Genomic DNA, 556,293 nt, shown 5'->3' with positions numbered 1-556,293 from the left:
TTTGATCGTTGAAGACAATTTACAATTTGGTCCAGAGATGGATTATATCTCAATTGCAGTTTGACAGCTAAATTACCTTGAGATTTATATAAATGTATTTTTATTATCAAACATTAAACAAGCTGTGGTTACATAATTGAAATACTCAATGTTGCCGCGTTTTTGTTTCAATTCACTATTTGCAACCATTTACACGACACACACGAAATAATTTCGGCAAAAACTTTGTTACTGACGTATTTGCAGCAATTAATTTGTTTGTAATTAGGCCTAATTTCATTTTTTTTTGTGACTGAGTGCGCCTATAATAATTACCATACAAGTTACTATAATATCACTTGATCCTTTAAAACCCCAAATGTTGATTTTCCCTCTTCTTCCTTCCAATATTCCTTCCTTTAACAACCAATTTCCTCTCGACCTTTTCCTTTTTATATTAAACCATCTATATTTATAACCTGGTTTAATTCTTTCTTCCCGATTACACCTTGCATCTCCAGGCCACATCTACCGGGAACACGCCAGGTGAGTGGTGTGGGTTAGTGACGACCACGACACGACGGACAGCCTCAATCGTTATTATTTTAATCACTCTTATTAGGTGCGTAACATTTATGCATGTACGCGAGCGTAATTTTACAATAAATTGTGTTTTATACAGTTTACTTATACAGTCTATTGATATTATAAACACGACCATAATTGATTGCTGAAGTGTCGTTATATGTTTCAATTTCGGCATCGATAATCCGATCTGTTTTTACGTGCGTATCAGTTAGAAATAATTATTTTGAATTTCCTTACTTATAGTAATGGTTGTAGTGGGGCAAGAGAAGAGGGGGTTGAGTTCAATAGTAGTACTACAGTAATACTGTGTACTGTAATAGATTATAAACTACACTTCCAGAGTAGTTGATTGCTTTTGAACAAGCTCAATCAACTAGTTTTCAATCCGTTTTGTGACGTACGATTTAATATTGGTTTTACATTCGTCCTCTCTTCTTCAGAGTTCTATTGTTTTTTCTGAAACATCATTGTTTTTTTAACAAATAGATGTTGTATGCTATGCACACATTCCAAAAACCAAGCTGTTTTTTTTAGCCTTGTGTGTTATTGTACCCGATGTATTGGTGTTTCTAATTGTGGTATCCCATGGCATGTTTATGTCAATAAGGTTGATTTCAGTGGTTTTGTTTCTTAAAATGCTTACGTTTACTATAACACATTCCTGTAAATGCCACCTACTGACAGTAAATTCTCTCAATTAGCAACTCTTTCGAATTTACATTGATTTTCGCTAAACACATTCTTTGGATAGAATTTTGATATACTTTCAGATGTGTTTAACACTGATCTTGAAAAGTATTCCAATCACGAATCAATAATAATACTGTAGCCTAATACATGCGCAACCAGTAAAGGAGGATCAACACTAACATTCCTCCAATCACCGAAGATTAGCTAATGAATATTTATGTTTATTTATCCAATAGGTGAAATGTATTACACTTCATACATATTCATAAGTGACGCGCTAATCACGTATCCGCGCGGAGCATGTTCCATTTATGTCCACAGGGAGTGTACAATATAAAACGTTAAGCCTGATGCAACGCTTTCAGACGAAATCAGAATGTTAAGAAACCATTGCAAAGGCGAGATTAATATGGAAGAATAATTCTGATAAAATACTTAATCCGTACAGTGATTCGGAGATATTTGATTAATCTTCTCATTGTCTTTTTTATATGTATTTTGGGTACTAAAGAGGGACGGTGGAAGAACGTTTAGCAGAAGGTTCAAGTAAGTCATAACAATCTTATTCAGTTTCTGATTATTAATTGTGCTTGGTAACATTTGTAACTCCAATGTCATTGTGAGGGTTTAACCTTACCTCTATAACTGTTTACTTTTGTGGTAATAGACAATGTCACTTTTGTTAATTCAAACGAAAAACACTATACATTGTAATGCGCGTACCATTAAATATCACTTTTTGAACGTGCGCGCGCCTCCTAAAATTGTTCTTTCTTTTGGATATCACCACCCCTTCCGTTAAAACCAACGGCTTCTTTGAATGTTTTTCTTCATATATTCATTTTATCTTTTTAACGATGTCTAGAAATCTACCCTTTAGGCCTATATCAAGACAATAAATTAGTATTTTAGATCGAGATCAACCGTATGCTTAGTCTGCCGTAAGTTAATTAATTGATTTATCATGAATACTGCAACAGCTTTACATTTTTATGACTTATATTTTGAGCAAAACGCGCGAGTGTTGTAAACATTGTATTTTAAGATGTACATATAACTAGCAGATAGCTATATATAGTGTAATGAGAAAGAAAAAAACACAACAATTTGTCTTTCTTCTGTAATTAGTACCCGTCAAGAGCCATCATAGTTGCTGACATGATGTCAGAACATGACTTTTGAAAGCATGGTTGTCAAGATTTAAAATTTCACAACCTTTTTAGAAGAATATCGTACGTTTTTACGAGGCTTGAATACTAGCTGTCAGAAAACATTTTGTTGACACTTATTTACATAATAGGCCTAGACCTACATAGGAATAGGCTTAGACCTACATATAGGAATAGGCTTAGACCTACATATAGGAATAGACGAAGACCTATATATAGGTTTTATGTAATGATGAACGTCGAGTGATCTTTCATTTTCAACGCCATGGTCTACTATGCTCTCTACAAAACAGGGAAATTATATATGCCTAGGAAGTTTTTTTTAGCGACTTCTTTCACTTTATCGCTAATACCATCACCGGTGTATTTTTTCTACAACTGGAAAATAAAAAAACACTCAGGGTCAGGGGAAAGATTATTATAGAAAGAACACATGCCTATTATAATAACAATCATAATAACATATATTTTGTATAGCTCTACTTCATGATTATCAAAGCACTTAATTCAACATAAGAAAATAATAATTTACAACAACAACGCGTTAATACACACAATGTATTAACCTTATGGATAAGGACAGTGCTCCATTTATGTTAAACCTTAGTAATATTAAGTGCTCGTTTATGTGCAAAAAGTACAGTGTGCATTTACATCAATGTATAAGTTGCAAAACTTATTTAATCCATTATGATTGCCTGTATGCCCTGTAATATTGGTAGTCTACATTTGTATTTTGTTATTGTTTTCTCAATTAATTACTATTCGTCACCAGTAAGAAGACATGGGTAAAGCAACGATAAACAATGTGATTAATTAATGAATAAAAAATTAACGTAAATAAAGATTCGAATTATTTTTAACGCAACACGTATGCGAAACGCTATATGGCATAAACGCAACGCAATGACGTATAGGCGCAACGCATGACGAAATTCCAAGACGTGTATACTCAAACGCGAGACCAGTAATAAGCGCGACGACTCAGGTAACTTTACCATACATCATAATGTGAACTAAGCATAACATCACATAACGTAGGCAACTTGCCATACTTTGATATACTAAAAAAACTTTTGTTTTATGGTATATTTTTTTCTTTTTTTTAACGGTTGACATTAAAAATGTCAATAGCATTAGTAATTAATGACTGTTCTCTGGGCAAACAACATCATACACAAGATTGATGCTAAAACAGAAGTCTTAAAAAAAGTCTTTGCGAGTACAGTTGTTTTTGTCATGAGATAACTATATCATTGTATAATCATTTCTTCATTGATTGGTTGACCGCCATACTCGGTTTAATTTCAAAAACTGAAGAAATCGGTCTTTAATCTGTGCGCGTACGTCGTTTAAAATCGCTGACGAGCGATTTATTAATTCTACTAAATAAACTTGATCCATGGATTTTATAAAAATCGCCAAATCAAAATTAATACATCGAAGATACATCACTTGTAGATGGTGATGTGATATGTATATGTTGAAATATAAGTCGCGTTACTCAAATAGTAATCATCTCCTGAAATAAAAAGTATGTCACAGTAATCATGCCTTATATTTCTTGAATTGATTCTAATTTTTGTTGTGACTATTCGGAGAGAACATCTTTTGTTGACGTTTAAAACTAATCTTTTATCCTCATTTAGCAAATTTCTTTTCACACTCGTTTAAGCTTACGATTCGCTTGTAAGTTGCAGCCTCATAGGAACTTAAGCTTGGTTCCCACTAGAACGCAACGCAAGAACGTAAACGCAACGTAAGCGAGTTGACCAATCACAAGCTTGGATTATTCGAACTTTCGCTTGTCATTGGTCAAGACGCTTACGTTGCGTTACGTCCTTGCGTTTTGTCTCCAGAAATAAATTCAAATAAGGTAGTTTAACAAGAAAATTTTAATCATGTATTTTACCGCCATTTTTCATTTCTACATTTTAATTAACATCGTATCTAAAATTTTAAATGAGAAAATATATGGTTAATACTGAATTCTGGCATCTTATTATGTAAATATACCGGTATTTTAACTACTCTAAACACTTACTTTTAATTGTCACAAATGTACTTATATGTATATAATATATTCATCAATGAGAATTTAAATAAACGTGAGAAGAACTCACACAAGACAAAAAAAAGAAATAAATTCAAAATCAGTAATACACCATTTTCCATTGCTCCCATATCTATATCGGTTATTCATAATTTGTCCAGAATCAATAGGCACTGAAGAAAAACAATGAAAATACCAAATTGATTAACAAATATATTACTTATTTATTAATAAACGTTGAATTACACCATTACATAAAATGATTGTTTAGCAATTCGGGGGTTCTGGATCCAAATCCACACAACATGCCATGATAACATTTTAATGATCCCGAAACCACATGACAGGTTCGACATGAAGTGACGTTGTGGATTTTGCAACGAACGTGCATCACAAACCACTGTACTAATAGTGATGTTAACTTGCATTTAAAACATTACCAATTTAACGTAGGTCAAAGTACTTTCTTGTAATTGAAATACAAACTTCCTGCGAGACACATTAAAACGTTTACATAAATCGACTTTAAACATTCGGAAGGCTAGAAATTTTAATTATCTTAAATTCTTCTGAAAATTAGGCCACGAACTCAAATATATTGGTTTTATAATTGATAGAATAAGAAAAGGCCTATATATAAATATAATATATCCAATCTGCAAACAGTACTGTTTCGATCTTATTAGATCTCGTTAGTGCAGTTCAGGTTTCGAAATGAAATGTACCGCAGAACTGGCACAATATAATTATAGGCTGAGCCAGGTATGCGGGACATGGTACACTGATTATGAATACAAAAAGTGTACAAACGAGCGTGCTTTGCAAAATGCTAATAGTATTCACAACAAAAATGCACCGTTTCCCATTTTTAAACTACATGGCACATTCTGGCTTAGTTATTTACCCGAGTAAGTTTCTTCCCACAAAATGTTGGATAACTGTTCCCGAGAAACCTACTTATCCGGGAATGTAAGTCTGAACGAGCCAACAGTATTTAGTATACTGTGATAATGATGCTAAAATTGCCCATAATATACAAACGCAATCATGACTTAATTTCGTTAAATGTGTGTTTTTTGCCGCGTTTTTATTGCTGCTGCGTGCTTATACAACGCTTATTAATTAGAAAATGACAAACTTAATGACATTTACCACATTAATTTGTATACACTAGCTTATTAAATGGCTTTTTGTATAGAGCAATTTTCTCACCTTTAGACTTTAGACAGGCTGTAATTAAAATGATGTAATTGTTGAAGAGGAAAAGCCATACGGAAAATTAAAGAAGAAAAAGGCCTTCCAATCTAAATAATACACAAAGGGTGTATCAATCACTTTAGTTTGTTTATCTTTGTCATAATCATAATTGTATACACCTATACGGGACTGCGATTTAAGTTTAATTTTACTTAATGGGATCATCTTGTATACAACATTTCCAATCATGTTGTTCCAATTGAATCGCTGCACACCGTCTATGCTATTTTTCTCAGACGACGTACGTCAGCAGAAAAGAGGCATTTCAGTATTCAGTAGAATGTTCGTTTTACCATTATGAGAACATTAATTTAGACGAATAAATTTAATGAAATTGAATCGCTAGATCTGAAAGAATATAGGGCGCCAGCGTCCATCATTATCTTGTTCGCATGCTGTAAACTCAGATCTGATTAAAATGGGTAGTTGGTTAGAATTACGGATCCGAGTAAAATGACGTGAGGTAAAATTGAACCGACAATAAGGCGCATCATAATTAGTTAAGCGACAAATAACAACGATGGACCGGTGGAAAGACGCACACCGCCTCAGTTCTATATTGGTAGAAACATTACTTCATGTATAAACGCGTACAAACGTTGATAATTATACATGCATTTGAATACGCGCGCGCAAACGTGTTGTCACTGACATACTGTCAATTACAACGGACAGGTGGGCACGCGTACACTGCTAATTATTTATGTATTTTAAAACGCGCGCGTCAACTTCATGTTATCACTGACCAATGTAAACCGCATCATAATTCCAATCGGATGAGACAGTGCATTATACGTGTTCTTCGCGTGATACCTTTACGTATCATCACGCTTAACGCACTTGATAAATGGTCGTTTAACGGATACGATACTTTGAAAAAGAAAAATGTATTGTCATTTAATGAGGAACTAATTACAGTATATCATTTTATTCTCGTTACTATGTAGTGCATAAACTGTTCTCGATAAAACTATTAGTGTCACTTTTTAAATTTTTCTGAAAAAAAGTTAAATAATTTACGAGTGTCAGTTATTGTTCACGGGGCTAACGCTAAGATCACAGTTCCAATTGCCTTTAATAACCTATGTGATTTCTCAAAACATTTTACAATAAATTTGCTTAGTTTTGTTCTCTTATATTGATGAAGTTTCAAAAGCTAACTGATTTATCATTTTTCTTGTTTAAATGCTACAAAGTTAATGCCTAGAAGTAGGTTGCTAGAGAGACGTACGTACATATACAAAAAATACACAATAGTGCTCGGAGCGTAGGCCTAGATTATGATCGAACATGCTGCGCCCACGAATCATCAACTAAAAACGACAAGAAAAACAGATGGTAAACCAAAACAAAAACTATCATTCATACTAATAATATTATAACTCGCTCAGCGATCACCCATCCATCTATAGGCCTAATGACTTTTCGTTTTGTCACGATCATATATTTCAATTAGATTTCTTTAGGCTTAGGTAATTAAAGGTGGTTTTTAACTTCTTTTTAAAAAATTGAAATCGACTGCTACAAATCATAGTCATTTTGAAAAAAGCTACATCTAAAACAAATGACAAGTCAAATGTTAATGTATAGGCCTATAACATTATTTCTTATTCTCACAGATTTTCTCGTCTTTTCGTTTAAACATCAATCAGTTTCCAGCATACTATATCTGATTACCAGGCGGCTTAGAATTTCTGCCATGCCTTTTAATTTGTATATTTTATTAATATAAATTGATATTAATTTGAATCATTGATATGAAAGAAGCGACGATGTATCCAGGACATTACCTCAATCTACCTTGATATCAGTGATAGTAATATGCAGTATCAAGTGTACAGAACACACGTAACATAAACATTCAACACATTCAATACGGATTAAACTTTTACTACATGCTTATGTGAGAATGCTCATCAGGTTTAGAACAGGTGGAATAATAGATAGACTGTTTTTAAATAGTTACATGATCTTGGAATCTTGTGTCTGATACTTATTTATTTGCTTCTTTTGAATTATACCATCGAGTTGTTCCGACGGTGACATAACTTTTGGTGCCGAAACCCGGGATAGACAATAAATTAGTGAGAACGGAGACAAATGTATACCAACTTTTAAATTCATAGTTATGTCACCGTCGAAACTCGTTCAGAAGGTATAATTCAATAGAAGAAAATGATCGTACGATGGTACGATTCATCGATAGTAACGACAAGACTATCACTACCTTTTGTTCGTACCCCAAATGTAAAATGAGTAAGGAAATATGAGGCGAAACATTTAAGACTAAAATATACCCTCACACAATCATACCTGATAATTCAAATAGTATTCTACGTCGTGGTTGCTACATCATCATTATATCATGCTTTATATCAAAAGTGAAATTTATATATTCCCATTTTTTTAGTAATTTGCCTTTGGATTTAATTAACATTTAAAGATATCGTAGTTTTCAGAAGATACATGAAAACAACACCAGGTACACGTCCTTAGCATAAAGTTAAGTACAGCTCATATACTGCGATCAGTGCAACGCACATTTTAGTGGTTTGGTGGAGTAGGCTACATAATAATTCAATATGTACATAGCGGAGTTTATGTGTCCGCATCATATTCCTTCATTTTATGACGTTTTTCATTCAAGTAATAACACAAATAAGTTCAGGTTATACTACAATAATTAGTTGAGCCTCTCAAAGTGGGTCGTGATGGACATTAAAGCGAACAACTCTTGAATTTGGATCTCACGATTTGTATAAGTTTAGCATACAAAAATGTAGCATACAGTACCATTTACATTATTTTTTGGTTAGAATTACGGATCCGAGTAAAATGACGTGAGGTAAAATTGAACCGACAATAAGGCGCATCATGATTGGTTAAGCGACCAATAACAAAGATGGGTCTGGTCCGGTGTGGGAAGATGCACACTACCGCCTGATGTATGTTTTGTTTGTTATTATTGGTTTGGTAAAACAATTCCAGGGTGCGCATGCGTAGTTATATTATTAATAGACTGATTTAATTGTTTTGGCCTTTCAGAACAACATTCCACGAATTAAATTAAATGTAGGCCTACTGCCTGATACTATTCTACGCAGTAATTACTTAATTTTTGCATGACGTAATGGCATTGTTGTTATACCGATCATCATGGTATCGATTCGCTTATAATTGTCTGAAGAGAAATGACGTCAAAATTAAAACATTATTATAACATACTTCTGTGTTTAGTCAGGGAAGGGTCACTCTTCCATTATTTAGTTAAAGCAAAATGTTTCCATTTTATTCTCAGGAATCAGAAATTTCCGAATTATTAGGAACAACAAAATCTCCGAAATTGATACAGTATTTGTTTTCTAATTCTGTTGGATTCTTTAAACACTAAGCAGGAAAGCGTTGACATAACGCTTTTGAAAAGGGTAAGCTATAAAAAAAATCCAAAAGTCTATAAGGTTTATCGAAAATAGCGTGCGCGACGCATGGTGGTGGGAAGAAGGATGTGGGAGCAAACGTCACGACGCGTACGTATACGTGATTTGTTGTTTGTACGTGAGGGTCGTTACGTTTGCTCTCAAACCATTCCCATCGTGCATTGTCCAATAACGTTCCTCGTGAAATCAAGCTATTTGCGATAAACCTTATGGGACGAAGGTTTCTGTCAGAAGACATAATACCGTACACTACGTGTATCGGGTGCAAACACGAATTGTTAAAGAAAGCTAAAATATAAAATAAACCAGCAAAATGGACAAAGTAAATAAAACAGTATTGACATTACTTAGAAAAGGTTATTTAAAAACTATATTTTACATTTTGCAATTCTACGTATCATTCAAGCTATTAGCAGAACGTGCAAATCACTAAAAACCTTTCATGAACCTTTTAACCGATCGTTTATGTTAGATTTGCTATACAAGTTTGATAGAATGTGCCATAACGCCCCTTTTAAAGAAATCACTTGATAATTGCTAAAGAATCGTTGTATGTATAGATGCCTAAATACACTATTTAGTTCTGAATTGAATAACACAACTCACGTACTATTCCTTCAATAATGCATGGCAGGTGGTATATTTGTTCCTTTGAGCCAGTCGCCCACTGGCCCATGTCGGCAAAACAAAATGCAAATACTATGACGTGGTTTTCTGTGATTATTAAATTTAATCTTAAATACTCGATCGAAGAAGTTCATTCACTTATTAATTAATTCATGATGAATTGCTATATCCAGATTCTTAGGCCAAATAAGTTCATTGCAAAATTAAAGATCGAACGATGACGAACATATACATATTTATATTCAAACATAATCATTACTTATAGGGTCAATCATTCATTTATTCACGTAAAACAAAATTGTTTCCTTTGGAAATTTTGTTGGAGTGAGTATACATTGAGATGTAAAGTTATATTGACTTGTAATGTATTGACTGTAAAATGTTCCAATAATGTCAATGCACTGAAAATAGAGTAATAAAAACATAGGAATGTACACAACGTGCTTGTCGACGACGGCTGATGGATTTTTAAAACGTTTCTAAATAATATATTAGGTTAATGAACAGACTAGAAATTGTGTTGGCCTACAGAAAAAAACATGTCACCAAACAAGTGGATATCTAGAACACAGCAGCTCAGATCAATTTAAATCTAGTAACATTTGCCAGCGAATGTTTAGTTAATTGATGGTGTTGACATTGGAGAAGATGATTAACAAAGTGTAAATACTTCTGTTAAGGCACTAATCAAACTTTATGTGACAACAAAAATGTGATGTTCCTATATATATGGACACGATGATGTCATATAACTACCATATGTAAGCATATTACTACCATAATTGGGCACATCACACTTTTTTTTGTAAAACTAGTTCAATTTTAATTTAATGTATTTCCACAATATAATAAAATACAGAATAATAGATAGCATTAAGTACCGGTAATCATCTGGGGGAGAGTCATATAAGTTTGTTAATATAGACAGATCTTAACAATTAATTAAAACATTCCGTACATTGTTAGGCCTACATTTTATAGGATGACAAGATTGTCAGAACTTCTTGAGATTTCAATCGTAATGTACCAGTTATATAATAACCTAACTTAAATTACCAGAATTGATTAAAGTAAATGGTATCTAGGATAATTAGCGTATTCCCAGCATATTCCGTTACGAGCATTGGGACCAACTTTACTCACGAATATCATGGAAAAACCCGCCCGTTAACCTTTTACTAACAATATATATTTATACATTATGACCCAATTGCTAAAATATAATTATTTTATGCATCTATTTGTTCCAGAAAATATCAATTTAGGAACGGGAGATTAATCTTTATACGAGAGGATGCTAATATAGTCGGTGGGTGTGAGATTATAAAAGACCTTTTAGGCCTACATAATAAATGAAGTTTATTTTTACACACGACCACCAAGAAAGGTTAGTTTCGAAGAAAATAATGCGTAGAAATCAATTCATTTGCATAACAAAGGGCCTGGTTCACATATAGTTTGTTTTACAGCGAAAATGTCACCTGAAAGTCTAATTTACACAGACGAGCGGTAGGCCTAACGGTAATACAAATATAGAAATTATGTTATTCCTTATGACCATTTACACACAGCGCGGAGCGGACGGACAGTATAATTCTGAGCGGAAAACCGCTTAGCTTGCCCCCCACGTAGAATGTATCTACATGGGACAAGCTAAGCGGGTTTCCGCTTACCGTTACCGCTCGTCTGTTTAAATTGGTCTTAAGACGGTATGTCAAAGGAAGGGTTCCACTGTAAATAATCAACTTTCTGATTTATATAGCGTTTCCACCATAAGAATCAATGCTGCATAATACAATGACAATGGAGCAATATGGTACGGGCTATACAATGCACTATAGGAGGCAGGCAGGCGAAGAAACTTATTGTTGGTCATTGATTATACTTTGATTAATATTTTACACATTGTTGCCAACTACCTGATGGTTTAAATTATATCAGCACGCAATACATAAAAACAGAGAGATATTAAAAATTACGTTATATATTCAGGATTAAAAACACAATTTTAAATACAGCAGTATTGTATACTGGTCTGCGCACTTAATTGAAAATAAACGAAATCGTACTTTTTCCAATATTACATTATACAGTATAATGATTGTTGTTGTAAAATACACTACGCGACAGTCGGGAACATGATGGTTATTGAAAGGGTGGGTCTAGTATTAAATAGGGGAAAGAGAATGAATGAATAATTGAGTAGATGTATTTAATTCTGTTACGTATGTACCATATTATGTGACGTCTCTATCATAGGGCATATTTGATTGAATGGATAGGTGTTGCGTGGGTCTAGTATTAAATAGGGGAAAGAGAAATGAATGAATAATTTAGTAGATGTATCTTAATTCCGTTACGTATGTACCATATTATGTGACGTTTGAATCATAGGCCATAAGCCTACGTAACCCTATCCTTACCACAATACTGGCGCAACATGTGATGTGCATAGATACTAGATAGATAATGACATATGAGATACAGTTATACAGAGAAAAGGTTGGCAGACTGATGCTATGAATTTCGAAGTAACGCAACTCAATAGACCAATTTTCCGTGGATTTGAAGAAGCAGAAATTCTGTATTTTGTTACGTGGCAGTATAATAGTGTATTTAACACCACGACGGTTTACGCACGCGTTCAAACACTGATGAAAACTGCTGGCGATATGCACGAATACGTTCGATGATGGAGTGTTACATGCTTTGGCATATTTCGTGTGGAAATGATATATATATATATATATGAATTTATACAACACTGTTGATGAGCTTAATTAAAACCATCAAGTGTGGAGAGTAGCTGCTAAACAATATTGATTTGTGAAATTGACATTACTTACACACGTGTACCAATAACATATTTATATATCATTTACAAATGTTTATTTATCTGTTCATTAATATTTACCATTAGCTTCCGACATTGACACTGCCTGTGTCTACACTCTATATTCGTACACCAATAACATATTTAGGCTATACATATATCAATTGCATGTGATAAAGGCCTATGTATGTTCGTTGTTAATTCATATTCATCATAATATCTTGCGATATTGAAATTGCGTATGAAGGAACGTAACTTAGTCAGATAACTATCCTTCCACATTATTTATACACACTTATTTTAAATAATTTAGAGAAATTTATATTTATATATTTTAACTTTAAGGAGTATAACGTAACAAAATGATACACTCTAAAAATAGTGTTAGATCTTAAACATGTATTGTTTACGCACTATTTCCACACGTTTAGCCTTAAACATGTTTAGATATGAACATGTTTAGGTTCTAAATACATTCTAAACATGTAGTTTGTATCCAACTCAACACATCAGTGACGCGTTGATTGTTTAACATGTGGAGCAATATAAATACACGTTTAGGTTTTAAACGTGTTTAATTTGCCATGCAACGCTAAACACATACCTAAACATGTTGACTGAACATAATAGTGTCATGTTGACTGCTAAACGAGTGTAGGAAAACTACATGTAGCTATAAACACGTTTAGGTTTTAAACACGCTAAACATGTAAATCGTGTTTAAAAGCTAAAAGTGGGTACAAAATAGGTGTTTAAGTCTAAACACAATTTTTACAGTGATGTGTTTTTTGGAGGACAAAGCATATGCGTCTTCCTCTAACGACGTTTTTACTTATTTTGTTGTTTGTGAATAAAAAAACTTAAAATGATTTCATTTGTCTCTAACATAAAAAGAAAATGATTGAAATCCAATCAGCCTATGAAATACATTACTAAAAGGGAAATATTAATGCCATCAAGGAGGATTAAGCTATTAATATTTCACTTTCACATTCTCTATTACTTATATTACTACGCTTATTATTCTTTCGGATATTGCTCCAATTTTTTAATTTCTGGGGCGTCAAAGAGATGCTTTAGATTTAGAGGCTTAATTTATGATATAATCATGTTTCACTATGACGAATCAAACGCTTACACTTACTTATATAGCATGTTTAACTTTCTTACTTCTTAATTCCATATTCGTATAAGAATTGGAATTTAAGCCTGGATTTCATAATTTTGTGGACATTTTAGTTCCAAATGGTGCAACCGAATCTAATGAAATAGCTCCAGGGGCCATAAGAATACTCTGCAGTGTCGATTTGCTGTCGTTTCTATTGTTTTTGAATTACAATTGATTTGTGGGTATTGGGTTAAGAAACCACCCCAAAAAAAACGTCACTTAAAACTTAAATTTGAATAGTTTCCCAAAAAATACCAAAGACACACATTTTGATAATCCGTGTACGTGGGAACGGCCTCATTGAGTCGTAGCTAATACCATAGAGACATTTATTTATTATGCTAATACCATCCACGGTCATGTGAACTACAACTAACACTAATCAATTCTTTTTTTATATTTGCAGGGAAAAAAATAAAAAATTCTGACAACTGAGTCGGCTATACATGGAATTAGGTGGTAACAATTAAAGAACAATCAAATTGAATTTGTTTGCATTGCATCTGGACGTTCCTGCAGTAATTTCTTTGGGTTCTACGTATAATTATTCTGAAAGAACAGCTAGGGAATAATCTGAACGATTGGTAAGATGGCTTTACCTCAACAAATCGTGGGACCAACGCCTGGTTACCTTTACGGCAACAATGTTTCCATTTCGCCTACACCGGCGGAATCTGTAGCTGGTAACGATACATCTTCAGGTAACGAACTCGTCTTTAGTATCATATCATGGACGGCGTTGTGCGTCGTGTTTGTCGTTGGAGTGACTGGAAACTGTTTCGTCTTGTGTATGACATGCCGGCCTAGCTCTCGATTGTCAATTAGCACTATCAACACTTATGTAATGAACCTTGCCGTCGCAGATCTCACGTACATATTAGCGTATCTATTTTTTACGATTGGGAACCACTTGCCGGCTGGTTGGCCGTTTGGTGCGATAGGTTGCAAAGTGGTATTCAGTATTGACTTTGTGGTCATGTTCGTGGGTGCGTACATTCTAGTAGCGATGAGCATTGAACGTTTTGTTGCAATAGTGTACCCGATGAAATCGCTACAGTGCCGAAGCGTGCCCTGTTCGCGTTGGGTCTGCGGCTGCCTCTGGGCAATTGGAATTATAGCCATTGCTCTACCGTACTGTCTGAACTACGAAACGAAGTTCTACGAAGATGAGGGTAAGACGATGTGCGACTGGACACAATCGGAAGAGGTTTACAAAAAATACTTTACAGCAGTATTTGTAATCGTCCTGGTTATCCCATCCGTGATGATGTCATTAGTCTACGCATCACTTTTAATTCATTTCTGGAGAACCGTAGGACAGGTCGGTGCGAGTTTGAATAAGAACCTACGACGAAGTAAACGTCGTGTTGTCACCGTCGTGTTTCTGATTGTTTTAGCATTCTGGGTGTGTTACATCCCGTTTTGGACGTTTGCAATGGTGAACTTATACACAGAAGACGGAATACACAATCGTCCTCTTGGTTTATTCTGCATAATTCTTTCGTACATAAATAGTTGTGTAAATCCATTACTATATACATTGCTGACAAATAAGTTCAACAGATGGCGTGAATCTAAAAAGAGTAGCAGGTCAACATCAAAGATTGCTCTAAGATCAGTTTAAACGTGACTGTGACGATGCCCACGTGCACGCATGGAAAAGGCAGTGATCAGAGTATGCGTACGTACACGTTACCGAGGCGTGCGCACGTACACATCACCTGCATAAGCCAATAAGGCTACCAAACACTCTCAACTTCAAAACATTACATTTTTTTTAAAAGTAAACATCTATAAAATTGATCGTTTTTTATATAGCCTACTATTTGCTTCTTGTGGAAAACTAGTACGAGTATTCATTAAAGAATGCTTGACGTCAGTCTACCAACCGTTCATCTCTGCGAAATGCCTTCGATTTACTTAAGCTTGGTTCCCACTAGAGACGCAACACAACGACGTAACGCAACGTAAAGGATTTGACCTATCACACGCGATGGATTTATTCGACTGTCGCTTGTCAATGGTCAAACCCGTTTGAGTTTCGTCCACATCCTTGCGTTGCATCCTAGTGGCAACCATTGGATGCAGCGCAACGACGTAAGCACAACGCATTCTGATGATCCATCTCGTCGTGATTGGTCAAATTACTCGCGATGCGCTTACGCGTCGTGCTTGTGTTAAATCCAAGGGAGAATCAAACTTTAGGAGAACCTTTTTTAGCAGTAGCATTGTATACACACTCCTAAGAATACGGTTCAGTTTATCATTAAAATCTCCGCTGAAACTTTAAAAATGCTACAATGCGATAAAAACTTGCGTAGCCTACTACTGTAATTAAACTTGAATATCGCATGAGATAGAATAACGTCACAACGATAAATTGTATTTAAACAATTTATAAGGAATAATTTTAAAAGAGGACCGTCGCTGCTTTGGACGGCATCCCTACAAGGACGTATAAGCCCCTGTTGATTTAACGTAATATTATTCTTGATACAATATCCTTTTTAATGTTTAAGTGATCAAAATCTACAATTCAAAAACTGCTTGTTAAAGTACTAACGTAAACAAAATGTATTCCCCATGCATAGTTCTATATTACATTGGCGGCTATATCCAACGCAGTGCTATCCCCATGATCATTACGACGTAATTACATAAAAGTTTGTTATAAATAACATAAAACATTAAATTGCACTGCACTAGTAACAAACATAACCCCTACCCAAGCCTTATCTATATCCGTGGCATATGCGTGTTATATAGGCCTACCAAGCTGCAGTGAAATTATCCGTATTTTAGTTTATAACCACATACACACTTGCCCTTTGCGAGGTGGTACACTTTTTATCGAACACGAGTTAAAGTAAACACAATTATAAAGTATCGGTCAACTTTTAAAATTGAGTTTCACGACAGTTGATGCGATTGAGATAGATCGACAAAGGGACCGACCGACAAACAGAGACCAAAGACCATTTACGTGAGACTGTTTGACGTCGATAACTAAGACTGTTCTGTTCAATATTGGAATGGATGAATGATTGAATATAATTTTGTTGTAGGCCTCTCATTAGTAATTAATGTTTAATCATTTTTCACATTGAAATTTTAATTAAATTTCTGTACTTTAAAACTTTGAAACGCGACTGTAAGCGTCCGATATGTTGCTTTAATCAGAACGTTAGGTGTGCTGTGGTAAGCAAGTATAGAATCGTGTAAATGCACTCCGAGTGGTTGTAATGCTCCGTTCACACTGGCGGTGTTTGTTCTCCAATGGGTTAGTACAAAATATTTATAACCAGGTAACAATATGTAATAAAATAGTGTATTGTTTTATTGCGCTGCTACTCGAAGTGTATCAAATAGGCCACAAACAACTCAAACGAGATTGCTCGCTATAGCACAGTAGTGTTCGACTTATTACTAGTTCAGGTAGAGTTTTATATTTAGTAGAGGAAAATGTCTTATTGTAAAGTCTATAACATGCAATATTATTAATATAAAGGTAATTTGTATATTTATTTAAAAATAATATAAACAGTATGGCTTATATTAAATTGTTAATGTATATAATGTCGTTTGTAATACTGTACTTAAAATGACGTAGCACATTGGTGAGTTGCAATATCTCCTCACAGGCTGATGTGATTGGTTCTCATTCTGACGTAACACAATAACGTAAGCGCAACGCAAACTTTGAACAATCACGATGCGATGGATCGGTCTAGTTTTGCGTCTGGGAGCTAAGTTAATTGCTCAGATAGTTTGCCTAAAACTGACTTAATTATACTGTAGTCCATACCAAAGTACATTTTTAGAGCACGTGTTTGTGTCGCTCAATGTACCGAGTAAATGCATACCGTACGTACACAGTTACGTCAGAGTAGGAAAAGCATCAGGCCAATTAATCAATCAGTAGTGGTTTCATATAGTATGCTATGGTTGATAGGTTATTAACTTTTTCAATAAAAATAATACATATTTAATGTTGTCGTTAGGTTATCGGCGTTCCATACAATATTGGGATACTGTGAATTGACATGCTCCAATAAAGTAACCTTTATTCATAATAGTGCATTATTTTTGTTCTCTTCGTTTTAAACCTATTGCAAGCTGCTATATTGCTTGTTGATTGTGTATTTCTAGGTTTTAATTAGAACAGAGACGGCTGACGGCATTCAACATTCACATCATTAATTTATGATTGTACTATTGTTGTAGTTATTATTATTTCATGTTTGAATTGTGGTATTGTATTTGTATGGAGTAGATAGTTATTTCAACGAAAATGCATAGATGACGCAATACGAATTACAGAATTGACGAAAACGACGACGGTTGACGCTAAAGCGTGGTTCCCACTAGCGACGCAACGTAACGCAACCCAAGCAATGCCCTTTCAATAATTGTGTTTTCCGATCCCCCGCCTGCGTGAAATCAAACCTGCGATGTTTGCAACAAAGTTGCATCGTCGGTTCCCACTTGTGATTACGCAATACAGCACGTTGCGTCGATACGTCGCGTGCTAGTTGGTTCTCACTAGCGACGCAACGCAAGGACGTAACGCAACGCAAGTGAATTGACCAATCACAAGCGATGGCTTATTCGCTTGTGATTGCAACTTCGCTTGTCATTGGTTAAAACGCTTGCGTTGCGTTTACGTCCTTGCGTTACGTTCTAGTGGGAACCAAGCTTTAAGGCGGTTAAACGCGACTGTTTCGCGTTACCGTCGTAGCGTTAGCCGTCAAAGTTTGTTGTTTCAAAGATTACGACATTGAATAGGGATAAAATAAACGCCTGTTATTAAAGCTTAGTTACCATTAGGACGAAACGCAAGGAAGTAAACGCAAACCAAGCGTGTTGACCAATGACAACCGAGAGTCCGAATAATCCATCGCTTGTGATTGGTCAACTCACTTACGTTACGTTCTTGTGTTGCGTCTATAGTGGAAACCAAGCAAGAGTGAAGTCAGGATGTGACGAGCGTTGTCGTCGATGGAAGCAACGACCGGTCACGTCATTAACAGTTTGAAACGAACGCCCGGTCACATCATTAACAATTTGAAAGCAACGACCGGTCACATCATGAACAGTTTGACAATAAAGTGTGAACATGAAGATTACGTCAGTAATTTGATATATTAACGAAAGTTCCGAAGTTCATCATAAAAAAAAACTCCAGAAACTATGTCAATATAGAAATATTAGGCCTACGGGAACGACGTGATGTGAAATCCGAAACAAACATTATACACTCTAATACTTACTAATCATCATTAGCATAACAAGACACGCTAAAGACCCGACCATGATGCACTAGAAGCGTTGCAAGACCGTCTTATGATGCGCTGTGTGTGCTACTCACGATGCGCACACGGCTAAGAATTACTGCAGGTGCTGTTAGACCTTTTAATTATCATTATCACATGGAGTAATTACTTTTCTCCATGATTATCCGTACATGCACAGGAGTGTTGCACTGCAGTACTTGTTGCAAGGCCTACAGACGACAGAGCGCAGCCCCTACAGGAGTTGCGACTGCAGGTGCGCGCCTTTTTTCCAAATGAGATAAATCAAGATACGCAGCCGGGTCTCATTTGAAGCTGACTCCCTTAGGGCTATTCGCATCATCAGAGAACAAATGTTGATGTAGTTAATTACGAATTTCCTGAGAAGTGTAATACATGGCAGGTAATTGGAATATTGTCCAGTTAAAAACAGGAAATGCAGCTAATCATTCAAAAGACATGGTCGATAAAAAGCATATTTTATCAATGACGAGACATTCGGCCGCTGCATTTGTGCTGGAAAAACCTAAACGCGGGTTTGTTTGTGAACATACGAAGTTAAACCAGAGAAAAGAAACTTCCCTGGTTAAACGCGTTTAGGTAGTAGATTGTGTTGGTTTTGGCGAACAACAGACTTTATGTACTAGCTTTTCAGACCAAGATATACATTCAATAGAGCTTAAACGCGTTTCGGGTAGGCTGATTAAGCTAGATTGTGTTGGTCATGACGATTGAACAAAAGTTAAACGCGTTTCGGGTAGGCTGATTGAGCTAGATTGTGTTGGTCATGACGATTGAACAAAAGTTAAACGCGTTTCGGGTAGGCTGATTAAGCTAGATTGTGTTGGTCATGACGAACCAAAGTTAAACGCGTTTAAGTAGATTGTTTTGGTCATGATGAACAATAAAACTTAAACGCGTTTAGGTAGATTGTTTGGTCATGATGAACAATAAAACTTCAAACGCGTTAGGTAGAATGTTTTGGTCACGATGAACAATAAAACTTAACGCGTCTAGGTAGATTTTGTTTTGTTCAAGATAAAAAATAAAACTTAAACGCATTTAGGTAGATTGTTTGGTAAACGCGTATGTATAGGGTGGATATGTTTACAATACATAATAACGTTTACTAAGAGAATCGAATGCGTTAAAATAATTAGTAATAGACAACCTGGAGTTTTCAAATTATAGGGTTATTATTACTACTGCAATTGCTGAGTGTTTAATAATATGTGGAGTTGTATATATTGATCGAAAACGCTTCAATCATTGAAAACCGTCTTCTCAATTAATAACACCGCAAACCTTATTATTTTAAGCGTCATGTCGTAAGGACGGAAAGGCGAGTCCCGTATTCATTCTGAACGTAGGGGAATGAGCTGTTAAGCATTATCTGTTAAGCATTATGTGTTAGGATGACCAGTTCCTTTCCACACCTTATTTTTCAACCAGGTACTCATTTACAGCTGAGTGGACCGAGTTGTCGGGAATTGAATCCGGGGCTCTCTGTATGACAGTCAACCACTCGGCTACCCAACTCCTAACTCATGTCGTAGGAGACATTAATATTTTGGTAAACCGGAGTTTGACCGCCACACCAAACCAATACCATTCGGAAGATAGTTTAGTATTTATCCATTTTTAATATTATAAACATTTGTGGATAAACATATAAATCCGTTCAAATGTTATGTAATTAATATTTAAAAAAAGAATTCTACATGCATTTCCATAGAATAGGTTTTTGAGTTTCCCACTCTAGGACGCGACGCGTCTAAAGTTCTGTGTTTACACTATATCAAACTAGTTTGACAAAAAAAGTGTGATGTACATAAATATGGTAGTGATATGCCCAAATATGGTAGTGATATGACATCATCACGTCCATACATGGGCGCATCACATTTTGTTTGTCACATAAACTTTGATAATGTAGACAGAGCTTTAGACAGAGAAAAACTGATAAATTCACCGATGATAGAGTGTAAACAGAACTTTAGTTTGAACAAAACTAGATATTGAAATGAAAACATTTGTTGGTTTTGAACCTATAATTTATCAACTGATTGATTTCATTTTAATAGTTATACAGAACATAAATCCCTTTATAAGGGATTCAATTCTTATGATCGCTCTTTAGATATTGAGAAAATAATTCACGAATTCTGCTCACAGCCATCACCGGCATGTGCAAATGTCGGTTATTTCTGCGATTTGATTAATTAAATAGCGATGCTATTACGTAGAACGAATTCAACTTTACACATTTTAGTATAGAATGATAATGATACGACAATAGATGATCGAATTATTTCTTTTGAATTCCACTCAGAGAAAAGCAAAATGGGTGCGCCTGAGGCAGCATTCGATGAACACATCCTCATAACATTAATGGAAAATGATCAATCTGGATTATGACTGAACGCAGAAGTGGGTTTGTCGGCTGTTGATTCCACGGGGAAACGTAAAATATGTACAAGTATCCGACATAAGCTCTGTCTACACTATCAGACTTTATGTGATAAAAAAAATGTAATGTGCCCATATATGGACATGATGATGTCATATCACTACCATATTTGGGCATATCACAACCATATTTGGGCATATCACAACCATATTCGGGCACATCACACTTTTTGTTGTCAAACTAGGTTGATAGTGTAGAGCTTTACAGAAGGAAATCAGACAAAGATTACTAGTTGGAATTAGTATCGGGTATTTAAAATGGATCAATATGCTAAACAATCATTTGAACAATAATTAAAGATAGATAATCTATTAATAACACAAATAAACAGGAGCGAAAAAAGTTGATACGCGCGCTAAAAAAAATGTTGGGTGTCATTGAGATAAATTATTAAACACGAGAGTGATTTAGCAGAGACCAGAATAGCATACAGTACTGATACTCATTAGCACGATTTCATAAAATAAAAAAACGGCTAAAAAACACCTGAACAATATTTAACGTAATATACAGAAGATGCCAATGTGACGAGTGATCAAAATATTATCAAACGATTAAGTATATATTGTACTATAATTACTAAAGGTCAATTTACACAGACGAGTGGTAACGGTAATATAAATATAGAATCTATCCTTCTACGGAAGGGCGGTTGCCGCTCAGGATAGGTACAGATTCTACGTTGGACAGCTACGCGGTTTTCCGCAAAAGCTTGCTTCCCACTAGAACGTAACGCAATGACGTAAGCGCAACGCCAGCGTGTTAACCAAGCGACAGTTCGAATAATTCACTTACGTTGCGTAACGTCCTTGTGTTGCGTCTCTAGTGGGAACCAAGAATTACTGTTACCACACGAATGAATTGGCCTTAAAGAGTGAATTAGCAGTAGTTATAGAGTGAAGGAAAAGTTGCTACTTTTATTCAAGCTTGGTCCCATTTGGACGCAATGCAGTTTTAGGCGCAAAGCATACGTCCGTGTTGTGTCGTCGGGTCTTTAATGATCGAGTAAGAATGATACCTTAGCTGATGCAAATTTGTTAACCTGGTCATTAGAGAACGAACATTACATAAGCTAAATTAATTATTGCTCATATTTAAACTGCCAAATTAAGTAATCATCTTATATAAGCCTAGTGACGCCTTTTGTATGTTTGCTCTAAATTCAACTTATGGTTGCCAGAAGAATTTACATACGTCATTTCAGTTAAGCAATATATTGAACCGATTGGCTCGAGGGAAAAAAACAAACCCGACGATAAGACACGGGGCCTAGTTAATACCGCCATTATTGTAAAACATGAATGATGACGAGGCATGAAAGTCTTGAAAACAGTGTTTCCGAAAATACATGTTCAAACATCACGATTATATTACCGATCGCGTTCTATTAATGTTGCTTATACAAGCTCACGATGTATATGTCACTGCGTACATTTGTGTTACGCGTTGACGTCACAGAAGCACGATCTTGAGTGCGTTACTATTAACTTGCGATTACTCAACTGACGTCTAGTTTTTAATTTGTACTCCACAGGGACACGGTTACTGAATCTGAATGATGTTCGATAACAGGTAAAAGCTAATACAAGTACATTTTCTGTGTACATCCGCTTTAAATATAAATAATATAACATAAGTAATCTAAGTTGCTGCAGTAATTATATACTCTTCTATTCTAGTTTATTCATTTACGAATATGTTAAAGGCGAGCAATTATTGCATTGCAATTAAACAGAAACAAGTTATGGGAGCGTTATAAATTATGAGGGCTCACATCTGTTTGGACGAATATTTATTTTCGTTTCGAAAGAAGGCTGTTTATCTGATGATAATAAACCTAGTCTACACTAGTGAACTTTACCGAATTTGCTAGTGGAGACTTCTGCAAACTAGTTTCCAACGTTTATCAACATTCCAGTACACACTGGCAGACTCAGCAAACTGTCTGCTAGTGTATGTATACTTGTTTTCTGCTGTTTGTCGATTGGTTTAAACTGAAGTAAGAAGCATGCATCAGTGTAGACTACGGTTTGCCGAAGTTTGCCGACTGGTATACACTGAAGTAGAAACGCACTAGTGTAGATTACGGTTTGCCGAAGTTTGTCGATTGGTCTGCACCGAAGTAAGCACGAACTAGTGTAGACTACGGTTGGCCGAAGTTTGTCTACTGGTACACTGAAGTAGACACGCACTAGTGTAGACTACGGTTTGCCGAAGTTTGTCGACTGGTACACTGAAGTAGACACGCACTAGTGTAGACTACGGTTTGCCGAAGTTTGCCGACTGGTCTACACTGAAGTAGACACGTACTAGTGTAGACTACGGTTTGCCGAAGTTTGTCGACTGGTCTACACTGAAGTAGACACGCACTAGTGTAGACTACGGTTTGCCGAAGTTTGCCGACTGGTCTACACTGAAGTAGACACGTACTAGTGTAGACTACGGTTGGCCGAAGTTTGCCGACTGGTCTACACTGAAGTAGACACGCACTAGTGTAGACTACGGTTTGCCGAAGTTTGACGACTGGTCTACACTGAAGTAGGCACGCACTAGTGTAGACTACAGTTTGTCGAAGTTTGACGACTAGTCTACACTGAAGTAGACACGCACTAGTGTAGACTACGGTTTGCCGAAGTTTGTCGACTGGTCTACACTAAAGTAGGCACGAACTAGTGTAGACTACGGTTTGCCGAAGTTTGCCGACTGGTCTACACTGAAGTAGGCACGAACTAGTGTAGACTACGGTTTGCCGAAGTTTGCCGACTGGTATACACTGAAGTAGGCACGAACTAGTGTAGACTACGGTTTGCCGAAGTTTGCCGACTGGTCTACACTGAAGTAGACACGTACTAGTGTAGACTACGGTTTGCCGAAGTTTGTCGACTGGTATACACTGAAGTAGGCACGAACTAGTGTAGACTACGGTTGGCCGAAGTTTGTCGACTGGTGGTCTACACTGAAGTAGGCACGAACTAGCGTAGACTACGGTTTGCCGAAGTTTGTCGACTGGTCTACACTGAAGTAGACACGCACTAGTGTAGACTACGGTTTGCCGAAGTTTGTCGACTGGTCTACACTGAAGTAGACACGCACTAGTGTAGACTACGGTTTGCCGAAGTTTGCCGACTGGTCTACACTGAAGTAGACACGTACTAGTGTAGACTACGGTTTGCCGAAGTTTGCCGACTGGTCTACACTGAAGTAGGCACGCACTAGTGTAGACTACGGTTTGCCGAAGTTTGTCGACTGGTCTACACTGTAGTAGGCACGCACTAGTGTAGACTACAGTTTGCCGAAGTTTGTCGACTGGTCTACACTGAAGTAGACACGCACTAGTGTAGACTACGGTTTGCCGAAGTTTGCCGACTGGTCTACACTGAAGTAGACACGTACTAGTGTAGACTACGGTTTGCCGAAGTTTGCCGACTGGTCTACACTGAAGTAGGCACGCACTAGTGTAGACTACGGTTTGCCGAAGTTTGTCGACTGGTCTACACTGTAGTAAGAACGGACTAGTGTAGACTACGGTTTGCCGAAGTTTGTCGATTGGTCTACACTGTAGTAGGCACGCACTAGTGTAGACTACAGTTTGCCGAAGTTTGTCGACTGGTGGTCTACACTGAAGTAGGCACGAACTAGTGTAGACTACGGTTTGCCGAAGTTTGTCGACTGGTATACACTGAAGTAGGCACGCACTAGTGTAGACTACGGTTTGCCGAAGTTTGACGACTGGTCTACACTGTAGTAAGAACGGACTAGTGTAGACTACGGTTTGCCGAAGTTTGTCGACTAGTCTACACTGTAGTAGGCACGCACTAGTGTAGACTACGGTTGGCCGAAGTTTGTCGACTAGTCTACACTGTAGTAAGAACGGACTAGTGTAGACTACGGTTTGCCGAAGTTTGTCGACTGGTCTACACTGAAGTAGGCACGAACTAGTGTAGACTACGGTTGGCCGAAGTTTGTCGACTAGTCTACACTGTAGTAAGAACGGACTAGTGTAGACTACGGTTTGCCGAAGTTTGTCGACTGGTCTACACTGAAGTAGGCACGAACTAGTGTAGACTACGGTTTGCCGAAGTTTGTCGACTGGTATACACTGAAGTAGGCACGCACTAGTGTAGACTACGGTTTGCCGAAGTTTGTCGACTAGTCTACACTGTAGTAAGAACGGACTAGTGTAGACTACGGTTTGCCGACTACTACACTGAAGTAAGCACGAACTAGTGTAGACTACGGTTGGCCGAAGTTTGCCGACTGGTCTACACTGAAGCACGCACTAGTGTAGACTACGGTTGGCCGAAATTTGCCGACTGGTCTACACTGAAGTAGACACGCACTAGTGTAGACTACGGTTTGCCGACTACTACACTGAAGTAAGCACACACTAGTGTAGACTATAGTTTGTCGACTGGTCTACATAGAAGTAAGCACGCAAATATTGCACAAAATACAGCACGCCCATACAGCACAGAGGTAAGCCTGTTGATAATAAGTATCGGATTCTATATTATTTATTCAATTATTATTTAATCATATACAGTATATATAATGAGTGATTGGATACTTATACAAATGTAACACAATTAAAAAGTAATGTGGAAGAATTTCAAGGAATATATATATATATACTAGTACCTTTTGAATATTTGAAAAATGAAGAAATCTTTGTTTAAAACTTGATTTCTCCATGAAGCTGCATAAATATCTTCTACACAACGAAGAAGTACATATATAGAATAAATTACAGTAAGTATTGGTAGTATAAAACTGTACAGCTACTGTTTAAAGTAAATTATATTTAGGTGTATATGTAACAGTTGCCACATTCACACTTAAACTCTCATCTAAAGCTGTGTCTGGGGGGGGGGGGGGAAAGCTACTGTTTAAGGTAATTTATATTTAGGTGTATATGTATTAACAGTTGCCACATTCACACTTAAACTCTCATCTAAAGCTGTGTCTGGGGTGGGGGGGGGGGGGAGCTACTGTTTAAAGGTAATTTATATTTAGGTGTATATGTGTTAACAGTTGCCACATTCACACTTAAACTCTCATCTAAAGCTGTGTCTGGGGGGGGGGGGGAGGAAAAGATCCAGTATGTACTGTATATAAACAAACACGACTTGTATTAAATTGCGTTTTCAAACGGTGTTAAATTATTCTGAATACGTCTATGGAGTAACAACATTGTGTTACATACTCCATCATTATTAATTTTTACCGATATTATAATTATAAACTACATCAAAACATGGAATGTAATGTTAAAACAAAATAATTTTTACTAAAAATGTTCAAATTAACTATTAATATTATTAAAAACAAATGTAAACTTTTAAGAAGCAATGAAAAAGGATGTATCCACAGAGCATCAAGCATTGGTCTTTCGCTTTATATCTATCATAAGCTCACTGTTAGGTGGGGCTATATCGTATGCTGCGATGACTAGCATCAGCTCATGAATGAATACTCTCTCATCAAAATATATAAAGTATATAGTACTAGCCCACTGCACAAGGTTTGGTCTAGTACTAGCCCAATGCACAAGGTTTGTTCTAGTACCAGCCCAATGCACAAGGTTTGGTCTAGTACTAACCCACTGCACAAGGTTTGGTCTACAGTAGTACTAGCCCAATGCACAAGGTTTGGTCTAGTACTAGCCCAATGCACAAGGTTTGGTCTAGTACTAGCCCACTGCACAAGGTTTGGTCTAGTATTAGCCCACTGCACAAGGTTTGGCCTAGTATTACCCCAATGCACAAGGTTTGGTCTAGTACTAGCCCAATGCAAAATATTCGGTCTAGTACTAGCCCAATGTTCAAGGTTTGGTCTAGTGCTAGCCCAATGCACGAGGTTTGGTCTAGTACTAGCCCACTTCTTTGTGGACTAACCTAACTAATTAAATCATAAGTTAATGAGCAAAGACCTCTACCACCAGGTTCAATTAAAACATTTGTGCTGAGGCTATTGTATTATCATAGAGTTGTTGTAAGTAAGTAATTGTGTTGTAATGTATGGCACACTCGCATTGATATGTGTAACACTGTAACAAAGCCGTATTGCATGTTCATTGTGGAATGCTTTAAAACATGCTTAATGTAAGCACCTAACGCTTTTCCAATTGCTTATTTGGACAGTCAAACAATAGTATTATTTCAATAACTATTGTCATCATTAATGCCTTTACACTATAAATAATAAGCGAACCAAAATCAAAATAAATATGGATTATTATGAAGAAATGAATGTCTAAAAATTAAGTTTCATAAAAAAAATAAATTAAAAATAATATATAAAGCAGCGTTTAAAAAAAACTAATAGCAAGCAAAGGTGTTCAAATAAAAGTTTCTGAGATAAAATGTGATATAGTATCAAAGAGGTTAGGCTACTTCTACTCCTTCTAAGGGCAGTGAAGCAGCCTAACACTGAGCTATCACTACTGTATGAGCTGTGTTGCCTAAGAATGTTTAAATACAATTAAAAGTTTGTAATACATGTACCCTTAGATTTATTTTGTAAATACAGTATGCTTTTATTTTTTGAAGAAAAACAATCCTTTTAATGTGTTTTTTTCATATTTAATTTACTGCGAGTTTACCGACTCTGCTTTTTGCATGACCATTAAAACATGGTTACAAAAATCTCGTGCAGCTCCCCTGCCACCGTCCAGCTTTGATACAAAACCAGAACATGTTATAACATCGTGTTGAGCGTCCTTTGGAGCGCCCCCTATTCCATACCGCTTCACACATTCTAAATCAGGAGTATCGCTTCCTATAAATATGAACAAGTAAAGTAAGTACAATAGCACTTTTTTTTTTTAATATTTTAACATAGACATGAAACTAATATGCTATCTGAGGTTTTCCGAGGTTGGAGTAGTGGTGGTGTTTTGGCCTACATTCACAGTATCGCAGAACACCACTAAATTTACCATTCCAAATTTGCACTCAATGCACTCATGATTAATATTCCTAGTAGTTTGCAGAGGCAGAAGACCTTTGGAATTAATAGTAGTATTTTAACCACAGTTACAGTAAAACCGGTATATTGAGAGGATCCTTATAGCATTATTCTGATATTAGCTGAGATTTAAATTTAAATCTATTTGGCCGGTAGGTGACTTTCCTTACTGACCTAAATTCAATTTTACTGCCGTCAATAGATTATTATTACATATATACTGTACATTATAAAATTATTTTCTCTTTTCTTTCCTATGTACAAAGTTTGTGATGAATTAATTATAAATAAGAGCAGCGAAACCCAAAAAAGATTGCTGTACAGTATGTATAAATTAAGCAAATTTCATTAAAACATTTTCTGTGAAAAAAATGTACAGGCCTAAAACAAAACAGTTTCACAAGCCCGTCTTGGGTTTACTGGTCACTGGCCAGTGGACTTGTATTGAACCCTGATCATTTACTTTATTGAGTCTTAACATCAGATCAAAATACAGTTCTTATTTTCACATGCAATTCCAAAATTTCGCATGTTGTATTTCATTAATTTGATAATAATATGAATATATTAACAATAACAAATAATTCATCCATATAAGTAAACAAATAAATTATGGATATCAACTTAAAAGTGTCAAGCAATTTTTAAACAAAATATTTAAAAATATTTGTAAATAAATCATTTTGTTTGACAAATCCAAAAGAAATTACTCACATTCTTTAGCTTTCGCCATCTTGGCTGATGGCTTGATCACAAGTGATCCGGTCCACTACTACTTCCTGGAAATCTGTTGTTATTGTTTCTAGGTGACGTCATACTTTTTCGTAGCAGTGATGTGTATACGTGATCGAGATATACAGCCCCTTCGTTGCGGTTGATTGCGTTAGTCCCCCTCTTTCTGATTTGGATTGCCTCTCTGATTCTATGCTTGAATGTCGAGGGAGTGGCAGAACAAGCTCAAAGGATTTTTAAGAAATATGGTATTTCCACCGCCATGCGTCCAACGAACACTCTTAAAAGCATTCTAGTCCACCCCAAAGACAAGAAGGACATCACCCAAACAAGTGACATTGTTTACGACATCCCTTGCAAAAGTTGCAAGAAATCGTATATTGGGGAAACAGGTCGTCAATTTGGAGTAAGACTGAAAGAACACCAAAAAGACACTAAAACGGTCACCGATCGTAAATACACTCGGGCAACAAGAAAGGAATCAACATCCGAAATCCACAAATCCGCCATCACAGACCATGCAGCGCAAGAAAACCATATCATCGATTGGGATGGGGCAAAAATTCTTGACAGAGACTCTAACCCATTCAAGCGTAGAATCAGAGAGGCAATCCAAATCAGAAGGAGGGGGACTAACGCAATCAACTGCGACGAAGGGGCTGTATATCTCGATCACGTATACACATCACTGCTACGAAAAAGTATGACGTCACCTAGAAACAATAACAACAGATTTCCAGGAAGTAGTAGTGGACCGGATCACTTGTGATCAAGCCATCAGCCAAGATGGCGAAAGCTAAAGAATGTGAGTAATTTCTTTTGGATTTGTCAAACAAAATGATTTATTTATTATCTACAATCCTACAAAATGCACTTATTCACAAAAATATTTGTGTACGTTTAGTTTACTTACCCATATATGCTACTTGATTCATGTCAAGTTTCAACTCTTCCCGCCATTTTTCAATTTGGTCTAGTTTCTCAAGGCAATTCAATGAAATCTCTACACCAAAGCGTTCGGCAAAGCGCTCGTGCAGTGTATTCTTTTCAGCTAATAACAAAAAAAGAAATGAATGAAATTTTTAAAAATCTATCCTAAAATTTCAATTTTTATTTTCACAATATTATAACAACATTTTTGATATAGACAATAAATACAATGAAATTGGGAGAATAACAAAGACGATGATATTACATGATAGTTTTTGGTATAAAGCACTGTCTACTGTACACTATCAAACTTGTGTGACAAAAAAATGTGATACACCCATATATGGACATGATGATGTCATATCACTACAGTATCACTACCATATTTGGGCACATCACACATTTTTTGTCAAACTAGTTTGATAGTGTAGACAGAGCTTAAAAATATCAATGAAATAATAATGTCCACTTACATGAAACAAATTTAACAACCATGCCTTTCTTCATAAGTTCTTTAATTCCTATTATATCTGTGTGATTGTATGACTGGAAATCCTTCCCATCTAAATAGATTAAAACAATGCAAAAAAACTGTTTAAAAAATAAGCAAGAAAGATCATGATATGTTGCTACAAATAAAAAGTGTGACTTAATTTTACCTGCTGTGTAGTAGACCTGATTATCAGTCAATACACCCTCAATTGAGAACACCACTAACTTGACACCTTGCGGCTTAATTTTACCAAAGTAGCCATACTTAACAACACGCTGCTCGGCTATGATCCAGTCAATATCTGTATCAATGTCAACGCTGTATTCGGGTGCCATCTCAAAATATCCAACTCTGATGATAAACACAGTGGAAACAAATAAAAGAATAAAGCTCTGTCTACACAATAAACTAGTGTGATGTGCCCAAATATGGTAGTGATATGCTTAAATATGGTAGTGATATGACATAATCATGTCCATATGCGAGTACTGTACATCACATTTTGTTTTGTCAAATAAAGTTTGATAGTGTAGACAGAGCTTTACAGGCACAAGATTTAATCTGAAGAACTGTGATATCATACAATAAGGTGAGGTTTTTAAAAGTATTCCAATTGATGATGGCAAATTTTGGAGTGTGACTAAAACCAAGGCAATCTAACAACAGGATGCTGAGCTCCGGAGATCAAAAGGTTTATCTGTGGCTGCGACACGATCAGTTCCACGCCCCTCAACATGCATCGTAAGCTTGGGAAAATATGTACATGGTACAGTACTGTAGGTATTTGTAGCAGCCAGACATAAGACCAAAGAACTGTCCCTATCTTGCCTTGCTAAAGCCATGACTGTAAATTTAGAGTGATAAACAAACCATAATATATTTATGACATACTTGCCGCCTTGAAAGTACCCATCTAGTAGAAGTTGCCTTTTTGCAAAATAGAATGATCCATTTTCAAGCAGTTCACCATCCCAATCTTGGCGTCGAGGACGGTTTGCTGGATCCAAGTTTAATGGTTCCGTTATATCTCCTATCCAACAAGAGAAGACAGATAATTTCAATGTATATTTGTTAAAGATGGGATGAACAATAGAAAACTGTAAGTGTGCATTGAAATATATTCAAAAGAATCAAAATCAACTAACCTTTAGGGACCTCCTGCCATCTGAAACTATGTGAACGGACTACAGCGAATACTGAATCAAAACCGTCTTGCCGCAACATTCGAGCTGGACCCTGAATGTGCCATGGGTGAAGGCACGGAGCTGTGCACTGGATCTGACCAACAAGATCAATCTCTGTATATAAAAAAATCATGTTATAATCCGATTCTAAATTTCAAACTGTGCATATCTATTTTTCTTTTTCTGGTTGTTGTCATACTTGTTCAGAAATAAAGTCATGAATCAATTACAGTGCTCTAATTTCTCCATTGTATGAAAATCTATTGAAGAATAAACGCAATAATGTACGACCATGTGGCGCAGAGTGTATATGCGCTCCAAACGCAAGATCTATGCATTCCAAACAAATGGACGAACAAGGCATCATGTAGATAGAAAAATTACATAGAAGATAATTAACCACTTTCTATTGAACCAAGAGCAGCTTGCTCCTGTTAAGATTGTGCTTGATACTGTATGACATGCTACCGAATAAATATTATTTTTGTATTATCTGTAACAAAAGCTTTTACCAGGATGAGCTTGCAATAACTCTTGAACACCTTCTAAAGAAGTTGCGGAGTCTCGAGCCGAGTGTGCACTCCTGCGAAAGACCTTTGCTCCCCACTCTGCACCAACTCGGGCAATTTCATCATGATCTGTTGAGACCCACACACTGTCAAACACTACAAAAAAAATCACTTAATTATTAACCCTAATTTAAAACACTTGATTATCAGGTCACTGCTGTAATACAATTTCTGGTACAGTAATGTAATTATAAAAAAAAAAATAAAAGATTAAATTTTTAGAAATTAGAGTATTACTATAAAGAAGAAATATATGTATTTTTAATTAATTAATATACTACAATAATAATTATATCTTTATACTGTAAATAGCAGAATAAGCATATAATATGGAATCTCAATTAAATAATGAAAGCAATAGTAATACACATTAATACATCTTTAATAATTATTAATATTATTAATATTCATCAAAGGCAACAGATTAAATATAGTTAGTTGATAAGAAGTCACTACGCCGGTGACTGGCGGTTTGATCACTAGGCCTAGTAGTACTTTTAGGCAGGGTAAGAGGGTATATATAAATAAATAGGCTTAGTACTAGACCTAGTCCTACTATAATATAAAAAATTAGCTAGCCTAAATAACTAATTTTGTAGGCCTCCTAGAATGTTACCTAGGCTAGTCTAGCAACTAGGCCTAGGCCTATCTCGATTTACAGTCTGTAGCTAGGGATGCTAGTCAAGTCGCCCCATCGCAAAGTCGCCCCATACACAGTCGCCCCATCGCAAAGTCGCCCCATCGCAAAGTCGCCCCATCACAAAGTTGCCCTATCGCAAAGTCGCCCCAAAACGTTACAAAATAGTTTACAAGTGCGTAAAATGTCGCAATGATACACAAAATAACACGGAACGTGTAGGCATAAAAAGGGGAAGCCCCGCCATGTAGTCTCAGGTCACACGATCGGCACGCACCACCATCATCAGAGAGGAAGCCCCCGACTAATCACTCCGCGGTCGCACTAACGTGCTAGCTTACCAGAGGGAAACCCCCGTAATTACTCCGCCGTTGTCGCACTACAACGCACCATCTGAAGATGGGGAAACCCCGCCGGAGTTTTACTATGATATCAGTCGCGTTCGAAATCGGTCGCGTTTAAATTTGGTCGCGATAAAATGATGTTATACGATCTAGGTTATTTTTACTTTGGTCGATGAATATGTATTATTATTATTAGGCCTATATTAATAATTTGTAAACATAGTTTAAGATTATAATATTATCCAGCATAATGTCATTTAACAGTACATAATTATTTAAATGTGAAATATTTTATAGGAAACGTAGGCTACGTCTGTGTCTTTTATTTTATATGCAACAAATTACGTAAAACAATTTATTTATAAACATTCAGTTTACTATTATATACATAGTATTACGTAATGAACATTGATTGTAAGCCTGGAAAGGCAATCCCATCATTAATTAAATTATATCCATTATAAAATTGCATCATATCACCACTATATGTCGTAAATGATGACGTGCGTGTGTGTATTCGTCGTACGTCCGAGTACGTATTATTCCGTGCCTCTTCACGGTCTTGTTTAATTTAAAATTAAATAAATACCCGATATGAGGATATTTATTAGGCATGATAATTAGAATGTTCTAGGCCTAACCAAAAGGGTTGAAAAGAATTTCTTCAGTAAAATGATCATTGTGCTGTTGAATAAAAGGCGACTCGCCATCTGAAACATTCTCTGAAACCAATCGGAGCTACGCCGTCTTTCTGCTGACCGTCGGGGATTCCCCTTTTTAAAAAAGACTGTAAAAAAAAAAAAGATACTGTACGATGGTTTTTCCATGGTCAAAATGTAGCGTTTTAATTTTACTAAAATACCTGCATGTAAAACAATCATATCGGCGATGAAATCCTTTTTTTTTTATTTCTTTATTTTGAAAAGTCATTATAAAATTAAGACACATAACTTGTCAATAAATGCAAAATGATCAATAAGTAGCCTATAACACTCATTGTCTTACAACACTGTTATTGTTTTAACTACTGTAAATCTATAAGAAGGCCTAGGCTACTACACATTTATTATATTATCCTAAAAAATTAGCTGGTATCCACGCGTAGGTTGAAGAAAGATTCGTAATTGTGGCTCTGGTAACTAATTTTAAAATCATATTAAATTAACATTTTCGAAACTATAAATCAGGGATAATCTTTTTAGAACTTTCAAACCAGGGACTATTTTTTTAATGATTTTTAAAAAGCACATCACTCCATTAAAACCTGTAAAATAAAAATTAAAACACAAATTATGTATATAGGATAAACATTATACTGTATACGACATTTAGCGCGACCAAAATAACAACGCAATCGATATCAAACGCAACCAATATGATTAAAACCGTGGGCGACTTTGCGATGGGGCGACTTTGCGTTGTTGGGGCGACTTTGCGTTGTTGGGGCGAATTTGCGATGGGGCGACTTTGTAATGGGGCGACTTTGCGATGGGGCGACTGTGCCGGGGCGACTTTGTTTTGGGGCGACTTTGCGATGGGGCGACTTGACTGGATCCCGTAGCTAGGCCTAGGCTAGGCCCTCTCTTTCTCTTTCTGGCATATGATGATTTCTGTCTTTTTAGCCTAATACGACTTATTTATAGGCTAGGCCTACAGTAGGTAGGCCTTGGGCAGTTAGCCTACTGTAGCTAGGCTAGCTACTGTAGTGTGGTACGGATTACGGTCGAAGCGGCCGCCAACCAAAGCGGCCGCTAGTTCAATAACGGTAATTTGTATGGAACGCCGTGTGCGCTTTGATTGTCGTTGTTTTGTCATTTTTGATTGTCATTGTTTCGATCGTCAGGTTTTCTTTTCCTCGGACGTAAATAACAACTTACATTATTAATATTATGTAATATATTCTCTTTTTTGACAGATTGAATGTGATACCTTCTTTTAAACGAAATGGCGAATCGATGATTACTTACTTTAACTGTTCTAAATGATATAGGCCTATATGTTTAATAAAGTCAATAAAAAACATTGTGGTGTTTTTATTGTATAATATATAATATGCCAATTATTAAGAATAATATATATATTTTTTCAGTAAAATATATCAAATCAAAATATATATATTTGTTATTGTATATTAATATATTAGTAAAGTAACTACTGTAAGTAGTACGTGTTCGCAAACATAATTTAATTACAATAACATGATGACATCAATCTATTTATTTAATATCCTAAATTGTTTTATACCTTCAGATATATAAATATTGATCAATTTAAAATTAGTTTTAAATACTAAAATAAGACGTAAGTGCCTGTACGGTACGGTAATTAATTACGTGAATTTCTGCTAATAACTCGACTGGCGGCCGGCCAGGAATAGTGCTGTAGAAGGTCGCGTTTTCGTCTTCACGTTGCTTCATTGAAAACACAAACAATGTATTACAATGGAATAACACTTAAATGTATAACACACCCTATTACTAATAATAAAAACCAAGATTCGATAGTACAGTGTAAACGAGATATAAAAATTCGGCAATACCGTACGTAACTTATTATTGCAATACTGTATAAAGATTCGATGTAAATGAGATATAAAGATTCGGCAATACCGTACGTAAATTAATGCAATACTGTAAAGATTCGATGTAAATTAATGAGATATAAATATTCGGCAATACCGTACGTAACTTATTATTGCAATACTGTATAAAGATTCGATGTAAATGAGATATAAAGATTCGGCAATACCGTACGTAAATTATTAATGCAATACTGTAAAGATTCGATGTAAATGAGATATAAATATTCGGCAATACCGTACGTAAATTATTATTGCAATACTGTATAAAGATTCGATGTAAATGAGATATAAAGATTCGGCAATACCGTACATGAATTATTAATGCAATACTGTATAAAGATTTGATGTAAATTAGATATAAATATTCGGCAATACCGTACGTAAATTATTATTGCAATACTGTATGAAGATTTGATGTAAATGAGATATAAAGATTCGGCAATACCGTACGTAAATTATTAATGCAGTACTGTAAAAAGATTCGATAGTATGTAAATGAGATATAAATATTCGGCAATACCGTACGTAAATTATTAATGCAATACTGTATAAAGACTCGATAGTATGTAAATGAGATATAAAGATTCGGCAATACCTTAATAGTACGTAAATTATTATTGCAATACTGTAAAAAGATTCTATGAGATACAAGGATTCAGCAATACCGTACGTAAATTATTAATGCAATACTGTATAAGGATTCGATAGTAAATGAGATATAAATGTTCGGCAATACCGTACGTAAATTATTAATGCAATACTGTATAAAGATTCGATAGGAGAGTGCTCAAGAAACGTCGGGTCAAGAGGATAAAATAAACAAATAAATAAATAGTACGTAATAAATGAGACATAGAGGTTCAATAGTATGTAGATTATGATGCAAACGTAAATTATTAATGATTCGATAATATATAATGTAAATATATTTAGTTAGTTATTAATATTAAAATACAAATAAAATATACATTAATTTATCCGCAGGCAAACTTAATTATTATAGAAATATAAAGATTCGATAGTACATGATTTGGCTTATATTTATTGGTTTGACCATACACACAGCTGTAACTCAACTCGCCATAGGCCATGGCGTTGACAACGACAATCAAAGATTAAAGCGCACATGGCGTTCCATACAAATGACGATATTAAACTGGCGGCCGCTTTGGTTGGCGGCCGCTTCGACCATACTCCGTGTGGTACCACCTCATCACAACTGTCACAAGCCTACTATATACTAGCGGATTAGCTCTAGGCCTACCTCCCGAGTCGATGGCAGCTCGTAAAACCCAGCTTATCAGGGGTTGTCCAGCCAGTGGTTTAATATTCTTTAACTTGATTCCTTTACTTCCTCCACGGGCTAAAATAATACATGCAAAATGTCCGTTTTTAGGCACTTTTTCTCCCCCAGCATCGATATCCATTTTTAAATGTCTTCTTCCCTCTGTCCGATGCTTTGCCTGCTGCTGACGTACGCGACGACGACGTACTCCCCCACACCAAAACCAAAACACACCCCCTCTATTATTAGGCTAGAATGTCTTTTCCTCTCTGAACGACAGGTGGCGCTGGAGTAGATTTTAAATCAGAGTCATATAATATAATTATATGGCTCTGTTTTAAATCAAAGCCCTTTTTTAGTCTTTATACCATTCAAAAGTTGTACTGGTACATCAGAAAAGTTGTGTTTTTATAAAAACCATGATTGACATTAAACTTGATAGCTTATGCATTATTTTAAAAACAGCATCAAGAAAGATAATATTCAAATCTTTCAAAAAAATGGAGAGAGAGGTGAGAAAAAAAACACCAGAAAAATCGTTCATTTACAAAGAAAGGTGAAAGATTATAATTGTTAACATTTATAAAGACTTATTGTGCTAGCCTTTTATTCAGAGTTTGTGTTAAAGTAAGAAATAATAACCATTTCATTGAGTGTAGACGATAATGCAGATAATTACAAATAGCATCTAAGCTGAGAGTAGTCCCATGAACTAGGATTTGCTTGAATAGTTAATCTGCATGACAACAACAAAATTGAGCTAGTTTTCTTGTATCTATCACGCTTGATCACAACCCCGCTGCAACGTCATATCTTTCGTGTTACAATTCTGGGTGTAATAAAATCCAGAATTGGCCTCAACTAATATATAAAGATATCGTATATAGGCCTATAAGATATATAAACGGTCAAGAATGTCACATAACCAAGCCGAAAGAGGTGCGGGTTCAAAGCATCTTGCTGCAGTTATTCTTGCCCGTGGCGGTAGTAAGGGAATCAAGTTGAAGAATATTAAACCGTTGGCAGGTATACCACTTATAGGATGGGTGTTGCGAGTCGTCATTGATTCAGGAGGTGTGTATTTTTTAAAAAATTATATAATTGGTTTATACACCATAATGTTAGTTTCCGATTAACCAACACTTTATAGAAACACATTAGGCATAGAATATTAAATCTAAACCGCCCGGTGATATACTGAAATTTATTTAATTAATTTGAAATCTGTGAGAATGACAAAAAGTCGCCCCAACCGTGATACGGTATATAATATACTTGGTTTACATCATAATGTTAGTTTCAGATTAACCAATATATAATATACTTGGTTTAAACCATAATGTTAGTTAATGTCTATAATGTCATAAAGTGAAAATGTTCTTATGGTATTACATTTGTATACACATTAAACTATATTGTGTAACTTGTGTGAATAATAATAATAGTTCATTCTTTTATAGCGCTCTACAAGCAAGCTTCTCTAAGCGCTGAAATAAAACTGAAACTGAAATTGAAACTTTATTAAAACTGCAAAGTTGCATATTAAAAGTATGATTTTATAAATCTTTAAATAATTTACATGATTTTGGTGGACAATATACAACATCAGTATTTTCATGAATTATAAATTAGCATAATCCTGGTCGACGTAACCTTTAGAAATAATTTCAATATCCGAACAAGGACAATGTAATAAAATATACATTTTTGACGAATTATCACGAAATTTGACTTGGATTCTAGAGTTTAATTTGAAACTGGCAGATGCACGAAAATTTGGTACCTCAATCAAATTTCTTGCATTGCGCTTTACGTTCCCAAATAAATGGGAACCAAGCTATTTTATTCAAAAACCGCATTGACACTATTTATACATAGAAACATAGAGATTCACTATAATATTTCTATAGTAGAAATGATCATTTTAATGTTATTAATATATGACCGAAATGTCTTACGGGTATTTCAGAAGTAAGGGGTGGGGGGGGGGGGAGGAGGAGGGTACAGTAACACTACTGTTACCACCTGTTGATATAGGCTTATAAATGGTACTTGTATCATTTAATAACATAACATATGGAATATAATCTTAAGTGCTTCTCTGTTTTCCCGGTTTGCAAACACTCTATAGAAAATGAATAACATATTTTTATTAAATTTTTGTGGTATACAAAATTTAAATTTTATGCTTTTATTCTCGTAATCCGCCAAGATTAAATACATAATATGATTATAGATAACATTCAATGGTGTCGAATAATAACTAACCCCGAGAAAACGTATGCAATATAATATGGTATTTCTTTTTAAAGATTATTTCTTTTGTTGGTGATTGACCCGGAATCAGGCATAATAATATGCTATTGTGTCTCAATGTTTGTAAAGCATACCTCCCCTGTTTTGAATTGATTGTTAAATGTTTAAGGGTTTATTTTCTAACCTTGTGCCACCATTTGCAATGACCGCCAGGATTCCGTGAAAAAAAACCCCGAAATGCTGGATTTATTGATAAATCATAAGTATCATGTAGGCCTACACCATACATTTTTAATATGTTAGTGGTTTCAAAATGCAAAAACTATGTAATAATTATTTAATACATTAAAAACAACCTATACATAGTTAAAGCAATACGCTGTAGACACTAATTTGTTGTTGAGCTATGGAGAATTGTGTACTCTGTATTATATTTTCCGAAATAAACGATTAAACGAATTACGTCATTGTCATGCACGAAGAGTAAGGGATAAAATCACTCTTCCAGACAATGATTTGTTCATGGGAATTAACTTTAACTTTCAATGCATTGTGGAACTGTGATTCGTATGCTTATTTATCACACAGTATTTGATAGCGTTTGGGTGTCAACTGACCACGATGAAATTGAAAAGGTATCTCGTGAATTTGGAGCGAGCGTCTTCAGACGAAGTGCGTACGGGGCTAGGGACGGTGCATCATCGCTGGAAAGCGTTCAAGAATTCCTCGAAAATCACCAAGGTATGTTCATTCATTCATTAGTGTATAATTGCTTCCATTTATTACCATTTGCATATAATATATATAAAAATTATGTTTGCTCTGAGATATACAAAAACAGGTGAAAGAAAAACTAACAAAAACAATTACAAAGTGCAACATCACTCTCGTATGGAATACTACAAAATTCAGTGCCCGAATGGCAGCTGGATAAAAGCTGTTATACGAAAACCTATTTATACGAAACATGATGGACTGGTAACAATATAGAATAATACAAATCTGCAGTTGGTGGTGGTGTTATTGTAATAATAAAAACGGTGTACATAGTTCACTAGAATTTAACTAAGTTTACAACCTACAACAGCAAATGATACAACTGCATGATACAGTATAAACATTAAGTCCATCGATCAACTTAAATATTATAATTTATGTAATTGACGGATAAAAACGCAATATTCGGAAAGCCCCGGGATAATTTGTATTGATTGGTAAAGAACAATTGTGGCGTCACAGTGTGTACTGAAAGGTACAATAACGTTAATATGATCGAAATAACGTCTGGCGTACAAACAATGAATGTTTGCATGCAGTAACTCCACAACCATGACCAACCAACCATGACCAACCAACCATGACCAATGAATATAAGATGAGCAAACAAGAATAAACCATAATTACTCCTACAATATTTACACAGTTCACTGTGTTTGGCATGAATTTATTTCTCGAACAATAAGCCATAATAACAATAGGCCATAATAACAATAGGCCATAATAACAATAGGCCATAATAACAATAGGCCATATAGACTGTACTGTTATTATGTACAATGAGATGAAAAAAGATGTTATGAAAATACAAGCGTGTGTGTTCCCAGTAATAAAAATACAACACCTAATATTGTAGAATATATTGAATAAATGACTTCGGAAAAAAAATGTTTAAAAAAATTGCTCTTCTATACTATAGTTCACGAAGAACTGAGAATAATTTCTCTAAGTTTTCGGAAAAATAATGACGCAATTGTTTTTTTAGAGGTTGCTATTAATAATATGGCGTCACCGTCACAAATGTCAATTTAATAGATAAGACAGGTTATAAAGTTCAGTATTTAATTTTACAAAATTTTAGGCGCTCGGCATACCCTATTTCAAAATCATGCATCGATCCACCACCACTGCTATTATCCGACCGTGTAATAAGTAACACCTCGACGTTTTCGGCAAAAGATTGAAGCATTTATAATATCTCTTCTATGTTGTCTTCTTAGAGGTAACCGTCATGGCTCTTGTCCAGTGTACGTCACCATGTCTTCAGCCGTGGCATCTGCAGGCCCCTGCGCGCATGATCATGGATGGTGATTACGATTCAGTTTTTGCCGTCACTCGTCAGCATAAGTTTAGATGGGAAGAAGTACAGGAAGGTAAGCTTGACCATGGCAATCTATACAACACAATGTTGAGCTCCGGAGATCGAAGGTTTTATCTGTGGCTGCGACACGAAAGTTACACGCCCCTTTTTTAATAATATTAACAGACATCTCACTTAGTCACGAAGAATATACATAGTACTGATGTTGGTTTGTCGCAGCCAGACATAAGATTAAAGGATTGTTACGAGTTCCTATCTTGGTACGGCGAGCTTAGTGTCCTGTTGTTATATATTTCCTTGGTTTGACAATAGAGGTATAAAATTGGCCCTCCTTGGTTGACTCGATTCAATCAATTAGTGGCACTGTAGTTTGGTGCTTACCAATTCTAGGTTCAAAGCATACAGTTTAATCCCCTTCTTGTTTAATGGACACACATCTTTAAAAAAAAGTAGGAGTTTCACCTAGTTTTTTTTTCAATTATCAAATAACAATAAACATGTGTAGTTACATTTTCAGTATGTCTACTAGTAGTTAAAAAAAGGCTATGTTGTTTAATTTTAATTTCCGATTATTTCTGGTTTAATTTCCGATTTATTTTTGGTTTAATATCCGATAGGAGAGAATACAAAACCGTTAAACCTTGATTCTAAACACCGGCCTCGGCGACAAGACTGGGATGGTGAACTTGTCGAAAACGGCTCATTTTATTTTAGTCGCAGAAATCTACTCATGAATGGTGTATTCCAAGGGGGAAAGTAAGTAAGCCTATTATTGAAAATATGAATACAGTTATTGTAATCACAATATTGTGTATCCAAACAAACCTGCAATCTGTAATCAACTATCCCACAACCAGTCAGGCGAATAAAATCATTCAAAAATTCATATAAAAGACTTCATACAAACATGTAATTAAAATCACTACCAGTATACCTTTCGCCTATCATTAGTCGACAGTCTCTTGTTAATCATATGAGCTTTGATTGCTTACTATACAATACATGCTTATTATATTCACTTTTGATAAAACATTCAGTAGACTTGCCTCAAGTCTCTAATCTAGCCATATTATAATATTGTTATTATTATGTTATATGGATATGTCTCGATATTTAGTCGTAATTTCGAATTTGTTAGGAGACATAAAACAAAACTAGAGGAAATATATAATATAATGTTTAAGGGTCCCGAATGTGGCCCTTAATATGTGCTCTACTGTTTAGTAGTTTCATTGATATTGTTTATAATTATTCCCTTAGTTGTTAACATGTTATTAATGTTACGTTATATTAACATTATACTTATGTGTATTGCTATTCGTTAAAGGGTAGGCTATTTGGAGATGGGTTCAGAGTATAGTGTTGATATCGACACAGACATAGACTGGCCAATCGCGGAACAGCGTGTGGTAAAGTTTGGTTACTTTGGAAAGAGTAAGCCGCAAGGGGTAAAGCTGGCTGTATTTGGTGTAGACGGTGTATTGACGGATAACCTTGTATATTTTACTGAAGGTGAATTACGAATGAAATTACAATTGATTGTAATCCATTCTTCCCTATTCAATTTATTCCGGAGTTTACAATACAAACAATAACATACATTCCACATGCTAGACCCGATGATAATAACAATTCACATTGATCTCTATACACAAAAAAGTTAGTAGGCGTAAAACCAAAATAATGAATTTCATTCATTCTTTTCCTTTATTTCGGATAGTACAACCAGAATTAAACTAATAAAAGCCTTGAATCTTTAGAAAATGGACATTTTACAACCTACAACCAAACGGACGCAATGGGTATCCGAATGCTGTTGGACAGAGGACTTACAGTCAAACTGATTGCTTGTAAGTTTGAATATTGAAGTATTATATACAGTATAGAAGAATCCCATTGAATTGACACCTTCTGAAGGCACTATATAGTGAATGTCGTCTGAATAGGCGCCTGCTGACCGTAGTTCTTTGCCATTCACAGAAAGTGTCCTCTAAACCTCTGTCTACATTATGAAACTAAAAACAAGTGTGATGGGCCCAAATATGGTGATATGCCCAAATATGGTAGTGATATGACATTATCATGTCCATATATGGGCACCTCAAAATTGTTGTCGCTTACAGTTCGATAGTGTAAACAGAGCTTTAAATATAATGAAGTGTAGTGTTTTCTCTTCGATAATGAATAGAGGTGTCTCTTGAACACAGGGTTCTACAACTAGAGTGAGCTTATGAAGCTTTTCTTTAGAGTAGAAATGTACATCTACCGTATCAAACCTTACGTGATGTGCTCATAAACATGATCTAACTCTATGGACATGATGATGTCATATCACTACCATATTTGGGCATATCACTACCGTATTTGGGCACACCACATTTTTTTTTGTCAAACTAATTTGATAGTGTAGACAGAGCTTTAGGCCTATCATTGATTTCAAGAAAGACGGTACTAGCTCTAAGATAACGTTATTATACTTTTTATTCAGCTGAAGAAAATGAACTTCATCAGAAGTTTGCTGACAAACTAGGTGTGGAATTAGTAATGGGATGCGAAAATAAATTAGCCCAGTTAGTGAAATGGAGAAACAAAATGGAGCTGGATATGACACAAATTGCGTATATGGGTAAGGAAACACAATGCTGATTTAGTTTTAGTTTAGTTTTTTAGTTGATTGTAAAATAAGTATTGACATCCAACTCTCAAATTCATCAGCTCGATATATACAAACTAATGAAGGCACTTTAAATTCATATACTTTATTTATTAGAGTAAGCCTACATAACATACACCGTCCACCAGTTTAGCAGTACAGAACACGTAAACACCGTATTTTATACGGTCATAAATTACAAAATCATTATCAATTAATCATGTGTAAAAAATATACAGTAACTAGTGCCATTACATAGTTGCGCGCGCGCGCACCCATACGCCCACAGTAAAATACTTTAATTACCTTTATTTTTACAGGTTGTGATTTACCGGATCAAGAATGCGTGAAAATAGCGGGTATTGGTGGAGCGCCTAAAGATGCGCAACACAATCTTAAAGTCATGGCCTCGTTTGTATCAAACTTGGACGGCGGACGAGGCGCTGCTAGAGAATTTTGTAATCATATAATTTTAGTTATACAAAAAGCCACATCTGATGCCATTCGAAGTGAAACTTAGATAAATATTGCATTAATATGATGAAATATGACTACATCGGCATACTATATTTTACCACTGCACTATAACATATCATAGAGGGGTACGTATTAGTGGTACGTGTGTGTGATATCGGAACCTCATAAGTTGCATTTATTATTCAAATAATATATCTTGATCCTGTTGATTGTGTAAATAAAAAAACTCCAACTGGAGTATCACTCAATTGTAGATAGAGGTTGACGAGGGGAGAGCTAGATCAGCCTGGAGAAGCTCTGTGGGAAATAATACATTGTGGGAAAAGACAGTAGGCCTACTCTTTATGTTTATTAAATGAATCGTTTTAGATTTAATTGTGTGTGTTTTTACGTTTGTCGTTTCTATATAATAGACGTCATGCATCCAAAACAACGTACGGTACGCCGTAACGATATTATTTATTGTCATTTTAACAACGAGGTAGGCATACAAATGAAATTTGGTTGGGCGGTTTACATTTTGATTTACATACAATTATAGGCCTATAATGAATATAACAAATTCTAATGAATCTAAAGAGATCTTAAGAACTTTCTATTAAATACGTGAATTGAATTACATAGTGCAAACAAATTAATGATTGTCGGCAGCGTTTAGTGTTTTGATTCGACTACTCGAGTGATTCTAATGCAACTAGGCCTACTCATAACCAACCCCCAAATTAACAACTGTAGACAATTATTATAAATATCATATTCCTATATCGATCGTCATATTATTAGAAATATTACTTTCTAATAGAGAGAAAAATTATTATGATGAAAATAACATTCCTGCAACAAAAATATGTTTACAACACGATTTCCATTGTTGGTGGCTATATACGTATACGTCACGTCACACACTATTAAGATTATAGGAGCAGACGCTTTTTGTTCGTTTGTTCGTAGTGTTAGCTCGATCGTCCCTCAAACAATACAAACATCAAGGAAAAACATTAATTAAAATGGTTTCAAAACCTGATCCTGAAATTGATGCAAGGCTAAGTGAGATTCTTCAAAATGTTACACAAATTGACATGTTCATGGATGCTATTTTCAGTTTCTTATACCGACGGTAATACATTAATTTTCATAATTTTCTTTAGGCCCAACTTTACCTCGAACGGTCATTAAAATGCAGCGCTGAAAGTGGGATTTGGAGGGCGATAAGTTAGTACTTATAGGTGGTAAACAACTGACGTTAGGCCTAGATAGGTATTAGGCTCCAATATGGGGTTATATACTAAACTAATATAGACTAGGCCTATTTGTAATAAAATAACAGTTTTTATATTATTATTATTATTTTTAGTCTACTCTAGCTAGCCTAGAGGCTAGAGTCTAGACTTTAGTTAATTACATTTTTAAAAATTGTACTTTCTTTAGAACGGATTTTTATCACATTATGACAAGCAAGACAGACGCAATGGGACTTCCCCCAGGAGCAGCTCGTCGGCTCATAATGCAGGTAAAATAATGCTGAATCTAATTACATGTTCTCTCATTGACATCCATTGGCCCATTGGGGGAAACAAAATAAGTAATTGACAGTATTCACTGCCATCAGTCAGTACAAACTTAAAATAATCCTGGCTTGATCATTATGATTTTAGGTTTACATTTCCAGGGAGATTCCATTATTTGTTATTTATTTTTTCAGACCTACTTGAAATATGAGCAGCTCAAACATGGTGTTCCTACAGAACCATCTGAAACAGGTATTTATTACGTCTCCGCTGGTCATAAAAACACATACTGCACATTATTTGGATCTATCCTCACGATTGTTTTGTACACGAGACGTTCATGCTTTTGTATACATTTTGAGATTGTGATTTTTATTCCCTAGGCCAGTGAATAATGCATGATAAAACCTGTAGAATGCACCGTTTATAACAGCAATATTCTGTAATGGTTCTTCTAACCTAAATGTTGTATTCCTAAAACATGAACATTGTCATTCATTATGTGGCATAACGGCTATGAGCGATCACTGGCTAAACCCATGGGCCCCGGATCTTATTATATGGGGCCCCAGACCAGTACAGGTCCTGGAGAGGAAATGGCTTTAAAACATGTCGAATAAGGCTAACAAGCACGAATGTGCAATACTCGGGGTACAGCGAAAGAAGCTGTATACAGACGTATACAGTTAGAAAGTAAAGAAAATAGGTTTCGCCAGGGCTCGAACCGGGACCTTCTGCGTGTTAAGCAGACTTGACAACCACTACACTACGAAACCTCTTACATTATAAATGTGGGTTACAGAAAGTTTTTTAATCCATTTAAATTACAAATAAATGGTAATAAGCACAAAGCAAAATAAACATGTGTAAAAGTGATAATTACCGATTACACAAAATAAGTATTTTAAAAAATAATAAAAATAAGATATACTCTGTATAATTATCATATTGCGTATACAGTACTTTTCACCATAAATTAAAAAAAAAAAGGTTTCGTCCGGGCTCGAACCAGGTACCTTCTGCGTGTTAAGCAAACGTGATAACCACTACGCCAAGAATCCGCATATAACCATATAACTACATAACGCTGTGGTGTGTGTCACACATTGTGGCTTCTTAATTAAACAAATTAATTAACAAAAAATTAAAAATCCGGCTCTATAGCTTTGAGGACATGTCCCTGTAGTATGTTGATGCCAAATCCCAGCTCAATACTATAACGAATAAGGGAGGAGTAGTACTTTAAAAATCGCACTTTTTACTCAATAGTGTCCAGATGGAGGAAGAGAAGGAGAAAATGAGTAAGTACTAGACTCGGGTACCCCGAGTAAAAACTAAAAACTCCAGTGTTGAAGGGCCTGTCACACCAAAATCAGTCAGGGCCAAAATCGGTCCGGCGGACCAGTTTTGGCTGCCAAAATCAGTCCGGAGGACCATTTATGGCTGCCAAAACTGGTCCGGCCTGGATAAAATCGGTCCGGGCAGTAGGACTGTTTTTGGCCGCCAAATATGGTCCGGTCTTACAAATATATGGTGCGCAAAATGAGTCATAATGTATATATCATTAAAAAAAGGCCATGATTAGTCATTATATTGAAAACTACGGGGTTTTATTTGTTATTTTAATATTATAAATTAAGCCTGTTTTTTTTATTATCATTATTAGTAGTAACTCATCAATAATTAGTAATAATTGTTAGGCTTTTTGTATACAATATGTATCTCTGCCTGTTTTTAATCCATTTTGTTCTTTTTTAACATCTTCGTTTCCCCATGATGTTAAAAACAATTTAATTTATTAATTATTTATGGTTAATCAATCAATATATCAATTCAATACAATTATTATAAAACAATTATCCAATATTGATTAGGCTGAGGAAGGAAAAAGGCCTCAATCATAAATAAAATCTAGCTGGCAATATCAGCGTCTCATACCCGTTCGTGTGAGTGTGTGGCAGGCCGAAATATGAGTGAACACCTAAGTCATGTTTTTAGATAAAATACATTTATTTATAGTATTTATCCGACAAGATAACTTACTAATATATATCATGGGATATTTTTCTAGCCATAAACAACTTAAAACAGCATCATAGGCCTAGTAATTCAATTAAAATCGACAGAAGAAAAGCCCGGACCGATTTTGGCAGTGGCGGACTGCTTTTGGCCACAATTTTAGAGCCATATTTATCGTGACAGGCCTCTTTGGGTTTCTAAACCAAGGGCCTGAGGCCTCTACATTATCCCCCTGTTTGTATTATATATTGAAGAATTCATACCAGTACAGTACAATCCACCTTTTGCTGGAGAATCTTTTTAATAATAGTAATTCAAATTTTAGATATTCCAGAACCTTTAAACATAGTTGAAGTGGAAACAAGTGAACAACAAAGTGAAACAAGTGAACAACCTAAAGGAAAAGAACATCTCAAACCAAGTAAAAGCAACATACAACAAAATGAAACAAAACAGAAAACGTAAAGTATTTAATTTATAATTAATTTGTTAATCCAAAGAGGAGTAAAATTTCACTCTTCCTTGGGTAATCGAAGTAAAAAGATTGGCAACGAAAACTATTAAAAAAAAAAATCCATGGTAATACTACAATTTTACGATCTTTTTGGTAACATGCTAAATCCATGCCAATCACATTTATATTTAAAGGATTTCAACAACTTTAAGTCAAGCAGACACATTTAATGGTGCCATATGTGACACGTACTGGTGGTCACAATCTATCAAGGATGTTGACATCAAAGTTGCGGTACCACATCATGTAAGAAAAGCTAAACAACTTGATGTAAACATTCAGGCCTCAAGCATAAAGGTTAGTGTATATACACAGCATCAGATACTAACGATAAAATCACTGATCAGCATCAATCAATGAAAAATAATATATTTATTTCATTCTTTAAAAATACACAAATTCTAAACTGTCTGGTTATATACTGAAACTTTAAAATTAATTAAAACCGAGATTCAGATACTTACTGTATGCAGATATCCTATAACCATTAAGCTCTGTCTACACTATTAATCTTTATGTGACCAGTGACATAAAATGTGCCCATATATGGACACGATGATATCGTTTCACTACCATATTTAGGCATAACACACTTTTTTGTGTTACCTTTTGAAAGGTCGCATTGAAACCTACTGAACAAAATAAGACACCTGAAGTCCTTGTTGAAGGAAAACTAAAGAATCAAATCCGTACTGATGAATCCATGTGGAGTTTAATACCCGGCGAATGTGTACAGGTTAGTGACAATTATCTATTAACTGCAGTAGTTACACGGCATAGATGTATAACAATAAATTATATTGTATTTGTAAATACCACAGGCACAGAACAAATTCTGAACCGCCTGGTGATATACTGAAATTGATTTAATTAATTTGTATTCATTAATTTGAAACGATAAATGAGGAAATCTGTGAAAATGAAAAAAAGTCACCCTAACCGAGATTTGAAGCCAGAACCTTCTGCTTGTCCTAACCATTGGGGCGAATTATAATTAATGTTCTGTGCCTGTTGTAATAAATTATATATAAATCCAAAGGAAAATTACTGAAAATAATGACAATGCTGTGGGTATCAGTGGCAGGAGAAAAATAAAATAAAAAGCTAAATCAAAACGATAAAGTAAAACAGGCAGAAAAATTAGCAGAGCTTTCAGGCAACACTAGCCCTTCATCAGTGATATATAATATATTTATACAATCATTTTTTTTCTGTTAACAAACGTGCATAGCTAAATCTGGAGAAACGCATAGAAACATGGTGGCACGCTGCATTGCAAGGCGAAGCAGAGCTTGATCCAAAATCAATCAACAACTCGCAATCAATGAATGAGTTAGATGAGGATGATAAACAAGGCTTCAGGCAGGCTATGTTTGATTTTGAACAAAAGCAACAAGGAAAACCAACTAGCAAAGAACTGGTATGTAAAAATAGAATTTTTCACTTTTTTTTTGTAAAGCTCTGTCTACACTATCAAACTTTATATGACGTGCCCATATGGACATGATGATGTCATATCACTACCATATTTGTGCATATCACTATCATGTTTGGGCATATCACACATTATTTGTCAAACTAGTTTGATAGTGCTTAAAGTCGCAAAATTAGATCATTGTTTGCATTCTTCAGATACTGGTTATACTAGAATTTACGATTTCTTTACAGAGTGCACATGAAATGCTGAAGAAAGCTTGGGATGTTGAGGGTTCACCGTTCAAAGGTCAAACATTTGACCCTTCTGTTGTCAACATTTCAACAGGGTGAATAAAGTCCAGAATGTTGAAATCGGGGCAACTGCAATAGATTTTCTTCCAATTTTCTTTCTTTATTATTTTGCTTCATGGACAGTCAATGAAATTAAAGGATTGTTATTTTTCCAAGACAACAATATGACGTCGATCAATAAATGTTTTTTTACCTATGTTCACATGAAAAACAAACGCAATGTTGATGTTTATCTACTATTAATTTGTTTTCTTTAACACTTTGACTGCCAAACACGAAGATCTTCGTTTTTAGAAACACAACGCTTGACTGCCAAACACGAAGATCTTCGTTTTTCGCGTTTTTTTACGAAATCCGGTAGATAGGTTAATTATTGGTATATACTATAAATATGAACACTATATTCGGTCTGGACCGCTAATATTTTACCATTTGAAAGTAACTAATCTGGTTACGAACGACTGTCAAAATGGTACCTGTCGAAATAACAAACACCGCGCATCACAGTAGCGCGTAGAGGGATGGCTTGGCGCATTGTGTATCGGTCGCGCGCTAACCCATGCCGCCGAAGCATTACAAAGGTTTTTGTGGATTGACATGTTTGTTTGTTATCTGAATAAAAAATAATGGAGTCATTTTCAATATGAAGTCTTTAATTTTATTATTGTATGTATACCATAATTGTTGTAATTATCATCAGTTTACTATCTAGGCTAGTAGTACTAGGCTAGCCTAGGCCTAGTCGTAAAACGGTTCCGGACCAACTTTAGGCCTGGTTAACTAGGCCTGGTGTCTTTACTATGTGGATTTTGGCGAAACATTGATGTAAGATTTATTATTTATAAAATGTAATACATTTTTCGATAGTGATAACTTGTTTTTATAGGCCTATCGGTGCCGTGTAAGTAACTTTTTTGTTGTTTGTTGATCTCACCGGACGATATTTTCATATTGTAATGTCTTGCACAAAATCGCGAATATCTCGACTTTCTTGCGCGAAACTACGAAAAACTAAAAAAGTGGGTTAATTTCATTTTACTATTACGATTTACAAATCGTTCTTGGTACCATTGTAAAGCTAAAATCTTTATGATTATTTTAGTCTAAATTACATATAAATCAGATCACATACATGGCTTCAATCAGCTTTAATAAAAACATCGAAATGGGCTAAAAACGCTGGCGGTGGCAGTTTCTAACTGGAAAAACCTCTGGCAGTCAAAGTGTTAAATAAGACATATAAAAAAACAAAAATGAATACAGTAGTGTTTAATTTTCTATGTTGTTTTTAGTTTTTTTGATACATTCTCGTTTTCTATCAAGTCTGGTGGTATTGACCGTTTCTCAATTTTTTTCCATCTAATTTCCTCGAGTTCCTGAAGCTCCTCGGCAAAAAGTCGTTTCATAGAGGGAACAAGTTTTGGAAGCAGATGAAGTTCAGATAATGAAACCTAGGAAAAATATAAAAGTAAATGTATGCCACCAAATGGACAGAAAATCGAAATACAAGCCAAATAGAGGTTTCTAGAAAACAGAAAATCATGGATTGAGAATTATAGGCATTGTGTTCAGGAAAACAGCCTTGTCTGAACACCATTGTCAAACGAGGCAAAGATGCTTTAAATATAATTATTAATATAAAATATGACGATCTTGGCTGAAGAATTGGAATGGGTATAGTAGTGAAAATTGAAAATGCTGGGCCTTGATTGTTATATATGCAAGTAGGATGTGGAAATATGCCATCAAACTTAAACCCATAATCACTCTAGAAAGGTAGCTTTATAGGTTACAAAAAAAATCTGAGTTAGGGGGAGTGGAATGTTCAGATGTCTGGCTATGTTGACTGCTTCTAACATTCTACTCCCCTTAACTTGATTTCCCTAGACTAATAATAATTAGCCCAGTACTAAACTTTCTGAGACATTTCATTAACTTCTCTGGAAATGCACATGCGCTGACTACCAATTGGAATATGATCCATGGTGTTTGTAAATTTATTTTTAAATGGGGGGGGGGGGGGGGGGGTGAGAATACAGCAGTGGAGTCAGGCAGTACAACAGTAGAGTGCGATAGTACAACAGTAGAGTGCAATAGTACAACAGTAGTGTCAGGCAGTACAACAGTAGAGTGCGATAGTACAACAATAGAGTGCGATAGTACAACAGTAGAGTGCAGAATCAGTTACTTACCTTCATATTGTCAAAGGCTACCGCTACTTTGTCACTGAACTGATCACTAAAGAGTGGAATCTTTGAATATCTTTGACTGAAGTGGGTCAGGATGATACACTTTGCTTTCATTTGTACTCCTATGTCGATAGCTTGACATGTCATACTGCAAATAAATGAATGAAGTCATCGAATCTTTTAAATTACATAAATATTTTCATTTTCTGCTGATTGTTCAGCGCTTAGAGGCAACCCTGCATTTTGCGCTATATAATCTGTACATTATTATTATTATTAATACTGTAATATATGAAGCACATGTCTCTCACACAAATGCGCAAGTCAACTGAAATCGGTCAATGACCATCAGGTTTATTCAATAATGAGCAGGGACAGATCCAGGATTTTTTTCAACGAAAGCGACGCAACGTAACGCAACCCACGCAACGTAAGAAAATGCCCTTCTTATAATTGTGTTAGCCCCGTCTGCGTGAAATCAAACCTGCTTGTTGCGCGTCAATGTTATAGTAGACTTTGACCTGGTTCACGCCCGAGTACTTTTGAGTATGCACTGTACTAATGTTTTCCAGTGTTCTTTTGCCTTGAGTGAAATTAAACTGATTTTATTTCCACTGTTGCGTTGTTGGTTCCCACTTGTGATTACGCAATACAGCACGTTGCGTCGATACGTCGCTGCGTTTTAGTGGGAACCAAGCGTAATGATGATGGTAACAATTGACATACTGTACCTGTGTCGTTTTATCTGAGCATCTTTCTCCATTCCATCTTCTAAAGTTGCCTCATGTATTAATAAATCAGCATTCATTCCTGTCATAAGTGAATATTTTCAGATTTGACTATCATTTGAAATGCCTAAAAAAAATTCTTTGTTTCTCAAGCACAGCATCAATTGAAAAACAGGGTACTTGATGGTTGTCCCCTTAATTACTCCCCTAAGGGTCGATCGGTTAGAATAAAATAAAAAATGTTTGTTTGTGATAATGCAGAAGTAAATAAGTTTGTAGTCTATACACAACTACTACTGGGCCAAAATCTTTTTAAAAAATATTATAGAAAAGTTATTCATGCTTGCAATTTCGATTTAAAAAAGAAAAGGACCTTCGATTTGATCAAATTTTAGATTAGAGGTTTGCCTTATTATATAAAAAAAAAAAATATTTTAAAGTTGGGCAAACATCTGAACAATTACTCAACACCCTGACATGAAAGCTACTTCACAGTAGTCACAAACAAGTACCTAGTTAGTGATTTTTGCAGTCACAGATTTATTTCAGCATGGGTGAGAGTTTTCCCCACCAAAAAAAAGTTGCTATAAATTAACACAAATATTAATAATTGTAGTATTAGTGTACTGACCTGCCTTTACAAGGGCTTCACAAGGCATTGTATCACCCGAATATACAAATTTCCAGCCATCCTGATGAGTGATAGCCACTCCATATGCATGCACACAATGAATCACAGGCACCGTTTCAAACTATGCAAGATACAAAAAATGTCTGTTTCCTTCAGGTAATAAGTAAATAAAAAGGAGTTTGATGTGTTTTGATTTCCTTAGAGTTTTTCAAAGAGCTAGTTAGACTATAGGAAGTCAGAAATGATTTGAGATGAATTTATTTGGAAAATCATTATAACACATACACACACAAAGTTATATACAATAATTACTGGCATTACAAATAAATACATTTTACATAAAAGTTTGATTTGCAAACTCTGAGTACATATGTGTGAATGTGGCTCAGCTGACATTAATAGCAAGAGGAGAATCTATGGAAAGCCAGCTATGCAAAAAAACGATTGGTGGATTTCCATAAACCATTGTGAGTACCTTCATAAGTTTAAGTTTCTTGAGTAGAGCTTGTCCATGTCTAGGAATGTTATCTTGATCCTTTGTAAACTCTCCAGACTCTACAAATCTAAACAAATTGTTTAATTATTCAACGGATTTCGTTTCGTTATTTAATTCACCAGCAAAAAATAATACAACATTTGTTGTGAATACTATTAGCATTTTGCAAAGCACGCTCTTTGAGCTTGTGCACTCTTTGTGTTCATAATCAGTGTACCATCTCCCGCATACCTGGCTCAGCCTATATATTGTGCCAGTTCTGCGGTACATTTCATTTAGAAACCTGAGCTCTAATAAGATCGAAACCGTACTGTCTGCAGATTGGATATATACTGTGTATATAAAAGAAAATGCTAACCAGGGGCTTCTGTAACTCAAATGAGTCAGCTACCCCTAAAAAAACGTCTTGTTTTTATATATACTAACATAATAAAATATACAAACCTAAGTTTATGAATAAAGTCTTCACAGTTTTGATTGTATTGGTTTAACCAAATAAGTAGGCGCTTAGGACCTACTAATAATAAATCCTTATCTTCTGCTCCTCGACTAACCTACAAGAAATCAACAATGTATTTAATATTTAAACTGTTTATAGCAAAACATTCAGAGCAGTGGCGTAGTTTAGGGACGCTAAGGAGGCTTTGGCCGTTGTTAGTCTTTAACAATGTATTTTAATGCTTTTTTTACCTCCTGGCCCTGCTCAGTGGCCTCCATAAGCTCCGGGGCCACTAGATTTAGCCAGTGAGTTTAGTTCAATTAGTTTTATTAGTAAGTCAACAAGGTTCACATAACTAGCCTTTTAAATCAAGATCTGCAAATACGGGCAATAAATAAATAAAAATGAAATTCAATTATCATAGCGCTATATAAATGTCGCATTACATTATATTCTCCATTGCTCGAACTGAGAAGTCAGGTAAAATTTAGATAGTAAAAACTCTCAGCTGGAGTGAATGGCTTCTGATAACATTTTGTCTAAAGCTATACATATATAAAAAAAAAACAATAATAAAACATACCACAACATTTTTCCAATGTTTTAGAATTTTAATCAAACCCTGTAAAATATAAAACGGATATGCTTTTTATTATCATAAACAAAAATGCATATTATTATTACCATATTTTAAGTATAATAAAAATGCAAATGAGACGTACCGCATGGTGATCAGCATGCATATGCGAGATAAAAATACACTGAACATTGAACAAAACATCATCAAGGTCGCTACCATAGAAACGAAACATCTGCGCAAATGACCCCTCACCTGCATCTAATATCATGCTTTGATCTTTACTGGAGAAAAAAAAACATGAACAGGTGACATACATCTTTATCAGAATTTATGAATAAAAAATAAAAAAATTCAACAAAAACATTTATATAAAAAAAAAACCAAACTGCATGAATAACAATAGTATCATTTAAATTTTAATCATTTTGTCAATCATGTAATAGTGCGAATGCAATAGAGTGAATGTAATATAGTGAATGTAGAACAAATGTAATTAAGTAAATGTAGAGTGAATGTAATAGAGTGAATGTAATAGAGTGAATGTAGAACAAATGTAATAGAGTGAATGTAGAACAAATGTAATAGAGTGAATGTAGAACAAATGTAATAGAGTGAATGTAGAACAAATGTAATAGAGTGAATGTAGAACAAATGTAATAGAGTGAATGTAATAGAGTGAATGTAGAACAAATGTAATAGAGTGAATGTAGAACAAATGTAATAGAGTGAATGTAGAACAAATGTAATAGAGTGAATGTAATAGAGTGAATGTAGAACAATGTAATAGAGTGAATGTAGAACAATGTAATAGAGTGAATGTAGAACAAATGTAATAGAGTGAATGTAATAGAGTGAATGTAGAACAAATGTAATAGAGTGAATGTAGAACAAATGTAATAGAGTGAATGTAATAGAGTGAATGTATAACAAATGTAATAGAGTGAATGTAGAACAAATGTAATACAGTGAATGTAGAACAATGTAATAGAGTGAATGTAGAACAATGTAATAGAGTGAATGCATGAGAATTAATGTAAGAGTGGATTTACAGTAGAGTGAATGTAATAGAGTGAATGTAATAGAGTAAATGTAATAGAGTGAATGTAATAGATTGAATGTAATAGAGTAAATGTAATAGAGTGAATGTAATAGATTGAATGTAATAGAGTGAATGTACAGTAATAGAGTGAATGTAATAGAGTGAATGTACAGTAGAGTGAATGTACAGTAGAGTGAATGTAATAGAGTGAATGTAATAGATTGAATGTAATAGAGTGAATGTACAGTAGAGTGAATGTAATAGAGTGAATGTACAGTAGAGTGAATGTAATAGGGTGAATGTACAGTAGAGTGAATGTAATAGAGTGAATATAATAGATTGAATGTACTAGAGTGAAGTAGTTAGTAGAATTAAAAATGATAATTCTATCTATATAAAATAGTAAATATGGCAATAAAATAGGTAGAAGTGTAACTGTAGTAAGACATGAATCATTACCTTAAATTCAACATCACACAACTAACATTTCTTTCCTTATTTGGCATTGCTGATCCCGTTCCTAAAAAAACCACTTCTGGGTATTTAACAGTTTCTTTTTGTACAGTTCCACTTCCTTCACTTGCTTTAAATGTGTCTAAATCTTCCAAAAAGTGTTCCATTTCTTTAGCTTCTTTTATGTATGGTTCAGTGTTTAAGGTTGGAACTAAACTTCTGTAAATGAAATAATAGTATTTATTAAGTATTAATAAAAGTATTAATTCAGTAAACTTTCCTGAACACACCTGAAAAGCAAAGTATTAAACCAACCTTCTGTTTGAGTATAATCCCATGTTTGAGTATAATCCCATGTTTGAGTATAATCTCATGTTTGAGTATAATCTCATGTTTGAGTATAATCCCATGTTTGAGTATAATCTCATGTTTGAGTATAATCTCATGTTTGAGTATAATCTCATGTTTGAGTATAATCCCATGTTTGAGTATAATCCCATGTTTGAGTATAATCTCATGTTTGAGTATAATCTCATGTCTGAATATAATCCCATCCCTAATTTTTAGCGAAATGTTATACTGTACCCAGGCTCTCTGATACAGTAATGTACAGTATATGTCAACTGTCATGGACAACCTTCATTGCAAAGTATATTAGTAACACAAGTTAAAATAATACAATTTATGATTTCACAAAAGAGGCTGTATTTCTCAATACATTAAAATTACAATTTTATATTCAGTGGAAGAATCTGCTAATTTGTGCTTCTATGTAAAATCAATAATGAATGTTATAGTGTACAACAGAAATCCTACCTATCAACTCCTGTAGGAGGGTAGATATGATACCTCATGTATGTCTCGGCTTGTACAACCTTCAAACTATTGTCATCCAAGCCCAGATCTATCCTCTTAGGCTCATACAGCAAGGGAAATATCTGAGGGTGCATCAGGTTCAGTTTAGCCTGTAAACCCCTTGCCGACTCGTGAGATGCACTGACCTGGCAGTTGTTTACGATTAAATGCTCAGCCTCGGGGTGAAATCTATCCAAGTAAAGTAAATACAGTAATATCAAATTAAACAATTCATTATTTATTATATTTCACCAAATCCAAAAAACACAAAGAATGACATTAAAATATATAGTAATGTACAGGTAAAGTCATGTTGCAAGGACGTAAACGCAACGCAAGCGTTTTAACCAATGAGAAGCGAAGTTATAGACAGTTAGCAATCACAAGCGAATAAGCCATCGCTTGTGATTGGTCAATTCACTTGCGTTGCTTTACGTCCTTGCGTTGCGTCCCTAGTGGGAACCACGCTTAAGAAATATGTTGGTAGCTGCAATAAAGATTACATACCTTTTCATCCAGTCTTTATAGCGGGGATGCTGGATAACTTCTGATGGTGTAATATGGATAATAAACCTTGCAGAGTCTTCACCATCCCCAGCCTGACACCTGCAAAAATAAGTTAATAACATATATTATTTGAATCATATCAGTTACATCCTTTGATTAAAGTAAATCCTACTCCCAGCCCCACTGTTCTCCAGCCTTCATAGCTACAGTTATTCTCAATCTACCCTTCCCTCCTATCTTCTTTCTCATTTCACCATTCTTCAGGCCAAAACCTCAGCAAATCCTACTTCCACAGCCCCACTGTCCTCATGGCTTCATAGCTATTCTCAATCTAAACTTTCCTCCTAGCTTCTTTCTCATTTCACAATTCCCCAGGCCACAAATCCTACTTCCACAGTCCCACTGTCCTTCTGCCTTCATAGCTATTCTCAATATATTCCCTCCTAGCTTCTTTCTCATTTCACAATTCCCCAGGCTAGGCCCCAAATCCTACTTCCACATCCCCACTGTACTCCTGCCTTCATAGCTTCTTTCTCATTTCACAATTCCCCAGGCTAGGCCACAAATCATCAAAGATGTTGTTTTTATTTAACATACCTTTGTAGTGCTTCATTTTGGCAGAGTGAATCAAGGTAATTAATCGACGGGCACTGTAGCACTAGAAATGTAATGAAAATTAAGTTAATTATATTAATTATTATAATGATAATTCTATACAAACCAAATATGCTAATTAAATTGATTTTATTTTCTGATTTCAAAAAGATAAATGTTATTTAATATTTAAAATCTAACCTATGAATGGATGACTAGGAATATCTGGACCAAGAACATCATCTGGATTAACCTAAGAACAAAACAAAAAACTATTAAATGATATTCTATACTAAATTGTAATATACTTAATCAATTTGGTTATTCGACCAGCATAATTACAAACTGTAGCAAACAATATAACATATATAAAATAAATTAGGAAGGCATTTTAAGTATGTATGCCGGAACTCAAATGAGTCCGCTATCCCATATAAGCTCTGTCTACACTATCAAAAGTGTGATGGGTAGGGACATGACATCATCATGTCCATATATGGGCACATCATATTTTTTGGGTCACATAAACTTTGACAGTGTAGACAGAGCTTAATAATATTAACAAATTCCAGAACTTTTCATTAATCAGATTCTATTGATATTAACGTTTTAGCTGCATATAAATTAGCATTAGGTAACATTTTAACAAAGATATAACTCATCTCAAAAGGAATTAAGCCAAGTGTCACACGTTCAAACGAATACACAAAACACTTTAAAAATTCTGCCTGTGATTATCGAAACATTAATATAATTATATACAATTTAACAAAGATAAAGTTATCTCTGCATATATTTTGGCAACATTAATAGTATAGCTCGTTAGACAAATCCATAAGAGAGGTGATAATTAACATGATAAATCAACGTCAAAGACTGTTAGATTGCTTAGTCAATCACAATCAAGGTCAGAGGTATCATCATCCTATTAACATTCATTAAAGAACAACAATAGAATAAATAAGAGCAAATTACACAGCACATTTGTACAAACTTGTGAAGTAAAATGATTCAAGTTGTGAAACAAATTTCTATGAGTGCTTTAGCACATTTTTATTTGTGCTGTTATCCAACAAAGTGTCACCTTAATAGGTGTTTCCTTAAATAAGAGTTAGCTAATACTTTTAAAACATATATTTATCCTTGTCCGTTTTACAGGAAAGTGTCACCTTAATAGGTGTTTCCTCTAAATAGGATTTAGCTATACTTTTAAAACATATATTTCTCTTTGTCTGTTTTACTGCAAAGTGTCCCCTTAATGGGTGTCACCTGAATAGAGGGATGTTCAAAACAAGTGATTATATTGTCTTTATTGTGATAAAGTACTATTCTACAATATTAATCTTCTGCAGTATGTTAGCTTACTGCAACAATCTTGTCACTACTGCAGTAAAGTATTTTTATTTTAGTGTCTGTTTTATTTTACTGAAGAAAGCTGAACTAAATAATTACCTCTTGTCCAGATTCTGTTTTTACTGTGAAGCCATTTTTTAGTTCTGTATATTTTGGACCTCTGAAATAAAAAGTAATAATAATATAATGATTTATATTTAATATCTTTCTAAGTATAACAACATATAGTCAGATAACATTATGAGTATGCATATCACACAAGCACAAACATTTAAACATTCCATCTCAAATAAAGAAATTTATCATTAAATTTAAAGCAGTTGTTGAAATTAGACACTTAGGCCTCAAAAGAGACAGAAGAATGATGCCTTGTTGTTCTAGGCCTTGAAGGAATAAATTCATCTACAGGATCATTTGACCTTTAAAAAGCATCAAGATATTCTCAATATGACAAAATTACGATGCAAAATTCTGAAAAAAATGTGTTGGTTATTCTGGGTCAAAAACATCAACAATTTATCAAAATCATCATCCATTATAAGGTGTCCTCATCAACTTTACATTTCCGACTTCTAAATAGATCTCTTCTCAATTTCTTCATTACAGTCTAAATTACATTTAACACACATTTTAACACAATTATGTGCTTTCCGCCAGAAAAAATTATATACATAAAAATTGTCTGAAAACTACGCTGGCTGTTATAATCCCGTGAGAATGATACTATTAATAGTGCAGCAAGGGTGTTTCGTTGATTTCTTCGCACCCTTATAACTTCTTTTTAATTTCTTTTGCCATTCTTCTGTTCAGATTCAATGGAGGGATATTTCAAAAACACTGTTAAATGATTCCCTTAAGACATAAAACCAAGTTCAAAGCTACGCAGTAAATGTTGCATAAAAACAACAAGTGTTATTACGACACATCTAATCGACAATTACGTATCCTCGCAAATTTACGTCAGATTTTATTTGTATAGCTGGCACCGGACGGCTTCATGAGAGAATTAGAATCGCAGATTATGATAGAGTTAGTAGACTGAAGAAACACTCATCTTGTGAAAACGCAAATTTATTGCAATATAATACGATGATAAAAAGAATAAGCACTTACGGTGGAAGGCCTAAAGCTAAAGCTTTTTCAATGATTACGCTTCTTGTTCGTTTGGGAACCTATAAATTGAAGAAATATAGGTTTAGAATTTATTACAGTGATTTTATTTATTATATATATAGCTTTTAAAAGTCATACTTTAGGATTACAAAAAAAACTTTTTTTTGTAAACAAGTTTCAAAGTCTACTCTCTCAATATAGAGTATACCAATCTTGTCTGTTTTTCCAGAAATTCTGGTATTTTTTATTGTTTTTAATTAAAATTAATTAAATTCATTTTTTTTTAAATGCGAGACAAAAAAATTCTGGTACTTGAAGAGTCGACAGCAATATGATGGCCTACTGTACGTCCTTTGGTAAGGAGCAAGATGCTTTACTCTCATTGGCTCGTCTTTCAAGTATGACACTGAAACATTTTTTTTTTTTTTTTTATTAGACAAGCCTGTAGCCAGCTGGATTTGTGCCTTTTTTTGACTAATGGTAAAAAGGCCTAACTAGCCTACAGTATCTTAATTTCGTTCCCCTTTTGTGCAAAAAAACAACTATCCTGACCACAGGCTTTGCCTTTATAACTCAATCATGTTAACAATTTCACTACACCTGTAACCATTTACTTTCCTCAAAAGTAGCAACAGAGTCACATATATACTACATTCACAAATTGTTTTAAACGCTGAATGAACTTGACAAAAATGATGCACATGCATCGCATACACTTACCTTGCATATGTAGGCTACTGTAAGATTAGGACTCGACCTCTTTTTCTTTGCACCTGTAAATAAAATCAATCAATCAACTGCTAGAAATGTTTTTAATAACGTATACCTATATAAATCTAACCCAGGTTTTCGAAATACGTTAAAATATAATTCATTTTGCTAAACACTCAATCAACCAATCAATCCTTGAAACTTATGTGAATCAATCACCACATCTAATTTGCATAACTAATTTGCATAACTACACTAATTTGCATATCTATCACAGGTGAAAGATCAATCATGAAAATACTTTAGTCGGGTCATCAATCATATAATCAGTTAGTAATTTCAATATCAATCAAATCAACTTTTTAATCCTAGTTATTTATTTGAAAAATATTTTTTTTCACATAGAATTATTTGAATCTGCCAACTGCTATTAGAGCAGATAAGACATATTTAATGCTATTCTATGATTAATTCAAAAATGCAAAGAACATTTACCACTCAATCTTTCTTCTGCCTATATTCTAGTGAATTGTGTATTTTTATCAGTGACATTCAGTGGATTTAATAAACACTTTATTATATTTCTACTATAACAACTAATATATAATAACATAATATTGTTTTATTTAAAAATATATTGAAAATTAAACTGTTTTTGGTCAATGACGAATTCACTCACTAGGCAAGCTCTGTTTAACATTCATATTTAAGACAACATCACTTAAAGTAGTTGGCCTATCATCTGGTGATCTCTCTGTAGTAGTAGCTACATCTGGTGAAGTTGCTTTTGAAGGAGTGGTTCTTCCACTACTCTCAATGGAATCACTAGTACTTTCAGAATGCCTGGTTGTCGTTTGAACTGAATCATTAGATTCTGATTGATTTTCTTTAAAAAAAAAGAGGATTTTGTAGTAATTGAAAATGTTAAAATCTGTTCAAGGCATTGGAAAAAAATTTTTATCTCTGAGATTGTTCCGAGGATGAGAAGGTAAAAGGAACTATTGTAATGGCTTCATCAAATTTTAATATACACGCCAAACTTTTAATTCAATAATTTTAATATTAATATTACAATATTCAGTATAGCTTTGAGATCACTACACTAAGAGATAACCACAGGCAATGCGATAGTTATTGGCCTCAATACATTACTTTGTATATAACAAATAATTACAAAGTTCTTCCTATTATAATCGTACGTTGACCTATTCTTGAAAAAAAAACAAACAATATAATTAAAAAAAAGAAACCTCACATTTCATACAAATTTTTTTAAACCAAGGTCAATGATGCAAGTCTATTATAAAAGCAACATTTGCTTGATGCTATATTAAAATGTTGCTTTGATGTTTAGTTCAACAAGGCTGTAAGTGCATAATCTAACGATTATTTAGTTAATATCTGTGAAACTTGTAGGGCATTAAAGTCGTTATTGTCTCATAAAGAATAAGATAAAGATACTGTACTATCGCAAAAGCAAATTGCTGACTGTGACAGCCAGTGCTTAGTGTTGTATCCATATTCAGCTTCTTGTGTTTCACATGTGACACCTGTATCATGGACTCAAACCTAACGTACTTACCAAAAATAGCAACCGGTGTAACTTTCATATATTCAGTTTCAAATACTCCATCTGTGTAAGGGCGTAGACCTAAATGTAAAAGTAACTAGGTATATATTAATTACTGTATGCAATCAATATAATAATAATATATATAGTTTACTGCAATTACTGCAGTATAATTTACAGCTATTGCTTTGTTAGAGAAATTATCATACTTACTTATGTTTATTGTCTCATGCTTTGCGAATATTTGTAGGGCATCAACAAAGTTTTGCTTTAAAAGAAGATAAATGAGGGAGTTGATTACCATTCTGTATGTATAGCTAAACTCTGTATTTTGTACACAATGTAATTATGCCAGAAGAGCACGGGATTGGTTACCCAACAAAAATCTCAGTAACTTTTGGTGAACTTATTGTATGCTTGTATGTTGTATTTAGTGATTTATACCACTAATTTAGGAAATATAATCATTTTGACATACCATATTTGGCGGACCATGATAGTAAACTTTTGGCAGACCAATATTCTTCAGAGTAATTGTCATACCTAAAATATGGATAAAATCTAGCATAAAAATTTAATAAAGAAGATAATAACAATAAAGTGTTTTATTTATAACACCTAAATATATTCTTGTCATTTGATTGGATGGTTGTAGGTCACATGGCATGTAAAAGTCTGCACTACTGGACGCTATTGACATTATATGCGATTCAGCTTTTTTTGTACAAAAAAAGAAATTATCCCAGGCACAATAAAAATTATCTGAAAAAAAAAACATCTCGGCATGAAATTCAATAGCGCCATCTATTTTTTGTTTTGTATTACAGAAATGACACTCATTTAAGTAACATTTTTGTAGAGCAATATTTCAAACTTTCAACTCATGAAGTATTACCATCCAACACATAAACATTCATTATTTGTATATCATTCAATTTTCCCAAATTAAATATTATTCCTTACATGGTGCACCACACAAACTAAACCTATTTATTTACTATTAAAAGATTCATTTTAAAACACTGAAGTTGATTACCTATCAGACCTCCAATGTTTTCCCAATGCATTTTGGTCAAAAAAACATGTTCTAATCTTGAAATATTCTTCACCCTAAACAAAGAAACGTTTAAACAAAGAACATTTATGATAACAATATTATAAGAACATGTATGATAACAATATTATAAGAACATTTATGATTACAATATTATAAGAACATTTATGATTACAATATTATAAGAAAATTTATGATAACAATATTATAAGAACATTTATGATAACAATATTATAAGAACATTTATGATAACAATACTATAAGAAAATTTATGATAACAATATTATAAGAACATGTATGATAACAATATTATAAGAACATTTATGATAACAATATTATAAGAACATTTATGATAACAATATTATAAGAACATTTATGATAACAATATTATAAGAACATTTATGATAACAATATTATAAGAACATTTATGATAACAATATTATAAGAACATTTATGATAATATTATAAGAACATGTATGATAACAATATTAAAAGAACATTTATGATAACAATATTATAAGAACATTTATGATAACAATATTATAAGAACATTTATGATAACAATATTATAAGAACATGTATGATAACAATATTATAAGAAAATTTATGATAACAATATTAAAAGAACATTTATGATAACAATATTATAAGAACATTTATGATAACAATATTATAAGAACATTTATGATAACAATATTATAAGAACATTTATGATAACAATATTATAAGAACATTTATGATAACAATATTATAAGAACATGTATGATAACAATATTATAAGAACATTTATGATAACAATATTATAAGAACATTTATGATAACAATATTATAAGAACATTTATGATAACAATATTATAAGAACATTTATGATAACAATATTATAAGAACATTTATGATAACAATACTATAAGAAAATTTATGATAACAATATTATAAGAACATTTATGATAACAATATTATAAGAACATTTATGATAACAATATTATAAGAACATTTATGATAACAATATTATAAGAACATTTATGATAACAATATTATAAGAACATTTATGATAACAATATTATAAGAACATTTATGATAACAATATTATAAGAACATTTATGATAACAATACTATAAGAAAATTTATGATAACAATATTATAAGAACATTTATGATAACAATATTATAAGAACATTTATGATAACAATATTATAAGAACATTTATGATAACAATATTATAAGAACATTTATGATAACAATATTATAAGAACATTTATGATAACAATATTATAAGAACATTTATGATAACAATATTACTGTAAACTATAAGAACATTTATGATAACAATGATTATGATTATGTAATCAGATCTTTATGATCAATATTGATGATGTAATGATATCTAATAAAATGGCAAATTAAGTTCTTACCCATTTTCCATTAGTAGTCGTTGAACCCCTTCCCCACAATTAAACAGGTACCTATGGTATAAAAAAAACCCAGCAAAATATCTTCAAATTAAATACTTATTTAGCGAAAAGTAAATCACTATAATAAAATAAAATACAATGTTAGGGGCCTAAATATATTTATTATGGGGGGTTTGAAAATGTTAAATTCTAAAAGAGTTTATGTAGCAAATACAAGCAAGCTCAAGATGTTCCACTTGGGCACTCATATGAATGGCCGAGGTTATACAAATTTGGCCTGGCAGGGGGTGTCATGTTAAAAATTTTATCAATGTTATTTTAACTTGTTTCTGGAAAGAACAATACATATATATATATATATATATAAAGTTAAATTTACTATTAGTTAGTAACATGTGCTTGATATCATTTTTCATCATGAAACCCTACCTGGGCGATACCAGATTTAGATTAGAATGACTAGCAGGTAATTTAAAATGTCTTTTGTGTAATAAATAACTCTACAAAAAATGTCCTTATATTTTATTCAATTTGGCCTTATTGTTACCTGTTTGAATTCGCAATGACCAATATGCTAGGAGGGCATTCCAGGGAACCTGTACCGATCACCTGCAATGAAAATGTTCCAATACTCTGCTTTGGTCGTTGTTGTTGTTTATTTCTCTTTTTCGTGAAAGAGGCAGTTTGATAGACAGACATTTTGTCAATTAATTTTAGCAGACTACCGTCTTCTTTCGCATAACACAGGTTTGATGCTGTGAAAGTTCGAAATTCTCTAGGCCCACGGTGTGCAAAGCTTTCTCTAATGAGCGACTGGGTTTTGTTGAGTCTTGACCGCGATAATAGCCACGTTTCACAATCAATTATTTGTTTATCTGGGCCTAGCTTCGCTAAGTGTTTTTTGGTGCTTCCATTCGATATTATACAGCTTACATGACGACAATATTTACTTTCAAATGTGCTTAATAAATATCGACCTCTCTTTCTTACACTGATTTGCAATATCGACAAATTCATCTAAAATGAAGTTTGTTTCATCTCATTTCATCAACCTGCTTTACTTTGTACACATGTTCGTTGGCAGGTTAATAACTCAGATCTGCCCAATTTATTTAACTAACCTGGCACAGGAGAAATCGACGCTCACGTAAAACGTCGATAATTAACTACAAATTCGAATGAAATACTGAATGTAATACGGTATCAAGTGAATGTTTTCGATTTGTAATTTGTCTCTTTATAAATGAATTTGGACTTAATAACAATAAAAAACGTAACATGTTCGGTAACGTGTACAGGAGACAACCTATTTTTGTCATGACTGCAATGATTCTTTGTTTTAAAAGACAATTTTAAATCTGAGCCGCAAAATATAAGTATTATGATAACCCGATATGATTATATGTATATTGAGTAAGAAGAAATCATATCAGTATGGATATTATTATTATTGTTCATTTTCACGAAAGAGTGTCTGTGAAATTACAACCTAACTCGTCCCTGGTTAAAAACAGGCATTTATTTATTTATTATCTCTCTTTATATATTAGTATTATTATAAATACATATGTCCCTGTTGTACATCGTCAATGATCTGATTGTAATTAATGCACTATCTCATGTGTTTTAATTTGAATTTTAAATTTCATGTGCCAATTTCCATTATAAAAAGTAATAACACCATTATGCCGTAATGAAGATATAATGTCTACACTTTAATATCATTTGAATCTCAAGTACAATTTTATTCAATTCATATTTAGGTTTAATATTCCATAATTACTGTTTACTTATTAAATTCAAATTTAATAGCCGACTCTCAATCAATAAAAGTTGATTACAATGATTGTGCGATCTTATTATTCCAATTTTAATAACAGTATTAACTAACCGATTTGTTGTTTAATTTATTCATTGTTATTATAAACTTCTATGTCAACGTCGACTACCAAGCCTGCTGGCCCATGATTTTGCAGTGTAAAAATAGTGTATAGATTTTGTATCCACTTTTCTCACACATTTAGCTTTTAAACACGTAGCTACATGTTTAACGTGTTTAAAACCTAAACGTATTTATAGCTACATGTTGTTTTTCTTCACTCGTTTAGCAGCAGTCAACATGTAATGTCACTATAGTATGTTTAATTTCTCCACATGCTAGTAGCAGTCAACATGTTTATGTACGTGTTTAGCGTTGCGTGCATACGATTTTATTGTGGCGGAAAAAAGCCTAAACGTGTTTTATATTGCTCCATATGTTTAACAATCAACACGTCACTGATGTGTTGAGTTGGATACAGACTACATGTTTAGAATGTGTTTAGAACCTAAACATGTTTCATATCTAAACATGTTTAAGATTAAATGTGTAGAAAAAGTGGGTACAAAATACCTAAGATCTAAACACTATTTTTACAGTATAAATGGTCTAAAATATGACGATGATTCCAATCACCTACGGAAGCAGAATAAAAAAGGCATTGCCCGGTGGGCGATATTATTATAATCTCTACAATGAATATACCGGGAACTTCTTCAATAATATAATTATATTTGTTGGTTTTAACTACACTCTAGAGCGTCGTTTAATCGCGGAACAAAATAGACTAATACAATAATAATGATAGTAGTTATTTGTGTGAATACATACATAATATTAATTGTAGGTTTAATCATGCCGATTTCGAATTGGGTTAATTTATTTAACAAATGGAACAACGTTAATAATATTATACTTATGTATTTTTCTATTTTTAAATAGAAAAAAGGCGGAGTAATATTAAAACGCGTCTCTATCTCTCACCATCTTGATTCACCTTCTCATAGTCTGATTTTTCTTTTATTTTACTTTCTTCCTCTTTTTTAAACTTGTGAACTCAAATAGACCATTAGTATTATTCGCTACCAAACCAGCAACATGAAGCGTAGGGGGGGGGGGGGGGGAAGGGGTATTTGGAAGGGATAGCATGGTTGACAATATACGCGATAATGGAATTTACAAAAATAAAAATAATAGTACATTAGTCTATAATGATTATCGATCAATGTATAGACTATTCATACTTCTGTAAGGAACAATTCTATATAAAATGAATTGCGCCCCCACACGTCTACCAAAACTTTCAATCAATCATTTTTGCCGAGAATTGAATCAAATAATGTCAACCATGTTAACATAATTAATCTGCTAAATGTTTAGTAATGAAATGATTTTAATGTATAAACTGTATCAATGATAATGATATAGATAAAAATAAATGTTCAGTTCTCTTTATGTTAAAGAGGTAAAAATATTTCTTTAAACAAAATGTTGTTAAATATTTCATTTTAATGTCACATAATAGTAATCCACTTTGACCAAAAATTGGAACAGAAAAAACAAAATGTAATTTAAAATTGGCTGCCAGCCAATGGGTTTTTGATTGAAATTAACCATTTATTTTGTTATATTATAAGTGAAAACATTATTTTGTTCCCGTTTTTCTATGGAAGTGATTGACTTTATTAAAACTACAAAATATCCTATTTAAAGTCTGATTTAATTAACCTTCATTTGTTCATGTTTTGGGGGGACAATATAACATCTTTAAGATTAGTATAAATGGATAGACCTGAATACAGACAATTGACACGATCTTTATGTGACACTCAAGACAAAAAAAAAACGTATATAAAACATCTGCATTTATGTCAGCCTCCTAATGCTGTTTGTTGTGATTATTTACCGGATTTATTACATAATTACCATGAATGTTGTTAGTGGGTACTTTAATCAGTTAATGTGTTAAATTATACTGCATTCCTTTTAATGCACAAATAAAAAGTAAATAAAAGTGTAAAAAAGAGAAAAATAAGTACACGAACTGATGATCGGTAACGAAATAAAAGTGCAATTTGTGCACATAAATATCACATAATATGGTTAGTTTCACCTTTTCTATCGACCTTAATATCAGTAAAAAAAAACTAGGCCTATGCCTATTCCGTAGTAATGGCATTGCTATTGACTAACCTGGCGGATAGAAGCGCTATTCTTTATTGCAGAATTCGGCTTTTAACAACAACCACAATGAGGCTAAACGGGCAAAATAATGCTGCTATAAACCACCTTAGCTTGTTAAAAACTTTGTAAATAATTTGCAAAATGAGGATAGCTGATCATTAACATAAACAAAGAGAGGGAGAGTTTGAAGGTGAGAAAACCTTTTAAGTATTAGTGATAGTTAGTGGACACGCAATAATAGTTTCTTTGTGCATGCGTCAGTGTTTAAACGATTAAATAAAAAAGTAATAGCAATAATACACAGATTTTAGATGGCACATACAACAAGCGATTTCTAAGGTGAATTTTGGAAAGAAATAATTTTTTTTGGAAAATTATGGAAACAATTGTGTGTTTTTTTTGTTGTCATTTCTTGTATTTGTTCTGTTTGTGCCACTGTATTACATATAAGTGAATTAAATTTTTTAATTAAAAAAAATGATCTTAAAGCGCAATAACAATAACAGTTGTACGAGCCAACCATGCGAATGAATTTGTTTATCTTATATTATTCGAAAGCATTTTATTAACTCATGTTATTGTTAATCATTTCATGCTATACACTAGCATTACCTCAAATTACCTTTAAAGTTAAACTATTGGATAAATATGCTTTATTCGTCGAAAATGTAAAAACATTTCAAACATTGTCTTCCTTGGTAAGATACAATATTAACAAAATATTTTAAAATACTCATAAAGAAACATTAAAACACTAAATGACGTCACCCTGACTTAGGTCTAGTCACCCAGCAAGATTGTAGAAGTTTTGAACATGAAGGAAATATATACCTCCATGGTTTGAAAGACTCGGCAAAAAACTTTTATAATTTTTTTTTTAATTTTAAAACAAAATTCATTTAAAAATACGATACGAATATACAAAATAACCATTTTCAAAGAGAATTTTCTATGTTGTCCGGGTAAGAAAATGATACTAAAGGAAGCCATTCTATGAGTAATGTGGCAACGCCAATTAAGCTAAGACCTGAAAACAAACTCACTTAAAAACAATCTAACGTTTTAAGACAAGTTTACAAAACAAACCATTTTTCAAACTTGTAGATGTATGCGAAAAAATTGACAATTCGTTACAAAATGTGTAGGCCTATTTATTTAACAATGCCATTTTCTAAAGTGAAGTTCTTCTGCCGAAGATTAACTTCTAATCCGTGCGGGAACCGCAAACACTGGGCTTAGAAAATCACTCCCTCCGGTGTTTTACTTCTAACAGAGCCACTAGACAACTGTAGCAGTAAATAACAAGTTAAATATTAAAAGTAATTGATTCTAATCAACATTGGGTTATATTTGTTTAGGTGGTATTTAATGCATTAGGTTTGTTCGTTGTAGAGGAAAGCTTGGCCTGAAGGAAAAGAAACTTCGATAGTGTTTTCAATAGCAAACACATTCCTTTCATCCTTTGATATTGAAACTGTTGCAAAAAGAACAACTAATTGAATTGCAAATACTACCAGTATTTGATTGTTTCTATCTTTGCCCATCAGTTAGATTCGCTAATTTCAATGAAAACAAACGTCGCGAAACTGTCGGAACGTAAACAGATTAAACAAAATAGCCAGTGTTAATAAATCAGTACTGTCCTTTAAAAAGACTATAATTCATCGTAGATTAATATTCAAAATCATTTTAAAGATGGCTCCTGGGCATTAGCTGTTGGGGATTCACTGAGATGAAAGTAGAGTTGAATAATCAAATTTTTAAAAATATTTAAAACAATGATAATAATTCGTCAGTAACCGTGAAGAGAGAATCTTTTATCTTCGTGTTGATTGTATAATTAACACAATAATAATTATAAATTCAATTTTATTCATATTTCTTGTTATCATAAAATCAAATGTATGTGAATTAGGCGTTTTTAAGCATGTCACTATAGGCCTAATGTTTCTATTTTTCCCATTAAAGTTCGAAAACAAATTATTGTTCGGCAAATTTCTTAACTTATCTCTTCAATTCGCTATCGTACACCTCATAAAACATAGCACATCTTTCGTTGATGCAACTAACGAAAACGTTTTATAATTTCTTATTCATATTAAATGTGTTATAAAATCAAATTTATACAAAATGAATCATCACAATAAATTACGTTCTTATACAAGTCACTTAATGTTTCTATCTTTTCCATTTCAAAGTCTGAAAACAAATTATCGTTCGACAAACTCAGAATAATTTCATAACTTAATATCTCTTCAATGTGTAAAAAAGGACAGAATTCACTCTTCTACCCGCAGAAACACATCAACTACTCCTTGTAGTAAGATTAGCAATGAGAATTATTACTCGGCAAAGATAAGATTGTTAATATTGTGAGCGATTTCAATTCTCATTTCGTCTGTTTAGCATTTAGTGAAATCGGAGTGTAACGTGTTAATTGCTGTAGATGAGTGCAAGCGGAAACGTTGTAATGGTTTAAAGTGGCTGGCTATTACTTTGGGGACAGGACTTAACGATATTGTCTGTTGCGCACTGCTACTGGTATTACACACATGTTACAAGCTGTTTAAAATAATTTTTACATAAAATATATAAATATATGTTATGTGTTTCTTTTAATTCAAAGACAAAATACAGAAGAAAAAAAATCAATGTTCGAAAAAAATGTCTGAAATGTACCAAATTGTGTAGGCCTAAAAGTTAAAAAAAATAATTGTCAAAGTCAAAGGTAACAATACAACTATCCGTGTAGACGGAAAAAATCATTTTGATAACTTAGGTAACATTTTGAAGATAGAAAATCAAATAAATAGATTAGGTATAATAATCACGTGGTCTTTTAAGCGCATACAATAAATAATTTATATTATTTAGATTTCGATGATATTCATATTAGTTTGAACAATTAAATATATAGGAGTGTATTTTTATTATTGTCAATGCCCGTATAAAATCTCTAGTGATCACCAACAACCTTATAAATGAATTTAAAAATTGCAAGTTCTTAAAGCAAGCCTATTTTAAAGAGGGTACCGTAATAAGAGAGTACAGTTTCACAGTAGGACCTAGATGGGACGTGTTTGATTCTTAAATCTAATTTGCAGGAAGTAACGAATATCTTATTATCTTTGACTTTTTTGCGGTAACTGTCGTTTTTATTAATGAGTATCATTAATTTTAGTTCAAATACAAAACTTTTCATTATAAACACTTTCAAATAGATTTTTCTTCTTTTTTTTCCTTCAGGATTTAGCAGTCCACTGCATGCATGACATCCCTCCTCCAAAACCCTTCATTTACTTCTCTTTTGCTAATCTCAACCAGTTGCTTTCATCTTTCCTCAGATTATTTCTACATTTCTTTCTGTGTTTATCTTTCTTTCCTCTATCCTTGGTTGCCAAACAGATAGTATTCAAAATGATTATCGTATTATATAAATTATTATAGTTTTAAAATAGTATCATTAGCCTATACTTTTTATAATGACATTAACAATAAAAAGAAATTAATTGCAGTTAGAATATGCTCACCACAAATATAATTTATTTACCTACAACTTCAAATTTAAAAAAAGGTTTTATAAAATGTATTAGTTGTCTTAGATTAACATTACATTTTTCTTCATTTTAACCTCAGGAAATAGGGCCTACCCACGATGCTTCTACTTACATACAATTTACTTTAACAGCGCGGCATTGATGAGCAAAAAATATGAAATTTAAGTATGCAGAAATGGACAGTTTAAGGCACAACAATCCCAGAGTAAGTGTTTTTAGACAGAAATACAAGGACAGAAATACATTTGACGTGCGTAGGCTAAGCCACCCGTTCAGAATGGGTGTCATGGGAGCGGTAAGGCAGTATCTAACAAACTACAAACCTGCTTGAATGATGTCTACTATCAACAACATTATTCGCTATGACTCTCATGTCTACACTCGCTGCTTAAATGGCATTAATATACAGCTTGAAAGGAATGCTTAACAATCACCCTGGAGAGGAAGAACTGCCAGCAACCATGTTACAATGAGGAAATGAAATTAACAAATTTACACTGTTACATACAACGGTTTGTTACATAATTATTTGTCCCCGCTGGGAGTTGTTCCATTATTTCTGACATGTGTTCGGAGGAAATCGCTCTGTTCTCGGCGTACAGCAGACAACAGTTACACAGTTCTTAAGAAGTCGCGTACACCGTGCTAGCCGACAGCCTCTCTATTGTGTTTTTAATCCTACTGTCCGTGATACCACCACTTACATGATACCCTAACTCTGTTAACTTATAAATTTCAAAGTCGGCAATGGTAACGCCAGAACGATTACCATGTTCACTTAACAATTTTATGTGTTTACGACCAACGTTCAATGTTTCACAGCGACTTTGTATTCATTGTTGTAGTATTTGACCAATAATACTAATTGAATCTTTTGACGCAATAGCTGGTATGAGACGGTATGTCTTAAAAACAGATTAAAGAAACAAGCACAGATGGCGTAGTGGTTGTAGGCTACGACTAAACTGATTCCTATTGCTATGACAACTGAGACGCAACCCGTAGATATTATTCAAAAACATCGAACGAATTTATGGCCATAACAATATATTTTATTATTTTTGAAGATATTTTACTAGAGCCTAGTATATTTTACTTTGTGAGCCCGGTGTATCCTCAACCAGAATTGGGTGGCGTTCTTTCCTTTCTGTTAAAAGTTATAGGCCTATATAACGATATAATGCTACTCACTGCAGTGTCTATAATCAAAACCGGGCTTAATTATAACATTAATACATAATTATGTCATACATCATAGTACAAACTGCAACACTTTTCATATCTGGTTTAAGCCTAAAAGTTCAGTGCGAATGAGGCTTTAGAGAAATGTTTATTCTTAACTTAAAACCAAAACAAACTTAATTACTCTGTCCTCACCTAGGTGCAATATTAGAAACAGTAGTCCCGTGAACGGAGACATTTATATATAAACACATACCGCTGGACAAACATTAAAATCACCTACGAACAAAGATTATAAACAATGAAAAACATAGTAATGAATCTATTTGAGTTTGTTTCTTTACTCGATTATCGATGTTGGTTTTACCCTCATTAGAAGTGTTAAATTTGCGGCAAACATTGAACAACAGTATTCTCCCCCTCAGGCTAAGGCCTATAGGGAAATGTTGTACACCCGTGCACTGTAACAGCAGAGGTATAATATGTCAGCAAAGTTAATTCAATTCCAGTGGTCATATTCACCAATCACACTTGTGATATATTTCCCTTAGGCCTAAATACGAGGTATTTCACTTAAGTCGATTCAATAGCTGTCGGTTAACGTAGGCCTTCACTTTAGAAAGTTTCCCTTAGCCATAAGCATGAAAATGGTGAATACGGCCTCTACACATGAGCCATAAGAAACTTTGTTTTTTGGATGGCCTTAAAAAATGTTAACATTTAATACATTTTTGTATTTTCAACGAATAATAAACACAATACTGTCTTGCCCTTCACTTTTGAGATGGCGTTACAAAACATATCTTATTTTATCACGCACATTAATTAATATTTATTGTCGCTAGCTAGATAGATAACATTAATAAAATAGCAAGGAATGCGTTAAATTAATATGATGAAAAAACAAGGTGTATTGATGTGTAGACATTACATCCCCAATGTTACTAACATTGTGTTAGACTGTTGAATTTTTCCAATTATCAATTTCGCTAATTTAGAAATTAATTTCTAAATCCAATCAACGACACGCTATCAAACCGTGTTATTGTATCAAATCCGTGTTAATTAGTTAGGCCATCATCAGCACATAAAAATATTAGCATGACGGGCAAGGTCAAATGTGACGGGTCTGGGAGTGTTTTCGCCTCGGCTAATTCATTCAATACGAAATTTGAAAGATATAAGTATTGAGGTGGAAAATGAAATTATAAATTAGCCCCAGTCTGTTTAAATAGACAAAAAAACTATCATACCAACGTAACGTAAATAACCAGAATAACAAATAATTGATTTGAAATGCATTTACAATAATGGAACTTTGTGACGTTACAGTATCGGGCGGCGTTCAAAGGGTGATATTGCGCGTATTTTATCCGCGCGTTCAATTGGTGATAATGACAGGCGTTATTCTAAAAAATACGCACGCAACAATGTGTATATTTTCTATTGTTGATGTGTTAATTATTTATTCTTTATTATAACCTGGATATTATGATTGATAAGTCAAATATATTAAATCATCATTAATTGTGACACTTATTTCCCTAGGCCGAAGTGCAATGATTATTCGGTAACTCTTGTTAAGAACAGAGATGAAGCAAAGTTTACTGACACGAGTTCCGATAGCCTAGCTATCCTTCTATCCTCAGGCCTATCCGAACTTCTAAAAATGATTCCTGTTTGAACTATCATTATTTCTATCACTAGTATGCAAATTGAAAGATAATATTTATTTTTAGAGGTTTTATCAATCGTTTTTATACAGTATACTATAATAAAAATACGTTACATAATAGTTCGAATAATAAACATATTTTATCCGTGAAAATGACGCTTATAATGAAATGAATTGCATTATTGTGTCGTCCGATTTGGCTGGGTGTAGTCCGCATGTCCACACAGCCAAGATGACCACTAGGGACTCTGTCAATGTAATGATATTTAACGCTAGATCGCAGTCTTTAATTAAAGGGGATCAAACCAAACTATTGATTGGCTCGACTCTAGTTTGCAATCTCAACTTCGTGATGAATTTCAAAGTGTTTGTTCTAACAATGCCTTAAAAATTAATAACTTGTAATTAATTTTTCAATACTGATGAATATTATTAAATTGATTTTCTGCCTGGGTGTCCGTTCACATGTCGAAAGCTTAGGCAATTACATCACGTGACAGAGAATGAATTCCCATCGGGCAATTCGTCAAAATGACATGTCAGCGAGATAGTTGCAATAGGAAAACCCAAAGTGGGGCATAATGTATACATTTCAATGAGACTTTAATAATTTACGCTTATATATCGCAGACTCTTACTAGGTTGAAAAGGTTGGATTTTATTTTAATTTGTAAAAAAAGTATAATCTAGGCCTATAGGACTAATGGAAAGTTGGTGATAAAGATCATGGTTGACTGCAATTTGTTTGTAATTTTATATTTTTAAAAATTGGCATTTCTTGCAAAACAATGCGAATGTAACTTATATCTAGCAAGTGCATATATGCAACAGTCGGCCTATGTGTTTCTGCAGTATTTTATTATTTTTTTACAGTACCACACGTATTGTATCATAACGAATATACACCATAACATTCACATAAACTTCAATAAATTGTGGTAAGTGTGCACGGAATGGTATGCACTGCTCTTGAATATACAATTGAGGTGTTGAATGAGCTCCTATTGTCGTGTATCGTTCCCTGTCGAAGAAGCCCGGCTAGTATTGTACCCTCACAACTCAGTTTTATCAGTGGTTATCCAAATCTGTTTTTTATAAAATTGGTGCGGTTTTATTATTTTCCTGAAACATGTAAATAAAATAAAAATCTGCGTAGGCCTATATTGTTTTTTTGCTAATCAAACTGCAATGAAATATTTTAGAATTGTCTAAATTGTCTAAAAATAGATCACTCTGAAATCTAATAAAATGCCACTTTTAGATGAAATTCGTTTTACTGTATGTTGGGTTTCAACGATTTATAGCAAGACATTGAGTGCATTGGCGAATGTAAAAAAAGGGAACAGCCTTTTTACATACCAAAAGTTTTCCATTCCACGTAAGTTTTGTTGTGTAAACAAGTTGAGGAGGAACCTCAATTTGAACGCCAGAAAGTTATGTATTGTACCGATAGGCTCTGCTCCGCTATATGTAATACATACCAGTAAAACTGTTTTACACGATATTATTATTATGACCCCCCTTTTTTACGATTATAGTAGATCCACATGAGTCGGCGCCTCTCAATTTTACGTCAAACAGATAGTTGCGCAAAAAAGGTCTTGTTGAGGTAAATTATTAGAGGCAAAAGGTGATGACAATTCATTTATATCGGATTCACTTTTCATTCGACTCAACGAAAACTCCGTTGTTAATACACTTAATCAAGTAGCTCCCTACGGACGCGACGGTAATTTCTCAGCGGACGGGACTTGAGCGCGGACAGGCCGTTCATTCGGCTGGCTAACTCGGTGAAACTATAAATGTAAATCATCAGGGAAATATAAATCCATTTAAATTCATAAGCAAATCAATCCAGCCTGAACAGGAGTCAACTGGCAGCTTCGTCGTACCTTATCAGTGTGCTAATTTTAATCAATCCAATGTTCATCCTCATTCCCCCAGAGCCATCGTTCTCTGAATTGCTTTATGTCGTATCTCTTATATTATCAGTACAAAGAAATACATACTGGCGTTGTTCAGTTTGTATCCATCTGGGGTACTAACCCTTGAGGCTAAGCATTCCATTACGATTTTCACCAAGATAAATTGATTCGCGTTCGGCAATTGCAAATTAAATCCAATATCATTAAAATTCCCATTGGCAAATTTAATAATTTTTCGAGATTGTTTGATATGTTTTGGACTCTTTCTAGCGTGAAATATTGGTAGCAAATATATCAAATTGTGTCATATTCCTTGTAACTGTTTCACCCTATTTGCAAGATTAAGTGTTTTTTAGCTGATCTCTGCTTGTAGCTGAGAGGCGAAACAAAACCTTGCAGGCTTTGCTGATTAAACACAAATACATATTTCATGATATTAAACGAACAATAAGAAATACAATCTTACGCGCAGATTCAAAAGTTGATGAATATGGCAAGACTAGTGCACGCCGCGTAACGTTAATGAATTCATGCAATGACTTTACACGCGCGCGTAATTGATTCAAGCCATAACTTTGCACGCGCGCCCTAAACACTGACGAATGGCTTGTCATTCGTACGCGCGCGTGCAAACACTGATGAAAATTATTCTGGCTGCCATTCAGTACGTGAACGTCGACATTGCATATTCTTCATGGTGTTACTGATTTGATAGATTTATACAATATTAATTTTCATTCAAATTATATAGGTCTATTCTATGTATAGGCCTATTTAAATAAATGAAATCAATATTATGATATGCGACATTTAATTATTTATACATTGAATCGAATGTACACTGGGGAAAAATATCGAATATTAAAACCAAAAAGATATGTATTGTATAATATACAAAGTGTAAACTAAATTCTATGATTTAGACAATGATTAATGCCTAGATATTTAAATTATATCCGAGTCGTCGCCACTTGAACATTTTCACAACGAGGAAACTTTATAAAATTTTACTGATTTAACTCGGGGATTTTCTTTTTTTCTTAATTCAAAACTATAGAAATAATATCACATACTGAATGACGTTTTGTGTTTCTCTTTCTATCGCACATGTTATCAACTTTTCTAATTACCAAAACAAACAAGAGAAATAAATCCAAAACCAGTTCAATCACGCTCAGTCTTCTAGATTGAGGTCTACTACACCACGTGACCTCATATCGATCGTGTGAAATTCGAGGACCATTGGTGATTGACATATATAATTGGTATTTAGTGATTCTAATTTTGAACAAAATGTTAGTTATAGTTAAAAGTGAACAATGAGTATTGTATACAATGTACACCTCACTGAACAAACACTCAGTAAAAATAGTAAGGTCTAGCTAAGATATCAATTTTAATCATTTAACTTTTTTCCAATCAAATCAGGTATATATAATGTATTTTTTATACTCAAGATACCTTTCTGTTGTGTATAAATAAATCATTACTAAAAATATTAATAGTATTATTACATTCCATATTTGTAATAGGTCTAATAATCTTTCTTTTAGGCTACTTATTATTTTAAGAAAGTCTGCTAACAATTTCTGCTCCTTCTCTATTTCTTCAATGGTTTAACCATTGAAGAAATAGAGAAAGAACAGACAACTATTAATTATCCAAGCATTGAACATCTAATATATGTTTAATGCTTGGATAATCAATAGTTGATAACCAATGCTTGGATAATCGATTAACGAATTACATATCGAAGTTACTAATTTGTTGAGAGAGATCATAATAATGATCAATAAAAATTGTTAATCAAATTCATCAAGTATGACAAACAAATAGTTATATTACATAATGAATGTTTTCAAAATAGTTTAAATAAAAAAGTTATATTTGTAATTAATTAAAAACTATATCGATACGGCAAAATAGCAACAGTAATGGTGTCTTGTCTATTTATAGTTTTATTAACATTGCATTTGAAAATGTAGGTACCTTGAAGTTGTAACAACGCTTAGAGATGGTTCTGTTTTGACAACTCAAGGTTTCACAATCTTTTTATTCTCGAATGTCAATCATATTTCTATTTCTGAATGACTTGTTTTCTCATTATATATAATTAAAACGGCACGTAGGGTTGGTAACATTGTGCTACAATTAGTAATGGATCTGAATAAGCAATGATCATTGAAGCGTGACGAGCGTAATTTTTCACAGATATGCGTACTTACCTTCTCACAAGATACGCTTAACTAATTTGGAACACCAGCTCCAAAAAAAGACTTTTAAGAATTAATGTGTTTTTTTTACATATATTATGATTATCTTCTATCTTTTATTTTAATAATAGTAAGCCGGCAGCGTTGCTTTTAAAAAAAATAAATAAAACATTTTTAAAATGCTTTTAACATTACTGTACATGTATTTTTTACACAATTATATATCTATTTCAATTATTTCTAAAATTCATTAGATCTTTTGGAGTTTCTAATTTATTCTATATGTAGGCCTAAAGGCCAAGTTAATTTTCCAGTTATGGAAGAAACTTTGATAAGTAATATGCCGCTTACTTTAGCCCTAACTCAAATAAATATAATTGAGCCTAATTAAGCGCATGTATAACACTAAATAAGTTTAGTGGAAGAAATGTGCAACTTTAGGGCTAGCTGTCAGTCAAATATCCTAGATTATATCAATGACAACGGGCTTTTGCACAATTGGTAAGAAATTCAATTTTATTCATTCACTTGGAAATTTCCAAAACAAAACGTGATTTAAGTTTTGTTGTATTATCATTAATTTCTGGTATAATTTTCAGTAGTTCAATTTAGAGTTGTCCAAGCGTTTATGATAGATCGGTCACGTGATTGATGGTGGTATACATTGTGAATAAGAGTGCAGAAAGTAAAAAAGAGATGTATACGGTTCTTCTATTAAGAACAAGACCGTAAGAAGGTAGTCTAAATAAAAGATCTGCTGCCTAAACCCGATATAACTAGAGAGAGTGAAATAAGGAGGCACTGTAGCCTAAATACCAAAGAGATCTCACATACCTGGTTAGACCAAGACGTAAACAAGATACTTAGAGAGTAGTAAGAAATTACTCTAAATGCCAAAAGAGATCTCAATGCTCTGATTAGTCAAGACCAAGAACTAAACCAGATACTAAAGATTACTGTAGTAGGAAATTAATCTAAATCCCAAAATAATAGATCTCAATGCTCGGATTAGTTAAGACCTAAGATACTAGAGAAAGCGGTAAAAGAAGGTGGTCTAAATACCACCACTGGGGATCTCACAGATCTGGTTAGTAAAAATCAAAATGTTATTAGAAGGTTTTTCATGGCAGCAAATTCAACTGAAATCTCCTAAATTCTTCTTTTTTTCTTTCTTAAAAAAATCACTAAAACAATATTGTAAATTTATGAGAAACTTATCAACAACTCAATTGCTTAAACTTAAAAGGGTTGAGCACCTTTTGGAAATACACTGTTTGGCAAAACTATGTAATATGTCTTTACTATAAGCATTCTCAGTTAAGTACCTGTTGATATTATTTTACTTTATGTTATGGCATATACCTGTTGATAGTATTCGACTTAGACAACCTCTCCCTTTAAGTTGCGGCGTCTAACTATTGATAGAATTTGATTTATTTGGAAATGTAATTAAATACCAGTTGATTAATATTACGTTAGAACTAGGTTCTGAAACGAACTTCACTAATTCGTTATTGTCTTTCTAACTATTGGCTTTTTAGGCTAAGTTATCAGATACCTTCTTCAATTCAAATGACCCATTAAAAACTCAATCATTATAAAAACAAACATTATTTTGCCTAGAATCAAATCAATAATACCGACGCCAAGATGGTGTAGATTATCGGGTATTCGTTCGTATATAAAATATATTATTAAATTACTAGTAAATTGAAATTTAACTAACAATGTCTGCGAATTAATCATATTAGTGATGAACATGATTGCTCTTACATTGGCTCAGATTCAGCCAAGCAAAATTTTCAATAATATCGCAGCACGCACTTTCGGAAAACTATCTTTCAAAAATCAATCTTTCAATTGTTTGATAGCCAGCTTATATGAACCTTGTAGCAATGTTGTAATTGCTAGTAGTACAAATATAAATATAATAAACTTGGCGCATTCTGCGGAAAGAACACGATTTCGTATTCAATAGACAAGTCTATTGTTTGGCCGACTACTGTCGTAACGGCCAAGCAGTTCACTATTGATTATGAAATTTGATTTGGTATATAGCGTGCCGGTGAGGACAGTAAATGCTATATAAAATTACCAGATCAGGGTATGGGGCAATTAGCGAAATGTATTCTATTTTGTGCGTCTTATTGTTTAGCAATCTATCTAAAATCATGGCCTAATTTCATTTCGTCAACAATTACGCGCATGTCACGTGCGTAATGTTTCGATTAGTCTTATCTATTAAGTACAAGTGTTGCAGTGATTACTGTAAAGAATTGTGTTATATTAAGACTTGTTTGTTAGGCATGTCATGAAGAATACGTGCACAAGACAAAACAAGAGAGTTTCAAGTTGAAACAAGCTGTATATTGGTTCAAATATCGTATTTCTTGTATTTCTTTCAGGTTAATTCGATGGCAAACTCGAAATTATTCTTCGCTATTCACTAGCTGGTTGTCTAATTACAAGTGATATATAATGGCGACGAACAATTTAGGGTGTACTGCAAAATAATCTTTTCTTCACTTATAAAACATCTACGATTGGTCACAAAATACACCATTGGTCATAAGTAAGATTCGGTTTCATATATGATAACATATTAACGAGAGATTCTCATAATTTCATATATATTAATTGATCGACGTTGTCAATGACACGTCACTACGAATAGACACAACAGACGAATATACATTTGTTATGTTTTATATTTTGAATGGAGGGGCGGCTATTTTTTTTTTAATAACCAATATTCAAATCTGAATTTGAAAAAATTTGGAAAATAGAAAGTGTATTTATTTTTAATTAGTAACATAGCTTTATACCGAACATGTTTGTTAGTTTGACTTTTAATTTCTTGTAATTTTTATTTTATATAGGCTAGGCCTATGCATCTGTTTTTATTTGTAAGTGTAACAGTAATTTTAAAAACTGATTCCTTATTTTAAGACCACTGCCCAAGTATATTCAATTTTTTTAAACAATTTAAAAAGACACAATTGTCCAAATAAACAAACAAATAACTTATTTAATTTATTCATTTCTGTCAAAGTAATGTTGCGTCTTTCCGTATACGTGTCTTGTTCTTTAATCGTTTTACTTTTTGCCGCCAACTTATTTAAGCATTCATATTCGATAGTCTTTAAGTGTTAGCAGACATTATCGTCAGATAATTTATATTATTGTCTGCTAATTTAAATGTTTATTTCATTTGTAAGTACAATTACAAGTATTGTTTACGTTATTAAATGAAATTTAAATGTACATTTGAGTTTGACGCGACATGAATTTTAATTCGATTGTCTCGCTCCCAGACTTTGCAATATTTTTTTTCTTTTTCAAAAAACAGATATTATCATTTATTATATTATAGGCCTATATTGTAACAAACATAATAACTGAACTTTTAACTGTTTTTATTATATCATTCAGGTACTAATATTTATAGAATTCACATGTTAACGTTCTTGATAGGGTAGATAGAAATTTACTGGGGAATAACAACATGTTATAAAATAGACATAATAATGCATCATTTTGCTGAATTATATACCTTGCATAACTTGCGTAGAACAATAAATTCACTGGCTACAAAGCCATGTTCACACAAGAAACTCCACTCTGTTAAACTTAATAAAAGGCGCGTCGTCTTTAAACGAAATGCTTTCGTGTGAACCAGACCTTAAAAATATACATTAAAATTAAAACTAATCACTATTGACTATTATACTTTACATACTTTTTCCCTCAAATATTCTGTCTGTCAACACATGGATTAGCGTAAGCCATGCATGTTATATGGTTTCATAATCATTCATCGCCATTCAATGAATATTGGCCTATCAAAATGAGTATTAAAACATATTGTATATTACTGTACAGTAGTAACAAAGATACTGACAAGATAGCAAAACTCGGCTATAATATCTATATACATAATTGTATAATACGAACATGGAGGCACGCCCTCTTTTAAAAAAGAGTAGCGTTCTCCTTACACCAGATTCTCTGTACTGTTGTACCGATATCCCTCCACATATGGCTTTATATATCTTTTCTTGTTTTGTGGCACCTATATTACTATAATATAATGTCAAGTTATGATTAGGTAAGGCTTATGTCTCATGATACATGCGTCACATGTGATGCATATGTGATACTGCATTACATAATTTATCAATGATACTGGACACAAATATATGCATTAAAATAAAAAATCGCACCTTCTTTCGTTAAAAAAAAAAGAGGGGCGTGCGCAAATTCGATGGAGAAAATTAAATAGTGAGAGGCGACTTTAACTTTATTATTTGTTGAACGAACGAATTATTATCAACTAAACTCGTACTCCATAATCAATCGCATAAATCAGCTGATGAACTATGGGTAATGCGTATAATAGACGTTGAAATTGATATGGCATGGTAACGTTACGCGCAATATCCTCTCGCGGTATATATAATAATTTTCGTCGGTTATAAACTCCAGTATCGCATTTCAATGTATGGCAAGTGGAGGATGTACGTTAGTAAACATTGGAACAAAATGGTTATTCTATAGATGGACAGCGTGGCATATTTGATATGAACTTAATGTTTGTGAATCCCTCGAGCAATCGTATCATACAATATCAATTCACTTTTTGATGAGATGTTGAGTTAATTGAAACAATCTCCGACATTGTAGGCTAAATATTTATCATTTACAAATGCTCAAATGAGCAAAGTTGAAAATTGAAATAACGGTGAATACCGGCTAGGATATAAATCAAACGTTGGATCTCGATCATCATCCTGGTTGATATTTATAGGCCTATACGAGCTAAAATGCAGCAGGAGAAAAAAAAAATTAATATCCGCGCCTCAGCAAGAGAAAAAAAAGAAAAATTTAAATATTCGCGCCTCAGCAGAACCCTGTATTCGCATTGGATTGTTTCTTAAAATTAATATTAAATATAAAATGGTCTTGTTGTTACTGTTAAATTATGCAATAATTAGAATCAATTATTTTTATCTACATTAATCTGTTCCATTTTTAGGTCGTACTGTGTGATTTTGTGTTTTTTATATATTGGATGTTTTTTATAAGGGATCAGTCGCGTGAAGCCTAAGGTATATTATTTACAATAAACGTCTCTCTTGTCGTGAGAATCTTGAAGCACGGGTAAATGGTGATCATTCAAACTATATACTTGGATTATCAAGTGTGAGTCTAGGCTCTAAATGTTTGTTGTTTTTGTTATTAGACGGTGGTTGCTACGAATTCATCGTCTTTACGGATCAAGTATCCGCCGCTTCTTCGTACATTCCGTACCGTGGGGTCTCAGGCCTATAGGATCTGTTGAATTCAACAGTTTCAGCAAACGGATACGGGTTTGGTGGTCTTATTTGTTTAGAAAAGTGTGACCTTTTGTCCGCGAGTTAATCAATATTGCCAAGAAATAACATATTGACTGTGGAAATGAATAAAGTGGGAAAGTGGGAAAATAACAACAAGCTAGTGTCAGTTTGCAGGTTAATTGAGCAATGACAGATGGGGGTGTACGCTATATGATACAGACGTATAAAAAGAGATCGTATTTAATAATATCAATATGAATGAAGATGATCGTATTTCATATATTAATATATTTTTATAATGCATATTTTAGCAGTAGATTCCGAATTAATAGGATAATTATTTTCATTCGTTATTTTATTATGTTGCATAATGTTGGTATTTCTGGCTGCTTATTCACTTTTTTTTTATTGAATGTTCACAGAGCTCGAAAAACAAATTATGAATTGGGTCTAGTTTTTGAGAATAGAACCGTTCACACAATGTAATTCGAGGTATTAATTAAACATTAAGTCATTAAATCCTAAATTAAATCACTGTTACATTGAAATGAACCTTTTTATTGTGAATTTGAATAAAGGTGGCGTACTGTAAGTCGCAACAAAAAAATATAACTTTATCTTGATGACATTAATATATATTATATCAAGTTAGTTTTACTAATTGGAACATACATTAAAATCAATTATCATTAATTATAATATAATTAATACCACAAGTTGAATAATCAACATCATCATTTCTATGTATATTTTATATGTAAACGACAATAAATAAAAAGTAATTTTCCACTGATGAATGAATGAAGCACTTTTGCGACGTGCGCAAAGCAGAAAGCTGTTCGGTTCCTTGTGGCACGCACTTTCCTTGCGTTGTGTCCTGGGAACCTTAACCTTAACGCGTTACGCAATGTTTCCGCTTAAGAAATTTGCTGGTGACAATGTTTTCACAACACGGCACACGAAAATTGTTATTTATATGGTGGTTAAAACTATGATATTTAATGAGTGACATTGTTATGTGATTGATCTAATTCCGGCGTGCAGTATCGCGACAAGCCTCACCTGAGCCAAAATTGTTTCCATTTAAACAATTTCACAAGTAAAAACCACATTGGAACTTTCTGTCTGCCCAAAGGTGGGACTACTTCCGTGACAATTACTGCTTATGGTGCAACGTACTGATTGATGTGCGGTAGTATGGATCAATGTATGCGCAGGCTCTATCAATAAACACTAAGGTACTCAATTAACCACCCGTCAGAAATCAATTCATATTAACCCCTTTTCCGGTAATAATACCACCGACTCACCCTCTTTTTTGGCTTAGAGTAAAACACAACGTTATTGGGAAGTTATAAAAGTTGAACGTTTATGATGTACAGTATAGCTTTGGGACGCAACGCAACGGCGTAAGCGCAACGCAGGTAAACGTGGTTCCCACTAGAATGCAACGCAGCGACGCAAAGTGCTGTATTGCGTAATCACAAGTGGGAACCGACGACGCAATAGTGCTGCAAACATCGCAGATTTGATTTCACACAGGCGGTGGCAAACACAATTATTAGAAGGCCATTTGCTTACGTTGCGTTGATTGCGTTGCGTCGCTAGTGGGAACCACGCTTTAGTTGGTCAACCACGACGCGAAAGGGCGATGAGTAAAAGAAAATTGAGTCATAAGAGAAGATTTTAAGTATACGGTATCTTACAGTCCTTGAAATAGTATTACAAAGGGTAAACTATTTACATTAACGCCGGAAAATATAATGGCATTATATCATAATTCATCTTTATTTATTTATTATACTAGATGGTACGCTCGCTTCGCTCGCGTACCATCTAGGTCGTGCCCACAGATGGTTCTCGAATACACAGTAATTTCAGCGTAACAAAACTGGCGATTTCAAATGTACGTACCGCAGGACTACAATACATTGTCGTTTACAGAAACGAATAAATAGACACGATGATTTATGTAGTCAACTAAATTTAGCACCATGGGAATTACTTCCGAAGGAGAAACTTATCACAAAATGAGTCCAAATTTTTTATTTGGACTCATTTAAAGAAACCCAATTTGTGTTTTGTATGTAACATTAGGGTTGAGGGATGGGAAAGCGGATAGGTACAAAGAGGAACAATTTTTAAATATATTCTTTATCCAATATTTTGTTCATGTTTTATAGGCCTATAAGTAATATACCTCTAAATACAGTAAAACATTTGCGATTTAATACTTTGTTAAAACTGTCACTGTCATAATCGATTGAAATATTAAAGTACATGTCACGATACACCACTACGACGTTTATATTATTGGTAATTATTAATGAATACAAACGTTGAGAAGGAACTGTCAGTATAAAGTTTATTTGTATATAATAATGTGTTTATATATCTAACAGTAGAGCATATCCACAATCTCAGTAATAAAGTTTATTTGTATATATTTTTATATTACATCTAACAGTACGAACATTCACAGTAAGAAATGTTCGATTCAAATGATGACCAAAAATAGTTAATAGGTATTTACAGTATTGTCAAAGTATTGCAAGTTTATTCTCAAAGGGCCCATATATTTACCTACCGTATGTGTTAAACCAAGGGCTCATAAATCTACCTACTTGTGTTAAACCAAACTCTGGCAGACTGAGAGATTGGGATGTTCCATTCATCGCAAATCAATACATTTTTATAATCGTATATTAAATCTATCAAAATAGTATTTTTTTTTTAAATTCGGCCTGTCTTCAACATTATTATGCTGTACTCTAGTTGTTCAACCAGTTTTCAGCTATTAAAAACAATTATCGTAGGAGGAGATAGGAAAATGCGAAGCCTCCTCGCATTTTTGTGGCGGGTATTTTTCAAGATGGACATCCATTGACAGTGTATACAACGATCGGAAAACACCCCTATTTGGGGCAAATCGTTGAACCTAAATTCGTTTTAATCGTCATTAACTAATTATCTAACTTAATTTAATTAGTAAACAGGGTTACATCAGGTGGTTGAAATCAGTACCGAAAGTACGAACCAACTTTATATACCATCGAGTAAAAATTCTAGAAGTAAGGCGCGATTTACCGAATTTTGCCCTTACGTAAATTTATATATAGATTATTATAATAAAAACGGCTAGAAAACATAATATAAACATAGATATATTTAATAGTCTTTTAGTGAAATGAGGTTTGCTCATCACAATACAAGGCCATCAACACGCAATATTTAACTAATAACGTATCCATACTCTGCACAAAACAGCACCAAGACTTAACAAAATGATATTATCTTTTTAATAGAATTACGCCTTTTATTAACCACTCTGCATTACGATGTAATATCAATAAAATACGATACAAATGCAATTGTTGTGCCTTAATTAGTAATCATAAAATATCGTAGATTGGTTATTTCAATTGGGTTATTTTTTTGTTCTTGAAAGCATCGTATCGATAATAATGCCAAATTCCTCTGTGGTAATGGAAAAAACACATTATAGCTAATTAATATCGGTTTGTTAAGAAACTTTAGCAAATTTTGTCACAGCCACGCAATTGTATTATTTCTTCGATCGTTAGTTGAGTCGCCAACTTTTATTCATAAAAAAAAAATTCTTTTTATTTTAAAGCATAATAATTTTTAAAAGATGACATAGGTCTATAAACAGTCTCTCTCTCTCTAGGGGGAAGTTCACATTTTTGTATGAATTTTTTCATTCCATTTTCTTAACCATCTTCTTTATCTTTGTATTTTCTAATGTTTTCTAAAAATGCTGTGCAGCAATTCAGTTCTTATTGCCATGGCCGCTAATTTCGTGAAACTGTTTATATATGTTGGCCTATTGTGAATAAAGGAACCAGAATAATCTATAATAACATTAATTTTATTTATTGAACATATTTATTTGATATATACCGTTGTTTTGAATCAGCATTAAATAGCAAAGGCTATTTCATTTTGTGTAGATTGGTACAACTTTTAAATCTACTAACAAACAATATTACACCGACTTCGATTGTATTATTTGAATAGTTAAAAACCTAGAAATGAAAGGATGGTAAACGCAAATGAAGAAACTATTATAACTTACTTTTATTAGTTATAATGTACTGCAGTAAACATCGAATGTACTGCAGTACCTGCATGACACGTCGCTGCAATAAACATTAATGTATATACTTTAGCAAACAAAAATAATTGTACATACTGCAAGTATTTTTAATTTATTTTATAATGAAGCAGAATCACTAATTGAAGTGTTCGTATTGTGTTTTGAGTAAGTACTTTTATTAGTTTAATGTACTGCAGTAAACATCCAAATGGCTGCAGTATTTGCATGACACGTTGCTGCAATAAACATTCAATGTACTCTAGCAAAAAAAATAATTGTACATACTGCAAGTATTTTTAATTTATTTTATGACGAAGCACAATCCCTAATTGAAGTGTTCGTATTGTGTTTTGAGTAAGTACTTTCTATATCAATAAAGACACGCGCGCGTGGCAGATTATTACAAATAATTATTTTTAATTCTATTTCCCACTGTTCATTTGACGATAAAAGTGGATACATATTGAATTTGTTTTGTAATGGCATTTTTTACTGGTATTTTGTTGACTGTACATAATTAATTGAACTTGCATTCAAGGCGGATTCAATTTCATTTCGAGTTATTTCTTTGGATTTGATATGAAATCTTGCGGAGATAATCAATAAGATTTCAATTTATCAAAAGGCAATATAACATAATGTAACATAAAATAACAGTGCGATCTTTCATTTTACGTATTTCTGGTATAATTAAATAATTCCACTTGTTCAACAGTGTATTTAAGATCTCACATGAGGAATTAAACTAAAATTCGTAGGCCTACTGGGTACTTAAGACTGGAGATTGAGAAAAATAGATACAGTACCGAGTGGTTTTTCCAATATTATAGTTACAGTTTCATAACAAAATACTGTATATATGTTAACACTATACGGCCAACCATGGGCCAACCAATAGGAGGAATCACCCTTTACCGGTTAAGAACGGGACACGAATGCTGTGCTTTTAATCCACTTTATTGGGACGTAGCTGCGTATAATTAATATGACAAGAATGATGTTTCTTTTACATTAAAGCACACACATTGCATGTTGGGAATTGAACACCGATGGTTCGTGATGCAGGACACGACATATTTTTAGAGGATTTTAGAAAGTTTGCCTAATGTATGCCTATTACAGCGATGTGTTGATAACAATTACAAAAAAAATATAGTATTTTCATGTATTAACACTCCATTCCGAACGTATCAAATGTCTATACTGCAAAATTGAAATAAAATTAATACCCATAGTACAAAGATGAGATGTATTATGTCATAAGATGACCACGTGATCTATTCAATTACTTAAGATATAAAGAAAATTGCTCGTAAATGGAATTTATCTCTTAGATCGTGAGTTTGATATTGAAAACTGCCTAAAGGCGACATTAAAGAAATTAATAGCAAAAATTTAGTCAAATAAAGTGCTTCTTGAATAAAATACAAAACCTATACCTAAATTCAATATTAACTGTTCTCTGTGTACTTTAAATTACGGTAATCGGCCGGGTCGTAAGAACGTCTTTAAAATGCATCAAAAAAGTTAATAAAGTAAAGTAATCATTGTTCAAGTATTCATAAGACTAAGCATTGACCTAACATAAATGTATTTGATAATAACAATAATTGTTTTAATAAAATGATACCACAAGACAATTGGGACATTGTACTTCAACAGGTCATTTGAAGCATTCTAAACCAGATCGTTGGTAAAAAAGATTTAGATGCAGTACTGTTTTAAACGCTGATGAATACAATGGCAAAATGTTTTAACAATACCCACACAAAAGATGATAAGTAAACAACAACGATAGATGATACATGATTATTAAGGAAGACTTGATGCGCGCGAAAATTATAAGTAAATGATACAATACAACTATTTCAGATCTAGCAAGAATAAGGTAAACAAAAACAAAATAGATGATTGGATATTTAAAAAATTAATAGGAGGAAGTAGTTACAAAACACGTATTGTCTTCTCTCCACAATGATGAAGATGATGGTGATGATGATGATGATGGTGATGATAATAATAATGATGATGATGATGATGATGGATGGTGATGAGGATGATTATGATGATGATGATGGATATGGCGATGATGATTATGGTGATGATATTGATGATGACATTGATGATGATAATGATGATGGTGATGATGATGATTATGGTGATGATGATGATGATGATGATGGATATGGCGATGATGATTATGGTGATGATGGGGATGGTATTGAAGATGATACTGATGGTGATTATGGTGATGATGGTGATGGTACTGATGATGATAATGATGGTGATGCTAATGATGGTGATGATGATGATAATAATAATGATGGTGATGATGATGGGTGAAAATGATGGTGATAATGATGGTAATGATAGTGATGATGATGATGATGATGGTGATGATGATTATGATGATGATGATGATGGTGATAATGATGATGGTGATGATGATGATGATGATGATAATGATGGTGATGATGGTGATGATGATGGTGATAATGATGGTGATAATGATGGTGACGATGATGATGATGGATATGGCGATGATGATGATGGTGATGATGGTGATGATGATGATAATGATGGTGATGATGATGATGATGGTGATGATAATAATAATGATGATGATGATGATGATGGATGGTGATGAGGATGATTATGATGATGATGATGGATATGGCGATGATGATTATGGTGATGATATTGATGATGACATTGATGATGATAATGATGATGGTGATGATGATGATTATGGTGATGATGATGATGATGATGATGGATATGGCGATGATGATTATGGTGATGATGGGGATGGTATTGAAGATGATACTGATGGTGATTATGGTGATGATGGTGATGGTACTGATGATGATAATGATGGTGATGCTAATGATGGTGATGATGAAGATAATAATAATGATGGTGATGATGATGGGTGAAAATGATGGTGATAATGATGGTAATGATAGTGATGATGATGATGGTGATGATGATTATGATGATGATGATGATGGTGATAATGATGATGGTGATGATGATGATGATGATAATGATGGTGATGATGGTGATGATGATGGTGATAATGATGGTGATAATGATGGTGATGATGGTGATGATGATGGTGATAATGATGGTGATAATGATGGTGACGATGATGATGATGGATATGGCGATGATGATGATGGTGATGATGGTGATGATGATGATAATGATGGTGATGATGATGATGATGGTGATGATGATTATGGTGATGATAATGATCGTTATGGCGATGATGATTATGGTGATGATAATCATGGTGATGATGATAGTTATGGCGATGATGATTATGGTAATTATGGTGGTGATGGTGTAATGGTGATGGTGTTGATATAATGATGATGATGGTGATGATTAATGGTAATGATGATTGTGATGATGATTATGGTGATGATAATGATTATGGTGATGATCATAATGGACGATAATGATGATGATGGTGGTGGTGGTGGTGGTGGTGGTGGTGACGGCGAAAATGATGAAACGGTGATTTTGATAATTATGACGGTAAAGATAATTCTGTTAACAATCGATTGGTGCAGATTGATGATGACGTTTATAGTTACGATGTTGTAAAATGTAATAATGAATGATGAAATAAATACAGAAATATTTCTTTAACACGGTACTCTATATACACGCTACCAAACAATATATCAACTTTTACATAAATGAAATTCACTAGAAAGTGTTAGTTCGAACTCGGCTTCTGGCTATATTACATTACATACATTAATTAAAACAATCATGTATTATTTGATAACATCTAATAAAATACAAAGAGATATTAAAGTCTTAATTCAAAACACGTCTCATATATAAATTGACGAATAATTAGAAAACGCCAGAGCATGACTATGGATTGTAAAGTAATCATTACACAAGTAGATAGTATTATTTAATTTATATTTCTAATTTATCTTAGGCCTACTACTGTGGGTGAATAATAAATATAATGGCAATGAATAGAAATTATTTAAGGATATGCGATGCAACTTTTCAATTATCTATAGAACAAGCAACCGGTTATATAAAAGAGCGTCACCATGTTGCATGTTGGTGGGCCATACTAAGCAAAAGGCATATTATTTACTACGATCTATCTTTATCAGAGAAGAGTGAAATGACTGGTCTGTGAAAAGGTTTTAAACATCTCTAGTGTCACTGGAGACCAGCTTTAATAACTAAAGAATCTATACAAGAATTTAGAAATAAAGATCAATATTTTCTGCTAAATCTTGCCGTACTTTTAATGGCAAAAAATGTAGCGTGCCATACTACACGATTTACCTGTATCGACGTACATCTTGGAGTATGGCATACCAAACGATGCACTGTATACTGTATACAGTACATCTTGAAGTACGACACACCAAAGTATGGCACACTGAACTAGGCACCGAATACGGTACATCTTGAAATATGGTACACCTAAGTATGCCACACCAAACTAGGCACCGTATAGGTACATCTTGAAGTATGGCACACCAAACTAGGCACTGAATACGGTACATCTTGAAGTATGGCACATCGAACTAGTCACCGAATACGGTACATCTTGAAGTATGACACACCAAAGAATGGCACACCAAACTAGGCACCACATACAAAAGAATTATGCAAAAGCCATTCGTAACAACTTAACCTTTCGTATTGATTTTACTCATCATTGTACCAACTCATCTAACATTAGCAAACTGAATAAAATAATTAAAAACATATCCTTTTGGTCCGTATCAAAATTTAATACGACTAATAAGATACACAAGAGTCAATTTTTCTTCAATTTCATTTTCAAACAAATTAAATGAATGACGAAACACAACAAAAGAAAATTAAAGAAATGAATTGTATTGGAATTGTACTAATGAAATTGTATTATGTTTTGTTGGCTTTAATTATCTCTAAGTCCATTCTTCTGAGTCGAATTATTAGTTTTATCTAATCTTTTTTACAATTTGTAGATGTGTTCTGACTATTGTAAGCAATTACGATAATGACAAATGCCATAATACTATTAATATATCGAGCTGGTAAAATTAAATCGCAAAGTATAGCCTACAGTTACAGGGAATAGGGGTTTTTACCAGGGGCAAACTTAAACACTCAAATGAACGAATTTAGCTTAATCCTACAAACTGACGCTGTATTCGAAATTCATCAGAATGATAAAATAATATGTTCATTCCTATCTGCTGTTTCAAACAAAAACGAAAATTGTGTTTTGGGTTTTTTCTTTAAATAATAAATTTTTACTACAATCAATTTCAATTAATTGCAATCATGTTTAATATTATTAATAGTAAACTATTATTTCAAATAATTTATAAGATTACCAAATAATTGGTAATATATCTGGCAAAATAAGATAATACATTGTGATGATATGAATACTATGTAACATGTTTAACCTATTTTTTTTGTTTTGGTCTCAAATATTACAAACTGTCTATTCCACTCAAAACTTGTGGAACCAGAGTTGGTAAATCAACACACAAAAATAAAAAGAACAAGCAAGAATATGAAGCATCTGTAATAATATATAATAAATATATAATAACAATGAAATGCTAAATATTTAAATTGTTAATATTATTTATATATAGTAACATTTCTTTATTTCTTTCTTAAATTGAACAAAATGTAATTATCAGATGGAATACCAACTTCAATAAACCAGGAGAACATTTATATAATATTTTAGAATCATTTCGCAGATTGAAAGTTGCCTGGATCATAACGGCCGTTTTCATGAATATAAAAGGGGAGGGGGAGTTGCACACTTAATGCATTTAAGCTCGTTATAAAGTAATTGCAAAACAAAAGAAAAATTCATAATAAAAATTATATTAAAGGTTGAAACGTAATGTTATTAATGATAATTTATAAACCACATGTGCTTTGGAATGTCTTTTAAAAAAGTAATGATATAATAACGTAAATAACATTAATATGACGCGCACGACTGCCTTCAAGGTCTGGGTCAAAATTCTTCGCTGTTAATTGTGTGTAGCGCATTAGGACTGTCTTTTATAAAATGAAAAACAAATAAAATAACAATAATAATTATGATATAATTATACATAAATAACATTAATAAGAGAGCTGTAGATGAGTGACTGCCTTCTGAAGGTCGAGTTCAAACCCCTCTACTTTCAGAAATAATGATACAAAAAATATGCTATATATTATAAATATACAATGTTAGGTTCGTAAACTCCCTAACGGTCTTGGCTCAAACTTGAGTAAAACATACGACACCTACGATGACATGAGAGTAACAGCTGAGCGCTCACTGGCTAAACCCAGGGGCCTCGGAGCTTATAGGGGACCCAGAGCAGTGTCCAGAGGAAAAGACAAGCATTCAGATATGTCGAAAAGGGCTAAAAAGGCCCAAGGCCTCAAACGTTGGAAGGCCACTTGGGGTTCCTAAACCATGGGCATCAGGCCTAAGTCGATACAAATCGTCAATAGAGAGATTTCGATTTGCGACAACCCACTGTAGGACATGGCGTCAGGTTAATTTATTGTGCTCATGCGTTTGATTTTTGTCGTCGGAACCAATTTCGTCGGTGAGGCCCATGCGCATTTCAATTTTTTCGCGTACAAAATCGAACTCGAATTTACTGGACATCGACGAGTTTGGACAAATGACGTAATGCGATTACATGAGGTCGTCCCAAAACGAACCCCCTAATTACTGGGCACTACGGATCAGCGTGCGCGTGCAACAATTGATAGCGTGCTTGTTCTGGCGTAATACTTTCTGTTTTAATAATCAAGAATGAAATAATAACATGGCTTACTTAGGTAACATTTTCCTTTTGTCAAATAATTAGACTACTTATTGTTCAAACGTAAATATCACGCATGCGCCCCACCAATATATCAGGCAATAAGACAATATGCTATGAACACATAAGAAAAAAGTGCGAATATAAAACATACATTGCAACATATCAGGTGTTAGTCTAAATTGCAGCTAGAAATAAACTAATTATATAATGGACAAAATGTCATATTAAATAAATGGAATGAGTATCATTCGAATAACTAGAAATCCGATAATTAGTCGGTTGGTTCAGTGCGTTCGAACGCATCATTAAAACTCCGTTGGTTTTTTGTCTGTTCATTGCTTGTTAGCTGGTTGTTTGGCGCCACGAGCCGAACAAGTTTGTTATGTAATTAGGCATCCATTGCACATAAGTTGCGTACGTAACAAACGACGTTCAAACTCGTTAAACAACCGTAATATGGAGAAGGTTCACACCCTTACATTATAACTACATCACATTAACACGAATTGTATTTGATTACAATTACCATTGGACATTAAAACGGGCACGCTTCATTGCTGATACTTGGACTGGCTCTTTAGAGGTGTCGTTTGTGGTTAGATCACAGATTGCGTATGTTTTGGGGGGTCCCGGGAAAAGCTTGTCCAGATTTGCTTTGATTATTTTAATACCATTATTATATTATGTCTAGAAGAAAGTGAAATTAAAAAAAACACACACAAATTAGCAGAAGATATTCAGGAAAACTTAGTCTCATAAATCTGAGTGATGGAAGGTGACAAAAGTCATAATCTTTCATCAGCGGTTGCGTCTAGTCTGTTTGTCCCTTAGATTGTTTCATAAAGTTTGACTAAAGCTCTGTCTACACTATCAAACTTTAAATATGGTAGTGATATGCCTAACTATGGCAGTGATATGACATCATCATGTCCACATATGGGCACATAACATTTTTTTTTTGCCACATAAAATTTGATAATGTAGACAGAGCTTAAAACACAGAAAATTCAAAAGCAGAACATCAAATAGATCACCTAGATATTAAATTCTACACAGAACTTGAAACAGAAAGTCTAAAATAAATAAAATGCAGAACAGAACCTCGTTTTTCAAGAGTTGATAAAAAATTATTAACTAGAAAATAAGCGTATCAATTCCAGAAATTCTACAATATATTAAATTGGATCTATGACGCACTTATATATTAAATTAGTCTTTTCATTTAAAGTTTGTTTTCCATTATTGAAGTCAATGAATGCACTACATTCTATTACTCTTATCTAATTGTTTAAAGTAAAACATTGAACTAACGTAATTAACTTCTATTATATTGACTTACATTTTGATACTATACGCAAACAGTTCAAATAAAGAAAAAAGAACAAAAACCTACAAACGATAGAGTAGGCTGAAAACAAAATAAAAAATTTGCACTACAATAGAAAAAAACACGAACAAATTTAGAAATCATTCGACAAATATTATGTTTTTAAGAACACAATTGCGGCCAAATGTGGTATAGGCCTAACTAGATAATGTTAGAAAATAAAGCAATGTAAAGCTCTGTCTACACTATCAAAGTTAATGTGACAAAAAAAATTTGATATGCCCATATATGGACATGATGACGTCATACCACTACCAAACCAATTTGATAGTGTAGACAGGGCTTAAGAATAATAAAATATTTAAAAAATGGTATAGCTCTCATACATGTAAAATACCAATTGGACAGTTCAAATAGTAAAGATAAACAAAGAAACACAAACACAAATGGATTAATATATTAATATTAAATCAGGGAAGAGTGAAATTCAATCTTCGATTTATTCTTGTAATACAGTATACAGATACAGATAGCTGAAATTATTTGTCTGCCGTAATAGTAGAAATATACAAACAAATATAATTTAAATATAATTTTAATATTTCTTTGTCATTAAACTGTTAGTTAAACAAATCTGTGCAGTATCACGTACAGCTATAACCTGAGGCTGTGCGATCATTTTTATGATTAAATCGATAATGGGAAAATAAATCGACATTATCAAGTTATCAGAAACAATAAGTATTCGTCAAATAATAATTGTTAATTTGCTGGATACTGCAATTGCAACGCTTACAACCGAATTATATCCTGTCGGCGTTCGATTGTGGTTTCGAAACGCGTTAAGCTGCCGGCTTGTAAAATTTCCATGGCAGGTTACATCGTCTGCTAAATCATCTGACACTTGTATTTTCGCGCCTTTTTATCAGCGCCCGCCGCTTACGTACTTTTAGCCTACGTTTGGTGTTTCTCCTGTAGGAAGTGCCTCTGGGGTTTCTTCTCACACTAGTCGACCATTTTATCGTATTAAAATGATCATCTACTTCGCTAAACTCATCATAACTCTTGCAATGAAATTTACTTGGGCAATTATGCAGTTATAAAATGTGTTTCATTTTGTACTGGTCTTCTCTAGCTAATGGTGTTCAAAGCTCCGTAACGCGAGTACGTCGCCTTGCCGATTCTCTTTCTTATGCAAACATAAAAAACAAATCTGTTCATAAGACGACTTAAACAAATTACTTATAGACCGAAGCTAACGAGGAATTAAGTTAACGCAACGGATTGTACTTACACAAAGATGTGCAAATTGTTTGAATGCAAAAAAGAAAACATATTTTGCACCTTTCTCAGTTATGTTCTGTGAAATATAAATTACCCTACTGTAAAATTCATTGCTTTTGGGCAATAATTTCATAACAATAACAAAAAAAGTTATGAGCAGAATGATTTAATAGTTGTTGTGAACGATTGAACGGGAACCTAGACGCCCAACTCCTTAGGGAATAAAAGAGGGCGTTAAAACAAACAAAAGACAAATGACATTGATTAAGCACGAACAATAATTGTCCAATTGGTGGTAGTCTGCAAGAAAAAACAGCGCGAGCAAATCCATGCGCGTAAATCCTCGAACTCGCCCTACATTACCGACGTATTATTATTACTCTGGCCAATCAGAGCCCTCTAATTATGAAGACAAAACCGCGCACAACAGAAAATAACTTTGTAAAATATAATCTCGTTATGTATGCCTAATCGACCTATTTCTAAATAAAAAGTGTATCCGAAGCTTGGTTATTTCATTTCGATTTGGAATGCAAAGATATTATAAAATGATATACAATACCGTTATTCATTTTCGATTTGTAAGAGAATAGCACGAAGAAAATAATTGTTTTCTTGATTTGCGCGTGCGCATTTACAACCACAATCAGACTTATGCTTTGGTATTTCAATTCCACACTAGGAGCATTACGAATATGTTCTGAAACTGTCATTATATACGTTTATAGAGATTAAATTTCTTCCCTAGTGCAATTTTTCTCTACTTTGCCCTCGCCTATTTTTAAAAAGTTGTCGATGTCCATGTTTTATTCTGTATTTTGTTGACATCTTTCTTTTTAATTTACAATTATTTCGACCTTGATCTAACAGCAATGTAAATCAAAATTGTAATGGAAAATTGTAAATATATCTTTGAAGTTGTTCGTGTGCGTGGTAATGAACATTGTAGTTTAAAGCTACGTTCACATTGAGCCCCGTTCACACTGAACCTCGTTCACACTGAGCCCCGTTCACACTTAGTCACGTTCACACGGAGTCCGGATTGTGGAAAATGAGTAGTTTAAGAATATAACCATTCACTCACCTTTACTCAGCATTTACTTTCTGTTGTCATATAAGACCCTTTAAAAAATAAAATCATTAAATAACGATTAATACAAGGTGAGGAACTCATTTTGGATTCCGTACAAAACATACGTGTAGCTCGGAGTTTTCTCCCGTTACTGGACTAATCCGAGCTCAGTGTGAACGTTGGCTGAATAACGCATGTATAGGTTTGTATATAATACATTGTGTATTTATACACGCTAAGAACACTGACTGAAATTTAGGAACTAAAATAATAGGCATAAGAAGAAAATGTAGAAACTCCAATATTGTTCGTTAGGCTCTATCAAACTAATTTGACAAATATGGTAGTGATATGCACAAATATGTTAGTGATATTACATCATCAATCCATATAAGGGCACATCACATTTTCACATAAACTTTCATAGTGTAAACTGAGCTTTAGACATGTAAAAAAACGACTTTGAGCCAGACGGACACAATATGTACTTCTTTCGGACAAGTTATTGTTTTTTTTTTATCATGTTAGGTTTATTGTATGTAGTTGTTCAATGTCTTATTAATTAATCTGGTCACCATGTCTCATAACGATGACGAATTTATGAATTACTGATAATCAATAAAAAACGATATCCAATCGTTTTATATTGATTATCTTCATATATATATACATATCCATGACGTAAATAGAACCATTTTAGAAAAGGTTTTAATAGAAACAGTTTTCTGCGACACAAGTGCATAATTTAAAACAAAAGGAAGACCACCATAACACTTATCAATTCACCATAAAATTATTTTAATGTAAAATCTCCATTAAGAAGTACACCAAATGTCTGTCGAGGTGTCTTACAAATTAGCGCCAAAGTCAACCCATATTATGTATACGCCAGTTTGGCCAATAATCCGACATCATATCATAGATGTACATATAATAACATAACAGCATATTAAGCTGGTGTACTGCCGACAATGTGTCTATATATTCCATAAGTGTTAAAATACAAATATCGTAATAATTACTGATTTTTCAATCCTTATTGATGACGGCAAATCAAGTAATTTGTTCATAATGCAAAATAATAACTGTAAAAACTGCTATACAAAAATAATGACTTGTTTGCTCTCATCTGCTTTAGATTAAACAAGTCTATTCTATCATAACATGTTCCAATGAATAAAATATCGATTCTAAAATAGATATATATTCCTTTTTTTTTTCAAAAACTATCGTAACACAGTATTACTTTTGTCTGTGGTATATGTATACATTATAAAGTAAATTTAAATTCTGTAAAATGTGATATGAGAAAACATGAGTAAATGAAAATATATGAATAAACGGATATGCCATTAATATTCTCTTTCATATATAAACGAATAACTATTAATATGGAAATTATACATTTATTTTATTTATACTCTACATTTATTTTATTTGTACATTTATTTATATTATATTTAACCTACAATAAATATGAGAAAAACGAAACCTTACGATGCATAAGCAGTTAATGATAAATTAAAAAATTCCAGTCGACTATGTTATCTTTAGATTACAGTCCATCATCTTTATAGTAAAATACCTTTTATCCCGTCCAATGTTTGGTCAAATTGAAAAACTAGTGTAAAAATGGCCAACAACAAAACAAATGCTTAAATTGTTTTTATTTTCAGTGGACAAGTATCTTTAAATGAAATATGTCAGCAAAAAAGAAGTCATGTTGACGAAACTATAGGACCTAATATAAATAAATAATTTTAAAAGTGTTATCTGTATAATTAGGGCTAAATGTCTTTCCTAGGCTCTACAAAAAATTCGTTTCTTTCTATCTCGCCTCGCGACACGGATTTGTTTTACAACGCAAATGTAATATAGAAATTGGCAATATGTATATAATTTATCATTATATTATTATATTAATCTTACCAATATCTGGGTCATTTCACCAATTATCGTGTGTGTTTGTTGAAGTTATTATCTCTATTAGGTTTGGAGGCGCTGTCTGACTCACTCATCAAGGTTGATCAAAGCATGTAGAAATACTATATATGGATATCTTGCTATTATTTCAGCACATATTCATCAGAAAGACAACTTTATACTAATTACATAATGAAAGTCAGGCTATATATTATCTCATTTACAGGGTACTGGGTATATTGACAAATTTCTGGCAACATAAAACTGGAACCGGAGGCGAGACGTTTTAGAAAAACTAACAAATTATAGGCTAAGCAAGATTACAGCAATTCGTGTTTATTTAACAAACTAACAGAAAGACAAATACCATACAAAGTTTAATAAGCCCGACAATATACTCACAGTACAGAATTTGCATTCTGAATTGAATTTGTAAAAACATTATATAAATTAAATCTGGAAAACAAATCTATCTCAACTAAAATAACACAACATAGACCTAAGTAATGTTTAGACCGTAATGAAATTAAATGTATAGCTTCTCACTATTACCTGTTAATTAACCTGAAGACTAGTCGAGAATAATATTCATTTTGAAAACTAATCTAGATGATGTGAAAATGAATACAGAAATAATTTAATTACGAATTAAATATGGTTCCCCACTATTACCAGAAAATAAAAGCAGTTAAAAGTACCCGATAATACAATTTATCTGGAAAACCAATCTATCAAAGACAAGTGATGAGATAAAAACAAATAAAGAACCGATTATGTTTTCTGTATTTTATATTTTTTCATTAATGGAGATTAGCGAAGGTCGAAGAATTCATGCAAATAAAAATGTTTGGTTTACTCGTTAAAGAGTACAATTTTATTAAGCGCTTTATCATGGTTGAATCAAGGCTTTCTATATATTTGTATTCCATTGGATATTTTGTATCGGTTCATTACCGACGAAACGATGACTTTTCCATCGATTCTTCACATCGGCAATTGGATAAAAACGAAATATTATAACCAGTATTGCGCCAGCTATCAGGAGATGTGTATTTAACTGTTATGTTATCAGCTTTGACATTAAAACATGCTCAATGGTACGAAGATACGCTACAACTTGATGATGCACGCGTTCAAATTATGATAGCGTTACGTGTGCAACAGTTTTACTTGTAAAGCTTGGTTCCCACTAGAACGTAACGCAAGGACGTAAACGCAACGCAAGCGTTTTAACCAATGAAAGCGAAGTTATAGACAGTTAGCGAATAAGCCATCGCTTGTGATTGGTCAATTCACTTGCGTTGCGTTACGTCCTTGCGTTGCGTCGCTAGTGGGAACCACGCTTAAAGAATAATATTCGAAGAAGGGAAAAACAAAGCTGCGGATCTTGTGTATTTTTTAAACATAAATTTAGTATATGTGAACATCATTATAATATAATATCATAATTATTATATAACAATATATTAATATAGGTCAATTTTCTTTATTATTTATTCATAAAAATATTATAAACGACTGACTTATACTTGAAAATGAAAATAAAAGCTGGTATGTTCGTTCGTTCGTATATAGAGATATGATGTTATTATTCAGACAGATTAAAAGAAGTATACTTTTGCTATGGGCATTTACAAACGTTACATCACACAGTCACAGAAACTAAAAGCTTATCAAGTGCTGTAATTGACGAGGAATTAAATTTAGGTTTACATGCATGAAATACACGAAGAAAGGCCGTACATAAAAAAGACAAAGGGTAGTGGTGAATATTAATTAAAGGCATGCATTATCTATTGTGTTTTCTATATTAGCAGTAACCATTACATCGCATTGCATCATAAACTTTAATACGCATAGTCATAAATAATTTTGTTTTATTTATTTAGTGCATAACATGGATTAAAAATAAACTGCCAAATTTAAGATAATATGAAATACGAAAAATGGAACAGTAGGCAACAGTCTAGGCAAGGGTATTTGGCATGAGGGTAATATGATATGAACTGCAATGTTATGCACCGGAGGGTGGTGTACCGCGATTTTTTTTCACTCATATTTTTGCTTTTTCACTCCCTTTTTATTAATTATATATATTCATAATTTATCTATTTGAGGTAAGCAAGGCCTATAGAACTGTGACTTGTTTCTCTCCGTATACACATATATCTATTCCAGCATAAGCTTAAGCCGATTTTCCACTAGGCGAATTTGTTCGCGCGAATCGAACGCGCCAGCTTGTACGCATGTGTATTCATGTTTACGTCTTCCAAATCCTTCTCTACGCATGCGTATTAGCTGACGCCTTCGATTCGCGCGAACAAATTCGCCTAGTGGAAAATCGGCTTTAGGCCTAGCACCGGCTCATCCAGTTTAAAATTTGAAATACTCTCATTTATTTGTATTAATAAATATGTATACTTTAAAAATGATTAGTGAGGTACCCTGGACTGGTACGATGGATATAATCGTTTGGAATAATAACAAAGAAACAAATAACACATCTATCAATATGAACTATTTGGGAAAAAACTCTCTGAAAACTGGAATAACGATTCATTATTAATATCGCGATAGATTTAATAGATTTTGGAGACAATGAAAAGAAAGGTTGTATACGCTTTAACCATACACGCGCAACCTGTTAACTTTTAATAGAGTGTGCATGGATCGAATAGCTTGAATCTCTTGGTAAAGTACACAAATTAGCATCATTAAGTACAAGCAAATAGTCTTAATTAAAGATCAGTTAATTAAAGTAAAGGTGTCTGTCTTCAAGATGAGTGATTAGTTCTTTTTTTTTTAGATTACAATTCAAAAAAATATATTACTAAAGTAATTTACAAACTATTACTATATTGTTTAAATTCATTTGCCACAACAGTGTATTAAACTCTATAGTTCCTTCACACTACTTTAAAACATCGGTATCATTTAACGAGTTATTTTTGTTGTTGTATATAAATAACATTGTTAGATATTGACAGCAACATTTATAGTCAGCTTTGTGTTACACACTGTTTTTTTCTAAATAAAAATAAAGTAAAGTTGAGAATGTCTTAATGACGAATACCGACCTAGAATTCTGAACTTTATTCGCTATTCAATTCTCATGTAGACAAACATTTGTCTAATACTGATTCTCCAATGTTGACACATGCATATAAACTACTATTGTGTTTAGTAACAATAAAACAGAAAATTTATGATGAATAAAACAACATTTGTTGCTCTTGGAAACTCTAGTTTTGGTAAATATTAAAAAGACATTTTATATGAATCATGTTGTTGTTATACAAGAAAGTGTTATTCTTCTTAAGCTACACTATCAAACAAAATAAATGTGATGTGCCCATATATGGACATCATGATGTCATATCACTACCTTATTTAAGCATATCATTACCGTATTTGGGCAAGTTTGATAGTAGAGCTTTACACATGGATAAAGTACATTTCTCCACATACCGATGTGGCACTGTTAGAAATAGATGTCAATCTATTGATTAATTGATTGATTGATTGGTTGATTGGCATATAAATAATATTTAATCATTACAAACGACACCAATAACTTATATATTAGTCTATGCATTTTCCTCATATTAATATTAATTTACCAAAACATATTTGTCGTCAATTTAGTTATTATAGAAATATAACCTTATAATGTGGCATGTGTACTTTCTTGTTATTAATTTAGATATAATGTAATAGATTGGATAAAAAAACCAATATACAAAATGCGAAGGAAGCAATAAGATACGCCAAGTACAAATTATAAACACGAACATGATACATTTCACATATAACAGTTCCGGCGAAATAAATTTCGGCTGTTGTGGAGTGGGCTTTCGTTAAGAGTTTTTCATTAAATATCATTTGTATTAAGATATCAATTTAACAACACAAAAGAGATGACAGGGCAGCCTTGGGTTTTAGCTGGATTAATGGTGTAATATGATTGAGAGTTTTATTAAATAATATCGACATTATTGGATTGTGGAAATACTTACACTGTTTGCTACTTATAAATGAATTTTAATCAGAAGCGTTTTATAATAAACCAAGGGGGAAAAAAGTATATACACGCGCTAATATAAATGTTTGCAATGAATATGTTTTTGAAATGTACAAAAAAGTAAGAAGACTAAGCAACCGATTTCGAAAGATAACTTTTCAGAAATAGAAATAGTATTATAAGTACGTCAGGGATGAAGAGCATCACACTGACGCGCGCGTTCAAGCTTTGATGTACGCTTTCGTACGCGCGTATTGTAACTGACAATTGAGATATTAATGTGTCTATTACTATTATACAGATATATTTTTTTCTGTATCAGAAGAAGACAAACAAAAGGGAATATTGGGAGTATAAAATTATACTGAATTTGAACAAAGAGAAAAACTCGATTAGGCTTTATAGTTGTGATTAATTTTTTTGGAAAATGGATTATGAACGAAATAAAAAATGAGTTTAGTAATAAAACACTTTCTCATTGAATTTCATAGCCAAATATAGTAACTATAATTACACAAAAAAAGGAATTAATTACATTTGCTCACTTAGTGAAGAAGTTTAAGAATACTGACGTGTTACGCTGCTGAAAATAATCTATCACTAGACAAATTATACAAAAGTTCTTTTTAATTCCAATTGGTAAATATATGACCTCTTTCAACTCTAAAATATAATAGAGACTATACACTGTACATTTTTACATGTTTTGAGAAGCCGTAATATTTATGATTATGTATTTGTTTTATTATAATCATAAAATTATCGGTAATTATCATTTTTATACCAACTTTATGAAAGCAGAAAACTCTTTCCTGATGTAAGATCGAGTTAAATCGTTGAGATAAACTTACGCAGAGAAAACAAACATATCCATGATTAGATCTATCATAGTTGGCTTGATCTATCAAAATTAGCAACGAGTCAATTTCATTTCATTAAATTCTTATTTCTTTTAAGTTTGTGATTTTGAAACGTGATTATTTGACTGTGATTATTAACGCCATGTTAGTCTTTTAAGCCAGAAACGTCTATTACGAACCAACCATTCACTGATGTGTTTATTACAGCTATACTCCAACGACGCGGAATTCTGAAATTGTAAGGAAACTTTCCACGGAATTAACTCCGACATTTGTTCTGTCCAAACAAATCAACTGAGAGAAACATATCAATCACAATTTCTCGTGTTTCTTTTTTACGGTCAGATTAAGGTAATCAATTTATATGTGGGTTTGAATCGGTTGTGTTGACATGTTTATATAAGCTGAGGTGAGGTAGTGAGCCATTAACTATTTCATTGAGTTTTACCACTATACTGACACAAATCCTGTAAGGAAAAGGGTTAGAAGATGTATTGTGTTCGAAGAACACTGTACACGGAATTTATTTTGCATTTTCAATTATCGTAGTTCAGTTAATCCTCTAAGAATAGAAGCAGAAACGTAAACATTGGTTTACAATTGGTCAATGCCTCAAGCTGTCATTAATATGCTAAGGTTAGATAAACTAAAAGTTTTTTTACAAAAGCATCTATAAATTAATTTCCCTAAATAAGGAAACAACTAAAAGAAACAGGCTTACTTCACCGATTAACTGTAACATTTAACTGTATACCTGGTGGTTAACGTGTATGCCTTCTAATCCTAAAGTCCATGGTTCAATCTTGACCTAGTGTTTACGAATCTCACGACTCTTTCTACTCCCCTTCAAAGCCTAAGTGAGATTTTATTTAGCAGTTACGGCTAAACTTACATTTCCCTGTAATTGCCTATAGGTTCTCCGCTGTTGGATGCGTATGAAATGTAAAACAATTTCTGGTTTAAAATAAGCGCAATTGAATCAAAGTTACGAACTCGTTTGTAAAGCTTTGTCTACACTATCGAACTTTATGTGACAAATGTGATATGCCCATATAAGAACATGATGTGTCATATCACTACCATGTTTAAGCGTATTCACTACCATATTTAAGCATATTACTACCATATTAGTGTTGAGCTTTAGACAAAATCGAGGACAAGTGAACCACACTAGTAGTACTTACCATGAGTATAGCTGAATATTTGTCTAATAATTCGCGCGTGCAGGTGGTATTGCATTACATTTATCGTTGTTAATAATATTTTTTAAACACCTTATTCACCTTATTGGTATAGGCCCTAATACGTATTTGTTTGGCTTGTAAATCGATACGGCTTTCCGTGGATATTTTATTTCTGCAATTCTTTACATATAAGATGTGACGAAAAGGAATCTGGAAAATGAAGCAACGGTATCAATAGAACCACGAAAAACACAAAGCTTATCAATAAATGTTGATAAAACAAAATTTGTGGGGTTTTTCTGAAATAAAAGGAGTTTTTTAAGTTGGAATACTATCAAAATTGTAAAATAGTACACACAAACAAAAAATGAAATGATATTTATATCTTTTTTATTTAAAACACAACATGTAATATTTCTTAAATTACTTACCAATATTTACAAATATTCAATAATAGCAATAATTATCAAATCTTTACATTTTGTTTAATATATTAACATAATTGTTATACATTCAAAATATACACTTTAAACTATCAAGATAATATCCGAACTTTTCTTCAAGAAATTACATTCTGGTACCGCCCTTTACTGCAATTACTGCAGTAAGTTTATTGCTCTTCATTATTTACCTGTTATTCAATAAACTGTAACATATATTAGCAAATAGTGTATTTCGCTGACGTTTTTTTGTTTATACTTTACATAAGAGCAGGAACTAAAGCCGATTACTGCAGTAAACAAGTAACGTTTCGAAGTGATGCAAAAGAACTATAATAGTAAAACAATTACATAATAACTCTGGATAGAAAATCTGAAACAATTTTTTAATTTAGCTGACAAATTCGTTATTTTTTTTTTTAATAAAAAAAAAGTGCCAAAAAAGTACTGAATGCATTTATAAAGATTTGCTATCACTGTGTTATAATAAGTTTATGTTGATTTCATATTCTACTAGTTTAAAGCATTTCAGTACTGTTGCCACTAGGACAAGCGAAAGTTCGAATAATGTATCGCTTGTGATTGGTCAAATGTCTTGCGTTGTGTGGAATGAAGCTTAAAACAATGGCAACTGTATTACATTATTATTAAAATATTATCAAACTATGTGGACAAACTGTAGTGTTATAATAATTTTAAAAGACCTGTCATGTAATTTGAACAATATTAATATAGTATACTTGGATGATTTAATACCGTTTATCCTTCTACGATTTTTATGAGAACATTACGTCCTATATGTCTCTATTTCCTATACAAATTATTTGTAAATAATATTTAATAGTAATTACTTCGTAAAATTTTAGAATGTATGAACGCCGCAGTGCCTCATGGAAACGACGCACCGTCATGAAAACACCATTTACGGTGTTTCCATGTACTCATTTTATATCCATATTTGCGAGGCACCTCATCATTGTAACCGGTAATACAACATTGCCATTCATATCAAATCAATAAGTTTTTTTTTCTTAACAGTTAAATAATAAGCACGTTTTATATGATATTTAAATGTTTTAAATTTATTCTGTTTCCATTTTATGACTGGCTATGGCTGCCCTGTGTTGTTCCGCTTTCCTTCTTAGCACTTCTACGCTCATTGACTTTCTATTTTCACCGAAAGAAAGAGGTAAAGAGTTCAAAAACGTCGAGGTGTGAAGAAGACCCTCATAGGGCAACAATCCTGGATTACAGGCGGCGTAACTATGCAACAACGATGCTGGTACCGGGAAAAACAAATTAGGCCTAAATTTTGGGGATACACTCGTTGGAGGTAGTTTATGTGGGATTTTCTTAGCGGATTCGCCATTTGTTGCTAGTATTCTATCAATGCTAAAAAGTTTTCTTTTTTCGTTTCTCTGTTCTGTTGGTCTACCCGTCGGCGATACTAAACTCGGTCGCGCATTCTTCAGTGACGGTGACCTTCTTAACTCAGTGTCATTGTTCTCAATTTCTTTTGTTTCTTCTAATTTAGATGAATTTTGTTCAATTATTTCTCCATCTTGACAACTTCCTATCGGTGACGTCATACTTGCGTTTTCATATCCGTTGTCGGTTCGCTCTGTTTCGATTGATGCCTCCGATGGCGCATCACGAACATCGGTGCTGACGAGTTTCAACCCTTTCTTTAGATTTTGTCGCATTGATGCTTTTCGAGCACGTTCCTCCTGCTTCTGTCGTTTCTTTTCTAACTTAAGTTGCTCGCGGTGTTTCAGTTCCTCGGGCGGGATCGGATCGCCGCTGCATGTAGTTGGATGTGCATTATGAGCTGGCCTTCCGGGACCCTTTTTCGTGTTCTCCTTTTTTCGCCACTTTGCTCTTCGATTCTGGAACCAAACCTGAAAGATAAAACAAATGTTTTGGTTAGTTTTTAACAATAATTACAAATAATTATTAATCAAATTTGAAGAGCAAAATTAAAAGTATGGTTTGATAAATGATGTAATTATGAAACGCATCGGTTTCATAACATAATTTCCATTTTATCCAAATTTGAAATTTATGTATTCTGCAATTTACATTATTGGAAAAAATGTAAACAATACTTGAAATAAAAGAAAACAAGGATTCTTCTATAGCAAACATATATTAAATGATGAAAAACAATTTAAATACTGAATACACAAGTATTATAATTAGACGATAAAGTAATTTTACTAAGTGTTCTCCTATTAATGAATTCACATCTTAATTTCATTGTGACACAAAAGTCAAGAGCCCTATACTGCAATAATATGAATAATGTAATCTTGCTGCAAATGTTTTCGATCTTTATATTTCAGCTTCATTAATATCAGATATGCATACTAATATCAATAGTATGCATATTTCAGATTGATAAATCTTTCGTTAATCCGTTTATGACGCGAGACCTGCTTCGTTTACATGCCTATCATTTTCCGAGTAAATCACTTCATGTTGTATCTACATTTTCAGCTTTCGTATTATTACATTAGGTACCGTAGCCTAATATTAATTAGTACCAGCAATGAAGTAAAGCTCTGTCTACACTATCAAACTTTCTTTCACAAAAAATCCTATCACTACCATATTTGGGCATATCACACCTTTTTTTGTCAAGCTAGTTTGATAGTGTAGACGGAGCTTTAGTTTAATTTACTTCGCTTTTCTTTCACATATTAAAATAACAGTGCATATCTATACCGTAGGCCTCCTACAGTCACCTGCTTATGACGCGATATCTGTTTCGTTTTGTTTTTTATTCAATTCATTTTTTTTTCATAAATGCTTTTCATATAATACATCTATAGCTTAACAGCACTCAAAGCAAATGTGGTAGAATTTACTTCGTTTTCTTTCACATCATAGTATTATAATTTCGCATACGATCTACCACGCTTTATATGTGCAATAAAGACATATTTCGTTCTGTTAGAGCACCCGATTACCAGCACGCGATCTCTCTTTATAAGGTGATTGAATGTCAAATCATTTTGCAGCCGAGTCAATTCAGAACAATAAAGTTAGTTGGTCAATTTGTATTTCGTTTCCAGTTACCGTTTGTTTAGTGTCCAATTACCAACATTGTAACAACACATTATGGTATCTTTTCTTGTGGCGTTATAGTGGCTTTTGCTAGTATCACTGACAATCTGTTGATTATTTCAAACCGATTTGTTTCGCCGTGCCGGGCTAAATAGCGTTGTTGGGCTTTTTTTTCTTCAATACTTTAAATTAATAATTTGGATGGATAGTTACTGTGTAAAAACATTACAATAAAAATCAAGTATTTACAATTGTTATTGTTTTATTTTATTATGTTAAAAAGTAAATCCTTTTCAGTTTCGACTAGTAAAGCTCGCGTCGTACGTGCCGCACGTACTTGCGTGCTGCAACACGTATAGTTTTGGCGCTTTATGACCGTTTCTTCCAAGCGCTTAATCCTTCATGTATGATACGTTATTGAAAACAAATTATGATGCTGCGCACGACCCATAACGCTTCAGTTTAAGAGAAAACACAGTTTTCGAATGAAATGTAAATTTTTGCTTCGAGAGATTTTCGCTCGCTGTCAAAAATCAGTGAATGTAGACAATTGATTGACTTGCTAAAATCACTTGTTTTACATCGAATTAAACGGCCATTAATAGAGCATACGCCACGTCAACAACTATTATCCAAACGCAATCTCACGCCAACATGATTAAATTAAACACTAATACTACAATTAGGTTAGTAACACAAGACACGAAGTTGAAACGCGTTCGCATGCAAGGCGTAGCATCAAACCTGTATTGATTAAATAATGTGCTGATTTCGCCGAAAGCGTAGGCAAACTAAATGCTTCGCTACAATCACGATCAGATTGCTAGCCAAACACTCGAATAATGTCAATTAATGTACGCACTTTCTCGAGAACGACCGTAATGTTCATCATTGACTAATGGTTTTGTGGCGTGAGTCGGTGCGCAGTTTTGCATAGCTGAAAGCCTGGAGCACAAACGTCTAATTGATAGCGCGGGAGAAAAACTACAGACGATGATTTGATTTTGCATGTCAGTTAGTCAAATCAACATCCACTAAGCTGCGAATCTATCAAAATCAGCTTTGACAAATAAAATGAAGTTGTACAGACCCTCAAGGGGACAAATTACATTATGGGTACGTTTGAAAATTATATATAATTGCAAAAATTACAATAGAATACAGTTGGTTAAACTAAGAGTCGATGCGAATTATATAGATGAAAATGATTAACGAACATGACAGAATGATATGTTAAAACACGCCAAACTGAATATAGAACAAGTCATATTGCAGTGCTGATGAAATTTCGTCTAATGAACTGTAGCCTGGAGACTAATAAACATCCGATAACATTAATTGGTGGCGCCCCAATATAAATAAAGTCCTAATTAATAATAACTGGGACATTTAATATAATCAAATCGTTACATGACCAATCCTATATGAAGTGCTTATATTATTTAATATAGACTTTGTATATTCCTTCCACGGTCCTTCGATCTGTATTCTCTATGTATCGACATTATATACGTATTTAATTTTCCATCCGGGTACTGGAAAACAGATTACTATAAATCACCGGTAATATTCTCGTTTTCAAAATTATATTAGAAAACATATAGATAGATTTCGTGTATTATTCATACATTTATTTGTGTCAATCTGTTGGTAATTCGTTTATTTTTCGCTTCCATATGTTGATTTTAAATTATCAAAACTTTTTACCGCATATATTGAAGAAAATTACATGATAGAGATATCTAAGTTAATTAAACTATCATATTCATCGTTATAATTTCATCCCCCAACTCTCATTTCGCTTAATTCGATTTCATAGATGTGATAAAAATACATGAATATTTATGAGCGTGTGCAGATTTATGAATGCTAATGAGGTGAAAAAATCGACAAGTTATACAGTTTAATTGTAATGTTTATACAATAACGATAATTGTTTTAATCAACGTAATTACGTTTATTAAGATTAATATTATTGTTGAATAATATTTTTGAATTCTTGTCGGTATTATTTTACCTAACATGTACGTGGCGATGATAATACATAAATAAAAATCATATTATTTTTGGTTTGACTGTTTTTTTACAGATGTATTTAGTATGGGAATATAGAGTTCCTGGTCTCAGTTTATAAATTGTGTTCCACAGTAACAGCCGCTAATACAATATTTTATAGTTATCTATAGAGGGCGTGTAAGTGAAAATATCATCAGTTATTATACTTAGTAAAATAATATTTTAGTAATACTGTATAGGCTACATACTTTAATCAAACAAATTATCAATATGTATAAAATATAATTTAAAAAAAGGTAACTGTATACACTTCCGTCATCAACGAAACCTAGACCTATACCTATTCGAGCTTTCATTACTAATGATTAATTGGTTTATAGTAATTGATTTTCATTATTGTTTAGAATGAAACATAGATGAACAAATTTGTATTTAATTTTGATATTTTATATTTCATATTAATAAGGGTTTTTTTGTGAAAAATAGACATCAACATGATATCAGAATGATTGTAACCATTTGTGTAACATATTCGTCTCTTTGAATAAAATGCGAATCCGATTGTCAGAATTGATCGCTTCATATTAAGTCGCAATGATCAACGGCATCGCGATTGCCGAAGGCGGCAGAATATGCTAAACCGCTGGCAGCCCTAATTTGAAGATGTTAGAGAAATTTGGCAATCAATAGCGCTTAAATGATTTTGGACATATGATACGATAAAAACGTGAACAATAAGAGAGAAAAAATAAAGAGCCATTCACACTATTAAAGTTTACTTTAACAACATCTAATAAACATCTATACACATTTATTATGTTGTTTTTACTAATAATTTCATTTTATCCTCGTTTCAAATAAAGGAAATGTTGTTTTATTTTTGCTGTGTTTTATACAAAATCATATTTATTTGAATGCGTCAATTAAATGCAAACTAAGATAATGTTTTGAAAGTAGAACAATTCTAGTATTACGCAGACAGTACTTTAAGTTAAGTGTGAACACAACCTTAAAGACGTGTCCTCATTGTTCGAGATAACCTACCCGCGTCACCTGATCTAAGCCCCTTAAACGTATAATAGAATAATATTTGTCTGGGCCTAGTTTGCCTCTCTGAGAGGTCGTTGATCATAACTCTGAGTGTTGTTTTAATTATACGCAGCTTGTGCGATTTATTTACATTGTGCTGTAAACGAAATTAGCTTTTCCAAACACTTCAGTCCAGAACTAAGTGCTAAATTATCATGTAATTGGTACACTTGGTTTTGTTACTTTTTTTTGTAGACATTAGTAAAACCGAAACAAGACAAGCAAATTGTCAATAAAGATGATGATTGTTTTATATGCGTAGAATCAATACTGTTTTACTTTTCTATGCGCATTAATGGAAAAGAGCAATTGTGTGTTAAATTACTACGCCAGTAAGGGTATGCATTTGAGTTATACGGTACAGTTACAAGTTCGCTGAAACTGTTCAATTTAAGTTTCACCATTATAAAAATGAAATTTGAAAAAGTTATAACCAAAAAATTATAATCATAAACTTGAATTTAACTTATCAAAAGCTGTTGGATGAAACACTTCCAATTTTTGCTTGTTTTGTACCTTTTAGGTATTTTCATCACTGTGTTAATATACATTATTATTTTAATTATATTGTTTGTTTCTTTTTCTTCTCGAAATCATATGAATTATTTGTTATTTGTTTTTGCTTCAACACTAATCTATTAGTAGAAATTTCACACAAATAACGTAAACAAATAAATGTAGGCCTAAATGTAAAAATAATTGTTTGCTGTTGTTTCTGTGTTTTCTTTTGTATTGCTATAGATATATACTTCCGAAATTGAAATGTAAAATAAATACCATTGTGTTGCGAATTAAATTAGAATTACTTGATTGATAAAAATACAATAAAACCGTAAAGACAAGCAAGACAGTAGTAGAAACAATATCCCTTTCGATTTATGATTTCCTAAATTAGAACAATACAATTTTTTCAATTTGATTGGGCAGATTGCAAGTGAGGTATTATTGATTAGTAATCATTATTCGTTGATGGTTCATTACGTAAAAATAGTAATATATTTCGTTTCTTAAGGTAACATAACCCCGACTGCTTCTGTTGCCGATTTTAATTTTAGTCAGCGAAACACAACGCTTTCGATATTATTACATCTTCAGCGTATTATAAAGGAGATTCGCATACATGAATAACAAGTTATCAAAAAAGGGGTATGTTTTCATTGCGCGTGAAATGATTAGGCTAAAGCTCTGTCTACACTATCAAACTAGTTTGACAAAAAATTGTGATGTGCTTAAATATGGCAGTGATATGCTTAATTATGGTAGTGATATGACATAATCATGTCTATATACATCACATTTTTTAGACAGAGCTTTAGGCCTAGAGGACTAAAGTACGCCACGAAAGATGTTTTTTCGTGGTAAGCATAATTATAAGCTTTGAATTCATTCGATAAATGATAAAATAATTCGCATCAATATTTGTAATAATAATAATAATAATAATAATAATAATAATAATAATAATAATCAATTAAATTAATATAATAATAATATAAAGGCAAGGCAATTGTTATTGAAATAAGGTTTTTTTCTCTCAAGAAACAGGAATCAAACCTGTAAGTACGCGGCTAAAGGTGTGTCTATTGTGTGGTACACTATCACTGATAGTTATGAATGTTATCCATTCGATAAATCATAAGGTAATTGATATCAATAATATTATTAGCAGCTTTCCAAAGCCTGACAACGATACTGGCGATACTACTAACATAAACAGTAATTTAGAAGAAACTGTTCCAATAATTTACTACTAGCGGTTTTACTTATCAAATTAATACGTGTTAGTAATTTTGTATCATGATTTAAATTGAATTAAAGAGAAAATGAAAAATTTGAAAAACATTTTATCAAACAATAAATAATTAAAACTTTATCTTTCCTACATTTAAAAAATATTCACTCAAAAAATATTCCTGTTTTAAATGTTTACAGATTCAGAGAAGTTCTACACTAAAAGTAGTCTTTGACATAATTTCTGATTTCCAACATAAATGTTCTAAACTTCTAAAAAAAACACCTAAAATTGTTGAGCAACGAACTTTAATCTATGGCTTGAAAAATGTCAGTTTCAATAAAGATATTTATGTATAGAGTTCAGTACAATTGGCATATAGGTTCTCAGGTAATTTGTCATCACTTCAGTGCCAGTTAGAAATCTAGATCCTAACATCCATTTATTTCAATCCCAATTCACCACAACATTCTAGAATCCATTATAACTTTGTTGTGACATTATGAACAAAACATTACTTAATTCTTCAAACACTTAACTTGTTTACCCCTTTCCGAGGACAAATTAATAACACCAAGAATGAATGGTGTCATTACTGTGTCAGTGGTATAACTCATGGGAATAACCATGTTTCCATACTGGTGGACCTCACACAGTTAATTCTCTAAAAGAACACAAACATAGGAAGATCACTTAATAAACACACCCGAATCGCTGTCACCTCACAAAGCAGTAAAGCCTTTGGGCTATTGGGTAGGCTAACGCTAAAGTAACACGGATTAGGACTGACTGGGCTGGGCACTGGACCAAATCACTGCACTTACCTGCTGAAAATCAATAGACGTTGGCTTAACGTTTAGGTACTTGGAAGGAAAATTCACACATTCATCTCAAATAGTGTTTAGGTACAAACTAACAGTATAACACATTTGTAGAAGTAAATGTTTCACCAGTTTTCGATACCCACCAAAAAGTAAATAAATAAACGTTTGAAATGTCTTTTGCATGCCTATTGAGTATTGTAGGTCTTCTTATACGACCTAATACTTTTTTAAACTTCTGATTGTATGGCTTTGGGATTCAAGTTTTGCTTTCATTTATCATGTTATAATTCCATCAAGAAAATTTATTAAATTACATCTAAAGATAGAAATTTGCAGATTAAAAAAAAAAAGAAAACTAATATAGACATAAAGAAATAAAAATATATACATTATCTAAATTGCATCCATTATGTCATCAGGAAAGGCATTGAATATGCCAATGAGAAACATTTGAATAATGTTCATCATTTGGAAAAAAGACGTCAAAAGTTCAAATGCTAAAACAAGATTACGATATATATTCTCCAAGAAAATCCGGCCATAATTGGACCATGAGACGACGATTTAGAGCATTGGCATTGCCACGATTTCTGTTATTGTTTCATGTAATTCAAAGTGTACAAATAAAACAATTTTCTATTCATTTATATAATATTGTAACCATTTGAGTTAACGCAATTGTATAATATAGGCCATGGAAAAATAAAATTCTTCATGGATAGGCCTAAGTGTTTTTTAATTTCTTGACTTTTTTCTGTAAAGATATTTGTTTGCTGAAGGCGAGTATTGCAGTCAAATATTTTGGTCTAAAATAATTTATATAAACAGTCGATATTTTGAGATGGACCAATTCCAATCAGATCTGATTTAATATTTACAGGTTTTTTTTCTTGGCTGTTTTTGTGTAAATAGAATCCATCCAATTTCTGAGATTGAATCGTCTGCTCTCCCTGCAGACTAAATTATTTTTCTTACTATTTGATTCATACTATCAAATTATTATTAATTATCCCAATATTTTTGTATACTTTTTAGCGATTAAATTAATATAACAGAATATAATCTAATGATGCCAGAGAGACAACATTCTATTATTAACTGTTTTTTTTTTGTTTTTTTTTTCGAGTGGCATATTTTTTGTCGAGTCAATTGTACTTTGTGATGGGTCGACTTACATAGCAGACATAATCAGACGTTAATTGATACCTATTATTCGCTTTTATTAAGCGGTATTAGTTTTCCAAAGCGGCTGGCACCAATATTTTAAACAATTAAATTGTGTTCACCATTTATTGCGTTTAATCACTTTTTAGATGTAACTCCCTCTGCTTCTAATCTATATAAATTAATGCTAATTTCTTGAAATTTAGCGTAAAATCAATTAATTTTTCACAAATAATTGCAATAATGATTAGATTAACAAAGTTTGCAAATAATTTGTGTTAATCAGTGATATTTGTATACTTACTTGTACACGTGATTCAACGAGGTCAAGGCGCATAGCTAAAGCTTCACGCGTAAACACATCCGGGTAGTGGCTCTCTGTGAACGCGCGTTCAAGCTCCTCCAATTGCCAGCCAGTAAAATTAGTTCGACTGCGTCGTCTTTTCCCGCCATTTCCATCTTTATCATCGATATCTAAGTGACAAAAGGCTTATTATAATATAGTGTTATTAATTTTATACTATTTGGTCATCAATTGAAACAAAACAATCAAAACGCCTACACCTGAAATTAACAATATTAAATAAATCTCTGTCCTATCTTATTTGTAATAATCCCGAACCAAGCACCCAAACACTTATATGATTTATGATATGAGTAATTTAAGAAATGTGCTACCGTAATTTTGTTTACTCATAACACAATAATGGAAAACTAAAACAACACAATCAGTTTTACCATCTATTCTAACAAACTGTTTTTCAACATCTACTAATATTATTCATTACGATTAAACTATGTCTAATAAGATAATTAATCTCGACCCAGAAAATCCATTCAATTTAATAATGAGAATTCGATGCTTCATCAAAACAAAATTAATCAAGTTTAATTCTAAACACGATTGAAATACATCAAAACAATACACCGTCTCGGTAAACAACAGTGAAATTAGTTCATTATGGAAAATCAACATCACAGACTCAGAAAACCATTAAAGTGTTGATCGCAATAGCTACGAGCATGCGCATTACAAGCGATGACTACGAAATAAAATGTGTGCGGACACGAGAAAAAATGATACGGACACACCATAGTTACGGTCAGTGAAAACACGGATTCAGTATTACATCTTGTGGAAAACAAGCCTAAATGGTTAATGATTACCGTATCGCAACGACCACACATACATCTAGTTTGTTGGTTAGCCCGACGGACTGACAGTGAAAAGCTAGCCTACGAGACTGAGTTTATTATCATTACGTAGGGTGGTTGCGAAACCGATATCAAGAAACTATGGTAATTGAATAACAAATATAATGCATTTAACCAAATAACTATTATAGTTATGCAAGCAAGGTGGAATGAAGCTAATTATAACCAGGTCTTTGTTGGCTGTGATTGACACAGGAACACTTAATGTTGTCAAACCGCAATTTGTGGTCTTTTGTCGAATAATTTGACGCATTCAACAAACTATCCTAGCGTTATAAATGTTCTTTCTTAATACATATATTTTGGCAACTAAACCTAAACAGGTTCTACGAATTTCAATACTACCTACCTTATTTAAGTAGTACCTTATTCATTTATATTTTGTAATTGTTTATGAAAGATGAAAGAAAGAAAATAAATGTTTACATTGAACTTGAGGTTATGGTACCATACGTGTGGACAGCCTAAGAAAAACTATACGCGCTTTGCTTTAATAGCGTTACGTTGCGTGCAATATCGTGTGCACGCGCCAATTTAAATATAGGCGTATTTTGGCGTAACTCTTTATACACCGTGTGAACACTCCCTTTAAGATGATGATGATATGATTTGTTTGAAGTGCTATTATACTATCTTCTCTTGTATCTATTCTATCACCAGCGTTCCTTGGAGATGTTACCAGCAACTTGACTATAAATCATTACACGTTAGTGTGAAACGTATATGATAATAAGCAGTAAAATTTATAGATATGGGAAAATAAAGGATATTTCAATAAGACACTGTTTGTTCGAACAGAAAAAGAAAATACAAAAAGATAAAACAATCCTGAAAAAATTAAGGCTTAGATTTATTTTGTACTTTGTTGAATTGTTTCGAGAAATATAAACAAATTAGAAATGTAAGGAAGGAATGAACGATGAAATGAGTGGATGGATGGATAGAAGATAAAATGAAAATAACATTCATAAAGAAAGTGTGAAGAGAATTGGATAAAAAAAAGTAACTAGAATAGCTTATATAACGGTTAATGGATTCATCTACAGTTGCCAGTAGGAGACAAAATATGAATAAAGAACAACTTAATACACTGAATTGAGAAATAGTACCTCGGGAAATTACGTCACCTGATTACGTCATACACTTTGAAAGATGAAGTTTAAAAATATTCCACTAGGCAACGAAAAAAACCTTACAATATCACGTAGTGTTTTTATATGACTCAATTACTGAATATTAATTAAAACTGCTATGATAATAATTAAAGTATAACTTTACTAAAAGAATAATCTATTTCCCAAATGTGTACTGTAATTGGTGAACACGTGACCGCGTATCGTACCGATACCATGTGGATGATACTTGTCATGAGATGGAAACATATCCTACGAAGTAGAGCCCTTTTGAACAATCCCAAACAACACATTCTTATTCAGCGGGTCTACTACAACGTGTTTTGGGATACTCTATTTGGTTTAATTTAAATGTTTATTTATATTAATTAACTTATTTAACTAAATCACACTTATTGCTTATATGACGCCTGTTATGTAATTGTTTCAAGGAAATACAAATGAAATGGTAATAGCTATTTAATGGATTTTAAGAATTGATATGTCTTTCACAAAATCTATTCGGCGATATCAAAAGAGGATGAGCAGTAGGTGTTTTTCTACAAAGGAGTAGAAATGTAACTTCATAGTATATACCAAGGCTATGGAAGAAGATCCAAGAAAAATACCGCCGATATTACATGGTGGGCGAACAGGCGCACGTTGTCCACCCCTTAGTCAAGGTGTACGGTACCCTAGAAATATACCAAATGGCTTAGCTAGCTATAATAGCAACGATACAGTGCACTAAGAATAATATGATAGTACTGTGGATTAGTTATCTAACAATAGTTAGATATTTCTAATACTTGCAAAGCCTATGAACAGAATAGAGAATTAACAAGAGGTTACAACGATTAATAAATATTAGCACTTGCTATATTAGAATAACAACCCATCGGAATTACAAAAGAAATTTAATTTATTTGTATTGAACAACAATAGACCTACCGGTACTTCATTGTTCAACGGTGTATTGATAATGTTACAGTTATAATTAATACCAGTATGTTCATCTTAAGAGGACTACGGCCTTAACTTATTCATAGGTTAATTGCAAAAAATGCTAAACATGTTTTAAAGATGCATTGAATGCAAATTAATTCGATACTAATTAATAAAATGCTAATTAAAATATTAGTATGCAACTTAGCATGTGGCGAAAGAGATTGTTACGCAACGGTAATTGTTTTGTTAAGTATAGACTTATTTCTCCCTGATCTGACCAATCTGTTTAGGATTGAATACAAGATAGCTACATATCTACATAATTGTTAAAAACAAAATAAACTGTCTTTATTATTGGAGTTTATGAATATCGATAATAACACGACTCCTTTGTAAGCGATACTCTAATATGGGTAAATAGAAAGAAAGTGGTCGTGATGTAAAGCATCTGGTCTAATCAAAGACACGAATCTATTAGGGGCAAGGAGTTTACTAATACGGTTCAAATATGTCGTAAACATTCTGATATTTTTTGTAAACAAGTTTGCTTTCCATTTATTTTCAATAAGGAAACAACTTTATTGTTGCGATTTCGTTAAGAATTTAAATAAGTGGTTAAGCATCACACAGTTTTTGTCTTTTTCATATATTTATTTATATGTTAAAACTATATTTCGTATCGATATGTACAAAGATTGAAAATAAATAATATAACTAAATAATAAGTACGTATTTACTAAATAAAATAATAGAAATAATAACAATAAAATATGCCTAAAATAGTGTATTTTTTTTATTCGTAGACCAATTCTTAATATTTATATTTTAAAACAAGTTACGTAATTATTACATTTTAATATTTCATTTATTAAATGTTCTTTTTTGTCTATACTTTAATCAGATGAGTTAATAAAAACAAAACTGACAGTTACCGACGATGGACACGCTCAGCGAAACGCATCTTGGCGAAGTAACAACAGTGTTTTACGACAAGGGTTGTAACAAAAGACTGGCACAATGCGCACTAGTTTTGGCCGCATTTGACACTCGGAGACTGCTTATATCGCGAGAGGAGTAAGTCTTAATATCAATCCAATTCAATCAGTTAGAAACATCAAAAGTGTTAGTTTAAATTCCGTCCAGAATAATCACATATTATATTTTTACGAGCTAAGTTAGGTAGAATTTCAATAGTAAACGAAACTCTATCTTGATTTCACTTCATCTTTTATAGACTTAGCTGGGATTTTACGATCTATCGTATTATTTATAATTTGCCTGTTCTTCTTGATTTACCAAGCCTTTCGGAAGATAATTCCTAGCGAAATCGTATACACCATTTTCACATAAAATTAATTACTATTTTCTAACTGAAATCAACATTCGATGATACTATACGTTGCAACATTTAATGATAGTTTTCATGTGTTTTATGAAGACAAACTACGGTTAACCTGCCGAGGGAGGATGAACAAAATGAAATCATAAATGAGCTATACGACTGAAGAAATTGAAAAGAAACCAAACTATTCACAATAAGCACTATAAAAACAAAATTTATTTACTTAAATTTAAAAAGGGCCTAATTAGGGTTTAATCTTGTTTTCAACTGAATTCAATTTTAATTAATTTTCACAAGAAAAAAAATTGATACACTCGACAAATAATACGGTAAATAGCAACAGTTTCTTGCTGGCGAAATAAGCAATTACGTTCCACCAGAAAAACTCATAACTTCTTAATAAGAAGTACCTAATAATATACATTAACATGCAACTTTAAATTATACTGTTAAGTTAAAGTTACTTGAAAAGAAAATCCAAATCATCACTAGTAGATTAACAATTACCACCATCATAACTCTAGATGGGTATGCATATTGATATTTGGGTTCATAGATAATTGTCATAGGAGAAATATAGTATAATGCCTATGTATCACTAACTTTAATACAAGGCATCATGAACTCTATGACTTTAGTATTCTCGGTATATGCTTGTGAAATGATTGGTTATGATCTGTATGACCTTTCTATACAATAGAGATTTCTATTTGGAAATAATGTCAATGTTATAGCAAGGATAAAACTTTATTCTTTAAAACATAAATATGAAAGCCTCGCACATTTCATGATTCCCGTTGGTATAACATTCAATAATAAAAATAATAATATCGCGAATGTTGGAACTTGTGCGAATATAAAATTGTTTCTAAACAAGCTTTAGAGTCCGTCTAGGAAAAAATAAAAATCTGAATCTAACTTAGATCAATGTAAAATGCTTTTATCTGATAAATGTGGTCAATGGGAAAATAGTTTTCCTTTGTTTACATTGTTTAATTTGTCTTTCATCTGTTCGTCCAAAGTTATAAATATGCACGTTGTGTTTGGTTCACATTTTATTTTCAATATTTTCTCATTTGTTGTATTTCATTTAGTTAGACCACTAAAGACAGAAGTACTACTGGTAAAAAAATGAAAATAATAAATAAAAAGAGAATCTGTACTGTACTTTCCGAATAAAACATATTTAATTTGAACAAAACTATTTTGATCGCCGCAAAACAGCAATATTTCTGCCTAAATTATTCCAAAATATAATTGCATCACAATATACATATATTTTTTTTAGCTTTAAATTTCACTGAGAATGATAAATGTGCGATAACCGATTTAAATCTTTAATTTGCAATGTGTTTAATGAAAACGGAACTAGATGATCATCTTGTCAAAACCCTCTATAAATTAAACTTTATGGTTATCAATTTGTTATTCATAATTAATCGCAAAATTATCGTTTCAATTAAATTTTTATAACTTCTAATTTTCCACTATCTGACGCCTAAACCCCAAATAATTATCAAAGTATGAAATATAGCGTTTGTATTACTTTATGACTCATGTAACATAAACAGAGTCTTGAAGAAATATTATTTATAGATGTATACTTTACCATCTACTAACTTTGCTGTATGTTATTAAAAGAAGTAGAAGTAGTATATAAAAAAGTAGAATAAGACAAATCTATAAAATAATAATTTATAAAATTATGTGTTAGCAAATACCCTGTAAACCAGTCAAATTTTATTTTTGTATTCTATACAAACATTCAAAAATTCGAAATCAATTGTCCGATATTATTGACTACAGAGAATTGCATTTTTAATATAATTGTTTATATTTTATTTTCTCATTTTTAAAGATAAAAGGTAATTGTTAAAATAATTACCATATATACGTTAAAACCAAGACCTGAAAGTGGACATTCATTTGTTAATGAGAAATTAATAGGTACTTGGCCAACCTAATCAAATGGCCATTCAATCAAATTATCACGAGTGGCGCGTCCGAGCAGACGACTTCAATTAAGTTAGTTATACGTCATCGAATCAAAGTACGCGTTGAATGCGCACTAATATAATTATTAGAAGACAAACTATAATACCATAACATTATTTGTCATTTGGTAGTAAGTTATTAAATTTAAGCAAAATAAATTAGAAATTTAATTTACGATACTGGAATATTGTTTTAACAATGAATATCAAAATTCTAAAATGACACCTTTAATAATGAATGCTATTTCGCATGAACCAATGCTTTAACGACATAATGATGCAAATATTACATTGGACCATCTTAGTTTAAAAAAGAAGACATTAAATTTGAAACCGCGCGAGATTTATAATTGTAAAAATAATCAATTCAACACGCGCGCACACAAATATTTTATGACGTCATATCTTAATATTCGGGCATGCACCCGGCTTTACTATACTTGTGAATTTAACAGTAACAACGTAATTATCTTTCACCTTTATGACAAAAGGCGACATTATCCCTTAACATGCCCGTGGACAAAACATGACGATATGCCTATGCATAATTAAATAAACCAAAACACACGGACTTATATATATTTAATAACTGTCACGAGTGGGATCAAATGGCGATATTCATAATTAAATAAACGAGTATTATATATTTAATTTCCATCAAAGTATTAGGGTTTAAATTACTTTCTATGTTCACATATATATGATTCATCAAGGTAGCGATATTCTTCTTCAACCAAAGGGAATTTAGCAATAAATTATCCAGTTACACCGAAGTGGTTCAGTGAATGTTACACGCAGTCAATGGGCTAAAGATTTAATCATACTTTTTCTCAATTAACGTATCTATCAGCATCATTACACGTGGCAGTATGTGAGAAATATACTGGGAATAACTATTATTTAATTATAGTTTATTTAATAATAAGATTTTATTGTGAATCTCCATGCTAGAACATGCTTTAAAATTGCAAGCAATAAATACAATTATAAAGTATAGTGAGTATTTCGTTGTGACAAAATGATAATCTTTTAAGGTTTTAACAATATATTTTCAGACCTTTTGTTTTGTGCTGTTGTTGCATTACGTAATCTATTACTATTACATTTATTTGTATTACTCAAAGATATTTGGTTTTATGAACAATAATTATCCTATTTTTTTTTAACTGTATGGTGTCTTCAAATTCGAATTTATTCACCTTCCTTAGGAGAAACATATATCAACTGTACAGCAAAATAAAAAACATCAAAATGAAGATTCACACGAATCAAAATATTAAAATGGTTTTAACAAGTTACATAAAGTGTCAAAATCATTGTCGGGTTTTGTTTATAATAAATTAAGTTTTGCAGTTTCCAATTTTAATATCTTTAACGGAATTTTTCTCTTTGTTACCAATTTTGCAAAAGAGCATGACGACACAGCAAGATACAAAATGATCTAAATCGTTAGAAATAGAATATTACAAGAAACAATCACACGGGAATTTATTCCAAATAAAAATATTGTTGTGGCCGTTGGCAACACGTTGTTGCAACGCGTTCCCGTAATTGTTAACGAGCTCCCACGGCGTTGCCCTGTTCTAACACCACGCATCTTATCCAATATCATTTAGTACGTAGATGTTTACATTAACAAAAGCGGTTTTAAATCCTTCTGGATAAAATTCAATTCCGGTAGATTTTATTTTGTGCTATTGCACCGGATCGCGCGCCGTTCGAATATCACTTAGCGTCGTATCGTTCGCTAAATCCTGTACACGCATTAAGACCTAAATATGCTTGAAAAAACAATACGAGTCATTGCATAAATAAATAAATTTAGTAAATCCAATTTATCGTAAATATGTCCAGTTTTACTGATTAAAATATTTCGGTGAAATAGTCGGTAAGAGACGCCAAAAGTCAAATAATCTAGATATATCAGGGACGCATGTTTTGTAAGCCGTCTAATACTCAGGTAAATGTAATTAATTCCTTTTCAATAAATAAATGAATAAGTAAAAGGTTGTACATCTAGTTATCCTTCATTCTAAATACATTTTCCTTGCAATATGCAAAGACTTGAGATTGGTCTTTGACGGTTAACCCGAAGGTAGAAAATGGTTTTAATACGGTTATCCAGTTAAAGGTGAATTCACAGTTTGGTTATCTAAAGCCTTGTCTACATTATCAAACTTTGTGTGTAAATGTGATGTGCCCATATGGACATGGTGATGTCATATCATATTTGAGCGCATCACATTATTTTTATCAAACTAGTTTGATATTGTAGGCCTAGACAGAGCATTAGGATAAACCGATAACATGTTTTAATATTATAGAAGAAGCAATTTCCCACTATTTAAAAAAAACTTAATTCTAACGTAATAATTTACAAAAAAAAGTGTTATAGTGAAACTTGCTCTTTATATTATTTGTTGTTTATTTTTACATTATATAATTAACACCTAAGCAGTCAATAAGATAGACCTAAGTATCGTAATTTTCTAACATTGGTTAATAGAAGTTCATAAAAAGTTGACGAACACAATGTATGAGGCATCGATCTTTTGCTACAGTACGGTACGCTATACTATACAAGAGTTAGGTATAGCAGCGGAATTAAATTTCCCCTTATTGTGCTTTTAAACTCACTACCCAGAAATAATCGCCACCAGGGTATCTGGCCATATTAAGTTATGGTATTCGACGTCAAACAATACATATTAGCGTATGACAATAATACATATCCTTCAAGTAACGTGCTTTTATCAATCATGGTTGTGTATAATAATGGAATACAATATAGAAAAATACCAACTTTTCAGTATTTCTCAGCCTATCTATAATAATTTGCCCTGTACATCATACGCAATTTCTGTAATAAAATAGGCCTATATAACGCCTGTATCATAACTCATACCATCATATCATAAGTTTAACCATAACATGTGATACATATGTGACACTGTACTTCAGAATTTGCCTACGATACTGGACAGATAAAGTCATATATTATGGAGATACAGTGCACAAAATCGGGTGATTTTCACAGTAAATAGTTAGATTGATTTCACCAGAGGCCATAATTCAATGTCTAAGATCCGCTGGTCGTAACTGCTATATGGATTATTTGTCAACGAGAATTGGTTGCAAATGTATCATGTCATATGTATTAAATGGAATTCGTTCAATATGCCACAAAACCTTAATGTTCCAATTTCCAATGTATGACTAAAATATCTATTTTATTTACTTAATGCTTGCAGTTGAATTAGAATATAAATTGAATATGACTGTCATTTTTATTAAAATAAAAGGACATTTTCTCTATTACGCCAAATGAAGTAAATTACAGAAGTTGTGTACAATATAGAAAACATATTTGTATTACTAAGGTAGTCCACTATACTCTAACTAGTTACATTTTTCAGAAATTTGTCCAAAGCAAATTTCCGATTAGACGCATATTATTGGTATATTCTTAACCTACAAAATGATTGTTACTCTACTACAGATAGACCAAACATTGCTCCGTATAGGACGACTGGAAAGATATAGTTTGCGAAAAGTGTTTTAGACCTAAATTAAATTGCGTTGTTCCAAGGTTTTATCTCCTGATAGACCAACGAATAATTCACTGTTACAATCAAATGTACTTATAAAATAAAACATATAAACTGACTGCAACAATAGGCCCAACACAAAGTTAAAAAATATAATTCTCTACAAGCTCGATGTTAATCGGATGTTTGTTAACACAATCGTTAAATAAAATTGTGAGTAGTGTACCCATTGTATTCCTCATACCGTTTATACAGTAAATCAACTTTTAACAATCTAAACAAGTTTAAAGGATGAGCTATGGATCTATTAATCACTAATATTAAAATCCTATACAAATGCTATCTTTTGTAACACGTATCTATACTTTATTAACTACATTAACTTATGTGAGTAACAAAACATATTTCAAAGCGTAAGGCAAAAGAAATGAAAACAAACTAAGCATTTCTATAACGATATTACATTGATGCCATCTCTAAATACTAATGGTAATCTAAAAAAAAAATGTTCTACTTGAGTTTTGGCGAAAAAAAAGTACTTTGTAACTTAACATATTTATTTAAAACAGTAATAATTAATAATGATACATCAACCGGCTAATAATAAATATTAATTTATTAATTATCAAAATTATGATAAAGTAATTCTTTACTTACCAGATCGACAGTCATCATCACTTCTCGCATCTGAATTCGTAGGACTAGCGATGGCATCCGGTTTGCCGACAAGTCCAGGAAATCCTTCTAGTTGCCGGAGTGCTAAAGAGTTAGGGTGTAGGTTGTGGAACGGATTCTCGAGGTAGCCCCTAGGCGGTAGGCCTAGTAGATGTGGGGCAAATGGATAGTTTGGGATGGCAAGACGGGACATAAATCGCGGGTAGATTGAGTCTAGGACCGCGTCCATCATTCCGTTTGCAGGCTTAGCAATGTTGACAAAAATCAGTATATAGAAATAAATAAAAACTTGTGCTTTCTAAATATCAAGTAAGCTGCATTAGAGAATATAAATGAATTGTTATCCAGTTTTTAAGCACCGGTGTGGTTAAACTTAGAGTGGGTTTTCCAGTTTTGTCTCAAGCGTGATTTGGTCAGTACAGACAAACTGACAGGAGAATCTGCTACAAACGAGATGTGTTTACACCAGATAAAAGAGTTATCGAATAATATTGCTTTTAGCAATTTACATTAAATATAATAACATCCAACACTCTTGTTTGATACCCAATTATCGTACTCGCTTAGCTACCAAGTCATTCGGTGATGCCTCTTTACAGGTCAAAGGGGAGGAGACACAAGCAATCAGGCGACCAATCAGATTAGCTTATTAGCCATGTTTGGTTTAGCTTGATTTCATTTGTTGAATGAGTTTAGATAAGCATAAAAGAAGTACAAAATGTAAGCGCATATTACTGTGTTTTTATACGTGTGAACGGTAACAGAAATGAGTGAAGTGAGCCAGAAAGTTAAGATTATGTCCAGACCGCCCCGTGTGCATAACACAAAAGGTGTGTAAAATCAGCGTTAAACGGGGCGGTACTGGATAATTGTGTTTTGTTTGCGAGCGCATTTAGCGTAAAATGAACAGCATAATACCACCAGTAATATAAGTAATAATACACGTAATAATAATAATACCATTTGCCACAAGACAGGAAACGACAGAAGTGTTTTAATATATTGTGTACACAGAGGGAGTCTATAAAATCGACTTGTTAATAGCGATAATAATTCTTTCTGCATATTTTATAAAATACAGTAATATAATATTATTAAACATCGTATTTTTAATTTAGTCGAAGTGACTTTTTATTGTTTTTTGTAATATTTTTTCTTGTTCATCGTTATTTTGTTATTTTTTGTTTCCTGCAATGTTCAGTATAAACTAAAGAAGACTATAATTATAGATTATAATGTACATTTGTTATTCTTTTTTCGAACAATAAAAACATTTTAAATGTAGGCCCAGAGAAAGGAAAAAATAAATATTGTGATTGATTGATTAATTTAGTTATAATTTTTCATTTTAGTTTACTTAATTTTTTTTCCTTTAAAAAAATTAAGGAATTCAAAACGTTAAAAAACGTACATATTTTAAATTAAAAACAAAAAATAAGGCATACGTATCAGCATCAAATTACGTTGTTCTTCATGGTGTCACTGACGAAAAATAAACACAACAAATAATGCATCATTATTTAATATTTGTTTTTTAAAGATGCCTTGTCCTCCCAAAAAAATGAAAAATCAAGATTAATAAAATCAGATTTTGAATAGGCCATTTTGTAGTTTTAATAAAGTTAATCACTTCCGCAGAAAAAAATAACGAGAAAAAAGAATGTTTTCACTTATATAATAAACAAAACGGTTAAATTCAACCAAAAATCCATTGGATGGCAGTCAATTTAATTATTTTTTGCTTTTAGTTACAGTTTTTTCCAGAAAACAATTTTTTTTCGATCCAGTAAGTGAATAACTATCTGTAACATCAAAATGACATATTCAACAAACAAATTTGAATAAAAAGGGGGGCAATATCTTTTGAAAATATTATTAAATTTATAAAAAATAATTAAAATTTATAGAAGTAGGCCTAAGTATTTTTAACTTAACCATCCTTCTTATTTGCTTATTTGAGAATTATTAGAAATATAATTATTAAAAATACTTTTCATCATCGTAGTTAAAATACACGTTTGCATTCGCTGACGTAAATAATAAAAATATATTTATTAGCCTCGTTCCAAAAGTATATTGAATTAGATAAAAAGGAATAAATCTAGCAATAAAAAGCAACGTTTTGATTAAAAAACAGCAGTGATTTATCAATTTATAGAATAAAAAACTGCTCAAGTGTTATTCTTATTTACTTTTGATTACTGTTTTAGTATCTTTTACGACTACTCTGCTTTTATGTTCTCCAGTGTCGTCCTCATTTCACGTACGAGAATTGAAATGCTTTTTTATGGAGTTATTGAAAACAGTATTTGATGATTTAAAAAGAGATCGTCGGCATAATAAATGATTTTATAAATAATATGTTTTGTATTATTTTTTCCATTGCAATTTGTATCACACTATTAAACTGGACATAAAGAAATATCATTGTTATATTTTATAATATTTAGGCCTATACACACATATTTGTATTTGATTACTTTATCGTAAGTTAGCTCCTTACTCATATATAGATATATTTGACATCATTGAATATTGAGAGAAATATAAAAGAAATTTTACAACAATAATAATAAAAAGAAATGATTAAAGGTTTGCCTACATTATATACATTTTTATATCGCATTTTTTGCAATATTTTTTTTGTTGCGTTATTATTAAACAAAAACTCCAAAATTATTCTGTGTGCGGTAGTTTTAAACCATTTTTCTTCCAAGACACGGCACGATGTTACAATAATTTTTAGTTGGGGAAAAGGTTTAACCTTGAAATTATTGCATACAAAGGGTTTTAATATATTTCTGAAATCTTAAACAGTCACAGAAAAAAAGGGAAAAAACAAGACGCGACATTTTATTTTATGATTACAGTTTACAGTCTAATTATCAGAGCAGAATACCGCAAACACCAGCAAGCGATGACTATCACACGATGACTATCACACGATGACTATCACACGATGACTATCACACGATGACTATCACACGATGACTATCACACGATGACTATCACACGATGACTATCACACGACGACTATCACACGACGACTATCACACGACGACTATCACACGACGACTATCACACGACGACTATCACACGATGACTATCACACGACGACTATCACACGACGACTATCACACGACGACTATCACACGACGACTATCACACGACGACTATCACACGACGACTATCACACGACGACTATCACACGACGACTATCACACGATGACTATCACACGACGACTATCACACGACGACTATCACACGACGACTATCACACGACGACTATCACACGACGACTATCACACGACGACTATCACACGACGACTATCACACGATGACTATCACACGATGACTATCACACGATGACTATCACACGATGACTATCACACGATGACTATCACACGATGACTATCACACGATGACTATCACACGATGACTATCACACGATGACTATCACACGATTATTGCTACAAAGTATAATTGTGTAAACTACCAACAAGTTCTAAAGTTACGACGACTACCGTCTGCCGTTACGACGACTACCGTCTGCCGTTACGACGACTACCGTCTGCCGTTACGACGACTACCGTCTGCCGTTACGACGACTACCGTCTGCCGTTACGACGACTACCGTCTGCCGTTACGACGTTTACTGTCTGCCGTTACGACGACTACCGTCTGCCGTTACGACGACTACCGTCTGCCGTTACGACGACTACCGTCTGCAGTTACGACGACTACCGTCTGCCCTTACGACGACTACCGTCTGCAGTTACGACGACTACAATCTACCGTTACGACGACTACCGTCTGCAGTTACGACGACTACCGTCTGCAGTTACGACGACTACCGTCTGCTGCCGTTACGATATGTACCGTCTGCTGCCGTTACGATATCTCCAGTTATTTTAGACACAGAGAGGGCGGCAATTAGGTTAGTTTTACCCCTCACATCCCAACTACAGTGACTTAAAAGTAGTTTTGTTGTATCAATCAGTAAAATACTGGTAGAGGCTGGATATTGTTTTATTTTTAATCCTATTAGCGTGTCCCCTTAATGGATCTCTCCTGTATAGAGTTGGTCGTAGTGTTAAGACATAATATACTGTGTCCTTTTGTAGCGCAGGAACGTCTCCAGTAAAATGGGTTTCGACTTAAATAGATGTCTTCTATAGTAAGTGTTCTACCTTATAATATTAGTGTAAGGTCTGGGTGATCGAGTAAATTCACAACAGACAAACTATATTAAAAAAGCACAAGCACTAATAGAATATATCATTAAATGTTAAGGTGTTGAATACTTCATTAATTTAACACAAGGGACATATACATAAAGGCTATACCAAATTAGAATCGATCGAAAGGGACTGTAATTGTTACCGCCTGCGCATAAAGAGAAGTAATATTAAAACTTCATTCAAAGTTACTTTTGTAGCAAACTATAGTTATGTATCTAAAAAAAAGTAAAATCTATAATCTATTTGAATTAATTACTATATGTATACCGTACCTTTGTTTTATTGATAGATTAGATACGTGTGGTACTGTATATATTATCATTATTATTATTTTCAACAATAATGAAAAATAAAAAGAAATTATTGATTTAGTAACACGTGGTTTTGGTTTTCATTAATAAGACGCGCACATTAAATAGATTCGAGAATCGTCATTTTTATTTCTGCGATTAAATTTCATTGCAAATTTTATCATGTTATTACGAACTCTCTCTAATTCTCTACGGAAAACGAATGCTTCATGTTTCAGAATTTAATTTATCTTGAAAACAAACGTTTTACGAGAATTTCTGCAAGTTGGACTTATTGTATAAATCAATCCAAAAAATCATGCAATCAGAAAAAATATTTATCATCTTCAGAACGTAAAGATAATAATATGTACGTTTTATTATTAGTTGTTTAAGCTAACAGTAAAGGGTATTATGTAGGATTAGGTATACCAAATATTAACGCTTTCCGAGTTTGTTTTTGGTAGCGGAGCTGGTAAGCTTTATTGCTGGCCGAGTTAATGCAACGTATCCATAATGATGACAATGGGAACTCCCCATGGGTTTAACCGTTGTAAAATGTTTCAAATAGCCGGCATTGTATAGCAGTGTGCTGTGATTCGCCGGTATATTCTATTTCTTGTTTTGTATTACACGAAGCTGATTCAGAAATAAAATTGTAACAAAAATGCACACAAAGGTTTTAATTACAATTTTTTGATCAGGAAGAAATTATCTATTAAATTATTAGGTGTCACCATTTTTAGACCTAGTTGTGTGTGTTATTTTTAGATTTTTTAGCACTTGTTTTTTTATTATTCCCTATGCCAATAATTTATGAATTGTTTAGGACCACCTCCAATTGGAGGTATATTGAAATGAAGACGTAACTTCATTGTTGTTGGAAAAAATAACTTTTTATTTATAGTTTTGCTTACCTTCACCATAGATATATATATATATATATATATATATATAATATCTCTATGCCTTTACTAATCCAATTGAGGACGGGAATGTGAATACGCCGAATGTTTACAAATGTCCATACTATTATATATATAAATAATAATTCATAACTTTATTGTTTATGAATGTACTCCTACTTTTATATTGTCCATCGATTGTCTGATTTGCCGTTGATGGATAATGCCTATAATTAGTATGAAAATGATTTTGATTTCATTGTCAATTAAGTCCGCGTGTAGAGATTATCATTAATTAGACAAATGTTAATTATTTAAATGTACAACAGACATCAACAAATAAAAACATCTATAGACATTCCCATGGTACAGTTAGGCCTATTATGCCAGTTGTGATATCATCTGATAGATTAACATTTCCATTTTTCTGACATTGAAGGGGGATCCAAGTGGCTTTCGGTGGCGGCACAAGCAGGCTACTATAGGCTTGTATCGACCCTTGGTAGGGGTTTAGCCGACCCTGAGCCACCAGCTCTTAAGTGAATCCGAATTAGCTACTGCTATTAAGCCAAATGATTGGCTGTATAATTTGTTAGTTATTGAATTAAGGTAATCTAGTTAATAACGTGATGAAATATTGCTGTTGCAGGCCAATTACATTAGCTACTACTCGAACTCACCATCAGTGTAATGAATTTATCACTATACCTTTTTGTTTCAGCTGCGTGCCAGAGAAAAGTGAAATTACACATTTCAATTTTCTTATAAAAGGCAAACAACATAGTCATAATGTAAGTTGATTTTGTTGCTACGTCTTATTCTGAGCCATATGAGTTGATATTAATTACTTTTGCAATCTACAAATTCTATTAGCTAAATAAGGCTTTGATGATTTGGTGCAGGAATTGAAATCAAACTACTAACGGAATTAATTTTACAGAGTGTTTTGTTTCCATAACATTTTTTTTTTATCAAGTCTGGGTACGTACGCGCTTACTTGTACAGAGATGTAACACTAATGCCAATGCATGATAAGACGGTTTAAAGCTCTGTCCATAAAAAAAAGTGTGATGTGCCCAAATATGGAAGTGATAGGCCCAAATATGGTAGTGATATGACATCATCATGTTGATATATGGGCACATCACATTTTTTTGTCACATAAAGTTTATAGTGTAGACAAGGCTTACGTTTTGAACGAACGCGTCCGAGTGGTGACGGTGACGTTATAGAGGGCGCGATGTACGTCTATTACGATTTTTATGAACTGTATTGCAATAATTTTACAAATAATGCTATTCTTAAATTAATATGTTTCTTCATCCGCCAACAATCAGATTTACCATATATGGTGTAAATAATATCGAAATAAGGGCTACTGACGATACAGATAATAGTCGTTACAAACAGTTAATATAATAATTAAATCAGCGATGAATGATAATATTACAAACTGCGTTAAGAAGACGACATATTGACGTCCAACATAGAGAAATTTTGTATTTTATTTTTCCACTTCACGTTCCAGTATAATTTGAGATATACTCAAATTTAAATCAAAATGTATTTCTTTCAGATTTTAAATTAAATACAGATTACAAGTTCAAATACAATTCAAATAATGATGATAAAATGTAAATATAAATTAAATTAAATACTGTAAGAATTAGACGGACAACTAGGTGACAACGAAGAGATTTCCATGGGAGGAACAGCGCAAAATGGCCGCCGTATCTGTATATGAATTGTTTGACTTGTTTACAAAAGAAAATTGAATTAAAATTCTGATATTAATGCAGATACAAAAATATGACAAAAACATAATTTATATAAACATCCTTGAATGCTAACTCTTCCATCGTCATTTTGATAGTTTACCCGCGAATATTGGACGGTGATGATACACTGGCCTTGTTTATAACCAGTTCGGCACCCCATACTTGTCCATAGAGATTGTATAACCATGTATAGAAACCGCTAATTGTTTGAAACCGTCCCAATTGCCTGTCAGCCTATGATAAATGGATTTATTAATACAAACAATGGTTACACGTTTCCTCTGATGAACGAAGGGAGATAATGTTCAACAATTTCTAAATGGTATTTTTTTTGCAAAATTACCATATACCCTGATATATCACTTTCTTCTAATTGAATTGTATAATCATGATAGCGTTGGGGTGCGTCACAGCGAAATTCAATTTTGTTTTTCTTTTCTTGTTAGGTAATATTTGCATTTCTTGGTGTCAAAAGTTCAGACAATGATAAAATGTTATAATTAATTTTTTTAAATGTAACTTGAGGAGTTAAGATGCAAAAAAAACCCCCAGATATATCCATTTTTATTGTTTTCTGTAAATCAGCTTTTTCAACACAGATGTCAGAATTTTTTTTTTAAACAGTGTCTTACTATTTGTGTACATACAGTATTTTTTTAAATCATACTTTAATAGAATTGTTTTATATTTTATTAGATTTTTTTTGCAAAAACAGATATAAAATATAATATTTAAATAGATGATGTCTAAAGCTCTGCCTATGCTATCAAACTAGTTTGACGACAAACAAAAGTGTGATGTGAAAAAAAATATTTTAGTGATATGCCCAATTATGGTAGTGATATGACATCACCATATATGGGCACATCACAGTTTTTGTCACATAAAAGTTTGATAGTGTAGACAGAGCTTAAGAATACATTACATTTAAACAGTATCTTGAAAAACCAAGAAAATAAAAGCTGAATTGAATGACAGTCACGACGACAATGATAATTAAACATGTCATGATGATATCGTTCAAATTCGTTACTCATGAATAAATATATTGTTAACACTTTCTCTTGTAATCGTTACATTATTTTTTTCAATGTACTTTTAGGCTATTTTGCTACAATTACGGTAACTGCTTTTTCAACACTGTTTAATTTGAAAAATTAATCTATTTCACGCGTATCATATATACGGTGTTTTAGTTGGTTAACGAGATGTTTGTAGCTATATCCATAATACATCCTCCTGGGTATATTCGTGCATGTTCAATTAAATTAACTGACGAATTAAGCGTAAACATCGTATAGATCCAATATCATTAATCACAATACTACCAAGGCTAACGCCTTCCTTATTGATACTTATTTGCACTTGTGTTTTTTTTAAAAGCACACTGACTTCTAACAGGATGACATACAGTACGGTTCTATAGACTTTTAAAAATAATATGCACGTTGCTGTTCGGACAATGGTTGAAAATGCGTTTGGGTCAAATAGGCGTTGAGCTAACATACACATTTTGCTTAAATGCACTCAATAGCTTTAGGTAACAACAGAATTTGACTATGATACACATATTTAATTACAGTTTAATCTTATGCTTTTGGAAAATAACACTGAACACAATTATAAGTTCGTACACGTGCCGCAATCCCGCACAAGTGGTTTCTATCGAAACGCTCGACGTCTACGTATTTTGTATGACGTATTTCTTCGACCTATACTTCTAATGACCTGCGACGCACTAACCTATACTGAGTGAGCGAGTGTGCGTTGTGCTGTGTCTAATTAATAGATACTTTGTATAATTATATCGTACAACCTAAAACTTACTCTGAAAAAAATTCACGCACTATTCTTTTGTTTAAGCATGGAGTCTTTTTTATACCTCCATGGTTTAAGCATACATCATATAAAGCTCTGTCTGCACTATCCAACTTTATGTGATAAAAAAATGTGATATGCCCATATGTGGACATGATGATGTCATATCACTACCATAATTAGGCATATCACTACCATAATTAGGCATATCACTACCATATTTAGGCATATCACTACCATATTTAGGCATATCACTACCATATTTAGCATATCACACATTTTTGTCAAACTATAGTTTGATAGTGTATACAGAACTATAAGAAAATACAAATACATAACGTTAAGATAACAAATTCACTTAATAGTTTTGTATCGGTTCTATAAAGAGTTTTATTGCGAATATGCATTAAAACGTTCCGGCGCCGATATGGGTATAACACATCTCCGATGGAGATAAATGGACAATCAGCTTCAGTAGAGTGGGCGACAATTATTTAATTTATTTTTGCAGACTGGATTAAACTGGAATGATATATGGACCTTTCTTTGAAAAATTTATTTTAAAATGCAACGGATAAATATTCAGTTTTAACATATTTAAAAGTCTAAGGGCGTATGAAAGCGATGATATAGGTCTATGAACAAACTCGCAATGAAATATGATCGTTATCTATGCTCGCACCACCAAAGGCAACCAATTCTTCTCGAGAAAATCCTCGACAACACGTCATAATGAGACAGATAGCTGAATAATGGAAATTCAATTTTGAGATTAAATAACAAAAGACAAACACCTCAATGCGAAGCCTTCCATTTTGTTATTCGAAATCATCTCAACTGTATATTCCTTTTGGCAGTATTTAATTATCGCGATAAAATTAAAATAGGCTTGGACGCAACACAATGACGTAAGCGCACCATAAATTATTTCGTCCAATCACGACGCCATGGATCATCTGAACTGTCTCTTTTCATTGGTCAACTCACTTGTGCAGTTACTACGTCGTTGCGTTGCGTCCAAGAATGGAAACCAATTTTAAGCAGATTACGTAAACATTGTCACAGTCTTATAATATTTTCGCGATAAATGTCTTTAAAATCTGGCAGAATAATTACTTTTTCGTCACTCTTTTCCTAATAAAATTTAATTTGCTGATTTTTGTCACAAACACTACATGTCAACGCTCTCTTACATGCTAATGTTAATATTATTTCAAAATTTACAACATTCGTTTTAAACTTAAGCCAACTATTGGTTATGTAAACACGATTGATTCCAATAAGTGGTTATTTACGTTGTGATTGTATCGCAGCAAGCGCCGGGATCAAGTGTACTTTGCGAACGGGCGGGCTGGCGACGCCCTGGTAATATCACTGATAGTGTCCTACGCGTATAAATCAACATAAACCGGCTAAGTGAATTTGTATCATTATTAGTTGAATGTTCGCCCTTTTACACGCTATCAAATTGATAGAAGACGATCGCCAGGGAATACGCACACAATAGTTGGCGCTAGTCTTCAGGGAGGACCAAATACAAGTCGTATAAAGTGGTTATTTTTTTCGTTGGTCTTTCCCGATCAGAGAACAGGCGACCGGCCGACTAGGCCAACAATATTAATACGGTATAGTCTGCATGTCTCGGGACACAAACAAAACAACACAACGAATTGATTTTGAATAATTGAAGAGTTTAGTATCAGCTTTTTGTAAATTAATTTCCTAATGTGCAGATATAGTGAAGGATCAACCGAAAAAAGAGTGATGTCATCCGTGCCGTGCATGCCAAGCGTGATGGAATATTGAATAATAGCCTTGAGCGACCACACCTCATTTAATCGATTAATTTAATCGATATTTCATTAATTATCCCTTAGTCCATTATCAAAGTTATTTATGAAATTAAATCTATTTCAGCGGATTTTGATACAATTTAATCAATAATATGTGTTCTACTTTGGTTGGTAATTGTTTTTATCTATAAAATATTATTTTGTAGTTTGCAGACACGATATAAATTTATAATGGGTCAAACTGCAGAGCCTAAATGGATGTTTACACTATATTTGTGTGTGTGTAATTGTTTCCAGCAATATCGATATAAAGCTCTGTCTACACTATCAAACTTTATGTGGCAAACACATGTGATGTGCTCATTTATGGATATGATGATGTCATATCACTAACATATTTGGGCACATCACACTTTTTCTAGTTTGATAGTGTAGACAGAGCTTAAGTCTATGTTACTACAGTGTTAACTATATTGTAATAACCGACATAGAAAGTCTATAGTATCCATGTGAATGAAATATTACAACTTGAAAACTTCTTGCGTTATAAACGACCGTACCTATTAAGTACGACACGCCAAATGGAGAAATGCAAGTGATGTTTGGCTTTCCATAGACAATCACTGATAACGTCGCGTGTCTTTCGGGTTCCACGCGACCAACTTTTAAATTGAAATGACAACCTCTCATTCATTATCTTTAATAACTGTTTCACGGTTATTATTTAGGAAAAAGTATTTTGAACTATAAAAAGGTATCAAATAATTCTGAGTGTTTAAACATATTTAGTTGAAATTAGCAGTAAAATATTATTAACCCGTCGAGTGTACTGTTGACACGAAGAAGTACACCTATAATATCAGCTACCTTTGGATTAATTATTAGTATATTATATATATATATATATATTAAATATATGTTTATATTTCCTTTATTCCAGTCCACTCAGGCAGCGCTTGTCTGCTTAATACTATCTATTTTTTCTAAGTACTCTCACTTGCTCGAATGCTCTGCTACTTTTTATGGCTATTTTACTTTATCGTTTTGATTTAGCTTTTTGCTTATTTTATTTTGTAATCTCCATTGAGATCCAGCCACTGATACCCACAGCATTGTCATTATTTTCAGTAATTTGTCTTTGAATTTATTAAATATACGACAGTAACAATGTGAGATGTAAAGTTACCTGCAACAATGGCGGATCGCATCCAGGTACGTATAATACCCGGATGTAACTCTACGACGTCCAGGACGTCAGCTTCAAGACGTCCAGGACGTCAGCTTCAAGACGTCCAGGACGTCAGCTACAAGGCTCCCAGGACGTCAGCTTCAAGGCTTCCAGGACGTCAGCTTCAAGACGTCCTCTCGTGTGGCGCTTTGTCATGGTCCGGTTTATATTGTACGTCCTGTCATTGACTGTTATATCGATTACCAATTCCCAATCAAATCTGTCACTCTAAAGTAATCAATAACAATTGTTTTATTAATAATCTTACTAACACATGGAAAACGCATAAAACGTCAATGGTGTGTGCACGTTTTTGATACAATGTTTCATTAATAAACAAGGTGTAATAGTCTTCAGAGTAATGGTATCAATAAACATGATTGCGGAGCTAGATTAGACACATGGTAAATGCTTTTCACGCTTATAATTAATAATAATAATTCAATGAAGCGACACGAAAATATATTAAGTATATACTGTTAATTCAATTGTTTTAATATCGTCATTGCTGACCAGGGTTCACGAGGAAGCTTCGTAAGTCATAAATGTTGGGTTATCACTGCGTATATGCAATTAAGGTGACATTGGATTGGTGTTTTTTTCAGTTAAGGTATCGATACGTATGTTCTACGTCGTACGTTTAACGTAACGGTCAGTGGCGTAACGCAGAGGCCTGAGACCCCTGGTTTAAGAAACCTAAGTGGCCCTCCAAGTTCCAACGCTGGAGGCCTCGGGCGTTTTTAAGCCTTTTCGGCACGAGTAAATGCCTGCTTTTTTCCTCTGGGCACTGCTCATGGGGCCTCATAAGCTCCGGGCCCCTGGGTTTAGCCAATGAACGCTCATAGCCGTTACGCCACTGGTAACGGTACTCGGACGTAACAACCATTTCAAGAAAGATGGCAGCCTCTGCAATTATGTTTTATCAAAAACAGTACACATTGTGACATAATTACACTGTTAAGCTTAATATTTTTCAGACAACAACCGTTTCCCATTTGTTTGTTTGTTGAGTTGATATTAGTTTAAGAAATCTCAAGCGTACAATATTCAAGTCAATTTGTTTTCTGACCGGAACGATTCGTTGAGAGGAAAAGTCTTCCTTTACGAGCAATTCATAGCCTACAACATCCATTTTCGCTATATGGTATCTATATAACACGTACATTTAATACAAGAAATAGATGCCTGTTAGCAATAACAACACCATTTTCACTAGATAGCGGATCATCTAAAGCCTTATGTGTGAGCCTCTCTCAGGCCTCCCATACGACGCGAGAGTCTTGAAACTCCCCGGGGAAAGACCAGGTCTAACTGCGTCTTGAACAACTGTTCGCAGCTGTGTTAGGCCTACTTAAAGACACCCGATTACTATTGGTGTGACGATATTGTCGCCGATTACAGCTTAAGCTAATTCAACTCGCTACAATATGGTAGAAGCGCTAATCATTTTGCATTATTTAATGAGTGGTTATTTAGCAAACGCTAATTTCTAAATTGCCGAGTGTATTACAGTATTAATGGCACCATTTCACACATTTAGAAAACAAACAAATCTAATGGATATTTAAACCAATCAGAACACTCAAATGCTAAATTGTCAACGAATTATCAGTTACGCGCGCGTTAACCTGTTCAACCGGTATAATTACCAACTGACGTAATTACTTCCTGTCGTTTACAAAAATGATACAAATAAAACTGAATAAGAAATGTTCCGCTTGGAATAGTTTTCAGTGACAATACGAGGCACAAGGCAAAGTTTAAATCCGCGTACATTTAGTCTATCATCATCGTTTGAACAAGCGCCTGCAAGGTGCGCATGCGTGCATTATCATTTTATGACGTACACCCTGTAGGCCTAACTGAAAAATTGTAGTACAACGGTAGCTAAACTTTCTATAAATTATAGGGTACACAAAATAAATATTAATTTGGTTTCAATAATAATGATAATAATAATATTTATTCGGTAAAAGTTCTTAAAAGTACGTTTTACATTTCATCTTGCCAGGAGCAAGTAGGCATGAGCCCAAACAGAAAACTGCTCTTACTCCAATGAATTAAATAATTAAGAAACAGATATATTGATGATGTATTTGTACACAACATGTAAAGTGTGAATCTCTGAAAAATTGTGGTGGTCTACACTATTTTAAATGTTATGATCTGTTATTATAGGCATTAGGTCATATTGTTAATTAGTTATAATCTGCTAAGTTGCACTTAACAAAGGAAATTGCTAGTTTTTTAAATCGTTACAAGGTCTTTCAACAAATAAAATTCATAATTGGACGAATAAAGCTTTTAATCCAAAATAACCAACATTCACTTTCGTCTTTATTGGCAAGAACGAAAATGTAAAAAATCGGCATTTAGGATGTGCACGCATTTCTCAGTTACAACTAGAAAAATATAGGGTAAAATCTGAAGGTAAATAATTCTGAAAGTAGTATGTGGTGGGTCACAACTCAAATTAAGGTAACCAGTAATCAATATCAAGCTTAGTTTGACTTTGTTCTACTGTTTAAGGCTGTCTACACTATCAAAATGTGATGTTACCATATATGGACATGATGATGTCTTTTACTACCATATTTGGGCACATCACACTTTTTTGTCAAACTAGTTTGGTAGTGTAGACAGAGGTTTAATAGGTTGATGTTTACAGTAGTGTACCGGTATGGTCTGCTGTGACATCACAAAAAAAAAACACAAAAACGGTAACGAATTTTGTGCCTAAAAATGTGCTGTCGAGTCCCTTTAAAAGGTTGGTATTAAAAAAGCTATCACATCTATCTAGTTTAAACAATCCTTTTATTCCATACTTTAACACATTCTTAAACAAGTTAGATAAAATTAGATTAAAAAAATACAATTGTCAAAAAAAAATCTACATTTTCTAAATTTAGAGCAGAATCTTGCAATGGGAGCTTAATCGGTATATTTTGACATAAAGATAAATGGTAAAAATATGACAGAAATACAATCATCTTCACAATATTGAATAATAAGAAGTCTAATATATCATACGACAAGTGAACGGAATTATTAAATATAGTATAGGGTATTCTATATGCATTAAACGAAATACATCATTTATTAGTAGATAATCACAAGATACAGACATTTCGTCACTGACACACCATCACGAAAGAGCCAGCAAGTTTCCGCGCGTACATACTTTTATCATGTTTTGAACACGCGCGCGCGACAAAAGTAAATATATAGGTAAATTTTATACTGTATTATCTAACAAACAATTAATTACAATTAATTAAAGTTAGGAACATCACATGCACACATTCCGCCACCACGTGAAGTTTACGCGCGCATAACATTCGTATCAGTTTTTTGAAGGCTCGCGCTACTAAAGTGTTATCAAGGAGTTTGGTAAACCGTATAGCCGTTTACCAACTTTCTAATTTATTAACTAATACGGATCCTTATTATTTGAACCATTTTTAAAGATTCGTTTTTAAAGAACCCGGAAACTTTGAAATCTACACATCAGATACCAAACAAAGAGACAATACACAGCCATAAAAAGTATGAATTTATGAAGTAGCAACAAATAGGTTTATTAACTGATGACTCTACCTTGAAATGTAATGTAACTGTTTTAGATAACAAAAAGAAAACACTTATTATAAAGTGTCATCCAGGTTAACAGTTTTTTCTATTTACAAACGAATCCATTAATTTACTTTTTCATTAACCGATTTACCAACGTTCTAATTTGAATAAATAGTGCCATAAATTGACTTTAACTAATGAGTATGGACATGTGTATCCTAGTAATAAGTCTTATGCTCAATAACACCTCTCTTTTATAATGTTGGTACCGTACATTGTATTAAGTATTCGTGCCTGCGGCCATCCTAAGAACTAAATGCCCAAGACTAGTTTTAAAATATTCATTTAGTATTTCTAAAAAAACTACAGCATAATTCAAAAATAATTGAGTTACATTTACTGAATTATGTGTTTTTTAATGATAACACACTGCAGAATATATTATGCTGTGTCACTCAACTAGAATTGGAAAATATCGATCAATCTTTCACACCGTGGATAGGTTTACTTTATTTATTTTTTAGTTTAAAGTATTCTCACGTCAAGTACTGTACAAATAAATAAATCACAAGTAAATAAGTATAATAGCAAGTTTATTTACAACGATGGTCTGTTACATACGCCGATCAACCGGTACGCGCAATAAACAATTGGAATCACATCTATACCGTATCTGTTCGTTATGCATGATTGATTTATTACGCGTAACCATTAATTAACGATGCATAACGAACAGAGCCATATGAAGAGTAACTAGCGCCATCACAGCGGTGTATACGCAATAAGTTTTCTACAGCAACTGACGCAAACAGAAAGTTACATGAGTGTATTCCATTAGCACAGTAATGTCAACGAAACATATCGACCAATCTTGGATCAGCCGGTTCTTGATGATTACTACAGTACAGATTGCTCCAAGAATCGATTACTGCAGTAATAAATGATGTTACTGAAGTAAATATTATATAAGCCACATTAGCAAAATGAGAATTTCAGTTTTCATTGTCAAAGTATAAAGATGATTTGTTTTCTAAGAAATGATAAATCTGACCTTCGATCTAACTTTAGTATTGTGTATTATTTTTCTTAGTTTCATCTTGGAGCATTAAGTCCGAAATAGACTGAAGGATATGTAAGACAGACAGAAGGATTAGGTTGTGAAAAGACGTGCAGCAATGTCGATAATGTGAACTTAGTGATAATGCAATTATTAAAACAAAGAAACATGAACCAACAGCGTCATGTTTTAACCATACTGGAACAAATCTTATCAAAATAGTTTTTAATGAATTTCATTAAAATATGTAATCGTATTAAGTCTTAGAAGCTTTTATAACATAATTGCGTTAGTCTCAAAATATTCTCTTTCGTTTTCTAATAACATTCGCAAACCAATTATTATAATAACGATTGAGATTATTTTTTTATATATTTGTTCATTTGTACATTCATTGAATTTCTTTATTTTTTTAATCTATTGCAATTTTAATAATTTTAATAATTTGAAAGAACAAACAACGTAAATTTTAGATTGGTTATCGATCAATGTCTAAATTGTTGTTTTTAATTATTATTGGAGAGAATTATTAAGTCATCAGTTACAAGGCCAACCATTACCAATGCGTTTAAACGAAGTTTTAAATGCGTTTACACTAAACGCATCGGTAATGGTTTTAAAACGCGTTAGATATTGTAGGCCTGTTTCGGTGGCGATATTTGTGATTAGAGGGAGGTAAGGGAACTAACTGAAGAATGTTATAAACAATAAAAGCATGAAAATCATCAACTATATATAATTATTTACTTTTCTTGTTTGTAAATCATAACGTACAATAAACATGAAAATATGCTTCACGCATCCTGGGCTTTTAATCGATACAAAATCCGAATAGTTTGACAGGCAGACAATCATTATACAATGGCTCTTCATGTCTCTCAAAAATTCAAACTGTGTGAAACATGTCACGTGATATTGTAATTAAATCGACTGTCATCCATCGCAGGCCCCCATGTAATATTCATTTGATAATTTTCTAGACGGCTTTTGAAGGCTTCTGTCCCGTGAAATTAAATATCGCATCGCGTTGATCCGACTATCTTAGGCTTACCCATTCATCATCCGATTAAGTAAATAGCGTAGACGATTTAAGAAAATGAATGTTTTAAGAGAAAATAGCTGGAGGGTATATCGTGTCAAGAATTAGCGAGAACTGATAACACTTTCATAAATATATACATTAAATTGATATTGGAATTGTTCAATTGCATGTGATTATGAATTGATTTCGCCAAGAACTTGATTTGACTGCAAATGTCGGAGAGAGTCTGGGGAAAACCAGTCGCATGGGAACGCTATATTGATAGTTCATTTCGTCAAGAACCTTGTTGTGAAACTGCAAATAATATAAGATGGAGTGTCTGGGGATAACCAGTCGCATGGGGACGCTATATTGATAGTTTATTTCGTCGAGGACTTGGAATAAATACATTCTGGTTATGTGCTTATTTATAATATAAATATATAATAAAACATTAATTATACTATAAAATAAGTTAAAATGTAACTAGAATTATCTATTATAATGTCATTAGGTCAATGTTATTTGTAGGCCTAACGTTTCATTCTAAGGCACTTATTGCATAATTATTAATATTCTGAATCGTATGCCATCGACTAGATAATGATAATTATTTTAAACATGTTGACTGAATGTACTAGACACTTATTTGTTCTCTATTGTATCATGGACAAACATATTATATTTCCTTGTTCATAGTTGTATCTACTGTAGCTCTACATCTTTACAAAACAAGACGCCCTCTACAGTATACAAAGTTGCAATAGTCTCCACTTAGTACGAAAAAGCATCACCACCGACATAGGTGCAAGCTTGAGGTTTGTGATCACCCATGAATACACTTTTTTTAGTTGTTAATCCCCTATCACAATCAAATACTGGAGCTAGGCCTAGCATCCTAAGCCCTGCTGCATGATCGATAGCTCTTTGTCGTAGCATCGAGATGCTGGTGGCCTGTATGTCAGGGTAAGACATATTGGCACGCGTATGATGGAACCGCAGATCTTGGCATGATACCATAGGTGGTAAAGAAGGTGGTACAACGCTTATAAATGGTATGGGTTCTTGTTTGATACACCAGTCGTTCTCAACCGGGCCTGAATGATTGGACGTACTATTGCTGGATGGCCTAGGCCTCATCCGGAGACTTGTTGGAGATAGATCGTCATTGTTAGATGCAAAATCGTTTGGTAATGGATGAGATGTATTTTTCTCTTGCTTTCGCCATTTTGCTCTACGATTTTGAAACCATACCTATAACAATAATATAATAATAATATTATTAGCTATGTAAGTCATATGTAGACATATCTACAAGAAGACAGCTTCAGATGACGTCATTGTCACGTTGCCCACCATGAGCTTGAATTGCACCCACAAAAAACATTTCTCTATTGGAGTTAAATAGAATTAACACTGTTCTGTTCTGCTTTTGTGTGGTCTCTAAAGTTCTAAACCTCTACATCGGATACACAGAAGGGCGCTAAAACCTATATCATGTTTGCTTAGCCTCAATTTCAGATACAGAAAAATTGCGGAATCATCAAGTAAACAAGATAGTAATCAACAAACTTCATATTCGTTTTCATTCTAATCGGTGGACTGACCAAACTAATAATAAATTGTTAGTCGTTATTTGATTAGATTGCGTGTTTGGAGATCGCGTGTCCACTTTCTCTTTTTGTAAAAGCAAACCAGTACACATTTATCAAAACTGACAAGTTCCGACTTGCATTATAGTTTCACGTCTAATGAAATCAGCCGGGAAAACAAGACAAATTATTTTGACTAATTTTGTGAAATTAACTCAAATGATGGCCAATAAACGGGCCCGCGCCTTGTCGTTAAACGACCAGGTGTGTTTGAGTAGAGTCGTTCCCTGAACGCATTTAGCGACGCACGATGTGCAAGCGCTAAGGTGAGACATTGGAGATAAAAGAATTTTGATTATTTATGTGAATTACGGAGCAATTGCATCGCCACGTCTACTTCTCTAAATTACTCGATCAACTTAGCTACGGCCAATTGTTTCTGACGATGATTAATTACATTAAAGTGGTTCTCAGGTAAAAGAATGCGAGTTTATCCTGCTCACACGAACAACTAACAGTAATTACCGAACGCGTTAATGACGTACACTGCGCGCTTAACTGCGTATTACGTATAATAATGGATAATGTTAGGCGTGGTGTGTTACCACAATATGTTCTAAACATTTTTAGTAAGCATGAAAACAATTATCACAATCTTAAATACAAATATGCAATGAATGTACCTTTCTTAAGACTAACTTTCTTAAAACTAACACTTTATTCATATAAATGGACCTAAACTTTGGAATTAAAAATTCCAAACATGGTGCATGACAAAAGTTTAAAAAGGTCCGTTAAAGAATATCTTTTATTAATGTATATCTCAGATGGTAACCTAATGAATTAAGATACTGAATTCTTTTTTTTTTTCATTTATATGATGTACGTAACGGCTAATTAAGGTAAGGTGTTGTATTATTATTATTTGTATAATGTAAAGAGGGACTACAGCGAATAATATTTTTGGTCAATAAATGTTTCTTGAATGTTTCTTGAATCAGATTTGCAAGGATTTTTTGTAGTCAGACCTTCCTTATCTGGTATTGTAAGCAGACGCAATGCGAAATGTTACTTTTAAATACAAATGATATTCAAAACATATTTTATGCTGGCTTTCTTTAATCCAATGTTTCCCACGGTCCTCATACATCATCGTAAATCTTCTAATATTATTTTAGTCAGTATTTATCTTTCACAGTTTTAATTCATTTTAATTTCCTCATTCCATTACGTACAAAAGAAATGCACAAATGATTTGTGCTATCAATACTGTCTCGTTTTTATTGATTGGCAAGATATACGAGTTAAAGTGGCCGTCTTCTGAGACATCATAAGTATCAAATAAGCAATTACTAGTATTCTAAAGTAACCTATATCAGTACCACCCCTTTTCAGACCACCACCAATGCGTCTTCAGTTTTCAGAATTAGAGTATTTTACGTGATCATTTCCTGAATGATCGTAATCGATACAGTAGGCCAATACTGAGTTTGACTAAATCGTTCCTGTTCTCAACTTTGTTTTCTCGTTTGTGGTTAACTACCACCTTTATTCATTCAATCTTCCATATGTATTAAATTCACATTTCATTTTCGTACGTTAAATTTCATTTTTGTTGTTAATTTCGGATTTTTACACTTTTAACCTTTATATACATATTGTTGATTATGCATACAAAAAAACTTAGTTATCCATTTAGAGTACTATGAAGAAATTTATTTTATTTATTTTTTAGACAGAATTACAGTCTTTACGCGAGACTAATGACCGAATGATCGTAAAATCGAAACAGTAGGCCTTTGACTAAACCTTTCCTGCTCTCAACTTTAGTTATCCATTCAAAGTACTGATGAAGACATTTATTTATTTTTAGACAGAATTACAGTCTTTACGCGAAATCCAAATGAACGTAAAATCGAAACGTTTGGCCTATATTGAGTTTGAATAGTGTTCCTGCACCCAGGAATTTCAAGTACTGATGAAGAAAGTTTATTTTTTGTATTTATTCTTTAGTTACAAATGAGATGAGCAGTTTATGTTTCAACGATTTAAGAGAACTAAGGTTAACAAATTGGATAGACAAAACATGGCAGCAAGATCAGTAGAATATATAATAAGTGGAAATATTAAATAAATGGAGAAACTAATGTATACAGTTATCAATATTGCATATATACTTTATAATTCTTTTACTTTAAGAAACCCTGAGTTAGATATCTTTAGTAATAATTTCCGTAAGTTTCGTAACATTGTTAGTAGTTTAGTTTAATGTTTGTTATTGTATATGTTCGTGTTTGTCTGTGTTCCCTCCTGTAAGTGGTGAACCATGAGCTCACTGTTGGTTGGGAAATGAATAAATAAAAAAAATAAAAAAATAAAATATTTACCTGTACTCTGGCTTCCATAAGATCCAGCCGCATAGCGAGTGCCTCCCTCATAAATATGTCTGGATAATGAGTGGACTCGAACGCCTGCTCAAGCTCATCCAGTTGCCATGAGCTAAAGTTAGTTCGCACTCTCATCCTTCGCGTTTTTCTCTTTGTTTTGCATCCCATGTCTAAATACGGAATTAGAAATACATTCGGTAAAAATCATCGATTTATTGTAATTTTCGAAAATTGTAAATTTACAAAAATATGAAATACATTGTACTTTTATAACTTTTTCTGAAGTTTGGTAGATATTTTGTTGAGAGGGCGACACACTTGTTTTTTCTAATTTAGTAGACTATTTCTGAATAAGTGCAGTCTCAACGTCTTACCGTTGAAAACATTTATAATACTGCCTAAAACTAATGTTTTGCTAGACATCAACACATTTTTCAATCAATGTTTGTCTTGGCAAAAAAAGATTAGCTGGGAGGTATAATAATAATTTATAATTTGGTAGACTATTTCTGAATAAGTGCAGTCTCAATGCCTTACCGTCCACATCTATAATAACTACCTAAAACTGATATTTTGCTAGACATCAACAAATATTAAATATTTCAATCAATTTTTGTCATAGCGAAAAAGGATATTAGCTGGAAGTTATAACAATAATTATATTTATACCTCCCTGATATTATTAGGGCCTAATTTATATAGCGTCTCTAGTTATCCGGATAAGAAAAATGAATATATTAATTTTTTTTTTTTCAGCGGTTTAAAAAGTGAATAATGATATAATCTTTAGAAGTGTGTCAATGTTTAAACATTGTTTTGGTAATATACTTCCATGGTATACGATTGTCTTAAGTTAGCTACGGTAAGTGCTTGTTTACCAACACAAGATAGAATAAATAAAATCAACATAAAAGTTGTCAAAGTTACAGCGGGGGATTAGTAATTCAAAGAAAATTAGGATTTCCTAATTAACAGTAAAAATAGTAAAAATAGTAGTAATAGTACTAATAGTAATAATTTGAAAATGTACAAACCATTTTGCTGTGAAGAAACTTCTGAGTTAGAATCTTCAGCAGTTGTCAAGTTATTTACTTTTTTCTCTTCTTTCTCGTGGTTAAAGTTAAGACCCAAAATATTGGCAATCGTAAACGCTGTTACTTCGTTTCTTCCATTCATTTTTACTTTTTGTTGTTTGTTTATTTCAATAATGTTCAATAACGTTTAATTTAAGCAACTTCTCCTCAGTCGTCTGTGTCTATTAAGCCTTTCTTGTACAAATGATCATTTGGAATGTTCTCGGCGGTAGGATCTTTCAGAAAGTAATGAACAGCCAGTGCTACCTTGGTTGAGTTCCCAAGCTCGAGGCTAAAAACACACAAAAAACGCGTTTGTCGGTGCTATGATGATGACGCCTTGGTGTATTCCCAGGCTCGGGGCTATGAAGCAAACACAAAACGCGTTTGTCGGAGGTATGATGATGACGTAAAGTTAGATACGATCCAATTATGTTTTTCTCACACGCGCGTGCACGCTTACTATGTTTGCATAGGCTAATTGTATTATGTTACGTTCGATTGGTGTTAATCGGCCGAATGAAAAAACACAGTCTCTGATCTTCGATAAGTTATCGTTAAGTAAACATGTTAATTACGTACATGATTTGTCCAATCGACATTGTTATATGTGTAAGTAAATAACGTGTTTTGTACGTAACTTGTCCAGTAGGTTATACTCTCAAAACCACCTGCAAAAGCCACTTCTAAACTCGCTTGTTCCCTGGATAAAGAGGGACTTGTTACCAAGATAAACGAAGACTCAATTAAACGTCTCATCAAAGTGGGTATTATGCTGTATCGATGAAATCAATTAATATAGACAAGTATGATTGTGCAAACTTCATTGTTCCTATGCCATTTGTTAATTAATAGACTCAATGATGATAAAACAGAGAATATAAATACGTCATATCTGCAGATATATAGGCATATGATAAATGTTGCCTGCACATTTTAAAATTAATGGATATTTAGATCAAAGTAGGCCTATGCAAATTAATCCTATAATATTTTATTTAATACGGTTACGATTATTGATATTTAAATATTTAGGTCACCCGTTATTTTAAAGTCTTCATCTATCATTCAATTGTCAGCAATATCTGTGTATAATATTTATTATTTCTCCGTGGTATGATTAACCGTACACGATCCGAAGGCACTATCATAATCTTATTAATGTAGTCCTGTATTCTTAAAGGCTATGATGTCATCTTGGTATACACTTACGTCTAAGCACCTGAGTGTATACGGCAGTCCAGGTGTTTCAACTCCCAAGAAGAGAGGCGTACGTGCGTATCGCCCTTCCCACAATTCTTGGTATATGATAATGTAAAAAATACTGTGGGAAAATTGACTGGAATGTAATCTAGGTATTTAGATCAGTACTATAACAACATTATAGTTGAGGGGCTCAACTACATTTTAAATACAAATTGTTGACAACCCAATAATAATACACGTCACACTTGATAATAATTACAAATGCAACCTACATTGAAACAAAATACATAATTGCGCCCCAGGTTGGTTCAATTCAACTAATTTCCCTTAAAGATATATTGTCCCCATAACATTTCAAAATTTCACGCGACTCTACAGATCACTATGTCGGTCGGTAAACACTCACATTTGTTTGTTGTTGAATATGGCAATCCATTATAATGTCACGTAAGTTATTCACTTTGATCAAAAACTGAATAACAAAATTATTTACCTGAAAAAATGTTACTTAAAGCAAAAAAACACTTTTAAATGGTCTGTCAGACAATGGTTTTTTTAACAATTTTTTTGTCTTTTTATTAATATATGAAATTATTATTTTTAACTTTATCAAAACTGCAACATGGCGCATATTAAAGTCTGATTTTATTAATCTTCATTTTTCATGTTTTTGGAGGACAATACATCTTTAACTTATGATGAGAGACGAGTCTGTGTCTCTCTTCCGGCAATATAACCGTTTATATTATTTATTAGTAATCAATAGAGTTAGTTTTGGGGAGAGAGAGAGCAAAATTATAGTCTGGCCGGTTACTACTCTATTATCCTGGCCATAACAAATTATCCTGGCCATAAGTTCCAAGTCGTAAGTTTTATCTTAATTTTAATAAGGTATCTTTTGTTTTATGTAATTATTAAATAATAATATTATTGATTAGGTCTTACAACAATACAATAAACAATTGTCCTACTTTTAAACTGTAATTAGTGACTTGTATTAATTATATTGAATCGTGTCCAGTGCTAACGAACGTAGATGTTTAAAAAAAATAAGTTTAGGCATACATATAAGAAAAAAAAGTAAATGCATAAAAGCCACAAGCGGTGGTAAGAAGCCAAGATTATCACACGGCAATCTGCTGCAGCGTCCGTCGGCAACAATAAAGTGTAGTGACAAGGCAATGCGATAGTCAAATATTTATTAAATGTCATTATTAAAATTGGGCTGAAATAGCCTACAGTAGGTGACATGAAGTTTAGCTAAAGCCTAGAATAGGCTATTTTTTAACCGTCGGTCTAGACAGCCATCCCAGAGACATTTGGTTGGATGACCTAGGTACCAATATCTGAATATGTGAGTGTGGAGGGGGTTAGGCTCCTGAAGTCAATAAAAATGTGAATCTGCAGGGTACCCCCCGCTGCGTATAGACCCGGGTGACCACGAAAATTGCTTTAAAAATGGTACCAGATAGACGAAAGATATACCACCTAATTTGACCACTATGAGCTGCCCAAATTCACAAACGACATTTTATCCGCTGTAATAGGCCCGCCAGACCCCCTATATGGATGGCCTAAAAATGGGGATAGCATAAATGAACAAGTTGAGTTCATACAGTACCAAATGGATAACGACAGACTAATTTTCCGCTGCACCGCAAGTACCAAGTTTGACCAGAGACCCTCCCTTTCCTCCAAACTACTATAGTGTAGGCTATCTTATGTAGATATCACCAGCAACCAATATTATATCATTAAGCACATTGTAAGGAATACCAAATGACCTATCACAGACCACGTATACACTTGGTCCTGACAGACCCCGCTAAAGTTTGACTAGACATCCCTCCTCCATCCAGTCCCCTTCCCCCAACTAGCTATCTTATAGCTATAGTAGATACACCCAGCAAACAATATTATTATGATCTGACACATTGTAAGGATACCTAATGCCTTATTACAGACCACCTATCCTATGCACTCCCTTGGTCCTGACAATTCCTGCAAAAGAAAAGTAGAGACCCTCTCTTACCCCAAGTAGACTACATAATTAATTGCAGATACCACCAGCAACCAATCTTATGTGACCTAGCACATTGTAAGGAATACCGAAAGACAAACTGTAGAGTTACAGTCTACCTACACTGCCTTAATCCTAGCTAAAGTTAGTTTAATCATGTAGTCTAGGCCTACTACTATTCTAGGCCTATATTACTACTAATAGTAGGCTACTACTACTTAGTTTATCAGGCAACAAGCATCTAAGACTAGAATAGTAGAGCGGCCTACTGTAGCATTTACACGTTATTATGTTGGACCAGGACTGTACAAAATAATATATAATACATGTTAAAATTATGCTCATCCGTTTAAAAAATATAATATTTTACCATTGTTTTGTTGTCAAAACAGGAACCATACTGTCCAAATCCGGTACAAGTTTACCGCACTAAGTCAAAGAATATATATCACAAGGATGAGTATTCCGCGATTTTCCCTGTAACAGTAATAATTGTCCATGTGGTAGGGCGCCGCCATAAGTGTGGATGTATCTGGGATGTATACAACTTTTTGTGACTGTTTCACTAATCAAAGGCTGGACCACCGGTAGTATTTTCATGATAAAAAATGTTATCAACTACATGCCAACATCATGTTAAATAATATTTGGATATTTAATTGTTCGTTTTATGCAATTTATTTAGTAAAAACTTCGTATAAACAGTTTGCTTTATCAACCGGGCGCTACGATAGCGTGACCGGGCGTGTTGGTGTTTACGCGTTTTCACGAAGGATAGTTTAATAATTAACTTGTTTCTGGTAAAACAAATAAATGTTAATGACATTTAACATTTTGTCCTATTAATAACATGTATTTTATACTAATTTATATCATAAAAACAATACTTAATTTACCGGGCGTAGAGTAGTACACGGCAATGGTAAAGAATAGGCCGTGCTGCTGAGTAAACGATTCGTTGATTTTTGGTGTTGCTGTGTTAGGCCTTTTTTGTGAACTAACTTAGCATGTTAGTAAATAATTGTCTGTAAAAGTGAATGTACACTAGTTTGTTAATAAATATGTATTATAAAATCGTTTACAATTGCAAAAACTATTACTGTATCACAATTCTATTTAATGTGACATGTATAATATCTATTAAATCAAGTCTTATTTAGTATGTATACATCCGCCCTTATGAGGGCGGGCATCACTCACTGGCGCTCTCTGTTACAAATTTCTCATGCAAAAATCGCGGAATACTCATTCTTGTGATATAATTATATTCTTTGACTTAGTACACTCTATTCTGTTGTCCTGTCACGTGACACACATTTCTAGTCTGCGCACACACAGGGGAGGGAGCATGTGCTGGAACAGGAATGTTTGTTTGCGAACCTCTATTTCATTAACTCGCCGCAAGAGGGTAAAAATACGTAGGCAATTGTTTTTTAAAATTGAACAACACGAATTTGGTTGGTTTACTGACTCAAACTATTTCCACCAAGAAATGATACAAAAAATTCATTTAATAAATATCAACCATTTATAGCGCCACCTATAGTTTCATAACCTATAACTTTTTCGCCTTTGTGTGACAATCCATCCTGATTCGTTCCTATCAATTAATATCAATCTAACCACATTTTTATATTCCTTGTTTGCTATACATAACTACATACAAACGGTACTGTAAAATTACTTAGGCTAAATTGCAATTATTAGTCAACCTATTATAGGCCTACTATATTAGGTCTACTGTACAAAATGGGTGTATGTTCTTAATTGTAAATGCTTTAGTCGGGCCAGGAATTTAAGTTAACAAACCAGCATATAACTAATTTCATTAAAAAGGATTTTATACAGTTTTTATATTTAAAAAACAAATGACAAAAAAAACTTTAAAATCTAAAAAAAGCATGTCGCCCTCTGTCGTCGTGAACTGAGTAAAAGAAAGAGAATCGTGGCGTGATTTACTTATTCCCAGGTACGTGGTTATGGCAACGTTTAAATTATCCGGTATTTTAAACCCAGCTGTGTCAGTTGGTTATTGAACTTCTCGAAGAAACACATACAAAACTATACGTAGAGTTATAAAACAGTAAGTGATTGTACTTAAAGTTGGATTAATAAATATTTGATAGACATTTTAAATTGTTCAACATTCTCTTGACGGACCGGACACAGCACAGGGAGGATATCTTTAAAAACCGCGCAGGGGACGAGACTAGAGGAGACGACGGGGTCGCGGGAACTGCGAGAACATATCAACCTCAGCAGCTCACTAGATTCAATTTACAATTTTTTCTGTTTCTTTTTCTTTAGCATTCAACATGTCTTCCTCCACTAGCTTCATTTCATCTTCTACCTTTGTGATCAGTGTCTGTGTCTTTGTTGGACAAGTCGTTTTTGCGGATGATTTGAAATGTTCTAAGAAGAATATGTGTCCAAATTTGCAAGCTTGTATGAATGAAATGTGTGTTCCATGTGAAAATATTTGTGATTCAGATTCTGAAATCTTTTCCAGTTTTGAGTGTGCTCATCAATGTTCAGGTATTTTCCACATTTTCTCTTTGTTTTGTTTGTTTATTTTGCATTTACTTAATTTGCCTATTAATTTTCTGTCTTGTTTCATGATGTGACAAGGTATTAAGGTACAATTACAAATACTTTAAATCTTGGTCTTGATTAATGATGGTCTTAAAAAAATATTTTGTATATTGTTCTTCTGTACTATGGGTCCTTTATTTTTTCTCAAAATATTATTAATTATTTTATGAAAAACATTGTTCTTTAATATTTTTTTTTATGCCGTAGTCATTGAATTACAATTAAAATATTGAATATAATAATAGATATTCATTTTTAAAGATTACTATGTTTATCAAATGTAAATACATTTTACATTTCTTTGTTGTATAGCTGCATATATACATTTTAAATATAACAAATTAGCAATATATCTGTATCCGTATACTATGCTGTAACATATTGACTCCAGTAAAAACTTAATTAAAAACAAATCATTCTGGTTCCTTTGTGTCCTTGGGAAGATCATAGAACTCTGTGACCCCATTATGACCTCAACTAGGCACTCTTTAAACATGAAACAATACAAGTTGTTTTGTGAGGCAGCGTATGCAATCGTGAACAAAGACAAATTTTAGCAATATTCAACTGTACTGCCTAGAGCATATTGCTTTTCTCTCTTGTGCGTCCCTTGTGAATGGGAATGGATTCGTTCTGTCTATGACAAACAAGTACTTGTGCCGTGTTTTATAAGGTTAATGATTTTTGTACCATGCAACTAGATAAATGGATCAAATTGGGCATCATAAAAGTTTAGATTAATAATTAAAAGTTAATTTATAATAGATGGAACAAATGGTTTGATTACTGTTTAGTATTACTATACTCTATATGTTACAGAAATATTGTATTTAGTTACGTCATCTACTTAAAAGCTATTGCGTATTTATTAATTGCTAAATTATGAATCTTTAGATTTGAAGCCAACAAAAACAGACAGCGTGTCTAATGTTTTGGATGTTAACTTAGAAGATTCCAAAGTGCAAGGTACAGGCGTAGTTGCTACAATGTTGCACGAGAATGACGTCAATACATCAACTGATCTAGATGTGCAAGAGAACAAAGGTAAATTTTCAGGAAACACAAAAAGCTCTGTCTACACACAGTCAGCAAATATAGGAAGCCTCTGTATCTATGCTGATGCTTTGTATTGGCGTCTGCTTCAGGAATCTCTAGATATAGTGTGTATTAAGCTAGGTCTACACTATCAATCAAACTCTATCACTCATATTTGGGCACATCACACTTATTTTTGTCAAACTAATGTGAAAGTGTAGACAGAGCTGTAGAAGAGTGTTTTCTGTGTATATATGAATATTATATTTGTTTTATAAATTCTTTTTTTTTATTTCAATAACCATATGCAACTTTTCTTTCATTATACACATTCAGTGTGTACTTAACAAAATGTATTTCTTTTCCTGCAGAGAGTAGTGGAACAGTGATGAGTCTTGGGGATATGGCGGCAATCTGTGGTGTGATCGCTTTCATCATCTTTTGTATTGGATTGAGAATACTTACAAAGGAGTACCCATGTCCATGGTTTGTCACACCAAGTAAGTTGATAACAATAACAAATATCCATAAAATGTCCTAAAAAGTATTAATTCAAAACAGAAATACATGGGTTTCAAAAGGTGGGTGTTCTATGGGCTCAAGAATTAAGGATGAACGGTGGTTTTTGGTCCTATGCACCCCACTTAGATATAGCACAATACAATTTTAAAATATTATCACGACACCTAAAAGAAACACATACTTAAAACATATAGTGAATTTGTATAGCTTTAACTTGATGTCTTTTCTTCACAGAGAATACAAAACCAATTAAGTTAGAAGAAAATATGGAAGAACTAACGGACTTGAACGTTTGAGTTGAAGTTGCAGAGGTTGAGCTAGCTGCATTGATGCTGCAAACTTCTTGGCTGGTTGCTTGCCTTGATGTGAACCCTGGATGATACATAAAGAACGCAAGACCTTTACAGAGGAAGACATGAACTTTGAACTTTATGTAGGGTCAAGTAGCACACTGAAGGGATAAATTATCATCAGTGAAGTGAGGTGAAAGCTGCTGCACAAATAATATTAATTATAATGCTGCATGAAAAAGACTTTTTATCTGAGAAGAATATTTTATTTTTTAAAAAAGACCGTAGAAGGTTTAATTTTATCTACAAAGAATTATTTTAATTGAATTTTGAGACAAATGGAAAACGAGCCTAATAATTAATTTACTTGTTTGAATTTGTTTTATTTTTATTATTAGAAAACAACAAAAAATAATTTTCTTTTTTAGATGAAAGTTAAGTAAGCTTTAAAAGCTGAATGGATTTGATTGTTTGTAAATTTAATTCTGGTATAAAATAAGTTACATACTCTGAATAATGGAAAGAAATACCAAAAATAAAATGATAAATGTTGTGCTTTTTATGCACTTTTTATTCTACATAGAAGTTGACAATTTTTTAAAGAAAATTTTGATTAAATAATAAAAAAAAAGTTGGTGCTTTTTAATTGATATTGAATACTTGTAATTGGGCTTAAACATGCCTATAGTAAAATGAACTGTTTAAAATTATTAAAACTTTATCATTTAATATCATTGTTATATAATTGGTACGTAGAAAAACTGAAGTTTTCCAAATTTTATGATAAATATTTACCGAAAATCTTTTTGTTAAATATAAATTATATTGGATATAAAAATGTTTAGGTATAATTCAAATTCAGTATTTTGGATAAAAAAAGTTGTCATACTGAAAGTGTATTCTCTGTTAGAAGCAAGAGAGGCCATATTCACCACCAATAGCTAGCTAGTACCCTATTTTAATTTAATGAAGGTGTTTTCAATTTTATCTAGACATTTTTTTTTATTTTAAAAATTAGTGTTTCCCTTGATTGGGGAATACGGCAATGTAATTTAAATATAGGCCTATTCAAGTTATATAAATACCACCAATGTAATTTTAATTACACTTTAAAATACTTTTATATACTTTTTTTTAGTTTAAATATTAGTGTTTGGGGAATACAGCCATATGATTTAAATATAGGCCTATTCAAGTTATATAAATACCACCATATGCCATTGGTAATATGATATATACTAATAGAAAGTCAAGTTAACTGTTGACTCTACAGTATTATACTGTTTATTCAAAGTTGTCTGTTTACAGCCACATTTACCCCACGGTTATTTCGGTTCAAGCTTAATAGGTCATAGGTCAAAACAATCGTCAATCTGTTACGGAAGAAAATGTTGAAATGTTTTTCTTTTAACGTCCATGTTGTTCATGTGATGTTAAACATTCTTTACCACTTTCAGTATTAGTTGATAGATTAACGATTCTGAAGGGGATTAAGATTTTTGTTTTTTAAATCAAAGAATATATTTTTATGCACTTGACGACATTCTGACAAAAATTGTTTGCTCAGTGTAGAACTTTACTGAATTTGTTTAGGAATGTATAATAGTAAAGTTACATTTACATTAGATGAACATAGGCGTATTGTATACATTTGGTTGTATTTTCTATGGAAAAAAAATATTACGTGAAGGTAATATAATTTTAATGTGAAGTTACAGGTTGAGAGATACATCCGTGAGTTTAACTTTAAAGAGAGAAAATGTTATTTTAAACTTTAAAAAGAAAAGAAAAAAAAAATAAAACATTTAACAAAATATAAGACCATGGAATATTTTCTTTAATTTTCAATACCACAGAAAAGAAACATCGAAACCGAAAACTTTTAGAGTACAAATGTGCTGAACAGCCTAAGCCATGTTGAATGAAGTGACATTTTACAATGTTGAAGTTCGTAATGTACCTCGGAATATTCTGCACATTTATGTTTGACTGGTAATACGTGAAATAGAATACCATTAAAAAAGAAATGAGCATGGAGATATTACTGAACTGGTTTGGTTTCAAATTCATATACATCATATCACAGAAAAGAACATTGAAGTTGCCAACTTGTAAACTGGAAAGTCTCAACGAGTAGGCCTACGTTCTGAACAGTATCATGTTGATGAAGTGGTATTTTACAATGTTGAAGGTCGTAATGTAATCTCAGAACTCTCTCATTTGTGAGACTGTTGCTGTATATAACATGACATAGAATGCGAACATTCATTCAATAAATAAAAAAGAGAAATGAGAATGGGGAATCCATGATAGAAAATGGAGACGTTGTTGCTGAAACAACAATATATACATTTGAATGAATTGTTGTCCCACGTTGGAAAGAGGACAGTTAAGTTCATTGTATTTTTAAACCGGTGGACGGTTTGGTCATTGTACTTAAAACGATATTCAATTACTCAATTAAAGGATTTTAAAAAGTTCATAACAAGTTCGATTCTTTAAAAAAAACCGACAATATAAGAATAGTTTAATCCAGAGGATGTCGATTGCGGGACAGCCTTGGCTATTAGAAAAATGCTATCTTTCATAACAAGCATTATAATCACAAAACACAACTTAAACTTAATTAATTATGTTTCTTTTGAAAAATCAGTTTAAATTCGACTTCTAAAAGCATATTATTGAGTCAACAACTAAAGCATATTAACAAATGAGTGGTAAGAGTTATAATTAAGGAGGAAAACATCAAGTATACTACAGTCCAAGACTCGATTCCGTCTCAATATTTTAGATCTGCAAACTTGTTTCAATTTGTCATTACAAATTTATAATTAGGATACAGTACTGCAATTTGAACACACGTGTCACATCTTCTTTGACTTTATAGGCCGAGGCATATGTTTATGATATAATCTATTACGGAATCATTCCTGAGTCTCTGTACAAATCAATGATAACTGGCATCACTTTTGTAACTTTTACATTGTGAACTCTATCCTGTATACATTAATAGGTATTGAATTACCGTGTTAAGTTGACACTTAAAATTTCTCCGGACAAATTATCAATGAGGACAGTATATATATATATATATTGAATTGCTTTTAATTCGTTTTGTTTATTTAAGGGTTTTAAATTCTTGTTTATATAAATAATTTCTCCTATTGTGACGTTTTTTTATTTAGCTCTTTGATCATCGTCTGTTTATTTGATTTACTATATATTATCTATATATTCCCATTGAATTGTCATTTCTGTTTTCAGTATTTGCCTTTGGATTTAATTAACCTGTTTTTTCTTATTTTTGTGCAAAATATACACATAATGCTAGGGATAAAACAGCTAATAATAGGCCTACTATGGTTTTGACCTTGATGAAACCCACCCCAGGCTAAATCGTATATGGATGAGAATGGCAACTAATATTGTTTGTTACGAATACAGTACAGTACATCATTTTGGAAATTCATACGTACGTAGGCCTAGACCTTACGCCTTACCTATTATTATCAATTTCACAGATCGTATTCCATGGCAATTTCCGTTTTTGTCATTGGTCTTCAAGTAATGCCTACGTTTAAATTATTAAGGTCCATATGGATGGCATAAGCGGGATAATTTCATGGTTGAGTTGGCAGAGGTAATTTGGAAATTATTAGAAATTAGGGCAAGTTCATTTTCGTTACACAAATGTTTATATGAAGATGAAAATGGAAGAAATCCTTATGCAGAAATTAAATAAACATACGGACTTCTTTTTCCAAATTTGTAGTACATAGTGACATTTTAAAGTTTGTTTGTAAATTTTAATATAAAGCCGAAATTGTTACTAAAGTATACGTTTCATTAAATTCTAGTTGCATTGTTTAAAAACGAAATCATGGATGGAAATATATAGGCTTTTCTAGCTTTAACACATTTTGATTTTTCACAATAAATTCTAGTTGCCTTGTAAGCTATTTATATTTCAATGTTTAGGCGCTGAACTTGATTAGTTTTAACTATTTTTTAGCCCTTTCCTTGATAAAATTATTATTATTTGTATGTTACAATGTTTATAATTTATATTTATAGGTAAAATAAGAAAGAAAGAGAAAGAAAATAAGGGAATTTGTCAGAAGTTTTAGAATGGCCAGAGTGTACACAGTAGGCCTACTAGAAAAACTACTTCTTCAAAACAATACAGGAGAACCTTTTTTAGGTGTCGCAGAGTGTCATCACATCCGAAAGCTATTATCTTTATATCGTGTTACTGGTTTATATGCTTTTTCCATTCCCGGTTATTACACTATCGTTGGGGTCACATCAGGTCACTATAATTTGATCTATTTAGCTAGTATTTAAATCAGGTAATAATATTCATATTCATGATATTTAGATGACGATTTTGATTGGTCAATACCATCCGTGCCGTTCTATGATTGGATGGCACGCACCCCCCTAAAGAATTGTTTACCAAACATGTCGTTCTCACCTCTTAAGTGTCGAGTTATTTATAGAGCACGTGAGAGTTGTTGTTGCTGGTATCTCATATATCACGTTGTTGTTGTCACCATCAAGGGAATACCTTTTACACTGCCCTGGATCAGTTATTGCGGTTATTATTGGATCTAAATATAGAGGGCGTACCTTTTATGGCAAATATGGTGCAACTTCATAACCCGAGGTTTTGTTAAGGTTAATGTGAAGGTAATGTTGAAATATGCAGAATATAATTTTACAATAACATTAGTTATAAAAGACAGCCATGTCTGTATAGTCCTACAATTAGTCAAAGATAGATTGAATGTTATGAGTAGACAAAAAAAATCAACTTCCGTTGATGATTTTATACTTTTGTACTTGAAAGTGAAAGAATGAAATAATCGAAACTAGTTTTTTTTAAATGTACATTATTGCACAGTTTAATATATTAACATATACATAATTATTTATATTATAACTTAATTATATCTAAAAATTAAGTGCAAATATAGTATTGACAACATATGAGTTTACATGAGTACATCAGAGACCACAAAAAAAAAAAATGCCATGTGTAAATCTTCTACGTTTCTTCCATACTGAGTGTGGCTGGGTTGCTAAGTGTCTTGATTATAAGATGTAAAAGGTGATTATGTGTTGACGATAATAAAGGCCTATAGAAAAATAAAACAGAAATTTCATATAGCTTTTTATTAAACATAAGGCTTATTTTTCATATTTTATTTACTGTGGATACTCCCCTCAACCCCGTCACAGGTCACAGACCAATCGTCATAATTTCTATCATTATTCGGCTTGATGATACGACCGGGATAGGTCGTGAAACGCACCGGTTACTATACAAGTTTATTTTATTTAATTTTCCAAACTTAATACTACCTGGATGAATGACAATATCCATACCTGTACTGTGGATATACATAATTAATTTAGAATAATATAAGAATGTCTCACCATAGATCTTGTTGTAATGCAGTTAATGCTTCAGTATCTCTAGATTGACAAGCCATCTAAACAAAACACATAAGAAATACTTACTATACAATTGGCACTACTGTATCATAGTCTGGTGGTTAGTACCCCTTTCACACCACCTAAAAAAACTCTGTGGAGTTTTGTCAGGTGATGTGAAAAGAAGTTTAAGATGCTTGTCATTTAGTATGGGGTGTTTTGGGTGCAATTTTTTTTTTCGTACATAAGTTGGGGACTCCTTATGTTATGTGAAAGATAGCGGAACTACTTCCTAAATATAACTTAACCCAACACTCTAAATAATCGCGTTCTCTCCCCCTCTCACAATAAAGTAAAAAGAAGTTGTTCATGGGATTTGAACCACACACATCGACATGCAAAGTCTATAGTCTAATCCCTTCAACTACACAGATGGCTCGACAGAAAAAGTTTGCATTAGCAAATTTTAGTTAGATCAATTCTTACGTCACACCTTATGGATATGACTAATGAAAATTCATGTTTATTTTGTGACGTTTCATGAAGGGTCACCCAACTTCTGTATGAAAAGAAATACATGTCCTGGGTACAAATATTCTAATATTTACTCTAAGCTTCATATTTTTGTTCACATTAATAGTTTGTGTATATTTATTTTTTGTGCAAACAAAAGATACTTACAACTAATGACTGGAGTAGTAGAAATAACGTTTCACTTAAACAATCTGAAAAACAAAATATGAAATCAAATTTAGCAACTTTTTTAACAAAAAGCAAAAGTTGAAAACAAATTAATACAACAAATGCAAAGATCTTACCTGGAGTTGAATCTTCATTACTCTCCCACGAGTATCGTTCCAGCGTCTGGGCATGCTCAGGTCGAATTCGCTGAGGCGTTGGCTAAAAATAATAATATAATCATTTTTTTAAAAAGTAGAATAGTTGATTGATATCATTAATTTATACTGGGCGACCTCTTCAGTCAAAGACTGGTCTCCCAGAGGGCCCAGTTATGACCAGTTACTGTAATGTACTAGTACACCGGGGTAACCCCCTACTCGAAAGATGTACTATGTTCTTTACAGTTCACATGATATGTACACTGGATTTATGGTTTATAGTCCTTATCCGAGAGTTTATGTAAGTATTTTAAATAGTTTCACATATCAATTTGGTTGCATTCTATAAATGACAGTAAAATGATTTCAAAACCGAACCTGTAATAGCATAAGAAGCAGCACTCTACTGATCTCACAGTTGGACAGTATGTCCAGGAAAGCTCCAACTGGACGACCATTCAAACCAATGGTCATTCTCTCTCTGGCTAAATATTCCATCTCTGTCATCACGGCCAGTGCACCATCATAGTCACCTGGAAAATGAAATCTCTGATAATGACTACAGCTGGGTTCCCACTAGCGACGCAACGTAACCTATGCACTGTAAGAAAATGCTTATCCAATAACTGTGTTTGTCCCGCCTGCGTGAAATCAAATCTGCGATTTTTGCAGCACTGTTTCGTCGTCAGTTCCCACTTGTGATACGCATTACATCACTTTGCGTCAAGACGTCTCTGTGCCTCGCTCTAGTGGGAACCACGCTTTACAACTTGTGCATTTTATTTTAAATATGGAAATTGGAACAAAGCAGCAATTATAATTTATGTAAACATGTCCTAATAGCTAATTTGCTATGTATATGTAAATCAATTGTGTTGCGTAGCACTGTGTAAATAATAAAATAATATTGTCAAAGTATTGAAACAGTGCTCATATTCTAAACATGTGTACATATATATAAACTTTATTTAGACACGAGACTGATGTGCAGTACAACTCGTTCAATCAATATTGATTGTTTTTACACAAGTTCGTGATACTGTATTACAAAACAACAAAAAATCAACACCATATAAATACAACAGAAACGAAAAAAATTGAAATTGAAAAGAAACAAAATTACAGCAGAATCCCCTTCATCTGACACCTCTATTTAGGGTACACCATACCGGTACTTCCAGTGTAAACGGAAACCCTTATCGAAGTGTAGAATTCATGGGGATTCAACTGTAATACATAATAAATCTTTTGGATTTCATTTACCTTAAAATAATAGTGATAAAACACACATTTTACATAGTATTTAGCCATTTTAAAAGTTGGATGTAGATCGTAGATTACCATACCATTATGTTTTACAATGCATTTTTCAGATACGTTTTAAACAACTTAACTGAATTTGGAAGGGTATCAACCTTGAGACTATTCCATATAATTGCTCCACGATAAGACAGACTTCGTTTTTTTAAATCGGTTTTTGGCTTTGGGATGAATAGATGTGTATCACTGTGCCTTAGATTATAATTTATATCATTGAATGTAAATACATTATTTAGGTAAGGTGGGGCATTATCTGTCAAAACCTTATATATAACCATACAACATTCATATCTATCTTGATAAAATAAAGGTGACCAATTAATTTGCCTTAGTGCCTCACTACTAGGTGTGTCCCATGTTAGACCACACACGATTCGAGCTGTTCTGTTTTGTATAGTTTGAACTCTTTTCATTAGAGTTTGACTACTATTTCCCCAAATTATGTTACAATAGCTCAAGTAAGGTATTACAATAGAGTTTGCAATATGTTTTAATATGTTTTGTGGAAAATAATAGCTACATCGTCTAAGCATACCCAATCCATTTAGAGCTTTACCTCGAATGTATTCAATCTGATTTTTCCATGATAAATGTTCGTCTATTATGATACCGAGGTGTTTGCAATATCGAACGCGTGGTACAACATCGTTATCTATATTAACTGATCTATTTTTTTACATATACAGTAATAACAAATATTGTCATGGGGAAAATTGGTCCAGGCTAGCAACATATACAGTAAATTGGAATAAACTATAATTGGGACTGTAAGAAAAAAAAAAAAAAAATATATAACTTACATAACTCAATTTTACAATCAGCTACTTGGTTCATTGAATGCAAACAATCCAGCGGATTCTATAGGCAAATAATAAGTACACATGTATGTTTATATGTTTTGTCTTATGATAGTTTTGCGTTGTCTATATATTTTATTATGTCATTTTATCTTATTTTTATGTGGGGACCCTTGACTGTCAGCACATGCTGTTTTGGGTCACCCTCGATAAAAAATAAATCGTGCACAGCAGCTGCTTATTTCCGAACTTGTAAGATATATTCAGCTACTGTCTGAGACTTTTTAAATAGGCCTACCGCAGGTCACTGTCAACAAACCAGACGATCACAACGTTTTCAATATATTTCAGCACATGCTGTTTTGGGTCACCCTCAATAAACAAGGTTTAATAAAATAGGAGGTTCAACAGTAAAATTTACAGTATATAAAAATTTTAATAAATGTATGTACTGTAATAGAAATGAACCCTGCCCATCAATTTATATATTTGTTTCCAATGAATTATCATATTTAAATTTGTATTATAGCGTACCTGATATTGTAACTGTGCTGCACGCTGGTAGTGTAGTGAGGCCTCGCCAGCTTTCTTTAAGCCCTTTAAAAATCAATAACGTATTTAAAGAATAAAATATAAATGCAAGTATAAGAGAAATTTTTTACATTTTTTTACTTTTGAATATGTATTTGACGTTCTTGGACTGTAAAAGGAGAAATTTTTGGAGGAGTGATTGTACATTGTTGTGATGGGTGGTGGAGATGTGGAGAACATTGTACCTTCAAACTATTGGCCAATCTCAGACACAATGTTGCAGCCAAGGCAGGTTGTTTCTGTTCAATATACACCTGAAAATAACGAAAAAGTTATTATTAAGTAGAACATTGATAAGTTTCAACATAAAGGAGCTTAGGACATCTTTACCATATTAGTTTTATTAGGGATGTACATATGATTTCAGAAAAATTGCGAGATTTACGATTCCACCGCGCACGCTCTCTGTACAGCCGTCGCTGTAAATTGTTGTGATGTCAAGTGTGCTTAGCAAAAACGACCACATGTGTTTTCACTGTTGTTAGCATACTGTACAAGAGATAGGTACCTGTCATTTCAATTGCTAATTTGACCTGCATTAGGCTTAAATTTGCCAAAATGTTTAGTCTTTCATTAACTAGTTACATAAACAAGATATTCCAACATATCTATAAATAGTTTCTCGTACCTTAATTGCATGACCATAGCAGTTGATGGCAGCTGATAGGTGTTCTTCAAAGTTTGGACAACTTGTACTTTGATCAACATTTTCTGCCTCCAGGAAATGTTGTGCTGCGTTCACAAGGGCACTTGCTTCTCCTGGTGCATTAGCTAAGGTGTGTTCACACCTGATTAAAACAAATAATAAATTAAATGGACATAAAAATGATGTTATTATTAGGGAGTTTTCGCAACCTTACGAATACGATAACGAAAACGGATACGTCACACATTTTTTAAACTTTTGAGCTGATCATTATTTCAAATTCGTAAAGCGCATTCGTGTTGACGAATATCACCAGTCATATTCGTAACTACAAAATGAGTATAGTTTTTGATCTATTTTGCACATTTTGCATTTGAATCAGGAATGATTCATGATTATAATATAATTATACTTTTATTGAAGATAATTTACTAAAGTAATTTACTAAAATGCCAGGTCAATTTTGATAAATAGCAGTTTTTAAAGTTCTCACTCGCTTTGATGTTACGCTAGGCCTAGGCAGCCAAGCACCAAGCAACACATATCTGCGCTTCGCTCAAATTTACCGCAGTCATATTTTGGACGGCGCCCTCAATATTTCGTTGCCATGCGAAACAGATTTTTACTGGCTTACAAAAAACAAATAAGTGTTCGTGACGTATCCGTTTTTGTTAACGTATTCGTAAGATTGCGAAAACTCCCTATTATTCAGTGTTACTAATACTAGTTTAAAAATAAAGTTTAAATTCACTTCCTGGTTTAAAGCATGTGTAAAATTCAGAAAAAATGAAAATCTGAGAGTTCGCTCAGTCTTAGTAAAATCTGAAGCATGAGAGAGCAATGTACAGAGCTAACTTTTGACTAATGAGTTTCTTTTACTGAAAACTTCACCTTGCCATTGCTAAGCAGCAGAGTCCAGCATATTGGGAACATTCCTGCAGTTCAAGCACTTTCCCTAAAGCATCTGTAAAAAAGCACCAATCAAATTAAATAAGTTAAATGGCATAATTAATTATATGACATTAACAAAATTGGTTCGTTAACATTAACAAAAAGAGACTTACTGAATTGTCCGATAGCTTCAGAAACATTGGGTTTACGAAGGAAGCGTCTACAAAAAATATGTTATATTATAAATTAAAATACATTGATAGGCCTAGCCTAGAAGAATTTACCTATATTAATATTTTCTACGAAGGAAGCGTCTACAAAAAATATGTTATATTATAAATTAAAATACATTGATTATGATAGGCCTAGAAGAATTTACCTATATTAATATTATTATTATCTACATTCAGGTGATTTTAAACATAAACCATCGTAGAGAGGATAAAAAACTCCTATGTTTAATCCTACTCTACCACTAGCCGATTAAATTAGCTAGGCCAGCGTAGGCGTATCACTAGTGCAGTGTTCGGGTAGAAAGTAGGCGCGGTCAGCTGTCATATTAGTCTGCAACAAGCTTTAGTTATGTAGGCCTATAGGGCCTAGCTTATACATGGTTTTAAAAGTGAATACACTACATATACTTTTAATCTTAATGTTTATTTTAATAACTTGACTATTTATACGTTTGTTTGTTCTATAAAATACCTTTTAAGTTTTCCAGAAATGCTTCGGTAACGGCCAAGAAAATCTGCATCTCTTTCCATTTTCAGTTTGTTACTTCCACCGTACGTACCTCTCCTCTATTGTTTTTATGATTTTGTCTTGCGCCCTCTATTTTTATTACGGAGTAAAACTTTTTGATGTTGTTTGTTCGTGTTTGTTACCTAACTGAACACAGGTGATTTAAAGTATCAAGAACTTCCAATATTATAAAATAAACAGTGTGTGTTTTTAGCACTAAATAATATAATAATAATTGTTTTATTGTTGACTGTGATTTATCTCGTCACAAAGTTTCAATTTTCATAGAACATGTTCCTGCAGCCTGCTGACAGTTTAGCCACAGAATAAACAGTCACATAACTTACATCAAAAATAAATCGTGCACAGCAGCTGCTTATTTCCGAACTGTAAGATATATTAAGCTACTGTCTAAGACTTTTAAATAGGCATACCGCAGGTCACTGTCAACAAATCAGACGATCACAACGTTTTCAATATAGAAAATGATTTTATTTTTAAAATATAAATCTATACACACTTTGTTTTATTTTATAAATCTACGATGGTTTTCACTTTTCTTTAAATTCTACCGAACGAACTTTACACATACCTAATAACTAATAATATGGCCTGCGGCATGTACAAATAATGACATTAAGTATATTTCAACTGGTTCATATTCACCAGTTGCAAACTTTTAGATCATTATCCCAAACAAGTTTATCTGGACAAGTCATATGATGCAGTTTACCATAGACGCACCAATACCATTTATGTGCATCTGCAGAGTCCGGATATTTGCCGTCTGCTCGACCAGAGCATGCGAACGCGCCAGCGGTATCTACCATCGCGTCATTTTCTACCTGCGCTGCAGTCTGTGATCGGCATATGGTATTCTGTGGCCAATCACAAGCATTCGCGTTTTCATTCCAATGAAGGTTGTGTGAGCATTGTTTTATGTATGTTCTGGTGCGTAAGCAACGAATGTACCCGTTACAGTCGTAAGGATGTGCGTAGTAACCGTTCTGCCGTGATAAGCAGAACTCGTCTACGTTTACAACTTGTGTTTCTGTTGTTGGAGGTAATTGTGTCGTTGAATGAGGTGTAGTTTTGCTATTTTCTTCTTGTTGTTGCTTATAATTGCGACAGAAAACAAAGTTAGGCCAGTCGCAATATCGTTGAATAGAGCTAAACAGCATATCAGGTGGGCATGACCGCGTATCGTCTATCTCACCATTTCTGCAAATGTGGTACTTTGAGCAATCAGTTGGATGACGAACTCGACTACCTCCATACATGCCTTTACATACAGATTCCACTTCTACTGCCTCTTCTGACGAATCTTCGCAAATTACCTCATTGGCATTTTTACAGAGGTGTGTCAGTGGGTCAAAGAGTTTACCAGAAGGGCACGAGTTTATGTCAATCGCTCTTCCTTGATGACAAAAGAAAAACTTCGAACAATCAGACGGGTATACCCGAAGTCCAGATGTGATTCCTTCACAAGAGGATGACGTCATGGTCGTTGGAGGTGGGACGGTCGTTGGAGGTGGGACAGTCGTTGGAGGTGGGACGGTAGTTGTAGTAGTATCACAATTGGCTACGGCTGGTGGATCACACTGGTTGGTCACAGCGTTCCAATGAAAAGCATTTTGACACTGCACGTCGTGCCTAGAGCCACTGATGCAGATTATGAATGATGTACAGTCACTGGGATTTGGATAAACAGCAGTTGGTTTTCCTAGACAACTGAAGCTGTCAAACGTTGTCGTAGGCGCTAGCGTCGTAGGTATGGCAACAGTTTGTACATCACCTTCATTTCCGGATGGGTTTACTGCACGTATGTCTATTGGAACAAAAGATGTATACGGTGTATATTACACAAATAATAAGCATAATTATGATCAAACACAAAACATAGCTAATTCTCGTTATCTCAGTATCACATGTGTTGCATGTACCAAAGGCCATAAACCTTACATACAGCGCCACATCACCTACGTGACTGCATTACAAAATATATTGCATACTATAATGTCAAGGTACTAATACTTACTTGTTTCTAATTGTGATTTAATTTTCTTCATCAGAGGCCATTTCTCACCGCAGTTGCCGTTGTAGTCATCCAGATCTAAAGCCCAAATCATGACACCACCAAGATCTTTAGCTTTCATCCAATCAACCTAACATTGACAAGAATTTTTTTTATTAGAGATCAGTCGTCAGTTATACTACACAAACTAAACGCTCTGAAAGACGTGTTTAATCGTTCTTTATTCAGTGTTTCCAGTAATGACTGGAATAAAAATGTTGTAATATAATGTTAATTTACCTTGAGGGCAATGCTTGTCTTGTCATCGTACGACACCCACTGGTTTCCCCAGTATGCGTATGGTACCTTTCGAACAGGATCCCAAACTTTCATTCCACCGGCTTCAAGTTTCTTGCAAATCTTTAAGAATGAAAATTCAATAATGTAATTCTGATGACAGGTATTGCATATGATTTGTTCCCACCTGGACGACGTAGGCACAACGCAAGTAAGTTGACCAATCACAAGAGGCATTTCGGATGGGCCACGCGTCATGATTGGTTAATTTACTTGCGATGCAGTTAATGCCTTGCGAGCGTCTAATTAATTCCAAGCTTTACGAATGATGTAGAAACCATATTGTACGTCAAATGAAAACATTGTTTAACAATGTTGATTTTGACAATAACTAGGCCTATAATGATGACGATACTTCCTGAATGAAAATTCTGCTTACCTCGTAGTATGACAGAAATCCCTTTTCCCGCGTAAATTGACCCGCGTCACCTCCTCCTGAAGCAGGCGCACCAACACCATTATTGGATTCATCTTCCAGTTTAAATGTGCGTCCATATGTTGGAATACCAAGATTTAACTTGGCCGGTGGTGTGCCACCATCAATCCACATTTTTATTGCACTTGCCTAAATAAGGTAACGATCGAAGTTAGTAAAAATGAACAACCTGAAAGTATACCGTATACTGTATAGTATAGGTGTATTAGTACATGAACATTGTCTACTACTTCTATTACCGCATTTGCTCCACTATACGGCCATATAGCTTTATGGTGAACGGTCTACTTATAGCATAAGGTACGAATAATAATGTGTTTAAACACGTCTTTGCCAAAAACTACTGTACCTGATTCAGCTTAGCATTAGGTCCTCCCTTTTCAGAAGGATGTCTGTGTAAAGCACTGTGCATTCCTGTTACTGTATCCCAACTTCCGTGCAGGTCATAGGTCATAACACTAATAAAATCAAAATATCTGTGGACAAAAATAGGTTATAAAAAGTGAAATTTTACCATGATATTCATTGACACGTGATCCATTTTTGTGAAACTCGATTCTTTTCCTGTATACGTCTTTTGACAAAAAGGAGGCCTCTACTCACACAGATAATAATCCGATTTCATAACCGGCTTTTATTTTGTCTTCTCCTGCTGCCACGGCGGCCGTAAGAAGTAATCTTTCCTTTCCTTTCGTACGTTCAACTTCTTTATGAAAAGCTATCCTTAATTCCTAAAAATAGACAATATTGACAGTTAAAGACAAGAAACATCGGGTTACCCAACATCACGGCAGATAGTATTGTGTCTATTATTATGAAATCTATATTACAGCAACAGAATGTTGGAGCTCCCGTGCACCTGGAACTTAATTGTTATACGTGACTATAATAATGTTCCAATAGACATCCCATTACCTTCACTAATGCGGTAAACCGCTTTTTATCTTCTGGGTTGCCACCTCTAGCACAGGGGTATTCCCAATCCAAATCTAACCCGTCAAATCCCCATTTTCTAAGGTACTGAATAGTCTGGTTGATGAAGGCAGCCCTAGATGCATCTGACGCGACCATTGTCGTAAAGCCTTCCGACGCATGGTTCCAGCCTCCAACCGCTAGGAGCGTCTTCAAATTACGGTTCCGTAATTTTAATTCGTTAAATTTCTCAAAGTTTCCTTTGGACCATTCTGTTGATTCGTCGTTCCATTCGTAACTCTTTAGTTGGTTATCCTCACATTTCGCAAAAGAGTAGATAAGATGAGTACATAGTGACGTGTCAATGTCAGCTGGTTCAAAGTGACCAATACCAGGTCGATATTGAGACCAGTTGGTATGGTAACATACGCGGCGGTACCCAGTATCTGAAATTCATAAAAGTATTAACTCAGTAATATCTTATCCTTCGTCATTGCAACAGGTTCACTTTTTCCAATATTTACGGTAACCTAGGCTATCAAACAACCCTTGTGGTAACTAACCTGTATTTTCCAGTGGAATTTGAATGTAAGATTTGGTAAATCCTACAGAAATCAAGCTAGAAATTATAAATGAGATGATAATCATTCCGTCAGTGTAGATGTTGAATATATTATGTAGGCCTATGTAGTCACTATTAATATTAATCAAACCAATATCTGAAAGACAAACAATATGCTCACATCATACACGGAACTTCCAAAAGTAGAGAAATACAGTGCCGTATGTGATAATCTTCTCCCTGATCTTGGCCTTGTCTAACTTTTTAAACCAATAAGTATAAATATTGGATTGGAATAGAAAAGGGCTAAAAATAAACTTTTCTTAAAGATGTATTGTCCCTCTGAAAAAATAATTTTTAACAACATTTTTGTTGAATATGCCATTTTTTTGGCTGCCAGTCAATGGATTTATTTTGTCAATTTATAGGTGAAAATATTTTTTTTTCTATGGAAGTGATTAACTTTGTTAAAAATAACATAGGCCTATTCAAAATCTGATTTAATTCATCTTCATTTTTCATGTTTTTGGGGGCAATACATCTTTAACCTCAATCTAGCACTCGACAATTGAATTGTCAAGTGTTTCAAGTTTAGGTTAAGAAGATTAAAAACATGAAGAATCGGAAATGAACGAACTTAGCTCATTTATGGTTGAAGTGGTGGGATCAACTACTTTCTGTTGTGTTTCCTGGGGTTAAAAACCAATGAAATCTGGATTGGTTTTTAGAAATCTTCCAGTTAGTGGTATATCTTGTCATTGTCTCTTATTTCCCTCATATCATTATTAACTAATCCCACCCGATTTTTGCCAGTTCTGTATCTCCATATGGGTGTAGGTCAAGTCGGCCCCAAACCGTCTCGGCCAAAGTCAAGTCGGCCCCACGTCAAGTCGGCCCCAAGTCAACTCGGCCTCAAGTCAACTCGGCCTCAAGTCAACTCAGCCTCACGTCAACTCGGCCAAAAACTAATCGGTCAACTCGGCCACAATAAAGTATGGAACGCAAAAATTACTTAATATTATTATGATTTAATTACTATCTATCTTGGGGCCGACTTGACTTGGGGCCGACTTGACTTTGGCCGAGACGGTTTAGGGCCGACTTGGATCGAAATCGTATTTACATATAATTTGTAATTGAAATATTCCACTATACTAAGAAAGTGAAAATTGGTTTGAAGAATTTATGCAAAATGGCATCCGATTCTCGGTACTGTATCTAGTTCAAAAGTAGGCTATCATAGGAATATTTGGTGATACAACATGTTGCCTGTATCATGTAAGGTTAGGTTAAGGGGTATGTTACTACTAGATTATACACTGTGAAACACGTGGGATATGTTGTATCACCAAATATTACTACGATACTTCGGAAATATAGATACAGTAAAATCATATAATTTTATGCATGCAACGCTAAAAACGTACCTAAACATGTTGACTAAACATAATAGTGACATGTGACTGCTAAATGAGTGGAGGAAAACAACATGATAGCTAGCTAACACGTTTAGGTTTTAAACACGCTAAACATGTAACTACGTGTTTAAAAGCTAAAAATGTGTGGGAGGGAAAAATTGGTACAAAACAGATGTTTTAAAGATGTATTGTCCCCCAAAAACATGAAAAATGAAGATTAATTAAACCAGACTTTGAATATGTTATTTTGTAGTTTTAATAAAGTTAATCACTTCCATAAAAAAAATATTAAATTTTTTTCAGGTAAATACATTATTTTCGATCAAACTTTTGGTCAAAGTCGATAACTAAGGCCTATATTATTAGGCCTATTTTACATTAAAATGGAATATTCAACAATATTTTTACAGTCACTTCGCACACATTCTTCAAACCAATTTTACTTTCTTTGTAGTGGAATAAAAGCATTTGTTAATTACAAACTAAATGTCAATGCAATTGTCACAAACTCCCTTTACATATGTTTCTGAGCTAGGCTAGGCTAGGCTAGGCTAGGCTAGCCTAGGCCGCGCGATATGCGGTTGAAAATACTTTAGGAACTCCCTTGTGACCTAAAAGTATACACACAAAATCCACAAAGTTTTAAATTACTTAAAACACAAAGCTTTAAATTCAATCAACTTCAACTTTCAACAATCCAGTAAGCACTTTAAACAACAGCTTCACAATAACTTTTACAATCGAATATCCAACAACCTTACAATAGTTTACATCCCTAAATTATATACAAGATGTTCCTATCCTTCTAGATCGTTCATTATACCTCCTATTCTATGGGATTACAGTTTCTATTAATAGCACTTCTGAAATGTTCCTGATTGTTCTTAATTAATTAAATAATTATACATGGTTTCTTAAATCAAAACATCTTATTCTAGAATGGTCATGTAGACACTATAATACTGTGTTAGGAATGGTAATTTATTACAGAAATACTAATGATTTTTTTAAATAAATATTTCCTTATTGACTAACAAAATAAAGAACCATTTGGTTTATCAAGAAAAACGATCAACGGCTTTTGTGTATTGAAATGTGAATGATCACCGATAGATATATTTTAAACTTTCTAAGATTGCGATATGTTTGATTCACAACTTGCCATTTCGTTGTGCGACAGCACACTTTATTTCACGGTAAAGATAAGTACAAACTAATAGGCCTAATGAGAGTTGCAATTCAAAACCGTATAAAATAAGGTCAAAACCAAGGAAAACAAAGCGTCTTGTCCTGTTACCTTATATTAAGATAACAATACTGAGAAAACGATAACTATATGTATTAATGTATTTGTTATTTACAAACACCATAATATTTGTAGCTACAAAGTCACCTAAAAATAAAAAAATAATTTCTATTTCTATTTGTACCACATTTTCATTAATTTAAAATGAATAATTAGGAACTCTAAAGAAAGGTGAAAATGTCCCTTACCTTTTTAAAGTGTGTGTCCACTGCTTGCTTCGGAAGACGTTTTAGCAGATTAGACAAAGTTGCTCTCTATTTATAATATTATACCAGTTGGTAAGATGGGTGACGTATATTAAAAGATCGCCAATCTCTTTTCAGAAAAACCATCATCACAGAAGCTATATACCGTAGGCCGTGGGTGAATAAGCAAGATAGATTCCGGTCTAGCTTAGATTTCTTGGGAATGTGGTTTGAATTATGAATAATTTTTCTATTGCGTGTTTATCTAATCTTTCACTTCATCCGATAATAAAGCTGATAGTCATTTTGTGTATGAGGAAATAATTAAGAATTTGGTTTTTTTGTGTTTGTTTTTGTTTTTGTGTTTGGCTGTGAAAAATTAAAAAATTTATGTCTGCCAGAAAGTGGAGGAACAAATCAATGTTGGATCGAAGTTGGGACGGGTGGGGCGTCGTGGATGACGTGCAGTGTCAACCTGTGTTGTTTACCGATGGAAAATGTCCTCTCAAACCTTTGTCACGAATCCTTATTATAGAATGTTGAGGTTTTCGGTACACCATGTGCATTTTCCAAGAAGGAAATAAAGTAAATTTGATGTCTGGAGACGTTTCGGTTGAAACTGGAGCAATGAACCTTTGCTTTATATACAGTATTTTTTTGAGAAATAATGTGTAGGCTACCACACCTTACTTAATGTTTTTTATTCGCCATCAAACTTTCAATCAATGAGCTGCACGTAATTTTAAAGTGTTTGGTTTGGCCTATTTATACCATCGCGCCCCCCCCCCCCCCCCCACCTAGTAGTAGGTTTACATGCAACAATTGTATAATTCAATATTTTATTTATCGCCATCAAACCTTCAATCAATAACGCTGTATATAGACATAGTTAATATGTGTATAGCGTTGGTTAAAGGCCTATACCATCGATAGGTTAACCTCATGCAATAATTTAAATATTTTAATTAATAACGTAGCTTTTATTCTCAATTTATATAAATCTAAAAGTTAAAAAAAAAAAAAAAAAGTGTATAGCATTATAAACGTGGATCTCGAGTACACCATCACGGTAAGTCAACTGATACTATGTAGGCCTTCGTCAATGTCGGTCACAACTTGCAAAGTAACAACAATTTGATATTGGCTTTTATTCTCGTTTCATTTTCGTTTTTACATTCATAGAGGGTATTCAAATGATCTTATTCAAATTAATAAGGTAGTTGTTTAAAGTGGGTTCCCATTTAGGCTACAACGCAACATGGCGTCACGTAACACAAGTGAATTGACCAATCACAAGCGACATTTCGGATCCGATAGCGTCGTGAATGGTCAAAATATTTGCGTTGCACTTATCTTTGCCGTTCCACCTATGCCGGAATATCTGGGTGTCTGATGGGTGGCCTAAATAATGTGTCCTTTTGCAGCAAACCTTGTATTGACAATTCCATGTATTAACCTATTTGTAAAATTGGAACAAAGTATGATATAATAACCAGATCTTAATACTAGTAGGCCTACAATCTCTTCAATTGGATACAATTAAGCTTTTTTACCAGCCGCGATAATGCGTTTTTCATCTGGTGTAACGGAATTCAATCAGGGAACTTCTGGAAATAAACCAGGAAAATGCCCATATGAACTGATAAATATTGTTTTTGTGGTTACCTAATTTAATTATCCCAAGAAACATACAATAGGTTTTGTAGTATTATGTAGAATATCTAATAGATCTAACAGAATAAGTTAATTTCTTTTCACTGGAAAAAAAAGACATAATTTACTATGTTATGTTATGACAATGCAGATGTAGGCCTAGATTAGCATTCCATGCTCAATTATTAATCTCATCAAGGTACGTGTTAATTATTTATTAAGCGGTCAGTTTATGATGTGATCTCCATACTCCATATTTTCATCTACAAGTTTATTAAATGGAGTTATTAGTGCAGAATATGTTGGGGCTTTAACCTATTCTCAATCTTGGTTATTATTCACTGGCGACCGAATTATGTATTCAAGTGATAAGAGGGAATTCCCCTATTAAGTCACGCATGAACGCACCCGTGATCACATACACTACTACACAACCAATGTAACGTGACAACTTTGCGAAGATGGCTGTAGTTTTTGGGTTGGTAAATTTCATCGTACTCTTTTCTTGTTTGGTCAACACTTGTTTTGGCCAAAATGACCGTCCTATCATTGGTAAGTAAAATACACCTTGATACTACTCTTTTGTTTTCAAAATCTGTAAACTAGAATGCAGTGTATTTGGCGCTAGTTCCGTTTCGCACCTGTTTTTATTTCGACTTCCTTTTGACTCGAAATTGTTAAGCAACTTATTGTGAATACCACACCTTAAAATTTGGCCTCATAAGTACTTTTATGAAGAAGAATCACATAAAAAGTAACAAATAAATCCTTAAATTGATGATTTTACAGACATGATTCTCGCATACCGTTCGCGAATTTAGCATACTCGAAGTTCAATATTTTCGTTTCTATGGAGCGCCAAAAGAGCAACAACAACAGATGGTTAAAAACTCAGTGGAATGCGTCTTCTTTTAATGCATTTATTATTGAAATACACGTTTAATTTTAATATATTTTGTCAATAAAAATGCTGTAACATTTTACTGCTAATAATTTGCGGTTTTCAAATAGCAACCAACCCTAGGCCTAACTAAGAGTAAGAAAATAGACTAAGAGGAATATTATTTAGATCAGGTATACCCCTACAGCAGTACATTTTATATGATAATGAATTTGTCGATTTTCATTCCTAAAATAAAAGTTCCTTCAAAAACCATGTACAGTATCAACAGTAATATTTTTGTTGCGTTGACATTGACAAAATATGATAAAATTGAACGTAATTTTCACCAATAAATGCATTAAATATACGCAATTTACTGAGTTTTTAGCCCTCTAATTATGATTGCTCTTTTGGCGCTCCATAGAAACAACAACATTGAACATGGAGTATGCGAAATTCACAAACCGATATGCGAGAAACACGTCTGTGAATTTATCAATTTAAAGGATTTATTTTTTACTTTTTGTGTGATCTCCTTCGTAAAAGTATTTTTGAGGCCTAATTCTAAGGTGTGGTACTCACGATAAAGTTACTTAACCAATTTTGAGTCGAAATAAACGACAGGTGCGAAACGGAACTAGCGCCGTGTATTTTACATCGACGCGAAGGCGGAAATAATATCCTGCTGCAACACACAGGCTGGTTTATGAGGCCATGATATCTATAACAAGTACTAGTTAGTAGTCTAGTATAGATAGGCCTAGCTAGGCCTAGGCTGAATTAATCAGTAATATATGTCGATTAATAATGGCCTTGGTGAGCATTTCATGTATCCTGACTATTATCTGCAGCTGCTGTTTGAAGGTAAGTGTCAATCAAATGAGGATGATTTTTGTTAATTTTTATTGTTTTTAATTTAATAAATTAATTGTGGTTTCTAAAGCGCTGTCTTCATTTATCAAACTTTATGTGACAAAAAAAAGTGTGATGTGCCCAAATATAGTACTACTAGTAGTGATATGCCAAAATATGGTAGTGATATATCATCATTCATCATGCCCCATATATCGGCACATAACATTTTTTTGTCACATAAAGTTTGATAGTGTAGACAGGGCTTGTCTACATATAATTTTAATTTATTTTTAAGATTAAAAAACCCAATTTCAATTTTTTCAGGTGTTATGTCACAAGAGACTCATGATAGTTTGGTAAAGTTCGGTCCATCAGTTGTTGTTGCATCATATGTGAAATATCTGGAGTCTGGGGGTGCTAGAGTCGTTCTTGTAAAGATAAACCAATCTCATGACTACTACATCAAACTGTTCAACTCACTAAATGGGTAAATATAGTTAAACTGTCTGACAAATCTAGATAAATATATCCATTGTTAGCCAATTAAATTTCAGTTTCATGAAATATTTTAATTAATTTTTTTTTCAGACTTCTGTTGCCAGGAGGAGACCAATTAGATGTGCTTGCTTCTGGATACGGAAAAGCTGCTAAAATATTTTTTGATATGTCTATTGAGGTAAAAATTCCTTTCTTTTATAAATCCATAAATTGGACTAAGCTATGTGATTCAAACCTCCTTTCCTATAATCGAGAATTAACAGACATCACGAGACAGAGAGTAGAATGTTTAACTGACCGAAGAATGGATGATATCAGCTGACGTACTATTTAGCCTATGACTTGCATAATAATATTAATGTATGATATTCAACATTTGTTAAAAAATACACAGATTACATGTTAACTTGTTCATTGTTGGTTGTCCAGTTACCTTGAACTCTCAGAGATAAACTGGCTGGTGGCTACAATTCAAACAATAACAATTGTTAAAGATGCATTGTTCCCAAAAACATGAACAATTAAGATTAATTAAATCAGACTTTGAATATGTTATTTTATAGTTTTAATCTAGTTAATCACTTTCGTAGAAAAAAAAACCATAATAATGTTTTCACTTATAAATTGACAAATAAAAGGTTAAATTCAACCAAAAACACATTGACTGGCAGTCAATTTGACTATTTTTTGCTTTAAATTACAGTTTTTTCAGATAACCAATTTTTTTTCTCGATCCAATTTTTGGTCATAGCGAATAACTATTATGTGACATTAAATTGGCATATTCAACAACAAAAAATGTTTAAAAATAATTTTTTCAGGGGAACAATACATCTTTAAATAATATCATATTATTCCACATACTGTGTTTTATAGGGTATGAAGAAAAATGGCGACTACTTCCCGATCTGGGGTACATGTGAGGGTCATCAGCTTTTGGCATCACTCGCTGCTGGTAAAGACATCCTGATTAGTGGAATTGATGCAGAAAATCTTGCATTACCATTGGAACTCACCTCAGGTGCTATTATATATTTGAAATAAATAATTGCCCTCCCTGTTCTTGAAGCCTCTGACCATCTTGTAACCGCATCAAATACCGTTACTACCTTGTGTATATTTATACATATGCAGTGGCGTAACGTAGAGACCCAAGGCTCCTGGTTTAGGAACCCTAAGTGGCCCTCGAACGCTGGACGCCTTGGTTGTTTTTAGCCTTTTTAAAACATATTTTAATGCCTGTTTTTTCCTCTGGGCACTGCTCAGGAGCCACCTAAGCTCAGGGGCCTCTTGGTTTAGCCAGTGAGTGGCTATAGCCTTTACCCCACTGTATATATGTGTGTAGCGCAGTGAGCGTCTTTTTTTAGACGGATGCTTGCGCTTTACAAATTTCCATTATTATTATTATTATTATGTATTTGTCCTGTTTTAAAAGAAATTACAGTATGACTGTACAATTGTTTAATATATGTAATACTATTTGAACATAGATTTTATTAGAAGCCGTATCTTTGATTTGATTGCAACTCCTCCTGAAGTACTTGAAGCAGTCACAAAAGATAAAACTACTTACAACCACCATTGTTGGGGGGTCACACAAAAGGTGCGAAATCTTAGTTATGTATTGAAACAGGTATAAGCTCTCACCCTGGCTAAATAAGGACCTGACCCCTCGTATTTGGAGTTATTGTATGCTAAATAATGGTTTATTTAAAAGATACAGGCTTTGATTTACCTTAAGCCTTGTCTACACTATCAAACTTTCTGTGACGACAAAAAAATGTGATGTGTCCATGTGGACACAATTTTTTGTCAAACTAGTTTGATAGTGTAGACAGAGCTTTAGTTTCTCATGCAAACTCAAACAAATGCGCAAGCAGAGCTTATAACCGAGTCAGTACTTTAAGCTCTGTCTACAATGTGATGTGCCCATATATGGACATGCTGATGTCATATCACTACCATATTTGCGTATATAACTGCCATATTTGGGCATATCACACTTTTTTTGTCAAACTAGTTTGATATAATAGTGTAGACAGAGCTTTAGTAGTTTAAAATGATAGTTTTTATTTAATATGTAATGTTTTAACTTACATCAGATTTTGTTGAGAGTCGTATCTTTGATGTTCTTACAACTTCTGGGTTTGTATTCAAAGCTATGACAACTGAAAATAGCACTTACAATGCTCATCATTTTGGTGTCACCATGAAGGTGAGGTTATGTATAAAGTACATTGCTAGCATGTCACTTGCTTGATGCTATGGTGTACAGCATATTATACGTATTGTAGAATAGAAGAGTGTGATGTCAAAATGAAATTAATTCTAACTTCTTTCTTTTTAATAAAGCTTTTTCTTGTGGCTTTCTTTAAAATCTTATTTTAGATGTACCTCATAGAGTTGGTTTACTGTACAACTTAGCTTATTATTATTAACAACTGTATTTAAAAGATCTATCTATATATGTCAGCTTTGCTTTAACATCTTGTGGCTTGTTATAATTTCACTAATGATGTTGTCAATATCTTTTATTTTGCTTTAAAATAGTATTTAGTAGTATTAGTATAAGAGTATTATTATATTTTATATTGACAAAATTAACTATTTATTATAAATTATATAATATATTTTATTAATAACAACTTTATTTAAAGATCTATAGCTATGTATGCAGTAAGTGAGTTGTGCTGTAACAGCTTGTGGCTTGTTGTTATTTTTTCAATATTTTTTATTTTGCTTTAAAATAGTAAAGTAGTATTAGTATTTACCAAAAATGTTATTCTTATATTTTATATTTAAAATTATTTTTATAATTATTAAAATATTTAAAAACTATTTAATATAAACCATCTATTTCATATTGTTATCATATTTCACCAGTGTTTCACATAGGTATACGGTAAAATGCTCAAAATACAGTACAAAACAATCATTTAAGATGAGTTCAAATAATTCCATAATGCATCGTTATATTTTTTGTGCTTTACTTCTCATAAGCTCTTTATCTGTCTACACTATTATGTGATAACAAAAATGTGATGTGCCCATATATAGACATGATGGTGTCATACCACTACCATATTTAGGCATATCACTACCATATTTGGACAAATCACACTTTTTTTGTCAAACTAGTTTGATAGTGTAGTCAGAGCTTTACAGTATATTTAGATAAACAATGGGAATCATAATATGTTTTATTGAAAGTAATTTATATTCATTAATTTTCAGAATTTAACTACATTTGGCATTGATAAATTCTTCAGAGTGACATCTGTGAATAAAGATAGAAAGGGAGTTGAGTTTATTTCAACAATGGAAGGTAAGAAGTGGTCATTATTGTATCAGTATATATAGTAATACATTTTACTTGGCAAATTGCTTACAAAGCATTTTCAAGGTATATTCAATGGTTATCGTCCAGTTGTTTTCCCGCACAAATAGGTATATACCAACAGACCATACCTATTGATTTTAGAAAATCAATAAATTGATATATCTAACATATATTGGTTCCAAGATTTTGAAATTTATGCCATGCCAGGCCTAGGTAACATGAAGTGTTGACACAAATCTAATGACCTACTGTTCAAAATGGCTGAACCACTTCTTGGTGTCGCAAAAGTATAGTTATTTTACCTATATGCATTTTGCCCATTACAGGTGTTTTCATTCAATTGATGAATAATATTTATTTTTTATTTATTTATAAACTTATTTTACATGGATGAAATTTTCATTAAAAATAATGTTCTTACAAATATACCATTATCCCATTACTAAATTGTTTTCTTTACTCTATAGCATTTGAGTATCCTATCTATGGTGTCCAATGGCATCCTGAAAAGAATATATTTGAATGGAACCCACATGCTGATTCAGCAATCCCACACTCCACAGCGGCAGTGTCCGTTGCGCAACATACTGCTAACTTTTTCGTCAGAGAAGGTATTATTCAAAATTCTAATTATCATAGAATTACCATATATCCTCGGGTATAACCCCACCCCGGGTATAACCCCACCCCGGGTATAACCCCACCCCGGGTATAACCCCACCCCGGGTATAACCCCACCCCGGGTATAACCCCACCCCGGGTATAACCCCACCCCGGGTATAACCCCACCCCGGGTATAATCCCACTTCCGGTATAACCCCACCCCCTACTTTATGTCTGATATCACAAGCAGACTTTGGTCTGGATGTAGACCCCTCTCTCTCCCATTGCTGTTAACTGCACATACTATCTATTTCCAAAGTATCATAGGAATATTTGGAAGTGCAGCATCTCATTTATATCACATGTGGCCTGTATCATGTAAGGTTATGTTAAGGGTTAGGTTACTACTAGATACATTGTGAAACACGTGGGATGTTGTATCACCAAATATTCCTATGATACTTTGGAAATAGATACAGTACTGAGAATCGGCTGATGAGATTACAACTTATATAAAACACTTATTAAGGTATCATTTAATGAAATTTTGCTGTTAAATTAGTAGTTGAGAATTGAATACACTTACAGTCTTGTCTGTTATTACTCAACAGCACGCAAGAGCACCCACAAGTTCTCCAGTGAAGATGAGGCGTCTAAGTACCTGGTCTACAATAACCAGGCTGTTTATATTGCTGATGCAGCATCTTTTGAGCAAGGTTACTTCCTGGATGTGTAATGCCTGCCAACACTATAGTACTCTACTAATACCTTTATATAGTACATTACTCATTACTCTTTCTAGAAAGAAAAGAAAATGCTATTATCATTGGCAGATCCAGAGGTGGAATGCAGGGTGTTTCGTTTCGTTTATTTTCCACTCTTCAAATGAATTTAAACAGTTTTAACATAAGTATACCTTGCATATGGGTGCAAATGAGTAGATATGTGAAAGCAAATAATCACATTAGAATAGTGCAGTATTAGATATGTAAGATATTTTTACTTCTGTATGAATATCATTAACTAGTTTTAAGTTTATAAATAATGTTTCTATAACATTTTAACATTTTATTATAATGACTTACCCTATTTGGTATACATTTGTATTATGTATAACAATTTCTGTCCTTATGCAGTAGGTTTTAATGAATAATTGATAAAATGTTATCAAGATACAAGATATATGTAATATAATATACAGTACTGTATTAAATATTTTAATATTTTTAAAATATTTGTGGTAATTTCAGAACGGAAACGTTGTTTACAATGAAATTATGTAGACATACTTTATAGAATATGTATATTTTTATACACAAGGATGTATTTAGAGTCTTGTTTTTTATTATGATTATTAAAATGTTTAAACTTACTCTCTGTTTTCAGAAACAAATTGTTGTTAAATACAAGATACAAGAAACGTTATTTGTCTTCGTAAAAAAAAAACAAAGAAATGTCGGTTGTCAGCAAATCCGATTAAAAAGATACATTATAAAATGACCGTAAAAGTGTTATAAACAGTAACATTAAAACTCTTTAAAAAGTTAAAATTGTTTTGTTACAAATTACATTCTAGAAACACCAGTGTTTATGTATTTGTATACAGTGATGTGATATTACATTTAGTGATACGCTGAACAATTTTTCTTATCGTCACGCGTTCCAATATGTTAAAACCAGGGAAGAGTTAACTCTTTCCCGGTTAAAACATAAGGCACTTAAAATCTGGTAGAACATGAACCATTATTTTGCATCATTTACATGTAGTACCCGTTAATAGCTACTACTTTTAGGTGGTTCATTTCGTGTCTAAATTGTTTTTATTTTGAAAAAAATAAAAAGATTATGAGTGAACGATGAAGTTTAGGATCAAAGGTGTGTTGCTCCCATCAAAGAAATAAATATTTGTAACAAAACATAATTAAGTGTAACAATACTAATTGGATTTTGATTTGAATAACACGTCTTTTGCACCCACACAAGGGCTAACCCTCTATTGTATTTATAATTGTTATTAATCAGGGAAATGCTAAATACGCCTTTTATTGGTTGTTCACACTCTTCTTTTTATTGGTCGTTCACACTCCTCTCCTTTATGGTTGTTCACACTACTCTTCTTCTAATTGTTGTTAGTTCATAATAGAATCTGATGCGGATTCTGTATAAAACTTTCAACAACGTTTAGTGAGTCTCATTACAGTTTTATTCTTGGCTGCTACAACACATCTGAACGGCTAACGTCCGTCCGTCTATACTTAAAATGAGAATCTTCATAGTTGTGTTCTGCTGCTTCTTGACATTTGCGTGCTATGCTCAAGACAAGAATTACCGTCCTATAATAGGTAAGCTAGTACTGATAAAACAGGTCTACGCATTATAATAATACAATTGTTTAACAGTCGATACAAGTAGTGAAGGAAACTTCAAAACATTTGAATTAATAATCCGATTCGAATTATTAAATATAGGTAAGAAACATTCGATTACATTTAGGATAACAATTGATTCTGACATAGTAACTCACGATCCCCTCGGCAAAAATGTGAAATAATTATAGTTAGCCTAATATATTTAGCCTGTTACTGATGAGAACTTCGCTACTTTTTTACAATAGTTAGTGAGATAGCCCAGACAGCTCCATGCTTAGGCTATGAATAAAATAAGTACCGGTACTTATTTATGCATGCTTAGACAAGATCACTATTGTACTAATTTAATTAACAATTCTCTATTATTTATTATTAAAATTAAAAGTTGTGAATAGTGAAAATGATCTGGTTAGGTGTAGCCTACTACGAACTATTTGTAACGATATTTAAATCTCTAGCCTATACTAAGTGGGAAAAAATCCTATTTGTTTGATTTTCTGGTTTGTATTATATTTTGTTGTACAGTAAATGAAATATTTATTCTGAAATAAAGTGATCTAATTAAATTATTTTATTTTCTATGAAGGTATAGTGGCAGAAACGATAACCAATCATACAATAATATCGAAATATGGTTCGTCGTACGTGGCAGCGTCATACGTAAAGTTCGCCGAGTGTGCTGGTGCCCGTGTCGTGCTTGTAAAGAATAACGAGAAACAGGATTATTATGTCAAACTATTTAACTCGTTAAATGGGTATGTATATACGTAACTGTGTATTAATAATAGTCTTAAAGGGGACACTTTAAGACTCAACAAAGTGTGCCCTTAATTTAGTTTTTGTTTGATCTTGTTAATTTCAAACTTATGTTATTGTATTGTGTTTTATGGAAAGCAATAAATATTACAAACAAACAAACAACAAACAAGATGTGTCCCAAAAGAGGGTTCTCTTTAGTACAGTAAACAACCTTCGATAGCCTATCCAGTATCCGTGCATGGAGTTACTCCATGATCCGTGTAAAATGAATAAGAGAAAATATGTTTTAACTACGGAAAACCCATTTTGAGGAGAGTTATACTAAGACTATAGAAAGTCCATTGTTGTAAATGCATTCATGTAGTTCAAATTTTCGACGATAACTCTATATTGTAATTTTTGTTTTGAATTAATCGTTTTAACAGTATTTTAACATTGGCATATACCAACCGTATTTTAACAGTTTCATTTTGTTTAATTCTCAGGTTGATTTTACCCGGAGGTGATGTTAACAATTTACTTCAATCGCCTTATGGCAAAACAGCTAAAATATTTTTTGATTTGTCTATTGAGGTAGGTGATTTGTTTTCTTTTATTATTGTTTCTCATTGAAGTGTTTTGTCTAGTAACAATTAAAAGCATGCCTGTGAAATAGTTTTTCATGAGACAACTATACAGTCTAATTTGCAATGACTAAACTCGACGTAGGCTGGCCTAACTACTCCTCTCTTTAAAACAGTTTACACCACCACACTTTTATATGTTTTTTTTTTGGCAATTTAAATTTTGCTAGTGTAGACTTCTAAAGTTTTCCAACTGGTCTACAACTAATTTCTCACAATAACTCAGATTCAATCTAGATTAAAGTGTGGAGAAGATTACGCCCCAAGCTGAACAAATTTTACTCACGATACATTTTAGTCATCTTTTACCATTTTTCATTTACAGGGTATGGATAAAACAGGAGACTATTTCCCGATATTAGGTATATGTTTGGGCTTTCAACTTTTAACACAATTACCTATAAAAAAAGATATCATGAGACATGGAAGTGACTCTGAAAATCTTGCAATTCCTTTGAAGTTTACTCCAGGTAAAGTACAGTATGAGTATATTAATGTTCACATGATCTGAGCAAAATATAAATAAATACAGTCCACCGAAATGGAAAACAAATTAATAATACGCACTAATAATGTTTCATTTATTTTTGTACAGATATGGACAATGGAAATCTTTTTAACGTACACACAACCCCATACTCTGTCTTAGAAGCGCTAACGGAACATAATACTACGTTTAATAATCACGTGCACTCAGTTTCTCAAAAGGTGTGCATAGACTTTCCCCAAGTCTGTAGTAATTTCAAGGTTTTTTAAAAATCTTTTATACGTATGAAACGCCCTATGTGCCAAAATATTTATCTTTTTTACTAATATTAAGTCAAAATTCCGTCTTGAACACAGATTATAGTGAATTAAGTTGTAAATCTCAAGTTCGCTCAACTAATCCTCAAAAGTTATCATGGTACCGTATTATTACTTAAAATACTTAGTAAATGTCATTAATTTTATTTTACAGAATTTTACAAAGGTCGGTTTAGAAAAGTTCTACAGAGTTTTATCGGTGAATAATTGATAGGCAAGGAATTGAGTTTTTGTCAACAATTGAAGGTAATATAATTCAGCTCGATACTAAAATAATTGTATTAAATAAAAATATTACTTAAGATATGATTTGTACATGAGGAGTGTATAGCAATATATGGGTGGTTAACATGCTTGCCTTTCAAGTCCACAGGCCTCAAATTAAAGCACGATCGCGTTGGTTTCTCGTTGTTGGTTAGAGTTATTTTTTTTTTATTGTCTACAGCATATGATTACCCAATCTACGGTACCCAGTGGCATCCTGAAAAGAATCTATTCGAATGGAATACTTCAAAAGACTACAACATCCCACACTCATTTCGTGCAACAGCTGTAGCACAATATGTTGCTGATTTTCTGGTCAATGAAGGTAAATTTATTCGTCCATTTTTTTTCTAACCAATACAACTGACTAACTCATAGCTATCATTATTGCGTATAAAATACAGTAATAGTAACGAAAAACATGTCCATCTTTCCCAAGCGATGCCTGTGGTCACCTTGCCTAAAGGCCAACTCAGAGAGCATCGTACGACGAGGCCCGACGACGAAACGTTTTGACTCGTCGGTCCTGTCTGAGTTGAATCCCGACGATACGAATTCGTCTTGAAATAGCGTCGGCGGCGGGTGTAGTTTTTAGGTCGTCGGGAGCTGAGAACTTTAAACAGCTGTCTGAGTTGGCCTTTACGCGTCAACGCTAAACACAGTGACACGTCAAAGGCGGCGCTCATCAGAAACACACACGATAAATAAAAGCCGTATAATTTGTATTTGTTACAGCATAATAATAGTGCGATTCTTCCATTTTTCTATAGCCCGCAAAAGCACCCATAGGTTTTCGAGTGAAGAGGAGGCATCCAAGTACCTAGTCTACAATTACCAGCCTGTTTATACCGGTGATATCTCATCATTTGAGCAAATTTACTTCCTTGATCCTTAGTGATACTTGGAGTAACTTAGCAGTAATGTTCTGGCTATTCAAACTACATAATCGACTACTATAGTAAAACTGTAGGCCTACTTAATGTGCTAATAAATGTTTTAATGTTGTATAATGTATCTATTATTCTTGTTTTAAATCTCCTTCGCCTGCACAACAACAAACATCAATATTTACGAATAGTAATATACACGTTACTTTATTTACAACACACACGCTTCTGGTGACACATCCTCCTCCTCTTCCTCTGTTTCCAACTTTGTAATCTGTTTCCTTATTTCCTCTTCAACATTAGTTTCGTACTCTATGATTGGTTCATCGCCGTTGATCGGCGGGGTTGTATTTGGTGACGTCATTAAAAATTTATGTCTTGATGATGATGTTTTGCCAAGGATAGCATTTTTCTTCCTTTTCCATCGGATGTGACGCATTCTGCGGCTCAGATTGGAGGTGAATCGACTCTGAAAATAACAAAATGATTGAATAATAAGCATAATGAATAGCTATGTGCATCAACGAATGTGCGTCTAAAGAAACTTTGTCTCACCCATGGGTGTTGTCCACCTTGTCCAATCGATGGGTACATTCTATACATTGATTCACCAACCCTCTGGTATTGGTAGGTTAAATTAAGATCAGGTGTCGAAGAATGCATGTAAAATTCACCAGCCTCCGATATCATCTTCTCCCATACATGTTCTGGTGTACCGTTTTTTAAATGGAAGACTACAGTTGGTGAAAAGTTAGGTAACTCGATCGGACATTTCGGATCTGTGGATAAACACGATAAAAACATCATAAAGGTCATAGTACTCAACGCTGATTGGTCAGAAGAAAAAATCTGTACGATTTTACAAATGAAATGGCTTCCAAATCCATCACTCCGAATCCGTCCACCGGAGAAAAATCGTACGAAATCCGGACGGATTTGATGTGAACGCTTCTATTCTTTAACACTTATACCCATTTTCCATGATTTTTTCTCCAGCCACCGGACCGGATCCGGGCTTGGTGTGAACGTAGCTTAAACAAGATAGAAACATCATATTTGTGTGGTTAGATTGGATACCTGTATAGCTATTAAGAAGAAAATATACAGTGCACGTCGAGCGCGCGGATGATCAAACGAAGGAATAAAGAAGGAAAGCAATGTACAACATGGTTATTTTAGTCTGAATAAAACGCACGGTTACCTCTATTTTTCTTTTGTTTAATTTGAATATTATCATTGCCTAATTGGATTGGTGATATCATCAATAGCTCATTTCCTACATCTTCGATCATAGGCATGCTGCATCGGATCGGGTGTACAGAAGGAGGTTTACGTGTGACTACTGGTAGATTATTAGCCATGCCTTCCTCATGCGCGCCAGGAGGGATCCATTGCTGCCCATCAGGCAGAATAATCAAACGAGTTCCTTTAAGTTCCTGTAAAACTTCGTCATCATCCACTTCTGTCCCATCCTCCTCCATGACTACGGTCACTGGACCAGTGACATCGAGTTTTCTTTTCCCTACAAATCAAATATATAGTCCAATATTAAATATTTGAACGAATATGAATGATAATAATAATTCGGGCGAACCCTCCAAGCGCACAAACATTCGCAGAGCTGAGTCACCGATGACAAAGGGAAATCACCCGTTGCAGAATATCTTGCATTGCATTGTTGTCAATGCGTACGTACGATCGCATCGAACCAACTTAAATTGAACGCAATCAAAACAAAATACTGAGTGAATGATGAAAAACAATCGACAGTTCCCGGAGAACATACACATCTAACACACACTAAGTATTTGAAGGCACAGCATGACCTTGCACCACCCCCTGGGACCTTTCAGACATGACTACGGCCCTGAATACAGGTTAGTGTTAACTTTCTGTCTAAACTACTATCAAATTAGTTTGACAAACAAATGTGATGTGCCCAAATGGTAGTGATGATCCCAAATATGGTAGTCGTAAGACATCATCATGTCCATATATGGGCACATCACATCAAGTTTGATAGTGTAAACAGAGCTTGACATGCAAGGTTGTTTAGTTACAAAAACTAAAGTTTGCTTGATTCTTTTAATGCTAAACGCGTATAGGGCGCGGCAAACTACGTCACACATCAATTAGCGTAATTTTGCCGCACCCGTAGTATAAACAAACTTTAACCATAGCTTTCTATTGACTATGTTTTAACTAATAATACTTACCCTTCGTTACCAACTCTATCATGCTATTTGCTACAATAGACTTTTTCTGCATCCGATTTCTACTCCATATTTTGTACATTTTGTTCCAATTTAGAATATCGCGATGCAATCTGAAAACAAAGCTTAAAGATGTACTGGTATTGTCGACCCCCCCCCCCCCAAAAAAAAAAAGAATAACTATTATGATACATTAAAATGGCAGATATTTAACAAAAACATTTTAAACAAATTATTTTATCACGGGACAACAAATCTTTAATGTTATTTCAATAACATGACAATAGCCATGGATTAAAAAACAAATAGCTAACAGGGAGATCTCCTGTGATACAACAATAGGCTTTACTAATATTATTTTTATATACCCGACTGCTCCCTCCCTGTTCATACTATTTCTCCAGTAGGCTTAGGCCTAACTACTTATTTATGACAAAAACAAGACATTTGTAAATTAGCGTCTATAGTTATAACATGCCAAACTTACTGGTAGAATCACTACTAAAACATGTAAGGCCAATCAATTTTCTAGTACTGTAGTATAGTTAGACGCTTAGTTAGCCGCCGCGCTTGTGAAAGTGTAGCTCCCGTACGACCACACACTAGGCCTAGACGCCGTCGACAGTTGTCTTTGATAACGCTATCAATCTAGGCCTAGCACACAATGAACGCCATTTTCACGCTATGTGTCATCTGTCGATTAACACCATAAGAACGACTATTGATGTATACTGCATTGTATATCTTTGCTGCTGTAATATAATACGTTAATACGTTTGATTTGATTGGCCTAAACGGGACACGTCATGGTGCTTAGTGGCGTCATTTTTATTGAGCAGGCAGTGTATGTATTGTACGTCACTTCGATACGCGTCGGTAAACAGAGTAGAAAAAGTTCTCGGTAGGCAGGCTGTGTACGTATATATACCATCAATTCAAATCTATTTTACCATAATTTTGATATATAAATCATTGCATATTTAGCAACAATTATGCAATACAATATATTATTGCTGTATTATAAGTAATTATTTTCGCCTAGTCAGTAGGACCTTCTAACTAGAGTAGGCCTAGTGCATTACCGTATTGTACATTTTTTTCCGTATGATACTTTTAAAGTTTTGTATTTAATGATTTTTTAAAAGGATACACTTTTTGTACTTTAATGTGCCACTGTTTTGTAGTGAAATCCAAATAATAAACATTTTGTTGATGTGGGCAATATTAAAGTCATCCCGCGCCGCCGAAAAATGAACTATTGACCAATCAGAAACAATATCCATCCATCTATCATCATACACGTGCTGGTGGATGGTACATCTCATCACACCTGGCGCCGGTTGGGCGATCGAGTGACATTATGGCCAGAAAAAAATAGCAAAAATGTGATTGCGCCCTCTTTATTAATCCGAGCAAAGCAAACACAAAAACACACGGCTTAGCAACAGATTAATATTTTTTATGCAATTTTACGTTAGCATTTATGATGTCTGCAGTTATTGGAAAAAGACAAGAACCAAATTTATGGGATGTAATATGTAAGGGTAAGTAATACATGTTATCAAAATATAGCGTTATTGCTTGCTACTTTCTTAAAACTAGGCCTGGCACTCTAGGCCTAGCCTAGCCTTAGGTAGGTTAGGCTAGGCCTACTCTATTATAGGGGGTAATTCTTATAGGGCCTAGCCTACCTGTACTAGCCGGGACCTACTAGCCTAGCCTAGACCTAGCCTAGCATATCCTAGGCCTAGGCTAGGCATAGCTAGTAGTAGCCTAGTAGTAGTATCTAGCTAGGCTAGGAGGATGGAAGGCCTACGGACTACTACTAGCTAGGCCCTCTAGCTAGGCGTAGGCTAGTCCAGGTTAGGTAAGCAGCCTCCTTCCTACCTAGCACACTGCTTCAGAGAGAGGTGCGATTGAGAACTATAGTATTGTATTCTGCCTAAAGGGCCTATATCGAAGAAAGGCCTAGCCTAGGAACTCCCTGGTTTAATATAGGCCTAATAATAGAGCCATCCTTATGTGGCCCAGGTGTGGTTTGGTTTCAGAACAATCATAAAACTGTTAAAATTAGATTATAATTATAATAATAGATTCTAATTGCTAATATTCATTCATCCAACCACATTTTTGTTGTTTATATTTTTTCAGAGTTTGCAGCAATGCGTCCACCGTTTAACACCAATAATGATGATGACACAGAGTCTGTTGCTACAGAGATAATTGACTTTGACCCATCATGTCACACACCAGTCATGTTCGGCCACATGGCTGAACCAGTTCCAGTTGATTCAGAAGTCATGACGGAATTTGATCCCGCTAAGTCACATCCAGCATTTGTAGGCCACACACAGCTGGAGAAACCTCCCAAAACACCCTCACCACTACCCCCGTCACTACCTCCAAAAGAAACATGTAAGATATTTGTTGTACATATTTTCTCCATCAACAAATTTAGAATTCATAATACTTTATTAAAATGTTCGCAGAAGACAAAAGTCAGTACTACTCTGTCCTCATGGCACACCCTTCTTAAGGGGCAACTTTCATAAGGCCTACCTCTCTCTTCAGGGGACACTCACTATTAAAGGGACATTATGTTGGGTCTCAAAGGTGTCCCCTTAATAGGGGTTTGACTGTAATTTATGAATACTGAATACAATTTTGATTATTTGATATTGATTTGTTTTCAGGTAGCCCAAGGGAATATTTAGAAAGTTACATTTTTCCTGTGTTGCTTCAAGCAATGTTGGAAATGCTTATGGAAGCTAAAAACGAAAGATGTTTTGAGGTACAGTATATTTTAATAAAAAATAATTATGCGGTCCATGTGTAATTTAATAGTAGTTTGTTGTTTTGTTAATGATACAGTAGCTTAGATGTTTAAATCCTATCCTGTTATGCTATCTTGCAAGTATCAACTAATAGTATTGTCTCCTTGGCAATGGCTCACTGGCTAAACCCAGGGGGCCCCGGAGCCTATTGGGGGCGGGGGGAGGTTGGCTCTATGTTACACCACGGCTCCTTGGCTCAGGTGGTACACACTAGGTCAGCAGATAAATAAGCATTATATATCCTAAAAAGTATTATGAGTTTTTGTTCATCTTTTTTTTAGCGCAAAAGATTTAGATTTAATGGCTGTGACTTCTTGACAGAATACCTTTGGAAGTAAGTGTTGTGCTTTAACTAATTTGTCTTATTTAATATTTTATCTATTCCATATTTACAAAACCAAACATGCTTATTATTATAACTCATATATTGTAGCCTGGAGGGTGCTGTTTGAACTTTGTTTCTTATTCATTAAAGTTTATGTTGACAATTCAGTTGTTTTTATTTCTAGACACAATCCGTACAAATGTGGACGAGAGAATGATCAGCTACATGATATTCCATTTGTTCAGAAAATATTAGAAGAATGGTGGGTTTATAAAAATGTTTTTACAGTTTTAAAAATTACAATACTGATTTTGAAAACATATTATGGTAGCATATATTAACAATAATAAGCTAAAGCTATGTCTACACTATCAAACTTTGTGACAATAAAATGTGATGTGCCCATATATGGATGTCATATTTGGGTGTATCACTACCATATTTGGGCATATTACACTTTTTTTGTTAAAATAGTTTGATAGTGTAGACAGCTTAAACTGCATCATTATCACAATTTTCAATTATCCACACATGCGCACTAAAGACTGTTGAACGTTGTTATTAATAATAATTATTGATATTCTTTGTCTTTCAGTCCAAGACCGGCTCTACCATTGTCGTTGATCTGGACAGAAGAAGAAGCTGCAATAGTAATCCAGTCATTCTGGAGAGGATATCTGGTGAGTGTAGCTCAGAATAGAGTATGATGGTTTCATGGTATGATTCATTAAAAAATTTCATTGATATTAATAATTTGTAATTTTAAATTATTTTTGTAGGTACGAAGACAAGAGGAAGTTCAGGAACTTCGTATTTGGCAGAAAGAACTTCGCGAGGAGAATGAAGATATCCGCAGAAAGGTGGAGAATTTCTGGCGAGTTCACGAAACTCCTGTACCAGATGATGAAAGGAATCGACGTGGCAGCGAGTTCCTGTTACGGCATGGCAGAGTTCATAGTTCACCACCCCAGAAACCGCTACAGAAAAGCACGACAACACCAAGAAGTGAATCGTCCGATAAAAGTTGAAAGTCATTGTTGAATTACTTATCACTGAGAATTGTATATATTAATGTGATTATTGAAATTTAAAATGGTTTTATACATACTGTAAATACTGTACATTAAATATGATTTATAGTGACTATTTGTGCTACTTTTAGTGTTTTTTTATGCAAACTTTCAACATTATATTGATTTTATAAATATTATCTTGAACCTGCATCCTCATTGCCACAACTCATACATTATTTAAACAAAAGTAATTTGTAAACCGTATGACAAAAATTTATTATAACTTTTTAAAATAACACAAATAGGAATTCATATAATGCCTCACTGTAATAATATCTGAGTTCATTAATATTGTCATGAACAAACATGTACTTAAAATATTATCAAATTTAAAACTTTGCAATTTGCTCTTGAATTAAAGAATGAAAATATTATGTGTTGTACAGTTAGTACAAATACAGCTATATCTACCAAATTAAACATTTGCATTGATGTTTTCATAAGCAATACCTTAACATCTGTCTACACTATCAAACCAGTTTGACAAAAAGTGGTGTATGTCATCATCATGTCCATTATGGGCACATCACATTTTTTTGTCACATAAAGTTTGATAGTGTAGACAGAGCTTTACTACACATTACTCGTTTGAAGGGAAGAGTGAAATTACAATAATAATAATAATGTAATTCCACTTTTCCCTGCTTGTTTGTAATTAAAAAAAGCTTATTAAAATTTTACAGAATTTCTTTATCAATTATGCATAATAAGTAGTGTATTTTGTACTGCAGGCCAATACATTTACTTGTTAATGTTTCCTGGTAATATGGTAATATGTTACCAATGCAATGCAAACAATACACCATATGTTGACAAACACAATCCAGAGAAAGTTCTTAAACGGTGACGTATGTTGATGATATTTTTGATCGCCTAGATAACGTTTCGTCTTTTTACGACAATAATACACGAGCAGTGATGGGAAAACGTATTGAATGGTGGCACCAGCGTAAGATCCTGTAAAACTCACAAGAAACTCAACATCAATCGTTCCATAGGCTACAGCAACGGGAGGAAGAACCGTAAGTATCGGGAATATAAATCTACCCAGCCGCGTTTGCCCGTAGCCTGAGAAAAGTGTTTTTAAATTATTACGAAGTGTTATAGCTATTATTGGAAAACTCGCACTAAGCGTAAAAACTGGAAATAAACCTAAAAAGTATTGGAAAAATTTGATTGGCATTACTGTGCTGTCTGAGAAGTTAAGTGTGTATAAGTCTTCAATGTTTGCGAAGCAGAATATAGCAGACATACACAGAAATACGTAGAATGCCAGAATTAAGAGATAGTCGAACGCAAAGAGCTTTGTGAGTTTATTCTTGTTGCGTATCGGCGAGACGAGAGACGGTAGAGAATGATGACACATAAATGAGTAGATTGACACTCCAAACAAATTGGCCACGTTTGTAATGTTACTGAATTTACTTGGTTTTCCTTCTCCTTTTCCATTTGCTATGGCAACTAATGCTGCGATGATCATTGTACCAAATGCTAGAGGTCACGGTTTAAAAGAAAAACATAAATGAGTTGAATGATCTGTAAAAGTTGTGAACTTGAATAAAATTTAAAAGGATTTGTGAGACATGATTTTAAATGGCAAAGCTTTGTTTCTAATCTTATAGACAAGTTGTAAATAAAATGCTTACCTAGCCAGCGCATAACAGTCGTAAAGTATTGTAAATATTTTGTTTTCTGTACGTTAAAGAAAACAAACGGACCAAGAAGTAATGCAAAAAGTGTCTGGAAAAGAAAGTTACAAGATTTTTAGTACTGTACATCACAAAAGTTATGTAATCTATGTGGCATTTTTATTTACACTCTTTATATGAATACGTACCAAATATATTCTATATACATTCATCTTATTAATAGATTTTCCTTTCCAACAAGACTTTGATACATCATCACCTTCAATATTACTATGGAAACAAATTATAAGTACAGATTTTCAAAAAATTGACGTTCTATTAAAAACTACAGTGTATAGGAACCTCCCCTTTTGGGATAACCCTGATCAGGGGACACCTTGTGAAACAAGGGAAATATACACTACAGCCAATCCCTAGGGGGGACACTGTTATTAAAGGGACACTGTTATTAAGCGGACACTGTTATTAAGCAGACACTGTTATTAAAGGGACACTGTTATTAAAGGGACACTGTTATTAAAGGGACACTGTTATTAAGCGGACACTGTTATTAAGCAGACACTGTTATTAAAGGGACACTGTTATTAAAGGGACACTGTTATTAAAGGGACACTGTTATTAAGCGGACACTGTTATTAAGCAGACACTGTTATTAAAGGGACACTGTTATTAAAGGGACACTGTTATTAAAGGGACACTGTTATTAAGCAGACACTGTTATTAAAGGGACACTTTGTTGGATCCCGAAGGTGACCTCTATTTATAGATAGCAAAATAGGGTCCACCGTGTGGAGAGATTGAGGAATGTTCAACATAAGAATAAACATAAAATCATAATCTTACCATGTCACATTCATAAGTGATTTTGGCACGGCCACAGCATAAATGGCAAGATCACCATATAAGTATACAACCAAACAAATGTAGAACAATGCTCTACCCACTGGAAAATAAAATAAATATGTATATCCTACAAATATGATAAAACTACTCATACTCAGTCTTACATTAGTGATTAGGAGTAGGCATGTTACAAATGTACTAGTTTTTCACAAAAGACAAGAGAACTGTGTAATCCCAGAATTTTGGAGAAAGAGGGTGATGAAACTTGAAGCAACCCTTTTTACATTTTTAAAGCCTTCTTGTGATCTAAAGAGATTGTAATATTCAGTAAGGCTGATCCCGTGTAAATTCACTATGGTAAAAATATCTCCACAAACTATAGTAAAAATAGTATATAAATAAGAATATACAGTAGCAAACCACTGTGCAAGCTCTTTAAAGACGTGTTACTCTTCCATGTGTTAAAAAGAAATGATGATGGTGGTTTGTAAGGTGGCTCTCACTTGAAGGCATAGTTCATGGATTATACCATTTGTGACGAGGGAGGTTCAATGAAAACTCCTATTTTTAAAGTTATATTTCGCTTTTCGAGGAGAAGGGCTATTGTTGATTTATCCATGTAAGCTAGGCAAGAAATAAACAATGTAATAAGGTGATGCACAAACCTTTATTAAAGAAGAGAGATACCATTTTGCCCATCTCAACTCGTTCAGTAATTTCAAACAGATCAGTGTGATGAGGGCGATATACTCCTAAAGTGGAAAAAACATATATAGCAGTATAGCATTATAGCAGTATAGCATATATAGCAGTATAGCATATATAGCATATAGCATATATAGCAGTATAGCATATATAGCAGTATAGCATATATAGCAGTATAGCATATATAGCAGTATAGCATAGCATATATAGCAGTATAGCATATATAGCAGTATAGCATATATAGCATATATAGCAGTATAGCATTCAGAAAAAGTCATCACAGGCACAGAATAAATTCTAAACCAGCTGGTGATATACTGAAATTTAATCAATGAAAATGATCTGAATGAGAAAAAGTCACCCCAACTAAGATTCGAACACGCAACCTTCTGCTTGATCTGCAACCATTAGACCACATGGTATTGTTCAAATTCGAAATAATTTGATAAAAATACAACCATTTACAGTACTGTTCCACAATAAGAAATGATAGCATGCTCATATCCCATGCACAAACTAAACTAAAGTAAAAATTTTATTTTACTCACTGCCAGAATTGATATGCGAGTGTGTAATCTCAGTAGCCTGGTCTTTTAATAATCTTTGCTTTTCTTCGTTGTCACTATCACGCATTAAATTCTCAACTTCTTCATTGGAACTGGATTCAGAGTCTTCAAGCTACAGAAAAAATTGATTGTTTATTTTAAATAGATTTTACAGGAAGAACAATAACAGAAAAAAGCGCAATCATTCGTATAGGTTTCAAGCCAGGGATAGCAGTACAGTACCAACAAAGAAAGTAGTAGACAATATCTATGATAATAAAATTCATTTCATGAATGAATTAGACCAAACTGAGTTTCAATTTGATGATTGGAAAGTAATAATTTTCTAAATTACTTCTTTTTGTTTCTCTTTTCTTCTGTACCTCAACACAGCATTAGAAGCAGACATAACCTCCACCATAAAAGTAACTGTCAAAAAACTAAAACGAAAACATTCTATTGAGGTAAAAAGTTAGTTTTCTTAATGCCTTAGACATTGGGAGAATGCAACATACACCCCTAGTGAAAAATGCTAGTTTTGTAATAGTCAATGTACTGTATATGCATATAGTATACTGTATATTAAACCACATAAGCACCTCATGAAAGCTAGCATCACAATCACAAGAAGACTGATGACCCATCCACCTTCCCAGAAAGCTTTTGGCAAAGCTAATGCACCTGTGCCAACAATCAGGTTAAATATGTACACCAGACCAACCTGAAAATATATTAAAAACACAAATACTGGTAATAGTAATGTATACTGTACATTTAATTTAACATTTTTAAAATTAAGTGACGTAGGCTAATACGTCCCGCTAATACCGGCTGCAAGAAAAATAAATAATAATAAATTAAAGTTCTTACATGAATGGTTGACCATGCCGAGGTTATAGTCACTTCATTATAAATGGCCATATAGCCTACTTTAGACCCTAATATTAGAGTTAGTACCCTAGTAGGCCTACATACTACACTACAGTACCATCCTCTGGCTTACACGGCACTCTCTATTGGCCTGGCCTAGCCTACTACTAGCTAGAGAACCCTAGCTAGCTACACAAGTCATCAACACTATACTTCTATTACTAATAACTTAGCCTAGCTAGGCCTGGCCTAGTAGTACTACTAAGTACTAATGATTATTAGACAGGTTGTATGTACCAGTGGAGAATATAGTTCTCCTGTGTCTGTCAGCTCTGAAGACATTATTGTAAAATTTACAAACAATACAGCAATGAATATAAATCGTTTTTCATTTCTAGTTGGATCAGCTGACTGACAATCAAAACTTTATTTATTTATTTTCAGTTTCCCTTCCTTTTTTGTTTTCTGTATAGCACCCTCTATAGGCCCAAGGACCTTCTCTTCTGGTTGCCGGCGGCGCGACCAGAGAAGAGAGAGAGGAAAAAGATTGGTGCATTCATTTTTCACACAAAATTTACACAGCGAGAACCTATTCAGAGCCGAGGAGTTGTTGTTTGAACAAAGGCGGTTTTATTGATAAGAATGACATTTTAAATTGATCTAAATTTTAAGATAACCGAACAAAATGACTTCCAGTATGTCTAGCGATCAAATTCATAAAATGACTGAAAATGTATATCGGGTAAGTTGATAATAATAATATGTTATTAGGCTACTACAAAATATTCCAACTGATGATGAGACACAAGTTAAGACAGGAGACCCAGTGCAGTTAAGTGTGTGTGATGGAAATACAGGCAGAGTTTTTGCATTCAGCATCAGATGAGATAAAAGAGTCTGCTATTTGACTGTGTATGAATCCTGTTCTCAACTAGGCATAGGCAATTTATTTGCATGAATCCAATGTAACTCGCAGACAAAAATTTTCATACATTTTTCTGTCAAACTAAACCAAACACGGTTCTTCTGATTTTACTTGCATTAATAATATTTACTGATGAATGGAGGTGAATGGCAATGCATAAGGCTTATCGTATATATATATTCCTAAAAGAGTAAGACTTGTTTATTTTGATCGTGGCTCTTGGTTAACATTTACCCAGTAATAAGTTTTATCGCAAATAGCTTTATTTTGCAAGAGACATCACTGCACAATGCATGGTGGGAAGGATTTGGGAGCAAACGTCACAACGCGTACGTACGGGATTTGTTGTTTGAATGCACGCATCTTAATGTACTGAGGACGATACAAAAAGCTTCAGACTGCAGGCTGTATTCTTACATATTTTTACCAAAACTCCAGTGCAAATGAAATTATTTCTTATACAAGTTGTGTAATAATAAATAATTGTTTTCTATATTGTTTACCTAGGTACTGGTCATGATTTGATAAATGTTTGTGTACTAAATTAAAATAATATATTTAGAATTTTAAAATATAGACTTATCTTTACTGTCTATATTAACCTTGCCCTAGAACAGTACTTTATACTAATCCATCGAGTTCCTTTAGCGCACCGCTGATATCCTGCGCAATGTCCGATTGGTACTACAGTACTACTACCTGTGAGAACATGCCAGGAAATACTTAAATACCAGTACACAACAAACGGCTAATTCTCATTTGACAATCCATTTTGTTATGAAACTAATTGTCAGTATTTTTTGCAGATAATTATTGGGAATACTAAATTGCAACAGATTGCTTACTGCATTTAAACTTGAAGCTATTAATATTATTTTGATGTCCTCATAGATTACTAATGTATAAAAAAAGAAATGACTATGTAATGTTAAAGTATTCACGAAATCATTTACTATATTCTTCCAATTCATTCATGTTTAATATGCGTGTTTGCGGATGGTTTGTGCAATTTGAAATTCTTCATTTGTCTGTGCAATTGAAATTTGTGATTATTATTATAAAAAAGAACTTTACAAATAAATAATGCAACAATTTGAATTTAAATTCTGCATTTTTCTGTGAAATTTAAAATCAAAAGTTGTTATTAAATCAAAATTAAACAATTTTACAAATAAGGAATGCACCAATTTACGATGTTCCTCGGTTTTAAATGTTCTGAAATAAAAAGTATACTTGAATTGCTATAGCCTATTCTAACACTATAGCCATAAAATATAGTGTTCAATAAGGTAAATTATATTGATTATATTCAATAAAATTTAAAACTTAATCAAGTTGGAACATCCAATTGATTCAACCATAGAGATATTGATTCAACAAAGTTCTTTCTTAGTTAAACTTCTTTTTTAAATGATATTTGTTTGTTTTTCTAGGGTTTGATAGAAGGCCTATACCCTGAGTTGAAGGAGTTAATACATTTTGGAAAGATCTATGAAAAAGCACTACAAAGTAAGTTTCCTCCATGAACAGTGTATTATTGTACATTAAGGGACCACAAAGTAAAAGCCCAATACAGCTGTTTGAACTATTATTTATTGCAGTTTATCATTTAAACCGGTTCTTGTCTATTCATTAGACCAGAAGAACTGATAATCTACTATTAATTCTAACCTCAGATAAATAAAAAGCTTGAATTACAGAGTTAGTATACCAGATACTGTAGATTATCTTTCTTGTTATATTGATAACCATGTCCATATACAGTAACCTTGTAAATAACTTCCCTTCCCAACCTTATTGAAAATTGAATAATAGCTGGTATTTTAGACTAGTGATATCAATACACTTATTTCATTATTGCTTCTTAAATTGTATTCTTAATATTTATAAAATAAAAAATATATGGTTATAATGGTTATTAAATCAAATGCTTCTCATTAAATGATTGGAATCAAACGTTCAACAACCTACTGTAATTATGCCTAAACAGATTGATTTCTTTGTTTCAAGCTTCAACTAAAGATAATTATGCAAATTATTTCTGCTCGACTGCCGAGCTCATATGTGAGAATATTATGTCTGGCTTGGTATTCTATTCATGAAACTGCACTATGTTTTAAGATAACATTAACATTAATTGATTTTTTCATGTTGATCCTTTGGTTTTATGTCATTAAATTTTATTGTAAATTTATATACTGTACTGAGCTCACGTCTTCTAATGTGACTAAAGTTGTCATTGCAGAATTCAAATCGTGGTGACTTGTCTCACCCTCACGTTTTGTGAAATTCAAATAGCTGTATGTAATACAGTAATTAACATACAAAAATGTTATGAGTGCATGTTTGGTTCGTTAATGATAGATCGAAATATTGTAATTTAAGACAGTGTCTTATTTCTTTGTTTTAATAAGTACCTGCAGATAACTTTAAGCATGTTCTTAATAGTTCATGAGCAGTACCAGGGATCTCCGTTTAAGGATTTTTAAAACTAAAATTACATTTTGACTTGTCCTCCACTCCTCTTTCTGGTCATAGAATATGGGCCTATGGGACGCTTCTAATTACCTAAAAATGAGTTAATACAGACAATCGACTTTGTTCACATTTTGTCAAAACTGTTTTAAAATTTTAAGTAGCCATTCGGACTAGCTATTTGACTATTTAATTGGCCAGTGGACCAGTGTTGTTACGAATGCGGACTGTAGAAATGAGTAAACCACCTAGTCATTGCTAGCTATGCAAATTACTGCAAAACATTTGATGATTACAAACCCTATCCAGCGTATCTTGTGACCTACACTTAATACTCATCAGATATATTTAGCATGTCGTTGACTATTTAACCCATTATCTGTTTTTTTTTTAGATGTTTCAGCGTCAGCTAAAACCTACATGGATTGCTTGATGCGGGTTGGTGAGGTAGCAAGCCAGACTAAAGCTGCTAGACAAATTGGTAAGTAACAACATAAAATAACAAAATAAACATAGTTTATAAATAGGTTATTTTCCCTTTTCTGTCCTCCCAATCCAATCTGTTCCTCATCCATAATTTGCCACCACTGGTTGAATTAAAAATATATATATAAAACCATTGTCAGTAATAAATAAGACAAGGACACACAAACTACTACAGTATCTATGGATCTAAGATGAGAAGTTTAAAAAAAGAGGAAAGAATATAATGTTAGTTAAGCACTTCATTTCACAACTTTTAGACCCTGGGCCCCTCCCCCATCCTGGGCCCCTCCCCCATCATTATTTCAAAATCATGGGCCCACCATTGGATTGGTCAGACTCATACAGATCTAGGAATATTAATATATTTTGGTAAACTCGTAAGTTTATTGTTGTGGGTTTTAAATAGAAGAATGATGATACACAGTCAGAGATATAAAGCGTGCGAGTGTCTGTGATGTGAGTAAGAGGGAAGCATGTCATCGTAATTTCCTCGTCTCTGTAGATTTTCAAGAACTGTAACATTTAATTAAAAGTAGACGGATGGAAATGATTATGATTAATCACTAGACATAATCTAGTTTTTGTGTTTTTTCAAATATTTATATAAAACACAGTTTTATACGTAACAATTTCTATTTTAAAAATTCATCACAAGTGGGTGAAATAAGTAAAAATGAAATCCCAGAACATGAACTAGAATCAATCAGCACCATGCATGCTGTTACAGTACTCTATTAAATCCTGAAAACTACATAGAGGTCAACTATGGCTATCCATTTTGCAGATGTTATCCACCTTGTACTGTAGTATTGTTCATCCATGTTACAGTAAATACAGCATTTATTTATTAGTTTGATGTCATACAAACCAGGATTTGGGTTAATATTACACAATACAAACACTAATTTAGATAAGAATGCTTTGCTAGTGATATTTAGTGGTATCCAAGTTTGAGAGCACAATCAAGGAAGTAACAGGACATACTGTAAACACCCCTAAATAGAGGTTAAGTCATCAGAACACTGTGGTTATGCCGCCAGATATTAACATCAGCTTGATTGCTATTAATATTTTATGTGTGCTGAAAAACAAGGAAAATCAATACCATGATATTAATATAAAATAAATACAATACTGTACTGCTGCACTATATTTATGCAATTTAAAATATGAGCAGGCTTAATCTTTCTTTAAAAAAAAAAATTAATAGATACAATAGATGGGTCAACTTTAGGAAATGACCAATAACGAAAGGGAAGCTGATTTGACATTAAGATGTCTGCTTTTTATCATAATTGAAGCTAAATTGTCTTCACATTTTTGTGTAAATTGAAGACTTTGAGACCTTTAGGTATACTGTAGATTTTAGTTATAAATCATTGAACATGAATTTGGCTCTGTACATTCAACTTCAAGCTGCACTCTCCTTAAATTCTCCACAAAACTTGGGTATTGCTAAACCACGAAAACCCCCGCAAACCTCCAAAAAAACATAGCAAACCCCACCGAACCAGCATAAAAGTGATTGAATCATGTAGTGTACGACCCACTGGGTATATCCATTACATGATTTAATAACTTTTATGTTGGTTCGGTGGGGTTTGCTATGTTTTTTGCGGGGTTTAGCAATCATTTTTGACTAAAAAATGATGTTTTACCCCAAAAATAAGTAGTTAACAGTAGAAAGTTAATATTTTGTTTACATAGATATACCCAGTGGGTCGTACACTACATTTGCAGGGTTTAGCAATATCCCAAAACTTGAGGAACCAGCACCATCACATACAGTAGGAATTATATTCAAGTAAAGTTTAAGTCTTGGGTTAGGAATTTGCTTGAAAGGAAATTATAGAGCTTCAATTGCTTATGGAAGGAAGTACATGGAAAAAATTCTATAGAAATAAATATATTTTTATCTTCAATCTTACTAACAACTAATTAAATTATAATGTACAATTGTACTCTTTGTGTAGCAGGCGGTTGACCACTATTTTTGTAGGATAGTCATTGTGTATTATTATCTTATTGTACAATAGGTTTTTCTTCATACTTTATTACTCCAAAAATCATGAAAGCCTTTAGTGCATTTATTATGAACATGTGCATTATAGTGTAATTTAAATGTTTTGAGAGACTACGGTATACAGTAGAATCCTATTAAGGGGACATTTTCAGGACCCAAAAGGGTATCTCCTTAATTGGGATGTGCCCTGAATAGGGATAGATTTTCGTTTTATAAGAAACTCCTCCCTTAAAAATAGAGGTAATATCTGTGCCCTGAATAGGGGTAGTTACCAGAAGGAGGTGTTCTACTGTTTCCATGTGCCTGCACATCCTTAGTGGGTGGGCACTGCAGACAATACAAGTGCTTTTTACTGGAGTTGTAGAAATTTTATCAAACATACATTATGTTGTTAATTCCATATTTTGTTATTCCGTATGTTGTAATACTTTCTTTCCTGTTGTCAGTATAGGAAGATAGCAACAATCAGGGTACTGTATCTGAAATATTTTGATCTATTAACCAGATGATGGTCTTTGGTATTAATGGCTTCTACCAAATTTCTCACTCGTGAATTGAAAAAAAAAATCTATGATGTATTCATATATTGTACACTAAGATAGTTCAATGACAATATGGTCAGATGGTTAAAATTATATTGTACAGTGATGATACATTTATTTTGTTAGTGCTGGAGGTTTTTTATATTCAATTACAATGTCATGTCTCAACTGTCATGGTGACACGATCTTCATCAATCTCTGTGTTTATATAATTTTCAATAATCACGAAAGCGTTTGTTTTGCAAAATATTAATTAAAGTCATGTGACCGTTCTCATTATTTGAAGAGTACCAGTAGGAAATATACTATGCAAATTATATAATGAATTATTCATGAGGATCTGAAGGCCGCCAAATAACATATTTTATTATTTTAATTGTTTTGTGTAGAGATATCTTTGTCGTGTGCATACTCTCTATTTTCTAATTCCTCAGAAATGAATACAATTGAAATTCTTAATATATTTGTCAGTTGACCATGACTAGTTGAATGTTTTATTTACTTTATCCTTTGTAATTTAATGTTTGTATTGTTTATCAATTTCAATTATTCCAACTTCTGGCCCTTAGCCAGTGTTTCTTATATAGAGGTATAGGTAGAGGTCAAGGGGCGCATCTACAGGTAGTGTCACTAGTATGTGTCAAGGTAAAGGTTGTTGCATAGTTACCCTTGACTTTTATCAGTAAATAGGATTCATTTTTAAAGTCATATTTTTAAAAAGATAATAAAAACAAAAGATAAGATAAAAACAAAACAAAACAAAAATATACAGTTAATGCATGGAAGAATTTGTAAACTGTTTTGATTTTTTGGGGAGTTTTTGATTATTTTTCGTATCTTTTTTTGTTTGTAGAATAGATTTATTCTGTCTCCGTTTCGTTTACATAGTTGGAAATAACTAAAACAAAAGGTGAACTTGTAACTACTGTATTTTGAGGTTTATTTCATCGCGTATCTTGCTTTTTTCAAATTGTTGCAAATCTCCAGTTTCTTGATGTCTCTGTTCAGAGTAAATACTCACACTGACATTTCAAATGGATAGCTTTATCCTAAAGTTGGTTTGCATGATCTTAACAAAATGATCTGACATTAATCCTATTATAAATCCTATTATTTTTTAATTCAACTCGATTAGACATCAAAATGGTATGTATATTATAGTTTGACAGACTAGTGTGTTAGGTATGGTTTTTAATTTGTGTTTAGAGCTGGCTACATACTGTAGGATGTGGAGTAGTCATATACGGTGTAATTAATTAATAGTCATTAACAACTGTAGTAAGCATATTGTCTAAATTTTACACACGATGCTATTCTTCTTCAACAGGTCAAGCTCTGCTTCAGCTATCAGAAACATTTAAGCAAATTGAATCTCAAAGAGAAGTTACAGTAGGTTTTTATGTTTTTGCACATGCATGTTGTTGTGGATGGATACAAAATAATGTAAAGCTCTGTCTACACTATCAAACTAGTTCAACAAAGAAGTATAATGTATCCAAATAATGGTAGTGATATGCTTAAATATGGTAGTGATATGACGTCATTATGCCCATATATGGGCACTTCATCACATTTTGTTGTCACATAAAGTTTGATAGTGTAGACAGCTTTAGAAATGTATTGCCTCATAAAGGATATGTTAAGCTCTGTCTACACTATCAAACATTATGTGACAAAGAAGTGTGATATATCCAAATATGGTAGTGATAATGCCTAAATATGCTAGTGATATGACATCATCGTGTCCATATATGGGCACATCACATTTTTTTGTCACATAAAGTTTGATAGTGTAGACAGAGCTTAAGAAATGTATTGTCTCATGAAGGAAACATTTATTTGTTTTGGTTCAGTGATATAAAAATCAATCGGCACCATTTTGCGATTCAACAACATTTGTGCTCAACAGAAAATTTGTTAAAATACTTTTTTTATATTCAAATGGTAAATTATAACAGAAATAAATAATTTGAATTAGTAATTTTTGTTAACCAACGCAAGCGTGTTCGTACCAACTCAATGCTCAAAAGAAAAACTATAACTCGATATTAAATCGCATACACCATATTTAAAATCTTTACATGCATTTAGAAAGTATTTCTCAAAACAATAACTGTTTTTATCATTTTTAATATGAATTTTGAACTTTGTCATGACAGCTTCAAGCCTTTCGAAAAGAATTACTTACACCGATCGAAAACCACCTAGAACAAGAGACGAAAGCAACCGCAACAACTCACAAAACATACAATTCAGAAAATAAAAATAAATCGGAGGTAAGTTTAATTTAAATAACATATGGCATGTGAATATTTTAATTTGCAGGTAAGTTTAATAAATAGCACATGGCCTGCAAGCACTTTAATGGGGTTGTTTGTTGAAATGTGTTGCAATACTACCAGCTTTTTAAAACCAATATTGCAAGTAAAAATAAAATAATAACCATTTTTCTGTTATCCATTGTATACATTTTTCAAATAATATTCAATTGCATTGTTCCAACTTTCTCTCATTTTGTTACTATGAGTATGACTCACCTGCTTCTAACAGACATATGGCATTTATATTCACGTTGTAAATTTCATTAAAGATGTTAATATCTGAGAAGCATTACTATGTGTTTATGTTAGCGTGTCTGCAGTCTGTGAACTCTTGCGGATTAAGATATGTACTCAAGCATAATAATGCATTCAAATAATTTTTCCTTTTTTTACTATTCACATATTTTTGTATTTGTTAAAAAAAATACCAAACAGATGGAGAAGCTGTATGTAAAATATACAGTAAGCCAATACATAGTTTTATATACAGAACTCCTGTAGGATCCAACAAAGTGTCTCCTTAATAGTGGCCATAATGTGTAACAGGACTATGCCCCCTTAATAGGGATTTCTTCACATGAATAGGGGTTTGCCAAAGTGTTTGTTTAACAGGAAAGCGTCCCCTTAATAGGGGTTTCACATGAAGAGAGGTTGGCCATAGTGTTTGGTTAGCAGGAAAGCGTTCCCTTAATAGGGGTTTCACATGAATAGGGGATGGCCATAGTGTTTGTTTAACAGGACTGTGTCCCCTTAATAGGGGTTTCACATGAAGAGAGGTTGGCCATAGTGTCCCCTATAATAGCTGTGTACCAAAGGAACATATTAAGCTACAGCAGTATTTCAGATTATCAGATTACATTCAAATGATTTACCTGTCTAAATACAATTCATGTTGAGATTATGCAATGGTAACAAATTGCACTGCAATTGCTATTGAATAAGCTATAATACATCTTTTATCCAATCTATCATCAGTAGATTTAATAACAAGATCTTATTGTATGCTCCTGATTGATTCTTCCATTACATTTTATGTATGAATTCTTTGTTGTTATGCTGGTCAATGTTGTCAACTTTCCATAATTGTTTAAAGTTTTTCCCAAACACCTGCTTCTAATATTATGACATAGTATTGTGTATTACAATCTACCGATATTTTTAAATTCTCAAAGTTCTTTTATAAATTGTCTTTATTTGTAGAGCATATATCCCTGAAGCGTAAGGTTTATCGCAAATAGCTTGAATTCGCGAGGAACGTCATTTCACAATGGAAGGGTTTGGGAGGAAACTTTACAACGTGTACGGACAAACAACAAATCACATACGTACGCATCATGCCGTTTGCTCCAAACTCTTCCCATCGAGCGTCGCGCACGCTGTTTGCGATAAACCTTATTAATTATTAGGGATAAGGTGCAAAATCATGACTACCATGAAGTATAGTACTCTACTAGCGAATGTGCCTTTTTGATATTGACTCCCTAGCTGCTGTTGTTTTTTACTGTAGCTGGGTGGTTTTCATGTCTTAAACCTGTAGGAAAATGGCAATTAAATTGTCTATATAAAAGCTGATCTATTTATATTTTAGCAATCTGTCCATTAGTCAGACATCTTGTATATTTATAGTAGTCTGCTAGGTGCTTTTAAGATCTTATTATTTTCCTTCTTGCATCTCAATAACAATTACAGGTTTTGTATACATGCAAGGTGATAATCCCTTCCCATGACAAACACATACTCATAAATCTCGGTACTATATGACAGTAAAACATTACTAAACTGCAAAACATTCTAAAGCTAATTTTGCTGTACAGCTGTTGAAACAATTACGGCAAGGCTGTGATTTTTCAAAATCAATTTTTTTTTATTAGATTACTTTTTTTCATTCACTTCAGTGCAAACATGTTCATCTATAACAAAACAGTTCTGTAGTACATTAATAGTACATAGATATTGAATTACTTTTTTCCATGCACTGAAATGCAAAAATGTTCAATTAGCACCTAGATAGTTACAAGATTCAAATCAAGTGAATGTTATCTGACAGAAGTACTGCTGTAAAGTAAAGTTATATTAAACTATTCTGTTTACCAGTTAATATCAAATTAATTTACCTCACTGCAACCTGATTGTGATGTAGAGACTGAGGAATATAGCAGAGAATTACTGAAAGTGGCATTAGGCGACCACAAAAAAAATTACATAAATACAATTTTTTTGTGCAAAACAATGCCATAGCCAGATGGCTATTACAGGTTAAACAAGAATTAACAGGTGCGCGCCCCAGCTCTAACAGGGCCTACTATTGTTTAACAGGAGATCATAGAAGAGCTGTGTTTAGTGCTATCATAATATAGTTAGTTGGCGCTTATACATAGTTGTTTTCATATTCCATGTTCTCAGTATGAATACTATATATTTTTGTTAGGTTAATTTACACTAGACACAGATACCTGCATGAATATCATGCTGTGAGTGAATGACCCTAAAGCCTACTTGCGCATCAGATGTCTCTGATACATAGCTGCTGTGTGATGTGCAATGTATCAAAACTAGTTATTACAAACAGTACTTTAATTTCCTGGAAGTTAATGCAATTTTTGTTTTAAATTTTCATTAAATCATCAATTATAGTAGCAACATAGTTATTTAAGTAGTTTTTATTTTCTGTTTTTTTATGTGTTAAATGATAATTTATGATTCTTTGTTTAGATCTCTAGGCATATACAGGAATAGAATTTATTAGTACAATTCTAATTTTCATCTGGTGGTGGCACAGAGATAAGACAATGTAGACAATTTTAAAAACAATAATTTAACTTTATTTCATTTTAAATAGGCTTTGGCATTACTCTATCCCCACTTTCAAAATCCTGGGTCCACCACCTGATAACTTTTAGTTGACATAGTTGATTAGAGTATTGTTATTCCTTGTCTATTTAGTTAAATGGAGTATTTTGAAGATTGACTTAAATTAACTTTTACCATTTAAATAATAAAGTACTCAATTGTTTATTTCATTTCAATAATGGCAAAATAACAAATATATATAATATAATTAAGAACATTATTTATGATCCCGTAAAAAAAGAAAACAAGTTTCTTGTCACATGCAGGATCACAAAGAAAGGAATAACAAGAACAACAATTTGTATTTCTTATTTGAAGGACTAAACAGGTTAGAAGGTACAAGGAAGTACATTGAGCATCGAAGTGTATTTGTGATCTCGTGACAGTAATAACAACATTTGTTGCCTCCCAAGGCTATTCCCTATAGTTACTAGGGTTGTTGTGTAACATCGGCACCTTCTTATATGTCAAAACATAGCCAGATGTACTACGCAGCCATTTTATTTTTTTCAGAAGGTTTGAAACTGACAGATTTTCGGGCCTAGCTTACCTGGATAAAACAACAATAGCCTTTCGCCTCGAAAAGCTAGATAAATCGAAAAGGAGACATTTTCATTAAACACCATTCTCCACAAAATGTATTATATATAATTTATGTATTAATTTTCGATGTTAATTTATATTTTGCAGGTTGTTGAAAGATGTCGAAGCGAAGCCAAGAAGTACCAAAAGAAAAGTATGAAAAATAGTGGAGGAAAATATCAAGACAAAGAACAGAAAAGCTCACAAGAACTGCAGACACAACAAAAGATGTTATTTGAATTCAGAATCAAGTCATTAAAAGAGGTAAATATTTATTTACTGCCGTTTTTATTAGCTGCCTGCAGTAATCTGCTTATGCTGTATTCATAAAAATGAAATGGTATTTAGATCTCACTAATACACAAGCCCACACATAAATTACACCTTTAGTATTAACAATTACGTCAACACAGGCTTGTAGGATAACGCCAAATGATGGTGAAACAAGCTATATTGTTTAAAGAAATAATAATTATAAACAATAATGCCTACCTAAAATAATAATTCTGCTTAAATTTGAAAGTTGGGTCTATCAAATGCTCCAGGATGTGGTATAAAAGTACAGTAATGAGCTCTGTCTGAAAGGGTATTTAGTGGTTAGCACAGGGGTTGCATATAATCATGTACTGATAACCTTTTGATTGTAATTTGTACTGTTTATTTCCCTTTGAAAACTTTCTCCCAGAAGTATTGAAAACAAAAAATAAGGAAACAAGAACCGTTTATTAAACCCTTTCCTTTTATATACTGTATATATACAGTATACTGTATATATACAGTATACTGTATATATACAGTATACTGTATATATAAATCCAAAGGCAAATTACTGAAAAAATGACAATGGTGTGGGTATCAGTGGCTGGATCTCAATGGAGATAATATATATATTATTCTTTCAATACCAAACCATTAAATATATAGCATTATCTGTGGTTATTCTTCAACCACACATTGCTTTATTTAACTTGTTATATGGAACTTTTGAGTTTAATCAAGTTGAGTGGAGGAGGAGTTGCAAACCAAATATCAGCATAGGTTCAATGCACTTCTTGGCCATAGTTCTGGTGCACAAACTAACTTAATCTGGAGATTCAGTGTGCACATCTGCATTTGGTCCCTGTTATTTATCTTTGCCAGTAATTGAATCACATTGTTGTTTATTTTTCCTTTTTTAAGTCTGTAGAATTTGTGCTGCTTGATGTATGACCCAATGGGAGGTAACTACTACAGTATTACACCACTATGTATGTACTATATAGAACTGAGCAGTACAAAGTCTATAACATTGACATATTTTGCTATAAATCCATTATGACGTATAAATAGCTATTATGAATTATTATCAATTAATGCACAAAACCAGATGGAATTGTTTCACATGAAAACCTGTGATTTTGTTAGTATCAGTTTATATAAGATTGTGAGAGTTTGTGATTATATGATGAGATATAGGTTCTAGATTGTGTGAACTATATCGTATCTATTTGACATTTACAGATTCATTCAAAACACTTTTGTGTATATTGACTTTATTCTTAATCTATTTGCACAGATAACAATGCAACTGTCATATTCCAGATGTAACTGCAACGTGTTGCATTATTATTGTCACTTCAAGTCATAATTGTATTAGTGTCATTTTTGTATCTAAGCTGCAAGTACATAGCTCACCATGGTGACAACTAACCACATTATAACACATAGTAATGTAGCACATTTTGGATAGTAGCCTAACCATCCAGGTCATTAAAACTCGTCAACTCCTGGAGATGCAGCTCATCGCCTTATTGCATCTGACAAACTTAACAATTTAGACAATGCATTATAAGTACAATGACCGGTCATTTTAGTACAAGTTGTTAAGAACAGTTATGACTACTAGTCTTATATCTTTAATTTAATTTATTTATAAGCTTCATATTGTCTCTGTTTTCTTGGAATAAACCTGTTTTGAATCTTTACTCAATTTTATTGTTGTTTATCATGTTATTTTATGTCATCAATGCTAAAGTTGAACTGTTGTTCAATAAACCCTGAATTATTGATTACTGTAGCGATAGCAAATCGGGATTGAATCTACTCAATTTTATTGCTGTTTAGATTATGATGTTATTTTTTATATAATCAATTACCAATCAATGTTAAAGTTGAATTAGGACAGTTCAATAAACTCTGCATAATTTAATAGCAATAGTAGATTTGAATACCACTGAAGCAGCTCCTTTCATTTCTTTATCATAATGAAAATGAATCAAAATCAGAAAGACTGAGATAGATATAATGATATTTCAATTTGATGCTACGCAATTTTTTATATCTTTGTATTTTTATTGTTTCACTGCTATGTTAAAGTGCAACAATTTTGATAGTGCTTGGCACTCATGGCAATCCTCAGGGTACTGCACCACTGTTTTGTTCTATATGGTTTTTGTGCCTGAAAATTGAATAAAATAGAAAGGGTGGTTTCCACAAGTTCATATAGCAATGAGCAAAGAAAATAAATAAATAGCCCGAGCAGTTTTAGAGAAAATATATATAGACATATGGACACGATGACATCCTATCACTGCCACCTTGGCTTCACCTATGAAAGTGATACATTTACTGTATTATTAGGTCATAGTATAATTTATCCTCATCATATTCATATACAACATTAGGAAGAAACAAATTCATGTTTCACATTCGTAATCTCTGATATAAATACGTTATAACTGTATGCATAGTGAAAGATACACCTAGACCTGTACACATCAAGTGTAGCTTGTAGTTTTGTTAGTTTATCATACTATTATAGTTTTATTTAAGAATCTGCAGTGTTAACTTAGCTGCATCTCTTGGCCTGACTCAGTGATGTTTTTCCCTTATTCAGGAAACTCTATATTTCCCCTTGGAAGTAAGCGCTTTGAAGCCCTAGGCTATATCCTGTTTCAGTGCTCCTTTTAGCTATTAAATGTAATGCAACGTCATTATTCAGTCACTACTGTTAAATTTTTAAAATGTTTTAATATGTTGTATGTTTTTAGAATGCTCACTCATATCGTTTTTCTAAAACCCTGTTTCAATAACTTATATGAGGTGGTGGAAAAGATTTATTTATCGTTCATGTATCCGTAATATTTTGAGGTAGAACGTAAAACCCAATAAGTACCAACCCAGTACATAACATTTGGTTTTTGTTTTGAGCTTGAACTGTAAAATTAAAAACACTTTGATACCATATTCATTACATGCTGTGTTTGTTAAGATTTCACAAATCCTTTATTACTGCATTTAATCGTCAATAATAAATGATGATTAATTAATTATTAATCTAGTTATGAATGTTGCTACAGTGTATATAGATTTAATACAGTAATTATTAAGGGCTTTGAATGTTGGAAATACATTACGAAGAAGGTTGTGTCAAACGACCTTACAAGGCAACCCGGTTTAAAAAATATGCAAATGATTTATTATGTTACTAACATCTGTGTTTATGATATTAGCATATGTGCGTGTAAAATCATAAATATATATGTATGAACTGTATGCTGTGATATCCCCTGGTGTGTCAGTGAAATGGATAAAATCATAATATTATCATCTTATTCAAACTGTGACTGCCAACTTTTGCTTTCACTTTATTTCATTTCAGAAAATAATAATTAAATTTTGATATCTATTTTTTTGTTGGTTACTTTTTTTACCTTATTGAATTTTGTAATGATTTAATTGGTGTAAATTTATTTTCCTTGTAGGCTTGGAATGAAGAACGTCGTCATTACTGCTTTGTGGGAGATAGATGTTGCTCATTGGTTAAGAATCATTTAGTTTATCATAGCAAGGTAATGAAGTAAATTGAGAATGATTGATATTTGTTCAAAACTCATGCAGTGTTAATTTTTTTAATTGTATTCACCAAACTCGTACTGTTTCTCTAAAACAATTACTGTAATTATTTACTATAATTCCTTTATGAGATGAGAGTAGTCGTATTCACCATTCACACTAATAGACAGACTTTCATTTAGTGAAATTGTGTATGACTTATGTGAAATGAAGTACCACACCACCAGATTGTCCTAACATTACTGTCTGGTTTTTTTTTTGTATTCTTTAGGCTCAAAATCTTTTTAATCATCGTCTTCCTTCTTGGCTTGATAGCGTTGCTAAGCCAGAGAACCTTCCCGAAGAATGTGATGACTTCTTTGCCTCTGTAAGTAATGATATACAAAATATAGCATTAAATCTCCTGACCCATAGCCTAGTCCATGATGGCCAATATTCTAGCTCAGGTTTTCTTACAATATGGTGCCCTGTTATTGGTGTCAAGGAGTTATCTTTTGATTCTTTCACATCTCCTAGAACAACTCATAATTTATGTTTACACACACTGGGATGCACCAAGGAAGAGTGAATCCTTGGATGCACATCATATAAAACGCGGGTATTGATGCCTGGTGTGTAAAACTCCAAAGTTTTACTAGGTGTCATGTGAAAAGGGTATAACTACTGCATGTAAACTTTTTTCCCCTCATTCTTGTATACTAACCTTAGTGCAGTGACTCAGCTTTGCGTGTATACAAAACTGTTAGGTTGTATGTATGCTTTTTAGGATGGATATCCGGTGAAGCTATTTTATGCTGTAGTATTTGTTATGCACAGTAGGCACTAATTGGGCATGTAGACTACAAAAAAAAATGACTTAACTCTGTCTTAATTAGCTTATCTGTGTATTTATGCATTACAGTCAACTTTCTTGAAAAAATCCTTTATACTAAAAGCCCATGCTAGAATGTTTCTTTCCAAACTCTTTCCTATTGTACACAGGTCTTGTCTTTTGAGGTGTGCGAGTGTGATTGCCTAACACACCCTTAAAAGCCATTGAGGTCTGCCATTTAAGCTTGGTTCCCACTAGATACGCAATGTAAAATAACCTATGCAATGTAAGAAAATGCCCTTCCAATAATTGTGTTTTCCCCCGCCTGCGTGAAATCAAACCTGCATGGTTGCGTCATCAATTCCAACTTATGATAACGCACTTTGTATTGATACGTCGCTGTGTTGGGTTCTAGAGTGAACCACGCTTTATAGCCCATTTAAATTTTCAACACAAAGATACAATCACAGCATATACCTGGATGTGTAGCACCCATGGAATGTTCAAAAGACAAGGCCTGTGTACTATGTAAAATGCAATCTGTATGCCAGACTTTCCAGAAAACATTCGAGCCCAAGGGAGGTGACAGTATAGGCAATCTATTTAGTCTGCATTCCAGGGCGCAGGTGATGCTCATGACTTTTGGTAATAAGCGCGACTTTCATCTTGATTTTTGATTGGAAAAGGTTCATATGACTTCACAAGTCATATCATGTCCACTGGCTACTTTTACATAGAATGCGTCTGTACAACATCAAGTGCACTAGAATACAGATGTTAGTTTTGACATATACAGTAGTTTTATAATTGTAAATGTTATTTAGTCCTAACATAGTCTTAAAAATGTTATTTAGTCCTAACATAGTCTTATAAATGTTATTTATTCCTAACATAGTCTTATAAATGTTATTTATTCCTAACATAGTCTTATAAATGTTATTTATTCCTAACATAGTCTTATAAAAATGTTATTTAGTGCTAACATAGTCTTTTCTACTTTTTCTGTCTTGTGTGTTGATTGCTTCGTCCCTGCATATGTTTGTTGGTTAGCAACCACGTCCTGTGTTGGGTGAGCATGTGGAAGGTGGTGGTCAGTTTACTCGTACTTTGTTAATGGAACACCGTCAGAATCTACACAATGTCCAGAACAAGGTAGGTCAAGGTTTAAAGGTCATCATTTGTAAGAAATATAAAGTTTACAGTTGACAATGATTGTTTAATATGAATTTTGCATTCATTGCTAGGCAAAAACAAGACAAATCACATGCTAAATTGGTTTAACCTTCATTATCAATTATTCTATTACTGAATGTATGTGGGTGTGTATTGCTTATCACACATATACAATACAGACAAAGTTTATCACTAATTGTACAATTGTCAGTAATTAGTGTAGTTATTGGGGTCATTCACTCCATAGAGGTGTGTGTGTGTGTGTGTTCTATTGTTTTTCTGCCCAGCAGTCTAAAGGTTATAACAACCAATTTTACCTAATGTATGCCTACCAACCTAATATGAGAAATAATAATGTACAGTATTATCAATTATTTTTGTTTAACAATTGGTAGTAAATATTTTGTGTAACATAAATATGTCTAAAAGTCCACTTTTGGCGCCTTTTTTATAAACCATTGGACTATGTACACTCACTTAAAAACAAGAAGTAGGAATAGCCAGGTTACTGTTCCATAGAAGAATAGCATTGAGTATGACATGATACTTTAGAGGCAGAGCCTTTTATTGAATAGCAATCCGCAATAAAATTATTGTTACTTTTAAGTTACATTCACAGCCATGCCATATGTTATTTTGTTGTACCTTCTGTTCCTAAATAATTTTATTGAGTTTTGCAATTAAAGCTTTATTTTATTATTTGTGCAATTTAATTCATTAATTATTATGTAGCTTTTGTTATGTCCGCGTGTTCTGCAGTAGAGTTTAGTTTTCATGATATATAGAGTAGGTACAGTAGTACTGTATATGAAAATGTAAACTTTTTTGGTTCAACAATATAACAAAAAAAAATCTAGGCTAATTTAAATTGACAAATTCTGAATCGGATATCAATTTACCAAGTTGTTATTCAAAAATTGTTGAGAAAAAAAATTGTAATTGGGTAGTTGGATATCTGTAGGACTTCTCTAACGTCAAAACAGAACGATAATGCTTCCTTTAAAACACACGTTTACAATTTAATTGAGAAGCGCAAGGAAACATTGAAAGTAAGAAGGGAAGTCATTAAAGTAACTTGAAATGATTTAACAGAAGTGTGGCTACTTTAGCTACGTGACACTTGTAGTGGACAAGGGTGTGGCTATGAGGGTTTAAATAGAGGGGGTCTTTGCCCCAACCATCGTTCTTTTCAGATGGTGTGTAAAGATATAGGAGGTTAAAAGCTGATATTAGCCCTTTGGTTTAAGTGATGATATTAAATAGTATGTTAGTTTTCTATGCCTGACAATATTTTAAGGGAAATTCCATTTAAAACAACATTCAATTAAAAATATATTATTAATTGTACATCTTCTTGGAATGTTGAATTGATTAGTATTAAATCAAAATTTTTTTTTAAAGGATCGAGAAAGGCTGTCTAGTGCAAGTGGTAGAGACACTGAGAGTATCAGCAGTAGTACTGGTGGAAGCCCGCCCTCTACACCAGCAACATCCACCTTTGTCTACGCAACACTACCCAAAAAAACACTAATGCATTCTAACAGTATGCGCCATTCTCTTAGCCCGGTACCACCACCTACTCTTGGTAATTATACATTTTTAAAACTTGTTGTCAAATAATTCCAGTGAATTGATTTAATTAAATTAAGTCTGACATTAGATTAGTTTGACAAAAATTGGTGATGTGCCCAAATATGGTAGTGATATGCTCACATATGGTAGAGGGATATGACATCATCATGTCCATATATGGGAAAATCACATTTTGTTGTCACATAAAGTTTGATAGCTTTACATACTAATTTTTTGCAGATATTGTCAGAAGGTATATATCCTTGTAATATCTATTTATGTGTACATCTTTGTTTTAGTAGGCTCTTCTCAGACAATGCCAAGGAATCAAATGAATCGACAAATGTCTGAGCCTGCTTCAGTACAGCAGTCTGTTTCAGAGGAGCCTAAGCCAACATTGGTTCAGGCAATCTATGGGCACACTGCAGCTTCTGCGAACCAGCTTAGCTTTGTTGAGGTTAGTATTACTGTAGTACGCTCCTTTTAAAAGCTGATTTACCTATCCCATGGATGTAGTTGTGTACGTTTTATAAATAAACCAGGGTTGCCATGCACACTACGTACATTAAAGACGAGCGTTACGGTAGCGGAAAACCACATAGTTTGTCCAATCGAATCTCTATCTATCCTGAGCACCTTTCGGCTCAACCATTTGTGTAAATGGTCACTAAGAAATAAAATAGATTATATATTTTCATTTTCCACTTAACATTTTCCCGCTTACCGCTCGTCTGTGTAAATTGGCCTTTAAAGTTGGTAAAAGATTAAAATATGGATTATCTCGTATTTCATTTATTTTCACCCTGAAATGCATTTCACAGAAATAATGCTTCTTTCTAACTTTAGGGAGATATCATCAGTTTAGTGGGACCAAGAAAGGAAAGCTGGCATTTTGGTTATAACACAAGAAGCAAGAAGAGTGGCTGGTTTCCAATCACGTTTACACACATGGTGCAAGTTCAAAATGGCGTCCATGAGTAAGAATCACTAATTGTCTTTAGTATTCATTCATACTGTATGGCCATTCCATTTTATTCTCTCGCATGTAATTCTCTTATTCCATATAATCTCATATGATTATATCTTTAACAGGCACTCTCGTATGTCCACTATGAGCACTGGTGGTATTGACTCTCTCCAAGTCAAGATACCATCACCTGACTATGGTGATTTTGACACGTCTAAAGTACCAAGAGCGCCCTCAATGCCTGTAAATTCTATCGCCAGCTATCAGCAAGGGAATGTTGTCGGCAATGGGCTGCTTACTACAGGCACTTCATACCAACAGCAACAGCAAGTTCAAGCATTAAAGCAGCAGGTATAAAATTAATTATGAAAATATATTATTTTGTAACCACTGAGACAGTTGCAGTATATATCAAACTTAAGCGTGGTTCCCACTAGCGACGCAACGCAAGGACGTAACGCAACGCAAGTGAATTGACCAATCACAAGCGATGGCTTATTCGCTTGTGATTGCTAACTGTCTATAACTTCGCTTGTCATTGGTTAAAACGCTTGCGTTGCGTTTACGTCCTTGCGTTACGTTCTAGTGGGAACCAAGCTTAAGAGGCTTCTGCCATTTAAGGATTAATAAAATCACCAATTAAACGAACAAATTACTTATAAAGTAAAACTCCTCCTTTGAGACATCACTTTTCAGTGGACACCACTTCACTTATGGGGACACTATCTCATGGAACGAACAAGAGGCAATGTATTTAACACTACATTCAAACCCTATTTAAGGATTACATTGTATATTGTTTGTCTTGTTTTATTGTACATTTTTTAATGTCTTTTTATGAATATTTTGTAATCTATTCTAAAAAAAACAGGACCATATAAAAAAACAGGTGCAATATCTATACCTGATGCGTTTTTATCCTGTATAAATATGTTTTTAAATAAATAAAAAAAAACTTTTTGTGCCCAAAGGTGTCCCCATAATAGGCATTCCGCTGTATTATTAAAAAAGCTTTTTGTAATATTCTTAGCATGTAACAGTGGGATCAGATAGAGATAGTTTAGACAGTGGTCAAAGTGGACATAGAGACTCACCACCACATCCGAAACAAGGACCATTCTCACCACCAGATGACGTCTTTGAAGAACACCCGCCAAGGTATTATATACTAATTTTAAATTTTAATTAATTGCTAAATATTGAATTATGGGAATTGGGAAATTTCCCAGTAGTGGCTAAAGCTCTGTCTACACTATCAAACTTTATGTGGAAAAGAAATGTGATGTGCCTATGGACATGATGATGTCATACCACTACCATATTTAAGCATATCAATACCATATATGGGCACATACCAGTTTGATAGTGTAGACAGAGCTTTATTCAAGCAAACATGTGTTTACATAATTGAGAAATCCTGAAATAATAGTTATCCAGTGATTTGTTCTGCTCATACACTGCACAGATTGTGAGGGTTAAATGCTTATCATCATTTACTACTTATTTATATCAAGAATGTTTGTGTATTATATAAGTACAGTAAAACATAAATTTTAAAAGAAAAAACAATACATTTTCATATCTGTTTAATCATATTTATTCAAGTTTCTTATTATTTCGTAATATTTTAGAATTTTTTTTAGCCTACAAAGTATGTGATTTGTCTCCTCATATAAGTTATTCAAAATAAATGATCTATATTCTATAGATCTCCATAGAAACCTCCCTCTATTGATTCTACTGATAATTAAACACTCCCCTGTGTCGCTGCTTCTTCCTTCTTTAGCAATCCATTTGGTCATATCGTGTTGCGAAAGACCGTCACAAATGACCGGTCCGCCCCAGCTATAGTTAAAGACATTTATGACACACCGAGAATCGTTGTAAACATGTCGCCACGGAGGTAGTAGTTGATCGTCAGTCTTGCACATGTGCACACCTTGCCTCTTCCGACCTTTTGTAGCATGTAATGCATTTTTTGCCGCTCTTTTATTGTCTGATCTCAAAGCATTGTAATAAACTGTCATCATATATATTTATAATTTAACTATTCTTTCAATTATTTCTTCTGATTTCCTATCATGCATTTTATCTAGTCTAAAAATATGCAGTACAGTACATTCTTTGAACAAAAAATGTTTATTTCCCAGCATCCTTTGCATATACTTCACATGATCTAACTTCCTTCCCAGCATGCATTAAAACTATTGTTTTTGTATTAGTTGCTTGTGTTTGTTTGTACATTTATGTGCAGCATAGTAATGTAGGTCGCTTGAATCTGTGTATGCTTAATTTTCTTAGCCAATATTCTCAAAGGGCCTGTAAAATGTACTACTTGTCTATACACTGATGAATGTAATTAAATAAATGCATACTGACTCTATGTAATTGTAAACAGCATTAAATAATGTGTAGATCTGCCTTTAAAAATTTGCATTAAAAAATCGTATCTAAAAAACATTCTTCTAACAACCGAATCACTGTACAATCAAGTGCTTATAACTAGATCCTTGGTACATTCATCATGGACCTATAAATTAATGAACCTAATTTGTAGGTCCATGCATTCATCACACACATGGCATTCAACTAGACCATTTTTATATACTATTATTATATATTACGTCTAAAGCCTTGTCTACACTATCAAACTTTACTGTATGTGACAAAACATGTGATGTGCCCATATATGGACATGATGATGTTTATTACTACCATATTTGGGCATATCACCACCATATTTTGGGCACATCACACTTTTTTGTCAAACTAGTTTGATAGTGTAGACAGAGCTTTAGAATAAGAAAAGAAAGACTTTTTCCGCAGTTTATATTTATCTTGTTCTATTCACTATTATGTATTACATGCACTTATTGAAGCAGTAGTTGTAATATCTTGCACATTGCCAGTTAAAACGTAATATTTAAATGTGGTTAACCTTCAACTTTTATTTATAGCAATCCATTTACTGGTGTGAAACTTCGTAGAACACAAACTGATGATCGGTCCGCACCACAAATTCCGTCTGACTACGCATTACCAAATAGTCCACGCTAACCACAATTGGCTTCCATCCAAGTAGGTGTATCTAATTTTACCTTTTTATACTCTGTATAATGTTAGTGTCTTCAGAGTTAGGAATGCCCATGAGTTAGTGAGTGGCCGAGCGGCGGAAGGCAGTTGAAATGTGATTACGTAGCCATAACATCGATTCGAGCCTCACTTGCTCCATGGTGGTGGTAGAACGAGTCTTTTCAGATAAGGACTATAAACTGATCCAGTGTACACATCTAGCTCACCTAGTACATATTTTGTGACGAGTAAGGGGGTCACCCCGGTGTACTAGTTCATCATAGCCACTTAACTGGGTCTGGGAGACCAGTCTTTGACTGAAGAGGTTGCCCAGTATAAATAGAATATTTCCATATAATATGCTTTGATATAAACTGTATAATATAAGACCGTATTGAAATGGAGACTAGACAATTGAAATGCATTACTGTATAAACTAATTTAAATATTTTGTCTTTCAGAATGTTAATGAGCAATTGATAAATGACTGCACAAATCAGAGCTGCTAAACGTAACAAACAGTGGTGCTTGCGATGTCATTGAAGTGCCTTTTTAGTTCAACAAAACATTTTTTTTCTTTTTGTACAACTTTTATAGATTTCATTGACTGGATCTGTATTTAAGAGGTTACCATAGCAATAGAAAATATGTAGTTTAATATTACTTTTGGTTTCCATAGAAACTGTGCTAGTATTGGTTGCTATAAGGAGTGCAATTTGTTACCATAACAATGTGTTTTTTTTTTAATGTTACAAGGATTTGATTGGGAGTCTATTCTACTATAGTGGTGCTATATTTCACAAATTGTAAATATATTATTGCTAGATTCTGTTATTTTGAAAAGAAATAATTATGCCCGTAATCAAGAAAGTCACAATACAATACTGAAGAAATTGTTTTGAAACAGTAGCATTATATAATCCCATCCCAAGAAAGTTTGTGTTTTTTTATTCCTATAGCAATGTTAAATCTGTTTTGCATATAGGCTTACGTTGCAAACACTGTGTTGCCATCAAATATATGTTACCTTCCAATATCATTATTATACTGGCACAATATTGTTACACAGCATAAACGATGTTTTTAAAATTTATATGACATTAAATTGATTAATTAAGCATGATTATCATTAATATTTTCTACATGACCAAATATCATGAACCAAATCTAAATTAATGTTGACCAAATAATATCATGTAAAAAGTTTAAAGTCAACAATTAGTTGCCGATCATGTTATATGAAACTTTGATAATTAACACTAATAAATTTGAACAAAAGATTAATTTTATAATGTTTACCCAATTAATGACTAAAGGTTAAAGGTTATCAGGATAATTGTGTATTCTAATAATTGCCTAAATGTCAAATTGTATAAATCATAATTATATAATATTTGAGTGAGTACTAACACATTTGAACAAAGAATAATCCTAAGCTTTGTCTACACTATCAAACTAAATGTGATGTGCCCATATATGGACATGATGATGTCATATCACTAACATGTGGGCAAATCACTACCATATTTGTCACATAAAGTTTGATAGTGTAGACAGGGCTTTAATATTTATGAGGAATTAATTACAATAGCAATTTGTTAAATAGTAGAAAGATTTTTTTAGAATTGTTTTTAGTACTTTATTATTTTTGAGTCGTTTTTTTAAAAGCTCACCACCTTTTGTTTCTCAATTATTAGATTTTTGTTTTCTGTAGTAAATTATATTATATATTGTTTATAATTGTTCAAAAACTGCAATAACTGTGGGTGCACACTCAAACAAACATTTCTGCAGCTACTGCAGTAAATGAAATGTTATATCTAAACAACTATACCACCTGCTTGATCTATGCAATTTTAATTAAATTTTTTGTCTATTTCTTTATCAATTTTATTTAGGTTTGGAACCAGCACAATTAGAAGTATCAAAGCAAACATAAGGATAGTTGTTTTATTTAATATATTTTACATCAATTTTAGTAAATAAATGAAGATTTTATATAATTTAACCAATTCTAATTTGTGTGCTAATTTGTATTGTGGGAGTATATTTCATTTAAAGTATATTATATTTCTGTTAAAAAATAGATATGAATTTATAAAATATTTGCATTAATTGCATAAATTTGGATATGTAAAGAAAAAAAATGTCTTTAAATTGAATATGAATATTTTGAAGTATGCACTGCACTACTGCAGTAATTGCTACCACACCTCACAGCTTCTTTTTCAATGTATAAGGATAAGTATTAATATGTGTAATATATTTTCTGATTAACGACTAAGATCATTATTATGAGCCAGAACAACAACTGGTATTTTGTATTCTCAAAACGGCTGTTTGACTAATATGCAGTATTTAATCGTTTGTATATTAAATATTTGTTTGTTGTTTAGAATTATTTTGAGTTTGAAAAAATTATATGCTTATGCGGCCATTTTTTGGTTGGTGTTATGTTTTATGCGGCCATTTTTTGGTTGGTGTTATGTTTTAAGCAGGTAGCACGTCTCGGCATAAAAGATGAGGCCAGTTCTGCCGCTAATAACTTCTTTTTTACTAGTTTCATGTTTTAGTTTTTATAATCTTTATCATAAAGCAGAGTTTTTTTTAGCAAATGGATGAATAAAATATTGACCCGTTTAAATGATTTATTATTTAGAAAATAGACAGAAGTTGTAATCATTTTATGTAGCAGAATTTGTTATTTTTGTCATCTCTTTTTTGATTTTGTGGTGTTTAAATTTTCCATCCATTATTACAAATTTACTCATTGTTATTGCATCTTATCATGTAGCAATAAAAATTAACTTTTCAGTTTTATGTTTTTGTCGTAATAACTATACGTTTAGAAATTATTTGAGAGATTCAAACATTTGGGTTTTATGAATTTGTTTGCATTATTAAGTGTATAAAATGAAAAAGTGGCCAATGCGCATGCCTATGAAAAATTATATAGAAATATGCTTGTTATAGAAATCTGTGAATGCAGCGAAAGTCCGGCTAAGAAAAATGTTGTTATATCAGCCTTTTATAAAGGTCTGTGGTACTGTAAAATATGTGTGTATTTTGAAAGAAAAAAACATAATTTTGTTGTTGTTTATTTGAATTTAGTATTTTTCCTTGTCAAGTGTGTATTGGGAAATAAACTTTGATTGTATATAAAATTGTTTGTTTTTGGTTATTATTGTCACGCTGCTGCTTTAGCCCGCTACGTCCCAGGAGGATGACTCATTAAGAAACCGGAAGTAAAGCAGCAGTTATATATCTAAGGGGGACAGTTTTGCTAAAATGTACACTCGACTGTAATTTATAGGTACCACCAAAAAACGTCTGGGAAAGAGTCTAACGGTTGAATGACAAATCCCAAAGCATTTGTGGTATTTATGAGTCCCATGATATTATATAATTCATTGTCAGAGTGACAGACTCTGTAACAAAAAAATAATATTTGTTCACATATAAAAAAAGAAAAGAAACGTTTAATTATAACTCAAAAACCATTGTCTGACAGACAATTTAAGTATTTTTTGCATTAAATTACATTTTTTCAGGTAAAATAACTATTATGTGACAATAAAATGACACATTCAAACACAAATTTGAAATAAAAAATATTTTTCAGAGGGACAATATATCTTTAAAACTGTAAGCGAGCAGCGTTTTTTGTAAGAAATATTTCTTGTTTTACTACTGTAAGTCTGTACTATTATGCCATTTGTTGGAATTAAATTGATGACGTGATATGTATGATTTTAACAAAGAAAATAAAGAAGGGATGTATCATTCTTCCCTGCAATAACCATTATTGAATAGAATGTAATAAACATTTTTTGTTATCAAACTCCTGGTTTTTTCCAGTCGACTGACCAGAATTGGGTCAAATGAGGTTTGTGTATGAATTACGCGCATGCGTACTTTCTTCCAATGTCACGCGAAAAATAATGGCGGATGAGTTAACTAGTGGTGAGTACAGTTCCGCCCATTTCCTTTCAATTTTATAAGTGTGTAACATATGATAGTAATTTATATTATGATTTCTGTAATTTGTAATTCATTCTCAATAAGCAGATGTATGTCTGAACTGTCTATGTTGTTTCACAGGTTCCGTTCCCCCATTTTACCGGGAGGTATACGACATCGTTTGCCCGAATCAGGAGACGAAGGTGGACCGCGATGTGTTCGTCAGAATTCTGATGAAATCTAACCTTCCGAAAACTACGCTAAGTCAAGTAAGGTTTTCGTACTCGATGAATTTGTGTGTGCAGTATTAATTTCTAAAGCAAATTTGTATCTGTCTTGTAGCCTACTATGTGTGTGGTGTGTTGAAACACTGCCCTGGGCCGTACTGAAGCATAGGCAACAAACAAGCAAGTCTGTTGACATTGCATTGTAAACTTGTAAAATAAAGTCTCACCCACCCACCACATGGGACACCACAACAGTCTGTTGTCGCGGTACCGCACCATTTGTGAACTGATGATATGCATGACTGCACTATTTTAGACAGTAGTAATTTAATATTCAATAAAACATGTTGTTAATGTTATGCATACATATTTATAACGCTGTGGTTAGGACAACTGCCTATCCTAACATATGCTAAACTAAAAAAAAACATCCCTCTAGGCAATGGTGGGTAAAGACGATGGTGATTAAAAGAAAATAGTGAATTAAAAAAAGAGATTGAAAAAAATTGATCAAGAATTGAACCTAGGCCTAGTACAAAACCACTAACTAGTACCACACCACTAAGCCAGCCAACCACCTTAACTGGTGTACATGAGATTATAAAAATGTGCATGCATAATCTCGATTTTCAATTGACCAATCAATAGCATTGATTCTGCTGGAATATACACGGCATTTTTATAAACAATGTAATAATTTAAATTATTTATTAATCGGTAAAATATCACAAAATTATCACCATAAGAGACAAGGATTCAGTAACAATAGAAAATCTAATTTAGTAGCCAAAGTGTTTTAACGAACATCATTTAAGTGTAGTGGTCAATCCATAGCTCAGATAAACTTAACTGTAATTTAACATATTCATTTTTGATATCACAGATATGGGTAGCCGTTGATACTAAGCAAGGATTCCTAAGTAGGAATGGCTTTTATAAGGCCTTGGCACTTACTGCATTAGCTCAACAAGGAAAACCAGTTAATGAAAAGCTATTAGAAAATTTTGCAGATCAAGGTAAGTTTGCTGCAGTGGTAGATCCAGGGTTTTGCAATAGGGGGATTGAGAAATGAAATGTTGAACTTCTCGTCTGTTTTAACTTATATACAGCGCATTGACAGCTTGCTTATATGCGCTATATAAGAATGAACTATTATTATTATTATTAATGTCCTATTTTTAGCATTGTAATATTCAGATTCTAGAGGTCCATTACAATACCATTGATTTACAATGCTGTATATATTTTAGTCATCTATTTCAAATGAACTTTGACCATTCAATATTATTTCACCTTATTTTCTAATTGACCTTGAACAATTGTGCCTGTTACACATCCTGTTAAATTTGTTTTACAGGAAGAGTGTACAGTAGTTATACAGTATAATCTCTCTATACAAAAAGGTCTATTTCTATAAATGATCCTAAACATTATTATTAAATAAAAGATTTTAATAATTTCCCCACATTCAATTCATGTTTCCTCTTAATATTGTATGCAAAAAAATAAGTTAATATTTATGTTAAAAGTAAGTAAAATGTTTTATGAAGTCGTGTTGATTATTATTATCTTTTTAGAGTTGCCTCGACCATCTTTAGGTGATTTAAGTGAACTGAAAACTTTAACAGTGCAAGTTAGAAAAGAGAAGAATCCTAGTATTCTTGGGTATAGCTTTAGACAACTACAAGACATGGATGTAGTGTCTGTAGGTGTAGTACCAGAGAAGAAGGGATTGTTATTGAAACATGTAGAATACGAAGTTCAAAGTAATGTAAGTACACAATCAGTCTGTAGGTTTGAAGTGCTTGGTTACTAATCCAAGTTTCTTGGTTCAAATGAGTGAGTGAGTGAGTGGCCGAGCGGTTAAGACAGTGGAACCGTAATCCATAACATCGGCAGGGGTTTGAGGCTCACTCACTCCATGGTTCTGGTGGTAGAACGAGTCTTCTCGGATAAGGACTATAAACCGTAGGTCCAGTGTACACATCTAGCTCGTGTGCACTTTAAAGAACCTAGTACATCTTTTGAGACGAGTAGGGGGTTACCCCGGTGTATTAGTACATCACAGCCACTGATCATGACTGGGCCCTCTGGGAGACCATTCTTTGACTGTATCCAAAGCAGCATGCATATCGATTAGGAACCTTGGTCGTATTCGCGGTAATCTTAACAAGAAAACAGCTGAATTGATTGTACACTCATTTGTCACTTCTAAAATTGACATTGGTAATGCCTTGTTGTTTGGCATACCAAAATCTCAAATACAACGTTTACAGCGCTTGCAAAATATGGCAGCTAGAATTGTAACTTATACAAAATCAAACGCTCACATAACTCCTGTCCTGATGGATTTGCATTGGTTGCCTGTTCAACAACGTATTAAGTACAAACTTGCGTTGTTTGTATTCAAGATCCTAAATGACAGTGCTCCTGCTTATTTATCTGACCTTGTGGATCGTTACGAATCATCCCGCAGAGGCCTACGATCATTGTCACAAAACCTTCTTCAAGAGCGTAGAGCGAAAAATCAGTGGGGTCAGAGATCTTTTTACGTTGCGGCCGCAAGTGTATGGAACAGCTTACCAGCAACAGTTAAATGCTCAACTAGTCTAAACAGTTTCAAGACCAACCTAAAGACGTCGCTATTCGCTGATGTTCTCGCACGTTGTTAATGCACAAAGCGCCATGAGCGCCACATGGGTGGAGGATACCGGCGCTATATAAGTTTTCATTTATTATTATTATTATGAAGAGGTTACCCAGTATAAATATATATTTCAATCATTCAATCAATCAAATACCTACTGTTGAAAGTATGGGTTTCTCAGTCACATCATTGGTGGAGGTTGTTACAACTGTCTAGGAACTAGGCATCCATTACAAAAGTTGAATACAATACAGGAGTTCAATTTTTCTTCTGTTTTTCAGTTTTACAAAACAACAGTAATGCGACGTTATAATGACTTCATCGCCTTACACGAAGTCCTACTTCAGAGATTCCCATATCGAATGGTTCCGACACCACCCCCTAAAAAGATGATGCGAGGTTAGTAGATAATTAACTATAATAATTAGTTAACTATAACATTGTAAAACTTGATTAATTTTTTTAATTTACTCTATTCTTTTCAACAGTAACAAGAGAGTTTATAGAGTCACGTCGGAGGGCGCTACGTAGGTTTCTAACAATGATTTGTAGGCATCCTGTGTTTCATGAAAGTGCTATTACTAAGTTTTTTATGACATTTCAAGGCTCTGTAAGTTTATATTTTTAATTGACTGTCGGAACTCTTGGCCCAGACCACTCTATCGTATGTAACTATGTAACAGTTGCATGTCATAGAGTAGTCTGGGCCAAGAGTTCTGACAGTCAATTAAAAATATAGTATGTTTGTCACTTTTGGCTCAGACCACTCTATCATATGTGACTATGTTACATAGTCATATATGATAGAGTAGTCTGGGCCAAGAGTTCTGACATTCAATAAAAAATTTATTATATTCGTAACTTTTTCCTCAGACCACTCTATCATATGTGACTATGTTACATAGTCACACATGATAGAGTGGTCCGGGCCAAAAATTCTGACAATCAATTACAAATTTAGTAGACTTTAAATTCTTGCCCAGACCACTCTCTTACTATGATTTTATTTGATTTGATAACTGTCTCATATAATGATAATAAACCTAAATTAGTTTGGTGAGAAATTATTTTGAACAGTATTATTGTTTTAATTATTAACTATGTTATAAATGTTGTACTATGTATTTTTATTTTTTTTTATGGCAACCACTACGAATTAAGTCGTCGTGGGATGACATTAACTAAACTATGTATTTTTGGGTATCAAAATTGAATTCTTCTTTCTTAGATTGGTAATATTAAATTAAATTTTGTAGGATATGCAGCATAGAATAAAGGACCAGTTCCGTGGAATTCCAGATGAGTTTATGACAAGTCCTCTATCAGCCACAGCTAAGGTATAATATAAAAATTCATTCTTAATAATCTGAATATACTTCCACCTTCAAATCTCCCCCAAATTCCATACACAGCCCCTGGAGCTGTACTCTTTCATTATACGGTATTGTAAGATAAGATTTGGACTCAGTACCTTATGCTCTGCCTACACTGTCAAACTTCATATGACAAAAAAAAAATGTTATGCGCCGAAATATGGTAGTGATATGACATCATCGTGTACATATGGGCACGTCACATTTTTTTTGTCACAGTTTGATAGTCTAGACAGAGCTTTAGGATCAGTAAACAAGTATTTCAACCACTAAATCAACTTAACTTGTTGATGTTTATAGGACTTGGTACCAATTGATACACAAGTACAATTTGCAAACAGTAGAGACCAGATTAGAAATCTGTTTGAAAGTATATACAAACTAAAGAATATAGTTGATAATGTTACTAAGAGATCTGCTGGTAAGTACATAGTAAACAATTAATGTACCATACAATATTATAACATTGGACTTTGTGCCTAAAATTAAGTGTGGGAAACAGTGGCGTATTGCAGGGGGAAAAGGCCCATGGTTTAGTTAAGCACTCCTAAAGCCTGGTTTCCATAAAATCGCTACACCGTGTCGCCGACTGCTGTCGCCGACAGATTCTATGGAAACGCTATAATTTATCGGCGATCTAGTACGCGAGCGCTAAATATTCTTTGGTACACGCGTATACGACTCATCGCCGACAAAATCGGCAAAGTTGAACATGGTTGAACTTTGCCGATTTGTCTGCGATGAATCGGGGAGACCTCCCCGATGCGCGTCGGCGACATTTGCGGGTGTAGCGATTTCAATGGAAACGGTGTAGCGATTTTATGGAAACCAGGCTTAAGGGCCTTCCAACGCTGGCTAGTTCCATGTGGCTGCTAATGTTCTTGGCCCCGTTAAGCTGGGTTTTAGCCAGTGAGCGCTTATGGCTGTTACGCCACTAGCGGGAAATGAAGTATTTGAGTGTACTAAGAGGAGCTTTGAATGTTTTAGTGTATGAATAACAATTTATAATATGTGATCAAATTATTAGTGCTTGAAATAAATAATTTGTGAATGGAAGGAATTATTAGTGCATAAAAAGAAATTCTTTAATGACCATATACAATTTGTAATATGGAAAATATTATTCTAGTGAAGTTCTATTTTAACAGAAAGTAAACTGTTAATTTGAATTTTCATTTCAGAAAATTCTATCGATATGTTACACTTTGCTAAAGAATTAAATCAATTAAGCGGTGACTCTCAGCCAGCATCTGCTTGGGCTATGGGTACAAACGATGCCTGGCCTACCATTAAAGGGGGATTGAAAACCATAGCAGTTGAGTTTGCTGCCCTTTCTGATAAACATGGTCAACAGGTAAAGCTTACTACTATATTTACTTTTGTCCATTATGCCAGAAGAAATATTATTTAGGCCAGTTTAATTTTTATCCATACCCCCTTAGGTACTCATTCCTCTAAAGCTCTGTCTACACTGTCAAACATTATGGGACACAAAATGTGATGTGCCCATATATGGACATGATGATGTCATATCACTACCATATTTGGGCATATCACTACCATATTTGGGCATATCACATTTTGTTTGTCAAACTGGTTTGAAAGTGTAGACAGAGTTTAATTTGAAGCATTGGAAAAGCTTGCTATTTTATTAGCGTTTCTCTTAATTATCACATTGGGTTCCAAAACAAATTTTAGTCAAAAACTAAAAAAATTCCCAAAAATATGGTTTCAGAATGGATTTTAATATGATATAATTTTTTACATATTGAACCATGAAAACATTTGTGGAAAGTTTTCAGGGTGTAGAAGATAGAGTTGCATGTATTTTTATCCTTTTTCTAAGTAGCATGACCTTAGGATTAAGTCCATAATGTTTGACTATCAGTAATGAGTGTACCTTATTGCTACCATGCTGGTTATAACCATGTAGTAAAACTTATATCATCATATTAAACATTAAATTACAATACAAACATTATTAGATTTAAATGAATAACTTGATAATAATCTCTATCCAAACAAATTTAATTATAAATGATGATTTTATTTTTAGGCATCAAGATGTGACAATAGTGTTGGAGAGAGATTAGCTTTGTTTTTGGACATGTTGCAAACATATAAGGTACTATTTTATGGTATAATGGCAAAATACTGTACAAACTAAATTATAACATCATTCCATAAATAATTTTATTATTTCTTATTTTAATCTCATATCACACATTGTTACCCTTTTTTTAAAAAATCTTTTATGGTTAACCACCTTGATTCCATGTTCTACCTCGTTTCATTATTTTCTGATTTTTACAATTCACTATTTTTAACTTTTATACATAGGGTTATGGTCATGCAGAATAATACAGAAATAATATTATACCTATATAATTGTATGTAAAATAAGTACTAGAAATAGCTGTCTTTATCCTCTTTTTACTTACTCACTTTTTAATACATTGTTAAAAAGCAGTTCACTATTAAGGATATATTAAATAAAAACCAAATTAATTGTTTAAAGGACCTTTGTGAAAGGCATGAAAAGGGTGTTCTTAGAGACCATCAAATGGCCTTACAAAAAATGGCTAATATCAAAAAGAAGAAGATGTCTGCAACATTGAAAGGCGGAGATCAACAACAAGTTGGAGTTGTAGAACAATTGGAGTCAAGAATAACTGAGGTAATGTTAATTTATATTGGTCTCTTCTGTTTTTTTTTATCTTTTTCTCTTTTCGTATTTGTATTGTTCCCGTTTTTTAAGTGTTGAGGGCCTCACGCATGTCAGTCTCGGTTGTTTTGAGTCAACCTCATTAAACAAAGTTTAATAAAATATAATAAATAAAAATCTTATCTACCATATCTTGTGATGCAACAAGGTGATATTACCACACTACACAATTAAGTTAAATTATCAAACATATGTTGATGTGTCCTCAAACATGCATATTTGTAGACTGGATTTTAATGTTCAAGTACAATTTGTTATATATAGTATCAGATTGCAATAACAATATAAAGTTATGTTGGTAGTGATGATGTGACGACAGACATTTCCTTTTCTATGTACAGCAAGCAAGTCAAATTATGACAATGGAAAACCGTAATCTATTCTCACTGCATTGCTTACAAATGGAAACACAGCTTATTCATGCTAATATCCCAATGATCTCGGACACAATGCAGGCGTACGCTGAGACTGAGCGACAAGGCTACTCAGAGGTAAGTAACTTAGATACAGAACCTTAAGCTTGGTTCCCACTAGCGACGCAACCTATGCAACATTAGAAAATGTCCTTCCAATAATTGTGTTTGTCCCTGTCAAAGCTGCGATGTTTGCAGCAATATTACGTCGTCGTCCCATTTGTGATTACGCAAAGTGCTGATACGTTGTTGCGTTATAGTGGGAACCACACTTTAGATTCAATCTTGTTCAAATAAGTGTTTTGGCCTGATCTTATAAAATGTTTGGCATTTCTTTGTGCCAGATTTCTTTACCAGATGGCATATAACGGAAATTCATTCATTTTTTGTATTAGAACAATAATGCTTTTCTTAATTTGCACTAATATTAACATTCACATAATCTACTAAACTATTACTTTTTATACATTAATAAACAAACAAAATACTTCTGCCTGCTTTTTTAATATAATAATATAGTCTGAACTTTCTGTAATGTGTAAAAAATATATGCTGCTTTAGCGCTGAGTTTTGTGTATTTTAAAGATACAATGCAGAATTAGCTGGGCAGTCTATCTAAACTTATTTCAGCAAGTCTAATTAGCATAGTTTTCCTCATGTTTTACATAATTAGGGTTAAGTGTTGCTTATAGATCAGTCACTGGATTAGCAACTGGGGAGCTTGTGATTTGCAATGGCCCGGCATAGGTCATGCTGTAGGTTGTCACAAAGCTCCCTATTTTAATAATAGAGTGACCTGTATAACAGATTGACCTCAAATGGAAATAGTGACCTTTGTTAGTTTCCTTCCTATTCATTTCTTTCTACCTTTCTCTCTCTAGCTTTTATCAGTTTGGCAGGATATCCTAAGTAAGACAAACTCCGGCGCAGGAGAGTCCAATTCCAGTTTTACTGTTCCATCCTAGAAAAAGGCTACCAAATGGATTATATAACTGCGTCATAGTTACTGCAGTAATTCTAATTCTACTGCAGGTGCTACTTGATTGTTTTCTGCACCCTTATAACTGAAGTAATTAAATTTAAAAAAATTGATATAAATTAATAATATTATTACTGTAGTAAACTATGTGTTGCAGTAACTGCAATAGAATTTGAACTATGACCTAGTTCTCTATTTCACATTCCAAAATAATTAAAATATTATTTGAATTTTAGAAACTTATTTTGTAAAAAAAAAATAGCATATTTTATTTCATATTTTATTGTAATGTTGTAAAATAATGGAGTTCTAAAACTCAATGGGTGCCTATGTTACACAGTATGTTCTACTTAATATTAATGGTCTCACCTTGGATGAAAAATTCTACTTCATTTTGGTTTTATTTAGTAAAGTAGAGAACCTGTTGGTTTGGTCAGTTTTTAAGTACCGTATTTATTTGAATAAACTCCCCCTCAATTAAAAGATGCCGCCTTCCTAGAACATCATTTGGAATAAACGCCACCGTTTATTTCCTTGAATCAACACCCAGCCACATGCATATATACACAATACTGTATATAAATTATTTTTATTTGTAGTAGAATTCATTGATTGATTGACATGATCTACAATTTACCAAGCATTTTGATACAATTTTTACTGTATTTTATCACTTGATGTTAATTATTATTATTGGTTTTTTTTTCATATAGGGGTATTTATTTGATTATACATGATCTATATTACACCTTAAAAAATAAACGTCTCCCCTCGAATAAAGTCCTCCCTAAAAACCTCCTGAACAAATAAACGTCCGGGGAGGTGGGGGGGGGGGGGGGTATTTGAATAAATACGGTATTAATAGAATGATAATGGGATAAATTTGTTGGGATTTTGATGACTGCCTTGGTGTTTATATGAAAAGGATATCCCTTGTCCAAATACATATGTTTGCTACTGTATGTCTAATGAAACTGCTTGTTCTGTATGTTTGTGCTAATTACTGCACGTATATATACCAAATAATATAGTTTTTTAATTTGCTATGTGTAAACTGTGTTGTGTCAGAGGTCAAAGCATATAAGAATATACATACTATGATAAACATTTTAAGAACAATGTTCTTTTTTTTTTGTGCATTTTAAAACTCTTAATAAATAGGAGTGATTGATTCGTACATATTACAGGGCCCCATAGGTATAAATAACATTTACTAATAACAATACATTTAAGAACATTCATTCAAAATCGATTAAATTGTATGTTAATTTGATTACTTTAATGGTAAGAATGTATGTTAGATTTATTGTGGAGGAATCCTCCCCTTTCTCTGGATCCAACATTAAATAATGTTCTTGTAATGTATCACTTGCAATAGTAGGCCTAAACTAAATAACCTAATACTACATTATAGAATAATAAAAAGCAAAATAAATATAATACAGTATTACATTAAAGCAAATATTGTGACAGATGGAGAAAGAGACAGTGTGTCATTAGCATTGTTTTGTGTTATATTAGTAATAATGATCTAATAATAGTAATAATACATTATGAAAGTTTGCTAGCCAGTTCAAGTTGTAGCACTCTACTTATCCCCAATAATAACACACACAAACCTGTAGAGCATGTACAGATATTCCTTTTTATATGCCTTGATTTTTAACCTCTAATTGTTAATTTCATTAGTAATATTAATTATTAGAATAATATAATTTTAGTTGATTACAGCCTTTCATGTATAAATTAAATATCATTTGTAATTAATGTAAATATAAAATATGTAACTGTAACTAAATGTAAAAATCAACAATAAATTGAATTAAGTCTAGTTTTCGCTTTATAATTTTTGTTTGCAAGTGTTTGATTTTTCTATTATTTTGAATTCTTTATAATCATCAGAGTCATCCATATTTGGTGCCAAATTGTGCATGTTTTTTACAGCACCATTCAATAATGCACTGCACTGAACATTGTAAAACTTTTAAAACATTTACATTTTGACCTATTTACTACAATGAGTTTGATTACCTATCACAGTAGAACCTCTTCTTTGGAACACTCCCGTTAAAGGGATATTTTGCCCCTCATCAAGGGAACACGTTAAGTGTCCCTTAATAGCGGTTCAAATTGTATTTACAATAAAGTAATGCGCAATAACAAAAACATGGCCATATTCATAGTGCATATTCATAGGGTGTTTATGACCCAAAGTATTCATATGTTAGAACATAAGTCATCAAATAGCTCAGATAGTAAGCACAGTAATTTCATCAGCAGCCATATTTATTTTATAATCATTCAATTTATAATACACCTACTGCAAAGTAGTTCTACCATATTGTGTTCACATAAATCATAGTCTGCTTTCTGTAGAATAAACAGCATCATTATTTATTTGTGTAACATACATTTGTGCTTTTATCACTTTTTTATCATGTTCGCATCTTCCATAATTTTGTTTCCCAGATTCTGCAAGTTTGGCAAGACATTGTACCCAAAGCGTTATCCCTTTCTAAGAATAATGAAAATGATTGTAGGTCGCCCTCAACGTCACCTCTTTCATCGCCGACGTCTCTAAACTCATGAAGCTAAGCCTAGATTTTTATTTTAATCTTGTATTCTTATGATATATTTTTAAAAAGAGGAAATAAATGATTATGAAATAGTAAAGACACTCTTCTGCCTGATTGATATGCCTTACCATTAGGGCTTTCAGGTAGAGTATGTGCAAGTTTGATTGAATAACAGCTATTCCTCAATGTTGTATGGTGTATTCTTATATTATAGTAGCTATAACACTTATATTACTTGATATACTATGTATAGTATGAAAATGTGTAACAATTTTGAAGTTTACTCTTAAGTCAGTGCTCAAGTTTGTGTCAAGTGTGCCTAAAATGTCATGCAAATGTATAAGTTGACAATATTGTAGATTTTGTACAATATCACAAACACATAGATTCAACACAAAAGATACTGTTAAATGAATCATTCATGAAGTAACTAACAATGATGATGTACAGTATACATATACAATTGATTTAACTTGCATCCGGGAGTTATTTGCCCAACTTTGATGTAATTTTACTGAATATGCTCAGATAGGTCTTGATCCCCACAACCAGTGGCATAACGCAGAGGCCAAAGGTTTAGGAACCTTAAGTGGCCATCCAACACTGGAGGCTTCAGGCCTATTTAGCCTTTTTCAACATATTTTAATGCCTATTTTTGTCTCTGGGCACTGCTCAGGGGTCCCCATAAGGTCTGAGGCCTCCATAAGGTCTGAGGCCTCTGGGTTAAGGCAGTGAGCGCTTATAGCCGTTACGCCACTGCCCACAACCTTTAGATCACTAGCCTGGCATTCAACCCAAGCTTACTCTGATGGCTAGAGTCAGATTTGAGTCCAACAAGGAAGCAGCAGGTACTGCACCAACATGATGGAGTTAAATTTATTGGTCAGATGTTTCACCCAACCTTTCATTTATGGTTATACATAAGCAGTTGCAGTTACAATAAATATAGAACATATTTTTAACTTCTTGATTTATTTCCCAAAAAGGTGGGATTTAAAACAATAGCAATATTGTATGTTTTATTGTTTGATAATACAGAAGTGCAATGTGGAGAGAGTGACATTTCAGCAACTTTTTAGTGATTTCTAAATTCATTAAAATCAACCAATCAAATCAATCTTTGCAATAATAAACCTATTTAAATAAGATAATAACAATAATATTCATGCCAATAATGAAAATAATTAGAATTTTTTTGCTCTTCTGTTTACCAATATAAAGTTGTTTTTTTAAAGTAACCATGATGTTGTTGCTTACTATGCAATTCTCAATGGTACTTGTATAATTTATACGTGCAAAATGTCCAGAAACTCTTATTATACTGCCGTATTCTGTACCTTTATTAGTTTATATATCCATATTATTAATTAGTTACCTATATACAAAATATTTTAGTTTTTGTTGTTGTTATAAGAATACTTTAAATGGTTATAATCTAAAATATATATATATTATTTTTATGTAAAGATTTGCCAACCACTAAAAAAATGTGTTAATCAAAAAGTGTATCTGCTACTCAGCTACTGACTGACATAAAAATAAAGTAATCTGGAATCAACTTTTTGTTTTTTTGTATTTTTCTTGTGACGAATCCTCAGTTCAAACATCATTGATGATGTCAAAGAGATTGTATAATTAACTCGAGTCCGAACTCCTAATTTAAAGCTGTATTGTCCCCCAAAAACATTAAAAATGAAGATAACTTTAGTGGATAACTATTATGCGACATTAAAATGTTTTTAGGAAATATTTATTCAGGGGGACAATATATCTTTAGAGAAATTTACCATGAAGTTATTTATTTCATTACCATTAGTAAGAATTTTATTTAAAATTGTTCTGATGTGGTTCTTTTAATAATTTAGGTCATTATTTTTATAGGCCTACTAACTATTTTTAAACATATATTGTAATTGGCAGCCATTTTAAAGATTCCCTACTGTGTTGGCATCATTTAGCCAACTCACTCTCTAGTTAAGATATACTGTAATCTCTTTGTGAAGATGATATTGTATGTTGGTGTGAAGCTATGCATTCACTGTGGTGTTGATGCTTTGGAGTAATAGGGAAAAATTAGAACACATCTCTATCTAGAATTTAAGTTTATTGCAACAGAATTTTATATTTTCATACAAAATAGAACAAATCTATAAACCATGTTTTGGTATTACTGTATGTGTGCATTAAAATAGACGGCATGCATTTTTTTTCTATAGAAAAAAAATCTAAAAAATTAATAACTATTACTGTCAAAATTTACAGTACACAAATTGTTGGTTTTTAAATCAAACCTTTGAAAAAAATCTCTTTCTCGCATATGTATGGATGACTCCACTATAACCTTGGCGCATGTCACATTTTTGGTTTATAACTTTGTTTAAATTAATTAAAAGTGACGTTCAGAGCAGATTTGTTGACTATAAAAGGCCATTTATCTAAATAATTTGTAGACATTTATCCTCTTATTTTTTATTACTTGTTCCACTATATCATCTATTACTGATGGAAATATGTTTCAAAATTATACTTTATTTTAAAGGTTTGGTGATCTACTTACAGCCTATTAAAAATGTATCTTGGTTTTTTTTGTTTTTTTTTTCTGCAATACAGTTAATTATAAATGTATTTACATGAATACATTTAAAATGTATTTTGACATTTAAAATATTGTTGTAGTACTGCTAAGAGTTGAGGATAGTACTAAATTTTAAAATGAAATAAAACTAAGTAAAGGATGGAGGGGTGAATACTGTTGGATAGCTCTTAAGCTCTGTCTACACTATCCAACTTTATGTGCTCATATATGGACACGATGATATATCACTACTATATTTGGGCACGTCACACTTTTTTTTTTCAAACTAGTTTGATAGTGTAGACAGAGATTTACACTACTGTAATTCTATGCCTCATGAATCCAAGCTCATGGTGGTGAAACCTTCAAGCATACTCTGAACTTCATCCATCTGCAAAATAAACACAAAAAAGGGTTAATTTAACTAAAATTCAATACAAAATCTTCAATACAATGAACTGAAACACAAATCGTAATAAACTATAACTAAAACTTGCAGTATAAATGCCATGTAAATAGTTAATTTGACAAAACTAGTAAAATTATGTTTACTGTACACTTCAAAATAAAAAGAAGCTATGGTTAAGAATGTACAGATGTTTTTCGGTTGTTATGCTACAACCGTCTTCTGAGGTAATGGCTGTACCATAACAATCGAAGCATCAAGACATTCTAAACATTTTATTTCCTCAGTGTATTAGACTATCACAGTGGCAGATCCAGGATCTTAAAATAGCGGGGGTGAAATGAAGTGCTGAACTTAATTTGATTGATGTCCTATCTTTTGCATTACACATTGTTAGAATTACAATCCGCCTGTGTACCGCTGTTTATTTGTTGCCATGGCATCATTTGAAGTGCTTCAACTTACTTCTTTTTTGTTGGTAGTGTGTTGTAGTTGTATTCCAATGTTCTCTAATGCAAGTACCTTATCGTCTTTTCCAAGGCAGTTCATATATGCCTTCAGCATATTGATTACCTAACAAAAATCAATACAAAAAAAATAACCTATTTGGTAATGTACACGGTCACAGCCAGGAAAATAAATATAATTTATAGATGTACAGTACCTGTTTTACTTCATCCTTCAAGCGAAATGAGAACAAGTTCTGTCCACAAATGTGCGAGATTCTAACACGTGCAAGGTGTATAGGTGTACGACCACTCTTGTCAAGTGCGTGCACATCGGCTCGGTTTTGTAATAGTGTTAACACTGTACCTATATGACTTCCTATTGCAGCTGAAAAGATAAAAATTGTTATTAGTGCTATATTAACCCTACAGTTAGTTACTTTTTAATTTTTTTTAAATTTCATATGCATCCAACAGCGAGTAACTGGGTAATTACAGGATGGATAACTATTTTATAATTTATCATGTTTATAAAATTTCATTTGAGGCTTAGGGAGTGGAGTTAAAAGAGTTAGAGTGAGTTATACCCTGGCACTAGGTTAGGATTGAACCCTGACTTTGGGATTGAAAGGCAAGCAAGTTAACCATCAAGCTACAGCTTCACTGTTGAAAAACCAATGATGCGTACCTAAATGTAGTGGAGTATTTCCAATTGCATCTGTCTTGTTAGGATCCGCTCCATTACTCAGTAGTAATTGAACTGAAAAAATGAACGATACATTTTATCAATTAATGAGAACAGTACAAACAAATAGATTTTTTTGTTATAGATTTATTTAGTTTGTTATAAACTTACCAACAGCTTGTGCTCCCTTTGATGCCGCAAAGTGAAGAGCTGTTCGTCCTTTTTCATCACAACGATTTGGATTTATCTCATCTTTTAGAAGTCTATCAACTGCATAAAAGAAGCAATGATTAGTTGTTATTCTATACTTGGCTAGATTATGTACGAAGAACTTTATTTTTGGTCACTAGAGTTCATTTCTATACTTAACATGACGCCCTTTGAATTGGATACTAGTCTATTGTCAACCTGAACATATTATTGGTGCACATTTAAACAGGATGATGAGAAACAAATTTTACTCAAAAGGTTACTCAAATTGGGCAACATGGCATTCAAACCAAAACTGGATTACTACCAGTTATCTTACTTTAGTGATATAAGGAGACTTTTAGAGTATTTTTTTACTCGTCAAGACTGCCTCCTCTAAAAGAATATATATGTAATTGTCATAGGTATTCTTGAATGTAAAAAGTGTTGTGCATGAAACAACATGTGAAGGTACCGTAGTTTGTTTCAGAGCTTCATCACTCTTGTATAAAAAAAAGAGTCTCTGAACATTGTGTTATTTCATGGAGGAATTAATTTGTTTAAGTGACATGGTGTGTAATAATGGGCCCTAGATTCTGGATAGGAGATATTGAAAAACCAATGAAATTCAATATTTTTCAATCTGGTGATTTGTTTATACCTTCTTCTGCATCCCCAGCATTTGCAGCTTTTCTTAGTTTCCTTTCAGCTGGAATAAAAAATTAAAGATGTTAAGAAAGATGTTTTTAAGATTTACATTCAAACCAGTTCCAGAAATTTGTTATTTTATATCTTCAGACACAGTGTATAGAATGGTAAAACAGGGTTTTCATTAGTGTGGACGTACATCTGTAGGGTGCGGTGCGTATGACATCATTCATTGAGATGTTTCAGGCAATAATGAATAAAAGAAATAGTCATAATTACCTACTAAATCTAACCCAACTGGAGACTTTGTAAGCGATACTGCTCCTCGTCTGCTTCTTAACCTTGACTTTTTTCTCACTACTTTTCCATTGAAGGCATGTTGTTGCGATTGCCAATTCCATTGTCCGCTGCTGCTTCCTCCGGCTCCGCCAGGTAAAACATAGTCTTTTGGTTGAGTACCAAGAAAATGGGTTCCTGCAGGCGGTTCGGGGGACCAATCAAGATTACTAAAGTCAAATGTTACTTTCCGTTGCTCGGAATTAAATTCGTTAGCAGAATTGTCAGCTATGCACGTAGACGTACACGACGACGATGAGGAAGAGGATGCAGCAGCCGAAGCTACGCTCGCTAGTGTCGGAAATGTGGACGCTTTGGGCCTAACAATTTGAGGGATTATATTCCCTTCTTCTTCCATTCTAACTACTACAGCGTTATCATCATTTACTAGTAATCTATAATAACATATTGTTAATAATGTCTTATTTAGAAAATCATAAATAAAACCATGAAATTGTTCTTAGCGACTTATTTTTCTTGTCCGATGGTGGGCGCTGACATGTTTGTTTTCCACTGGTGCATTTTGGGGCGGCGGTCAACCATTCAGGAAATATTTACACAAAATTGTTATTAAAATATCATCATAGTAGCATTAATTTATAAAACTGTATTAAGTTTAAATGATGTTTATAGCTTTAAATAAAGATTTATAAAGAATAAAAATATCACAAAACACCAATAGTAAACATGACCTTTGACCTCACACATTGCTACGCTGTTGGAACTCGTTAAAGCCTGGTTAGGCCCGACAAGTTGGCATGTATAAAGTTTGCAAATGGCAAGTACCTACGCAGATTTGCGAGAAAAGTTAGGAAACTCGTGTCGTGTAAGACATGTAGGTTTACACAGTGACCGAGAAATCCCAAATTTTAGTAAATCAAAGCGTAAAAATACATCTAAATCTCCTAGGCCTAGGCCTAGTTTTGGTCGTAAACAAAACGTCGAGGAGAACGTTGAGGTCGCTAAACTCATTCGTTCTGGAATAAAACAGTTTCAACTTTTTAGTGAAGAAGAATGTAAACAGATTGAAGATAAAATCAATGAAGTTGTTCGAATTGGAGATGATGATGTTTATAAAGATCACACGGTTGACAGAGCACCCTTGCGAAATAAATATTTCTTTGGAGAAGGGTATACTTACGGTGCACAACTTGCAAAAAGAGGGCCAGGACAAGAGAGGTTGTATGCGAAAGGAGAGGTAGATCCGATACCAAAATGGATTCATGATATGGTTGTTGCTAAGCTTGTTGCGAAAAACATTATCGTTGATGGTTTTGTAAACAGTGCTGTGATAAACGACTACAAACCTGGTGGATGTATCGTGTCGCATGTAGACCCAATTCACATCTTTGACCGTCCGATAGTGTCCGTGTCATTTCTTAGTGATTCAGCATTAAGTTTTGGTTGCAAGTTCAGTTTTAAACCAATACGTGTAACTAAACCTATCGTATGCTTGCCCATGACTCGAGGTTGTGTTACGATTTTAAGGTTTGTACTTTATTTATATTCATAGTATAAATGTTAATAAAAATAATTATACATTATATTAATATAAACTAACAAACTTTTCTTTTTCTTTTATCCTTTCTCTAATTCCTTAAAATTATCCAGTCAGATGTTCCTATCATGATTGATTTCTTACCTGATATATCGCCAATATTTGTTAATTAAATATTGTTTTTAATGTTTGTTTTTTTGCAGTGATTATGCAGCGGATCAGGTGACTCACTGTATCAGGCCACAGGACATTCGAGCAAGAAGGGCTGTGATTATTCTTAGACGGTATGTCACATTTCAACTTAACTGCACACTTTTACGTCTGACTGCCATTATTGTTAAGGTTACATTTTCCCCAGTTTTTACAAACTTTAATAACATAAAAATTGCGCTTCACAGATAGTTGCAGTAGCTGCTGTTTAATGTGTTTGATTCATTGTCAATCAAGTTCATGTTATCTTTGTATGATACAATTGTGATCTACTGCAGGTACTGCAGTAAAACATATCTTTTCTTTTATCACTTGTATCAATGCCTATTCATTTATTCTATTGTAATTGCAGTAGTTTCCTCATGCAGTAATGTGTTACTAAACTAAAATTACTGCATATTTTTACTGCAGTAAATAAAATAAGTAAAGAATGATCAATAAATTCATTTATCTTTTTAACAGTGTTTATCCTGATGCTCCACGTCTTGAGCCTTCATACTTGAATCCACAAGGTGACAGTCATAAGAAATGGCACAAGCCAGACAACCATTCACGTGGGGATACAACAGACGCAAGGTTAAAGGTCAAATCATCCGTACATGTTGTTGAAGGATCAGGAAGTAATAGCACAAAGACTAATAAAGATAGAATACCGAAGGAAAGAGGTAGAAAGAGACATGCTTCGCTGCTGTCTTCCACCTCAGAAAAAGTTGCAAATGATCTGGAAGAGAAAGAAGAAGGAGAGATTTCTGAAGGAGAAGGAAGGAAGACTAAAGAACAAGATGCAAGAGACAGCAGGCCTGAGGTGGTTGTTGTTCCAAAGAAAAAGATAAAAATTAATCGACCTAAACTGCTAAGCTAGCGGGAATTTATAGTTGAATTTATTTGGTTAGCTTTAAGCTCAGAAAAAAGGGTAATGAAATTGAAGTTAATAATATTCACTCCTTATACATAATTTAAGATAATATAAATGCATGAATAGATTACTGCTGCCTCTGATTGAGGCACATTTAGTCTTCAATATTAACTGACAGTGCACGATTAGAGTAATGGAAAACAGTTGTAGAAGATCCAAGTATTATGAGACATAATTAATCACATCTACACACATTTTGTTTACATTTTGGTGTCAATTATCTATAAATTGTGTTCTAATTAAACTTATTTATATCATCTATCTTTGAAGTGCGTTAAAACGACGGGTATTATTATAAAATGTTTGAAACATTTCATTGATTTCTGTTTTTGGAATTCTTTTACGAAGTCAATTGATCCATGTGGTAAGTGTACCAACATACCATGGTACCTCTACTGAAATTGACTAGTGTCCCCATCCACCCTCATCTCTGTCACCAAATTTTATTTTGGGATAAACTCTTTATGTTATAACCAAGAGGTTTACAACTGATTACGCCTATTCTGGTCAGACAAAAAAGATAATCATTTTATTTAACAAAATAGGTTAGGTTATAATTGGTTAAACTCTACAATGTAAATAACAAATATATTAATAACATGACCTACAGTATACTTGTCATTAAAAAATTATAATACTGTGTCTTTGTTTAAAAGAAATGTTTGTCATTGAAAATATATTATTGTTTATTAATACAGTACTTTATTATTTATTTACTTTTTTTTTTTTAATACTGTAGGTATTTCTTCATACACAGTGTAGGCCCCACCACTTGCAGTACAGTACTGCAATCACCACCGCCCATAAAGTAGACCACACCAATATGGCATTTTGTATCAATAGTTTTTTTCATCAGAAGGATACTACTAGAACTAATAATTCTATTATACAGCTGTCATCATTGTTATGGTTAGGGCAATTATTATACTTTGATGTGAAATAAAATAAAGATTATTAAAGTTAATTATCTAATTAGATTAACAAGTTTAATTTGTTTAATGTTAAATCAGAGTGTACTGTTCATTTGTGTGGTTTACAACATGGGATTATCCATGATAATATATTACGGTCGTTGTGGGTTAACCGTGGAAGTAGACCTGATGACTTATCCAATGGCAGACTATATAATTTGCCTCGCCTACTTTATCACCGGCGACTAGTAACTGCATCAGCCTCTACTTTTACTATACCCTGCACGTATGATTAAGAAACCCGTCCAAACTTTGAAGACGACCACCAAGTTTGGAATAAGAACTGACGACCACAAAGTTTGAATTTAACGTGAACGCAGAATGACATAAATATACGTATTAAAGGACAACTGTACCGAGGACCATATTTTAAAAACGTATTAGGGGTATACATATGATTTCAGAACCATCGCTAAATCGAGGATATCGCCGCACGCGCTCGCCGTACAGCCGTCGCCGTAAATTGCTGTGACGTCACAGGTGCATCGCATAATCTACTTAATGAGTTTTCGCTGTTGTTACCATACAAAAGATAGGTACCGTCACTTCAATTGCTTATTTAACCTTTTAAATTACTTAAATTTGCCAAAATGTTTTCCTGGTATTTTGAAGAAACACTTCAATATCCAGATAGGCAAAACAAACAATAAAAAAATTCAACTTTTATATTTTTTACGATTTATTTAAAAAGTGTGTTTACTAGAAATGTTCGCGCTTTGCGAGACTTGTCTATGGGACCCGAAGAGTAGCTAGTAGAGAAACATGACGTATGACGTTCTGGAATCATTCAACCATATCGGACTCAAAACTTTTTCTCTGCTAGCTAGCTAGCGATTTTTGGGCCGTGTGCGAGCTTCCTCTCCTCCTCGTGTGTGTGACGGTGGTGTGATCAACATTGTGTAGAGTAGTAGTAGAGAGAGGGAACTGAAAATGCCGGCGTGTGTTGTTTCAAATTGTCGGGAATACGAAAAAGCCCGATTAGATGGAATACCCTTTCATACCTTTCCAAATGATAAGGCGTTGGCCAGAAGATGGTTAACTGTTATTAGAAACGCTAATTTGAATCCCGGCTGTAAGCCGTCGACATACAGAACTTTGCGAGTTTGTGGAAAGCACTTCATGAAGTCAGATTACCTACCTGACCCAAAACACGATCTAGCTCCGCATCTTTACAAGCCAAAACACCGCCTGAAACCTGACGCAGTACCAAGTATATTTGCATTTAACAAACCTAGTAGTACAACTATGAGAAGTGCATTTAAAAAAAGACAGGAGGCTGGTAATCAAGAATCGGTAAGAACAATGATGAATTTACCACCAGAACAATAATATATTAATAATTAGGCCTAATATATCAAAGTAAATTATAGGCCTAATAGTAATAAGTTTTTTTTTTCTTTTTATGTTTAGGCTAAGCCTAAAAAAAAATTAACAATTGACTGGGCCTACTACTCTGTACATTATTAAAATATTACATTTATGATATAGGCCTAGGGATTTTAGGCTATGCCTAGCCTATAAATCCAAACAAGAAAAAATATAGCCTATGCTAGATAGTATTACTACTACTACTAGCTAGAGATAGGCCCTTTCTTAGTGCATTATTTTTTTTAAATGAAAAATGCTATAATGATGATTACTACTAACTAGGCCTACTAACTACTAGCCATCATTTGGTGATTGAGAACAACAACAAATAACACTAACTATAGTTTAAAAAAACAATTCTATTTTTTGTTACTGTGTAGAAATGGTATTAAAGAAAAATAAATATATTTAGGTTTTCACAGGCTCAGAATCATCGCATACATCACATGATGTCCAAGAAAAAAAATCAGTACATGGCAATGATGATGAGGTATGATTATTTATGGTTTATCTATCTTCACCAACTTGTGAATGCGTAGTGTATGTAATAATATCAAATTCTGTAAACTATATAATATTATAATTTTACAGGACTTAAATGTAAGCTTTTCATCATCACATGGAAATGAGTCGATGGGATGGATACCAGAAGAGGACAGTTCTTCTCCCTCTGAAGAAGAAATAGAAGTAGTAGATGATAATGTTACAGGAAAAGTGATAGTCAATGTTGATAGTGTGCTTGAAATGTTTAAGCGATGCCAAGAATGCGGTCAGAAGATAATATCAACAAATGTGTTATACAGGGGAGCAAAAATAATTGTACATTGGCAATGTACTGAATATCACTTTGGCAAATGGGAAAGCTGTCCAGATGTTCGTGGAATGGCAGAAATCAATTTACTTACAGCCTCTGCTATTTTGTACAGTGGAAACACATATCAAGCAATTAATAATTTTGCTAAAATTCTTGATATGCATTTTTTATCATCATCAAGTTTTTATCAAATTCAAAAATGTTATTTGTTGCCAGTCATAAATGAAGCATATAAGGAACAACAAGATGTGATGATTGCCGAACTCATTTTAAGAAGTTTGGATAATGAGACTATCTCAATTTTGGGGGACGCCCGGTCAGACTCGCCAGGGTATTCCGCAAAATATTCTACGTACTCTTTTATTGAAGAGAAAAGTGACAAAATTGTTGATGCTCGGCTGATACAAGTGACGGAATGTTCCAGCTCAGTAGCAATGGAAAAGGAAGGTTTCATCAGAAGTTTAGAGTTTTTGTTGGGTCATGGCATCAACATCAAAACAATCACAACTGACAGATCACCATCAATCAGAAAAGTTATGAAGGACGAATACTGGGAGATATCACATCAGCTTGATTGCTGGCATGTTTGTAAAGGTATGATTGATACAGTAAAATAATTTTCTAACAAACTAAAACCAAATTAAATCCTTCATTTTTTTTACTCTCATCAGTATATAAATAAGCCCCATATACATATTGTACAAATGAGCATTATATGAGTTTGCTCTAATCTATCTCATCTCACACAGTGTAATTTCAATTGACACTTCTTCTAGTCTACTAGTGTAGCACCAGCGAGTACAGTATATACTGTAATCATGTTTGTAAAGTTCATAAATTGTTTTACTAATACTATATTGTATATTTTATCAAATATTTCAGGCATTAAAAAGAAAGTCTTGGCAAGTGGTAAAAAGAAGGGAAATGAGCACCTATTATTGTGGACCAAGAGCATAACAAACCATTTGTGGTTCTGTTGTGCAACTTGTAAAGGTGATGTCCAGGTATGACCACTAGTGAATTTTTTTTTCAATCGACAGGGGTGAAGAGGAAAAGCAAAAGTAATGAAACTCTCATCTTGTGATGTGCTTAACAAGCCCTGTCAATATACTGTAAACAAAACAAAAATATATATTTATGTACATCATCATATTGATAATTGATATATAAAATACTCAAAATTAAAAAATCAGTTCTGCTTTATACTGTGTTTATTATTAATAAGTACTATATAATTAATACAGAAATAAAAATAAAGTTGTGTCCAATAAAAAATATTGCAGTACTATATAAACTGCTCTTATACTAGTATAAAAGAAAAAAGAGCACCATCATCATCATTCTCTAAATTGAGCTTTACACTATTTTTTTACTAATGTTTAGGTACTCAAAAACAGGTGGAAATCAATTTTAAATCACGTGGTAAATGTTCACAGATGGGAGGAAGATGGGATTGAGAATACCTGTGCACACAGTGCCCTAACAGAAGAAGAAGCAGAAAGCAAGATATGGCTAGAATATGATTCGCCAGCCTATGATGCTTTGAAAAAAATTGTACTGGATAAAAGATTAGATAATGATCTTGGTCAACTTGGAGAATTTAAGCATACTGGTGGGTGTGAAATGTTTTTTGTGTAGACAATAAGAATTAAACGTTAGTGTAAAACCCATTTTACTTACTCACTGCTCAATTCTTCAATTCAGGTACCTTAGAGTCCTATCATGCCTCGTACACCAAGTTTGCCCCAAAACGAATTCACTTTCATTATGGTTCTATGCAAGGCAGGACTCAGCTAGCAGTTATAGATCATAATGCTAATGTTGGCAGGAAACAGGCACAAACAATTGCAGGTAATACTTATAATGCATGTAATAAAATAATAAGACACTTTAAGTTAATATACAACATTTTATTATATTCTCTGTTCACCCATGTCTAAACTGTCTAGTCCAGCTACATAATAGGCCTATTAAAAATGATTTGTTTTTCTGAATTTAATTGTAGGTGATCTTCGATACAAAATGGTTTGCCCAAAACGGGGCGATGGATCATGGTCTGCCAAAAAAATTTATGAAGCTAAAAAATATGATTACGTTGTTGATCTGGTTGAGAAGACGCTACAGAGACGAATGGACCCAGGTATAAGGTACAAATATACAGAATCTGCAGTGCCTCTTCCAGAATTACCAAAAAACATCTCAAAGCAGGAACAACCTTCTAAAGATTTATTAATAAATGAATATTGTCAAAGAACCGAGCAAATTATGGATAATCAGTAGATGATTATGATGGTGATGATTTAAATACTGTTGTTATACAAAGTTTATTTTTCAGTTTAATCGAACAAATTATGCATCATCAGTAGCAGGCCAAGAAAAACCTTTGTATGTTCCATCAGGTGAAGGAAACTTTTCTCTAATTTTCTTGACCAAACAAGCTGGCAATACCATTCTGTTCTTGTAGCCTAGTTTTTCACCTTGTAGAATCCATTGTAGTACAACTCTGTAAGCTACAAGGCGGTATTGTCTGATAATTTAAAAAAATGAATGACTTTAGCTAAGTCTGTTAAAAATAAAAAGTGCCATGTTTTCTATATTTTGTTTTACTCACTGCTTGTTGATATCTAGTATTCTATATAGTAATTGGTTATTAGAGTGACTTTTGAAAACATGGTCATGCAAAACAGATTTAGTGGTCAAATGTATTTTTAAAAACAAAACATATTCTTGTGCTTATAGAGTAGTTCTCTTGAGTTTAACACAATGGAACTAGCGGCAAAATGAATGTATTATGTAGAAAGAATAAAAAAAATAAATAAAGGAAGAAAGATATCTTGAATAAAAAACCAAAAGCCTTACTCATTATTTAGTTGGCCATGTAGGCCCCTTGGTTTCGGAAATTGTTTCCAGTTGTGTCGATGACTTCGAAAAAATGTTGTCAAAACACTTGTATTTAAGTGTGCTTCAAGATCACAATGAGATGTAATGCACCGTAATAATAAATCGTCATCTTTTTCCATTGGAGTTGTAGTAGGCCTCTCTCTCTCTAACAAAGACAATGTTTGTTGAACTTCATTGCAACATACACATTCGTCTTCCGTTGCCATTGGTGTACAAAAACCACATGTACACCAAAAACTGTCATTCAGTCTACTTACTAAAGCTGTTGGCAGGGGTGCAACTGCACTATTATTCTTCTCCTTTCTTCTGCGCTCTATCTCGGTTGGTGAGTATTGTGGTTCAAATAAATATGGTTTTGGAACAGAATAAAAAATATCGTCGTCACTTCCATACTCTTCTTCTTCTGTTTCATGCACTTCAGCCATGTTTTATCGTTATATGTGTCTATGGTGAAATTAAATGAGAGTATTAAATTGGGCTATATTAAATACCGATTTGATATGCACTGCCTAGTAGGCCCTGGGTCTACCTAGTAGTATTCAATCCATCTGCCTAACCCTTCCTCTAGCTGGGCACAATATGATTATGAGTGAGGATTTCGAGTAAAATATTATTAATATTATTATAATAAGTTCATGAATTTTTAGGCGTTCATAAACGGCGGCCATGCCCCACCCACCATGCCATGGCCAAAGGCCCAAAATAATCAGACCCACTCTAAGCTAGTAGTAGAGTACTACTAGGCCTAGGCTGGTACTAGGTAGGCATAGTACTACACTAGGCTCTTGCGCATATCAATTAGTAGCCTATTTATTATAGGCCTAGCCTAGTAGAATAGGCTTACCCAGACTCCTACTAGGACTAGGCTAGGCATATATATAAAAGAAAACAGCGGCAGCAGAGCCAGAGCAGAGGGGACCTAGCCTAGCTAGGCCTAGGCCTAGGGTTAGGCCTAGTTTTGTTTTCCAAAATTGAAATTACGAGACCCTGACACAAAAACAAACATAATCTAATTTTTTTTTTAAACTTACGTGATAAGCCCACGATCAATGCTAAAAAACTTGTCTGGAAAAATTACAACTATCTCACACACAGAGTTTACCACATCACCACACGTCACATACACACCACCACCACACAGCAGCAGCAGAGAAAAAGTTTTGAGTCCGATATGGTTGAATGATTCCAGAACGTCATACGTCATGTTTCTACTAGCTACTCTTCGGGTCCCATAGACAAGTCTCGCAAAGCGCGAACATTTCTAGTAAACACACTTTTTAAATAAATCGTAAAAAATATAAAAGTTGAATTGTTTTATTGTTTGTTTTGTCTATCTGGATATTGAAGTGTTTCTTCAAAATACCAGGAAAACATTTTGGCAAATTTAAGTAATTTAAAAGGTTAAATAAGCAATTAAAGTGACGGTACCTATCTATTGTATGGTAACAACAGCGAAAACTCATTAAGTAGATTATGCGATGCACCTGTGACGTCACAGCAATTTACGGCGACGGCTGTACGGCGAGCGCGTGCGGCGATATCCTCGATTTCGCGATGGTTCTGAAATCATATGTATACCCCTAATACGTTTTTAAAATATGGTCCTCGGTACAGTTGTCCTTTAAGCTTTATTAAACTACATAAAGTGAATGCAACAGCAGTAAGTATATTTTTTTAACCGCTTTCAGAACGATTTGTGTTGGCCTAATTACCGTAAAATAACGGGTCAAGAGAAGCTTCTGGACCTGGTGCTAACTTTAGGCCTAGGCTAGTCAACTTAAAAAGGGGCACACAGCATTGAAACTAGATCGATTAACCACCGTCAGCAAATGTAATATTTCTCACTCATAAAATAGAAATGACTGAGAACATCAAATCCTAGGTAATTTTCCATTTCATCTTTCTATTTTCATTGACATTACCGTTTAGGTCTAGGATAGGGCTGTTTCAATTAGGCTTAGACCCTAGGACATTTGGAGTTAACTTCTGCATAATTATAATAAACGTGATCGTCACGTTTTATTATGCTAGTACAGTATATGTGTACATTTCAAATCCCTGTTATTCAATCTTCCATAACAACCAACTAACCCAAAAGATTCAGACCTATTATCAATTTGTACTTTGGCATAAGTTGATGAGGTACAAAAGTAAAAACAAACTCAGTCAAAAACAAACATAAACAGTGCAGATGTTGTAAACTATTTTATTGGTGTGTTACTGTTAGTATAAATGATAAATTAAATGATATTAAATTTGTAAAGCAATAGACCACCACCAGTAGTACAATTTAAAGAGTCATACGATAGTATAATTATTACAATTATCCATCATACATGAAGTAGTTACTGCAGTAATGCTAGTAGTCACAGTGGTAATTAAATTCAGCTGCAATATGCATTATTGATTTAATTACATTTATTATTAACTACAGTTCTGTAATTATACAAAGCAAACAACACACCATCTTGATACTACAGTCAAATAGTACAAGTAAAGGCTTCTTATAGTATTAAGCTCTGTCTAGACTATCAAACTAGTTTGACAAAGAAGAGGTGCCCAAATATGGTAGCGATATAATGTCATCGTATCCATATATGGGCACATCTCATTTTTTTGTCACATAAAGTTTGATAAAGGTGTAGACAGAGCTTTAGGTGAGCACACCTTCACTAAACCAACTACTGGTTATAGTTACTGAAAAATATATAAAGTAAAGTACATTGTGAACTACACATGGGACCATGACATGGATTATTCATGGAGCTATATCTAATTTATAGCTCCATGGATTATGTTACTGCAGTAACTATATTTTGTTTGTGCTTGAACCTGTTTATAATTTAGCAAGCTTTTTCTGTAAACAGTGTTTATTTCAGTATTAAGTAACAATTGTATAACTGCTTCAAGAACATTTACAGTGAAACAAGGTAAAATAAAAATATTCTTGATTGATAACAGAGAGTGCACAAAATGTACACGTCATGTACTGCAGTTTAAAAAAATCCAGAAATGATCTCAAAATGTTTTCACTAAAATATATGTACTGGTATTAACTAATTCAAAAATGATTTTAAATCATATCAGTAATGCTACAACACAAGTCAATTCACTAAACATAAATTATTATAATAAGCAGTATACCAGCTAATTGGCCCATATTTAAAAAATACATAAAATGCAAGGTAATCAGTATTTTCTAATATTAAAACTTTTTTTTGTTGCTTTTTTTGCTACAAAACTAAATTGTTAAAAAAAACCTTTGAAATACCAACCAATATACACATTAGAATATAGATGTTTAATTAAACAATAATAACTAATAATTAAATATTCAAAATAGTATAATTAATAAATCAAATAATGTGAGAAGAGAAATTTATAATTGTTTAAACTACTATACTCCTGCCTTTCCTTTATAATTACACATTTATGAAAAAATGATGTTTCAAGGTTTGATGGTTTCATAAACATTTACCATTAAAATCAATTCTCTCAATGTCAAGGAAAAATATTTCACATTTAAAAAGAAAATATTTAATAAAAATTTCCCTCAACACCATAATACTATGTACTGTATCGTATCAATATAAAACATTAGAACAAATCTAAATAGCTATGACATCATTTAATGATATTATTATGATTGTATTTAATATCTTCATTTACTATATCATTATTACTTTACTACAATACAATAGAGAATACAATACATAAAAACAAAATAATGAAATATAAAATCATAATAGAGAAAATGTCAATTATTAAATAGTTATGTCCTAATTTTTTTTTTCCCTTCATTATTAAAAGTTAATTTTATGTATTTTACTAGGCAAGTTTATTTAATACTAAATTCTAAGAAATACGGTGGATAAGAAAATGCATAAATTGTATGTGGGAATGTATTTTTGAATCTCACCACTGCATGTACAGCATGAAGTGTGATAAATAATACTGTATTATTATTTTTCAGCTGCCTAAATGTACAATAAGCATAATTATTAATAATAGACTACACGTACAAAGTAGTATGACTATATTCAGTGGCATAATGCATACGACTTCTATAAGGGCCCTCTAACGCTGGGCATTTTCATTGGGGCTGCTTATGCTCAGTTGCTCCACTTCTGGGTTTAGCCATTGAACACTCATAGCTGTTGCACCACTGACTATATTTAGTCAAACAGTGATGATGAATTGTTGTTTTTTGATAAAGACTATAAAACTATATAATTTGTTAAGAGAAAATGTATCAGTCTACTACAGTATGTGAAAGTTTATTCAGGTATTGCTCCAATCAGTGCCCAGGCTAAATAGGTCGCCTCAGTCAACTGACCCTAAAATGAGGTACAGTTACAAAAAGTATATCTGAGCGAATGCAAAACTTTTAAATTTTGCACAGTTTAAACAGTCTGAACTTGGGCAGGTTTCGGTGGCGCAGGTTTTGGTAAACTATACAAGTAAATGGCTAGCATGACTAATCCAGAACCCATTATAAAGTATCGACCAAACATTGCTTCAAACAAAAAGTAAGAACAAACAACCGCTGCTACGATAGACACTGCAGTTGAAAACCCTTTGATGATGTTATCTGTGTACTTGACTACAATTGATGTATACAATCCACCTATACTAGCCATACCTGTAATAAAACAATGACATTGTTATACAAAAACAGTAGTGTTTTGATATTCTATGAATTCTAAGTATTTATTTATTTTTTTTTTATTTATTTATTTATTCGACTTCTCACTAACTCAGTTAGTGAAGGACCTGGACCAACAGGTGGTAAACACCTCTAAAACGGTCCAGTCCCAATTTGCACAGTGGCTGTGTGTGACAGTGGCTGTGTTTGTGTGGACTAGTACACCGGGGTAACCCCCTACTCGTCTCGAAAGATGTACTAGGTTCTTTAAAGTGCGCATGAGCTATGTGTACACTGGACCTACGGTTTATAGTCTTTATCCGAGAAGACTCGTTCTACCACCAGAACCATAGAGCGAGTGAGCCTCGAACCCTTGCGTTTAGTTTTGGAGTCCAGTAGCTATTCAAGAAATGCCACATTATGAGCAAATGTATGACAGTATTTTATAAAAATCGAGTAAATATTGTGAGTAGGCTAGAATATTATCATGAAAGGAGTGATAGCTGGTAGGAAGAGGCTAAGATGATTGTGTCTTTTTTAGCTATGTTGTGCCTAGCCTACATGTTATAAAAACCTAGCTATAAATATATTTACATAAATATATACTTCTGGCTGCACTGAGAGCCGTTTGTGGACGCTGTTTGACTAAAATTTGTTAGTCATGAGAACAAGACTTGTATGTATTCTTCCATATAGGAAATATGGCATGAGATAATACTAGCTGTTTTTTTACCACTTTTTATTACATGAACTATGGATGAATTATGAAATAAAAGTAATCATTAATATTCAAATAACTACATAATGTCTTACCTATAATAACTACATAATGTCTTACCTATAATAACTACATAATGTCTTACCTATAATAACTACATAATGTCTTACCTATAATAACTACATAATGTCTTACCTATAATAACTACATAATGTCTTACCTATAATAACTACATAATGTCTTACCTATAATAACTACATAATGTCTTACCTATAATAACTACATAATGTCTTACCTATAATAACTACATAATGTCTTACCTATAATTAGGTAAATATAATTATTATACCCATAGAAAAAACCATTTTCCAGAATGTTGGCTCCATCTTTTGTCAAGACGCCTACGAAAGCACTTACGATACCAAACAAGTACATCTGAACATTACGTATCCACAGTGAGGTATCAGACCCTTTCAGTACCTTCTCAAAATATACACCTGTAAAAATAACAAAAAATAAGGGTTGTCAGTCTGCTTATATTTGAAACCAAACTTCCATGAGGTCTAAAAGATCCCAAATTCATTTTTACCTTAAAGCTCAGGTACAGGCATGAAATTTTAATAAAAATTTTGGTCAATTGTACATAAATCAAATATTTGTTACAGAAATCAAGACGAAAAAACATGAATTTCCCTTAATATCGTCAAATACAAAATTTGGCAAAATTCTTCCATAAAAACCAGGAAGACCTTTGTTTAGTAGTTAGGTGGTTAACCTAATGTAATAACATGTCTGGTGACTCCCTACAAGGTGAAAAAAGATGGTGGATATGCGGTGGATAATTTTTGCTATAGCATGAAAATAAAAATCTGAAGTTGAATAAAAATACTATAAATGTAATATTCAAGTTATATTAGCTATATTTAGTCATCTGATAACATTTTTTACCACACTGTTTAGTTTTCATAGCTTTTTAAAATGCCTCTCTATTTACAAAATTTGTGTACAAAAGAATAGAGATTTTACTGTGTAATTTGAAGTGCTTATTTTCAACAAGCTTGTGTAACACAAATAAAATCCCAAAAATTATGAAACATAGGGGAAACTATAGATCGATAATTATTGGAATGTATGATCAATAGAAATTGTTTGCCCGCACCTTTAAAGTAATCTTTAAGTTCAAGTGTATTGGAACAACGTTATTTAGCTAGGTACATAAGCAAAATATGCTATATTTGTTGAAATTAATATACTGTAATTTGTAACCAAATATGCATTGTGGGTAATGTATACTGCATTTTAGAGAAGGTTGGTTATTATAATTTAGTTGTGTTGTTACCTGCAAAACCTGAGCATAGACATGACGCAAGGATAGCCACCAGTCCATACGTGTAGTTGTAATGTGAACCTTGCTTGACATTTGCTGAATCTAATTGAACAAGCGCAATACCGAAAAATAACAAGACCAGCGACCCCCACTGCACACGGCTAATTGATTTACCGATCATTAAAACCATAAACATAGCAGTGGTTAGAATCTTTAGCTGGTATGTAACCTAAGGAAGAGAAAGGACATTTTATAAGGTATATTATACATTGCAGGATATGAGTAAGACCTGATGTGTAGTGTGAAAATGTTTGAATCTTAACGATAATATCAAAGTCAAAGATGCTCTCCCGGTGGAATAAATACCATCCTGAGATGAGAGCATGTCTTATTTTAATTAGTCAGTACAGTTTATTTATGTTATTACTTTCTATGGACCAGATAAATGATTAAATGATGTGTGATTGTAATAGCAAATGCAACATTAAAGTAAACAGCAAACAATTTTCGTCTTTGAAATAAAGCTACGGTAGTTTTAAGCTCTGTCTACACTATCAAACTTTATGTGACAAAAAATGTGATGTGCCTATATATGGACATGATGCTGTCACATCACTACCATATTTAAGCATATCACTACCATATTTAGGCACATCTAACTAGTTTGATAGTGTAGACAGAGCTTTAATGTGGACATTATAAAATATTGTGAATTACAAGCATACCTGATATGTGGCCGCATCCAAGTTGGAAAGAGCAAAAAATGCTAAGTTATTTTGAATGGCATAAATAACTGATGGAATGCACATCTTAAAAGTGTCGGAAGGTTTACAGAATACATTACGATAGACATCAACAATCATGCCACGAATGCTAGCGTGTTCCTTGATCAGGATCATTAAAGAAAGAAAGAGCTTCGACAGCTCTGTCATCATGACAGTTGTGGTTGAGTAGTACATCGGTCCGTCACGTGATCTGGTGTATCGCACTAAGAGTATGTAGGCTGTTGCATTGACCGTCAACACCATAAGAATGTACAGTTTGAACCCTAATGTTACATCATCTAAATATAAAAATAACAAATTGTAAACAAGAGGAGATGGTGGACTGTTAGTGTTATGATGGGTAAGTTTGGTAAAACAATAATATTTGCTAGGCTGAAATTACGACGTAATTTGTGAACAATTTGATTGTTTAGTTTTAACGATCGTAATGTTGAAGTTGAACTTGGTTTAACTTCACAATTGCATATTTAACATTGATTTTTACCCTCTTTTTCTGTAAAATCGTTGAATCTGGTTAACTCAACATCGACTGGAAAACAGGCTTTACTTGTTTTAAAAATAAATTTAAGAAGAGTAGGCGGCCTCTAAGTCTAACTTACTTTGTAATACTCATACTAACCTATTAGTCTAAGGTTGGAAGTAGAATTTACTCCATCTTTGTTTAAGCCAAGATAGGACATAACTTTGAAGCTCTCTTTAGGCCTACCAGGGCCTACAGAAAACTGTCATCGCCCCGGCCCTGAAGGGACAAAATGAATGCTCTAGTCAAAAGTGGGCGTTTTTATCCAGTCAGTGCAGAGTGCAGTCTAGCTAGGCCTAGTCTCGTACCTACAAACAGTTACACGGCCTAGCATAGCCCTCCTAAATTTAAATCAGTTTTCTTACTTTTGTCATTTATAATACAGTATACAATAAGGTTTATACTAACCTGCCATTTCGATTTCAGTTTCTAAAGTTACTATATAAGAGAATAAATAATGAAATGCCAGAAATTGTACAAAAATAAGATAGCTCTTTCAAAGAATCTACGGTGACCGACCACCACAGTAAGTACACACACGCACGATTCGACGTGTAATAAACTCTTCAACCTAACAAGTTATACTATAGAGGGGGCACCCTCACGTTCCTTGCAAAAGTTTGATGATGAATTAACATGTGTAATGCAAATGATTAATCTAGAAAAAAAGAAAGCTTACCTTGTGGGAGACTATAACATAAACTTACTCCAACAATCTACCGACAACACTATCCAATCACACTTAGACACAATATTTTCTCAGTCATTTCAGCCAATCATAAAAAGTCCTACTAGAATATCCGATAATTGTGCTTCAATAATTGATAACATTTATTGCAACATCGATTCTTTTACTACGTCCCTTAAAAGTGGAATACTTATTACTGATATTTCTGATCACTTCCCAATATTTTGTGTAGATACTTTGGAAAAACATAATAAGCAATATCCTCGATTTGTATATAAACGACAATACTCTCCTCAACAAACGGAGTATTTTTTGCAAGAATTACAAAGTAATCAGTGGAATGATGTGCTATTCTCAAATAATGCGAATGTTGCTTATCAAAATTTTACAAACACTTTAAATAAAACAATTGATAATTGTTTCCCTTTAAAACGAATTAGAAATAAGGCGAACAAGTTAAAATCTCCTTGGATCACAGCTGAAATTGCCAGAGCTATCTCTCAAAAACATAAATTATATAAAAAGTACAAACAAAATAACACCACTACTAATAAAAGTACGTACATACATTTTAGAAACAAGTTAACCACTACTATTAGAAATCGGAAAAAAGAATATTATATGGTCCAGTTTGAACGAAATAAACAAGATATTAAAAAAACGTGGACAATCCTAAATGATATAATGGGTAGGAAAAAGACTACCAATTTGCCTACAAAAATAAAATTGGGTACTGAGACTTTCTCTGATAATGATGAGAAAGCTGATGCATTCAACTCTTTTTTTATTAATATTGGAGAAAAACTAAATAATAAATTTAGGCATGAATCTCAAAATGAAGAAATCACCCACAGAACTTTCTTAAAGGGAAATTTTACCTCTTCAATGTTTTTTAAGCCTGTTACTGAACATGAACTTAACCACTATATTAAAAACACAAAGAATACTTCTCCTGGCCATGATGGTATAAGTGCCCAACTCATAAAATCTGCTTCCCCGTTTATTTTAAAACCTTTATTGCATATTATTAATACGTCATTATCATCGGGCTGTGTCCCGGCTGATATAAAAATTGCTAAAGTTATCCCGGTATTTAAGAATGGTGACATCTCCGATATAAATAATTATCGGCCTATTTCCATTTTACCCTTTTTTTCCAAAATATTTGAGAGGATTGTGTATGATCAAACGATTTGTTACCTCTCAAAATATAACGTACTGAGTAAAACACAGTATGGATTTAGACAACACCATTCAACTAGGCATGCTTTAATACAATCGATTGAAAAAATCACAAACGCTATTGAGAATAAAGAGTTCACACTAGGAGTTTTCCTTGATTTATCAAAAGCGTTTGATACAATCGATCATGATATATTATTAGATAAGTTAAGATTTTATGGTATAAGAGGAGTTCCGCTAAACTGGTTCTCAAACTATCTTAAAAAAAGACTACAATACACATTTATTGTTAATACTGCATCTAGTAAAATGACAGTAAACACTGGAGTTCCTCAGGGATCCATATTGGGTCCATTATTATTTCTTATATTCATTAATGATATTAGTCTAGCATGTAACCATGTAGACATGATTATGTATGCAGATGACACAAATGTGTTTTATAGTCACAATGATATTACTCAAGCTTTTGATACAATGAACCAGGAGTTATCTATACTTTCGGACTGGTTTATTGCTAACAAATTAACGCTAAATGTAAACAAATCAAAATATGTTATATTTAAGGCTAGAAATAAGTCAGCTGACACTACCTCACTAGAATTGAGGATGGGAAATGAATGTATAGTAAAAGCTACTGAAGTTAAATTTCTAGGCTTATTTCTGGATGAAACTTTATCGTTTAATTTTCATGTAAATGAGGTAGCAAACAGTATTTCTAGAATAATTGGTGTCTTAAACAAAGTGAAGTCTATGTTATCAAGTAAAATCTTGTTAACGGTATACAATGCACTTATATTACCTAGAATAACGTATGCTATCACAGTATGGGGTGCTACTTCTGCTACAAACTTAAACCGTATACATATTCTCCAGAAAAAAGCACTTAGAAATATTTGTCATGTTCATTTTATGCATCCTTCTCATCCACTTTTTATTTCAACCCAAACATTAAATATTTTTGACCTTTATACGAAACACACTGCTATATTTATGTATCAATATAAACATAATCTATTACCTGAATCATTTAATAACTTATTTAGTACATCTGCCTCATTCCATAATTACTCAACTAGAAACAGGTCAAACTACTGTCCACAACTAAAACGCACCAAAGTCGGACAGCAATGTATTTCCTACCAAGGAACACATATTTGGAACAATTTAACAGACTATATAAAACAATCCCCCACTTTAAGTTTGTTTAAACAGAGATTAAAGCAATATTATAACAATAGAAATATTTAAGTTAAGTAAATCACATTATGTTATTTTGGTTTGTTCTTTTTGTTTGTACTAATTGTTTGATCTTTTTGTTAGGGTTACATGCTTAAAGCACTTGTGCTTATTTTGTATCCCATTCCATTATCTTATTATTTGTATTGTATTTGTATATGTTTTTATTTTGATTATGGAATAAAAATGTCGATGAATTGAATTGAATTGATATCAATTTTTGAAGACATCATAAAACCACGGAAAAGTTAAATTTTTAACTCTTCCCTGATAAAACATAAACACAGAGGTTATTTTGTAAATCGTACCAATTATTTTATTGCTTATCAAAATATTGTCTTTTAAATGTCTAAATAAAAATTTACAGTTCAATTTAATCTGGGCCCTCCATACAGTGCCAAATTAATAAAGAGATTACTTTACTTCTTTCATAAAATTAATATTCAATATTACAGTCCCTACTGTATAAAATTATATGTCTATCTTGCATTGATAAAATATATTAGCTATCTGGTAATCTATAAGACACATATCATATAAAGATCTGAATTTATTTAATGTACAGTACTACTGTATTCGCCTCTATGTGATAGCATGGAAACGCCAATTAATCATTCATTATTTTCAGAAATTTGACTGTAATTTTAGTTATTTGCATTGCTAAAGTTTAGATTGTTTTCTTATTTGTTCAGGACATACATAGTTATTAATTCTCTGCACTCTACATGTATCAAGATCAACACCAACAAACTCTTTAGCACCCTCAAACTTTTCTAGGAATTTATCAACAGTTAGACTCATCTTTCCAGGCAAACTGTAGTAGTAATCACTAATTGATTGCAACATCCATATTGGATAGGTCATGCTTCCTCGTGTACTGATGGTTTGTCCAATTTTAAATCTATGCGTTCCAAGAATTCGAGGGAGCCTCTTTGCATCAGGATGGTCCTGAAAGAAAAAAGATATTAATATAAAAATATTTTTCTGTCAGTTTTAAATCTAATTTAACAAAACAGACATTGAAAATACTAAAACTCCTCATTAGGGGGAACACCTATTAAGGGACATTTTCCAATGGGCCATACCAGGTGAACTATATGTTTTAACACTACGGCCGACCCTATTTTCTGGAGACACCTCTATTAAGCGAACCTTTTGCATATACCATATATTTAAAATACAGTGGTCTTCATACATAAAAAAGAACTACTGTATTTAATATGGAGTATTTACATTTTGAAAGCTTTATCCATACACTTGAATCCTCCTATTACCTTCAAATAAATCCTCAGAATGTTGCAATTATCCAGAATTTCTGGCGCTTGGTTTTGAAAGATTGTTTCCAGAATAGGGAAAAGAGTTTGTGGAATTTGGTCATCAGGAAGAAAGTCTTGTTGATTCCGGTTCAGTTGGTCCAGAGTAATTTTGCCATCTTTGATTGAGTGTGTGTACATTAACCTATCCTTCGTAAATTGGTTCATCTTTTCGATCCAAGCACAAACAAGAGGCGCCCTCTGTTTCATAATATACCCTGTTCAAAAATATATTTTTGTACGACATGAGAAACACCTTACCAGCTACCGGTTAAATAATTGGTAAACAAAACATACATTGTAATAAAACTTATGATGGTTATCTATAGGCTAAAGAAAACTGATTCATGAAACTTAAAAGCTACAGAAACCAAAACAAAAAGGGGTATCAATAATCAGTGTCAAGATCTGATGTAACAATGCTGTGGTTGGTTTCGGAGGGTATTTATCATACGATACCAGGAGAGTAGTGAGTAAAATAAATAAACTGCAGGGCCATAGCCAGCATAAGAGTCAGCATGATGCAGACAAGGCACTCATCTCGTCTGAAATTTTCAGTTTTCACCACCCAGCCCCCCCCCCCCCCAATCCCCCAGCACATCTCATATTTTAATTATATTTAAAGCATGTTTGCCCTGTCTGTTTTTAACCTCTGGCTACACCTTGATTTGTACCTATGTACCTGGGTATGGATCTCTGTAGAGATGGGCATACAGCATACCATGCATTGCAAAGTCAGCAATGCAAGGTTTGAATCCAAGAAGGAATGGATACACCTCAAAATGCTTGCTTAGATTGTCCAATAACTCTAAGTATCCTCTCTCAATTTCTGGTATTGATTCTTTATTGATACCTGTAAAGCAAAGAATACTGGCAATTAGTACAATTGATGATTATCTATTAGTACAATTGATGATTATCTTTTGAAATGTTATGTCTAGTGAAGTTGACTTCTTCAGAAATTTGCAGAAAATGAATCGGGGGAAAATTCAACCCCAACCCCCTAAATTTCACAAATTGTTATGTAAAAGATAGGACATCAAATTAAGTTAAGCACTTCATTGCTCTACTTTTACTCCCTGGGGCCCCATTTCAAAATACTGGAACCAGGCCCGTATGCAGTATTTATAATGGGGGGTGCGAGGGAAGCGAGCAACAATGGCTGGGGACCAGGGGGCCGCCAAGGTCCCCCGGTCAGGGTCCAGGGGCCGAAAGCCCAGACAAAATTTGCGTTATTTGACGTTCTAAAGACGGATTTAAGACTCTTTGTTGTGGCTTGGGCTAGTTAACATATTTTTGTTTGTATACCATTGATAATGTAAATTTTGTATATATATAATGATATTGTCTTTAGTTAAACAAGACAAGAAAAATTACCAACCGAGGAAATAGTGGACCTCTTGGGACTTGGGGGGGGGGGGGGGGGTGCGTCTGCACCCAACCCCTCCTGGATACGGGCACCACTGCAATCAATGATCATATGATGTTGTTCTCTTACCTAATACAGGAAGCATACTGGAGAAGTATGCCATTGCCATCTTTGCTCTTTCCCTCTGCACGGATGCCGTCTCTTTAGGTAAAACAGTACTTCCAAACTCCTGATTAATAAAAGGCAGATTTTCTTTGAAAGACCACCTGAAATACAAAGTTCATTTTGTGAGTGCTTATTCAAAACAAGTGCAATAGCACTGTGGATGATGACAATTTTTACTTTTAATACCTGTAATGCATTATTGGAAGAACAAGCCACTCGTCTGCATAAAGTTCAAGTAACATTGACACGATCCGTTGGCATGGTGTTTGTGGATAGATTGATGGAAGTGGGTGGAGCTTCTCAAGATAGTGAATGATTTCTGTCGAATCTTGTACATATTTTCCATCTGGTGTGATAATCACAGGGACTACTTTCCATCCCACATTTGGTTTCAGAATGTTTTCATGGATCTGTTTACAAAACAATATGAATGAAAATGAAAAAAAAACGAATGAAATAATTGTTCATTAAAAATTAAATTTTTTTAGTCATTTATTTTATATTTTAGGCCTAGGCTAGGCCTATATCAACATTGGCAATATAAATAAAATACGTTATAAAAAGGAAGTTCAAACACTAACCATTGGTTTGAATTAAAGTGAGACGTTTGGCCCAAAAGTGGGCTGAATCGTCCCACCAAATGTGGGCCGAATCGTCCCGGATTCTTTATGGGCCCTCTTCTATCTAGCCTACTAACTAGGCCGATGTGGTCACGTGGCCTAGAGGGCCGGTCTAGTCCTAGGCTAGCTAGGCCTAGATAGCCTTTTATTAGTAGTTAATAGTAGCCTAGCCGTATGAGCTAGGCCTAGCTGATTTCATACCTCATGTGACGACTGAACAGGGTCGAACTGAATACCTTTATACCGTAAATAAGCTCGAACTTTCCCTGTGTATGGTGACAGTTCCGAACCTACAAGTTGTAACGGATCCATATTTTTTCTCTGTAATTTTTAACATGGCGGATTACATGGGCGCAGCCATCTTTATTTATTATAGAGGGCGCTATTTAAACCAACAAGAAAACTACATTGAAAGGTGAAATTTATTTGACACAAATATTTGACACAAAATATATCAAACAAACAAATATTCATAACATATGAAATAATTACAGTATGAATGCACATTAATTAGTCATTTTATGAAGCATTGGATGAATACTGGCATATAAAATGGAGCAGACCAAAAATGAATGTTTGACTGAGACAACTATTAAAAATGTCTGGTTTTGAGACTATTAATAATAAATTGGTTAAGTTTAGTGTTGTATAGTTCTTCCAGCCCATACGATTCATAGTATGTTTTTAAATGTACAAACTATAAGCCCCAGTGGTCTAATGGTTAGGACATCTGCATATCAAGCCGGCGGTCCGAGTTCGAGTCTCGGTTGGGGCGACTTTTTCTCATTCTCACAGATTTCCTCATCTTTATCGTTTCAAATTAATTAATTAAATTTCAGTATATCACCGGGCGGTTTAGAATTAATGTTCGTTGCCTCTTGTGTTTATATATATATATATATATATATTTAATCTCAATCTGGTACAGTGCAAACCAAATTACAAAACGATATGACAAATTATATATGATTATATTGGTTAAGAATATGTTGGAGTAAAGTTTTAGTATAAAATGGTTTATTTTTATATATAAAAAACAAGCCAACAAATATTTAAAAGTCAACAATTGCTAACATTTCTGTTACAAATAAAGTTAAAAATTGATTTGGAGCTTTAAGATACAATGAATAATTTAAAATAAAAATTGCCAGACTGGACTCTTGACCTCCTTTAATCACAAAATGTGCCCACCACTGATATCATAATATCCACTGACATAGCCGATATATACAGTATACGAAACAAGCCTGTAGAGACCAAACTGAGTTCTTTTTTTCATTTTTTTGAGTTAGCACTCCAGTCATATTTTAAAAACCCAATCTTCACATTCTTTCCTTCAATTAAATCAGCAAGTTGTTGTTTTTTCTTACCCTCAGGTAAATGATTTAAAACCCAGGAAGCAATCTGCGAAAGACAAGATTAAAAGAAATCATACAATATATCATAAAGTTCTCACATAATTGATTCAAAACAAATTGAATGTGAAAAAAATTGTGAATCCAACATCGAGGAAAGTACAGTGGTAGTGATACATGCCCAATATGGTAGTGATATGACATCACCATCTCCATATATGGGCACATCACATTTTTTTTGTCACATAAAGGTTGATGGTGTATACAGAGCTTTAGTCTATGAAATATTTTAAATTAACTTACTTCTTCATTGTTTTTTCCAAAGTCTTCTCGATACCAGCAAAAGATTCTGCTAAGTTTAAGTTCTTTATGATTAACATCAACTTGGCATCCATCGTCACTCTCTAAGAAAGCATTTGCCGCAAGGGACAGCTGACCATCTACACCCTAAGAAGACAAATCATTAGTAAGTGAATCAAAGTGCTTGGTAACATTCAGGACCATGATAAAATTATTCTAATACTGCAGTAACTACAGTTTCATCTGTTTATTATGCAATTGTTTAGCTAATTTTTTGGAGCGTAATTTATATAAAACTCTATCTACACTATTAAACTAGTTTAACAATAAAAGTGTGATTTGCCCAAACATGGTAGTAATATCACATCATCGTGTCCATATATGGCCGGCACATTATGTTTTTTGTCACATAAAGTTTGATAGTGTTTAAAGAGCTGAATAATACACACTATTTATTGCAGTGACTGACTCACAAACATTGAAACATATTCATTCATTCATTCATAATGGTATATTAGACATCAATGACATGGTATATATAATTAGTCCAGTCAATCTAGTGATATTTAGAGGTAAACCCACCACAAATTGCAATAGTAACGAAACATTGATTTTTTCATTCCAAATGTAGTTTAGAATGACATATTAAAAGTCACCGAAAATTGAAGCATTGGAACACATTATTTTTTACGTAATCTCAAAAACTATATAGGGATTTTATTCCGTAAATATTTTTGGGGTAGGGGGTAACATTTACGCCCGTAACTTGTGGTTTTATAATCCAATCTCAATAATCTTGATATCAGTGTGTAGAATATATATTTCTTTCTAATATGCAATTTAAAAAAACAAAATACAACACTTATTTATATAACTAGAGGTCAAAAGGTTATTGACCTTTTACAAAAACTCATTTTTTTCCTTTAAAAAATGATTAACTGTTATATCGTATGCCATAATTGTGGATGCATTTAATCAAAATTGTGTTTTTTCTGTACCTATCGATATATAAAATAGGAAACATGATGTTAACTAGAAGAATTTTAAAAGTAATGATGTACTATTCTTATTGAAATTGATTCTTGATCAAATGTAATGTAAACAATTTTGGGGTAGGGGTAGCGTTTATGCCTATAATCCATTGTTTTATAATCATATCTAAATAGCTTTAGTACCAATGTGTAGAGTATATATATCCTACTAATATACATTAAAAAAACAATTAATACAACAGTTATACTTAACTAGAGGTCAAAAGGTCATTAACCTTTTACAAAAACTCAAATTTTTTCTAACAAAATGTCTTATTCCGTAATTGCCGTTGCATTTGATGAAACTTGTGTTTTTTCTGTACCTATCGTCATATGAAATAGGAAAAATGATGTTAAGTATTTTCAATTAATTATGTACTTAAATAAAAATAATCCTATAATAATGATAAATTGTTATCAACAACAGGTAGTGTAGTAGTAGGTAACATTTATGCCTGCCAATAACATCTAAATAACTACAAATGTGTATAATATGTATTTCTTACTCTAAAAACTAATTGATACAACAGTTGTTATGTAACTATAGAGGTCAGTGACCTTTTACGAAAACTCAAATTTTCTTTAAATAGCGTAAAACTAAATTATGTTTATATATATTTTGCAAGTATTTGGTGCAAATAATGTTTTTCCTGTACCTATTGTATCGTTATGAAATAGGAAAAATGATGCTAGCTAGAAGAACATTGAAATTCATTAGCGGTATGTACTATTGTTGATTAATTAATGAGTCTTGATAATTTGGAATCAACTCATGATTTAACTATAGATAGATTTTTGATGATTTTAGTATCAATGAATGTACGTACGTAATGACAAGTATTGGATCGCCCCAGGGTTGCGTCCTCTCTCATCTCCTGTATATTATATACACGGATGACTGTCGCAGCAAACAGGACAATAGTCATCTTGTCAAATGTGCTGACGACACTGTCTTGCTGTCTCTCCTTAAAAATTCACAGGACGGTCATGGTCCCGCATTAGATGGTTTTATCCAATTTTGTGGAAACTCCTACTTGGAACTCAATGTGACCAAAACCAAGGAGATGATTGTAGATTTTAGGAAGGAGAAATGACGCAGCCCTCTGGTATCCCTCATAAATGACGAACCAGTGATATTGTCCATTCCTAAATACCTAGGTACTATATTTTGAGGACAATCTCAGCTGGGAATTAAATACAGAGGCAATAGTAAAGAAAGGACACCATAGACTTTATCTGTTAAGGAAGCTGAACCATTTTAATGTCGATAAAGTAATTCTTATGTTTTTTTATAATTCCTTTATTGAGAACGTTTTAACTTTTTTCCTTTATATGCTGGTTTTTTAGTCTTAATAGGGTCAAAGAGAGAAACTCACTACAAAAAATTGTTAATTTAAGTTCTAAATTAATAGGTTGTCAACTTCGTAGCTTGTCTTCCTTCTGTGACATGCAAACTCTAGAAAAAAGTAGAGCTATTCTAAAAAATGTTAACCATGCCTTGTTCAGTGATTTCAAGCTCATGCCTCATGGGCGTCGCTTTCGATGCCCGGCATGTAGAACAAACCGGAAAAGAAATTCTTTTTTGCCAGTTGCCATCCGACTCTTAATTTCTTGAACTTTGACTCTTGTTTTATTGTACTGTGTATTGTGATATTTTTGTATATTTTGTAAGATCATTTTATTCCAGACCTTTTTATTTGAATTGCCCCGTGTGGAATGATATTCTTTAATCCTTCAAATAGAAATGGACTCACAACTATGTCATCAGTATCACTTTCTTGTTCGGGTATTAGTACAGTGCAATGCCATTGCATTCATCACATGTAGCTCTAGTTACCCCTGAATGCTTCAAGGAGATACTCAGGTGCTGGCTTTAAGTCTGTGTGTAGAGGAACCATGTTTCCATCATCTGATCTTCCATCCCCAGTCCTCGGTACACATATCAACCCCATTCCATTGCTAAAAGATAACTTGAACTTGAACATGATGTTAAGTACCTTGGTTGTGGTACGACTATGAAGTTGGCGATATGCGAGGTTGTACTTGTAGATGGGATGGAGTCAAAGGCATTCCACGCTGTCCAGGTCGTCCATTGTACAGACACACTAAATCATTTTCTCTAGCAACCACAATGTTATCCTTTGTATCTTGTTTGCATCTGAAGATTACAGCATAATGTCAGAAATAAGTGCAATGACAAGCTTTTTTTAGAGCCACTTGTTTTCCAATTCCGAAAACTCTGGATGTTGTGTCACCAGTATCGCATGAGCAAACAGAAGGTTATCACAGATGTCTCTCAAAAGTCATCGGATAATGACAGATGTTTTCCTGTTTGCTGATTCATTGGTTTTTTTGTATTATCCGAAATAACATCTGCATCAGCAGCTGCATTCACTCATTGCCATGTTGTTCAAATACTAGTTACGAATATTTATAAATTGTTGTTTGTTACAGAAAGTGATCCTATTTTGTGGAACATGTCACTGGTAAAATGTACAGGGACACTACCACCTGACCCGCCTTACCATGTGCGCCGTTTTTGGCGCTTTCATAATCATCAAAGACTATGATGGCAGAGCAATATTTTTTACAGATCGCATCATAAGTCTCTACACTATTCCATGGAATGCTGTGAAGTAGAGCACTACCATCTAAAATGTAGGCTTACTGGACAGCATTCAGTGAGTTGGATGTGTTAGACTATTCATAAGAAGTTGTTTCCACATGGCATCATGTTGGTTTATTAGCTGAAAGGCACAACAAAGTTCATGTTCAAAAACTTCCTTGTTGTCACCTCGAGTCTCCTCTGGAACTGTAGGATCTATGCACACATATTTGCCTGTATGTACTTTATTGCCAGGATCTTGAATACATGGCAAGACTTTCTGGCCTAACATCCTTCCAAAATATTTAATGCTTAATACCACATTGCCAATATTCCGAGTCACCTGCAGTAACTCCCATGTCAATGGTATGAAGTCTCTGAGTTGTAACCAAATGGATTTTTCAATTGCCATTGTGTTCCTGACGTGTGGCCATAAGGTCTTATGTTGGCCGCTGTTGGAGTAACGCCCTGATACTATTGCAAAGGCATTACATATAGCGCAGATTTGGTCTGAATGTACTCATTCCTAAATCTCTTGTCAAACCTGGTTTTCTTTGAGGCTTCTCATAGAAACCTTTTCAATCACCAGGTCTGTTGACAATCCAGCCCAGATGGTTCCGAATGTCATACAACATGGAGGTCATTGTCAAACTGCTGTTGAACATCTTTGTATTTCTACTGGTTAAAAAATCGTTAAAATACTTATACGTCCCAATATAAATAGTGTAACCATGACAACACAAATGCCATCTGGAAAAAATGGAATGTAGATCATCGAGAAGTAACAGGAACGGAGATGTCACTCATCTGCATCTTGAGCTGGTCATGTGTATCGCTTTGGACTGAAATGTTCACCCCATGGGTATCCCTGTGTATATACCATTGTTGTTTACAGCGAAAACAACATTTTTAGCCAAAATTGAAACATTATGTTGTGTTTTTCCGCAAAAATGACATGCTAAATAAAATGTTATGACTATAAGTTTGATATCACTGAATAGGAAATTTAATAAGCTTTCGGATGACATAAATCACACTTGTATATAATGTATTTCAAATAGTTAAATATATGTAATTAATGGGGCATATTAATTTTGACTTAAAATGACCTTTATTGACCTCTGACCCCTTGACCCAATGCTTGGATTTTTGGTGACTTTTAGTATGTCATTCTACACTTTATATGGAATTCAAAAATACTTGCTTTGTTACTATTGCAATTTGTGGTGGGTATATCATTAGATTGACTGGACTAAATATAAGACATGATTATGTAGTGTATGTAGTAACTGCAGTACAATCATTTTCACTACATGATACCTTTGGGCCTACTGTTAATTTGTATAAAAAACAATGCCACTAAAGACATATGCGACTTACATCTGTTGTATATGTTTTGATTGGTGGACAGCTTTTGGCTCCACAGACCAGCGCAAAATGAATAAGTGGTTCGGGATTCTTGAGAGCGACCTTTAACCTTGGATCATCTTTACCGAATGGTCTAAAGAACATACCAACTCCTTTCCGATTTGAGCGTAGTACCCCGTTCTCAATATCCTGAAGGCTGTAAAGATGGCTGCCAATTATGTAACTAACTGTGTTGAAAAACTAAAGAGAAAAAATACACAAAAATACACATTTTAAAACTTTAAGGAAATAAAAATCCAGGAAGCAGCCTGTGAAAGACAAAATTATATCAAATATTGATATTCAAAATGATCAGGTTCTCGCATTGAATGAAACAAACAAATAAAATACCAACTGTTATGATATATATAATAATAGAGAGTCTTCGATTTACCTAGAAACCAAAAACTGTGCCAATAAATAGATCAAGAATGTCCCTCAGTAACAATTTTATCTAACTTTTTTTTAAAGAAACTATTGGGCATACCTTATAGCGTTGCCACAGGCTAACAGGTGGACCTTTGACAACATTGGCATGTATTACTAGAGCATTGTAGATATTGGTAAAGAAAGCTAACTTCTCTTCTCTACTGGCACTTTCTATATCAACTCTTATCAGTTCTGAAGTTGCTTTTACATAGGATTTGAACCCATCACTTGCTTCAATACCTTTGTAATCTACCGACTAAAAAACATATAAACTAAAGGTAAGTGTCTGCTTTAGCTTCCTAAGTCAATTCAATTATTTTATTTTGTCAAGCACTCTGGCTCGAATTATGGTACAGTATGTAAAATGTAAATAATTTATAACAGCACATTATTTATGAAATAATTTTTATAAAAATTTTTACACAATTTGCTTCGTAATTTACAGTAAGCACGTTTTGAATTAATAATGAGCTTTTATTCAACCGTAGAGGTGCCCTCTCAGTCTCTAGTTATTGATTCTCCAGTGGGTGTTTTATAAATATGTTTGTTCGTAATTCTATCTAAGGCATGGCATGTGTGCCAACATGTTCTTTTTATCAAAATTAAAATGTAATCACCATCTAGAATCTACATTATGTGGTTGCTAAATGCTAGTGCCTTGAGCACTTTACTGGATATGTGCGCTATATAAATTATTATTATTATTATTATTATTATTATTATTATTATAAGGTATCAAGCAATTTGAAGTTGGGCATTTGAGTTTTTATAGCATTTAATATTTAATAATGTAAACAATTTTTAGGGCTTGTCTTAAAATGTTGTTATAATAAGGATGATTTCCTGCTTACAACATCAGACAGGAAGATGTGGTAACGATTAAAAACAGTTTACAATTAAATGTATCTACCTTTCCATCTTCACTCAAAAACTCATTGAAAATATTCAGAATTAATCGACGGAGGATCTCGCCAATTTCACCAGCTATTGAAAAAGAGAATATAAGGTAATATTTATTATTTTACCAATAATAAGTCTTATTTTTACCAATATTAAGTCGAATTGCCATCTAGAGCTTAGACTATGAAGCTAGGCTGTACAGTTGCCGACTTACCAGGGCGAGGAGGGCAATCAGAGGGCAAGCCTGAGTTCAGTGCCATTGATTCATCATTCTCAATTAGTCTGTAAAGATTTTCATCATCTTGGAAGTGCTCAGATTTTCCTTTTATTTTATGTCCAAACTTTTGCTCCAATAACGTTTGACCCATCTCCACTGCTTTGGCACGATCTGAGGAAATGAGAAATGTTGCTGGTTTAAGGGGGGAGGGCTAATAAGACCTTTATATGATTTTATTCTATAACATAGGGCTGTTCACATGGCAGAATTGTTCTATGACTGAGATGAGTTTTTGTGGGTGTTTGGATGGGGTAGTGGAATATTGGATGGTTCTGGCTACTGCTGGTTTAGTGTCATACTGGAGTATCTTAAAAAAGATAAATATATCTTACCTACACCTTTGGTTTTAACCACCCAATCTACAAACTCTTTACCAACAAAGGTGTGTTTATATGTGTGCAGGCCTTTACGGCGATCAGTGATTAACCCACTAAGCCTCAGTTCATACACAAGCTGAGCATATTCATCACGTTCACATGTCAAATCTATTTCAGCTATAACATAAAAAATTGATTGTTTAAAAAAAGATTATTTTAAGCTATATTAATTCAATGAGTCTTAGTTCTTTATTACCAGCAGCTTAACATGCCATTTTAGTCTCACATATTTCTGGCATCTCCCATGCTTTCACACTTTAAAGTGTAAAAACCATAAGCATTTCTCAGACTATTGGCCTATAATATTTGGTGGTAAACTAAAAGAAAAGATATTAGTATAATTATTGTATTGTTTATTGTATACATTTAATATATCAATGGTACTGTATACATTTTTTGGTGGTGGGGACAGTTTTCAGAATAGCATCCACCAGTTATTTTAAGGCAGTGGTTAGATTGGTTATATCTTTACAGGTACAATCGGAATATACTTTATATTGCATGACTTGGTGCATTGAGATATTGGCAGAGTTTGAAGGTTAGGGTAAGGCAATGTCAATGCATTACATCCTGCTTATAAACAATTAAAACCTATGAAGAATAATAATTAGGAATATTACTCATTAAACCAGTGCAAGTATTCATTCATTCATTGTATATTTATTTCATTCATTCTTTTATTTTAATCCACGAACATTACAATCAATTTTGCCAAGTACTTAAGTTAAGAGCTTACCTGATGATGACAACATTGTAGCCTCGTCCGGTGGCTGAGGAGCATCAGCTGGCGGTTCATTGTTTACTACCTCCTGAAGGAGTTCCTGAAATCGTTTTTTATCTGCAATCTTTAACAAATAATAATTGGCAGTTGTTACAAAGTGATTGCATTTGATTTGTGTGTTTTGTTTGGCTTTGTCTCCTTTATTTTATCAGTTAGTGTTTTATAGTTGTTGTAAATTTGTAATGAGTAAACATCTATTGCATTTCAGTTCTTGTGGGAAGATGAATTTAATGAATATCATATTGTGAATGATTCATGGGTGATGGAAATGAATTATGATGATTAACAGTCATGATGCTTTATAATGATTGAGGATTATGATAATGACACCCTAATGACAGAACCTTTTGTCCTTTATCAATATAAATATTGAAAATAGCCGTATTGGGCATGATAATTATAGGATGATGAAGATGATAATGAAAATAATGATGATGGTGGTGATGATGATAATGATGATGATGGTGATGATGATGATAATGGTGGGATTAGAAGGCAAGCATGTTAACCAGCTACAGCTCCACCATGATGATGATGATGATGGTGATGATAATGGTGGGATTAGAAGGCAAGCATGTTAACCAGCTACAGCTCCACCATGATGATTATGATGGTGATCTGATGATAGTGGTGATGATAATGGTGGGATTAGAAGGCAAGCATGTTAACCAGCTACAGCTCCACCATGATGATGATGGTGGTGATGATAATGGTGGGATTAGAAGGCAAGCATGTTAGACAGCTACAGCTCCACCATGATGATAGATGCCAGATGCCAAATAGAATGATAACTCACAAACTTTTGTAGTTCTTCATTTCCACCAATATAAATAGCATTAAAGAATATTTGCGGAACTGTCGTCTTGCCGGTCCGCTTCATCACATCTTCTCGGACACTCTCCGGGTACATATCCAAGCTGACGTCAGTATACGGAATGCCACGCTCAGTGAGACTCGCCTTCGCATTTTTACAATGAGGGCAGCCTACAATTGAGTATACTAGTACTCTACCGTTGTAAACCATCACGAATGCTATTTCAAGAAAAACAGAAATTGAAAAATAGTTTGATTCATTAAATTAAGTCTACCTAATTGACGGCGACTTATTTATTGCCTTTTGAATTAACCATCAATTGACCAACATGAAGGGTGGTTTGCTAGTTTGCTATACTTCCTTCTAAAGCTGAGACAATTGTTGTATCCTCACCACACAGCTCTAAGATGGAGGGCCGATTTATGTAGCTGCTGTAGTAGTATATAATACAATAGGCTAGTAGGCTACACTAACACTAATATACACTTTTAACAATTCTATAAAACAAGCTAAAACTGCTCCTAATTCATGGCCGTCTACTCTTCAAATAAATGATATAAAAATACTTCACCTATATTATTAGTATAATGTCTTGTTTAGGTTAGATTTATAATGGAAATGCACTGTCATAATTATCTGCATGTATTAATATCATTATCATGCTACTTCATCATCATTCCAAAAAAAAAGATAATAATAAAATCAATCAAGCGTGCAGTAGTTCCGGCAACACACAGGATGCTCCGCCCACTTTTAAAGGTAAGGCTTTGTTGTCGGAACTACGCTTGAGTGATTTTAACGATTAAACCACATTTTTCTGCAGCGGCAAGTGGTTTCTTCTTTCTTGTCAAAAATTAGATAAATAAAGGTATGCAATGTTTTTATTTACAGAGAAAAGTATTTAGGCAGTTGCAATTTAATTATTGGTTAGGCTAATATGCTCAGCAGTCAGTACAGTCTAGTAGGCTACCTGTGTTTTTTTGTAAATGTCAAGTGTAAATTAGCCTACTCTACAGTGTACTAACTAGATAGTTTAGTGGACTACTTTACTGTGCAACTAGAGCTCTTTCTTAGTAATAGTTATGTAGGTAGGCAAGTAGCCTAGAAGTAGTAACAGTACAGTAGGGGTTTGTAGTGGCTTATTTAGGCCTAGAAGATTAATACTATTGCTAAATAGATTTTGGAAAAAAAAGTGGGTGTGTGCGATTACAGATGTACTTATAAAGCGTGCAGCTAATATACTTTTTTTTATAGAAAATGTTGAGATTCACCATCCCGCTTCCAACACCATGAAACACACTGCCCACTTGCTTCGTAAATACTGTATATCCGATCGGCAATTTGTAAAACCCAGAAACAAAAGTCTCAAAACGTAAAAGCAATTGAAAGACAATAATAATTAATTTCAACTCAATAAAAATGCCTTTTTTCCCAAAGACAATGGATTGGACTCAGATGTTTGAGGAAGCTGTAACATCAGTCCTAAACAGCGTACCAAAACCTGACATATACTATACCAAAGTACGCAAATTAGACGACTGTGAGAGTAGGACTGCCTCCTGGAAGTTAGTGATCAACGATGGCCCTGTCAAGCTGTACAAGAACAAAGATGTGTTGGAGTGTTTATTGAATGATAGAACAGTTTCTGAACAAACATTCAGGTTTCATTTTTAAAATTATTTCCATTATATTTTTTCAGAAAGTCCTGATTGTTATTGATGACCCAACTTAGTTTTTAAAATTGTTTAAACATCTCAAGGTAATGACTGTAAATCAGTACACAATTAAACTCTTGTTCTTTTGACTTAGTGCATCTTTGAAAGCGAGCACATAGCAGGCGCAGATTTAAACAGGCTTTGCCCCCCCCCCCCCCTAAATTAATTAACTTTTTAAAACAAAATAATGACAGATTGTTTTTATCATTTATGAAATATTTAGATCCCTGCCCCCTAATCTATAATGCTGGATCCTCCCCTGCAGAGTTACCATGGGAGATCTGTATCTGATTGACACAGCACCCGTGTCGTCTGCTTAATGGCAGCTAAAACATAGTGTGTGGGAGAGAACATGCATTGCAATAATGAATTTCTTAATATTTTTAGCCTATTTCGTTATCAAAACTCTCAAAAAGCTGAACAAATGTTTAAGCTGGTTACTGAAAAAGTCCCGTTATTATACAAAGCATCAAGTAAATGCACAAATGTAGAAAAACTGCAAGCAATTTGTGACTGTTTGAGAGAGCATCCTGATTGGTCGGTTGCGCACATTGGCATTCATGTTAGTGCTGCTGGTTGTTTTCAAAAACCTGATATTTTAATGTAAGTCACTTAAATTTAATTAGCTTTTTTTACGATATCTTGTAAAGCTCTGTCTACACTCAAACTAGTTTGACAGAAAAAGTGTGATGTGCCCAAATAGGGTAGTGATTATATAATGTCGCATCTTTTTTTTCATAAAGTGTTTGATAGTGTAAACAGAGCTTACGTTAAGCCATTTTTAACAAGCATGCCAATACAGGCATTCATTATGTTTGCATAACCTTGGTTTATTTTAAAATTTACTTACTGTACATTATAGTGCATGTACAGTGGGAAAGACTCATTGTGGTTAGCAGGAAGGGGGAAGGGTTGTAAATATAACTACATACGTATTAATCGCCAAGTTCCCAATGTAAACATTAATTCTATCCATAGCCATATCAACAGCCAAGCCTGTGATAAGTGCAAGACGCCATTTCATCTGGCAGTTGAGACAAAGAACATCTGTCTAGTACGTGACCTAATGCTAAACAATGCTCTAACGGATATTGCTGATGATAAGGGTGATAATGTGTACCACTATGCTGCAAGGTTACAGAGTGATAGTGAATCTATCACAACGGTAACTACAGTCAAAAAACTTATAACACAAGAATCTCCTGTTCGTCCGAAGCGCGTAACAATTTCGAAAGGCATTGTGGGATAGAATAGAGCTATGGGTGGCGCCATTGTGAGCCATGGAGTAGGGCGCCCGCATCAAATTAGAAAGTCAAAATCATAGAGGGGTTCTGCTAATGCTCTAGGGGGTATAGAGTAATTGACTGAGGAGTAGGGCGCCCGCATCAAATTAGAAAGTCAAAATCATAGAGGGGATCTGCTATTACTCTAGGGGGATAGAGTAATTGACTTCCTAGTTTGGAGGGGGCGCTGCTCCATGCTGTGAAATGGCGTCGCCCAGTTTGACCTTTTAACCCTGTACTTCCGATACTGTGTTTTGAATGCAAATTGAATAACAGGAGATTCTTGTGTTATAAGTTCTTTGCTACAGTATACTCTACTTAATCTGTGCTATGTACTCTAGATTATAGGTTGTAATAAGGTTGTACATCCTTATGGAAAGTCCCTGATTAACACATTCATTCTTACACCGTCTTTTTTTTCTTAAGGATCCCAGTAAAATACAAGGTTGTTTATCTCTGAACCATTTACATACAGTAGTATATGTGATATTTTAAAATGTTATAAAGGCATTTAACACACGTACAGTATATGTTACATTAATACTCAAATTTGTATTTGTAGATGTTACTGAAGCATAGCAAGAAAGGCATTAACCGTGTAAACAATGAGAATGAAACACCACTGCTCGTTGCCTGCAAGGTGGGGAACTTCTACAGCTCAGATGTACTGCTGACAAACAATGCCACAGTGGATGTGGCAGATGAGCTTGGTTATCCCATCCATCATGTTTTAAAAAAGAATCAATTGAGGTAATGTATAATGTATAAGAAAACATTTTTAATATACAACTTAGTTCAATTCAAGCAAAGTGAAATCACTATATCAAAATAGACTAAGCACTCAGAAATTGAGCTAAATATTTGGCAAAAGAAAAGAGCGACATAGGCATGCTATTTAATATTTCAGTTGGCCATATTGACAATAAAGATGAAATCAAGGCATAGTCTGTTGCAATATACTTACTTAAGATCTGTCTACACTATCAAACTATTTGACAAATAGAGTGTAATGTACCCATATATGGTAGTGATATGGTCAAATATGGTAATGATATAAGATCACCACGTCTATATTTGGGCACATCACATGTTTTTGTCACATAAAGTTTGATATTGTAGACAAGGCTTTACATACAAAGCAAGTATAGTAAAGTAAATATAAGTCTGATTTACGTTTTCAAAAAGCACACTGCTTTATGTACAAATAAAATAACTGAATTTTTTTTAGGACTTCTGAAGCTATTTTACAAGCCAATCCAAAGCAGGGATATGGCCGTGATAACAAACATGGAGGGACACCATTACACTGGGCCAAAGAACAGAGCTTTGTAGATCTTGTCTTAAAGTATGATTGCGACATTGATGCAGTGAGTAAGAGTGGAGATACTGCTCTGCATATTATGGTGAGAAGACAGCGTTTTCCATGCTTGATGGCTCTGCTGTGTGCAGGCGCTGACCCGTGTATTAAAGCATTGAATGGTGATTCACCATTACACACAGCCGTTAAGGTAACTTAAGATATATAAGTCTCTACTTATTTTCTATTGTATGATACTGCATCAACGATGGAAGCTGTTGGTGTGTTTGTATCTTGATTGAAATGTAATGGCACACATCAAGCATTTGATTGCACTTGCATACCTCAAAAGACCAGGCCTGAACAAAGTTCTGAAAAAATAATGATACTATATTTTGTTTATAAAGGGAATTATGTTTTTCAGGCTGGTTCAGTAGATGTGGTGTATGCATTGGTGGTTTTCGGAGCAGACTTAAATATTGTTAACAATTTAGGAGAAACACCACGTCATCTAGCTGCTGCTCAATACTACAATCCATTATTTAAATCTGGTGAATTAATTTGCATACTGCACACTGCAGGTGCTCAGCGATGCCCTAAGTCTATGGAATGTAGCAAGGGATGTGCACACAATGGCTCATATAATGGAAAAGAACCTGACAAACTGGATATCATGGATAATAAATGCCACAACGGTTAGTTGTTTTTTTTTATTTTGCTGGGTATTTCCATTCATGCTGACAAGAAAAAGTCGAAAGGATTCCTGTAACGCCTTGGTCAAATTTCACCATAAAATTCCAACTACAATTAAACTCTAGACCAATGGTTAGTTTTATCATTCGTAACCTTCACTATATGCTTAAATCATAGTTTTTAATTATGTCATGATAAACCAACATAAATTTGTAAACAAATTAAACATTTTTTGTGTGAATAGTTTTTGAAGAATATATAGACATGTTTACCCAAGAAATACAAAAGCAAAACAATACAGCTGTAGACGGTGTCAAATCAGAGCGTAGTAAGGAGACGGTATTATGTCTAGATGGGGGCGGTATTCGTGGACTGATTCTTGTACAGATATTAATGGCAATAGAGAAGGTAGCTGGTCGTCCAATCAATGAGTTATTTGATTGGATTGTTGGTACAAGTACTGGTGGAATATTGGCTCTTGCTCTGGGAAAAGGTTCGTCACGGTATTTTACACTTTTCTTGTTAGCTAACCAACTCATCACCCATTATGTGTTGTAGGATAAGGAAAATGAACACCTTCTACCAAAAAATGATACTGTTTATTAAAATCTTACAGATCAGTTATTTAATGTTATCTAAACTACCTATATTGACTATTAAAATGGCATAGACTACCAAAATGGCATATGGGTATACCAAAATGACATATTATGGGTGACCAAAATGACATTATGGGCGACCACAATGGCATATTATGGGCAACCACAATTTCATATTATGGGTGTTTGAAAAAAAGAAATTGGGTATGATATGAAGGTGTCACTTTAACACGCTTTGCTATTTAGGATATAGTTTGATAGAATGCCGCAAGCTGTACTTTCGTTTGAAGGATGAGGTGTTTCAGGGAACCCGGCCTTACAAAAAAGAAAAATTTGAATCATTTCTCAAAGATTTCTTTGGAGAGGAAGCCAAAATGGATTCTTTTGAAGAACCAAAGTAAGTAAAAGGAGATCAACCTCATACAACAAGTAATTTAAACATAAATTGTGTTTGTCAACTAGTTTGACAAAATATGTGCCTAAATATGGTAGTGATATGCCCAAACGTGGTAGTGATTATGACATCATCATGTCCATATTTGGGCATATCACATTTTTTTGTCACATAAAATTTGATAGTGTAGACAGAGCTTTATGCAGTACCTTATACAAAACTAACTAATTTACTGCATCTTTTCAAGAGTTCTCGTTTCATGCGTTGTAGCTGACAGAATTCCACCTGTGCTTCACTTCTTTCGTAACTACGAGGCACCGTGCACGTCCTCTACTCATGCAGCAGCTCATAGTGAACCCTTTCAACCTCCAGCTCATTATAAAGGCAAGTGCATACTTGGAATAATACAGTAAAGAACCTAGCCTCCAAAGGCTGTATTCACCATTCCAACTTAGGCTAAGGGAAACACTTACCCTTAAAATTAAAAATCTCCTATCTAAGTGAATACAATTTAAGGGAAATACTTTCAACAATCACACTTTCCCTTAAATATTTAAGAGAAAGTGTGATTGGTGAATACGGCCACAGACTGTCATCTCAAATTACATATTCAAGTAGAAAGTTTATTAAAATAATTTATGTAATTATTATTCATAATTTATAGAACTTTATATTGTAATAAGGAGTGAAGTCCTGATTTGTTATGATTTCCTAATATTGTTTTTAGATCAATTATTATGGCAGGCTGCCAGAGCAAGTGGGGCAGCACCAACTTATTTCAATGCAATGGGCCGCTATCTTGATGGTGGCCTGATAGCCAATAACCCAACACTGGATGCTATGACTGAAATTCAGGAACATTACATTGAAAAGAAAATGAAGGTAAAACCTGTTTTAGTTGAAACTTCGTGTTATTCTTTATTATTAACAATAACAATTTGTAAAGTTTGACATGTAGGCCTACAGTATGCTCTGGTAGCAGGATTCGATGCTTAGAAGCCAGGCAGACCATAGGCTTTCAATGTTTACAGGCAATAATTAGGCCCACTCATTATTTCTACAGAATTTGCCAACTAAGTCTACTGGACTGGTGTTGTCTATAGGTACTGGTGTAGTCCCTCGCAAAACTGTTAAGAAGATAGATATTATGAGACCAGATAGTCCTCTGAATTTAATCAATGCTGCAATGGGTGCTGCATCTTTGGGACAGATGTCTGTTGAACTGGTATGTACTACATCCATAATCCTCAGTAATTAAAGCTCTGTCTACACTATCAAACTTAATGTGATGTGCCCATATATGGACATGATAATGTCATATTGCTACCATATTTAAGCATATCACTACCATATTTGGGCATGTCACACTTTTTTTTATAGTGTAGACAGAGCTTTATATTAACTGTGAGTTGTGATTGTACAATAATCTTCCTCAATATAGTATTATTCAACAATTCCTGGTTCAATTGTCATAATAAAATTAGTTGGAGTGTAACGCATATTCTGCTTTATTTAATTACAGCTTACCGACTCTGTGAACCGTTCTGTAGACCGGTCTCAAGCCTGGTGTGGCTCGTTACAAATTCCATACTTTCGGTTCAGCCCACCGATTTCTGTTGACATGCCTTTAGACGAGTCGGATGATATTAAGCTTCTGAAGATTCTTTGGGAAACAGAGTGTTACATTAAAAAAAATGAAAACAAGATCAAAAAGATGGTTTCGATATTAAAAGCAACTTAATTAATAGATACAGTATATATATTTTAAGGTAGAAGCCGATAATAACAGTAACCTATAACAATATATAAAAACAAGATTGTAAAGATATAGTAGAAGCTAATAAATAACAATAAACTAAAATAATATATATAAAACAAGATTTCAAAGATAAAAGCCAATACAGTATTAACAGGAAACTAAAATAATTTATAAAAACAAGATAAAATTGCCAATATTACAGAAACCTCAAACATTTTTAGCTCGGTCAACAACATGCCAGACTATTGATGTCATACAGAGTTCAAATTGGCGAAAGACAAATAAAAACATTCCACATAAATATCACAAAAAAAACCGAAATAATAATGATTAAAGGTACTGTAGCACAAAAGTTTAAAACAAAATAGTAACACAAATATGAATATCGGCTATATTGTTATTTTATATTATGTTGTAAATACTTACCAGTTTTATAAAACAAATAATTTTATGTGTAATATAATCTAGAGTAATATGGAAAGTGAAGCTGGTCTAATTGATAGTCAACCTAGAATAATTTTTGACATTATTGTAAAGACTTTTCAGGACTCAGTAGTATGCAGTAATGATAATTTTGTACTGTACACTGGAGGCAGCTTTTGCAAGAACCACTTAATTATGTTATGCAAAGTTAAGTCTATGCAATGCAAGGGCAAGTTGACCAATCACAAGCTTTAGTTTTTAGTTATAAATGTACTTATTATATGAAGTTAGTTCTGCAGTTAAGGTAAGGCACACGCTCATTATAGATTTTAGAAATTCAAATACTGTTGCCTATAATTTTACTTTGAGTCGGTGGTTAAGCATATCAGTCAAATCAGCACAGGTTCAAGCCCCTACTTGGCCAGTCTTCTCAGATAAAAGTGGATGTCCAGGGTACACAACACGAATGAACCCTTACTGGATTATAAATACAAAGCTATTGTGCTAAAGTGCTTTGATTAGCTTAGATAAAATGTAAGCAATATACAATTATAGTATTATTATATTTAGATACTTAGTAGTTTGGTTGTTGCCAATCCTGGCTAAGGATTGTTTATGCCACTACTACCTCATGTTGAATCATTTATTACTTAGTAACGCAATGAAAAATATGAAAATAAAATGCACAACATAACAATCTGTCTAAAGAAATTTTAATTTATAACTTTTTATACATAGTTTTCAATGAAATATTTTCAGAAATATTTTGCCTGAAACATCCAAATGAATAGGATTGTGTTGGTTAAGCTTCAACAACATCTTAACAGAAAAAGAGGCATGAACTGTTACCAAAATGGAAACCTCTTTTAACCTCAGTTGTATGTATGAATTACAGATATAGAAAAAGAGTTGACAATACTCAAGACAGCTTTGTTGAGATTGAAATTAATTACTAAACTGGTGTATCATTTCTTCCTTGTTAATCAGATGTGTTGTTTTGCTAACCAGTTGCATTAACTCATTCAGATTATGAGACCATCCATTTAGGATTTGTACGGGATCTTGCTCATGTGTGAAGTGTACAATACCAGCTAAGCGGTCAACCTTTGCAAACACAGTTTTCTTGACCACAAGGTCCGATAAAAATTGTTCCGCTTCCTAAAAACAAGTAGAATCAAAACATTTATTTCTAATACTATTCAATGAAGTTCTTACCTATTTTATCATGTAAAAGTTGAAAAACAAAAATGATTTAAACTCACAACTTCAGTCAGCTCCAAGAGTTCGGCTAATCTTGCCATATTGATACGTGTGTAATACTTGGCCATTATACGAATATTCTGAAATAGAGACATTAGTAAAATTAGTTTATCAATTAAACTTTAGTACTTCAATTTAAAGTTAGATCTTTCATATAAACCAGTGTTTCATGTTAATCTCTGTCTATACTATCAATCAAACTTTATGTGAACAAAAATGTAGTAGTGATATGGCCAAATATGGTAGTGATATGACATCATCATGTCCATACACATCACATTTTTTTGTCACATAAAGTTTGATAGTGTAATTAACAGAGCTTAAGAATTCATTGAAATAAGAGCATTTCTTAGTATAAATATGATTAATGCAAATGGCCACAGACAGACACAAACATGGTACTATAATGAATGTTAATATTCATAAATAGATCTTTAAAACAGGAACATATAGTGTTCCATCATATTATACTGACAACATGTCTGTATTAATATGTTTTAAATATAAAAAAGTATAAAAAATATATAAATAAGAACCATAAACGGTGCCCTTACATGTTCAACTACTCTGTTCCGCAGGTCATCCCAACGTTTCTTGCCGTCTTCTGTGTCTGTAAACACATCAGTTGGAGGATCATCTGGTGAACCTTTCTTAAGTTCTGCTTCATATATGCTACATACTTGCTGCCATCGCATCAACTCATGCGTTGTGAAACAGCTAACTAATTCCCTAAAAAAGATAAAGATTATTTCGTATTATTTATTGTTATGATCAGTGGCTGTGATGTACTAGTGCACCGGGGTAACCCCCTACTCGTTTCGAAAGATGTACTAGGTTCATTAAGGTACACATGAGTTGAGTTGAGATGTGTAAACGGGACCTACGGTTTACAGTCCTTATCTGAGAAGACTCATTCTTTCACCAGAACCATGGAGCAAGTGAGCCTCGAACTCTTGCCGATGTTATGGTTCCATTGTCTTAACTGCTCGGCCACTCACTTGCTTTGTCATATTTTATGTTGTACTGTAGGATCTACCAGTAATAACCAGTTTCCAGGTTTATTCAACTGATTATACCAAACATCTATTTCTGCTGGTTCTGGACCATGTGTGGATTACTGATGTTTTCAAGAGTGCGCTTAAGACACATCTGCTGTCGGCTGCTTTTGGCAATTTGTTAGATTTTAATTTGTTTTGCTAGATACCCACATCACTGAGAACACCTGTGAGTTATGTACTGGCTGGTCTATGCACCTTAAATTGCTGGTAAACGGAAGCAGTGATGTGGGTTCGATTGGTCTTGTTTTTATTTCGGTTTTTGTCAAAATTATCAGTAGTATTTAGGTTTAAAGTTAATTTGTTTCATGGTTTTCACTAGCGCCTTGAGCACTTTTGTGGATATGTGCGCTGTATAAATCTTATTATTATTATTATTATAATAACTCAAAACTGTTGTAATTCAACTCATGTACTTGACTTTCCATGTACATGAGTAAGAGCATGCACGTAATTTAGCAGAAAGTCTTACTTGTATTTAGGAACCTCTTCAAGACCATTCTCCTTCTTCAATCGTTCGATCATATCAGACTGTTCATTGTCAAATGGTGCCAATATTACATACAAAACCACATTCTTCAAAGCCTGAAAATCAATACCAATCAGCCAATATTCAATAATCAATCAATGTCAATATAATCATTAATCAATCAATGTCAATAAATTCAATAATAGTTCTAGTTCATATACATTTATTCTGTTATTATTAAAATAACAACTGGGGCCCGCACTAGAAGCATAAGCTTGTCTCAAGAGGGCCCCTACAAAACAAGTATGCAGAAATACATAAAAGAAAAAGCATGATAAAACAATAAACAAAATATAAGTCAAAAACGAAGGAGAAAAAATATAGAAAATAACAAAAGTATGTTGTTTAAATGGCTAATAGGTACTGTTTTACAGATTTTTAAAGAGTAATTAAAGATACAGAAAGTTTTATTTTAACAGGGCCCCTGTTAATCAATGTTAATATATTCAATAATCAATCAACACCAATATATTCAATAATCAATCAGCATTGATCAATAAGTGAACTAAGTCAATAACAAATAAACCATACCTGTTTTAATTTAGGTTTATCTTCTTTTATGTTAGGAGTGTCATAGATGGCTCTGTAGTGTTTGCTGATTTTCAAGTAAGATCCTTCTTGCAAGTCCAACTCGATCATCAACTGGTAATATTTCAGCTTTTTAATCTATAAATATAATTAACCCATAAAATTGTAATTTTACTATACTTAGTACCAGCCTCTAACAATCGCAATCTACTAAAAAATCACTCAGAGAAAGAAGAACCTGCTAGTTTAAGTGAAAAATTAGCACTAGACTGTATTATGTATGTGTGTTTGTTTAATGTCACGAGCTAACAAAATAGGACAAAAACAATGTTGAGGAAACAAGCAAAGTAGTCTATTCAAATAATTTTGTCTTTTGTATGATCCAAAGGGAATAAAATCGTAAAACTTACGTCAAAGTAGTCTAGTGATGACATAAGTACTCATCTTCTAATAAAATGCTAGACTACATTTTGTATGCGTGTTTGTTTGTAATGTTATGTGTTTGTTTGTAATGTTATGAGATAATCTGACTAGCAAAGTAGTCAAGTGAGGAAAGCCCTGGCAAGTACCTGAATTTCATCTTCTGTGGAATCAAAGAACTTTGTACTGATTTTCTTGCTGATGATCTGCGTCCTCACATAATCCTTTTTGGCAAGACATAGTCGCATTTGCTCCAAGATAAACTCAACTTTTTCTTTTCGTTCCATTGATCCATATGTTTCAACCTACAAAAATATTATTATTATTGTTACAAATGATTCAATTCAATTTATTCGGGATTTTAAATACACACAATAACACATACATCACACATGCTAGACCCAGGAGGACTCCATCAGCGAACTCAATCGCTTTCAATGGGACATTCCAGCCAGCAGTGACAAACCTATACAAAAAAAATAAAGACACATGAAACACCATGAAATAGACAATGTCCATACATACCTGTAGATCTTGTAATATTTCTGCAGCTTCTGCCGTTTCCCCAAGTTGTTCTTCTTTTATCTTAGCAAGTTTCATTGTTAGTCTAGCACGTTCAATCTCAACATAAATCTACACAGAAAACAACAAAATTCATAACACTCAATCATAATTAATCTAAACATTAACCACATCTCCCTCCTTCCATCTACATAGCACCATACACGTCAAAACAATAAATCTAAATCTGGTGTATTGTAAGGCTCAAACAAGGACAATAACAAGGACAAATAAAGACTGAGCTCGCCTTGTCAAGATAGGAACTTGTAACAGTCCTTTGATCTTATGTCTGGCCAAGACAAATACTACCAGTACTGTGCATATCTTCTGTGGCACACGGTGCCTGTTAAGGGGTGGACTGTGGAACTGATCATGTCGCAGCCACGGGTAAACTCTTTGATCTCCAGAGCTCAGCATCCTGTTGTTAGATTGCCTTGGTTCAAATGCACTAATATAATCAATATGCCTCCGTCATATCTATATACTCTCTGCTTACCTTGCCTGCTGTTACTGTTCTGAGTGTATCTATCAATTTTAGCTTTGTCTCTAAGTCAGGGGTTTGGTCAACATAAGTACACACTTCTTGAACCATTTTTACCACAGCCTAGGAATTTTGTAAATTAACATCAATTTAGTTATTGTTTGTAACAAGTGTTTTATAATAAGTTTATTTTGTAAATTGTCAAATTTTCAAAAAGGATATAAATCATAACATGATGAATGGACCTGTAATTGTGTCTTACTCTTAGTACTTACTTGTTTAAGTTGACTTCTCCTTTTTGTTAGCAGTAAAATGTGTTCATTCAATAGACTCCATTCTGACTGTTTAAAACATAACTGGACAACAGATACAAGAACCCTTGATGTAGAATGCATGTCAGATGCCTAAAACAAATAATATTTAACATGAAATATTAAAGTACAGGACTTTACAGTAATCTACTCCTTTTCTGTGAATTTTATGGGAAATCCCACAGCATTTTAATGTTCTGTTTAGTATTTCAATTTCATCCAGCAACACATAGTAATGACTAATGTGATTGTGGCTCTTTTTAATTGTATTTGTTAAATATGTACATTGTTTTTTATCAACAATCATGGAACTTACTGTTCTGGTTTGTTTCTCCAGTGATAACAAACTTTCCAATGCCTCACTCAGTTTGCCTTCCTGTATAATATTAATTATAATAAGATTTAAATACATACAATTTAAAATAATAATATGATGCAATTTTTGTTTTAAATTTTAAGATAGCATTCCCTTTCTTTAGGAAAACTTAATTGAATTAATCCAAATTCTGTATCTGCTGAGAATAATTTCGCCAGTGTAGCATAGCAAAAAGCTATACAAAACAACCTTTTTGCTACAGATTTTTAAAATTGTGTAGCAAAAAATACAATACAAAACTATGTTTCTCGACTTAAAAATCAGTTTGATTAGCAATATTGCTTAACAAAATTTAAAATGAAATTTTCCCCTGAAATTCTGTATTATAAAATTAAATCATTAAAACTACATTAAAATATGCCCAAATTAACCTTATTTTATCATTTTAAATACAAATAATAACAAATATTTATTTCACTTTCTTAAAAATAAAGAAAAATATCTCTCAAAACTAATATAATAGTAATATTAATAATATAAAGGAAAGTTAAACAATGTATTATTAATTGCATTGAGACGTTTGTTGTATAAATAAACTTCATGCAATTATTCTTCCTTGCATTCCTCCTGTGCTTAGCTAGGCCTAGGCCCTATGGATATATAGCTACTGAGTCGGCGACCGGCCGGGTGGTACGTCAAGATTCGTTCATTGTTGCTGAGTCACATCATGTGTGCCCGGTGTGCTAGGCCTAGCCTAATTTTCATTTGAAGTTATTTACCTTAGCTAGGGTTTCACACTCTGGTAACCGTTTATCGACGGTTTCTGTATAATCAACTTCCATTTTCTGCAATCTTCCTTCGTCGGCCATGGTGATTTTGGGTATTTTATGCCTTTTTGTTTGAAGTGTGTAATTAAAATTCAGAACATGAAACCGACGAAAAATGTTGTATACGGCGCCCTCTTTGTTCGTAATAACTTACTGCATTTTTCGGAACTTAACTACTACCTTTGATGTTGTGGACAATAGTAATACATTACTAGGCCTACTTAATACTTATTTTGTCCATGATATATGTAACGGAGATGATAAAATAAATACATATATATATATAGGTCTAATGAATCAATTACTAAATCAATCAACCACAGTAATAAATCAACAGTTTTTATACCACACATTTTTTAAAAGGGGCGAAATCCCAATAAGCGGCTGAAGCTTGTATTGTAAGGTCCCAAGCAAAATATTAGAAACGGAAACACGAGTAAAAAGAAAACGTGAAAAAACGACTCGCAGTTCGGTTTAATGTACTGAATATACCATCTCTTTTTGTTTTCGATCATAATGTAGCAACATGCAGCTCGTGGTAACGTTAGGCATCTCATCTATCTTAAATGTGTAAGAAGAACTGTCGAACATCGAGTCTTTTTCTTAATCTTAGTCCTATTTAATTTTTATACCTCAGTGTTAAAAGAAATCTCGGCATCCTAATCCTCATAAAAGGATTAGATTAATTTAAATCTAATCTATTCGGCCTCTTAATTATCTATTACCATCACACCATAATTGCTATACCCACTCTATAGTGATAGGGTGTTGCCTGTTTCCTTTTAGTGGCCACAAGGGCCAACTGTACGGAATTGATTAGTATTGTCTTATAATCCTATTTAATTAATTAAATCTAATTTGTTAAAGTGAATAACTGAAGGCTTCTTAACATTTTAAACAATGAGAAAAATGCGTAATAATTGTATTTACTTTATTGTTAATGTTATCAATATTAATATTCTCTCCACGTGCACGAAATATAAACATGATTTAATGATTGATTGAAACGTTATATCTATAATCATAGTTCAGCAAGTTTTTTTTATAAGGATAAGGAATAATTAAAAAAAAAAAACACGTTGCACTGCCCGGGAATCGAACCCGGGTCGCAAGAATGGGAATCTTGCATGATACCATTACACCAGCAGTGCTTCAAGAGAAAGCTTGGCTATATTTAGATCTTTATCTCGTACATTTTTAACGAAGAACTAGAAAGCGTTCAAGATAAACAAAACGCGTTTTGGGTGAATGGTTGATATACGACACAACGCGTGATTATTCTTCCCAGGAAACGAATGCACACGGCAAAGTATATAAGAAAAAAGAGCACAGTGCGATTTTTTTCTGTAACTGTAATGATTCCCATGAAGTAGGGCGCCGCATGCGTTAGGAGTAGATACACTATTTGCGTCAGTCAAAAGCATTGGCAAGGATAGACTATCGCACAGATTAATTAATAGCCATAATTGGTAATTTACCGCTTTCCAAAGGATAAAGAAGAGGAAATTCTTTTTTTCAAATACCACAGACCTTGGTTCATTTTTTATACGTCCTTACTCAACTCAACCTTTTTTTTTTTATAAAAATCTGAATTGTTTATTATTCTCCGGCCACTCTTTATTGCGGAAATTTTATAAAGTCATTTTTGTTAGATAGTAAAACAAAGATTATTTATCATCAAGTCAGGTCATGCAGTGAATTTTGTAAAAAATTTTTTCGGTGAATAAAAACGATCAAACTAAAATCAGCTTTACTTTCATAAAATAGGCAATAAAGGCCGATAAGTAATATTTATTTTTATTTATTTATTAACCATCTTTAGAGAGAGGTTGGGTGGTGCGGAATAATATATTTTGGACCATTTTCATATTATTAAATATTTAGTACTTATTTATTTTAAGACCCTGTAAAATGTGAACCTTTTGTTATGAGTATAAAGTGCAGAGTGTAAGAAATTCCTGAATTAGCATTATGTGTAACACTATTTCCTAAAGTCTCGAGATCATAGAAAACTAGCTCTATTTGCATTTTGCAGAGATGATACGACATACATCCTCACGCATGAGGGCGGGCATTTTTGCTCTGTTACAAATTTCAATGTAAAAATTCGCAAATTGCTCATTCATCAATCACAATTCATCCGGTTTCCGTCGACCTTTTAATTATGTAATTTGCCAATTCGCGAGCATGCGGGTAGTTTTATTTTCAACCACATAAGAACGAAATTTACACATGTCTCAAGCTTTATTGTACTGTAGTTTGTTTTAATTTTGCAATAGCTTATATTTTCGATACAGTTTTTGCAGAAATGGAATGACGATCATGTACAACTTGAGTAAGGGTCCTTGCAAAATTAATGTCCAAAGCCGACGAGGAGGTGAGTTTAACAGCTTGCATCATCATGCAAAAAACAATGCGCTTCTCTCTCTCTCGTGTGACTCGCGAGGTAAGACTACTAGGCCTAGCTGAGGCCTAGCTAGCAGACTGAATCTAGCCTAGGGCCTAGCTACTCTACTCAACAGCCTCTTAGCTAGGACCTAAAAATAAGCGTACACTCTGCATATTTTAATTAGATACATAGATTAATTAACGTCTAAATTACTTAGAGAAAACGTAGGTTAATTCTTTTTTTTATTTAACTTTTCTAGAGAGATTTATCTATCTAGAGCTGCAGCTTGGGTTATTCCATTCGAAAAATAGGTTTGCGTGCATTGTAGATGTAGGATTTATTTTTGACCAATTAAAATGGTCATTGATACAGCAGGCCCTAAAATATTGTTTTAACCAATTGGTATTGCTTACGATACACTTACGTTTTTTGTATAATTAAAATGTTTAATTAATCTTTTTTTATTTTCAACAAGGATATTCTCAACAAATTGAAAATAATTCAGACTCTCGAGAAATGAAAAAAGATATGAAGTGAGTCACCAATTGTTTTGTTTTTGTTTAAATTCATGTGCTTGCTCAAAATGTTTTTTTAGAAATGCATTTAAATTACTTTCAATCGTACCTTGAATATTCTGGGTTTTATGCTTAAAATATTTTTTAATAGTTTAATAGATTTTATACTATACTTAAACTATAATGAATAAATTTAAATTCTGTTGATAGCATACAAGCTTCGCCTAGACCATATTTCCAAGCATCTGTTACTGCTAGTTATACACAAGAACACCTTGCAAATGTTAAAATGCTGTCGGAAGGTAAAGTGTTTATTTACAGTACTAAACAATCACATCAAAGTGCTACAGGCCTGTGATCCAACAGTTACTTATTATACCGATATCATCTTTATTCTTTACGGAGTTAATGAGTTTATTCTTTCAGCTTGGCGCAAAACAGAAAAACAAATAAGAGACTGTTTAAGTGGTAAACCATGTAAGTATTTTGGTGTTATTTGACATACTTAACTTTAGTTCCTTTGATTAAGCTTGGTTCCCACTAGAACGTAACGCAAGGACGTAAATGCAACGCAAGCGTTTTAACCAATGACAAGCGAAGTTATAGACAGTTAGCAATCACAAGCGAATAAGCCATCGCTTGTGATTGGTCAATTCACTTGCGTTGCGTTACGTCCTTGTGTTGCGTCGCTAGTGGGAACCACGCTTTATGTCTGCATCCTTCAATAAAAGTACAGTATATAGTCTAAAGCTCTGTCTACACTATCAAACTAGTTTGAAAACAAAAACATTTTTTTTGATAATGTAGACAGAGCTTTATACATAACATAGCCTTCCTTTCTTTTTCAATAAGGCAACATCACAGTTGAAGAGTATGTTGAACGTGGAACTGACCAATCACATAAAAGTAAGTGTACATATGCTCATTTATACTGTTGCATAAATCATTATTTTGAACTTAAGTTCTAGAAGCATTACAATCTTTTTACTTCCTCATAAATTTAATATTGTCTAGTCTACACTATGAAACTTTATTTGACAAAAAAATGTGATGTGCCCATATCACACTTTTTGTCAAACCAGTTTCATAGTGTAGACAGAGCTTTACATTATGCTAGGATTAACAAGATTTGTTTATGTTTACAGGTTTTGCAAATGCAACATCATCACGTTGGTAGTGATAGAATCCAAAGACTGCTTAGATGTGTTTGCTGTGTGCCTGAAATTCAGGTGGTTTTAAACGTTTGTCGTCGTTACACATTACTTTAAACAGATGTATTAGTTAAATTATTTTATCAAAGCATTTATGTAACTAAAACAATTGGAAACAATAAACTTGTATTAAAATTTAACATGTTGGTTTTTTTTTTACGGATTTGGGCTTGACTTTCCCCGAGTTAGTATTCCTTTACAACAAATGGCATTTGTTCTACATCTTAATTATAGGCATTACATGCTGTGTGTATATAAATGTTTTCTTATACACTCTATCAAACTATTTTGACAAAAAAGTGTGATGTTTTCAAATATGGTAGTGATATGCATTGCTTAAATATGGTAGACAGAGCTTTAAGCCAGATAGCAGTCTAGAGCAGGGCATACAATACAGTGTTAATGATGGTAAGTTTAAGGCACAATTTAATTAACATTCAAGATAATTGCCAGCCTAGTGTGAGCATTGTGTTATGATTTATCTGTTGCATACAGCCCACTGCACTTATTTATTTCTTATTTGTTTTTAGTTTCTTTTTTGGTTTCTTTTTCGATACTACTTCTTCGTCTTCAGATTCTTCATCATTAACTTTTTCCATTTTCAATTGTCTTTTCACTAAAAGAGTAATAAACATGTTATACAATATAAACAGTTAAATATAAAACATATTACTTTATTAAATATGCACAAAGTGGAATGATAATTAAATGGGTTTAGTAACACAGTTTTCTGTACAAAATTATCATTCATATATCATTTTATGAAAGAAAACAAAAATGATACATACTTCTATGGATGTCTTCCTTAAATATTTTGTTCTCAGCCCACCAATCTTCAAAAACAAGGGACTCATGTATAGGAAGTGTTGTAGAGTTCTCTACCCTGAGATGCAGGCCTTTGATATTGTTCCATCCACTTGGAATCTTGAGGGCTATGCCTTGGACAGCTGCTATTACATTCTCTACAGCGTCTTCAACACTCTGCTCGGTTGTGGCAACATTCATAGAGCTACGAAAAAAAGGTTGCATATAGTACTGATTGGTAAAAACCCACATAGCATGTAAAATGATGTGGCTAAGTATAAAACAGTATATTTGACCTTGATGTACTGTATGTGTCTATACAACACAAATTTGTCGTGTACTAAAGTACCATGAAGTATATATAGCTCTACCGATAGTATTAAGCACTGTGACCAGTCGATCTAATTCTCTTACTCGCCGTAGATATATTTATTTTAAATGCATCCCTACTAACTTAATCAAATTAATGTTTGTGATCTTACTTGCTGCATCCTTTTCCTGAAAAATTCAAATGCCCTGAATGGATCACATCATCAAATTCTTTTTTCAAATCCGATTTTGACATATCCACTCTGATTGGATATCTGAAATTAAAAAAAAGTTACAAAAAATGTACAGTATTTGCTTTCTATCTGACACAAGTGTGTGTATGTGTATTTTGATTCAGACATTTGTTTGCCAGCAAGAGAAAAAAGACATCCATTTTACTTAATACACAGTATTAATGTAATGTTTACATTATATCCTAATTAAAAAACCTATTATATAGATAACTAAAACCAACTTGTTTCTCTTGTAGAACTCCTTGCCCATGTGAGGAGAAATTCGGTGGAAAATTCTTCTATCTGCCAAGAACACATCATATTTCCTTGCTAGCCTTCTTCTAGATTCAAACGACTTGTACTCAGCAATTAGATCTTTTAATGGGATTATCTGTAAATAATGTAAATTTACATTTTGTTTTATTCAAATAGATTTGTTGAACAAACTCTGTATATGTACTGTACATGATAGTGGAATTCATAATTAATAAAATGGTTTAGATGATGCTAAACATAAAAAGTGGGCAGAGGTGGACGGGAACACTCATTTAACCCATCATTATTTCAGTATCGCACTCTCCTAAGAAACCTCTTGGTACCTGAAAGTGCTGGACATTTTGTTCTTTCCCCACCCACCAAATTTGTTAACACACACATGCATTAAGACTCTAGTTAAATCCCTGTAAGTGTAAACAATGATTTGAATAAAGAAAAAAAAACAAAAACTATAATATCAACCTCTTTAACATTACAGACATCTTTCTCTTGTAATAAATCTTGAAAATGTTCTATGGTAGATTCACTATCTTTGTCTGGTTCATCTCTTGATATTAAGCAGATATCAATTTCGTCATCACCATGCACAGAATGAGGCAAATTGCTATTAAATATATATTAAAATATAAATTAATATAAATTTCTTCTCAAACATTTAAAATTAGCTAATTATTTGCTTTTACTTTCTACAGAAATCTATATAGTCCTATACACTCTTCAGTGAACATCTTTAAGTCTAGACTTGACGACTATTTTCGGCTAGAAATGGAATCTAATAGGCACTAGCCTAAACTATTTCCATCAAACATTAAGTGTAAGTGTATAATATTTATTAATATCAATTATAAATAGTATTTATTTATAACCAATAATAATTTTAAATAATTACTAATACCAAATTAAATTTAAGCCCAACTATACTGTATGTACACAAATACTGTATATTTAAATCTAAAAATTAATCAAAAGTTTAAGACATACATTTTTAGTATGTATTATTATTTATTGTAATAGAAAAAAATTTACATTTTCATTAATTTCTTTTTCGCTCCAGATACTTTCCAAGTTGTAATTTGAATTTTTAGATTATGTACATCTTCAAATAAACTAGGATTTGATTGTTTCTTCACTTTATGCTGGGTAAACAAAGCCAACACTGCCTGTTTTACCTACAAAAAAACGTGTTCATTATTATTTGCTCGGCTGCTTTTAGGCCGATACGATGCACACCCCACACGCACGTGTCTCACATGATTACCACAGTGACAAGCACCATTTCTGTGGAGTGTGAGCAGTAAGTGTAGGCCTAGCCTAGCTAGGCCTAACCTTACTATTTACCCCTACTTTTTATTTAAAAAGTAATACAAAAAACAATAAGCTTTTTGTTTATTTTGAAAATTAATTCATTGTTTTTCTTAACAACAAACCTTAACAGGATTTAATTGACTTTTTCTAAACTCAGCGATTTCCACATGTTTTGACGTAGCCATTATGTTTTCTTGTTCATGGATGGCCCCCTCAACGTTGACGAATAATTGTATAAAATACAGTAAAAACTTTTTTAGCTGTAAAACAACGCCCAAGGGTAAAAATTCCGCAACTCTGTCTCATTAAAATAACATACTGTAGTAGTAGCATTACTTTTGAATCAGTGAATCTAAACACATTGTTTTGCTAGTCTACAAAAAACAACGACGGTGCCACTGTCAGTGAATGATTAAATAATACACAAATAAAAAATGGGATTAAGAAAAGGAACTTAAAGGCATACGGCCTTATATTAAAAACTTATTTATTTATCAATTCTGCATTTTTGAAAAATTATTGAACAATAAATTATGACCTGGCCTACTAATACTATACTATTGCTAGTATATTCAACCAGAGAGATACACAAACTGTATTCATATAACATTCATTGTCGAATTTCTATTTTTTGCATTTATACGTTTAAAAAAAAATTAAATTTAAGAAAGGGGCAGACAGGCAGTGTCACCCGCTTTTTTCCCTATCATGTTCACTATTTATAATAAACAAATAAAAAATCCACATAAAAACTGGTTTTTAACAACAGCAATTAGCCACCAGGAAAAAAAAAAAAAAAAAAAAGTTTGTTGATCCGCTTAGATCCGCCTAAAAGTGTCTTGTCCTGAACCTCAGCTATTGCTAACATTATTTGGTTTAATTCATATACTTTTTACACTGATAAACTAGAGTTAGCTTGGTCTGATAACGTGCAATAAGTCCTCTCTTTCACATATAGGCCTATTACAAATTTATGATTCATTGACCAAATTGGTATTTTTATGTACCGAATGTTAAATAATCCTGATTTACGATTTTTAAACCTTAAGCTTTTTTTCTGAGGGTACTGTACAATACAAGAGACTGTACACGATTCAAAGTGAATGAATACAAGGAAACAAAGTAAAATTGATATTAAAATGAAGTAAAGAATAAAACGATTTTTTTCAATGTTACACGATACGCCAGGGCGGGGGATCGGAGGAGATAGGATAATATTAACGGATATGACGTCATTCTATATATGGTGGCGCTCAACCGGCACACACGAGGTTCATGATGGTGGCATAAAGATTGTGAAATATTGGGTTGGCAATCGTAGATGTAATTTTATCGCCTTATTTTTTTGTATTTCTATAAAACGATTGAATAAACAGTTTTTTAGTACATTCGACTAACACTAGAAAGTGCTTGTATCAAGCACAAAGATGGAGAATCAAAGAGAGCAAACAGCTGTTTTGGACAGCTGGGACCAGGACGAGGATCAAGGCTTTTCCACGACAGGAAGATCGATTCCAGTAGATGTAAGTGGCCTAGGAAGCGGGGATAGTAAACTTCCGAATATCTCCGATCTAAACGTCAATGCTCCCACATTTGTACCGAACGTACATGCTCCGGCTTTTGTTCCCAGTTTTGTTACTGAACCTAGTAGTAATGTGACTGAAAATAACACAAACACAGAAGAAGGTCAAAATGTCCAAGAAGAAGGTTAGTGAAATTGTTTTTATTCTAGCCTAGGCTAGCCTAGAGTCATACTGACAGTATTTTGGAAATAATAATAATAATTAATATATAATTAATGATAATATTATAATACAATTATGAACTCATCAATTTTATAAAACTACTACTAAACTAGACCTAGGCCTAGGCCTATAGGTATTTATAATATAAATGATTTATTTCTTTCTTTCCTTTTACAATTTAATTTAACACTTTATTTTATTTAGAATATGTGTATTAACATTAACAATGCCAATTCATCTTTTGTTTCTGTCATATTTTAAAGGACGAGGATATACGTATACGTATCGCCACTGGACGTATAACAAAAAACGTATAACACAGACGTCCCAACTTGGGAAAGTCCATTCGCAGGAGATTTTGTCGTGAACCACATTCAATTCGGGGGCGTCGAAAGTCAACGAGCGGGGAATCGAAAATCAACACGCGTGTCGTTTACGTCTCTTAATTAACTAAATATGTTACATATACAGTATATACAATATTTACACATAAGTTTGCTTAAATTTTACATAGGTTTATCCATCAGTATTTTTACATTCTTATTTTTTTTATGGACACACCCTCAGTACAAAGAATTTAAAAAATATATACTGTATTTTAACTAAAATTCAGTATATAAAATAATTTAACTTAATTACATAATGTACAATATTTACACATGATAGTATTGCCCAATAGAATTTACTCATTTTTTTTAGGCACAGGCCTAGGCCTAGTCTAGGGCTTCTACTAGCTAGCTACCATTTTAAAACCCAAAAAACAATCGAAATAACTATTCTGAATCCGTCTTATGCTACATTACGCGAGTTAACATATTATTTCAGATGATGAGTTTTATATTGTTTTATCCATACGTAATTACACTGGCATTCAAGATATAACATTAACATGTAGGCCGTTTATGAGCTATTTCGCCGATTTCTTATCGCTGGGAAATTCCCCACCAGCGACATCGATCGATCGAGGAGTAGGCCTAGGCTAGAGGCCTAGCGAATGCATGCCGGAACGGGTGGATTATTGCTATATAAATAACAAGTTTGAACAAAAGAGCTTACGACAATTTAGGTAAATTTTTTTTAAATGTAGGCCTACTTGCTTGGCGAATCCATGCCTTTTAAATCATTTAACATGTTCGTATTATCGGATCGTACAGTCAAACCAAATAAAACACCGCCTCAACAACCTCGTGCGATGTGCGATCTGTTGCTTTTTGCAGCGGATCAACATTGGTAGAGTCCATTAATTATGAGGGTGTTTAAAAATGTAATAACTATTAAAAACGTGTCTCAACCACTGTGTAATCAAAGCGTTTATTTAGTTAAAACTTTGATCCTCCCAAAATTGATAATCGCGTATTCCGGTTACCACGTGATTGATTCACGGTTGGTTGCACGCTTCTTTTTTTTCTACGTCCGGCGTGTAGTACCGTGCATGTTTATATTATTGTTACGGTTTAACAAAGGCAGTGCATACAAATAAAAATACAATAATAGACCACGGAGACTGCATGAATAGACATTGTTTCAATATCCTGCCTCACTTTTGTCTGGTTATTGACTATTGTTGACCTGGGCTGAGCCTGGGTGTAACCGTAAATGGGCCGTAAATCAATTTGTCCAAAAATATGGGGAAATTTGAAAATGCGGTAAAAAAATCAAAATGCGGTAGAAAACGTCGAGATAGCGGTAGCGCGGTAGATGGGTACTAAAAGCGGTAGACTACCGCAAGTAGCGGTAGACTTGGGACCCCTGTATAACATGTATTTTGTTATACGTACCACAGTTGGCCGCCGCTGGATGTACAACGTGTAAAACTCGTCCTAAATAATAAAACTTGTCCTAAATATTAAAAACCTTACCCTCTAAATAAATACATTTTTCTTTTAAAGAGTTGTTAAGTAGAGAATCGATCCCACAACCTCTAGGCCATAGCCTACACCAAAAAACCCTTTCCATAATAAAAGAATGGAAAAAAGCTAATCCTAAATCACATGGATTGACATGTAACATCTACATTCTCTATAATTGGTTGCCTGTCGCAGTACGTATAATGCACTTGTCAATTGTATGACCCACTATACGACCCCCGGGAGAAGTGCGTCATTTACAAATAATTACTGACGCAGGGGTGCGTCAAAAAACCTAGATGGTACGTCACATCAATGAACAAGGTGTGTCAATGTCCATCACTTTACCACCCACCATATCATAAACAACATGGTCACAGTGCGTCAAAATGGGTGCGTCATGGTCACCTAAAAGTAAGTCACATTTTTTACGCACGGGTGCGTCATGGTATTCAAAGGTATGACGCACATCGGACAAATGACGCACCTCTCCCGGGGGTCGTATAGTGGGTCATACAATTGACAAGTGCATAAGTATAACAGTTGTTATGTACTGTCGTTGTACAAATAGCTAGTCCCTATTTTAAATTACTCTTTTTAGCTGAAGGTGCAGCTGGCAACATAAATGATTTAACACCAGAAGATGAGGAAATTGCAATATCAGGTTTGTTTTCTTTTAAATATTATCCTCATCTTATCTCTTTTAATCCTCATCTTACTGTATCTCTTTTAATCTTCATCTTATCTCCTCTTTTAATCCACATCTTATCTCCTCTTTTAATCCTCATCTTGTCTCCTCTTTTAATCCTCATCTTATCTCCTCTTTTAATCCTTATCTTCATCTTATCTCTTTTAACCCTCATCTTCATCTTATCTCCTATTTTAATCCACATCTTATCTCCTCTTTTAATTCTCATCTTATCTCCTCTTTTAATCCTCATCTTATCTCATCTTTTAATCATCAACCATCTTCATTCTCCTAATCAACATTTACTGTATCAGCTTTCTCAACATCAGTAATCTAATATCATATCATATAATCTAATACACTATTCAAGTTCGTCATTATCATGAAGCATTTTAAATTAATTTCATCAGAAGAGAAAAGCTCAGAAGAAGAAGCACCAGTAACCACTGCCATACAAGTACCCAAAAGGAAAAACGTGAAAGTAGAAAAAGAAGAGGAAAAGAAAGAGAATGTAAATGTGGTCTTTATTGGACATGTTGGTAAGTCAATTTTAAATAACATTTTTTTTTTAAATGCTTTAGGCCTGGTTCAAAACAAACAGACAAAATAAACAGTTTACTATTTTTTACTTTCAATCACAATTTTCTTAGATAAATCATTTTCTTTCCAATCCATTTTTGGTTGAAGTGACATTAAAATGGCTTATTAAAAAAAATGTAAACAAAAATTTTTCAGGAGGACAATATATCTTAAAATATCTAATCCTCTAAATCCTCCCCTGGACTGTAATCCAGTCTTCTGATCTGGATAACAAGATTCTGCCTTGGTGATAGGTATAGGTTTGACATTTGACCCTGGCCCTTTTTCTTTGATAGCTAATCAACTAACCTAGTTTTTCTTTGGTGTCAATAAATAAAGTATTACATGTAAAATGATGTCATTAGTTTTGTTAGGTAGATCACAAATGGGCAGTGAACAGATATCTGATATTTGCAACATATATCTTGATAATAGTGACTTTTTTTTATCACCTGTATAAACCGGTATTCAATCCGAAAATATAAATAATAAATGTGGAAAATGTTATATTTCTTTGACAGATGCTGGTAAATCTACCATAGGAGGCCACATAATGTAAGACAATTTACTTTGATAATTAAATATTTAATTTGATTTATAATTTATGAAAAATGTTAAGTATTATCCCAGCATTTCAATTAGCATACTGGTTCTCAAAAGTATGTTTCTAGTTCATTTAATCAATTTAATTACATGATGAGGATGCTTATTTCTATATATTTTAGGTTTTTAACCGGGGGCGTAGACAAACGAACGTTGGAAAAATATGAAAGGGAAGCAAGAGAAAAAAATCGTGAAAGTTGGTAGGTTTAATTTTAGAGTATGTAACTGTATTATTGCTGTGTAATTTGTGTTGATCTGAGCTTCCATGGTTAAAGACTGTTAAACTTATTTAACATTTTTCTATTAATGTGACAATTTGTTATAATTGCTATAGGTATTTATCATGGGCCCTTGACACAAACCAAGAAGAGAGAGATAAAGGCAAAACAGTTGAGGTTGGGAGGGCGTACTTTGAGACTGACAGCAAACATTTTACGATGCTGGATGCGCCCGGACATAGAAGCTTTGTACCAAACATGATAGGTGGCGCTGCTCAAGCTGATTTAGCAGTTTTGGTGAGTTTCAAAATTTATCTGCTTCAAGATGTCCACATATTTTTTGGTATTTGTTTTTATCTGTTTTTTTGTAAATAGGTTAACATATACAATTTACAAATACTTAACATAAACCTTTTTTTTTTTCAGGTAATTTCGGCCCGTAAAGGTGAATTTGAGACTGGGTTTGAAAGGGGAGGGCAAACCCGAGAACATGCTATGTTAGTTAAAACTGCTGGGGTGAAACATTTAGTGGTTTTAATAAACAAAATGGATGATCCAACAGTAAAATGGTCAGAGGAAAGGTTAGTAGCTTTTCGAAGCATGTTTTTACAGTTAATACTGGTTGTGTTGAGTAATATTGATGTAATTTTAACGTAATAGGAATTTAATAATAATAATCTCATTTTTGTTTAAAGGTTCACGGAATGTCAGTCAAAACTTGTTCCATTTTTAAAGAAAGTTGGTTTTAATCCGAAAAAAGATGTTTTCTTCATCCCTGTATCAGGAATGACTGGGGCCAATCTTAAGGACATAAGCACTGAATGCCCCTGGTATACGTGAGTTGCATTTTTATTTATTTTTGCATTTCCTTAAAGATATATTGTCCTAAGCAATGTTTTCACATCTAGCAATACAAAGAGTATGTCATGTAATGCCTACAGTCCCAGAAGTTTGTACAAAACGGTTCAACTGTATTTAGTAAATTGGATGCTAATAAACATTATTTACAATTTAAATTATCGGAAGACTCTAGAAGTGTAATACTACAAGTACCCAAGTAGGTCTTAGGCGATATAAGCAACTTCCTTTTTAGGAATGGTCACATACGCTGTTTAATTTCAATCTATTACACATACTAAACTTGGTTTTTCTTGTTTTGTTTTTTTTTTTGTATATAGAGGTCCTTCCTTTATTCAATATATAGACGCTTTATCTATATCACGATTGCCCACTGATGGCCCATTTATTATGCCAGTAGTTGATAAATATAAGGTAAGTTAGTAATATATAGTAGTACACATTTGTACTTGGTGATTTTATAGATTGTTTAAGTAGAACCTCTCGATTGGGACACCTATTCAGGGACATTCCCCTTAAAGGGACACTTTACTGTGAAATAAATGAAGGGGAATATACATTTTAAAACTACAACCAACCACTATTCAATTTATTTTTGGAATACTTTCTATGTCCACTTAATAGGGTTTTTTCTACTGTAATAAAAATGATAACCTTGCATATTTATTATTTATAGGACATGGGTACCATACTGCTGGGTAAAATAGAATCGGGGGAGGTTGGTAAAGGCTCATCACTATTACTGATGCCAAATAAGGTCAGTATGATATTTTAAATACATTTTATGAATTTATTCAAATATATACTTTTTCTACATTTTATAAATGTACAACAAAGCATTTTGTAAAAGTTTATCTTATGCTGGATTTTTTTAATTCCTTTTTTAGACGCCAGTAGAAGTGTTGACTATTTTAGTTGATGACGATGAGAGGAACAGTGCCTCTGCTGGTGATAATGTCAAGGTCAAGGTTCGTGGTGTTGAGGAAGATGTATGTATTGTTCAGTTTGTTTATCATAACCATATATGAAATAAAGTGCCATGTGACCCACAATCGTTTAATCAAATGACCTTAATTTAAAAAATTAATTTATAAAACCATATATGAAATAAATTTTTCTGTTGCATGACAATACTCTCTTCTAGTTTCTTTATCGAACGAATTTTAGAAATTCCTGCTCCTTTTTTATACCTACCTCCAACAGCTGACTTAGCTGGTTATGATATTTAACCAATAAAATATTAAATAATTTTTTTTTAGGATGTTTCATCTGGGTTTGTCCTATGTGATACTATTAACCCATGTCACACAGGACGGGAATTCACAGCACAGGTAAGTACTTAACAACAATTTTATTAATTTGTAATTCAACTTAATAGTATTTTGTGTGTAACTAAACTACTAAGAAGGCTACTGCAGTAACTGATATATAATTACTGCAGCATAATGTTTTTGTATGATTTGCCAATTGTTATTTTATTTTCAGATTGTGATAATTGAATACAAATCTATAATATGTGCTGGCTATAATGCTGTACTACATATCCATAGTGCTGTAGAAGAAGCACAATTATCTGTAAGTAAAACTATGAACTTAATATAAAGGGTCCTGAGAAATAACACCTGATTCACACATAATTTTACCTTGGTAAGGTAAAGGTAAAGTCGAAACCTACCGTATATTTCGGTGTATAAGTCGCACCTGTGTATAAGACGCACCCCCAACTGAGAGTAAAATATCGGTATTTTTTATATCGTCGATGTATAAGACGCACCTTATATTTCATCAAAACAATGTTTTTTTTAAATGTAATCAATATTATTGTAATAATATATTTTGTTATATCTACAACGGCATCCTTTATTTATGTTTTTTCTTACCTAGGCTCGGCCGCGCCCAGCCTCAACAAGTTCTTTCTAACTTGTTATTCATGAGTTTCGCCGCAACATCGAGTGCATGACCGTGTGTGTAACACGCACGTGTGTGGGCTAGCCTCGCTTGATCATTTCGAGAGGGCGCGCGTTTTCACGGACAATCGTATTCGATTAGTATCTATGTATCCGAGAAGTGTGTACGCTAGGTCCATGCTATAATCACCTGGAGAATATACTAGTCGAATACCGTACACCATGTGGCCACCAAAATAAGGGCTTGCGCTTGGGGTACGGCGGTCGTGCGTATAACTACTGTATAAATAAATACTATTCCAATCGTACGACGTAAACGTTTACAAATAAAATTTTATCGGAGCGCCATAATGAACAAATCTTTTCATCATATTTAGTATAACTGTACATCATGCTGAAATGACTTGAAAACTAGGCAGAAGCAGGTTGCCGTTTATACGTTAGTTAGTTACTGTAGCTAGGCCTAGCCTACTCAGGCCTAGCAAACGAGGTGATAGCCTAGGCCTATGTACAATCTGTGTGGTGAGGCATTTATGTTCGGTGTATAAGACGCACCCTTAATTTAGAGGTCAAATTTGCGTGTCAAAAGTGCGACTTATACACCGAAATATACGGTAAGCTAATGCTAACGGCCGTGGTGCCCATCTCCATTTCCTTAGCGTTTGGGCCAGACTCCACTAAGTGTGTATGTTTGTGGGGGGTACGCCACTCCTCCCGCACAAACGAGTCTGATTTACCTTCCCAGTACTTTTTACATACCGGTACCCATTTCTATCACCTGGGTGGGGAGGAACAATGTGGATAAAGAATCTTGCTCAAGGACTCAACACTGCAGTGACCGAGCCGGGGCTTGAACCGACAACCTCTTGATTGCAATTCCAATGCTCTAACCACCTTGGTACAAATTTGTAACATTGATGTAACACAGCACAGCATATGGACATGTCTTTTACACAGTGTTCACATTATACATTGCACCATGAAAGCGTTCTAACCTGGAAAGTTTATCCTGGAAAATTTCCATGTAACAATTTGTTACAATTACATTGCATGTGTGAATCGGGTATAATAAATTGATTTTTTTTGGTTGCTGAATATATATTTTTTTTTATCTGTCAACGATTTTAACTTTTATATGAATTTTATATAATCATTGTAAATTTTTAAGCCTTTTATATATTTTATGTCATTTGAATATTTAATATTTTATGTGTTGTACTGTATGTATGTTTTATCGAGGGCCCTGAATGATCAGTTCTATTTGGAACTGGATAGGCTACCCTCAGTAAATATGGTAATAAATAAATAAATAAATAAAATAAACTTATTTGTTTTGTTTACAGTCCCTGATTGCTTTGGTTGATAAAAAGACGGGTAATAAAACAAAAGGACCACGCTTCATTAAGCAAGATCAAGTAGCCATAGCACGTATAACCACAGCTGGTACCATCTGTCTAGAAACATTTAAAGATTTTCCACAAATGGGAAGGTTCACATTGAGAGATGAAGGTAGGTTTTGTTGATTCAATAGGGGTTTTAGGAATGTGCATGGAGCTACACCAACGTCTACAGATCCTTATACATAAGCAGTACTTTGTCAATGTAAATTACTTTTGTAATTTCCTTTAAATTTACCATTAAGTATTATATTGTTATGTTCTCTGCTAAACCACTTTGAAAAAACTTTCTGTCTCATAATCTAAAATAATCATAATTATGTACCAGGCATTAGAGAACATAACAGGTTTATGGACTAATTAGGCGGTATTCCCTATGGTACGTTAACAACTTTCCTGGGTAAATAGCCAAGCCTCAACAGGCTTACAGGACATTTCCACAGGTTATAAACTAAACAAACCAACTTGTAGATTTAAGACTGAGAAGCATCACCAAATGAGAGGTGTTTTATCACAAAATTAACAACTCGCCTTCATAATCTGAATACAGTACAGATACCAATATTGTGCTATTTATCTTTAAAATTACAGGGAAAACGATTGCCATTGGCAAAGTATTGAAGCTGTTAAACTAAGAGGAGTTGACTGAAGATGTGGTTGTGATCAAGTAAGTCAGATGAGAATAAATGACAACTGCCTTCAAGGTTACAAACCTTATGAAAGATACAATAAAGGCTACAGTTGAGAGCTGAAATATAAAATTTCAAAATAGTTGTAAACATAAGTTGCCAATATAATGTATTTTATTGCTAAATATGAAGCCATATTGATACATTTTGCTATCTATATGAATATTAAAATTAAGCAGTTTGTAATGGTCAATGATTCGTGAGACAAGTAATGGTTACTTTCTGCTTATAATACAAGAAGTAGATGTGTACCATTTGTAAATATGAAGTTTCTGTTTTAGTACAGGCTGTACTGCTTAATCACGCACCCATTACAAGTTGTGATCTAAAGCAGGTTGTAAAGCTCTGTCTACACTATCAAAATATTTTGACAAAAAAAAGTGTGATGTATCCAAATACCGTAGTGATATGACATCATTGTGTCCATATATGGGCACATCATAGTGTAGACTGAGCGTAAGAAAGTCACCAAAGGCTTTTGTGATTGCAAAAGCCAATAAAAGTTTGCCCTTTAGCTTTCTAGTGTTTTTATGGAGCCTAGATTGAAGCCTATGGAAACGGGATTTTAGGGTAGACTTTGGCAAAAGGTAACTTTAGACCTATAATGTTTTCTTTGGCTAAAACATCTGAACACTCCTTCAAACATGGTTTTGTCTGATAGCCAATAAAAGTTTACCCTCTGGTAAGACATTTGGATATGATAGTGTGTACGACATTTTTGACCATTTTTAAGAACATGTAAAAGGGCTCAGTTCTAAACATTTGACAAGAATCATGCTGTTGTTGCAAGTTTATAAATGTGGACCAAAATGGTTGAATATTTCACTGTATATAAAGCAGGCTGTTTGTTTGAGTCGTATTCAGTTCCATTCTGTATTGCAACATAAGTTGTTACTGGCTCTATGACCCCATTTACACTTGAGATTTAGGCCAGCCCAGGGCCATCACTGGGTCGCCAATCAGTAAGTAATAATAACAATAAATGAAAAGTTATATAGCCCCGGTATCCCCACCCATGTGGAGCTTGTGGCTCTTTGTGCATAAAGTTAGGCCAGCCCTGTGCCGGATAGATCTAGACCATCTCTCGGGTAGGTCCAGGAACGGCTTATGCAGTGAACCATGACCAATGGCTTAAGAAAATGAATCCTCATGGCCATAGTTTAGAACGCAAGTGTAAACATACTGGATGAGGCCCAAGCAATTTAAATTGGACCCAATCCTGGGCTGGCCCAGGACCCAATCATAAGTGTAAATGGGGTCTAAGATTGCAATCGCACTGAAGGCGATAGTGTTTTTATAATGCTGATTATCATCATTATTTTTATTACCATTATCTGGTGAATATGAGATTCTGTTCTTTAATCCTGAAAGCAATTTTAATATTGAATTATTTTATTAATATTTGGTAATAAAATAATCTTGATCAATACTGCCAGGTTAAGAATAAATGAAATTGTTGTTTGAAGTACGTACTTAACACTTTTGCTTAAATACTGTTACAGATTACTCCAGTAATTACAATATGCATAATATTACTAAACTCATGTGAATGCCTAATTCATTTTATGAATATTATTTATTATAAGAGATATGTTTTATGAATTAAAAAAAAGTTTTACTATACTTTACATCATAAAATATATTTAATTTATAAACTTTTTTTTTTGTGTAATGTACTTTAGTAAATGGACCTGCACAACTGTAGTTTTATTGTGTTAAGAACTATTACATAACTAATTCTAAACCAGTTTTGTGACTATGACATAAAATATTGGTGTAGCTCCACCAATATTTCATGTCATGTTGTCTGCAATGACGTCATAAATTTTAAACATGGATATATATTACCTATATATGTCTATATAATAGGTTTCATAATTGAAAGCAATGTAAATTGAAGAAGGCACTTTAAAATATATGTTCCATTTATCAAAGTCTAATTTTTTATTTCATTGGCCTTTTTAAGAGAATTGTATACATCAAACCCGAAGATAGAAATGTAGCTTTAACCGAATCAGAATCTTGATCCTTTTTTTTGCACACTGCATAATTACTGTAGTACATACTGCAGTAACTGAAAATATCCAACAGTTTTGGCTCCCCATGTATTAAAATCATGTAAAATGACTGAATGATTTCATGCAAGGCAGCAGTGTATAGTACAAATAAACCAAACGTTACAATATTGTTTGTGGTGATATTTATGTGTAGTTTGTAGTAAGTTATTTGTAGGTACACAACATGGATATCAACTGTGAAAGAATTGGAACGTCAGCTAATCTACCATCAAATGAAGAACGTGGAACCTGTGCTTACAATATAGCAAACATTAGTGGTAAGTGACTTTTAAACAATGTATAGTAAAACACATGGTAGTATATGAACAATTTATTTCAGTTTAAAACAATAGAACATAATACAGCAATATCAACATTTTAAATAAATTAAAACAAACTGAAAATATTATTTTATTATATACATACAAAACCAAACGATTTGAATCTAAAAATGACATGATTTAATTTAAACAGACATGCAATTTGTATATTTTATAAAATTACACAATACATGATAAACCCTTCCCATCATGCATTCTGTTTCCTATGCCAAAACATTTGAATATATTCAAAAGTTACAGTTTCATACATATTAACCATCTCTATTATTAAAATAGTACTTCAATTCAATTTATTAATATTCACAAATTAATTTTTGATATTTCAGATTCAATTACTTTATATCTTTATATGCAATGCAATGTACAGTTTTTAGAAAACATTAATTTATACACCTCAAAACTTATGTAATTATTCAGATAACTATAATACCTGTGTCTATTTTATAGTATTTATTTGCCAGGAAGTCAAATCCATTCATTGTTGATTCGTTTGCAATGAGGTAGCCAGTAGTATGTGAGTATTTTCCTTCAGTACTATATAATTAGAATCCAAGTAATGAAGAAATCTAAAAAGATTTAAAAAAAAGACAAATAGTAAACTAAGACAGCAAATATTCGAGTTTATACAACATATAAAGAATATAAAACAAGACAATATACTGTACAAGGAGGAAGACAAACAAATCTTTAAGCTCTGTCTACACTACCAAACTAGTTTGATAAAAAAAGAAGAAAAGTGTGATGTGACCAAATATGGTAGTTCATATATCATCATCGTGTCCATACAGATAAAGATTAACTTTATTTCATCTTTCCCAGGAAATTTACATGGTCGCAGGGATTGACTGCGACTTGCAGCCTACTGGGCTAGATTGCGCACAGTTGTGGACGACACACACAACAACTTTCTACTCCCCTTTCATGCCGAGTGCTGCCACCAAACGACGCTGTCCAAATTATCCACGACAAGGGATGAACGGGCCAGTACACCAGGTAACCCCTTACTCCTCCTGAAAGATGTACTGGGTTCACATAAGCCAGATGTGTACAATGGACCTCCAGTTTTAAGTCCTTATCCGAGAAGACTTACAACAAGTCTTTGACAGGCATGTTTTCCAAAGAAGCCAAAAAAAAAAAAACAACAAACAAAACAAACAACTCCGACTTCTTACCTTCTCTTTCTCTGTGTCTCCTTTCTAAACTTTTCGTTCTTACAAATGTTGCGAACTGTTGGAAAATAATCCATACCAAGAATACGTTGATTGCCACATGTTTGTAAAGGTAATTGACGTGTCACCAAGTTATACGTTGACGATTTCTCATTAAAAGACCTTGGAATACAAAAAATTATGATTAGAATATATGTACTCATGTAGAAACACATCGGACAGTCTAGGAAAGCAGAAAATTGAAAATATATACTGTAAAGCTCTGTCTACACTATCGAACTTGTTTGACAAAAAAGGTGTGATGTGCCCAAATGTGGTAGTGATATGCCCAAATGTGGTAGTGATATGACATCATCATAGAGCTTTACACACAACAAGGTATTGTAATGTTCCTTGTTGGTACTGATACACAAAGGCCACATGTACATGAATTTGCTTTATAGTGCATTGGCCATAGTAGGCGCTACTCTCTCGCCTGCTATGTGTGATACTACCCTATGTTTTACAGTGAATACTCTGGCACGTAGTATGCGAGTATCCATGACGCGGTAGATCATCCAAACTTGTGATTGGTCTACTTGCGCTTAAGAATGTGAAGCAATGTTAACATAATACCTTTCTCTTTCCTTTGGACAAATAATCTGATTGAAGTTTTGGTTCTCCTCATTTAACAAATCTGATCCTTGATCAACAGAAGTAGTATCAATACACTGCTCCTTTAACTCGTTTTCAACATCCAGCAAATTTCGTCGACAGCAATGATAACTTGCAACTTGTATAGCGGCCGTTATGTTAAAAGAATGATCATTTACCATAGAAGGATCATTATACTGCCCTGTTCTAACCTTTGAACTTTGACTCAAAAGGTTAAAGGTTGATTTTTGTTGTGATCCTGTGAAGCTGTTGCATACATCCATAAATGACATATTTTCTGCTAGTTCAGAAAATGAGTCCATAGTTTTGCTAGACAATCTTTTGTTGACATCATCGGTTTTGTGATCCTTGTCAGTATTTCTGTGCTCACCATCATCACTATTGTGATCTGAAGAATTTGTTCTCTTAGACTCTTTAATATGTACCCTTGCCAATAATGTATGAATGTTGTTCTGTAGGATGCATGTTCCAATTTTATTGAATGCAGAGATTAAATCACATTGCTTGCAGAAATCAGAAGCATTTTGGATAGAATGCTGAAACAAAGGAAAAATAGTTATGAGAAATATATTGACTATGTTATGGAGAGCTTTTTCAATTTGCAACAACATGGAACCACATAATTAGAATTCACCAATCTGTGTTGAGGAATCAAATGACACCTTCATGCGAACAATGAAGTACTAGTTCCTAGGCCCCAGATCGTAAATTAGTTCCTAGGCCCCAGATCGTAAATTAGTTCCTAGGCCCCAGATCGTAAATTAGTTTCTAGGCCCCAGATCGTAAATTAGTTTCTATGCCCTAGATCGTAAAACAGTTCCTATGCCCTAGATTGTAAAACAAAAGCTCCCTAGCATTGGAATGCTGTGAGGCATCATTTGAAAAAATGATGTATAAACATCATTTAAAAAATAGAAATTATGATATTGATTTATGAAATAATTATAATTAATGATTTTCTTACTTTCAGACTATCCACCATGTCTTTCAAGTTAGTTTTCATATTAAGAACACCAATGGAGCTTTCAAAACACCCAGCATGCTTTGGAACTTCTAATGAGATGTCTGAGTCTCCCATAGCTCCTGCCTCTTTCATTTTCTTTTCCACATTTTTTATTTCATCACCTCCTTCTTTTGTTTCTATTGCTTCATATACATTTTTAATAAACATCATTGCGTTGCCTGGCAACATGTTAAAACTAGCACCAGATTCTACCCAAAAATGAAGGGTACTTATACATTGCCTCATGTCACCGTTCAGTAAATTTGCGAGGTTGATTAAATCAAAACGATTGGCTAAAACATTCTCCGCAAGACAAATCATTTGTAGATTCACTGCAACTTGATCCTAGAAAACAGAAAGAGATTTTAACAATTTTCATTTAAAATGTATATTCTAAAGCTCTGTCTATCAAACTTTATGTGACGTGCCCATATATGGACATGATCACTACCATATTTAAGCATATTACCACCATATTTGGACACATTCATTTATGCTAATACTTACGACAGTAGGGTATTTAAATTCAAGATATTCACTCGGGCTGCTAAATTCGTCGCATACTGACTGGTCAGAGGTAGTCATTATGATGGGCCGTTTAGTAGTCTCCATTAAGCTGTTTATTGCTGATAAGAATCCCTTGTCTTCTCCAAAGACTATATCCACCTATAAAAACAAAATGCTTCACATATTAACTAAAACCATAATGCTGTTTAATGATTCCAAAAAGGGTTTTGTTATTGTTCTGAAACCCCCCTGCTTGCTTTCACTACTTCACAAACTATCAAATCATTCTAAAAAGTCTTACATCTTTAAAAAAAATCAACGATGTTCTAGTAATCCTCTTTGCAGTGCCTAAAGGCTGTCCTTCCGTGTCTGAAACTGGCTCTATCTTCTTTAATTCTATTACCTCTGTAATGAATAATGATGAGAATTGAAATTTATAGAGCTAGTAAAAAAAAGAACAAAATATGATTGGCACACCTCGTAAAAGACTCACAGTGGAGCTGTAGCTTGGTGGTTAATGTGCTTGCCTTACAATCTCAATGTCCAGAGTTCAAACCTGACCTAGTGCTAGGGTTGTAACTCGCAGCTCTTTCAACTCCACTCCCTAAAGCTTTGTCTACACTATCAAACTAGTTTGACAAAAAAGAGTGATTTGACCAAATATGGTAGTGATATGACATCCATATATGGGCACATCACATTTTTTGTCACATCAAGTTTGATAGTGTAGACAGAGCTTTAGCCTCCTAAAATAGTTCACAAATATGCAAGTACAGTGTCTTACTCTTAGGTTGTTTCTTTGCTCCTTTCTGCTTGTCCACATTTCCTGCTGGCTTGAAAAAATTCTGTATTCCAATTTTAGGTTTTACTGGATTTGACAACTTCTGTGGCGAGCCTTGAATCGACAGGAAACTAGCCAACGGTCCACTCACTGATTGCCTGGCAACATGATGAGACTGAGTGGCTTCACCGAGCTCTGATAAAATTTGCTTGCCTGTCCTACGATTGGATGCGTTAACTTCAAAAACCTAGATGAAAAATAACAATTTTAATTAAGGTCTTCGTTTACTGAGGAAACGCAGCATCATGAATTTTCTGATATATACAGAGTTTGCCTAAAGCTCTGTCTGCACTATCAAACTTTATATGACAAAAAATGTGATGTGCCCATATATGGACACAATGATGTCATATCACTACCATATTTGGGCACATCGCACTTTTCACACATCAAAATAGTTTGCTAGTGTAGACACAGCTTAAAACATAACTGTCATGTGATAAACATCAAGTTCATGTAGTGCTTGTTCACACACATGATTTTAACTAACTTATCTATTATTTTAACTGATTTATCTAATTACCTTAAATCCAAGCTCACCAGCACAAGCATATACAGCTGCCGTCTTTCCTGACCCACTTGGTCCCACCAGTATCTTGGTGTTGCATAGGGTGTCATCATAATCATCATCCTCACTATCTTCACCACTATCAAAATCATTAAACTCAAATTCACTATCGTTATCCTGTGTCCACCAATCTGTGTAAAGAATAACAAGTACAGTATTACCTGTTACTCTTGTTTTGTAATCTTGTGTCAAAAACTTGAAACATAAATGTGGATTTCTAACCTTTGCCTGACTGAGATGAAATTTTCCCATTTTTCATCTTCTCCTTCTTTATCTTAATTGTTTCTTTTATTGATATTTTTTTCCATTCATTCAGCCATATCTCTAACGTTTTAGTGTTTACTCGGTTACCAATTAGTTCTAACATGTTTGACGGTTGGTATTTCTCTGTCCACAACAATCCAACTGGCTTAGTCGTCGCTTTAACATCACTAACTTCTTCTTTCTTACTTTCCTTCTTTTCCTCTTTCTTACATTCTTTTGTTTCATCCTTCTCATCATCATCTGTAATAACATTCTTTTTTCTTGTTCTTCTTGTAGGTCGAACTTCTTCATTTGTTTCGCTTTTGTTTCCACTCTTTTCATTATTTGGTACTTTTCTTCTTTTACTTCTACCTTCATTTTCTTCCAATATTGCTGATTTTCGTTTAACTTGTTTACCAATTTCTTCCTTACATTTTGCTTTTAGATCTTCGTGTCCTTTACTGTTCCTTTTATTCTTATTGCAGTGAACATTTTCTCCATTATATTTGCTAAGATATCGTTTAAAAATTCTCCGAACAGGATTTGTTGGATATTCCAAACTCAATTTATTTAAAAGTAGTCTTTGAGTTTCGTATGTGAATTGAAGATGGCCTGAAAAATCCTTTAAAAAAAGAGTAAAATATTAATGAATATGAAAAAGGTAAAAGTAAAGATATTTATACTGGTTCTCAAACTTAACTGGAAACAAAGGAAATTAGCCGCTCCATGGACCCACAGCAGCCAGCAGTGCAGAGCCTACCAGATCAGCATATCAGGAGACAATCGCCTACTTTTTTCGAATAGTGCACCAAGTTCTTTAACATGCTCTATATATAAACACAGGACCAACAGCTTTACACCCCATCCGAAGGATGAAGCAACGAGAGTAAAGCATCTTGCCTAAGGACGCAATGCCTAAAGAATGCATAGACAATTGTATTTCCCTTGTATTTGATAACATTATTATATTGTATTTGTTACCTTGATTCTGTATTGATTATGCATGGTCTGATCTAAATTGATCAGACCATTGGTCCATGTTCTGTTACAGATCTGGTTGACATCATTGCTCTTTATATTTAAATTCACCTTGGGTAAATTCCAAAGAGGATTGTCATCTATGTTTTAAAGAAAAAAAAATCCATTATGAGTAGTAGGCCTCTATGTAGATCTGGTAGTGTACAGTAATTAGATACAAAACAAATGGGTTATCAAACTGTACTCAGAAGCAAGTACATAGAGGTCTAGCCACACCCTGGCAAATTGCCAATGTTAAGTAATTGATCGAGGTTTAACTTACCCAGTTGCAACACATGTGATATGGAGGGCAGAGGCGGTTCCTGCAAATCGTTTACATTGATGATACCGTTTGTTTGTTTGCTGTTATCCATAGCAGTGTCTTTATTTAGAAAGGCACGTCTGGCTTTCAGAGTTTCCTCATCCAAAATGGGTTTTTCCTTTATTATTTCATTGTTTTCATCTGTTGATGATGATGTCACACCTTTCATGACCTTAGAAGCTTTCTTTCTGCCATCTTTAGTAAATATTGATGCCACTATATATAATAAACAAATTAAAACACAGATACACAATTATAAGTTACCTTGCCTGATTGCGATTGTTTGTAACTACTGTGTTTCAGGGTGTTGAGCAATTGGTCACATGTTTTGTCCTACTCTAACATAATTTTTACTTTGTACCATGGAGGAGATATATTCACAAGTATTCTCAATGTATTTAGTATAAAGTACAAATTACTTCAGACCAATTACTTTGCCTGATTATGTACTTTCACGGAATTTGTGTCAAAATCATACTAAATTTACCATTGTTTGTTGTTGCAGTTTTCTTGTTGTTTAAAGTAGTCTGTTTTCCTGTATCCTTTGTACTTTGTTTCTTTTTGTTTTCAGTAACTTTACGTTTCTCCTTGATGTCTGCAATTGTCTGCTTTCCGGATAGTTTTCTTTGTTTAATTTTAGTTGGACTGGTCTTTAATCTATTGGCATACATGACCTTTGCACTTTGACCCTTAGCCTTCTTTAAAAGTTTACTAGCGGTGGCTGTTTTGACATCGCACTGTTGTAAAAAAAAATTATTAAAAATATATAGTTTGCTAATCTGGTATAGAAGAATAAAATAGTTGTACTGTACTGGGTTGGGCTTTACTTAAGGATTGTGGTATGGGTAAAATAAATTTTGAAACATTTAAATTCCAGACTTCCAAATTACATAGAAGGGCAAGTATTACCTTCCCTGGCGTTTTCTTGAGTCTTATTCTCATGCGTATTGTTCCATCTGACCGAATTGCACTCTCAACCTCAAACTCTTTTTTTGGAGTTGAACTGGCCGTCTTACGTGTTGATCTCCTAACTTTCTGAGGAGATACATCATTTACATTTGTTTTCTTCAACTTCTTGCGCGTCTTGTTAATTGACTCTTCTTTTAATGGCTTAAAATCGTCCACACTCTCCATGCTTGTGTCTGCCATAGAATCCATCTTTTTTCTCTTCTTTTGTGGCATCTTTTCTTTTTCAAGTTTCACATTCTTTCGTTTCAGGTTGTTTTTCTCTTCATCCTCCAACAACGATTTATCATCCTCGTCATTCTTTTTACTTTTTTTCTCAAATATACTGAATACAGGTTTATTTACTTGACTTGTTTCTTCTGTTCTTTTCTGGAATATTGGAAACGGCTTATTGCTGTTGTTTTTCGACTCGAAATGAAACTGTACTTGATTATTATTCTGTACATCTGATTGGACGACCTCTATTTCACAGATTTTTCCAGTTTCAGAATCTACCACAACATTAGATCGACGCTTTGGATTCTTTTGTTGGGGGCTTTTATTCGGACATTTTTTACTAGAAACAGGACTATGATGATGAATTTCAGCTACAACAGTTTTAAACGATACATCATCTTTCAAAAGTAGATTTTTAACAGATTTTTTCTTTACTTGATTATTCTGAGAATGTACAAGCTTTTCAGCATTTTTCTGTGTTGCATTATCATCACTACGAGGGGTTTCCTTTGGCACATTGTGTTTTTTATTTCTTTCTTTTTCATTGTTCTGTTTCCATGTTTGTTTTTCTTTCTTTACTTTCTCCTTTTTCTTGTGTTCTTGTTTTGTCACTTTCTTTTCTTTATCATCTCCAACAAAATCTTCAAATGAGACAAAGCTTAAATTAGCATCTTCTGCTATGGCACCCTCATCTTTTACACTTGGTATTGGTACCAGTTCCTTTACAACCTTCTTTTTCTTAGAATTGTTTATATTTTTACCACCATTTTTCTTACTAATTTCATCCTTTACTTTCTCTCCATTACTTTCCTTTAAATTGCTTGATGCTTTTTCTTTCTTTTTAGCTATTGGTTTCTCGCAATTTTTTGGCTTTTCCGACTTGTTTTTCTCCTCATTCAATGCCTGCTTTGACAGATGTTTTGAGTTTTTTTGTTTGCTTTCTCCATTTCCTGATGATTTGCTTGGTGGTGGGCTAGTTCCAAAATAATTACGTAGATCTCCTGACATTTTAGATGGCGGAGATCCAGAGCCTATACTTAAAAAGCTGTTGAGTGTTAAAACCTTTGGTTTTTTGTTTGTATCCTTATTGCCTTCTGTGCGGTCTGCAGACTAAAATACATAGAAAATGAATAGAAGACTCTTGATAGACAAAGACATTTTTTGTTGATATTATCATCCCATCATTTCAGTACTTTTGTAATGCCTAGTTATTTACCCTTATTTTGTTAGTAGCTATTTATGATTATTGTACATATGTAGGCCCTACCTTTGATTCTATTGTATTTGTTTTCCCCTGTAGTATTCCAATCATATTTTCAGTGTATTATTACAATTGCCTTGTTTGTCTATTTAAATCATTTGACTGGATAACCTAAGCTATGCCTATTCTTCAAGCATGTAAATGATATCTGAAAGAAATATTAAGAATCAATATTCTAGTATAAATCAGGTCTATATATAGGGTAGGCCTCATATAGGGTAAGTCTGTAGTTAGTAGTACGCGCATAGAACTGTTGTCGCCGGCAGGCCCGCATCTTTTTATTTAGTACCAAAAATGGAAGGCTAGCCTAGCTAGTTTCATCGAGTACTGGACTAACTGCGGTGTAATAACATAATAACAAACATATACACAATATATACTTACTATAAAAGTTTTATAATATAAATAAATAGTTGCATCACATTTGAATTTAATGCATACACCAAAGAAAGAGGAGTTTAAATACGACGAGGACTCACTCAATGTTTACACCAGAATAGTCGTCATATCATAACATTTCGCGCCAAATCATTTAAAATACTGCCCTCAATATTAACAATTTCCCTCTCTCACTCAAACTTTTAAGATCGAAGGAGGTGGTGGAGAGAGTAAAGATAATTTAAATAATTGCGCAAAACAAATAATATTTTATTGAAGGCTTATATTTACCTGAATAAAATGTAATTTTAAGCAAAAAAATAGTCAAATGGCTGCCAGCCAATGGATTTGTGGTTGAATTTAACCATGGAGGTATAAAAATAGCTCCATGATTTAACCATTAATGTTTTGTCATTTAATAAGTTGATTGATTAACTTTATTAAAACTGAAAAATAGCAAAGTCTAATTTAATTTTTTTTTTTTTTTTTTAATGTTTTTGGGAGACAACATATCTTTAATAGCCTCTTCTCACACGTACCACCAAATGAATATAATTGATCCATGCCTTTTATACCTATATGATTAATTGTTGGTTTTGATATTGTAATTGTCATTGAGAGGGCATAGTTTCTCACAATAATCCTACACATCACTACTGCTAGACTAGTCTATTGAAATACATAAATAAAGAGTACATATTATTTTTAATTTTAATATAATTGTAATATAAAGGAAGTTGGTGTGGTAGGTTTCAACTAAACAAAATAATAATGCTAGTCTTAGAGATCCATAATAAATGTTTTACGTTTTGTAACGACTGGAGATAATAGACTAAGTTGTCGAGTCAGCAATTTTCTCATTCTCACGTGAGTATTGTGTCAACCTTGTCGTTTTTGTTTTGTTTTACGGGGCGATAGGTCGTGAAACAACAACTCGTTTTTTGATGAATAAGCAGTTCTTTGGACTTTCAACAACTTCTTTAGCTCGTCATCGATAGTTGAAAAAAATCACCTACTCAGCACTTTTAGTGAGAAAACTGAAGGTAACCATGAAACAGACTTTAAAATAAAACAATTGTTGGTGGCCCGTGGTTCCCGTCTGATTTGTTTTTTTATTTAGTTACACAGTTAGGTAGGACCCTGTTACACAGCTCTGTATGAATAGCTAGGGCCTATAGTCCAGGTAGTTTTAATTTTTAAAACTGTCCTCTTCTCAGTTGTTTTACTGTAATTATAGGCCTCATCAAATTATACCTGTACTGTAGCCTCTTTTCAAACTATAGTTTTTAATATCAAATTTTGAGATAATCAAAATATACATTTTTAAAGAAAAATATACATATTTTTATACTGTATGACTACTATGAGTATGAATATATTTGTTTTAAAAGAAATTTAGCTGTAGGCCTAGTAGTAGTAGTGCATGAATTTAGCTGTAGGCCTAGTAGTAGTAGTAGTAGTGCATGAATGGTGGATGGTGAATGATGTCTGTTTGTGTAAACCTATTTTCCAGTAGACTAGGCGAATTTGTTCAAGCGAATCAAAACCATGCTTATAGTTATACACGCATGCGTATTTGTGTGTCCGTCTTCCAAATCCTTCTTTCTTTTCGACAAATTTAGTTTTTTTCTCTCAGCAAAATTGCTAGTTCGAATTGTTTCTTCTTTTTGCAAAGCGAAAAATTGCACAACCAGTCAGAGCTCAGGAAATTAGCTACGATGCATTCATGAGTAAAGCGAAAAGCGGTGTACATAAAATTGTAGCTATTCAATCTTGAGTGGAAAGGATCTGATCTTTATATCTTCAAAACTTTAGCGTTACAAATTCGCCTAGTTGTATATATTATATATATACATTTTTAGGTTGAAAGTATCAGACCGTTAGGATAGAGTGCTCGATACCAAGTTATGATCAGATTAAAATTGATATTATTTAATAATATCAATTTTAATCTGAGATTAAATAGTTGACACCTACTTTTTGATAAACACTTTATTTTTACAGTACATTTGGGAAGAAGTGAAAGTTTTACAAAAAATACAAAGCTTTTTATTTTTAAAATAGTCAAGTAGGCCCCTATAAGAACTACAGAACAGTACTGTACTTCAGTTGATTCCTTTACATTAACAAAGTCTAGTGATTATTTATTTCCAACATTTGTGGTTTTATTTTACATGAGTCATTGTGATAGGGTATATATTCGTCAGTCTCCAACCGAGATGTACATCAACAATTAATTTGTTAATTACACTTTACAGCCATTTTAACAAAAAAGCTACTGAACTAATCCTATATAATACTTAATAGGAACTACAGTTTGTCTAAAACCTTAGTATCACATTTATGCTAAATAATTATGAAATGCAAATATATAAAATACTGGCAAAGAATTCTAAAGTAATTTCTCTAATTTATTAAGTAAAAAAATAAATAAATAAGTAGTTTATTATTTGTGTCAGGAAAAATATAATTTAATTATAATAATAAATACCCTTTGCAAGGATTTAACAGTTACAGTACAAAGTTATAGCGGTGTTAAATTATATAATGACCTTCCTCCTGAATTCATTGCAACCCCCTAAAGCCAAAACATTTCTTTTGTCAAAATATGATTTATAACATTTTTTTTTTTATACCATCCTCAGTTTTTATATCGCATGATCGTTTGTTCTTTTTTTCGCTTTTTACTTGCCCTGTCCTGTCTGTGTGTTTGTGTACGTTTATGAATTTGTAATTTTTATTTCTATCATTCATTTAGGGCTTGCTCGACACTTATCTGGCGTTACTTTTTGAGTTTTGCCCTCTTCCTTCATTTTACAATTTATATTGGATATTTGTTGTTATTTTATTGTGGAAGAAATAAATGTTAATTTGAATTAAAAAATTGAATTGAAAAGTTACAACAAAAACCCGGGTGGCCAAAATTACAATGAATGTCATATTTAGATCACCATGTATAGTATGTTTTAATATAATTACCAATTATTATATTAAATAAAAGAAACCTATGTTTCTTTTCAATGATATATTAATTACATTACTACAGTATATTGACTGCAAGAAGTGAAAGGAATTTATAGGAAGTTGTTGGGCATTTCCTAGTGTCACAAGGTCAACATGTAAATCTGTCAAATATTAATTAATAATCTGAATTATTACGATGACCTCTTCTCTCTCACCAGTCTGAAATAAAAATCGCAATATTGGCAGAAAAATATATACAGAGGGCACTACCATAATATAAGCGTTCCAGAGCTTATTATTTAAAATTGTACAGGTGCAACACAAGTTGCGTTGACCACTGTACTGACCGGGAAATGGCCGACACTAACCAAACCAGTCCGGATAACGATTTTACTTCATGTATACATCATGACAAATAGTGTGCTCACGACATTATTCAGTAGTTGTCTATTAGATGGGCTTAATATTGTTATCCAATACACACAAGGTATTTTATTAAAATGTACAGTATATTTATTTTAAAGTATAGCTTTTAATCTGAAGCAGTGTACTCTAGTGTGTGTTAATTAGTGTATTCATTATTTCATGCTGAGAAATATGAAAGTGTGTAAATACTAGTACAGTATGTTGACTGTCAAACCTTGGTTGGTACAGTAATTAGGTAGTATACTGGGCACTTAATGATCTTTTCTAAAGCTCTGTCTACACTATCAAACTACTTTGACAAAAAAAGTGTCCAAATGATAAGCCCCAAATATGGTAGGGAGATTTCCTAATATGGTAGTGATATCCCCAAATATGGTAGTGATATCCCCAAAAATGGTAGTGATATGACATATATGGGCACATCACACTTTTTTTGTCACAAAGCTTGATTAGTCTAACAATTGATTTCATGATGGATTGTAAGAATTCTTTGACAAAATATAGTGTAAAAATTAAATACTTTTTTGCGTGGTTTTGTATATTTTTTTCAAAAGTTAATATTTCAAATGTTATCTATTGAGAGAATACTTCATCATCATGACAATGCAATTTATTGACATGTTTAAGATTGCGGTCGACGCAGATCTTTTATTCCATATGGTGTTTTTTTCAATATTGTTAATAATTTAATATTAATCATTTTAATTTATTGTTTAATAATAATTTAAATTTTTCCCAATCAATACATAAAAATGTATTATGTCAACATGTTTGATAAAAAAAAAAGTCTAAAAAAACAACAGTTTGTTCTTCTAGTAGTTAAAAGAAAACACTTTTAAAACAACAGATTTTATATTATTTATACATTTAAAAATTCAAATAAACATATAGAAGTAGAAAACTTATTTCTACTGTCGAAGAAACTACTAATTAAATACTTTTTTTATGAAATAATTAAATAAAATAAATATACTGTTTTTATTTTTTGAAATATAGCATCTAATTTGTCTAAATCTATGACATCATCTCTCCATACTTTTCAGTTCAGTTAATGTTTCTTAAAGATGTCTTGAAAGTGTAAAGAGATTAAGCATTTTAAACATTAATATTTTATAACTTTTTCCATCCATCAATATGGTATCTATGAATCTACTATGTTGAATCTGATTTAAATTCATAGGAGCATTACCTATTTGTTTTGACGACTTTTAAAGAAGGATGGTGCGGAAAGCAGGACCGCCAAATATTAAAGTAAGTCAACTTAATGTTTTAATTATAAATTAAGAGAGATGTGAATTATTATGTAACATAATTAGTTTTGCATGTTTCAAGTTTTATCACACACAATTCCTAATGTGTTGGATCAGTCATCATAGACTGATTCTTAGAGTGTTGCATATTTTCACCGATTTGTGACAAAATGTGTGACATTTGACAGGTAATAGGCCATAGAATGTAGCAATCATTCATCAGACGATGTCTGTGATCAGAAGCAGTCACTAACAGCGTTCATTCTTCCTCCTTTTTTTGCGTCCAATCTTGAGTCAGTTCATTTTCAATCTGTAATGATTTGTCAGCATTTTTTGCTTAGTGTTGGCTTCTGCATTGTCATGGCTTCATCCATTGTTTCATAGGGGGATAACCTTCATGTTTTTTCTTTCAAAATTCATTTGTTAGTTGTTCTTAAGGAGATTGTATTTAACCTGAATGAAACCTCAAAGTATAATACAACATTAATTCAAGGTTAGGTTCAGTGATTTATATTATATTTTGTGTTATTATTGGATGTTAATTTTATCCCCTTTTGAAAGTGGAATATCCTAGACAAGTGTATTATTGTCTTTTCGAACTATAAGCATAGACAATTTATTTAAGAGTACTTTCGTAAACACCTCCAAATTTTGGCACATGCGCCTCATTTTACCTGTTTTGAAGGCGTTTATTTTTCATAAATGCTGACATCATTCCCGTTGAATGTCGTTCCGAGATGTTGATGTAATTCTCGTACTTAGTATACCGTTTGATCGCGAGACGTTGTAAACCAACATTCATTGTACAATCACCGCCATATTGTGTGTCTGCTGTTTAGTCTTGTCAACGATCAATTACGATTTATTAATCTTTTGGATTTCAACGTGCTGTTTATACCGTCCTAATTTTGGAATTATAAACTTTTGATTTTCACTGGTTACAAAAGTTGTTCAATTTGTTTAATCTGTTGTTGGACCAATAATTCCTTTGCATGTATACTGAAGCAATTATGCCGTCCTTTTCACTGCTATCGCCAACTGGGCAGGTAACATAATGTTTTAAATATTTACTGAATATTAATAATAATTATTATTATTGTCGCAAATTTCTGCTATTATTGAGTATGTACAGAATAGGATAAAAAATAGATACTCTTTGAATGTTATGTGTATTTCAAAGTAAAGTAGTTAAAATTGTTATCACTGATTTCAACATCTTTGTACCTATTAAATTTGTAATAACAATGTAAAAGCGCAATGTCAAATATCTAATATCACCTCTCTATTGAAATCTTTTCTGTAATTTTTTTTGCACTTTTGTGTTTTTTTTATGGTCTGATGAATTCATTGAACTATGCAACAAAAGCACAAAATATCTATGTTAAAGATGGTACCTATGTTTTTGCTTTCATCATTTTCTATAGCATTTTTCTTTATCTTTTACATTGTATTTTAAGTTGGATTTTTTATGTTTAATGTATGTATGTTTTTATTTGTCAATGTTGTTTACAAAAAAATGTTGTTTACATGTTCAAAATATTATTTTATGGCTTTCCCAAGAAAAGGAAATAAGAATGTGTTTGAATTTAAAGAATATTTGATTTTATGCAATTTCAGATAAAGCAAGAATCTGTGGAAGAGCAGCCTGTGATATCTGATCATGAACTTATTAGTTTGTCTGTCCGCGAGTTAAACCGCCGATTACGAGGCTTGCCTCGTGACCAAGTTCTAAATCTGAAACAACGCAGAAGAACTCTTAAAAACCGTGGTTATGCTGCTAACTGTCGAGAGAAGAGAGTGTCGCAAAAAGATGTTCTTGAGTCCGAGCAAAAAAAACTCCAAGATGAAGTGAATAAGTTGGCGCATGAAAACAACAAACAAAAAGTTGAACTCAATTCTTTGAAATCCAAATATGATGCGTTATTAAACTTTGCAAGATCGAAAAGCTCAGAAAGAGTGAAATTTGTAGCCAGTCAGCCGAAATTACGGATCGACCAAGGTGAGGGTTCACGAATGTCGCAAGCAGGGATGCCAGAGAAGCAAGTAATCAGAGTTACGACGGGGAGAGATTATACAAAATAGTAAATTCATGAATATGAGTGTAAAAGGAAAAATAACTGAGCGTTGTTTGTCATCTAAATACTCGTATTCAAATTTTAATTTTGACAAATTAACTCTTGAAATTAGACGCAATTATTCTGATGAAAGAAGAAACCAGATGTAATTGTTCTGAAAGCTGTGGTATTTTTTAAAATTATTTATTTAAAGTGTTTTGTATTACTCAATATTTTATTGATTACCAGCACTGTTTTTATTCAATTGTCATTTTGTGAAAATGTTTCTATTGAAAATTGGTAGAATAGAAGATGCCTGCAGCACGCAATAACACATTGCAATTGTTGTAATATACACAGATTTTTCATTATTTAAGTAAGTTGGTATTCTTTAAAAACACTTTAAATTGTTATAAACATTTTTATTTGTATTAGTTAAAAATTATAGAATATAGCAATTTATGCCTTTCACATACATAGATATGCTTCAGAATTATATATTGTTACTGTAATATTATATTATTATTATAATTATATTTCTTTACATGTTCTAGATTTTTATATAATAGTAAGTTATTTATTGACTGCTTTATTACATTGTAAAGCAATTCATATTATTTCTATTATTATGAAAATATATTTGGTTAAAATTGGATATTTATTTTTAGATTTAAGTAAAGTTCTTGCTCTGAAAATAACACATTTGCGAATATTTAATTTAAGGTTTGTCTTTTCGACATGTTGGTTATATTTTTTGTTGATTGTTTCAATCAATTTTTAATGTTGAAAACCCTGGACAGTATCGCATTTCGTCCTGGGTTTTCGTAAAATTAAAACAAGTTCTGATCGAGAGGAGATACTTTTTTTTCATTAATGGCATTGATTGTTGAGGCGTACCAACGGGAGCAACAATTAACACGTTTCCTTGCGGGTTCAAAGCTATTTAATTGGACACTAATCAATGTAGTTGCGAGCGTGTGGGCTTCAAGTATTGTAACCCCGCCGCAACCTTGTCATGGGGACAGCATGGTTCAGGCCGTCTCACTCGGGGGACACAATGTCTTTGAATTGAATGACTTAACACTATTCACTATGAGTGTAACTTTATTAGCTGTAAAACATGAATTAACAGCAGTTTTCAGAACCCTTGGGACATGTATCATGTAAATCAAACATAGTTGAATACATGAGCAATTGTAAATTATTCGTATGTTCTTTATTGTGTTCTTCAAATAGATTGTTGTACTATGAGGGAATTGGTGGAAGCTAAGTCATTAAAGATATATAAATATATATATTGTAGCTATATATAGGCAAGGTATTATGAGTAAGGTTACTCAAGACAAATTCGAGAACGAGCACTTCTTTTATGTTTGGTCTTTTTGTATTAAAAAACTTATTCAGTAAATAATTTAAATTATAAATATAGAATCTATTGCAAATTATTACAAATACACCTTTTATCTAAAATAAATAAAAGTAAATGTAGATAGGTACATTATAGTTTATTTAATAATTAGAAAATTAATTTTAATCTACACAGTATGTAATGGTACACCTAAATATTAAGATTAATAGTTTCATTGACGTTTCAATTATCAATTTGTACCCAATACCTGTTCGGTTTTGCAATTCTCTATCTTTTTTTATCTTCACAAAAGTACTATATAATCCCATTCCATGAAATACTTGTTTAATGCACCATACTTTTTTTCAAAGAAGTACTTTTCTGTGTTTTGAAATAAATAATACAAATTTAGCTTTAGAATAGAGTGAACAATATTGAGAGTTATTGATTATATTGATTAGAATTGATTGATATTGATAGGTATATGATTGTTTTCAAGTGTACATTTATGAGATATTTATAATAAAGAATTCATTATTTTAGTTATAAAACATTGAATCAGATTGTCATTTAGTTGTTCTGTTCTTCATGTTAAGATGATAACCACGGTTTGGGGAACAGTGACTTAAAGATGTATTTTTCCCCTGAAAAAATAATTGTTCAAATTTTTGTTGTTGAATATGGAATTTTAATGTTACATAATACTAATAGTTATCCACTTTGGAAAAAAAAAATGTATTTACCTGAAAAACTGTAATTTAAATAAAAAAACTGAAGGGATTAACTTGATTAAAACTACGAAATAACCTATTCAATGTCTGATTTTTTAAGGACAATACATATTTAATCACTATAATTTGATTTAATTAACAGTTATGAAATGGACTGGAGCATTGAGAGAGGGTCATGATAATCAACCTAATGAATGAATAGGTAGAGCAATTTTTCAATAAAAAGGGTAAATAGTCTGTCTGGGAAAATGGGAACTAAAAGTAATTATTACTTACACAGTAACTTATAAAATTCTCTATATGTTATGCAAATATGAACTAGAACTACTTATATTTGCCCGCCACTAACTCAACAATCAAAACCTTTATTTTCAAAATCAAATCAAATCTGTATTGTTTCATATATAAAAATGTGAACATGGAAAAATTGTAGGATATGTATAGTATGTTCATGGAGATCGTAGTATAAAATGTTTTATTGTTTCAACATGTCATTTTCTATAGCATACACTGTTACATTCGGTCCAGGAAATGCATGATGTCTCTGTTGGTTATGACGTCATAATAAATGGTCAAGGTAACTGGAAGTTTTATCATTGAATATATCCTGGGTCAAGCCAGTTGAATGACTGGCGCGTCATACGAAATAACAATAGATATGCTTGTTGCCCTTTGACGTTCATTCATAACTAATGTATATTATATCAATCACATCAGTCAATAATATACTATTTCAGTGGCGGATCAAAATCAAAATCTGCGTCTTAATGAAAACCATAAATATTGTTCTGTCAGAGGGTGTCAGTTTCAATAACTATATTAAATATGTACTGGTAAATGTTACTATTCAGTTTCTTTGAAATACTTCCTTTAAGTGCTAAGTACTTAGCCATGCTTAAGCTTAAAACATTCACAGAGAATAATCATACCAAAACACGGACAGACGGACATCGGTATAAAAAAGACCTCCATGATTTAATATACGGATTGGAGTCTCTTGTCATGAAGTTTGTTTAAAGTTTTTTATTGTCGTATAGAGGGCGACATACACTTATACATAACACTAGATTGAACAATATTATTTATTGATCATTTTAACGCATTATAAATGATAATAATTAAATATTTTAAACCAAACATAAGTCATGACGTGAGAGATAATTAGATTTTCATCATCATAATTATGATATTTTGCTAGTGTGTTGGAGTCTCCTAAATAAAGTATGTCACTGATATAGGCTAATATTTTTGCATTATTAGTTTGCAACTAAAATAAAAAAATTAATAAATAAATAAAAAAATACGTAATTAATACGATAACTATTCAGTTCAATCAAAACTTAGAAACCAACAGATATTAACTAATTAAAACTAATTAAAGACAAAATGGAATTGAATTAAATATTAAATTGCTCCTGGATTTAATTATTATGGTATATTATCGAGTATTAATATTTCATTGACAACAAACACAATGGTAATTTTTTTTATTTATTTTTTTGTTTAAAAAAATTACTATGATTTTAATGTATTAGAAATGAGTGCATTTTCATCTTTTGCGTTTGTATTTATTATTAAAATAATATTGAAAAGGTCAAAATCAAAACCTAGAGTTCTCTCATGGAGTGTATTTACTTCCGGTTATGACGTCATGGGTGTGGTATAAACTCTGAGATCGAGAGCTGAACTTGGTGCGTTCAACATGGCTGGTTTACTAACCTGCTGTTTGAGCGAAGATGAACGAAGGAAACAGGCTATAAGTAAAAATATTGATAGAGTTTTAGCCAAAGAAAAGCAGTATCTACGTAGAGAAGTAAAGATTCTGTTATTAGGGGCAGGAGAGAGCGGTAAGAGTACATTTCTGAAGCAGATGAAAATTATTCATGGCGTGAACTTCCGAGACGAAGAAGTGCGGGAGTACCGTACGATTATTTACACAAACATTGTAAAGGGGATGAAAGTATTGGTAGACGCCCGGGATAAATTGAATATACCGTGGCAATACCCCGAAAATAAGCACCCCGCAGCTGTGGTTATGTCCTATGAGAACAAGCTAGCTTTAGATCCCGCAGTCTTTCAAACGTTTGCGCCAGCCTGTAAGCAACTGTGGTCGGATAACGGAATCCGCGATGCGTTCGCCAGGCGAAGAGAGTTTCAACTGGTAAGTTCATTCATGCAAGAAGGGTTGTCGATGATGGCCTGGCCTAGCTGGTCTTCAACAAATTATTTTGTATAGCCCTATGTAGTAGTAGTACAGTACTGTCCTTTTTAGCTGTACCGTACAATATGTTCGATTTGTTAGACGTAGATTGATTTTAATTTATATTGAGTCTTTGACCCCATTTCTTCTAATAAGGCTTAAAGGTTTATCGCAAATAGCTGGATTTCGTGAAGAACGTCATTGTACAATGCACGATGATGGGAAGGGTTTGAGCGCAAACGTATAAAGAACAAATCATGTACGTACGCGTCATTACATTTGCTCCCAAACCCTTCCCACCATGCTTTGCGCATAGAATTTTATATAAACCTTATAATATTAAGTTTGTTTGTGCTCCTAAAAATTCAAATATCCAATCAAAATAATCATTATTTTACGTTTTACAGTTACTCAACTCGGCGATATTACTTGTAAATGACGTTTCTACTTCAATTTGGTATTTTCTCACCATTATTAGCGTTGTTTTGAGAATGCCATTTATTTTAACTGGTTTTTCTTGTGTGTCTGTTGCCAAGAAATTGGGATCATGGGTGTATCCATAATTTATTAATCGGTTATTTGTTGTTTCACAGCAGAAATGGGTCGTGTGACCAAATTGGTTGCAGTTGGCTAAATTAGTATTACTGTTTAATTGTTTGCGGGGGGTTTACCCAGTTTTGGCTAACTCTGTTCTATACAAACATATTTTAATAGAGCTTTTATCATTATAACCCTGGTTAAGTGCCCTTACATTATCATAATTCAATTTATCAGTAGTTTACAAATGAATAGTGACCCAAATAGGTTATATATTAAACTCTTGTCAGTCATGGATAGATTGGTTTGTAGTCCAGGTAGCAGTCTATCAATTGCAATCAATAGTGATTACAGTAATGCCCTATATAATGAATATTATACAAATAATGAATGTTTATGAGTGTAAAATGGTACAAATAATGGCATGAGGTGAATGATGAAAGGTTATATATCAACAAGGCCACAGCCGAGTTGATATATAATAACCAAAAAAAAAATAGTATTGTAATGACAGGAATTTATTTAGTTTTAATGTACAGTATTTAAATACCAATAATTAATTTCGATTAGGAGTATGTACTGTACAGTTTACAACTATTTATGTCGTTTGTATTTCCCTACTGATATACTGTTTTGGAATTCCCATTCAATTTGAACTTTGACACCCAAGTCCTTCCTCTCAACTTTCCATTGATTAAATCCAAGTACAGTAGTCATCTTCAGCATTGTACTGTAGACATCTTCAGCATTGTACTGTAGATATCTTCAGCATCGTACTGTATACATCTTCAGCATTGTACTGTAGACATCTTCAGCATTGTACTGTGGACATCTTCAGCATTGTACTGTGGACATCTTCAGCATTGTACTGTGGACATCTTCAGCATTGTACTGTGGACATCTTCAGCATTGTACTGTGGACATCTTCAGCATCGTACTGTATACATCTTCAGCATTGTACTGTAGACATCTTCAGCATTGTACTGTGGACATCTTCAGCATTGTACTGTGGACATCTTCAGCATTGTACTGTGGACATCTTCAGCATTGTACTGTGGACATCTTCAGCATTGTACTGTAGACATCTTCAGCATTGTACTGTAGACATCTTCAGCATTGTACTGTAGACATCTTCAGCATTGTATTGTAGAGCTTAGAAGGAATATAGAAGGATATCTGATCTACACTACCAACCAATTAAAATAATACCAAGACTATATAGGTTACCAATTAACTGTATTGAATAGGGCTATAGTATGTTTAACGTAAGTTTATGATGATAGGTAATGCAGTAATTGTCCCAGCCTGATTTACTTTGAAACACTTCTGATATTGGTTTAATGAGAATTCATGTTAATTACCAAGACTACTTTCAAGTGTTCTGAAAAAATTATAGTTTATTACTTGATATTAGTTTATTCTGTGTGATGTGTGTTTATTTTCTTAAGTTTTTAGTTAATGTTGAATTATAAATGTACCTACACAGTATGATTATTGTACAGTACACTACACAGTAGTACCATATCACCATAATTCCAGGCTCTAGTATAATCCCACCTCACTCAAATCTATTGTTAATGCAGAGAGTGACACTTTCTCACATTTATGCTTTAACAATACAGCCAGTACCCTTAATGAGAGGACACTCTGTTGGGTCCCCTTTATAATTGTTCTACTGTTTCTGATTCACAGAGACTGCTCAATTTCTGTAGCCTTTTGAAACAACATTCAAATTTTATTGTCTTTTAAAATGATTGTTAAAATAATCTTTTTTGAAAATAATCTTTTTTTTTGTTTGCAAATTAAAAGAACATTTTACGTTGTTTATTTTGCAGACTGATGCAGTGAAATACTTCTTGGATGAGGTTGATAGAGTTGGAAAGAAGGTAAAATGCCGGCATATAATATATTGAATCATTTACTACAATATTACACCATATTAAAGATGTATTGTACCCCTGAAAAAATAATTCTTAAAATTTGTTATGTATGTTGAATATGCCATTTTAATGTCACATACAGTAATAATAGGTATCCACCACAATTTTGACTAATAAATTAAAGCAAAAAATAGTCAAATTGGCTGCCAGTCAATTGGTTTTTGGTTGAATTTAACCATTTATTTGGTCATTTTATAAGTGAAAACTTTTTTTTTCTGTTTTATCTCTATGGAAGTGATTATATAAAAACTACAAAACAACCTATTCAAAGTCTGCTTTGATTAATCTTCAATTTCATGTTTTTGGGGGACAATACATCTTTAAGGCTTATTGACTTGAATTTCAATTTGAACTTAAACCATGACTTGTCAAAAGTTCTGTTTTGTTATGTAGCAATAGCTCACAGTTAAATAAAAATAATAAGCAAGTTTTTGGTTTTTATGTGCTTATTGTTGGGGTCGGTCTAGGTACCCATTTGTATGTGCTTATTGTTGGGGTCGGTCTAGGTACCCATTTGTATGTGCTTATTGTTGGGGTCGGTCTAGGTACCCATTTGTATGTGCTTATTGTTGGGGTCGGTCTAGGTACCCATTTGTATGTGCTTATTGTTGGGGTCGGTCTAGGTACCCATTTGTATGTGCTTATTGTTGGGGTCGGTCTAGGTACCCATTTGTATGTGCTTATTGTTGGGGTCGGTCTAGGTACCCATTTGTATGTGCTTATTGTTGGGGTCGGTCTAGGTACCCATTTGTATGTGCTTATTGTTGGGGTCGGTCTAGGTACCCATCTGTATGTGCTTATTGTTGGGGTCGGTCTAGGTACCCATCTGTATGTGCTTATTGTTGGGGTCGGTCTAGGTACCCATTTGTATGTGCTTATTGTTGGGGTCGGTCTAGGTACCCATTTGTATGTGCTTATTGTTGGGGTCGGTCTAGGTACCCATTTGTATGTGCTTATTGTTGGGGTCGGTCTAGGTACCCATTTGTATGTGCTTATTGTTGGGGTCGGTCTAGGTACCCATTTGTATGTGCTTATTGTTGGGGTCGGTCTAGGTACCCATTTGTATGTGCTTATTGTTGGGGTCGGTCTAGGTACCCATTTGTATGTGCTTATTGTTGGGGTCGGTCTAGGTACCCATTTGTATGTGCTTATTGTTGGGGTTGGTCTAGGTACCCATTTGTATGTGCTTATTGTTGGGGTCGGTCTAGGTACCCATTTGTATGTGCTTATTGTTGGGGTCGGTCTAGGTACCCATTTGTATGTGCTTATTGTTGGGGTCGGTCTAGGTACCCGTTTGTATGTGCTTATTGTTGGGGTCGGTCTAGGTACCCATTTGTATGTGCTTATTGTTGGGGTCGGTCTAGGTACCCATTTGTATGTGCTTATTGTTGGGGTCGGTCTAGGTACCCATTTGTATGTGCTTATTGTTGGGGTTGGTCTAGGTAGCCATTTGTATGTGCTTATTGTTGGGGTCGGTCTAGGTACCCATTTGTATGTGCTTATTGTTGGGGTCGGTCTACAGTAGGTACCCAATACTTGCACATATTATCTCTGAATTAAAAAATGATTAAAGCGGCTCAAATTACAAAAAAATAATGTCAAATGTGGAATTGCATGTTTACTCATCAGCATATCAAGATTTATTGTCAACAAAAGAATTGTTTGAAGGTTAATACTACTATAGTATTCGTTGTACAGTTTTTATGCTTAAGTAGGATTAGGACAGCCACACTTACAAAAATTGTGTTGCACATTTGGTCGGAAATGGTATTTTGTGGTAGATTTCGTAAGTTTGTGTTAGTCACTGGTTAAGAAAGGTCTTCACAGAGATGTGATGATATGAACATTATCTTGTACTTCCTTCTGTATTGAATTGAACATATAAAGCATATTTGCATCTATTATCTCATTTAAGAAGGGCAAAAATATTGATTATTTTTTCTTTTCCTGAATCTACTCCCTGAAGCTCTGTTTACACTATCAAACTTTATATGACAAAAAAATGTGATGTGCCCATGGACGTGATGGTGTCATATCACTACCAAATTTTGGTATATCACTACCTTTGAACACATCGCATAAGACTTTGTCAAACTAGTTTGATAGTGTAGACAGAGCTTTAGCAGTCAAGTAAATGATGAGGTCCAAAGGTTAACCACATTTTACCCATTATTATATGCTACACTTCTAGTTATAGCTCATTGTATGTTTATCTACAGCAGCTACTTGTGATGCATTCTGTAAAGAAGGAACTGAAATGTACCAAACTACTTGTTGTATCACATACTGTATACCAATGCATTAGTCAGGCTTATATTATACTGTAGTACAACTAACAAGTAAATCGCGGGAAACATTTTTGTCAGTGTAGACACAAAACTAACTGTCCTACCCATTCGTACAAAGGACAGGTGTACAGTATCAAAATGCTGTACAAAACTATTTTTTTTGTATCAAAATGCTCTACAAAACTATGTTTTGTACTTGGAGTATCAATTATTGATCATTTATTGGTAATCAAACTTTTCTTTATAGGGTGTAATTACACTATAACTAATATGCTAGTTGCTACAGTGTCACATTTCTATTTGCCAGTGACAAAACAAGGGTGAAGGTACAAATACAGTAAGAATTGCAGTGTATAACCCAGTCTACAGTACTGTAGTACAGTTGTAAGTCTTGAAAACCAAGCCTTGCATATAGCCAGGCTTCTACTACAATGACAACACCCACAGTCAATGTTTTTACTTCAATTGTTAAATTATTGGTGCAGAATAACCAGTGTTTATATTTGAGTTCCTTTGTGTTTTTAAGAATACAAAGGTTTTGATATCGTTAGCTACCATTAGACATATGGAATTTGACTACTTGATTAACCGGTGACTAAAAATGAACTACTGTAATCCCACCCTCTAATTTAGGCTAAATATGAACACTTTGCTCAATTGTCGATCCAATCCTGGTACAATACAGTAAAATTTGTTAAACTCAAAGTCCCTAGAACAATTTCACCAGCGTAGCATAGCCAAATGCTACATAAACACCTTATTGCTATTGTTTATCAAATGGTATCCAAAAACACAATACAATTCCAATTTCAGATTACATTCAGCATTTATATTATAGCTTATTTTATATAATAGTTTTGTAATGAAAATCATATGGTAATTCTACTGTAAAATAATTATTTTAGTTATTCCTCTCACTAAAATGCACATACAAATAAATTACAAAAAAAAAACCACACATTTAGTAAAGGATGGGACCAACAGGTGGTAAACGCCTCTAAAACGGTTCATTCCAAATTTTAATTATGCAGTTTTTACTCACTATTACTTCAAAAAGTAAAATTAGAATTGGTAAAAAAACCCAACAACTTTGCGTACTTTATTTTATTCTGAAGTATTTCCTTCTTGTGTAATTGCTTTGTTCATTACTGCCCTAGACAGGCTTGTATTGAAAAGCTCTACTCATGTGTGTGAATTCAATTCCGTTACCCTTTCCCATTATCATTTTAATCTTAGAATTATCAAATCAATTCTAAGAAGAATAGAAAAAAAATGTTCTTTTGTATATTATTAGCATTTAAAGTTCATGTACTGTAAATACCTTTCCTGTAAACAAGAGATAAATAGCTTGGTATCTACCTGGACGTAAGCAAAATGCAAGTTATTTAACCAATCGGGACGCGATGGATCACCCAAACTGTTGCTTGTGATTGACCAACTTCCTTGCGTTGGTTGCGTCCAAATGGGAACCAAGCTTGTTAAAGACTTAACAGATGGTTTGGTGGTACAGTACAGTAGTTACAAAGTTTGCATTCAACATCAAACTGTCATGCAATAAACAAAAGATAAATCAAATGAATGTAAAGAACATGTTTGGAACTTGATTGGAATTTAATGTTTACATTGCCAATGATAGTTTTAAAGTTGCTTCTGTACATCACAGGGGCAGATCCAGGATTTATGAAAGAGGAAGTGCTATTTAAAGGGTAGTAGGCGTTTAGTAGTTGTGCTCAAGAAGTTTTTAGTGAGATCCAACTTACCCACTATACTGTGTTGTGAGAGCATGCATTGGGTTCAAATATCATTAGTAACTTCTTATACTTGGCTCCGTAATTATATACACATAATATATTCCAATAATAATGGTTTCTTCTGTACATGTACAGGATACGCAAAGTTCCTTGTGTTAACAAACAACGGTAAGTAAAATAAATACGTCCTGCTTGTTCGACGGTCGGTAGTTGAGAGAGAGAGACAAAGAATAAAAAGGTTTGCATGCCGTTCGTTACACCTGCTAACACATATGCAAATTGCCTCTACATCAGCTCCCCTCTAGATCGCAAATGAAATGTTAGCGAGCGATGAATAAAAAAAAATGATTCTAGTATAAAACTTCCAGCACAATAAACTAACAGAATTTCTTCAACCGCAATCATAATCTGCAAGCTTACGTGGCCAGTGTACATGTCGTCCGCTACGCGTTTGCCGTGGCGGAGGTGCGACTGGAATAGCACTTGCGGTTGGGGAAAGCCCTGCTTCCGGTTGCCTTGACGATTCTGGAAAGTTGTTAATAGCTTTACCATTATTTACATAGGCGACTTTTAGTCTGTCCAAACTAACAGTTTCATGTTTACCTGCGATGCTCAAAACAAAGTATTTGTCAGTTCTGTTTAAAACTTTAAATGGCCCATTGTAAGGAGACTGAAGAGGTTTCTTTACGCTATCGCAACGAACAAACACGTGAGTACATTCACGCAAATCGTCGTGGATTTGTGCGGTGCGTTGATTCGCTCGTGTTGGCACTGGTCGAATATTCTGCATGTGTCTTTGCAATCTATGTACGTAATTCGCAGGCTCATGTGAGGCGATATCAGTAGGCGCGACAAACTGCCCTGGAAGTTTCAGGGTTGCTCCATACACCAGTTCCGATGAAGAACAGCCTAAATCAACTTTGACCGCTGTCCGGAGACCCAGAAGAACTAAAGGTAAAGTTTCACTCCACTTCTGAGGATCATCTTGAGCCTTAAGCGAAACCTTTAATTGGCGGTGAAAACGTTCAACTAATCCATTTGACATAGGATGGTAAGATGTTGTTCGAATGCGTTTTGTGCCCAACATGTTAGATAGGGCGGTGAATAGTGCCGATTCGAACTGACGACCACGGTCTGTAGTGATGGTGGATGGCGCACCGAATCTGGATACCCAAACAGTGACAAACGCTTTGGCTACAGTTTCAGCGGTAATATTGGTGATTGATATGGCCTCTGGCCATCTTGTAAAGCGATCGATACATGTCAGTAGGTAAGTATAACCATCCGATACAGGTAGTGGTCCTACCAAGTCTATGTGGACGTGGTCGAATCTTATGTCGGGCGTCGCAAACGTACCTAATGGTGTCACAGTGTGGCGATGAACCTTATTCTTCTGGCATTTTAAACAACACTTAGCCCATGTCCGCACATCACTGTTCATACCAGGCCAAACATACCGTGAAGCGATTAATTTTAGTGAAGCTCGAACCCCTGGATGAGAAAGTGAATGCAAAGAGTCAAACACTAACCTACGCATACCTTTGGGCACGAATGGTCTATGATTACCAGTGGTGACATCGCATACAATAGTACCGCCGCTAGTCGCTATCGGTACGTCTCTCAACTTGAAAACAGACTTATGCTGATGTTCGAGCAACTCCGCATCTTTTGGCTGGTGCCTAGCCATGACGTCATAATCAATAGAACGCTCCGATGAAGCTGACACTGCATTCAAGTCCATACGTGACAGTGCGTCTGCTACGGTATTCTCGCTACCCTTGACGTGTCGAATGTCCGTGGTAAACTGTGAGACGTAGTCTAAGTGACGTATCTCTCGCGGCGAATATCGATCTGCGCTGGAACGTAATGCGTGTGTTAAAGGTTTATGGTCAGTTAAGATATAAAATGTTCTAGCTTCTAGAACGTGGCGAAAATGCTTAACTGCAAGATAGGTAGCTAGTAATTCCCGTCCAAAAGTACTATATCTCCTTTCCACCGGATTTAGGCGTCGAGAAAAAAATGCAAGTGGATGCCAAATCCCTGCTACCATTTGTTGCAACACACCACCTACAGCGCAATTGGACGCATCTACCATTAAACACAATGCAGCGTCAGGATGTGGATGTTCTAGAAGAGTTGATTCGACGAGTGCATACTTGACCTTGTTGAACGATTCAATTTCCGTCGGAGATAGTTCAATCGCTTTTTTAGGTTTACCGACAAGTAAATCAGTTAATGGATGAATCAAATCCGAACATCTAGGTATAAACCGTCTGTAGAAATTAATTAATCCCAGAAACTCACGTAATTTACGCACAGTATCTGGTACTGGAAACTGTTCAATCGCCTCAACCTTGGAACGCAATGGCTGTATCCCAAACTCGTTAATTTGATGACCTAAAAATTGTAGTGAAGACACACCCCATACACACTTGGACGGATTAACAATGATACCAAATTCATCGAGACGTTTAAAAAGTGCCTGAAGATGCAATTCATGTTCAGCAGTATCCATGCTGGCAATAAGTAAGTCATCAATGTAAGCATACACGAAATTCATACCCCGCAACACCTGGTCAATAAAACGCTGAAATGACTGTGCCGCATTTCGAAGACCAAATGGCATTCTTAAGAACTCGAACATGCCAAACGGCGTAGTAATAGCGGTTTTTGAAATGTCTTTAGGATCGACGGGTATTTGATGATATGCACGTACCAAATCTATCTTAGAAAAAATCTTGCAACCCGAGAGAGTCGCGGTAAAGTCATGAATGTGAGGGATGGGGTACATATCTGGAACAGTCACATTATTTAACGCTCGGTAGTCCCCACATGGCCTCCAATCACCTGTTGTTCCTTTAGGCACCATGTGTAGCGGCGACGACCAGTTACTATCTGAGGGCCGTATAATTCCTAATTGTAACATATGATCAAATTCAGCCCGTGCAATTTTCAATTTCTCAGAAGACAATCGGCGAGGTCTGGCACAAACTGGCAACCCATTTGTATTTATCTGATGTGTAACGTTATGTTTCACGCTTCCATTACGAAAACATGGTTTGGTAATCGTTTTATATTTGTTTAATATTTCCTGAAAACGAGGATTTACTTTTGGGGTCGGAAAGACCGGACTAAGTGATGCTAGGGTACATTCTATTCCCTTGACACTGATACTAGTAGTAGCATCGAAAAGTTTGCGATTTTTTAAGTCCACAATTAAACCAAAACGTCGTAAAAAATCGGCCCCAATAATCGCATTAGGCACATCAGCAACAGTAAATATCCACCTATACGTGCGTCGAAATCCAAAATCAACTGTTAAGGAACGCTCCCCATAAGTAGATATTGTAGATTTGTTTACTGCTTGCAATACAAAGTCAGTTTTTCGGTGCAACTTGTCTGTTATTGATGGAGGTAACACGCTAACCTCCGCTCCAGTGTCAACTAAGAATCTGAGTCCCGAAGTACGATCAGAAATAAAAAATAGACGACTACCTTCACCAACGCCAGCAGCTGTCGCCGTCTCTAGTCGCTGGCTTGGTCGTTTCCCGCCTTCTGTGAGGAAAAAGAGCATGGTGAATTACATTTATGTGCCTTGTTACCATATCGATGATGATACCAGCATAAACCATCATTAGATGTAGCAGAGGGCGAGCGTTTTCGGCTTTCACGTTGTTTACTACGGCTTCTGCCTCTGACTTGTTTCGCCAAGGAAGAAACGAGGCTGGTCAACTTACTAACCTCAGCTCTCAATTCTCTTAATTCATCTGACGTTGCGCGTGCACCCGTATCCTTAATTGTCGTGGCAATAGTAGGTGGTGGTGGAGAAACTTCCAAAATTTTATCGGCCAACGCTGCCAGATCTGAAAGGTCCATATCCTCACGGGTGGACGCTAATATCAATTGAACATTAGTAGGCAATCTTTGCACAAACAACTGTTTCAGGATGGATGTCTCTAAATCACGATCCCCCAGCAATTGGTACATCTTGCGTAGTAACTGACTAGGCTTGCGATCACCTAATTCTTCCGTTGTTAACAACTGATGAAGACGCTTTTGCTCCGACACGGATGTCCTTTTAACCAATTCCGATTTCAAATGGGTATATGGTCTCTGGTATGGAGGGCTTAGCAATAAATCCCGAACCTCCTGTGCGATATTAGGCGGCAAAGAAGCAATTATAAACGAATACTTTGTTTCCTCAGCCGTAATTCCTCTGGTAACAAACTGAGCCTCCACTTGCGCAAACCAAATAAGTGGGTCATTCGGCCAAAATGGCGGCAATTTTAAACTTACAGCAGCCGCCACAGGTGGTGCCTTATCCATTCTAGCGGCCATTTTGATCGGTGTACCTCTTACCGGAGAAGGTCTCGCCATAATTCAATTCACGTATCAAACAACGACAACTCAAAGTAATCTTGCAACAACGACGAAGAAAAATATTTAAATATTCCAAGCACTCTCGTTAGATCACGTCGGGATCACCACCTTAGTGAGATCCAACTTACCCACTATACTGTGTTGTGAGAGCATGCATTGGGTTCAAATATCATTAGTAACTTCTTATACTTGGCTCCGTAATTATATACACATAATATATTCCAATAATAATGGTTTCTTCTGTACATGTACAGGATACGCAAAGTTCCTTGTGTTAACAAACAACGGTAAGTAAAATAAATACGTCCTGCTTGTTCGACGGTCGGTAGTTGAGAGAGAGAGACAAAGAATAAAAAGGTTTGCATGCCGTTCGTTACACCTGCTAACACATATGCAAATTGCCTCTACAAGTTTAACCAATCTGTTGACCTACTGTAGAGCTACTGTACAGCTACTGTACCCCCTGGAACCGCCCAGTACAGTAGTTATTCTTTGGTAATTAATTAATTACCGTGTTTTTTAACTGTACTGGTGAATTTGAATATTATTTCCCACAATTTGTCACCACTTGTCTTGTATGTTAATTATGGTGAAACAACCCCATTCTTGATAATATCAAGTTTAAGAGCTGTAGTAGTAGTGGAGCTGTAGCTTGCCTTCCAATCCTAAGGTCCGGGGTTCAATCCTGACCTAGTGCCATGGTTGTAACTCGCGACTCTTTCAAATCCATTCCCTAAGCCTCACCTTAGTTTATAAGCACGATAAATGATTAAATAGTTTATCCATCCTGTAGTTGGCGAATTACTCGCTATTGGATGTGTATGAAATGAAAAAAATAAAATAAAGAATGTTGTATACATACACAGTTTATTGAAAGATTACTTATCTTTTTACTGCTCTTTTTTTAATTAAATATAAATTAATGTTTTTCAAAATTTTGGTTGAATACTGACACTAAATACTATCCCCCAACAATTACTCATTACGATGTCTAAAATCTATTTATACTTTTTTAAAATTTTGCTATATCATGTTTCCATGAGGTTAAAATGGGATTTAAACCTGTGTTTTAAAAAAAGCGATCAAACACTTTATATAGGATATTTGACATTTAAACGTTTAAAAGAAAATAATACAGCAATTATTACTCATTATCTTTTTACTATTTATATCTATGGACATTTTTGCCTAATCATCTTGCATAGTGGATTGTAGGTTTCTTAAAGTGCTGTGCTTCAGTAAACTTTCATGCCCAAAGTACGGTATATTGATTTTTCAGAATGCATTTTTTTTAAAGTACGAAAAGGGCCTATGATTTTTTATTTTGGTTGTCAGGTAGACAATTATTACCGGTAGGAGAGTTTTCAAGTATAAGAATCTGGGTCCGAATTTCAGTTGGGGTGGCTTTTTTTTATTTTCACTAATTTCCATATCATTTATAAATTCATTAATTTTTAGTATATTACTTGGTGGTTTATGTAATATTCTGTAAATAAGGACCTTCTCGTACTCAATTTAAATTAGCCGAATTAAATGATCAATGAAATTAAAAACCACTAACGAATATATTTTATTTTAATAGGACTATCTTCCAACAACACAAGATATATTACATGCACGTAAAGCCACCAAAGGAATCGTTGAGCATCTGATAGACATCAAAGGAGTTCCATTCAAGTTTGTCGATGTTGGAGGTCAGAGGTCGCAACGTCAAAAATGGTTCCAATGTTTTGAGAGTGTCACATCAATTCTCTTTTTGGTGTCATCGAGCGAATTCGATCAGGTTCTTATGGAGGATCGTGTTACAAATCGACTCGTCGAGTCGTGTAATATTTTTGAAACAATTGTTAACAACAAGTATTTTTCTAATGTTTCTATAATCTTGTTTTTGAATAAAACAGACTTACTTGCCGTAAAAGTTAAGCAAGTCAGCATAAGTGACTATTTTCCAAACTTCAATGGCGACCCGCAAAAGTTGGAAGATGTTCAGAACTTTCTCTTAAATATGTTTGACTCGAAACGTAGAGAACGTAGTAAAGCGTTGTTTCATCACTTTACCACAGCAGTCGACACGGAGAACATACGATTTGTTTTTCATGCAGTGCGAGACACGATACTACAAGACAATCTTAAGAACTTAATGTTACAGTGAATAATATTTCTCCCACAAAAAAAAAAAAAATACAGTACTTTTATAGGTTTATCAATCCAGACTCTAGATGGATATCCTTAAATGATTGCTAACATGCTGCTGTGAAGGAATGTATGGTATTAGGAGGCTAAGGCATTAGTGTTGCCAGGAAAGAGGGTGGATGAAATTACATTCTGAAGAACATCATAACTGCTGGTGGATTTTAAGAAATGTTTTGACACCTTTAAAAGTTGGACTGATTACTAACTAGCGGTGCCATGTAGGTCAGTGGTATCTGGAATCTGATTGGTAGACAGACATTGCATTTGTTGTAGTTTGATTGGTTCATTGAGTAGCTCTGAGGACTTAATAAAGTATGGAACAATATACTTTTTAAACACCCAATTACAACACTTTTTTTAAGTTACTTGGTGTTAAAGATACGCTAGAACATCATCAACGTTTCTGGAGAATTTTTTTAGGGACAAGCACCAAAGTCTACCAAGCAGTATAAAATGAACATCCGAGAACCTGCAGATTTATCAGCAATTTACTCAATATCCAAATATCCGGTTTACCGTTTACACATGAAAGCTATGACAACAGCATTTATTATGCAATTGGTGCGACGTTCTGCAAGTCTGTAATATGTCACATGATGCCAGTTCGAGCCATGATACAGCATCACATGTAGAATACAGAATCACATTTACAGAATGATACTGCATCACATGTACATTATGATACTGCATCACATGTACAGTATGATACTGCATCACATGTATGATACAGCATCACATGTATGATACAGCATCACATGTATGATACAGCATCACATGTATGATACAGCATCACATGTATGATACAGCATCACATGTATGATACAGCATCACATGTATGATACAGCATCATACTGTTATTGAACCAGACCACCAATCTACAGTTTTAAGCATTTAGAATGTGATAACTGTTGAAGTACTATGTCTTCACTGTTTAGTTTTTTATATGATAAAATCTTGATATGTAAAAGCTACTTAATGAACTCTACATTAATGATTATTAGTTAATGTTTGAATTTCTATTAGTGACATCAAATGGATGTGAAATTGTTGTAGTGAATAGATTTACTAGACTGTATCACTTTTTCTTTTTGGTTTCATTCATCTTATTTTTTTTCGTATTTTGTCTGCACAAAACTCTTAATTATATAGTTAATGTCTGAAAACCAAACAATTATATAAAATATGTACTGGTTTTCAGATTGCATTTTTAATATAGAAAAGATTTTCTGGTCATAGAATATTCTGGTTTTTGGAAGTTGACCATATTTTCTGTGTTTTTTGTTTTGCCTGTCGATAAATAATGGGTGTGTTTGTTGTAAATTACAGTACACTGCCTAATCTATGTGGGTGCTCTTAACAAATTAGTACAATAACCGCTATCTCAGATTCAAGTTACTGTACTGTACGTTGTGTTGGATAATATTAATTTTAATTTTCTGTATTAAATTTATTGAATAATACTTTTCGTTGGCCTTGAAATGATATCCACCATGTTTCCCAATACTTGTAGACACCCAACTGGAAATGCTCTCAAAATTCTAATAATCCATGAAGCGGTTGAACTTTTGACGCCAGGGGTTTTTGACAACCATGTCTTAAGCTCTGTCTACACTATCAAACTTTATGTGACAACAAAATGTGATGGACCCATATACGGACATGATGATGTCATATCACTACCATATTTGGGTATATCACTACCATATTTTAGCACATCACACTTTTTTATCAAACTAGTTTTGTAGTGTAGACATAGCTTTAGAACAATACATGATTCAGCCTGTTTCAGTATAATAAGGAGTAACAACAATTTGTATATTTTAAATGCAACAAGTAAACAAATATATACCACCAATTACTGTTTAAAGTAATAATGGAATCTTTAAAGGTAGTAAACTTATTCATTTATGTAAATAGTTTTTTATATGTATTGTACGTATAGACGTTTTAAACTGTATAGTCAGACCATTATTTCAATTACGATTATGATAAAAATTAGTGGGAAAAGATGATTACTTTATTTGTATAACAATGTACGACCACTTGATACTGTATTGTATCGTTTACAGCATGCTTGCACTACTGTACACTGTTACTAATACTACATTACTGACTGACTTTTATAAAAGATGTAAACATGTGTTTCCCACCCAAAACTGTATCGGCTCATATATTAGTATCATCCCATAAACAAAATGGTAATTATTTAAAGTTTTTAGTAACCCAGATAAATTTTGTATAATAAAAGTAATTAAATAAATAATTATATTGTATTCATCAAAAGTAGGTGTTAACCTTATTCTTTTTAAATGATATTGAAAAACGATTATTCAGTTAAAGCTATCATATGTTTATTTCTTCTCCCAGATTGTCCCAAACCCAGAGCCTTTTTCACACTGGTTGATCTTGGCTAGCTCTTAAAGTGTTTGCGCACCTACTCTGGTCTGGCTCAACCAAATAAAATCGCGTCTCGATGTTGGTTTTCACGATGCTCCACACGTTGGTTATGCCCCAATCTTTTTACTCAATATGCTGGTAGCCAGATACGTCGTGAAGATGCTGTATGCACAGTCTGGCACGAACCTGAACTGTAGACCCTTTTCACTACCTATAATTTTAATTTTATCTATGGATTAAAAGTATTACATGGCCATTCCTACTGTCAGCTATTACGGTAGATACTACTACATACAGCAGGCCTAGACATATCAATTGTATTTTATACTATACAATATTAGGCAATGGACATATCAATTGATTGAACAGAAAAATCCTATGCTATACTGTAGCCGATACAAACGAAAATAGATTTTCTGTAATAATGTTTTTAAGATTAAAATATTTAAGAATATATAAGAATAGTTTTTTTAATATTTACTTTTGTGTGTTTTTATGAAAAACCTTAATCTAATTATTTCAATGATCTATAAGATATTTAATCCCAAAAAAATCAAAACAATTAGAAAATTCAAATTTAGAAAAAAAAACATATCATACAAGTCAAATTGTAGCTCCACATTAATATTCATATTTTATAATTAGATAACTTAAATATTTATATAAACATTTTTTTTTATGGAAAAAAATATGTATTAAAATCTATTTCATAATCATTTATTTTTGAATATTTTAAACATATATTCATGTAAACATTTAATTGGGGAGGTTATAATTATGTGTTGGCATTGAGGATAAAGGTTTGAAATTTGTGAAAAGGTTTACTAGTGGTTTGAAATAATCCACATGAGGGTGAGGCACCCCTATGCAATAAGTAGCATACACGGGGTAGACAATTCTATGAATTACCGATCCTGAAAGGGATACATTTAGCAGGTTTTTAGTTTGGATAGAGTATGTAGCCAGTAGTAGTCATGGAGATCTAGGTTTTTAAGTTTACATATGGCTGGTATTATGATATGGTATACAGTATAACCAAAATATTAATGGCTGGAAAAAATGTTTTTTTAAAGGAATTTAGAACTCTTTCTGACTATATAACAACCACGTTTTAAAAATATTAAATGATCAAATTCCGATATTTAATAGATTATGCGATTATCTTGAGAGATGGTCCTGAAGAATCTTTTGGATTTGATAATAAAACATTTTTTTGATAGAAATCAACAAATGTATTTTATTTTGTTATAGTTTTGTTCCATACAACTGTATTTGAGATGATAACATAAAACAACACATTGGGGTTGTATTGAGAAGACAGTTGTCGTATTCGATTGGGACTTTTACTGTTGAGTACAGTTTTTCTGTTGAGTACAGTTTTTCTGTTGAGTACTTATTTAACAGAGTATTTTGAGCATTGAGATTGTTCTTAACAAAAAAGCTTGCATTGTCAACGTTTTCTATTCAAATGTCTTTCTGTTGAATACAAATTTACTATTCAAATGTTGATCAACGAAAGTTTCCATTCGAATATGACAAATGACTTGTATTGCTTTAAAGATCGGCATTTTCACAAGGAGATAATAGTTGAACTGTGCCAATTATGATCAATGTGAAAGCAAAACACAAGAAAACTGTCCTGTCCTTCTTATAAATTACAGTATATATGATTTTTTGAGAAGAACATTTTAGACATAATTATATGAAAGAGAGTACAGATTTTAAAAGTGAAATTCCTAAAATATTGAGCGCCTACCGAAATGTTGAGAGAGTTTCAAAGATTTTATATGTTCGAAAAATTGATAGTTGTTGAGGGCGCCCTAACCAAAACAATATGTCTGCGCCCATGTAGATTGTGTAGTAGTCGAGATGTGTACCAATTATTACTTAACATTTATTCTTTTCAACGGATGATAACATGAATCTCGCTTGGGTAAGTCTTATATTGTAGTTTTCTTATAATTAATAGTAGAAAAAAAGACCTTTTTTAACTTATAATAGTTATAAATTATGAGAATACTAGGTAGGCTAGGGTAGGCTGGCCCCTTGATTGTGACATGAGAGACTGCCGTCTGTGGAGGTTGGGCAGGATATATTTCAAACAGTGCAATTGTTGGTGGGATCGGATAGAGTGCCGATGAGGGAGATACGGGGCTTCCTCTTGTATGCCTACTACGTTTCATTGTTATTGGAAATAAATAAATCCACAACTACAAAAAAAAATGATTGTTGTTTTTTTATTAATCTTATTAAAACTAACAGTGTTAGGCCTATTTTAGTTATCAAGTCAAAGCAAATGCATGATGCGTTGTTAAAGTTTAAACCACGTAGGCCTACTGAATAAGAAACAGTATCAAGTACTAGCCTAGAACAAGATGTTCAACTATAATGGGCCATGAACATATTCCGCCATCGTACACTACTACTAATCTGGTACTTGGTTCCTCGACCGTTTAACTACGATAGGATACAGTAAGTAGTTGAAAACTTTTTTGGCATTTAATTAAAGCCTTTTTTCTGTGACATCACTGTATTTAGTTAAGAATACACTGACCCACATACTGACCTATTTACATCATTGGTATGACAATTGGAATGATTATGAATATGATATCACAACTATGGGAACTTGGGGGTGACATCGTTGTAATAGCCAAGTATTTGAGCTCCAGGAATTACAATAGTGAGACCATCTTCGTTGCTTTCGGCGTAGAAACTGGCTGAGTCAGATGACCTGGAAGAACTAGATTGGACGCTCAAACCAAAGAGACCATAATAGCTACCACCAACACCACCACTTGTAGAACTTGATGACTGGATGATAGTACTCTCAGTGGAGTAGTCAAGACCCTGCAGACGAATTCGAACATCTTTCACAAGTAGAAGACCAGTAGAGTAAACCGGAAGTTCGTAAGCATCACCGATGTCTTCAAGGTTTGATACAGGTCCTGGAGAAATTGCTATTGTTGGATCGGTCTAGAAATAGATTTAAGATAAACACAGGCTAATTATACTTATAGATAATATATTTAAAAACAAGCTCATTCTATTTTTTTTTATAAACAGACGAATTTGTTTTAAAAAGTCTAGTATTTCGCTCAGTTTCTAACCCAAATTTATATTATATGTACTGTAATCATGTTACTATAAAATAAATAATGGTAATAAATAACCATCAACATCACTATGTTAGTGAAAGATAGTTATTCCATGAGTCAAAGGGTTTATCTGTGGCTGCAACACGATCAGATCACACGATCACGCACCTTAACAGATACCGCGAGCCGCGGACAATTATGTACAGTACATAATACAGTATTGTTGGTATTTATCGCAGCCAGACATAAGATCAAAGGCTTAGTACTTACCACACCGATTGCAGCGTTGGCAAAGATCGACGGATTGAACCATCCTCTGTCGATGGACACTCTCAGTATTTTGATAGAACCACTCATCTCCAGAGATTTGAACGATGTCTTGGAGTTTGCGTATGAGTGAGATTCCTAGATAATAAAATTAATGCAATGTTACATATTTATATAATTACCAACTAAGACCGCAATACATTACACTAACTACCATGACATTGGTGGTAAGAAGAGCGTCAACGATTTGTTTTGTCTTTCATGGACTCGTCCCACTTTATAGATATTAACATTACTTCAATGAAAGTTTGTATACTATTGCTACGTCTTGCTCTTTTTAGATATATACTATTATATATATATTAGTTTATTAGGATTTAAACAAAGTATAGTACACATAAAACATAGCAGAACTATTTCAGTGAATCACTTTTTTCTCCACTGTAAAATTTTTAAAAGATAAACTTATTAAAACACAAAATGGCAAGAAAAGGTGTTAAAAGTGATTGTTCGAGCGTCAAATGTATATAATATCTTTTTATTATAGCCTTATCAACTAGACTTGCCTTAAGTCTGTATTTCATTGTCTTTTTTATGTTAGCTCACCCGTCGGCGTTTTGATTTGTGAGCTCAACTATATACGTATGAAATGCCATATGTGCCAAACTAATTATTTTTTTGATAATATTAATTACCTAGACTACAACGAATTCGTAAGAAGTAAAGTAATTAAAATAATTGAAATTGTACTTACTGAATGACTAGCACTAGCAGATACGCCAAAGAACCAACCACTGTAACCGGCTGAGGCACTTGTCGAGAACGAGCTTGTTGTCGCAATGGAAGACTCATCTGTCTGAGAAGACTTGGAGGTAAACTCAACTGTTGTCCATTTAGACTCATACTCGTTATCTTCTGCAATTTGCTCGGAATATATTTCATTTTCTTCCTCTGTGACTAATGCTGCTGCGTCTATCTCGTCTTTGATAAGTGCTATATCGGCATTGATCTGGTCAATTTGGTTTTGTAAGAAAGGTACGAGAGCGCCTTCATTTCGATCCAAGATGTCGTAGCGAAGGTATTTAGTCTCCTTGTTGCGCCAGTCGTTGTACTCGTCATTGTACGCGCCAGTTGCAGACGTTAGATCAGCACAATCGTCAAACCTAGATTAAATGTATTGAAGATAACAGACATTATTGTACCCAAATGCCCAGTGTTTGTTATAAAGGTCGATCTGATGAAAGGTTGTTCCAGCACTGAATAAAAAGTAATTATCTCAATGCTTACCATAGATCTCGTTCACGGCAGTTAAATTTAGTCTTTTCTAAAGCTGTTTGTTTTTCCTTCAATTGTATCTTCTCTGCAGTGATGTTTATACCTGCTTTCTCTGTTCGTCCTTGTTCACCGTAGTATCTCTGTACGTCAACGCCCGATTCGAAATCCAATTTTCGTTTTTCTAATTCTACAAGCTCTATCATCAACTGCGATCTAGATTTCTTCAATTCTCTAAAATTCAAAAAGAAAATTTTCTAGGTTATTTATGAAGTATTGTATTATGATAAAAACACAAGAGTTGTTGTTTCATCAGAGACGATTAGTGTGCACGTTGGGAACTTTTTCATTAAAACAGAGTTTGAATTTAGCCATAACTGAATTTGGAGTAGGATCGTCAAAGTGTTTTTTTTAGAACAATTTGAATTTTAAGTTTTTGAATGGTCTGAATTTACCTGTATTTGAGGTAGCCGTACCAGTTGCTCGGTGTCATTGTGACAGGATAGATAAGACTTGTTCTGTCGATTGAGGTAGTTTCAGAGGCTCGCAGAGAAACCTTTGAAGCTTCAAGCTCAATGGCTGAATTACTGGTATCTAGGAGTGTGATCGCGTCCTCTACTGGATTCTTGAATCCGATCAGCAGCCAATCAAGGTACGTGCTCTCCACAATGTTGTTTAAGTTCGTAAAATGACGAGTGAACCATGTTCTATATTCTTTGATATCTGTGCTTTCCTTCTTTTCTTCTAACTCACGTTCTAAATTATCTCTGAAAAATATGAAAACAAATCTTAATTACAGATCCTGTCGCAATTATTCACTAAAAGTCATAGTTTAAAGCTACGGTAATGGACATTAAATGACGTATGTACAAGCTTTAGGACGGTCCAATATTGACCGCGTTTATCAATATCTTGCGTCGACAATCAATGTTAAGCCACGTACTTTGCCCGTTATGCAAGATGTGTATTGTAAAAAAATATATAAAAGAAATCACTTACTTGGCAGTATAATAAAGTTGTCGATAGTGACGAAATTGCTGAAGACGTGATTTAGTATCTTGGGTGACTGGATCTTTGACCTCTTCTAGTAGGTAATTCTCGGCAGTTTTACGTCTTTGCTGGAGAGCCTCACTTACAACTGGTTCATTGGGTACAAGGTAGTTTAAAATACGTTTATAGATGAGTGAAAGACGCCTACTTGTGTCTCCACCAGTCAGTGTTACATCGGGAATTACGTCAGCTAATCTAAATTCGTTTTCTACCGTTGACGCTGGAATTTCATCCCCATCTTGGTAATTGGCCAAGTTGAGAGCGGGATCATAATCGGCCTGGTTGAGGACCTTTCCCGGTACAATCATAGTAAGACGATGTTCGTAAGATTCGGCGTCGGATGTCTTTGGAAGTGCAGTGTCGTGGATTGTTCTGTAGAGCTGGGCTTGCATGTATCTTAGACGTGATGATAAATCTTCATACGTAAACCCATCTGATTCTCCGGCGGCGGCTTGACGTTTCTGACGCCTCTTATTTCTTTCTGTAAATGTTTTCTTTAAACTCTTGAAGATAATGTCATTCTTCTCAGCTTCCCGTAGTGGTGGAAGGTGAACGTATCCAGCTGGGTGATGTGGGACGTAACGTTTTCGTTTCGACGTAAAAGTACCCGACGAAGGTTTTGAAGAAGATGACGTCCATGTGTTTTGTGATGCTGTTCTCTCTGCTGATCGCTTCACTGTTTGAGCGTTCAAAAAAGAAGATACAGAGTCGGCTTTTGGACCTGCTGGTCCTCCGACGCTAGCTGAACTGGGCTTGGTGTAAGCAAGCGTAAAAACAAAGGCCATTGTGGCCAGTGATATAAACTTTACCACCATTTTACTAGACTGCTGCTAGCCAACTTTTGGGAACTATGAAACTTAATTTTAGTTGCAAGGCCTATTTATTAGAGAAATTCGTCCATTTTAAGTTAGGGTTGTTGATTATATTTTGTATATCAGTTATCGATATTATTTATAATAGGGCCTAAATGTGAATGTTAGATAAGACAGGCAACGTTATTATTATTTTATAAATTGGTTTTATATTTGATTTATCATATTTTTACATACACTTATAATAAGATAACATATATATAAAATATTATATTAAACTTTATGTTGATTATTTAATAGAATAGTCCAAAACTTTTTTTTCCAAGGGACTAGCCTAATACCTACAGGGCTATGGTAGGGCGGGATTACGTCGCCTAGTGCCGGAAGCAATCCAGGTATGTGTCCCAGAATGATAAAAACCAAACACAGCCGACCGGACATTCTTAAAATCCATCCTGGAAATAATAGGCAGATATACCTTCTGTCTTGATTTTTGTTTTGTTTTTTCAACAGATAAAAGTTGATCCAGACGACGAGTGAATTTTTGCCAATATCCTTCTAATTTATCTGTTTTTTTTATATTTAGTACTTTTTATTGTAAATAAAAACTAGAAACAAATGTATAGAATGTCACTGAGCGTTTGAGATTATTGTCCTCTGTAATGTAATATTTGTTGTTGTATGGCCATTTTAATATCAGACTTTTATTTATTTTTTATTTATTATATATTTTTATTTACTTTGACCAAAAATCTAAAATAAATTGTTAATCAAAAAACTGTTAAAAATAGTTAATCGGAAGCCCATTGTCTGTAAGAATGTCTTTGAGTGAAATTTGTGTTTTTCCTGTGAAAATGAATACAAAATGCCATACTAAAAGTTGATTTTATATGCATCTTAATTTTTCATTGTTTGGACTTGAGAACAACATTTTTTACCGGCGTGTCGTGGTATTCAGTCTTTTAAAGCTTGGTTTCCACTAGGACGCAACGCAAAAAGGACGTCAGCCACAACGTGAGCGAACTGAATGGATTATTCCAACTGTCGCTTGCGTTGCGGCTTACGTGTCAACTTGGTTTCTTTTACTGCACCCTGAAGTGATAATTTATTCTAAATATTAAATTCCTACTTTTGGTAATTTCACCTCCAAGTGAACCACCATTATGCTTTATTATAGTTTAACAAGTTTTGGATACATCGATTATCGTACACTGTTGCTCGCGCCCAATATTAATTATTCCAACGAGAAACCGGCTTTAAAGACCTTGGTGTAGCCCGGTTGCCTGGGAATAAGATGATCGTTTTCTTCAGAAATTTTGGATCCTTATCTCCGATAATCCTATATTATGACAATAACATCTGAAAAAGTCAACACTTTTTATCAGCAATTTGATTATCACGTGTCCGTAGACCATGAGATATATCAGGCTATCAAATACACAGGGCTTAGGAAAAGGAAAGGGTAAAACAGCCAAGGTTGTTCAACAACAACTGTATACTTTTATTCAAGGACTATTCATTATAATTATAAATGTAGGCCCTACTTTATTTTATACACAAAACTAAATAAAAATAGTTTTTAGTTGTTTTTTTTAAATAGTCTTTTATAACAACATTTGATCAATGTCTCTTTTTTTTTTTTGTCATACAATTACGGCATAGGCCTAAATCAAGGACAATTGTGATGCCAGTGAGCGTAGCAAAATGCTTTACAAAACTGCTATATTCAATCATAATGGTGGTGTAAACAATTACAGAAAAATGTTTCCTACTCATTTATCAGTTTTTGATTAGTGTTCAAATGAAAATTCTGCACACATTGAAATTGGGTTTTTTGTTTGTTAAAAGACTTAATTTTAATACTTCCAAAAAATACTTTATTGGATGGTTGATGATGACGACTGGTGAGCCAGGTTTCTCTATCTTTTTCGTTGATGTTTGTTTGTTTGTGGAAACAGTTTACGGTGCGTGTTAAAGTGATAGTCAATGTACGTTTTTGGACGTGTGCTTCAACATTCAGCAGCAATTACAAAATGGTTGAACTATAATCATGCTACTAATTCTTATTTGGCTTAGAGAGTGGAGTAGAAAGAGTCGTGAGTCGATCGTACCACTAGATTAGAATTGAACCATGGACCTTTGGATTGGAGACAACCAAGCTAACTTTACTATACATTTTTTTTTATTTTAATGGATGATGTCTAAACTTCGCCGCTTTGTTTTTAATCCTGGATGGAAACAGAGACCAGGTCAAACGCTTCATTCATGGAACAAACCAATTACGAGTTTACATACTTAGAAATTTGGCCGTCAAGGATACCTGGTTTGTGAATAGAAAGAAGGTAATGTTGAAGCAATCGGAAAAGAGAACCGGATGTACTGGGCTGGGAAATTTTGACCCGTTGGTCATCTCACGATTTCTTTCTACTGTATATAGTTTCGTTGTGCCTGTATATCACATTAGAAAACATTTTTTTATTTTTTTATATGAGTTTTTTATCACTGGAGAAAAATCACTTTGATGACAAGTTTAAAAGGTTTTTAATTTCAAATATATTAATACCTCTTACAATAATCGTAAGCATTTTGTTCTTAAATTTGCCTTATAGTTGTTTGTTGTTCTTGTTATCTTTTTCTTTGGGATCCTGCATGTGACAAGAAACTTGTTTTCTTCTTTTACAAGATCCTCAATAATGTCTTAATTATAGTATGTATATTATTGTTATTTTGCCATTATTGAAATCAATAAATGTCCTTGAAAGGAATGAAACGAAGCTGTTGTTTTTCTTTTAAATACATATAAAGTTGGCTTAGAATGGTATTGCATAAATCATTAATATTGATGTAAATACGTTTGCTAATAAACCTCACGTGGCTCGATTTAATCAATAAATATGATTTAATTATCATTAAATAACAACAAAGTCATCATACATACGTAGAATAATGAAATATGTGGATGTAGGCGTATTACCATTTTGAATATAACGTACATTTCAGTTAATGAAATATGTGTATTACAATTTTGAACGTACATGGCGGTTTTTGATGCACGCACAAAGGAGAGTGTCGAGTCATACTAATTTTTGTACGCGCTACAATGTCTTTATGACGTGAGCGACAAATACGGTGTCTGGCTTGAGATAGGCCTAGCAAGGACAGCTCCTTTTGATACAACAAAGCACTATTCCGGTCAGCTATTAACCGCATTCATTTTTTTTATAGATTATTGTCTTCTTCTGATATGAATTAGAAAACGCTCTGCTATTTATCTAAGTTTATATGTACCGCCGTTTAAAATGATTGAATACCAATTTAAAGCTGTTACAGATAACTATGCTATTAACCATTAAGCTACATTGAACGTGTTATTATATCTTTTATAGAAATGATATTCATAGAAACAACAACAGATAAAAATTATCTAAAAATGTATGTTTGCTTTTCATCCATATTATATGTACACATAAATCCAAACAAAATGTGTTACCAATCCTCCTTACTACCTGCTTTGCCTTTTTATAATACTGGTCAAAACAAAATGTGTATTACTGTATTTACAATACTATACTAAAACATCTTTGGAATAAATAATAAAGGTACATTGATAAACATTACAAAATATACACATACCACGAAATACGTGAATTTAGAATGTTACGGTATATAAAAGGAGTTATGTGAAAGAAGTATTTATATCCTCCTATCCTCTAAATCGTAAAGTGTACATAGATTCTACCTAAAAACATATATTATTAGTTATTCAATTTCTTCCTAATCTTTTGGTTGCATTTTCATTGGCTGCTTGACTTGTTTAGTGGTCTTTTTTGCCCTCGTTTTCATTTTATTTGTCTTCCTTACACAGTCTTTAGATTTTCCCAATACAAATTGTGAAGAGCAATTGGTTATTACGCCAGCTCTTTTCTATAGAGTAGAGGAAAACATGGCTCTACTACGCGTTCAAAAGATTGAGTACGATGTCGTCGCTTTTAATTCCGGGAGCTTTCGATTTGCAAAGACCAACCTATGTCAGGTCAATCATAGAGATATGGGTCAATCGATGTGTTTTGTCGGTCGTCGCTGGACCTACGAACCATCAAACCCGTGTCGCGATGGGGTCATCAAACCCGTGTCGAGATGGGGTCATCAAACCCGTGTCGAGATGGGGAGCGAGGACACACGTCCCAATATATTGATCAGCATGCGCACGGTGAATTATCATGACGTAGTTTGGTCGTCGGTCGTCGCAAATCGAAAGTTCCCTATTAATAGTTAAACACTATCGATATTCATTATTTAATATAACATCTTTCCATACTTCCTTTCATTATAGGTCTCAACTATTACTTAATTAAATAGATTTAATCTAAACACAATCTAGACCTAAATCTAAAGTATCTTCTTTGCAATCGTAGCTCAAGATTCTATACTCGGTGCCATTTATTTTATGCCCAACTGGCACTTCATACCCGCTAGCAGAGCTATGACTTTCCATATCGCTTACGCTACCGCGCTTACCCGAAGACGTAACGAACGTGCTACATGGATCTTTTTTGCTACCTTCAGTAGCATACGATCCATTTGTGAACCTTAACTCATTTGCTTGCATTTCTGTAAAATGGTTAGCAAGGTGTTCATTTGATCGATGCCTTATTAATGAAATCAATTCGCCTGACTTTGTTTTTTTCGGTGGATCGTGACAGACAATATCGACCATTTTTCCGGGCAATTTATCGTTATTGCTTAACAATGACACCTTGGATTGAGTTTCATTATTAGGTCTAGAAAAACTGACCGTGGATGGCGTCCTGACGTATGCAGCCTGGTTTGTTGGTAGCTTGGGTCGGGATGTTGTCTCAAACCTAACAGTTGCATCTTCTGATGAAACCGGATGTTTAGCCAATTTTGCTGCTAACGCATTATCTAGCATATCCATTGTCGAATCATTGAGTGATGGCCGACGAAATCGCGGTAACGATGACACTGGTAAATGCGTTGTATCGTCTTCTTCGATCATAGCTGGTTTACCTGTACGCAGTAAGCTTGGGTCTTGTTTCACTAACCAGTATGTCTGCACGTCGCCTTTGCCTTTCATTGGAACGTAACCACGTTCATCAAATTCGTAACCTCCGATATTATCCAAAATTGTCTTTGTCTCTATACTGCAATGTACTTTCAGTGCTGAAATAAATAATATATGCAATAAATTGTGGTGGTGTTAGAGACTATAATGACTGTTAGTATTTTCATAAATAAAAGCTTGGCTTGTCGACGTTACGGTACCAAACACGGCGTCGCAAGAGATTGTAAAGCGCTGCGCTTCTTTCTTCACTGCAAGTTAGTTAAAGATGTATTGTCCCTTGAAACACAAAAAAATGAAGGTCAAAATATTCTAAATTTAAAGCGAAAGTAAACAAAGATTTCAAACCATGAGTACGCATTATGCATATGCTAAATTCGGATTGTTTACAACTCGTCACGGTTAAGAAGGTATTTTCACACAGATCACGAGGAAGTTTTATGATTATGCATACATAGTAGCCAAACAAGTGCGTTTCATTATGGGATATATTTATTTATAAGTTATTTTTTTAACAAAAACACGTCTGTATTTCAGTTAAATTATTTTTTTTTTCGAAAATTTTTTGGTGATAGTTAATAACTATTATGATACTTTAAAATGACCCACCTTTTTTCGAAATCTTTTATTTTTATTTTTTTTGGAATTAGTCAAAGGGACAATACATCTTTAAGTTTGACTTAAATGGACGTGACGATTGTGTGCACCCCAAATATAATTTTACTTACGCATTCCATTTGATTCCATTCTAGAAGCCGTGTTAACGGTATCACCAAATAAACAATATCGTGGCATAGTGCGGCCCACGACTCCTGCAACTACTGGACCTGTGGAGTTGATAGTAACTGTTATTATTCAATATATATATATTATATAATATACTTTTATTTGGAATAAGAGGATATATAGATGAGTTAAATGTGACAATGTTCGCACTCCGTCCTAATGCTTGGTGCCCCACTAAAGATGAAACGCAATGGAAAGCGATAGTTCGAATAATCCATCGCTTTTAATTGGTCAACTCACTTACGTTGTGTCTACGTCCTTCTGTTGCGTCTCTAGTGGGAACCAACCTTAAGTACAAAACTTTTAATGATAGGCCTACCTTAAAAAAAACAATCAAAAAGATATGAGGAGAGAAAAACCTATTGAAGGCAATAGGAAATGTTTTGTTTACCTGAGTGAATTCCAATTCTAAGTTTCAACGTTTCGTTAGGTCTGTGTGGTATCTTAAAGTTGTTAACGGCTATCAACAGATGTAGTGACGTTGACGCTATTTCTGACGCATGCCTATTGCCGTTGCTGAGTGGAAGGCCGGACACTAACATGTACGCGTCGCCTATGGTCTCAACTTTATAAACATCGTAATAACCAATTATCTCATCAAATGATGTGTACAAATCATTCAACATATCCACTATCTGAAACAAATGAAAAGATTATGGCCAATTTACACAGACGAGCGGTAACGGTTATAAAAATATATAGAATGCATGTTACGATAATTTTCACAAATCACGGAGCGGAAGGGCGGTTTCCGCTCAGGATAGATACAGATTCTACGTGGGACAAACTATGCGGTTTTCCGCTTACCGTTACCGCTCGTCTTTGTAAATTGCCCTTTAATAGGATCGAACCCGTATAGTTTGAAAAAACCACTTCTGATACTGGAGTATCAGGCAGGCATGCATTATACATTATGCACTTTGACCCCGACTTTGACACAAGAAAAAAAACCAAACGTGGACAATAATTGCTAAATAAATGCACATACCTGCATTGGATTGCTTTCTGACGACAAGGCTGTGAATCCAACAATGTCACTGAAGAAAACGGTGACGCAGTCAAACGTCTCAGGAATGACTGTGTAACCACGCTTAAGTTGATTTGCAACAGGCCTGAATAAATTAAAAGTAACGCTATCTTATTAAAGTTCTCAATTGGACGCAACGCAAGGACGTATAGTACGCATATCGTAAGCAATTTGATCAATCACGACGTCATAGATCATCCTATTGCTTGTGATGTGCCTTACGTCGAAGTGACAACCCAGATTAATCTTTTGAATGTACAGTTTTCTTTCCTTTATAAACAGCAGTATGTTAGTTTATACTTTAAAGACATAAACAACTCTAAGTTTAGTATTATTGGTTTTTTAATGTGTTATCCCCATTTTAATTTTGTACTATATCAAATTGTATAAATGATATCATGTCATAATTCAATTAAATTCAATTCAAAATTCTTTAATCATCCCACACGGGGCAATTCAAATAAAAAGGTCTGGATTAAAATGATCTTACAAAATATACAAAATATCACAATACAAGTACACTATACAGTACAGTATAATGTTTAATATTATTTGTAATTATTAATATATCATTTTATTCGCTGCAGATTAAATTTAAAACAAAGCAACTAAAACGATGACGGACAGGGAAGATATAAACGAGTATTATCTTGCTGTATCACGTACCGTGGGAGCATCTGATGTAGTAAGTTCTCCGTTTTCTTCTTTTCTTCAACGAGTTGCTGAGTTCGCTCATCAACTATCTCTTCTAGATTGTTGGCGTATTTCTCCATAATCGATATCATATTGTCCATTATATTTGGCTTCCTAAATATATATAAAAAAATTAACAAAAAGTTATTATTTAGAAACCTAATTCCATCAACGCAAGCTTGGTACCTCTTTTCTTATGCGTATTTTCGTGTATCAAATTGTACGCGCCGTTGTACGCGCCTATTATACTTTCACAACACATTCCAAGGAGTTACAAATAAGTCAGGTCAAGAATATACTTGCAAACTCTTCGGCTAATGTTAGCTAAAACGCCATTAACTCAACATTTGTATTCTTTCAAGCTATTTTCTTGTCAAACCATTGTGAAATTGATGAGCTTTAAATAGTAAGAATTCGTAAAAGAAGATGATTTTTATCATAAGAAAGCAGACAAAGATAAATTAGATAAGATAATAAGGCAGTTACAAAGCAAGCTTTTGAATATATGTGTCTACACTTTTCGAATTAGAACAAGATTTGAAAATATGGAAGATGTTTCTTGTTATGAATTGTATTTGTTTAGGTTGCATAGAGTTAATGAGACCACTGATGACGTCATGAATGTTTATCTAGTCATTTTTCAAATTAAATATATTCAAAGATATAGGCCTAAATGAATACAGACTATGAAGTATTGTAACATGCTCAAGATAAAAAGTAAGAGTTACAACATGAGAAGCGTTCCACATGTATATATTATATAATATTGTTTTGTATATTCTGATAAACATTCAATATAGTTTACATTAATATAATTCATTGTGGACTTTACCGTTGTTTGACAGTATTACGTGTGTCATCTTGTCTGAATATATTACTTTAAGGTAAACGAGACAAACATGTATTATTAGAAAACTGGGACAATAATATGAAACTATTAATTTGTTGAAAACGTGAACATAGAAACAGGATGGCGAACAAAATACACCAAAACATTTAAAACGCGTTCATAAATCGCCAAGAAAACGCGTATGCCGACAAGCGCAAAAATGGTTGAAACTCTGAAAAGAAGAGAAAAAAACGTCGTACATGATCAAGTTGACGACTGTAACGCAACGCCTTTCAAATTAGTAGCAATCACGGTACCGCAGCAAAACCGCTTTGTGGAAGGTAATTTCAGAAACTAGTTATTTTTGTGCAAATATATATATATATATGCGCGTGCGTACAACTGAGGACTAGTGCTGTTCCGCCGTACCACGCCGAGAATGTTAAAGAGTCGCTATCCAATCGAGTTTGAACAATACCATGAAAGCCCCAGTGGTCTAATGGTTAGGACATCTGCATATCAAGCAGGCGGTCCGAGTTCGAGTCTCGGTTGGGGCGACTTTTTCTCATTCTCACAGATTTCCTCATCTTTATCGTTTCAAATTAATTAATTAAATTTCAGTATATCACCGGGCGGTTTCGAATTAATGTTCATTGCCTAATGTGTTTATATATATATATATATATATATAAATTGTAGTACGTACTGAATTAGTGTCCGTCTGCTTCTAATTAATATGCTACTATTAATACAAAGTAAGCCTGTTTTATAATAATATAAGTTGGATGCTATCTATGCATTTGTGAGGCCATCGTAGTTGTAATTAAATTACGAATGAGAATTTGAATTGATGTCGTTACTTTGTACTCGTTGCAGATCACGCGACGGCTTAAGTCCTGTACTTACATTCCTTTCTGTAGAGTGCGTAGTTTGGTCTTGATAGATTTGAAATCTGGTCTTTTTTCAGGATCTTCGTGCCAACACTCTTGCATGGTTTTCAGTATGCATTCAGGGCATTCTCCAATCACCATGATATTTGGTCGAAATGGATTGGTGTTGTCTAGAGGGAACTCTACTTTCTGAATTATTTCTGCAAAGTAACATAATCAAACAGTAGAAGTAAAAGAACGATGCTGAATGATTAAACAGTTTTTTATTGTAATGTAAGTATCTGTCATAAACTTATTATTATTTGTAAACAAATTGCATTTAATGAAAGGCAATGATTACAATGAATATATAAATAGTGTAGAACGACAGAACATTACTGCAGTAGAATGTTACACATTTATTCATTAAGGTATATGGAAATCATGAGGTTTCTTAAAGTTCTAGACTTAGTATTGTATAGTATACTTTTTCCTGGCCAGCATTATCTTTGGGGTGCCTCTGTCTTGGTTGTTGTCTCTGAGCACCCGGTCGTCTGTGGCAAGGCAAATGTGTATCCTGCTCCTTTGTTTGGTCACCTAGGTAGGGGTCCGGGACAACTTATGTACGAAAAAAAAAATCGCGTCCGGGACCGCGACAGAACGACAACGGATGGGGACCCTCCAAAGAAATTGCATTTTGTTTGTCAGGCATTTGTATGATTTGTTTTTTATTTTTTTAAATGCGCCTTGAGCACTCTTGAGTGGTATGTGCGCTATAAAAATCCTGTTATTATTAATATAATGCAATCTATAAGTAAATCATTATTATAAGTACTGTACCTGGTGGACTAAATCGACTGTTGCCAAATGGTCCATCCCGTAGTGTTATTTCATAAAGTAAAATGCCAAATGAGTACACATCGCCTTTTGGCGAACCCTCTGGTGGAGCATGGGGCTTGCGTAACAACTCCGGCGCTTTCCACAACATATCTAAAGCACAAATCAGAAATAGTAAAGAAGAATAGCAACAGAGGCTAGATTTTTATTCATTCATTCATATGTGCATAAATTCAGAAATGTTACTGAAAAGAAAAATCTGATGACCCGAAAATGGAAACTGAGATACGTAGCCTACCTTCATATTGCGCATGCTCGCCGTAATCGTCTTTCTTTTCTCCAGCTGTAAAGCTGTGCAGGCCAAAGTCAGTTATTTTCAGAATCCATCGACTGTCCACCACACAATTCGCCGATTTCAAATTACCATGTGATTTTATCTCGCTCGCGTGTAGATATGTCATGCCCTTATAATAAAATAAAGTTCAAGAGAAAATAAGTATAAGTATCTCCTATGTCCATAAACATTACAAAGGTGAAATGACGTAATGTGTGTTACCTTGACAACATCAGCAATCAGCGACGCTTTAAACATGTCATCCAGCTTAATGTCGTCATTTCCCAAAATATCCTGAATATGAAAAAAAAAACAAAAAAAAACTTTTAGAATTGAAATATTCCTCTTTCCAAAACATGATTATGAGAAAAAGCTGATCATTGGAATATGAATTATTATAGTACCGTAAGAATTTTTCATCGGCCGAATTTCGTTATGCGTAATAAGGAATGGTTACGTAATGAATACGGTATAAAAGACGTAAACGTGTACCTATTGTTCATTTCTGATACAGTGATGGTGTAACAAGCCACCATCGTACGTGAGAATACTGAAGAAATAACAGTTCCATTTTGGAAATTACAAAATAAACTGCTTCCACAAAGTATGATTAAAATATACAGATACAAAGGCCTACAAATAGTTTATTACATTATTGCGATATAATGGAATTTGTCTGTAATGGTAGAGTACAGTTTACTTGTATCGTATTCGTACCTGAAGACAGCCTTTACTGCAGTACTCCGTGACAATAAACGTGTTTGGTGCTTCAATACATGCACCAATAAATGATGTGATGTTAGGATGACGTAGATCTCGTATCTAAAATATAAAAAAAATAATTTTTATTTAATTTCTTTATAGACTGATACTAAGTATCCGTCAAAGACGGCAATGCGTCTTCATCAGAAGAACAGTGACAAAGTACAATATAACAAATGTTGAAAAGCAATTTTTGGAAACCGAGTTATCGAATTTACTAAAGCCTAAAGTTGTCTCTGCACCATCAGTGGCATCTTTTAATAGAAGACTGAGGACCCTTCCCCCAGGAATAAAGGGTCAAGCTATCAAGTAAGTAAGTATCAAGTAAACAGTTGTACTTGAGCTAGAAATGTTCATGTTATGCCAAATTGCCTTGTAGTTCTGGTAGAATTGAAAACTCGTAAACCACCAAACAGATGCTATTTAGAAATGTCTACTAAACTTCTTTACGTACAACTTTTAGTTCCTTTCGTACAGCTCTTGTAACGTCTATTGCTTTCTTGTTAACTGGTCGCATGGCAACCATTGTACCACGATACATTCCCGCTCTGGCGTAGCTCTGATTGATACGTAACATATCATCTGTCGTATGCTGCGTGTCATTACTGTCGTGTGAAACTAAACTAAGCTGAAAAGAAAACATCTTTATTTCATAATATAGCTTAAATACATTTAGTTTAGATTTCATGACTAAAGCGACATTCACACGGCGCTTTTCAATAATTACAATATGCTTTCCAATTAATTTACGAAACGGCGACCAATTCAGTTCCATGAAACAGAACCAGTGTGAATGTATAGCTTCAAGCATGTTTTTCTCGTTTTGTGTTTATCATGGATGATGTTTCGTAATCACATGATCAGCCTTTAGCTAACACGGTTTAATTACCGTCATTAGCCCTATTTGTAAACAATATTGATGTTTCTATACATCTATGACGCATTGTGATACGGATAACTTGGAAATAAGTAATATAGAATAATCACATAATTAGTATGATTATATAGGACATTTATTGATGTGGTTGTTTTATTTATTTTGCATGAAAAAACAAATTGTGGTACTGCGCATAAAATAAAATAGCTCGTTTCACTACTAGAATATTTAGTTTTATGCTTTCGTAATTAGATCATGCATGTTTCGTTTGATAAGTTTTTTTAGTCGTGTGCAACGCGACTCGCGACTATACAGCTCACTATGTCGGTCGGATGGTCGGTCGGTAAACAGTGACTCAAATTTGAGCACGCGACTGCAGCCATGTATATGGCATTGTTCTTAAATTTTCTTGGGTTATCCTCAGTTCCTTCAGTTAATATTGTTTTCTTGTACCTTTTCGTTTTAATTTAATGAAATGAAATGAATGAAATAAAGAAACGCTTCTCCATCTATGTCTGCATGTCCACACACGTATTGAGATAAGCTCGTATTTTAACCCTGGTGAATAAACATTGTCCAGCATCGACTAACCTTACTGCTAGCATGCTTAGGCCAAGTTGATCTGCCAAAGCTAATCTCATTAAACTCTATCTTCCATAGCAGACTCGCCAACTCCTGTTCATATCTCCAATTTCTGCAATAAAATATTCTCATTTTATAGGATCAGTATTCCTTTGTGTATTGTATGTATTCTGTAATATTGTAAGATTGCAATTATTGTGTAATAGACGTCAATACATAGATGATATTTATGATTAATGAGTAGGTTGGGTATTTTTAACGATCCCCCTGCCATATTTTGTACTATATTATAACAATATTATCATTTAATATTTCATTTCAATTTTTAATGTTCCTTCTCGAGACTTTGTTCTGAGTAATTTGTTGTTATAATCACTTTTTCTCGTAAAATGGTAACCATTTTATAGAATTTCTTCAGTTCATGACAGTTTTTGTACTGTATTAAATAATTCTAATGAAAATCATCAATCTTCATAATTAAAGTGCTGGTTACATCATGGTCCATGGTTTCATACAGAGAACATTTTCTATTGCCCTTTCCGCACAATTTCGGTGACTTTTATTGTTGTTTACGTATATGTGTGGGAAATAAAAAAAAAATTTATTCTGCAGATCGATGAAAATTAAATTAAAAGGTTTTCCTATGCCTCACTGTGTTTTGAAAGATGTTCCTATGCCTCACTGTGTTTTGAAATGATTTTCCTATGCCTCACTGTGTTTTGAAATGATTTTCCTATGCCTCACTGTGTTTTGAAATGATTTTCCTATGCCTCACTGTGTTTTGAAAAGATTTTCCTATGCCTCACTGTGTTTTGAAATGATTTTCCTATGCCTCACTGTGTTTTGAAATGATTTTCCTATGCCTCACTGTGTTTTGAAATGATTTTCCTATGCCTCACTGTGTTTTAAAATGATTTTTTTGATTGAACTGAAATTATTAATTAAATAACCAGGAGTAAACCAATTGAATTAGTTCGTTATCTCACATCAGTGATGTCTGAAATCACTCGTTACAGTCATTTATAGGCATATAATCATATATTATTTTCAACTGTGTTTAGAATTGATTAAATGTTTTTTTTAATGGAGAAAACGTGTAGAAATGGTTATTAACCTCGTAGTGACAGTTGCTTTGTCTTAAGGGAAATAATATAGATATTTCATCAAATTGTCATGACTGTTCAAGTCGATCGGCTGAATGTAAGATTTAATAATCTACACACGACAGATGAGATAAGACATTTAAATAAGATAATGATACAGTGCTGTAATTAGTATCGCGTAAAAGAAAACTTATAACAATAAGAGGGATGTCACGATTGAATGATATGATATTTATTTTCCTCATCACAATCAGGAATGCTATAAGTACAAGATCGGTCTTGTTCATTTTTTGATGGATAGATTACTTGTTTTATGTATTCGTTATTCCCCTAATACTAATATTATAGATAACATAAGTTATTGGAAAAACTGTAAATTTTTTACTAGTATAAACCACATGTATAATTTTTTACGAAAACTATAAGAGGGTGTTACGCTACTCGTTGCTCTCAGTTTAAAGGGCTAGTAATGGCCATGTTTATTACAATTTGATTGCAATTAATCGATAGTATTTCCTGTAGATTTTTTCTTTTTTTTACACCCTACATTCAGCTAACACTTTTGTCTGGAACGTTTTTCAGAAACATTTTCCAAAGTTTGCTGACGTAGACCAATTCACAAACTTGCAGAAAACATGTTTTTGAAAGTTTTCACAAAGCATGGCGTTTAAGTGGAGATTAGTTTTAAAAAGAATATAAGGTTTTTAAAATTATCGTTTACCTGTAGATGACAGAAACTACCAGAATTGATATGAGTGTCAGTCCGCCCAAGATCCCTTCGATCACCTTAAGTCGAATACTCGTGGACCGAATGCAGAACTGTCCATAAAATCCACACTCGGGTTCGTCGATCGGAGGTGCGCCGGCAATCCAAAGGATCTTGGTTCCTTCTTTCGCAGTATATACCTAAAGGCAAGTAAATTATTAAATAGTGCTCAATATGGTATACAAATAAGTGCAATACTTATAATACAATGATAATTTAGCTTAGTCTACTCTAGCAAACTGGCAAATAAAAGTCTCCAATGTTTGCTAGTATAAGCCTCAGTCTACACTAACAAACTTTAGATTGCAAACGTAAAATCTGGCAATGAAGTCTCCAATGTTTGCTAGTATAAGCCTCAGTCAATACTAGCAAACTTTAGTTGGCAAACTTCAAGTCTGGCAATAAAAGTCTCCAATGTTTGCTAGTATAAGCCTCAGTCTACACTAGCAAACTTTAGTTTGCAAACTTTAAGTCTGGCAATAAAAGTCTCCAATGTTTGCTAGTATAAGCCTCAGTCTACACTAACAAACTTTAGTTTGCAAACTTCAAGTCTGGTAATAAAGGTCTCCAATGTTTGCTAGTATAAGCCTCAGTCTACACTAGCAAACTTTAGTTTGCGAACTTTAAGTCTGGCAATAAAAGTCTCCAATGTTTGCTAGTATAAGCCTCAGTCTACACTAGCAAACTTTAGATTGCAAACTTTAAGTCTGGCAATGAAAGTCTCCAATGTTTGCTAGTATAAGCCTCAGTCTACACTAAAAAACTTTAGATTGCAAACTTTAAGTCTGGCAATAAAAGTCTCCAATGTTTGCTAGTATAAGCCTCAGTCTACACTAGCAAACTTTAGTTTGCAAACTTTAAGTCTCGCAATAAAAGTCTCCAATGTTTGCTAGTATAAGCCTCAGTCTACACTAGCAAACTTTAGTTTGCAAACTTCAAGTTTGGCAATAAAAGTCTCCAATGTTTGCTAGTATAAGCCTCAGTCTACACTAGCAAACTTTAGTTTGCAAACTTCAAGTTTGGCAATAAAAGTCTCCAATGTTTGCTAGTATAAGCCCGATTCTACATTAACAAACTTTTAGTTTCCAAATTTAAGCAAACGCAGAGTATTGTATTGTTGTATTTAGTACCGGTACATGTTTTAAGGACAGAAGTTGGTTTATATTTTGGTAATTTACAATTCCAATAGACAATCGGTTGTATGCATTTCAAAGCCAAAAGATATACTATTTACACATTCATGTCTATAAAGTTACGTTTTTTATTCGGTTTCGTCTCCATCACGACGTTCTCGTTTAATTATTGAGGTTAAACGGCGAATGTCTCATCTCATAATTAGATAACTATGTATTTTTTATTAAATATGACTTCGTACTATAATACGTACGTGTATTGCATAGTTCATAGCTGTTAAAAATGGATGATCTTGCTAGAGGCAACTAATTAGACTAACTTTATATCGTAATGGGTGTTGATTTTTGTTGACATTTGAACTTAATTACACAAGACAGTGTTAAGTGATTGGATGAGATTGCTATAATCGCCTACGAGCAATTTAATCCAATTCGTATGTTGTATGGGGACACACTGTGACTTACTGGTTTACCATTTGCTTCTTGGAAGATGGCGACGGGGATCACTGCGTATCCAGTTGACGTATTTTGAAGTGCCATCACCGTTAGGTTTACGTCTGCATCGCCATTTACGTCAATATAACGTGTGTAACCCGCTACGCCTAGATAAACGTAAACATGATGTCATGGTTATGCATTATATTTATCATGTACGACGTACGTGAATGAAGATTAACCAATTTACGTTTCGCAGAATATCCGCGGCAGCTGTGATAGGGTATACTGTTATTTTAAATACGTTTTTCCGTTTTGTCCACCTATCAAATTAAGCATAAACTATATACAGTAGGCCCTACTCTATATAGATCAGAGCATTTGTTTTTAAAAGTGCTGCTTGTTTTTTTTCTGTGAGTATATTCTCTGTTTAATAAACCATGACTACATCTGGCAATATTAGATGCGTCAATTTAAACCATTATGTCGCACCAGACGATTAAAGTGTTCTAACGATACAAAAAAACCAGGTCAATTCAGCAATAGTCATAGTGTATTTTTTTTATCAGAAGTAATAATAGTTAATACGATGGTAGCATGATAGTAGTCTGCCCATTGATTATATATACTTATATATTTTTATTTTTATTATATAGTTTTAGGAACATTAGGCTATTCAAACAATTTTAATCCAAACTAGAAGTTCTTACTCATATAAGATCGTTTGAAAATTTTGTTCATAATAGCTGTTCCATTTGTTATCGAGCCACCCTCTGCTAATGTCTGGTTGAGCGCATGCGCGTATTCAATCACAGCGTCATATAAATTAGCAGCATCTTCGGTGACCTGAAATATACAAATATACAAAAAACGTTTTTGGTACTAAAAATCTTGATTTTTAAAAGTTCACAAAGAATAATTCGCAAAAGCTGACGAATTGAATGTGTTACGTGCTACGTGCACTAACCCCTTCCCCTTTAAAGTTGTGTATGAGAAAATATAAGTATACTAAGCGCAATGTTGTGGCCGTTATTAAGGACGTTAGTGGGTATGAAGCATATTTTTGAGGAAAAACAACCAATTAAATTGTGAACTTGATCATTTAATAGCATTTGTTTCATCATGGAAAATGTGGAACTGCATGATATTGTACATTGTAGGATGTGGCACACATTAAGCTTGGTTACCACTAGCGACGCAACGTAACGCAATCTACGCATGCAACGAAAGAAAATGCCCTTCCAATAATTATGTTTGCCTCCGCCTGCGTGAAATCAAACCTGGGATGTTTTCAGCACTTTGATTGCATGCTTAATACAGCACTTTGCGTCAATACGTCATAGCGTTGCGTTACGTTGCGTTGCTAGTGGGAACCACGCTTTAAGAAGAAAAGTGATTTACCATAATTCTAGGTTCACCCATGGCGTCCTCACTCGCACGAACGATATTTGAGAAGTTGAAATTGAATGGAGCCTTTTCCAGATAATAAATGACAGCGTCCTGGAATTTAGCGTAGTCTGGGTTTGTCGGCGGCGTTTGATAAAGTAGCAACATTGACTGTAGATATTTTTCAAGTTTAGGCGACCTCGCCAAATCGTATGGATCTAGAAAATTGACGAAATCCTACTTAGTTCAAAATATCATAATAGAAACAGTGACCGACAATGGATTTAATTTCAAAATATATTTCAAAATACATTTTAAAAATTCATTTTCCTTTGTTTCCTTACAGTATCGAACATTCTAATCAAATTACAGTATTTAAAGTCTATGATACTCCATGTGTATCCTTTCATTTGATTGGTTGATTGTATCACGTGTGGCGCATTATTTGGACCCGGCCTTCCTCGCGATTGGGTATATATTTCACAGTGGAGGCCTATGGATATGCACGATCGAAAACTAACATGCAGAGTGTGCCGTCTATAAAACCGGCTCTTATTCCGCGGCCCAATTCCGATCGTTGAATTTTGAAATGGACACGTGCTTACAATAATATTCATTGAATACTCACTAGTTAGCAATGTCTTGTTTGAATCCTTTTTATACTCATCTATTTCTACTGATATTACTACATAATCTCCATTATCTAATAAATGTTTTTCGTCCAATTCCTCCATGAAATGAAATAATTCAAATCTCTCCCCAAGAAAAATATAAACTGAAATACAAATTATAAAGCTTACTCAGAAATTTAATATACAGGTTATTTTGTTCAACCATTAGGTTATGTCGTGTATATTTGTAGATATGTATTTATCGGATACATATTTGTTTTGTTGTGTGACGATATTATATCATTTGTAAGTAACCTTTTTTGTTGTTGATGCAATTAAACAGAAGACCAGACTTTATTTACCAAGCCGTAATTGATATTAATAGAATTTAAACTACATCTTACCTCTTGTGTCCGTGTACGTCTTTTCTATAATGTCCCTAAGCAGCCGTGTCTTGGTCCAGTTTCGCCAATATGGTGACTCGAATGTCAAGTTATGTTGAATGGTAACGTTGTTGTAACGCAAAGTCTTTTGAAGAATGTCCTTCATACTGACACGACGCGTCTCGTCTCCTGCTACGATGCTAACTTTAAACCAATTAAAATGCTCCAACAGGGCCAAGACGGAGCGTGTAAACTGTGTGTCTGGCGCGTTAGTCCTTGCGAATGTTTTGTAAATCGACTTGTCACTAACTTCGTATTCTGCACATTGCTGAGGAATAAAAATAACTTCGATAACATGATAGCGTCGTATTGAGGAATGTGAATGAAACATAAAGAAGGCGACAACGCTGCTGTGGCAATAAGGTTTATCGCAAATAACGTGCGCGACGCATGGTGGGAAGGATTTGGAAGAAAACGTCACGTACATGGTTTGTTGTTTGTACGTGCGCGTCGTGACGTTTTGCTCCCAAACCCTTCCCACAATGCATTGTGCTATTTGCGATCAATCATGTTAGCGAACAATAGAAGAGTACTGGGTTCCACCAACACATATGTAAGTTTTCATAATCTAAGGTCGCCTCCTAAATAATATTACACAGAGAGGAGAGAAACATGTGTCATACCCACAGTAAGAACATACTTACATATGATATCATCGGGAGATTCCAGGCGGCCGCCATGCGTGCTTCAGTTGTACACGTAATATCCGGTCCAAAGAAAGCACTGACACCATGTTTCCACATGTCTGAAAGCGCAGCAATCGATTTCTCCTCGTCACCTTGGATATCGGTGTAGACAAACTTTAGTTTATAGTTTTCAAGTAATTTTCTATTGTTATTAATTTCATTTACTGCTAAAGTCATAGCGCCACCAGCCGTCCGGGCATATCTTGATAAGGAATTGGTCGCCGTTGCCAAGTAACCCACCTCAATTTCTTGAACAGGATTTCGTCTGTGTCTTGCATCTGGTTGTCGAAATGCACAACATAGCGATATCAAAATTAAGATGCAAGTTGCAAGATATTGCCTTTTGAATTCCATGTTGATTATGGCATTCGATCTTCAGTTACATGTCTTTCCTGTGTTAAAAAAAAAAAGAAGATACGTTTAGGCATGCATAGTTATAGACTGTTGTTAATTCATAATGTATCACAACGTAGAATCGTTGAATACGCAGGTGTGTTAAATGATCATCTTGTGCAATCGAAAAGCCTATTGAAGCGTGAAGTCGACCTTTTTGTCCACACACATTGAATGGTTTACCTTATAAAATACATAAATGTTGTACTAAATCATTGTTCTGGCATTTATCCCATCCGGTATGCAGACTAATTTCAGTCAAACCTGTTAAAAATCCATAAATGATGGTTTAACAATATGTGAAATTAAACACTGTGCGTAAGTGCTCCACTGGAAAAGCGTGGCAACAATGAGAATTAGAAAGTGAAATCCCCAGAGTCTCGTACGCGATTGACAACTAGGACACATCCTGCAGAATGAGGAGGAATGAGCAGACAATAAAATGACAAGGTATCATTACATCTGCTCTTGATTTTTAAATATGGTCAACGGAATTCGCGAGAGCTTTGGCTACTAAATTCACAATCTGGGAGATTATCTGTGTTTATTCTGCTGCAATATTAAGCCTTTACGGTATATTTCAGCACACATGTAAACAGCAGTCGAGAAAGATATCATTCGAACCTGTCATTATCACCTAAACCAAAGTATCAGGTACGCTCGCGCTAATGTCAAATTTGTCTTCGCAAAACTGGAGAGAGGTCACCGATTGTTTCGCAAAATTAACCATTTTTTAAAAAACCAAATAAGATGAACATTTTAAAATTGTTCTGGAGTGTTATTTTTACTTTTTATTCGTTCAAAACTCGTGATTAAATTAATAAAATATGACCGGCCATAAGCTGATAGTGTTCGATAGTACTGTTTACCACAAAAGGAACATCTTGTCACAATAATAATAATAATAATAATAATTAAAACCTGATCAAGAATTTAATTTTTGACTCAAATTTGAAAGAAATGTAGTATATGTCAGATCACTAAATATGAATTAAAAAAAAAATAAACTACATCGTTTGATGTTTTAAAAAATATTAACATTACATTAGATTGTATATGTTTTTATTGTTGAGCCTTTAACGAAATACTCGAAATAAAAGTAATGTTTTTGCGTTGATATTACAAAGACAGATGTTTCATGAATAGACATCAAATCAATCACACTCTACGTTAATAGAACTAATGGACAAATAATTCGTTGTGTGATTCAAGTATTACCGCACAAATTTACTGTGTCAGTAAAATAAATACAGTAGTGAAATTAAATTTAAATATTTCGCTGCAAATTCTTAATTTCTTTGTGTGTGCACCACCGGAAACGCAAATGCCACAACAAAAAATATTGAGAAAACGAGAAATCCGAATGGAAGGCGGTGTCGTGCTGAACGCGAGTTCAACTGCGACTTCGGAATATGATATCACGTGCAGCCCTATAGTATCCTCCATAATGTAAAGTTTGACGTGCGTTCTTTTGGTCAACTGGGTTGAGTTGCGGCAACGAAACCCAGTTGACCAAAAGCGACAGTTCGGATAATCCAGTGCTTGTGATTAGTCAAACTGGTGTTACGCTTACGTCATTGCGTCACGTCCTCTGTGAGAACAAACCTGTTTGACCTAGTTTATACACCGTTTTGTTTCAAGACCATCAGTAGTCTCGCTAAAATCCTACAAAATGACGATAGTACATTCAGTGAACTTAATATTGCACCAGTTTATTCTTCTTCGTTTCCGTTTAAATCAGGTAAAATGATTTATTTCAAGCGATCGATAATATAACTATGTACGCATATAGTTTTTGTTTTGTGAAAAGCATCAATTATTTACTGTAAAAGTTGAAATATACGGCTGTGCTGATACGTATCATAGAATGATTAAATAGACAATTACGGTGTACCTCAGGGGAATTGTAGTTTGTTTGAGAGATAGAACAACAGTGGTTTGTCACCTGTTCACACTGGACACAGTGTTGATATAGAGCATTACTACATTTGTCAATTCGTACGTTTATGTAATCGTTTCGTTGTAATTTGTCATATTCGATTGGAAGTTTTACCGTTGAGTAGTTTATCCGTTGAGTATAGTTTATCCGTTGAGTATAGTTTACCCGTTGAGTATAGTTTATCCGTTGAGTATAGTTTACCCGTTGAGTATAGTTTACCCGTTGAGTACTGTTTATCCGTTGAGTACTGTTTATCCGTTGAGTATAGTTTATCTGTTGAGTGTAGTTTATCCGTTGAGTATAGTTTATCGGTTGAGTATAGTTTATCTGTTGAGTGTAGTTTATCTGTTGAGTATAGTTTATCTGTTGAGTATAGTTTATCCGTTGAGTATAGTTTATCCGTTGAGTACTGTTTATCTGTTGAGTGTAGTTTATCTGTTGAGTGTAGTTTATCCGTTGAGTATAGTTTATCGGTTGAGTATAGTTTATCTGTTGAGTGTAGTTTATCTGTTGAGTATAGTTTATCTGTTGAGTATAGTTTATCCGTTGAGTATAGTTTATCCGTTGAGTATAGTTTATCCGTTGAGTATAGTTTATCTGTTGAGTATAGTTTATCCGTTGAGTATAGTTTATCCGTTGAATATAGTTTACCCGTTGAGTATAGTTTATCCGTTGAGTATAGTTTATCCGTTGATAGTTGAGCGTTGAGATTGTTCTTAAGTTTGGTTCCCACTAGGACGCAACGCAAGAACATTAACGCAACGTAAGCGTGTTGACCAATGACAAGCGACAGCCGAATAATCCATCGCTTGTGATTGGTCAAATCCATTACGTTGCGTTACGTCGTTATGTTGCGTCTCTAGTGGAAACCAAGCATTAACGAAAAGGCTGGTGTGGTTAACGTTTTCTATTCGAATGATTTTCTGTTGAGTACAATCTGTTTACAATTTACCATTCGAATACAAAAAGTATTCAGCAAATCATTATGTTGAAAAAAAAGTTTCTAAATGAATAAGACAATTGACACACACAATAGTTCAACGTCGTCTGAACGTATGAACTAGTTTTGTATAGGCCTACTTTTGCAGACCTGGTCATAATTTTGAACTCTTACACGAATTGACTAACGTTGATATCATCAATAACCAAATAGCATATTTGGGCATATCAATGCCATATTTTAGCACATCACACTTTTTTTTGTCAAACTAGTTTGATGGGACAAAGCTTAACGACACCTTTGCTAAATCGGGCGGAGTCTTAATATTGCATGAATTGGTGCACAAGCACATTTTTCCTTACGTGCACGTACCATTGATGACGTGTTAAAAAAGTAATAAAAAGCCCGTATAGACGAATAGACCGTACAGGATCAACAGGGGATAAATAAGGCTTTCATAATTTGTAATAACTACTGTCACACTTGGTAGGATATGAGCATGCATTCGTCGAATGTTACACGCTGGTAGATGATAGACGGCGGCGTATAAACATTGATATGTTTTGTTCACATTTGTTTTGCTCGTGCCGATTTCCTCATATTTATTGTTAATTTCAATTTACTTATTTCAATATATATCGCTTTAGGCGGTTAGGAGTTAAACATTTATATAAGTATATGTTTATACACAACATGGGTAGTGATTACATAATTAGGAACGCTACTTATTATATTGTCATTACCTCGGAGATGGTTGATATAAATCTACTGCCATATCTATTCAATTAATAGACTATAGTCAATCACACAGTTATCTATATTTATCGTTTATAAAAAAGGTTAATTATCTACAAGCTACTTCATATAAACAATATGCATCAAGTGTTTATGAAATTTAAAAGAAATTCAATCATATTTTCCGTTGTCGCCACATCAAGATTTCTAAAGCTCTGTCCACACTATCAAACTTTATGTGCCAAAAAAAATGTGACGTGCCCATATATGGATATGATGATTTCATATCACCATGACCATCTTTCGGCATATCACTATATTTGGGCACATCACACTTTGTTATTGTCAAACTAGTTTAATAGCGTAGGCAGAGCTTATGCCTATTTTCCACTAGGCGAATTTGTTCGCGCGAATCGAAAGCGGCAGGTTACACGCAAGCGTATTCATGTTTCCATCTTCCAAATTCATCTCTACGAATGACAAAGTATTGCGTGCAGATAATATTTTTTGTCAAAATAGATTTACGTTGGACGTACGTATACGGCTATGAGATGATAAAAGTCTCTATTACGCTTTAAAATGACCAATTAATTTGGCTGCATTCAAACTATAACAGAGCTATATGCACTTAAGTATAACCTGTGCTCTTTTTTTTAGTGTAATAAATGAGCGTAACTATATAAATAGGTATACCATATGCACAGGAAATCTAACGACAATCCACAAATGAAACATAATCCGAATATCTTGAAAAATGAAATGGAATAATCAATATCAATCTAAAGTTTATGGTAATTACATGTCTGGTTTGCTGAAAATTCAAAAGACAAAATTAATGTTTATTTTTTAGAGGAATATTTAGGTATTTGCTGGGTGTCTCATGTTAAAGAAAAAAAAAACGTTTCCGTTTGTGGCTCTTCAAATGTTATAATGAATATTACAAACATAGCGCGTTCCACAAGTAATGTCTCAATGCGCTAAGTGAAATGGGAGGATATAAATAAACCATAGACATTACCTAACTAACCAATTAATTTGATCAACAACAAAAATGACAAATGCTGCAGTAGCATGAGGTTTGGGGAGGGGTGCAATTGAGATACGTAAAGTCATAATTGGCCTGTACCTTCTTAGTCGGATGGCTTGCATGTATGGAAGTGGTAGGGTAGAAAGGGGTTGGTTATCGTTATAGCATAGGAATAAACAAACCAGCCATCAAACACACTATAACTTTAGACTCCAGGTACTAAAAGGTAATCAATTGAATTATTATAGAAACCCTGCGAGGCCCTTATTGATTGGCGCCATTCATCATTCCATCCAAATATATAGCATTCATACATGTTTTTATGATACAAATTACTGCTCGTCTGATGACTATAATTTTGGATCAAACCTTTAAGAAAAAGTATGTCCTGACTATTTATAAAATTAGATATCTTCACATCACATTTAAACCCCTTTTTCCACTAGGCGAATTTATTTGCGCGAATCGACATCGTTTATTAATGCGCATACGTATTAATATTTTCATCTTTTGTGTAACCAATCAGAAATGTTGATTCGCGTGCGTAAATTTATTCGATAATGGAAAACATTAGACGGCGTGATACAGTTCGCAATCAAACACAATGATGTATCCACGTTCTAACTATTATTCTTTAACCACATTTATCATCCTGTCTGCTCTATTTATATCACATTAACAAATATGTTTAACATGCATTTTGCAACAGTAACAACAGTAATTGTCTTGTAAATGGTGGTTCGCGTAACAGTTTGGATAACTGCCTATCAGTTATGCCTGAACACTCAATTTAAATTCGACTGTATGCGTTTATGGACTAAATGTAATGTTATTTTAATGTGGTTCGTAGAATTAGGGCTATGTAAATTTTCAGACGATATAGCTGCACAGAGCTTTTAAAGGAAAACTTGACCGAGGACCATATTTTCACAACATATTAGGGACGTAACATCAATTTACGGCGACGGCTGTACGGCGAGCGTGGCGGCGATATCCTTAATTTCGCGATGGTTCTGAAATCATATGTACATCCCTAATACGTTGTTAAAATATGATCCTCGGTCAAGTTGCCTGGTTGCCTTTACAGCAGGCAACTCAAGGACGTTAGCGCACCGGAAGTAATTTGACCAATCAGGACGCGATTGTGGATCATCTACGCTGTTGCTTGTGATTGGTCAATTACGTTGCACCTACGTACGTTGATGCGTTGCGTTGATGCAAGCATAGTCAATAAATAGTAGTTTACTTTCTATTGACTAAGATTCAAGTGATAACCAAGGTTCAATTGTGTGGGGGGAGGTGGTGTGGTAATGGGAATTGGTTGTCTTCTAAATATGTAATTATAAAAAAACCTAACAGCCTCTTCATATCTTAATTTCGCTTACATATACATAAATACAAAGTAAATTCATCTTGTATAGAGTGTAGCCTATACTTTATATCAATGTAATAACCAAGCCATTATTAATCTTTTTAATATCTTATTGGATTTGTAATTTTCATAAGAGGATGTAAAGAGATATATTGATTGACGTAACAACTACCGGTATATGTTTTGTACATTCATTTTATCGTGTCGTAAATGTGTATTTTATGTCATCATTTTTTAGAAACATTTTTTTCATACAGCCATGTAAAAGTATGTTTGGTAAACTTTTACGCTATTTTCGTCGTGGGAACGATAGTAAGCAAACGTGTACCCTTTTAACATACCGCGACGCTACACCCCAAGGGGGTGGGGGGGGGTGGGGTTACTTGTATATAAACTAAACGGGGAGGTGCAGCAGCCACTTCGAGACATAAGGCACTTGCGCTACCTGTTTTACTGAAAAATACTATGGTCACAAAGGGCGCAATATTTTTATTTTTTACTGTTCGTGACGGGGTTTGCGATAACATAGGCGCCTAGTTTTCATTGAATCAAAGGGCCCCAGATTTAGATTTCAGATTTAATTTATTTCCACACCACCTACGTGTCCATGGGAAATGCGTATTTCCAAATCTGTTGTACGCAGAGCAGCACATATCTTTACGCACCCTTTTTGAAGCCCTCTTCTGTGAACGTGTACCCGCACTATAATTGTTATTTGTTTATTGTTTAATAATGTTATAATACAGTGAATTAGTATGATATTGTACCGACAAATATTGTGTTTGTTTCTGAGTCTGATACTTATTTTGGATTCTTTCCATCTCCTAAGGTTATGTACAATTTTTCAATCCTGTCAATTGTATTTGTGACAAATCGTGAGTGTTTATTATTATTAACGTTTCATCACATTTAATCTTGTATATAGTTTTATATATAAAAATATCACACAAATGTATGAATGATAACTTGAAAGGTTTCAATATATACATTAGCGTCATGATTGATGAATTTGCAGAGAAGTTTTTGATCGTAATTTATAAAATGTTTCATTTTATCAGATTGGTTCTTTTTTCTAATAGAAGTATTATGACAGCATTAGTTACTGATATATCACCCTTTTTTGGTAAATCCTTTTGTTAATATTTTAAGTCTGTTTAGGTTGAGACAAAATGTCGAAGAACCATCTGATTTTGCAGTTGTCACTAGATAGTGTCTAACTGACTATCGCAAGTCATCTATATACGAGTCTGACTGTATTAAATTCTTTTAATACACGATATCTCCACTCAACGGGAACCAAAATAGCTGGTGTATCATATTTTTATACTGAAGGCCGTACAGTTCAATAGTACTCCCCATGAGCATCACCAGTCTCCTTCATCAATTATTGTTATATTATACGTAAGTTTTTGTCGGCTTCTATTAGTACTAGCTTGCTATGGGACGGACAGGCTAAGAACCCTGGTCTAACGAATAGCAACATAATTACAGCTATATCGTGTATTAAAAGTATTTAATACAACCAGAAACGTATTTATATGACTTGCAATAGTCAGTTAGGCTATGTCTACTGACATGGCTGCATGAGTGGTGGATGAACCAGTACAACACTACGATCAAAACTGCATACCCTTTTTGCCTAGTCTGTTTAGGTTGAAACAAAATGTTAAAGAATCATCCGACTCTGCAGCTGTCAGTATCGTGTATTAACAGTATTTAATACAGTCTGACTCGTATCTGGATGACTTGCGAAAGTCTGTTAGGCTCTATCTACTGACATCTGCATAAACGGGTGGATGAACGAGTACAACATATACGATCAAAAACTGCGTACCATTCTATTTTGACCTAGATTTGAACTCGTCACCCGCAAACGCAATGTTAAATGTTGAAATTACGTGTGGGGAAATTGGATATATGTTATCCTGTGAGTCCATTTATGAAATGCTGAAATTGGTCTAGTAACGTTAAATGTTATCGTAAACAATTAATTATGTAGACAAAATAACCAGCCATCGGCGGAAAGATATAACATTTGTAATTTTCGTAATGTATGATCAGGTTTTTGCTATCATGCTTTGTTTTTTTTTATATTTTAATGTTATTTGTTATTATTTTATTTTTACATACTGTTATTTTCTTTGATAATTGACCATGTGTATTGCAATTCGCCTTCAAACATTATTTATTACGTTCATTATGGATCCCTAGGGATTTGGAAATGTTTTGAAAATAATGGTTTTGCTCTCTATTGTGGCTTAAGCCGTCAATATGGCGATGGATGAAGGGAGATGGTCCCCGGAGCCCTATGCTTATCTAGACGTTTGGCGTTTAATAACTTTCAAAAGGAGTCACGTTAGTATTAACGTTTGTAATACTTAACCCATACAAACAATATTAATTTACAGTAGTTACAATTAACAGTGTTTTCTGATATTATCATGCTTGCTTTGTCTTAAATTGTCATTTTGTTGAGAGTCCCATTTGCGATTTAGGTCACGAATTCAATATATACTTTTACTCATCTAACATAATTCATTTTTTTTGTAAATTGAATTTGAAATGAATGAATTTGCGTATGGTATGTTTAGTTTTCTTCGGGCAATGTTGCCTTCGTTCAGGTTGGGCTCATTCCTCGTCGCAGACCCCTGAGGCAATTCCATATAGCAAAAATATCTGTTATTGAAATTGAATGTCATGAATAACAATTTCTTTAAAACTCTGTTTCGTACAGAGGTTTCAGTAAATGACATAGTTGAAATGTTGCTTTCTAAATAGTTGTTCCCGCACAAAAGCGCGCCGCAAATAATTTGACCAATCACGACGCGATGGATAATAACTGTCGCTTGTGATTGGTCAATTCGCTTGCGTAATATATAAGCGTGGGGTGAAATAAGAAATATTCCAATAACTCATTTGGCGTATAGACTATAGAATGATAAAATCAACAGTGTACATTTTAGTAAACGGATGCGTATAATTATATAGAAGGAAGAACACCCCCCCCCCCCCCCACGAAAATGACAATGGCACTCATAATTCCTACGAACATGACCGTTCATCGTTAATGGCATGCCTTCCTTCAAGATTGTCTTAATAGGCTTACCCTATGGTGCAATTAAGGACAACATTGCATAATATTGCCGTACGGTACATTAAACTTGTGAAAAGTAGTCATAATGTTCATACATTTTACAGTACACACAAAGAATAGCTCCACAAACAAAACTTATGAAAATAATGTTTATATGGTATGGGCGGCCATTAAGGCCAAACCATACATGTTTTTAATTTAAAGCTAGAAATCGGACAAAATAATAGATAAAGAACAACAAATACCAGAATACAACTGTTAGATTAATATTGAATTATTTTTTGAATAACTTATGACAATGATGTTTATATGATATGGGTGGCCATTAAGGCCAAACCAGACACGTTTTTAATTTAATTCTAGAAATCGGACAAATAATAGATAAAGGACAACGAATTCCAGAATACAACTGATCAATATTATTATTTATTGAATTAAGGAAAATAAATTTAATCGTGACTTTAACAGCAACGAGGATGTTTTTATTTGTAGACTTACGGTAGTTTATAAATCAATCAACGCCATGAAGGTGTCTTTTGAAATGCTGTGACACTTTATGACAAGGATTTATTTCCTTTGAGAAATAAAGGTGTCGATCTGTAGGATTCGACTATTGTATTTATACATGCAATTAGTCTGTTTTCTACCTTCAAACGTAACCATCTATACATTACAGTAGATTCGGTTTCTTTGCTGGTTATTAATAAAGTACAGGTTTATTAATCTGTAATGATATAAAACTTTTGTTTAATAATAGATTGAGATAGCATTTTAAGGTGTTATTGATAGTAAAGTCGATAACTGCTTTGTCAGTGATACCGAAGATACGCGTATTTACGCGCAGGATGCGTATAAAACCAGCAATCACTAGTCTTTCATCCGCTTCAGCTGGGACGCTCCTGTTGCCAATTATTTGACCCTTTGTGATGTCATTTGCTTTGGTCCTTTAGATGGTACTGTATAATATTTATTACGGTATATGGATTACAGTTTAAACGTGTACAGAATTCGATGACACTCAAATGACGTATTGAAAGTACTTAGTTTACTGAAATTACAGTTCAGTTTGTGTTAAGGATAAAATCAAGATAATTAAGCTATTTTAAGTATTATTTTTATGGCCGTTGTACTCCGTTTCAACCGAACATTGTCATTGCAGGACAGGAGTTTGTACTTTGATTCTACAGATATCAACTAATGTTACTAATTTGTTGTCAGTATTTATTATAACAAACAAGTGCTATATATTTAAATACAGTAGTTTATAATAGTTGTATAATACGTATACTAACAGATTATAAGCCTGAGTTAAGCCATTGAAACGTAATTACGCACATGGCACAGTGATTATAGTTGGTAACGTATCGAACAAGATCTTTGATACGTTACAACGAAACAGTACCGTACAATATCACCCGATTCCCAGTGCTCCACATACTATCATGGAGTAATACTATCTATATTTCCGAAGTATCATAGGAATATTTGGTAAATACAGCGTCTCATTTATATCACATGTGGCGCCTGTATCATGTAAGGTTAGGTTAAAGTTCAGGTTTCTACTAGGTGAAACACATGTGATGTTGTATTACCAAATTTTCCTATGATACTTCGGAAATAGATACAGTACATAGGTTCGTAGAGAATGTACTATATTAAATAAGACGTTATATTATGAGTTCATAAATCTAAATGCACTTAAGTACTTTAGTTATTTAGGAGTAAAAATCAATATTTACCAGATTTTTTTTTTCTCTCTGTGAACTTTGCCTATTTTATCCGTCGTGTTTGTATAGAGATACCTTCGTATTCGGATTTTGGGGGGTTTTAGGAGATTTACGGGGGATTACTGTATCTCATTGCGACCAGTAATAAAGCACGCATCCTAATCACCTTGTATAACTGTTGTTCGTATTAACCTTTCCTAAATGGAAACGGCTTTACGTAATCGACCCTTAGAGACACAGTTGAACTGCGTTCACACGCTCAGCTTTCCTTTTCTATCCGTTTCTATGGCAACATCTCTTTAGGACAAGAGTAAAACAGATTTTGTTTTTTGTTATTTTGAATTTTTTCTGACGCTGTAAGTGATCTAATATTTTGGTTGAGAGTTCGTGTGTTAACTTCATGAAAACGTGTTTTTAAAGCTTTAAAGCCTATGAAGTCAGCTGACGTCGCTGGAAAAGTTGGTTACCTGTTGAATGTTCCTTCACTGATGCGAAAAAGAACGCACAATATTCAAACGCTTAACAAACGTACGCGTCTTTTTGCATGTACAACATTCATATATTACGAGTCGAGTGCCGCGAGCGGTTTAGGCAGAGGGTTAACAAACCATACCCATTGGTACAGGTTAAAGGCCCTCCTTGACCATTGTTCTGTTTCGTAGAACAGGTCTCCTCGAATAATAACTGGAGGTCCAGTACACAACAACCGGCTCGTGTGTACTTTTAAGCTTTTAGAGACGCAACGCAAAGACGTAGACGCAACGCAAGCGTGTTGACCAATGACAAGCGACTGTTCCAATAATCCATGGCTTGTGGTTGGTCAAATCACTTACGTTGCGTTACATCCTTGCGTTTCGTTCCTAGTGGAACCACGTTTTATAAAAGAAGAATTCATTGTATCTTTCTGAAGAGTAGGAGTTACCCAGGTGTAGCTGTCGATCTGAGCCCACTCCTGTCGTTCGTTCATGGTTAGGCACTGCACTGTGCTGTGACTACCATGGGCCCGCAGATGACATAATCCGAATTTCCTATATACAAAAGAATAAGTCATAATGCAGAATATGTGCAAGCCATTAATACAACTCTGGATGTCTTCTTTATTTTTCTTGACCGGCTCATTTTGTTAAGTTTAATAAGCATAAACGTATATGATGTTGTGGGGATTGTGCTATTATTATTAGGCCTAGATGTTTAAATTGCACGTGACGTTAAATATTTTATGATTGTTTTTTTTTCAATATCATCGTTTGTTAATTATTCAGAATGGAATTGTTTTGTAAGAACTTGTTTATAATATTTTGTTTTACGATTGCAAGGTCGTTCGATCAACATTTTTTTTTCAATATTGACCTCATTTTTAAACAACGGGATTGGTTCAGTAATAAAGACTGCGTGATGAATTGTTTATATGTTGTATAGGTTGTTTTAATCAATGTGTTTTATTTATAATCCTCGTTGTGGGATCGTCGTCTTCGATTACTACATTATACAACATATGATTGATATTTTGTTTTTAGAAATAAAATACTCATTAACAACAATACCACGCATAATGTTAGGGGTTATAGTACAGATGCATATTTGTCATTTGGTAATGGCATCGTATCTAGACCTACGTTCAACTGTATAATATGGCTTATGTTATCAGAGCGTGGGCTCGTAACAAACATGGTTTGATCTGTCGCAGGAAAATGAAAAAAAAATTGTTGTTTATGACATAGGTATACTTTTTGTTATTAGGTTTATGCTTTTTTATATACATTTTCAAAATATTATGTCGCCTATGAACAAAATAATTATTACGGTATTGATTTTTGTGTTTCAAATTTCTGGCTCACATAAAAGCAATTAGCCGTCTGCTATTAGATGTTTAAGACTGGTTCACACGAGAGAATGATTATCGTCATCTGTACGATTCACATGATGTTTTCGCGCCGAATCGTGATTAGATGTTGTATACTGTAAGTTCACACATGAACGGGTTTTTACGCATTTGCGTATAGTGTAAAATCAAGAATTGGGTTGACAAATCTATTTTGAGAACGGAGAGGGCGGGTTTTCGACCTCTTTGATCAAGCATCCTCTCTGTTAACACGATCACATTAAGTTGAAGACAATTTTCCTTATTTTCCATCACCGATTTCCATCCTAACACGACAACATTTTTACAAGTAAGTTTTCTAACAATCCGGCACCTTATGCGATGCAACTCATACTTATTATATTGTTAATTGCCGCAGTCTCCGAGTAGCAAAATATACAATGCTACTGTTTTCTAAAGCAGACGTACGGAATGTTGTATGATAGTTTGTCGGTCTTTTTTGAAGTTCAAAGTAAATTTAAAATATTGTGAGCTATTAAACAATTTCTGAATTTTTGGAGCAAGTTGACATTTTTATATGCCGTAAAACCGATTTATGATAAAATGAATCGAACATCATAAATCAATCTGAAATTAATCCATTGTTTTTAAGACGAATGAGTATATATATATATATATATATATATATATATATATATATATATATATATTCGTACAGCAGAAAATAAAACATATTTAGATACTAAGCAATAAACTATAACTTAACTTTAAGATAGGTCTTAGATAAATATGTCTCGTTGAATTGCATGTAGTTTGTCATACTGTACACGAGGCTTAACCTGGAAATCAAGTCCGCTTAGCGTAGTATGGTATGTGATGCATGTACCTAATCGCTAGTACGGTAGGCTATTAGTAAACAATAGTTTATAAATAAATCAAGAATTACAAATACAAATACTACAACGACAGAATCCATCAATCATATATGCTGCTTTTAAGACGCGCGCATATTATGAAAGCGCCAAGAAATAAACACAGCCAATTGCGAAAAAAATAGCAAAATGAAAAATGTCAGTATCTTAAAGATGTGTTTTATGTAATATAGGCCAGTAAAAAAACTACATTAAAAATGTTCCACGACCATTATAAATTGTTTAATGACGGGACCAAATTCGGGTTCTCTGGGTACATGCCAAAACTTAAATCGTCATCGATCCCATCTCTATCTATCTTTTTCAACTAGAAATTTTTCCAACATGCCAGAAATCACCAAGCATGAAAATAATTATTTTTTTACTCTAAGTTAAAAGATCTAATTTTGATTACATAGTTAAACATTTTACAATTGCTTTCATTGATATCACTACAGTTTAATTTACCGCATGTTGGCAATTCCCACGTGACTTCAGCCAAAGGTGTTAACAGACGAATGGTAATTGTAATTAATAGCATATTTCTGACTAATTACATTTATAGTTGTTGTACGTATATTCAATAATTTAACAGATTTGACATAAATTCGGAATACAGATTAAATATTGTATGACTATGCATTACTAAATAATGTAACGAAAAGGAAAGATAATTGACAAATATCACAATAAGTACCATTATATCGATAATTCATGACAACAGAATATATAGACACATAATTTGAAACGTGCGTTCACACGTTGATGATAATGATGCGCGCGTTCACCCTGTTTCACACACGCTTGTTCGATTGATTTTTGGCTTGCCTTTCCGAGTAGCTTATCTCATTCTAATCAATCAGGTTTAGGAAGAACATTCAGCAGTTATAAATTAAAGCTATTTATGTATCTCCTATTGCCAAAGGATACACATCGTATTCACTCTTAAATAACATCTTTCTTTCTTAAGGGTCGAATTAGTTGTAATGAATTATGTTTGTTTGTGATTGAAAATACTTAGCTTAGGACTTTTTTTTATTTAGACAATGCAACGTATGTGTTTTATGGTCGACGTGTGCTGGGCACTTACTGCGCCTATGTGTCTGTTCAATTAGTTAAAGACCGTACTTAGACGTGGTTACGACACAACATAGTAACAAGCACTTTCATTGGAGACAAGATGAACCCGGAGTAAGTAAGGATTACTGATGACTGAATAATGAATGATTGAAATGTACACTATGCAATCGCACCGCCGGCATAATGTTGTCACCTGAAGGCTCCTGTGTGCGATGAGGTTATAATGTACGACTAGAAGCACGTTTGAGTACGAACATACAGAATAATAATAATACTTAGAAATTCATTTCTGATGATAACATTTTAAATTTCGAACAAAATAAACCCTCATGATGTAGTATTACAATGCTTTGAATGAACTGCATTGATAGGCCTAAAAGTGGGCTAGCGGTAAGATGGAACTTTAAGTTTGAAACTTGCAGAAGCAGGTGTTTTTTTAGTAGAAAATAAATCGATTTGTCTCGTTTGAAATAAAGTTAAACCTGTAAAAAATAGAAAACTTTCGAATTGCGACGACAGGACTAGATATTACGTCGTCCCTATCTACTGTAAAATTGATTTCAATCTTTTCTCGACGACTGTACACCCTGTTCAAATGTACAGAGTAACAGAATACACGTACCTAATATATCATTATAATTCGTGAAATTCGGTCAGTTTTTTAACTAATCAATATTTCTGCATAGCAACAAAGACGAATTAATAATTTGGATCATTGGTACTAAATCTAATAAACTACTTTTATTAGAAAGTTTAATATAAAATTGCCTAACACTAGATATTACACATGCATTTTATTGATTTTTACCAATTGGATTACAAGTGAAAGGAAACATTTCTATTGATTCATGCTCATTTGTGAGTTGAAGCTAACAATTTCATAATTATAAAAATTCATCATTCTTGCAAGCCAATTTTCATAAATTTAACTTTTTTTTGTATTGTACACAACAGTCGTACTAATTTCATTACACACATTTTGAACATGCGTGTGGCAAATGTTTCATTTATTAAAGATATGTTTAGTTAACCTATGGAATATATATCAGGCGTAATAAGTGAATGTATATTACAGTGCTGTATTAAGCCAAAGTTAGAACTGGAAATGTTTTTTAAGCGTAAATTAACGGTTTCGTGTTCCCCAGCCCATGTTTTGTCCTTAACGCGCGCGAGTGTGTACCACTGTTCAATTTGCGTGTGCGTCGCGTCGATATTATTGCTTATTGTCTCAACGCAAATAATGCGCAAAAATGTGTGCGTCTATGCTGGGCTCTCAATCTAAAGTACCGTAACTCATTTAGTTTCTACGCGTTTAAAACGTTTTTAAATGTTTACTTTTACAAAAACATTAATATTAGCCCTTTTTTACTTTATTTTTTTTATGTAGTGGTTTTTTCTTTCTTATATGAATTATTGTTGTTAGATCAAAATTTATTCATTTTGACCAATTTATTTTTTGTGACAAAAGTCAAAACTCGATTAGTGAAAGCTATTTTTTGGCTCCTTTTCACATATTGTACTGTTTGTATGATGTGATAATTAGTTAGGCCTAAGTTAAAAGTTAAAATGGGAGAAAACTGCGACCAAAAGCGTTTACACAGTGTCGGCACTATAGTCTGATTATTTTCTAAGAAGAACAATGGAAAGTAATCATGATTAAGCCATCATGTTGATGCTTAAAGTCAAATAAGTAACTACTCGCCAACAGCAGTCAATTATTGTAAAGCGTTATTATTGAGGCAATACACCAGACCTTACTTTTAATAATAAGTAAAGATTGAAAAAAAAATGTATTACTAGATCAATGACTCGCATATATGGAATTCTCGAATGATTGATATCCCATTGCTTTTATTATTATTTGTTATATTAAGACGAGAGAAAGTAATACGATGTGAGCCGCTATGTGTTTCGCAATGCAACTGGAATACCTCTATAAAATTGTCGTTAAAAACTGAGTTAGCACTTTTCATGTTCTGTGCATTTTAGGAAACATGTATTTGTCTTATTTTTACATGCCTATCTATGCTTATACATACCCGTGTGTTTCTTGTTACACAAGGTTGATTAATTGTGATAAATTGATATAAATATCCACAATATTAATTTTCCATTTGAATTGAATTGAATTGAATTGAAATATTGAATTGAATTGAATTGAATTGAAATATATATTTATACTGGGTGGAACGACTTATTTGGCTTTACAAACATCATACGCAATCACCATACAAGCTTAAACTGCACTAAAATGTGTCGTTAATGCATTCGTAATCTTTTACAACTTTCTACATTAAACAGATTTTTAAAGGCCTCAACTGTCACCGATATTCATTTATTAACCAATTGTTTGAAATGATAACATTTTAAAATAAACTTTAAAATTAACAGCGCATTCTCTCATAACAATAATTCAATGTTTATATCGTTGTGTACCGCAAACTTTATATCGTTGTGTACCGCAAACTTTATATCTTGGTGTACCGCAAACTTTATATCGTGGTGTACCGCAAACTTTATATCGTGGTGTACCGAAAATTTTATATCAACATTTGATTTCGCCATCAAACAATAAAATTCATGGTACGGAAACGTTAATACATGATTCAACTTTAGGCGGTACTGTTTCTTCAATTGCGCTTCGTTATTCATTGTATTTATTCATAGTTTCATTTTTATTGCCAAGCGCGTGGTACTGTATGCACTATCAAACTAGTTGTGACAAATAAAATGGATGATGTGCCCAAATATGGTAGTGGTATGCCCAAATGTGGTAGTGATATGGCATCACCATGTCCATATGTGCACATCACATTTTTTGTCGCATAAAGTTTTATAGTGTAGACAGAGCTTCAAACTCGCATGATGATATCTTCTATAAAGTAGACCCAGCACACCCGTATAGCTTCTGCTTCTCGATATGTATATCTATACGCTGCAGTTTAGACAATTGCCAATTGCAGTTATATACATTAATTTATTATGGTTATAATCAAAATAGTTGTGAGTAGTTTTCCTAGTTTTCTGTCTGTTTTTGTCAAACATTGATTAACTATGCATCACCCGGAAAGACCTCGGATATGTTTTATCCAATTTTGAAAACGATATTAATAAGATTTTGTGCTTTGCTGCTTTCGGATGGAGACAAGGTATTTTTGTTGATTATGTTTTTAGTTCATTCACATTACTTGCGGGACTTGTTCGTCAACATTCATAGGGTCATATGTATGCCATCTCTCATTTTTCATTAGCGGTTGCTTGTAGTCATGTTCTTGAGATCATTTTCGATTTTCATCAAGTGTTTTGCTGTTTGTCCGAATGAACTGTTATTCAACCCGATTTCTGGATGGTTTAACTTCTTCATTTCATTTTTTTTTTAATCGGATCGGAGTTTGAATTAAATTATTGTTAATTCATAGTTCTTTGTTCATCAATGCATCAAGTTGGGCTAAGAACAATACTTGTTTAATATAGGTTTAGTTGCATTACATTTGTCACAGTGTCTCTTGTGTGTATTGGCATTTCCTACATTTACGGTTTCCCCGTCGTTCAGTTTTCTACAGCTGACATCCGCAGTTCGTTCCGTTTAACGGAACATAATTCCCCTCCGTTCAATTCTTTATAGCATAACATCGACAGTTCGTTCCGTTTAACGGAACATAATTCCCCACCGTTCAATTCTCTATAGCATAACGTCGAGACGGAACGGAAGACGGCGTTGTTCCATTATTTTACAAAACGGCTGCAATGGCACCGTCGTCCGATCCGTGAAACTGAACAAACTGTGGATTTACCTTTTCTCGACAAATAGTTATGCTTGGTACGTGCACTCACACGACGAACGCTTGGTATGATAAAACCCTTTAGTTTGTGCAATGCTCTAATTCTTCTTTTATTACCAATATTAAATTTTACGTTCGTGTCAGTTTGTAAGTAAACCTTGAACAAGTTAACAGGGAAAAATAGCATCACAACAAGGGACTGATGCCAAGTAGGCCTCGTACTGTGATGAGAACACGCTAAGTATTAATAAATAAGAACAAGAGAATGAATGTTGATAATAAGATTTATGAAAAATAAAACAATCGCAGAACAAAATTAATTAATGTTAGATGTGCTACAGACCTCTCTAGTGAGAGGTATAGTTTCATGATTTGCGTATAATTCATGTCAGTATTTCTAAGAATACAATAAGAACAATAACACGTATGTCTTAATTAAGTTTTTAATGAAATTATGCCTTACTAGGAAATTGAAAACCTTCCGGTCCCATTATGAGTTATGAATAATAATTTCTCCAGATAACAAATATAAACAAAAAGTAGAATTTCATTAAAACCACAAGCTTCATGAATGTTATGAATGATTATAAAAACTACAGATTTGTTTTTCTCAAGGAAAAATATATAAAAATACAATATAAAAAACCTTAAAAGTGACATTCGTATTCCTGTAACTTCGTTACACACTGCGATATAATAATTTGCGATTTGTGTGGTTTTCTGTTTTCAAAATTCACTGAGATGAAAATAATATTAAATAATAATAGCCGGTCCGACGTATAATCCTTAACATAGTTTTTTTTCACTTTGGTGGGTGTCGTGTCCCACTTTTATTCTCTTCAATAAAGATATATAAAATAGCACTAGTCTAACTACAACTCTTAATTTACATTATTTATTTATTTATTTTTTTATTTATTCAATTTCTGCCATAAACATATATTATAAAAGGAGGCACGGAAAGACCAAACAGGTGCTAAACACCTATGCTAGTTGGTCAACCCAGAACAGACAAAAATAAATAAATTACGTTCTACAATAAAAGCATCGACAAGAAAGCGACCAACTACACACATTACTCAATAATTACCTCCAGTTATTGTAGTCCTTAGCATATGTTGATGAGCATCTTAATTTATTCTTACATTACTCAATATTTACCTTCAATTGTTGATGCGCACAGGTTTCATAGAATCCCACATTTAAACGTGCGTGTATCAATAATGATATTGCTGTGTGTACATAAAGCCATAAATGTTATAAATTAGAGCAATAAAACTGTTTCTACTTACGGTTTACTGTAAGTATTGCAAATTATTGTATTTGTCCAAATAGATAAAAGGAATTAAAAATTACATGTTTGTTGTCTGCCAGTTTACTAGAGCATTGTTTAGCGTACGTTCAGTTTGGTAGTCAACGTTCAAATAAATTGAAAATTGAAGTTCGGTTGCGAATCGCTAACTCGCTCACAAATGACGCAAAACGAGCGAACAGATAATGATGACGATCTGTGAGTGCTTTGGATTGGTTGAAGTCTACAGTATTTGAAAACCTGGCAAATGTTTCAATTGTATGACAGATGTACGAAAAACATATTTGTAAACATAATCTAAACTACTGTGCGCTCAGGCCTAAGCATCATGTGATACTAAGACGTGATTGGATGAATTCAATTCATCAATAGTATATAATTTATTAAGAAATATAGCTTCAATCTATAGATGATACCTTTTTTGTGATCCGAAAAAAAAATGGGAGGCGTAACTGCGTATGACGTCAGTGCCACTGCCTTAATATAAGTTTCTAAGAAGAAAAAAACAATACAATGATAAAGTAATCCAGTAGATTTGTTGTAGAATAGATTTTAAATCCAATGGATAAGCAGTTATTATACTGTAGGTAGTTCAACGTGGATTTTGTGGTTTTTATATTGTTTTTCTCTGTTCAAGATAGCTCAAATTAAAATAATCGTCAAATCCTTATAAAATGATTAGTGCGTATTCGTATTGTTGTTGTTTTACAGAGATTGATACCGAACCGAAGTACTTCTTTCAGACGTTTCCATTTGATTATTGGTACAGAGGGCGTTCTAAATAAAATGTATTATGTGTATTAATCGAGCTCGAGTTAAGTGTTGGCTTAGGTACGCGCTCGCAAAGGGGTGCTTGACGAATTATTACAAACTTCAAGCTTTTATTTGAAAATGTGAGATGGTATATACCTTACCTTAGTACAGGTGCCACATGTGATACATTACACTGCATTTCAAAATTTGCCTGTTTATACAGATGCCACAATGTGAACAGTACAAATATTCGAGTGGTCTGTGGACCAGGTTTGCCGCCATTTCTGAATACACTTTTTTCAGGTCATACTGCTGTTGGACGTACGCTTGTCACACGAGACGCAATATGTTATTTGATCACTACTTCATCACAATTGCAAATTCATGTGCCTGCGGCTTTGTTTGATTACCATTAATATCATTATCATTTCCTTTCATAATTCACTATAATTGTTATTCTTGATTTAAAATGTGATCAATTTATTTGTGTCATTTTCGTGTTTCATTTCTATTTCTTTACACGATAGGTCTATCGATAAATACAGTTAGTTTAGGTCTATAGACGATGGAGTATTCCTAATAAGACAAATATTTTGGCCTACATGGCGTGTCATACTATACTTGAGCTGAATTTCGAGAAAATATATACAACGAAGTAATCTATAGACCGTAACCATCATTATCATGAGTCAATAGTTGTTGTTTGGTCACATTCGTATTTTTACATCTATTATTATTGCAGTAAAAGCAATCACTTTACTATTATTCTTTACTCTATAATGAACTCTATCTATTCAGACATTGATGTGATGTGGAACTCCTGACTTTACCACATTTGTATGTGATGTATTTGTAATAGCATTGTGTTTCATCGTTTAACACGTACTCTGAAGTTTATTTCTTTTATCCTCAGTTGTGTAACGAATCATTACACTTGCATTAGTCTGTAACCGCCATCAAATGCAAGGTCTTGTCTTCAACAATCTCACTTGAAATATAGCAATATTACTAGAATACTAGTTTAATAAATACTGTATTGTTGTAACATCTGTTAGTAAAACGATTAAAACAAACTTGTATAATTGTAAAGTTCTCTACAACAACATATGTATAGCATTGAAATTTAGTTGAATTATTATTCTCTGTATAACCGTTGACATGGAGACGCGTCGAAAATGACACTATGGAACAGAGATTGCCAACTACATATCGCTATATATTATATTTTTTGACTTAAGAACTTGGTTCACTAGGACGCAACGCAACAACGTAAGCCGCAACGTAATGCGTGGTTCCCACTAGAACGCAACGCCGCAACGTATTGACGCAAAGTGTTGCATTGCATAATCACAAGTGGGAACCGAGACTGCAAACATCGTAGGTTTGATTTCACGCAGACGTGACGGGGGCAAACACAATTATTAAGCTTGGTTCCCACTAGAACGTAACGCAAGGACGTAAACGCAACGCAAGCGTTTTAACCAATGACAAGCGAAGTTATAGACAGTTAGCAATCACAAGCGAATAAGCCATCGCTTGTGATTGGTCAATTCACTTGCGTTGCGTTACGTCCTTGTGTTGCGTCGCTAGTGGGAACCACGCTTTAGAAGGCTATTTGCTTACGTTGCGTAGATTGCGTCGCTAGTGGGAACCAAGCTTAAGCAAATTACCAATCACAAGCGGCAGTTAGAATAATCCATCGCTTTTGATTGGTCAATTCGCTTGCGTACTACTTATATCCTTGCGTTGCGACGTAGGCACAGGGTAATCAATTTCACCAATCACGGCTTGATGGATGGAGCATCTGAACTGTCGCTTGTTGACAGTTTATTACGCGATGTTTTTACATTGATTATTAAGAGGACCTTGAATAAAGCCCGAAACTATCGGGTTAATATAATCTATAATCTATATCGATGTTCAAGAAGGAAGAAAGCCAGTAGCATTGTTATAAGTACGATTAATATTATTAATGTCATCAAACGAAAATATTATGTCTTGTTAACGAGCAAATCTGTTGAAATACGAACTTGCTTGCAGCAAAAACATAAAGAAATACATAGGCCTAATAGAGCGCTCTCTTGTTTAACACATTATTATTGTGTATATTTTTTGTATCTTTTATTTATTTATTTAGGCCGACGTCTGTCGAGAAGCCAGGACTGTTTGAAGCACCTTGTTTGGTCCTATCATATTGATCTAGGGCTTCTCTCGTCCATTGCTCACCTTAACCAGAGGAGAGGCACAAGCCAATACGTCTGTGACAGATACTAGATGCAGGAGATGCCATAAGAGTCAGTAATTTCAAATGCCTATAATGGGAGCCGACATTCCCATGATATCCCACCCAAGCTCTATAACCGGGCCCAATGTTGCTTTACTTCGGAGGTCTGACTAGAACCGATGTTTAACGTGGTAAGGCTGTATTTCAATTTGTTATATGCATGCTTATGATGCGCACTAACGTTCCCGGTGATACACTCACTAGTGTTAAAATCCTGAACATCTCATCTCATAAAAACAGTATAGTATATAAATGTCTTAAAAAGTGTCCAAACACAACAATTTGTTTATTATATATTATGTATCTATATTTCCATGTCACTTGTCTCTCGGTTTAAAATACGCGTATACACGAACACGGTTTAAAAGACGTGTTTTGATGACCAGCGTAACGTAACATAGGTACCTTTACACGTAAAAATAGAGATGATGAACCAGGTCGTTTGAATGAGTGATAATGACCTAAGGATAAACGAAACAATCGGAAACAAATGAGCTTCCGTTTACGAAGAATGTCGGGTACGTTTAAGGTACATGGAATTTATTTATTATAACCGTGAATTTCTCTAAATTATGTAACAAGTACACATATTTTACCTCCGCCAAGGAGGTATATGTAATCGGTAGCGTGTGTTTGTTACTTGGCAAAAAGAATTTTGCCAAGTATAGTATTCACTTTGTTACTTGGCAAAAAAGAATGTTGCCAAGTTTAGTATTTACTTTGTTTGTTACTTGGCCAAATTGAAAATTGGCCAAGTATGTTGATTGGTGCGGTTTGTGGGTGTGTGTGTGTGTGTGTTTGTTTGTTTGTCATCACTCTAGCGCTCACAATTTTGATTCGAATGACTGGTTAAAATCCGGACAACGGACCACTTTTAAAAATTATTTTCAGACCTGCTAGTGTTAAAAGATAGGACAGGATTATCAAAAGCCGGTGAGCAGTCTTAAATTAACAAGTAAACTTAAATTGCATTTTCTCGGGAACTACTTGTCCAAAAAACTTCATTTTTGTACAAGAGGCAAGAGTTATAATTTGTGATTTGTAATTTTAAAACTGAATTAGATTTATTATAGAGGTTTTTTGATGCGAGTAGTTTACAAAACCTATTTCTTTTCAAATTCACCCGTGTGTTTTTCGCGTTGCTGTTCTATTGTTAGCCGACTGAAGCTATTGTTCGTTGAAAGGCTGGTTACATAACCTGTACACCAAACTCGTATACACATGATTGTAGTGAAATTAGCCTAAATCACACAGCATAAGAAACACACTTTTGGTGAAAATTGGGTCAATGTCAGGAGGCCAATTTTGATTTGGCCAAGTATCGCGCTATGCGCGAAGGCTAGTTTGTATGTTTGTTTGTTAGCACGATAGCGCCTACAGTTTTCAAGTTATCTTTCTGAATTTTTGGGTGTAGATAGGTATTTACTTTCAGACCATGCCTATTGAAAATCAACAAAATTGGTTTATTAATAACTTCACAAATAACAAAAATGATATTATTTTCAGACCGGCTGTAGTGTTTTTTGATACGAGTATTTTTTAAAAACCTATTTCCGTTTGTTTTTCGCGTTGCTGTTCTATTTTTATTCAAATTAAACTATTGTTAGTTGATAATTAGTTTTTTTAGTACTGTACTTGCGTGTGTCCTTCCTTATTTCATTCTGTACATAGGTATATATATTTACAGAACATGCCTATTAATTTTCAGGAAAACTGATATATTGGTCATGTCTCAAAAGCTTATCTTCCGTACAATATATTAAAAAGCACGCATTCTGTCTTTTTTTAAATATGGGCATATTCTTTGATATGGACCAAAATATTAGTCGACTGGTCACGCGGTTAAGCTTACTACATGGGTTAAGGAAGAAGCGCCGCAAATCCGCACAGCTTCAAGACACTCCTCGACCGTTATTCTGGTCAATCTTGATTTTAGAAAGGTCATTGTTGTAATGCCGGAATTGTTTGTATTAAACATTATTTAAACAAATTATTAACCTTAGTAGTATTTTAACCATGTAAAGCTAATACCTAAAGCAGAAATTGTATCTTTCAACATGCTCCCAGTCAGTGGATATATTTTGCCAAGTACTTCACTCAGTTTCTGAGTGCTTTCATCTGTTTGTTTGTTTGTTTGTTAGCAGGATTACTCAAAAAGTAATTACAAGATCTTTACCAAAATGAATATACAGATAGATATGTGGTCAAGGACCATTCCATTAAATTTTGGGACCATTGTCCCAATTCTGGACCACTTTTTAGTATACTTTTCAGACCTGCTAGTGTTAAAAGATAGGACAGAATTTTTCAAAAGCCGGCGAGCAGTATTAAAGTAACAAGTATACTGAAATTGCATTTTCTCGAGAACTACTTGTCCAAAAAATTAATTTTTTTACAAGAGGCAAGAGTTATAATTTGTGATTTGTAATTTTAAAACATAATTTGATTTAATGTGCACGTTTTTTGATGCCAGTAGTTTAAAAAACCTATTTTCTTTTCAAATTCACTCGTTTGATTTTCGCGTTGCTGTTCTATTGTTAGTCAACTGAAGTATTGTTAATTGAAACGCTTGTTACATAACCATTACCCCAAACTCGCATACACATGCTTGTAGTGAAATTAGCCTAAATCACAAACAGCATTAAGACACACACAAATATATATATATATATATATATTTTTTACCGGAGAAATCTTATGTAGGAGAATTTTACAGTAGGCGGAGGTATGCACTCTCGGAGTGGCTTTCTAGTTTTAGAATGTTGTCACCTTTCGCCGCGTTGTGATTGTGCGTACAAACAACAATTTATAATAATTTTCGCTTCCTACAATAATTGGTTAACGAAGATTTTCGAAAATGAAAATTGTCAAATTATATACTTACGTCGGTATTGGTATGCAAACAATCGTCGGCGCACATACGAAATGTTAATCAAATGTTATGAAACATTCGAATGTCGACAAGAATATCATATTTTATTCATACTATTATGTTTGATAAATATACACGTTTTTTTATCCGAGAAATAAATGTTGTGAAAAATTCATACTAAAGAGACGGGTTTCTATGCGCGCGGAAGTCCTACAAATCTTCTGTGTGAGAACCCGTTTGTGTTGAAGAAACTCAGTCAACACTTATTTATGGGCCATTTCTTTTCTGTTTTGTGTGTGGCTGTTACGATGTATCATAAAATGTTGCCGTAGGAACGTGCTTTCGTTTCTGCACGTTTTGAAAGAAAGAAATGACAGTTAATTCTGGGTAATTTTGATATTAATATTTATACATGTCAAATTCAATAGTAATATTGTATCAACTAGACTAGTTATACTATATATGGTGTTTATAGTATACTATATATGGTGTTTATAGTATACTATATGTGGTGTTTATAGTATACTATATATGGTGTTTATAGTATACTATATATGGTGTTTATAGTATACTATATGTGGTGTTTATAGTATACTATATATGGTGTTTATAGTATACTATATGTGGTGTTTAGTGTTTTAAGAAAAACAACAGAAGAAAAGAGTAAAAGACGAAGAAGATTAAACACACACATACACAGACTACCGGATGATACAACAATTAAACAAACAATGCAGAAAACTGAAAAGAAAGATAAAAACACACCAGGAAGACCAAAAGAAAACTAGATAAACCAAATAAAAAAGATTTAAAAGGAAAAATTGTAAACTTTAGCACAATAACAAACCATCCTGCAAAAACAGATATATATGGAAACAATTCGTGGAGAGCGTAATGACGGAAAACGTTTCAAGAAGAAGAAGAAAGCAGAATATCCAGGACACAATTTTCTTTAAAATTTCATTAAGATAATAATTTACTCCTGTGTCGTTTACCGCCACAAAATCCCGTGTCGTCTGCAAAAATTTCCACTACAAATGAATCATCACAAATATTAATGCAGGTATAATATTTTATAAATCTCCTGGAAACATTCATTTATGCAACACACAAGTTATATAAAATGATGATCAGAGACTGGTCGTATTTCAATCCATTAAATTAAGATACTCTTCACAAATGTAATGTGGGATTTGTAAGCACTTATACGTCTTTATACTTTGGATAGAACATAGAGCACAATAGGGATTTTTTTTCCTTTATTATTTTGCAGTCCATTGCAAATAAGTACAGTGTATCCCTCCTCCAAAGTTCTCCATTTTCTTCACTCTTTTGCTATTCTCAACCAGTTGTTTTCGTATTTCTTCAGATCATTTCTCTTTTCTATCTCTTTTTTGGGTTGCCTCTTTTTCCTTTTCCCTCCCTTGCTTGCAATCTGCTTGTCATTTCATTTCATTCATTATTCGGTCTATTTCAGTATATTATACATAACAAAGAAAAACTGAAATTGGGGAGACCATGGTCAACCTAAAGACCATGGTCAACCTAAGTGAACTTAATCACCGTAGCTGTCCATCTATTGTTTTGCAATATGGATTACCCACCACCACCTCTTTTAGCAATCTTGTAGCAGATTCCTGGTTCTAGTTCTTTCCCTGCCTATACTTTGCATGAAACCTTATCATTATTGTCAATTTCAACCATTCTCCGTTCCTTCGGATACTGGGTTGATCTTATTGTTTGTTTGTTTGTTTGTTTTATCTTTATACTGGGTGACCTCTTCAGTCAAAGACTGATCTCCCAGAGGGCCCAGTTGGTGATCAGTGGCTGTGATGTACTAATACACCGGGGTAACCCCCTACTCGTCTCGAAAGATGTACTAGGTTCTTTAAAGTGCACACGAGCAAGTTGTGTACACTGGACCTACGGTTTATAGTCCTTATCCGAGAAGACTCGTTCTACCACCAGAACCATGGAGTGAGTGAGCCTCGAACCCCTGCCGATGTTATGGCTACGTGATTACGGTTCCACTGTCTTAACCGCTCGGCCACTCACTCACTTAACTTGTCTCTTCAGTAAATCTCCATAATAGATATTATTAAAGCTACTTGTACCGTAATGCATATGTTCTTTTTCTAATCAAATCAATTTATTATTCATGTTTACGTTATCTATCTTAAGTTCCATATTATATTCACATTTCCTATAGTGATATTCATAACTGATTTGAATTTATATTAATTACATTAGTGGATTACATAAATGCACAATATTATTAATTGTGTGGCTCTAGTCAGGATTGTACTTTTACTTAAACATGTAAATGGAAGATTAAGCTTTACATTTAAAACGTAATGGAATTTTCAGAGACTTTTGATTTCATCAAGTGGCATTTGCGACCATCTGTCGATAGAAATAGAATATGTATAAACATCATGCGTCTGCCATTTTACTCGCAAATCAACCGCGTTTATCTTTCGTTCATCGCGTTATATGTCTGACGCTATACCATGACAAGATTTTGGCGAACAACAAAATGAAAATACCTGTTAGGCCTATACTTGCGCATTCCATTAGTTTTTAGAATGCAATGCCTGAGTTGAAATAAGCACGGTATTACGTCAGACTGTATTCAAAGCATGTTTCGTTGTTTTATTATAGACTCACTACGATTCTGCTTTTTATAGTGCGCCAATAAACGCAATTTGAATTTATTTAAGTAATAAATTCGAAATATGTTTTCATTAAAAAACAGATTGTGTTTCAGCCTAATGCGGTTCCAGACGGATCATTATAATATGTTTTTATACACACCAAAATGAGAACGCAGAATTACTTTTATAAATAACAATATCATCATGGAGGTAGAAATCCCTTGTTGTTTCAGCCAACTTTGTCTTGAACATTTTTAATAGCTATCATTTCTTTTCTTTTTCTGCTTATGATTACAATTACTACAATCTTCTTCTGGTGTCTTTTCCCTATGAACGATGACTTAGTGGACATCTTCATGTCTGGCCGGCTATTAGTTGCAATTGGTCCTGGAAACCCCCATGTCCCTGACCGTTGCCAGTCGTTTGTATGAATTGGACTCTTTGTCTTCCCGCTTTTCTTTCCGTCAATTTTCCCAGTTAAATGTTCCATTCTTTCTTTTAAAATAGTATTTTATAATGTAATTTTATTATTTTGTTGTTTTATTTTATCAGGAATATTATTAGGGGGGCCTATATCTAAATTTTATGTTTCATTTAGTTCTTTAATTTGTGACCCACATTATCTAGAATTTTACTATAAATCTTAAAGTAATCGTATTTTTTTAAAGATAGTTTAGGCCCTATTTCAATTTTCAAGATTTTTCTTATGATAGCTTTGTGATAATATTTTATTCCATATAATTGAAATGCTGATTGACATAACATACAACATACTGAGGAGGCGTTTTGTAGTAAGTTATGCGAATGAAACTCGATAGGTCATGATAAACCGACATATCATAATTGCTCAACTTTCTATAGATATATTAATGGGTACGATACAGTTACGATGATAGCCATACTTCGAGTGAAGATTAATCGGTACATACAAAATATTATTTTATTTAACGATGCCGTGGTCATTATATAGTTCACACTCGGGGCCTATCGATATGCAGTCATTGAATTAATAATAGTAATATTTACCAACTGCTTCAGTTTGATAGATTTATTGTTTTGTAATCTCAAAGTTGATACTCGTGTCGTACGTACAGAAGCCGTACATAATATTAACAAGCGTTCGAATCTCAATCGCTCCGTGTTTAAGTCTTCTCAGATAAGGACTATAAACCGTAGGTAAAGTGTACACAAAATACTCGTGTGTACTTTTATTCGTGTATTCAATTAGTTTATTCAATAAATAAACTTTAAAGAACCTAGTACATCTTTTGAGACGATTAGGGGTTAGGGTTACCCTGGTAGTACTAGTTCACACAGCCACTGTCACACACAGTCTTCTGTTAGGCCTCTAGTTCCGTAATAATCAGTATGTTGATTGTGGAACTTATATGACGATGAAAAGCTATATCATTTCACCACCATGTCGTGGTGCACACTGACGGGTTTTAAAAAACACAGACAAAATGAAACTAAATTGTAATGTTTTATGATTTATTCTGACAATACAAAATGTGGACTTGACGTTTCATTGTAGTAAACTATATTCGTTTAACATTAAAACGTTTTTAAATCTAATCTATTTATAGGCCAATAACTTAACGCCATTAAATTTGTCAACTATATGTAATTTTTCACTCTGTTATAAAAAAGTTGAATTCAATAACTAGTGTACCTCATGCATAAAACAAAAGCACAGACAGAAATAAAAGTAAATTGTAATGCTTTATGATTTATAATGTCAATACAAACATTAAAAATACAATTAACGTTTAATATCGTAGTAACAAAATATTCGTTTAGCATTAACACGTTTTTAAATCTAATTTATTTATAGGCCAATAACTTAACGCCATTGCATTCGTCAACTATATGTAATTTTCACTCTGTTGAATTCAACAACTAGTAACATTACTTCATGCATAAAAGGATCGAAAGCACCATACCAATAAAAGATATAACAATCACATTTTACATTGTCCAAAATTGACCAGTATGTGATATATTTCTATAAAAGGTTACTGTTCTGTGTGTTCTTCAACTTCTTCTTCAATACTCTATTCAATCCACGTCTCAATAATTTATATTTTTACAATCGTTGTAAAACTGATTGCTTAGCTTTGTATATGGTGATTTGTTTAATTGTTTTTTTTATTTAATCTTCTTAAAATGCTTTTAAATTATTAGCTTAGGAAGTGTTTAGACAGAATGTGAAGGAAACAATGGTAAAATATATGACTATAGAATCGCCAACTTGCAAGGACAGGGAGTGCTTTAGACGTGTAACGCACCCCGTCGGCCTAGACCCACGCATTGATGTTTCATCAGTGGTCATCTGGACCTAAACCACCAATATTGTGTTGAAGATCGAATAATACCGTGACGTACCAACTTTCCAGCAGCGCATGCGTACAATAAATTAACATGATCTAACTTAAGCTCTACACTATTAAACTTTCTGTTTCAACAAATATGATGTGCCCATATATAGACATGATGTCATATCACTACCATATTTGGGCACATCCAACTTTTTTGTCAAACTAGTTTGATAGTTTGGCCAGAGCTTTAGTTCCAATGTTATCGCAAATCCAACGCTTCCATTATATATCCATGGCTATATACCATGTGTAATTGTGTTTATTTTCATAACATTTATCATACAATAGAACATTTACTATTAAGTTGTAAGGAAATATGTTTAATATAAAATTAACACGGGTATAATCTGACATTAATAAACACTTTGATCGTGCACGCCAATCCTTTATATGCTATTTGATCATTTTACGGCAAAATTATTATCGATTGGATGATGCGGATACAGCTGTCTAAATTATACATCTAAACGAGTTAGTTCATTATTTCATCGTTAATCTCTACAACTATCAACGTACATGAAAAACAGCGATGCAACCTGATCTACTATCTAGATTTCAGTAGATATAAAATCTTTTAATCCACTTTAAAAACATCCGCATTAGAAAAATACGACGATTATTATCTCAGTTGCTGCTCCAAAAATGTGAAAGTAGGACGCTATCTACAAGTAGTTTTGTGAATTTGGGGTGTTTATACCAATTGGTGTAAACATTATTATTTTACTTTATCTCAGAGCTTCTTCCAAGTATAGGACATGGATGAAGACTTTCCCCAAGTATTTATTTCGATTCTTATCGATGAAACGCCATATGTTCCAAAATGTTTATATTTTTACTAATATTAATCCAAAAAATCGGTAATTAATACAATACAGTGTAACCTATAAGGGAACACCTTCAGACTCAATACAGTGTCACCTATAAGGGAACACCTTCAGACCCAATACAGTGTAACCTATAAGGGAACACCTTCAGACCCAATACAGTGTCACCTATAAGGGAACACCTTCAGACCCAATACAGTGTAACCTATAAGGGAACACCTTCAGACCCAATACAGTGTCACCTATAAGGGAACACCTTCAGACCCAATACAGTGTAACCTATAAGGGAACACCTTCAGACCCAATACAGTGTAACCTATAAGGGAACACCTTCAGACCCAATACAGTGTCACCTATAAGGGAACACCTTCAGACCCAATACAGTGTAACCTATAAGGGAACACCTTCAGACCCAATACAGTGTCACCTATAAGGGAACACCTTCAGACCCAATACAGTGTAACCTATAAGGGAACACCTTCAGACCCAATACAGTGTAACCTATAAGGGAACACCTTCAGACCCAATACAGTGTAACCTATAAGGGAACACCTTCAGACCCAATACAGTGTAACCTATAAGGGAACACCTTCAGACCCAATACAGTGTCACCTATAAGGGAACACCTTCAGACCCAATACAGTGTAACCTATAAGGGAACACCTTCAGACCCAATACAGTGTAACCTATAAGGGAACACCTTCAGACTCAATACAGTGTCACCTATAAGGGAACACCTTCAGACCCAATACAGTGTAACCTATAAGGGAACACCTTCAGACCCAATACAGTGTAACCTATAAGGGAACACCTTCAGACCCAATACAGTGTAACCTATAAGGGAACACCTTCAGACCCAATACAGTGTCACCTATAAGGGAACACCTTCAGACCCAATACAGTGTCATCTTAATAATATAGAGGTGTACCCTGAATGGCTGCTCCTTGTTATCAGTTTTGTTCCCACTAACATTAGTTCAGCACGGTATTTTTACAACCCTCCTTTTCTTTTTTAAAATCCTGGATCTGCGACATGCAGATGATACCTTACGCCTGTGGTTATAAACTGTATACGGTATATAGTAGCCTAATTTATTCATTAGTATGTCGTTAAAAGAATTATATAGATGATGATAATGACGATGATGAAGATGAACTTCCCTGAACTACGTCTTTTTATAATTTTTTTTTAAAGTCGATGCATTGTACATTATATGCTGTACCACGTTATTCCTTTTTGGAAAGCCCTGTGTACAAAATACTGCAATATGATAAATTCATCGGCTTAAATCTGCTTCAAGTGTAATTTTAGCTACAGCATGGACCTATAAATTAGTAGGCTTGCATGCATAATAACAGATAGTTTGTAGAAAGTAATGAAGGACAAACCTTTTAAAGGAGTGTATTAATCTGTAAAGCATTTCTCTTTTTTATCACTCAATATCGTAAAACATTACTAAACGTAAATTGTGAATTGCAGCAATTCTAATTTTATGACCCAATTTAATGTTTTTGCGAGAGAAAACATGGCTTTAATACGACGATAGCCAGATCGTAGACAGATCTTTGGTCAAATCATGGTAACAGTCTCGTCGGACGTACAATTCCGTATGAAGAGACAGTGTGCTATGGCTATCCTGCTGCATTCAAAATGCTAGTGTTATATACATTTTTTATTTGCTATGCTATTTTCAAATCATTTACGCAGATAGCGTGCGCCATATACAAAGGAATAGACTGTCAGGTGTTGTTACCATAATTCCAATAACCAATTAACGAAGTAAGTTATCTAACCGGTTACGTTCGGATATCCAGATGCCGAAACGTTTTGTAAGTTGCCGGTAATGAGTTGTAACGAAATTAGGAAGTTAGAAGTTATTGGTATTAAAAGGTAGTTAAATTCATTAAGTGGGGTGATTTATTTTATATAATTATGCAGAAATATACCACTTTTTGGAATGAATTGGTATTATGCTCATTGGTTTCATGATCTTAATTAATTTATAATCATAAATGTGTAAAAATGTACGCCAATGTTTTATTGACATTTCATTTACCGTACCATACGAAATTTCGGTACAATTGTGCTCACATTCTGGTTTGTGTGCGTGCGTAAAATGTAGGCGTGCATATACACATTTCGATGGTAATTATTGCTGTTATGAGGCGTTATCAATTTGATCGTTTGCACTTTTGGTTGTGTGTCGTTGATGAGTTATTAATATCTCAAGGCAGTGGTAATATTTAATTGTTTTTTGGTGCCAATACCTCTATGTTTTTATTATCATGGTTCCCAGTGGAAATATATTTAGATTAAAATTTAAAATCTGATGGTTATTATGGCCATAAATCTATATAGTTATAGGTAGTGTAAAATAAACCATTAATATATCGTTCCCGTTCGTCGATTCATAATGTAATAATTGAAGTGTATCGGAATAACTTTTATTTTTATGATTTGTATTAATTGAAGTTGTTGTATGGGGTACACGCTTTATTGGCGAGGTAAATTGTGCTGTGGTGAAATGCATTAAGTGAAAAGTCAACTTGCGCATGCACATAGTGACATGCTATGATAGAACTGTCAACAACCAAGAATATTAAGCCTTCGTCATCATTAGATCGGTTGGACACGATCTCGATAATTGGTTGTTAACGTCCAATAGGCCTAGTATGAATTGAAAACATTTTTCTTGGGGGTAGGCCTAAAAGTTATACAATTCTGAATGACTATTTTATATGGAGATGTTATTCTTTATTTAGTAACTTACTCTTGTCAAATCAAAAAACACTTTAATCACCGTACAAAATCGCACCAAAAAATCTGTATTGTTAATTTATAATTCCATTTATTTACACGGTTTTGTTATTAATCGTACATTGTCCTTCGTCATTGCATCGTTTTGCAATTTTGAAAACTCTAATGGCATATTGTGCACGTGACTACGGTAGAAAAAGTGTTTCAAATCTCCATAATAATGGTGTTGTATATGACTACCGTCGTCAAGTTCACTATATGGATAGAACCCATAGAGGGCGATGTTGTCACATATTTGCGCGGCAACTGCGTACATATTGAAGCCGGTGGTAGCATGATGCAGGAGTTTCCAATACCTAATAAAATATAAAATAATAACGTTTTATATTTGTTGCAACTATACAATGATCAGGCACGTAATCAATGTGAACAATTCATTATTCTGTTGTAGGGGTCCCAGGAAAGAGCTGACGTCACAATATGTGACTGTGAAAACTGTTTCTATCCTAGGTAACTAACTCATTACAACCTATAGTACTAATGACCGGTAGGCCTAAATTACCTTTCTATTGAAATAGATTTCCAACTGTAAGCCACCCTGACCGGAAGATTATGTTTCTTTCTGATAACCTCAATCACTTTTTTAAGTTTTATCTTTGCGTCTTGTCTCTGCATACTTTTTCCAAACCAGAGGATTGAATCATTCAGAAAACGTATCCGATTCAGGATCATGTCTTCGACGACATGACTATCAGAAGTCTTTTCTGTGAAGTTTCTATAAATTCTAGCTAATGATTCTAAATTAAGCATAGTTATATTAGTTTTGTATCCAACGTCTGCCGTGTACCCTTGAATTGGAGCAAGATTTGCACGAAATACAAAATCATGTCGGTTTATTTCATCTCCACAATTGCTTCCACGGAGAATTCCACCACTGGCAACTATGGCGCATGTATGTTGCATTGTAGGTAATTGGATGTCGCTGAAGTATGAATTCAGCAGACAATCTCGTTTATTAAAACTCCCGCTAAGAAACTCGGTGATGTATTGAAAAGGTGACAGTTCGGGCATTTGATTTTGTTTAAATGACATTTTTTTCTCATCCACGTCATTGTTATAGATCAACACAGCCTGGTTTATCTTAAAACATTCATTTAACCTAGGAAAATAAACAAAAATATATATATGAGTACAAAATATGGCGTAGATGCCTCTTATTTTTTACTGGGCTGGTACAGATCGATCAGTGTGTGAGATACTGTACGCGTGTAACCGGTCATCGTTGTAAAGTACGAATGGACTTAACTAGTATGGGTTCCAGACGGAGTTTTGACATAATATTAGTTAATCTTTTGCCTATCTGGATATTGAACAAGTGTTTCTTCAAAATACCAGACTAAACATTTTGGCAAATTTAAGCCTAATACAGGTCAAATTAGCAATTTTTTTTATTCATTTTTTATTCAATTAAAACCAACAGCGATAAATACCGCCACTAACAGGTTTGAAACATAAAACAATACAACATCAAAAACGGTTAACAATAAAATACAGATAAAATATATAAATATATATATAAAACATAGATTGGCATGCCATAAAAAATTTCAATTAAAACAGGTTATGCAGACTGTTCAAGAAGTGAACACATCATCGTCCTCTTAAAATAACCAAGTCTATCATTAAAAATATCGATATGATTGCTATTTAGATTATTAAATGTACAAGGTAGTCTATGAAAAAGTCCCCTCTTAGTACAGTCGACACGGCTAAAAGGAATATGCAATATTTTGAATTGAAGTGACAGTAGCTATCTCTTGTATGTTAACAACAGTGAAAACTCTTTAAGTAGATTATGCGATGCACCTGTGACGTCACAACAATTTACGGCGACTGCTGTACGGCGAGATCCTAAATCTCGATTGTTCTGAAATCATAATTATGTAGGCATCCCTAATACGTTGTAAAAATATGGTCCTCGGGCAAGTTGTCCTTTAACTTTTCGTTACTTTTTATAATGTTTATACAAACAAGAATCAAACTTCGTATGGTGCCGAGGTTTAAATCACGGGACATTTTGTTTCCTTTTCCATATATTTATCGCGTAACAAGAAGATTCAACATTGCAAACTGGCCGTTGAATCAGACAGAAACTTTGTCCCGAGACAGATGTCCATCAATGAGTGTTTAACTACAATTACAGTGTTAAATGTTAAGTAGATACGGACATTTTCGTATTCATTTAAGTCTATAATAAAGGAAATCCTAAAGCCATGCCATACCCGACGGAAAATACGTTTTCTGAACATACTTTCTCGAACTGTTGAATTGACCATCTAATCGTCTGATAGAAGTAGTTAGTAAGATCCATTGATCTTCAGAACACACATGCACGGTGTACAACATTAATGATAAAAAAAAATGCAATGCTTTTCCACAAACAAAACATAAAACTTTCCTGCCAATGAAAATGGCAACAAGGATAGTGGAATGATAGGAGGCGTAACTGGTTGGTTTTGATCAACTTGTATCCATTACTTTAACATTTAATGTTTTCTTCTCTAAATGCTATTCTTATACTGCAGGTCTGTTATTTGTATTTAATTTTATTCAAGATTTATTTAAAGAAAAAAAATGGGTTTGATTATTTTATCAGGTTTTAAATGTGCGCGTCTATGTATATCGCTGGCAATCTGTATCGAGTATTATTGATGCATCTGTTAATTTCAATTCCAAGTGTATACTAAACTATGGCATTGCTCAAGACAAACATGGAATAATAATCATGACATACATTTTGTCCCGCGGCCAAACTTGTGCTGTATTTAACATCATGTCAGTGTTCATTTTCTGTAAAAACAATTTCAGGAATGAGTTTGACTGTAAACCAATATCAGCCGATGGCGGTCTTATATCTTGGTTCGCATGTAATCATTTCAAACTTAACTTCTTGTACACACTTAATACTATATTCAAATTGGTCACACACTTTTCTACCGATTCCATGTCAAATAGTTGTTTATATGTTTGTATTCTAAATATACAGACCAAATATTTTGGAAATTTAAAAAAAATAAAAAATTCACTTTGATACCATGGTTTGTATCATCGGACGGTGATTATGCGATAAAAGTTCGTTTAAAACGTCCCGAAACGAAAGCTCGTTTTATTGCGTCTCTTTTTTGCAGAGTCTCTCTGTCTTTGGTATTATTTTTTACGTGAGACACGCATGCGCCATGCGGGGATAGCCAATTTTAAATTTAAACAAAGTATGTTTGTACCACCTTGGATTCACATATAGATTCAGGCTTTTTGTAACTGTCAAGTCAGTTAGAAAGATAAAAATAACTCTTTAGTCGAAGAAAATAATTAAAATTAATGAATATGTAAACAGCTTGATTGAAAATGATTGAACTAGAATATTCAACACACTTAGGATATAACAAGACTAGTACATGATGGTCTGTAATCGTGTTCGAATCTTATAGACTATAGTTTATTCAAATGAAAATAAAGTAATGTTATTTTTATGTTATAATGAGTCTGGTCGAGTTAATTTCTTAATGCTTGATAATGCTGACTGATGGTTCCAGTTTATTGGAGAAATAGTAATCTAATTTTAGTCTAAAGCTCTGTCTACACTATCAAACTATATTGACATAAATTGAAGATTTGCGAAACTTAAGCGCATATGGCACTTGTATCTTACTTAATCCAATATAAAGTTCACTAGTTATCGAATTTATCATTTCATCAATAAAAATAGATTCTCAAATTTTAAGATGGAATGTCAAACTTGGTTTGGTGATTAGTAGAAAATTATCAACTTGTGTTCTGATTTAAAAATCTAACCATATTAAACATAATTTTGAATGTTAAATGCCAGCTTTTTTAGTATGTCAGCACAGAGAAACGGTAAATAGATAGTAAGTTTTGTATACTTTTCAAATCGTGCCTTGAATTAATTCGCTTTGCTCAGATCATGCGCACGCAGCTTGATTGGTCATGCGCAGCTCCGCGAGTATGGGTCACGCGCAGCTCGAGCAGTGGCACATGCGCAGGCGAACCAAAATGTTTTTAAATTGATGATTCATCCAAAAGGGCAAAAGCCTTCATTCGTTAAGTTGATGACAAAAATCGAACGATTTCAACAATGATTACCGCATGCAAATATGTTGGCATGTTATGACATTCACAATTTATCCTTTAAGTAAACTGTAATCAAACTAGTGTTGTACTTTAATTTAAACCACAGACGATCATAAAGTATTTGAAATAATGCAATAAAGATGACAATTTGCGTAATGGGATTAATGCATTCATGTAACCGATAAATGGTCGATTGATACGGGGGAAAATGGAACATAAGTAATAATATGCCTGAAGTTCTTAGAGATAGAAGATCAAATCAACTCGTAATTAGTCCCATGGTACCCCATGAACAGTACTATGACGCTTGTCAATAATTAGGATTTTCACCTTTCGGAACAAGCGATGAGCCTTACACTCATTTTGTATAATTATGCATTCCATATATTTTCCGTTGTTGACGACGTATCATGTGAAATTGAATACTAGTAGGATATGGATTATTAATATATTCATGATTCCAGCTAAAATAATTATTGCTTTAATATAACTTAAGAGTATCGAATATCAGCATTGTTTACTTTGCTCTTGTTCAGCTGCGATATTTTTTTTCGTAAATACGTTAGGGACCCCTCATGAAACGTCACAAAATAAACATGAATATTCATTCGTCATATATTCATAAGAATTGATCTAACGGCAATTCACTAATACAAACCCTTTCTGTCGAGCCGTCTGTGTCGTCGAATGGATTAGACTATGGACTTGTCGATGTTATGGAGTTCGAATCCCATGAGCAACTTCTTTTTACTTTATAGTGAGAGAGATTATTTAGAGGGTTATTTAGGAAGTAGTTCGGCTATCTTTCACATAAGGGGTCCCCAACTTATGTACGAAAAAAAAAATCGCGCGCGGGCTCACTCATTCCCGTCTGACTGTCAAGAAGATAATTTGCATTTTGTTATACTTACGTGTTGCATAGACGCTTACATGTTTTTGTGTATGTCTGTTGGTATGAAAGAACTACGTACAAGGAGAAGGACGCACACATGAGTATCCCGACCTGTCGCCATCTTGTTTTACTCACCATAATAACCGTACCCTAGGCCTACCTTATCACAAAGAAAGTGCAAAATATTAACACATAGAATGAAGAAAAAAACACAAAATAATGTTTAAATAAGTGGTGATATATGATGATGCAAAAACGTCTTTTCTGAAGACACTTTTTAAGGCGATAATGTTTCAAATCGTGTAATGTGCACACCAACATTATAGCCTACTGCACGACCTATTAAACATAAATATTCAAGTCCATCTTTCATGTTTAATTAACTTTTAAAACCTAGCCCTTAGAAAACTAAGGCAAAAAAGGCAACTCACCGAACATTTACAGTAATATTTGTTGACATGTTATGCAGCGTAAAACGTGTTACTTTTGAAAAATGACTAATTATTATAAGTATCAAAGGTCGCATGATTGTCAACACGTAGGAGGCATATTTCAGCATTATGTAAACATCAGAAACTTGTGCTGTTCATACAGCAGAAAATAGGTAGATATAATGTAGATAAACAGAACGCTGGACATACAATACATTACTTTGGCAAACAGCTATTAAAAATGATTAAATATTACACACTTCAATAAGAAGCTTAATAATTTACCAGTTGAACGACGACGCTCAAATTACACGTACGTCCGTGCGTGCGTTCAATGCTGCAGTAGTTTGACGGTCAGAGTTTTTTTTATCTATACGCGAGAGTGCAGACGGACATAAAAACCACAGCATTTGAGCGCATGCCTCACTAGTTGCTGGTAATTCGTGAGACATTAAAAAGATTATATCAACAAATCAATAAAGTATTTAAACGTATTCACGACGACCGTAGATTCATCTATATTTTCCTTCCTTTATATTCATTATACAGTATTTGTATGTGTATAATTGTAACGTACCTCATGGGTACGGTTGGTTGAAAGCATCATAGAGGAAATTATGTTCCTTATCTAACGGATTAGTTCCCGTCTAATAACAGAGAATGTATCTTAATTGACTACCTGCAGGCATGTATTAGGATACAAACGGTGCTTGTTTTCTAGAATAGGCCTATTTATTATAAATACAGATAGAAAATGCCATTTGAGATACGTTCGTAGCGGATTACCCGACTACCGTTCCTGTTGCCCACTGTGGGCAAGTTTGGTTTACCTGTATCATCTCATCTCATCATCATGTATCATTGGCAATGCATTTGTTTATAATTTATAAATGAGACAGAAGGATTTGTATCAATATCAATCGTATCTTCTGAACCCAAGATGTTACAAAATAAACAATTAGGCCTATGTTTTCCTCTGACTGCTGCGCACGCGCCTTAACCTGAAAATACCAAAAAAAAACAGGAACGGTATAGTTTGAGTTAAGCCCCCGGCGGTTGTAGCACACAATTAGTCGGCTTGCCCAAAAAACCGTAGATACAACTATACCTATAAATTAGCTACTTTATAGGTCCATGATACAACCTTACCCAATATTTACATGCTTATATATCTAATCTAATTTCCAGTTCTTTTGTCGTAATACTCATGAATGAGACCTGTCGAGTAATAACAAATTCGCGGCCCGGTTGGTGCTTATCGCGTATTGACCTAACTATAGCCAAAAATTAACACAAAAAAAGGAATATATAATAATCGTTAAATAGTCTATTGCACACCATCTGACCCACAATCGTCCAATCAAATGACAGGAATTTATTAAGGCTTTCGTGAAAAATCACAGCAGCGTCTTATTGGATCGCATCCCGTGCCAATACACACGTAAAGACAAAGTTTAAATCCATACCAGTCTAGATTAATACTATTCCGGAACAATTCAAATATAACAAGAAATATTTCTTTTAAAAAAAACAGTTTTAATTATTGTTCTTTCTTCAATAAATGATTAAATTTTTTTATATTGATATTCTATTAAATAATTTAGGAAATACAGTAGTATTAAACGTTTTTTGTAACGTATTATAGTAATATTGTCAGCCAAAACGAAAACATTGTTTATTGAACAGACCTTACTACTCTCAGGATAGGCCTAAATCTCATAGACTCTCTTATCCCAGACGTGCTTTGGGGTTTGCGCATGCCCAGTCCAAATACATTTTTTCAGCCGTAGTATCCGCGGTGTATACGGCCTAATGGCAATGCTTCTATCATGTCCTCTTGAATACTTTCATAAGTTATCAATCCATCCATCAGCATTATTTTTTTTTTGGTAAATCCTCGACACATACATTTCCAGACTGTGAATACGATTTATAAATATAATGGGTAGGCTACGTATCGTTGTTGATGAACCTCATTTTGTTTGACTTCGTTATTTTTTTCCGCTCCATTGATTGTTGACCCTAAAAAAGGTCATATTGTTCGATTTTTGGTGAATATCGAATATCGACATCTTCGTGATTGAATTTACCATACCACACTATTTCCGTACTTTTACAGAGAGAGAGAGGGGTAAAAGAAATAGTTTAATTAAGTTTCTTTATGGAATTATCTATTTATATATGCGAATGTAAACTAGGCCTACCCTTTGTTTACTACTCTAGCTAGGCATACTTCTACTACTAGTACTACTAGTAGGCTAGGCTAGGCCTAGCCCTAGCATAGATAGCAGACTAGCCTAGGCCTACACCGAGCAGCAGGACCCGGCCCGGTAGGTTTGGCTGCTAAAACACTTAGGCCTAGCCCACAGCCCAGGCATGCATTTTATTTAGACCTACTGTAGGCTTAAGTTTAAAGGAGAAGATATTTTTAATACCGTTTTTAATTATTAATATTACATTATTAGCCTACATTATTGTCTTTTTTTATTGTTTGCAGAATCTCAAATAATATGACAACAGCAATTGATAAGTTATGTTTATCCTAGCTACTACTACTAGTCTAGGCCTACTAGACTTGAATTAGATTATACAAATTACCCAAAATGCCTGCACTGGTTGCCTTTGGACGTCGTTGGGCCATTGGTAGTGATGATTTTGTGTTTCCAGGTATCACCTCTGTCTTTATACGACTATTGTGGTAAGCACTAGAAAATTATTTCTATGTTACATTTTCACAGTGTTTTGTAACTATTTATATTTTTATCTACTTATTATTCAGTTCTACTATATTAATTAATACACTGCATACCTGTAGATCAGCCATGACGATTGATATAGAAAGTATATGAATATGATAAACATTTTTTATTGCTCCTCATTATCTAGGCTGGCTGCAATTGCATCTGTATATATTTCTCACCGTGAAACTCTTCGTTGTCCTGGCGGTGAGTTGCTGGAGGCCTATTTCATCGGCTTTATCGCGCTCATCAGTTTAGCAATAATTCTAGAGTTAATAATTATCTACACAAGTGGACAAGGCTCAATAACAAACACCCATCCTCGAAGGTTCATCCCCCTGTTTCTCTACATTCGACTTGTAATATTTCTTCTTGAACTGGTATGGAGCGGAGTTGGAGCGTATTGGGGATTCAGTGAGTGGGAGAATAGAACTCCTGTTGAGGGCAAAGCATGCGACATGAGCGTGGTTCGTGCTGTTAAAGGGACAGTCGTCACTAGTTGGATTATTTCATTTTTTATTTTGATTGCTGTTTTCATCTTTTTTGATCCGCTTGGCTCAATTGACGACACTACAGATGATGATGATGAACACTTGTCACATTCAAGGGAGTTTCTGTCGACCACAGGAAATGCAGCAAAGCAAGTTTGGGAAAGAAGGTAAACATAAAGCTCTGTCTACACTATCAAGGTACTTTAAAAAAAAAAAGTGTGATGTGCCTAAATATGGTGGTGATATGCTCAAATATGTTAGTGATATGACATCATCCTGTCCATATTATGGGCACTCACGTCACATTTTTTTGTCACATAAAGTTTGATAGTGTGGATAGAGCTTAAGCATTGTTTTTAATTCAGCATACATTTTATATTTAATAAAAGAAAGGACACAAAATAAGACCTAACCTATCTATGGTTATAATCTATCTATGACATAATTTTACACCTGATTTCATGTTGGTTTTTGCAAGTAAAATTCTTAAATGGGCTCCATCATTCCTAATGTAAATTCTAGCTCCTTTTGCTGTAGATTGTACTGTCTTTGTTTGACGTGTTAGTACTAATTTTACTATACTTGTTCTTTTTTCAAGGTGTCGATTGCTATGTTGTTGTGCTGGTAATGATGAAAATTCCCAAGATGCCTTTTCTGATGTGTCCGCCCTAATGGCCACATTTTTCAAGGTGATGCATTTACCATGAGTAAATTACTGTATTTATAAAAAATTCATTTAAGCTTGGTTCCTACTAGAGACGCAACGCAAAGTAAGTGATTTGGCGAATCACAAGCGATGGATTATACGAAACAGTTGCTTTCCATTAGTCAACTTGCTTGCGTTGCGTCTCCGTCCTTGCATTGCATTTCTAGTGGGAACCAAGCTTTAAAGTATGATTCTGTACTTGAATATATTTTTAGTAGTCAAATTCATGTAAACCTTCTTTAACATTATTATTCTTATTACTTTTTGTAGGATCTTGATATTGTTCCTTCAGATATAGCAGCTGGACTTGTTCTACTGCAATACGATCAGGAGCGGCATCAACGCCGTGGAGAGCGCCCTCATATACCGCAACGAATCATTCCACTTGTACCACCACCTATAATGCCTCTTGAAGAGGAAGTAGATAAATGCTGTCATTATATTTTCTATGCCTTAGGATGCTACGGTTGGATGTACTATATGTATGATAACATGTCATGTGGTCTATGCAATCTGTGTCGGCATTGTCAATGTTGTATGTGTTGTAGATCAGGACGTGTAGCCCAGCATGACAATTGTTGTAATTGTAATACATCCGCCGTTAAGCAGCTCACAAACTTAAAAGACAAAGATATAGTTTATATGAGTTACAGAAATAAGGTAATGTTTTTAACACAATTAATTTTAATTTAACAACAAATGACAGAAGTAAACCCATTTTTTCAAACAAGATGATTGTTAAATAAACAAATTATTGAATTTCAGTAACTTGCAATGTTCATCACAATCCAACTAAGAAATAAATTTTAACTATACTATGGGAAGCAGATATGAAGCATACTTTATAGTAATTTTATAATTTGTTTTTTTATAGATATATGAAGTGCCATTTTTTGTTGCTTTGGATCATAATGAGAAAGCAGTTGTAGTTTCAATTAGAGGAACATTATCTTTAAAAGTAAGTTTTAAATTTCATTTATTATACTAATAGACTAGTACAGGCAGTATTTAGTAACTCTTATGCTCGGTCTACACTATTAAACTAGTTTGACAAAGTGTAATGAGCCCAAATATGGTAATGATATGACATCATCATATCCGTGGGCACATTTTTTTTTCAACATAAGGTTTGATAGTACGGACAGAGCTTTATACCCATTTACATATAAAAAGAATGACTAGAATTGAACAGTATTTGGCATAAATCGTCCTTATTAAAGCTTGGTTCCCATTAGGTAATTGGCGAATTTCTTGCTGATGTGTGTAAAATAAAGCTTGTAACTCAAAGACGTGGGTGTAACGCAAGTGATTTGACCAATCACAACCTGAAAGATGATGATGACTTCATTGCATTGCATCTTAATGGGAACCAAGCTTTAAAGTTGTTCTACTGATTTTAATGTAATTTTGTTGATGTGGATTTTGATGTATTTTTGTTGATGTTTTAGGATGCCTTAACAGATGCAACAGCAGAGTGTGAGCAAATGGACATTGAAGGACATGAGATCTATGCTCACAAAGGGATCCTACGCAGTGCCAAGACTATCAAAACAATTCTGACAGACAACCAAATAATTGAACAAGCATTCCAGAAAGCAGAGGTACAAGGATTAGTTTAGATAGAAATACTGTATTACCTATGCAAGCGAAAGAGTTGCACTCATTCATAAATACATATATTAGAATTTTAATTCTAATTTTAATTTAATTCCTTCACTTGCACTGATGAAGGGCTAGTGTGGCCCGAAAGCTCTGCTAACTTTTCTGGCTGTTTGACTTATCGTTTTGATTTAGCTGTAAGAGCATAGTGGTAATGGCATGTCAGTGTCAGAAAGTATACAGGTTATTTATCACAATATTGCCTTTGAATTTCTGCTGAATGAGTCTGGTTTTGTACACATTCAAGTTTACAAATGGTGTGCTGTGAACATTAAACAAGAAACTTGCTAGAATTAATAAATAATGGTGATGTGCATAAGAGAGATACTTTCTAATTGAGTTATGTATGATAAGTTTATCTTTGCTATTTACTCCATGAAATCTATGATACTTCTAGAATTTAGTACACCTATTTTTATTTCTTGTTGAGAAGAAGTGTATATCCATACTACCCTATCTTATCTTTGAAGCATGTTACTGTACTTTTACCCTATTCTGTTAATGATTTATCCTCTTTAGAGTGATGATTATAGTGTAGTTGTAGTTGGTCATAGTCTGGGAGCAGGTACAGCCAGCCTCTTGTCTATTATGCTTAAATCCAGGTGGCCTTCATTAACCTGCTTTGCATATGCACCGCCTGGTGGATTGATCAGGTAAGCAAACAATTCAGAAAGTGGAAACTGGTTGTAATTTTGTACTAATTTTTTGGCTAGCCCGAAAATATCGTTTTTCTAAATATTCTACTCTGTACCTGTACCTTTCAACTTATTTGGTCACCTTCCACTCTCATCATCGTTTTTTTTAAATCTAAATATTTAGATAAAATGTATATTGATGTGTGTGGAAAAGAATTAATAAAACAAACAAACCTGTACTGTAAAAATGATGTTTGATTTATTCTATTTTTAGTATTATCAATTTGTTTCAGTGCGGCTGGTGTGCAATATTCTGCTGATTTTATTTGTTCAGTTGTTCTAGGAGAAGATGTTGTACCTAGGTAAGTTACTAAAAAAATATATATATCTACATTTTTATTGTATATATAGATTGAAACTATAACCTTAGGATGTAAGTCGTGCTTGTGAATTCACCAAGCAACAAAATTGCAAAAGATTATGTCTATTTTTCATAAACTTACTGTAGCTTACTAACGTTTTTTTATGAATCATATTCATTGTATAATAGATATCCATTTTGTTTGTCTTCCTCTTCAAGGTTAACATTAGAAACGTTGGACGATTTGAAAGAACGCATGTCATCTGTCATTAAGAAAAGTACAAGACCAAAGGTATGATGAAATCTGATATTATGACTTTATTTGACCTCACGAAATATCCGCCCCTTTAACTACTGAAAGCTTGTTTCTCAAATAATAGCAGTTGCTCTTTTTATTACTGATATTAAATGTTCTCTTCTACAGTATCAACTAATGCTTGGGGCGTGTTGGCATTCATTTTTTGGTTTTCCCGAAAAGTTGCCAGAAGAATCTGAGGACAACAGCGGAAATCAGGAATCGTTGGACCCACAGCAGCCACTTATTGATGACTCTCCTGGATCACCTGTTCGCCAGGTGTATTCAGGTGAGGGCAGTAGTACATCTACGAGTTCGCAGTCTGTTCATAAGGTAGCGCTCTATCCGCCGGGACATTTTATCTGGATTCAAGAAACGCGATCGGTTAACAGGTAAAGTATTCTAATGTCTTTAATTGCTTGTATTAATTGTGATAGTATTCTTGGTTATTGTTATATATTGTGCTCTGGGAATGAATGATAACACTAAGTATTTCACTAAGAAATCAGACCATGTGCTAATGTTCAGCCATCTTGTAAAACTCCTTTATTAGTCTCTAATCCAGTCGTTAAATTGCTAATATGAATATATTACAGTTATTACAGTCTACTCTCCCAAATTCATTTTTACCATTGAAAAAACACATTCAGAATACCAGAATATCCAGAAAATCATACATATTTGGCCAGCTTAAAGGTGTTCGGTATTGGGAGAGTTGACCGTACTTTGATTTGCTTTTATTAAGTTGTATTTTTATACTTTGTACATAGTATTTCTTTAAATACACACACACACACTATGTTGTTCCTGAGGCAGTTTTCAACTGTTTTATTATCTGCATAATTATTTCTTCAGATCTTGCTTTGGAAAGAGGCGTTATGAAGCACAGTTTGGACGACATGAAGATTTCTCTTACATCATAATCAATCCCAGTATGGTAACTGATCACATACCAAATAATCTATTTCATGCATTGTGCTACCTTAAGGAACAGACTGTACCAGAAGATGTCTAGAAAGCTCATATTTATTCATGAAAGTAGGTGTGTCCTACTTACAGGCTCATGTTTATTCATTAAAGTAGCTGTGCCCTACTTTACAGGCTCATAACCTGTTTATATATTACTGTAGGTACTGTATCCAAATATTTTATTCTCTTGGCTATGATGTTCTGCTTCAGTATCTTGCATATATCTGTAATTGCATTTGAGAAGCTTTAATCTTGACGTGAACATTTAATTATTTTTAAGCTTTCACTGATTTAAAATTATGTTTGAAATTGTGCAATATTATTTTTTAGACGGTGGTAAACTAACCCGATATTATAGAACAATAATAATGACTGCAACTGATTGGCTCAAATCCTATATATGATATAATTAGTAATAATAACTAGTGATTTATTTAGTATAATTGTCTAAATGGTGAAGACCACCTTGTTATATACATTAGTAGCAATAATTTAATCACAAAATGCCTTCAATTAAACTTTTTTTAATCACAGATCAACTCAAAATGGTTGTTCTTCCGTAGGGTTTAGTCTGGGTTCCAGGCAGAGTTTCAATTAATATTGGTAAAAAGATAAATATTTTGGCACATATGGCGTTTCATACGTATACTACAATAAATACAGACTTGGGGAAATTAAGTCTACTCTGGGGATGTGCACAAAATCACACAATTCTACAGATAGATATTACTATACCATTAATTTCTACTACATTTTGCAAAAAGTGTATGAATCATGAATAACAGTATTATAAAAACTGATATCAACTTTGAAAGATGATAATTATTTGTATAAGCTGATGAGCAGTATAAAGAGTTGATAGAGTTTAGTTTGATGATGTAAGATTCATACGAGCTCAAATTAATATGCACAATGTATTACATGGTGCCACCAGTTAGGGGTGGTGTTTACCTCTGGGTATACAGTTGAAAGCAAAGAATAAAGGGTGTTGTGTTGTGACCCTATAACGATAACGTCACAATATTGATGTGTATGCCAGAGCAATATGATTTACGGTATTGTGTAAAAAGTTCCAAGTACTTTTTGTAATAATTTGCTTTATGATGATAAATTGTATTTTTTGTACACCAGCTGAAAACAGTTTATTGGTTTATTTTACTCTTAAAGCCTTTCCATAAAAACAATATTAGTAATATTAACACATAATATAACTGAAATTTGAAAAGGTCATAATTTGGGCATCTTCGACATGCGCAAAAATGACAAAATTTTGACTTTTCTCTTTTTTATAGTCTAAATAAAAGGAAAATATACACTTTTCAAAATACTATTTTGATAATTGCGTTATGTCAAAAAATAAAATGGGTCGAAATGTGACCATTTTAGTACAGAGATTATGGCAAAAATATACACTTTTCAAAATACTATTTTGATGCAATAGTATTGGTAAATATGCACATATATTGCATTATCATCATCTTATAGACGTGTAGTAACCATTTATGTCAAAAAATAAAAGGGTCGAAATTTTGCCATTTTTCGAAAAATCCCTGTACTATACTGCCCTGTCATGAAAGAACTGACACATTTTTTAAAAATCTTTTTGGGCTATTTTGGGAATGATACACTTTGTGGTATATTCAGATATTCAAAATTTTAACTAAAAATATGAAATTTAAAAATCAAAATATCACTCAATTACAAGTTTGTGTTACTATTGTCACCAAAGATTAACTCAACTACAAATGCCACGAAAGACTCACTCAATTGACATATTAACACCTATTATGTCATAGGAAACCCATTCAAGTGCACAACAATGTTTATTATGCTATAGTAACCATTTATGTCAAAAGTGGTTACTATTGCAAAATTGACATGCGCAGAACCCATTATTCGACTCTGCGCATGTTTATTATGCAATAGTAACCATTTATGTCAAAAAATAAAAGGGTCGAAATTCGGCCATTTTTCGCAAATTTTTCTGTACTATAGTACAGGGATTTTTTAAAAAAAATTTCGACCTTTTTATTTTTCGATAAAACTGGTTACTATAGCAAAATTAACATGCGCAGGACCCATTAGTCAACTCTGCGCATGTTTATTAAGCTATAGTAACCATTTATGTCAAAAGTGGTTACTATAGCACAATTGACATGCGCAGAACCCATTATTCGACCATGGAGGTATACTCCATGATTCGACTCTGCGCATGTTTATTATGCTATAGTAACCATTTATGTCAAAAGTGGTTACTATAGCACAATTGACATCCGCAGAACCCATTATTCGACTCTGCGCATGTTCATTATGCTATAGTAACCATTTATGTCAAAAGTGGTTACTATAGCACAATTGACATGCGCAGAACCCATTATTCGACTCTGCACATGTTTATTATGCAATAGTAACCATTTATGTCAAAAAATAAAAGGGTCGAAATTCGGCCATTTTTCGGAAATTTTTCTGTACTATAATACAGGAATTTTGTCAAAAAAATTTCGCCCTTTTTATTTTTCGATAAAACTGGTTACTATAGCACAATTAACATGCGCAGAACCCATTAGTCAACTCTGCGCATGTTTATTAAGCTATAGTAACCATTTATGTCAAAAGTGGTTACTATAGCACAATTGACATGCGCAGAACCAATTATTCGACCATGGAGGTATACCTCCATGATTCGACTCTGCGCATGTTTATTATGCTATAGTAACCATTTATGTCAAAAGTGGTTACTATAGCACAATTGACATGCGCAGAACCCATTATTCGACTCTGCGCATGTTTATTATGCAATAGTAACCATTTATGTCAAAAAATAAAAGGGTCGAAATTCGGTTATTTTTCGGACATTTTCCTATACTATAGTACAGGGATTTTTTAAAAAAAATGGCCAATTTTCGACCTTTTTATTTTTCGATAAAACTGGTTACTATAGCACAATTAACATGCGCAGAACCCATTAGTCGACTCTGCGCATGTTTATTATGCTATAGTGACCATTTATGTGAAAAGTGGTTACTATAGCACAATTGACATGCGCAGAACCCATTATTCGACTCTGCGCATGTTCATTATGCTATAGTAACCATTTATGTCAAAAGTGGTTACTATAGCACAATTGACATGCGCAGAACCCATTATTCGACTCTGCGCATGTTTATTATGCAATAGTAACCATTTATGTCAAAAAATAAAATGGTCGAAAATCGGCCATTTTTCGGAAATTTTCCTGTACTATAGTACAGGGATTTTTTCAAAAAAATTGCCAATTTTTCGACCTTTTTATTTTTTGATAAAACTGGTTACTATAGCAAAATTGACATGCGCAGAACCCATAAATTCGACTCTGCGCATGTTTATTATGCCATAGTAACCATTTATGTCAAAAGTGGTTACTATATTTATGTCAGAAGTGGTTACTATAGCACAATTGACATGCGCAGAACCCATTATTCGACTCTGCGCATGTTTATTATGCAATAGTAACCATTTATGTCAAAAAATAAAAGGGTCGAAATTCGGCAATTTTTCGCAAATTTTCCTGTACTATAGTACAGGGATTTTTTCCAAAAAATGGCCAATTTTCGACCTTTTTATTTTTTGATAAAACTGGTTACTATAGCACAATTAACATGCGCAGAACCCATTAGTCAACTCTGCGCATGTTTATTATGCTATAGTAACCATTTATGTCAAAAGTGGTTACTATAGCACAATTGACATGCGCAGAACCCATTATTTGACTCTGCGCATGTTTATTATGCAATAGTAACCATTTATGTTAAAAAATAAAAGGGTTGAAATTTGGCTATTTTTCGGAAATTTTCCTGTACAAAATATACACTTTTCAAAATACTATTTTTATGCAAAAGTATTGGTAAATATGTGCATATATTGCGTTATCATAATCTTATAGACGTATAGTAACCATTTATATAATAAGGCCAACAGCCATTAAGTCGCGTGCTACAATGCATAGTGATACCGGACCGACAGACAGACCGACCGACATAGTGAACTATAGAGTCAAAGGCATAATTTTGACGAATTGTTGAACTTTTTCATCAAAAACGTACGCAAATTATCCAATTCATATGACGTAATTTTAAGTCGAAATTGTTTAAAAGTTGGTAAAATTATTATAAAAGGCTCCAAAAACATAAATCACGCGAAAAAAGTATGTATTTAACGCTACGTGCGCACCGCGCGCGTACAAATTTTTGACATGCTCAAAACGACAAGAAACGCGTAGAAAGTTGATTAAAAATAATTTTGCGCATTTTAAAATTTTAAATGCGCGTGCGCGCGTAACATTGTGTAAAACACACATTTTTTTCAACAGAAAGTTAGCGCCTGATATAAATTAAACTTTTGCAAAGTTTCAATTTAAAATGTTATTTGGTTTTTGACCTATGTTAAATACAAGAAAATCGTTAAATCACACGTAAATCACGTTGCGCAACTCTAACGTCATTCACAATAGGAGGTGCACAATTTCACGTAAATGCCCACATGTTGACATCAAAACAGTTCAAAAAGTACAGAAAAGCGATAAAACGCATAGTGATACCGGACCGACAGACAGACCGACAGACAAACCGACAGACCGACAGACAGACAGACCGACAGACCGACAGAGAGACCGACCGACATAGTGAACTATAAAAAGGTCTAATTTTGGCCCTTTTCCGAAAAATATACACTATTTTAATGCAATAGTATGTATTGGTATACGCACTTTTTAAAATACTGTTATTATGCAATAATATTGCTATATATGTGCATATATTATACAAATAATGAATGTTTATGAGTGCAATGGTACAAATAATGGCACGAGGTGAATGATGAAAGGTTATATCAACGAGGCAAAGCCGAGTTGATATAACCTTTCATCATTCACCAAGTGCCATTATTTGTACCATTACACGAATACAAAACATTCATTATTTGTTTTATATAACATCTAGACGTTTTTTTTTCGTACACAAAAATGTTTCAAAAAGTACTATTTAACGATCGTTGAATAGTGCGTACTATTGCACGCCATGTGACCCACATTCGTCCAATCAAATGACAGGAATTTATATAGGTGTTATATAATACGTTATAATCATCTTATAGACGAATAGTAACAATTTATGTAAAAAAAAGTCCCTGTACTATAATAGTACAGATTTTGTCTAAAAATGACCAAAATATACACTTTTCAAAATACTATTTTAATTCAATAGTATGTATTGGTATATAAGGTTGAAATTTGGCCTTGAAAATCCTTTTTAAAATACTGTTATTATGCAATAATATTATAGATATATTGACTGCTTAGAGGTTAAATATAAGATTTGACATCCCCGAAGGAATGATATGTTGTTCGAGGGAATATATATTCCCTGTAGTAGGATTTTTTCAAACAAGGCCATATTATATACATGGCTGCAGTCGGGTGCTCAAGTTAGTGTTTACCGACCAACCGACCGAAATAGTGATCTGTAGAGTCGCGTTGCACACGACTAAAAATGGCCAAAATATACACTTTTCAAAATACTATTATTATGCAATAATGTTGACACACAGGCGCATATATTGCGTTATCAAGTAACCATTTATAGTCCATTTGTATCAAAAAATAAAAAGGTCTAATGTTGGCCATTTTTTATAAAAAATGTCCAATAAATATACACTTTTCAAAATACTCTTATTATTCAATAATTATGACATACATGTGCATATTATATCATAATCTTATGGACGTATAGTAACCATTTATGTCAACAAAATAATAGGGTCGAAATTTGGCCATTTTCCGAAAAAATCCCCAAATTACCCAATTTCGACCTTTCTATTTTTATTTTACTGTTAGCTTATTATAAGTTATATGCGCAGAACACATTATATGATTCTGCGCATGTAAATTAACGAGTTTTACCCTTTTTCGAAAATTTCCCTGTACTATAGTACAACAAATTGCAAATGCTGACCTTTCTATTTTTCGACATCGCTTGTTACTTAAATCACAACTTATATGATTCTGATTATAACTGGTTATAATATTGTTATTAACGCAATATATGCGCATATATCAATAACAATGCATCAAAGTTAAATTATATTTTGAAATGGTCATATGTTTTTTGCCATTTTTCGACAAACACAGAAATTACTTCGGAAATTCACATTTTTTAGCATAATGATTTTAATTTTATGAAATATAAATTCATACGTTAAATACGGATATTATAAATGATTGAATGGAAACAAGATAAATAATAGTTAGTTTTCGATTTGTGACGTCGACCTATAGTAACTATTGTGACATACATTGCGTCATTAAGTCTTAAATCGATTTTAATAAATCCCAAAACTTCTAGGCCTAGTCTATGATATAACAAACTAGTTAACTTAATCTAGAATCTGCCAGATTGAGTCCCACGACTTGAAAAAAATTACAAAACCAAACTAAACGTGTGGGATTAGTGTATGACGTCATGAATTCTCACAAATCGAAAGTTTCTTAATATCAATATTATTATTATAATAAGGCATCAGTATACGCCTTCTAACAATCCGTGATTCACACTTCGTTCATCAAACCTTAAAGCTCAGGTACAGGCATGAATTTTAAATATAATATTTGGTTAATTGTACATAAATCAAATATTTGTAACAGAAATCAAGACGAAAAAACATGAATTTCCCTTAATATGGTCAAATACAAAATTTGGCCAAATTCTTCCATAAAAACCAGGAAGACTTTTTTTCAGTAGTTAGGTAGTTAACCTAATGTAATAACATGTCTGGTGACTCCCTAGACGGTGAAAAAAGTGGTGGATATACGGTGGATAATTTTTGCTATAGCATGAAAATAAAAATCTGAAGTTGAATAAAAATATCAGAAATGTAATATTCAAGTTATATTACCTATATTTAGTCATCTGATAACTTTTTTTACCATACCGTTTATTTTTCATAGCTTTTTAAAATGCCTCTCTATTTACAATATTTGTGTATAAAAGAATAGAGATTTTACTGTGTAATTTGAACTATCCCCCCACTGATAAGAAAGTGCTTATTTTTAACAAGCTTGTGTAACACAAATAAAATCCCAAAAAATATGAAACATAAGGGAAACTATAGATCGATAATTATTGGAATGTATGATCAATAACAATTTTTTGCCCGTACCTGGCCTTTAAACTTACACTGCATTTTACTACTATAATATAGCTTATATAGTAACTGTGAAGTTTGCTTTAAATATTGCTCATACAGCAAAAAATAATGTATTCTTCCCTACGTCATTTTAAATACCGATATTTACTAAACTAAATGTTTTATATAATTTAACAGTTAAACACATCTTTTTAGTGTCTCATTGTATGGAGAAGTATAAAGAAGATGGTTTTCAGAAGTGAATACTCCTGAAATGATGTTTCGAGTTGCAGTTTCGGATATCTTTTCCTTCACTTCATCTGCTGTCAAATATGGCTCGAGGTCCAGTATAATGGCTGCAACACCTTTGCATGTAAAAGACAAATATTTGTTTACACTTGCACCAGAATTTCATTCGCTGTAAGGAAGCTTTCGATTTGAGAAGACCGACCACCAACCTAGGTCAGGGCGATGTTGGTCGTCGCCTGGACCTACCTAGAAAGGACGTCTGTCCGAATATCTCTACATGCGCACAATGAATTGACGTAGTTTAGTTGTCGGTCGTCGCAAATTGATAGCTTCCTAAAGCTTCGTTCCCACTATAGGACGCAACGCAATGATGTAAGCGCAACACAACCGAATTGACCAACGACAAGCGACAGTTTAGATATTTATTTATGGTACGTTATTGCGCTTACGTCCTTGTGTTGCGTCATAGGTGGGTTCCAAGCTTAATTGGATAAATTCTATCATGCGCGCATTAGAATCAAATCGAATTTAATCCAATTCAATTAAGCTTAGTTTTTCCTATTTCCTATACAGATATTTCACAAGGAGTTCCATGATTAACAGAATGATGATGACTCTGACATCGGTAGATACTCAGTATTGCACAGTATAATCGGAAAAAATCAGTGACGCAGTGTGACGTCATATGTGACGCCTCTATCTTAGGCCAAATGCCTAAGTAATTTTAAAATAGTATATGCTTCATGTACTATACCCTGTATTGCAGAATTTACCTTTGATACACAGTACATAATATTAAATGCCATTTGGAGATACAGTACAGAAGGACAATTATCAATGAAACAAATTGAATAGTGAAGATCTCTTACCAGCTACGAAAGGTACGGCAAACGAATTCCCAGTGTTAAACTTTGAACCAAAATCATTAAGGTGAGTTGCACTTTCGATTAATACACCGGGTGCAAACATATCCACACATGACGCATGGCCGGGCAACGGTGTGTCCGATACGGCGTCAGTTCCCGCCACGACGTACGCCTGAAATATAATATAAATAACAATGTAAAGCTATAGAGTAATGTATTAGATTTGATTAGATGAAATAATTTAGGTAAACGAATTCACTGAGCCCGTTCTCAGTTATACGATCTCTATTTTTGCGAAATTTCTTAAGCTCTGATTGGTTGCTTTTTCGCATCACAAAAAGTATTTTGGAATTATGAACACAAATACGCATATTTAAAACAAAACGATCCGCACGAATACATTCTTATAGTGAAAAAAATAAGAATCGCGTACAGTATACGTATAGGCCTACTGGAAAATCACGTAGGCCTACTGGAAAATCACGTACTATGCCTACTGAAGAATCACGTACGGTAGGTCTATTGAAGAATCACGTAGGTCTACCATGCCTACTGAAGAATCACGTACGGTAGGTCTACTAAAGAACTGAAGAATCACGTACTATGCCTACTGAAGAATCACGTAGGTCTACTGAAGAATTACGTAAGTCTACTGAAGAATCACGTAGGTCTACTGAAGAATCACGTACTATGCCTACTGAAGAATCACGTAGGCCTACTGAAGAATCACGTAGGTCTACTGAAGAATCACGTAGGTGATTCTTCAATAGGCCTACTGAAGAATCACGTAGGCCTATTGAAGAATCACGTAGGTCGACTAAAATCACGTAGGACTACTAACTATTAAAGAATTACGTACGCAGCTATACAGCTTTCCACTAGATACGCAACGCCACACGTACAAACACAAGAGTCTGAGAGATGAATCAATTTAGTGCACATAGTTTACCATTGATATTTGTGTGAGACATACTTTGATACGTCTGAAAACCCAATTCTTAATTGATTCTGGTAATGCACTTTCGGGTCTGAGGTCAGTTATTTTTTCACGTTACTTTACCAATATCTTTATTTTATAGCACAATATTTGATGAAATTCATTAATTCTTTTGGAAATGACTTTTCATGATAATCAATGTCTAGTATGATTCATCAGCTTTACATTGAGCCTAATTCCAAAACAATTGACGATTTCATGAAATACTGTGCCATAAAATAAAGATATTAGTAAAATTACGTGAAAAATAGATCATTGACATCTGAAATTGGGTTTACAGATGTACCAAAGTATGTCTCACACAAAAATCATAAAACCAATGGTAAAATATAATGCACTAAATCGACTACTCATCTCTCAGACTTACCGTATTAATTTGCTGTGTTTTACGTCCTTGCGCTGCGTCTTTGTTGGGAAGAAGCATACGGAAGAATCACGAGGCTAGTAGCTACTAAAGAACTTGGCCTTTACTTACTTCGGCAGCTGATGTAGGAGAGTAATGCAAACAAGGGTTTAAACCTGAGATCGGATTTCCAACTGTAACAATCACTGGTATTTCGTATGTATTGGTAATGTAATCAACAATTGTGTTGAGCACTTCATTATATCCCGTAAATAGAGACAATGATATGACGGCTGGTGCCTGTGCGTTGCCGGCAGTAAGAAGCAAAGCTGCAAAAAGACAGATAGATCAATGAGTGTATATTAACTTAAAACATGAACAGCTTATCATTTTAAAGGTGTATACATTTCAGGTAAATATAAACAATAATACGTTACATACAGGCTTGTCTTTAGAAAATTGTATGTGTACAACAAATTGCTGTCGCAGGTGTGCAATTATATGTTGGTATGTAGAAGTTTTTTATGAAGTATGAAGAAGAAATTCAAGTGTGTTGCATGCAAATCGCACTCCTCAAGAGCAGTTTAGGTGTGTGGCGAGTGATTACAAGACCTGTATGCAGAGAGAGCAGCAAATGCCTCTCTATATATCACTTATTGTTTTCCATAATTTCATCATCAAGGCTTTGGAAACAGTACAAAGTGGCCAGGCATCTTCACTTCATTTCGCACAGTTGAAGGCCACTGGCACTCGACCTGTACAATTCAGAAACCAATTTGAAACATCCCCCACTCCCCCACCCCACTTTTTGGCACATTCATTACAGTTTATTATGCGCCACGCAAGTTAATTGACCAATCACAAGCACTAATTTGGAAGATCATCGCATCGTTATTTATTTAATTATTGCGTTCATGTGCCAAGGAATCAATTAAAAATAAGTATATCTTACCGGTGAACAGATCTGCAAGAGAAAACGGAGAAAAAGGATCGATCATTTTAACGGCATGTACAGTGGCACACTTGGCAACACCATATCTGCGTCCGGCGGCTATGCTAGCACAAGCTGTACCGTGACCAGAATAATCTACAAACTTTAAATAAAAGGAAAGTGTTATATTATACAGATATTGCCTGCTTAGGGGTGTAATATATAAAATGGATATCAATGTTATAATACACAAACAGAACCACGTTCTCTTATTTATTTTTTCAGTTAGTTTATTTTGTACCTAATAATAAATATTATGTTTACTAAGGCCTGAGTGCACTTACCAAATGTGGTGAAATTATGGGGTTTACGACATCTAAAAAATTAAAAGCTCTGCCGTTGAAATCGTCATGAGTTACCCGAATACCGGAATCAATTATATAGATGTGGGCGTCATGACCAAATCCTACACGTAATACAAATTATTCAATAGCTAGATTAACATCACCTTCCATCCAACACACATAAAAGAGAATTATTTGCGGCCTATCTCCATTCACCTTCCTAAATTTTTCAATTTTCAATACTTTTTCAAGTAGGCCTACATCCATTGGTAAATTAAATAAAAACATTCTCCGGAAGCAGGATCAATATTGCCTCCGGACAAAACATTAACATGAAATATGTCCTGGTCTCGTGCTGGGGTGGTGGTGGAGGAGGTTATGTTGTAAACATTGACTATACCTTCTGGAATAAAATCAAAATTATCGAGAGGTGGGAAGCGCTGGTCGATTCTATCTAATCCCGGCAATGGTGTTGAAGTTGTCTTGACTTCCATATCTTGGATAACTGCTTTAACCCTCGCGTCTGAAGCAATCTGTAGATAAACCAATTTAAACACTGTAAAAATAGTGTTTAGATCTTAAACATGTTTTGTACCCATTTTTTCCATACTTTTAGCATTAAACATGTTTAGGTTCTAAACACATTCTAAACATGTAAATTAATTAAAATTGCTCCACTTGTTTGACAATCAACACATCAGTGACGTGTTGATTGTCAAACATGTGGAGCAATTTAAAGACACGTTTAGGGTTTAAACGTGTTTCATTTGTGAAGCTTTTTTCGCTACAGTAACATCGTATTCACGCAAAGCTAAAAACACGCACCTAAACGTGGAGAAATTGAACATGTGACATGTTGACTGCTAAACGAGTGGAAGAAAAACAAGATGTAGCATAAACACGTTTAGTATTTAAATACGCTAAACATGTAACTACAGTGAAGTATGGACATTATTTTATAAAACAAATCAAGATTCAAGAAATTCTACTGGTCCACTTCGGAATTTAGATCATAAATCTTGTAAGTGAAAATAGTGAAAACTAATGACAATTTTGGATTTTTAAACTAAAGTACTAATAAAATCAGACCAAAGATATTCGCTATCATTTTTGTAAGTGCACAAAGAGCCGATAAATCGATATCAAACTATCTGTTAAGCTTGGTTCCCAAGTGCAAGTGATTTGACCAATCAAAGTACAAGCAATTGAATATTCTATCGCTCGTCATTGGTCAACTCGTTTGCGTTGCGTTATTTTACAAAATGAATTTATATGTTAGTTAAATCGCGCCGAATCATCACTGTTTTGAGCGATCTGATATAGGTTATCTGCAGAAATAGAATGGTTGTGATTACTTACAGTATTTGCTCTACCACGGTTCAGATCTTTTACCACAAAGCCTTTAAACACGTCGACACCATTGTTTGTGAGAATCATGTCACTTTTGTGAACGAAACTATTGAGTCTTCCCATCTCACTTTTCGCTCCTTCAAGATCAACAGATTCCTATATATATATACATAAAAATAAGCATTCATTTACACACATTTGTTTTAATTCGGAGACAATTTTCTTAAATGAATCACTATACACTATTTTGATTGTCATTATGTATTACTGTTTGCTATTATCAACATTGTAAGTGCTACGTAGTCATCTCGAATAATATCCCAAAAACATAACATAGACACACTTTTTGGAGTTGTTTAGGCCTAAAAGTTGGAATCACCAGACGAATACCGTGCAGAATAAACAGGAAACCGAGGAAGACATGCATATATTGACTAATATACCCTTATTATAATAATACATCTTTATAGAAACCGGTTACGCATAACGGTAAGATGTCTTATACTCATGTTTACTCGTGGTACGATGGGATCACTTTGTATAGTGCACTTGTAACAGGACAATCAATTACAAATAAACAACTTATACTCTGTACATCTTTGTACAGTACATGATAATCTGAATGGCATTATTACCTCCGCCAAGGAGGTATATGCAATCGATCGCATGTGTTTGTTTGTGTGTCTGTTTGTATGTCTGTTTGTTTGTTAGCAGAATTACTCAAAAAGTAATTACAAAACCAAAATGAATATACAGATAGATATGTGGCCAAGGACCATTCCATTAAGACCATGGACTACTTTTTAGTATACTTTTCAGACCTGCTAGTGTTAAAAGATAGGACAGAATTTTTAAAAAGCTGGCGAGCAGTCTTAAATTAACAAGTAAACTGAAATTGCGGCAACCCGGCCGGCGCAGATGATCCGGATTATTATACTTGAGATTTGATTTCAAACGACCCTGACTGATATTAGGCCTAAATTTGTTGATATGAAGTATATAGCTTTATAACTTTTCAGAACTATATATACGTGGTGTAGGCCTACCGCAAACTTTATATCAACATTTGATTTCGCCATGCAAACCTTATATGTAAATTTGGCAATTTACTCACCTCCAACATTATAATGTACTGGTTTTCAATGCGGGGAAATTCTTTCGACGAGGAATCGATTAGACCACGTCCCTGTCCAGGTGGCAGTCCGTCAGGCTTGCCGCCAAAAGCAGTCGCCAATATATACGAAAATAAAATGACATTGATTGGCCTCTTCATATTGTATTTCTGTGTAGAAAAATTGGTAAAAAAGAATATAAAATACTATACGATATAAAAAAAATCCTGGTATTTTTATAAAAAATAATGGTTAACTTCATCTAAATTAGATCAGCGGGAATAGGCCTACCTAATTTGTACAATATTTAAAACTTGATAGAAAAGTACAAGGCTACACCTTTAAGTTCAAGAGTATGCCTACCTAAAATGAGTTCACAAAACTTAATGTCGCAATTCTGAGCAGAAACGCTAAATAATTTGACTGGAAGATAAGATGATTGTCACAATAAAAACTGGCACACGATCTATTTTTTTGTGAGTACGCCAGTACTTTTATACTACAATGGACATCCTCCTTTTAAGTTAGATAAGCCTATCAGAACGCGACATCTAATATTCTATGGAACTTTTTCAAAAACCACAATTTTCCGTAGCATAATTCCTTTCAATCTATATTGGTTTTATAGTATTTGTAGGACAATGTTGTAAATGGATTTGATTTAATTTTAAAAAGATGGAAGTCAGTTCAAATCAAATATAGGCTTAATCTAATAAATCCAAAAGTCTATTTTATTATAATATCTGATTTTTTATTATCTTCGGATTATCTACCGGAGATCGGAAAGCCAGTGGCTTGTTATTATTATATCCGATATTGAGTTTGTTTTTGAAAAGTGAAAAAAAGAACATTTTAAGTTGTCTCCCATCCCTCTTCGACCCCACACCTCATGATGAATGAATTTCATACAAGGTCTCGCGATCCGATCCCACGCCGTGTCCGCCGCCGCGCCGCGAGATACGATGTTTTTCAATGTCAAAGGTTAATTTGTCTCATGGTGGAAAACGCATGGTTTGTACAATTTCGAAAAGAAACTTGAAAATAAACATTTTTAAATATGAGCTCCTCTTTTTCTCGAATATTGTGGAAAAGTTTCAGAACACACAATAAACTATGGAGGTAAATTATATTTTTACCCATTTTATAATGTGAATTTTGTTATATTTCTCTAGCCTAGGCCTACTGAGTCTGTGTTCTCTAGTACTAGTAGGCTATACTACCGCTGGCAGCACAGTGACAGGCGTCCCGGTTCGGTGGTCGCTCAGTGGACATGGTGAAGAATAACCGGTAAAGGGCTAGGCCTAAGCCTGGCATACTATAATGACTTCAGTGTTTCGGTTTTAGCTGGACAGCGTGCATAGCTTTAATCATTCTTACTTTGCTTTTTATTATTAATAAATAGGCTAGAGAAATCAGTAGAAAGAAGACATTTACGATGCTCATCCTGCAGCCATTCGAGACCACTCTGTACTAGCCCACTTCCCTTGCCAGCATTGGAAGGAGAACCTAAAGTCTACCCAGAAAAAATAACAAATATTGTTGACCAGATTGCAACACTTAATTTACTAGAAGTGTCTCAACTAAATCAGCATTTAAAGGTATGTTACAAAATACAACATACTAGAAATAAAAAAAACATAAAAATAATATAACTAACATTAACAATAAATGATATTTGTCCATTTGTACACTATGCTAAGAACACGCCGAACATCAACTCAAGTTTGAAAAAATAATATACTGTATGGTTAGCTCCCTTTGATTCTTTATATGTGAACCAAAATACAAGCACAAATTTTATTGAATTGTTTTTTAGGAAAGATTAAATATACAAGATGCTCCTGTCATGTCATATGGAGCACCAGTTCAACAGAGTCAACAAAAGGTAAGCCTAGACTCACATTATGGTCGGATAAATGGAATTACTGTGCATTAACGACACCCCATTTCTGATTTTTAAATACATAGTAGGCCTACTGTGTATGATAAAAATCACTTTTTGTACATTTTTTCACCAACAGGATGAGGAGGAAGAAGAAAGTGCTCCAGCTAAACAAGTGCAAACATCATTTTCAATAAAACTCAACAAATTTGATACAGCTAGCAAAGTTAAATTGATTAAAGAAATTAAAGCACTGAATCCAACCATGAACCTTGTACAGGTAAACATAACAGACATGATTATGACAGCAGCAATTGTAAAGCAATATCACATCAAACAATGAGTATTACTTAATACAGTACCTTTTTATAACCTGTGTGCACTCCATGTCATCATTCAAGATGAGTAGGGGGTTACCCCGATGAACTGGTTCACTAAATAGCCCCTGTATCAGGGGGATTACTACCTATCTGATAGGACAGTGATTAATTTACTATTGGTAATCCTTGGTCACATGCGCCTAAAGACATAAACAAAAAAATTAATACAATTTAAAACATACCTCTCAAGGCAAACGTTCTTGAGATTTCGGCTATCGTCTCATTATAAAATGTTTTTAAATTTACATTTCAGGCTAAAAAGTTTGTTGAGTCAGTGCCGCAGGTATTAAAAGCAGACATAGCTAAAGAAGAAGCAGAAGAAATCAAGAAAAAGATGGCTGAAGTTGGAGGAGAGTGTGAAATAGAATAGAAGAGAATATAAGATTATTATAATGTGTATGATGGTATCATAGGTGGACCTTATTGAACAGATTGAATTTCACATCATCAAACTGTATTTGGTTCTTTCTATTCTGCAGCCATTAAATATAAATGATCGTAATCAGTGGTTTTGCTAAACCCAGGGGCCCCTGAGCAGTGCCCAGACACAGGCATTAAAATATGTTGAAAAGGCTAAAAGCGCCCGAGGCCTGCAGCTTTAGAGGGCCACTTAGGATTCCTAAACCAGGGAACTCGGGTCTCTATGTTACGCCACTGATCAAAATATAATATATGCACACACATGGTTCACAATATTCAGACTCCAAATTGGAACCAAAATCCTTGGACTTAGCCTAGGTCTTTATCAATTCCAACACAACACTTTTTCTTCAACTCGTTGTTTTGAAATAAAATAATAAATATGTTCAATTCTTTGTTTGTCTTTTGTCTTACGGCTCAATTGTAACACTGTCAACAATACATATTTTGTATTTAAGACATTAAGATATACGTTATTGAAGTACTATAATTAAAAGAAGTACCCTCTAATTATAAGTAGATCTGAATTTGGCAGTTATGCGAGAATAAGCATTGATACAGTAGTATACTATATAAATATGTCTTGAAATTTTACAAAGTTATTTAAATTATTCTTGGTAAAATTGAAGGGGATAAAATTACGTACGCGCTTTTAAACGATGACGTAGGACCTACATTTGAACGTATTTAAAAAAAAATGAGTACAATTTAGGATATCTTGCTATTTTAACTTTCTAAACACAGCCGTCGTTTACTGTACTAAAACAGGAAATTTAATGTTTGGGGGGGGGGGGGGGGGGGTACCGCTATCCACATGGCTGGCAACAAACATGTTTTGGCACGTAGGAAAAATTGGAATAAAGTAGTTTATTTCTTTTACGAATAGCACGTGTTATCAATAAACATTTGCCGAGGGTCGCGGATGTGAATCAACAAACGATTATAAATACATATTTGTAAACTAACGTATTTCTTAGTTTGACTTTCGCCAGTCGTACGATTGAGTAAAATCTATAAAAAAAAGCAAAAAGATTATCATGAATGCCTTTTAATAATATCCAGATTGAAAGACTAATCTATATTATAATCCCGTTTATACTAAATATACATATTGATTTTTAGAATAATCCAAGAGACAACGACAAGTTCTGAAAATATCGTTATTCAGATTAGTTACGGTATTTTGCGGCATTCGTATTAATCCGAAAATCGTCTAAATAATATTCTTTCAGTAGAAAATTACTTTCATTTATTGTCATTTGCATATACAAATATACATATAAATTATGTTTGGTCTGAGATATACAAAAACAGATAAATGAAAAACTAACAAAAACAATTACAAAGTGTCATCACTCTCGTACGGCGGTATATTGACCAGCATCAGTTCCCGAATGGCAGCTGAATAAAATTAATCGATTTTCAAAAATGGATTCAAAATATAAAATAAATGTATAATAATATTACAGTATAACGAGTTATTGAATATAATAACAACACATAATACTGTATGCAAAATTATATAGATGAAACATACTGGGCAAGGGCAGCTTAAGTAAACTGCATACACTAATGGACCCCTTATTTAAGTTCAAACCTATTGTAACCTTTCAGATTTATTAATCTATTAAGTCTACGGATAATATATTTGGTGATTCAACGGCCTTTGAAGGTTGTCTCAGGTGTAGTACATACACAACCGATTGGCCAGATTCTGAACACAAGTAAGTGTTTGGGACTATTATTACTGTGCACTCTAAACATTACATTGTATTACAAACGAATTATTAGGCTACAAGTCCTTGGATTGATCATGGAGGAAAGAAATTCCATGATTTGATTCACATCTGCGACTGTCAACAGAAATTGTCTCAATAAAGGAATATGACATTTATGGCCAATTTCCGCTGAAGATAGATACAGATTCTACGTGGGACAATACGCGGTTTTCCGCTTACCCCGTTACCAATCGTCTGTGACAAAATTAGCCTTTATGCCTACTGAGGTTAACATAAATATTATAAAATCTATATATATTGTTACCTCAGCTTTCAGTACATCATGTCAAATCAAATAGACTACATAGCAGCTGGGCAAGAGGCAGAAAAGAAACTTCTAGTTCTATACCAGGACACTGGAAACTGGACGGAGACAAAGAAAACTGTAAGCAATTTGACTTAATTCGGTAAATTAAATATTCATTTATTAAATCTTTTATTTCGGAATGAATCTCTGGTTCAAAGAAATAAAATTATATATAAATTAATTAAAAACTGTACTAATTACAACTACTCATCTCAGGATGGCATTCCACCTATATTATACGACTTTGGCTATAATCGTTGAGACAAAAAAAGTTTCATTGAATTGAGTCTACACATCAGGCCATATATCGATTTTCTTAAAAAATATAAAACAGAACTTACTTGAAAAATAAAACACTATAAAATTCTGATGTATAGTGTCTTCATCTCAAAGACAATTGAATAATTCTTTAAAACCACATAGGCCCTATTATAAAATCTCAAAGCATAGTAAATGTAAAGATGAGAAGCTGCTACAAAAGACAAAACAAAAACAACTTTTTTTTTCTTTGAAGGATGGTATTATTGTTTACTCGAAGAAGTCAAAAGAAGTTGGTAGTTTCATGTAAGAAACAAATTATTTAAAAATACTCAAAGCATTGAAATATGCACCCTTAAAGTCGATCGTTAGGTCTATCCTTAGAAGACTAAGGCAATAGATTGCCTTAGTCAGACTACTCTAACATCACTAAGGATGTTGCAGTAATATGTCTTGACCTTTTCCTAGATACAAGACTGAACTTACTCTCAATGGTAACTTGGATGTAGCATTCCACGTTTGGCTTCCCACACCACTGGGAACAAGAATGGAATGGGATACACAACTAGAATCCTGCGACGTTGTTAAGAATTTCGATCAGGTAACATTTTTTGATCGTTCCGTTTTTACTTTTGGAATGCAAAATTCTTTAATTTGTCAAAAGATGGTGTAGTCTATGAGAAGGGTCTTTAAATTTCTGAAAGTAGTCCTTGCACAGTCTAGTTCGACGTTCACATAGCATAGACACAGCTTATGGTGTGGGTTGTCGAAGAGAATGTAAAGATCTTTAATGCGACATTTATTTTTAGGATACGATAATTCTGCGAACGGTGTGCAAGAGTATAGCAATGGGAATGATATCAAGTCGTGAATTCGTCGACATTGTAAAACTCAGCAATAATTCAGAAACAAAAACTGCCAGTTCAAGTTCCTTCAGCATTGAGTTTTCAGAGTATCCAGTCCAAAGCAAATGGGTACGCGGTAAAAATTACGCAAGTGGTGCGTTTTTTAAAACCTCGTCAGAGTAAGTGCGGTTTTTAACTAAGTTGATTCGCGTACATCACCAAATGACATAACGTCCGTCCGTTTTAACGACCACGCAAATAACGACATTGCAACGACGCCAACGAAAAGAGAAACGTTGACAAATTGAAATGGAAACTTTTGCAAGTGAAAATTGCGTACGTCGAAAGATAAAATCATGGCAAGTTCAAGGTGTAAAACATTTGTTAACGATCGACATATTCAATCATCACGTCATAACCCAAACCAACTATGACGACGACATCGAATTTAATAAGCGATATCAAAATAAGGGTTTGGCCTTAATATAATGAATGTCTCCTCATAAACTGTGTAGCCTACGTCGAAAGATGTGTTTAATGTGTAAAACGGTCGACGTATTCACTATCATCATGTCATACGGTAACCTACACCAACTATGACGACATAGAATTTAAAAACCGATATAAAAAATATGGTTTTGGAGCGTCCCATAATAATGCACGTCTCCTTCTCATTGCTATTAATCTTATTTCATTTGTTTTTTTCCAGAGATGAGAATAAATGTGAAATGACTTTCATAGTACACTCTGACATTGGTGGTATGCTTCCTACAGCCCTGGTGGATTCTGCTATCCCGGGCAATATAGTCAAATCAATGCAATTATTCAGGGCTGCGGTGGCTAAGAAAACAACCTTGTAAAAAGTAAACTCTGACATTGGTGGTTTGGTGTTTCCAGCAATACAGTTAAATCAATGCCATTGCTCAGGACTGCGGTTGCTAACACTTTTAACAACACAAATGAATCGACAATTTAGTGGACAAAAATAAAAACCAAGATATACATTATATTTTCCAAATTGTTGTACAGTAAAAATTAACTTTATTTACAACTCTTAATGTTGTTAATAGAATAAAGTATATAGTTGTTATTATTAGTGTTTTATTTATACATATTTACGATTTTATACCTACACAAATTGAGTGAAATCTGTGGACCTGCTACCGAATATTATTTTTTTTTACAATTGTATTAAAAGCACCTTTGACAATAGAAGGTGTGAAGGAGGGGAAGTAACGATGTAAACACATTTTTCTGGCTGTTTTACTACAGTATATCGTTTTGATTTAGATTTCTGCTTATTTCATGCTGTATCTCCATTGATATCCACAGCATTGTCAGTTTTTTCAGTAATTTGCCTTTGGATCAATATAATATCTAATAAATCTAATGGGAGATTAAAGTCAAAGTGTGACGTAGGGCCGCAAAAAAGATACATAAATACAGATGCTAAGGCAACTCGAATACTTAAGACATCCTTAGCGTCTCCATGGAAATCTAATAATTAGGACTTTGTGGAAAGATTTTAACTAATTTGTTAATGATTAAGATGATTTATTTCAACACAAAGAAAAATAATTTTAATTTTTTTTATATTAAGAATCCTTTCCTGAAAAGAAGGTTTTGTTTGTTTTTGTTCAAATTTTGATTTGATCTCGGCCACTAATATGTCTATTTTTCCAGACAAAGGAATAATAAACATAATATTTTATAGATATTATATTTCATATGGACATAGATATAGATATGTTCTGCATACAGTAGGGCCTGTTTACATTACAAAAATTTGTATAACCATTTCTACACTTTCATTGGTATATCTGCATAAACATACCTAAAATACCTACACATCAGTTTTACACTTGGTTATGTAGATGTACCATATTATTTTGTCAATTAAGGTTACTATAGTTTTTTATGACGCTAATAACACCGAAAAGTGTAGCTTTGTGCAATTTTTTTTCCTGAAATTCAGTAAAATATGTATATGAATACATGTTCCTGAAAAAAAGAATATATTTGTATCTATATTTGCAGCCCTGAGCATTGAGAAACCATTTATGAAAATCAGCCTACATCCATGGTTCCCATCCATAATATATTCTGGCCATAGCATTAGCATCAGTAGCCTGGTCAATCAAACATGCTACCTGAGTTTCAACACTTAGATCGTGGTCTGGTTCCTGAGCTCTCTGGTTGTACTTAGGATCACCTTTAGCCACACTTTTGAATGATACGCACACAGGCTTTGTACCATGACCAAGATGAAGTTCTTGTCTGAGAAAATAATTATGCACTTAAGAAGCAAGACTTCTTTAAACATAATGGAATAGTCCATAAGGTTTCTTAAAAAATGTTTTTATAAACCACAAGTTTCAACTATATACATTGGATTAGCCTCCAAATATTCTTTATACTATTATATACTAACCTGGTTATATATGCAGGGTTAGCTCCTTTAAATTTGGCCTTGGCGTAGCTGACTTTTTCTTTAGGGTACCATGACATGTCACCCCCATCCACCTCATCCTCATCAGTCCTCTGTGTGACTGCTTTCTGAGCAAATTCCTAGAAGAATGATTTAAAAAAAATATAACCTTAACACTAACACCTTAGCAAAACAGCATTAATATAGTAAATATATTTCATATACATGAGAATAAATAATAATAAAGAATAAGACAACTGAGGCTCTGTCTAAACAAACTAGTTTGACAAATTTGAAATTGTGATTTGTTTAAATATGGTAGTGATATCACTTTATCGTGTCCATATATGTGCAAAAAAGGCAATAGTCTGTGAAGATGCCTTACTTTCCAGTCCAGTGAGGGCTCCTTTATAAACACGTCCATCGTGTTAAGAAGTAAATCATGGTTGTTGCGTATTGCTCGGAGCGTGTGGCACATAGTGCTTTGAAGTAATCCGTCTTGATTGAATGGGAGCATCAGATTCATTATTTGCCGTGTCAACCGAAATGGCAACAATTCAGGAACTGGTAAAAACTATATAAGAAATAAAGATTTGTATGCCAAATAAACGCTACTTAAAAACTGTAATTACAGTAGTCAATGGCCGTTAGATGTATAATTATATTTTTTACTTCTTTACTGAAATTAACTTATTTACATATGCACATGACTTATTTGATGACACCAGTTCTAGCAATCATGTTACCCGTTTCACATCTGCATAAATTGTTACAAGTTGTAACCAGGTTTATCTACAGATTTATTACACGTTTTCATAAATGGATAGGCGACCTCTAAGAAATCTCAGAAGGAAAGTGTAGTTGCGCGCTATTTGATCACTATGATTGGTCAGTTTAATACCTTGGGAGATTTTCCACAAAATTGTATTCACAATATGCAAACCTGGTTACAAGTTGTTACATTTTGGAGAAGGGTATAATTGGTACACTACCAACTACCAATCTAAACTACTAATATATTAATTTGCATAATAACCTGAGTTGCTGATCCAAATGCATGTCCAAAATCAATGCCAATCATTCCGCCTGTTTCCATGTCGACTAAGAAGTTTGACAGATGTCGATCACCGATGCCGAGTAGATATTGACAAATGCAGAGGACGCTGTGCGTGCGTATGAAATGCGTCCTTAAGGTAAGGAAAGCTTCTGGAGTAGAACTCATTGAAAAGAAAGCTTGTCTAGATGTATAGAATAGATTTATCCCAATAAACAATACAAAAGTTAAAACAATGGATACATTTACTAGTACTATAGTACTTGGCAGTTTTCACCAAGTATATGGGTCATTCTTCAGTTAAATGTCTAAAATCGTGTCCCGATACTTTGGTGGGATAGAGACTGAAAATTCATCATTAAAAAATAAAAATTCTTGACTTAAATCATAATCAACATTATTGTAAATATAATTAATTACATAAAACAAAGATAATTACATTGACTAGATGGTACGCTCGCTTCGCTCGCGTACCATCTAGGTCGTGCCCACAGATGGTTCTCGAATACACAGTAATTTCAGCGTTACAAAACTAGCAATTTCAAATGTGCAGGACTATAATACATTGTCGTTTACAGAAACGAATAAATAGACACGATGATTTATGTAGTCAACTAAAATTAGCACCCTGGGAATTACTTCCGAAGGAGAAACTTATCACAAAATGAGTCCAAAGTTTTGATTTGGACTTATTTAAAGAAACCCAATTTGTGTTTTGTATGTAACATTAGAGTTGAGGGATGGGAAAGCAGATAGGTAAAAAGAGGAACAATTTTTAAATATATTCTTTATCCACTCAGTAAATAAATACAGTAAACATTTGCGATTTAATACTTTGTTAAAACTGTCACTGTCATAATCGATTGAAATATTAAAGTACATGTCACGATACACCACTACGACGTTTATATTATTGGTAATTATTAATTAATACAAACGTTGAGAAGGAACTGTCAGTATAAAGTTTATGTGTATATAATAATGTGTTTATATATCTAACAGTAGAGCCTATCCACAATCTCAGTAATAAACTTTATTTGTATATATTTTTATATTACATCTAACAGTACGAACATTCACAGTAAGAAATGTTCGATTCAAATGAGTACCAAAAATAGTTAATAGGTATTTACAGTATTGTCAAAGTATTGCAAGTTTATTCTCAAAGGGCCCATATATTTACCTATCGTATGTGTTAAACCAAGGGCTCATAAATTTACCTACTTGTGTTAAACCAAACTCTGGCAGACTGAGAGATTGGGATGTTCCATTCATTGCAAATCAATACATTTGTATAATCGTATATTAAATCTATCAAAATAGTATTTTTTAAAAGAAAATCGGCCTTCAACATTACGATGCTGTACTCTAGCTGTTCAACCAGTTTTCAGCTATTAAAAACAATTATCGTAGGAGGAGATAGGAAAATGCGAAGCCTCCTCGCATTTTTGTGGCGAGTATTTTTCATCAGGTGGTTAAAATCAGTACCGAAAGTACGAACCAACTTTATATACCATCGAGTAAAAATTCTAGAAGTAAGGCGCGATTTACCGAATTTTGCCCTTACGTAAATTTATATATAGATATTGTTAATTTTTATAAAAATGTTTCAGGCAACCCCCTAAAATCCTATGTCCCGATCGTACATCTTCAATTTTATGATCGCCGTATATATTTGATAACAGGACTTTTGTTATCGAAAATATTGTAAAAAGTTAGTTAATCATGATTTCATGCGATTATATTCTTCGAAATACATCTCTACATACATTAAATCTCAAACTTTAAAGTTTTTGTTTGGAAAAAGCTTGTCCCGCAGTTTTGTGTCATTTCCGTCACATAATTTAAATGTACCGTCTACAGTTTAATGAACGGCGGGGAAAAAAATTTACTGTGCGTTGTAAACATACGAAGATATTGAAATTAAACTAGCCGCACATTATTTTCAATAAAAGAGGAAAAAAGCTAAAAAAAACGAGGTTTTAGAAAAATTACAGCTGCGTACCTTTATTGAATGTCATATCCGAATGGTATAGAACTCATTAAATAATTATAATTTCTGTTTTTTTTCAACTGGAAGTATAAGTTATTCACGGTATCTAGAAGTATGCAATCCGTCTCCGCTGTCAGACATGCCTACGATGTGATCCTAGGCTGTCCAATGCTAAATACATCATCTCCGTCACATTTCCCAATGTTTCGTTGTGACGGATATGACGGCCCGTGACGGATATGACTTTTTGTTATTGCCAGGGCCTTTTTTTGTTGTACATTTTGTTTTGTATATCTTTATTATGTTATTACATTGTATATATCTATGTGACTCTGGTCAATAAACATAATCAAATCATATCTTAAAGTCATCTCCGTCACATGATTTTTTAGGTTCGTCATATCCGTCACGGTAAAACATCAGTGACAGTCATACTATTTTCTGAAAATTATTATTTTTTGGAATAGTAAATGGTTTTGAACGTATAACATCATACTTATAAATGTTAAAACAATCATTTTTTGATTAATAAAGACAAAAATAATATATAGTATCAAAGAATTAATAATGGAAATAATTTTATAATTCCTGAACCGTTATTTTTTCTATCTTTGTATATTCCATAAATGTGACGGAAATGACAGTAACATAGAACCATGTATTTATAAATACGAATAAAATACGAAATATATAATAAAGATTGTGCCAAACATACGCTTGCCATGTAATACATGTTCATTTATCTGAATAAACTTTTAAAATTTAAAAAATGCAAATTTTAAAATCGATTTTTTATAAACCTGAAATTAGACACTTACTGAAGAATGACCCATATAATGACCTGTTTACTCCGACAATATTCAACATACACTAACAATAAACATCTTTATATACTGTTTAAATAGGTCATAAAAATGTATTTAAATTAGGTTTATATTGTTTGAAATAAAGCATAAAAGCAATACAAACCGGAGTAAATCTGGTGGTACTTGGGATTCGCAGTCTCTAAAACAAGTCAGTGTTTCTGTACGATTTGCCTTGCTATAAAAAGCAAAACACCAAAATTCATCAAATAATGAAAGAACTTATCAGACTACTGTATATTCTATGAAAAATGCAAAATAATAATGCTATATTGTCACTTTATAGATCAGTCAAAATAAAAGGTTCCAATAATGTCATCATTACCTGTACATCTTTTCATACTGCTGATTCAATTGCTGTCCACCTCCAAATTTTTTAACCCAAGCAAAAATCTTTGCTCTAGAACCATTTCTGTACAAAGTGAGAAACAAATACATTTACTGCAGTACTGTGTGTATTAATACATATACTGCAGTACAGTGTGTATTAATCAATACATATACTGCAGTAATGTGTGTAATAATCAATACATATACTGTACTAAGGTACTGTGTGTATTTAAAGCCCCATTCCCTACGTTTTTTAGATCTAATTTAAGATCACAAACTATATTTAATGTAAAAATAATACTATATGGTCCTATTGCAATAACTTTTTTCGTCTTTAAACGGTTAAAAATGTGAAAAATAAATCGATTTTAATAATTATAGCGGCCCGCTATAAATCCCAAAATGCATTGCGCGCGGATTGATATTGTTGTTTTTCACCTGTAATTCGCCCACTTTTCGATCGATCGTGAAGCCAAATCAAATGGAAGACTCCTAACTTTTCAGCGAAAATACCGGGTTTTCCCCAATTTGTATCAACGGAGTGTGGCAAAAATAGAAAGACAATTAATGCAGCAACTATACAACGTCAGGCTAGGTATATAGCTAGCGTACGATGTTCGTACGTTACCGATGTTTACCAGCTAGGCCTACAAAACTAAGCCTAGCTAGGCTAGGCCTGAGACCGTCCACGAGAGGTCGATCGCCGCGAGCTACTTAGGTAGTGCATTGTTTCTCACTTTTTATCATAATTTACCATAAAACGTACATTTAAGACAAGGAATGACATGGTTTAATGTTTTTAAAGTGATATATATGTATTATTTTCCAAAAAACGTCCAAAATTGCAGGGAAGGGGTCTTTAATACTTAAATAATACTATTGGAGTTTTTTAACTGTCAGTCCGGTTTTCAGACGCAAATTTTCGTGTTTTGTACTTCATAATTTGTCCGGATTCTATATGTTTATATACTGAATTACTATATGTTTTAATAAAACATATACTGCAGTACCATGTGTATTAATCAATACATATACTGCAGTAATGTGTGTAATAATCAATATACTATACTGAGGTACTGTGTGTATTAATACATATACTGCAGTACCATGTGTATTAATCAATACATATACTGCAGTAATGTGTGTAATAATCAATATACTATACTGAGGTACTGTGTGTATTAATACATATACTGCAGTACAGTGTGTATTAATCAATACATATACTGCAGTAATGTGTGTAATAATCAATATACTATACTGAGGTACTGTGTGTATTAATACATATACTGCAGTACCATGTGTATTAATCAATACATATACTGCAGTAATGTGTGTAATAATCAATATACTATACTGAGGTACTGTGTGTATTAATACATATACTGCAGTACAGTGTGTATTAATCAATACATATACTGCAGTACTGTGTGTATTAATCAAAATCAATTTCAGTCAATCAAAATAGCCTGTGATCTTTTTGGTAAAGTGGACACATTTATATATCTAAAGTAGTGTTTTCTATTATTGGTCAAAAGTATAAAACTTACGCAGAATTATAACATTTAAGTTGTGACTCTGTCATCGCTCCGTAAAGAAATTCACGAAACACACACGTTTTCTGTAACCATTCTATCAAACCCAACCTGTAATGAAAAAATGTTAAACATCATACAATTGTACTAAAGGCTAATTTATTCTGCCACATTTTGTTACTTGGAAAGTTTTTGTTTTGATTTAATTTGTCATATATAATTACAGAAAATTATACCTAGGTGTCATTGGAATAACTTGATATGTCTTCAGTTTTAACCCACGCTGACAACACGTTGCATCCTTTTCCAAAATCTCATTCATGAGTGTAAAAAGCTGCTCGATTCGTTGATCCAGTCTAAGATCTTCTCCACCCTTTGCTAAAAACATGTGATCCTTTTCATCGTTACCCCGGATTATAATTCGTTTGGGTTTTCTAAGAGATGACATCACTTTCACCTGAAAAGAAAAATCACAAAAATTGGTGTTGAGGAACAATGACAGAAATGATATTCAATACATGATTTAAACGATATACTGTACTATACTAATCATCCCAAAATTCCCCAATGCCCAATGGATATGTGAATGTCTCTTTTACCGTAATAATCTCAATCTCACTTCCATTGCTGGTATCAAGGGGTTAATTGAGGAAAAAGGAGGGTTCGGGGGAAAACTCAAATCCCACTTGGTTACAGGTTTGACCGTAGCAGAGGAAAATTAACTCATTATACAGGTGCATTGATAGCTTTAAGTATAAAAGTACCTGTTCACTAAAGCCAGCTATAGTCACATGGTGTGATAGTAGTGGTTTTGTCTTGCCATCATATTGACCTGAAATAAATTAAATTTAGATTAGGAAATAGAATATCCATGCCTGTGATCATATTCACTAATCACAGGCTAAGAGAAATACTTTTAAGCTGTCTACACTATCCAACTTTATGCGACAACAAATTGTGATGCGTCAATATATGGACATGATGATGACATATTATTAACCTATTTCGGCACATCACACTTTTTTTTGTCAAACTAGTTCGATAGTGTAGACAGAGTTTAGAATTTAAGTATTATTCCAACTAAGTGAATACCACTTTATGAATCCTTACATTTGTAGTGATTTAAGTGAAATACTTAGTATTTAAGAAAGATATTGCTTATGTGTGATTAACAAAGTTTGTAAAACAAAAATAACTGACTGTTACCTGGAATTTCCAGCTCCTGATTTGGATTGATTGTGTGGAAGTCCAAGAACCAAGTTGAATACTCTTTGATATTACTTGGGATGGACCGCTTTGTCCGTTCAATTTCAGCCTGTATCTTTCTACAGCTTGCAGACACCGTCTATGTACAGGATTACAATCAAGATTAATAATTACAACCTGGCTTGTACTAACAAATTTCAATTGGGAATTTTTCAGACCTAAACTGTAATTGATTATCAAATAATTATTTAAACTTTTGATCACAACACATAAATTGAAAAGAATTTTTTATCAGCTGTTAAAGGAAAATTTCAGAGATTTATGTGTTGTGATCCAAAGTTTAAATAATGATTTGATATATACACCAACATACAAGTTTTCATGTTAATATTCCATGTATTGATGATATGTATCTCTTAAAATTATTACTAACACAAAATCATTCATGTCAAATATAAGTTGATTACCTTCTTTGCCAACTTGCTGCCATCTTTTCCAAATTCAGCAATGACTTTCTTTTGAAAATCCTGAAACGAAAAACCACTATAATTTAAATATTTCAATTTTGAGTATGTTGATTCTTTGAATTCTGGCATAAAAAAGCTAGAAACAAGCAAAATAAAACACAGCACCTGAGCGAATTTACGTCTAAAGTTTCCAAACACAGCAGCACCAGGATCAGCGTTACCACGAGAACTACTGTAATCAAACAAAGCTGTATACATCTGTTTAAATGATTTCAGAATGGCTGACTTGTCAAGTACAGGAGCCTTAAACAACTGAACTATTTCCTTAGTCCAATCCTGAGCAAAAGATAAAGCAAATATGGGTGAATGATCGGTTTATGAAAACAGTGTAACTATTTATAGTTATGTTTTGTCCTTTTGTCCTTTTATTCTTTTAACTTTGCAGTTTGCAAACCTCTCCACCACTACATACCACATCTTATAGCACCCTTAGAAGGGGTAGTGTTGACAACAGAACAACGAGCTCGCCTTCCCAAGATAGGAACTCATAATAGTCCTTATCTTATGTCTGGCGACAAATACCACAGTACTGTACTGTTACGGCTTGTAGAACTGAACATGTCGCAGCCACAGATAAACCCATTGAACTCCGGATTTCAGCATCCATAGATTGGCTTGGTTAAACTGAGTTACTTACTTTGAACAGATGATCAGGATTGCTAAGTTGGTTAAGAGCATTGATAAAGCTTTCTATCATGGGTACTTTGGCCAGCTCATCTTGGATACGCTCCACCGCTTCAGCATTCTTCACTCCAGTGTTGGTACTTTTGTCAAACTTGAAATTATCACTACTGATCTTGAAAGGGTAACAAAGGGCCTGATGTGGAGGAATATAAATAATAAAGATTAATGTTGTTTGTAATTATGTGACAGTTGCTGATAAAATAGTGTGCTAAAGCATGATGGTTATGAAGGCTTCCCAATCGGAGAATCATAGGTTGCGGCGAGAGCAGTGAGTGGCCTAGCGGTTAATAAAGTGGAACCGTTGCAATATCATCGGCAAGGATTCGAGGCTCACTTGTCCCATGGTTCTGGTGGTAGAAAAGTCTTCTCGGATAAGGACTATAAACTATAGGTCCAGTGTACACATCTAGCTCATGTGCACTTTAAAGAACCTAGTACATCTTTCAAGATGAGTAGGGATAACCTTGGTGTACAAGTACATCACAGCTACTGATCATAACTGGGTCTCTGGGGGACCAGTCTTTGAGGTCGCCCAGTATAAATAAATAATAATAGGTTCAGTTGCATATATATATGTACAGTACCTGAGGATAATTTGTAGCAATATCTGTTACTATGCCATGAACTGTGTGACCAGAATCTTTATCCAATAAAGCCACCATCTGACTAATCCAACTAATAAACATCCAACAGGGTACACTGCTAGCCTGAAAAAATATTAAAACAACTTCAAGATTGCTGGTGTTGAGGTATGATGCCAGGCTTATGATTTAGAAAATTATGGGTTCAAGCCAAACATATTACCAGCTAATTTTGAATCCTTTGGTATAAATAAATAAATCAATTTTGTCTTGTATGTCCGGCTTATATGGCAGAAAGGGAAACCTTACTGAGTCCTTATTATTGGCGTAATTCCTCTTATCCAAAGTTATATAAGTTACTAACAGATGTATTAAAATGCTTATGTTAATCTGTATAAGTATTTATTTGTATCGTTAAAAAGGAGAGAGTCAACCTTACTGTAATATATTGTGAATCTATGGGCCTGTGGCCTAGAGATAAAATAAAGGCAGGCACCATTGCTTGGAATGAGAAAAAAAAACATGTCCTATTACTGCACTGTATTATGTTCACCTTCTCTATAAATTCCTTTGCAGTGTCTGGATGGGATTCTACCAGTTGGAGGAGTCTAGGGAATCTCTGAATTGCTTCAGATGAACCATCCTTCATAGCCTGAAGTGTGTTGGTTACTATGGCAAGTGGAAACGCTCCAAAGTTTTGTAGGTTTAACATCGTATCTGTATTAGGAAATGAAATCTAAATAAGTCTAATTTGACGATAATGATAATAATAATGGAAAAATGTATACAAGTTGTTTAGGTTTAACTTCTTGTATAATTTGGTAAGGTTGATGAGATAAATATGATTATTAAATGAAGAGGAAGTTTTAAATGAGAGGGAAAAGACCTTTATTACATAAACCTACAACACCATGTATAAAAAGAATTAGGGACATTTTTCCAATGAGCTTAGTTAATTATTCTTTAATATAAATAATCTTCAAGCACATTGTACCTTCCTCTTGATATCGAAGCAGCTTATCACAGTATGAAGCCATGGCCATGTGGGCCTGACTAGTTATAGGCCCAACCTCACCAGATGTTGCCTGGAAGGCACATTCCACAGCCTTTTTAAGATGGTTGTAGGCGTTGTTAAATAAATCCTCTGCAATCTAAGTATCAGACATATACAAGTTATTGTTGTAACTTTATTTTGTCTCCTTTATTTTATTATTTTTTTACTTGTTATTTGTTTATTTTCAAGCTACAATGCTATAGTTGTATACATAACGTAAGCCATTATGATACAGCAAAAAAAGCTGAACTCTTAAAATTCATACAGTTACCTCATTTGGATCATCTGATTGGATAGTAATCAACTCTTTTAATTTCCGCAGTTTACTTTCATCTATTTCTTGAAAGACTGTCTCACCTAGAAGATAATAATATAGCTAGAAGGTATCATAACTGATGATTATAACAGATTGTATAAAACTTTGATTCCAAGTAAACAGCTTATTTCTCTTACCTGACTCAAGTAGTGTATGTGCAATAATTTCATATGAGCTGCTCAATTTTAGATTAAATCTAATATTAATTGGCATCTCTTCTTGCAAAACAGGTAAGCTACTCAGTTTGTCTGTCAAAAAAAGATAATCTATCTTAATAGTGACTCGAGATGTAAAAAAAAAGATAATCTCTCATTAGTGACCCGAGATGTAAAAAAAAAGATAATCTCTCTTTAGTGACCCAAGCGGCTGAAAAACAGTTCCTCATGAAATAACATCTGAAAAAAACTGTAAACTCTCCCAGTCTTTCACTAATAGAATCTTTTAAATTATTACCAAACAGGGCTTTTGTTAAAACGGAGACTTACTGTATATGTGGCTATAGTATTTCTTACTAACCTAAGGGGTTAAACGTTGCTAACACTGTAGTAACTCTGCTACTGGCATCCAATAACGGTGCCTGTGTTTGATGCATATTCACATATGCAAATGTCCACTCTGGCAGCAGACTACCATGGTTTTCAAGGATGCAGTAGCTTTTCTTTAGACTTTTCTTTGCAACTGAAAAGTTTGCCTAAAAGAGAACAAAAACTATTTCAAGATTATTTTTTCACGCTGCTGCTCTAGCCAGCTACGTCTCTTGAGGACTACTCATTCAGAAGCTAAAGCAAGCAGCAGTTACAGTATCCGACAGTTTTATTTATAATTTATAGATCCCAGCTGCTGGACCCAAAAACCGTCTGGGAAAAGAGAGTCTATGAGGGCTCACGGTTGAACGATTCTCGCCCTTTGATTGGTTGACACGAATCAACAGACTGGGAAGAATTTTCTCACTTGTACCGCTGTGAAGTTACATTTTTGTAAGAAATATTTCTTGTTTATTTTGGATTGGAAAATGCTTTTTTTGTAAAGAAACAATTTCAATATTTAAGGCTGCTCTAACAAAACACTTTATTCATGTTAAATGTATACTAGTTGTGTTTGTATTACAGTTGTTTAATTTTCTTGTATAATGTTTTATCGTAACTGTTTGTATTGTATGGATTGAGTGCAGAATCTGTTTGGTCTTTAGCCTATTCTAACTCCTGGTTATTTTTTTTCATTTGTGAAATTGGCGAATAAATATTCTTATTATTATTATTATTATTAAACAAGAGAGTATCTTACCATTTGACAAGCACTGTCTGCCATCTTCAATTGCATCGTCAGGTTTCCAAGTTCAATTCTTTCACATAAATTTGTATCTTGTGAGATCATCTCACTATCTTCCGTGTCATCTGATCTTCCTCTTGTTGTAAACTTATCCATAAAAAAGGACCTTTAGAAAAAAACTAATTCATTAAAACAATTCACAAGTTCTCTTCTATATCTCTTTTACTCGTGCAAATGAAGCTATTAATTATTTATATTGTTACTATTACACTTACAAGAAACTTTAAGCTCTGTCTGCACTATCAAACTTTATGTTAAAAATGTGATGTGCCCATATATGGACACAATGATGTCATATCACTAACATATTTAAGCATATCACTACTATATTTGTGCACATCACACTTTTTTTGTCAAAATAGTTTGATAGTGTAGACAGAGCTTAAGTAAAGTAAGGTTTGATGAACAGCATTTAAAAAAAAAAAGAAAATTATGGTAGAGTTGAGAATGTCTTGATGTTTTTGTTGCTATGCTACAAGTGTCTTCTTGAGGAATGAAGCAATGAGTGAAATAATCAACTTATTTCAATGAAAAACTGATTGGTTGGAACATTACCTATTAGTTGTGACATCATCCCAAATATCTATAGGATCTTGCGTTGGGTCTGGATATCGACTATTCCACTTATCAAGCAACGAGAAAATGGCAGCATTATCGGAACCATTTGGTTTACTTGACGTAATGACATGAAGAAATTCTTTGACTTCAGTTACTCTCTGTACACTACGAAGCTCTTTCATTCGGCTTGTTGACATAAGCTGACCAAGACCACACCAATTCTAGCAAAAATTACAAATTGTTTAACACTCATTTAATATTTCAGTCCATTATGAATGGCAGATCCAGGAAGAAGTATAATACAGAAAACTCTTTTAGTAACTCTTTTTAGAAAGCTTTTGTGACATCACCAATATATTGATTATTTGTTACCTGTATTGAAAAAAAAGAAAAATTCTGGACGATGAAATGAAAATGATGAACGTTGTCATGCAAACAAATATACAAAGCAAGAAATATACTTGACAAAATGCTAGGTATAAAGGTGAGAACTTCCAAGATTCTTGATTTAACAAAATAGGTTTAGTGAATAATTTACCTGTAAAAATAATTGCAAGTACTCATTTATGTAATACTTTGCTCTGTTGTAATCTTCTTGAAGGATGTACAAAAGGCCCAACTCCTCACTGAATGAAGACTGAAACAGAACAATATGACTTCAACACATAACAAGAAAGACTTAAGCTCTGTCTACACTATCAAACTAGTTTAACAAATATATATGATGATGTCATATCACTACTATATTTAAGCATATCACTACCATATTTAGGCACATCACACTAGTTTGATAGTGTAGACAGAGCTTTTTGAAAAGGCCATCCTGCAGTTTTAATCAAGATAATCACTTCCGTTGAAAAAAAAAACTAAAATAAACGGTTAAATTAAACCAAAACCTATTCCAGTCAATTTGACTCTTTCTTCCCGTTAAACTACATTTTTTCAGGTAAATAATGCTTTTTTAGATCCAATTATATCAAAATTATTTTTTCAGGGGGACAATATATTTTTAAAAAAGGATAATGAATAATCGATCAGAAAGATCAGTCCTAGAGAAAAAGCTTAAAACAATATTAAGGAAAAATTGTTAACAAATTTTAAAAAGTATTCAAATGATGTTTCAAAATGTTTACCTCCAGAAAATCACGTTTATCTTGGTCTTTCATTGAAAGGTCAATGAACTGTAATAGTGACTCATCTTCTCCTCCAGCTAGCAACAGTTTCAATTTGCTTCTTACTATATATGGCATGTAGCAATCCTATATTCAAAAATGTATACAAAATCATAAATAAAAATGTAAGGCGAGATTTCATAGACTTGTGGTTTAACGATGACTGTATACAACAGCATATATTCAATGCAAGATATATATTCAAAATAGGAACATACCTTATAATATTGGTCAGACCAGATCCGAGTGAGGTCAGGTGGTCTTTGCTCATCAATGTTTTCAACAGAATATTTTTCAAGTTCCTTCCACTGGCTCAGTTGGTTACAACACTAAAGACAATTGCACAATAATTCTATACAAAATTTTTACTGAAAATGAAGTCATGAAAAACAAGTGAAATTAAGGAAAACTTACATTTAGACGAGCTTCATCCCAAAAATCTTGTTCAATTTGTTGGGGTTCTGGACGGGCCCAATCATCACATGTCAAAGCCTAAATGGTGAAAAAAAAGAAGAAATTAACACGTTTCGAAACAACCTTTGACCTGCCTGATAGAGTGAGTTATAATCATACCTCATTGTACAGCTTACATGCAGTTGCATAGTCCCCTCTAGCCTCTGTCTCTACTGCTTTCTTGGTGATGTCTTTTGTGCCTATCCTGCTTGTAAAGATACCCTGAAGCACATCAAACTCGCCAACAGCTTTGTACAGTCTGAAAAGAAGTTATTGTGTATACCTTGTATTGTATTGAATTGTGAAATTATTTCTGGTAAATCAAATGTTAAACATCATAACTACATTACGACTACCTAGTGGCACATTGTAGGTGGATTTCAAATGTGTGTGGAACTTACATAAGACTTAAGGGCATCAATAAATTTATGATTATCTTTATAACTCACCTGGAAAGTTCAATCCATGTGCTAATCTCTGGCGACAGTTGATCTTTGTCTAACCTTGGTTTCTTTCGACGACTCTCCTCACTCCAACATTTTTTCATTAACTTTTCTTCTAATAAAACAATTCCTACAATACAGAGTAGCGATAAAGGTTAGTACTCTAATAAACAAAGAGTGACCTAATTATAATTATAACATCCATTATTTCGATAAAAAAAACTCACCCATATTTATTTCCTGGCTCATTAAACTAGCTGTGCTCACTGCAGAGGGGTCAAGGTTCAGTTGCTTGGAATGATGGAATGTTATCTCCTAAAAAATGAATTAATTCTGCACTTGAGTATTTGGATGATAATGGACAAAATGACAATGCAAACTTGTCTGTAGACTAGACTCGAATAAAGTAAAGTTGTTAACTGCGCGCGCATGTATTGCCTTGTACTGGCCAATCATAGTAATTAAATAGCGCACAACTATGCATTCTCCTGAAATATTTCACAGTTTGCACTTTCAGTTGTAACAATTTATCAAGGTGTGAAAAAGGTACAAGAACGATATATCATGATTTACCTGTATACTGTGAATGAATGGAGGGAAGTATTTAGTTGAGGAACTGATCATGTTGTTTAGATGTTGATTTAAATCACTGACTACTGTTGCTGCTTCCACTTCACGCTTTACTTCTTCGATTTGTGTAAATATTCCACAGAAGAGGGCTGTAAACAACATCTGTGCTAAAGTAGCATCATGCTGTAGGGGAAAATATATAATGTTACCCATAAAGGAATGGAACGATCCAACAAATAAACATACTCAAAAAATGTAATTAAGAGGCTTATTCAACTGGTCACTCACAAACACCTCGCAGATCAACTGCTCAAATATAAACCGGCAGAAGTTTAAGGAGCTAGATCATCCCAAAACAGCCAGGTCGAATACGATTAATCAATACAAGCTTTGTTTAGTGTATAAGTGTAAAAGGAAAAGAAGGATTAGATAATGATTACCTGAGCTAATGCTTGAAGTGGTGCAATAACATAAGAGTTCTTAATCTGGATGTCTGGTAGATCTCCTTTACGATACTGACGGTACATTGTTACAGCATTCAGATGCTTTTCATGTTCTTGCTTTGTCTCATGCTTTTAAACAGAACAAACCGGTTTAACAGTAAGTCAATTTTGTTCTTAAATGTTGGTTACTGATTCAAAGTTTATATACAACATTCCTAACAAATTTAAATCAGTTAACAGTAAGTTAATTTTGTTTATACGTAAATTTATATATAGATTCTTGCTTACTGAACCAAAGTTTAAATACAACATTCCTACCGAAATCTTTTGTTTCTTTTTTGATTCTTTACGAGCAAAGTGGACATGCTGTTGTGACTTATCTTTCAGAAAACGTCGTTTCAGACGAAGTATCTCCTTGTTTCTTGCTGATGCAGCATCACCTACAAAGTTTATAATGATGAAATATCATAGAATATGCTGAAAGATACCTGGATAAACTAAAAATGCTAATGTTTTTTTTTAGTACCAATGGTCTTTACAGAATAATCTTTATTGGTCCAAAAGGAAATTCGTTTTGTTGACAAGCTCAAACAATTATAATATAAAAAAAGTCATAAAAAAAACAAACAAATGTAGAACATATATATTGTTTAGAGGTTTGCATGGCGAAATCAAATGTTGATATAAGTTTGTTGATATAAAGATATAAGTTTGATTTAAGTACACCATGTATGTTAATTCTGAAAAGAACTGTTGAGTTTCTTGACGTTTCGATCAATATGCTTTGATCGTCCTCAGTAGTTGATCAAAGGACGAGGACGATCAAAACATATTGATCGTAACGTCCAGAAACTGAAGTACTTATTGTTGGTTTATAGATGTAAGTGGAAACACAGTACCTGCATCTGGGGCATCTGTTGCTTTAGGCTTAACCTTTCCAAACCCAGGCCCAACTGGTTTGTTGTAGTCCTTCCTGCCAAACTTGCGTTTCTTACTTGGTTCACTTAGCGTGAAAAGCAGTGAAGAAGATGATGACGAGAGGCTTGAACCTGTTGCGAATTCACTAAATGTATCTTGGCTTCCTGTCAACCAATTATATGCATTCTTTCTGTTTCCAGTTGCATCTGCAATGAAGTAATAAAACAATTTATTTTTCTCTCTTTTGTTTAATGAGAGAATTCAAACACAGGCTCTTTGAATAATACTATAGGGCCTGATTGTCTGGTGTTGTCTTTCGGTGAGAAGCTTCTTGCTTCTGACATATTCCGGATTATGCTCCCGCCTTTCCGCGAACTTGATGTTGGCCTTAAATCTCATCCTCTCCTTCGTATTCCTTTTGATTTAAGAAAGTTTTGTAGATTATGTTTTGATAGTCTGCTTTTTTTAAATATATTTTTATTTTTGTAACTACTTATCATGTAGGCTTATGATGTACAGTGGCTGCTTGTGTCATTTAAAAAAATAAAGATATACCAAATTTTATTATTTTTAATCTCTATATAAATAAAATAAGACCTACCAATCTCTTGAGTTGCCATGAACTGCTGTGCATCTTGAGTGGCCCGTATATTACCCCCTACCTGGTCCTGATAAGACGGAGGAGAACCTGAACCACTAGAAGATTGGCTAGATTGAGTTTCTACAAATAATGGCGTTGATATCGCTTGATGACGTTGCCTCCAGGAATGGCTTATTATAACTTCCTATGAAAGAAGAAAACAAAAATAATAGCATAAATACGATTGTTTCACCATGTCATATACAGCAGAATACTTTCCCCTTTAATAAGGGTTGTTCAAAACGCGATGTTCTACTGTAGTTTATTTATACATATTTATTTCACTTCTTACATTTACTCAATACTTGCCTCAAATCTACATTCCGACAGTGGGGTTTCAAATATTTCTCTCTTGTAGTCGGGGCTGCGTGATGTCATCTCTAATAGTAAATTGGTTGCATAGCTAAGGAAATCAGTCTCTGTGATTGGACAGTACATGCATTGTAATATTGCTACCATTCGATCCACAGTACTTGCTGGTAGCCTAGTTTCATGGCTCCAGAAGTTTCGCACCACAAGTCTATTTGGGAAAATGTCTGTCTTATTTAAATAAAGTAGTATACAATGTTGAAATATGTAGACAAGACAAAATGTCCTTAGTAATGAGATGGTAATTAGTTATGAACATAAATATACCTAAGAGCTGGCTCTTCATCTGTAAGTCCCTGTAGAAGAGCGACTCGAGCCATCTCTAATACATCCTTTGCACCTTCTTCTGCTAGCACAGTCTCATCTCTGAAATACCCGAATACCAAACAAAACTGGTTAGAAATATTATTCCTTTAAAGTACTGTGAAATAATTTGTAACTGCTGTTTTTTACTGTTGGGTCAGATAGACACACTTTACCTGTAGTTATCAAAGATCCACATCAAAATATCAAACATCACCTCTCTACAGGCAGCACTTGAGTTGCTCACAAAATTGACAATAGAGGGAAGCAAACTGTGTACTTCCTTAGCTTTCAGAACTTTGAGAGTTCCATTGACAAGTTTCAGTGCGGACACTTGTTGGGCTTCATCTCTGAAAATAAAAATATTGTGCACAATACTAGAGTTACTTGAGTATCTGTTAAGTTGCAAAACAAATTAAAATTGTATCATCTCGTAAAATATTCTGCTTTGTTAATTTCTTTCCTAAATACTAACTTAACCTAACCTCTAAACTACCTTATTAAATAATGATACTGCAAAATGTTTATATTCTCTAGACACGATACTGCAAAATGTTTATATTCTCTAGACATGATACTGCAAAATGTTTATATTCTCTAGACATGATACTGCAAAATGTTTATATTCTCTAGACATGATACTGCAAAATGTTTATATTCTCTAGACATGATACTGCAAAATGTTTATATTCTCTAGACATGATACTGCAAAATGTTTATATTCTCTAGACATGATACTGCAAAATGTTTATATTCTCTAGACATGATACTGCAAAATGTTTATATTCTCTAGACATGATACTGCAAAATGTTTATATTCTCTAGACATGATACTGCAAAATGTTTATATTCTCTAGACATGATACTACAAAATGTTTATATTCTCTAGACATGATACTACAAAATGTTTATATTCTCTAGACATGATACTACAAAATGTTTATATTCTCTAGACATGATACTGCAAAATGTTTATATTCTCTAGACATGATACTACAAAATGTTTATATTCTCTAGACATGATACTGCAAAATGTTTATATTCTCTAGACATGATACTGCAAAATGTTTATATTCTCTAGACATGATACTGCAAAATGTTTATATTCTCTAGACATGATACTGCTAATGTATAAAGTAGAATGTAAAACATACTATAATATATTATATATTTATTTATATTATTATTTCTTATTACCTGTGGCTTAGTAAGTCTACTATACCAATATTCTTCATCATGATGTAAACGTTTTCAATCGCCTCAACCCTGGAAACAAGGATGTCCACGCATTGCACTTTGGGTTGTCCATGCAAAGACGGCAAGTCAAAGAGTATTTTATGCATGAACCTAAAGGAGATATAAAAATGTTATTTTTCAAAAAATTATGTTTTTATATAGTTATATTTAACAAATTGTCCAGAAACTTAACAGTTCTTTTCAGAACTAAACATATGTTTTATACTGCAAACTTTATATTTTCATCTGTATTTTAAGTAGTAGTATTGTAGTTTTGTGCTTACAAATCACAGAATGTTTGGTTCAAATCAAGGTTGAATGATATACCTTAAGCTCTGTTTACAGCATCAAACTAGTTTGACAAAAACTGTCCAAATATGGTAGTGAATATTTGGGCATATCACATTTTCAGAGGTTATATGGGCATATCACAAAATAAAGAAAAACTTACCGGTCAGCAAAATATGGAAAATGTAGACAGATTTTGTCCATGCAAGTAATAAAGATTTCCTTTCGTGTAGAGTGCAGTGCGGTCAACTCTTTTTCAGTGTTTCTGTGTATCATTCCATCAACCAATCGGTCTTCATCTTTCATCCGTTTCATTATCATTCCAATGACCTCAGCTGTTGGTGCATGAACCTGCTTGTATTTGCATGAAAGATTGCTAGTGAGTTTGCTATAAAATCTGTGTAAACAATATTTATTTCATTTCAGTACAAGACATTTCAATAGCGAGAGGTTAAAAGCGGACGAGGAAAAGATGCAAAAATGAAGAAATATAATTATTAATATAAAAAATGATGATCTGTGCTGGAGAATTGGGTGGGTGATGAAAATTCTGCCTCATGCTGGTTACAGCCCTGTATTTAAAGTGGCTAAATTGTTGTATTTTTCATTTATCATAAAATTTCATTTTGAAATTAGTTCGAAGTTTCCATATTGAATTAATGTCAAAGGCTAGAAGGGATCCTAGGCCATTAAAAAGGATTTTGACTATGGAGTAGAACATAGACAAATTGGCATTTTAAGTAAATAAGAGTCTCAATGTTTTCTCTCACAGGATTTTATCATAATGATTATAATATGATAATAATACCTACAGTAATATGATAATATAATCATATTATGTCGTCTTTCTATTTTCATAAATGTCTCAAGAATAAAGTTAATATTATTAAAATCATAGATATGTATAAACATTTTTTTATCTACATACACTTCTTCATCAACATGTGATGATGGGCTAATTGGTGGAAGATTGTTGGCCAACACAACTCCAAGTAATTGAATTCCGACAGATCTTTTCAAATCATTACAGTCTCCAATGGAAAAGCTGCTCATCACAACACTAAACAAATCGAAAATGAATGAAAGACCTTTTAAAGCCACATTTATAATACCTTGTACTTGTTGAATTTGTATTCAATAAACAAATATTTAAGGGTTTGTTTAGGGGTTGGTATTTGACAAGTTCTTTTACTTTTTTTTCTGATCCCTGAAACAGTTCTTATTTAATGTCACCATTTTAAGTTATTGTAATTAATGTATGCTGTTTTTATTTCATAAACTGTTTCTAAATAAATGTTGTTGATACTTAAATATGAATACTAATACTAACAATAAAATACAAAATAGTCTAGGCCTATTACAATTTTTTTTTACAAGATACCTGCGGGAGCTGTGGGTTAGCCTAAAATGTCTACATACCTTGTTGATATATTCAGAACCGGTTTCCAGCATTCTATTGTAGTCTTAATAAGATCAAGGTTACGCCGGAGTACTGGTCTAGTTTCATGGTAACTGTAGAACATAAGAAACTCCACCAAACGATTAGCAATAGCTCGCTCTTGTGGAATTGCTACTGGTGTCCACTGTAGCATGACAACCATGATATCTACAACCAAGCTATGGATGCCATCACTACCACTGCCCTCAATGATCAGGCTCATTAGAGGGCTAAACCAATGTTGTGCATATGGTTCGAAAATCTATAGAATCAAAATAAACAAAAATTTAGTGTTAAAAAATAATTACTCATGTTACTTATAAGAAAATAATTTTGTTGCTAATGTTAATTTTTTTAAGAAAATAAAGGAATTTTGTATTTTATTGTCTAAAGGATTGTATATCTGATAATTCACTATTGCTTTTTCAAAAACTTGCTCACATGTTTTTAGGACCCCAACTATTTCATCTGTGAGTTAAGGATTAAATGAGTCATCTAGAATCGATTGTGTTTTATGGTATTTTTATATTTATAGAATCAAAATTACTAAAAACAAACATACACAGTGGCAAATAAATAACTATTTCTATTAACAAGTTGTATACAAGGTAGACTGCAGATAAAACAAAATATGCATTTTAAGTTATACCTCTGGAATATTAACAATAAGCCTTGATATAAACAGTTTGATTCCCAGGTCACCTGATGTCCTTGCCTTCTGGTTAAGCCATGACATCCAGCCTGGCATGTTGCTGCTCTGACTTCCCTATTAACAAATAAGGACAAACAAATAAGCATTAATTATTCTACAGAAAACAGCATAAAGCAGATACTAACATGCCAAGATACTTGAGGTGAGTGAGTAGCCAAGCGGTTAAGACAGTGGAACCATAATTACGTAACCATAACATCGGCATGGGTTCGAGGCTCATTCGCTCAAAGTCTTCTCGGATAAAGACTATAAACCATAGGTCCAGTGTACACATCTAGCTCATGTGCACTTTAAAGAACCTAGTACAAAGTACAGTAGGGGGTTACCCCTGTGTACAAGTACATGCCAGCCATTGGGCCCTGTGGGTCAATTCACTTCAATTCAACCATGTGCGACTATATTCAAATGAGGTTCTGCACAGCATAGGATGATGAGATGATACTTAGTTTTAGGATACTATACTACTGTATACTTCCAGAGTAACAATGAATATTCTCAATAATTAGCATATTCAGTAGACTGACCTGCGCAGTCTGCACCATTATGTTAGCCTTCATGTGATTTAAAAGTCCAACCAGCGATGCCATGCATTCATGCTGATTGAGGGCATCATCTTCCATAACGACTGAGTCACCATAGACCATAGCAGATGCTGGAGTCTGAAAAAGGTAAAAGTAGAGTTAACAACCTATGACATTTGAACTTGGAGGACACGACTGAGAACTACCTTACCTCTGAAGATGAAGCTTCCTTATTGGTTGATTCCCTACTGTCGTCTGCTTGTGACATACTATCAATACTTGGTGTAAACTGCCTTGAACTGGTAAAATCAAACCGCTGGATGTCTTCGCTCAGACTACTGTCTGCTAAGTATTGAGATGACAGGTAATGAATGGATTCTAAACATAAAAATAAGAAGTACATAATATTAACAACAACTGTGTGTCACTGTTTCCTACTATTCTGAAGCTATGTTTACACTATCAAACTAGTTTGACCAAAGAAGTGTGATGTGCCCAAATATGGTAGTGATTTGTTTCTATATATGGGCACATCATAATTTTTTCACATAAAGGTTGATAGTGTAGACAGAGCTTCACACTGCACTGTACAAATGTATGCGATTACTTGCATACAAACACCTTACCACCTTCTTGTCCACTGCTGGTGCTTGCTCTAGCTTGATTGCGTATTGCAATGTACCGCTTCTTTCTCTCAGGCTGTGAATCGTATTCAATTTCAAACTTGTATTCTCGTCTAGAATCAATGATGTTTTCAAACAATAACTGACCCTGTAAGTAAACAACGGTTTTAACTATAATATTTACAGTACAGATTATTTGTAAATGTAAATGGGGGAATAACTTGCGACATGTAACCTACTGGGCTGAATTGCGCACAGGTGTGGATGCACATACCACAACTTTCAACTCCCCTAAGGGTTCCATCGTGTCGAGTGCTGCAACCAAACGACAGGGGCTGAAATTTCATTTCCTGAAATAATTAGCATCTACAATTTCCTTCTATTCGATTAATTTATTAGTTCCCTATACGAAATTTCTTGTCATCAGTAAACATATAAAACTATAAATTAAGTTGAAAAATGTTAGAAATAATAGTATAAAATAGTCATAAAAAAAATACCTATCATTGCAGATACTATATTTATTTATTTTACATGAAATATAATGATTAAAACAAATTTACCTTAGCGGCATTATCATTGAATAGGAAAGCATTGTAAAATTTCAGGTCAGTTTGAGTACAGCATACTACAGCCATCATGGTATTGTAAGCCATACAGTGAAGTTGTCGTCTTAGTTCCTTGGCAACCGACTCACCACGGACATCTTCTACCATTACTGTACGGCTGATTCTATTGTAAATAAGATTTAATAGCTAAATTTAATTGTAGTACGGTAAGTTAAAATGGGAAAAGACCCAGAGATAGACCAACCAAAAATGGAGAGATCGCATAAGGTATTACAAAGCTAGGAATATCATTTTGGCAAACCTGGAGTTTACCGTTGGCGTGGAAAAGGAATAAAATACATGCAGAAGGTAAAAAAATGTACTTAGAAATAGTCCTTGTAAGCTCTTCTCCTTTAGTATTGTCTAAGCCACAGAAAGCTTTATTGATCTCCGAGCTTGGCGAGCGTAATTCTTCTTTTGTAAGACGTGAATACATGATTTCTACTAACTGGAAACAGCAAATCTTGGACACAAGTTGAGTCTCAAAGGTTGATTCAGGATACTAGATAGAAAGGGAAAAATATTATTATATATATAAATTATTAATATTTTTCATACAAAAACAAGATCTTATCAGTTTTCTAGTGTGGGCCTAACTGTAATTATTTAGAAATTATCTTTAAACAGGCGAGATATTTTTAGTAGCTTTTCACAGGCTATTATTATGAAGTAAATGTATTTTAAATTATGGTGGTCTGACAAATTCATTGTATACATTGTAGAATAAGTATGATAATAATGTAAATAAAACTGGTGTTTACACCACAAAAAAATGTTGATGAACAGAAATAAATTATAAGAATGTAAAAACTTGTAAACTCATAAAACATTTAGTATAGAGGGAGTTTTCTGACCTTTGTTTGTTTTGCTTCAATGATTCCCAGAATTTTTTTAATATGAGATGTGAAGAATTTTTTGACTGCAGTACTGCTGGAGAGCCTAAGCATTGGAATACAGACGCGTTCAATGGTTGAACGACGCAATTCCTTTGGCGGACTGGATTCTTTGAGAAATATCTCAAATGCCACATTGAATGATTTTTCTTGCTCTTCTGGTTGAAGTCTACAAAGTAAAATTAGAACACAAATTTCTGTAAAAGACATTTTGACCAGGTCAAGATAATGTTTAGCTCTAGTCCACAGAGATGTTGAGAGATCTGGTTCAGAAAGTAAACAGTCTGGTCCAGGGAATGGAGAGATATTTCCAACAGAAAGACCAATAATTGTACAGATTAACATGCAGTTTATTATATTACTAACCTTTTGATAAAAGCGGCAAACGTTTCTTGAATGCAATTCTCATGAACATGCTTTTCTTCACGGCAAACGACGATGATGATGACCTGCAGTAACATCATTGATCCCGAAAAAACCAGAGCTGTTAAAAGCTGGAGAAACAACCAAAATACATATTTCAAGTCATTTTCTAAGAATCCACTGCATATAAAATTATCCAAAGTTTTGTTTTGTTTGTTTATATAGGCAAATTGCCATGGATAACATAAGCGAATTAATTCACTATCCTTCTTAAAGATGACAATCATGTTAAAACAGAGAGAAACAAACATACACAAGATGCTCTACATGTATTGTATACCACTAAGCCACAGCTCCACTCTGGAATTGATTAATTTATTAAGTATATGTACCTTATTCAATGCTGTGATGTAATCATTATGTTTTGTTGTACCAACATTAAACTCAGTTGAACTCAATGGAAAGTTATAAGTTACAAATTCATCTAGGCTTTCTCTGAAATTAATATATAAAATATAATTATGTCTATATATTATATCTTATTTATTCCATTATTGTTTAAATCTTAAAAGAAACTAATTAAAGGTTATTTTGAATTTGAAATTAATGTTAAAAAATAATGTGTGCCATACACTTTTGAAATTAATATCATATATAAAAAGGGAGTGTCATATTCCCAAAACAAATAAAAATATTTACTTCAACTCTGTGAGATGTGGTTCAGGAACTTGAGTAAAGAAATATAGAACCTCCAACAATTGAGCTTTAAAGGTCAAAGGTGACTTTTTATCACAAAGCAATTGTTGAAACATCTTGAAGATGCAGCTAAATGATGGATGTTTACAGTCCGACGCAAACTAGAAAATAAAAAAAGTTATAATTGAAAGAAAAGGTGCAATTAGTATAGATTTGATTTGAAGTCAAGATTATTGATATTCAACTTTGCTGTTCATATGATCTATATAAATACAATAAAACAATAAAGAAATGTAACAACCATAACAAAATCATGGACGACAAAGAATGATGTATTCTGCCTCTCTCCATTTAAAATACATATATATTTATAAATCCATAAGAAAAAGGGAATACAGTACCTTTGAATCTATTTGCAGTAAACTTTTCAGCAAAAGCAAACAAGCGGATTTCATTTCACGAGTGCTTCCTGCTATCCACCATGGCCGCAATTTGTTCCAATTTGATAAAACCGAATTCACAATGCTAGTTCCATATCTATATATATTAATAAAAAGTTTCCAATGAGTATCTATATACCAATCTTTAATAGTTACTTTAAAAAAATCGTATAATATTTAGATACTAACAGAATTATTGCTGCAGTAATTATACTACTACTATTATTCTTTATTTAGTTACTTCAGTAACATTATGGCAATTAACGTCACTTCAAGTAACTTTTCATCTTCATAATAAATTATGTTCTCACTTCTTTCGAAGTTGTTTGTCGTTAATGATGTATTGCAGTATAGAACCCATAATGCTGCAAGTCTGTTGCGGGTCATCGTCAAGTTCATGCATCAGTAACTTTATGACCTCGTTCACATCCATCATAAACTCGCAGTTGATTGCCGTCTTGAATGTAGTGAAGAAAACCGCTCCCTTGGTGATGGTTCCACCCTTGGATGGGTTGGAACTGCTGGATACTTGGTCTTTGATTCTCAGAAAACTCACAAGAAATTTAGTCTGTGAAGAAATGTAAATCATGCATACTTAAAGACTGCCTAACTCCTGGTTATTATTTTATTGGTAACAGAATAAATATTATTAACATAAAGGTTACCTTTACACCAATTGCAAATGCCAGTTTCAACAGTTGTTGTCTGAGATCCAAAGCCATAGGAGTTGGCTTACTGGTTACCACGCATCCATCTTGAGTAACGAAAAGTGACTTGAAAACACAGTCAAGTACTTGGTTTGCAAGGTTTATTGGGGATTGACCTCTTTGACATATCTGTCAATTTAACGTAAAAATCATTATGGTAAGAATAGACTACAGCAATCTGGAACAATTTAAATAGAACACTTTGTGAAACTCCTATTTAGGGGAAAACCTGATTTGAGGAGTCACTTTTGCATGAAAAAAATTAGTGACAATGTATCTTTAAACATTACGGCCAACCCCTATTCAGGGGACACTTCATTGTGTTTTGAAGGTGTTAATAATTATGTAAAGGTTACAACCATACCTTGGTTACAACTGGTACAAGTAAACCAACTTTGTGGAGCTGTTCATAACCAGATATAAGATGGCCAAGCGTAGTGTAATCAGACTCTGGGTCAGTGAATAAAGAATTCAACCGACTAAATATGTTGAGATTTCTGAAAGAAAAAAAATGCTAATTTTATATTTTATTTCATAGGTATATAAAAAACAGAAAACCACTTTTCTTGATAAAAACTTGTTTATATTATAGTCCAAGAGTTACGACCCTGAAACTAGGTTAAGAATGATACCTGGACCTTGGGATTGGAAGGCAAGGGTACACTACATATAAAATAATAATATGTAAAGAACTACATACTTGTTTTTAACTAGTTTTTCTTTGATGAATGATTCTATCTTGTTTCGTAGAGAAGGAACTTTATCCATGAGTAATTTAAGGAGACTGCAGGTCTGAAAGACAAGTTTGATATTAATGCTAAGTTAATAATTAAACTAAAATAAATGAAATAATAGTTTGAATTTTCTTTTTTCACACTTACTCTTTTTGGTAGATTGTTTGACACCATGATGTCAGCCATGTTGAATCCTACACTACATGGTTCCAAGATGCAGGATACAATCAAACCAATTAGATCTTCATTGAGAATTTTAGGAGGCAACACCTATAAGATAAATTAATCTTACTGCAATTTATGCTAAAATTATTCATTATATTAGGCTCTGTCTAAAAAAATGTGATGTGCCCAAATATGGACACGATGATGTCTTATCACTACCATATTTAGGAATATCACCACCGCATCACACTTTTTTTTGTCAAACCAGTTTGATAGTGTAGACACAGACACCGAAATATGGTAGTGATATGCCCAAATATAGTAGTGATATGACATCATCATGTCACATAAAATTTGATAATGTAGATAAGTCCAGTGGATTAGATTTTATCTCTTTCTACACGTAGTGTAGACAGAGCTTTAGATGCAGCAAAAATATACCTTTTGGATATCAGACGACCGCATAAGCACAACAGTCAAGAAGTCAAACACTCTAACAGTCAGTGTACACTTGGCATAGTCATACTCTTCATTTTCTTGCGGAGTAAATGTATCCGAGGAATTGATGCGGAACATACGAGTTGCTGCAGTGATGTCTGACATGGCCAGCTTGTGCAGAAAGAATTCCAAAGACGCAAACAGAGATTTACCATTCTTTCCTAAAATTTAAATGCAAACACCTTTTTAATTGCATTTGCATCTCTGAATCCAACATGTTAAATATCATCATTTAATTATATGGTCAAGACAAGAAAAAAGGTGGAAGACAAGAGACAAAAGATAAATAATTTTGCAAAGTGTGGTAGAAACAGAATCATGGAAAGAAAAGTCATTTTTTTAAATGACACACTGAAGATACTCAAAAATAAAGAACATTGACTAAATAAAATACAAAGCATTTCACTTGTACTGCAGAACTGTCATAGATTACTGCAGCATAAAAATGCGATTAACACTGCAGAAGTACTTTCTTACCTGTAAACACATCATTTGGAGTAATTAAGCTCTCGCCAAAAGACCAACAGTAGCAGTCCAACGCAGCAAGTAGATGGTCAAACCAGCGTGTGCTGGCTTTCAGTGTAAATTTATTTGACATAGATGCCAGTGTTGGGTGCTTCCTGATACCTCCCACAGACACCCCTGTTCCTCCACCACCCTCAAATCTAAATATTACCATATATTGATCAAATCAACATAGTATAGCATAACATTTTAAAATCCCATCAAAAAACCCATTTAAAAAAGTTGTTTTATTAAATTAAATGTTGTTGTCTTTGCTGTACCCTAAATAGTGTAAAACGATGTGAGAATGATGTGTGTTTATTGCTATATAAAATTGAGTTATTATTATTATCATCAAATTATAATTTATATAAATGACAATAATCTATTCTTTGAAAATTATAACTAGAAAACAGATTTACTGTACCTAGAAGTGAAATAGTCTGGTCCTTTTTCCTTCAATGTATTTCTCATCCAATCAGAAGTTGTATTTCCACCTGGTATGGAAAACAAACATTAAATGATCTAATAAAATTCTTGTAAAATACAAAGTACCCATATACAGTATATATATATACATGATGATGTCATATCACTACCATAGTTGGGCATATCACCACCGTATTTTGGTACATAACACTTTTTTTGTCAAAATAGTTTGATAATGTAGACAGAGGTTAAGAGATAGACAACATGCCTGGTTGTAACGGCGTCAGTAGGCTAACTAAGGTCATACACTGGTGGCGGCATTCAGTCTGAGGTCGCCCACATTCAGATAACAGAAACAAAACCATGTGACTAAGCGTTGGAGACAGGTCTAGTGGAAAGCCTCTAAGAACAGAAAAAAAAAACACATTCTTAAAATTCCCCATACTAAAAGAACATAACCATTTCCCTGAAAGTGTGTACATCTGACCTTCAGCATATAAATGAGAATACACTTGATATTTTGGCATACAATTTTTGACCAATATCACCCTAGACCAACCTTTCTTACCTGGGCACTCTCCTGTGCTTGCTTTGCTTGTTAAATATACTGGCTTTCTCTTTCATAATTCGTCCAAGATGTTTCAATACCTCACTGGCTTGTTCTTGTGTTCCTATTGTGTATACCACAGAAAATGTTACACTAACATGTCCTATTACAACATGTATAGAATGTATAGAAAAATAAGTTGAAAAGACCTACCGACTGACTTGTCATCATAGTGTGCCAATGCAAGGCTTCTAATATACACCACAACAGTTTCAAATGTAAACATGTCAACTAGTGAATCTTCCTCTCTACCGGAAAAAATGATCATGGTTATAGTCAAATCTTACAATACTACACTCTCTTAAAACCAGAAATGCTCCAAAATATTCATTTTAAATCAAAAAGCTCCAACACATTTGGAATACCAGAATTGCTTGAAAACCAGGTACAGCCAAAGAATGGTCAGTATTGGGAGAGATAGCTAATCCAAAAGTACTAGAAATGACCCAAGTACCTAAATAAATTCCTTTCATTTGACGATTGTGGGTCACATGGCATGCAATAGTATGCACTATAGAAAGGTCATGCAATTATTTGTACCATTACACTCATAAACATTCATTATTTGTGAACTATTTAACAAGGCAAGATCAGCCAACCAACAGTACATTAATAAGCACCTATTATGCGAACCTACCTAAATACTGTGTATATACTATTAAAAGCCAGTGCAGCACCAAGTCTTTTGAAGACATTTGGATGAAGTGCCATGCTGTAAAGTCTCTTCAGAAGTGACTTTGCATTAATTGGCGATTTCTCCTGCTGAGCTTTTGTAGTTTGTTTGATAGACCACTTCAAGAACTCTTTCACACATTTAGCGCTGTAGTCACGCAAGGCTGTGTCTGTAGGATGAACGATACCATCCAAGATGGCATCCAGGAGCGACATAGTCTCTTCGCTTTCAAACTTTCTGTTGTTTGTAAACCAATGGATGAGCTGCATTACAAATGGTTCAAACAGTTGCTTGGCAACCTCCTCGACATCACAAGCTAGTTGTAACAGAGCAGGGAATACTCTTTTATAGAGATTCTGCATGGGGCTCTGAAATTATAAACAATATATATATTACTGTAAATGCAGAAATACATTAATAACCACATTCTTTCAGTAATTTCACACGGCCAAAGATCCTATAATGATGGACTGTAGGATCAAGAACTGTTTTTGCATTAGTTACCTTTGCTTGGGCTTCTCCTGTTTGCTGGTTTCCACGGCCCAGCATGTATAAAACAATTGTATGCAATGATTCACATGCTGCAACCTAAAGCAAAAAAAAATAGTGAAACTAATTGTTGGCAACAAATTCATTTAGTTGAGAATGAGACAAAGAATAATCTTACTTTTGTCTGTCTGTTACCACCAGAACTCAAAGCCAACTCTACAATTCTTGGTAAGAATAGGTCTGGAAAAAGACACATTTATACATTAAAAATGAATAAAATGTTTAAAAAATTAAAAATTCAAATAAATATTCTGAAGAGTAGAATGTCATTTTATTTAGGAAGTAACTTCCTAAGATTATAAAGAGAAAAAGAATATTAACACAATACCTAGATTAACAGTTGGTTTGATGTCAACAAATGGTACAGGAAATGGTAACCTTGGCTCCCTGTCCCAGGCTACAGCAATTCTCGCAATGTCTTCACTGTTGGTGTTCAGCATACATGAATTTACTTGTCCTCCCAGTGAGCCTAGGAAATCTAGGATGCCTAGTTGTATCTTTTTCAATGGTGTTTCTTCAGTCTGACTAGAGGTTTCCTTTATTTTGATAAGGCTTGCTCCATGTCTACGATATCCACTTTTACTTGAAATTTGTTCAGCTTTGACTTGGGCTGTTTGGACAGAGAGTAATAATCAAAGATTTAGATTCGGTTTCCACACAGGTGGTTGTTACTGATTTTTAAAATAGTTGTTGATTTTAGAACAATTAACAAAACCGTGTTCTAAACTACATGCATAGTACTGTTGAATTCACCATGAAAAAGTGAATGAAAAAAAGTAGTCATATCCGTGTATTTATGAAATCAAAAAATAGAATTATTTTAAAATGTATTAATGTTAAAAAACAATAGACAGACAGATGTTTGTCATATTTTCTCCATTTTATTTTTTGAATAAATTCAATATACTGTTTTCTCAATCTACCTTTTATACTTGATGCCCTTAAATAATCATCAAAAATTGGCAGGACCTCATTGTACAGTGGTCTTAGTTTATGTTGTGGAATGTTACTGGTCCAAGTCTTAAGTGCAGATAGACCAGTCTCTGCTATTTTCAAATAACCAAGTCCTAGATTGAATGTAATCTATATAAATAAACAGATAGCTGATTATTTGAATTTGTTAAATCAATCAATAAAACTTTAATTTTTATTTCATAAACAAATATTTGTTCCCACTAGCAACGCAACGTAACACAACGCTACGACATATTGATGCTGTATTGTGTAATCACAAGTGGGAACCGACAACGCAACAGTGCTGCAAACATTGCAGGTTTGATTTCACGCAGGCGGGGGCAAACACAATTATTGGAAGGGCATTTTCTTACGTTGCGAACCAAGCTTTAATAGGGGTATGGGGTAGGTGTTTGCCATGGTGTTTGCCATGTAGTGTAAAAACATATATTGCCCCTCATTTATTTTACAGAGAAGTGTCAACTTAATAGAGTTGTCCCAAAGGATGAATTAATGTACTGAAGTAATAATTTCACCTTCATCACAGGAATAAGCTGCTCAAGAATATCCTCCACAATCTTGTATGGAAGAGACAGAACATAGTTAAGGCAGGCCAAAAGCAGGTCATGCTTGAACAACTTCAGTCGGGTCAACACTTCCAGTGAGAATTTAGTGAACAAAGTGAAACAGATCTTTCTCTCATTCTGCGACACTTCTTGTTTTTGTGTGTAGGCTATGTCCATACTGTCTTCATTACCATCATTACAGTCCTATTAGAATAAAACAGAAAATATTATTACTGTTTCTCTAGCAGATAAAAGATAATTAGCCATAATGCAATAATTGAAATATAAATAGCATAATGTAATGTAAGGAAAGGATAGTGGTTGCATCCTATACATCAAGATCTTTGAAATATTCATTCTTCTCATTTGGAGAAGACAACAGTTTAGAAGACAATCAACCAAAAAATAAATGTGTTTTGGTATGTTTACTGCAGTAAACCAGATATTAAATGCAATCAAACAGATAATAAATGAAATGTGTTGCAGTATGATTTACTGCAGTAATTGAGAATAAGGCAATCAACCAGATATTAAATGCAATCAAACAGATAATAAATGAAATGTGTTGCAGTATGATTTACTGCAGTAATTGAGAATAAGGCAATCAACCAGATACTAAATGCAATAAAACAGATAATAAATGAAATATGTTGCTGCAGTATATTTACTGCAGTAACTTTCTTTTACCTCAAAATATGAGATTCTTTGAGCACAAGTCATACACACTGCTAACAGCTTGTAGAAGCCGCTAATGAGGGGTTTCTGTGTAGACATTATGATGATTTCCTGGCTGAACTTTAACAACCATTGCTCAAAAAGGGCTCCTTTAGTTTCCGACAGAATATCGCGACAAAACTCTACCAAGTTGATGAATATTTGGAAGTCTTTGTAATTTGATGGTTGTAGACCATTTATTGGATCTGATGATATGTCACCAGAGGGTGCAAGCTCATCTAACAACTGAGATAAAGAAAAGATAAATAATATAATTATTATAATAATATTTTCAAAGGTATTATCTACTGATATTTTTCAGAATTCTTTTCTAAAGTATGAAAATTGGACAAACAACAGTTGTCTAATGTTTACTCATACATTAATACAGTTAATCACAGGGGTTCTCAACATTTTTTTAGTGTACAGCAAGCAAGTCCAGCAGGTCAAATCTACCATAACAGGTAGGGTCCAAGGTCCCCTAAACCTCTCTTTAAACTACTGCTTGTTGAGCACCTTGGCTGCCAAACTATTATGATACAAGTATTAATCAACTACTTCATCAACACCTTGCATACAAAATCTATGACACTACAGTGGGCTTCCATATTAAGACTAAACATAGAGATAGCCTTATTTGGTAAACTGCTTATGTGATGCATAGTAAGAGGACACTGATTAACCTCATCTTCAGTGGTCTGCTTCTTTGTGGCTGTCAGGTCCAGCTTTTGTAGAATCTTAAGAACAGACGTTAGAAGTTCATTGTATATCATCTTATGAATTTCACATCGCTCCTGATAGTTGGTACCAAATGCATCAACCTCCTAGAAAAAGAAAAGTCAGGTTGCAGAAAGTTAAATGAACATTAAAAAAACGATACAAAATAACTTACTATATATAATATCCCTACCATGGAAAAGTGGTATGGTAAAGTACTGTACATGATCCAAAATAGTCCCAGAGGGCTTGACTATGCAATCTTTGGAAAATTATAGGATTATACTAAAATTGCATTGGATTTACCATACGTCACAATTTATGTCACAATTTAGCCCAGATTAGTAGCTGGGATTATACTCAATGATGGGATTATACTTGGGTAATATACAGTATATATTAAAAGATGTAAAACCTTCATGAAAGGACTGTCAAGAAGCTTAAGCCACAGCTGCATGTAATTCTTGTATGTGATGGTTCTGGCATCTCTTTTGATATCTTCTATGTCTTCAGCTGTCAGTTCCATAACATCTTGATCCTGTCCCTAAATTTGAAATCAATACATAAATACTATTGAATTCTAGAGACACTCTAAACATTGTTTAAAGTAGTCTAAGTATTAACATGTTGGAAATAGTGTGCATTATACACTGGAAATAGTTAATCTATTGAATTATGTTAATAAAGATGGATGAGGATATAGATACGGCTGTAATTTAAGTTTCTATAGACCAGATGGTCATGTATGCAAACTAGATTCTTCAATGTTCAGTGTGATGGGTATCAACATGGTTAAGTATGCGTCAAAATAATTGTTTTCTATTGCCATTGTCAATGCTGATAGAAACATTAGACACATGGTCAACTGTGCAAATAAGAGGCAAGAAATTAAATGCATGGTTGACTGTACCAATAGCCACTTCCAATAATGATACTGTACTTACCATATCAAATTGCACCTTGTGAGAAATGGTTTTTAATATGCCTTGATAAACTGTTGAAAATAAAAATCAAAACATTTAATTAAATCAAATTACAAATTGATGAATACATGAATGAACAGATGAAAAAGAATTAACTTGTTTGTATGGACTTACCAACAACCGATAGAAGGTCTTTAAGAGTTGAACCTTTAGGTGCAAGAGTAATAAAAACATTGAGTATTGCATTTGTACACAGAAACTGTTGAAAGGTTGGCACTTGTGGATAGTTGTTGATCATGACAGAGCAAAGATTCTCCAAAGACAGCAGAAATGAATCAGAAAGCTGACAAAAAAAAACCACTTTAAATTAAAATCCCTTTGTTCACCCAATCTTTTTTCTCTCAATATTTACATTTATTAGAAACTTCACTGCTGTGAGAGATGTTAGTTTTAAGATTTGGTTTAATTTACTTTTTTACTGTTTTTATGTTTTACTGTACTGCATTTGAAATTTGGTGAAATAAATGCTATATGATATGATAACCCCACTACCCTTCTAAAGGATGCACAAGTCAGATGAACAACTACTGCAGAAACAGTGTTAAAAAAGTCAGATGAACAACTACTGCAGAAACAGTGTTATAAACATATGACAATTGCCTCTACCTGATCCAGTTGTTCAATAATACTGGCAAGCGCTTCCAAAAAGTTTGGTAGGTGGCTAACTTTCTCCTCTGAAACATCTTGTCTATATACATAAATGAAACTTGTTAAAATAAAACAACTATACTATAAGAGGGTTATAACAAAATGTATAAACAAAACATCTTGAAGGGGAATACTGACTGTAGGTAAATCTGTTCGCTTCTCTGAATCATTTCACTGAACATAAATTGCACATCTTCTTTGGATAAAAATAGTTTGCAGGGCTAGAAAAAAAAACCAGAACAATGCAAATATCAGTAAATTCTAGGTCAGGGACATAAAATATGTACAATAAGGGGTGACTACAATAGGGTTGATGTGTCCAGTTTGAGTTCTGTTATTTGACAATATTAGTTTAGTATTCTAAATCTAATCTAATTTCTGCTTTTAATTAGGTTATATGCATGATATGCATATAACCTCTTGATTCTGTCAAAATCTTTATTTATTTATTTATTCTTTCCTTAGCACTATTTTGTCCGTGCATTATCTTGGCATCAGTTTAATCTAGCTAAGTCAAGTTTTCAGAGTATATTCCTCATGGCCAGGAATCGATGTGGTTATATTTTCACGATGCGTAATTAAAAATTACGCGGTCTACGCGCGATTTTACGAAATCACGTTTGTAATCATATCTTCACAAGCATGAATCACAATTAAACAAAATTTGGTACTCATAAATTTCAGGTTATATTTCATCATATGGCAATAAAATTACGTGCGTAGCGCATATAACGCTTGCGTTCGCGCGCTTAAAATGTTCAAAATTGTCAAAATTTATTTTCGATGAAATTAGAGTACGTTTCAGGCAATTTTAAGCGTTTAAAAAATTGCCATGAGTGCGCAGATTTTTGCACGCGCACTGCGCGTTAAACGTTGATGCGCACTCTTTTTGCCCTATTTCTGTTTTACAATCTTTCTTTAATAATATCATCATATTTGATTCAGGTTTCAACTCGAAATTGCGTTATACGAGCACGTCAAAAGTGACTGGCTACGCACGTATAAGTTAACAAAATGGTGAAAATATGCTCAATTTTAAAATTAATATATATCGTCAGAATGCAGGGGAACACCTATTTTTTATTTCATTTTCTTGAAGTGTATGTATCATATGTATGATTTATTATCAAATAAAGAGAACAAAAGTTGATTAAGTCATCATTAATTGCATATTAAATTTAAAAAAAATAATTTCGACAATCAAACAAATTATGACATTTTCTTAGGCCAAAATAACAAACTTAACATTAACTTTCTTCCTTCAAAAATTCATATATTAAAGTTAAAAGTATGTAGTTTGACAGTGCATCATTTGTATACATTTTAAAGATGTCATCATAGTAAAAAATTATAATTCATTTCGGTATGTAATAATCTATTTGCATTAAAGTGGTTACTGCATAGTAAATACACGGAGGAATTTTTCTACAACTTTCAGTCAGTTGTGTACGGCTCGGTGGTCTGTGCTCGTGTCTATGGCATTCAAGGTACCGAGATCGAGTCTCACCTTGGGAAACGAAATAAGATTTTTTTTTTATTATCCGTATTGTTTGTTCAAATTTATTTCTTAGTGTATAGATTATACACATGATTTATAATGAAATCTAGATAAAAATTAACTTATGTCTTTATTATTATGTAACAACAAATGTGGTTTATGACATTATACGCATATGGATCTTTGATCGGATTGTGATACCGGCTATGGTGTTCGCGTTAGCAAGGTCCTATCATATATTATAAATAATTAAAGATTCTGAGAAAATCAATCAATCAATATATCTTTTAAAAATCAATTATCTTTAATTAAATCAATGCATATAACCTATAATTCGTCATAGTGACGAATTAAATCTAGTTGGGTTTAGATCAGATTAATGACACCTTTGGAATCAAAGTTTCCCTTTATATCTTCTAAATTCCTGTATAAATGTCTTACTTCTAAGTTTGATTGTAACCTTGTTTCGTTGTTTTATTTTAATGTTCCTGTTCGTAATCTTCGTAGTAAACCCTTTCTTCATGTTAAATTTTCTCGTGTCAATGTTTGTAAAAATGGTATTTTCTGTAGACTCTCGTCTTTGTACAATTCTTGTCTTTTAAAAAATAATTCTTTAGATATCTTTGACTGTAATTTCTCTCAATTTAAATGTATTATTAATGAAATTTAAATAATCTTATTTACATTTTTGTATATATTTATATTGGCTTATATTTTATAGTTTGGTTATTTTATTTTCAACCTGTTATTGGTGTTTTACACTGTTGGCTTGAAATAAAGAATAAAGAATAAATAGGAGATAGCCATGGTATTAAAAAATAAAGTGCTCCTTGTTTGTTTCACAGGTAAGTGTCCCTCAATAAGGGTGTACCTCAGGTTCCAGAAATACCTGTAGCTACAAGTAGTTGCACTTACAGCTGCAAAGAAGCCATAACCTCTGACTGCAGTTGCTAGGTCCATACTGTCACTGGATGGGTTGTCAATAATACTTCTAAATTGTTGAATAAACCACTAAAAAAATGAAAAAAAAACACAAACTTTTTAATTGTCATGATTGTTGATGATTGTGGTATCATTGTCTTATTGTTATATTTGCGAAATCTACCTTAAAAATAGCTCTGCCCTCACTGTCAGACTTCTTAGCCTTCTCTACCAGCATGTCAGCTAACACTTTAAGAAAAGAATCCAGACACCTGTATCCCGCTTTGCTCATGTCACGATTCTTATGTTTTGTCCAATCATAAATCTTCTGATAAATTACCTATAAAATGATTCAATGTTTTGTTTACTCTTCAAAAAAGATTTTGTGATAAGGATTACTACAATATATCAGTTGACTTACCATATGATCTCTGTATAGGTAATCATTGAATTGAGGTGCATGTTTGGTAAACAGCTGTAAGCCGGCCTTAGGGATGTTATACCTCACAAGCGTAACAGTTGGGTCGATTGCCATACTAGCATAGCGGTAGATTACTGCTGTGTGTTCAGATTCTTTAAAATAACAATAAAATGAAAGATCAAGCACAAAATACTTGGACAAAAAAAATATAGTGACAAACTATTTAAAATTTTTTCCCATATTGAAGATGATACAGATTACATTTTAATAAGCTCCTGAAGTGGTGTCTAGAAAAAAAAAACTCAGATATCTGACTTATATAGATCTAGAAAACTCAGATATCTGAGTTTTCTAGACACCCCTCCTGAAGATCCATTGGTATGATCTGTTGGTACAAACCTATTTACTAAAAAAAGTCAACAACTATAAAGTACTATACTATTTTTTCAAGTAAAATGTTTTTCATTTAGCAGTGCAAATAAATAAAGACAACTGGCTATAATTAAAAATGACTACCTTCTTCACAAGACTGAGTAAAACTTGTCAGGTAATGAGTGAGTCCGACAAGACATCCAGCAATGGTCGTAGTCTCTGGTTTTTTGTTTTTAGATGTCATCTAAAAATAGACAAACAGTATTTAGTATAAAGGCCAATTTACACAGACGAGCAGTAAAGGTAATACAAATATAGAACCTATGTAATTCCTTATGACCATTTACACACAACATGGAGCGGACGGGTGGTTTACAGATTCTTTGTGGGTCAAGCTACACGGGTTTCTGCTTACTGTTACTGCTCAACTGTGTAAATTGGCCTCAAGACTATATTTTTACTTGTATATTTTTATATTATAGTCACAGTGCAGAATCTCTGATCTTCTGCACATCCACGTGCTTGGTAATTCTTTACATATCACACATTCAGAGATCAAAGATATCCGACAGATATAATTACTATACAAATATTTAAAAAATATAATAATTTACTGATTTTTTGTTTATTTACTATACCTGATCTTTTAATGTTTTGAGGTAGACCTGCAGAAGTTTCTCTGAAAGTGATATCATTAGTTCGGGGTAAAATTCTGCAAAAATGCCCAATATCACGTATAAATGTTGTTTAACTGAAAATATAAAATGATATAAATGAACAGAAATGAATGTTGAAATAAACATTAAATAATAGGCCTAAAAGTAAGAGGATCTGAGAGGGAAAAAGGTTGTTTGGCAACTAAATATGCTGGAACTTGGGTGTGTACTTCTTAATATGCGGACACCAATGGGCTACAGAATGTGTAACACTGATTGAATAGCCTTCCAGCCAGTCAAGGGCTAAGCTGTTGGATATTTAATTTATCTAACCTGTTTGCGGGAGTTTAGTGGGATTCATTAAATCACCGAAAAACCTCTTGATCATAAGTTCAGCTTTCAAATCAGGACCGCTTTTGGTCTTACCAACCACCTCAAGCAGCTGAAAAAATACAAACGTAATAGTTTGGTAAATTTAATAATAATAATGGAGTCTTATATAGCGCCTACTACAGTACAATGTTTCTAAGCGCTTTAAACACAAAAATGATCAGAGCAGAGGAACCATTTACACTGCTTCGTTCTCAACATTTCCATACAAGAGCTTGCTTGATCAGTTTAGGTTATTAAATGAATGAATGGGGTTGGAGAAAAAATTAATTTTAACATTTTTGCTTACTTTAATAAGAACCACAAAGGCCTTCACTTTAACCTTTGCTTTAGGGTCTCTGCAGGTGATGGCAAAGCTGACATCCTTGATAGCTACAGCATAAGGTTCGATCTTGTTTTTGATCTTCTCAATAAACTTTACCAAGAAATCAAGTAATTCAATTTTACAGTCAAGGAACTGTGAATATAAATTATTAAACATATTAAATGTAACACTCCTAAATAACACATATACAGTATGAATGGTATTCTTGTAACCACACATTTCCATAAGAGGATGTATTTCTTGAACACAATTATTAAAGATGTATTGTCCCTTGAAACACAAAAAATGAAGGTTAAAATATTCTAAATTTAAATTGGCCATATCAAAGTAATATTAAACTTATTCACTTTCAGTCGAAAATTTGAGTCGAAAACAACAAGTTTACTGAATTAACAGGTAAATTAGTTTTATTACATTTCATCTGGAAAATCGTCGCGAGCTAAAGTAAACAAAAATTTCAAACTACGAGTATGCATTATGATGCTAATTAGGATTGTTTACACCTCGTCACGGTTAAGAAGGTGTTTTCACACAGATTGCAAGGAAGTTTTATGATTATGCATACAGAGAAGCCAACCAAGAACGTTCCATTATGGGATATGTTTTGATCGAAAACTTTCACTGGAAGTCAAAGTTATTTTTTTAACAAAAAAACATCTGTATTCCAGTTAAATGATTTTTTTTTCGACTAATTTTTGATGAAAGTTAATAACTATTATGATACTTCAAAATGACCTACTTTTTTTCGAAATCTGTTTTGTTTTTTATGGAATTAGTCAAAGGGAAAATACATCTTCTGGCCCCGAAACCTTGACTCAGAAATACTGGGATGGTGTCCGGCGGGGGATAGTTTTACCTTAGTTAAGCATAGTTAAGCATAGTTAAGCTTTGTTACATTTTTTTTTCTCACATTATTGATTGTCTCCATCCCCGAAACCTCGACTAAGAAATACCGGAATGGTGTCCGGCGGGGGATAGTTTATTACCATTATTTAAGGTCCTATGTAAAGCACCTAGAGGGGTCAGTGATCCATTAGGCGCTATATAAATACTGTTTATTATTATTATTATCTTTAAGTAAATTCTGTGACACCTTATGTTGTTAAAGTTTATTGGCATTGGTGCACTTAGTTTGCCGGAGTTTAGACCGTCAGAAAATGAATAATTTATTAATAAGTTCAGCAGTTATGGCTAATCAAATTTTCTCTTGATACATTTGGTGTACATCCCCATTAGAACTTTTTGGTCAAAATCCTTATCAGATAATAAATTTAGCAGGTGATTACTGTGATTTTATTTATATTCCAAGAGAGCTAATTATTAGCTCTCTTGGAATTGATTGATTAGGACAAGGTACATTCTTCAGTATGCAAGGTCAATGGTCAGGCAAAAACTAGCAGAATTCGGCAATGATCAAATAGTTTAATGACCTGCCTATCAAAGTTGGACTTAAATAAACACATGTCACAGTAGGAGGTTAAGTGACATTTACCCGAAGTTTTGAAAAACTTTGGGTAAAAATTATCACATTCTCTAATGGAGCTGTACAGGTAATGTAGGGGATTACCCTTTACACATTTGTTATCATTTACTGTCACGGTGGTCAGACTTACCTCATCATATTGGATAGCTGTTTTTAAGAAACATAAAATTCCTTTTTCTTCATTGAAAAGAACAGATGAGTAGTAGGCTGCAAAAAGCAAGAAAAAAAATCAAAAGATTTATAAAATAATTCATTATTAGATTAAGTATTTATAACTTTTTAAATTTTATACAAAAAGTTATGTCAGTTAAGATGTATTGTCCCCCAAAAACATGAAAAATTAAGAATAATTAAATCAGACTTTGAATATGTTATTTTGTAGTTTTAACCAAGTTTATCACTTCAATATAAAAAAACAAAAAAAATCATGTTTTCACTTATAAAATGACAAAATAAATGGTAAAATTCAACCAAAAATCTATTGGCTGGCAGCCAATTTGACCATTTTTTGCTTTAAATTACATTTTTTTTCCAGGTAAATACATTTTTTTAATCCAATTTTTTGTCAAAGTGGATAACTATACTGTAGTGTAGTATTATGGGGATATGACCGGTTGGGCCGCCGACAAGTTGAGCCGCCGGTAATTTCTATGAAACGCCCAGTGCGTCTTTTACGACATTTCGCGTAGTGATAGAGGGGTTTCCTAGTACATAAGTTCATGGTCTTTAGGTTTATTGTGTCATGAAAATAAATAATAATTACATACTACAATTTTGTTGGTTTGAACCGCCATAACAACACAGCAAAGGAAAGTAGTCATATTTAATAATTTAATTGTTTTTAATCTTTCAAGGTAAAAATGCAGTGCACTCCATAATATTTTTCTCGCGTAAAATCACGTTGTCTCTCAGGACTAATAAGTAATAGAGTATTGATACTCTTCGAATGAGGTTAAATAATTATTATTTTTTATCTACTATCTTTTAATATCATATTTGATTGAATTTTACAATGTTAATACACAGAATATTTTACTAAAAAACGGTGATTTTATGCAATTATTTTACCGAAAAATGGAGTAGGCCTAGTTCATACAACTGCCGCCTAAAGGGGGAAACATGTTTACGTCATTTTTGGCTAAAAACGATCACTTTCGGTCATGTTTTAGGCCTTATATTTTGGAATCTACAAACAAGTCAGATATTCATAATTATTTCTCTTTAATTATAATATTTAATAATATATACTAAAAACCGTGATATATAAACTTTGGAATATACATCGTTATTATATCTAATAATTAATATAAATAGAACTTCTATTAAATAGAAACGAGCACCGGCGAAAGTAAGCATTTGGCGTTTCATAGAAAATAACGTTTTTCTGGCGGCGGCTCAACTTGTCGGCGGCTCAACTTGGCCTAATCCGTATTATGTTACATTAAAATGGAATATTTAAAAAAATTGTTTTAAGAATTATTTTTTCAGGGGGACAATACAATAATAATAATAAAACTTTAATTTACAATAACAACAAAATAAATTAAAAATACATTGAAGAAGTATAAAGGGCGTTCACCAAGTAAGTGGGACGAAACGACCATTAAGCGCCTGCCATTCCAAACGCCGACAGGCAAGGAAAAGAAAAATCGGTACAGTACTGACCTATTTTAATTTCTGAGGCCTGGGATAAGCAAGTGGTTGACAAATCAGCCGCTAACAAACAGGCATGTTCACCAGAATGCGAAGAACTAGGACTTTTTAAAAAACCATGCAAAGATACCAGTATTTCATTGATTTCCTGTCCCATTTTAGCAGCTCAAACATAAACTAAAAAATACATTTTAATTAATACAAAAAAATCAAAACAAACTCGCGCGCACACACACCACCGCACCATAACACACATGGAGATTGACGAAGTACATTCAGAGCGTCATTTCGACGATCGAGCATTCTCTACTTCTACGGAGCGCCATGTATGCCTTTATTTATTTATTTATTTTTATTTATTTATTTTATGTCTTTAGGCAATGTGGCCAAGGATTACCAATAGTGAATTAATCACTGTCCTATCAGATAGGTGGTAATCCCCCTGATACAGGGGCTATTGTGTGAACCAGTTCACCGGGGTAACCCCTACTCTTTTTCGAATAATTTTATTTTATTTTATTTTATTAGTATTCAATCAAAACCAACAGCGATAAATACCGCCACTAACAGGTTTGAAACATAAAACAATACAACATCAAAAACGGTTAACAATAAAATATATATATATATGAACTGGGTTTCTTTAAAGTACACACAGGTTATAACTGTGTACACTGGACCTACGGTTTATAGTCCTTATCCGAGAAGACTTGTTCCACCGCCAGAACTAGGTGGAAATAGAAATAGTACTAGTACCGGGACTAGTACGGTAACTGGTTCAGTGGACCAAATTTAGCACCAGTGGAGCACAGTGATATAAAATAGAAATAAGTCACTAATTTTAATATCTTTTCGTATGTTAATACACTCTGCTTAATTGGACCCAATTTGGAGCCAGTGGAGCACAGTGATATAAAATAGAAATAAGTCACTAATTTTAATAATCGTTTCGTATGTTATTACAGTGTGCTCATGTGGACCTAATTTGGAGCCAGGGGAGCATAGTGATATAAAATAGGAATAAGTCACTGAATTTTAATATCTTTTCGTATGTTAATACACACTGTGCTCAATTGAACCCTATTTGGAGCCAGAGAGCACAGTGATATAAAATAGAAATAACTCACTGAATTTTAATATCTTTTTGTATTTTAATACACTTTGCTCAATTGAACCCTATTTGGAGCCAGAGAGCACAGTGATATAAAATAGAAATAACTCACTGAATTTTAATATCTTTTCGTATTTTAATACACTGTGCTCAAGTGGACCCAATTTGGTACCAGGGAAGCACATTGATATAAAATAGAAATAAGTCACTGAATGTTAATATCTTTTCGTGTTTTAATACACTGTGCTCAAGTGGACCCAATTTGGCACCAGGCGAGCACAGTGATATAAAATAGAAATAATTCACGGAATTTTAATATCTTTTCGTATGTTAATACACTGTGCTCAAGTGGACCCAACTTGGAGCCAGTGGATCACAGTGAATAGAAATAAGTCACTGAATTTTAATATCTTTTCGTATTAAGCATATTTGAATACCTACCGGTATGGTACCATACATGTTCGACAATACAGTGTGACATATCTCTATTTAAAAAAAAACAATATTTACAAAAAATAAAAATTACCGTCGAGGTTCGAACCCCGGCCGATAGCACTCAAAACTGAGCATTACCCGTTACGCCACCAATTACATGACTGAAAAGCTGATAATAATCTATTTATACGTGTATTACGTAATTGATCATTACGTCATAAATATCAATTAGCTCAGTCGTCTGAGGGGGGGTTTTTATGGTTCGGGCGAACCCCCCCCCCCCCCCCCCTTTACAGCGAACCCCCCTTAACCGACTGCGAACCCCCATCCCCGACATGCCCAATACCTCACCCTCATCTCCGAAAATCGTCCAAATACGTGCCCCACAGTACAAAAAGTTGTTCGTAAATTAAAAAATTCGTAAACTCGTTCGGAATAACTATAACTCATACAGTACCTTTTTCCCTGTATGAGCGTACTTCGAGCGATATAGTCTGTAAAGAGTTGCAAATGAATTGCGGATTTTAACCTGAAAAATAAATGTTTGGTCCCTGCATGTAACATGATATTGACGCGTCTCACAGCGAGCTGGGGGACGAACGATTCGTACAAAGGACACCGCCAGACAACTGCGTACCAATTGTTTAGATCACTGGCAGTCAGGCAGCATGCATAAAGTATATAGCCTTCCGACATACATCAGTATTTATGTGTGGCTATGAAGTATAATGTATCATAGAGGATTATAGTGAATATTAATATTTTACACTATAATATCTATGGTATCATGTACTGTAGTTCACATTATGGCATCCGATTATTTTTTTCTAGACCACCAGCCGATACGTACTCAAATGTATCAATATCACCTATTTACATTGGCATATTTAATTTCCTCAACAGTCTAGACAGTTAAGATATACAGACAGTCTAGACAGACAGACAGTCTAGACATTTCAGACAGACAGTCAGTCTAGACAGACAGACAGTCTAGGCAGTTTAGACAGACAGCCTGGACAGACAGACAGTCTAGACAGTTCAGACAGACAGTCTAAACAGACAGACAGCCTAGACAGTTCAGACAGACAGTCTAGACAGACAGTCTAGACATTTCAGACAGACAGACAGTCTAGACAGACAGACAGACAGTCTAGACAGACAAACAGTCGAGACAGTTCAGACAGACAGACAGACAGTCAGTCTAGACAGGCAGTCTAGACAGTTCAGGCAGACAGTCTAGACAGTTTAGACAGACAGACCGTCTGGACAGACAGACAGTCTGGACAGACATACAGTCTAGACAGTTCAGACAGACAGTCTAGACAGACAGACAACCTAGACAGTTAAGACAGACAGACAGTCTAGACAGTTCAGACAGACAGACAGACAGTCTAGACAGACAGACAGTCTAGACAGTTCAGACAGACAGACAGTCTAGACAGAAAGACAGTCTAGACAGTTCAGACAGACAGTCTAGACATTTCAGACAGACAGAGAGTCTAGACAGACAGACAGTCGAGACAGTTCAGACAGACAGTCTCGACAGACAGACAGTCTAGACAGTTTAGACAGACAGACAGTCTGGACAGACAGACAGCCTAGACAGTTCAGACAGACACACAGTCTAGACAGTTCAGACAGAGAGTCTAGACAGACAGACAGTCTAGACAGTTCAGACAGACAGAGAGTCTAGACAGACAGACTGTCTAGACAGTTCAGACAGACCGACAGACAGTCTAGACAGACAGACAGTATAGACAGACAGACAGTCTAGACAGTTCAGACAGACAGAGAGTCTAGACAGACAGACAGTCTAGACAGTTCAGACAGACAGAGAGTCTAGACAGACAGACTGTCTAGACAGTTCAGACAGACCGACAGTCTAGACAGACAGACAGTATAGACAGACAGACAGTCTAGACAGACAGTCTAGACAGTTCAGACAGACAGAGAGTCTAGATAGACAGACAGTCTAGACAGTTCAGACAGACAGTTTAGACAGACAGACAGTCTAGACAGTTCAGGCAGACAGACAGACAGTCTAGACAGTTCAGACAGACAGACAGTCTAGACAGTTCAGACAGACAGACAGTCTAGACAGACATACAGTCTAGACAGTTCAGACAGACAGTCTAGACAGTTCAGACAGACAGTCTAGACAGTTCAGACAGACAGACAGTCTAGACAGACAGAAAGTCTAGCCAGTTCAGACAGTCTAGACAGTTCAGACAGACAGACAGTCTAGACAGACAGACAGTCTAGACAGTTCAGACAGACAGACAGTCTAGACAGTTCAGACAGACAGACAGTCTAGACAGACAGACAGTCTAGACAGTTTAGACAGACAGTCTAGACAGTTTAGACAGACAGTCTAGACAGTTCAGACAGACAGTCTAGACATTTCAGACAGACAGACAGTCTAGACAGTTCAGACAGACAGTCTAGACAGTTCAGACAGACAGTCTAGACATTTCAGACAGACAGAGAGTCTAGACAGACAGACAGTTCAGACAGACAGACAGTTTAGACAGACAGACAGTCTAGACAGACAGACAGTTTAGACAGTTTAGACAGACAGACAGTCTGGACAGACAGACAGTCGAGACAGTTCAGACAGACAGTCTAGACAGACAGACAGCCTAGACAGTTCAGACAGACAGACAGTCTTGACAGTTCAGACAGACAGACAGTCTAGATAGACAGACAGTCTAGACAGACAGACAGTCTAGACAGTTCAGACAGACAGACAGACAGTATAGACAGACAGTCTAGACAGTTTAGACAGACAGACAGTCTGGACAGACAGACAGTCTAGACATTTCAGACAGACAGACAGTCTAGACAGACAGACAGCCTAGACAGTTCAGACAGACAGACAGTCTAGACAGACAGACAATCTAGACAGTTCAGACAGACCGACAGTCTAGACAGACAGACAGTCTAGACAGTTCAGACAGACAGACAGACAGTATAGACAGACAGTCTAGACAGTTCAGACAGACAGAGAGTCTAGACAGACAGACAGTCTAGACAGTTCAGACAGACAGTTTAGACAGACAGACAGTCTAGACAGACAGACAGTCTAGACAGACAGACAGTCTAGACAGTTCAGGCAGACAGACAGACAGTATAGACAGACAGACAGACAGTCTAGACAGTTCAGACAGACAGACAGCCTAGACAGTTCAGACAGACAGACAGTCTAGACAGTTTAGACAGACAGTCTAGACAGTTCAGACAGACAGTCTAGACATTTCAGACAGACAGACAGTCTAGACAGTTCAGACAGACAGTCTAGACAGTTCAGACAGACAGTCTAGACATTTCAGACAGACAGAGAGTCTAGACAGACAGACAGTTCAGACAGACAGACAGTTTAGACAGACAGACAGTCTAGACAGACAGACAGTTTAGACAGTTTAGACAGACAGACAGTCTGGACAGACAGACAGTCTGGACAGACAGACAGTCGAGACAGTTCAGACAGACAGTCTAGACAGACAGACAGCCTAGACAGTTCAGACAGACAGACAGTCTAGACAGTCCAGACAGACAGTTTAGACAGACAGACAGTCTAGACAGACAGACAGTCTAGACAGTTCAGACAGACAGACAGTCAGTCTAGACTATTAGGAGAACGAGCCCTATTTAGCGTGAGCTTTTGCCTCTGGCATCTTACTTGTTTAATTTTGCCTAAAGCCAGTCATTAATGTCTTAGTCAATTAATAAATCACGTAACACCTTGTTCATCTTCCAGGCTCAGCCTTCCTTGCTTCTGATTGGCTGCAATGCACAGCCTATTTGGAATTGGTCACTCATTGTATTTAGAAACCACCATTATACCATGGGTACATTTTTTGCACACAAAATTAAAGAATGCAAGTGGCCTTGTGGTTAGCAAGGTCAGTTCTAATCTAACAGCAGAGAGCCAAAGAATGAACTGTAGAGATGAGTTTAAATTAAAAATTTGTGTTTTGTGCACCCAGACTAAAATCGCTGGAAAAGCAAAAACTTTTGTTTTGAAATTAAAACTATATTTATAAACTATTTCATGTTCTTCAGCTGAGATCTTAAAATGATCTCTATGGATTTGCCACCCCTCTAATGTTAAATATATAGGCCAGCTATAATAAATAGTACAGTAATACTATTTCAAATTATAAGCAAACAATTAAATACTGTATTTTATAATCATATTTTATATAATTATAGTTACTTTATGTCTCAATTATAAACCCCTTTTCTTGAGTATACCTCAATTGTATGCACATTTATGGAGGAAATATATATTTATGTTTTCCTCAAATACATAATAGTTCAGTTTTTATTACACATTAATGTGACATTTGTTTGTCTAAGTTGTGTGAGGTAATGATACCAACAATGTTAACTCTTAATTTGTAACTCCTGAATTGTAATCAACAGATTAGGTCTAAGTAAATATTAAAAAATGGTTGTTAAATGTTACCTTACAGATGGAACATTTTTGTTATAGGCCAGGATATCATTATTTTAACGATTAACTACAAAATCAGATACTGTAATTAATACACTGAATAAAATCTGTATGTGCATGTTATACATTTATTTTAATTTTAAAATTAACAATTGCCATGTAAACATAATATTATGGGCCTAATTTGAATTAAATTTTATAGAGTATATTTATTTATTTATTTATTTATTTATTTGGAATTACACCTTTAGATCGATGGCACACTTAGCACAAAGGTGCATCCTTCACAATATAAAATATAACAATTAACAGAAAAGTAAAAAAGGCAAAAGCAACTATCAACACCTATCCTACTCCCCCCCCCCCCAATTTACATCGATACATACAGTAGATCATTACTTTACACAATGAATACAAAACAAGATATAATAAAAGTGTATAAAATAAAATAAAATCAACTGATAAACACAGCTTATTACGAAAAACCCCCAACCCCTTCTCCCCCCCCCCTTTTTTTTTTGTAGCAATGTAGATAACATAGTTATTGAGTCATGGAATTCAGTGAATCATTTCGAAATTTCCATGCTTGTTTTAGGTATCTTTTACAAAAACTATCCAAAATATTTTCACACTCTTCATCAATTAAATTATCTGAGTATCCCAAAATATATTTAAGTTTGTCATTTTCATGAGAAGTATAAAAAGTATCAAACATATCTTTGCTGCCATTTCTATACATATCCACATATAAATTAAATAATTCCTGATTACGTATATTATTTAAAGCTGGACAATTAAGGATGAAATGATGGATGTCTATATAGTATATATTCTTAAAAAATTCCTGTCCGTTAAAAAAAAATGTGAACCTGCAATGCGATAAAGTATTGTTGGCACATATATTAAATCCCGTCACAGTATATCTTGTATCCTTTAACATTTGGAATGAGTTGGTGCATGGTAAGATATGGAATATGGATTATGAAGGGGATGAAAAAATGTGAAAAAGATAGCACAATTTCTCAAAGAGGTAGCACAATTTCCCGAATGGTTAGCACAATGTCTCAAAGAGGTAGCACAATTTTCCAAATGGTTAGCACAATTTCTCAAAGAGGTAGCACAATTTCCCGAATGGTTAGCACAATTTCTCAAAGAGGTAGCACAATTTCCCAAATGGTTAGCACAATTTCTCAAAGAGGTAGCACAATTTCCCGAATGGTTAGCACAATTTCTCAAAGAGGTAGCACAATTTCCCGAATGGTTAGCACAATTTCTCAAAGAGGTAGCACAATTTCCCGAATGGTTAGCACAATGTCTCAAAGAGGTAGCACAATTTCCCTAATGGTTAGCACAATTTTCCTAATGGTTAGCACAATTTCTCAAAGAGGTAGCACAATTTCCCAAATGGTTAGCACAATTTCTCAAAGAGGTAGCACAATTTCCCAAATGGTTAGCACAATTTCTTAAAGAGGTAGCACAATTTCCCGAATGGTTAGCACAATTTCTCAAAGAGGTAGCACAAAATCTCCCGAATGGATTGCATAATTTCTCAAAGAGGTAGCACAATTTTCGGAATGGATTGCACAATTTCACAAAGAGGTAGTGTGACAATTTCCCGAATGGTTAGCACAATTTCTCAAAGAGGTAGCACAATTTCCCGAATGGTTAGCACAATTTCTCAAAGAGGTAGCACAATTTCCCGAATGGTTAGCACAATTTCTCAAAGAGGTAGCACAATTTCCCGAATGGTTAGCACAATTTATCAAAGAGGTTGCACAATTTCCCGAATGGGTAGCACAATTTCTCAAAGAGGTAGCACAATTTCCCGAATGGTTAGCACAATTATTTCTCAAAAAGGTAGCACAATTTTCTGAATGTTGCATATTGCACAATTTCTCAAAGAGGAGCACAATTTTTTTAATGGATTGCACACTTTCTCAAATGTAGGTAGCACAATATTTCGTGATTGTATGACCACAATTGTACTGGGAAGGTTTTAAACTATATTTTAAAAAATCACAGTGTGCAGAGGTTAGAGGGGTTGGAGGCTTAGTGATTTGCTGGGGTTAGTATCAATGACCACATGAGTAATGTGAACTGGGGGTATGTTTTAACTGCATTTGAAAACCGTCATGGAGCCGGGGTTTGCAATAGAATTTGTACCAGGAAGTTTAACATTATAAGTTAGAAAATCCCCGAGTGCGGGTGTGTGTTGGGGAGGTGGGTGCATTTTAGGGCATCTGGATAATGAGTTATCAAATGATCGGGAATGTACTGTGAAGTTTTAAAACTACATAGGAAACCTGCCCGGGCGTGTATAATTGCTAGTCATCAATGTTTTAAAATACTAGAGTGCTAAAGTGAACATAATGTATGTAGGCCTATGTGCAGTTTTCTTAGAATAACATAAACAACTAAAATGAGGCATAATCCCTCTATTATAATATCGTATAACATCAACTTGTTATTACACAATTAAAAAGATTGTTATTTATGATGGGTTTCGTTTATGTTTATTAACATTCAATTACATTTTTTTTAATAAAAAGATTTATTTTTTAGATTGTTTAGTATTATTAATTAATTCATATATCTGGTCCTATATACTAATATAGCGCAAAAACTTTTTGGGAAGCGTATGGGTACCACCCCCTACGGCTACATTATTTCATTTGAATTTCCCGCTCATATTCTCAAAAATTGTAGGCCTACTTATACTAGGGAGTTGTTTTAATAACAACTCCCTGCCTATACCTCAGCCCGAGTCTGATGTGATGGTGTACCTCTTGACATCCCTACCAAATCCCATCGCACCATCCCAGTTTATTTCAGAATCAATTTGTAGTAGGCTATGTATTTCATTGGTAAATTAATAAAATTAAAATTATTCAATTGTAATTGGTTGATCGCTTGACTACTCAATCTAAGGTTGAACTTTGTAGCTCCCCATACAATGTTGTTAAAATGTACAAAATCGAAAAGGAAACATGGAAATATAGGCTTACTTAAATAATTATAAGGCGTGAAAAGGCTATTAAATATTCATTTATTTCATGAAATCAAACTATTACCTAATCATTAAAACATGCTGTAACTGAAACCTGATGCTGTCGGTGATTGGCTGTTGGCAAACAAAGTGGGCTTGGCCTCTTTTAGTACCCTGATACTTTCCTGCATGATTGATGGACACTGTTCTGTTAATTACCCATCAACAAGACTGATCAGGGTCAAAACAATTACAGGCAATTATAGTACCCCGGGTTAGCCGGGGTACTAAAAGCTCACGTTAAATAGGGCTCGTTTTCCTAATGAGACAGACAGTCTAGACAGTTCAGACAGACAGACAGACAGACAGACAGACAGACAGACAGACAGACAGACAGTCTAGACAGACAGACAGTCTAGACAGACAGACAGTCTAGACAGACAGACAGTCTAGACAGACAGACAGTCTAGACAGACAGTTTTCTAAATTATAGAAATATTAATATTAATATTAAGTAGGCTTTTGTGTGCTAGCTGTTGAATTACCGTCACGGCCGCGTGCATTGCATGTCTCACACTTGGGAAACCATCACCATTGTATGACTGTTCCTGAAGCGGGTCCTGAAGACATTTATATTTCGTTTTATGACTAAGCTTTCATTCTTAGCTCTGCCCCAACCATGGTGAGCTTAACTGGAGACTTAATATTTAATTTCATATTTCAATAAATATTTTTTTTTCAAAATTGTCTTTGCTCAGCCCAAATTATGGTGGTGTAGTAAAGACTCTTATATATCATGTTTCAAAATACTACAGGTGTCATTTCTGGGGACCTTGTAGCTATTTTAAACAGTTTGGTAAGCCCTGCGTAGTTATGCAAATGAGTGCAGGTGTAATGGGGAAGATGGTATTGTTAGTCCTACGCGGTGAACACGCCACAAAATTAAATTTAAAAGTTAAATTTTGATTTCGTTAATCTTTATTAGAAATTCAAAGTAAAGATACAATTTTCCGGGCGGGAATCTAGAAACTCCCCTCCTTTAGTTTACAAAAGTAATCTTGAAAAGAACCCCATATGGAAAAAAAGCTTATCCGTTGAAAAGAAACCACCGTACCCAAGAGTACTAAAAATGAGGAACATTCGGGGTGCCTATTTAATGGAAAAATGAATGCCATACACTCTTGTTTATGATTTAAGGTCCACTTGCCTAGGCCTGACATTTTCAACCATCCAAATATCTCTCTTTAAAAAAAAAACCAATATTCATAAAAATAAATACCCGTAGATGTTCGAACCCCAGCTGATACCACTTAAAACTGAGCATTACCCGTTGCACCACAAACTGAAACATGACTGAACAGCTGATAATTGTATTACGTAATTCATCATTACATCATAAATATACTATTATATTATTATATTAACCTTGATAAAACCAAAATGATCAATTAGCTCAGTCGCCTGAGCGTCGTGTTGACAACACGTATGTCGTGGGTTCGATTCCCACGCTGGTCGATGGAATAGAGTTAAAGGTATGCGACCACTGTGTTTGGGGTTCATAGAATTGTACATCCCCCTTTCCACCACACATCTTGCGAAGGCACTAGCAATGCATCTGGTAATGATGTGATAGATACGAACCCAAGGCTGCTGCAGGGCCTTAGTGCTGAGGCAAGGAGAGCACAATTTTTACTCTTTTTTTTTTGGCTTTCGCTACATGTATTTGATCTCGTAAATTTTATGTTTAGCGGCCTCAATTTAATGTAAAAAAGGAATTAATTATCTTCGTTACGTGTTGAGAAGAGAATGTATCTCTCATCATAGTTTGGTATGCCGTTCGTTGTTATACAAATGAGTTTGTGCAGATGTAGTGAGAAAGATGGTATTATTAGTTATTCGCGGTTAAATTTTGATTTTGTTAATCAATGTTGCAACATTGGTAGCGAAATGTCCGATTCTTCATAGTAGTTGGTGTGTATGGCCGCACCGTCCCAGAATAAACATGTTTTAAACAGATAGTCTCCGATGGTTTTTGTATCGGGTTAATGGAGTGAATTAAGATCAAATAGGCCTATAGAACATTTGCAAAGATGCCGATTTCCAGACCAACTCCGAAGCTTAGACTAATTCCGCCGCCGGGCTAGGCCATAGGCATATACGAAGTCGAGTTTTTAAAGTAGGAAACCCAACCTAAAATGTTAAAGTCGCATCTGGATAGTTGAAATTTTAACATTATCATAATTATCATAGGTAAGTATAAGTAAGTGCATTTCTGGGCTCTATTTTCATTGCTCTGCCTCAACCATGGATGGGCTAGTACTGGAGACTTAATATTTAATTTTATATTTCAATGAATATGTGCACTTTCCGGGGACAAGCTCATATATTGTCCTGGTGAGTCTTATATAATTTGTTTCATTCAAATAATGTAACGTTATTTTTTCGGGGGGGGGGGGGGACCTGCTGTATACAGCTCTTTTTTCAAAATTGTCTTTGCTCAGCCCCAAGCATGGTCACGGGGTACTGACGATTCTTATGCATTTTGATTGAAAACATAATAGATGTCATTTTCGGGTACCTTGTAGCTCTATTTTAAACAGTTTGGTATGTGCGTGCGTTGTTATGCAAATGAGTCTGTGAAAGTGTATTATGGTAAAGATGGTATGTTAGTCATTCGCGGTCAACACGCCACACTGTTAAATTTTGATGCTTTTAATTATTTACATATTAGAAGATTTTTCAAATCATGTAAATAAAATATTTTCCGGGCGGGAAGTTAGCAGTTCCTCTCGTTTAGTTTGCAAAAGTAATTTCGAAAAGAACTCTATGTGGAAAAGAAGCCCACACAAGAGTACTAAATATGAAGGAGCACATGGGCTTCTTTTCGAAGTTTTATGGCAGTCTATTAATGGAACATATAATGCCATGCAACTACTTTGTTTCTGATTTAAAAAAAGTTCCACTTGACATTTATAATCCTCAAAATATCTCTCTTTCAAAATAAAAGAAAAACAATATTTATTATTTTCCATTAAAAAAATCCACTGGCGCCAAATTGGGTCCACTTGAGCACAGTGTATTAACATACGAAAAGATTGAAACTTGAGTGACTTTATTTCTATTTTATATCACTGCTTCCCTGGTACCAAATTGTGTCCACTTGAGCACAGTGTTTTATACGAAAAGATATTAAAATTTAGTGACTTTATTTCTATTTTACATCACTGTGCTCCACTGGGGCCAAATTGGGTCCACTTGAACACATTGTATTAACATACGAAAAGATATTAAAATTTAGTTACTTTATTTCTATTTTATTTTTTTATTAAACCTTATTTTGTGAGGGTGACCCTAAACAGCATATGCAGACAGTTAAAAACATATATGAACAAACGGATGAACTATGTTAAAAAAACTTAAAAATATATAATATATATGTACTTAAATACAAATATATAGCCGATCTTGGACTATGAAGCTTTACGGTGTTATAAATGTTAGTTCGTGGTGTGAGAGGATGAGCTTTAAGGATAATGCGAAGTGCTCTATTTTGAATGGTCTGTATTCGGTCAATATTCGATCTGATTCCCCAAACACTATACATCAATAGTCAATGTGTGGGAGGATTATAGTTTATAGAGGAGTATGGATGTGTGTTTATTAATGAAATGACCGAGCACGCGATAAGATGGAGATGGACAAGCCCAGTTTGGAACGGAGTTTATTTACATGAAAAGAAAAAGATAAATTTGAATCAATGTGAATGCCAAGATGTTTCTGTTTGTCAGTTTGTGATATGGGTATATACGAAACTATATTAAAAGTAGTGACTTTAATTTCAATTTTATATCACTGTGCTACCCTGGTGCTAAATTGGGTCCACTTGAGCAGTTACCGTAGTACTATTTCTATTATTGAAGTTAATAAAGGCATAAATGGCGCTCCGTGGAGAGGAAGAGAATGCTCCAGTCGTCAGAATGATGCTCTGAATATACCTCGATTGCAGGTATATAAAATATACCAAATTGGCTAGTTGAGAATTCTCAACTATTACCGCAGTACGCCTGTACGACGAAGCCTACCGGTATAATGGGATAGGCTGATTTCCTTGTTAACTTAAGGGGTCATTTAATTACTGAATTATGATTGGTAGTAAAGGAAATTTACTGGAATCCTATTGGATGGTAAGGTGGTAGTAGGACCATGTCCATCCCATTGCAGTAATAAAGTTGAGCCACCTGCGACCATTACAATGCCCTACCATGCTAATGTAGGAGTGGGGAAATGTTATGCTTACTACTGTTAAATCTTTTAATAATTTAGTACAATTAATAAGAATAAAGAATACACTTAACAATAGGGCCTATACAACAAATAACATTAATGTACGATGTAGTTTAACACTGTTCTCAACTATAGTCATTTTGGTATACTTGAGAACAGTGATAAAGAATAGGATAAACTTAACAATATACAACAAATAACATTAATGTATGATTCCGTTTAACACTGTTCTCAACTATAGTCATTTTGGTATACTTGAGCACAGTGATAAAGAATAGGATAAACTTAACAATATACAACAAATAACATTAATGTATATGATCCCGTTTAACACTGTTCTCAACTTTAGTCATTTTGGTATACTTGAGCACAGTGATAAAGAATAGGATAAACTTAACAATATACAACAAATAACATCAATGTACGATCCTGTTTAACACTGTTCTCAACTATAGTCATTTTGGTATACTTGAGCACAGTGATAAAGAATAGGATAAACTTAACAATATACAACAAATAACATTAATGTATGATCCCGTTTAACACTGTTCTCGACTTTAGTAATTTTGGTATACTTGAGCACAGTGATAAAGAATAGGATAAACTTAACAATATACAACAAATAACATTAATGTATGATCCCGTTTAACACTGTTCTCGACTATAGTCATTTTGGTATATACTTGAGCACAGTGATAAAGAATAGGATAAACTTAAAAATATACAACAAAAAACATTAATGTACGATCCAGTTTAACACTGTTCTCAACTATAGTCATTTTGGTATACTTGAGAACAGTGATAAAGAATAGGATAAACTTAACAATATACAACAAAAAACATTAATGTACGATCCTGTTTAACACTGTTCTCAACTATAGTCATTTTGGTATACTTGAGCACAGTGAAAAAGAATAGGATACACTTAATAATATACAACAAATAACATTAATGTACGATCCAGTTTACCACTGTTCTCAACTATAGTCATTTTGGTATACTTGAGCACAGTGATAAAGAATAGGATAAACTTAATAATATACAACAAAAACATTAATGTACGATCCCGTTTACCACTGTTCTCAACTATAGTCATTTTGGTATACTTGAGCACAGTGATAAAGAATAGGATAAACTTAATAATATACAACAAATAACATTAATGTACGATCCCGTTTAACACTGTTCTCAACTATAGTCATTTTGGTATACTTGAGAACAGTGATAAAGAATAGGATAAACTTAACAATATACAACAAAAAACATTAATGTACGATCCTGTTTAACACTGTTCTCAACTATAGTCATTTTGGTATACTTGAGCACAATATACAACAAATAACATTAATGTACACGATCCTGTTTAACACTGTTCTCAACTATAGTCATTTTCATATACTTGAGCACAGTGATAATATGAAAAACATAATAACACTATAATATTTGTAGATGAATGACGCGGACACGTACATATGTTCATAAGTAATTGATATAAATTGACTTTTAAAAGTGGAATTAACACAAATGATTGTAGATAAATATGACGTGAATTATCAGTATTAAAGACATTGTTAATAAGAACACTTTTTTAACATCAAACGAAATACTGGTGAAACTACAATGTAAAACAAACTGGTTAAATGAGTATTTGTGCATTATTAAGGCAATACCAATTCAATGGAAACGTATTATTAAGGAGGTAGATATTTTCAATTGTGATGATAATGATGAATTAGTTGGGACCAAGTATGAGATTAATACTACCAAACTAATACACTCATGGTTTGTGAAAGAATATTTCATTATTCCAATGTCACAACTAAAATGGGAAGAGTACTTCAATGATAACAACATTGATTGGAAAACTTCTTGGTTACGGAAAGTATGTAAAATGAAAGATAAGAAACTAGCACAATTCAATTATAAGATGAATACTGCCTACCAACAAACGGCTGTATCAGTGGAAAGTTAAGGAAACACAAACGTGTGATAAATGTGGAGAAATTGAAAACGAAAATCATTTGTTTTTTAGTTGTAGATTTATTCAGAAATATTGGAGGAAAATGCTTAGTATCTTTGTAAGTTTAAATCACAATAATATATCATTTAAACAATTAATACTAGGAACGGGAGATAAGCTAATAGATTATATTTACACTTTCGCAGCATTTACTATTTATAGAATAAAAATGTTATCTGCACTAAATAAGCCAGTGGGTAAATCTTTATGGAATTCATTTAAAAGCAATATGTTATATAACATTGAATGTGAAACATATAACAATAAAGAAACAAGTATAGAAAAATGGGTAGCTTTAAGAAATAAGATTATGATAATATAATTTCTAATTTGATACGATTAACTGAAAAAGAATTACAGTGATACGGGTTACTGGTGGTACTGAGCTATTATTGTTTTTTTTTTTATCATGTATATAAATATATTGTATAATCCGGGTTGTAAAATGAAAACAAACAAATGAAAATGTGTGAACTATTTTAAAACGGGATAGATGATAATGATGATCCTGTCAAGTGTATAACAAAATATAAGAAAATTAATGAAAAAAGGAGTAATACAGAATTCATATATGTAAAAATGTTACTTATGAACTGTAACGACATTTACAAGTTAAATAATACGATTTTATGTAATATGAGATAATATGAATGTGAATAAAAGTGGTGTTTGCGCCACAAAAGAGAAAAAAAAAAAATATGACGTGAATTGCACGTACATTATGTTGATGAGTAGTATATTTATATAAATCGACTTTGAAAAGTGAAATAACACTAATATTTGTAAATGAATATGACGTGGACACGTACATATATTGATTAGTATATTGATATAAATCGACTTTTAAAAGTCAAATTAACACTAATATTTGTAGATGAATATGACTTGGACACGATTTACATATGTTGATGAGTATATTGATATAAATCGACTTTTAAAAGTGAAATAACACTAATATTTGTAGATGAATATGACGTGGACACGTACGGAACATAATGTTGATGAGTATATTGATACAAATCGACTTTTAAAAGTGAAATAACACTATTAGTTGTACACTATTGATCATATATGAATATGACGTGAATTGCACGTACATATGTTGATGAGTAGGCCTATATTGATATAATTGACTTCGAAAAGTGAAATAACACTGATTTGTAAATGAATATGACGTGGACAAGTACATTTATTGATGAGTATATTGATAAATCGACTTTTAAAAGTGAAATAACACTAATATTTATAGATGAATATGACGTGGACACGTACATATGTTGATGAGTATATTGATATAAATCGACTTTTAAAAGTGGAATTAACACTATTGATTGTAGACGTGAATTACATGTACATATGTTGATGAGTGTATTGATATAAATCGACTAAACGTTAAATAACACTATCTTGTACAGGTACCCTCACTTGCACTGATGAAGGGCTAGTGTTGCCCGAAAACTCTGCTAACTTTTCTGTCTGTTTTACTTTATCTTTCTTTCTTTCTTTCTTTATTAAAAACAAACCAATTGGCAGCAAATCTGCTGAATTGCATGGTAAGGGACAATATACATTCAAAAGACAAGTAAAGTAATAGTCATCCTTAGGCCTAAACAAAATTATCGCAATTACAAAATATATGTAAATGTAAACATAAAGTTAAAAAAATATAGTCTTATTGCAAGGATATAGTATATACATTATTACTTAATTACAGTATAAAAATATTATCTTAAATTTAAGTTGCAGTATTTACATTGGTTTCTTAATTAAAGTCGACTTCAGACAATTAAATAATTACAATTATACATTTACAAAAACATTAAATACAAAATTAAATGAGAATTAAGAATAAATTGAGTCAAATTCAAGAAATTTCTACTAGGCCTATATGTCAAATTAATTAATATCTGGTAACATTATACATTTATTTTCTTTTATTATCTAATCAATACTGTTGAGGCAGCGAGTGAGAAACGGGATTGCACTGTTTCCATATCTATTTGTCTTATTTTTGGGGACCTGGTATGTATTACTTTTCCGTAAGGCCATATTATGCGTACTCATATTTCTCGGAAACCGCTCAGCATATCTATACGCATTAGCACATTTCGTTTTGATTTAGCTTTTCGCTTCTTTTTTTGTATCTCCATTGAGACCACAGCATTGTTATTATTTAAGTATTTTGCCTTTGGATTTACTAATATTAAAGGTGAAATAACACTAATGACTGTAGATGATATGACATTTATGTTGATGTATATATTTTTGTATAATATAATATGCACACGTACATACGTTGATAGGTATTGATATAAATAGATTTTTAAAAGTACGGTAATAGACACTTTATTTGTAGATGAATACGACATGGACAAGTTGCAATAAGTTTATCCTATTCTTTATCACTGTGCTCAAGTATACCAAAATGACTATAGTTAGAACAGTGTTAAACGGGATCATACATTAATGTTATTTGTTGTATATTGTTAAGTTTATCCTATTCTTTATCACTGTGCTCAAGTATACCAAAATGACTATAGTTTAGAACAGGGTTAAACTGGATCGTACATTAATGTTATTTGTTGTATATTGTTAAGTTTATCCTATTCTTTATCACTGTGCTCAAGTATACCAAAATGACTATAGTCGAGAACAGTGTTAAACGGGATCGTACATTAATGTTATTTGTTGTATATTGTTAAGTTTATCCTATTCTTTATCACTGTGCTCAATTATACCAAAATGACTATAGTCGAGAACAGTGTTAAACTGGATCGTACATTAATGTTATTTGTTGTATATGATTAAGTTTATCCTATTCTTTATCACTGTGCTCAAGTATACCAAAATGACTATAGTTGAGAACAGTGTTAAACGGGATCGTACATTAATGCTATTTGTTGTATATTATTAAGTTTATCCTATTCTTTATCACTGTGCTCAAGTATACCAAAATGACTATAGTTGAGAACAGTGTTAAACTACATCGTACATTAATGTTTTGTTGTATATTGTTAAGTTTATCCTATTCTTTATCACTGTGCTCAAGTATACCAAAATGACTATAGTTGAGAATAGTGTTAAACGGGATCATACATTAATGTTATTTGTTGTATATGTTTAAGTTTATCCTATTCTTTATCACTGTTCTCAAGTATACCAAAATGACTATAGTTGAGAACAGTGTTAAACTGGATCGTACATTAATGTTTTTTGTTGTATATTGTTAAGTTTATCCTATTCTTTATCACTGTGCTCAAGTATACCAAAATGACTATAGTTGAGAACAGTGTTAAACGGGATCATACATTAATTTTATTTGTTGTATATTATTAAGTTTATCCTATTCTTTATCACTGTGCTCAAGTATACCAAAATGACTATAGTCGAGAACAGTGTTAAACGGGATCGTACATTAATGATATTTGTTGTATATTATTAAGTTTATCCTATTCTTTATCACTGTGCTCAAGTATACCAAAATGACTATAGTCGAGAACAGTGTTAAACGGGATCGTACATTAATGATATTTGTTGTATATTATTAAGTTTATCCTATTCTTTATCACTGTGCTCAAGTATACCAAAATGACTATAGTTGAGAACAGTGTTAAACGGGATCGTACATTAATGCTATTTGTTGTATATTATTAAGTTTATCCTATTCTTTATCACTGTGCTCAAGTATACCAAAATGACTATAGTTGAGAACAGTGTTAAACGGGATCGTACATTAATGTTATTTGTTGTATATTATTAAGTTTATCCTATTCTTTATCACTGTGCTCAAGTATACCAACATGACTATAGTCGAGAACAGTGTTAAATGGGATCATACCTTAATGCTATTTGTTGTATATTATTAAGTTTATCCTATTCTTTATCACTGTGCTCAAGTATACCAAAATGACTATAGTTGAGAACAGTGTTAAACTACATCGTACATTAATGTTTTGTTGTATATTGTTAAGTTTATCCTATTCTTTATCACTGTGCTCAAGTATACCAAAATGACTATAGTTGAGAATAGTGTTAAACGGGATCATACATTAATGTTATTTGTTGTATATTGTTAAGTTTATCCTATTCTTTATCACTGTTCTCAAGTATACCAAAATGACTATAGTTGAGAACAGTGTTAAACTGGATCGTACATTAATGTTTTTTGTTGTATATTGTTAAGTTTATCCTATTCTTTATCACTGTGCTCAAGTATACCAAAATGTCTATAGTTGAGAACAGTGTTAAACTGGATCGTACATTAATGCTATTTGTTGTATATTGTTAAGTTTATCCTATTCTTTATCACTGTGCTCAAGTATACTAAAATGACTATAGTTGAGAACAGTGTTAAACTGGATCGTACATTAATTTTATCCTTTGCTTTACTGTGCTTTGATTTGATAAGCAAGTTTGGTTGCCCCGCCCCCATATGCTACCTACTAAATTAGGATTCCCTAGCTTTTCTATAAAAATTGAAGTACCCACAATGCACGTTATACGGAAGTCATAGTCTTGTAAAATACAGACACAATAGTTTTTATGGTATTGTTTTCATTTAAATATCACTAAGATTGTCTTAAACTACAAACAACTAAAATTAGTGAACGTATGCAAGTGTTTCTAAATGTTTACTACTGGTAGTATTAATACAATTTGGATTATATCATTTTCCAGAAAGGTAGAAAAAAACATAAAATAGTTGAGAATTCTCAACTAGCCAGGATGGTATAGGAAATATAGCTCTCGATTGGAGCTATATTTCCTATACCATCCTGGCTAGTTGAGAATTCTCAACTATTTTATGTTTTTTTCTACCTTTCTGGAAAATGATATAATCCAAATTGTATTAATACTACCAGTAATAAATATTTAGAAACACTTGCATACCTTCACTAATTTTAGTTGTTTGTAGTTTAAGACAATCTTAGTGATATTTAAATGAAAACAATACGATAAAAACTATTGTGTCTGTATTTTACAAGACTATGACTTCCGTATAACGTGCATTGTGGGTACTTCAATTTTTATAGAAAAGCTAGGGAATCCTAATTTAGTAGGCAGCATATGGGGGCGGGGCAACCAAACTTGCTTATCAAATCAAAGCACAGTAAAGCAAAGGATATAGAATAAACATTAATGTACGATGTAGTTTAACACTGTTCTCAACTATAGTCATTTTGGTATACTTGAGCACAGTGATAAAGAATAGGATAAACTTAACAATATACAACATATAACATTAATGTACGATCCCGTTTAACACTGTTCTCAACTATAGTCATTTTGGTATACTTGAGCACAGTGATAAAGAATAGGATAAACTTAATAATTTATATACAACAAATAGCATTAATGTACGATCCAGTTTAACACTGTTCTCAACTATAGTCATTTTGGTATACTTGAGCACAGTGATAAAGAATAGGATAAACTTAATAATATACAACAAATAACATTAATGTACGATCCAGTTTAACACTGTTCTCAACTATAGTCATTTTGGTATACTTAAGCACAGTGATAAAGAATAGGATAAACTTAATAATATACAACAAATAGCATTAAGGTATGATCCCGTTTAACACTGTTCTCGACTATAGTCATTTTGGTATACTTGAGCACAGTGATAAAGAATAGGATAAACTTAATAATATACAACAAATAGCATTAATGTACGATCCCGTTTAACACTGTTCTCGACTATAGTCATTTTGGTATACTTGAGCACAGTGATAAAGAATAGGATAAACTTAATAATATACAACAAATAACATTAATGTACGATCCAGTTTAACACTGTTCTCAACTATAGTCATTTTGGTATACTTAAGCACAGTGATAAAGAATAGGATAAACTTAATAATATACAACAAATAGCATTACGGTATGATCCCGTTTAACACTGTTCTCGACTATAGTCATTTTGGTATACTTGAGCACAGTGATAAAGAATAGGATAAACTTAATAATATACAACAAATAGCATTAATGTACGATCCCGTTTAACACTGTTCTCGACTATAGTCATTTTGGTATACTTGAGCACAGTGATAAAGAATAGGATAAACTTAATAATATACAACAAATAACATTAATGTACGATCCAGTTTACACTGTTCTCAACTATAGTCATTTTGCTTTAGTTAAGCACAGTGATAAAGAATAGGATAAACTTAATAATATACAACAAATAACATTAATGTATGATCCCGTTTAACACTGTTCTCGACTATAGTCATTTTGGTATACTTGAGCACAGTGATAAAGAATAGGATAAACTTAACAATATACAACAAATAACATTAATGTATGATCCTGTTTAACACTGTTCTCGACTATAGTAATTTTGGTATACTTGAGCACAGTGATAAAGAATAGGATAAACTTAATAATTTATTTTATTTATTATATTTTATTTTATGTCTTTTGGCAATGTGGCCAAGGATTACCAATAGTGAATTAATCACTGTCCTATCAGATAGGTGGTAATCCCCCTGATACATGGGCTATTGTGTGAACCAGTTCACCGGGGTAACCCCCTATAATATACAACAAATAGCATTAATGTATGATCCTGTTTAACACTGTTCTCGACTATAGTAATTTTGGTATACTTGAGCACAGTGATAAAGAATAGGATAAACTTAATAATTTATTTTATTTATTATATTTTATTTTATGTCTTTTGGCAATGTGGCCAAGGATTACCAATAGTGAATTAATCACTGTCCTATCAGATAGGTGGTAATCCCCCTGATACATGGGCTATTGTGTGAACCAGTTCACCGGGGTAACCCCCTATAATATACAACAAATAGCATTAATGTATGATCCCGTTTAACACTGTTCTCAACTATAGTCATTTTGGTATACTTGAGCACAGTGATAAAGAATAGGATAAACTTAACAATATACAACAAATAACATTAATGTACGATCCCGTTTAACACTGTTCTCAACTATAGTCATTTTGGTATACTTGAGCACAGTGATAAAGAATAGGATAAACTTAATAATATACAACAAATAACATTAATGTACGATCCAGTTTACCACTGTTCTCAACTATAGTCATTTTGGTATACTTGAGAACAGTGATAAAGAATAGGATAAACTTAAAAATATACAACAAAAAACATTAATGTACGATCCAGTTTAACACTGTTCTCAACTATAGTCATTTTGGTATACTTGAGCACAGTGATAAAGAATAGGATAAACTTAAAAATATACAACAAAAAACATTAATGTACGATCCAGTTTAACACTGTTCTCAACTATAGTCATTTTGGTATACTTGAGAACAGTGACAAAGAATAGGATAAACTTAACAATATACAACAAAAAACATTAATGTACGATCCAGTTTAACACTGTTCTCAACTATAGTCATTTTGGTATACTTGAGAACAGTGATAAAGAATAGGATAAACTTCGAATAAACAGCAAATAACATTAATATAAGATGCCGTTTAATACTGTTTTAAACTATAGTCATTTGAGTATAATTAATCACAGATAAAGAATAAGATCAACTTTAATACTATTTATTAAATTAAAAAATAAAAAAACTAATTCTATATTAACACATATTATTTACATATACTTTCACTGCTGATTTCTAGTATAAACAGGCCATAGGCCTATACATGGCTGCAGTCGCGTGCTCAAATTTGAGTTGGTGTTTACCGACCGACCGATCGACATAGTGAGCTGTAGAGTCGCGTTTGCACGCTACTAAAAAGTTCACAAAAACCGTAGGACGGGCACAGGGAAGTTTGTTCGAAACTCCAACCCCTCCCCTGGCTATGCGTTTAGATTTTTCATGCCTCCTTTACAAACCAAGATTATTAGAATACTATTAGGAGGATCAAACACAATTCTTGTTGCCAGATTTCATTGACATTACAGGTATGAAGTCTATCAATATACAGTACCGCTTAATACAATACTTGTTGAGGCCATATCCATCTATACATTTTAGTGTTATTCCACTTTAAAAAAGTCGATTTATATCAATACTCATCAACATACGATATAACGATAGAATTTATTGCAACTTGTCCATGTCGTATTCATCTACAAATAAAGTGTCTATTACCGTACTTTTAAAAATCTATTTATATCAATACCTATCAACGTATGTACGTGTGCATATTATATATACAAAACTATATCATCAACATAAATGTCATATCATCTACAGTCATTAGTGTTATTTCACTTTTAATATTAGTAAATCCAAAGGCAAAATACTGAAATAATAATAATGCTGTGGTCTCAATGGAGATACAAAAAAAGAAGCGAAAAGCTAAATCAAAACGATAAAGTAAAACAGCCAGAAAAGTTAGCAGAGTTTTCGGGCAACACTAGCCCTTCATCAGTGCAAGTGAGGGTACTTGTACAAGATAGTGTTATTTAACGTTTAGTCGATTTATATCAATACACTCATCAACATTATGTACGTGCAATTCACGTCAACAATCAATAGTGTTAATTCCTCTTTTAAAAGTCGATTTATATCAATATACTCATCAACATATGTACGTGTCCACGTCATATTCATCTATAAATATTAGTGTTATTTCACTTTTAAAAGTCGATTTATCAATATACTCATCAATAAATGTACTTGTCCACGTCATATTCATCTACAAATCAGTGTTATTTCACTTTTCGAAGTCAATTATATCAATATAGGCCTACTCATCAACATTATGTACGTGCAATTCACGTCATATTTATCTACAATCATTTGTGTTAATTCCACTTATAAAAGTCAATTTATATCAATTACTTATGAACATATGTACGTGTCCGCGTCATTCATCTACAAATATTATAGTGTTATTATGTTTTTCATATTATCACTGTGCTCAAGTATATGAACATGACTATAGTTGAGAACAGTGTTAAACAGAATGGTGTACATTAATGTTATTTGTTGTATATTGTGCTCAAGTATACCAAAATGACTATAGTTGAGAACAGTGGTAAACGGGATCGTACATTAATGTTATTTGTTGTATATTATTAAGTTTATCCTATTCTTTATCACTGTGCTCAAGTATACCAAAATGACTATAGTTGAGAACAGTGGTAAACTGGATCGTACATTAATGTTATTTGTTGTATATTATTAAGTTTATCCTATTCTTTATCACTGTTCTCAAGTATACCAAAATAACTATAGTTGAGAACAGTGTTAAACTGGATCGTACATTAATGTTTTTTGTTGTATATTTTTAAGTTTATCCTATTCTTTATCACTGTGCTCAAGTATACCAAAATGACTATAGTTGAGAACAGTGGTAAACTGGATCGTACATTAATGTTATTTGTTGTATATTATTAAGTTTATCCTATTCTTTATCACTGTGCTCAAGTATACCAAATGACTATAGTTGAGAACAGTGTTAAACGGGATCGTACATTAATGTTTTTTGTAGTATATTGTTAAGTTTATCCTATTCTTTATCACTGTTCTCAAGTATACCAAAATGACTATAGTTGAGAACAGTGTTAAACTGGATCGTACATTAATGTTTTTTGTTGTATATTGCTAAGTTTATCCTATTCTTTATCACTGTGCTCAAGTATACCAAAATGACTATAGTTGAGAACAGTGTTAAACGGGATCGTACATTAATTTTTTTTGTTGTATATTGTTAAGTTTATCCTATTCTTTATAACTGTTCTCAAGTATACCAAAATGACTATAGTTGAGAACAGTGTTAAACTGGATCGTACATTAATGTTTTTTGTTGTATATTGTTAAGTTTATCCTATTCTATCACTGTGCTCAAGTATACCAAAATGACTATAGTTGAGAACAGTGTTAAACGGGATCGTACATTGTTGTTGTATATTGTTAAGTTTATCCTATTCTTTATCACCGTGCTCAAGTATACCAAAATGACTATAGTTGAGAACAGTGTTAAACGGGATCGTACATTAATGTTATTTGTTGTATATTGTTAAGTTTATCCTATTCTTTATCAATGTGCATGGTAGGACATTGTAATGGTCGCAGGTGGCTCAACTTTATTACTGCAATGGGATGGACATGGTCCTACTACCACCTCCATCCAATAGGATTCCAGTAAATTTCCTTTACTACCAATCATAATTCAGTAATTAAATGACCCCTTAAGTTAACAAGGAAATCAGCCTATCCCATTATACCGGTAGGCTTCGTCGTTACAGGCGTACTGCGGTAATAGTTGAGAATTCTCAACTAGCCAATTTGGTATATTTTATATACCTGTCGATTGACATGAAATGAACAAAATGCATATGAGGTCATGTCATCACGAGATTGGCCAATCAGAGGATATGACACTTCCTATTATGTCATTTACTGTACAAAGTATAAACAATGGAAATGTGGTAAGGAAACTGAACAAAAACTTGGGAAAACAATCATATTATCAACGTTTTTATAACAAGAACCAGTAATTAGATTTTTCGTGTACATTTCTGGACTGTGATGACTTTTACAAAACATATTTGCATTTGATAAGTCATCAATCAAGACTTGAACCTCAGCCTGTTTCCATATCTATCAATTGAAATATATTATTAACTTCCGGCCGACCCGTGGGAGTAACACGCAGGAGTTGCTTACTGTTTTGGTAATTAATTGTTATATTTCAATATTATATTTAAATCTAAAGAAGACGCCCGTCAAACTGCGCCGTGAATATTTGTTTTTATGCCTAGGGAATCTCAGTGGTTTGGAGGAATCTGCAGGACCTTCACATTCCAGATCACTTTAGGCCAGTTCGTTGTAGAAGATAAGCTTACCTAGAGGCTAGACTAGGTATATTAAGTATTTAGTACTAATCTGTAGTCTAGGCCTAGTACTAGTAGACAGTACAGTACTGTATACAGTCTGACTGTGCTCCATACTATTAGTATTACTATTTATTTTTTGAAATATTAATAATTTACTAATTATTACATTTTATTGCAGGGCCGTATACCATAGTACAGTATTTATAAACCTGTTGGCATTATTGTTTGAATTCATGATTATTTATCTCACAGTTAAATACTAATAAATACAGTAGAAAGAGAGGACACCTTATTTTTAACTCTATTCTGTTCAATACCTTTATTGTACATTTTTTATGTTATAGAACGTACACTGACACATATTTTTTTCCATTTAATATCACCTCACAATACTTTGAATAAAATTACAATTCACACTCTCATGCATAATCAATTTATGTAATTTAATTTAACACTATTAACAATAGCTAGTCTAGTTATTAATCCTTAAACAATATGGTTGCTGCAGACAAATTGTAATTACAGTAGTGTGGTTTGAGTGCTATTATAGAGTGATATATCATCAGTCCTGTTCTTGATTTTAATTTAGAATTTACATCTTTGACAACAATCATCATTCAGGTATCTTCATTCATCTTAACATTCATTTATCCATTCTTTAACGCTTTTATATTGACATGAATTATTGATTTGTTATTATATTTATAATTATTAATTTATGTTTGTAATTAACAAATACTTTTAAAATGTTATTTATTTAATTAACAATTAGTTTGTAGAGCAGATAACATAAAATTGATTTTTCTATGAATAGCTGATTAGTATCTGAATAAATATACTGTACAGGTCTATCTTGTTTATCCAGTAATTGAATAAACAATACATATTGAATAAATAATACATAATTGAATAAACAATACATAATTGAATAAATAATATGTACAATCTGTTCATCCTAGATATATTTCCTCCATGATCCTAGGGGTAATGGTTGGTTGAATGTCAGATAATAGTTTATGTTTTATATAAATCCAAAGGCAAATTACTGAAAATAATTGCAATGCCGTGGGTATCAGTGGCTGGATCTCAATGGAAATACAAAATAAAATAATCAAAAAGCTAAATCAAAACAATATACTGTAGTAAAACAGTCAGAAAAATTAGCAGAGCTTCCGGGCAATGCATGCAAGCAAGTTTTTTTTATAAAGCTATTTACCAGCTTGTTGGTTAATTCTTTTTTTTTTATTTGTTATTTTGTATTTATACTTTATAGAGGATGGTTAGCATTTAATTTTAAATCAACTACTTGGCCGGCCGAAACCAGTGTACAAGGAGCATATAGAAGATGGCGCTGAGAGGTGCAAAAGCACTTCAGTCGTGGTGTCAGCAGGTCACTGAAGGTTACGAAGATGTCAAGATTGAAAACATGACAAAATCGTGGCGGGATGGCCTTGCTTTCTGCGCTATTATTCACAACTACAGACCTGAACTTATGTAAGAAACAACTTTATTAGTATGGTTATATAGTTTATTATAATGTTTTTATATAACAAGCTTTACTTTATTTTTTATCTTGTATTTTAATAGATAATACTTAAAAGAAAATAATAATAATAATCAATTGTAGCCCTGGAAAGGCTAGATAATTGGGATTATATATTACAATAAAATACTATTGTACATTGCTGACATATTGTATAAATGGCTTAAAGTATTCTCTCTTACCTCAAACTTGCAACCAATTTACAGTACAGTAGCCTGCAAGATTGCAATACAATTCCCAATTAAAATGATGACCTCTTTAAATATTAATACATACTATTATTAATTATTAAAATAGGCCCCTGGATATGAGCTGGCCTGCTGGTTCAACTGGAAGGAAACCTTCTCTAAAGAAAGTTAAAAATAAATTTAAAATTTATAAACCGGCACACTTCTGATTCGACACACCGAACTGATTAATACCTGGTACTGGTAGCCTAGTACCAACTGGAGTAAAACATTATAAATAGCTTTTTTATAAAAAAAAACCATTGAATCGTTCATGACCTTTTATCAATCAGTTACTAGGGAAATGGTTTTTAAACCAGTTCCTCTGTTGTTCTTTTATATTTCAATCTCGTTTATTTTCGTCTAAATTCATGTAACTTAGTCATTATGTATATTTACATTTTTTGTTTCTACTTGCCTTAGAGATTTTGACACATTAGCGAAGGAGAATATAAGAGAAAATAACAGTTTGGTAAGTATGTTATGTGACACATTTTATTTTGTTTTTGTATTTTATCTTGAAATAGAAAAAAGGCCAATGATCGGAAAAAATAGAAAAAAAGTAGTATAGTTATTTTAAGGAATTCAGTAAATGTATGTAAATAAAATAATTTTTTTTTATAAATAGAAATATGTATATAATAAAAAATAATACATGGAATAGTTAAAATATAGAAGCTGTTTATGTTTAATATCAAGGAAGGAGTTTGATGCCAAGACCATATTGATTGATTGATTGATTGATTGATTGATTTACCAATTATTAATATTTAGTATAAATACAGACCATTGAAATTATAATTTTACTCTTCTCTGATAAGAACAAAGTGTCTAGTCTGTTAAGCCAATGTGAGGTGTTCATTAATATTTAGGTATCCAGGAAGTACACTGCAGAAAAATAAAATAAATCCAAGGTTACTCACCAGGTCTATTGTGAAAGTTGTGGGTGACATTGTTATCAATCATCAACAAGTGGGATCTATTTATTAATAAACATAGTCTGGTGATTATGTATAATATGAAACTCATTATAATAATAATAGTTATTTCTTATTTTATAAAGCACATAAGCTGGGTTCAATGCACTGAAAGTGAAATGTTCGTAATAAAAGAAAAAAATGTGTGATCTAACAGTATAGTACTCTGCCTGTCAGTGAGAGTGACAGGTACGAATCCACACAACAGCTATGCAGAGCATGTGTTTATGCTATTGAACCCTTTTCCTGACAATTTAGCATCTTACCATTGTCTTACCAATATTTATTAGATTTCCTTTCAATTTTGTTAGTAGGAAATGGATTCTGTTTATAGATTCAGTACTTTTACAGATTTTTCCTACCGGTACCAAAACAAGTTTAATAGTTGGTTTTAAAATGCATCATCTTTGTATTTTTATTACAGGAAATATGTGACCTAAAATTAGTAAAAATTTATATTTAGGGATTCATGTTTTTGCTTTATGTACACGACAACTAACGATCAAATAACAGTTTTTCACATCGGAACTTATACAACGTAATTTTGAAAACTTATACAACGTAATTTTGAAAACTTATACAACGTAATTTTGAAAACTACAACCATTTTTCTATATATACATACCGTACAACGTACATTTCTAGTCCTAACAAAAAATTTTCTAAACTTTCTATTATTTAAAAGTCGAAGATAGCCAGGTCTCGGGTCCATTCTATTGTCGCCACAGATTGATATCTTCATCAGTACTTCTATGAATGGATGATTAGGTGGGAACACGAACGCTAGTTGATCATACCCAGTACCGTTTGATCGTACGATTAATCGGGAAACTACCATACGAAATTAGTAAAAATTTATATTTAAATACCGTACACATTTAGGGAGTGGGGAAAATGATTTATAAAAAACGTTATTTGTAATTTGCAATATTAAAATATAAACTTTTACAAACTGAATAAAACAAAGTTTTGAATAAAATAGTTTTTCTGTAAAAATTAAAAAAATTGTGACTAATCTAAAATTTATATTCAGATCCACATTTTCAAATATTAAACCCATATCATATCAAAATAGAACAGATTGTAATTGAAATAATTTTCTGTAAAAAAATGTTTAAATATCACATGAAAAATAACAAGTTTTTATCTATATTTAAATCCACAATTTCAAATGACAAACCTATTTTTAAAATAGATGTTTTAACAAACTGAATTAAATGAGTCACCATTTTGACTAGGTCAGTCAGTAGAAAAATAGTACGCGTAATAGCCCATCATGTGATTGACGTAGACAGATTGCCGCTCTCGCCGCAACTTGTGTTTTCAATTATTCAATGATATTGCCAACACCGTCATATTGTCTCCATTTCCACAAACAAACTCGCAAACCATTTTTATTTTATTCTGGCCTATAAATGGTAACATGTAGGTTAAGACAAAACTTTTCCTTGTATAATTGATTTCTTCATGTAAAAAAAAAATGATTTTAAAAAGTAAAATAATTAAACATTCATTAGTTGATCATCATGGTTTGACATCACATGTGTTGGATGGGTGGGAAAAGTTCAAGGTAGATTATAATTACTTTAAAAAAAAAACTTGTTGATGATTGCTCTAGACAATATCCTAAGATAAAATCAAATCTCCCAGTATCACCATGTGTATAGTACTGCAACAATTCACATAAGAAAAAAATCACATCATAGTATACCTTTAAATATTGACAGTTTGTTTTTACATCCTGTCTAAAATGATCTCGATAATTTGATGAAATAAGACAAATCCTCAGGTGTGTTCACCTGTTTGCAGGTGTTACACCTGTTATCGGTTACTAGGAAGTCACATGACTTTGGCTCCACTCAGTACAAATTGTTCTCAAATACTTGGATGTATATTGACGTTAGCTTTGTAGGTTGCGAGGTAGATTTTTTATATTGATATTCTTGTTAAAATGTTTGATAATGTGGTTGGATACTGGAATCTTACTTCCTACTTTTAACTGTGTGTAACATTTAAAACATTTGTTTGTAGGCCTTTGAGGTTGCCGAACGGGATCTTGGCATCCCTGCCTTGCTGGACCCAGAGGACATGGCAACAATGCTGATACCAGACAGGCTTAGCATCCTAACCTACGTCTCACAATATTATAACTATTTCCATGGCAAGTCACCAGGTAAAGTGTTTTTTGTTTTTTTTTGTTAGTTTTCATTTATTTTTAAATAACTCCCCTAACTAACTTCCATGTGACTAGATACCAGTCAATTGTCGTATTCAATTGGGAACTTTCGTTGTCAACGTAAAGTTTCGTTGAGTACTTTTTGTATTCGAATTGTAAATTTGTGCTCAACAGAAAGTCATTCGAATAGAAAACGTTGACAACGAAAGCTTTTTCGTTAAGAACAATCTCAACGCTCAAAATACTAAACGGAAAAACTACTCAACGGTACACTCGATTACGACAAATGTGACTAGATACCAATCATGTGACTAAATACCAGTCATGTGACTAGATACCGGTCATCTGACTAGATACCGGTCATGTGACTAGATACCGGTCATGTGACTAAAGAAAGATGTAATGTTGCATTATACAAGTTACTGACTGATGAGTGGATTGGTATAAATAAGCGTATAAATAGGATACATGTTTCTTAAAGCATGTTGAAGTGTACTCAACTTGTAATCTATACTTTACAGTTACTGTAGTACAATTGGTTACTTGTTAAGTAGCAATCTAGGTCCTAATAAGTGTTGACCTCATTTAAGATCAGTATTCATTTGTATAAATACTAAGTTTAAATTTAGAATAAAGCAGAGATAAGATTACATGACCTTCCTTTTTTATACCTTCATGCTCTAAGATATGCATCGTATACACTTTGTATGAATATATTCAGGTTCAATTCTTGTTGTACTTCTAATATAAAATCTCTTTGAATATATTAAACATTCATAAATATTCATAAAGAAGTCTATAAAATGTCATCATGAAGGTGTGAATGTATTGTTTATGACTTTTGGGAATTATGATTGTCAAGTGTGAAAAATGACCTTTATGTTCAAGGTGTATTTCTTTTGTATCATGTTGTCATTATTACTAATAAACATGTTGAACAACAGGTGCTTGTATCATAGCAAAGTTCAATACTATAGCAACAACAGCTAAAATGAATGATAAAGCTACCAGAAACTTATGCAGTTTAGTGTATATTAGGATGTTTTCCTTAATGTTCTGTCTACACTATCAAACTTTATGTGACAGAAAATGTGATATGCCCATATATGGACATGATGATAGACATAGACATCGCTTTATTCATCCATAAATTTGGAAATTAGTGTTCATAGCTTTCTCCCTCATTGATGTCATATCACTACCATATTTGGGCATATCTCTACCATATTTGAGCACATCACATTTTTTTTGTCAAACTAGTTTGATAATGTACACAGAGCTTTAGCAAAACAACGTAAACATGTACTGTACATCTGGAAGAACTATAAGCAGGAGAAATCGAATCAGGCATTCTTTAATAATAAAGTTTTGCAATTTTATTTCATTTCACATCTACTGTATGACATCACTGCTAATTTACAACACTTTTTTTGTTGCTTTTTTTTTCCTGCACTGAGCTTCATCAACTCAGGAAATGGCAAATTGATATCATTTCCTACCCCATGGTCCATGTCTGTTCTAACAAATAAATTACTGTGAATATTAGAATGAATACAGGTAAATGTCTTTCAAATTTTCAGCAAAGAAACGCCCGAAAGGTATGTGTCAAAGAAATCATTTTTAGTTTGCTGCCTGGATTATTTTATGTTATACTCAAAAGCATGCACACTTTTTTTATTTAATACACATAATTGAAGGTCATGCATGGTTGCATCATCATTTACATAAAGCACAGGTGATGTTCCCATATTTGGTCAATTCAGATGACTAGGCATTCAAAGTGTTTGCAATTATAAAATTGTTTTTGTTTTGTTTTTTTTTTAAACTCACAATGCATTTTGAAAGTTAATTTTTTTATAATTTTTAATAATTAATTATTGATAATTATTAATTATTTTTATTTATTTTTAAGCATTTTGTTGCCATAGCACTTTTGTTTTTTGTTATGATTTTAATCCACATTTAAAAAAAATAAAAGTAGTTTCAAGAGCCAACAATTTTACACAAATTATGATCTTATGGTATGTTTGGCTTTCATGGATATCTTAGTACAGTATCAACATCAACATTTGCCAGTGTATGACATAACACAGGTCTATCAAGCAAATTATACAGTATACACTATGCAAGTTTAGTGATTATAACATCAATGTCTGTATTCAAACTTTACATTTGATCCATAGTTGGGAAATTACATTTCCTTTACGAGTCTGTTTTGACTGCCTTTTATAAGGGAAGCCCTGGGGTGGGGAGATACAAGTGTTAAACTTTAATGTTTTAATATAGGGAACTTTGGAGTCTAGAGTGATAAGAGTATGTTTAGTGTGTGGAAGGTGGTGACATGCACAGAGAGGAAGGGGCTACAAACAGATTGGTAATGTGTAATGAAAAATAAGATAAATTATAACTTATAAATTTCTAGGACCTTGCACTTCTTGTTTTTTTATATTTTGATTAAACTAATTTTTAACATCTGTGTCTGAATATTGACGTTTCCTCAATTTCTGTCTACTAAACCAGCATTATATAATGTATCTAAATATAATACTACTGAATGTGACAGTATTTTCATATTTTCAAATATCATCATCATTTCATTTATTATTATGTTATTATTTGAAAAAGAGTAAATTTGATACAAAAAGTAAAAAATACAATACAGATAAAAAATACAATATCAAGGAAAAAAATAATACAAAAACTCTGTTTAAAAAAATTAGAAATTGGTTAAAAATTAGTTAAAATGTTGTACAACACAAAAAAATGTAGAACAAACAAAAATGTACAACAAATTGGTGATTACATCTCAGATGGAGAGTTTCTCATCATATTTGTTTTCTATTTCTTTTTGTAAAGCCAAGAATTTATTAAGAGGTTGTTTTCCAATGTATAAGCAAATAATTCATTACCAAAAATGTGTCAATCTTAAAAAAAAAACAGTGTACAGTGTAATAATTAAAATAGAAACAATTTGATACACCCATATGTCTGGGAGTCCAAACTTTTGTCGTAAAAATGATTAGTAACCTTAATCCATCTATAGCCTTATAGATTAATATGTCATTAATAACGCCATTGATAAATACTGTCTGCTTTGCTTTGATATATCAATTTAAGAATTCATTCTTAAAGAGGAAACGAAAAATGTGCATTAACATCCCTGATGCATTCTGGGAAGGTTAGCCGCAAAACATTCAGTTTGAAGCAAGATGTTGATGTGGTTAGTTAAAGAAAATAAGTAGATTTTTGGAGTTGAAATCTTTTTAGACGATCGAAAATGAGAAGTTTAGCTTTAATAAAAGACTATCAGGGCAATGGTAGGTTATATATATATTTATTATATTAATATTATTTATCATTTGTCTGCAGTTACTGCAAGCACATAAGTAATTATTTATTTCAGTGCCAGGCACTAGATTCTAGGATTATATGTTTTTTTTTAACTTGTCATCATCCATCATATGTCATCATGTCAATGTATGTACTGTATAAAAAACATTTAAAAAAAATGATAATGTTCTATGTTGTGTTGCTCACTGATGGTTAAAATGTGGTCTGTAATTTTGGAATCCTTGATATTGTTGAGAGAGGAAGCGGATGGAAGAGGATGAACATGATTTTTCATAAAACAGGAAATAATAATTTTAATATAGTAGAATTATTAGAATGTTTACTGTACACCCAACCTCCCACAGACCCCCATTTCAAAATGCAAGGTCTATTCATGGATAGGGAAATATACCTAGTTTACTGTGCAATGTCCTTTGGGACACTTATATTTAAGGAACACCTCTTTTAAGGGGACTCTTTCTTTTTTGGGACCCCTAATAGTCGTTCTACTGTATGTGCTTATTCATGGTTAAAGGTCAAGAACATTGCTGATGTTTCATACAACATTAATGTTAATCATAGTGCAACATATAACATACAGTCTAGATATTTAGTTTCATGATATAATTTAAATATTCTCAACCTGAATTTTCTATTTAGCATTATATTTATAATCATTGTTAATATTCCTAACAACATTATTTAATTTATGCTACTTTGTATTAATTTTATTTACTTGTATATTTCAATTATCAATTTAATTTGAAAGGATAATAACTTTTTCTAATGTAATCATTTTATTTGACAATGACATTAAACAAATCAATTGAAAATCATAAAGTAGTTTACAGTAAAGTATACTGCATAGTTAGCCAGCATATAACATATATTTTATTTTTATATTTTTAAAGCAATTACTATAACATTAAATATTGCATTGTGAATTGAAGTTAATTGTGGCCAGGTCTGGTACACAATTTTTTAAAGTTGACAATGACATTTAAAACAAGCATTTGCAAGGTCAAACTAAACAGCTAGGAGCTTAAAAGTTTGGAAACGTATACTACTTTGTATTAGTAAGGCTCAGAAAAAACAGGTTGGTTGGTGAGAGGATTGGTTGTATTTAACTTAGTGGAGTTAGCAGCAGTAGACATACCTGTACTGTAGAACAGCACATTCTGGCAGCATAAAAACCAATTTACACAGACGAGCGGTGACGGTAAGCGGAAAACCAAAATCTATTTACACAAAACGTGGATCGGTCGAGCGGAAACCCGCTCAGGATATATGCAGATTCTGTAATGTATGGGACAAGCTACATGTTTTTCTCGCTTACTGTTGCCGCTCGTCTGTGTAAATTGGCCCTAATGATAAACAATGCACTGCTGACATTCAAAATAATATTTTATTAAAAATTATAGTTTTAAAAGAATCTGCTGTTTTAGTTGTACTTTATCTGAAATGCATTCCATGTTGCACATCACACACACTATGTGATTCTGTGTGATTCCTCCCATAGTATACTCATTGCATTAAACTATTAACCTCTTTTCCCCCTTTATTTAGGATCTGGGATTGGCCACATTGGGGGGAAAAAGAGAGAGAAAACTCTGCCCAAGGTGAGACACATTTTGATTAATTTGTTTATTGAAGAGTTGGTGGGAGGGACTGGGAATTATACTGTGTACTCTTCTTCATTTGGTAACTATGAAACAAAGGAAGAGAAGAACAAAGAAGCCTGTATAAATGCATTTGTATGCTGTGAGGCACATTCGTTTAATAATCCACTTCAATCTCGGAGAATAGATTCATCAGGTTTTTTTTAAAATTCAGATAATAAATATTAATTTATTATCCACTTCAATCTCTTAAGCCTTGTCAACACTATCAAACTTTATGTGACAAAAAAATGTGATGTGCCCATATGGACATGATATCGTTACCATATTTGAGCATATCACTACCGTATTTGAGTTTGAGCATATCACTACCATATTTGAGCACATCACACTTTTTTTGTTTGATATTGACTAGTTTGATAGTGTAGACAGAGCTTTAAAGAGACATTCCACCATTATTATAAGTGTTTAAATAAATTCCACTGTGTAATATTAATGAAGGGAAATATTTTGTAATTATAGGATGCAAGTGAGCCACCACGCAAGATAGCAATTATGGGTGATAAATGTATTTCGTGTGGGAAAAAAGTTTATTTAATGGAGCGGTTGGTGATTGAGGGAAAACTATTCCACAGAGCCTGCTTCAAGTGTTCTACATGTCAAGCGACCCTACGTTCTGGAACGTATAAGAAAAAAAGAGACTCTCGCGAGTTTGAATGTCTTCACCACAGCAATGATATCTGGAAAATACGAGCAAACATTTCAGAAAGAGCAACTGCAAAAACTGCTCCGAAATCGGAGGGCGTTGGTGGAGATACTATTTGGGAAACTCATACCGCTGGGGAACCAGCAGAGATCAAGAAGAAACCACCAGTTAAAGTTGCCACAGAACCTGAAAGAGAAAGTAATGATCCTTGGGCAAATAGAATAGATTTGATCCCTAACCAGAAGTTGTCGCCAAAGATTCCACGTCGAAAAATTAAACCAGATTTGTCAGATAAACCAGAATTATCTCCAAAACCATTTGGAGGAGTAAAGCTCCCTGCAGCTGGACTACATCCTCATCTTTTAGCTGCTCAGACATCACGTGCAAGATTTCAAGGTGAAGAAGACGCAAGAAAAGGTCTGATGAAATCATTGGCAGCTGTTAGAAGTGATTCCTCAAGCTATGGTAGTAAAGACAGTTTAAGTTCAGAATCGAGTCGTGATTACTTGACTTCCAGTAAAGAAATATTGACTCCATCTCTTGGCAGTAAATCACCATCAATTAGTTCACATGATTCTTCAAGTAAATCAAATTCAGTTAGTAGTGGTAGTTTAGAACCTCCACCCAGAAAAAAGACGGGATTAAAATCTCCAGCTTCAGCTCGAAAGGTTGATCCATCTCAAAGTGATCAAAGTGAAGAAAATGCACATAAAGATGTGAACAATGATGCAAAATTGAAGATTGAAACAGATGTAATAGATAATGAGAAGTTAACAAATAGGACAAAAGAAGTTAATGAAGGGAGTAGTGAGAATTTGGAAAAAACACAGACACAGCAAATAGAAGAGAATAAAAAGAAAGAGATTGAGAAAGACAATGAAAAGGACAAAGATGAAATGGAAGGCTTAGAGGTTGATGAAAAAGGAAAGTCAGACAATGAGGAAAAAGGAAAAGTAGATGAAAAGAATTCAGAGAAAGATAAAGATGAGCTAGTACTAAAAGCAGACAATGGAAGCGAAGATATTGCAATTGTAAACAACGCAAAAACAGAAATTGAGGTTTCTCCTCAACCAGATCAAGAAGAAGTTTATGATGATGATAAAAATCCTTTTGCCGATTCTGAAGATTCAGACTATTCCGGAGATAACCCATTTGGAGAAGTTGATACCGATGAAGACTATGATGAAACTATGAATCCATTTAATGATGAGGAAGCAAACGGTGAGGATGTAAATCCCTTTACTGGATCACCAGTAAATAAGTCTGATTTCAACTACCCACCACGAACACCACCTTCGAAAACACAAGAAAATTCTGGTGTCTCATACTCAGTGAAAAGTAGAACAGAAATTCTCAAAGAAATGCAGCGTGATCGATCAACGTTAAAACAAAAGAAACGACGTGCACCTCCACGTCCCAGTCAACCTCCAAGCCATTCACCAAGCGTTAAAGCCGATTTAACCCCTCCTCCGAGACAAACAAGGAAGAAAGATCGCAAAGCGCCCCCACCACCGCCTGCTGGAAATAACGGACAGTTGGAGTTTCAGAAAGTACAGTTGAAGATGGTTTCAGGACACAAATCACCAAGGTAAAGTTGATTACTATCTTAATTCGAAATGTTGGTGAAAGGACAGGTTAATGGGAATAAAACTTCTTGCAAAGAATACACACAGAACAGCACGAGAGACGAAATTTTTTGGCATATCTCCATCGTCTTATTCTCTATTCTATTGTATTGTTTAGCATTTTCAATCAATTGTTTACTCTTATTTTCAGTGTTCTGCGTTCAAAGAAAAATGGAGCAAACTCCCCCAAAATTGGCACACCAGTAAGTATTGTATTTTGGAAATAGTTTATCTGATTACTTTCGTATTTGTTTCCTTTTTTAATTATTCCTGAGACAACTATTAAAATATGTCTCTGATTATTCTCAACTTGTTTCTTTTCAGGAAATGTCAAAGAGGAAATCGTGCAAATCTTTCAAAGCGCCTCCACCCCCACTGATAAAAAGAGAGGTACGACATTGAACTATAAAAACCTTAGTAAAATCCACATCCTAAAGCTCTGTCTACACTATCAAACTAGTTTGACAAAATAAGTGTGATGTGCCTAAATATGGTAGTGATATGCTTAAATATGGTAGTGATATGCTTACATGGTAGTGATATGACTTCATCATGTCCATATATGGACACATCACATTTTGTTGTCACATAAAGTTTGATAGTGTAAACACGGATTTATAAATCATAGTTTATCAGCTCAATTTCCTTAATCCACCCATCTTTCTACTCATTTTAAAACTTGTTTCCTCTCTCTGGTTACCACCTTTTCCGGTCACTGTCATATTTTCCAGGCAATCTGTTTTCTCCTATAGTTTCATTTCCTTGTGTTCTTATCTTGCAATGCATACATGTTCAGATATGTCACCACCTAAATAATATTGTATTTATTCTAACCACAAAGTATCTTAAGATTACATTTTTTAGTATGGAAATAATCATAGTAGTAATTTGGCTTAAACAACTTAAAAAATAAATGTTACTTATCATTTCACTTTCAATACTATGATGTTGATTGATAATTGATATTTAAATTTTAAAATATATGCTTTAATTGGAAACCCTGCTTTTGTTTTAGGTTGAAAAACACCATGTTGATACGCTTGTCATACAACGAGAGTTAAAAGAAATCGAAATCAAACAAAATGATATGGAAAGGAAAGGTGTTATGCTAGAAGAAAAATTAAGAGAACAAATGAATGGTGAGAACAACTAATTACATTAAATACGACAACAAAATTAAGTGGTGAAAAATAAATGACACAACAAATTAAACAAAACAATAACAAAAAATTGATTCATTACAAACGTTTCATCAATTGACTAGCTCAGCTCACTGATTATAATTCAATTTGACCTTGTATTTTTAATTTAAAATATGTATTAATTATAGAATGTCAACAAATATATGAGTCAAATACTGTATATGCATTGTTTAGGAAGTTGTTACTTCCTTTACATAGCATGGGGATTTTTGTAAATAAATAAAAACACCTTTAACATCCAACTCACTTGTTTAGGTTTTGCATATGCTTAGTAATCCTTTTCTTCTCTTGTGTCTTTGTAACTCTCCCTTTCTCTATTTTTTCTCCTTTAACTTTCCCTACTCTCTTCTCCTTTGCTCCATTTAATGTCCTCATACATATTTTAATTATTTCTCCCTTTCTTTCTTCTTTTTACACTAACACATTTTATGTGACAAGAAAATTTGGTGTTCCCATAATGGACACAATCACATCACTACCATATTTGGAAACATGACATTATTTTTGTCAAACTAGTTTGATAATGTAAACAAAGCTGTAAACATTCTATGATGTTCTATTGCATGTTATATTGCATGTTCCTATCTCAATATTAATTGATTCTTTTTCATAGAAGATGGTGCTAATGATGAGGGCTTGTTAATTGAATGGTTTGAACTTGTCAACAATAAAAACCAGTTAGTAAGAAGAGAAGGTGAACTTGTAGCACTGTAAGTCAACAATTAAACAATTATTTATATTCTTCCACCAGTAAAATGTATTGCCCCGCCCTTTAATTTATTGCCCCGCCCTTTAATTTACTACTAGAGGACTACTGACAAAAATATGATAGTAATATTTTTTTAGTTTTACTCAATTTTAGCAGCAATATCAATTTTTTACATTACACTATTTCTATTATTATTACACTGTTCATTTAAATGTATTCAATTAATCATATTTTTTTCAACATCTAGAGCACAATCGCAGGAGTTGGAAAAGAAACATGCCGAAATTGAGTTTGATCTACGACGTATCATGTTAAAGCAAGAACATGAAAAAACTGATGCAGATGCTGTAGAGGAACAAAGACTATTGGACTTACTTGTGGATGTAGTGACAAAGAGGGCTGAAGTGGTAGATAGACTTGAGAATGACCGTATACGAGAAGAGCAGGAGGATGAGGATATACGTGTTATGATGAGAGAAAGTGGTAAGTACATTGTAAGACTTTTGTTTTTCAGTTGAAAGAGTAGGTTGTATAATTTCACTCAAAGTCTCACCAGTCTAATCTATCTATCTTTTTGTTAAAAGAATTTTCTTAAATTACTGTTTCAGGTTTAAGCAAACAACCCATATCATCTCAGAAAGTGAAAAGCAAAAAGGAAAAAAAAAAAAAAAGGGAATCAAAGGGAATACTATGGTAAAAAAGAAAAAAGTGGAATATGGCAATTATCAACATTATTAGAAGAAGAAGAAGAAGGCATTGTGTTTCTGTATGAACATTTGGTTATGTTTCAAATTATTGTATAATTGGCACCTCTTTGCATCAGATATAATCTAGATTGACATAGTACATTGCTTACACAATACATTATGCTGTTACCAATTGCTATTTGCAACTGTAACTATTTGTTTACATTTTATTTTTAGTTTAAATCAAAACACTAAATGCCAAATACCGGTGTTTGCCTTAATAAGCATTAAATACCAAATTGTTTGTAATACATTATCATAGATTTACTGTCATTCAATAATAATGGTTCATATCATATATGTAATGTTTTTTTTTTAATTACATTTTCTGTATTTTAGAAAATTAAGTTAAACAATTTTTGTTTATTACTTAAACATTTGTAACATTTCCAAAAATATGTTTGACATACTTAAATTCCATCACTTTGCTGCTTTTTAACAATATTTATTTTTATTTGTAGCGTAGTTACAAAGTGGAATAATTCTGTAGAAAAGTTTTTAGTCATGTTCCTCAGGTATGGATTTGGACTTATACCTTGCAGTTGTTCCACTAGTATAGCTATTATAGCTATTATATAACTTGTCTGAGACTGGAATATATACCCCAAGTAGTATATGCTATACAGTATTTATATAAATACAAAATCTACAAAATGTAAGCGTTTAAATAGGGATTTGTGTCTTGTTTGAATGGTTAAATAACGCTAACAGCCAAAGTATTATCTTAACAGCACTTTTAACCATCATATGCAAATTTATGTGAGTTACGTTGTTAATGTTATAGCAGTAGATTTACAGTGTACTACTATAGTCTTGTAGTATTCAAAGATAAAATAACTTTATTCGTACACAAGTTAAACTTATGAATGGTTATCAATGGTAGTATACAGCAGATATTGTAGTAGAATTGTCTATGCATAAACAAATCATATATTTTTTTAAAGTCATTCAGTTTGATGGTTAAATATTTTGCCTTTGCTACAAATTATTGTGACACTTTTTTTAAACTATGGATCATTTGAGGTGCTTTAGAAACAAAGTGTTTTAATCTTAGTTTTTTTAATATCCAACATAGGTATAACATAATATCAATAAATATAAAACAGTTTAGTTTTATTTAATTAAAGTCTAAATTATAACTGTAATATATGTCATAATATGTTGCTGTTTAAATGGTACTATTTTTTATCGTCTTGAATTATTTCTAAAAGAATAACATTGCAATGCGATGATGTAGATTTTTTATTACAAATATAAGTATAATGCACTGCTGTGTGCAGAAAGCGACCACATACATTATTGAGTGATGAATATTAGTAGTTTGTATATACAAAGCTAGTCAAATGTACAGTTTAGGAGATTCTTAATAAATATCTGAGGCCATATTCGTGTCGTTAATTTTGATTTAATAACAAATCTTGTGTACAGAATATTAAATTAATTATAAGTCTTAAATTTCACATGAAATTAGAATAAAACACATAAGAAAACAATTTTTTTTACAGAAAATGCAACAATAATAACACTGTTAAGTTTGAAATGGCAACATCGTCAAACAGTAATTTAACATGTCTTATAAAAAAATAAGGGATTTGAATACATTTATATATATATAACTATGATCTATACATACTATACACACTATGTACAGATATTTACTGGGATGGTTCACATTGGAAATTATATACAAAACATTGTTATCAGCAATGCTCTAAAGCAGACTTTTTAAAGCCTAGGTCTAGTCTACATTAACACTCTTTCATTCTACTATTTGGAGAAGGTTGTACTTACTGGAGACAGTCCATCTGAGGATCACATGACTATGTGTAGTCATCCATGTGATCCTCAGACGGACAACCTCCATTACTAAAGTTTGCAAATGTAGATAGGCTCAAAATTCTACTTGTGCTGCCTTATACAATACAGCTACACTTTTTAGTCATTTTCATGGTTTCAGCCTTCGCTGTCACCATCAAAGGAAGGTTCAGGAATGTGATTATCATTAGAAGACTCTAACTTCTTTTGTTTTTCCAAAGCATTCTTCAATTCTTGAGTTTTCTTTTTGTCTATTACTTCCATTTCTCGTATTTTCTAAAGATAAAATAAGAGTTGTAAGATCAATTCAAACTCTTAAGAATAATTCCTGCTTCTAAAAACAAAACACATCTAAATACTTTACTTTATTCTTAGGCGTTACCACAAACACATGGTTACTTATCATAGGCCACCTACCTGTGATATTTCTGTTGCTATGATACTTTTATACTGCTTGCCTTGCCCTAAACCTTCCATCTCTTTTAGGAAACTTTGACGCTCATATATCTCTTCTTGTACTGCAAAATAAAATACATTGTTTTCTACATTAAAGCTCTGTTTACACTACACTTACAAACTTTATGTAAAAATGCTCTTATATGGACATGATGATGTCAAATCACTGCCATATTTGGCCAGAACACACTTTTTTGTCTAACTAATTTGTAGACAGAGCTTAACAGAAAACTAAGAATACTTTAAATCAAAAGTTGTTTAGTAAAGTTGAGGTAAGAAAGGATTCAAGGTTGAGAAGCAAGAATAGAAAATGTATAAATTTTGTATAAATTATTATACAACATATCAAACAATATTCTTACGTTCATCAAACCTGTCTGCCTCTGGCTGTGGTTCTGGAGGTTTCAGAACTTCTTTCTTGCGCTTCTCTGTTATCTTCAAGTCCTCCCCATAAGCCATGAAATTTTGTAATCTATTTTTCTCTCTTTCAAGATTTCCTATCAATTAACAACAAATATTCCTGCAATAAGTAACTTTACAGTTGAAATGATGATGGAATGATTTATTTATAGCATTTGCTTTAATACAAATAAATATGCTTATATGTATAATGCCTCATTCAAGAAGACATTTCTACATAAAATTTTCCTTTAATGTCTCTCATATACAACCTTATACAATAATAATGTTTACTCGGCTCAAAGAGTAATTTATGTATGCCATGCAAAAGGTCAACCAATCAATTAATTAATTGCCAGTTACAACAGACACACATGACTTACTGCTTGGACCTGGCAAATATTTAGGACGTTCATAAGCCCCCGATTCTTCGATCTCATCACGGCTGCGAATACCACCTTGGTACTCCCTCACATCCACTTTAACACTGGATGGTTTTGGTGACATGGGTTTTCTTGGCTTAGCACTACTTGTCGGATTGCATTTTAGAGGAAGCTTGTTTCCATCTGTATTAGAATAAGTACATAATTATTAAATATCTATTCATTTAATAATACAAGATAAAAAAGTTTATACAGGTAAATTATCGTTCAATGCAAAGCTTGTCTAGTAATCTTTATGCCTAACTAATGCACTTGTCAATTGTATGACCCACTATAGGACCCCCGGGAGAGGTGCGTCATGGGTGCGTCATTTACAAATAATTACTGACGCAGGGGTGCGTCAGTAATCAATGAACAAGGTGTGTCAATGTCCGTCACTTTACCACCCACCATATCATAAACAACATGGTCACAGTGCGTCAAAATGCGTGCGTCATGGTCACCTAAAGGTAAGTCACATTTTTGATGCACGGGTGCGTCATGGTATTCAATGGTATGACGCACATCGGACAAATGACGCACCTCTCCCGGGGGTCGTATAGTGGGTCATACAAATGACAAGTGCATAATAAGAGGATCTTTTTTTCAAACATTACACTACATACAGTACATAACAATAATAACAGTTAATAACCTTCACTTTCTACTACACACTTACTTTTCATCGTATTTTGGAGTTGACGTCGTTGGAAAGCAGTTAATTTCGATTCTTCCATCATTACTATAAATAAAATATAACATTAATACTAATTAATAGCCTATGTTAATTGATTGATAATTCATTAATTATTTTAATATTATTTGGTAAACTAAAACTTTATTATTTCTAAAAATAATAGAAATTAATTTGATAAGAATGATTATTAGTAGTAGGCTACTAAGTAGTGATCCATATATTTATTATTTATCTATTTAACCTTTTTGTTTATTTCTTTCTTTCCTCTAGAGGTCTAGTATTGTCATTACTCCATGGTATTGTATACTACTAGGCCTAGACCCGAGCGGCTTATAAAGGCTGAAACGGCCGCCGGGCCGGCCGGCTACCAACCCATAGGCTAGGCCCTACTACTACTAGCTAGGCCTACCCTACCTAGGTTAGACCCTACTAGGCCTAGGGCCAGGCCTACTACGACCCTAGCGTGGCATAATTACACACTATTCAGCACTAAAAAATATTGTGTTGGATGGGTTTTATTAGTTAAATACCTTTCAACAGGTCTTGTGTTTCTTTAGTGTAAGCTGGCGTACGGGAATCCCATATACCACCTTTAGAAACGGAAGAACCCTTGTTGTTACGAGAAGCCATCTTGGATTTTTAAAACGATTGCTATCAACCACCTCTGTCACTTTGTTGTTCATTTGTTTCATTTTACTTTTTACCTATAATTATATTTACTATGATATTCATTAAAAAAATATTTGTAATAAATAATTAGTTTAGTATACATTTTTTTTAAACAGAACTTTATGTATTAATCAATAACAATGTAATTATGTAATTTAACACTTAGGGAAGGTCGTCTGCTATTAGCAACACACTTCCTGGTTGATAAATAGAGGGCGGTAGCCTAGTTCGTCATTTTTATTTTAGTGTAAATTATCGTCGTACCGAGTTTTAGATTAGAAAACAGCATACAAACATGTCTTACGGAGGCAGTCATCCAGCCTACAACCCCAATCATGTAATTAATATATCAAATAATAAAACAATAGATTTACAGGCCTATCTATAGTAGGCGTAGGTCTGCCTTGTCTCCTGTCTATCTGTTAAGGGCTAGCCTACCAGAAGCTAGGCTATACTAGACAGTGTGTAGGGCGGTTACAAGGTAACTCAAGGTCGACCATAGTGCATTTCGGCCGCCGTTTATTTCGGCCGCTCAGTTTTTAACCCAAACAAATTCTGTGGGGTGATATGTAATGCATTTGACACATTCGACTGTGCCTATACCACCACCAGCCTACATGTCAACAGAAACTATATTAAATTGCATGCATAGTTGACTTTGCTGATAAATTGCCAATATTTTGATGATAATGTTGCTATTAACCATTTTCAATCATTTTAAAATTTAGGGTGGGTATGGCCAGCCACCACAGCAATATGGACAACAACCACACCAAGCATATGGAGCACCACCACCACAGCAAGCATACGGTGCCCCTCAACAACGTTACAGTGCTCCGCCTCAGCATGGCTATGGTGCCCCTCCTCATCAGCAAGGGTATGGTGTCCCGCAACAAGGATATGGTGCCCCACAGGGATATGGTGGTGGTAGGCCGGGAAACCCTGGCCTACCACCACAAGGAGCAGATGAAACTTTATGGTATTGGTTTAAGGTGACTACATAATTGGTCATTCTATTCATCCATCAATAAATCATTCTTTTTTGCCACTTTGGAAGTGTTAAACATTTTTAAAATATTACGTTTTACAGGTGTTATTACAGTAAGAATGTCTGACAGTCACGAACATTAACTTTTGTTTTAATTCACTAACATTGGGAGAAAAAATCCTAATATTAATACTGAATATAATGTTTAAAGTACAAAGAAAAAGTAATCACTATTTGTAGGCATTGACTATATTAAAACCACAGGTTTTTTAATTTGTATCTTTTGTGTTTTTCACTCATGAGAATTAATTAAGAAACATCTCTTGCTTTTTTAATGCACATTTCCCTCACAATGACCCAAGGCAGTGGATGCGGATAGTAGCAATCAGATCACAACAAAAGAGCTCCAACAAGCTCTTGTTAATGGCAATTGGTCAAGATTTAACGAAGAGACATGTCGACTTATGATAGGAATGTTTGATAAGAATAAGTATGTAGTTGGTCAATGTGAAGTGCTCTCTTATAGATGAATATCTTTTTAATTATAATAGTAAATTTGTTAAAGATTGAATTTGTGATTTCAAAAACTATGATATTATTTGCCTAAATTTTAATAAAGCACTTTGAAAACAGTGTTTAATTTGATTCAGTTTTTAGAAGAAATCTTTAACAAATTTACTATTTACACAAATACAGAGTAAAGCTATATTTATATTATCAAACAAGTTTGACAAAAAAATATATGTGCCCAAATATGGTAGTGATATGCCCAAATATGGTAGTGATATGACATCTTTTTTTTTGTCACATAAAGTTTGATAGTGTAGACAGAGCTGAAGGTTTAAGCTATGGCAATTATTTGATTTACTTCACTGCTTGAATAAACCAGGGAGATAAATTGCTTAAAATTATAAATGTGAAGCTTCGTAGAAATAAGCTTTGAATTTAATCCCTCCTCCTGTGCATGTTCTTTTATTAATTGCCTTGGCTTAATCTACTCTGTTAGTGCTTAAGTTGCCTGCTTAATTCTAGTACTTTGCTGTTATTAAAGGCTGTGGATGTTGACCATAGTGGTTCCATAACTGTGAATGAGCTTCAGCAGGCTCTAATCAATGGTAATTGGTCCCATTTTAATGAAGAGACCTGCCGCCTTATGGTTGGCATGTTTGATACTGACAAGTAAGCGTACTAACATGATAATTTCAAGGTTGTAACTTAACTTGGTGATGGGAATTCGAAAAAAGTGCTTGCAGATTGTATGGAAACAATGATTGTGACATCATTGCTTTCACTACCTTCTATGCAACATCCTTTAAGAAGAAACTATTTGTTTAACCATAGAGATTGAATATTTCTATGGTTAAACACATTAAAAACTAAATGAATTGTAAGACAGCTTTCTTTTCATTGCAAAAGTTACTATGTTTCTATGATAAATTGAAGTATTATTTCTATTTCGAAGCATCTTGTGCAATAATGAGTTACATACTTTACTGCAGCATTGCACATTCTGCAGCCTTTAATCTCAGTATGTTGTTTAACATGAGTTGTAAATATGTATTGTACATGATATCCTACTATCCAACTGAAATAAAGTGTTATATATAATTTTGTACCTTCATTTAGAAATGGAACAATTGATTTTAATGAATTCTCTGCTTTGTGGAAATACATCCAAGAATGGAAACAATGCTTTGATAGGTAAGCGCTTCTCCTTCCATCTCCAAAGCAACCATACAATTTATCAACCTTATCTAATACCATAGTTTCAATCTAAATACAGTGATTTATTTAGAAATAAGGTGGTTTTCGCAAAAAAAGGGAATAATCTCTGTTCAAGCCACTGGGTTGTCAAGGCCTCTACAATGTAATCAGGTTGAAATTTTACCAACCGTACTGGTGGCTATGGCCCTGAAATAAAAAACATAGATTATCATTACCATCACATAGCAATCATCATAACCATTTTTATTGTCACCATCATTAAAATAAATTTTTTTTATATAAAGATTTGATAAAGATAGATCTGGCAATATAGATGCACAGGAGCTGCACTCTGCCTTTGTTACATTTGGTTACAATTTGTGAGTATTTTAATAATTAATCAATCTTAACTTTAGATTTTATTAAATTTGTTTTATTTTATATTATAGTGTTATTATATATAATAATTGTATTATATTTCTACATTTGTTCCAAATTTATTTTCAACATTTTTATTTAATTATATATAGGTCAATGAACTTTTGTCAATTGATTATGCGAAAATTTGACAGAACTGATGTCCATACGATAAAATTTGATGACTTTATCCAATGCTGTGTGATGCTGCACTCACTCACAGAGTCATTCAAGCGGAAAGATACAAATAGATCAGGCAATATTAAAATACATTATGAAGAGGTACGTATAGTTTGCAAACAAATTTCAATTTTAAATTACAGTATGTATATTGACATTACAAAAGTTATGCAATCAGTAAAAGTAATCATAGCAGACTTTATAATAGATTTGAATCAGTATAGTTAGTGTATACATTTTGTTGTTTTGTTTTTTTTCGTCACTCTTTAAGCTATGTTTACACTGAGCCCGAATTCTTAGGTTGGATGAAAAATAATGAAACATGTGTGTAGTGTTCACTCTAACCATAGAGATCATCTAGGCTCAGTGCGAACATAACTTAAGGGTATTTTATATTATTCTCTATTTTACATGGAAATATTATGGTACAGTAAAAGTTATATTTTAATACTTTTTTTGAACTTTAAGAACTCTTAACCTATAAACAATCAGTGTATAATTATACCTTGCATAATTTAACACATGCAGCAAAACCATTACTTATTTATAGGAGTTTTATGTCTAATTAAGTCAACATGTGTCTACCCATAATTTATACATTGGTTGCTTTATCTTCTATTTATCATTCATGATGTGTTTTTCAGTTTTTAGAAATGGTTCTTGACACGTCCGTGTAAGAAGTTCTTTTAAAATATCCAAATGGCTTGTTTGTTGGTGAGTTGTTATGAGTTATCCTACTCAAATTGAATGACTGTAAATGTATATTATTTGATGGATACATAATACATTTTAATACCTACAAAAAAACTTAAATGGTAGCTCCAAGGTTAACTTCTCTATGGGTTTTAATATAAGAACCTTTAAACCGACACTTGTTTTGCGGGAAAAAAATGGAGTTATTATGGATGTTGGTGCAAAGGTTTATATTATATAATAAACAATCTAGAAATTTAATATCTGGAGCGTTTAAACATTTTTGCCAGCAGAGATTTAAGCTCGCAAATAGTGGTCTAGTAGAGTTGAGAGGTTTCCTCATTGCTACTCAAATCCTTTCATTGCACTTTTAATTGCTAATTAGTATTACTTTATTTTAAGGATTTTATCATTTAAATTAGTTGATTTAAAAAACATTGTGACTTGGGCTGGATATAGCAATTAAGTTATAAAATATGCACATTGTAAGACAGATAAGCTGGAAACAAGTGTGTTTTGCAGCTTTCTATCTCATTCTTCTATTGGCTTGATAGTGGAAAGGATGAATTAGAGAAATGTACATTTGTCAAACTTATTCCAGATTTAAACTTCATAGTATTTTGATTCATTTATTTACTGTATATCAGCATTTGAACAAAAAGTTGTTCTGACTATGCAATGTGAGTATAGCTAGCTTTATGTAAATTATCTGTTGACAAATCATACTATTTCTTTTTACTACAGAATGCCACATTTATTTATGTGTTTTTTTACTGAGTTTAGTTTTAAGGATGTAATCAGAGTTTCTTTTAGTATGTATAATACTTATTGTTTCTAATGAGAGATGTGGGTGGAAGTATAATTTAGAATTAAAATTGTTATTTAGGCTAATTTATTATTAAATTTTGTAGTTTATTTTTAGGTTATTTTTTAGTAAAAAGGCCTTTCAGAAGTGCCACTCTTTTTGGTATCATATAGTCACTCTAACAATTAGTTTTTTTAACATTGATGAAATTTTTACAAAAACAATTTGTGAGATGTTTTATAATATAATGAATTAATATGTTAAGGAAGATACGGTAAACAATAATGAACATTTCATATAAATCTGTAACAATTTAAATTATAATTATGAATACATATTATGAACGTTTATTATAATTTAACCATAAGTTTCATTTATAATATTCTTGGTACATACAGTGGATATTTTAGAATTGTAATATAATTAATATTATTATATTAAAACGTATGTATATTTTGTGTATATTTTAACAATGATTACTAAACAAAATGGCCAATATTATTTCAGGCTTTCTGAACACAGTTACAATATACTCAGCAGTAACAGTACTGTAATTCATTAACAAAATCGTAGTTTATGACAACATTTTACGTTCATATATTCCAACTGTAAAACAATGTTTTAGATGTAGTGTACTGTACCAGTAAATAATATAATGGTTTTTAAAATATAATGTACCTGAATAATATTGGAAATAAAAGTATGATTTTTTTTGTGATAATAATTTTATATATTTTTTAAGCTCAGGTACACGCATGAATTTTGAATATAATATCTTGTTAATTGTACATAAATCAAATATTTGTAACAGAAATCAAGACGAAAAAACATGAATTTCCCTTAATATGGTCAAATACAAAATTTGGCGAAATTCTGCCATAAAAACCAGGAAGACTTTTTTCAGTTGTTAGGTAGTTTAACCTAATGTAATAACATGTCTGGTGACTCCCTAGAAGGTGAAAAAAGATGGTGGATAGATGGTGGATAATTTTTGCTATAGCATGAATATAAACATCTGAAATGTAAAATTCCATTTATACCCATATTTAGTCATCTGATAACATTTTTTACTACACCGTTTATTTTTCATAGCTTTTAAAATGCCCCTCTATTTCCAAAATGTGTGTACAAAAGAATAGAGATTTTACTGTGTAATTTGAACTATTCCCCCCCCCCCCCTCCCCAACTGATAAGAAAGTACTTATTTTCAACAAGCCCGTGTAACACAAATAAAATCCCAAAAGTTATGAAACATAGGGGAAACTATAGATCGATAATTATTGGAATGTATGGAATTGGAATTTCTTGCCCGCGCCTAGCCTTTAAAGCAAAACTTTAATATTTAAACATGACAATGAATCAAACTGCAATATCGCCCCCTAGTTTAACTTTGTACAATCAAAAAATACGTTTGTCTTTATTTGTTAAAGACATTTTCGCGGTCTTTATTTATTTAAAATTGAAATAAACTTGCACAGCAATATACACTAATATTGATATGAATCGGCTATCTACCATTGATCAATTCTATTAGCAATGCTGTCTGTACATTGCATCAGTATTGTGTTTTAGTGATACATATTAGTTTATTCGATCTATTGCAGTTTCGCGCCATCTACTTTAACGTCTGCTTATTACCGTATTGGTTATAACATCCAACGCATCGCGTTTAGTATCATAGAGCAAATAGTTGCTCTATAATATCAAAGATAGCAGTTATACAGTTTATAGCCTGTTGTTATTGCACAGCGCGCACTATCAACAGATATGAATCCATAAAAAAAGTATTATTATTATTTCATAATACCTGTATGTACAATGCATTGATCCGCCTTCACTGTCTATCTTTGCGACAGATGGTGTTTTATAATACATTGTATTAGGATTTACGCGTTTTCTGTTTTTATACTTGTGTGTATTCGAAATTCGGTTGGCGTATTATTTGACGGAATACATTGGAATTACAGTTAAGAGCCGAAACACGGTAAGTATGAATACATCAATGTAAATCTATCTTTTGAAACAATTACGTGTAGTGTTTTCATTAGCCGTACCATGCTTCGTAGGCCTGCATCCAAAATATGTAAAATGTTTGTTTTACTGTAATATATCTATTATTTGTTCGACATTCACACAATCAGTATTGTTTGGTTTGTAACCGATTTCGTATTTTACGAATTGTGGTCTTTTGAAATTTTGTATACATATAATGAAAGAACGGTCCTATCAAAAACGTTTTCTTTTATTTTAGTGCAAATGGTTGATTTGTATAACATAATTGCAACCGAACATAAGGTACCAGACTCAGTGACTCAATAAACAGCTACCGTAGTAATTGATACTAGAACATTTGAATTACCCATTAAATATTTTCATATCCTGAAATTACTTGTTATGTTGCCTTCAAATTGTATCATCTCTAAACAAATATGGTTGCCAGAGTAGAATGACTGTTATATTATTGTATAGTATTTTATGCAAGTTTAAGATTACTATTGGTATTGATATACTTGCAGATTTGAGAGATTTGCGTAGCATAAATAATTGGAATTACAAGCTAGCGTTAAATACCAAAACACAGACTTACTAAACTGTTACAGATTAGTTGCAAATCCAACTTAACGAATCTTTTAGGAAACGACTGAGAGTGGTCGTGCTAAAATCAACTGAGATACAAACAGAACATGTCTGTATGGAGTATACGGAATAGAAAGGAAATATTTTGTACCGTATGTTATTCCATGGAGAAATAAGTTCGACTAATTTCTAAACAATATTTACAAACAAATCAATTAGAACATATTTCTCCATGATCAGAACGAAACATTTGCTAAATAAAAAAAAAAAAGACACAAAAGACGTTTTGATGTTACCACTCTGGAGAATAATTCTTAAATCATGATAGTCAAAACTCTCTCAGATATAGTCAATAGTAAAATAATTGGCTAATTAAATTCAAACTTAGAAAAAACTCTTAGTAAATATTAATATTGGTAATCAATATTTGTTTATTTTATATTAACGTATAAAAATATACGGTACACCTGCCAGCTAAATACGTTTGTTTCCATTTAAAAAATATGTAAATAAATTGCACAAATTGATTTAAGATTTTTGGAAAAAAAAGAAAAAAACCATTACAGAAATTAAAGATGATTACAATTAAACAATTACAGTACGTTGAATTATTAAACTGTGAGTGCTTTGAAAGCCTCATAAATGATAAAAGAGAATGGAAAAGGGCAACATGGTTAAAAGGCCTATCTTAACATGATTCGATAGTAAAGTAAACATATAGTCAGAAATAAGCTTAAATGAAAGCATCAATTAAATAGATAAATATACTTTTTTTTTCGATAAAAAAAGATCGTTCTTAATATCGAATTTCAAAATTCTTCAATATATTATTTTTTCCCTGAAGGGATCTTTTATTTGTCTTAAATTACATTCGGTCTGCAGTCAGTATTCATTATAATAGTAGTAGTTGAAGCTAACCGAGCAATTTCTTGGTCTACATAATCGGTTTCCAATTCCTTAAAAAGATTTTTAGCTTTTCATTGCTACAAAAAGAATTCTTGCTCTTCTTTATATTTATATTTAAAAGAACATTTGTCTACTACAGAATTATCTAGTAAGCCAATGGTTTGACTTTTCCATTTTCCTCTGTTGCACTAGAGAAGAGATAATATAGTGCGTTTATACTTTTTTTGTGAGATTCACTCACGTTTATTTCAATTATTTCTTCATTACTAAACTTAATCAGAATCTTCATTATGATAGTTGTATATCATTATAGACATTTCATTCTTTGAAAATGAAACTATTGTTATTGCTTCTTTTTGTATTTTGTACATTTCTTATGTTTCCCATTCACCTTGTAGATCTCTAGATAATTTCACAAACTATAAGAGTGTATTCAATGCGTTCTATTAGGCCTACTTATAGAATGTTTTTCCTTTCATCCTCCCTTTGTGCGAATACACCGTAGGCCTTTGTATAAGCCGTCCATCGGTACATGAAATGCCATATAATACATCAAACGTCACGCTCTTTCAACGGCGAACATTTTAAACTAATTGCAAGATTGTGAGATAATAAACGATCGTATATCCTTCTGCTGTTTCTTATACGAGGTTTTATGAAGTGTATGCATTCGTTATCAAAACGTTATTGACAACATTTAAACTTAGTCAAGGTAATTAAAGAAGCGAGTCAGTTATGAAACGAAGCAAGTATTTTATCTCTGATATTCAAAAAGGTTTTCTGGTTTTTATTTATTTCAATGTATGTTTTCTTCTACACCATTAAAATCGTATAGTATATTCTTACTGTGTGCATTGTAGGGATTCGATTTGATGCTCATGGCTTCCTCACTGTATGTTTTCGACGAAGGATACAGTACACAATATAAGACAGAGCTATGATTTAATTTTGACCTAAAAACGTTAATTGGCATGAACCCTCTTACGATATTTTTGTAAACAAATCGGTAGAACATGAAGCTATTAAAATCATTATTTTAGAGCTGAGATTTTACAGCATGTAATTTAATTAAAAAGCATCACCAGAGATTTCACTAATGGATCAGTTTGCCTCTTGTTTACACACAACTCATTGAATTATTTTTTTCTAATGCAATTTACTTTATTCTCAGTCCTATGTAATGACGCTTTTACATGATGTAACTTGATTCGATTCTGGTACGGTTTTATGTCTAAAAAGACACCAAAAACTTCGTGTCAAAAGACGGTAACAGGCTTTGTCCAAACAAACATAGGCATAGTTTCAGGGGCAAACCCATGTGAGTGAGGTTAGTCAGGAGACAACAAACTATAATTAATGGGGATGTTTATTGTCGCTAGACGTTACTGTACGAGAACCTGGTGATACGAAAATGGTGGTATGCATTATTAACCATCAATATAATTAGGAGTAATAACCACTTAAATTCATTCATTTAATTAATTATCATTTATATTAATAGTAATATTATTAACGATCTGTATAAATTCAGAATCAAATGTATATAGGTTGCTAGTTTCACACGATATATATTTATAGTGAACGTGCAATTAATTTGCTATAAGTATACAGTTTACGTTGCGTATTCCACTGCAACTGACATGATAGAGAGTGCCCGCAGGGAGAATTAACTATAGAGACCCCTTTTGATCGCAAACCCCTGGTTAATTACGGTATTAATCAACGTTTGTTAGCTAAAGGTGATCAGTTATAATATATACCACGCTTCACAGGATTACCTAATATTCTGAGTACTCCAGGCACTTTTTGCCGAACTCTTAGCGGCGTTATATATTATACGACCAATTCTGACTACTTACGGAAGTTGTTCTTCTGCAAGCTAGATTATAAGTAATCTGATTACTTGAGTATTTTGTTGATTGATAATTTTATTTTACTTGACTATGCAACTTTTCTGTATCTTATAGTGTGCGTTCAGAGATTGTCTTGACGATTTATATTTCTCTCTCTTTTCCCCTTCGCTTTTAGATGCTCTTTGTTGTTCGTAATCGTTTATATGGATGTTTGAATTATATATGCTTCTATTATTAATTGTAGACAGCTAAACGAGACAGACTATGCTTATTTTTTCAACGGTTCTTTTATTGTTCAAGGTGAATCACTTTTTTAAGATTGAAGTTTGAATCTGCTATTTTGAAAAAAAACCCCATATTTTATGATATTCCACTCGGAACGATAAGATGATTTAATGCAATCGTTGTCAGCGGACCACCAATGTTTAAATGCCTATCGAAAATAAGTATACACTTACTTACTACACGACTTAAATAATTTATATCACAAAAAGACACGTTATAATAATTAAATATTACTTAATCAGTGTTAAGCTTTCTTGTTGGCGGTGGAAATGCCCCTAAGTAGGAATATTATTAATACATAATATATTAAAGGCTAAAACTGTGTGAAGTTAATAGAAACAATGGCAACATACCGTAGACCAATAAAAACTACTAGGCCTACATCTGGCATTAAGTCTTTTTTTAGTAATACCCTGTCATGCCCTGTCATACCCTGTCATATTTCCCAGCAAAACTCACGATTTCTTTTTTTTTTTGCTATTTTGTATTCTATTCTAATCAAATTGAAATAAATAAGAATAAATAAATAAATATAAAGTCACATGATACCTACAGCATTGATGTTTTCAGCATTTAGTTCATATAATAATCACATGGCATAATTATTCATATTCTGCGTGCCTCTAATTTATTTTCCTATATACTGTACACTGTCGGTTAGGCGTAGAAATTAATACTAAATGACAGTTTAACCTCCCCCGTCGTAAATCTTATGATATTAAATAGAGAATCTAATGGACAATCAATGCCAATTTTAAATCATTTATCTTTACTAAAATACTCAACTGGCATGTTGTTAGATGTTAAATTATGTTTTAATGGAATTATTACGCGAGTCATCAAGACGAATCTGTGTATATTTAAAATTACTATCGCATAATTGCATTCAGAAATGGGAAATTGCAAAATTCAACTTTCCATATTTTCAAAGAATAACTATAAATAAAAGATGATGTATTAAATATAAAGTGGTTCTGAATTAAGTTGTAATAAACATCATTTGTCTGAACAAAAGCTTGTGATAGAGGGCGCGATGTAAACTCTATGAGGCGCTCTTTAATGTAATTTTAATTATTTTGAGATAAAAGAGAATCAACATTAATTAAATAAACGTCAAATCAAAATGTGATAATTAGATAGTTTTTTATCTTTATCCAGCTTTTCTGAGGTCAACTGAATTTACTGCATGTTCACTTCACCCACAGGTAGGTAGGCTATGTTGCTGTTATAGGTCACCTGACCGGATCGATAGTATAATAACCAAATCTCAGCTTTGAAAGAACAATTGTCCCCCATAACCTGGTTTTATCGATTTAACACATTATCAACGTTGTTATAGAAACGGAAAACATTGTGTAGTGCTTCAACTCGCACACAACGTGTAGATTAGCGTTTGTCACGTAACTTAGAAAATTAAGAACCATCCGGCTGAGTGGTTAAGTTAAGTTATTGTCATGTCCAATGCTAAATTACGAAACCTTTCAAAAGGACGTGAAAGGAAATTACGCAAAATTAACGACGACCTCACTGTAAAAAAAAATCAGCAAAGAAACTATATACAGGCTAACGAAGTTAAGAATGCCCAACCTGGTGCTAATGTCGATTTAATTTGTACTGAAGAAGAAAATAGACGAGTTTGCAAATCGTTGACAATGCAGCACCGGCACGTTTCATTACATGGCTGGTATTGTTGGAACGTGTAGCGCTAGTAAATTTGTCTTTTGCGTGTGTGGTGAGCATCATGTATGTTGCCGCCACAACTATGTTTGTATCACTTTTGTCACGATTTGGAAATGGAAAAGCATAATAGTAAAGTGCAATTAGTAAATTAATTACAAATTTAATGAGGTAAAATTTAGATTTAAGTGGCTCACTTAAAAGAATCGTATTGCGTTATGCTGAAGAAACAGCTGATATGAATACAAAAACGGATGATAAACGGAAGCGTTCAAAAATTATATATGGTGTACGTATTTACACGTAGCGGCGCGCGCGCGACACGCGTAACGTAAAAGTGCATTGTAGGTTAAAGATTATACCATACAGAGTTTTATGCAATTCACATATTATATTTTGGATATCTATTAACATTTATTCCTTTATATTTATAGTAATGTTTCAAAATGAATAGTTAGTGTTATTATGACAAGCTAAACAACAGAAACATATTTACTTATGAAGAAGAAAGAGTTGATATAACTCTTGGTATTTTCTATTTTCAGGAATACATAAAAAGACGAACACAATATCTCCAAATCAATAGTGTGTATTTACGAGAGCATATAAATTACGCTTTATTAGACACGTAAAATATAATTAGCACCGAAAATGAAACGGGAAAAAAATTATAATAATTTTCACTAAATCTGTTTTTATCGTCATACTAAAATACGATGATTATATATAATATTATAATGTAGGGGGTAGAGGGGTGGACCTGACTGGTCCCCGCTAGAGGACTGCAATGAACTATTCCATTGCATGTTCGGATAATTTCGTTACACACTAGTTCTTTTTTTGGACAATTTGACATTAGAGACATGAAATGTTATCGTATTCTAATCCCCACTGTCTGTCGCGCATGACTTCCAGCATGTTTTACATTATTAATGTATTTTATTATAGTCGAATGGCAAAAACTATTTTATTGTGAAGATTAGTGAACTGTTGAGGCAAAATTTACGAATAAATTGATTGATGTAATGCGTGTTATAAAAAAGTACCGCGCGGTAATTACCAATCATGCGATTATCTGAAGCCGACATACATTTCAAACTTTTAAGTCGAATCCACAGTAACATAATTTTTCTTGATATATAGGTTTTATTCAGTTAAAGTTGAAGTTATAGCGTTCAATATTAGTTACATTCAATTCCTTTGAAATTGAATTTTCGTTTATCAGTAACCAAGGAATCATTTTATCTTTTTTTAATGTTCAAAGAATTTCATCTTATTTATTTGGTGATAAAAAATGATTTAAAAACGTTACTTTTAGAAGAAATATAACTTTAGACATAATTTCATATCTTAATCCATCGATTGCAATTTGGAATTCTACCTAGCATTCTATTAAAGCTTAAGACATTGATTAATACGCCCCTGGATAAACTGGCGACTACAGCAGCCAGGTACAAGTAAGACTGTCCCTGGATAAATCTGGATGGATACAAACACCGGGGAACTTGCAAAATTTATATTCTGAATAGAAGGGTGATGTTTCATTCAATTCAGTGATGTATACTTTCTTATCGAATAGAGAGAATTAATTTATTGTTCCAAAGAGATTTACGTGCGTGTTAGCAGAAAGAAATAAGAATCTTTATGGTGTCAACTGGCTCTTTTCTTCAGAATAGTCGTTTCGTTTGATGAACAGAAGGTGTTACATACTCGTAAAATCTGAGTTCATCACCGCTAAGTTATGTTATACCTAATTGACAAACAGTAAGTTGATAAATAAAAATTTCGTGTGCACATTAAGAGTTATTCATTTATGAAACATTAAATTGTTGCTTCAAATCAGGCCTAAACAGTATAACGACACAAATTGATTGAGAGAAACAGAAAGTAGTACTGGACTAGCCTAATAGTGCCGTCGTGTTGGTTTTTTTTCTTTCAAAATTCAATATTTTCTGCAATTTTCAGGATTATTTAGTACTACATGTGTGACTGCGTTGCTTCACACTCCATGGGAGCCTGACCAATCTCCCTAGTACCAAAACTAATCATGCTTTAAGCCAAATTTGTAGAAAAAGAATTACAATGCTTCCTAGAATGTATCTAATATTTTTAGCCATTGAAAGTCAAAAACATCAAAATTGATCATACTAAGAAGCAACGTTAGCTGGAAGCGTCAATTTCGTCTCTCATCTTCTTTTCACGATAACATTTTACTTTTGCTTAAAGGGGAACTTAAAGCAGCCATTAACTTAAGAATTGTTTCTTTACATATCGATGCAATCCAACATCATTACACGGCCTTCAATAAAATAAAATGCATTATCAAAATACAACCTCCTTCATAATAAAAAAAAACGGTATTATGTTTAATGCTAGGCAAATGGCCACAGTTTCTGGAGCATTACAGGCCTTAAACTCGCTCGAGTAACTTTGAAATTAGCTAGCTGGATCTATTTTGTCATGCTTATGATTTTAAATGGAATTTCTAAAGGGCAGCTGCTTTTGGTCGGGTTGAACAGCCTTGGAGATAACAATCATTAATTATGAACAGTTTCTAATTTACATTTTAAAATATACAACATGATGTCACTCTAACAAGTACCCGGACGATTCCTACTAAAAGCATTTTCCATATTCGTCATTAGTGCTGTCATTGTTTTTAATTTTTGATTGGCTATGATGTAACACAGCATCAGTAATCGTACTCGATGACTGCGGGCGTAAATAAATTTGAATAATAACGTTTGTTATTATGTTAACACTACTGAAATGATTGGTGTTAGGTTTGAATACTTTGGTAATATATTCTTTGAAACGGAAGTGAATTTTTTAATAATGAAATTTAATCATCATATTTTGTTTATTGCAGGAAATGAATTGATTGCTAGCAACCAAAAATTACAACAATGGCGTTCTCATGTTATAAATTTGATTTTAAAAATTCTTGTAATTAATCTGAGCGCGATCAGATTAAAATAATTACTGTTTGCTGGTCAACTAATAATTAACGTTGAATAAGTGTTTTAAAATCTTTTATGTTTTTCTCGTAGGGTTGTTATCACCATGACGACATAGTAAGCAACGGAATAGTCTTAAATCGTGATCTGTCTTTCAGCTATGAAGAGATTGCACATGAAGCTTAGCAGACAAATGGAACACATATTTGTTGAATAACAATGATACCGATTGGATAAAAATACAATAGAGGTTATAATTGGTAGCTAGTGAGAATACATTTAATAAATAAATTTCGAATAATCAAATTTATTTATAATTGCGTCATCAGTTTTACTACAGTACATTTTCATTTTTGCTGGAATTCCATTACGTGAAATACTATTAAGTAACATGTCTGATTCGGATGAGCGGTACCGAGTTGTTGTTCTTGGAGCTGGCAGAGTTGGAAAAAGTTCTATCATATCGCAATTTCTACAAAATAAGTTTGAAACAAAATATAAAGAAACTGTTGAGGATTTACATTGTAGAGAATATACTGTAAATGGACATAATATCAAGGTTGATATTCTGGACACGTCTGGAGCAATGGCATTCCCTGCAATGAGAAGATTGTCTATATCAACTGCGCATGCCTTTCTGCTTGTGTACGCTATAGATGACCGTCAATCGTTTGAAGAAGTTCGTAAGATTTACGAACAGATTCGAGAGCAGCGATCTAACTATGATCAGATACCTGTAGTTGTAGTTGGCAATAAGCTAGATATATCGATTGGTCGTCGAGTCGGCGAAGGAGAAGTCAACGATATAACTATCAATGAGAACTGGCATTGTGCACATTTAGAAGTGTCTGCAAAGGAGAACCAAAGCATTCTAGACATCTTTCAAAAGCTTCTAGAGCTTGCAAAGATCCCAGCCGCAAGAGAGTTAAGTCCAGTGCTCAAGAGAAGGATGAGTGAGTACGGATACAAGTCGAGACATAAGGATGGCAAATTTAGAGTTTCCGACAAGGATATGACACGAAGTCGTAGTCTGATTCGGAGAAGCAGTAAACCAAAGATGAAACACAATGGCGAACCGTCTGATTGCGTAATCTCTTAGCCAATATATATAGACTTATTTTAAATTAAATATTATGCTTTCTGTTGGACCATGGTTGGACAAACCGGTTGGCTGTTTGTTGGTGTTAGTGACACGGAAATAAATTGTTGTTGCGTAAGGCTGCGTGAGCTTTTAAAGAACGCTCTTCTTAAATTTTGATATAAATGGCATTTGCCTTTTATTACTAGTAAATTGATAGTTGTATTGTAAATAAAATCAATAATAGCCGTGGTTATTCTTCATGCCCACCTTGGCGAATTCTACGGTGGACCCTTTAAAAAAAATAAAACTACAGCACCTCAACCACGTGGATGTTGCCATAATAATTCCAAAAGAACGCTTTGCGCAAAAACCTAGAAATGGTGCCATTACATGCTAACACTGTCTACATTAAAATGCCTACGGATGAAAACTAAATTGGCAACGATCGAACTTCAATTATTGTGACATCAGAATTATAGCCACGGCTACTAAATGATCACCTTTTGTACCTAAATCAATCCACAGTAACATTTTAATAGTGATTTGTATTTAACGTAAAGATAATTAGAATGATTGTTATTTTAAATTATTTGTATTTCATTGTAAGTTATGTGATTTTTCTGTTTATATTATCTACTTCTGTAAGAACCTTCCGGAGTTATTTATGAAATTAAAGCGCAAATATTAATTTTGTTGCAATTAATGTTCAGAGCGCTTTATTGTATTTCGCTCTTCTGTGTTTGTGACGTGTACATTGATGGTTATAGAGTTATTTCATTTAATTGATGGTATTTTTAATTGACCTCTTAATTGACCTCACGGCTAATGGATTCATATACTTTGCTGCTATACTGCATGGCGGGCAAAACAATTATTTTAAAATTTAACAAGTAAAAATATCTCAAACAAATCTATACAATACAAAATAACAAATAGCTAAATCAAAACAAATTTAAAAAAAAGTAAAAACAGCCAGAACAATTTGCAGAGCTTTCAGGCAACACTAAGTGAACTGGAATGAAAGAAATGAAAACAAAAGAGGCACATGCTGGTGAATAGAGGGTGAAGAGAGTAAGGGTAGAATATCTTAGTTAATAATTTTAAAATGAACATCTCTTTTAAAGCCATATACTATGACCATACTAGAGGTTGCGTCAGCTAAGCACAATACATAAAGCATAGGAAAGTCATTGAACTTGTATTGAGGATTTGCCAAACTGCATGTTGCAATTTATCATTTTAAATCGAGGATCTTTGAAGAATACCATAACTAAGTTGGTGTAGTGTCAAGTCAGATATCCTACTCCTTTACCAGAAAACCATTATAGATTCTTTTCAAAGGTGATGAATGTAATAATAACCCTAGTTATTCATGAATACAAAGTTCAGTAGCTTAGTGTACTTACTGATTTCATATTACATCATTTACTGTCATAAAGTACCATTGAAGTAGAGCATAGCACGCCGACTAGAAAGACGATGTTGTCGTCTGCTACTTTATCTAAATTACCTGTGTGACGCGCTGTCGATCGAATCGTAGCTAATTATTGCAATTGAATGCTTTTAATAGTGTACACTCTCAGTGGAGGATACTAATACAAGGTGATGTAAATCATCTCATTGATGGACAAATGTTCGGCGAACTATACTAGAAATGTTGCCTGTGTGAATCATAAGACAATTAAGTGCTTTTGGCGGGAAATGTATGTTGACAGAACTTATTTGCAGAAGACACGTACAGTTCTCATGTTGGTACATCCGAAAAAACGCAAACAACATAATGAGTTTGTCCATTTACACAACATAACATCTCTGATCAAACATTTCTTTGTGGTAATTCAACAAAATCATTAGACATACAGATTCGCATACTGAACACTCATAAATACAAGATGTTATTGAACATTTCAGTTTTTTGTAGGCCTACTGTAGTTTCGGCAAGCACTCAACAAAAACATACCTTTAAACTATCTGCGCATGCGCAATATTTTACTCTAGTATACGAGCTATTAAGAGTAGAAAACCAACAGTCCATTAACCCATAGGCCTACTTTCTATAGACATAAGCAAAACGGAAAGCGATTATTCATAATCTGTTTCTACGAATGCCTCATTATTCGGAAAGGCATGCAATTATTGACAACATAAAAATATTTATACATTACATTAACTCTCCCAGGTTCGGTTAATAAATGACTAGATTCAATTCAATGACATCCCCTAAAATGATGCTGACTTTACTATTATTCTAAAACGTTGATTTTATTTCTTTAATTTATCAAATTTTTTGTTATGTAATCTAAGGTGGATAAGTCAGTTATTAGTGAGATTTGCTTCAGCGATTTTATTCCTTGCTTATTGTCTACTTGATTACCATCGTTTTGTGTTGTTTCTTGTTTGAGATTTTTAAAAAGACTAAGTAAAGATATGATTGAATGAATAAATGACATTAGGCATAGGTTATCCTGGTACAGTAAATATAAACATTAAAGCTTATATGATGCGCGACGATACATATTGGAAATATTAGAGGTTTACTCACTTGGAAAATATTCTCATTTGAAACAAGGCTCTTAATGAGAAAGAGGAATACGGCCGGGTATAAAGAAGAATTCACGTTTTGGTTGCAAATTAAAAAATGCATATAATTATCATGTTTAAAACGAGATATGAAACTTGACAATTGCCTTGATATAACCCAACAACTTGAATTATGACGTCACTGAAGAACCGGGCCGATTTGGAAGTTACAATTCCTGTTGCTTCTGCACACGGGACATAGCAAGGAAAGTAAAATTACTCTTCCTTACTTGACCACAGAGATTCGATACCCAATCCAGTTCCTGTATTTGCTTTCTCTCCACCTCCATCGCTATCTTGACAAACCAAATAATATATCCATTCAGACTTTTTTTGAATAAATACTGAAAACAGCACGATATAACTTTTGACACTAATATCTACATTTATTTGCCAGGAAATTGAAATACGTGTTTGTCATTATTATGTATGTAATGCGGCAGCGATTCGAATAAGACGTGGCAGAATCATTCGTATGTGATAGATCAGAAGATCCATTGATGAAATTAACGTGGAACAATAAAGTAGATAACTCAAATCAGGGCCGTAACCAGGATCTGTCAAGGGGGTTCGGATACTAAGTACAGTATTTGGGTCACTGCCCAAAAATGCGTATTTATTTTTCGGGTGAAAATCGGCAATTCATTTGTAACTTTTATAAATTTACAGACACGTATCGCTCGACGTACGCTCATACAGGGAAGAAGGTGTAAGAGTTATTCACGAACGAATTTTTCAATTTACGAATAACCTTTTGTACCGTGGGGCACGTATTTAGAGGATTTTCAGAGATGAGGTGAGGGTATTGGGCATGTCGGGGATGGGGGTTCGCAGTCGATTAAGGGGATTCGCTGTAAGGGGGGGGGGGGGGGGTCACCCGAACCATAAAAACCCACCCTGGCTACGAGCCTGCTAATAATGTTGATATTCCTAATTGTGATGAATAATTTATTTGTGAATAAACAACACAATTATCACCGATTACTTACTGTTTGAAAATATCTATACCCTAAAGCCTTGTCTACACTATCAAACTTTATGTTTGGACATGATAATGTCATATCACTACCATATTTTGGAATTTTACTACCATATTTAAGCACATCACACTTGTTTGTCAAACTAGTTCGATATAGTGTAGACAGAGTTTAATGAAATAATACACGGTACAGTATTGTGACATGAAATATTGTACGACAACACATCTATACGATTTTAAAAAAATTTAAATTGCAGCAATAAAAATGTATTCTCGTTAATCTTAGTTGTTGAATAATTATCTAAAAGTCCAGTTGACGCAGTAAGTGTAGACACAGAAAAGATTGACGAGTAATACACTACCTAATCAATTAAAAACTCTTCAGAACCTGTTTTAACGAATGCTTAATAAGCTATATGTGTTTTTTATTTTGATTTACTGTGTAACATTTACATAAACTTAATCCATATTGAAGCAAATTCAACACCACTTTAAATTATTTGCATTTAGATTGAATATTTTTTCATGAGCGTTTTCAACGAATGTAATAGGTAATTGTCTGGTCAGTAATAAGTGTATGCGTCTAACTTTGTTTTTAAAAAGGACCACTGACTTAATATGACACAATTCGTTTTATTGTTCTTAAAAGTAGGTCTGTTGCGTGACTAGCAATCGAATTTGATTGTCATAATGTTGTCGCATCTTGCGCCTTTAAACTGGAAATTGAGTTGTTGTATGTGTCTTTGCTCATCAGCTGTTCCGAAAGAATCAACGAATATTAACGCGTTTTTTAAAATAACAATGAGCATTCCATCATTATTTTATAGATAACAAGGCCATATACAGGTCTGCAGTCGCGTGTGCGCAAATTTGAGTTAGTGTTTACCGACCGACCGACATAGTGAGCTGTAGAGTCGGGTGCAACGAATAATTGACGAATGTAATGCGTTTTTTTAAAGACGTTGAATGAACATTATAATATATCCATCATATAACATTAAACCCATGAAACCGTCAGACAGAACAGGTGATCTGAGCCATGATAGTGCCGAGTGGTCTTCTAGTGGTGTCCAGCAGGGTTTCAGAGTGTGCACGGTTAATATTGTTGGGCACGCGAACAACTTTGCAATAATAATAATCTTGACAGTTCTTATAAGGTAGGTCGGTAAGCAGAATTGCTGTTATTTTGTGCCTTTTTTTAAACAACATACTGCATAACAATGATTAAAACATGATTGATTAACCGTCAACCACCTTTTGTCCACATGCTCAATAAACTGTTTGGTTATCCGCTTGAATATTGAGGTTGCTGTCACTTGGACGGACGATACAGACATCTCTTGAACGCGCGTTTCTTGAATTAGAAATAAGACACATGTCAAGCTTATTCTTAATCTTACGTGGCGAAATTAAGATTACATGAAAGGTAAGTATTGTTGGATATTTTAAGAATATTTACGTAATATAAAAATTGATACTATTACTAACTTTATTTCACTTCACACCTGAAGAATGATAGACAATGATAGATAGACAATGATAGATAGACAATGATAGAATGATAGACTATACTAATATAGTTAGCTAAATTTAAGGGAAACATGTTATAATATATAATTTATTGAAACTACACCTTTACAACGGTGGCACCCGTTCATACACGGTGCGTTCTATATACAGATAGACATTCAACAGATACACAAAGTAAAAACAAACAGATACAAAATAAAAACTAGTCAACACCGCCGACTGACTCGATCGCTGTCGTAGTCGTACATCACTTAAGCAAAATACAATGGATTAAAAAGAAAAGAAAGACAAACAATTTAAGTAGTACAGTAATAATTGAAAATACTGTACCAAAATTTAAAAATAGAAATATAAAAAAAGAGCTCAAAATAAAGAGATGTCAGTATAAACTCTATACCGCAACATACAAAACATTATTACATTCTATCTGTGAGTTGTATAAGATTGTTTCGTATTTTCCATGATCTTGTTAGGTATATTTAACAAAATTTGTCAAAACACAATAGAACATTATTACTGAGGGGAAGTGTATCCGTCCTCAGAACATATAGCATTTTTTCGTTATTGTTACTGGTGCAGAATATTTCCCAAACATGTTAATTTCAATAAAATCAGCAGGGGGATGAAATGGTGATTCAATGTTTTATTGTTATCATGCATTTCCCCACCCTCCCTTCGTGTTAAATAGTATTGTTGTATTTGTACAGTGCGTAAAGAATATTTCTTGTATTAAGAATGTGCAAAACAATCGATTATCATCATGAAAACGATCCTATTTAATATGCATTTAATCCTTATGCATTATATTCAAATCTGAGCTTAATTTTAAGCGGTTGTGTACGCTATATCGTATGTTACACCTTCTAAGCGACATAGAATATTGTTTTATCAAACAATTGTAGTGATATCGGACAGCAGGTGTTTTCCTTTCCACCACGGATAAAAAATAAATTGCCTTACGCGTGTAATATTCGTGCGTTCGTCACACTTGAGTAATCAGTTAAAAAAGAATTATTGATCTCAAAAATAGAGAAATTCAGTACGATCATTTTGTACAAACAAATTCAGGGCTAAACTAATAATCATATTGCTGTAAACTTAAGATATTGACAAACCATACACATTTACTAAATATTAACATTCCTAGCACGTTTTTGTGTCGACGAATACCAACAGATGTAACCGGAAGCGCAGAATGATTATC

At 33.4% G+C, this 556,293-nt stretch overlaps 45 protein-coding genes, 1 long non-coding RNA gene and 2 other non-coding genes across 59 annotated transcripts; 24 read left to right on the top strand and 24 right to left on the bottom strand.

Annotated features, from left to right (window-relative positions):
* Positions 1–14,210: 14,210 nt before the first annotated feature.
* LOC140047072 (urotensin-2 receptor-like) lies at positions 14,211–17,881 on the top strand. Its single transcript, XM_072091886.1, has one exon. It carries the CDS (start codon positions 14,391–14,393, stop codon positions 15,423–15,425), a length of 1,035 nt encoding a protein of 344 aa, XP_071947987.1. The 5' UTR covers positions 14,211–14,390; the 3' UTR covers positions 15,426–17,881.
* An 8,183-nt stretch (positions 17,882–26,064) lies between these two features.
* Positions 26,065–37,472, bottom strand: LOC140058833 (N-acylneuraminate cytidylyltransferase-like). Its single transcript, XM_072104588.1, has 8 exons — positions 37,263–37,472; positions 32,380–32,532; positions 31,829–31,981; positions 31,575–31,713; positions 30,850–31,034; positions 30,664–30,753; positions 30,174–30,311; positions 26,065–28,339 (listed from the first exon to the last, which is right to left on the bottom strand). Exons 1-8 carry the CDS (start codon positions 37,423–37,425, stop codon positions 28,149–28,151), a joined length of 1,212 nt encoding a protein of 403 aa, XP_071960689.1. The 5' UTR covers positions 37,426–37,472; the 3' UTR covers positions 26,065–28,148.
* A 576-nt stretch (positions 37,473–38,048) lies between these two features.
* Positions 38,049–45,142, top strand: LOC140058825 (N-acylneuraminate cytidylyltransferase-like). Its single transcript, XM_072104577.1, has 8 exons — positions 38,049–38,357; positions 40,128–40,280; positions 41,537–41,689; positions 42,255–42,393; positions 42,965–43,149; positions 43,398–43,487; positions 44,126–44,263; positions 44,611–45,142. Exons 1-8 carry the CDS (start codon positions 38,198–38,200, stop codon positions 44,808–44,810), a joined length of 1,218 nt encoding a protein of 405 aa, XP_071960678.1. The 5' UTR covers positions 38,049–38,197; the 3' UTR covers positions 44,811–45,142.
* Positions 45,143–45,728: 586 nt separating this feature from the next.
* Positions 45,729–51,767, top strand: LOC140058817 (nudC domain-containing protein 3-like). The gene is made up of 8 exons (XM_072104564.1): positions 45,729–45,884; positions 46,196–46,277; positions 46,470–46,527; positions 48,620–48,755; positions 48,943–49,105; positions 49,425–49,544; positions 50,040–50,228; positions 50,477–51,767. Exons 1-8 carry the CDS (start codon positions 45,775–45,777, stop codon positions 50,573–50,575), a joined length of 957 nt encoding a protein of 318 aa, XP_071960665.1. The 5' UTR covers positions 45,729–45,774; the 3' UTR covers positions 50,576–51,767.
* Positions 51,768–51,790: 23 nt separating this feature from the next.
* On the bottom strand, positions 51,791–64,899 carry LOC140058807 (zinc phosphodiesterase ELAC protein 2-like). The gene is made up of 21 exons (XM_072104553.1): positions 64,831–64,899; positions 64,273–64,337; positions 64,008–64,062; positions 63,807–63,875; positions 62,904–63,110; positions 62,234–62,286; positions 61,514–61,572; positions 60,500–60,560; positions 59,249–59,300; positions 59,051–59,111; positions 58,454–58,552; positions 57,908–58,135; positions 57,098–57,310; positions 55,742–55,880; positions 55,603–55,641; positions 55,025–55,134; positions 54,560–54,647; positions 54,085–54,205; positions 53,457–53,535; positions 52,729–52,873; positions 51,791–51,987 (listed from the first exon to the last, which is right to left on the bottom strand). The coding sequence occupies exons 1-21, from the start codon at positions 64,859–64,861 to the stop codon at positions 51,814–51,816; spliced, it is 2,148 nt and encodes a 715-aa protein (XP_071960654.1). The 5' UTR covers positions 64,862–64,899; the 3' UTR covers positions 51,791–51,813.
* Positions 64,900–109,199: 44,300 nt separating this feature from the next.
* On the bottom strand, positions 109,200–130,461 carry LOC140047063 (uncharacterized). The gene is made up of 3 exons (XM_072091874.1): positions 129,919–130,461; positions 119,407–119,576; positions 109,200–111,109 (listed from the first exon to the last, which is right to left on the bottom strand). The coding sequence occupies exons 1-3, from the start codon at positions 130,166–130,168 to the stop codon at positions 110,294–110,296; spliced, it is 1,236 nt and encodes a 411-aa protein (XP_071947975.1). The 5' UTR covers positions 130,169–130,461; the 3' UTR covers positions 109,200–110,293.
* Positions 130,462–148,329: 17,868 nt separating this feature from the next.
* Positions 148,330–152,795, bottom strand: LOC140042298 (retinal homeobox protein Rx1-like). The gene is made up of 3 exons (XM_072087691.1): positions 152,654–152,795; positions 151,620–151,789; positions 148,330–148,894 (listed from the first exon to the last, which is right to left on the bottom strand). Exons 1-3 carry the CDS (start codon positions 152,793–152,795, stop codon positions 148,415–148,417), a joined length of 792 nt encoding a protein of 263 aa, XP_071943792.1. The 3' UTR covers positions 148,330–148,414.
* A 5,076-nt stretch (positions 152,796–157,871) lies between these two features.
* LOC140047056 (uncharacterized) lies at positions 157,872–162,372 on the top strand. Its single transcript, XM_072091861.1, has 5 exons — positions 157,872–158,001; positions 158,226–158,453; positions 159,405–159,554; positions 159,917–160,045; positions 160,302–162,372. The coding sequence occupies exons 2-5, from the start codon at positions 158,234–158,236 to the stop codon at positions 160,361–160,363; spliced, it is 561 nt and encodes a 186-aa protein (XP_071947962.1). The 5' UTR covers positions 157,872–158,001; positions 158,226–158,233; the 3' UTR covers positions 160,364–162,372.
* Positions 162,373–165,237: 2,865 nt separating this feature from the next.
* Positions 165,238–171,670, bottom strand: LOC140047048 (40-kDa huntingtin-associated protein-like). The gene is made up of 12 exons (XM_072091848.1): positions 171,583–171,670; positions 171,051–171,097; positions 170,878–170,950; positions 169,969–170,128; positions 169,526–169,594; positions 169,284–169,346; positions 168,753–168,810; positions 167,011–167,165; positions 166,612–166,693; positions 166,475–166,518; positions 165,797–165,852; positions 165,238–165,495 (listed from the first exon to the last, which is right to left on the bottom strand). The coding sequence occupies exons 1-12, from the start codon at positions 171,639–171,641 to the stop codon at positions 165,405–165,407; spliced, it is 957 nt and encodes a 318-aa protein (XP_071947949.1). The 5' UTR covers positions 171,642–171,670; the 3' UTR covers positions 165,238–165,404.
* A 405-nt stretch (positions 171,671–172,075) lies between these two features.
* LOC140058770 (acidic mammalian chitinase-like) lies at positions 172,076–178,842 on the bottom strand. Its single transcript, XM_072104514.1, has 9 exons — positions 178,812–178,842; positions 175,901–176,056; positions 175,341–175,783; positions 175,029–175,156; positions 174,775–174,901; positions 174,369–174,554; positions 173,933–174,052; positions 173,657–173,783; positions 172,076–173,446 (listed from the first exon to the last, which is right to left on the bottom strand). Exons 2-9 carry the CDS (start codon positions 175,983–175,985, stop codon positions 172,281–172,283), a joined length of 2,382 nt encoding a protein of 793 aa, XP_071960615.1. The 5' UTR covers positions 175,986–176,056; positions 178,812–178,842; the 3' UTR covers positions 172,076–172,280.
* Positions 178,843–180,871: 2,029 nt separating this feature from the next.
* LOC140058779 (gamma-glutamyl hydrolase-like) lies at positions 180,872–187,995 on the top strand. 2 transcript variants are annotated; one of them, XM_072104524.1, is made up of 8 exons: positions 180,872–181,013; positions 182,524–182,686; positions 182,788–182,875; positions 183,574–183,718; positions 184,800–184,912; positions 185,932–186,022; positions 186,505–186,648; positions 187,252–187,994. In XM_072104524.1, exons 1-8 carry the CDS (start codon positions 180,923–180,925, stop codon positions 187,374–187,376), a joined length of 960 nt encoding a protein of 319 aa, XP_071960625.1. In that variant the 5' UTR covers positions 180,872–180,922; the 3' UTR covers positions 187,377–187,994. The 2 variants fall into 2 exon arrangements, with proteins under 2 accessions (XP_071960625.1, XP_071960632.1); XM_072104531.1 differs by lacking the exon at positions 180,872–181,013 and adding an exon at positions 182,015–182,208 and having other exon boundaries at positions 187,252–187,995.
* Positions 187,996–188,737: 742 nt separating this feature from the next.
* Positions 188,738–192,368, top strand: LOC140042282 (gamma-glutamyl hydrolase-like). The gene is given in 9 exon segments (XM_072087690.1): positions 188,738–188,982; positions 189,596–189,764; positions 190,254–190,341; positions 190,717–190,861; positions 190,987–191,120; positions 191,350–191,403; positions 191,405–191,441; positions 191,641–191,784; positions 192,230–192,368. Coding segments are annotated over 9 exon segments (978 nt in total). The 5' UTR covers positions 188,738–188,900; the 3' UTR covers positions 192,355–192,368.
* A 36-nt stretch (positions 192,369–192,404) lies between these two features.
* LOC140058796 (uncharacterized) lies at positions 192,405–195,299 on the bottom strand. The gene is made up of 5 exons (XM_072104541.1): positions 195,047–195,299; positions 194,563–194,672; positions 193,548–193,868; positions 192,902–193,125; positions 192,405–192,815 (listed from the first exon to the last, which is right to left on the bottom strand). Exons 2-5 carry the CDS (start codon positions 194,639–194,641, stop codon positions 192,558–192,560), a joined length of 882 nt encoding a protein of 293 aa, XP_071960642.1. The 5' UTR covers positions 194,642–194,672; positions 195,047–195,299; the 3' UTR covers positions 192,405–192,557.
* Positions 195,300–195,989: 690 nt separating this feature from the next.
* Positions 195,990–198,892, top strand: LOC140058762 (IQ domain-containing protein K-like). The gene is made up of 7 exons (XM_072104501.1): positions 195,990–196,103; positions 196,711–196,974; positions 197,253–197,350; positions 197,675–197,727; positions 197,903–197,980; positions 198,314–198,398; positions 198,498–198,892. The coding sequence occupies exons 1-7, from the start codon at positions 196,043–196,045 to the stop codon at positions 198,744–198,746; spliced, it is 888 nt and encodes a 295-aa protein (XP_071960602.1). The 5' UTR covers positions 195,990–196,042; the 3' UTR covers positions 198,747–198,892.
* A 143-nt stretch (positions 198,893–199,035) lies between these two features.
* On the bottom strand, positions 199,036–216,141 carry LOC140058726 (transmembrane protein 104-like). 3 transcript variants are annotated; one of them, XM_072104452.1, is made up of 9 exons: positions 203,701–203,841; positions 203,133–203,254; positions 202,889–202,973; positions 202,537–202,666; positions 201,949–202,035; positions 201,284–201,383; positions 200,629–200,710; positions 200,438–200,531; positions 199,037–200,282 (listed from the first exon to the last, which is right to left on the bottom strand). In XM_072104452.1, the coding sequence occupies exons 1-9, from the start codon at positions 203,743–203,745 to the stop codon at positions 199,540–199,542; spliced, it is 1,488 nt and encodes a 495-aa protein (XP_071960553.1). In that variant the 5' UTR covers positions 203,746–203,841; the 3' UTR covers positions 199,037–199,539. The 3 variants fall into 3 exon arrangements, with proteins under 3 accessions (XP_071960567.1, XP_071960553.1, XP_071960560.1); XM_072104466.1 differs by lacking the exons at positions 202,889–202,973; positions 203,701–203,841 and adding an exon at positions 216,100–216,141 and having other exon boundaries at positions 199,036–200,282; XM_072104459.1 differs by lacking the exon at positions 202,889–202,973 and having other exon boundaries at positions 203,701–203,829.
* On the top strand, positions 203,980–230,200 carry LOC140058711 (BAR/IMD domain-containing adapter protein 2-like). 2 transcript variants are annotated; one of them, XM_072104439.1, is made up of 16 exons: positions 203,980–204,145; positions 205,762–205,837; positions 207,198–207,284; positions 211,182–211,243; positions 212,014–212,130; positions 215,716–215,871; positions 219,351–219,437; positions 219,713–219,808; positions 221,303–221,404; positions 222,827–223,010; positions 223,300–223,454; positions 223,844–223,974; positions 224,090–224,315; positions 224,995–225,122; positions 226,922–227,042; positions 227,498–230,200. In XM_072104439.1, exons 1-15 carry the CDS (start codon positions 204,089–204,091, stop codon positions 227,019–227,021), a joined length of 1,764 nt encoding a protein of 587 aa, XP_071960540.1. In that variant the 5' UTR covers positions 203,980–204,088; the 3' UTR covers positions 227,022–227,042; positions 227,498–230,200. The 2 variants fall into 2 exon arrangements, with proteins under 2 accessions (XP_071960540.1, XP_071960532.1); XM_072104431.1 differs by having other exon boundaries at positions 223,297–223,454.
* A 777-nt stretch (positions 230,201–230,977) lies between these two features.
* LOC140058694 (sorting nexin-8-like) lies at positions 230,978–243,632 on the top strand. Of its 2 annotated transcripts, none has more exons than XM_072104400.1 (13): positions 230,978–230,999; positions 231,138–231,265; positions 232,107–232,239; positions 232,801–232,994; positions 234,152–234,269; positions 234,359–234,480; positions 235,127–235,207; positions 235,544–235,664; positions 236,425–236,597; positions 237,300–237,368; positions 237,762–237,920; positions 238,310–238,459; positions 241,830–243,632. In XM_072104400.1, exons 1-13 carry the CDS (start codon positions 230,978–230,980, stop codon positions 241,947–241,949), a joined length of 1,590 nt encoding a protein of 529 aa, XP_071960501.1. In that variant the 3' UTR covers positions 241,950–243,632. The 2 variants fall into 2 exon arrangements, with proteins under 2 accessions (XP_071960501.1, XP_071960510.1); XM_072104409.1 differs by lacking the exon at positions 241,830–243,632 and adding an exon at positions 239,263–239,526.
* Positions 243,633–244,052: 420 nt separating this feature from the next.
* LOC140058675 (ankyrin repeat domain-containing protein 54-like) lies at positions 244,053–247,724 on the bottom strand. Its single transcript, XM_072104377.1, has 7 exons — positions 247,165–247,724; positions 246,899–246,946; positions 246,220–246,318; positions 246,052–246,123; positions 245,582–245,751; positions 245,383–245,490; positions 244,053–244,902 (listed from the first exon to the last, which is right to left on the bottom strand). Exons 1-7 carry the CDS (start codon positions 247,577–247,579, stop codon positions 244,846–244,848), a joined length of 969 nt encoding a protein of 322 aa, XP_071960478.1. The 5' UTR covers positions 247,580–247,724; the 3' UTR covers positions 244,053–244,845.
* A 196-nt stretch (positions 247,725–247,920) lies between these two features.
* LOC140047038 (RNA demethylase ALKBH5-like) lies at positions 247,921–250,811 on the top strand. The gene is made up of 3 exons (XM_072091836.1): positions 247,921–248,709; positions 248,923–249,003; positions 249,392–250,811. Exons 1-3 carry the CDS (start codon positions 247,997–247,999, stop codon positions 249,789–249,791), a joined length of 1,194 nt encoding a protein of 397 aa, XP_071947937.1. The 5' UTR covers positions 247,921–247,996; the 3' UTR covers positions 249,792–250,811.
* Positions 250,812–251,170: 359 nt separating this feature from the next.
* Positions 251,171–255,278, top strand: LOC140058667 (uncharacterized). Its single transcript, XM_072104364.1, has 7 exons — positions 251,171–252,109; positions 252,597–252,674; positions 252,776–253,592; positions 253,881–254,002; positions 254,382–254,610; positions 254,703–254,849; positions 255,004–255,278. The coding sequence occupies exons 1-7, from the start codon at positions 251,747–251,749 to the stop codon at positions 255,276–255,278; spliced, it is 2,031 nt and encodes a 676-aa protein (XP_071960465.1). The 5' UTR covers positions 251,171–251,746.
* On the bottom strand, positions 254,888–257,238 carry LOC140058683 (uncharacterized). The gene is made up of 3 exons (XM_072104388.1): positions 256,931–257,238; positions 255,858–256,343; positions 254,888–255,525 (listed from the first exon to the last, which is right to left on the bottom strand). Exons 2-3 carry the CDS (start codon positions 256,322–256,324, stop codon positions 255,348–255,350), a joined length of 645 nt encoding a protein of 214 aa, XP_071960489.1. The 5' UTR covers positions 256,325–256,343; positions 256,931–257,238; the 3' UTR covers positions 254,888–255,347.
* Positions 257,239–258,080: 842 nt separating this feature from the next.
* LOC140058658 (CMP-sialic acid transporter-like) lies at positions 258,081–264,419 on the bottom strand. Its single transcript, XM_072104353.1, has 5 exons — positions 264,303–264,419; positions 263,315–263,652; positions 262,602–262,818; positions 261,583–261,759; positions 258,081–260,541 (listed from the first exon to the last, which is right to left on the bottom strand). The coding sequence occupies exons 1-5, from the start codon at positions 264,307–264,309 to the stop codon at positions 260,303–260,305; spliced, it is 978 nt and encodes a 325-aa protein (XP_071960454.1). The 5' UTR covers positions 264,310–264,419; the 3' UTR covers positions 258,081–260,302.
* Positions 264,420–267,182: 2,763 nt separating this feature from the next.
* Positions 267,183–270,782, bottom strand: LOC140042266 (uncharacterized). The gene is made up of 6 exons (XM_072087688.1): positions 270,672–270,782; positions 270,037–270,260; positions 269,815–269,951; positions 268,999–269,169; positions 268,278–268,534; positions 267,183–267,951 (listed from the first exon to the last, which is right to left on the bottom strand). Exons 1-6 carry the CDS (start codon positions 270,780–270,782, stop codon positions 267,664–267,666), a joined length of 1,188 nt encoding a protein of 395 aa, XP_071943789.1. The 3' UTR covers positions 267,183–267,663.
* Positions 270,783–270,895: 113 nt separating this feature from the next.
* On the bottom strand, positions 270,896–281,438 carry LOC140058745 (uncharacterized). The gene is made up of 10 exons (XM_072104478.1): positions 281,318–281,438; positions 280,729–280,964; positions 279,888–279,996; positions 279,107–279,268; positions 278,712–278,885; positions 278,508–278,581; positions 277,656–277,853; positions 277,142–277,369; positions 272,129–272,272; positions 270,896–271,874 (listed from the first exon to the last, which is right to left on the bottom strand). Exons 2-10 carry the CDS (start codon positions 280,954–280,956, stop codon positions 271,746–271,748), a joined length of 1,446 nt encoding a protein of 481 aa, XP_071960579.1. The 5' UTR covers positions 280,957–280,964; positions 281,318–281,438; the 3' UTR covers positions 270,896–271,745.
* A 727-nt stretch (positions 281,439–282,165) lies between these two features.
* LOC140042250 (85/88 kDa calcium-independent phospholipase A2-like) lies at positions 282,166–283,068 on the top strand. Its single transcript, XM_072087687.1, has 2 exons — positions 282,166–282,407; positions 282,849–283,068. The coding sequence occupies exons 1-2, from the start codon at positions 282,166–282,168 to the stop codon at positions 283,066–283,068; spliced, it is 462 nt and encodes a 153-aa protein (XP_071943788.1).
* A 377-nt stretch (positions 283,069–283,445) lies between these two features.
* LOC140058704 (85/88 kDa calcium-independent phospholipase A2-like) lies at positions 283,446–289,533 on the top strand. The gene is made up of 10 exons (XM_072104420.1): positions 283,446–283,626; positions 284,307–284,494; positions 284,973–285,252; positions 285,466–285,736; positions 285,979–286,227; positions 286,580–286,730; positions 286,975–287,111; positions 287,455–287,609; positions 287,791–287,952; positions 288,250–289,533. Exons 1-10 carry the CDS (start codon positions 283,528–283,530, stop codon positions 288,466–288,468), a joined length of 1,911 nt encoding a protein of 636 aa, XP_071960521.1. The 5' UTR covers positions 283,446–283,527; the 3' UTR covers positions 288,469–289,533.
* Positions 289,534–289,605: 72 nt separating this feature from the next.
* LOC140058753 (26S proteasome non-ATPase regulatory subunit 12-like) lies at positions 289,606–295,312 on the bottom strand. The gene is made up of 11 exons (XM_072104489.1): positions 295,150–295,312; positions 294,371–294,430; positions 294,019–294,147; positions 293,759–293,866; positions 293,227–293,334; positions 292,851–293,006; positions 292,285–292,419; positions 291,697–291,809; positions 290,724–290,898; positions 290,172–290,249; positions 289,606–290,067 (listed from the first exon to the last, which is right to left on the bottom strand). The coding sequence occupies exons 1-11, from the start codon at positions 295,237–295,239 to the stop codon at positions 289,855–289,857; spliced, it is 1,365 nt and encodes a 454-aa protein (XP_071960590.1). The 5' UTR covers positions 295,240–295,312; the 3' UTR covers positions 289,606–289,854.
* A 965-nt stretch (positions 295,313–296,277) lies between these two features.
* Positions 296,278–296,348, bottom strand: Trnag-ccc (transfer RNA glycine (anticodon CCC)). Its single transcript has one exon. It is a non-coding gene; the product is annotated as a tRNA-Gly (tRNA).
* A 984-nt stretch (positions 296,349–297,332) lies between these two features.
* LOC140047027 (uncharacterized) lies at positions 297,333–299,452 on the top strand. The gene is made up of 6 exons (XM_072091826.1): positions 297,333–297,574; positions 298,062–298,119; positions 298,312–298,403; positions 298,528–298,578; positions 298,954–299,007; positions 299,247–299,452. The coding sequence occupies exons 1-6, from the start codon at positions 297,511–297,513 to the stop codon at positions 299,276–299,278; spliced, it is 351 nt and encodes a 116-aa protein (XP_071947927.1). The 5' UTR covers positions 297,333–297,510; the 3' UTR covers positions 299,279–299,452.
* LOC140047016 (ribosomal L1 domain-containing protein 1-like) lies at positions 299,417–302,433 on the bottom strand. Its single transcript, XM_072091817.1, has 7 exons — positions 302,362–302,433; positions 301,961–302,103; positions 301,397–301,538; positions 300,901–301,049; positions 300,599–300,700; positions 300,101–300,321; positions 299,417–299,928 (listed from the first exon to the last, which is right to left on the bottom strand). The coding sequence occupies exons 1-7, from the start codon at positions 302,422–302,424 to the stop codon at positions 299,822–299,824; spliced, it is 927 nt and encodes a 308-aa protein (XP_071947918.1). The 5' UTR covers positions 302,425–302,433; the 3' UTR covers positions 299,417–299,821.
* Positions 302,434–303,494: 1,061 nt separating this feature from the next.
* On the top strand, positions 303,495–314,955 carry LOC140058646 (eukaryotic peptide chain release factor GTP-binding subunit ERF3A-like). The gene is made up of 15 exons (XM_072104342.1): positions 303,495–303,946; positions 306,433–306,495; positions 306,930–307,058; positions 307,620–307,653; positions 307,824–307,901; positions 308,036–308,216; positions 308,346–308,500; positions 308,615–308,755; positions 309,098–309,191; positions 309,454–309,534; positions 309,665–309,766; positions 310,037–310,108; positions 310,263–310,352; positions 312,028–312,193; positions 312,673–314,955. Exons 1-15 carry the CDS (start codon positions 303,667–303,669, stop codon positions 312,714–312,716), a joined length of 1,710 nt encoding a protein of 569 aa, XP_071960443.1. The 5' UTR covers positions 303,495–303,666; the 3' UTR covers positions 312,717–314,955.
* An 86-nt stretch (positions 314,956–315,041) lies between these two features.
* On the bottom strand, positions 315,042–324,420 carry LOC140058637 (uncharacterized). The gene is made up of 15 exons (XM_072104331.1): positions 324,320–324,420; positions 323,942–324,083; positions 322,402–323,784; positions 321,980–322,229; positions 321,454–321,708; positions 321,135–321,271; positions 320,133–320,775; positions 319,866–320,041; positions 319,286–319,529; positions 318,803–318,906; positions 318,502–318,660; positions 317,956–318,339; positions 316,953–317,527; positions 316,341–316,499; positions 315,042–315,734 (listed from the first exon to the last, which is right to left on the bottom strand). The coding sequence occupies exons 2-15, from the start codon at positions 323,984–323,986 to the stop codon at positions 315,644–315,646; spliced, it is 4,605 nt and encodes a 1,534-aa protein (XP_071960432.1). The 5' UTR covers positions 323,987–324,083; positions 324,320–324,420; the 3' UTR covers positions 315,042–315,643.
* Positions 324,421–325,200: 780 nt separating this feature from the next.
* LOC140058620 (transcription factor MafK-like) lies at positions 325,201–333,881 on the top strand. Of its 2 annotated transcripts, XM_072104321.1 has the most exons (3): positions 325,201–325,356; positions 328,884–328,954; positions 330,571–333,881. In XM_072104321.1, the coding sequence occupies exons 2-3, from the start codon at positions 328,922–328,924 to the stop codon at positions 331,033–331,035; spliced, it is 498 nt and encodes a 165-aa protein (XP_071960422.1). In that variant the 5' UTR covers positions 325,201–325,356; positions 328,884–328,921; the 3' UTR covers positions 331,036–333,881. The 2 variants fall into 2 exon arrangements, with proteins under 2 accessions (XP_071960422.1, XP_071960415.1); XM_072104314.1 differs by lacking the exons at positions 325,201–325,356; positions 328,884–328,954 and adding an exon at positions 329,566–329,999.
* Positions 333,882–334,757: 876 nt separating this feature from the next.
* LOC140058604 (guanine nucleotide-binding protein subunit alpha-12-like) lies at positions 334,758–351,995 on the top strand. Its single transcript, XM_072104288.1, has 3 exons — positions 334,758–335,247; positions 337,659–337,709; positions 347,765–351,995. The coding sequence occupies exons 1-3, from the start codon at positions 334,789–334,791 to the stop codon at positions 348,332–348,334; spliced, it is 1,080 nt and encodes a 359-aa protein (XP_071960389.1). The 5' UTR covers positions 334,758–334,788; the 3' UTR covers positions 348,335–351,995.
* LOC140058613 (uncharacterized) lies at positions 345,316–346,239 on the bottom strand. Its single transcript, XM_072104299.1, has one exon. The coding sequence runs from the start codon at positions 346,177–346,179 to the stop codon at positions 345,328–345,330; it is 852 nt and encodes a 283-aa protein (XP_071960400.1). The 5' UTR covers positions 346,180–346,239; the 3' UTR covers positions 345,316–345,327.
* Positions 351,996–352,647: 652 nt separating the features above from the next.
* LOC140058598 (uncharacterized) lies at positions 352,648–359,718 on the top strand. The gene is made up of 3 exons (XR_011847028.1): positions 352,648–352,705; positions 353,052–353,244; positions 359,514–359,718. It is a non-coding gene; the product is annotated as an uncharacterized lncRNA (long non-coding RNA).
* LOC140058587 (uncharacterized) lies at positions 352,987–357,318 on the bottom strand. Its single transcript, XM_072104271.1, has 6 exons — positions 356,409–357,318; positions 355,865–356,176; positions 355,425–355,643; positions 354,892–355,300; positions 354,141–354,275; positions 352,987–353,748 (listed from the first exon to the last, which is right to left on the bottom strand). The coding sequence occupies exons 1-6, from the start codon at positions 357,272–357,274 to the stop codon at positions 353,392–353,394; spliced, it is 2,298 nt and encodes a 765-aa protein (XP_071960372.1). The 5' UTR covers positions 357,275–357,318; the 3' UTR covers positions 352,987–353,391.
* A 103-nt stretch (positions 359,719–359,821) lies between the features above and the next one.
* LOC140058568 (guanylate cyclase 32E-like) lies at positions 359,822–396,756 on the bottom strand. 3 transcript variants are annotated; one of them, XM_072104253.1, is made up of 21 exons: positions 396,494–396,756; positions 376,469–376,902; positions 375,786–376,092; positions 375,399–375,545; positions 374,786–374,988; positions 374,095–374,230; positions 373,415–373,551; positions 371,772–371,956; positions 369,957–370,059; positions 368,943–369,116; positions 368,444–368,548; positions 367,949–368,020; positions 367,691–367,856; positions 367,396–367,545; positions 366,593–366,776; positions 365,690–365,734; positions 364,831–364,971; positions 364,126–364,249; positions 363,529–363,772; positions 363,080–363,178; positions 359,822–362,452 (listed from the first exon to the last, which is right to left on the bottom strand). In XM_072104253.1, exons 2-21 carry the CDS (start codon positions 376,862–376,864, stop codon positions 361,638–361,640), a joined length of 3,933 nt encoding a protein of 1,310 aa, XP_071960354.1. In that variant the 5' UTR covers positions 376,865–376,902; positions 396,494–396,756; the 3' UTR covers positions 359,822–361,637. The 3 variants fall into 3 exon arrangements, with proteins under 3 accessions (XP_071960354.1, XP_071960345.1, XP_071960361.1); XM_072104244.1 differs by having other exon boundaries at positions 396,625–396,756; XM_072104260.1 differs by lacking the exon at positions 365,690–365,734 and having other exon boundaries at positions 396,625–396,756.
* On the top strand, positions 366,172–366,243 carry Trnad-auc (transfer RNA aspartic acid (anticodon AUC)). Its single transcript has one exon. It is a non-coding gene; the product is annotated as a tRNA-Asp (tRNA).
* Positions 396,757–411,258: 14,502 nt separating the features above from the next.
* On the bottom strand, positions 411,259–416,468 carry LOC140058560 (alpha-2,8-sialyltransferase 8B-like). Its single transcript, XM_072104231.1, has 3 exons — positions 416,228–416,468; positions 411,730–412,326; positions 411,259–411,523 (listed from the first exon to the last, which is right to left on the bottom strand). Exons 1-3 carry the CDS (start codon positions 416,344–416,346, stop codon positions 411,259–411,261), a joined length of 981 nt encoding a protein of 326 aa, XP_071960332.1. The 5' UTR covers positions 416,347–416,468.
* Positions 416,469–418,178: 1,710 nt separating this feature from the next.
* On the top strand, positions 418,179–425,631 carry LOC140058551 (diacylglycerol lipase-beta-like). Its single transcript, XM_072104218.1, has 12 exons — positions 418,179–418,770; positions 419,137–419,337; positions 419,526–420,035; positions 420,467–420,557; positions 420,845–421,234; positions 421,449–421,532; positions 422,023–422,175; positions 422,753–422,886; positions 423,162–423,230; positions 423,449–423,521; positions 423,654–423,916; positions 424,380–425,631. Exons 2-12 carry the CDS (start codon positions 419,243–419,245, stop codon positions 424,537–424,539), a joined length of 2,022 nt encoding a protein of 673 aa, XP_071960319.1. The 5' UTR covers positions 418,179–418,770; positions 419,137–419,242; the 3' UTR covers positions 424,540–425,631.
* A 5,858-nt stretch (positions 425,632–431,489) lies between these two features.
* On the bottom strand, positions 431,490–438,033 carry LOC140047006 (aqualysin-1-like). The gene is made up of 8 exons (XM_072091806.1): positions 437,846–438,033; positions 436,741–436,887; positions 435,782–435,914; positions 435,382–435,503; positions 435,059–435,200; positions 434,239–434,435; positions 432,770–432,938; positions 431,490–432,016 (listed from the first exon to the last, which is right to left on the bottom strand). The coding sequence occupies exons 1-8, from the start codon at positions 438,002–438,004 to the stop codon at positions 431,850–431,852; spliced, it is 1,236 nt and encodes a 411-aa protein (XP_071947907.1). The 5' UTR covers positions 438,005–438,033; the 3' UTR covers positions 431,490–431,849.
* A 779-nt stretch (positions 438,034–438,812) lies between these two features.
* LOC140046997 (uncharacterized) lies at positions 438,813–440,915 on the top strand. Its single transcript, XM_072091796.1, has 5 exons — positions 438,813–438,962; positions 439,246–439,441; positions 439,660–439,728; positions 439,865–440,005; positions 440,359–440,915. Exons 1-5 carry the CDS (start codon positions 438,901–438,903, stop codon positions 440,473–440,475), a joined length of 585 nt encoding a protein of 194 aa, XP_071947897.1. The 5' UTR covers positions 438,813–438,900; the 3' UTR covers positions 440,476–440,915.
* A 3,824-nt stretch (positions 440,916–444,739) lies between these two features.
* LOC140058542 (DNA-dependent protein kinase catalytic subunit-like) lies at positions 444,740–488,646 on the bottom strand. The gene is made up of 84 exons (XM_072104206.1): positions 488,480–488,646; positions 486,945–487,021; positions 485,296–485,463; positions 484,950–485,058; positions 484,599–484,711; positions 484,105–484,204; positions 483,589–483,740; positions 483,352–483,507; positions 483,162–483,257; positions 480,887–480,969; positions 480,707–480,788; positions 480,215–480,383; positions 480,062–480,111; positions 479,533–479,661; positions 479,084–479,224; positions 478,374–478,646; positions 477,657–477,890; positions 477,090–477,249; positions 476,495–476,776; positions 476,285–476,346; positions 476,122–476,205; positions 475,582–475,985; positions 475,098–475,192; positions 474,906–475,008; positions 474,606–474,739; positions 474,336–474,405; positions 473,882–474,069; positions 473,348–473,565; positions 472,889–473,011; positions 472,708–472,799; positions 472,372–472,504; positions 471,966–472,136; positions 471,612–471,868; positions 471,262–471,397; positions 470,864–471,021; positions 470,557–470,659; positions 470,168–470,295; positions 469,763–469,970; positions 469,232–469,410; positions 468,864–469,032; positions 468,304–468,448; positions 467,889–468,055; positions 467,681–467,815; positions 467,094–467,210; positions 466,426–466,706; positions 465,935–466,066; positions 465,170–465,403; positions 464,680–464,829; positions 463,659–463,832; positions 463,447–463,545; positions 463,116–463,330; positions 462,772–462,951; positions 462,152–462,376; positions 461,571–461,692; positions 461,250–461,381; positions 460,813–460,992; positions 460,467–460,554; positions 460,246–460,369; positions 459,917–460,055; positions 459,758–459,835; positions 459,562–459,672; positions 459,305–459,430; positions 458,710–458,808; positions 458,169–458,392; positions 457,569–457,719; positions 456,801–456,975; positions 456,422–456,532; positions 456,240–456,325; positions 455,909–456,065; positions 455,468–455,631; positions 454,918–455,040; positions 454,287–454,466; positions 453,755–453,925; positions 453,590–453,649; positions 453,123–453,261; positions 452,681–452,748; positions 452,153–452,373; positions 451,932–452,027; positions 450,377–450,463; positions 450,158–450,229; positions 447,178–447,379; positions 446,527–446,715; positions 446,145–446,281; positions 444,740–445,990 (listed from the first exon to the last, which is right to left on the bottom strand). The coding sequence occupies exons 1-84, from the start codon at positions 488,622–488,624 to the stop codon at positions 445,786–445,788; spliced, it is 12,405 nt and encodes a 4,134-aa protein (XP_071960307.1). The 5' UTR covers positions 488,625–488,646; the 3' UTR covers positions 444,740–445,785.
* Positions 488,647–514,123: 25,477 nt separating this feature from the next.
* Positions 514,124–530,794, top strand: LOC140058518 (uncharacterized). Of its 3 annotated transcripts, none has more exons than XM_072104174.1 (13): positions 514,124–514,396; positions 515,833–516,053; positions 516,753–516,801; positions 519,338–519,479; positions 521,063–521,080; positions 524,379–524,431; positions 524,954–526,725; positions 526,914–526,965; positions 527,087–527,152; positions 527,778–527,901; positions 528,581–528,674; positions 528,921–529,156; positions 529,282–530,794. In XM_072104174.1, the coding sequence occupies exons 2-13, from the start codon at positions 515,905–515,907 to the stop codon at positions 529,368–529,370; spliced, it is 2,844 nt and encodes a 947-aa protein (XP_071960275.1). In that variant the 5' UTR covers positions 514,124–514,396; positions 515,833–515,904; the 3' UTR covers positions 529,371–530,794. The 3 variants fall into 3 exon arrangements, with proteins under 3 accessions (XP_071960275.1, XP_071960266.1, XP_071960283.1); XM_072104165.1 differs by having other exon boundaries at positions 528,578–528,674; XM_072104182.1 differs by lacking the exon at positions 521,063–521,080 and having other exon boundaries at positions 528,578–528,674.
* Positions 530,790–533,838, bottom strand: LOC140058535 (UPF0193 protein EVG1 homolog). The gene is made up of 6 exons (XM_072104194.1): positions 533,739–533,838; positions 533,191–533,253; positions 532,473–532,655; positions 532,053–532,187; positions 531,652–531,752; positions 530,790–531,510 (listed from the first exon to the last, which is right to left on the bottom strand). Exons 1-6 carry the CDS (start codon positions 533,836–533,838, stop codon positions 531,373–531,375), a joined length of 720 nt encoding a protein of 239 aa, XP_071960295.1. The 3' UTR covers positions 530,790–531,372.
* A 264-nt stretch (positions 533,839–534,102) lies between these two features.
* LOC140058506 (sorcin-like) lies at positions 534,103–538,613 on the top strand. 2 transcript variants are annotated; one of them, XM_072104152.1, is made up of 7 exons: positions 534,103–534,214; positions 534,606–534,869; positions 535,917–536,044; positions 536,492–536,566; positions 536,875–536,949; positions 537,100–537,268; positions 537,811–538,613. In XM_072104152.1, exons 1-7 carry the CDS (start codon positions 534,173–534,175, stop codon positions 537,841–537,843), a joined length of 786 nt encoding a protein of 261 aa, XP_071960253.1. In that variant the 5' UTR covers positions 534,103–534,172; the 3' UTR covers positions 537,844–538,613. The 2 variants fall into 2 exon arrangements, with proteins under 2 accessions (XP_071960253.1, XP_071960244.1); XM_072104143.1 differs by lacking the exon at positions 535,917–536,044 and adding an exon at positions 535,228–535,355.
* A 1,740-nt stretch (positions 538,614–540,353) lies between these two features.
* Positions 540,354–550,718, top strand: LOC140046988 (GTP-binding protein Di-Ras2-like). Its single transcript, XM_072091784.1, has 2 exons — positions 540,354–540,648; positions 549,013–550,718. The coding sequence occupies exon 2, from the start codon at positions 549,311–549,313 to the stop codon at positions 550,016–550,018; it is 708 nt and encodes a 235-aa protein (XP_071947885.1). The 5' UTR covers positions 540,354–540,648; positions 549,013–549,310; the 3' UTR covers positions 550,019–550,718.
* The last annotated feature ends 5,575 nt before the right edge of the window (positions 550,719–556,293 follow it).

Source organism: Antedon mediterranea, chromosome 1 (genome assembly GCF_964355755.1).
Source record: "Antedon mediterranea chromosome 1, ecAntMedi1.1, whole genome shotgun sequence".
In the NCBI taxonomy this organism is placed as follows: Eukaryota; Metazoa; Echinodermata; class Crinoidea; order Comatulida; family Antedonidae; genus Antedon; species Antedon mediterranea.
Note: the sequence above shows the minus strand (reverse complement) of the source record. Positions and strands in the feature narration are given on the sequence as shown.

What these genes read in the sequence shown, in the direction of transcription:
- LOC140058646 (XM_072104342.1), top strand. Translation starts at nt 303,667, where the DNA reads ATGGAGAATCAAAGAGAGCAAACAGCTGTTTTGGACAGCTGGGACCAG. An exon ending in GGTCTTTATTGGACATGTTG is followed by an intron (nt 307,059 to 307,619) that starts GTAAGTCAATTT and finishes TTTCTTTGACAG; the next exon opens with ATGCTGGTAAATCTACCATA. An exon ending in ACCATAGGAGGCCACATAAT is followed by an intron (nt 307,654 to 307,823) that starts GTAAGACAATTT and finishes TATATATTTTAG; the next exon opens with GTTTTTAACCGGGGGCGTAG.
- LOC140058667 (XM_072104364.1), top strand. Translation starts at nt 251,747, where the DNA reads ATGCCGGCGTGTGTTGTTTCAAATTGTCGGGAATACGAAAAAGCCCGA. An exon ending in AGGCTGGTAATCAAGAATCG is followed by an intron (nt 252,110 to 252,596) that starts GTAAGAACAATG and finishes AAATATATTTAG; the next exon opens with GTTTTCACAGGCTCAGAATC. An exon ending in TTGCTGGCATGTTTGTAAAG is followed by an intron (nt 253,593 to 253,880) that starts GTATGATTGATA and finishes CAAATATTTCAG; the next exon opens with GCATTAAAAAGAAAGTCTTG.
- LOC140058817 (XM_072104564.1), top strand. Translation starts at nt 45,775, where the DNA reads ATGGTTTCAAAACCTGATCCTGAAATTGATGCAAGGCTAAGTGAGATT. An exon ending in CTCGTCGGCTCATAATGCAG is followed by an intron (nt 46,278 to 46,469) that starts GTAAAATAATGC and finishes TTATTTTTTCAG; the next exon opens with ACCTACTTGAAATATGAGCA. An exon ending in TACAGAACCATCTGAAACAG is followed by an intron (nt 46,528 to 48,619) that starts GTATTTATTACG and finishes TTCAAATTTTAG; the next exon opens with ATATTCCAGAACCTTTAAAC.
- LOC140047038 (XM_072091836.1), top strand. Translation starts at nt 247,997, where the DNA reads ATGGCAAGTACCTACGCAGATTTGCGAGAAAAGTTAGGAAACTCGTGT. An exon ending in GGTTGTGTTACGATTTTAAG is followed by an intron (nt 248,710 to 248,922) that starts GTTTGTACTTTA and finishes GTTTTTTTGCAG; the next exon opens with TGATTATGCAGCGGATCAGG. An exon ending in GCTGTGATTATTCTTAGACG is followed by an intron (nt 249,004 to 249,391) that starts GTATGTCACATT and finishes TCTTTTTAACAG; the next exon opens with TGTTTATCCTGATGCTCCAC.
- LOC140058604 (XM_072104288.1), top strand. Translation starts at nt 334,789, where the DNA reads ATGGCTGGTTTACTAACCTGCTGTTTGAGCGAAGATGAACGAAGGAAA. An exon ending in GGCGAAGAGAGTTTCAACTG is followed by an intron (nt 335,248 to 337,658) that starts GTAAGTTCATTC and finishes TTTATTTTGCAG; the next exon opens with ACTGATGCAGTGAAATACTT. An exon ending in TTGATAGAGTTGGAAAGAAG is followed by an intron (nt 337,710 to 347,764) that starts GTAAAATGCCGG and finishes TTATTTTAATAG; the next exon opens with GACTATCTTCCAACAACACA.
- LOC140046997 (XM_072091796.1), top strand. Translation starts at nt 438,901, where the DNA reads ATGAGCTCCTCTTTTTCTCGAATATTGTGGAAAAGTTTCAGAACACAC. An exon ending in ACACACAATAAACTATGGAG is followed by an intron (nt 438,963 to 439,245) that starts GTAAATTATATT and finishes ATTAATAAATAG; the next exon opens with GCTAGAGAAATCAGTAGAAA. An exon ending in CAACCATGAACCTTGTACAG is followed by an intron (nt 440,006 to 440,358) that starts GTAAACATAACA and finishes TTTACATTTCAG; the next exon opens with GCTAAAAAGTTTGTTGAGTC.
- LOC140058753 (XM_072104489.1), bottom strand. Translation starts at nt 295,239, where the DNA reads ATGGCCGACGAAGGAAGATTGCAGAAAATGGAAGTTGATTATACAGAA. An exon ending in CCACAGAAGATGAAATTCAG is followed by an intron (nt 292,420 to 292,850) that starts GTACTTGCCAGG and finishes TTATATTTATAG; the next exon opens with ATTAAAAAGCTGAAATATTA. An exon ending in GAAGAGGTTCCTAAATACAA is followed by an intron (nt 290,899 to 291,696) that starts GTAAGACTTTCT and finishes TATCTTTTTTAG; the next exon opens with GGAATTAGTTAGCTGTTTCA.
- LOC140058726 (XM_072104452.1), bottom strand. Translation starts at nt 203,745, where the DNA reads ATGTCTTCAGAGCTGACAGACACAGGAGAACTATATTCTCCACTG. An exon ending in GAGAACTATATTCTCCACTG is followed by an intron (nt 203,255 to 203,700) that starts GTACATACAACC and finishes ATATATTTTCAG; the next exon opens with GTTGGTCTGGTGTACATATT. An exon ending in ATCTCTCTTCTTTAATAAAG is followed by an intron (nt 201,384 to 201,948) that starts GTTTGTGCATCA and finishes TTTATTTTCCAG; the next exon opens with TGGGTAGAGCATTGTTCTAC.
- LOC140058683 (XM_072104388.1), bottom strand. Translation starts at nt 256,324, where the DNA reads ATGGCTGAAGTGCATGAAACAGAAGAAGAAGAGTATGGAAGTGACGAC. An exon ending in CATGGCCAACTAAATAATGA is followed by an intron (nt 255,526 to 255,857) that starts GTAAGGCTTTTG and finishes TTAAATTATCAG; the next exon opens with ACAATACCGCCTTGTAGCTT.
- LOC140058694 (XM_072104400.1), top strand. Translation starts at nt 230,978, where the DNA reads ATGGCGGATGAGTTAACTAGTG. An exon ending in AATACGAAGTTCAAAGTAAT is followed by an intron (nt 232,995 to 234,151) that starts GTAAGTACACAA and finishes TCTGTTTTTCAG; the next exon opens with TTTTACAAAACAACAGTAAT. An exon ending in CCCTAAAAAGATGATGCGAG is followed by an intron (nt 234,270 to 234,358) that starts GTTAGTAGATAA and finishes TCTTTTCAACAG; the next exon opens with TAACAAGAGAGTTTATAGAG.
- LOC140047072 (XM_072091886.1), top strand. Translation starts at nt 14,391, where the DNA reads ATGGCTTTACCTCAACAAATCGTGGGACCAACGCCTGGTTACCTTTAC.
- LOC140047063 (XM_072091874.1), bottom strand. Translation starts at nt 130,168, where the DNA reads ATGATGGACGCGGTCCTAGACTCAATCTACCCGCGATTTATGTCCCGT. An exon ending in TGATGATGACTGTCGATCTG is followed by an intron (nt 119,577 to 129,918) that starts GTAAGTAAAGAA and finishes TTTGTCACTTAG; the next exon opens with ATATCGATGATAAAGATGGA. An exon ending in TCGTTGAATCACGTGTACAA is followed by an intron (nt 111,110 to 119,406) that starts GTAAGTATACAA and finishes TTTATCTTTCAG; the next exon opens with GTTTGGTTCCAGAATCGAAG.
- LOC140058833 (XM_072104588.1), bottom strand. Translation starts at nt 37,425, where the DNA reads ATGGATATCGATGCTGGGGGAGAAAAAGTGCCTAAAAACGGACATTTT. An exon ending in AGCTGCCATCGACTCGGGAG is followed by an intron (nt 32,533 to 37,262) that starts GTAGGCCTAGAG and finishes TTTTTTTTGTAG; the next exon opens with TGTTTGACAGTGTGTGGGTC. An exon ending in TCAGGTCTACTACACAGCAG is followed by an intron (nt 30,754 to 30,849) that starts GTAAAATTAAGT and finishes TAATCTATTTAG; the next exon opens with ATGGGAAGGATTTCCAGTCA.
- LOC140042298 (XM_072087691.1), bottom strand. Translation starts at nt 152,795, where the DNA reads ATGAATGGAAGAAACGAAGTAACAGCGTTTACGATTGCCAATATTTTG. An exon ending in AGTTTCTTCACAGCAAAATG is followed by an intron (nt 151,790 to 152,653) that starts GTTTGTACATTT and finishes TTCCGTATTTAG; the next exon opens with ACATGGGATGCAAAACAAAG. An exon ending in TTATGGAAGCCAGAGTACAG is followed by an intron (nt 148,895 to 151,619) that starts GTAAATATTTTA and finishes TTATTGTTATAG; the next exon opens with GTATGGTTTCAAAATCGTAG.
- LOC140047056 (XM_072091861.1), top strand. Translation starts at nt 158,234, where the DNA reads ATGTCTTCCTCCACTAGCTTCATTTCATCTTCTACCTTTGTGATCAGT. An exon ending in GTGTGCTCATCAATGTTCAG is followed by an intron (nt 158,454 to 159,404) that starts GTATTTTCCACA and finishes ATGAATCTTTAG; the next exon opens with ATTTGAAGCCAACAAAAACA. An exon ending in AGATGTGCAAGAGAACAAAG is followed by an intron (nt 159,555 to 159,916) that starts GTAAATTTTCAG and finishes CTTTTCCTGCAG; the next exon opens with AGAGTAGTGGAACAGTGATG.
- LOC140058518 (XM_072104165.1), top strand. Translation starts at nt 515,905, where the DNA reads ATGGCGCTGAGAGGTGCAAAAGCACTTCAGTCGTGGTGTCAGCAGGTC. An exon ending in AACTACAGACCTGAACTTAT is followed by an intron (nt 516,054 to 516,752) that starts GTAAGAAACAAC and finishes TACTTGCCTTAG; the next exon opens with AGATTTTGACACATTAGCGA. An exon ending in GAGAGAAAACTCTGCCCAAG is followed by an intron (nt 524,432 to 524,953) that starts GTGAGACACATT and finishes TTGTAATTATAG; the next exon opens with GATGCAAGTGAGCCACCACG.
- LOC140047016 (XM_072091817.1), bottom strand. Translation starts at nt 302,424, where the DNA reads ATGGCTACGTCAAAACATGTGGAAATCGCTGAGTTTAGAAAAAGTCAA. An exon ending in ATGTCTGTAATGTTAAAGAG is followed by an intron (nt 301,050 to 301,396) that starts GTTGATATTATA and finishes CATTATTTACAG; the next exon opens with ATAATCCCATTAAAAGATCT. An exon ending in TCAGGAAAAGGATGCAGCAA is followed by an intron (nt 300,322 to 300,598) that starts GTAAGATCACAA and finishes TTTTTTTCGTAG; the next exon opens with CTCTATGAATGTTGCCACAA.
- LOC140058825 (XM_072104577.1), top strand. Translation starts at nt 38,198, where the DNA reads ATGTCACATAACCAAGCCGAAAGAGGTGCGGGTTCAAAGCATCTTGCT. An exon ending in ATTCCTCGAAAATCACCAAG is followed by an intron (nt 40,281 to 41,536) that starts GTATGTTCATTC and finishes TTGTCTTCTTAG; the next exon opens with AGGTAACCGTCATGGCTCTT. An exon ending in ATGGGAAGAAGTACAGGAAG is followed by an intron (nt 41,690 to 42,254) that starts GTAAGCTTGACC and finishes AATATCCGATAG; the next exon opens with GAGAGAATACAAAACCGTTA.
- LOC140058542 (XM_072104206.1), bottom strand. Translation starts at nt 488,624, where the DNA reads ATGGGACAGGAAATCAATGAAATACTGGTATCTTTGCATGGTTTTTTA. An exon ending in CAGGAGAAGCCCAAGCAAAG is followed by an intron (nt 475,986 to 476,121) that starts GTAACTAATGCA and finishes TTATAATTTCAG; the next exon opens with AGCCCCATGCAGAATCTCTA. An exon ending in CATTTGGATCAGCAACTCAG is followed by an intron (nt 446,716 to 447,177) that starts GTTATTATGCAA and finishes TTTCTTATATAG; the next exon opens with TTTTTACCAGTTCCTGAATT.
- LOC140058770 (XM_072104514.1), bottom strand. Translation starts at nt 175,985, where the DNA reads ATGATTATCATCTCATTTATAATTTCTAGCTTGATTTCTGTAGGATTT. An exon ending in CTAATGCTAAGCTGAATCAG is followed by an intron (nt 174,555 to 174,774) that starts GTACAGTAGTTT and finishes TACCTTATTTAG; the next exon opens with GCAAGTGCAATAAAAATGTG. An exon ending in GATTTCTGTCATACTACGAG is followed by an intron (nt 174,053 to 174,368) that starts GTAAGCAGAATT and finishes TCATTCTTAAAG; the next exon opens with ATTTGCAAGAAACTTGAAGC.
- LOC140058779 (XM_072104524.1), top strand. Translation starts at nt 180,923, where the DNA reads ATGGCTGTAGTTTTTGGGTTGGTAAATTTCATCGTACTCTTTTCTTGT. An exon ending in AAATGACCGTCCTATCATTG is followed by an intron (nt 181,014 to 182,523) that starts GTAAGTAAAATA and finishes CAATTTTTTCAG; the next exon opens with GTGTTATGTCACAAGAGACT. An exon ending in TTTTTGATATGTCTATTGAG is followed by an intron (nt 182,876 to 183,573) that starts GTAAAAATTCCT and finishes TGTGTTTTATAG; the next exon opens with GGTATGAAGAAAAATGGCGA.
- LOC140058658 (XM_072104353.1), bottom strand. An exon ending in TGGATGCGGCCACATATCAG is followed by an intron (nt 262,819 to 263,314) that starts GTATGCTTGTAA and finishes TCTCTTCCTTAG; the next exon opens with GTTACATACCAGCTAAAGAT. An exon ending in TTATATTTACCTAATTATAG is followed by an intron (nt 260,542 to 261,582) that starts GTAAGACATTAT and finishes GTTTTATTACAG; the next exon opens with GTATGGCTAGTATAGGTGGA.
- LOC140058613 (XM_072104299.1), bottom strand. Translation starts at nt 346,179, where the DNA reads ATGGCGAGACCTTCTCCGGTAAGAGGTACACCGATCAAAATGGCCGCT.
- LOC140058551 (XM_072104218.1), top strand. Translation starts at nt 419,243, where the DNA reads ATGCCTGCACTGGTTGCCTTTGGACGTCGTTGGGCCATTGGTAGTGAT. An exon ending in AAGCATTCCAGAAAGCAGAG is followed by an intron (nt 422,176 to 422,752) that starts GTACAAGGATTA and finishes TATCCTCTTTAG; the next exon opens with AGTGATGATTATAGTGTAGT. An exon ending in AGAAAAGTACAAGACCAAAG is followed by an intron (nt 423,522 to 423,653) that starts GTATGATGAAAT and finishes TCTCTTCTACAG; the next exon opens with TATCAACTAATGCTTGGGGC.
- LOC140058506 (XM_072104152.1), top strand. Translation starts at nt 534,173, where the DNA reads ATGTCTTACGGAGGCAGTCATCCAGCCTACAACCCCAATCAT. An exon ending in CTTTATGGTATTGGTTTAAG is followed by an intron (nt 534,870 to 535,916) that starts GTGACTACATAA and finishes CTGTTATTAAAG; the next exon opens with GCTGTGGATGTTGACCATAG. An exon ending in GGCATGTTTGATACTGACAA is followed by an intron (nt 536,045 to 536,491) that starts GTAAGCGTACTA and finishes ACCTTCATTTAG; the next exon opens with AAATGGAACAATTGATTTTA.
- LOC140042250 (XM_072087687.1), top strand. Translation starts at nt 282,166, where the DNA reads ATGCCTTTTTTCCCAAAGACAATGGATTGGACTCAGATGTTTGAGGAA. An exon ending in GTTTCTGAACAAACATTCAG is followed by an intron (nt 282,408 to 282,848) that starts GTTTCATTTTTA and finishes TAATATTTTTAG; the next exon opens with CCTATTTCGTTATCAAAACT.
- LOC140058704 (XM_072104420.1), top strand. Translation starts at nt 283,528, where the DNA reads ATGCTAAACAATGCTCTAACGGATATTGCTGATGATAAGGGTGATAAT. An exon ending in ACCTCCAGCTCATTATAAAG is followed by an intron (nt 287,112 to 287,454) that starts GCAAGTGCATAC and finishes TATTGTTTTTAG; the next exon opens with ATCAATTATTATGGCAGGCT. An exon ending in GACAGATGTCTGTTGAACTG is followed by an intron (nt 287,953 to 288,249) that starts GTATGTACTACA and finishes ATTTAATTACAG; the next exon opens with CTTACCGACTCTGTGAACCG.
- LOC140058675 (XM_072104377.1), bottom strand. Translation starts at nt 247,579, where the DNA reads ATGGAAGAAGAAGGGAATATAATCCCTCAAATTGTTAGGCCCAAAGCG. An exon ending in TGCTGGGGATGCAGAAGAAG is followed by an intron (nt 246,319 to 246,898) that starts GTATAAACAAAT and finishes TCTTTTATGCAG; the next exon opens with TTGATAGACTTCTAAAAGAT. An exon ending in AAATACTCCACTACATTTAG is followed by an intron (nt 245,752 to 246,051) that starts GTACGCATCATT and finishes TTATCTTTTCAG; the next exon opens with CTGCAATAGGAAGTCATATA.
- LOC140058560 (XM_072104231.1), bottom strand. Translation starts at nt 416,346, where the DNA reads ATGGTGAGTAAAACAAGATGGCGACAGGTCGGGATACTCATGTGTGCG. An exon ending in TGTAAGCGTCTATGCAACAC is followed by an intron (nt 412,327 to 416,227) that starts GTAAGTATAACA and finishes TTATTTTCCTAG; the next exon opens with GTTAAATGAATGTTTTAAGA. An exon ending in AAATCTATTTCAATAGAAAG is followed by an intron (nt 411,524 to 411,729) that starts GTAATTTAGGCC and finishes ATATTTTATTAG; the next exon opens with GTATTGGAAACTCCTGCATC.
- LOC140058637 (XM_072104331.1), bottom strand. Translation starts at nt 323,986, where the DNA reads ATGATTGGAATACTACAGGGGAAAACAAATACAATAGAATCAAAG. An exon ending in AATTTAAATACCCTACTGTC is followed by an intron (nt 318,340 to 318,501) that starts GTAAGTATTAGC and finishes TCTGTTTTCTAG; the next exon opens with GATCAAGTTGCAGTGAATCT. An exon ending in ACATGGTGGATAGTCTGAAA is followed by an intron (nt 317,528 to 317,955) that starts GTAAGAAAATCA and finishes CCTTTGTTTCAG; the next exon opens with CATTCTATCCAAAATGCTTC.
- LOC140058762 (XM_072104501.1), top strand. Translation starts at nt 196,043, where the DNA reads ATGATGTCTGCAGTTATTGGAAAAAGACAAGAACCAAATTTATGGGAT. An exon ending in ACTACCTCCAAAAGAAACAT is followed by an intron (nt 196,975 to 197,252) that starts GTAAGATATTTG and finishes ATTTGTTTTCAG; the next exon opens with GTAGCCCAAGGGAATATTTA. An exon ending in CATTCTGGAGAGGATATCTG is followed by an intron (nt 198,399 to 198,497) that starts GTGAGTGTAGCT and finishes TTATTTTTGTAG; the next exon opens with GTACGAAGACAAGAGGAAGT.
- LOC140058568 (XM_072104253.1), bottom strand. Translation starts at nt 376,864, where the DNA reads ATGGAATTCAAAAGGCAATATCTTGCAACTTGCATCTTAATTTTGATA. An exon ending in TGGGTGAACCTAGAATTATG is followed by an intron (nt 374,231 to 374,785) that starts GTAAATCACTTT and finishes TGTATATTTCAG; the next exon opens with GTCACCGAAGATGCTGCTAA. An exon ending in CTACATCAGATGCTCCCACG is followed by an intron (nt 364,250 to 364,830) that starts GTACGTGATACA and finishes TAATTTATTCAG; the next exon opens with GCCTGTTGCAAATCAACTTA.
- LOC140046988 (XM_072091784.1), top strand. Translation starts at nt 549,311, where the DNA reads ATGTCTGATTCGGATGAGCGGTACCGAGTTGTTGTTCTTGGAGCTGGC.
- LOC140058796 (XM_072104541.1), bottom strand. Translation starts at nt 194,641, where the DNA reads ATGTACAAAATATGGAGTAGAAATCGGATGCAGAAAAAGTCTATTGTA. An exon ending in TAAACAAAAGAAAAATAGAG is followed by an intron (nt 193,126 to 193,547) that starts GTAACCGTGCGT and finishes GTTTATCCACAG; the next exon opens with ATCCGAAATGTCCGATCGAG. An exon ending in AAGGTGGACAACACCCATGG is followed by an intron (nt 192,816 to 192,901) that starts GTGAGACAAAGT and finishes TGTTATTTTCAG; the next exon opens with AGTCGATTCACCTCCAATCT.
- LOC140058620 (XM_072104314.1), top strand. Translation starts at nt 329,946, where the DNA reads ATGTATACTGAAGCAATTATGCCGTCCTTTTCACTGCTATCGCCAACT. An exon ending in TGCTATCGCCAACTGGGCAG is followed by an intron (nt 330,000 to 330,570) that starts GTAACATAATGT and finishes ATGCAATTTCAG; the next exon opens with ATAAAGCAAGAATCTGTGGA.
- LOC140058807 (XM_072104553.1), bottom strand. Translation starts at nt 64,861, where the DNA reads ATGCATTGGGAAAACATTGGAGGTCTGATAG. An exon ending in CCTCCTACAGGAGTTGATAG is followed by an intron (nt 57,311 to 57,907) that starts GTAGGATTTCTG and finishes TTTCATTTACAG; the next exon opens with AAGTTTAGTTCCAACCTTAA. An exon ending in AACATTGGAAAAATGTTGTG is followed by an intron (nt 55,135 to 55,602) that starts GTATGTTTTATT and finishes GATTTCTTGTAG; the next exon opens with GTTAGTCGAGGAGCAGAAGA.
- LOC140047027 (XM_072091826.1), top strand. Translation starts at nt 297,511, where the DNA reads ATGACGATCATGTACAACTTGAGTAAGGGTCCTTGCAAAATTAATGTC. An exon ending in TGTCCAAAGCCGACGAGGAG is followed by an intron (nt 297,575 to 298,061) that starts GTGAGTTTAACA and finishes ATTTTCAACAAG; the next exon opens with GATATTCTCAACAAATTGAA. An exon ending in TGTTAAAATGCTGTCGGAAG is followed by an intron (nt 298,404 to 298,527) that starts GTAAAGTGTTTA and finishes TTATTCTTTCAG; the next exon opens with CTTGGCGCAAAACAGAAAAA.
- LOC140058535 (XM_072104194.1), bottom strand. Translation starts at nt 533,838, where the DNA reads ATGGCTTCTCGTAACAACAAGGGTTCTTCCGTTTCTAAAGGTGGTATA. An exon ending in AACACAAGACCTGTTGAAAG is followed by an intron (nt 533,254 to 533,738) that starts GTATTTAACTAA and finishes TTTTATTTATAG; the next exon opens with TAATGATGGAAGAATCGAAA. An exon ending in ACTCCAAAATACGATGAAAA is followed by an intron (nt 532,656 to 533,190) that starts GTAAGTGTGTAG and finishes ATTCTAATACAG; the next exon opens with ATGGAAACAAGCTTCCTCTA.
- LOC140058587 (XM_072104271.1), bottom strand. Translation starts at nt 357,274, where the DNA reads ATGGTGGTAAAGTTTATATCACTGGCCACAATGGCCTTTGTTTTTACG. An exon ending in TACGGCTACCTCAAATACAG is followed by an intron (nt 355,644 to 355,864) that starts GTAAATTCAGAC and finishes TTTGAATTTTAG; the next exon opens with AGAATTGAAGAAATCTAGAT. An exon ending in CCAACGCTGCAATCGGTGTG is followed by an intron (nt 353,749 to 354,140) that starts GTAAGTACTAAG and finishes ATCTATTTCTAG; the next exon opens with ACCGATCCAACAATAGCAAT.
- LOC140058711 (XM_072104431.1), top strand. Translation starts at nt 204,089, where the DNA reads ATGACTTCCAGTATGTCTAGCGATCAAATTCATAAAATGACTGAAAAT. An exon ending in TGACTGAAAATGTATATCGG is followed by an intron (nt 204,146 to 205,761) that starts GTAAGTTGATAA and finishes TTGTTTTTCTAG; the next exon opens with GGTTTGATAGAAGGCCTATA. An exon ending in TAAAGCTGCTAGACAAATTG is followed by an intron (nt 207,285 to 211,181) that starts GTAAGTAACAAC and finishes CTTCTTCAACAG; the next exon opens with GTCAAGCTCTGCTTCAGCTA.
- LOC140047048 (XM_072091848.1), bottom strand. Translation starts at nt 171,641, where the DNA reads ATGGAAAGAGATGCAGATTTTCTTGGCCGTTACCGAAGCATTTCTGGA. An exon ending in ATTTCTGGAAAACTTAAAAG is followed by an intron (nt 171,098 to 171,582) that starts GTATTTTATAGA and finishes TATTTTTTGTAG; the next exon opens with ACGCTTCCTTCGTAAACCCA. An exon ending in TACTACTCCAGTCATTAGTT is followed by an intron (nt 165,853 to 166,474) that starts GTAAGTATCTTT and finishes TGTTTTGTTTAG; the next exon opens with ATGGCTTGTCAATCTAGAGA.
- LOC140058745 (XM_072104478.1), bottom strand. Translation starts at nt 280,956, where the DNA reads ATGGTTTACAACGGTAGAGTACTAGTATACTCAATTGTAGGCTGCCCT. An exon ending in ATGAAGAACTACAAAAGTTT is followed by an intron (nt 279,997 to 280,728) that starts GTGAGTTATCAT and finishes TATTTGTTAAAG; the next exon opens with ATTGCAGATAAAAAACGATT. An exon ending in GGTTAAAACCAAAGGTGTAG is followed by an intron (nt 278,886 to 279,106) that starts GTAAGATATATT and finishes TCATTTCCTCAG; the next exon opens with ATCGTGCCAAAGCAGTGGAG.
- LOC140042266 (XM_072087688.1), bottom strand. Translation starts at nt 270,782, where the DNA reads ATGGATCCGTTACAACTTGTAGGTTCGGAACTGTCACCATACACAGGG. An exon ending in CTTCCAATAATGCATTACAG is followed by an intron (nt 269,952 to 270,036) that starts GTATTAAAAGTA and finishes TTTGTATTTCAG; the next exon opens with GTGGTCTTTCAAAGAAAATC. An exon ending in TTCTGAGGATTTATTTGAAG is followed by an intron (nt 267,952 to 268,277) that starts GTAATAGGAGGA and finishes TTTTTCTTTCAG; the next exon opens with GACCATCCTGATGCAAAGAG.
- LOC140047006 (XM_072091806.1), bottom strand. Translation starts at nt 438,004, where the DNA reads ATGAAGAGGCCAATCAATGTCATTTTATTTTCGTATATATTGGCGACT. An exon ending in CCATAATTTCACCACATTTG is followed by an intron (nt 435,201 to 435,381) that starts GTAAGTGCACTC and finishes TTTTATTTAAAG; the next exon opens with TTTGTAGATTATTCTGGTCA. An exon ending in TGCCGTACCTTTCGTAGCTG is followed by an intron (nt 432,017 to 432,769) that starts GTAAGAGATCTT and finishes TTACATGCAAAG; the next exon opens with GTGTTGCAGCCATTATACTG.